At 38.5% G+C, this 576,716-nt stretch overlaps 4 protein-coding genes and 3 pseudogenes across 5 annotated transcripts; 3 read left to right on the forward strand and 4 right to left on the reverse strand.

Moving 5' to 3' along the window:
* The first annotated feature begins 635 nt into the window (after positions 1–635).
* On the forward strand, positions 636–3,172 carry LOC118857684 (annotated as a pseudogene).
* Positions 3,173–26,817: 23,645 nt separating this feature from the next.
* Positions 26,818–28,471, reverse strand: LOC118856303 (annotated as a pseudogene).
* Positions 28,472–204,350: 175,879 nt separating this feature from the next.
* LAMA4 (laminin subunit alpha 4) lies at positions 204,351–398,137 on the forward strand. 2 transcript variants are annotated; one of them, XM_036766542.1, is made up of 38 exons: positions 204,351–204,794; positions 265,451–265,552; positions 277,911–278,035; positions 285,519–285,599; positions 301,844–302,058; positions 305,489–305,584; positions 308,218–308,369; positions 310,068–310,178; positions 318,512–318,623; positions 324,445–324,612; positions 327,644–327,837; positions 334,826–334,942; positions 337,461–337,609; positions 340,348–340,489; positions 341,059–341,155; positions 345,537–345,653; positions 347,867–348,046; positions 351,763–351,902; positions 353,551–353,724; positions 354,644–354,789; positions 356,083–356,245; positions 359,538–359,671; positions 360,770–360,941; positions 362,920–363,051; positions 365,301–365,443; positions 368,281–368,419; positions 371,532–371,669; positions 374,084–374,217; positions 376,184–376,348; positions 377,396–377,549; positions 379,988–380,172; positions 381,319–381,508; positions 383,627–383,782; positions 385,749–385,908; positions 389,480–389,610; positions 390,934–391,027; positions 392,130–392,249; positions 397,498–398,137. In XM_036766542.1, exons 1-38 carry the CDS (start codon positions 204,600–204,602, stop codon positions 397,641–397,643), a joined length of 5,469 nt encoding a protein of 1,822 aa, XP_036622437.1. In that variant the 5' UTR covers positions 204,351–204,599; the 3' UTR covers positions 397,644–398,137. The 2 variants fall into 2 exon arrangements, with proteins under 2 accessions (XP_036622437.1, XP_036622438.1); XM_036766543.1 differs by having other exon boundaries at positions 305,489–305,563.
* Positions 398,138–409,500: 11,363 nt separating this feature from the next.
* FAM229B (family with sequence similarity 229 member B) lies at positions 409,501–410,360 on the reverse strand. The gene is made up of 2 exons (XM_036766544.1): positions 410,236–410,360; positions 409,501–409,618 (listed from the first exon to the last, which is right to left on the reverse strand). The coding sequence occupies exons 1-2, from the start codon at positions 410,358–410,360 to the stop codon at positions 409,501–409,503; spliced, it is 243 nt and encodes an 80-aa protein (XP_036622439.1).
* A 5,087-nt stretch (positions 410,361–415,447) lies between these two features.
* Positions 415,448–446,136, forward strand: TUBE1 (tubulin epsilon 1). Its single transcript, XM_036766545.1, has 12 exons — positions 415,448–415,649; positions 415,788–415,861; positions 420,201–420,253; positions 421,841–421,898; positions 426,987–427,102; positions 433,069–433,190; positions 434,778–434,965; positions 435,176–435,354; positions 436,473–436,613; positions 441,691–441,831; positions 442,338–442,512; positions 445,263–446,136. The coding sequence occupies exons 1-12, from the start codon at positions 415,625–415,627 to the stop codon at positions 445,419–445,421; spliced, it is 1,431 nt and encodes a 476-aa protein (XP_036622440.1). The 5' UTR covers positions 415,448–415,624; the 3' UTR covers positions 445,422–446,136.
* Positions 446,137–446,973: 837 nt separating this feature from the next.
* On the reverse strand, positions 446,974–471,518 carry CCN6 (cellular communication network factor 6). The gene is made up of 5 exons (XM_036766546.1): positions 471,408–471,518; positions 464,404–464,707; positions 461,736–461,978; positions 453,278–453,471; positions 446,974–447,255 (listed from the first exon to the last, which is right to left on the reverse strand). Exons 1-5 carry the CDS (start codon positions 471,516–471,518, stop codon positions 446,974–446,976), a joined length of 1,134 nt encoding a protein of 377 aa, XP_036622441.1.
* Positions 471,519–536,099: 64,581 nt separating this feature from the next.
* LOC118856309 lies at positions 536,100–538,014 on the reverse strand (annotated as a pseudogene).
* Positions 538,015–576,716: the final 38,702 nt, after the last annotated feature.

A 576,716-nucleotide genomic window follows, 5' to 3' on the forward strand; every position in this document is an offset into this window, starting at 1 on the left:
GCTTTACTTTAAGTTCTTATTTTAATTGGCTTTTCATATGTTCTCATGGATCACAAATAAACACACCTACATTCTCCCTGACTTCAAGGGGATGTTTTCTCCCAAACAGTCTATCTATAAGGTGAAGTACAATTAAGACTAACTATGCCCTTATCTATATCTGATATAGACAATAACAATCCCCTTAGTCTCTTTAATACAGACATTGAAAACACAGGCTACACTAAGTTCCCTAGTTCTATGAAGGACAGCACCATCATTCCAGGGGAAGCAATCAGGGCATTACCAAGGCATGCACATTCATTCATTTAATACACATTTATTACCTCAACTACCTGTAATACAGTTATACAGTTGGAGGGTAAGTGGGGAGTAACCCTTTGCTATATCATCATCTATATCCCTTCCCAAAACTATAGATGTTCCCACCAACTTTGTCCTGGGTCCTTTTCCCTTCTCTTTTTTAGGCTCTAAGTGACCACATCAACTCCCATGGGTTGAATTGTCATCTCTACACAGCCGACTCCTAAATGTATGCATTCAATCCTAGTCTCTCTCCTGAGTTCAAGTCCCACATGGCCAACTGACTGTTAGACATTTCAAATTGGAAGTCCGACAGGAATCTCAAACTCAACATGCCCAAAATAGAACTCATCCTCTTTCCTCCAAAATACACCCATCTTCTGGACTTCTCTATCTTTGTCAAGGGTACCACCATGCTTCCAGTCAAACAAGTATGCCTTCCACACACTACCTTCACAACATCTCCCAAATCTGTCCCCTTTCTTCCACTCATGTAGTTCACATCCCATTTCAATCCTAGGCCACCTATTTTAATGTCTTTTTAACTGGATAATAATAATAGCACGTATTTCATAGGGTTGTTATGAAAATCAAAGTTCCTTACTGTAAGGACCCATTTCTGAAACAGGAAGGGTCAAAGTACTGCCCTGAGAGCTATATGAAAGAGATGGTATTACTTTCTGCTCTGTGTACCTGCTGTTGGGAAGATCTGGCTGGCAAAAATCAGCCTCTCTGAACTGTAAACTTCTGCTTAAGAGGTGGAATATTAGGATCTTCAAGCCAAGATGAGGACACATAACCGTAGATGTTTCTACCATTCCCAGGGTTGGGGTTTCTACTTTTTCTGAAAAAGGTTAATTGTCTCAGGTAAAGGCATCGGTTAAAATTGAAGCTGGAAGTGCCAGAGACTACATCTGTCATTGAGAAGAAAGCCAAGCAGAATGGAGGAAATAGCCCAGCTAAGTAACAGAGTAACAGCTATCAGATCAACATGTCCAGCTGCGATGATGGGCCCTCCAAGGAGCTAGCCAAGCCAGCTGTGCAGAACGTCCCACCTCAGCAAGAGAGTCACTGATCCAAAAGCTGATACCATATGCGTTAGTGAATTTTGTAAGGACAATCCCTGAGAGGTCCACATTTCTAGAGTTGTGAGTTGCCCTAGACACATTTATTATCTACACGTAAGCCAGAAGATGAAAAAAATGGGGACAGAGAAAGAGAAACACAGAGTACATCATAGGTAGCCAGCACTATGCTATGAGCTGCATATATAAATATTATAAATATAAGCAATCAAATTAATCCCTCACTCATGGAGCTTACCTTCTAATAGGGGAAGATAATATTTGAAGGGAAGTTGGAAAAGGGAGTTGAGGGTATGCCACTGAAATTAACTGAGTCATGAGTGACATAATGAAACCTACACTTTAGAAGAAAATCACTTTTTCCTCAAGGCAAGGAACCCAATTAGGAAACTGTTATAATAGTCCAGTCAAGAGATGATAAAGATTGGAACTAGGATTATGGCAGACTGGTGATAAGGGATGGTAGCTCAGGAGAGAGACAAGAGCTATGGAAGGAGAACTGAAAATAATCTGCATGGGAAATGAGGAAATCACCAAGTGAAATAATATGGAATAAAAAAAGAAAAGGCCTCAGGACAGAGGTTTGAGGAATGCCTATGGCTAATGATCATGGCATGGGTGAGGGACTAGCAAAGGAGACTGAAAAAAACCAATCAGACAGATAAGAGAACCAAGAGAGAGCAAGGTCATGAAAACCCAGAGAGGAAAAAAAAATATTCTGGAGGAGGTGATCCACTGTATGATAAACTGCAGAGAGTTCAAAAAGAATGAGGAGTTGAGGAAAGGACACTGGAGTTGGCAAGTTTGGAGAGATTGACTATAATTCAATGATGAAATTAAAATCCAGACTAGAGAAGGTTTAGAACAGAGAGGAGAGGAAGTGGAGGCACCAAATGTGAACAGCTTTCTCAAGGTTAGCCATGAAGAGGAGAAGATTTCAGTAGTAGGAGTATCAAGTGGGGAGATTAGATAGATAGATAGATGGATAGATAGATAGATAGATTTTAAGAATGGGGTAAACTTTGCCATAGATAACAGAGAAGGAACCAGTAGATAAGGAGAAATTGAAGATAAAAGAGAAGAGAAATTATAGAACGAGCAATGTGCCTTAGAAGATAGAAGAAGATAGAATCAAGTGGAGTGAGAGGCAGACCAAAGATGGTGAGGAAGAGGAAATACCACAGCTGAGCTCTCCCAACAATGCCCTCCAAAAAACTTAAAAACCATCTCAGATTAGGAAATTAAAACGGCCACAGAGGGAACCAAGTCTGTGCTGTGCATATGTCTGGGCTGGCAACTTGACTTCTATTACTTGAGCTAGGTCCTCACAGTGAAATATCAGCAGGCAATAAAGGTAATATCTATCATTCACCTATAGCAGAAGCAGTTTTTAGGAAACTCGGAGCTGATCAAAATATTTTAGACAAGGGAAGAATAGACAGTGCAGCAACATCTACATATGAAATAGGAAACCCGCTTGATTATCGAGCTCAGATTTGCATGAAGAAATACGGCATTACCAGGAATCATATTGCCAGACAGATTACCAAAGAAGATTTCCTGACCTTTGATTGTATACTATGTATGGATGAAAGCAATCTGAGATATTTCAATAGAAAAGTTAAATTAAAAACTGCAAAGCTAAAATTGAACTTCTTGGAAGCTATGATCCGCAGAAACAACTTATTATTGAAGATCCATATTATGGAAATGGCTCTGACTTTGAGACCGTATGTGAGCAGTTTGTGAGGTGCTGCAAAGCATTTTTGGTAAAATCTCATTAAGGCTCACACTCATTTATTGCTAAAGAGCAACAGTGATTGACATCAAATCAAAAATAATGTATGTATATCAGCTGATTTGTTATTAAAGAGCAATAATGCATTCAATGCATTTGGAGACCATCATTGTTTCTTCAATTTATTTAATGTTCACATATGTTCTACTTTTAAAAGGTAATGAAAATCAATCATTATTTTTGAAGCAAGAACATTTGATTAAATCAATTATCGCTGTCAAACTAGTTAGAACCCCCAATCTCTGCCTCAAATTTTAAAAATGCATTAATTATATAATGGAACAAACCAAAATTTGCATGTGAAAACTAAGAAACCTCAACAACACAATCATTTACTAAGAATGTTTGATAGACTTTTACTTTGAGACAACTTCATTTTTGTCTAATTGGGATCTTTAACAGGAAAAGAAAACATTCCCCTTTATGTCAACAATAGGAAATAACTGAGGTCATTGTGAAAGGTTAAAGAAAAATGCATTTTAGTGCTTCAGCAGTCATTTGATGGCAATAACTTAATGAAGAACAAATATTCTTGCAGTTCATCTTTACCATCTTTTAATATTTTGGCTATTAAAATAAATGTATCCCCTGCCAAAAATAATAATAACACCTCCAATCAAAATCTGGAGTGGCAGAGCACAAAAGTTGAGGTGAGACATTTTTCTAGCCCAAGACACCTCAGGAGATATGAAGGAAAGGTCTGTCAAATTGGGGTGGGGACAAGCCCAGAGCTCACTCTGCAGCAACACTAGCTGTGGAACTTGGCAGCAACAGCAGCTTTGGGAGCTCTCAGCTTAGAGGTAGTAAAAGGATTGGACAACTGTACAAAAGAGATTATTAGAATCTCTGTGCTAGCACTGTGCAAAGGAATATTAGAACAATGATCAGCTGTGACTGACTTAGCTATTCTCAGCAATACAGTGAACCAAGACAATTCCAAGGGACTCATTATGAAAACTACTATCTACCTCCAGAGACAGAACTGATGAGCTCTGAGTGCAGATTGAAGCACACTTTTTTTTCCTTCATTTTTCTTACTTTCTTTTTTAACAAGAACAATATGGAAATATGTTTTTGTGTGACTTGCATGTACAATTGCTGTTATATTGTTTGCCTTCTCAATGGCTAGAAGAGAGTCTGGAGGAAGAGAATTTGGAACTCAAAATGTAAAAAAAAAGTTTAAAAAGTATTTTTTAAATAGTACAGTAGACAGGTTGGCCTTGGTAGGGAGAAGGGTCACCTCTTTATCTGAGATTGTAGTGAAGAATGAAATAGTAGGGCTGAATTACGTGAGGAAGAGAGGAAATGGGGTGCTCCCTTCAAGAGGCCCCACATTTTGCTTAAGGAGAGGTCCTTAATTGAAAGGGTAGGGCGGAAAGAACCTATGGGAGGTTTGAGGACAGAGAAGAAAGTTTGGACTAGCCACTATGGAGAGTTGGATAGTGAATTGATTGTGGAGGAGTGTAATGATTGATTATCTTTCTACTGTGAGGTCCTAATTGATATCGGGTTCTGGGGCTGGTGACTTTGCACAACCCTGCCTCACTTAAATCTAATTCACTTTCAAGTCATAACATCACCTTCCAGAAGTCATCATCCTCTTTGGGAATGAGAATGAAGGACAAATAAAAATTCAGGTTCGATAACATTTTCAGAGGAACCTGTAAGCGTATCTTAATGATTTCTTCCAGCTAACTTTAGCATCACATGAATAGGAATAAAGTAAACAAAAAAGTAAAGTAAAGCAGTAATACAGGGCTGGTGTTTGATAAGGCTTGAATAATGATAAGACAAAGAAGCGAGGGATTCATGAGTAGATGATAGTGCAGAGGTGAACTGATTCACCAAAAAAGTGAAGATAGGGAAAAAACAAGAATGGAGTCAGTGTAGGGGTGACAGTCTGGGAAAAAACTGAGGGACAGAGGGAATGGAGGTCACAGTGAGGAAAAAGAACAAGATTGGAGTCTTACGGCAGAGGGGAAGAAGGAATGGTACAAAGCCTATCACGAAATAAAGGAACTTTGGGGTTGGCGAAAATAGAATTGGAAAGATCACATTTATGGCCATCTCTAAATGTCACTGAGGAGAAGCATGAGCATTGAACAGCTTGAAGATCTAGTAAATTAGAGTATTTCGTGGAACATATATATATATATATATATACACACACACACACACACACACACACACACATAATGTATATACATATAATTTATACATTTGCATATGCTTATATGCATATACATATAGGTATGTGTCTATGTATGCATACATATATACCTATTCCCTAAGATGAGGACTACATTAGGTGAAGAGGGAAAGGCAGTGAGCTAGCCGCTGAATTCATAGAGGAAGGAAGGAAGGAAGGAAGGAAGGAAGGAAGGAAGGAAGGAAGGAAAGAAGGAAGGAAGGAAGGGAAAATGTCCTGTGGATACTTAGATATTGGCCACCATGATCTACACCAGTCAGATCCAAATATTGATGTAAGGAGTTTTCTCACAATTATAATGTAAAGCAACTCATATGTCTTATTTGAAAACTGGCCCAATACTGGTCAATTTATTATTGTTTTTCTTCATTCTTTTAATTGAATACATACAGTTGGGGGTAGGAGAAACACTTCTTTTTCTGATTTCAGGGAATTGTACCTGTCCACTCTTCCCCTTCAATTTGGAAAGCCTCTAATCTTTCCTCCAGTTAGAAATCAGATAACCTAATTTTATATCCTGCTTTATACTCTGTTAATTGTTTTCTTTTAATTAATTAGTCTTACTTGACCAATTGTTTTAATACATAACTATCTGTCTTCCTCCTGTATTTTAGGTCCAGTGCCAAGCTGAGGAGGTCTGATCCCAACTTGTTATGCAACTGGCATGCATTACTTAATAAATAGATATGCTCAGAAGCTCAAACCTTCATTTCTTCAGTGATTTCAGATTTCACCTGCAACCTATTACCATAGGGTTGAGGTGTATGAGATTGAAACAGACAGTTAGAGGGGGGCAATGGGATTTGTATATCACTAATCCCTTATAATTACTGGAATGGGGAAAGTATAATGGGTTTTGAGTATGATCATTGAGGAAAGAGTCCAAGCAGAGTATCAATGCTTGGAGAGAGATGTGTTGAGAGAGTATTTGTGTCCAGAGAGAGTGAGAGTTGTGTGTGTATTTGTGTGTGTCTGTATGTCTATGTCTGTGCCTGTGTGTTTCTGTGTTGAAAGTGAATTAGGGAGGGGAGTATTCACTAACAAATTGACCTCATCTCTTCCCATTATCTCCAAGAAATCTCTTCAATTATAATATCTACTCTCAGAAATTGGTCAGGAGAAGCTGTAACCACACCATTTTAATGGTTAATTATGTTTCCTTGTGTCAGAAACACTAGAGTCTATGAGATTATAGGGCAACTCTAAACATCAGAAAACCCAGAACTGAATCTATCATATACCTGTATGAGCTAGGGGAAGTCACTTCTCTGTGCTTCTTCATGTGAAATACAAGGAGCATGGAACTAGATGACCTCTAAGATCCTTGCCACCTGCAAATCCAATGATCCTAAATGAGCATAAAATTTGGAAAATATGGATATCTCAAAGGCTCTTTGGACCAGTTGGTTTGGAAATTTATGATTGTTTAAGTAGGCATAGAGAATTGATAACATGCAGGTGATTTCCAAACAAAACAGATGTTTGAATATGGACTATGTTGGACCCAGTGAGCAAAAGCAAAAAAAAAAAAAAAAACCTCTGGAGTTTTTCCATCTTGGTTCCAATCTCACTACCCTTCAGCCAACAATCTGGTGGGAAAGTAAATCCCTGATATATAACAGAGCCTCTGTCTACTGTGTCCCAAGCAGAATGTACTTGCCAAGTAGGCTCAGTTTCCTAGTTTACAAAACAACCCCCTAATAGCTCCTAACTTTAGGGAGCCAGATTCAGTCAAGGAGAAAATTAAAGCTTTTTTGTTGTTGGCTGCACACATTATTGGTCACTAAGATTTGAAACTATTAGCAGCAAGAAGCGAAAAACAAAAAGCAAATAATAACAACAAAACAAACCAAAAAAAAAAAAACCCTGAGTCACCCAATTAGCTAAAAGAGGTAATTAAGAAGGAGCTCAACCCAGCTAAGGAGCCAAAACCTTATGAAACAGAAGTTTAGGGGATACTTTTAGAGATGGATATGGACAATTGGGGAACAAATAACAAGTGGGTGGTGCAATGTATAGACTGCTGAACCTGGAGTCAGGAAGATGAGAGTTGAAATCCTACCTCAAATACTTCCTAGCTGTGTGACCCTAGGCAAGTCACTTAACTTTTGTCTGCCTCATTTACATCTACTCTAAAATGAGATCACTAATAGCACCTACCTCCGGATGTTGTTGTAAGGGTCAAACAAGAAAATATTCATAAAATGCCTAGCACAGCACCTGGCACAAAGTAGATCCTATATAAATGTTAATGACTATCATCAGCAGTATAGGAGTACTTGCCCAAGGTTATATATACTCAGTAAATGTCACTGATAGGATTTGAGCTGGGTCCTATAACTCCGGAGCCAAAGTGCTTTCTACTCCTTATGAAGCCATCAGAAGTGCTTATTGTATCCTTGCCCTCTAGTCTGGCTCTTGGCAGCAACAACAACACCCAAGAACAGCAGTTGTGGGCAGATGGCTCATCAATGTCCCTCCTGTTGGAGAGACAGAGAGTCAAAGAGGTTCAGAAGACAAAGAAAGAAAAATGTAGAAATCATTGGAAGGCATTCAAATGTCAAAGAAAGGTATATGAAAGACAACAAATGAGGGAAACTTAAAACAAGTAGAATTAGTCTGGAAGAGACGAAGGTCAGGAGAATGATCACAAGATCACTGACAGGGCTGGAAGGGAACAAAGAGGCCATCCAACTCCTTCATTTCATAGATAAATAATTGAGGCCCAAGTGAAGAGCAAAGCTGAGACTGAATCCCAGGACTTTGACTTCAAATATAGCATGCTTCTACCGTGTCTTTACCGCTAACAACTCTCTTCCTGAATGTGATGTGCTATTGTAAAGGAGAATGCTGACCAGATATTTCTTAGGTCCAGAGAAAGCAAAATAAGAGGAAATGAGATCAAAGAAATAATTCTTATTATTATGGGTTAGGCACAAGGAGGAATTTCTCCCCAATAGAGTTGCCCAAAATGTAATGAAGTGCCTTGTTAGGTAGTGAGCTCCACACCACTCAAAATGTGCATATAGAGACTAGACAACCATTTATCAATACTACTATAAAAGAGAATCTTGCATTGGGGTAAGAGGTTGGACCAGATGGCTGCTCTTCAAGTTTATTAAGCTAAGCTTTCCTCTGTCACGAAGACAATTAAACATTGGACTGGTTTGCTGGAGGATTGGGGTAAGAGAGGGGACAGGAACAGTGAAATCTCTTTCCCTTGAAACGGCATGTTTTAAAGGTTGTATTATAAATAACCAACTTGCATAATTTGGTTGCTGTTCTGTGGCCAGACAAAACACTGGATGATACTGTCACAAACCCTTCATTTATCAGAGTTGAGGAGATCTTAGAGAACATTTAGTCCATTTTCCTCATTTTATAAAAGAAGAAATTGAGACCAAGGGAAAAAAGTGAATGAATGAATTGATGAAGCATTATTAAGTATTTACTATGTGCCAAGCACTGCAGTAAGGGTGAAGATATAAATGCAACAGAAATGAAGCCCTTGTCCTCAAGAAGAGTATAACATATATATAGTGGTGATCAGAGTGGTATCAGAGAAAGGTGTTTTGGTCTAGGAAGTCATACCCAGGAGCATGCCGGAGCTGGCTCTGATGGGCTTGAAACAGCCAATTGTTAAATTTTCATTGTGAATATTTACACTTCTAAATTTGGCATTCTCTACAAATCAGGGCTTTATTCATGATTTTGTTGATTATATAGATTTTTAAAACTGTTAATAATGCTCTATTAATTATAATAATGCATAATAATTAAATTTAAGAATGTGTTCATGTTTTTCCCAGAGAGCTGGGTCGTTAAACAGCACACCCTTGTATTGCTCTATAAACCCTGAGCTTGGCAGAAGTACAGTAGAAGGCTCTGGGAAGAAAAGTCCCCATTAGACTAGAGGCCTGGTTACTGTAGGATGGTGAAGAAGATGAGGATGAGGATGATGAGGACAATAATGATTGGCATTTATATGGCACTTTAGGGTTTGCGAAATGCTTTCCATCTATTATCTCATTTGAGCCTCGTAGTAGCCCTGGTCATAGAGATACGGAGTCTGCATAGAGAGTAGAAAATTACACAGATGTGGTGGGTGACTCCCCCTTTCCAGAAAAAAATAGTGGTCTTCGTTTTGATTACTTTTCTCAGAATAAGAAGTAGAAGGGAGATGGGATAAGGAGTGGAATGCACCGTGGAAGAAAGATTATCAAGGTGAAACATGGAGCAAACTGCCCAAGGTCACACATCTAGGAAGGAGTAGAGACCCGTCTGAAAGGCTTGATCTCCTAATTCTTCTAATTTATCTAAACATATCATTTCAAGGCCAATGCTCTTTCTCTGGTTATGCTTCTGCCAACATTCTGCAAACCATCTGGCTAACAAAGCAGTCTTTTTAATTGAAATAAACAGAAGATTTTGTTTTTTCCCTCTTTGTATTTAGAGCAATTGCTATCTACAATCAAACTTTTACTGTTATCTGCATTTATGATTTCGAGCCCCTATGTACTTCCTTAGGCATCCATTTTCAGAGTTTACTGTAGAAGGTAACATGAAAAGAAGCATTTCTAAGACTCAGATAAAGAGTTCCAAGGAAGACAGGATTCACTCATTCTGATTTTTCTTTTCATTTAAGTAATCCCATTGCCGAGCTTGATTTATTTCCCCCACAGTGAATACCTTCCTCAGATCCAGGACTTAAAAGGCTGAAAGAGGATCCATTCCTTGTGTAACAAACCTAGGAGGTCAAATTCTATCTCTGTTCATCATTAGGGCAGAGAATCTTTAAGATGCCCAGAGGCACTTTGGGGATCAAAGAAGCAATACTGAGTGGTAAAAAAAGCAATGGATTCATATAGTAGGAACTGGTCTCAAAACTCAGCTCTGCTGTTTTACTATCATTGTGACTTTGGGCAAATCACTCCATCCTCTGGCTCTCAGTTTTCTCATCTATAGAGCAAATGCCATGTACTAGATAATCTTTAAGGTTTCATCCAGCTCCACATAACATGATAATTTTGTCCTGAGGAAAAACTAAGGTGGTTTCAGGAATGATTATCAAACCCAAACTTGCCTCAAAGTTGTTTCCAGATTCCTCGTGTGACTTCAGAACAAATCTAGGCTGTTGGTGCTCTCTCTCCCTCCCTCCCTCTCTCTCTCTCTCTCTCTCTCCCTTTTTCCCTCTCTCCCTCTCTCTCTCTCCCTCCTCCTCTTTCTCTCTCTTTCTGCCTCTCTCTCTCCTTTCCCTCTCTTCCCCACCCCACACATGGGGGGGGGGGTGGGGAGAGGAGAAAGGTCATTCAAACATTCAAAGGTAGAACTGACTTTAAATGATTTACCAGTTTCCATGCTTGGTATTCAGCATTGGGAAGATCTCCTTGCTGGACCTTAATGAAGTCAACAAGCATTTATTGTATGCTTACTGTGTTCTTAGCTGTGTATTTAGCTCCAATAAAACAGTCCCTGCCCTTTTCATCCACCCTACCTACACAGGCAGTAGTAAATAATCTTTATGACAATGGAATGTGAGCTCCTTGAGGGCAAGGAACACACACACATACATATACACATGTGTGTATGCATAAATATATATACACACATAAATATGTACACAGATGTGTGTGCATGTATGTATATATACCTATATACAAATACACATACACACATATATGTAAAATGCCTTAATATCATTAATAACACTAGATAAACGCTTGGTGAATTGAACTGAATTGAATTAAATATGAAGGTAGATGTTTCTGGATTGGACCAGAGATTGAAAGACTCAGGTGAAACTTGATTTCACCCAGGAATATAGACACTGTTACCACCATAGGAGAAAAAAAAGGCAGCTAATGGAAAAAGGTAGGCTTTGACCAAAGACTCCTCAAAGTAGTGGGGCATAGTGAGAGGGCAGGTCTTTGAGGCAGAATCCAAGAGTACAACCCAATCCTGACTTTACCACTTACTAGCTGTGTGACCTCAGCAAGTCCCTTCACCTATCTATGCCTCAGTTTATCCATCCATAAAATGGGGATAACAATACTTTCCTACTGTATATCATAAAGATACTGTGAGCAAGGTACTTTCTAAATCAAAATATGCTATTAATTATGTGAGTTACAGGAACGAGATTACCTATTCAGCCTGTATCATTTAGTAGAAAATGTGCTGGCTTTAGATTCAGAAAATTTGTGATTGATTGAGGCATAGCCCCTTGCTTTACTGTGACCTTAGATAAATTATTTAACCTCCATGAGTCTGTTTTACCATCTATAAAATAGAAATAATAATGATGATTACAATGATGACAGTATTTACTGCATAGGACCATTGCCAGGATCACACCAAATTATGTATTTAGAGTGCTTGGCAAAACTCAAAACACTATATCAATACTATTTCTTTTATCTGTAAGGTGCCCTGCAAATGTAAACTCTGACTTCTGAGGCTTAAGTGACCCTTCTCCACTGACTTTACACTTCTTCTACCTACGGAAGAGTAAAGTTTCATGCCTGCTGGTCGTTGGATTGCTTTGCTGACTCCCGGATGATGAAGCACCATCTCTGTACATGTGAGGCAACAACTAGTCAGGATCCCTTCCAGCTCTGCCACCTAAAAAGAGACACGAGGGTCATAAAAATAGAGTCTGAAGAGTAATACCTGGTGAACTTGAAGAAGATGATAAATTACTTTGTTCAGTTGTTTCAGTCATGTCTAACTCTTCATGACTCCATCTGGGGTTTTCTTGGCAAAGGAGCTGGAATGATCTGCTATTTCCTTCTCCAACTCATTTTACAGATAAAGAAACTGAGGCAAACAGGGTTAAGTGACTTGCCCAGGGTCACATACCTAGTAAATGTCTGAGGCCAGATTTGAACTCAGGAAGATGAGTCTTCCTGACTCCAGGTCCAGCACTCTACCCACTGAGCCATCTACGTGCCCCTTGATAAATTATATTATGAATCCATAAAAACCTAGGAATTTTTTTTCAGGTAAATAACAATCACATCCCACTCCCCTCCACCACCTGAAGCTCATGGGTGTTGAGTGACTTGCCCATGGTCTCATAGCTCACTATGTGCAGACCCAGGATTTAAAGTCTTCCTGACTGCAGGCCCAGCACCCTACTCCCTATGTCTTTTGGTTTCCATTCTTAAATAAGCTCAGGAAATGAAGCTGGGTTACTAAGGTTGTGACTCAAAAAATGCATCTAGAGTTTAAAAGTAATCTAGCTCTGAGCAGATAGAATTTGAAATTGACTCCACTGGCACCATACTTCTTTCTGTCAGGGCCATCAGGAAAAACATCAGGGAAGGTATTTGAGGGACTTCTTGTTTATTTTTTTTCCAAGCCTATGTTCAAGGCTGAAGAAATATACAGATGACAAACACTCTAGGGGCAGTTATTTTGATGAAACTCTAAACACACTAACCTTGGTAGCAATTTCTTAGAATAGATTGGTAAAATCATCAATGATCTAATAGCGAAATGTCAGCTGTAGGTAAAGCATAGTCGAATCTGCTTCTAACTCTATCACTAGCTGGCCTGGCAAATTTCCTTTCTCTGCCTTACATCTCCTCTCTTTAAAATAGGAATGAAAATCTGTCCTAAATAATGTACAAGGTAGTTACAGGGCACTTAGAAAGACAGGCAAAGAAGAAATAATAAACAAGCAAACCAGCTCTGAAAGTTACATGTTGAATTTATTGTACTTTTTAAAAAGCAAGCTCTACATAATAGAGATTTATGGTTTCATTTGCAATCCTCTTCTGTCCAAAAATGTATATGGAAATGCTCATTTTATTTGATGTTTTTAGGTTTGAATAAAAAGGATAATAAAAAAATAAAAATAGGGAGGAACTTTTCAAGTTCTAATGCAGTCCAACTGAAGAACCATAGAATCTGAGAATTAGAAGGGATACTAGAGACTATTTCTCCCTTGCAAGAATTGACAATATCAATGATCAGTGGTCATCCAGACCATACTTGAATACTTTTAATGTTGGGAAACTCACTTCAGTAGATAATCTATTCCATTTTCAAATAGCTATATTTTAATAGAATTATAAAGTTGTTCTTAATATTTAAATTGATTTGACCGTCATTTATTAAGTATCTATTATGTTCAAAGTACTAGGGGAAATAGAGATCAGATCAAATGTCATCCCTGCCTTTAAGGAGCTTATGGTCTTGTATGGGGATGTGACATGCAAATAACTACACTTCAAAATATTGCATGATACATACACAAGTGATGTACAAAGTGATGGTGTGAAGTCCAAGTGAGTAAAAGCCATTAGTAACCTGGTGGACTAAAGAAGGCTTCATGGAAGATGGAGCATCTGACTTGGGGAAAAGAAAGAGAGAGACAGACAAAGAAAGAGAGAGATTATTTAAGTGCTTAGTATATGACAGGCACTGTGCTAAACAAAAGGAAAACAAGCATCTACAATATGCAAAAGGCAGCTAGATGGCATGGTTACAGAGTGCCAGGCATGGAATCAGGAAGACTCATCTTCCTGAGTTCAAATCTGGCCTCATACACTTACTAGACGTGTGAGACTGGGTAAGTCATTTAACCCTATTTGCCTCATTCCTCATTTGTAAAATGATCTGGAGAAGGAAATGGCAAGCCACTCCATTATCTTTGCCAAGAAAACCCCAATTGGTGTCACAAAGAGTCAGACATGACTAAAAAAATGACATAACAACAAAACTATAAGCAAAATACTTGAGGAAATATAAAGTTTATATCAGATTTATGGATAAGGGAAGATTTTATGACCAAACAAGAGATAGAGTGTATTATGAGATGTAAAATGCATAATTTTGATTACATCAAATTAAAAAAGATTTTGCACAAACAAAACCAATGCAACCAAGATAAGAAGGAAAGCAGGAAATAGGAAAAAAATTACAGTAAGTTTTTTCTGATAAAGGCTTCATTTCTTAAACATATAGAGAGCTGAATTAACTTTATAAGAATACAACTTATTTCCTAATTGATGAGTGGTCAAAGGATATGAACAGGCAGTTTTAGAATATGAAATCAAAGCTACCTATTATCATATGAAAAATGCTCTAAATCACCATTGACTAGAGAAATACAAATTAAAACAACTCTGAGGTACCCTCTCACATCTATCAAATTGGATAATGTGACAGAAAAGGAAAATGACAAATGTTGACAAGTATGTGGGAACTTTGGGACTCTAATGCACTGATGATGAAGTTGTGAATTGATCTAAGCATTCTGGAGAGCAATTTGGAACCATGCCCAAAGTGTTATAAAACTGTGTAGATCCTTTGACCCAGCAATACCACCACTAAATCTTCACACCAAAGGGATCAAAGGAAAAGGAAAAGAATGTATATGTACAAAAATATTGATAGTTCTTTTTGTGGTAGCAAAGAATTGGAAATTGAGAGGACACCCATCAATCAGAGAATGCCTAAACAAGTTATGGTATGTGATTGTGATGGCATACTATTGTTCTATAAGAAATGATGATCAAAATATTTTCAGTAAAACCTAGGAAGACTTACATGAACTGATGCAAAGTGAAATGAGCAGAGCCAGAAGAACATTGCACATAGTAATAGCAATAATATATATTGAACAACTAACTATGAATGACAGCTATTCTCAACAATACAATAATTCAAGACAATTCTGAAGAACTTGTGGTGAAAAATGCTATCCATCTCCAGAGAAAGAACTAATGGAGATGAAATGCAGATTGAAACATTTTTTTACCTTTTCTTCATTATTCTTGTTTTTCTTATTTTGAGTTTTCTTTTGCAACATGGCTAATATGGAAAGGTTTTGCATGTCGACACGTGTATAATCTCTATCAAATTGCTGCCTTCTCAAAAAGATAGGTGGAGGAGGAAGGAGGGAAAGAATATAGAACTCAAAATTTTTTAAATGAATGTGAATTACATGTTTACATATAATTGAGAAAAAATAAAATAAAAATGCAAAGAAAGAAAAGAGAGGAAGGAAGGTAAAAAGGAAGGAAGGAAGGAACTCTATACTCAGATTTCCCACAGAACCTCAAATAGATCTAAAACTGAACTTATCATGTTTCCTCTATGGCTGTTCTTACTTCCTACATTATTATGTCTATTTATGCTGTCACCATTCACACATTTTTCAATGTTTGTAACCTCGTGGCTATATTTGACTTTTTCCTCTTCCACATCTCTAATAATTGGCCAGATTCTGCCAATTCATTCATTCATATATCATCCCTCTTTTGATCTTCATATTTGGTCCATCTTCCATCACCTTTTCTAGGCCTCCATTACCACCCACCTAAACTAATCTTTTTTTTTTTCTTCCTTCTTTCTGTCCTTCATTTCTCCCTTCCTTCCTTCATTTTATTCTTGCTTCCTTTTTTCTTTCCCTATTTCTTTCCTCCTTTCTTCTTTTTTTTTCTTTTTACAATCTTTTATTATCTCTCTCTCACTTCACCCCAACTGAAAAATAATAAAAACAAAAAACTCCCATAACAAATATTCATAGTCCAGAAAAACAAATTTCTACATTGGTAACATTGCATTCTGTATTTTCAGTCCATCACCTCTCTGGCAGAAGGCCCATTTATCTGAGTGATTTTAGTAGGACCCTAACTCACATTCATGTCACTACTCTGTCTTTCGCACTAATAACATAAGAATCTTATGTTTATACATCACCAAGTCACTTCGTTAAAAAATTTTAGTAGTTCCCTATAGCCTACTGAGTGAAATTAAAACTCCATTGTCAGGGATTCAAGGCCTCCATAGACTGGTACTACTATACCTTTTCAGACTTATTTCATGTCATACCCTTCCATGTGTTCTACGCTCCAGGAAAACTGTATTATTCTATTTTCCTACAATGATTGTTCCACCCCACCTTGTAGCAAGCAACTGGTCGTACCTTCAACTTAATCAATTTTCCTTGGGTTTGAGATGCTTTTGAAGTATTTCCAGTCTTTCTTTCTACAATACTTCACTACATATACATAATATTCTAGCCAAACTGGACTACTATTCCCCAAATTCACCTGGCCCTCTCAAGTTTCACTGCATTCATGTTTACCACTCCTCATCATTGGAATGTTCTCCTTCCATTTGTCCCTGGTGAAATCATGCTCTTTCTCTAAGATCCATTTTAATTATGATATCCTACTTGAAACCTCCCTGGTCTCTCCACTATGGAAGTGATATCTCTCACCTCATATTTCTTAGAACACTTTATTTAGACCCCACAATTTCTACAATGTAACATGTTTATCTTTATGCTTTTTATATACCCCCACACATACATTAGAATATAAGCTTTTTGAGGGAGTGTTCCATTTTTAACATCCCCCATCTTCTAAAACAGTGACTACACATGTCAGTTGTTTATTAAATTATTAAATTGATGTTAAAGCTTTTGTTTATGTCATACTTATTTTTAAGGTATTCTTTAAAAAGTAATGTTTAAAAAAGTAGAAAGGAAATGAAATAAGAGCAGAATCTAATGCCAAATAAATAAAGTGTTACTTAAATTGATGCCAAAAGAAAAGACAACAAACTTACCAAAAATAAAAATAAAAAAATGAAAGGTAAATCTACAACAAAAGGTAAGAAAAGCAAGAAATTTATCTGAAACTATTATTCCCAATTATATGCCAATAAAACAAAATTTAAAAGAAGTGAATTAATATTTCCAAAAATTAAAAACCCAGATTAACAAAATAGGAAGTAGAAGATCTAAACAACCCAGTTTCAGAAAGTAATTCAGCAAGTTAAAAGTGAACTCTCAAAAATGGAGGGGAGGGGGTTGAAGAGCTGTATTCAGGTGAATTCATAAATGAATTCCATCAAACATATAAAGAACAATTCCTACCCTGCCTAAACTGTTCAGAAAATTATAGAAAAAGCACCATATTAAGCTCCTTCTATAAGACAAATATTGTCCTTACACTCATAAAAAATCAAGCAAAATGTAGACCAATATTACTAATGAATATTGAGGCAAAAGTGTTGAATAACATATTAGCAATGAGGTTACCACAATATATGTCCTCTATGGTCAAGCTGAATTTGTAGCTGACATACAAGGATGATTCAGTAATAGAAATAAACTATTAACACACCATATCAATAACATCAAATCAAAAACAAAATGTTTTAAAATAACTTCATGGTTAGCAAAAGCAACAAAAAGCCCAGATGAAATGCAACATTCATTTTTAAAAAGAAGAAGAAAGAATGAAGTAAGGAAGGGAGGGAGAGAGGGAAAGAGGGAAGGAAGGAAGAAAGGAAGGAAAGAAAGAAAGAAAGAAAAAGAAAGAAAGAAAGAAAGAAAGAAAGAAAGAAAGAAAGAAAGAAAGAGAAAGAAAAAGAAAGAAAGAGAGAGAGAGAGAGAGAGAGAGAGAGGAAGGAAGGAAGGAAGGAAGGAAGGAAGGAAGGAAGGAAGAAAGAAAGAAAGGAAGAAAGAAAGAAAGAAAGAAAGAAAGAAAGAAAGAAAGAAAGAAAGAGAAAGAAAAAGAAAGAAAGAGAGAGAGAGAGAGAGAGAGGAAGGAAGGAAGGAAGGAAGGAAGAAAAAAAGGAAGAAAGGAAGAAAGAAAGAAAGGAAGAAAGAAAGAAAGGAAGAAAGAAAGAAAGAAAGAAAGAAAGAAAGAAAGAAAGAAAGAAAGAAAGAAAGAAAGAAAGCAAAAGTATTAAAAATTAAAAGCATAAGGGGCAGAATAGAGGCTGCAACCCCACTGAACCCTCCCAACATTCTGCTCTAAACTTTAAAATAATGTTATCAAATCAAATTTTCTTTCAATGAGATTATCATAAACTTTGTTGCAAAGTGTTTATTCCAACTTAAGAAGGTTTTGTTTTGTGAAGAAAAGGACAGAGGATGGGGAATAGAAAGTTTCCTAATCATTTCCTCCACGAACTGGATACCCTTTGGAAGTCAGCGGAAGCATAAGGAAGATGTCTGTGGGTCTCTAGGTCATTCTTTGGATCCTTTGAGGCTGTTGCTCTATATGTCTTATTTCCTGGCTCATTCAGTTATGAATGACAGTTTGGTTCTACTGTCTTGCTTTGTCACTCTTCATTCTTACCACATGAGTTCACAGCACTAACAACAAAAGATATGCAAAGGACAAATGATGCAGTATTAATGAGAGTGTTCTTGCAGCAATGCAAGGCGGAATTTCACCACTAACCTGGCAACCAGTTAGAAATGAATCATCTTCACTGTCCAAGGGCATAATGTATGGTTCATGTCCTACTCAAAGGTTACTTGTAATCTGGAAGGCAGAGGGGAAAGAAAATTTTAAAAATAAGATTTCCTTCAAAGGGATTCGAAAATCAGGAAATCACCACTGAGAACATGACTTAAAGTGCATACATTTTGGGAAGATAGAACATTAGTTTCTTACTTTTTGGGACATATAAGAAGCAAATTACTAAAGTCCTTGTCCCTTAAAAGGGATCTTAGAGGTCACCTAGTCCAACCCCCTCATTTTGTAGGGGAAGAAAATGGGGCCCCAAGAGATTCAATGATTTGTACCAGGTCACAAAGAGAGTAAGTGACTAAGTAGCTGTGTGACATAATGGACAAAATGCTGTACTTGGGGCCAGGAAGGCTAAGTTCAAATCTGGCTTCAGACACTTACTAGGTAGGTATACTGGGAAAGTTATTTCACTTCTGTCTGCCTCAGTTTCTTCTTCCATTTAGGTGAGGATAAAAATAGCATGCACTTCCAACATTGTTATGATAAAATTAACTAGTATTCATAAAGTGCTTTGCACTTAAAACACTATATGATTGTGAAATATCAATGTTAGTATTGTTAATTAAGACAAATAAAATTTTAAACTGGTCTCTTTGTCTCCAAATCCAGTATGCTTTCCACCCAATAATACTGCCTGTCATTCAATATAATTCAAATACCAAGTGTGAGAAATAACAAGAATAATTTGACTGGACCGTAGAGTCCATAGATGGAACATCTCTAATAATGCTAGAAAAGTAGGTTGCAGCCAAGTTCTAACAGGCTTTAAATCTGATTAAATCAAACAGATACTTACAAACCAAACACAATATCTTTCACAAAGTAGCCACTAAATTTAATTCAATTCAATTCATGTCTATGAAGTATTTGTTGAAAATAATAACTTCTATTTCTCTTTGGAACCAGCCTTGACCATTTGACTTATTGCTTATATAAGCATGAGAGTTTGGTATTCTGAAAGCATGGAGTGATTTACATGATAACTGAGAATACTCCTTAGCCAAAATGGTTTAGCAACAGTCATGTCTTGTAGCTCTGCATTTGGGAGGAGAGAAGTCCTAAATCAAGAAATATTTAAAAGTTTGCAGGTAATATATGTTATCTAATATTATGTATTAGATACATTGATACATTAGATAAAATTGAAATTGGCACAGACGTGTTTAGAGATAGAAGAATTCTGTTTTCATAGCAAAACAAAAATATTTAACCACATTTTGTATTAAGGTCTTCTTATCTGGAATAGATTCCTGTACTACAGAATGTTATCCTTTGAAAAACTTGATGACTGATCGACAAAATAACCAACCAGTCTTGATTTCAGAGGACTGATGATGAAGATGCCTGCTGCCCATCTTCTGAGAGAGAGACATTAGACTAAATGTGCAGAATGATACATATTTGAGGACATGGCCAATGTGGGAATTAGCTTTGCTTGACTATGTATATTTGTTACAGGGATTTTTTTCTTTTCCTTTTGGAGTAGAGGAGGAAGATGTGAAGGAGAGAAGATAAATATGCATTAATTGAAAAAAAATTAATTACAAAACAAAAAAAATAATAGCTTGTATTTAAAGAGCACTTAAAAGTTCACAAAGAATTTTACAAATATTACATATCTCATTTGATCCTCACAGTCAACCTGGGAGGTAGGTACAATTTGTATTCCCATTTCACAGATGAGGAAACTGAAATATACAGAGATTATATGACTTACCCAGTGTCACACAGCTAGTTTAGTGTCTAAGGGTGTATCTGAACTCAGTTATTCCAGGACCAACATTCTATCTACTTCATTGCCTAACTGACTCTTAAAAAAGTAATAATCATGACAGAAAGATGCCAACAGAAGTTGTTCCCTTCAGAATCCAAAAACCCAAAACAAATTAATGAAATAGCAAATATTACATGGGCCCCTATAGCATCCACGATGCTTTGTTAAATCCAGGAAAGCAAATTGAAATCAAATTGCTCACACAGCAGTTTCATGAGCTACTAAATCTCTTATTCATTTGCCTCCCACTATGTAAATTCATTTCAGCTTTCAGGGTCAGAGGTCCTTCCTAGAGCACAGGAAATGTATGATTGATTTCTTCTTTAGCATTCTTGAAGATTAGAAGCATAGAATGACATAATTTAAAAGGAACTTAGGGATAATCTAGCTAACCCTTTTATTTTACAGATTATAAAACTAGGAACTAGAGATATTATAACTTAACAAATTCACATGCCAGCAGTAGAATAAAGACTAGAACTCAGGCCTCCCAACTCCAAATCCAGTTTTATTTCCATTATACCATAATACTGCACTATCTGCTTGTCTAAATTCCAGGATAGAAGACTAAAGGGAATGAGTATAGGGAAAAGCATATGAAAAATGGAACATCAGGAATGTATTGTCTCCTAAATCCATTCAATAGTTTCCTTCTAACTCAATAATTACTATGCCCATACTTACATATTAGAGGAAAAGTCACTCTTTGAAAATTGAGGTCATTCATTTTTAAACAGGAGTTGCTTCCCCTTGCTTCTGGGTTAATTGTTACACTTTTCTTTACAGAATGACTGCCCACCAAGAAACATTCAGGAAATTCCAGGCAAGCCCTGAATGATGATGTGTTTCATAAAGACAGATGATAGATGGGAAACATGCCCATTTAAGAGGGTGTGAGATCTCAGAGAAGATGAAAAAATATCTTGCTTATCCCATCAATTTCCTTCCTTTAAGACATCTCTATTAAAATGTAGGATCAAAGCAGTGAAATATTGGGTAAGGGGTAATAGGATGTGGATGATGATATAAATCTAAGGACATTAAAATCTTAGAAGTACAAATAGCAAGGGAAAAAGCATATCTTAGCCTGGCTGAGGTCCTACATTGCAAATATTTATCAGTAAAATGTGTATCTGTAATCTGCTTTTGGTAAAGAGGTATAGGCATAGGAAAAACCTTAAAAATCTTACCTTTATTCAGCTTAATCCCAATTAATTAAATTCACAAGTATTTATTAAAGGCTTAGTTCTGTAGAATAGTATTCTAGGATCTTGCAGAAGGAAAAAAGTCCTATAACCTTTACCTGCAGGACTTGAAATCAGTCAACAACCCAGAAAATCTAGGGGAACTAGTTAAAGAAAAAATTTATTAAGTGATCACTAGGCTACTCTGGTATTTTTCACCAAAAATTATCCAAAAATTTCTTTAAAAACTAAGAAAAGCGCTGTGAACCCCTTATAGAAAACATGACAAATGAGTCATTATTTCCTGAGGATTACAATGGGTGCCACTACAGTTTTTGAGAAATACTGCTTTGTTTTTAGATAAAACATCATTATACTATTTTTGGGTTCATGGCTTCTATGGAGAAACTTTCTAGTGACCATTGCTAAGCTATGACTACGTAAGGACAGATAATTTAAGTCAATTCAAAATTATTTTAAGTGTCTACAATGTGCCAGATGTTATGTTGGTACAATGTAACAGTGCTCTGCCTCAAGAAGCTTAAAATTTAAAAAAGAGAATTTAAAAAATTTAAAATTAAAAAAAGAGAATATAACGTGCATAGATAAATATGAGGCAAGGAAGAGTGTGATCAGGACCCAAAAAAAGGATCTTGTTAAAGTACCATAAAGAAGTATGAGATAGAAAAGACAAATTGTAGCAGTATCATTGTTAGGAGGTTAGCATTGAATTATGTTCCTGAAGAACAGTTATTTGTTTTTTATTGGCTTGCCAGCATGCCTTGGTACAATTCAAAGACCACTGGATTTGGAATCAGAGAAAGCTGCTTTTCCTATGCGACCTTGGGCAAATCGTTTAACTTTTCTAGACCTTATTTTCTTTATCTGTAAAAGAAGGCAGTTAGACTAAGTAACCCCTACATTTCCTTCCAACTCTTCATCTGTGTGAATTATTTAACGCAGAAAAGATTCCAGAGATAATCATGGGTTTTGCATGTATAAAGGATAGCTGTGCAGAGGATGTTATGAGTTATTGATTCCATCAATACATAAAATTTGATAAGGAAAAAAGAACTTGAGTTACAGTCTCCCAATATAGATGGTTACTTGTTATAATGAGTAGGCATGAAAGGATATTGAAATCTCTTCATTTATTTATTCATTTAGTTACAGAAATGTCCTTTTTTTACTTATTCATTCAATCTGTATAGCACCTTTCTTTCAAAAAATCTCTGGTTCCTATCCCAAAGTGTCTTTTTTTAATTTATTTTCCTCTGAACTTAAGAAATAAAACAAGAATTTCCATAATGTAGTAGAATAGAGGAAAAAAGATGATAGTACCTGAAACTGCAAATGTATTATGTACAATTGGCTATTCCTTTTAAATATATAATAATCATGTAACTTTCTTTTTTCCTTTATCTTCCCTTTACTTGTGTGTGTGAAATCATTCTCTGCTAGTTGTCTTAAAAAGCAGAAGTGCCTGCATTCCACTGATAGTCAGAAATTGTAGTCAGTGAAGATTAAGAAGTGCTGAGCAAGCAAAGAGTAAATGAATAACTAAACAAACAGATGAATGAAGAAAAAAAGAAAATTAATTAAACTCTTTGAAATGAGTAGTAAAAATCAATGAAGTGAAAATGGTTTACTCTGAAAAATGAATAAGGTAAAAATACACCATTTTATCCTTAGGGAATTATTTTTGCTTTATCAGCCCAAACTACCACCCTAGAGATATCATGAGAACCATCATCCAAGCATAGTACTATTTTCAAATCATTTGGCCTAAGTAAGAATGAATTGTACTCCTGTGTTCTCTCAGGGCGGGGGGGGGCGGGGCATACTTAGGCATAGAGACAGCACTGTCTTAGTTGGTTCTAGAGATCCTAGAGTTTACAGAAGCTGAGTTCTAGTCCAGAATCTGTCACTCGCTAGCTGGAGACCTTTCATTTAACATCGCTTGACCTTGGGTTTCATATATGCAAAATGAGAAAATTGGACTAAATGATCTCCACTCAATAGTTCTAGGAATCCAACTCTAAAAGCTTCCTATTGCCCCTAGGATAAAATATAAATTCCTTTGTTTAGCTTTTAAAACACTTCAAAACCTGGCCCCAACATGTCTTTCTAGGGTCAATGGACATTAATCTCCCTCCCACACTCTACAATCCAGCCAAACTGGCCTTCTCTCTGTTTTTCTCACATACTATACCCCATCTACCTCCAAGCTTTTGCCACGATTGCCCCCCATGCCTGGACTACACCCCCTTCTTTAGTCTCTTACTTAACAGAGGTGGGGAACCTGTGGCCTCGAGGCCACATGTGGCCTTCTAAGGCCTTGAGTGCAGCCTGTCGACTGAGACCAAGTTTTCCACAACAAATCCTTTTATTGAGGGGATTTATTCTGTGAAGTTTGGATTCAGTCAAAGGGCTGCACTTGAGGACCTAGAAGGCCACAGGTTCCCCACCCCTGGGAGCTTAATAAATACTTATTGACTGACTGTCCTCTGCTTTATATAATTCCTCTCTTCTTTCAACCACCTTCTAAGTAAAGGCTTTCCTAATCCTCCTCTTATTTCCCCATTACCCACCGCTATTATTTCCTCTTCAGCTATCTTGTATTAAACTACTCTGTCTTTATTTTATTTGTTCTCCTTATATTTATTCTTTATATATTTATGTATGTTCTTATCCCCCCCATTAAAATGTAAGCTCCTGAAAAGTAGGAATTATTTCAGCGTCTGTGTCCACAGCACTTAACAAAGTGCCCGACACATCATAAATACTTAATGAATGCTTTTTGGTTGATTGAATTTGGAAAAGTCATTAACTTTCTTTGGGCCTTATTTATCTCATCTATAAAATGGAGATTATGGTATCATAAGATCTGAAACTAAGGAGCTGGTACAGCCTCATTTCCATCTAGTATCTGCTTGCCCCACGGAACCACTTCTCTTCTAGCTAACCCAGGACCTAGTCAGCTGGCATCTCTCCTAGACTACCTTTAAAAAAAAAAGCATGATTGACAACTTTTATGGTATATATTATGTTATATTATGTTTCATATTGTATTGTATTGTATTGCATATTATGTATTGTGTGTGTGTATAATAGTGTAGTAATTCCAAATATATCTCCCTCCCTCAACTCTACCCTATTGAGCTCTCTCTCTCATAGTTTTAAGTGACCTCACTTTCATTCTATTCTCATAGTCCCCCATCCCTCTATTGAAAGAAGGAAGGTTAATTTCATCATGAATGCTCTGTCTCTTATCATCTCTCTACCATTACCATTACTCAGAGTTAAACTCTTTTTTATTAATCTTTTTATCAGCATTAATGTAGTAAAGCCCTTTCCCTTTCCACTAACATGGTGCTGATGTGACCCTACCCAGAATCCTTAGCTGAGTAGCCTTGCCTTGCCTGCATACCCTTGCCTAGGTTTCTGGATTTTTCTGGATCCCAGAATATAGAAGACCATCCCTGGATTAATACTACCCTTTCCCTCAAACATGGAAGTTCCCACTCCCTTCTAGTTGCCCCTCTTTTCTGTTGCAAGGTTAGGCAAGTTCAGTGGTCTTACCCTGGACAACAAGATGAGGGGCTCAGGTTGAGTTACTCTTACGAGGGTAAAGGATAGGGGCCATCGCAGGCAAAGCTTCACATGCAAGCCTATTGAGTCTGTATTCTGCACATATCCCACAGGCCCACTGAGTGACTGAGAACTTTGGACAGCTTGGCCCCTCATTGTTTTTTCAGGAGCCTTCACATTGTTTGGAAGCATATCCTGCTTTCCTTTCATACCGCAATTCTAATTATTAGAAATTCATTTCTTTTCTTGTTTTGAGGTCGTAAGGTGAGGAAGTTATGTTGAAAACTGTTTATGTTACCATCTTGATGTATTTTTATTGCTGGCATTTTCCCTAATTGTCTGAATTGTCTGCAACCAGAACCCCTGTAGAGGGAAGGCGTTAGGGTTTTTTCCTTCTTTCCTCTTTCCTTCCCAGAGTGTTCAACCTGATAAGGCTTCACCAATGTCTCTGATTGTTTAAATAGGATTTATTACAATCTCTGCAGGGATAGGGAGGAGGCATACAAAGAGATATACAATAACCGGTAAAAAGGGCATAAAAAATATCTGTTTCAAGGCTGTTATGGTTTCAACCTGGTTCCATAACCAACAATAGGAAATAGACTCTACTCATCCTGCATCTTCTGTCAGGTCTAATTTTTGACACAATGGATTTAGATAGAAAGACTGTATCTCAACCTTGCTAAATCTAGTTTTCCCAATGTTCCATCATATGAATACGATGGTAGGACCAAAGGCCATAGTTCCCAACTTGTGGTCCCTGAACTTTAAAAAAAAATTCAATAACTGCATTTCAATATAATGTATCCTTTGTAATAGAATGTATTTTATTTTATACACTAAAAACGTTATTCTGAGGAAGGACACAGAAGCTTCACCCAACTAGCAAAGGGGTCCATGACACAAAAAAAAAAGGTTAAGAACCCCTATACCAGAGTTTTCAAAGCTTTGTCATTCACATGAATCTTTGCCCTATAATTTGCATGTGCTGAATTTTTTTACTCTACTTCATCTTCCGGTCTAAAAGCAAGAAAGTTCTTTCCCTATCTTGGTCTCAAAGTCATCTGCCTCCTCAGCATTTCCCCTTGGTCACCTACTCCTAATTTGAAGACCTCAGACCCTGAAAATTTAGTGTCTCTCAGTTACCCCCTGTTCTCTAGTGTCAGTTTCAACTTCCTGAAACAAATTCTATTGACAGAAACTTCCTGACTAACTCAGCCCTGGATGGTGAAATCATCTCTTCCACCTCTGCTCTATACATATCTTGGGCTCCACAGTCTTGCCTCTTTATTTTTTTTCAGATCAGCCCTGGAAATTGTGAAAAGGCTGAATACTTGTATCAGTGCAAAGGAAGGATAGTATGAGCTTACACGTGACATTGAGGACCAAAAAATTAAAAACTCACCAGACTGAACTGGCCTCATGAGGTGGGACTTGTTTTCCTGACAAGGAGGAAGGAGCCTGCCTTGAGGGATGACCAGTGAATCTCTCTATGACTGGGCAGGAAGGAACCAAGTTGTCACTACAACACAGATCAGATCACAATACAATAGACCGGGTCACAGAGGGGACAGGCATCTGCTTCATGACTTAGGCCTGGTGCTGCTTGATAAAGCTAATCAATACACTGGTGGAAGCATCATGAGAAGTCACAGGTTTACCAGAGTCCAATTCAGGCTAAATTTTCTTGGCCAATTGCTTTCCCAGTTCCACTCCCCACTGATCATATCTGTTGACATCCCAGACAATACCCTGAACAAAGATCTTGTGCTCATACGTGGCAATCAAGGCTCCAAGAAAGAAAGGAGTGAGCTTTGTGAAAACAATGGAATTAGTAGGATGATTTCCCCCAAAGATCTAATGAGGCAGTAGCTTTCTCATTGTATCACCACTCTTGCCTGCAGCCTCCAGCTTCTTGTGTGTCTCCTCTGCTGTCTTCCCTTTCATCAGAACCTCAGTCTGAGGTAGGAAGTTGGCTAGAAGAATCTTGTGATGAAGACCATTCCAGATTTGATTCTGTGTCTGAACAGGGATGAGAAAGTCACAAGGAATTGTCCAAGTACCCTGGTGAATAAGCTGGTAGAAGGTTTGCTATCCATTGGTCCCTGGCTCACCTCACACAATGGGGCCTATACTGTAGTCAACCTGGGCACCTGACTTGGTGATGTACTTCCCATTAGATTCCATGTCACCCTGCTGGAAGTAGGCAGCAAAGTGGTGCATATACTGGTCATAGGGCAGCAGGGCCTGAGTCTCACATCCGAAACAGTTAATGTACCAGATGCTTAGCATGGCAAGCAGAAAAGAGGCATTCTTCTCCAGTGGGGTGATGAGGAAGTGATTGTCCATCCAGTGAGCCCCTGTCAACAAAGTTATCAAAATCAACATGCAGGGTGATGGAGAGACCAATAGCTGACCACAACAAGTAACACCTACCAATCCAGTCCCAGAATTCAAACCTATTTTGATGTTGATTCCAAACTCTTGAACTTTCAGTGCATTGGTAGACAAAGCCACAAAGTGCTTTGCCACAGCTGAAGGATCCTTTGCTGCCTGAAGGAACCACTCCTTGGCTGTCTCTGCATTGGTGATGGTCTCCTAGGTGGCGAATGTCTTTGAGGCAATGATGAAGAGGGAAGTTTCTGGGTTATGTTCTGCAAGGGTCTTGCCAATATGTGTACCATCAATATTGGAGACAAACCAGACATGAGAACTTTCTTTGGAGTGGGGTTTAAGGGCTTCTGTTATCATTAGAGGACCCAAGTCAGAACCTCCAGTGCCAATGTTGATCACATCTATAATCGTCTTCCCGGTGTAGCCTTTCCAGTATCTATCATGGACATGCTGGCAGAATGGCTTCATTTTCTCCAGCATTTTGTTCACCTCTGGTACCACATCTTTGCTGTCTACTAGCATGGGTGTATTGGAGCCATTCCACAGTGCCACATGGAGCATAGCCCAGTCCTCAGTGAAATTGATCTTCTTCCCCCTGAACATTTGTTCCCAAGCATCTTCCACCCCTCAAGACTTAGCCAGATCAATAAACATCATCCCATCTTCTGTGATGAGGTTCTTGGAATAATCCACAAGAATGTGTCCATTTTTTGGTGTCAAGATACAGGCTAAACTGGTTGAAGCAGTCCTGGTAGGCTTCAAAAAGGCACCGGAGATTGAGCTCAGGCCCATACTTGCAGTGCCACCAGAGTAATTTCTGGAAGTTCATATCTTGGCTGAGCACAGCCATGATGGGAACACGGACTGCTCAGAAAGATACACTGTGAAACTGAAACACTTAATACTTTGCAAAATCTCTACCCTCAGAAATGAGCACCTTTCTTTATCCATGTTACTGACACTAATCACTGCATGGGGAAATTAGGTATCAGGTTGGACTTGGAATCAGGAAGACTTCATTTCAATTCTTACCTGAGACATTCACTAGTGGTGTGATCCTGGGCAAGTCATTTAAATTCAGTTTCTTCATCTGTAAAATGAGAAGGTTAGACTTAGTGTCTTTAAAATACCTTCTAGCTCTAAATCTATGTTGTTCTTTTTTCTCCTAAAAATGTTTTTAAAGTTCCTATAACAACAGTATCATTATATGCCCTTTTCCCCTAGTAACCTTACCTACTTGAAGGCAGAGCTGGATCAAATGACTCCTGAGGTTCTTTGCATTTCTAAGATCTCCTGTCTTATAATCACACCCCCTATCAATTCAGCATTTTTAGCATGTTTGATTGCTTAATGTCCAGCTCTTTACCCAGGAATACAATAAAATGAAATTTCTGATTTAATTGTTTAAAAATGTTTCTGTACTCAATTTTGCAACCAAATAATTATTTTTTCTGGTTTTCTGGATGTGGAATTTTTAGTTTCTATGGTTTCTACATTTTCAATAACAATGCATTTATCCCCTGTGTCATGCCCTCCATCTTTGTCTTTTCCAGCATCCTTTCAAAATTATGATATTTCCATTTCATATTCTATCAGATTGGGCAATATTATGGAAAAAATGATAAATGTTGGAGGGGATATGTGAAATTCATGGTTGGTAGAGTTGTGAACTGATCCAACCATTCTGGAAAGCAATTTGAAACTATGCCCAAAGGGCTATACAATTGTTCATAGCCTTTGATCCAGAAATGCCACTACTATGTCTATATCCCAAAGAGATAAAAGGGGGGACTTATTTTTACAAGGGTATTTCAGCAACTTTTTGTGGTGGCAAAAAATTAGAAATTGAAGGGTTGCCCATCATTTGGGGAATGACTGAAGAAGTTGTGGTTTATGATTGTGATGGAATACTATTATACTATAAGAAATGACAAGCAGGATGATTTCAAAAAATTCTGGAAAGATTTATATGAACTGATGCAGAATGAAGTGAGCAGAACCAAGAGAAAATTGTACATAGTAACAGCAATATTGTACAATGAACAACTGTGAGCAACTTATCTATTCTCAGCAATACAATGATCTAAGAAAATCCCAAAGGATTAATGACAAGGAATGCTATCCACCTCCAGAGAAAGAATTGATGGTGTCTGAATGCCAAAAAAGCATACCATTTTCACTTTCTTTCCTTCTTTCTTTTTTTGGTTTTTGAGTTTTTTTCCATAAAATAACTAATATGGAAATATGTTTTACATGATTGCACATAGCAGATTGTGCAATCTATATTACATTGCTTACCATCTCAGGCAAAGGAGTGGAGAGGGAAGCATAGAGAGGATTTAGAACTCAAGTTTTTAAAAAATGAATATTAAAAATTGTTTTTACATGTAATTTGGGAAAAATAAAATATTGTTAAAATGAAAAATAAATTATATTATTTGAGACACAATACACAAATATATTAAGGCTACCCAGAAGCTAGATGCTTTTAGTCACTATGGAACCCTCTTTGGACCCACTTAAAAGGGAAGAGGGTCTAAACTTTATCTTTAGGGAAAATCATCTTGTTTAAAAAGGACCACAGACATAGAGGTGGAAAAGACAGTAAGGATATCTACTTCAATTCCCTTGTTTTACATATAAAGAAACTGAGGCTAAGGGAGGTCAAGTGACTTGCCTAAGGTCACACAGGTAAGAAGAACCAGAAGCAGAATTTTAATCCAGTTTTTTATATTCTAGTGCCAGAGCTCTTTTAACCTTACCCAAAGATCTTCCCTGAGAATCTACCTGCAGCCTTGATAATAAAGTCCCAGGCACTAAGTTCCCCAGGCAGAGGAAGCAGGGCAACCATGTAGCAAAATCACTCAATAAAATCATTTTACCTATTTGTTCATTTGCATTTCTCAATGAAACAACCGTTGCCGTGTTATTTTCCAATAGTCATTTCATCAGATTAGCATACATCCTTATCTATGGAAACTATAGTTATTTCTGTGTATTTCTGTGCCTCAATGTCACATAATTTCCCATTAAAAACAAGCAATTATGAAACAAGTCAATTGTCATGTCCCTGGGATGGTATAGGGTAGCCCCACCTGAAAACATCTTTGTCTTTAAATAGGAGGAGCTTGACGTCTCCTGTAGCCTTCCCATCTCCTGTCGCTTAGATACTTAAATACCCAAATGGATCTGTTATTTCACCAATGTTGATGTTTTCTACAATCTGCACACCAACAATACCTGCCCATCTTGTGTGTCTATCATTATGCCCCTCTATAAATTCAAAACGGGAGGTCTGTTTAACATTCTGAGGGACTTTCTTGTCCTTTCCTTACATCTTGAAGATACTAGTTAAACATTCTGACTGTCTACCTATTATTCTTCCTTCTTACCATGTGACCACCCCCAATCAATAAACGACAGTGGCTCCCTATCACCTCCAGGACCAAATACAAAATCCTGTTTCTCATTCAAAACCCTTTACCATCTGCCCCACCTCCTACATTTTCAGTCTTATGACACTGTACTGTGCACATCCACTTGCCCTATGTACTTATTCGGTAATGTAGTAACACCAGCTTCCTTGATGTTCCTCCCACAAGACACTCTATCTCCCTGCTCTGGACATTTTCACTGGCCATTCTCCATGTCTGTAATTTCCTCTGCCCTCCTCTTCACCTCCTGACTTCCTTCAAATCACAGTCAAAATTCCATCTTCTACAAGGAGCCTTTTCTGATCCCCCTAAATGCTCATAACTTTCTTCTATCGATTATCTCTAATTTAATCTCAGTGTCATAGATGTGCATGTGCATAAACACACACACGCACATACACACACATTCATATGACTGGCCCAATAATACTGGATGCCCTTCCCCTAGCAATATGGGAGATCAGAACAAGGCAATTCTTCTTGATCAGGATTAGAGAAGTGGATAAAAGAACCTCCCCTTGATTTTATTTTTATAGAAGTAACTTGATCCCAGAGTTACCTGAAAGGACAGTCTACAAGGTGCTAAGTGAGACCCAAGAGCAAAAAGCTTTGAACCATCATCCTTCCTTCCCTGGAGAGGGAGATCACCATAGCATCATTGTGAGGAAAGCACTTTTTAATCCTTAAAGTGCTGTATAAACTTGAGCAACTAGCAAAGCCCAGTTGTCTCAGAAAAGGAAAATAAGAAAGTCTGTTGAAAGAAGGTTCAGAGGTTGATGGACAACAAAGCACTGAAATGAGCCATATGAACTATCTTCTTACAGAAGCCCAGGTGGTAGCGTGGCCAGGGATGCTTGCCCACCTTGTGGAGCACACAAGCCAGTTTGTTCTGCATAGATCCGGGGTGGAAAATGTATAAGGTGCTGGCCAACAGAGATCCCTAATTTTCTCTGTTACTTTATAGGGAGATAATGTATTTCTCAGAATTAACGAGGTCACTATCTTGGTCCTTACACTATATTGGTCTGAATCAAAGCAGTTGGGAAGCAGTGGATCAACATGAGCCCTGTGCACTAAGTAAGGATGAACCATTGGGAGCAACAGCTGGTTTCTTCCCTGGGTCATATGAATGAGATAGTGTCAGTTCCTCTCCCATCTTTCTCAGGGAGAAGGGTAGAGAAAGATCCTCAGAAAGGAAATATTGTCTGTATAAAAGGAAGAATTATTAGGTGTCTTCCCATTACAATCCCCTCCCCCATCCAAAGGTTAAAGAGTATATACATAACGTGTAGGCCATGTACAACATAAAGGAGATACCCCCAGAATTCTACTACAGGACAAGTAGTTAGAAAGAAGTTGGAGTGGAAGTTGATGGCCCTAGCTGTTTCACTGAATTCAAGCCACACACAAGATTCTAGATTCAGATCTGAAAAGGACCTTAAAGGTCATCTAGTGTAATTCTTTAATTTTACAGATGAGGAAACTGAGGCCCAAAGAGCCCAAAAGACTTGGTCAAAGTCACATAGATACATAGCAGACATTATATTTGAACCTACATCCTTCAATTACAAATCCAGTTCTATCTCCATTATGCCACCACATTGCTCTAGTGACATGATACAGCTGTGACACCAATATTTCTGGTCAATGCTACTCTTTCAGCTTTGGTTTTCATTGTGGTGAAGGGCAGCCATAGTAGGAGAGAAAGGGTCATAGTATTGGTCAAAGCTCGTAATGTTTCATAGTCCTTACCCAGTATGCACTAGAATTGGGAGACTAAATGATAGGTGCTCCAAATTCATCCTAAGGCAGAGGTTCCCAAACTTATTTGGCCTTCCACCCCTTTTCAAAAAAAAAAAAAAAAAAAAAGAATTACTCAGCACCCCCCTGGAAATCTACTTTCTTTACCCCCTTAATGTTTTTTTTAATTTGCTTCATTTCAAAAAATACAACATTTTAATGACACATTTCAAATTTCATAATGTATTGTAAATTTGTGGGGTTTTCCTGTGTTGAAATTTTGAAACAATATTGCATCATGTAACCATACAGTATTGTAAACAAGTCATTACATACACATATTCCTGTCAATGCATGCTGGAAATCCTGACAATAAGCAATATGCTCACTTGCCGACACTTGCTAGTTAAGACTTGTCAGCAGACTTAACCACTGATCCATTATAACTTGCATTTTATATGTTTATTTAGAAAATAACATAATCACTATGACTTCAATTCTGTTACACAACAGATGAAACATGTATGAACAGTTTTTCAAAATTCTCTTCTCTTCTTTCCTCATGCTTCCACAGCCCCCTTATTTTTTATTCAATGACCCCCATTGCACCTAAGGCTACTACTGCCCCCTCCAGATCGTTACAGCACCCCCCCAGGGGTCAGCACTGCCCACTTTTGGAACCTATGTGACCTAAGGCCACCTATCTGATTTAAACCATCTAAGCTCATTCCTTCAAGAAAGGGTCCCCAGCAGTGTGCATCAAGAATGTGATACTGATTGTTCCAACTAAGTTCATTCCTGCTCAGCCATTCTCAAAAAGAGATACCTGGTATTGGGCACTGGGACTTGGCAATATTTTATTTTCATATTATGCACTTAGCATATTCTAAATTGTATTATACTTATTCATGAACATACATCTCTTATAACCTCCTCATTAGCTCCTTAAAGATAGAGACTGTGTGTTATCACATCCTCCCTACTGCCTCTCACAGGGCATTTCACAGAGTATTTTCTTCATCTATATTTGGCAAATGAATGACTCTATCTCAGTAAAATTTCTAAGCAGTTTTTCTTTCTCACCTCTGTCCCAGTAGTCTTATTTTCCCAAGGCATTTCTATTTAAATGGAAAGCATGGGTAGCACAGAGCACATGCTTTTTTATGATTAATAAAAGTGACATTCCTTTTCACTATAATTTACTAAGTTGATATTGACAAAACAACTGGGTTTTCCGAAGACAATGGAAATCTGCACACTGCTCCTGACAAAACTGCTTATTAATATGTCTTGCACAATTGGACCGTGGAAAAGATCCTTGTTCAAGTATTTGGTATTACTAGCTCCTACAAAATAGCATCCAGTGATAAAATGAGGATGATAGTAGGATGCCTAACAGCGAAGTAAATATCAACTTTGGATATGAAGGATAGTTGATAAGGGAAATTGATATGATTTTCAACAGCAGAAGCAAATTTGATAGACATGTTTGTGGAAATTTGACTGCTATAATAATAATTTGAGATACTTTGGGCATGATTTTGACTCACTGTGTGGAATTTAGCAGCTCCTTCCATCAGAGCTAATAACCAGATGCCATACCAAGAAAAATAAATGAAACTGAGAATGGGTCCCCTAAGCTGGTTTCCTCGTTCTATTCACGGTCACTTTTCAATTTCTGCTTGCTTAGATATACAAGAATCACAATTTATGCTTGAGAGTCTATTTTAATTAAAGCCTCATGATTGAATGATGTTGGATTGTTGTCTGAATATAAGGGGATTCAGTTATTTACTGTATGAATTTTAACCAACACTGTGGGTCTGGTATAGTGATGATATTTAATGAATTATAATACAGCACTCCAGATATTCAAAATTTGAAACATTTCTAAGTCACACAATGAAGTCAACTGAAAACAATACCTGCATTTTAAAAAGTCAGAAAGACATTAAATAATTCTGCCCCTTAGAAGCATAGACTGACTCATAAGTCTTAGAGCTTTAGAAGTAATAGGACATAATAGAGTGCTAGACCTAGCATCAAGATTATCCAAGTTTAAATCCCACCTCACACACTTCTCCTCTGTGTATCCTAGACATGTCATGATCCCTCTCTGAACCTGTTTCCTTATTTGTAAAATCAAGATAATAGACAGACAGACAGACAGACAGGTAGAGCATTGAGCACATACTATATGCCAGGTACTGCTAAGGGCTAGAGCTATAAAAACAAATAAGAAAGACAGCCTCTACTCTCCAGGAGCTTACATTATGAGAGAAGACAAAACAGAAATGAGAGTTGGAAAAATTGGGAGAGATGAAGTGGAAAGTGGATTATGGTAGCCAGTGTAGAGGTATAGCAGACCAGAGGGTTAGCTGGCAGTGAAGTGAGCAGTGTGTCTGAGACTCTTCATGATATGGTGATTCTTGCCAGGGATTCAACTAATCAGCTAGCAGTATTCAGGAAGTGGAAGAGGAATAAATTATAAATAAATAATAAATTTAAAATGAAAAACTACTTCATAGGATCACTACAAGGATTGAATAAGTTAGTGAATGTAAGAGTATTTACAAAGTGTATCAGTAATTAAGGGGGGACTTTCTTTTACTGTTTTCTCTTTTAGCACTTATTTAATCAAGTGCCCTTGAAGAGTCTGGCTTTTGTTTTTTTGATTGGATCAGGAATCTTTGATGACCTCCTTGCCTGTAGGGAAAGCCTGGTTTGAGTCACATGTTTTTGACCCCTGAGGCTTTTAGGCAACATGGGTTTGAGTCCAATGTTTGTGATGCTTTTAGGTCTCCTGGGTGAGTCGCATGTTGCGACACCCTTTGACTCTGAACAGAATCTATAAACCCAGAGGTTGGTGTTTTCCCTTGGGGCTCTCACTTGCTGGAAGTCTTGTGTGACTTGAAGGGACTCTGGGCAGCTGTTAAGAGCCTCCCAGTTGTAAATCCGGATGTTGGGACTTCATTAAACACTGGTAACTATGCATTGAGATTTGAATCAGACTAGGTCTGTCTGTTGATGGCTGTAATTTATTTGTATTTGCTCTGAAGTTCCGGTTGCTGGCTTTTCCTCCTGAACTAAGTGAATGATATTTGTATGCCAGACTAAAGTGAGATTTTTAAGCCCTCAAAGTTACTTTCCTTAGTAAAACAGATCAAAGAACCTGGCTGGCAGCTCTCGTTGCCGGTTTTGTTGGGTCTTACACCCTACAACAGGTGCTAGCCACACTGTTGCTACAAAACCTTGAGGCAAATATGTTAATATGAGTTATTATTGCTATTTCTATTATTATTGCCTGGAAGGAAGCATCATCTAGTCTAATGTCATCAGTTTACAGCAAAGGAAACTGTCATAGAATTGTGAACTGACTTGCCCAAGGTCACACTGCTCAGTTTGATGTACTCTTTTTTTAGAATGCTAGTATTCAGTCATCAGAACTTTTCCTTTTTCATTTTATTTCCTGGTTATGTGTTTTTTAAAAAAAAAATTTCAATGCCTCCTCCCAACCTCTAAACTGACTGCCTAAAGAATGCTTCAAGGAATGGTAACAAGTTTAGGTGTAGTGAGATTGAAAAAATAAATATGGAAAAATCGTTAATAAATGGTGATTTAAATGAGATCTTCAAGATCATGAGAAATTGAATGGAAAACCTACAATAATTCAGACTGTTAACCTCTGAATATTTGAATAGGAAAGGAAATTAAGATTGAAAAAAGAAACATGGCATTTCTTCTTATATGATGAAATTCACTTTTGCCAGTGTTTGTTTAAATGGTGATGCAGCTGTATTTAAACAGCAAAAGCTAGGATAATGTTAACATCATTACTCTTTTGTTTTACAGAGAAAGATGTTATGAGTTCAAGAGTAATTGTGGTCCTAGTTTCTCATGGTTTTTCTGTGACATGCTTAAATCTCAAGTAAGAAAACCTGTCTCTGGCTCCCCAGACCCCTATTTTAGAAAATAAATATTAGTCCTTTAGACTTTCTGGTCCCACAGCTACCCAGCATAGACTCTGAACACTCTTAGGGACATTGGGTGTCTCACTTGAATCCGTTAGACACTAACTGAAAAGGATGAACTCATTCATCTATCTAGGAAATGTCTTCTTTACAAATCCCAAATCTAGTAAAATTCATTTAAGGTCAAAGTAACCAGTACTGAGGAGGACAGAATTATTATCAGGACTTCAAAGAGCCACAAAGACCCTCTTGGTACAACTTGCTCACCTGATCACCACTAGTCTACAGTTTCTATCAGAATCAGATCTGCCTCACCACTTCAACTTTATCTTAGAACCCCTACTGCTACACTTAAGTGCTTCTTACTACTTATAAATCTACCTCCTCTTTGATCTGTCTCCTCTAGTCCTTGTCCTAAACTAGCCCAAGCTTGAGCTTCCATTACAAGTCCCTGTTCTTGATACAGAATAAAGTGAATGGAACCAGGAGAATAATATATACTGCAACATAAACATGGCAAAAATGAAAAATTTTGAAAGGCTTTAGAGCTTTGATCAACATAATATCTCCCATGACTCCAGAGGAAGAAAAATGAAGAATATTGCCCACCTCTTGATAGAGAGATGACAAATTAATAAGCAAAATGAGACATATAGTTTTAGACATGGCCAAAAAGAGAATTTGCTTTGATTGACTATGCTTGTTTGTTACAAAGATTTTGTTTTTCTTTCTTGTTTTGGTGGTACAGGGGCAGGGGGGAGGGGTCCAAAGGAGAAAATAAATAAATAAATGGATAATAGATAATAAATGGGATTAGATAAATAAATACTTGCTCATTAAAAACATCATCTATATTCCTTTTATCAAATGATCTGCTAAATTAGAACTATGGATGGCTGCTCCCAACAGAGCCAATCTTGCCAATAAGCCAAGCCAACCAAGTTATATTGGGGTCAGCAAGCATAAATGAAACATGTCCCCCAAGGAGATGCTCCGAACCAATTAATTCATTTTGGGAGCTTGCCACTGAGATGAATCAGTTGTCCTCTCATCAAGTATCCAATGAGCATGAAAACATCTTCCAAAAGTCCAGGACAAAGGCTTACTGCTCTGTAAGTTCATCAAGTTGGTTGAGGAACCCCATGATCAAAATCCCCTATATGTGGGGGGCAGAGCCAAGATGGCAGCTGGAAAGCAGGAACTTGCGTGAGCTCCCCACCAGGTCCCTCCAGAAACCTATAAAAAAAATGGCTCTGAACAAATTCTAGAACTGCAGAACCCACAAAACAGCAGAGGGAAGCAGGGATCCAGCCCAGGACAGTCTGGATGGTCGGTGGATGAGGTTTATCGAGCACGGAGCTGGGAGCGGAGCGGAACAGAGACCAGCGGGCGGCGGCAGGACCAACCAGACCGGGGGCCAGGCAGAACAAGCCCTAGGACCCTGAATCAGTGAGCTGTGGCAGTTACCAGACTTCTCAACCCACAAACACAAAAGACAACAGAGAAGGTTAGTGGGAAAAGCTGCAGGGACAGAGTGAAAAGTTCACGGTTCAGCCACTGCCCCGGGGGAGTGGGGGTGGTGCAGGTATAGAACTTCAGCTGCAGTTGCTTCTGGCCCCAGGCCCACATGGTGGGAGGGTGGATCAGAGCAGGAGTACAGAGCCAGCTTAAGATCTGAGTCAGGTCCAGGCTCGTGGTTCTTGAGGAAGGTGGAGTGCTGGTGTGGCAGAGCTGGCTGTATAGAAATCAACAGCGCATCCCCTCAAGCTTGAAACAAAGTACTCTTTACAAGCAGTCATATCTCGACAAAAAACTCAAGGGTCAAGTAAGTTGCCTGGGAACATGGCCAGGCAGCAAAAATGCACTCAGATTCAGTCTCAGACTTTGGAATCTTTCTTTGGTGACAAAGAAGACCGAAACATACAGACAGAAGAAGTCAACAAAGTCAAAGAGCCTACATCAAAAGCCTCCAAGAAAAACATGAACTGGTCTCAGGCCACGGAAGAGCTCAAAAAGGATTTGGAAAAGCAAGTTAGAGAAATAGAGGAAAAATTGGGAAGAGAAATGAGAAGGATGCGAGAAAACCATGAAAAACAAGTCAATGACTTGCTAAAGGAGACCCAAAAAATGCTGAAAAAAATATTGAAGAAAACAACACCTTAAAAAACAGACTAACTCAAATGGCAAAAGAGCTCCAAAAAGCCAATGAGGAGAAGAATGTCTTGAAAGGCAGAATCAGCCAAATGGAAAAGGAGGACCAAAAGACCACTGAAGAAAATACTACCTTAAAAATTAGATTGGAGCAAGTGTAAGCTAGTGACTTGATGAGAAATAAAGATATTATAAAACAGAACCAAAGGAATGAAAAAGCAGAAGACAATGTGAAATATCTCATTGGAAAAACCACTGACCTGGAAAATAGATCCAGGAGAGATAATTTAAAAATTATTGGACTACTTGAAAGCCATGATCAAAAAAAGAGGCTAGGTATCATCTTTCAAGAAATTATCAAGGAGAACTGCCCTGATATTCTAGAGCCAGATGGTAAAATAGAAATTGAAAGAATCCACAGATCACCTCCTCAAAAAGATCCCAAAAAGAAAACTCCTAGGAATATTGTCACCAAATTCCAGAGCTCCCAGATCAAGGAGAAAATACTGCAAGCAGCCAGAAAGAAGCAAGTTGAGTATTGTGGAAAAACAATCAGAATAACACAGGATCTAGTAGCTTTCACATTAAGGGACTGAAGGGCTTAGAATATGATATTCCAGAGGTCAATGGAGCTAGGATTAAAACCAAGAATCACCTACCCAGCAAAACTGAATATCATGCTCCAAGGCAAAATATGGATTTTCAATAAAATAGAGGACTTTCAAGCTTTCTCAGTGAAAAGACCAGAGCTGAATAGAAAATTTGACTTTCAAACACAAGAATCAAGAGAAGCATGAAAAGGTAAACAAGAAAGAGATATCCTAAGGGACTTACTAAAGTTGAACGGTTTTGTTTGCATGGAAAGATGATGTGTATGATTCATGAGACCTCAGTATCATAGTAGCTGAAAGTAATATGCGTATATATATATATATATATATATATATATATATATATATACATATATATATGTGTGTGTGTGTATGTATATATGTATACACATGTGTGTGTATGTATGTATGTGTATATAGATAGATAGATAGATAGAGGGCACAAGGTGAGTTGAATATGAAGGGATGATATCTAAAAAATAAAATCAAATTAAGGGATAAGAGGGGAATATATTGAGAGAGGCAGAAAGGGAGAGATAGAATGGTGTAAATTATCTCACACAAAAGTGGCAAGAAAAAGCAGTTCTGTAGGAAGGGAAGAGGAGGCAGGTGAGGAGGAATGAGTAAATCTTGCTCTCATTGGATTTGACCTGAGGAGGGAATACCATACACACTCAATTGGGTATCTTACCCCACAGAAAAAAAGGAGGAAGAAGATAAAAAAGGAGGATGATAGAAGGGAGGGAAGATGGGGGAGGAGGTAATAAAAAAAATCCTTTCAAAAAGGGACAGGGTCAAGGGAGAAAATTCAATAAAGAGGGATAGGTTATGAAGCAGCAAAACATAGTTAATCTTTCACAACATGAGTATTGTGGAAGGGTTTTACATAATGATACGCATGTGGCCAATGTTGAATTGCTTGACTTCTTAGGGAGGGTGGGCAGGGAGGGAAGAGGGGAGAGAATTTGGAACTCAAAGTTTTAAAAACAGACGTTCATAAACAAACAAAAAAAAATTCTTGCATGCAACTAGGAAATAAGATACACAGGCAATGGGGCATAGAAATTTATCTTGCCCTACAAGAGAAGAAGGGAAAGGTGGATGGGAGGGGAGTGGGGTGACAGAAGGGAGGGCTGACTGGGGAATGGGGCAACCAGAATATATGCCATCTTGGAGTGGGAGGGAGGGTAGAAATGGGGAGAAAATTTGTAATTCAAACTCTTGTGAAAATCAATGCTGAAAACTAAGTATATTAAATAAATTAAATTAAAAATGTAAAAAAAAATGTTTAAGGATAAAAAAAAATCCCCTATATGTGCAATGAAGAGTTTGGACATAACTTCTAAAGATATATTTTCTAAGGTCCCTAGTATCTCTACTATGCATCTTATGTACAAATCCATCGGGCAAACTGCCTCCTAACAACATACCCTAATCGATATTCATAACGTTGAAGTTATCTTCATCTAGCAACCCTCCTCAACATCCAAGGATCTTCAATCCTGTGAGGATTTTTCCAGATACAACAAGTGTACCTGTTTACCAATTTATTTGGAAAAGAGAAGCTTTTGAATAGCTATCCAAGACTCATGCACCCCAAAATGATCAATAAATAGTATTTCTATATCAATGATTTTGTATCTAGACTTCAGAAGTTAGGCACAATAGAGGCAGATGCTTTCAATATCGTGGTAGAAGACATTTTGTGTCAGACCATCTGTAGCCTGTGTTAGTTACAATCCTGCAAATACCTTCCCCTCAACATCCCTGAAATTCATTTTCATTGAATGAAATTATAAGAGCTGGAAATTTTTGCTTCCTAGCAAACAAGATAATGCTTGAGAACTGGCATCATTAATGTACTTTTAGTAAAAGTAATTATTTTCATTTAGGATGGGAACCCTGCTGCAGTACTATGAATTTCCTGATGATCCAATATAAAATAGACCTTACAATCTTCATCCAGGTCCAGCAGGAGCAGTATTCATATACTCAGATGGAAGTATGTTTGGACACTTCGCCAAGCTCAAATGACCTACACCTGCTCTCCTGCTGCCTCTATGTGCCAGATGGGAATGTCCATGCCCAAATACCATGCTTCTATCACTATGCCCTGGCATTCTGACTTGTCCAAGATACTATGTGCTATCATCCTGGATTCAGAGGGTCATGACCCAAAATCAGAGGATAGGTAGAAACTACTGAGTTTTGTAACAGAGCCAGAAGCTAGATTATGAAGTCTGATGTCCTACTAAAGCCGTCTCTAACTATCCCCCCAGTAGCCAGAGTCACAGAAACCCTAAACATTATGACTGAGCTCTCCACGATGTTATACGCTATGTCAATCAATCAAACAAGAAGTGTTTACTGTAATAAATGCTGGCAAGACAGTCCCCCCCAAAATTGTCTCCCATCTGTTCTCTGATTTGCAGAAAAGAGGTGTTTCTTTGGAGAGAGGAAAAAGAGATTGCTAGTTGGAGAGATGAACTGTGTGCTCTGGTCACAAGTAATCTTGGTTAGACATCCTAGGAATACAGAAATTGCCCATCATAAACATCTAAGTGGTAGTGATAATTAAAATACCCCAAGTCCATATATGGAGTATCCTGTTCTAGAAATAGCAAGAAGGCAAGTATCACTGAATACGATTTCTCCATTTTACCAGAGGAAATGCCATTGACCTCCCATCCCCATCCCAGACTGAAGCCACCACCTGCCCAGCACCTGTTCCTACAATCATCATTCACCTCCACCCCACCTGTTTGTTATCAAGCAGCTTGACAGTAACACCTGCTGCCTGGGGGTCACCCAGCTAATGAGCCTTTTTAAGTCTCAAACAGAGAAAGTAGATTATTAGTACTAGTATGTATGCCCTGAGGAGACACCTCATATTCTACAGCTGTAAAGTGAGCTCTGCATGTGCAACTTTGGAAACCAAAATAGCTTTCATAAACATATTCTTGGAGTTGACATTTATAATGAAAAAGGAAAGAACTGGGGAAAAGACACATTTTCTGATAATTCTCTGTTCCCCAAATGCAGATAGATACTGGCGAGGGCAGAGCAGATATTTCTGGGAGAAAGAAAACAAACCAAGTTAACAAGGACTGGGAAGTCTTGGCACCCATCCACAACACAGTAGTAAGAGATGAGCCTCTTAATCCCGTGCCAAAGAGTTCCAGAGCCAAGCTGTAACCATGTAGCTGGGAGGTACAAAAATGCTAAGAAGGATACAGGTGCTACTTGCCACCAAAGTCCCAGTTTCATGTTTATTACTGGCATTTCCTCTTTTTGGGTGGTGGGTTTGTATATGTGGAGAAGGATTTGGAAATCTTGAGACAGGTAAAGAAAGCAACCCCAGCCCCTTGCTAACTGGATATTGAAGGAGAGTACCATTTCTATTCTTGATGTGTCTTAGTAAGTTTGCTACACGTTCAAATGTTTATTAGGAGCTCATCGCTTTCAAGAAAGAAGGGAGAATTAGAAACAAGCCAATTCAGATGGAGAAACCATAAGAGAGATGGACAGACAGAGACAGATAGACCAACAGACACAGAGACTTTAAGACCCAGATAGACACTCTTGATAGGGTCAAACTCTAACCATACTGATACCATTTTTTTAAATTTTTATTTTTAGTTTACAACAGATGGTTCTACATAATTTTGAGTTCCAGATTTTCTCCCCTCCCTCCCCCCTCCCTCCCCGAGATGGCATGGAATCTCATATAACTACCACGTATAACGTGTAAGTTATACGTACTGATATCATTAATAATAACTAACTTTTATATAGCACGTACTGTGTGCTAAGTGCTTCACAATTATTGTCTCATATGATCCTCACAACAACCTTGGGAGGTAGATGCTATTACTATTTTACTACATCACTACCATTTTACACACAAGGAAACTCAGAATAAGTGACTTGTCCAGGGTCAAACATCTAGGACGTGTCTGAGGCTGGTTTTGAACTCAGGTGTTCCTGACTCGGGGTCCAGCAATCTATCCACTGTACCACTTAGCTGAAACTCTCTCCAACCATGAAACTGCCAAGTTATACTAGCAGGCAAACAGACCCAATGAGTTGCAAGCAATTCCCCAGCTATAGAAAATTTTAAAAATTAAAGGTGGTCTGAGCCTTCAGTTTGTTAGGGAAGATATTTCATTTTCTTTCTATAGGTCTCCTGGCTAAAAGATCCCTAGAGTGTTTATTTTGTTGTTATTTAGTCCTATCCAACTCTTCATGACACTTTGGGCCAAAGCATGTCAGGTTTTCTTGGCAAAGATACAGGAGTGGTTTCCATTTCCTTCTCCGGTGGATTAAGGCAAACAGAGGTTAAGTGACTTGCCCAGGGTCACACAGCTAGTATGTATCTAAGGCCAGATTTGAACTTATAAAGATGAGTCTTTCTGATTTTAAGCCCAGCGCTCTATTCCCTATGCCACCTAGCTGCCTTATGTATCCTGGCATTCTAGTCCAAAACTGACAAGAAAAAAAGCTTTGGAGTCAGCATGATGCAGGGGAAAGAGGACTGAATATGGTGTCAGAGGGCCTGGGTTCAAATCCATCCTCTGTCACTTACTGTTTCTATAATACTGGACAAACCACTTAACATCTAGCCTCAGCTTCTTCCTCTACAGGATAGTAGACATAGATGCTCATATAGTGGAAGACTTCTAAAATCCCTCCCAGGTATAAATCTATGAGTCCGTGAAGTAATATCTCATGAGTTTTTAATCTTCTTTGGGTGGTACCTGTTTCACTTATACACTTTCCAGGAGTTTGGGGGAATTATTTTGACTTTGGCTAGAGTATGGCCTAGAATATCATTCTTAACAACTCCAGAACATAGGTCTCTCCTTAACAATATGAATTAAAATATACAGTGATTTACTTTGGGAAAATGGCATCCCACAAACAAATACAAAAGAAAAAAACTTTGTTCATCAAAAGTGAAGGAATTAACTAAAAAACTAGCCTGCATAGGGAGCCTAGTTTTAATCAATCCTAACCACCATTAACAAAAAACTATCACATAGAAAAAACACATGCATAGAATTGGGAAGGAAGGGGCTAGAATACAGGAGAGGAAGAAAATCTACACATATATACAAACTGAAAAGAAAGGATGTGTTTTAATAAGTTTGCTTTATGTTCAAATTTGCTTCATGTTCAAATGTTCAAAAGAAATGAAGGGCGCAACTTACAGGGAAAATGCCTTTGAATAATACTATCTAAATTAATTTACAGATTTCAGGCTCTACCAATCAAACTACCTAAGGAATTTTATATAGAATCAATCAAAACAATAATAAAATTCAATTAGAGGAGGAAAAGGTCTAGAATCTCAAGGGAAATAATGAGTAAAAATATGAAAGTTGATAGAGAATTAGTAGGCCACAAAATTTTATAAAGCAGTAATTTTCAAAAACAGTTGGTATTGGTTTAAGAAAAAATAGATCAGTTCAACAGACTAGATCCCCAAGAAATAGAATCTATCAAAAATAGTGCACAGAGTTTAAAAAACACAATGGCATAAATCACTAAGGGAAGGAGTCTTTTTTTCATGAAAACTTTTGAGAAAAATGCATAGTGATTTAGTAGAAATTAAGGCCAATGCAACATCTTACATGATATATTGCAATAAGCTCAAAATAGATATGTGCTTAGGATATAAAAAGGTGACATAAAAAGTATAAGACAAGAACAAGAAGGTAAGTCTTTCACAGCTATGGCTAGATGGAATAATTTTAATCAAGCATGGGGTATGAGAAGATCATAAAAGACAATTTTGACTAAAACTTTCAACTTTTACAGATATAAAATTGATGGAGATAGAATAACAGAACTTATAGAGTAGGAATAATATTCATACCAAGTTTCACCAATAAAGCATGATATCTAAAATATATAGGAAATAACACAAATATACATATATGTATATACGTATTTAGACATATAGTTATAACTTAAAGATATTCATTATTCAATAAGTGGTCAATGGATTGCGAACAAACAAAAACTAGAAAATCATCAAGTTTTTTTAAAAAAATTAAATACCAAAATCAAATAAATCAAAGAAAAACATTAGATTAACAAAAGTGAAAGAAAAAAAACTAAATTAAAAAATGAAATTAGGAGCTGTTATTTTAAAAATCAATTAAATAAGAAAACTAATTTTATTTTTAAAAGAAAGAGGAAAATCAAGTTGCCTATATCAAAAATGAAAAAGAAATTCACAACAAATGAAAAAAATTCATGATATTAAATAAATAGTTTGCCCAACTGTGTGCTATAAAAAAGACAAATGAAATAAATGAATACATACAAAAATAAGGTAACCAACTTAACACATCAAGAAAGAGAAAATGTAAATAGTCCAATCACAGAGGAAGAAATTGAACAAAACATCAATAAATTCTCAAGGGAAAAAAAAAACTCCAGGACCAGAAGGGTTCAAAAATAAATTCTCAAACATTCAAAGAACAATTAATCCCATTACATAAATTGTTTGTGAAAATAACAAAAGAAGGGCTCCTGCCAAATGCCTTCTATGATACCAATACAGTCTTGATACACAAACCAGGGGGAGTCAAAACAGGAAAGGAAAACTACAGACCATTAACCTTAATGAACATAGATGCAAAAAACTTCAATAAAATATTGACAAAGAGGTTAAAACAACAAACACAAAGCTTATACACTGTGACCGGGTTGGAGATGTGTCAACAATGCAGAGTAGATTTAATATAAAAGCTGTAAACTTAATCATAGTAATAACAAAACTAGCAAAAATCATGTGATTTTATCAATAAATTAAGACATCATTGGTAGGGAGAGCAGTTTCAGTTAAGTGATGAAATTGGGAGCTAGATTGAAAAAAAAATGAGAAATGATACGAGATGAAGTAGGTAACAAGAATAGACAACTTTTCCTAGTTTGTCCAGGAAAGATAGGAGAGATAACAAATAATAGTTCAAGAAGATACTATGATCTAGCAAAAGGTTTTTTAAGGGTGTGGGGACCTAAGCATATTTGTGAGCTGCTCAGGAAGGAGCCAATAGAAATGAAGAGATGGAAGATTAAAGAGAGGAGGAAATCTTTATGAAAATACATTTTTGGATATGGCTGATGTGAGAATTCACCTTCCTTGCCTATGTATGTTTGTTACAATGATTATTTTCTTTCTTTTTCTTGTTTAATAAAGAGTTGGAGTAGTGGGAGAGAGAAAAAACAAATGATTGTTAAATTGTAAAAGAAAATAATAAAATTACATTTTGTAAAGAGAAAAAAAATTTTTACGGAGAGTAGAATAAAGGAGAAGGGCATAGGAGTTGATGTCAAGGGCTTTTGAACTATAGAGGAAAGGTGAAAGAAACTCATGGCAAAGGCTTCTTTTTTCTCAAGAACACATGGAGAGAGGTCCTTTGCTGGCAGCCTGGAAAAGATAAGACAAAGTCAAAACAGCCAGGGCTAGGAGTGGAGTAGGAAATCAGTTAGGGAGCAACAATGGGATTCTTTTGTTGCAGTGAGGGCCCAACTGAGATAAATTTTCAGTAGACCAGAACAGCTTGGTTGAAGAATTTACGCCAGTACTCTTTAGCAGCAATGAGAATAGAAAATACATGATGGAGATCATCCAAAATTGGGGTTGGGCAAAGCTAAGACAAGGTGGTATTGGATTCCAGAGTAAAGGATAATATAATGTTGAATTAATTTACTAAAGAGTCATGATTAAAAAGGGATTAAAGTTAAGCCTCAGACAGAATAACAGTGAGATAAAGAGTATGACCATGTGTGACTATGGTGAAATATGGGTCATGGAAGTTGAGAAGGTTGAGAGAGTGGGAAGCCAAGGTATTTTTCTCTCAAAAGATAATAGGTTTCTGCAGTGGTTAAATGATTTTTATTTTGAACACAAGTTAAATCCTATTATAATGAACTCCAAAATGATATCTAGATTGATTTAGATAATATCTTGTTGAAGCTGGGCCCCAATTTTGTTTGTTTTGTTTTTCTCTACTGAGACTATTATTACAAAAGTGTCTGTTTCAAAAGAATTTGACCTACCTTTCCAGGCTTTTCCCACCCTATTTTGACCCAGTCTCTGCTCCAGGCATTTCATGAATTATTAATTCACATGAGGTTACTCAGTAGAGGACATTTGCTCTTCATTGACTTTATGGTAACTTCGATATTTTCACTCATCTGAGTTCCTCAAGGTCACGGACTGTGCCATAAGCTTTTGGTTCCCAGTGTCTACCTTATATAAAACACTCAGTTGATGCTTGATAGTGACAATAATGATGTCTTTATTGGCTCAAATTAATTGGATTGATGGATTTCAGCTCATGTAACTGCCATGAGCTCCAACACATGTTGGCTGTCTAGTTCAAAGGTCTCCCTACCAAAAGAATAGCTCCTTTTCTCATAAATGCTGGGGTTTGTCCCTGTCCTGCCTTTCCTCTCTCCCCACTCTCCACTATACCTTAAGTATGTATGGTAGGCAGCTGCACCATTACTCTCTCTCTTCACTTAGCCATTTCATACTTAGCAATGCTAAATTCAATGAGGGAGGGAAGGAATAAATTATATTCTGCATTTTCAAATACCAGAAAAATTTTGGAAGGCACAGCAACATCAAGCATCCAAGTAATCCTGATCCTGTTATTAAAACGTATCACAAATACATAGGTGAACCTTATTCCTCCACTCCAAAATAATCACAGTCTTTCACCACGATGCTTTTCCAATTACACTAGAATCATAAATTTTACTTGTTTCCATGGTTTTCTGTCCAGAAATACAACCTGCTGTGCTGTGAGCATAGATTTATAGCTATAAGAAACCCCGGCAATTATCCAGTCCATCCCTCTCATTTTACAGAACTAAGACCCAGAAAGGTTAAATGAGTTTTCCAAAGTCATACAAGCAGTAAGTAGTATAACTGGGATTCAAACTCAGGTCTCCTGAGACCAAATATGGTACTTTTTGGAAATACATTGTGTTTTAAGCAAGATGAGACCACCAAGGAAAATAAATCAGTCCTATCAGGATCTGGTGCTACAATGATATGTGTCAGGGATTCTGATCCCTGAAAGGAGATGGTATATTCATTCAAAACATATTGTGTATTTTTCAAAATGCAGTTGTTTTAGTTAGGTGGGAATTCTTAATCGGTTTCTAACTCTTGGTTCTGAACACATTTTTGTTTGTAGCCTACAACATCAACCCCCTATACTCCACCTACACGAAACAGACTTATATTTTATGCATTTAAAGCAATCTACTTCCGAATGCAAATGGAAAGTAATTCTGAGAGTGATTAGAGCTATTAAAGCCCTACTAATGGATTCCCCTCTTTTTCTCCTTCAAAAAGAGCTTTATTTCCAGTGTTGGCAGTTTTGATGAAGTGAATATTTTTATGCTTTTTGAATAAAAGTAATTCCCAATTCCCACACTGAAACATATACCCACCCACAACAAATAGCTTAAAATCCATGGAAATTTCATTCCAGTTTAGACTTTCTATGCATTGACATGTTTGCAAATGTTTGTTTCCCATTAGTAATAACATCTACTATCCTTTCCTTTCCCTACCTCAAAAGTTTTTCATTAAGAGGCTGTCGAGGTCTCTTAAATAGAAAATGTTTTCTGATTAGTCAACATAAGGATGCAGGTTTTCTTTAAGTACAATAAGCTATCTACACATTCCCTCAAATAATAAAATGCCTGAAAGTATAAATACGTATCTTTCGTTACAGGGACACCCCTGTAGAAGAGGTAGTCAATTTTGGATTATCCGAAAATGTGTCCTCTTTCCCTTGTTTTCTGTGGTTGGTCCTGGAATACTGAGGATAGTCAGCCCTCCAGGAGTGGTCACTAAGGCATAAGCACAGCTGTTCAAAAGACAGATTTAACCTAAGGGTTTTTGCTGACTTACGGAGTATGGCTGTGAGTATGCCTCATAACAGAGCTAAAAGAGCCCTGTGTTATAGTCAATCTCAGTGTAGTTGTTTGACCACTGTCCTCAAAGAGAAATGGGCCATGTACCAGCTACAATTATGCAGAGAAACAGCAGATAATGTGCAACATTAAAAACAAAACAACAAAAACAGTCCAGTATTTGATACCAACATTCTAAAAGATACCATTAATAGCTCTGTGGGAAAGCATCAAGCAGTAGCTTCAGAGGAATAGAAATTTTCCAAACGGGACTATGAGTATGAGTTGTTTAGGCCATACATGTTCCTCTTACACATATGTTCCCTGCGTTTGTTGCATATTTCTTCTGCCTAGAGTAGCATGGTAATCTCTGGAAAAATGTGGCCCTGTGTGTATTTTTTGTTATTTATCTTGCCATTCTTTGTAAAAAATGACTTTTCTTATAAATTAATATATATTCTGGCTTAGTCTGGTTAAAGCAAAATATTAGTAGACTTTTAAGTTGTGGTTTTAATTAAAAGTTGACCTAAAGTATACTTTGAATTTGGGTCTAACTTTGAAGAGGTCTATATTTGAGAAGATCCCAAGCTAAGTATACCATCCAGGCTTCTTATCTGCTTTATCAAGACTGCAATGTTATTTTGCTGTTGTTGGGTTTGTGCGTGCGTGTGTGTGTGTGCGCGTGTGTGTGTGTGTGTGTGTGTGTGTGTGTGTGTGTGTGCACGTACATGCAAGCAAATGAATGTCAGAAAAAAAATATCCTGAGAGTATCTCCTTTGAAGGGAGGTAGTGTGAGGAAACCAAGTGTTATTTCTTTGCCCCCAGACAAAATAAGAGCCCAGATACCACAGAAACTATTTGTGCGTATTCCTACAGTCTCTAGAATAATCACATCACCTTTAGGGTTAGGCAGTGGGTCTAATAGCAGATGCTCAGAGTCTTACCCTGGGTATAGGATCTGCTGACCCTGAATATGTTTGCTTTTCTTTCAGTCCAAATACCTTCAGCTATGTGAAGATGTACAGAGTCCCAAGCAATGAGAAACTTGGGCACAGACCCACAAATAATACCTCATGAATGTAAAAACCACAACTTCACTGACATTTCTCACGTTGAAAGGAGTAAATATGAGGTATCTGTCCAGGAGCACCACTCCCCCTTCTCCATTTCTTGGTTGGTGTTATCCTGTCATGCCCACAAACCTTAACTAACTCATGCCTGACTATCTTCACACTCAAATTCTCTGCCATCAATACTGAGGTAGAGTTAAAAAGCAATGCGTTCGAACACATTGGCCCTAGGTCCTAAGGTCAGTTCTACCATTTACTTACTACTTATATCGCCTTGAACAACTCACTTACCATTCTGAGCTCCTTCTGTAAAGTGAGAGGACTAGACTAGATAGATGCCAACAAAGTTCTCTCTGAGATCTAAATGTATAATAATATGATACTATCAATATCATGGCCCATTTTTTTTAGAAAATAAATCAGCTCTCCATCTCATAAATATCCTGCTTTCTACTTTTTGTAAGTATCTTGTCTCCAACAATCCAATGTTAGGAAGCAGGGTTGGGCAGGGTGGAACGAGGAGATAAACTGACCTCCTGGTGGGTCTTGTCAGTAGCACCAACAAGACAATCCTGTCAGGGTCCACTCCCACATGCTACAGGTGGTACACTTGTCTCTCCCCTCCTCCCACTGTCTTAACACTCCTAATGAAATCCAGAGGACTCTGAGCCAACCTTCAGAAAGGGCAAATAAGTTAGTGAATCAACAAGCATTTATTAAGCATTTATTATATCAGTCACTGTGCTGAGCTCTGGGAAAACCACAAAAAGGCAAAAACAAAGACCAACATCTCACACTCACAGGAGACTTGTCCAGTTGTTATGTATTGATATCAATATGGCAAAGGTATATCTGCCTGTTTGCGGCATAGCTATTTAGGTTCTTTCTCCTTACGTGAGTATTAGCCAGTAGTTGAGGTCCACAGAATGGGGTGGGAGTAGGGGGTTCCTAATGTTAGGGCTGACATTGTTTTACATTATGGAGGAGAGTTGATTTGTATTCTCTACTAATGTACTCAGCTAGGATAAGAAAAACCTCAAGAATCTTTAAATATGGCGACCAGAAGCAATCCAGATAAGAAGGCACACTTTGATGGGTACAATTCCTTTGGTGTTCATTAGTTACACTTCTGTATTCACAGTTCACTCAGACTGTTCTTTCTATACATTCATCTCATGACTACCACACAAAATAATAATAATATTTAGCTCTGTTCCTACATAGCATTAGTCCAACTAAGTTCACTTTCAAATATGGCAGGACTGCAGAGTAAGTCTTTATGCAGGCCTGGGATCCTGAAGGTCACTGATGAAGCAGGGATAGAAATACAATTAGTCTGTGGTGTAGGAAACGATGAGCTGGTTGATTTAGAAAAACATGGAAAGACTTGGACTTATGAAGGAAGATGCTACCCACCTTCAGAGAAGCAGATGAGAGGAAGAAATAACATAGTATGGTCTTACATATATGTATATGAGTGTATATGTGTATATATGTCTATGTTTATAGATATCTGTGTATGTGTGTATACATACATATATGCATATATATGTATACACACATACATATGTATATATCTATATCTATATATATATATATACATATATATATATATATATCCATGCTTAATTGTAGGGGCATGAGAGGAGGGAGGAAAAAAATAAAGTAAAAAGTACAAGGCAGAGAACAAAAGAAAACCAACAAGGAAGCAAAGCAGGGCAGCTTTGAAAACAATGTGTAGTATTTATTATATAGGTTTTCTTGAAATGGAAATTTATTGTTTTATTTATATTGAATTCTCTCTTATGGCCTGCTGTATACAGGGTAATGTTTTTTTTTTCTTTTCTCATTTTGTATTTAAGCACAAAATTTTAAAAAATTACCACAAAAAGAAAAAGAAAAGAAACACAATTAGAGTTAGGGTTGCCCTTTTCTCTCAGAGCATTGAAACTGTGGAAAGAGCACCTAACCTGTGTCTGCCTCAGTGTCTTCAAATAAAATGGCAATAATCTTAGCACCTACCTCCCAGAGTTATTATGAGGATAAAATTAGATATTTTAAGTACTTAGAGGTGTGCCTAGCACATAGCAGGGGCTTAGTAAATACTTGTTCCCTTCCACCCAGATTCTCTCACCTCTTTGTCTGAATCACCTTTACCCATGGCACTCCGAGAATTATTAATTCACTTTCTTTCCCACCCCACTCCTTCCCTACTCTGCAATACTTCTACTTAATTTGCCTTTATGGAAATAGTTTAAAGACATTATCTTTTTTTTAAATATCCCCCCAGATAAGACAGAGCCTCTAAATGACAGTAGACCTATTACCTCCTTGAAGCATGTAAAAACTAATAAATCACTTAGGATTTTAATGCTGTGTAGACTCGATTACCCTTATTAAATGTTTGTGAGTGTTTATATATGTGTACAAAATTGCATGTCAAAGGGCCTGTTTATCTTTCTTTTCTTAGGAGAAATGATTGAAAGTCATGGATTCCCCAAGACCCATATTTTCTCATTGAGAAGTATGTTCAGCTTTGCGGGACATGATTTTGGGAGTGAATAGCAATATTCTTGTTAGTTTATGGCTGTGTGTGTTTATATATGTATGTTGCAGTTTCTACCATTTCCTTGCATAACCCTATGGATTACTAAATCCAGGTTCCTTAAGAATGACCTATCTGTAGTGTCTAGCAAAAGCCTGATTTTGAATCAAACCATTGGAAACCCCTCTGTTTTTATAAAGAGATCTACAGGAGTCAGACCTTTGTTTGAAGTTTCTTCATTAATGTATTATTGGTTGTGTTCATGTGAATGCCAGCCAAGGGACTGATTCCACTCTTGAATCTTGGACACTTCATAGGTCAGAGATAAGCACTTTGGGTTACAGCCAACAATTCCAATGGGGCACCATGGTATACATCTATTGTCAACCTTTTCTATTGCTAGGTGAATGACACCTGCTTGTTCCAAGAAGTATTTCTTTAAGTTTTTAAACTGTTTGTCGTGTTCTGAAAACATCAATCCTGTTCCTCGTTTTTGACAAAGAAGTGCTCATCTTTTCATGGTTGGGTAATGGGCTCTGTTCTTCATTAATATTAGATGTTTTCATGAGGATTCCTTCCAAATCTACTGTGGTCCATTTTACAGCTCTAAAAAGATATGATAAAAAACTGGCATTGCATAAGTGTTCATCATTTTAAATGTGTTAGTCTAAATGAGTTTGTATTTCAGGATGCCAGTAAGTTTTTTCACGTGTAGCAACAGATTTCTCCTTGATATCTTTATGCTCAATGTATCTTATCTTATCCTCCATAGTGATTTCTGTTCTTAAGAGTATTCCTGGATAGCTCCACATTTTATTCTATTTACATGACGCTGGCCACCACATATTCAGTTATATATGAATACTGAAATCCTTCCATACTTTGAGTCCTATACTGTCAGAGAATGCATTCATTTGTGATGATTATAGCAGATGCCACCTTTTACAATTACTCTGTTTAGATATAATTGGCTTGCTGTTTTGATCTGTGCTATCAAACTCAAAAAGGGTCTAAAAGTCTATGTTTATAGATATCTATATGTGTGAATAATTTGAAATAATTTAAGACACTGGTTTTATTTATCCCATCCATTTCATTATTAGGTGGAATTCTTGAAGCTTGCATTGTCAGGCCCAGGACTCCAGCATACTAGGCAAATGTGAAAGCAGACAGGTGCCACAGTGATTTTCCTTTAAGTTCAAATTTGAGTAAACTTCAGTAGTTACTCGATAAACTCCCCATTGCCTCTAGGATCAAAAATAAACTCCTCTGTTTAGCCTTTAAAATCCTTCACAACCTGGCCCCAGTCTTTCTTTCTAGCCTCATCATGTATTACTCTCCCCTAGCACTCTGCAATCTAACCAAACTGAACTTTACTTTGTTCCTTACACATAGTACTTCATATCCCATGTCTGAATCTTTGCACCAAAGCCATTCCCCATGCCAGTAAATGCACTCCCTCCTCTCTGATACTTAGAAAATCCCTCACTTTCTTCAAAAAGCAGCTAAAGCAACAACACCTTCTACAAGAAGCCTCTGCTGATGCCCCAATTTCTGGAATCTTTCTGCCTCAATTATTTTGTATTTAATCACGTTGCATTTGGAAGCAGCTTGGTGGCACAGTGGCCAGTAAAGCTATAGTCAAGGTCAAGAAGATCTGAGTTCAAATTCAGCCTCAGATACTTTCTAGCTATGTGACCCTGGGCAAATCATTTAACCCTGTTTACCTCAGTTTCCTCATCTATAAAAATATGCTAGAAAAGGAAATGGCAAACTATTCCAGCATTGTATTTGCTATGTATCACATTTACTATGTATTTATTCTGTATTTATTTATAAATGTACTTCTTGTCTTCCTTATTCGGATGTAAGCTCCTTGAAAGCAGAAATTGTCTCATTCTTTTTATCTGTATCCCCTGTGACAGTGCCTGGCACATTAGTGAGGTTTTAACAAATACTTGTTGATTGATTCAGTAAAATTATTATCATTCCAATACTTTGTGACATCTCAGTCTCATCTGAATGTCCTAAATGGCTAATTGCTTAATGGTTTAATGCTCAGTAGGTCTGTTTCTCTTCAGCCACTTTTATATATGGTCCTTGATAACTCAAAAATTTCCAGAGAAATTTCACTCGGGGGTCAACCATAAGCAAAGCACACGCATGCATTAACAAAGTCTTTTCACTAAAATTCTACATTCCAGCTTGAATCAATAACCCCAAATCATACTTTAACTTGCTCTTATAATTACTGATTGATCCATTAATATAAAATCAATCTTAGTTTACTATTATAATTATAACCAGTCCCTAGTTTTATTTATTGATTAATCATTGCACTTGGAGTGCAGTGAGCTGGAGGAATCATTGCACCGAAGCCTCTCATTTTCTATAGAAGGAAAGTGAGCCCCAGAGAGGGAGAGCAACTGCCCCAGTTCCTACGGGTTGTCAATAACAAACCATTGGTTCCAGGTGTTCTAATTACAACTAGCCTTCTTTTTGCTATGCAATCCTCTTACTCAATAACCAACTTATAATACACTGATATAATAATAGGTAGCATTTATATAGCACTTTCAAATTTGCAAAGTACTTCACATGTGTTAACTTACTTGATCCTCACACCAGCCTTTTGAGGTAAGTATAATTGGTATTTCCATTTTAAAGATGGGGAAACTGAGGCACAGAAAAGCTACATCACTCACCCAGAGGCACATAGTTAGTAAATGCCTGTTAGTAAATTCAAGTTTTCCTGTCTCCAACTCCTACCCCCACTACCACTGCACCACCGATAAGACCTTGCAGTATTCTGTCCAGTAACATAATCATAGTCAATGAAGAAAACAAATAAAGCTAACTAGCATCAAAGAAAGTGGACATGAATTCATTCATTTAATAATATTTACTGAGTTGTAACTATGTGCAAAGCACATTATGAGATATAAGGGAAAATAGAAAGATAACAAAGACAGGATTCCTGCCCCCAAGGATTTTGGAGCTTATTTGAAAGAAATTTATGCAAAAGGACAAATAATTATGATGCTGGGAAGAATATGATAAATGTTCCATTTACATGATGCTGGCCATCACATATTCAGTTATATGTGAATACTGAAATCCTTCCATACTTCGAGTCATATGCTGTAAGAGAATGCATTCATTCATGATGACTATAGTAGATGCCACCTTTCCTGATTACTCGGTTTAGACATAATTGGCTTGCTCTTTTGATCTGTGCTATGAAGGATATCAATGCTGGAGGTGGGCAAAGAGGTATTCCAAAGAAAGATACAGTTTCCAGTTTAGCCAGCAGAGGGAGGAATGAGGAATGAAGAAAGTATATATGAAGGTGGTGGAATGTCAGTTGTGCCTTAAATAATGGATAGGAAATTGACAAGCAGAAATGGAAAGCAGGGCGGACATTCCAATTAGAAGGAATAGCAAAAGCAAAAGAATGGGGGCAAGGAGGTCAGTAAGTCTTTCCTCCTTAATTACTTTATAGTTAATTATCTTGTATTTACTTGGTATTTATTTTATATTTACTCATAAATGTACTTTTTGTTTTCCCTAATCAGATGTAAGCAACTTGAAAGTAGGAATTATCTCATTTTTGTATTTGTATTCCCCTATGACAGTACCTGGCACATCAGTGAGCTTTTAATAAATGCTTGTTGGTGGATAAAGTAAAATTTTTATTGGCCAAGTACCTCATGATGTCTCAGCCTCAACAATAAGAAGAAGCATTTATTAAGTGCTTACTATGTACCAGGCACTGTGCTAAATTCTGGGAATACAAAAAAAAGTAAAAATAGTCTTTGCCTTTAAAGGTCTCACATTCCGATGACAAAGAGTGTATGTAAATAACCATGTACCTATAAGAGATATATAAGATAAAGTGGAGGTAATTTCAGAAAGAAGACACAAAAAGGGGACCAAAAAAGGCCTCTTGTAGAAGGTAGGATTTTAGCTGAGACTTGTACAAAGTCAGGGAAGCCAGGAGGCAAAGACAATGAGGGAGAACATTCTAGACATGGAGAAGAGCTCAGAATTGAAAGATAGAATGCCCTGTGCAACCAACAGAGAGGCCAGATTGTGGTATAATGGGGCCTTTGATAATGTATATGGTGAGGAGTAAAGTATAAGAAGATTAGAAAGGTAGGAAAGTGCCAAATTGTGAAAAGCTTTAAAAACCAAATAGAGAATTTTATATTTGATCCTATAGGTAATAGGGAGCTACTGGGTAATAGTATTTGACCTGTGTTTTAGGAAGATCACTTTGGTAGTTCATTTGGGGATGGACAAAAAGGGGGGGGGGACACTTGAGGCAGGGATACCAGCCAGAGAATTATTGAAATAGTCTTGGTTTGAGGTGATAATGACCCTGTACCAGGGTAGTTACTGTGTCACAAGAGAGGAGACATTTATAACAGATGTTGTTAAAGTAAAATTTAGAGGACTTGGCAAAAGATTGGATAAGAGAGGTAAGAGAGAGGGTATGGAGTTGGAAGCCCAAGTGAATAGGAGAAGAGTGGTACTATCAAGAGTAATAACAAATTTTGAAAACAGGGAGGGTTTGGGGAAAAAGATGATAAGATCAGCTTTGGATACATTGAGTTTAAAATAGCTACAATGTATCCAGATTGGGATGAGATATAGATATAGATATAGATATAGATATAGATATAGATATAGATATAGATAGATCTATATATATATATATATATATATATATACATATATATATATATACACACACATACACACACACACACAATCAGCAATTTAAAAAGCAAGGCTAGAGTTCAAGAGAGAGGTCAGGGCTGGATAAACAGACCTGGAAATCATCTATGAAGAGATGAAAAATAGACCCAAGGAAGCTGATAAACTCAAGTGAAAAAATGTAGGAGAAGAGGAGTCAGGAAAGAGCATTGGGGTACTTTTTAGAGAACAAAATGTTTTGCTGGAACTTAGAACTTAGGGATTTAGTAGAGAAGTAGCAGGAAATAATTCTGTTAAAGTAAAAGCATGGAAAGCTTTAAATGCCAGGCCTTCTTCTATACCCCTTAAAGTTTACAGATAATTTGGAATATGATCAGAATTCAACAGGCAATTTGGAATACTATCAGAACTAAGCTCTAGGAAAATGTATTTGGCAGAAGCACACTGTATGTATTGGAGGGGAAAGAAAATAGAGGCATGGAAACCAGATGAAACCAGAGACTACTGCAATAGTTAGGTAAGATATAAATGAAGATGTGAACAAAGGTGGTACAAGTTCCTTTTTAAAAAAAAATGTAATGACTACGTTCTCCAAAAGAACTGTTAGAGCCAAGATGGCGGGGTTAAGGCAGGGTCTCGCCTGAGCTCTCCCCTAAACCCCTCCAATTACCTTTAAATAATGATTCTAAATGACTTCTAGAGAAGCAAAACCCACAAACAGATGGAGTGAAGCAATTTTCTAGCCTAAGACAACTTAGAAGGTTGGCAGAAAAGATCTGCTACAGCAGGGTGAGAGAGGAGCACAGTCCAGCGCAGGCCGTGCCACCATAGACCAGACCCCAGCAAACTAGGAGCAGCCTTGTGGTGACTGAATCAGCGGCAGCAATAGTGGTTTCCAGACCTCTCAGCCCACAGATGCCAGAAACAACTTATAAGGTCAGCAGGAAAGGACTGGGTGAGAGTGGAGCATAGTCCAGCACAGGCCTCACCAGCACAGCCCTGATCCCGGCAAACCAAGAGCAGGCCTTGGGAGCCACTAAATCAGCAGCAGCAACAGCTGCTTCTGGAGCTCTCAGCCCACAGACAGTAAGGGAATTGAACAACTGGTCAGAAGGAGATTACAGGGGTCTCTTTGCTGTCACACGGGGATCCAGGTCACAGTCTTGGGTGGCAGTCCCAAGGTAAAATGGAGCACTAGCACCCAGAGTTTGCAGCCACAGTGGAGCAGAGACACTTGTCACAGTTCCAGGGCAAAAAAAATAATGCTTGTGTTCACTCACAGACCAGCGCACAGGCCAGAAGAGCAGTAAACACTTCTCCTTAGACCATATCACCTTGGAACTTACAGGTCCCTAGAAGTATCTGACAATAGCTGCACAAAACCCCTGAAGCTTGGGACAGTGTGCCCTCCATCATGGAAGCAAAGCCCTACTTTAACAAAGAACTAAAAGTCAGGTAATAACCTGGAAAATGAGCAAACTACAAAAAAATTCTGACCATTGAAAGTTACTATGATGACAAGGAAAATCAAAACACACACTCATAAGAAGATAACAAAGTCAAAATTCCTGCATCCAAAGCCTCCAAGAAAAATATGAATTGGCCTCTGGCCATGGAAAAGTTCAAAAAGGATTTTGAAAATCAAGTAAGAGAGGTAGAGGAAAAAATGGAAGAGAAATGAGAGTGATGCAAGAAAATCATGAAAAACAAGTCAACCTCTTGGTAAAAGAGACACGAAAAATAAGACCTAAAAAAGTAGAATTGGCCAAATGGAAAAAGAGACACAAAAATTCAATGAAGAAAAAAAGCTGCTTAAAAAGTGGAATTGACCAAATGCAAAAGGAGGTCTAAAAGTTCACTGAAAAAAATAATTCCTTAAAAATTAGAATTGAGCAAATCAAAGCTCAAAGAAAATAAAACAAAACAAAAAGAATTAATATGAGACAATGTGAAATAGAAAACAGATCCAGGAGAGATAATTTTAGAATGATTGGACTACCTGAAAGCCATGATCTAAAAAAAGAGCTTAAACATCACCTTTCAAGAAATTATCAAGGAAAACTGCCCTGATGTTCTAGAACCAGAAGGCAAAATAGACATTGATGGAATTTACTGATCACCTCCTGAAAGAGATCCTAAAATGAAAACTCCCAGGAATACTATAGCAAATTCCAGACCTCCCAGGTCAAGTAGAAAATGTTACAAGCAGCCAAAAAGACACAGTCGAAGTATCTTGGAGCCACAGTCATGACAACACAAGATTTAGCAGCTATTACATTAAAGGATCAGAGGACTTATATAATATTACATAGGGCAAAAAAAGCTAGGATTACAACCAAGTATAACCTACCCAGCAAAAAAGAGTATAATCCTTCAGGGGAAGATTAGACATTTGTATTAGGAGGGCAGAGTTTATAATCTCAAAGAGGATTATATATATGTCTGAAAGGTTTGGAACCGCCGGATATAAGAAACTCTCAAAGTAGGAGGCAGAAGAATCAAAGCATATATTTAGGCTCCACAGTAACCAACCCATGAACCAGCATCCCCATTTTGACATATTGATCAAAAGCTTCCAGGCCCAATAAGTACGCCTTACAAGAGTAACCAGGAGGCTACAGAGAAGCATGATGGTGTAAAACAAAATCACGCTTCCCCCTCTATAGTAAAAAGATTACCCACTGGCTTCAAGTCCTTGTTCAGCTTCCTCCCGTAGGTCAGCTCTGCTACTGGCAGCTCCTGCTTCAGCTTCGGCTGTGGCTGTAGCTATAGCAGCCTCTGGCTCCAACGGAAGCTGTTTTTAACCATCTGGCTTCTGCGGGAGTCGGGGGGGGGGGGGGGGTGTAAGGTATGCTGGGGAAAGCACAGGTTCTTTCAATCAGCTTAAGCAAGGTGAAGGGGTTGACCAGGAAAGCACAGGTTCTTTCCATCAGCTTAAGCAAGGGAAGCAAGGTGAAGGGGCTGACAAGCTTACTCCAGTCCAACATACAAACAGCATTCAGTTCAGGGGAAAAAGCCAAACTAGTCAAGGGCACTTGTTGACTAAGTGCTAAGGAGCCCATTTTTGGTTGCCAACACAACATTCAAAGAAATAAAGGACTTTCAAGCATTCTTGATGAAAAGACCAGAGCTGAATAGAAAATTTGACGTTCAAATAGAAGACTCAGGAGAAACACAAAAAGGTAAACAGAAAAGGGAAATTATAAGGAACTTAATAAGTTAAACTGTTTACATTCCTACATGGGAAGATGATACTTGTAACTCATAAGAACTTGCTCATTATTGGGGAATGTTAGACAAAGTATGTAGACAGAGGGCACAGGTGTGAGTTGAATATGAAGGAATGTTACCTGAAAAAAAATTAAGGAGTGAGAGAGATGAATGTACTGGGAGAAAGGCATAGGGAGAGGTAGAATGGGGTAAATTATCTCACATAAAAGAGACAAGAAAAAGCTTTTACAATGGAGGGGAAGAGTGGGGAAATGAGGGACGGTGAGTGAAACTTACTTTCATCAGAATTGGCTCAAAGAGAGAATATACACTCATTTGGGTAAAGAAATCTATTTTACCCTACAGGAAAGTAGGAATTGAATGGGGATAAGAGAAGGGGGCAGGGTGATAGAAGGGAGGGCAGATTTGGGATTAAGGGATAGTCAGAAGCAAAACATTTTTAAAGAGGGAGAAGGTGAAAGGAAAGAGAGAATAAAGGAGGGAAATGCAGTTAGTGAAAAAAATTTTGAAGCAAGTTTCTCTGATAAACGCCTCATTTCTCAAACATACAGAGAACTGAGTCAAATGTATAAAAACAAGAGCCATTCCCCAATTGATAAATGATCAAAAGATATGAACAGTTTTCAGATGAAGTAATCAAAGCTATCTATAGCCATATAAAAATACTCTGAATATTGATTAGAGAAATGCAAATTAAAACAATTTTTTGGGGGGCAGTTAGGTGGCACAGTGAGTAGAGCACTGGCCCTGGAGACACTTGACACACTTACTAGCTGTGTGACCTTGGGCAAGTCACATAACCCTGATTGCCCTGCCTTCCCACCTCAAAAAAATGTAAAAAAAAAAAAACAATTTTGTGGTACTCCCTCCTACCTTTTAGGTTGGCTAATGGGACAGAAAAGGAAAATGACAAATGTTGGAGGGCATGTGGTGGAAATGAGACATTAATGCACTGTTGATGGAGTTATTAACTGATTTAACTGTTCTGTAGAGCAATTTGGAATTAGGCCCAAAGCGCTTTAAAAACATGCATACCCTTTGATCCAGCAATACCATTACTAGTCCTGTATCTCAAGAGTGAAAAAACAAAAAGGAAAAGACCTACGTATACAAAAATATCCATAGCAGCTCTTTTCTGGTGGCAAAGAATTGAAAATTGAGGGGACACCTATCAATTGGGGAATGACTGAACAAATTGTGGTATGTGATTATAAGAGATGATGATTGGGATACTCTCAGAAAAATCTGGAAAGACTTATATAAGCTGATGCAAAGTGAAATGCACTAGGTACAAAGTAACAGCAATTTTGTAAGACAGTCAGCTGTGAATGATTTAGCTATTCTCAGCAATGTAATGATCCAAGACAACTCTGAAGGACTTATGATGAAAAATGCTATCTGTTCCCAGAGAAATAATTGATAGTGTCTCAATACTGATTGAAGCAGACTTTTTTAACTTTATTTTTCTTGAGGTCTTTACTCTGGTCTATGTTTTCTTTTATGACATGACTATTATAGAAATGTTTTGTATGACTACACATGTATAACCTATATCAAATTGCTTCCCTTCTCAATGAGGTGGGGTGGGGAGGGAGGAAGAGGGAGAATCTGGAACTCAAAACTTTAAAAGCAAAAGATAAAAATTGTTTTACATGTAACTGGGGAAAAATAAAATACTAAATAAAAAATAAAAATAAATTAAAAAGAACTGTTAGCAAGCATCCTTCTGTGAACTTGTGCATCTTTTTAACACATTCTAAGGGGATCACAAACTTACTATCTCTTCGCTTTGGTAATAGTGTGTATCTGAAAGATCTAACAATTCATACTCTTACTGGTACTTCCTTCAAAACAAGAAAATGGTTAAAAATTGTTCTTAAAAATGGTTTATTGATGCCCTTTTTCAGATCCAAATAATCTCCCAATAAGTCCTCCCCCTGCCAACCATTTAACTTTCCTTTATAACATAGGAGAAAAAGTGGATGGGAGAGGGAGGTAATAAGCATTTGTTAAACATCTACTATGTGTCCACCACTTACAAGTACTGTCTCATTAAGCATCCACTATGTTCCAGGTATTTACAAGTACTATCTCATTTCATCCTCATAATAACCCTGAAAAGTAGAGGGTATTATCATCCCAATTTTATAGTTGAGAAACTGAGGCAAAAAAACTAATGTGGGTCAGACAATTAGTGAGTGTCTGAGAACACATATGAACTCAGGCCTCCATGACTATAGGCCTAGCACTCTATCCACTGACTCATCAACACAAAGACTTTGTCTGACAGTGCATAGAAATTCCACATTCATAGTCTATCATCCTTCTACTAACAAGAAGGAAGTATATTTTATCTTTTCTGGAATATAAAATATTCAAGTAAGTGGAAAAAAAGTACAGATGGATCACTTTAGGGAAATTTTAGCTCAAAGACAAATATGCAAATGATTGTTCACCAAAATGGGAATGAACTCAATCAGATTAATTGCTCGGCATGAAGAAGTTGGCTATAAGAACATCTAACAGTAAGTAATAGTCTACTGGCAGACAGAGAAGACACATGCATAGATAAATGGAATAAAGCTCAGAGAGAATATACATACACATAATTATTTGAGACAGAAGCAAAAGCTGCCTCTTTAAGGAAAGGAACTTTTGAGAAATGGGACAGAAGAGAAAAGATACCTTTCCTGGAGTCTGTTGGACTGTTCTTTCTGGGTAGAATATAAATTGACTATAGAAGTAATCTATAAGAGACTCTCTGGGGTTTCTTTCCCTCAGAAAGTGTTAGAATTCCTGAGATAAAAAGACAAAGAAAGTATAGTGAGGGGGTCCCCCCAACATGTAGGATGAGGGCATCACTATGTGACTCAAAGGCAGGCAGAATAAATGTCTCTAGCCTCTTCTCCATCTACCCTTCTCTAAGGGGGATTTTAATACCTTCCAGGTGGAGAAGCAAGAAGTTGGGGCCAGAAGCTTGACCACTCTGCTCTCCTCAAAGAGAGAAGGTACCATGCTAGAATGATATCTTAAATTCCCTTAAACATTTTTAGTCTAGGGGATGTAATTTTCAGGTTCAAGCTAAACTTCTCATTGTTGTTCAATGATTGAGAAAAAGGACCCAAGCTTTATATCTAAGAGTTGACTCCCTAACAACCAAATAAGGGTTCTACAAGAAACATCCACAGCAATTAACAAAGAAATTCATGTATCCAAGAAATCAGATAAAATGTACATAGAATAATATATACCAGACAATACAGAGTGAAGGAGCTCTATTATTGTCAGTGAGAGAACTCAGCTGAACCAAAAGAAAGTTGAGCTGTGAATATAAGAAAGTTTGCAGTTCACCAGCACAGCCTTGAGGAGAGACTGGGACCTAACCTTTCAGGAGAATGACAGCACAGACAAGATGCTGAGTCCTAGAGAGGAACTCATTCTTTATCTATGCTTCATTCAGAAGTGAACTTGGTGGGGCAAATGCTTAGTAGAAACTCCAGTGTGTTTGAATACACTCTTCCCAGGGACCAAAGTGCTATAAGGAAGAATGCGCCTTTATGTGATTGGAGGGAAACATTTATACTTCTGTTTTTGCTATATCTCCTTAGTCAATATCCATTTCTAGAAGATAATTGACTCTAAATGGCTAAATGAAACTGGGGCTCTAATCACTGGCAGTTAACATTGGGGAGATCATGCCAGGATGGGGCTCCAGCTGATAGCATTAGAGAAGAATCACCCCAGCTTTTCAGAGGTAACCTAGAAGGGGAGATAAAGCTAGCCTTGCTCTGAGAACCCTAACTTCAGTGAGAGTGGGAGTTAGGAAAAAGATCTTCAGAGTCTAAAGGGGCTTCATTAAGAATATACAAAAATTTAAGAGAGAACACTAGCAGTTGGAGGACTTACAAAAGGCTTAAAATAGAATATATAGAATTCGATGCGTGACTTGAGTCAGGAGGAAAGTAAGGGAATCTCTAAGTTAGAAAAGAGGAAGGAGTTCATTCCAGGCAAGGGGGACAGCCAATGCAGAGTACAGAAGGAGTATGTGTGGGGCAGCTAGGTGGCGCAATGAAGTAGAGCACCAGCCCTGGAGTCAGGAGGACCTGAGTTCAAATCCAGCCTCAGACACTTGTCACATGTACTAGCTGTGTGACCTTGGGCAAGTCACTTAACCCCAATTGCCCTGCCCCCCCCCAAAAAAGAAGGAGAATGTGTAAGGAACAGCATGAATATGACTTGGTGTTTCAACAATCCGGCTAGCAGCTGCTGTGGGAGTGTAAAACCAACAACAACCAGCACACAGAATGCTGCAAAAGCCCAGGTCCTTTTGATCTGCTTTACTAAGGAAAGCAATGTTAAGGGGTTAACAATCTTACTTTAATCCAGCGTACAAATATCATTCACTTAGTTCAGGGGGAAAAGCCAGCACCCTGAACTTCAGAGCAAATACAATCAAATTACAAACAGACCAAATACAATTCGTACTTACCAGCATCTGAGTTCAGCCAGGGAGCTCGACAATGGCTGGCTCAGAGTCACGGGTCAGTCAGAGCTACTGCTGTAGCTCAGAGCTCCGAGGGAGAAAGCCAACCTCTGCGCTTATATATTCTGTTCAGGGCCAAAGGTGAGTCACACATGAGACTCACCTATGTGACCTGAAATCATCACAAAAACGCAACTTAAACCCACGTGGTCTAAAAGCCTCTGATGTTACAAACATGTCACTCAAACCCATTTTGGTTGCCAATATACTTGGTTAAAATACATATTCTAATAACCCTTTACCTCTGCTGATCATTAGAGCACTTAATAATAAAGATCAGGTAATATTTTATAACTAGCTTGTATTTTTAAGTTTGTTGTTCTTTATTATATAGTGGTGAGATGACTTTAATTTGAGTACTCCAAATAATCTAAGTACAGTGCTTGGCACGTAGAAACACTTAGTAAGTAATTGCTTGTTGCCTTATCCTTACTCCATTAAACAAACACACAGCAGGTCCTGACTTCTCAGAAGTCACTTATTACATTTTTAATTGACACATTTGTTTACTATAGCAGACAGAATTTAAAACCATACAAATTATAAATAGTAAATTTATTATACCTTTATCATTTATTATTACTAAATAACTGCTAAACTGTTGAGTAAAACTATGAAAGTGTTTTTGAAAATACATGTAATCATATTTTATAACTTACCCTTTGTTAATAAAAGACTGAATATTTCAGCTTTAATATGTTAGTACCAACATCTTCTATTTTATTTAATCTTTGTCATGTTTTCTTTTAAGATTTTCTTCATTTACATGGTAGAAGTCAGCGTGGGTGGGTGTCGTTCTTTTGGTTCTGCTTTGTTCCCTCTGCATCAGTGCATGCAAGACTTTCCACATTTCTTCTTCAAATTTGTGATTCCTTCTGGTGTCAAAATATTCCAACACATTCACATACCACAATTTGTTCAGCCATTTCCTAATTGTCAGGCATAATTTATTTTCTGACTGTTTATAAATAATGCTGCCATAAAGTATTTTCAAACAGCTGTATCTTCTCTTCCTTTCAATTTTTAATAACCTCCTTGGAATAGAAACCTAGAAGCAGGATCATGGCTCAAAGGGTGCACAAGATTTAGTAACTTTTATAGTATAATTCCAAATCATTTTCCCAAACACTCACATCATTATCACAGCTCTGCTAACAGTAAATGAGCATGCCTATTTTCCCACAGCACTGCCAACAATGAATTTTTCCATCTTTTAATGTATTTTCCAATTCAGTGGGGATAAGGTAATACTTTAGAGATGTGTTAAATTACATTTCTATTATTTGTGATTTTTAAGCCATTTTCAGATGGTTTTTGGTTTGTATTTCTTCTTTTGAAAAATGCTTGTGGAACTCACATACTAAAGTAATTACTGTTACTAACCTAATTATCCATTTCTTTTGCCTACCACTGGAACATTTGATAATAAAGATCATATTAGATATGATTTCCTTGCCTGCTGAGAAAGAGATCATTGCTCCTAAATTTCTTAACCTTCTCTCTACCCAATTTCAGCTTCATCATCTTAAATCATTGCTAAGTACATAATATGAAAGCATTTATGTACCTTGTAGGCTCACATGAGAACTTATAGAATGCTTGTGAAATATCCAGAAATATGAAGTATCTTAAAGATGTTTTAATGAGCATGGTCACCACACTAAATTTGGCCTTTGGTGATAGAATCATTGGATCACACTAGTGCTCAACTCCTGGATTCAGGTTTCAGGAATTATCTGTAGAAATCAACCTATGAATGTACTTGATATACCTAGAGCATGCTATTAAAAAGATGAGAATGTGGTTCATGCTTACATCATATTTGTGTATTATGCCCTGCTGTGATCTTATAAAGATGATAAATTAAAAATAAAGCCCTCAGAGTCAGGCCAGTGAATCGTAAGCTGATGGATTGTGCTCTCCTCTGGATAAGAGAAATGGAAAGTCCAGATTTTCCCAGGCTTTGCATTTCAGGAAATGTGATGCTCTCTGGTATTGCCGTGATTAAAAACAACTGCAGCTTGCTTTGCTGAATCAGCATGAATCAATTTAGGTCTGAAAGTGTTTCCTAGGAGGACAACTTCGTTTTTTTCTTCTGCCTGGACACAGGAAATCACCAACTGTGCCCATTGATGTAATCTGCTGGTTTCTCAGCTTCATTTCAACTTAAAGCCAGGAAGGAAACCTGAAAGAGACAGGAATTGGTATGACACACTGCCATCTACTGTGTCTTGGGAGGAACTGAAGTTGAAAAACCTAGAAATGGCTCCTGGGATTGGAATTGGATGCTTTCAACATGAAATCGATCCAGGACTATTATTTCCCTTTTGTTTTGGAGGCAGTTGGGGGCTACTAAGAAAATCCAGGCAGTGTCATTCAGGGACGTTATTATTTTCAGTTTCTCTCTTGTATAACCAGTTCAAATTTATTCAATTATTTAATTTCTAAAATACTTTTAAAAAATTAAAAAGAAACCTCCCCAACCCCTCATTTTCCCCATGTCCATCTTTCAGTAATTTCTCTTCTCATCCATATCTCCACAATAAGGCAGCTAGGGGAAGCAAGAAGAGAAACTGAAGACCTCAAATGTTATTACTATACTTTTTTAACAGACTTTTAGCAGGGAAAGGGAGAGGTGTTGAAGTCCAACAGAGATTCGGGGATTATTTCTGGATTTTCTTTAGCCAAACTGTCCTACTCTTGATTACTACTGTCAACTGAACAGTAGGTGAATTTGGATTTAATATACAAGTGAATGAAAACACATTAAATAATGGCTGTCATTTAAATACTGTTTTAAGATTTATAAAATACTTTATCTATATTAACTTATTTGAGCCTCACAACAACCTTTTAAAATAAGAACTATTAATTCAACCATTTTATAGATGAAGAAACTGAGATTGAAAAATTAAATGACTATCCCAGGGTTGCACATTAGTTGTCTGAAAAAGGTTTCGAACTTAGGTCTTTCTGAATCCAAGTCCAGTGCTCTATTCACTGGATAGATAAGGTGATAACAATGGATAGAGAGCTGTGCCTGGAGTTAGGAAGATCTGAGTTTCAATTCAGCCTCAGACATTTACTAGTTGTGCTATCTCGAGTAAATTACTCAAACTGTTTACTTCAGTTTCTTCAACTACGAAGTGGGGGTAATAATAGTACCTACCTCCCTGGGTTGTGAGGACCAAATGAGATAATATTGGTAAAGTGCTTAGCACTGTGGCTGGCACATCTACACAAATACTTATTCCTTTTCCCCCTATCTACTATGCCATATGGTTCTTTTATGCAATGCGTACTATGCTAACTACTGGGAATACAAATATGAAAGCAAAATAGTCACTCCCAACACAAAGCTTACATACTAAGAAGGGGGGTGATGTAAAGGCAAGCAAAGTGGGGCTTTTTGCTGTTTTTTTCTGTTGCAGTTAAGTTTCTGTAGCACATTAAGTGCTTAATGTAAGGTTAATTTAATTAAGTGCTGACCTCCAAACTTCTCAGCACTAAGGTAATCAAGTGCCTTTGAGTCTCATCTTTGATTGAATCAAGTCTTTGATTGAAAACAGTATATATTGCTTGGAAGGAGAAGTGTAGAGAGAGAGAAGCAGAGATGAAAGTGAAGAGAAAGAAGCAGAGCAGAGAGAGAGAAGAGCTGAGAGAGAAGTGAGCGTGAGAAGGCTAGAGGAACTTGCTTGTGGGCAGGCCTAATGGCAAGAATGTTTGTAATGCCAGCACTCTGTCTGTCGGTGTGTGTTAATTTCCCAGACAGAAGTCCTGTCTATTGGTCTGTGTTAATTTCCCAGACAGAAGTCCTGTCTATTGGTCTGTGTTAATTTCCCAGACAGAAGCCCTGTCTGTGGGTCTGTGTTAATTTCTCAGACAGAAGCCCTGTCTGTTGGTCTTTATGAGTGAATTGAGACAATGGTGCTGGTAATGTGTGTAAATATTGTTGTAGCCCTGTTAAGCTTTGCTTTCCCAGAAACAGAAACTGTGGGCAGAAGCCCCTGGAGCCTGCTGTCAAGCCAGGGCAGGAGGAACTTGGAGTGGAGCAGTCCCCGTGAGCTGAGACAAGGAACAGGAGCAGAGAGCTGCCTGAGTGTGAATCCAGGGAAGAGCCTGGCAATTTCCTCATCTAGAAAACATACAGGTTGAACTGTATGATGCCTGAGGGTCATTCTAGGCTTAAATGTCCATGATTCCAAAATTAAGGCACATTTTCAAGGCAAGACTGAGAAGTCTCTGTCCCTAATTTGTGAAGCAAAGGAAGCCTTTGATTCCAGGGACTGCTGGACAGGGAACATTCCTCTGTATTAACTGAGGAGATTGTAACTCGCTGTGACCTAGGGATAGATGGTGTTTGTATTTTCTGCTACCCCTTAAGGATGATGTGTTGTGCTAGGGAAGACCCAGGCCTGGGACCCCCTGCTTGTGTAAACAAGTATTTTGGAGAATGCTACCGAATGATGTTTTGCTTAAGGATGCTGCTACAAATGTTTTAATTTAGTTCATTGAACAATGATATACACTGGGTGGGTATTCTGAGAAATGCTATAAGATATACTGAATGATATGTTTATTTAAGACTATGTGGCCACCTTACTAAGAAGTTATTATGTTTTGTTGTTGCAAATGTTATGCTTTGGTTCCCTGAACAATGTTTAGTTCTGAATAAATAGAGAGTTCATTATACTATGCAATTAGACCCTTCAATTATTCACAGCAGCAGTCCTCAGGTGTGCTTCCATGATTGGCTTTATGGGGGCAGGGAGACAATCCATATAGAGAAATGTTGGCCACAGAAGGGAGTTTGGGTGAGGGAAGTCACAGGGATGGTGAGTTGATTGATGTGTCCTTTGTAGAAGCAATGATAGTACTGATTTGATTGCTGCGCCCATAACAAGAGGAGGAAAGAAGGTAGAAAATATGCGCACAGCAACAAGATCCACACCAAGAAGACCACAGTGGGCAGATGAATGGGATGTGAAATATTGTCAAGTTTAGTCTAAGGCAAACTAGTTATAGTGGGCTAGGTGAGTTTTCATTTACCCTCTCACCAAACAAGAAAGGGGAGGAGTTTCAAAATTCAGTGCATTAACTTCCCCCAGAGACAGAGGGCATCTCTTGGTGGCATATTATACATCTTTTAGGTTGGAGGTATGATCAATAAATAATGAGAGTTACAAACACATGTACAATCATTTATGATATGTAAAAATTAATTAATGTCTAACTGTTCCCATGAATTAATCTATTATTTTTAAAACATTTATTAAGGAATTACTATATGCCAGGAACTGCCAAGCACAAGAAACAGTAGTAACAGTAGTAACTCTTGCCTTCAGTCAGCTTATATAACAATTGAGGAAGACAATATTTGAAGGATAGCTCAAGGAAGGAGAGGTGAGTTCATGCTGAGTACCATGGTTTGGAAATGACTGGGAAGGGGCCTGATGGCCTGGTTCAGAACAAGTTAAAGTGAAAGTTCACCTCTCAGATACCAGGGTGCCAGGGTCAGAGTTTCTTTCTGGGATTGAAATAAAGTAAGTAGTAGTAACTTTTCCCCAGGAACTGTCTTGTGAGTTGGAAGCCTTATTTGAGAGTCAGCAGGAAAGTGTGCTTGAAATTCTAATATTTGAAAATGTTTCATTGAGTATCAATGTCTTGATCTTCAAGAGACTCCTATGGAGATGTAAATATCTGTTGAAACCCAAGCACCTTTAATTTCTAAGTATTAGGGCAAGGGGGAAGAGAAAAGCATTTATATGCCAGGCACTGTACTGAGTGCTTTACCAATATTATTTTATATAGAGAGATGATGGTGGTGGTGGTGGTGATGATGACGATGATGATTCAGAACTGGAATAAACCTTAGATCACGTCAAGTTCAGCCCCTTCATTTTATAGATGAAGAAACTAAGGCCCAAAGGCCTAAGGGGATTTTCCATAGGTTGTACATGTAGTAAGTAGTTGAGTTGGAATTCCAACCTAGGTCTCTCAACTCCAAATCTATGTTCTTTCCATTAGACCTTGTTGCCATCTTAGGGGAATAGAATATAAATTCCTTGAGGACTGTTTCGTTTTTGTCTTAAGCATCAACCGCACCTAGCATTGAGGCTGATACATAACAAATGTCTAACTTGGGAGTTGAACTATGACAGCTAGTTAAGAGGGATAGGGAAGAGAATGGAGCATAGGGTGAATGAAGAAGAAGGGAGGTAAAGGAGAAGAAGAGCAGAAAGGCAAAAGAATATTGAAAGAGAAAGTGGAAAGACTCCAAGGGCAAATTTTACCAGCTTTATAATTTTCATGGTCTCATAGGATTTAGACACAGAAGGAATACTTTGAGGTCATGAAGTCCGATTTCATTTCATAGGTGAGGAAACTGAGGCCCTGACTGGAGTAGTAACTTGTCTAGGCTCACAGAGATAGAAGTGGCTGAGGCAATATTCAAATCTGTCTTTCTCTATCCAAGTCCAGTGGTCCATACACTGATTCCATAGTGCCTCCACTTTGTCTTAGGCCAGAAAATATCTTTCAATTCTTTTTTTTTTCTTTTCTGACTTCTTTTAAGTATAAATTGAGAAAGTCTATTTTAAACCTAGATGGTTATTCATTTCTAGATCTTTTAGGAGGCAAAGAAATTTCATTCAGATACTGTTGCTCATATGTACATGAGGCTAAGGAATGGCCTGAGCTCTCTGGCATGAAAACAAACAAAGAAACAGAAAAATAAAGCTCAAACTTCCCAGGGGAATCCATAAAACGATGCTACCCTCACTCTGTTCTAGCTGCTTCCTTCCTCTCAGAACTTGTCTGATAGTTCAGCTAACACACTTGCAGCAATGTCAGACCTTGTTGGAAACCTGAAGCTTCAATTGCTCTCACCACTCAAAAAGCCTAAATAGAAATGACTCCTATATCTTTAAAAGTGCGATGTTATGAAATAGGTGGTTTTTTCAGTCTTTCCCTTACTTCTAATCATAGGCCAGCTAAATCTTTGGAAAGTTTCTGAAAAGGTTTTAGGCTAACCAAGATTATATTTGGTCCATTTAGAGTGCATAAGCCCTGTTCCCCTCTCCTGGACACATCAGATCAGCAACTACATCAGTTGCAATTTCACTTATATGTCACTTTAAGGTACAGACCCTGGAACTATTTTCATCTTTGTAGGAGGCTCTTGAAGATAAATTATCCCCAGAAGAACAACTCTACTGGCACCCAATTTTTCTTATATTAAAAGGTTGCTGTCTGTGTACAATGTCACAGGTGGGCCTCTCTGCCTCTGTCTCTGTCTCTTTCTCCTCTCTCTGTCTTTTTCTGCCTCTCTTTCTCTCTCTTTCTCTCTCTGTCTCTCTCCCTGTCTCTCTCTCTGTCTCTCTCTCTCTCTCTCTCTCTCTCTCTCTCACACACACACACACACACACACACACACACACACACACACACACCCGGACCAGCACCACTACTGTCACTACTTTCTACATAGGCTTTTGGAAAGCCATCCCACACAAAGTAGATGAAAGATTAGGGAGAATTTGTCTCCAAAATAACCCCAGGAGAAGAGTAGGGATCCCACAAAGTCATTGCCTCAAAACAATTGTCATTTGGGAAATTGACACAACCTCTTGGTGAGCAGGAGGAAAGATAAGATAAGCAGTCAATCAGATGGAGAGAGAGACAGACAGAGACAGAGAGAGAGAGAGAGAGAGAGAGAGAGAGAGAGAGAGAGAGAGAGAGAAACAGAGAGAAACAGAGAGAGACAGAGAGAGATTGAGAGAGAGAGAGAGAGAGCACGATCCAGGCATGAGGGAGAAAAATGAAAATGGCTGAAATTGGGCAATGAAGTTTCTCGTACAGTGTCACTGGATCAGAGTGCATGGGATGAGGAAGAGAAAGGTATAAGAGGAAAAGAAAGCAGGAAGGGGCCCAGATAATGAAGAGTTTTGAATGCAAAACATAGATTATGTTTAAGGTGGTGGAGAGCCTCTGGAGTTTATTAAATGGGAGTTGGTTGGGTTGCATGGTTAGATTTGTGCTTTAAGAAGATCAGTTGGACAGTTAAGTTGAGGATGCACTGGAGCAGGGAGAAACATTATTTTTTTTTTAATTTTCAGTTCCAAATTCCCTCTCTCTACTCCCTCCTCTACCCAAAAGACAAGAAATACAATACCCATCATACATATGAAGTTATATAAAACATATTTCCATATTAGCCATGTTCCAAAAAAGAAAGCAAGAAAAATAAAGGAAAAAAATACACTTTGTTCTGCTGAGTCCATAGGATAGACTTGAGACAGGGAGACCATCTAGTAGGTTATTGCATACGTGAGCAAGGTGTTGAGGGCCTACACCATGGTGATGACAGTGTCAGAGAAGGGAAGGGGCCACATGTGTCTCAGAGTTAGATGGAAAAAGATGTTTGGGCCCTCAAAGAAGCCAGTCAAGTCTATCCCAGGAGCTAGGTGACTGCTATTGAAATAGGAGAGCACTCAACTTCAACTGAGAGACAGTCAGCCCCCTGTGAAGACACCAAGGCAACAAAGGTCATCTATAGAGTCTGGAGATTGTCACAGACAGGCTGGAGCATCCTTAAGTTCAAGGTTAGTCCTGTTGACCAATATGACCATGAATAATCATCCTGTGTCAGCCACAAACTCAGATGGTTGCTCAAGAAGTATCAACTTATGTTTGAATCCCAAAGTGCTTAGCACATGGTATCTGGCAAATGGAAAGTGCTTTAAAGTGCTTTGTACATCTACTTATAACACTTTAGGGAAAAAATGAGTCCTTACTAATAGAACCATGCAAACTGCATTATAGAAGTGCATCTTATATGTGCTTTGTATATAATGGTAAAATATACCAAGATGTATTGTATGTGACCTATGTATTTCTTTCACAATGTGACTTGATTAAATGAACTTTGATGACTCAGGAAGAGAGAGTTAGGCTGATGACTTTATGCAACTCTGCCTCTCTTAAATCCAATTCACAGGCAAGTTAAGACATCACCCATGATGTCATTGGTCCTCTTCAAAAAAGGACAATGGACAAAGGACAATATAAATTTACTGTTTGTGCAAGTATGCCATGTCACACATATACTATATATATGCTTGCATCTATGTATTTGGTGACTGTGCATGGCATTATGGAGGCTATGTATCATATTGGTTGCATGAACCAAGGTTAGCTATATATAATAGCATAAATACCATATATCAGGTACATACATATACACACCCATGTATTTTGTGGTTTGCAGATGTAACTATATTATACGACAAATAATAATGCTTGTGATTTATGTTCACATAAACCTCAAATATTTGCAGAAGTCAGTCCCTACAAAGATTGAGGTGGGGGAAGGGCAGATGAAACAGATTCCTTCATTTCTCTTTCTCTGTCTCTGACCCTATCTTTCTCTCTCTCTCTCTCTCTCTCTCTCTCTCTCTCTCTCTCTCACACACACACACACACACACACACACACACACACACACAGAGTGGGAGGGCTACCTGGGGTTGGAGGGACAGAAATGGTCTCATAAGAAGTAATGTGATGCGGATGCAAGAAAGAGATAGATACCCCAGAGCAAAAGAGACATAGGGGTGCAGGTGTCAGGATTCTCCTTATCAGGGCTGGCTGTTGGGTCCTCCTACTTTGTTTCACAAGCAATGAGCTAACTAAGATGAGAAGAGGTTGTTCCCTGCTAGAAGACTAAGAACAGCACCAGCCTTTGGGAGCTTCTGTCTTCTCCCAAGCCTGCCCAGAACCCAAGTCTATTCTCCTGAGTCCCTGGCAGCCAATCATCTTGGGGGATCACCCCACTACTAAAAGTCAATCCAAAACCATCTGTTGAATCTTTACAAGATAACTATGGGTGTGTCCACATTCTCCATGGCAAGATGTTTCCAGGCCCCAGGGAAGAATTCATGCATTATAAAGTCCTCAAATTGATCAGGGAGGCTATAAAATTAATTGACCAACATCCTTTACACAGAAAAGCTGGTCATGGTTAAAATACTAAAAATCTTCACAATGGCCTAGTTTATTTTTCCCAACTAGCACTTAAATTATAGTCTTATATATAAACTATAACGCCATGCCCCCCTTCATTTTTGGCCTTCTTTTTATATCCAGTGCTTAGCACAGTGCCTGGCACATAGTCGGTGCTTAATAATAAAAGGTCTGTTGATTTGACTTAGAAAGCAATTATGACAATAAAGCAGACAGGGAAGAAAGAACAGTCATGAATCAAGTATTTAGTCAGGGACTGAAGGGGAAGGAATACCAGGCTTGATGGAAGTGCGAGAGATCATGGAGTCTGTGGTTACCAAGGGTGCTTACTGCTTGGAGTGTACATCCTTTGCCTTAGAGCATTTTTGCATGATTAGGCTCCAGAGGCCCATGTCCTCTCCTACACTACCCTAAGTGGTACCACGGAAAGAATTGTATTTCACTTCATATATTAGTATGTATCGCGCTTCTACATGTGATCTATACCTGGCAACCGTACATGGCATTATAGATTCTACGTATCATATTGATTGTATGCATGTCTAGCTGTATGTAGTCATACAGTGTCAGGTAATTACTTGTCCATTACAGGTAACTACTAGGTTTTGATACCAGCCTTGAAACTTCCCAAAAGTAACTTGACATTTCTATGCCAAAGAGTGTTGTGTTTACCTGTGAAATGAGGGAGATGTTCTCAGCCTCTCTCCTCCAGAGTCATCCTTTCAAATAATCAAACATGAACCTAAGTTCTTAGGGGAGGAGGAGATATATCCAAGAAGTATAGCAAAGGAGCAAAGAGAAAGCAACAAACAACATCCAAGAATGTCTGATGCAGTATCAGGATCCAAATACAAAGTAACCTCAGCAGAATAGAAGCCTTTTGGCAGCTTTGGAAAGCAAGATGGCGCAGTGGATAGAGGGCTAGAATTGGAATCAAGTAGATCTGAGTTCAAATGTGCCCTCAGACACTTACTTAGCAGTGTGACTCCGGAAAAGTCATTTAATCTGTACCTCAGTTTCCTCATCTGTAAAAAATGGAGAAGGAAATGGGAAACCCCTTCAGAAAACCCTAAATGGGGTTGTGAACAAACACAGCTGAAAACAAGTGAACAATATGAACAACAAATTGGCAGCCTTGGGCACTGTTTCATTCAGTTACTTTCATGAGCCAGAATTCTTCTGTCCCGGTCGACACAGAGCTAGCTATGCTTCCATACCAACTCTCAGTCGAGCTCTAGCTGCCATCACCTACTGTGGGAGACAAAGGCTGACCATCATGGCTCCAAAGCTTTAGCAGAAGGGTGGGAAGTAGGGGAAGCAAGCTTGTGGTCAGCATGGAAACAAATGCATTGAAAGCTGTGCCATGCCACAGCAGAATTTCCAGGAAGAGAAGCCAGTTTGGTTTCTATTTCTTAACCTTTTCACTTCAATTGAAACTGAGAATTCTTATCACAGAGGGAAAAGATTCTGGTACAGGAGATTATGTGCCATGGGCTGGGAAGGCACTCAGAGACTTGTAGCTGACAGTTGTTTCCTGGAACAATTTAAAAGTGTCAAGGGAAAAAAATCTGAGGACTGCTAATGGTTGCATTGAAGATAGGTTAAGTAGCTAGGATTGTAAAGAGCTAGGGTTTATATAGCACATTCATGTTTTACAAGGCAGCTAGGTGGCACAGGATAGAGCAATGACCCTGGAGTCAGGAAAATCTGAGTTCAAATGCAACCTCAGACACTAATTAGCTGTATGACCCTGGGCAAGTCATTTAACCACTGCCTGCCTCAGTTTTCTTATCTGTAAAGTGGGGATAATAATGGCACATATCTCATAGAATTGTTATGAGGATTAAGTGAGATAATATTGGTAAAGCATTTATTAAACCTCAAAACCCTACATAGATGCTAATTATAATTATTACAAGATGCTCTATGTATATTGTTTCATTTGATCCTCACAACAACTCTGTTGAGTAGGTGCTATCATTATGCCCATTTTACAGATGAGGAAACTGAGGCTGGGAGATGTTAAATGACTTGTCCTGGGTCCCAGCTAATAAGTGCCTTCAGCAGGATTTGGACTCAGATCTTCCTAACTCCACATCCAATACATTATCCACTGCATCAAATAGCTGCCTCAGTGGGAAGGAAGGAGTGTAATTGGGGAGTTAATGTGAATGAAGTAAGCTTGGAAAGTATGAGTACTGGAACGGCTCAGGACAAATGAGTTGGTGTGGATCTTAAGAATTGGGTACAAGGCCGCTAGGTGGCGCAGTGAGTAGAGCACTGGCCCCAGAGTCAGGAGGACCTGAGTTCAAATCCAGCCTCAGACACTTGACACACTTTACTAGCTGTGTGACCTTGGGCAAGTCACTTAACCCCAATTACCCTGCCTTCCCCCCTCAAAAAAAAAAAGAATGGGGGGGTGAAGGAGAAGAGTAGGCAGCCAGGTGGCACAGTGGATTGAGCACTGTCCCTGGTATCAGGAGGACCTCAGTTCAAATCTGGCTTCAGACACTTACTAGCTATGTGACCTTGGGAAAGTGACTTAACCCCCATCACCTCTAAAAAAAATATAATAAGCAGAAAGAGGGTTACACTGACCCCCTTGATGTTCCTTGAACTCCATCTCCCATGTCAGAGCACTTTTCCTGGCTATCTTCCATGCCTGGAAGGTTCTCTCTCCTCATCTCCACCTCGTGATTCCCCTAGATTCCTCCAAATCCCAGCTAAAACCTTGCCTCCTACAGGAAGCCTTTCCCAATCAATCCCCCTTAATACTAGTGCCTTCCCTCTGAGACAATCTCAAATTTATCCATGGTTTGTTTGTTCACAGTTGTTTACATGTTGTCTTCCCCATTAGCTTGTGAGCTTCTTGAGAGCTGGGATTGTCTTTTGCCTTTCCTTGTATCCCCAGAGCTTAGCACAATGCCTGGCCCATAGTAGACCCTTAATAATTATTTATTGACTGAGTGGGGAAAAAAGCGATTGAGTATCTAATAGTAAGTTAGGAAGAGTGGAAGTGAAGAAAGTGAGACCTAAGACAAGCATGGAACTGCTTAGGTCATAGCCCCAGATGGATATTAAGTCCTGCTCCAAAAAGGACTGTCTTTGGGAATTTTTATCCCATCCACTTCCTGATACCATAGAATGACATGCAACTAAGAGCAAAGAATGTTTATCTCTTACTGTTTATCTGAATAGAATGTTTTCCAAATTCCTCTTAAGTTGTTTTGAAGAAAAGAAGTCCTGGGGAGCAGAGAACACTCGGCTACTCAGTGACCTAGACCAGGGCTGTCCGAAATGCTGCCCACCTACAAGCATAGAAATTTACATAAATGCTTTAGTAAATGAAGCTGAGCTACCAGAGAGCTCTTGCTAAAATGGCAAATCAAAATATATTATCTATTATTTCAATAAAAACCTAAGGTTGGACAGCCCTGACCTAGCCCATAGAGCATACATCGTTGTGGTGACACTTTAGGCATATGGTGCTCTTGTGTCCTTTAGGCACATGTCTGGTATGTTCATTAGGTCATCAAGCTGTCCTCTGTGAATTGTTCCACAAAGATTCTGGGGCAAATAGAGCTAAATTATGACTGCTGCTAGTCATCCTTAATGACTAGTTTGTAGCTGCTTTACTATCATTTATACATGTATATTTTGGTTGCTTGGCATTGTGTGTGTGTGTGTGTGTGTGTGTGTGTGTGTGTGTGTGAAATCCAGAGCTATCTTTCTATTGTGAATGTAAATGAATTGACTTCTTTTGCTGGAAAACGGGTGCCCAAATACCCACATTTGAACTTGGCTGTGTTGCTCATTGAGATCTTCCCCCTATATAAGGATCATTAGGTATTAGCTATTTTTCTCTCTTAAGAAGCCACCCCACACTTTTTTTCTCCAGAATCTAGGCTAAAATTTCTATGTAGAATCCCAAGGGAAAGTTCTAAAACCAGCAACCAAAAGGCCTTTGTATTCAAAATTGAGAAGGTAATCCGAAGCCATTCTCCATGCAGCAGCCAAGTAATTTCTGGGATAAGGAGAACTCCCTTAGGACACTTCCACACATACCAGCTGTTATTGTCCTCAATAACTCTGTGGTGTTCTTGCTTCTCACTATATCTTACTTTAAGCCCCTACACCAAGCGAAGTTTCCTCAAAATTATAACCTCATAGATAAGCGTCCATATGAGCCCAAATAATTGAGTTCATTTGGCCCCATAGCACCAAAAGAGATCACAGGTAGCAGATTTTTGCATCCCATTGATAAAGAACTCTGGGAAGTAAGAGGTGAAATAAGTATTCTAATTTTATGTAGATTCCTTTCCATCCCATACAACCAGCTACAACACTAAAGGATCCCAAAACCAAGATCATGGAGTAGAGGTGACACGTAGTAGATTGATTCCTTACCAATCACTGCCTTAAATCCCTGGGAGTTTAGTTCGTAGTTTCATTCATGTCCAACTCTTCTTAATCCACTTGAGGCTTTCTTGGCAAAGATACTGAGTGGTTTGCCATTTCCTTTCCCAGCTCATTTTGCAGATGAGAAAACCAAGGCAAACAGGATTAAGCGACTTGCCCAGAGTCACACAGCTAGGGCGAGGCTGAATTTGAACTCAGTTCTTCCTGACTCCAGGTCTGGCACTCTATCCACTCCACCACCTAGCTGCCCCTAAAATGCCTGGAAACAGAGCAGTTTGAGTTTGTTCGCTTGTTTTTGAAGGCAATTTTCTACAGAGACCAAGGCTTCAGGAGGGCTGGGGACATAGATTATTTCAGGTTTTCAAATCTGTATCTTGAGGTAGATCTCCACTAGATGTTTTGGGGGACAGCTTGTGCTGTCTGAGCATCTAATGTGGAGACAGCATCAAAAATGGCTTCCTGACTTTCCATAGGATGGCTAGGTGGAACAATAGATAGTTTGAGGCCTGAGGTCAGGAAGACTCATCTTCCTGAGTTCAAATCTGGCCTTAGACATTTACTAGCTGTGTGACCCCAGGCAAGTCATTTAACCTCTGCCTCAGTTTCCACATCTGTAAAATGAGGATAATAATAGCACTTCCTTGCAGGGTTGTTGTGAGGACCAAATGAGATAATATTGGTGAAGTGTTTAGCACAGTGCCTGACCCACAGTAGAAGTTTAATAGCATGTTTCTTGCCTTAGTATAAGGCATCATTCTATGCACTGGGAGTACAAAGACAGAAACAAGATAGGCCTGGCCCTCAGGAAGATTATATTCTATGGAGTTGCAATGCGCGCATGCGCGTACATACGTAAAAACTAAAGATTGCCAAGAGATAGTAAGGAGAAAGCAGGAAAAAACATTCTGTTAGACAATATACCCGAGCTGTACTTTGAAGTGAAGACGAGGAGAGCTATCCCATAAAGGAACACCTACGCAAAGCCACAGAGGCATAGCCTGGAATCTTGTGAAAGGGAAATAACCCCTAGGCAACTTTGCCTAGAATGGAGAGAACATGAGTAACACAGGAGATAAGACTTCCCCTCTTCTCTCCCATTTTCTGGTCCTTTAACGTTGCTTCTAAAGCTCTCTATTTTAAATATTTGCTGAAAACTCACTGTATAAAGAGCACAGGATAAGGAGTTTCCTAACTTGGAAGACAGATCTTGGTTACAAATGCTCATCTGACTGATTGATTCTGCTGCAAGACAGGCTCCGTGCAAAAAGAGGAAAAAGAGAGCCCCTCCCCCACCCCAATCCAAATGAAATTTAATGAAGACGGGTCTTCACAGAGAACAAGGCATCTGGACAGGTTGCTGAAAATCTTCAGGTCTTTACCTTGAGGCAGATCTCTACGAGCTGTCTGGGATATTGTTGGTGGCATCAGATCTGCTTTAGTGGGGTCGGCAGCAGAGATGGCTCCTTAACACATATGATAGATGGAGGCCATTGTGTATAAAATAGAAAGGAGTTGTTGCTGTTCTTGTTCAGTCATGTGCAACTCTTTGTGATGCCATTTTGGAATTCTCTTGGCAAAGATGCCGAAGTGGTCTGCCATTTCTTTCTCCATCTCTTTTTATAAATGAGGAAACTGAGGCAAACTGGGTTAAATGACTTGCCCAGATTCACACAGCTAATAAGTGTCTGAGGCCACATTTGAATTCAACAAGATAGGTCTTCCTGACTCCAAGCCTGGCACTCTATCCGCTGTACCAACTAGCAACCTTATGGAAAGTTAGGGAGCCATTAGCTGATCTGACAGTGCAGGCTGTCCCCTAAAACATACAGCTAATAAGTATCTTGGGCAGGATTTGAACTCATGTCCCTCTTGACTCTGAGCCTGGTGTTCTATCCACTGTACCACCTAGCTGCCTCCATAAATGTTGTTTAATGAAGAGCCAGAGTGAAAGGTGGAAGGAGGTTGGACTCTCCAAGGACATCAAAGATTTGAGACCATGCTAGAAAGCTGATCACCTTCCAACAAGCTTCTGGAAATCAATCCCGAGTGGTCTTCTGAGCTAATTGCCAGGTACTCAGGAATCATAACCCATCCATTAATAGCTGAATTTGTAATTCAGGATCCTGGAAGAAATGTAAGAATTGCCTTCAAACAATTTCTAGCATTTTTTAAAGGCAAGATCTCATGAAGTTGTTTAAGTATCATGTTCAGAATATTGCCTACATGAATGCAACCAGCACCCCAGGCTATTTGGCCTACTTAAAGTCACAGATTCACTCACTGCCAGCTCACATAATTGTGGAATTCACCAAACCCCCCCGCCAAAAAAAAAACCTTATGAATCAAGCCTTTAGTTGTGAATAGACAGTGAGTGAATTTCTCATGAATAGCCTCCCTCTTCACATGGTTCATGACATTTTACAATGCAATTATTGTGGTGCCTATTGTAGCATAATTGAAATTCTAGAGATGGGGTGGGGAGGCGGTGGGAGGGTCGACACTGTTGAAGAAAATGCAAATGCCATTTTATTTGCAAATTGAATTAAAAATATAATGAAGTGGGTGTAGAAAATAATTGAAGAATTAATTGAGAGAAACAAATTTGAAATATTTTCATAGTGGAGGAGAGATGCCTCTGAACTGATATAGCTCTTCAGAGAGCAAATTCCATCCTGCTCGCTCAGATCGGAATGGAAATCAGGGTGGACATCCTTGGGAAGATGCAGCACAATGAGACCACAAGATGAACTCGTGAACCTGCCTGACCTTGGAAAGCTACTCACATGGAATTTTTTTCTACTGCTTATTCCATGCCAATCTTTGGGCCAGAGCTGAAAAGCATGGAATTACGATCTTTGCTTGTCATTTTCTTTGCATGGCTAGGCAATTCTGCAAGGAAACTTAGCAAAAAAACAGCAATTGGCCTTTATAAGATTTCTAATACAATTAATGGTGTTAGAAGGTGTGGACTCAAGTCTATGATTGATTTTAACTTTTTTTTTTCCTCCAGATGGTCTAGATTTGATTTGCACTGTGTCGTCATTCTACAAGGCAAAAAATGAATGTAAATATTTCTGAGAGTTCCATCACATGAAATTCTGCTTAAAAAAAAATCCTTTCTCCTCTCAGAGATTTGTGCTTTGTGTAATGGTTTTGAAAGTAACTGTTAATTATCCAAAATCCTTTTTGAAGAGAGGAGGAAAAGGAGTGGGTAGGGCTATAAAGGAGGAATCTTAGCTGCTAGGATGAGAGACCCAATTTATTACTTTCCCAGCAGCTCTTTGGCCAATTTTGCCCCTCCCCACTACCCACCTCCCCAGAGATTAAAAAAAAAATACTTGAATTGGACTAGTCATTTCCTCTCTTCTGTTTAGCGCCAGTTCTCAGAGGAAAACATCATTTTGTTCTTTGTTCAGTATAGTCTAGAGACAACAGTGAAAGGATTTGCTGCTGCCTAGAATATAAAGATTTCAATTTGGAGTGCTGTGGGAACATAAAAGAGAGAGGTGAGAGACAGACAGACAGAGACATAGCAAGACAAAGAGTGACAGAGAGAGAGACAAAGACAGACAGGCAGAGAGAGAGACAGAGACAGGCAGACAGAAACAGAAAGAGACAGAGAAACAAAGAAACAGAGATACAGAAAGAGAAGAAAGGGGGGAGGGAGACAGAGAAAGAGAGGGAGGGGGAGAGAGAGAGAGAGAGAGAGAGAGAGAGAGAGAGAGAGAGAGAGAGAGAGAGAGAGAAGGAGGGAGGGAGGGAAAGGGAGAGAGACAGAGAGAGAGAGAGAGATCCATAAAGTATGAATGTGAGAATGATTTTCTCCAGAGCCAGTAAGCTGGCGTTGGGCCCAGACAAGTATTCATCTGCCTTGATCTTCCTGAAGGAGTGATAACTAGGGTCAAAGTTACAAAGTGGTCTCAACCATTCTGCCAGCCTTTAATGTGTCTCATCTCTGCAGGATTTCACAGGATTCATGCAGTTCTCTCCCTGAGGGAGATAAAGTACTGGTTGTGCACTGGATACTGGCATTAACTTTCTGCTCCCTGGAGTATCTAGGAGTGGTCAGCAATGGTCTCTTATTAGCCTTTCAGCGGAGGGTGGATGTCCAGTCCCATTACCACAGGCACATTTCTAGCAGGGCAACAGAGGAGTTCCAGATGAGAAAGAACATTGAGATCACCATTGCTGGTGATCACCTAGCCTACTTTTAATTGTAGCTGGAGAATAGTGGGTGAAAATTTCTGTTATTTGGAAATGTTTCCTGATACCAAGACCAAATAGTCCTTTTCTTTGAGCAGCTGCTCTTGCTTGTCTAATAATTTTCCCATTTGTGATATTCAAATCATTTATCCATGTTTTTCTATCAAATGTTAATACTACGTTGGATGTCAGATCCAGGACACGCTGGATTCAGGTCCCAACTCTGATATACTGGCTCTGTGATGCTGGACAAGTCACACGCCTTTCAGTGCTCTAAGATACTCTAAGGCTGTCAGTTGCAGAAAAGGTGCCACCTTACTTCAGTCAGAGGAGTTTCTCACCTAGAAGTTCTCTGGGAAAAAAATGAAATGACAGTTCTAGTCCCTATGCCTATCCTGTCCCTATAGAAGCCTACTAATGCCATCTAATTTCTTTGACCTCCAGTTTCCTCATTTGTGAAAATATAATAATATTACAGCTAGGTGGTGCAATGGATAGAGTGTCAGGTCTGTAGTCAGGAAGCCCCATCTTCCTGAGTTCAAATTTAGCCTCAGACTAAGTGAGTTGGAGAAGGAAACAGCAAACCACTCCAGTATCTCTGCCAAGAAAACCCCAAATGGCACCATGAGGAATTGGACACAGTTGGAAAAGAACTGAACAACAATGATGTGATATGTACATTCAGTCTAATAGGGTTCGTCTAAGGGCAAAATCGAATTATATGTCCTGTACTAGGGAACTGCAAACTACAATACTCCAATGATCTGTGACTTCATGTGTGAGTGTGTGTGTGTGTGTATTGCTCTAGAAAAAAATATATAATTATGTGAAGGCCAAACATCTAGTAATGAAACTCTAATAACCAGATTAGTAGCTGATGTTCCTGGAGGGGAAACCCTCCCTTCCAAGACCTAACAGCACCTGCTGGGCAACTTATAGTTGCCTGGGTTATTGAATAATTAAATTACTCAATTACTCACCCAGGGTCACACAACTAGGACTTACTAGAGAGGTGGGGCTTGAACTCAGGTGTTTCTGATACCAAAACTAGTTCTCTATGCACTAGACCACTCTGAATATTCCTCCTCCTCTTCCTCTGTTATCATCATCATCACCAATGCCATCAGCATCATTATATATTTTTTGTTGTTATCGTTCAGTGATAAGGTTTCCTCGGCAAAGATACTGGGGTGATTGGCCATTTCCTTTTCCAGTTCATTTTACTGAGGAGGAAATTGTGGCAAACTGAGGGTTAAGTGACTTGCCCAAAGACACAGTAATTGTCTGAGGCCAGATCTGAACTAATGAAGATGAACGTTTTTGATTCTAGGCCCAGCACTGTACCCGCTGCACCAACTAGCCACCCCTATGCTATCATATCCTTTCTGGATGATCTCTCACCTGCTAAGTTCTGTTGTTCGATAGTGTCTGACTATTCATGAGCCCATTTGGTGTTTTCCTGGCAAAGATACTGTAGTAGTTTGCCATTTCCTTCTCCAGCTCATTTACAGATGAGGAAACTGAGGCAAACAGGGTTAAGTGACTAGTCTAGGATCTCACAGCTAGTAAGTATTTGAACTCACAACTTCTTGACTCCAGGCCTGGCACTCTATCCACTGTTTCACCAAGCTGCCTTCTTCATTATATTTAGTTTTCATTTTTAGATATGATGTTTAGAAACAAACCTGGGACAAATTGCTATCCTACCGTGGTTCTTTTATGCTTAATGTTCAGCATTATATTGCATATCTTCCCTGGCTTCCTTCAAGACCCAACTAAAATCCCACCTTCTACAAGAAATCTTTCCCAATCCTACTTAATGCTCCTTAGTCCTCCTTAATCTTTAGTGCTTTCCCTCTGAGACTAGCCTCAATTTATCTTGTACATTTCTTGTTTGTGCATAGTTCTTTGAGTTTTGTCTCCACATTAGATCATGACCTGCCTGAGAGCAAGGACTGTTTTTTGCTTTTCTTTGTATTCCTAGAGCTTATCACAGTGCCTGGCATATGGTAGGTGACCAATAAATGTTTGTTGACTGACTAGTAATAACTGACTATTGCTTAAGCAGATAAAATTATTCGTTTTGTTCCTTGAGACTGAACAAAAGTGTTGGGAAGAAAGTTCATTGTCACTAAAATCATCTTTAGGTCAAGATCGGTATTAGGAAAAACAACAGAAGTGACATACCGTTCTTCCTATTGACACATAGTTTTGATTTCTTCCTCTAGGTCTCTATATTTTGGAAGGCTTTCATTCCATGTAATTTGGATGTAATGACCAACCAAAACTCAGAAGGACCAATGATGAAAAAAACTTCCTGTCTTTGTGCCTTGCCTGAATTCTTTCATTGGGCTGCAGGCAGGCACTATCTTCAGTCACCTATAGCTCCATAGAGTCTATATTACCTCCACCTCAGTTTCCCATCCCCTGCCCCCACCACTCTCCATCCACTCTCCACTGCCGGACAACCTGGGAAACTCCACCCAAGGACAAACCCTTGAGAGCATTGATTATCTACCTAAAGTTCTTCTTCAACATACTTACTTACACTCTGTCATACCCACCTCATCCCAGTAATTTTGGACACTCACTTAACACTGCTCAAACTAGCTTTTCCATCCTCCACAGAAAACCTCCTTATTCTAATCCTCCTGAACTCAATCCACAATCTATTCCAAATCTCATACTAGGGGATTCTTATCCACTCCCTCAGCTTCACAATCTAAAGCTTTGAGCCCTTCCTTTGTGCTCTCCAAAATGCCTGCTCTGAACCAGGAAAACCTTGTATACAGTAAGAGCAATTTTGTATGATAATCAACTGTGAATGAAGGACAGCTATTCTCAGCAATACAATGATCCAAGACAATTCTGAAGGACTTATGATGAAAGGTGTTGTCCATCTCCAGAGAAAGAACTGATAGAGTCTGAATGCAGATTGAAGCATACTTTTTCTTTATTTTTCTTGGCATTTTTTGTCTTGTTTTCTTTTACAATATTACTAACATGGAAATATGTTTTGCATGACTACAATTGCTTGCCTCCTAATTTCCCTGACTTCCTTCAAATCTCTGCTAAAGTCCCACCTTATGCAAGGAGAACTTTCCCAGTCCTCCTTAATTTTAATGCCTTCTTTCTGAGACAACTTCTAATTTGTTCCATATTTATCTTGTTTGTGCATGGTTCTTGTTTGCATGCTGTCTTTCCCCTTATACTGTGAGCTCCTAGAGAGTGAGAACTGATTTTTTTTTCTTGCCTTTCTTTGCATCTCAGCACATACCACAGTGCCTAGCACATAGTGGGCACTCAATATATTCACTTGGGAGAATTGACTGATACTTAACAGAGAAGTGACAGAATAGAGGTGCAAGATGAGATATACATATTTAGACATGTCTAAAGTATGGATTTATTTTGCTTGACTATGTTAGATTGTTATAGGACATAAGTCTTTTTTGAGAGGGAGAAAATTGGGGAGGAGAAGGAGGCTGGTGATAACAATGCCAAAAAAGAAGAAAAAAAATACTATCAATAAAGCATTTGAAGAAAATGCACCAAAATGAGGTTCAGTGGGCAGCACAAAGCCAGACAGTTTTAGAGCTAATGTGCCAAAATAAGAATATGTTTTTTTAAAAAATCAAGCTATATATAAAATGATGTTGACAGTTTCATATACAGTCTTCCTTCTCTATTCTTTGTGTATGGAAATGTTCATATTTGTTGGTATTTGTCAAGTTCAGAGTAACAAAAAAAAATTTTATTAGTTAAAAAAATTCAAGTGTTCTTGATATAAGAATTACCACAGGATCTATTAAGAGCTCTCTGAAGTAAATGCAAAGATCATTTATTAAACACCTATTCTCTACAGAACTCCAGACAAAGGTTAGACAACTTATCTTCTAAATGCTGAGAAAAATTTGATTGCTTTACGATCAGTGGCTAGACCCATAACATCCAGGTCTAATGGCAGTACTGGCTGATAAGATTCAGTATTTATAGTGTACTTGGATTTGACCTTACTTTTAGATTATATAGAACTTGTGCAAATATGCCTTCTCTGGTTCCCATCAAGCACTGAGGAGCCATTTTCTGTCCATGAATGGTAAAGGGCTCGGTATAGTATGATGACAAAAAGTCTTCTAATTGGTTATAGAATAAGAAAAACATGATTCAGGAGGTGTGGAACCAGTTCACATACAAAAAAGACATGACTAATCTCTGTCTCTTTTCCTTCCTAAACACAAGGGAGGTAAAACTGCTGTGAACCACTGGGTAGGGAAAAGGCTACCATATGACCATCGGCACATGACACTTCTCTTTCTTTTCTGTTTATTCTTTCCTAATCATAAGTCAACAAGTATCCTGAAAAGGATCATTCAGCTGGAAAATTTTTGAGAGTTTTGGAGATACTAAGATTCCATCAAAACAATCAGAAGTCCCACAAGAGACTGGAGATAGTAGCAGTCAACTGGTGAGGTAATGGCCACTAACAGAAAAAGTGCCTGCCAATGTAGAAAGATAGTCACTCAGAGAACAGGAGAGACTTTAGGGATTGTAACTCCTTGTGACAGATAGAAAGAAGTGCTGGTTAAGGACTCTACAAAGGCACCAACGCTCTGAGCCCAGCAAAGTACTATACCTAAGGGGAATTTTAAGATGATTCCACAAATGGAGAAAAAGACTTCCTGGGCCAGCAGCTGGAAGTTTTCTTTTGCCATATGTGTTCCCTCTATGTGTCTCACTATCGTTAAATTTTAAGTTTGAGTGCATTCTCCCCTGGGACCTTCTTGTGCAAGGAAAAAATGCACCCCCAGTTTGTAATGAATGTTCTTTCTATACCTTCTCAGTAAATTCCTTTTCTAAAAGCCATTGAGGTTCAATTAAATGTGATTGATAATGGAAAATATACTGGGGGATGCTTGGGAGCTATAGTGTTAGAAGGCACAATTTCTCAGGGTTTCCCCTAGAAACTTAAGAGGAATAAATAGTCAGCTGCCCTCTAAGGTCCCAACCTGCCAGTATGAGTAGAGTTGGGGGAGTAATTGAGGTACACGTGTAGTTTCCCTGTCTAAGAAAAAAGACATGAAAGAATACATATAATGGAACTTCTTTATCTGCTTTCAGTGAAGCCCCTAAAAATTCAAAACACCAAAATTCATTTCTTTCACCATTTGACCAGAAGGAAAATCAAATCTTTTGTAAAGCCCACATGAAGGAATCCACCAAGGCACAGATATCATAAATATCTGAAATACATTATGCTTTACCTTTCCCCAATAGGTTTATAGTAGTTTCAGAACCAGTGAAATGACAGATTTAGCATTTATTGAGTCCAAACAGTGTGTGACTTTTAAAAAGTTCAAGAGACATCATTTATGGGTAATTGATTATTTTCAAAAGAGTCCGTTACACTCTCCAAAGCCAAAGACCCCTCGTGGGGGTGGGCTCACAGTTTATATGTATTGGAAGAGTGGGTGTCTAACAACCAACTTTGATTGAGTAGCAATTAATGAGAAGCGGACTTACAAAGAGAAGGGGCTGGGAGAGTGATATCATGTCATTCCTGGACAAAGAGACTATCTCTACACCCAGTCTACGCCAGGCCTTGGGCAATCTAGTCTAGGATCTACCTCCACCCAAACTTAGGAAAGTGGAACACTTTGGGCAGGAATTCACCTTAGATTAGGTTCCTTGTAAGGTTGGTTGGGGTCTGCCTGGAATTGAGGAGAAAGTTAATTCCACCTTCAGAGACTGAGCTTTGAAATGAGGACTTGAAAGAAAGAGGGAACTCTGGATCTCATCAAATCATTGGTTATTAATAATCATTTCTCTCAGTAAGAGACTGCATATAAATATTAATATCAGAGAAGGAGATGGTTTATGTTGAAGATGATATGCTTTAACTATTTGTAAAAGGCCCTCAAACAATATCCCTTTTAAGGACTATGTTGTTAGATTTACTTCAGTGAAAAAACTTTGATTCCTTTTTTTTTAAAAACTTTGTTATCATGAGTCCAGTTTGCTTGTGCATGACTGAAGCTACTGAAATCCCAGAAGGGAATATCCTATAATGATATGAGATGTCTGAGTCCCTTCCCTTCTAGGGGCTACATCAAAGTATTTTCCTCCAGTGAGTCAGTTCAACTGATTCCTTACTTCTCCTCAGCAGAGAAGCTGAGTTCCAGAGACATCCTTTCTTAACTAAAGTAGAGAAGGAATTTTCAGCTATAAAAACTAAGATTCCCAGAGTCTCCTTCACTAAAAATAATTTGGCCAAATCTCAATGGGAAGAACACATTTAAAGTACTTAATAACCTGGCAATTCTAGTCTTAATGAACACTTAACTGTAAAATGTACAATAACTGATATGGAAGTTATCCTAATAAAAATCTCTACAAAGCACAAAGGCCCATCACCCCATGGCAGCTATCAAAGGATAAACACTCCCTCACCATAAAGGAGGAAGTGAATTGATACAGTTTCAGAGAACATGATAAACATGTCAAAAACCTATGGAAATACTTTTGAAACAAGTAGAAATCATCTCACCAACAAATAATAAAGACTAAAAGGAACACACCATTATATTCATAGCCTGTAACTTAAAGTGATTTATCTCTGGGTGAAGTCAATAGGAGAGCCAAGATCCAGGCATGAAATCAAAAGGCCCTCTATGAGTGATAGCTGCCATGACTCAGCCAAAAACTAGAAAGTAGTTATCTTACCCACATGTGCAATATCTTGAAAAACACTAAATGTAATTTTCTAAGTACAGAGATTCTGAAAGTGTTCAGGGAATTTTGCCTTCCCAACTACTGTGGGTGCAGAGGTCAAAATTAGATTATGTAGATATCCTGAGGTGCTGATACCTAATGCAGCAACCAAAGGAAGACCCTGATAGGAGAAGGCTAAGTGGGCAAGTGCTGGATAATAATGGGTAGACAAAGTCACAAATGGGTATCTTTGAGATTCAAGAATGCAACCCAACTACCCCCCTCTAATTAGTTAATCACATACAGCTGGGGATTATGCCATGGCTTCCTAGGAGTTATGGAACACTCTTATAGGCATACAGCCCTTACTTTGGAGACCACTGTACTAGTATATGATGTCAGGAAGACCTGGCTTTAAATCCTTCATCTGAAACATCGATAGTTGTGTGACCCTCAACATAAGTAATTTAACTTCTATGTGCTTCTGTCACCCCCTAGATTTATTTGTTAAGACACAGACTGGTTGCTATCTAATGAGAGAGTGACTTTCCAAACTGGGTATTCCTCATGCTGAAAAAAATCACAAATCCATCCCATATTTGTGGTGGTTGTTTACATTGGCAAGAGGGAACTGATAGAGGAGAATGGTGGTCCACAGATTTTGTCATCTCACAAACAAATTTGAGAACCATAACAGTCATGAACTATTTCATCAACCAAAAACCTGTTTACTAAGTGATGCCTTTGGGCCAGCTAGGTGGTGCAGTGAATAGAACATCGGCCCTGGAGTCAGGAGGACCCGAGTTCAAATGTGACGCCAGACACATGACAAATCCCCTTAATAGACAAATCCCCTTAATAGAAGGATTTGTTCTGTAAAATTTGGACTCAGTCAAAAGGTTACTCCCAAGGACCCAGAAGGCCACAAGTGGCCTCAAAGCCAAAGGTTCCTCACCCCTGATCTAGACATTTTTTCCTGTTAATAATAAACTGTATTCACTCTTCAAAAGTGTTAAGCATAATTGGCTGTATTTTATGAGTTTCCATCCAGAAGCTTGAAATCAGCTAACTTTGGTTCAGGTTACTGAAAGGCATACATTCTGGGGGCATTTGCAGATGAGTCAGTTTATTTTTTTTTCTTTTTCCATTCAACATAATAAGCAACTTTCTATGTAGTAGCAATGTGTTATGGCAGTCCAATTTGGGAGTAATGGATTGTGCAGAGATTTGTAACTCTCAAGTCATCTTCAAGAACCACTTCGTTTCTACCAATTTTTGATTCATGGAAATCTTCCCATTCTTTCATCCCTTTAAGACACCTTTAAATTTTCTTTGAGAGTTTTTATTTTTAGTTTACAACACTTGGTTCTACATAATTTTGAGTTCCAGGTTTTCTTCCCTCCCTCCGCACCTCCCTCCCCAAGATGGCACAGAATCCAATATATTTCCTACGTATAACACACTAGTCAAGTTGTGAAGAAGAATTATGACCAATGGAATGAATCATGAGAAAGAGGAAACAGAACCAAAAAAACCCCCAAAAACAAAGGAGAAAAAAAGGGAAAAAAAAGGCGAGCATAAAGTGCACCTCAATCTGCATTCAGACTCCATAGTTCTTTCTCTGAATGTAGATAGCATTCCCCATCATGAGTCCTTTGGAGTTGTCTTTGCACCTTGTATTGCTGAGAAGAGCAAAGTCTATCAGGGTTAGTCGTCACAGAATCCATATATCTGTGGTTGTGTATAATGTTCTCCTGTCTCTGCTTCGCTCATTCAGCATTATATCACGTAGGCTTTTCCAAGTTGTTATGAAGTCCATATCATCCCCATTTCTTATAGTACAATAGTATTCCATTACCTTCATATACCACAATTTGTTTAGCCATTACCCAATTGATGGGCATCCCCTTGATTTCCAATTCTTTGCTACAACAAAAAGAGCCGCTATAAATATTTTTGTACACATGGATCCTTTTCCCACTTGTGTGATCTCTTTGGACCTCTTTAAATTCTCAACATTCTCTGGCCACATTTATGGCTCATTCTCCTTTGGTGAGACAGGAAAGGCAAAGAGATGCAGCTCTGATTGCAGGAGAATTTAGTAGGTTAAATCTGCCAGAAATGTTGTGACATTTCAAATTTTTGTCACTGGAACATTTCCAGGAAGAAAAAAATATTTCTGGTAGTCATTAAAATTAGCTACCTAGTTATTTGGAAACAGACTATCTTTGAAGAATTTAGACTTTATACAACATGTATGGGCTACTAAAAACTCCAGTTTTATTACCTTATGTTGGTCTAACATGCTAAAATCACAAAAGCAACTGCCCCTTTCTTCCCCAATAATGTTAACCACATGGCCAATTGCTAGAACCAAGGGCATGCTGGGACATTAGGATGCATGCACTGAACCACTGCAATTTGGAAACATGACATTTTGTTTGGGTAGGTCCTTTTATATGTTGAAATTAAATCTTATTGGTTAACTTTCCCTTTAAAAATCAAGAAGCGAGATTTCTACAGAGATCTCACTAATGTTTTGGCTCCAACTTATGAACAGGCTAGTCCAAAATAGTATTAAAATTTTTGCTCAGATCTTAGAAAGACAAATTATCTGTGGGTTTTTTTCATTAAACTTTTGCTAGGCTAGGTTTCATTTGGTTGATGTGAATAACAAATATTGATCTAATGGAAAAAGACACAGATTTCATTTCTTTCTGAAATTCAGACAAAGGCTATGGTAGCCTTGGGCCTAACCCCAGGTTAATTATTACTATGAAAGCCTGGAATGAAGGCAGTTGAGCATTCCTGAATTAGCAAGAGTCCTGGTTTTGGAAAAATAAGACTTGATTCCTAATTCTGGCCTTAAAACTCACTATCTGGGTGGTCTTGGGCAAGTCACTTTAAGTATTTAGTGTTGTTTCTCCATCTGTAAAATGAGGAAAGCTATCTCTCAACCCTATTTAAAAAAAACGGTCATATTGTAAAGCAGCATAAGCCAAAATGTCCCCACATTGCTATTATCTCTATTATTATTCATCAGCTTCTCACTAGTGGCATCATGCTGTACAAAATAGCTGCAAAAGTAAATATTTTTCACTATTATAGAGTATATATTCTAAAGAGGAATAAAGTATTTTTAAGACCTACCCATAGGCACACATCTACACTACATAAAAATAATCAAGAATGTGCTTGAACCCACTCCTTTAGAGCAGATTGTTAAATTTTCATTGTGAGCTTTCACACCTCCAAAATCAGTAAAAACTATAAAGCAGGACTTGATTTATTATTGTATTGATTATCTAGACTTCAGAGGTGATGGAGAAAAATGATAATAATGCAGATTAAACTTTAAAATGTATCATAGGTACATTATTTTTAGGAAAGCCAGTTGTTAAATATTTACCAGTGTACCACTGGAATGAACACAGAAACACACACACAAAAATCTGCTTACATGTTTGTTACATCCAGCCACGTGACCCAAAGACAACAAGCAAGCAAGACATCAATCCTCAAGTCTCCCATAGCAGCCATTTTTTGTTATTATTCAGTAGTTTCAGTCATGTCCAACTCATCATGACACCATTGGGGATTTTCTTAGCAAAGAACTGGTTTGCCATTTCTTCTTCCATCTCCTTTCACAGATGTGGAAATTGAGGCAAAAAGGTTTAAGTGACTTGCCCAAAGTCACACAGCTAGTAAGTGTCAGAGGCTGGATTTGAACTCAGGTCTTCCTGATCCTACCCCAACAGCCATTTTTACCGCTATTTAAAGGGCAACATAACAGAAAAGGCTCAGACAGAAGCACATGAAAATTAACTAAGGCAGTGTTAAAAATTGGCCTGCATTATGATTTTCTCAAGATATTTTTTATAAATAGTGAATAAATTTCTAACTACACTATTTTTCACAAGCTAGAATTTCAAAACTGAAAGGCAACTTAGAAATCGGTGTGCCCAACTTTATTTTATAGTTGAAGAAACTGAGCCCTATATAAGGAAAGTGACTTGCCCATAGTCATACTAATTGGTGGCAGAATTAGTACTACCATGAAAGTCAACTCTCTTCCGGCTACCCTCTTGTCACTGTTCACATGCCAAGATTCCTTAGCAAATCTAGATTAAATGAATTAGACTTAACAGGCTAAATGAAAAAGCAATGATAGAACCTGGATAAGTTGTGGTCTGAGTCTATTACCATTTTCTTTTCTTGGCCCTGAGATTGATTGCTTTCTTAGCCACCTCCCCCTGTGATCTCTAAATGCTTCCACTCTGGAGTCAGGGAGCCAGAAGCAGAAAAAAACACTAAGGATGTTTCTTAGAGAGTTCAAGCATTTCACAGTGTGTGGTCTTGACCTGTGAACACTACTCCTGATGTATAAGGAAATGTACTTTTAAATCAGATGCCTGCAGCAAAACATCAGAGACCAGGAAATGTGCATAAACAACCACACATCACACAGAGAAAATAGATGGGCCTGTCTCTGGAATCAAAATACATATTTATGATGTTACCCCTAGAAATGACATTTTAATTTTTTTCATGAATCTAGCCAACAGGAATGTTCCCTGGCCAGAAGTCCCTGGAATCAAAGCCTTCCTTTGGTTCACAGATTAGGGACAGTGACTCCAAGCTTCTCAGTCTTGCCCTGAAAATGTGCCTTAATATCAGAATCATGGACATTTAAGCCTAGAATGACCCTCAGACATCAACCAGTTCAACCTGTATATTTTCTAGATGAGGAAATTGCCACTTGGGGGAGTGACATGAGTCACCCAAAGTTACACAACTAGTTAGTGTCTAAACTAGTATTTGAACTAGTACCTCCTAGGTTTCAATTGTCATCACAGAATCATAACATTTCAGATTTAGAAGGGGTACCAAAGTCTGTGCCATCAACCCTATGCCTGAACAAGGAATTGATTCCATAGAACCCTCAGGAACATCTAGTGAAGGGAATGTGTCATTGAAGCTATCTACTCCACTTCTGGATATCTCTAAAAATGGGGGATTTTCCTCTGCCCTCTTCTACCCTTTGTTTCTAGTTCTGCCTTCTGAGACAAAACAAAACCAATCAAATCCCTTTCCTCATGCCTTTGAAATATCTAAGGTAGGTCTCTAATCCACTCTCCCTCCATCAAGGATTCTTAACATGGAGTCTATGAACTTGATGGTTTATGTATTTCTAGCCAAGGAAGTGCTAGAGCCTGCTATCTACTGGCTCCCAAGAGCCGATTGTTAAATTTTCAAGGTGATCATTTACATCTTGGAAACAGACAAACAACACAAATCAGGATTTGATTTATTGTATTGTTGATTGACTGGACTTTTACAAAGTGATCAGGAAATGTTTTCATGGATATTAAACTTTAAAGCGTCAGGCATACTTTTATTTCCAGTCAGTTGTTAAAAACTTACCAGCACATCACTCTATATCTACACACATATTTGTACATATGTGTATTTGTATACATATACATATGTATATAACTTTTAAAATACAAATCATTTCCTTTGCAATCCTACATATTTTATTTTATGCATTCTAAAACATTAATATGAGAAGGGCTTTACCAGGATGCCAAGGGTATACATGATACCCCTGCCCTACCATCACTTCTCCAGATTAAATAGCTCCAAATCCTTTAACAAAATCTTGTACAGCATGATCTCAAATTATGTTCACAATCTTGTTCAATCTCTTCTGGACATGTTCTAGCCTGCCAGTGTTCTTTCTCAAGTGGAGTGACCAGAATTGAACACAGTACTCCAGGTGTAGTATGACCAGGGCAGAACACAATAGGACTGGTTGTTCTCCTTCCCTCTTGAAGAGGACCAAAATGACATCACTATGTTGTAGTTGAGGTACAGTGTGTCTAACTATGCCTCATCTGAAGGGTCTACCACAGGTTGGGCACAAATAGTCAATATGAACATTTGGAGTAGAGATGTCTCTAAATTTGTACATCTCACATTTTTTTGAGCCCCTGCAATTCTGCTTTGTTCACAGAGCACAGTTGTCTTCTTTGATGTGGGCACACCATGCTGAGTGGTCCTGTGCCAGTATCTCCCATGTCATGCGATTGATTCTAAAGTTCTTCAGAGAGACCTTGAGAATGTCCTTGTATTGCTTCTTCTGTGAGCACTTACCTTGTGTGAGTTCTCCAGAGAATAGTCTTTTAGGCAAGCATATGTTTGGCATTCAAACAGCCCACTGGACATGCACTCTCTGCGGTAGACTTTGAATGCTCAGTAGTTCAGCTGGAGAAAGCACCTCAGCGTCTGGTATCTTATCCTGCCAGGTGATCTGCAGAATCTTTCTAAGAAAATTCAAATGGAAGTGATACAGTTTCCCAGCATGGCGCTGCTAGACTGTCCAGGTTTCACAAGCATACAACAATGAGGTCAGCACAACAGCTCTATAGCCTTCTGTTTGGTAGTCAGTCTAATACCTCTTCTCTCTCTCCCTTCTCACACTTTCCTTTGGAGCCTCCCAAACACTGAGCTAGCTTTGGCAATGCATGTATATACTGCCAAGATAAGTGAACTTGTCACAACATTCAATATTTCTCCATTAGCTATAACTGATAGCTCCATGTATGGATGGTGTGGAGCGACTGGTGGAGAACCTTTGTTTTCTTGTGTTAACTGTTGGGCCAAAATCAGTACGAGCCACAGAGAATCAATCCATGCTGTGTTGCATCTCAGCTTCAAAGTCTACGTTGAGTGTACAATCACCTGCAAACAAAAAGCCATGCACCAACTATCCTTCCACTTTAGTCTTGGCTTGTAGACTTTTTAAGTTAAATAACTTCCCATCAGTAAAATAGCTGACCTTAATTTGTTTTTAATCTTCATTTAAGGCATCTGATAACTTCATAGAAAAATCATGCTAAAAAGCATGGGAGCAAGCACACAGCCTTGCTTTATTGGTGACTAGGAAAACAGAAGAACATAGTCCATTACCCAGAACTCATTCCAGCATGCCATCAAGAGACTGATGAGCTTCTCTAGGCAACCAAATAAACAACCCCCCAGGAGGACTACTATAGTTTTCATCATAGATGCTGTGTTTCTGTTGATGAAGCATATTTCTTTTGAATGCCATGTATCTGGTACAACGGAAGGATCACTGGTTCAGGAGTTAGAGGACCTAGGTTCAAATACCACCTCTAACACTACCTTTGTAACCTTGGGAAAGTCATTTAACTTCAATGATATCTTAGTTTCCTTATCTACAAAATGAGAGGAGTGGATTAGAGGACCTGTGTGGTTCCTTCTAGTTTTAAATCTATGATCCTTTGGGTCTACCACAAATTATTCATCTTAAGTTTGTAATCTATTAAAAGCACCAGGTCATTTTCCTATAAACTCAATCAATAAATAAATATTTCTTAAGCACCTACTATGTGCCAGGAACTGTGCTAAATTCTGAGGATACAAAAAGAGGCAAAAGACAATCCCTGCCCTGGAGGAGGGGAAACAACATGAAAACAAATATTTACAAAGCCGGCTATATACAGGATAAACAGGAAATAAGTAACAGAAAGAAGGCACTAAACTGTTGTTCCATTTCCCCATCCTATACATAATAAATAACTCAATCTCCTTTGGGTTATTTTTTAAGCCAAGTAACACTAACATTTAACCCAAGTAAATATTATTCAACTTAGTCCATTTTTCTAGGTTTTCAAAATATGGGGGGTTTTTGGATCCCCATCCTATTATTTAATGCATTTCCTTTTACATTAAGACTAATTTGATGTAGTTATGTGTACAATACCAGAGGGCTAAGAGCTGAAAGAAACCTTCAAGTTCAAATCTAATCTAATTCAACCCCTTCAAAATATAGATGATGATACTAAGACCCAATAAGATTAAGTGACTTGCTTAAGGTTCATAAAGATAAATAATAACAGAGTTAATTCTCCAACTGGGAAAGATAAGAGGGAAATGGTTAATAGAGGATTCAGATAAGTGAGAAGACATTAAGAAAGCACATAACAATACTCAAAGAGTTTTTAAAATTTGGCCCAATAAACTACAAACCAAGGTTTTGAAATGACTTTTGAATGTAATTACTGAACTCTTCATCTTATCTTTGGAAAAATATGGAGAATATGAGTAAAACAGTGAGTCAGGAATAGAACATAAAATACTAGAAAACCAATGAATTAAAAAACCTCAATTAAATAACAAAAAAGAAATCCTGAAAATCAATGCAGAGATTAATTGAATACAATAAAAACAACAAAAATGAATTAATTAAAACTAGGACCTACTTATTTAAAAAAAAATACAATAAAATAAACTATTCACTAATTTGCTTAAAAGAGAAAAAAGAAGAAAACCAAATTACCACTACCAGAAATAGAAAAGGGAAATTCTCAACAAATGAAGAAATAAAGGATATTATTAGATACAATTTTACCCAACTATATGCTAATGAAACGAAAAACTTAAATGAAATAAATGAAAGTTCACAAAAATACAAAATACCCAAATTAGCAGAACTAGATACAGAGAATGTAAAGAACACAATTTCATAAAGGAAGACATTGCAAAGGCCATGAACAAACTTCCATTGGGAGAAAAAATTCTAATGCCATGTGAATTCACAAGTCAATCTTATCACACATTCAAAAAATGATTAATTCTAATGTAACATAAACTATTTGCAAAAGTAACAAAACAAAGAATCTTACCAAATTCCTTCTATGACATAGATATGGTCTTAATATAAAACAAGGGAGAGTCAAAACAGAAAAAGAAAATCAAAGCTCAATATCCCTAAAGAATACTGATAAAAAAATTTTAATGAAATATTAACAAAGAGGCTAAAAGAACATCACAAGAAACATACACTTTGATAAGGTTTACTTTAGACCAAGAAAACAGAGTAAATTTATTATTAGAAAAGCAATAAATTTAATTAATCATATTAGTAAAAAAAAACAACATAATCATATATTTGGCAGGTAGTGGTTCAGTGGATAGAGCACAAAGCCTGGAGTCAGGAAGACTTGAGTTCAGATCTGGCCTCAGGCACCTACTAGCTTGCGTGACCTTGGACAAGTCATTATCCTTGTTTGCCTCAGTTTCCTCATCTATAAAATGACCTAGAGAAGAAAATGGTGAACTACTCCAGTATCCTTGCCAAGAAAATCCTAAATGAGGTCACAAAGGGTCAGACACAACTGAAACAACTGAACAACAAAAATGATGCATACATTTCTGTCAATCAATGGAGAAAAAGCCTTTAACAAAATATAACATCCATTTCTGTTAAGAACTCTAGAAAATATAGGAAAAATTGACCTTTTCATAAAATTATCAGTAGTGTATATCTAAATCTAAGAGCTACCAAATATGTAACAGAGATAAACTAGAATACTTTCCAATCAAATCAGGGTTGAAACAAAGATGTCCACTGTCACCACCTTTATTTGACTCAGTATTGGCTATAGCAATAAAACAATAAAAAGAAATTAAGGGATTTGAATTCACTTCTCCATAACTGGAAATACAGGATTATCTACTTTGCCACGCGGGCACCTAGAGTTTGTAAATTTCCAGGTGCTATATAAGCATGTTATTATTATTTTAGGTCAGTTCTTATTATTTCATCTTAATCATTTTTTCCCTCTATACACCCCAGACTGAAGATTGTTCTCCTCTGCAGAAAATCTGTCCAGGAATAAGTTTTCATCTGTCACCATTCAAGACCTGTTGTGGAGTGACTTATATCCACAAGAACAGCTACTTGTTTTAGTTGTTGCCTCCTATGTTTTTACAAAACCTCTGAGGAGCTAGAAAGAAATTTCATTTTGGTTAAGTGAGTGACTGAATTTTGAGCAAAGTAATACTTTAAGTAGTTTCTTCTTTATTGTAATGAGGCTAAGAGCCATCTCAGAGTCCTTGAGGATTCTGAGCAACCAACTGGGTTCCTTATTACTGTCATTGAATATAATACTAGCACATACTTACATTTGGATATGAAAAAGTAAGGACTTACTGTCCTCTTCTCAGTATTCTTTTATAAACAGAGTACAATGAGATAGAAACACTTGCTATAATTTAATGTAATTCCCTGATCTACTATAAGATGAAATTAAGTAAATCCCAGTAGACAGGAAACTTTACTTAGAAATCAATCTGTGAATTACCATTCTATATCATTTCATTTATCTGACTACGCAATAATATCCAAACTACTTTGCCTGTCAGTCAGGGCTCTCTAAAGGCGCAAGGAGATACCATGGAAGGAATCTTGGATTGGATGGCAGAAAATCTGGCTCTGAGTCTCACCTCTGCTCCTTCCTACCAATCTTTCTTGGTGTCATTTCATCTTTCTGGGTGCCATTTTCCTCATCTTTAACATGAAAGCCTTGGCCTGGATGGTCTCTAAGGTCCCTTTTGGCTTTCAACATCTGTAAAGACCAAAGGAAAATAATGGTTGAGTAGGTCTACCTTCTCTCCATTACCCATAATCACCTATCATTCATGACAATCAAGGCTATCATTCTTTCATCAAGTTTCTCCTTGCCTCTAACACAAAGTAAATAAGACCTTTAGTTGGCCTTTTATGGTTTTCAAATCCATTGCCAATCTCACCTCACAAATGAGAGATCATTGTTATTGTTATTTCAAATATTTTGGTCATCTTTCCACGGTAGACAGTTCCTTCTTTCATTCCCCAGGACACACAGAGCCAGGATGGCCATGCTCCTTAAATTTATTGCTTGTTCCCCATTGTGTTTTCAGATCTATTCTTAGCCACTATCACTCAGCCAACTCTTTTCATCCTTTAAAATTCTTTCCATTCTATCTAGATCCTTTTGCTCCCTCTCTTTTTGGATATCCAGTCACTCTCCACCCAAATAAATTCAGCATCTGGCTTGTGGGATCTGGCTCACCAGCTCTACTCTCATAGCCCCAGCCTCCCACTTTATCAGTCTCCTCAACTCCCATGGCTTCTATCTCCATTCTACAAGAAAGAAAGGTAGTCTTAACTTGGGACAAGCTCTCTGCACCACCGCCCCCCAAAAGAAACTGAATTTACCTCAGCAACTAGAATTCCTAGTTACCATTCTTCCCTCAAATCATGGTATCCAGACAATCATATCTCTGAATTCTTTGAAATCTGCACTCCTAAAATCTATTGTGCAGGCTGTCTATGCCTAATATAATAGTCAGGGTCACTGATTTCATACATGTTTTCCTCTTAATGAATTGCAATTAAAAGGAAAGGCTTACATTTAGAACCAGCTTACATTAAGACCTAAATGTTAGTTTTCTTCATAAAACACAGGAGAAAATTAATTTGTACATGTAAAAATGATTGATTTTGCATAGTATGTTTCTATCCATAGCAGGATCTACATAGCACAAAGATGACTGGCCTTACTTGGAGAATTCAGGTACTATAAACAATTATGGTGAATCATTGTAGAGAAATGACCTATGCTAAGCTTCTGATTGGAAGCAGTAATCATTAAAATTGTTTGGTACTGTTCAAAAAATAGAAAAGTTGATAAATGTTAACAGGCTAAATAAGCAAGTTTCAGAAGCAATAGAACACATTAGCCTATGGATCATTAAACCCACAAACTTAGACAACTGGGGTAAGGACTGTTTATTTCACAAGAATTGCTAAGAAAATTGCAAAGTAGTTTGGCAGAATTTATGCTTAGACAAACATTTTATACCACATACCCTGATAGGCTCCAAATAAATTTACAACCCAAATATAAAATGTGACACCACTTAAAAGCTTGGTAGGTAGATAGACAATCGACGATTGGTCTTTTTGCTGTCCCTAATTCAATGTCCTATCTCTGTCTGTACCTTTACAAAGGCTGTATGTACCCTATGCTGTATCAGTAGTTAAGGTGGGACTTTTTTACTGTTTTCTCTTTTGGAGCACTTGTTTAATCAAGTGCCCTTGTTACTGGCCTTTGTTACTTTGATTAAATCAGGAGTCTTTGATGACTTGCTTGCCTCAAGGGAAAGCCTAGCTTACATGGGTTTGAGTCACATGTTTGTGACGCCAGAAGCTTTTAGGCCACGTGGGTTTCAGTCACATGTTATGACACCCTTTGACCCTGAACAGGGTATACAAACTCAGAGGTTGGCATTTTTCTTTTGGGGGCTGTCACTCACTGGAAGAGTGGAGTGTGACTCTGGGCAAGCCGTTGTAACTGCCCCCCGGCTTTGCTAACCTAGACCCATTGGTTCTCCTCTGGTAACTGAATTGTGATTTGGTCTGTTTATATTGTCTCTGTTTGTAATTTGTTTGCATTTGCTCTGAAGTTCAGGTTGCTGGTTTTTTCCCCTCAACTAAGTCAATGATATAAGTATGTGTGATTAAAGTGAGATTGTTAACCCCTTCAAGTTACTTTCCTTAGTAAAGCAGATCAAAGAACCTGTGCTGGCAGCTCTTGTTGCTTGTCTTGTTGGGTCTTACACCTCAACAGCTGCTGCTAGCTGAACTGTTGTTATGTATGCCTGGAATGCCCTCTCTTTTCTCTTTCCTTTCTCAGAATCCCTGGCTTCTTTCAAAGCTCAGCTTAAATGCTACCACCTATATTGAACCTTCCTGGATCCTTTCCGCTGTTAGTGCCAAACCCTCAAAATTACATTAATTTTCTTTGAATATATTTGTATTTACTTAATATGTAGCATATTGCTTCCTCCCCATGGAATATAAACTCCCTGAGGGGAGGGACTGTTTGTTTCAATTTTGTCTTTGCATCCCTACAGCTCAGAACAGCACTTGGCATATAATAGGTGAAGAATAAATGCTTACTGCCTGGCACATAGTAGACACTTAATAAATGTTTGTTGACTGACTAATTGGTTGATTGAATATAATCTGTTTGCCACTAGTGTTACATAGGACTCATTTTTATATTGATCCTCTACTGAGGCACTAAAATAAAAAAAAATAATTGTTTTTCCTCTCCCTGAGTTGCAAGGCACAATGCGCTCATACAAGCATAAAATATTTTGCAAAGTGGTAAGAGAACTCAGGAAAAGCATTACCTACAAGAATTCAACTGACTCCCAGATAGCTCAAGCATTCCAAGGAAGATAAGTCACCTTGAACCAAGGGTACAAGCTCTAGTGCAGTAAAAATATCATCTGGATTGTAACACTTTCTCTTTTGTTTCTTTGCTGCTGAATAGTGCATCAACTCATTAGTTCAGAGACTTATTACATGCTTTAGCCTGTGTTTTCAAGACCCAGTTCCAGTCAGGTGAGGTGGAACCAAAACGACAGAGTACAGGCAGCAACCCAATAGACCTCTCTCAACATTTCCTTCCGAAGAACTTTAAAATAACTCTTCAAATCAAATTTTAGAGCAGCAGAGCCAACAAAAAATAAAGGTGAGACATTGTTCCAGCCCAATACAAGTTAGGAGTTCTATAGGAGAGGTCTATGATACTAGTGTGGGAGCCAGCCCAGAGCCCAGCAGTAGCACCAGCAGACACGACAGTGGCAGCAGTAGCAGCAGCCCCTTGGGAGATCTCAGCTGGAGACAGTAAGACAGTTGGAAAACTGGTCAAAAAGAGATTAAAGGGAACCCTTTGCTGGCACTAAGTAAAGTTGGCCTTGATTGACAACTCTATTGCCCATATGCATTTCTTGGTCACAATTCCAGAGCAGAAAGGATCTCGGGGGTCAGTCACAAGAGAGCATGGACCTGGACCCTATTACAAGCCAGAGAGGAATGGTAGTGCTTGCGACTGAAGGAGAGAAGGGAACCTGGTCAAAATTGCAGAGCCAGTAGGAAAGCTAATGCTTGCAGCTACAGGGAAGCAAGAGTACTTCCTGGGTAAAGACCAGAGCACAGACCAGGAGAACAGTGACCACAACTGTCCCCAAATCACACCACCTTGGAAGCCCTGAAAATTTGCAGACTGCAGAACCAGCTCTGAAAAAAATAAAGCATACACACACACACACACACACACACACACACACACACACACATGCATGCGCACACATGCATTAAACAACCCTGAAGCCTTCCCACCCCAAGGAGAGCAGAGCTCAACTTTAACATAAAGTGCAAGTCAAGAAATAGGCTAGAAAAGAAGCAAACAAGAATAGCAACAAAAGAATCTGACTATAAAAAGCTACCATGGTGGCAGGGAAGACCAAGACATAAACTCAGAAGAAGACAACAATGTGAAAACAGGCTCAAAGAAAAATGCTAATTGGACCCAAATCCAATAAGAATTCCTAGAAGAGTTTAAAAAAAAAGGTAGAGGAAAAAGTACGGAAAGAAATGAGAGTGATACAAGAAAATTATGAAAAGAACATTAACAGTTAGGTAAAAGAGGCACAAAAAATGCTGAATAAAATAAAAGAAATGTTCTGATGGTAAAAGAGGCACAAAAGTTCACTGAAGAAAAGAACTCCTTAAAAAGCAGAATAGTCAAAATGGAAAAAGATGTACAAAAGCTCATTGAAGAAAATTATTCCTTAAAAATTAGAATTGGGCAATTAAAAACTAATGACTCCAAAAGATATCAAGAAATAATAAAAGAAAGTCAAAAGAATGAAAAAAATAGAAGAAAATGTGAATTATCTCATCAGAAAAACAACTGATCTGGAAAACAGATTGAGGAGAGATAATTTACGTATTATTGGGCTATCTGAAATCCAAGACAAAAAGATCCTAGATATTATATTTCAAGAAATCATCAAGGAAAACCACCCCAATATCTTAGATATGGAGGGAAAAGTAGAAATTGAAAGAATTCACCAATAACCCCCTGAAAGTTATCCCAAAATGAAAACTCCCAGAAATGTTATAGCCAGATTCAAGAGCTGCCAGGTAGAGGAGAAAATATTGCAGTCAGCCAGAAAGAAATAATTCAAATATCATAGAGACATAGTCAGGATCACATAAGATTTAGCACTTTCCATATTTAAGGAGCAGAGGGCTTGGAATATGATATTCTGAAAGGGAAAAGAGCTAAGATTACAATCAAGAATATCCTACCTAGCAAAACTGATTAAAATCCTTCAGGGGGAAAAATGAATATTTAATGAAATAGAGGACTTTCAAGCATGGCTGATTGAAAAAAAGACCAGAGCTGAATAGAAAATCTGACATTCAAACACAAGACTCAAGAGAAGTATAGAATGGTAAACAGGAAACAGAAATCATAAGGGACTCAATAAAATTAAACTGCTTACATTCCTATATGGAAAGATGATACATGTAACTCCTAAGAACTTTATCATTATTAGGGAAGTGAGAAGGAGTCTACATAGATAGAGGGCATGAGTGTGAGTCAACTATGTTGGAATGATCTATTTAATTAAGAGGTGAGAAAGAGGGATGCACTGGAAGAAGGGGAAAGGGAGAGGTGGAATGGGAAATTTTTTCTTACATAAAAGCAGCATGTATGGAAGAGCTTTTATAGTGAAAAGGAAAATGGGGGGGCAATGCTTGAACCTCATTCTCATCAGAATTGGTTCAAATAGGGAAGAATATAATATACTCAACTGGGCATAGAAATCTATCTTGATCAATGGGGAAATAGGAAGGGAAGTGAATAAGATAAAGCAGAGTTGGGGGTGGAATGATATAAGGGAAGATGGATTAAGAAAGGCAGTAGTCAGAAGCAAAACAGATTTTTCAGGAGGGACAGGATAAACAGAGAGAGAGAGAAGGATAAACAGAAGAAAACAGGATGCTGGGAAATATACAGTCAGTAATCATAATTGTGAATCTAAATGGGATGAGTTCATCCATAAAATGGAAGTGGGTAGCAGATTGGATTAGAAATCAGAATTCAACAATCCTTTTTTTTTTTTTACTGTAGACATGCTTAAAGCAGAAAAACACACACAGAGTTAAAATAAAGGGCAGGAATGGAATCTATTATGCTTCTGCTGAAATAAAAGAGGCAGAAGTAGCAATCATGATCTCAGACAAAGCAAAACCAAAAATAGACCTAAATAAAAGAGATAATCAGTAAAACTACATTTTGCTAAAAGGTACCATAGACAATGAAGCGATATTAAAACATTTTGATAGTAAGTTTCTCTAATAATGACACCATTTCTCAAATATATAGGGAGCTGAGACAAATTCATAAAAATAAGAGCCATTCCTGAATTGATAGTCAAAGGATATGAATAGGCAGATTTCAGAAGAAGAAGAAATCAAAGATATCTATAGTCATATGAAAAATACTGAAAATCACAATTGATTAGAGAAATGTGAATTAAAACGAGTCTGAGGTACCACCTCATACTTATCAGAAATGACAAATGCTGGAGGGGATGAAGAAAAATAGGCACACCAATAAACTGATGGTAGTATAGTGAACTACTCCAACCATTCTGGAGAACAATTTGGAACTATGCCCAAAGGGCTATCAAACTGTGAATATCTTTTGACCCTGAAACACCACTACTAGGTCTGTATCCCAAAGAGATCAAATGAAATGGATCTATATGTACAAAATATTTATAGCAGCTTTTTTTGTGGTGGCAAAGAATTGGAAATTGAGGGGATGCTCACCAATTGGGGAAAGGCTCAACAAGTTGTGACATATTGATATGATTGATATCATTTTGCTTGTCTTCTTAGTGGATAGGGGAATGGTGGGATGGAAAAAAATTTGGAACTCAAATTTTTAAAAAGAAAAAATATTAAAAATAAATAATGATTGTTTAAAAGACCCATTTCTGCATTGACTGAGACTGTTGTTAATGGCATTTCTTCTTGGAAATGTGCCTTTGTAAGATAACAGACCATCTGCCACAATGTAGAATGTGTTGATACTGGAGGTTACACATAAGCTATTACATTTAAATAGAAAAGACAAAGTTGTAATACATTTAATATCCTGTGACAAACTACATATACCATGAGGGCAACCGTTGTAAGCAAAAAAGTCATTCAGTCAATCAATGAACCAAATGAAGTTATGGTCATAGATTTAGAGCTAGTAAGAACCTTAGAAATGCTCTTTTTACAGACAAGGAAACTAAGACCCAAAGAAAGAATATGACTTGCCCAAGCTCACACTGATAGAAAATAGTAGAGCAAGAATTCGAAGAATTCCAATTCACTCCAAGTTAAGTGGTCTTTCCACTCCACCAGACTGGGTGGAAGTTACAGAAGCATATATGGGTTTGATGTAAGGAAACATTTTAACTAGAGCTATCAAGAGATACAATGAACTTCCTCAGGAGGCAGTTCTCTGTCTACAGAGATTTTTAAGCAGAGGCCAGATGACCATTCTTGAAGTAGGAGTAAGGAAGTACAGTACGGGAAGGAAGAGAGATTTTTATTGGACTAGATGTCCTCTAAGATTCTTTTCACCTCTGAAATTCTATGATCCTTTCATTATCTTCATGTTACAGTTTAGGAAACTGAGGCTTAGAGGCCTCCCTAGGGTGACATTGCTAGACTGAAAGTCTTTAGACTTCAAGACCTATGTTCTGTTATGTCAACATAATATTATCTACTATGTGTAAGGCACTGTGTTAAGTCCTGGAATACAGAGAAAATCTAAAGACAATCCCTGTTCTCAAGGAGCTCAGAGAGAAGGAATATGCAAATACTAGGTTCAAACAAGATATAGACAGGATAAATTGGGAGTGATATTAGAAGGAAAGCGCTAGCATTATGTGATGTTTAAAGTTCAAGAGACTTGGGCAATTTATCCCCACCCAATGGGCTTCCCTACCTGGGCAGTGTCAGAACAAGATTGAGGAGAAAGTTAATTCAATCTCACTATGAGATTGAGGAGAAAGTTAATTTCATCTCTCTATCAGCAATGCCCTTCAGAGATTGAACAACCTACAGGCTTCTGAAAAAAAAAAACAGGTCCTAATTCAATAGTTGATTGTTAATATGAGAGGGAAATAATCATTTCTCTCAATTAAGAAGAATCTCATTAGACAGAGGAGAAATTATTTAAGCATCCATAGTGACTAAGATCTGGACATGATGGATTTTAAAAGATAAGAGGTGTTTGCTGGATGACAGTACCATAACAGGATCCAAAAGTAGCAGTGCAGAGTTAGGGGTGTGCTAGAACTTTTCTTCTAGCTCTGTATGTCAAAAGATGTGAAAAAAGGAGTAGCCATACTGAAAAAGATGACAAGAGATATGGTGTCCTCAGGAGAAAGTCAGGTTTTAGTGAGCACCAGAAAGTGGAAGGAATATTCAAGAAAAAAGATCTAGAATGAAGGAAAATGTGTTGACATAGGGGAGGTTTCCAATGGGTACAATTGAAAGGGACTACAGAAGAGAATAGACACTGGGAAAGGCTGGATCCAAATTGTTATTATTCAGTTTTTTCAGTAGCATCTAACTCTTCATGACACTATTTGGGGTTTTCTTGGCAAAGATCCTGGAGTGTTTTGCCATTTCCTTCTCCAGCTCATTTTACAGATGAGGAACTCAGGCAAATAGGAGTTAAGTGACTTGCCCAAGGTCACACAGCTAGTAAGTGTCTGAGGCCAGATTTGAACTCAGGAAGATGACTCTTCCTGACTCCAGACCTGACACTCTACCCACTGCACCACCTAGCTGTCCTAGGATCTAAACTTAGTATGAGGGAAGGAAGCAGTTGGATTACCCACATTTACCACAGATGCCTACATTAATCCCAAGATTCTGCCATCAAGCAGAGTCTTGGAGGCCTTCTGGAAAATTGAGAATGTGGACCCCCAGAAAGGAGTGGAATAACCACAGCATGCTGGGAGGGATGGTAGCTTGGAGACTGAGGAAAGGAGCGGACCAATGGGACAAATGTCACTTCTCTGAGGAAAATTAATTGTGTAATTGTACACTGCCCCCGTTCCCCATGATGTCAACAACTGGGATAAAGGTTCAGTTACCTTGTTTTGGTTCCATCTCTATCCATTGGCATAGCCTTCAATAGCACAAGGTCACCTTCACATCCCAATAAGGATTCAGGGAAAGTCTTTAGTGCATGGGCCCTTAGAAAATTATGATAAATGACAAGATGATTTTCTAAGCATTGAAAAGGACCTGCACAACCATCCATCTCTCAGAAAGAATGCAAGTCAATAGAGGGAAATGAACCCATCAGACTATCTTCTGAAATGATGATGGATAGTGGAATCTTCTGAGGAAGACACCTGAAATGTCTTAGATCCTAAGTTCCATTGATAGAAGGAAGTATGATGAAGTGGAGAAGTTACTGGCTGGCTGGAAGCCATTCTATTGTCTTCCATACACTGAGGGCTCATTGTTCATTTTGTCAGTTAGCATATAATAGAGTTCCCATAGCATTGCTGCAACTGTGGAATGTCTCCCAACAAAAAGGCTCTGGACCTTCCAATTATTTGCAAGATGTGACAGTTTAAGGGGGCAAAGAAACTAATGTGTAGGAAACAATTAGAAGAGAGAGAAGCAGTGTGATATTATAGAAAGAATTCTGGACCTAGAGCCAAGCAATTAAGGTTTTAATCTATGCTTACAAGCTGTGTGACTATGGGCAAGCCATTATATCTCTGAACTTCTTACTTCCTCATCTGTCAAATCAGAGACAGGGTGTATTCTGGAAGATATTCTGGGCAAAGGAGCTGGGTTCAAAGCCTGACTCTTCTGCTTAATATGAGTACTTGGGTGACCCTGTTGAGCCATTGTAACTCTACAGGCTTCAGTTTTCTAAAATTTAAAATAATTGGCTTGGATGAAGAGACTTTAAAGGTCCCATTGTTGCTGTTCGGTTGGTTTTCAGCAGTGTCCGACTCTTCACGACCCATTCGGGGTTTTCTCGGCAAAGATACTGGAGTGGTTTGCCATTTCCTTCTCTAGTTCATTTTGCAGATGGGTTAGGTTTAGGGCAAACAGAGTTAAGTGACTTGCTCAAAGTCACATGTCTTTTAAACTCTGAGGCTAGATTTTAACTCAGGAAGATGAGTCTTCTTGACTCCGGGCCCAGCGCTATACCCACTGCTCCACCTAGCTGCCCAGCTGTCTTTAAATCTACAATCTTATGATGCTACCTACTTCACAAAGTTTTTTGAGAGGAAACACTACAAATAAATGTAAGTTACAGTATTGTCTGTAAATGTTTCCCTTGGACATCCGGGTTATGCAATGGATAGAGGGCAGGGCCTGGAGTCAGGAAGACTTCAGCTCAAATCTGGCCTCCAACACTTGCTAACCGTATGAACCTGTACAAGTCACTTTAACCTCTTCTCTCAGTTTCCCCAACTGTAAAATATAGATGATAGCACCTTGCTTCCAGGGTTGTTGTGAAGCTCAAATAAAATAATATTCACAAATGCTTAGCACAATGCCTGAAACATAGTAGGCATTTAAGGAATTCTTGTTCCCTTCGCTCCTATCTGACATGTCCCTCTCTGTTACCTCCCATGTCCAATGAGCTGCCAAGTTCTGCTGTTTTAACTTCCGCCCTATTTCTCACCTATTCACGGACCCCTCCTCTTCACTCCCACTACAACAACCTTTATTAGCCCCTCCTTTTTTTTACCTAGATTATTTTTGTCATTGATATTCAGTCATCTCCATCACATCTGACTCTTTGTGACCACATTTGGAGTTTTCTTGGCAAAGATACTGCGATGGCTTTATCTTTCCTGCTGTAGCTCATTTCACAGATAAAGAAACTGAGGCAAACAGAGTGAAGTGACTTGCCCAGGATTACACAGCTAGTAAGTGTCTGAGGCTGGCTTTGAACTCATGAAGATGAGTCTTCCTGATTCCAAGCCTAGTGCTCTATCTACTATGCTACTGCCTAGTTATGAGCTTGAGTTTTAGTTTCATTATAGACAGGTCTGAGGCTTTCTTACCCTGGGACATCCCTTTGACCATACCTGCCCCCTTCTCCCACTGACGAATTTCTTCCAAAGGTCTCCATTTTGGAGATAGGACATAATAGCCAGCTATGCCTTACTTCCCTCCCAGCTGAATTCCTGATACTCTCTGGACTTCGTCACCTTCTCTTCTCTCCCCCCCCTCCCATTTTTCAGCTCTTTTTAAGGTACGGACTTCTATTAGAAAATAATAAGTTCCTTGAAGCCAGGGATTGTTTGTTTTTGCTTTTAGTTGTATTTCTAGTGCTTGGCATAGTGCCTGGCCTATATAAAGCAATTAATTAAAGTTTCTTGCCTGCCTGATGATGTTGGACTAGATCCTGGGCCTGTTATCCGCACACACGGATTTCTGATCAGGTTGTTCACTATTGAAAAAACGTGGACATCCGTAGAATAGATGATCTTTAAAGTCCCTTCCAAAGGCAGCTAGGTGACACAGTGGATGGGACACTGAGCTTAGATCAGAAGACTCATCTTCATGAGTTCAAAATCTGACCTCAGACACTTATTAACTGCGTGACGTTAGGCAAGTTGCTTAACCTTGCTTGCCTCAGTTTCCTCATCTGTAAAATGAGCTACAGAAGGAAATGGTAAAGCCACCCCAGTATCTTTGCCAAGAAAACCCTCAATGGGGTCACAAAGAGTCAGATGCAACGGAGAAGACTGAACCACTCCAGTATCCTTGTCTGGGAAACTGCAAATGGGGTCACAAATGGTCAGGCGTGATCGAAACGACCGAACATCAACAACAAAGTCCTTTCCAGATCTAATATTTTAAGTCTCCAATTATTATAGATAAAATAAAATTGTATCCCAAATGCATGACATAGACAGTAAGTGTTGTAACGCTAATGATGATGATGATGATCATGATGATAGCTTGTATATAGTACTTTAGGGTTTACAAAGTACTTTATAAATATTTCATTTTATCCTCACAAAAATTCTGAGATATAGGTAGTTTTATTATCCCCATTTTATAGATTTGGGAATTGAAGCAGACAGATATTAAATCACTTGCCCAGAATCACAAATATCTGAGTCTAGATTTGAATTCAGGTCTTTTGGACAGCTGGTCCAGTGCTCTATGTACTGCATAGCCTAGCTGCCTCAAGAAGAGACGAGACTGTTGCTGAGAATTATCAGAGAAGGCATCAAGGTCAGGCATTTAAATGGGACCTAAAGATCTCTAAGGGATGAGACTTAAAGCTTTGGTTCCAAGCAAGGGGAATAGTAACCATATTGTCACAGAGCTGGAATGTTCTTCAGAGATCATTTAGACCTTTAAGTCTTACCTGTATAAGAATGTACTCTTTAACATAACAGTCAGTGAGCATCCAGACTATAGCAAACCAAGTGCATCCCAAGGCAGCCCAGTCTATATCTGGACAGCTGTAAGTGTTAGGAAGTTTTTCCTGACCTCAGTGTCTAAATTTAACTCTTTGCAGATTCCCCCCTTTGGAACTAGTCCTATTCTCTGGGGCCAAGGAAAATTTTCAGACATATATATCTTCATTTATTGTGTACCATCCACAGATGAGATTTTTTCCACATGATGGAGTCTACCAATTAGATGAAGAATTAATCCCAATTGGGTGGATGGCTTAGAGCATATGGTCTTCTGGTGTCTGAATAAATGGTTTACTTCTAAAAAAAAGAATTAATCCCAGACCCTTACCTTCTCCACTCAGCTCTCAGCAAGCTTGATTTCAGACCCTGAGCTGAATGAACCTACTCTGTCTGGGTCTATTAAAGGTCCTGTAAAAGATGACAGCATTCACAAAACCCAAAGGAAACCAAGAAAGAAAATTGTCATGATATGCCCAAAATCAAACACAGTTCCAGGCACATTGCAGGTATTAATTAATATTTTTAATTTAATTGGATTCAAGATGATGCTTGTTAATTGAATGAAAAATTGATTGATAAGTTGATCCCAGGAACTTCCCATGAGTTGGTGCCCAGGAAAGGATCAGTAAAGTACCAGGGGTGGGGAACTTGTGACTCTGAGGCCACATGTGGTCCTCTAGGTCCTCAAGTGAGGCCCTTTGACTGAATCCAAACTTCACAGAACAAATTCCTTTAATAAAAGGATTTGTTTTGTAAAACTTGGACTCAGTCAAAAGGCGCCACCCAAGGACCTAGAAGGCCACAGGTAGCCTTGAGTCCACAGGTTCCCTATCTTGGAAAGCCTCAGGCCTAAGATTTTATATTCTGTAAATTCACTGAGGCCCAGCTTTAAGAAAAAAGGAATTAAGGATCCATAGAATAATAGGGAATACGTGACATTCTGGAAAATCATGGAACAGATTAATTAACGTCAATTCCCAAGTCAGTATGTTCATCGTTCTCAATTCTAGAGAGTAATGCTCCTGGATTTCTATTCTGTCTCTCTGATTTCAGACATTGTGGGATAAAACCACTGAGCCTGGATTCAGAGAGTCTGAGTTCAAATCTTGCCTTTGATGCTTACCACAAAGGTCAGCCTGGACAAATGACTTAACCTCCCTGGGGTTCAGATTGAGCCTTGGAGAATCCTTCTGATTAGGGGATTAGAGTAAATGGAAAAACCAGACAAAAGGGAAAGAGGAGAAAAAGATCTACAACATTTATAGCATTTAAGGGTGACTTTCTGAAGCATACGATTAAAACTTTCTAATCACCATAAAGGGAGCTAGAGCTGGAGTTAATCAGGAAAGCAGAGAAATTCCACCAAGGAGGCCTATTTGAAAGTGAAATAGAGGTCAAAATTCCACTATGATATGGAAATTAGAACCTACCAGATGTTTCAATGATGTGGCATAGTTCAACGAGGGCAAAGTTGCAGGTTTATTAACCATGCCAGCTGGAGTTGGAGGATTTATGTTTTCTCTGCCATGTAAAAATGTATAATCACAACAGAAACATAAAAACCTGAGCAGGTTCTGAGAAGGTCACAAAATCATGTAAATCAAATTTCACTGTAATAAATAAAACCAACAGCAGAGGTCTCCCTGCAACGTGTGGCCAATCCTCAAGGCAGAGAGGAACCAAATGGCGGCACTGATTACTTGCCAGTAACACTTAAAATATAGGTCAGAAATCATTCATCCATGCACTGGAGACCAAAAAACAAATGTACAAAAGTAACTGATGACTTTCTCTGGGCTTCACATATAAGATTTAATGCAATTTAGGCTTTGAAGCCCTCGGTAAGACTTCCTTTTGGGTCCCAGAAGATTTTTAAACCAAAATAGTTTCTTTGACTAAATCAGGCCCTTCTGCTTATTCAGTTTCTATATATATTTTTGCTAATAGGAGAATCTCAGGTGGCTGATCCTCCAAAGCTGCTAAAAGTAGAGATTGCCAGTGGTTCAGACGTAACTGCTTTTAGAGATTAAAAAAAAGTAGGCCAAATAATCACTTCTAGGTGCTTCCAGTCTTCTGTTAATATAGGCAATATTTCCATAGAATTCAGATTTTTTTCATCATAGCTCTAGAGTTGAAAAGAATCGCAGAAAACATCTAATCTAGTTCTCTCATTTTAGAGAAGAGGAACCTTAGGCTGACAAGGATCGGTGACTTGCCCATGGTCACCTAGGCGGTATAAGCATCAGTGGCAGGATTTGATTCCAGGTCCTCTGACCCCAGGGCCAGTGCTTTTATCCAAGATCTCTGAAACCACAAAAGAAAAAAATACAAGAGCACTATTCTCTGGAATCTGTAATGTAAATATCCTTCTGAGAGCTGGAGGAAATATTCACATTCAACAAATCTTCAGAACAATTCTCCAGAATATCATTTATTCACAAGCATTCCTGGGGAATAGATGATTTTAGATAGTGAAATTCAATGGTTTATTCAACCAGGTTCATTTCCTTTTTGTCTTCAGTTTTCTTCCTGGTTGTCACACGATAGCATAAACCTATTATCTTTTTTAATGCTTCTGAATAATGGTTTGTGTTTAAGGTTTTTTTATTTTAACTGTTTAAACTAAATGAAAAATTTGATTTAGGTTTTGTGAAATCCTTAATAAATAAAAATAATAGAAGTCTTGGCAGTTATGGAGTTGTTAAAAAAATGGAAAGAGAGCTTTCAGCAGCACTGCTTAAAGCAGTTGTTGCAGTAGAGGGGGACAAGAGACTATTTTTTCTGTCTAGATTTAGGCATAAACAACACAGGAAAATCCAATGTCTGCTTTTGGCATGCAATTTTTATCTGTTCTGTCAAAAATCCCGCCCTTTTGATGATGTTTGTGACTACTTTGTAACCATAACAAGCACTATGCGAAGGTTGGGATATTTTTTTCTTCTTTCACAAAGTTACAATTGGAGATTTAATTTTTATGAATACTTTGCATTCTCAATGTGTTGTGTTATTTTAATGTTATTATTCATTTCATTATTTCCCAATTATATGTAAAAAATTTAACATTCATTTTTTAAAAATTTCGAGTTCCAAATTCTCTCTTCCTCCTACCCTTTGCCTCTTATTGAGAAGAAAAACTATTTGATATAGATTGTACATATGAAGTCATGCATAACACATAGCTTTATTAGCCATGTTACAAAAGATAACAGACAAAAGAAATAAAACAAGAAAAATAAAGAAAGCTTAAAAAGTACACTTTAATTTGCATTCAGAGTTCATTGGTTCTCTCTCTGGAGGTAGATAGCATTTTTCATCATGGGTCCTGCCATGAATCATTTTCTTGATCAGAGTAGCTAAGTCTTTCACAGTTCACCATCCTTACAATATTACTGTTCCTATGTACAATGTTCTTCTGGTTCTGCTCATTTCACTTTGCGTAAATTCATATAAATTTTCCTCCAAGACATTTCTGAAAAAGTTCCACTCATCATTTCTTAAAGCATAATAGTATTCCATCACAATCATATACCACAACTTGGTCAGCCCCAATTGATGGGTATCACCTCAATTTCCAATTCTTCAGCACCACAAAAGATCTGCGAGAAATATTTTTTACATATAGGTCCTTTTCACTTTTCTTTGATCTCTTTGGGCTACAAAGCTAGTAGTAGTATTGCTGGGTCAAAGCCTAGGCACAGTTTTATAGGTCTTTGGGCATAGTTCCAAATTGTTCTCCAGAATGGTTAGATTAGTTCATACCTCTACCAACTGAGAATTAGTATCCCAATATTTGCACATCCCCTTCAGCATTTCTCATTTTTCTTGACTGTCATGTTAGTCAATCTGATAGGTGAGAGGTGGTATCTCAGAGTTGTTTTAACTTGCATTTCTCTAATCAGTAGTGATTCAGAGCTCTTTTTCTTTTCTCTTTGAACCAAATTAGCTGTTAGTGAGGTTCTAGCATTGCCCACTCCACACATACCCCTACCATTTTCCCCTCTACTGTAAATGCTCTTCCTTGCATGACTCTTTTATGTGAAATAATTTTCCCTGTTCCACCTTCCCCTTCTTTCCCTCCCTTAGGGCATCCCTCTTTCTCATCTTCCCAAACTTGCATGCCCTCTTTTCATGTAGAATCCTTCTGTCCTAATAATGATAAAATTCTTAGAAGCTACATGTATCATCTTCCCATATTGAAAAGTAAACAGTTTGTCCTTATTTAATCCCTTGTTTTTTCTCCCTCTTGTTTACCTTTTTTTTGCTTCTCTTGAATCTTATATTTGAAAGCCAAATTTTCTATTCAGCTCTGCAGCCCTGGTCTTTTCATTAGGAATGCTTGAAAGTCTTCTATTTCATCAAATATCCATTTTTTCCCCTTGAAGGATTATACTCAATTTTTCTGGGTAGTTATTCCTGATTATAATCTTGGCTCTTTTGCCTTCTGGAATATCATATTTATTTTAAGACCCCCTTTCCTTTAAAGTGATAATTGCTAAATATTGGGATCCTGACCATCACTCCACGATATTTGAATTTTTTTTCTGGTTGCTTGAAGTGTTTTCTCTTCAAACTGTGAACTCTGGAATTTGGCTATAATATTCCTGGGAGTTTTCATTTTGGGATCTCTTTTAGGAGGTGATCGGCTTATTTTTCTATTTCCATTTCACCCTCTGGATCTAGGATATCAGGGCAGTTTTCCTCGATAATTTCTTGAAAGATGATATCTAGACTCTTTCTTTAATCATGGCTCTCAGGTTGACCAATATTTCTTAGATTATCTCTCTTTAACCTGTTTTCCAAGTCAGTTGTTTTACCAATGAGATATTTCACATTGTCTTCTATTTTTCATTCTTTTGATTTTGTTTTATTGTTTATTGATGTTTCATGGAGTCATTAGCCTCCACTCACCCCATTCTACTTTTTAAGGAATTATTCTTTCAGTGAGCTTTTATACCCCTTTTTCCATTTGGTCAATTCTGCTTTTTCTAAGGTGGTATTTTCTTTGGTATATTTTATGTACCTCTTTTACCAAGCTGTTAATAGTCTTCTCCTTTGCTCTTATTTCTTCACGTATTTTTTTCCTCTACCACTCTTATTTGATTTTGAACATCATTTTTTAGCTCATCTACAAATGGGTTTGTGTCCAATTTGCACTTTTTTCTTGTAGCTATTTTGACTTCATTGTCTTCTGAGTTTGTGAGTTGATCTTCCTTGTCACTATAGTAACTTTTTCTGGTCAGATTCTTTTGTTGTTGCTGCTATTCTTCCATTTGTTCACCCTATTTTTTTTATTTTGAACTTTAGGTTATAGTTGGGCTCTGTTCCAGCATAGAGGAGGGGGACACTGTTTTAAGCTTTAGGCTTCTTCACTCTGCTGTTTTCGGAGCTTGTTCTGGAGGTTTGCAGTTTTTTTTTTCTGATTCCAAGGTGTCATAATCTGGAGAGAGGTATGGTCACTGTTCTCCTGGTCTCTACACTGTTCCTTATCCAGGAAGGGCCTCTGATCCCTTGGGACTGTAATCAATACTGTTCCTCAAGATCCCTGCTCCCGTGGGACCAGAAATGATACTGTTCCTCAGGGTCCCTGATCCCCTTAATCAAAAGTGATACTGCTCCTCAGAGCTCTCACTTTCTTTTGACTGAAAGTTCTCCTCTATACTTTTGAATTATGACCCAGAAGTGGTTATAGGCAATGATTTGCCAAACAGCACCTTGTCCTTCATACAGTGCTAACACAGGGGTCTCTTGTAATTTCTTTCTGACCAGTTCCCTCACTCTTTCTGGCTTCATAACTCCTGAAGCAGCTGCTGCTTCTTTCACTACCACCTAATCCTACCACTGGTGTTTCATCCACATGTACTCCAAGTCAGTCTCCATTCTGTATCAGAGATCTCTTTTTCCAACCCCTTAAGTTGTCTTGGGCTAGAAGAATATCTCACACTTACTTTTTTTTTATTGGCTCCACTACTCCATAATTTGATTTGAGGCATTATTTTAAAGTTGTTTAGAGGGCAATGTTTCTAGGGCTCAGCTGATTGCTTTTACTACTCTATCATCTTAGCCTTTCCCTGGTGCTAATTAGAACTGACTGGGTGGGGCACTGAGATACTATGTGACTTGCCTAGAGTCACATAGTTAGTGTGTATCAGAGACAGCACTTGAACACAAGCCTTCCTGACTCTTAGACTCTCAGCACATCTCTAAAACATAAGCTGCAGAGTAGTTCTCACTCTGCTTTGTTCGAAGAGGTTTCCTCAATCCAAAGTTCCATAGACCAACAAAGTCATAAGTCTGAAGCAAAAATCGTAAACTAAAATCCAAAAATTAAGTCATCACTATAAGTATTAGGTATTAGGTATGATAGCATCAGAAAGATCTCCCTCACTGGAGATACATTGTGTGTATGTGTGTGTATGTGTGTGTATGTATTATGTATGTATGTGTATATATACATATATGTATGAATATGTACACTCACATGGATGTGTAGAGGTATCTGTATGCATATATGATTCTGAGGTTGATTCTATATTCATTATGAGAGAGAGAAAAGAGAGATACAGACAAGTGATAGACAGATAGATGATAGATAGACATAGTATAGTGTAGTATAATGAATAAACAGTATAGTATAGTGAATAAAGAGCCACAAACCTGACCTCAGAGTCATAAAGAATTGGGTTCAAATCCTGTCTTTGACACCTACTCATTGTATAAAGTCCTTTAACTTCATGTCTCCAAGCTCCTCTCTTAGGTGATATTACAAAATAGTTACCCATCTGTATTGGTGAAGGAGTTTCCTCACTAGCAGTCCCCTGCCATAGTGAAGGTACAGTCCCAGAACAACATGTATGCATACAGATGTATATATAGTTCTATGATGCCGTAAATGTGAAGAATCCCTCCACCACGCAGAACACAATCACTGTTATTAGAGTTGTGAAGAGGAGATCTTCACTGAGCATACAGAAAATGAATTTATATCCTAAAATATCCTAAAATCCAGATACTTTATCTACCTCTGCAACACTCCACTAGTTAAATTTAAATTAAAAAAAAGAATAATAGGACAAATGAAAATACCAACAACAATACCAATGATAGAAATAACTGACCTTTACATAGCGCTTTAAAATTTCCCAAGCGTTTTGTACACATTATCTTATTTGGGCGGAGAGAGATAATGGTAGATAGAGTGGGTTTTTAAGGAAAGCCCCTAAAAGCCCAGCTCTAATGGACTATAAAATGGATAATAGAGGGGAGGCAGTAACAATCAATCAGTCAAGAAACATTTATTGAGCACTTATGAAGTGTCAAGCACTCTGATAAGTGCAGGGGATCCAAAGAAAAGCAAAAAGGGTCCCTACTTTCAAAGAACATGTTTCGCATAAGAGAATTATATTTGGTGACAGCATAGATTTATCCCTTTGAGGGTTAGGAGAATAGTAGCTCTAGAAGTGAAGCCAGTTACATAAAGGAAGAGGTACTGGAATATTATGAAAATTAGAGGTAAAAGTTTACTAATTTGACAGGGATATGGTAAAAGAGAGGAAAAGGAAGAGAGATTTTTCAAAGAAAAAATGTCATTCAGACATATATTAATAATATCTCAGTAGTTGTTTATTACAGAAATTATAATTAAAATATCTCAAACCTCCAGCAATGCAACCAACTTAGTCATTTCTTTCTGAAAAGTTGGATGTATTTACCCTTCAGTCATGAATCTTTTATTTCACCCTGCATTTGAAAGATGATGTATTCAAAGAATAGGCAGCTAAGACATGCTGAGAAATTATTTGTTTTGAAAGGGGATCTAGATATCTCATCTCAGTATGACTGAACACAATCCTCTTTGGGAAAATGAAAAGGACAGAGTTGATGCTTTGAGAGGAAAACAGAAATAAGAAAAAAGGAAGGAAGGAAGGAAGGAAGGAAGGAAGGAAGGAAGGAAGGAAGGAAGGAAGGGAAAGAAGGAGGGAGGGAGAAAGGGACGGAGGGAGGGAGAAAGGGAGGGAAGAAGGAAGGAGTCAGACCCAATGAACACTCACATACTTTTTGCAAGTTGCAGTGATTAGTCAGGGTGGAGGGCTAAACTTTGAGACTATAAGCTCCATTCACTTACCAGTAATGCATTGTAAAAAAAGCTGACTAGGAGTTAGCAGTCCTAAATTTTAATACTAGTACTTCCCTTAACTAGCTATGTGACCTTGGGTAGGCCACTTAACTTTCCTTGGAATCAGATTCTATGACATAAAATAAGAAGTTTGGACTAGTGGACTTAATAAATAAATTTCCATATCTAAAAGTCCGAGTCTTGGTATTTTTCTTTATTTAGAGAAGAAAAGGCATCATGTCCTTCTCATTACTTAATAAAGCGATAAATCTCATTTGTAAATCATTTTAAGGTTTTCAAAGCTTCATATACATCTTTATATCTCCCTTGGTCCTCATAACTCTGGAAGGTAGGTACTATTATCATTTCCAGGCTCAGGAAGTTAAGTTACTTGTCCGTGGTCATACTGCGGGTAAGCGTCTGAGGAGACATCTGAACGTGTCTTCCTGATTCCCACCCATGGTTGATCTACTACGTCACCTGGATTCTCTCAGTGCATCAATTACTTCAACAAAAGAGAAGAGCCTTAGATTTTCACCTGGTGGATACAAAGAATAAATACTAAACTATCTTAAAGGAACTGGCAGGCAAGTGAACAGTGGAGAAGAATATTTCCTTGGGAAATGCTATGCTGCACTATAAGAAGAAGTAATAATAGTTGGCACTTATATGGAACTTTAAGGTTTGCAAAATACTTCATATACACACATACATACATACACGCATACGCATATACATTCTGTCTTTTGAGACTCATACCAAGCCTATGAGGAATGATCACTGTACCTGGGGTCCCAAAGACCTGAGTTCAAATTCAGCCTCACACACTTACTAGTTGTGTGACTCTGGGCAAGTCGCTTACCTTCTGCCTTAGCTTCCTTATCTGGAAAATGAGATAATAATAGCACCCACCTGCAAGAGTTATAGTGAAGGGAAAAAATAGATGATATTCATAAAGTGCTTTGCAAACCTTAAAGTACTATATAAATGCTATTGGTTATTAAGTACAATGACCATGTCCATTTTACAGATGAGGAAACTGAGACTGAGAAAAGCAAATGACTTGCCCAAGGTCATATGACAACTAAGTATCTGAGATTGGATTTGAATTCAGATCTTCCTGGCTCCATATCCCAATATTCTATCCACTACATCACCTACCAACCTCAGTCTAGACTATGGGAATGGCTTTCTCTGATATCACGTTGCATAGTATTTGTATTTTATTAAAGAAGAATGCACGGGGGATAAAAGATCTACATTTGTCCAATAGACTCAAGTTATATGTTTAGACTGATGGGGTATAGATGGGAGCCCCCTTGAACTCTCCTTGAATCCTCTCACTTGATCTGGCCTTCACCTGAAGCCATAAGCCTTCCATTATGGCTAGGCCCAAATCTCAGTTACCTCCAGATTGCCTCTGGCTTCTTCCCACCCTTGATCCTATGAAAATCCCATTCTTTTGGTTGCTGGAGTCTGACCCTTAGTCATCCCAGTCCCCACCAAGATCCTCCTTAGACTCTTCCTCAAGACCCTCCCTAAACCCCTCTTCTAATCACCCCAGACTACTTGACCACCCCTAGATCCCTCTCACAATTTTCTGTATATAAGATCCATCTTGCCTCTATGAAGGCGCTCAGATTCAATCTAGCTCAGCTTAGATTCAATCTGGCTGGCTAATGCGTCACAAATGCTCAGGCTCCTTAAGATTCTACCCAATAAGGCGAATCTTTAATAAACTTTTTTTTTCTCTTTGGCTGAAAGAAGGCTTGAGTCGAATTCATTTGGCAGGACCCCACATGTCGGTACTTTGGGGTCCCAAGCACCCTTAATGAAACCTCAACATGTGGTTCCCTGACCTCAACAAGACCATCCTCAATTCGATAGATAATAATGCAACTTTCCCCTTTATACTAGATTGCAGAAGCCTTCCATTCTGAGGGACACAGTGAAGAATTAATAATAATTCACATTGATATAGTGCTTTGGAATGTGTTAAGTGCCTTCCTCACCTCCGTCCTGTGAGGTCCACAGCATTATTATCCCATTCATACATAGACTGTGGTTCACGGCTTTAGATTTACGCTCACATGGATCCAGTTCAATCTACAAAGTTCTCAATAATAATTCAATAATGTTACTACAACCATACCCACTCAGCTCATGATCTGGAAGTAGCTGATTTTGGCTTATTTTATAGTGCCTTTCCAAAAGAGACCCTGGGGAACATTCAGCTAAAATAAGAAATATTTGTCATGCAAATTTAGTACAGAGTTTAGGTAAATGGCACTCAGCAATTCTAGGATAGGTGTTCAGTCATTTTCAGTCCTGTCCAACTCTTCACCACCCTATTTAGGGTTTTCTTGGCAAAGATACTGGAGTGGTTTGCCATTTCCTTCTCCAGCTCATTTTACAGATGAGGAAACTGAGGCAAACAGGGTTAAGTAACTTGCTCTGGGTTACACAGCTAATAAGTGTCTGAGAATCTTCCAGATTCCAAGTCCAACGTTCTTTCCTGTGCTCCACCTACATGTCCCTAGGATTGGAATGGTCTATTGATAACTGATAATTAAACAATGTTAAGAGGGTATGGACAGCAATTCAGTTAAGGACAATCCTCCTTCAGGACAATATGCTGAGTGATGGCCTGGATGAACAGTGGGATATGATCTTCAGTTAAAAAGCAAAGAGCTGCTGGGGGTCCTGGGTTTATATGGGACTATCAGACAAAGAGATTGCTGTGGCAGCTATTAGGTGGGGCACAGATTCAGGCCATTTGGACTACAGACAAAGGGAAGGGTTTTTTCTAAAATTAACAGGGAAGGTCTGAGGGAAGAATGAGCAAGAGGGAATTACGACTATACAGCAAGCTTGCTGTAGTTTCAGCAGTGTATGCAGTTTAAACCTTAAGCAATACCAGAGTTGTATAAGGATAGACAGGCTTAGTAGGGACCATGGACTCCTATAGCTTTTCAGTGTTTCGACTAGAACCTAGGTGGGGACCTGCAGCCTCAAGGCCACACGTGGCCCTCTAGGTCCTCAGGTGTGGCTTTTTGACTGAGTCCAAGTTTTATAAAAGTTTGAACTCAGTCGAAGGGCTGCACTTGAGGACCTAGAGGGCCACATATGGCCTTGAGGCCATAAGTTCCTCACCCCTAACCAGAATATCTTTGTTAAGTGTTTTGAGGGACATTTCACGTACTCTTCTCTGAATGCAGTTAAGAAGAAAATAGCAATGAGTGCCATTTCCTTCCCTTCCCCAGCTCACAAAATCAATAGGTGAAGTCTAAGCAGTACAAACATGGTAAGGAACTTCAGAAATGTGCCTCACCATTCTCTCCATTTCTGTGCCCAGTGCTGCTGACCTCTGGACATCATGGCCATGCAACACAAATCCTTTCTCTTTCCTGTGTAGCAACAACAACATGCACAAGCCTTTTGCTATCACTTTTAAATTTCTACCTTACATAAGCTCTGAACTGACTCTCCCAACCCCCATTTGCATTGGTCAGTCAGGTCCCTAGAGCTAAGCTACTACTATTCCCCTCAGAGTTTGGTTAGGTCAATCCTAAATGTCTTTCTAATGCTGTCATACCTGAAGCTTAATCAGTATTTTCCCCTCGATATCAATTAACCAGTTGCTATCACCTCGATATCAGTAACCAATTAGTATCCCCAGTAGCACTGAACCAGGTGATAATCTCCTCAATATCGATTATCACTGATTAGCTCCTCCAAAGGATCTTTACTGACAATATATAGTGAGAACAGAACCATCAAAACATCCATCTGAACCAAGAACACTCTCTTCTACACACCCTCTCAGTCCCCAGGCGTGTGGGCTCAAACTTCAAGCGTTTGCTACAAAGCAGTCTCCCTAGGCAAGATCACTTCAAAGTGTGGCAGAGCCAATAGACAAGTTGCTCCCTAGGGTGCAGGATACCATTTCTTGAATGGTAGATTGAGTCTTTGATTCTGTGCGCACTGATGTGTTAGCTTCAGTCAGACAATGCCTCTATCCTCCTGAGCTTTGGCTCACACAAGATGCCATATTCCAGCTCTTGTTCCATGAATAAGCCCAGACCATGGCTCCAGAGTTATATATTTGCAACTGATGACCAGGCACAGAAAATATGAATGAGGAATTTCATGAGAATGTTATTGCCATGCTACTTTGCCTGCTCAAGGGAGTATTCCCTCCCCTTTCCCTCTCCCTCTCTCTTTCTGTATGTGTGTGTGTGTGTACACACACTTACATGCATGCGCACATATATACACATATATCCCTCACCTAATAATGTTGCATTAATGGACATATAGATATGTACATAGATATTGCATATACACATAAACATGTACATATATGTATATGTTATATGTTCCGTATACATATTGTGTGGTGTGTATAAACAAATATATATGTGTGTGTATGTGTGTGTACACACATACATACACAACACTCATGAGCCCTGATTGATTTTGTGTCTTAAATCATTTCCACAGTCTAGAAAAGCAACAGGCATGAGCTTCCTAGTTTACTACTTACTAATATACATTAGAGGCACCTAGGTGGCTCAACGGATAGAGCCCAGGGCCTGAAGTCTAGAACGCTTGAGTTCAAATTTGGCCTCAGACAGACACTTACTAGCTGTGTGTTCCTGGGCAAGTCACTTAACCTCTGTTTGTCTTAATGCACTGGAAAAGGGAATGGCAAGCCCCTCCAGCAACCTTGCCAAGAAAACCTTGTGGACAGTATTGTCCATGGGGTCATAAAGGGTCAGACACTACTGGTTAACATCAATAACACATTATTTCTTTGTTATTTCATACCATTTATTTACTTAATGATTCTACGCCAAGAACAAAACAGCTGCACTTCTATAGTAGCGAGCACTTTAAAGTTTGCAAAGTAATTTACGTATATTATCTTATTTGATTCTCACAACAACCTTGTGAGTGAGATAGGTACTCTCATTATCCCCATTATACAGCTGAGGAAACTGAGACAGAGAGAGTAAATGCTAGTAGGTATCTGAGACAGGATAGAACTCAAGTCTTCCTATCTTTCTTGCTACTTTATTTACTATGCCACCTAGCTGCTAGTATATTTGTCTCTTTCCTTGGGTTATTGACTCTATTAGCCTAAAGGTCACATGACTAGCATTCGTCGAAGTAGAGGCTTTTCAGAGCTTAACAGTGTTGGCAAATAAGAAGGGGCTCAAAGCCAAATTGTAACTGGTAGATCCACAAAACCCATATCCCTAGACAAGTGATGGTGCCCCACGGAAAGAGCTGGAGATGAGATAAAGTTTCTTGGAATCACTGATAACCTTAGAGCATCTTAGTCATCCAAGATTTCTGTAACAGTCAATAATAGGCAAATTTCTATAACAGTCAATAATACGCATAGTAAGATTTTTTAGCAAGCAGCTATCGATTACTGTCTGCCTCCATCCCTGTTTTCTGCCTCAGTGTCTCCACGGTCCGTTGTGGATTCTGGCCTAGCTATGTGTCTTACTCCCTCACCTTCCCCTTGCATTATCCCCAATTCAGAATTAGTTCAGTCCTCTGCTGGGTCCTATCTTCCCCTATTGTGACTTAAAGAGCCTGGTTCTATCGTGTATTTTTGTTCTGTTAAAGCCAGAGCTTTAACCTGGCTTCAGATCACTGATTAATGGAGCTTGTACTGGCTTGGGAATCCCCCTGGTCAGAGCACTGACTGGCCTCACATCCATTTTCCTGAGTTCCTACTACTAATTTCCCTGGTATAACTCCTCTACCAGCCCCCTCTGGTCTTTCATTCATTTCAGTACTGGATAGAACATACTTTTGTTTCTTTGTGTCACTCTTTATCATTGGTCTCTTAGGGGCCATTTTCAGATATTTTATGGGGTTTGTGTGGGAGAGTTGGGCTTCTCTATCACTTTTCACATTGACATCTCAACCAAAATTTCATTTGTACTTCATTATTTTGCTCTATCTCCCTGTGAGCCAACCAGATGGTAAATTTTATTCCAATTTTATTTAAGGGAAAGGAGAGCTTGTGGTGATCTTTCCAAGCTAACCCTGAGTTAACCAGAAACATTCAGATTCCTGACTCAATCTTGAAACCACACTTTCTGGATTCAAGCTATTTTGAACTTTCTAGATGTGTAATATGTGGATTTCATTTTATTTTCATAGCCATTCAACGGCAACAAAAAAAATTCTTTTCTTTCTGATCATGATCTAGCTCTCAGTCTCTAAATAATAAATGAGGGTGAGGGAAGTCGAGCAGAAATTTAATTCCTTAACTTTTGGTATCCATCCTAACTGCATTCTAACTATCATTTCAGGCATAGTAATGCAACCCTAACCAATTATCTAACTTTAACCAAAAAGAATTTAAATTTTGCAGTTCTTGACCCTAATAGCTTATAATCTATAACATCTGGTGAAAGAAAATGAAGAAACTCAAGGAATATCTCAAGAGCCCTTAGCAGCAAGGTCAGGCAGCTCCAGAAGTCATTAAGTTAACCCTAGGATACTCTACCAAGTTTGGCCATTTAAAAGGAGAGGTTGGAGAAGTGACTCCAATTCCAGGAAATTCTTGCTCATAATAGTCTAGCATCATGGAAATGCATTTAGCATCCTTTATAGAGAAAACCCAATGTGATCTAACTAGAAGACCCCAGAGAGAAAGAATTTAAAGAGAATCATATGAAAAGGGAAACAGAAGGAAAAATGGAGAGCAGAATCATAGAATCACAAATTTAGAGCTGAAAGAGATTTAGAAAGTCACAACCCCTCATTATACAGATGAGAAAGTTAAGACTAAGAGAAGTTATACGACTTGCCCAAGGTCACTTGGCTAGTAATTTTCTAAGGCAGGGTTTGAATTAAAGTCTTCCTGATTCCAAGTATATCATCCCTTCCCCTATCACCCAGCTGCTTAGTTTTTTAATCCTTTGAACCCAAGAGCAGTTATACAGTACAGAGAAAGATGTGTGTGTGTGTGTGTGTGTGTGTATGTGTGTGTGAAACAAGGCTGTCAGTTGATAGCAATGAGAACCAATCATTTTCCTGACTATATCTTCTTGTGGAACATGAAGCTAGCTTCCCAAAGGTTACTGCAGTTCAATTATTATCATTTAAATTTTAGTCTTACCATGTTGGCTGGATAGCTTCTTAAATGGAAAGAGTGGAGTGAAACTCTGAGAGTTATTTGTACTCTCAGAGCATACCTGAAATATCCAGCACAAGCGACAGACTGATGTCTCGATCCCTTGAGTTATGTTTTTAAACATGGTTTTCTAGTTCAAAGAGTATGTGTTAGCCAAGTGCATTAGAACTGGAGGCAAGCAGAATGCAGAATTCGGAATGTAATTCAAAAGATGGCTAGATAACTGACCTTTCTGTTTTCCGTTTTACTTTTTCAGTGCTGAAAAGTACAACTTAAAAGACATAAATAATTGAATGATTGCCAAGCCTTAATTTTGGAGAATTATTCTTGCTGCCATTTGCAAGGATAGTCAGTGCTACTGAGTGCTTTGTTCTGAGCCTCAATCTCAGTAAAATGAACTACTTCAGTATTGACCTACTTACAATTGACTAATGGCTTGGTTTCTTACCATTCTTGTCTGTCAATTACATGGCTTCCAAGTTCTACTTGAGGATGTCCTCCTGTATTGTAATCCTGATATCAGGGAAGGCTGGACAATTCCCAGGTCTTATGAGTGAGAATCATTCTTGACCACAAAAGTAGAGGCCACATCAGTTAGGTATGGGTAAGAGCCAGTATCTAGAAGACCAGGCTGGGAAGCTGCCAAGGAAACTGAGCCACCAAGGAAGTGGTGGGGGGAGAAGGGGGACAGAAAAAGAGAGAGACAGAGACAGACACAGAGAGAGAAAAGAGATGAATAATGAGCCTGAAGGGAAGCCAAGAAGATCCAAGGATAGAATAAACCAGAGTTCCAAACTTACCTGAGAGACTGGAATGTGGAAAGGAGCCAAGTGAGGGCAAAATGAGAGAACTATGGTAAGAAAAAAATACTCCAGAGCCAATTAGAAGTAAGGAGAATTCAGGAATAGAAATCAGAAGTCAGGTAAATAGACAGCTCATCCCTTTATTTGTACCCCCAGTGCAAGACACAAGTCCCTGGCATGTAGCAGATGCTTAATAAGTACTGCCTGGCATATAGCAGGTGCTTAATAAGTACTTGTTGACTTAACAGTTAGTTCTTTGATCCAAGATATATCCTTTGTATGCCTTCATGAGTGTAACACCAAACCGTAGTACAACTTTTAAAGATACATGTGGCATGGTGGGAAATTAGATTCCTTAATTTTTAGAGCTTAAAAATGATCTTAGAAATCACAGGATTATATCAGTTTCAAGCTGGAAAGGAACTTAGACATCAACCAATCCAGGCTCCTCTTTTTATTTATAGATGAGGGAGCCCAGAGAAGGGAATTAGCTTACTACCACCAAAATGAATATTCTCAAGTTCAGTTCATACCCCACTCAATAAACTCCATTGACTTCCTATGATCTCTAGGAGCACGTATGAGTGCATCTTTTTGGCTTTTAAAGTTCTCCAGTGTACTTACACATCGCTCCCCACAATGTTCTCTATGGTGCAGCCAGAGCGATCTTCTTAGTTATTTACTGTCACTCATTTCTGTACCATTGCACTGGCTGCCTCCCCTCTCAGAAATGCTTTCTCTCCACATCTTGAAATGACTGGTTTCCTTCAAGACTCAGCTCAAATTCTGCCTTTTGCAAGTCATTACTATTCCTGCGCCACCACCCCAAGTGCCAATGCCATCACCTTTAAGGCTACCTTGGATTTGATTTGAATGTTGTGCATGTACCTTTTCTCTTTTTGCCTCCCAGAACTTAGCACAGAGCCTAGCAAATAAGAGGTATTTCATAAATGCTTATCTATCTATCTATCGATTGATTATCTGTCATCCCACAGCTAGCTTGTGGCAGAACTATACTATGCATCTGAACCCAGTTCTAATTCCAAGTCAAGGGCTTGTTCCATTATACGACACTGCTGGAACAGAACCAATTACATGTACAACATCTTAATGTAGGCAACTAGGTGGCTCAATACACAGTACACTGCACCAGGTGTCAAGAATACCTGAGTTCTAATCTGGTCTCAGACATTTACTGGCTTTCTGACCTTGAATAAGTCACTTGGCCTCAGTTTCCTCAATTGTAAAAATGGGACTAACGATAATACCGCCGTCACAGGATTGTTATGAGGACCAAATGAGATAATTCCATAAAGTGCTTAGCACAGAGACTAGCTGCATAACCTTGGGCAAGTCACTTAACCCTATTTGCCTCGGCTTCCCCATCCATAAAATGAGCTGGAGAAGGAAAATGGCAGCCTACTCCAGCATCTTTGCCAAGAAAACCCAGAAAATGGGGTCACAAAGAGTCAGACCCAACTGAAATGACTGAACAACAGGTAAATACTTGTGCCCTTTCCCCTTAATGTATGCTATCCATTTGTGGCGAACCAAAGAAAAGGTTGTATTTCCAAAAGAATATTTTTCAGTAAGTGCTAATTATCAGGTATGTCTAACAGGCCATCACCAATCACATATATAATCATATTGGCACATCTTTTATAATGGGGTACAAGGTAAGCATGCTTTTCACAAATACCTTTAACTCCTTCTGAGTGAATAACATTGGGATGAGAAGCAGCTAGAGACAGAAGCCATGCCTCAACATCTAGAAGGTTATGCAATGACAAAACCAGCCCTTCAAATTGATCATCAATGCCATATGATCGTGAGTTACCATTATGACCACCATCATCGTTGCTATTAAGTCACCAACCTTCTATGGATGTCAAAGTATTTAGCAAGATTTTCTAGCCTCAGGTAGTAGATTAATACTGTATTCTTTAATAAATGGATAGTCTGAAGAATAGAAATTCCTATATTTCAACAAATCATTTGTGCACTGGGAATGGAAATATCAAAGATAGAATTACTACTATTACCTCTTTAGAATTTTGTTATGTTATGATCAAAGATTTAGAGCTGGAAGGAACTTTAGATATCGTCTCATTCAACCCCTTCCCCATTTTATGGATAAAGAAACTGAGGCCCAGAGAGGATAAATGACTTGTCTAAAGTCAAATAGTAAGTAGCACAACTAGGATTCCAGCCCAGGATCTTTTTCCCTAGTATGGTACTCTTTCCACTACACTACACTGAGTTCAATGATATTCTGAGGACTCACAAACATAAATATATTTTTGCTAGGGCAATAAATCAATTAGAGTAGAATGTCATAGTTACTTTTGACTGCTGACATCTAAAACATCTCAAACTACACCAATGGAGGCTAATCTGATTGAGTCATGATTGTTTTGCTGTCTTATTATTGAATCATCATCTGATGTCATTTGGACTTTTACAGAATTATACTTTCAGAAATCATTTGAGCTGGGGTATGTTTTGTGTATGGGGAGGCTATATTGATTTGTGATTACTCTTTAATGAATTTTACTGAATTCATTGGCATTTAATAATGGATTTTATTTATGAGTTTCTATTATATATTTTCTCATTTATGATTAAACACTTCACAAATATTGGCACATGAAATTATGTACATCATCAGTGTTCTATGCACATCGATAGAATATTGAGACTAGAAGGAGACCTTTCAGACTCTTGTGTAGTATAAAATAAGATGTTAGCAGGTAAAATGTCTCCCAGTTGCACAGATCACAGCTGCCAGGAGACTATTATTAGGGCAAGAAAGAAAAACCACGTTCCCACTGTCTGTACTTTAGTCCCAGGGGACAAATATCTTCTTTGTACAGGTTAGTTTGTTTCCTTGCTCTTTCTGTTTTCTTCAGAGACTTAAGTATTGTATAAACCTATGTTGACAATTCCTGTTTGAATATAAACACAAACTCGAAATTCCTGCTGATAACATTTTCTCATGTGAAACATTCAACTCTGTGGGTCACATCTATATGTCAATAATTTTCCATTTCCTTCTAGGATGTTTTGCCCTTTGAAATATTTTTTATGGCCAGCATCACAAAATATATACAGCCTTACTATATATAGAAAGTAATAACTCTATTGCTGGACTTGGGGCTTTGCTTTTTTGGTATATTTCGTATCGAGACCATATGTGTTGAACATCTATCTTTTAAAGAATTCTCAAAGGTCATTCCCTCCCCTGAGTAAGGCTTGTGTGTCTGAGAAAACTCTAAAAGAAAGGATAAATTCTCAGTTTCAATCAGCCATGCTTCAAACCGTCTTATTCATTAAAAAGGATAGTGAGGTTTCTACTATTCTGGAAAAGTAGCTACTATTCTGATGACTTGGTGGATATTCTTCACAAGTCCTGTTTCTGTCCTTATGAACATGATTAATATTACCATTCAGGGTTATTAATTGTTAAGACAAGTTGAGTACCTGGGGAAAAAGAGGGAACATTCCAGGATTCTTTTCTGTATTATTTCTGTGCTCCCCAAAAAGAGAAAGAAGAAAAGGAAAGACGTTTTTAGAACTTTTCTCTTGCTAAAAATATGACTACCATCACTTCCTGGAAGGAGTGCCTCTGCTCTATGGTCTGTCAAGTGAAGAACCTTGTGAAGGTCCTAGTACCTTCAAAAATCTTAGGGGAAGGCCAGGGAAATTTCACAGGAAGTGAATCAGCAAATCAGAGAAAGTTGGGAAAGGGCCTAGAATGGACAAGCATGCATGGAAGCCAAAGTCATGAGTCAATGGGGAGGAGCTGAGGCTCCTGCAAGTGGACTAAAATGTCAGGCCCCAGAATGTGGTGCTGAAATGAATGGAAAATACTCACACCCCCAAATCTACCTCTGAAGTGAAGTTAGACAGCAAATTTAAAGGGGAAAAGAGGAAAGGAAGGAAGGAAGGAAGGAAGGAAGGAAGGAAGGAGGGAGAGAAGGAAGAAAGGGAGGGAGGGAGAAAGGGAGGGAGAGAGGGGAAAAGGGAAGAAGGAATCTTAGTGTGAGAGAGCGAATATCTGGAGTATGTTGAGAAGTGGCATGTAATAGAGTAATAGGGACATGTTATGATGGAAAGTGTTGTATTTGGAATAAGAAGACCTTCTCTCAAATGCTTGCTCCATTCTTTACTACCTGTGACCAAGTCACTAAGCCTTTCTGGGCCTCAGTTTCCTTATCCTTAAAATGGGAGGGTTAGATTAGATGACCTCTACGATGCCTTTCTACTGTAAATTTCTGATCGTATATAGAGGCAAAGAAGGAAGTGACAGGGTTGTAGTGTATTAAGGGAGCAACAATCCAAGCCATGTTGCCTGTATCAATAACTTCTGAGCCCATGTAGGCTTGTTTGGAGTAGTGTTTCCTTCCTTTTTCTTTCTTTGTCGGTTTTTTTCCCCTTGAAAATGAGTATTTAAGTTTTCTTGCATTTCTCACATAATGAACATTATATATATTGTATACATGATTCAGCCAGACTATATGACTGATGACATTCCTAGTAGTACCAATATTCCATCAGCCTACAATTTTACATTCCTATTTAAGTCATGCACTAAATATACAATTGGCAGACCTTTGAAGAGTACTCTCTCGATGCACACATTTCTGCTTTGGCTCCTGATTAAATTTCTCCCTGAGGCTTATGTCATCTCTCTTCCTAGTGGTCAGCTTGATCATATGCATTTCTTTTTGGAGAAAGGTAGAAAATGGTTTCACTTGGCTGTGCTCCTTTTTCTCTGTTTATATGGATTGCATATGCCAAACTTAACACTAGTGACAAAAAGGAAGACCATTTGTTGGAAACACTAGAGATTTTGTACTTCACTAAAAATGTTGTTGACCTACTTTTCACATATTCATAAATTGATGTAAATACTATTCATCATTAAATTTGGGGTTTGGGGGCACCAAAGATGCCAACTGCAAATTAATAATATACATTTCTAAGGAACTAACCCAGGCATCAAGAAATGCCATTTCATGAAACTAGTTTAGAAGTAATGATTCTCCTTTGCAAAAGAGTATAGTCTTTTCTACAAAGAATGTCTAAGGCTGTTTTCAGATTTTATATGTTCAAGTTCTCTGGAACCTTTTCAGAGACAGATCATCCTGTTTCCCAACACCACTATATTAGCAATTATCTTGTTTCATATCTCAGTCTCTCTATTTCTGATTTATTTTGAAAATATGGTTCTGATTATGCAAGAAGCACCATGTTAGCACTTACAGAGCTTCCCCTTGTGGAGCAGGTGAGGTACCATTTATGCAGCTTCTCTGATTTCTATCTTTTACTGCATCATCTTTGGTTCCTTTCCAACTTGTCAAGTTCTCTATTTTACTAATTTTTTTAACTATTAGCCTAAAAGTAGTTACAATTCTGTGCAGTCACTTTAAGAGCTATAACTATAGCCTTGCCACATGAAATACTGTTGGAAAATAAATGATATGGACGCTCTTAGTTCAAAGCAAATAGAATATAGGATGAAGCTGGGAAAATGATGCCCTTGCCCATCTACATTTTGTAAACTGTTCAGTTTACTGTTTGCAAGTGGTGAACATATGATATCTCCAGAAATAAATTGTTAGCCTCCATGCAATTCTCTGTGCAGAAATAACGTGTGCCTATTTCAGCCTGCTATGTTCAAAAATAACTAATATTTACAAGAATCAGTGCAGTGTAAGCGAATAAGAACTAGATTTAAAATCAAATGGAATGGATTCAGTTCTGACTTCTACCATGGATTCAGTTCTGACTTCTACCGTTTACTAACTGTGGGGCTGTAAGGAGGTCCTGTTATTTATCTAAATCTCAGTTTCCTCATGTATAAAATGGAAAAATAACATTTGCATTAGCTACCATGAAATCTTGGTTTTTTTTCCAATTCAAAGAGCACCTGAGTTAAAATCTCATCCCTGTCATTCATTATTCATGTGACCTTGGACAAGTCACTTCTCTCTATTAGGGCCTCAGTTTGCTCACCTGTAATATAAAGGAGTTGGAATTGATGACCACTAAGATCTGTTCAGTCTTCCAATTGTGATCCTGTGTGATCCTTTGTGGATGGGCACTTATTAAATATTTACTATGGACTAGACACTCCTAGTTAGCACTGGAGAAACAAAGACAAAATGAAAATCGTCCCTATCCTGGAGAAGCTACATTCTCTTGCTGGGACAGAAGAGAGCCTTGGCAGGGGTGTGCTGGAGCCAGCTCGAAGCCAGCTTACAAGAAGAAACTGTTAAATTTTCAGTGTGAGCACTTACACCTAGAAAATTGGCAAATGCTACAAATCAGGGCTGTCTAGATTTAAGAAAATGATGGCAAATATATTAATAGTGCAGATTAAGCTTAAAATTGTGTTATGCATGCTTTTCTTTTTTTCTTTTTCTTTTTTTTTAGAGAGAGCCAGTTGTTAAACATCTACCAGCACATCTTTAAGGAATAACATGAACAGTTAAAGTATCTGCTCAAAATGCTATTTAAGTTTTATAAAGAACTTGAGATTCCAAGAGATGGATATAAGTATGAAGATTAGTCTCAGCCTGAGGAAGAGCCTTTATAAGGATATGGAGATTGGCCATGAAATGCAGAGCTAAAGCAACAGCAAGAAATTCAGTTTGGCTAAATCATGCGCAATAAACCAGGAAAGGTAGGCTGGAGTCAAAATGGGAAAAACTTCAAATGTCAAAAATGGAAGTCTATATTTTATCCTAATGTTAATGGGGAGTCACTATTTATTTTGTTTGTTTGGTTGGTTTGGTTTTTGAGCACGGAAGTGACATGGGCAAACATGTTCTTTAGGAAAATCACTTTGACAGTTGTGTGGAAGATGGACAAGAATGCAAAGAAACTTGAGGCAGAAAGACCATATAAAAATTATTTCATTACTTCCGGCAAGAAGTAATGAGGGCTTAAGCTATTGCAGTGGTTGTGGAAGCGGAGAGAAGGAAAGATAGGTGAAAGATGTTGGGGAGGCAAAATGGACATGACGTGGCAATTGATTGAATATATGAGATGAGGGTGAAGGAAAAGCTGGGGATAACTCAGAGGTTATAAAACAGGATTACTAGAAGAATTATTGTGCCCTTGATAGAAATATAGAAGCTAGAAAGAGAGGCAGATTTCAGAGTCAAGATGTTGATGTCTGTTATGGATATTTTGAATTTCTTCTGCTTATGAGACATCCAGATGGAGGTGTCTAGCAAACATTTTGTGATGAAAGACTGTAGTTCAGTAAAGAGTTGATGGCAAGATTTGGGAGTCATAGGAATGTGTATATTAATTGACATGCATTCATAAGGAGAGAGTATGTCATGAGAGAATGGGGCCCAGGTTAGTCTGGATGAGAAACCAGGAAGGAAGATTAAGTATGATAAACCAGACTGAGAAACAACTAGGAAGGAGCAATGCCACAAAAGCACAGGGAGGAGAGAATATCCAGGAGGATGTCATTTTCACTGCTAAAGAGACAAAAGGAATGATGAAGATAGGAAACAGTAATTGGCATTAACAATTTAAAATGATTAGTAACATTAGAAAAAGCAGTTTCATTTAAATAGCTGGGTCAGAAGTCATATTAGAAGATGAGAAAAGTAAGAAGGGTAAGTAAGAAGTAAGAGAAGAAGAAGAGAAGTAAGTGGTAGATAAGAAAAATGAGTCAACAAGTATAAATTTAGAGGGATACTATTATTGTAAGAAAAACATTTTATAAATTATAAAAAACTACATCAATTTAATAGCTTGCTATATTATCTGAGAAAAATTATCTACAAAGTCTTCTACTCTATTCAATGAGAGGACACACCTATGATTCCAAGATCCTGTGTGAAATGGCATTTGTTAATAATATAACATAGAAGTCTATAGAGTGAGAGGACATACCTATGAATCCAAGATCCTGTGTGAAATGTCATTTGTTAATATAACATAAAAGTCTATACAGTGAGAGAACACACCTATGAATCCAAGATCCTGTGTGAAATGGCATTTGTTAATAATATAACATAGAAGTCTATAGAGTGAGAGGACATACCTATGAATCCAAGATCCTGTGTGAAATAGCATTTGTTAATAATATAACATAGAAGTCTATAGAGTAAGAGGACATACCTATGAATCCAAGATCCTGTGTGAAATGGCATTTGTTAATAATATAACATAAAAGTCTCTAGGCTTTGCCAACTCTACTCCAGCTGTAGGTTAGGGCCTCAGAGTGCTCCTGGCTAATAGTCACTCTCTTGCTTGGAGGATATAGTTGTTTCACTTGGCAGGTTGATTCTCTGCTGGGCTCAGTCAAGATCATTCCTCAAAAATGGCATCCAGACTCAATTATTGGTGTTATTGGGTCCAATTGCCTAGGGAACTTTGATGGGTCTTCTGACCTTTTGAAGCTCAGAAGGTCATAACCTAGTCTGTTCCATCTGCAACACTCATCGGAAAAGAACAAAACGTGACAGAGACAGAAGAAACAGAAGCTCTATGTATTCGTGGCCATGTAGTAGCCAGGTGGGGAAAGAAATCTGAGGCTTCTTCCTTACTCAATGACTCACAGTAGTTCTTTCCTCCAAGACTTTCAGGAAAGAATTCATCTATTTGAGCTTATTAAATACAAACTCAGTCCCAGCTAAGCAATCAATGAAAAGTCTTTTGGTCACAATACGGTAATCTGACAGAAAACAGATGATTCCTGAGCACAGCCTGAATCAGGAAGGGAAAGAGTCCCTTCTTTTAAAACTTCCCAAGGCAGCCTCACCAAGTTTGCAAGTGGATGTTGTACATGCTCTAAGGGTTAGGCCCCTCATTGGCCATTCTTCTCCTTCACTAATATTTAATATGCATACGAGTGTGCTATCCATAGGGAACCTAAAAAAGAATGGGTTTCAGGTCATATTTGTCTTATAGTTCATCACCACAGATAAATTAAATGCTATGGAGGCCCAAGTCTCTTTCTCCTGTAGTTTGGAAGACCTGAATTCAATTCCAGCCACAGACACATATTAACTGGGTGACCCTGAGTAAGTCACTTAACCTGTCTTAGTTTCCTCATCTGTAACATGAGAATAATAATAGCACCTACCTCTCATTATTATTGTGAAGATAAAATGAGATAATATTTGTAAAGTGCTTAACACAGGGTCTCACACATAATAGGAGCTTAATAAGTGCTTGCTTCTTTCCTTCCTTCCCTTTTCAGGGCATCTGCGAAGTCAAAGCTATTTTCATAATAATGCTAAGACATTTCAACTTCTAATATAATAAAATGTTCATAGATATGACCAACACAAACAAAAGATCTTTGGGGGATCCTCAATGACTTTTTAAAGTATTAAGGGGGCCTGAAATCAAAAGGTTTGAGAAACTTTGATCTAGGCCAATCCCTCAGTTTGGTGATAGATTCATTTCTTTGTCCTTTCCCCCGCCCTACTGACAGGAAGTGGTTGGAATTCAGTGGAGTCATGATGGATAAGAAAACTGGGAAGGAGCCAGTGTTTGGAGGAGGTGGGAGAAGTGTGCCCCAGAGTGCCCCAGACTCAGTCTCAGGCTGGGTTTCCTCTCTCCCTTTGGCTGGAGGAAGACCTTTGAGTCTCAAAGGGTTAGGAGGACTTGTTGACTTCCTAACTTCCCACTGATATCCTAGCTGTGTCCTCAAGATGGTAATAGCTGATGATGGTATCCTCTCTGGGGACCAAAGATAGACTAGTTGAGATGAGGAAAACATATTCAAAACTCTGCAAAGTGCCCTATAGAAAAGCTATCCCATACCTAAGAGGGTTGAACATCTTGAGGACACCAGCAAATAGATATCTAGGAGCTGTGAATTACCTTTTTTTGCCGCATGTGCTCTCTAAGCTCAAGTTTACTTTCCTCTGAACTCTCTGTATATTGATAAGAGAACATGTCAGACTCTTAGGGGGATATTTTACCAGGTGTTCTCACTATATCATTTTAGTAAATACTCCTTTCTAAAAGACCTAGCTGACTGTGTGATATCAACTAATAATCAACGAAAAAGGAAACACACCAATGGAGGCTGAAGAACTATAGCGCTAAAAAAGCCTCAACCTCATCTTCTCACAACTAACCAAATAGCCCTGAGGCTAAACACACACATGTATATGACACACACACATACAAACAAAAGAAGAGAGAGGGAGGGGGAGAGGGAGAAGGGGGAGAGGGAGAAAAGAGAGAGGGAGGAAAGGGACAGGGAGAGGGAGAGGGAAAGGTTGAGGAGAGGGAGAGGGAAAGAGGGGAGGGGGGGAGGGAGAGAGGGGAGGAGAGAGGGGGAGAAGGAGAGGGGAAGGGAGAGAGGGACAGAGATGGGGAGAGGAAGAGGGAGATGGAGGGGGAGGGGGAGGAGGAGGGGGAAAGGGAGAGGGAGCAAGAGACTGAGATTTGGGGACCTGACCTGCCATGGCTATTACAACTTGGGAGAATATCTTTGGCATCTATATATGCTCCATGTGTAACCAAATATATATTATATATGTGTTACAAAATACATTATATACATCATTGCTACCATAAGTTTCTGAGGACGATAGGGTTTAGAATTGGCAGTTTTACTCAAATACACTATTCTCATGGAAACATGAGGATGAAAGGACAAACAGATTGACGGACTGAGTGAACAACTGAGATGGGTTCTCACCTGATTAAGGTATCAGGGCTAAATGAGGTGATTTTTTGATTCCTTACACACATAAGACATAGAATAGGATACAGTAAATGTGATGGATGACTTCAAAACTCTTGCCCTTGGAATCCATGTTGTCAGATATAATTAATATCATGGATGAAAGACGGAAGTGAACTAAAGGAAAACTTTAACAAAATACCTATGCATTTTGGCTTGTACTGAGGAAGCAGATTACATACCAAAATAACAGTACACTATGTTCCCTGGGGAATTCAGCTACTTCTAGATCCGCAGATATAATATGAGACTCCAAGCACGTTCTAAACAACTATTAGAAACATCTGAGTATTAAAGGAAATGTCTGTATTCCGTTGCCCAAATGGAAGTCAATGTTCTACATTCATCTGAACAAACAATCTTGACTTATTTATCTATACAATACGTGTTAGAAGTGTGTACTGAAAACACAAACAGCTACCCAGTAAAATATGGGCTGTTTGTTTGTTTTTATAGTGGCTTTCTGGAAAGGAATGAAAGTTTTTTGTTGATTTTTTTTTAGCGTATAAAGGCATAGGAATTTATTTCCCCTCCTGGAATGTAACTTGGAATTTCTTTTGATGTAAAAAGACACAAAGTTATTTTCAAGAAAGGAAAAAGGATGGGAAAATGTTGAGGCAGAAGCAACCCAAAGAGATGGGCACATCAGTCAGCCTAGCTCTGCTTTAAATTCAATCAACACTTGAATAGGAATTCAAGTCACTGCAATTCTACTAAATAAAATAAGTTTTGAACCCTTTCTGAAGCATAATGTGGTAAAATATATATGTGTGTATATATATGTTCATATATATGTATATATATAGATATAGATATATATGTATACATATATATATATGTATACATATATATCAGCAGCAGCATTCTCCCAGTCCCTCAGGCTTGTAACCTGGGAGTCATCCTGGATTCTTCACTGTCTCTCAGTCCCCATATCCAAGCTATTGCCAAGGTGCATAGATTTCACCTTTGCAACATGAGTAGAATAAGCCCCCTTAGGTCCTCTGACAATCCCACCACTCTAGTGCAGGCTCTCATCACCTCACACCTTGATTATTCCAATAGAATGCTGGTGGGCCTGCCTGCCTGAAGTCTCTTTTTGAACAACTCAGCCACTAAAGTGATTTTCTTAAAATGCAGGTCTGATCATCATCATCATCATCATCATCATCATCATCCACACACACACACACACACACACACACACACTACTGGACAAACTCCAGTGGTTTCCCACTGCCTCCAGGAGCAATTCTGTTTGTTCTGTTAGGCATTCAAAACCTTTTATAACCTAGCCCCTCCTACCTTTCCAGTCATCTTACACCCTACTCCCCAACTCTTCAGTGCAGCAACACCAACCTCCTGGCTGTTCCACAAACAAGAAACTTCATCTCTCAGCTAAAGCATTTTCTCTGGCTGTTTCCTATGTCAAGAATACTCTCCCTCCTCCACTCTAGCTACTGACCTCCCTGGCTTCCTGTAAGTCCCAATTAAAATCCTACCTTCTACAGGAAGTCTTCTCTAACCCCTCTAAATTCCAGTACTTTCCCCTTTCAATTATTTCCTATTAGTCCTATATGTGTGGGTCAGGGATTGTTACTCACATTAAAAATAGACAGAGATTGTTCTTGAGAGAAGGCAAAAAAGAATTTTATTGCTTTCTCATGAGAACGGACACTACCCAAGTGGGAGCTCTTTAATTATGTTGTTCTGAATAAATGGGCACATCTCCTGAACAGAGTACAGAAGAGTACAAAGGACTCAGATGGACTTCAGTCCTTTTATTGACTTTCCCTTATAATCTCCCGCCAGACTCTTCATTGGCCAGATACAGTCCCCTGACTGCCTATGTCATGCGGTCCTCAAATGGCTCCTTTAAGCATGCATACAAGCCTCTAACCTTTCACCCCAGGGCTTTGATTAGAACTAGTTTCTAACCAGTCACCTGACTTACATTCTGCTAAAGCTGGGGTGGGGAGGGGGAAGAAGAGGAATGCTTTCAACTCTGTGGAAACAAAACCCCCATCTCTTACATATATATAGCTCATCTTGCATATATCTGTTTGCGTATTGTCTCCCCCCATTAGATTGTAAGCTCCATGAGAGCAGGGATTGTCTTTTGTCTCTTTTTGTATCCCCAGTACTTAGCACAGTGCCTGGAACATAGTAGATGTTTAATCAATGTTCTGAACTGAATTAGAAATGAACCATATAAGTGCTAGTTCTCATTATCATCAGTGTCATTATAATTTTCATTATCATTAGTATCATCATTATCATCATTTTCCCTCCAGTGATGCAGGCTACAACTCATCCATGCCTGCCCATTCAGTGTGACCTTTGTCCATTTCCTCCCATAAGTTCACTACAAGGAATCCAGCTGGATACTGGATATTGAATGCTTTCCTTTAGCTCTCTTGTCATCACAAGGATACCAACAAAGCATATGGCTCCCTGAAGTTATCCATCATTGCCGGGTAACAAACTCATCTTCTTTTTCAAACATACATTTACTTGATGGCATCCTTACACCACTTCTTCTATGAAGTTCCTGGTTTAAAACGTGTTGTAGTCTACTTGCAATCACCATGAATATCTCCATTGTTTTTGGGTGATCCTCAAGTATGATCAATTGGAAACTGTAATGATCCATGACCCACAGCCATATAACAATATTGCTTTAATGGCAGGGTGGGGGGGGCTTTATTTCAGGGAGAAACTTAGGGTTTATTAAAAAAAACTGCAATTTCTTAAAGACAATCCAGCCTTCCCTATTCTCCTCCTGTTCAATTCTGGCCTTAGTTCATTGTCCATTTACAGTGTCTACTGAAGATATTTGTACAAATCAATATGCTCATTATAGGTTATTTATCCAAGTATATATCATGATCTGGACAATAGATTCTATACAACTGCTTAACTTTTTTCTCTGTGAATGGTTAGTCTATACTCTTTAGAGAGACACCAGGTTCTCTTTTAAGGCACTCTCCAAGGTTTGATGCAATCATCCCGATGTTATTTGCAAACAGAAGTATCTGGAGGACCTCACAACCTGTTAGAAATCCTTCTGCGACTAGGAGTCTGGGCAGGATCTCATCTGTGACAGCAGACTACGTGACCACCATGATGTACATGAAAATAGCTCTAAAAGGCATAACTCACTGCAATGGTCTATACTAGTTGAGAAAACAAAAGGTAAAATATGCTTCCTTTTTTGTCAGTAGAGGGGTAGGAGACCGCAGGTGAAAATATTATATGTGTTTATAAACAGAGTTTTTGTTTTGATTGGTTTTGCTTAAGTGTTTGTCTTTTTTTAAAAGTAAAGATCTAGGGAGAGAGGCTATAATGGGAAATGACTGGTTTAAACAGCAAATTGCATTGCTAAAGTTTTCAATAATAATAATAATCTAACCTTATTTTACAGCAGAGGCAATATGACCTATCAATCAACAAGCATGTAAGCACCTCCTACATGGCAATCACTTAGGTTCCAGGGATACAGAGACAAAAAATATGAAACAATATCCATCTAATTGATGGATACAGTATATATACGTATAATTAAGCACAGAATTAATATAAATTGAATACAAAATGGTAAATCTAAGGATGTTACGGAGGAAGGGCAATAAACAATTGGAGAAATCAATTATAAATTTAATGAATGAACACGTAAAATTGGACACTTCAAGGTCAATTTTGTTGGGTGAGTCTTCAAGTGAAAGAAAGATTCCTCTAGAGGGTGGTCCCTGAGCTGAGTCTTGAAGGAAAGAGGATGCTGGGAGGCACAGGTGAAGAGATAGCTCATCCCAACCATGGTAACTACCAACTCAAAACCACAAAGGTAGGAGGTGGCACACCAGTGTTATCGAGGGACAGAAAAGTCCTTGGAATGTATAATAATACATTGGACAAGGTGCCAGCCTTGGAATCAGTAGGACCTGGGATCAAATTGCATCTCAGATGTTGATTAGCTATATTGTGCATTGTGTTATTCAACCTTCATTCCTGAAGAGGACCAATGACCTCTCAAGGGTGATGGCTTGACTTGAACATGAATTGGTTTGAAGTGAGGCAGAGCTGAGCAAATTCATCAGCCTCCCCCTCTCCTCCAGAGTCTTCCAGCAGCAGGACAAAAGTCAAGATGACTGGCAATGGCCCAGGATGCATGTCAGTGTGAATGTTATTTGGATCCTTTCTCCAGAGCTGGAAGGGAGGAACAGAAGGCTTCAGTGGAGAGTACCCAAAGAAGAAAAGTACAGTAGAACCTTGGTTTACGAATTTAATTCATTCCGAAATTCTGTTCTTCATATGGTTTGTTCATATTGCAAAATGAATTTTCCCATAGGAAATAATGTAAAGTGGGATGATCAGTACCACATCCCCAAAAATATTCACATAAAAATAATTATTTATAATTTTTAAGTAAGTTTTTTGTCCCTAATGTACCTGAAATACAATAGCAATGAATAGTACACAATATAAACTGAAAATAAAACAAATTAACCTGCACTTTACCTTTGAGAAGTCGTGGCTGGCATGAGGGAGATGAGAGGGAGGAGGAAAAGGAAGGGTTATTGCTTGGAAGAGAATCTCCTTCCATGAGAACAACAAGAATTTCAACATCAGGAGTGTTCTCTCTCATGCTACTTTCACTAAAAGTAAGACTAACACTACTGCCTTCACTTATTTTTTGTTTTTTAGAATTACTTTCATGTTTTGACTCACTGATTGTTTTTTTCTTTACATTCCCTTCTAACTAGGAATCTATCTAACAATACTTGTTTTTGACATTTTTTCAGAATGTGATGAAAATGTGACATTGCATTATCGTTAAAAAATATTTGTGGCTCTCATTGCTACAGCCTTATTTGGGTGATGTTTTTCAACAAAATTTTGTACTTTTCCTCACTTCTGATAAACCTCCCTTGATGTGAGGGTTTCCTCCGACCTCTCAACCTCCTCCCTTCGCGAGCAGTCCAAGTCCAAACATGATGTCCGTACTGTGAATTTTTTGTTCATCCTGCAAGACAAATTTTGCGAAAAATTTTTTCCTCGTCCAGCAAAGCATACATAAACCAGGTTACTCATAAACTGAGGTTCTATTGTACTAGACAGGCAGGAAATGCCAGAATGGAGAAAATAATGCCAGACCACCTCCTTCACAATTATGTCTGGTTTATTAGCTATGTGAACATGGACACGTCACGTCATCACTCTGAGATTCCAGCAGGCTTCCCAAACTAATCTAACAAATTTAGACAGGTTACAATTTGCCTGAGAAATCACAGGTGCTTGATGTATCTGAAGCCTAGAAATTTGTGCGACTTGTCCATTGGTATGTGGCTAATAAGTGGCAGAACCAGGAATTAAAATCAGGTCTCCTGGGTCAAATCCTTTTTCTCCTACAACATACTGCCTCAAAAACTAATCTTCCACATAAGCTGCTACAGCCCCCATTGTATGGCTTTTTCATGCACCTAAACTCCTGACATTCATGAAGTTTAAGCACAGGAAGGGAAAGATTCAATGCTTTGATTATTAAGCTTATTTTATGCAAAGGCAAAACGCAGGCCAGCTCTATACTCTGCAGGATCTGAGATCCTGGAGGTAAGGCCTGGGAATTGTGAGGCTGCCAATGGAAGGGGGCCCCAAGAAGCTACGTGTGGTGTTTGTGTTTAAAGTCAGACGGTATTCTGGGATATCTCAAGTGGCTGAATCCTCTTGTGAAGTTCACATTTTAGCCCAAAATACTATGGCTAAGGGAAAACAACATGTGGAGGGAGAAAAGGGGGGAGGGGAAGTCTTGCCTGCACCTTTACAAATAAATGAGCCATGCCCACCTAAAGAGTGTCACTGACAAACAGGCCAGATTCACTTAATGATTTCCCCATTAGCCAGTACACTACAAACTGGACCTCTGGACAGCAGGAACATCTGCTGGAAAACTACCAAGAGAAGGAGATTTATCATATTGTTGTTTTGAAAATTATCTGGCAAAGCTCCTAAAGTTGTTAATAGTTATCTACAGTGGCATAGCTTTCTTTCAAGCTTTTTTTTCCTTTTTTTTCTTTTTGTTTTGTTGTTGGATGAAAAAAGATGGTAGGGTTGGAGATGAACCACTGAGAAACAGCAGCAAGGCAGGGCAAATCTGTATAATCCATCTTTAAAATTCCTTTCTCTTATGTGAGGAGGTACCTCTCAATAATTGCCAAAAAAAAAATTTATTTCATTAGTAGGAAAAAGAAGGTGTGGTTGGAGAGGAGCCATAGAGAAAGAGGAGCAAGGGAGGGCATCTATAAAATTCCTTGCTGTTTTGTAAGAAAGTTTTTCTCAATAATAGCTAAAAAAAATTTAAAGCTAAAAAAACAGTGCTTTAGTGAGTTGAAATATGCATAGTTTTAGATGAAAGATTCTGCCTGAAGATTTCTCCAGAGAAATTTGAAATATGGTGCAGTTAAAAGATTTGGCTCAGAAGCCACTCATCCAGACCGAAGATCTGCTGCCTTCTCCTTGTGTGACCCTGGGCAAGTCACTTAACCTCTCTTGTCTTGTTTTCCTATCTGTTAAATGAATGAGCTGTATTAGCTAGCCTCTAATATCCCTTCCAACTTTACAATCTTTTTTTTTTAATCTTTTTTTTGGAGCGGGAAGGCAGGGCAATTGGGGTTAACTGACTTGCCCAAGGTCACACAGCTAATAAGTGTGTCAAGAGTCTGAGGCTGGATTTGAACTCAGGTCCTCCTGACTCCAGGGCTGGTGCTCTACTCACTGCACCACCTCGCTGCCCCCCCTTCCAACTTTAGCACCATAAACCCGCCTACCAATGTTGTTTAGTTGTTTCAGTCATGTCCAACTCTTCTTGACCCCATTTGGGGTTTTCTTGGCAAAGATACTAGAGTGGTTTTCCATTTCCTTCTCCAGCTCATTTTACAGATGAGGAAACTGAGGCAAACAGAGTTAAATCTCCTGCCCAGGGTCACACAGCTAGTAAATGTCTGAGGCCAGATTTGAACTCAAGAAGATGAGTTTTCCTGATGCCAGGCCTGGTCCTCTTTTCACTGTGCCACCTAGCTGCCCCTGACTATGAATACATAGAGCAAAAGCTCTACTACTATGGTATTTCAGTATACAGTTGTCCCTTCCACATTTCAGGGCTTAGGAGCGTGGTACCCCTGTGATCTGGAAATTTTTTTGGCTCTCCCTTCGTACTAGAGAAGCAGTCTGAATTATTATGGTATTAAAAGATAAAATATGTTGATATTATACAAGACTATATATATACTTTATGCAGTTCTGAGTTTCTAAACTTTTTCTGTGTTGTTTGCTGGCCTTCACATGTCATCTACAGCTTCTGCAAAACTCCCCCAAAATTCCCATTTAATTTCTTATGCCAATGCATGATATATTGAAACTGCAGTGGGAAAATCTGGGATGTGGCAGAGATAACTATATATGTTGGTGTTCCCTCAAGCACCCTACCTTCCCAGTTCCTCAATTTACTTATCTTCGCTCACCAACTCACCCACTCCACCTCAGCCACACACAGAAATGGTTATACTCTTAATCTTACCATCACCCATGAGAATTCTACTTCCATATTCATGAATGCTGAAATTCCTTTATGTGATCATAATCTTTTATCGTGCTAGCTTTCCCTCTGCCAATATGTACACAGAGAAGTAAATACAAAACATTCTCAATGAGTACTCAATCTAATAGAGAGGGGGGAAATGTCTACAAATAACTGTGATCCAAGAGAAAACGTGCTAAGTGCAATGGAGAGGGCCAGATAAAGTGCTGTGAAAAATGAGGACAGAAACCTCAGTTTCAAGTAAGAGATAATGATAATGATGATGGTAGTCATGGTGATGGTGGTGGTGATGGTGATGGGGATGGGGATGATGATGATGATGATGGTGGTGGTGATGGTGATGATGATGGTGATGATGATGGTGATGATGATGACGATGATGGTGATGATGATAATGATGATGATGTTTGTATAGCATTTACTTTGCACTGGGTACTGGGCTAAGTGCTTTACAATTATTATCTCATTTGATCCTCACAATAATCCTGGGAGGTAGGTGCTATTATCTCCATTTTACAGATGACAAAACTGAGGCAAACAGGTTAAGTGACTTGCTCAGAGTCACCCAGCTAGTCAGTATCAGAGGCCATATTTGAACTTGAGTCTTCCTGACTCCAGGCCCAATGCTCTATCCACTGCCTACCTCCTTCATGGAGGATAAGGAATGTGAAATTGTACCTTGAAAAAAGAGGCACCTCAACAGATAGAGACTTCTGCAAAGGCATGGAGGTAGAAGATAGGCGAAAATAGGAGATGGAGAGTAGTGGGCCAAAATGTAGGATTTGCAAACTTTCATGAAATTGAGGCTGGAAAGGCAGGTTAGAGATAGATTTTGGAGGGCCTTGGATGCTTGGATACAGAATGTATTTTTCTTCAGCAGGCATTGAAGAAAGAAACCTTCTAGTTTAAGAGGGAGCTGAGTTGATTTTTCCATGAAGGTCTTTCAGTTAACTCATTAGGTTCACCTAAGATGAGGCAGGTACTTTACAAATTCAAGCTTCAAAGAAACCTTCAACAACTGATCTTATTCTACATCATTATTCCAAATGTAGAGACAAGAAACATGAGGGAGGGGATTGAGTTTGTGATTTTTGTGTCTCTGTGGAAAGTCAAGGAGCAATGCAGGCTTATGAATTCATCACTAGGTGCAATGCTACTGGCAGGATCATAGAATGTGAGATAAATGGGACTGCTGAGATAAATTCATCAAAGCCCTTCATTTTGCAAATGAGCAAATTGAGGTTCCCAGAAAGGCTGTGATTTCCCCAAGGTCACATAGCAAGGCCTAGTGACCGAGGTGAAATCATAACCTTAACTCCTACTCCAGTCTTCCTAGTACATCATGGCCATTAACAGGATCATCCTAAACCTAGAGGCACTAACGAGCCATGCCTGGCTGGCCTGCAGTCCTAGACTTATGAGCTATATAGTTAGTGCGGGTCAAGAGGGAAAAAGTGAAAGTATCTGTTCAGCAGTCCCATAGGATAGTATAATTGGCAATGGGTTATACCATTTTATACTTTAAATTTTTCTTAATGAATGCTTATGAGTTGGTTGTTTGGGTTTGTATGTGCGTGTGTATATATGCACTGAAAAAAAGTAGCTTTCCTATACCTGATATCTACTTTGTACATTTAGTACCTTTCTAGAAGAGACCCTGCTAATCCTTTTTAGAGGAGATGTTAGGCAAGAGCTAAAATGAAGCTTCATTTAAAATATTTTCCCTGTAATGAGAGGCACCTAGGTGGCCCAGTAGAGTCAGGAAGACCTGAGCTCAAATCCAGCACCAGACATCCTAAGAAGTCACTTAACCTCTCTCTAACAGTTTCCTCATCTAAAATTAGGATAATAATAGTACCAACCTCCCAGGGTTATTGTGAGGATGAAATGAGATGACATTTGTCAACTGCTTTGCAAACCTTAAAGCATTAAATAGATGGTAGTTATTATGAGCTGTTATTCATTCTGAAGTGGAATCAAAGAGCATAAAGAAAGCTTGGCTCTATTCTTTTAGGAGTCAATCTTTACTAGGACTAAACCTAAGCCATTTGAGCCCACAACCAGGGCTCCCGGTGGGAAGGAGATTGAGACATGTATAACATTGAGGTTTCATAATAGACTTGAAAGGTTGATTCTAATTAATTCTCAAGTGCTTAACCCCATTTTGTGTTGTCCAGGTCTCATCTGAATTTACTCTATTTCTTTGGAGTTAGCTGTTTTGACCTGTTAATAAATGATTTTGGATTTGTATTTGGAATATACCATGTTTTTACAGGAATATAAATGAGAAAAATAAGGGGACTTATAATATGATAGGTTCTCCCCCTACTTCAGCAAAAATATCTGTCTCGACTTCATGTTTACTGTCCTATGCTTTGGCAAAGCTGTATGAGAGAAATGTGTAGATTGTCCTATGTGCTTACAGGCCAGGAAAAGCTGCCCTTTCAGTAAGCCATTAAAAAAAGCTCCATCTCCTTTCTTCAGGTGTTCTGTCTGGTTTGAAACATAACACTCCATCTTTAGACTTCTAGCAATGAGAAGAGCTGATATAAATCTTCCTCTAAGCAAGATATCTGTTCCCCTTCCCAATAACTATGGAAGAGAGAACCTGTGCTCCCCTAAAACAGCCTGAGACTGGGCCTTAGGAACCCTAGCTAAATTTTTTTGTTTCATGTTCCCTTCCCCGAATCCAGTTCACAAACAGTGATCCTAAGAAATGACCATTTCCAGAACTTTTGGCAACATTTTGAACATGTGTTCAAAAGGTTAGGAGATCCTGAGAGGGAGCTGGTTGCCCAATGGGATCTATTTCCAACAACTACCCCAGTTCTCAGAGGAGATTATACACTGCTTTCAGGAGAGAAGAACCACAGGGAGAATGTGGCAACGGAAAGAAAGAACAATCAATGCCCTGGTTTGCTAGGAGATCCAGACTTACTGTCAGATCTGGAAAGGACCTCAATGGGCATCCAGTAAAACCTTATATCCAAGCTGTCATTCCCTGTACCACAAAAGGGAAATACTGTAGTTTGATCACCAACCATGCCTGAGGCAGCGCAGTACAATAGAAAGAGCAGCAAATGTGGAAGCAAAGGTCCCAAGGGAACCTGGATTTGAATTCTTGCTCTGATGCATGCAACCTGTGTGACCATGGGGAGGTCCCTAATCTATAAAATGAAAGGCTCGAATCAGATGACCTTTAAAGTCCCTCCTAAGTCTAAGGTCCTCTGCCAGCACATATAACATTCCACACTTAAGAGTCCCCCACCTCTCCAGTGAAAGGAGTGGCATGCATTTTCCCATCTCACGAGTGCCAAGATTGCTCATTATAATTACACAGGCATCAGTTCTATTTTATTATTATTTTCACTTATATTATAGTCCCTGCACATATTGTTTTCCTGGTTCCAGTCAGACCTTTCTCATCCAATCTCCTGGGTGAATGCTGCTGCCCATCATTATTGCCATTATCATTGTCAACATCATCATCACCACCATCATCATCATCATCATCATCACCATCATTAATTATGTATGTATTATATAATATATCACATGCAATATATTATATACTATACATACAAATTATATAATATATCATAATTATATAATATATCACATGTAATATATTATATACTATACATACAAATTATATAATATATCATATGTAATATGTTATATATTTTGTATACAAATTATATATCATTACAGAATGTGATATGTCACAAATATGATAGACACAAATTAATGTTATATAATATTACATACAAATTGTATGATATTATACAACCTATTGTGTACATATTATATATACATTATATAATATAGTATATACATGTTATCTATTACATGTTATATATACAGACATGTTTTATTACATGTGTTACATACCTACTATATATTATATACATGTTATATATCACACAATATTATATGTGCCTATTATGTGAACATATATTTTATTACATGTTACATATTATGTATATTATATTATACATAACATATATAGAATTTTATATAATATATAATATTCCAATATTTCATAATAACAATATAAATAGCAACCATTTTGCAAAGTGCTTTCCGTACATTACCTCACTTAAATAATCCACAACAGCCCCGTGCAGAGGTATTATTTTTATTATTATTTCCATTTTAGAGGTGAAGGAACTGAGGCAGGCAGAGGAGGCAGGTGCCTTGCCCAGGATTCCACAGCTAAGAAGAAATTGAGGCAGGATTTGGACTCTCCTAACACTCTCATCTGCTGCATCATCTAGCTGCCACTGTCTAGACACAAGCGTGGTCACTGTCTCCTGCATTAATCATGTGTTGGTAGAAGGACCAAGCCTTCGATTTTATTTGGGTGCTGCTCCATCGTAATGATCCCAGGGGAGTGTGATCTGTCCCAGCTGTTCATCATTACTCAGATAAGCCTGAGAAGATTCCCAATTAACCTTAATGGGTAATAAAGCCAATCGGTGCATGAAAACAGGAATTTCTCATTTACAGAAATTATATTTGGCTTGAACTCTCCATAATTGCTGTCTTCAAAGGTAAAGCCCAGGAAGTAAACATGGAAGGAGTCCCTCCTCCCCTCAGATTTGAGCCTTCTAATGAGAAGAAAAGGCTAGGGATGTTATTTGGAGGCAGAAACATCTATACCCTGATGGACCTTAAGCACCAGGCAACATCCAGGAACCTGCTGCAAAGAAATCGCCTGTTGGAATCTACCTGTGGCTAATGACCTGGGGGAAGTTGCAATAGGATGGTAATTTGTCATGCTCTGGAATAATCCAGATAAGAAATTAATTTGGCAGATTCATTTCCCCTTTGTTCAGCATGGGGGAGGGGAAAATCCTTATTTTGTATTTCTCTATTTGATTTTCCTTGGTCTTTCTGCCACAGAATGAATTGCCTGCCATTTATCAGTTGGCCTGCATGAAATTACCAGATGATATTAGTGCTGCTGTGAGATAAAGTGCCCGGGCTGACCAAGAGAATTTGAAGAAAATAATGATTTACATTTGTAACAGGACCCAGAGGGCAAAGACTACAATTCCCTCCTGTAGTTGTCATTGCCTTCTGGGGGTTCAGCCTGCCAGTGTAGGTGTGAGTTGGGGGAAGCAGATCCTAGGGATTGTTAGACATTATAAAAGACTTTTCTTCCACACATTTCACAGTACTCATACCTCACTTCATTTATTTTTTCAAATTTCTTTTTATTATGAATTTAAACATGAACTGTTCAATAAACAAAGAAGAATGCGGACATGGATTATACCAAATGTCCCAATAATCTTAGTGCAGTTTGAAGCTTTGAAAAACTTTTAAAATAATATAATAATATCAAATATAATAGAATAAGATATCACATAATATTTAATAATAATCTAATTTGATTTTAAGTTCATATTTTTATTAATAATAGCTTTAGCATTTACATAGCACTTTAAGGTTTGCGAAATTCTTTACACAAGTTATCTCACTTGATCCCCACAATTATCCTGGGAGTTGGTGCTATTATTCTTGACATTTTATGGGTGAGGACACTTGGGCCTAGAGAGGTTAAGTGATTTGCTGAGGGTCACACAACTAGTAAATGTCAAAGGCAGTATGTGAATTCAGGTCTTCCTAATTGCAAGTTCCCTGGAGCTGCTTCTGAATTTCTTTCTTTCTGCTGCCTTGTTTACTTTTAAAATATTTCTTTCCATGGTACTCATTTCTTTTTTTCTTCATTTGTATCATTATCCCAATCAATGGCTCCCCCACCCCCACTCATTTCTTCTTATAACATTAGCATAAAGCTAGATAAGGGAAGGTTTTATTATTCCATTTTACAGATAGGTATTTTGTGCAGAGAGATCTCATAGCTGTGGAGATTGTGATTTAATTCAATTCAATAAACATTTATTATATACCACCATATGCAAGACAGTTCTGCTAGAAGCCAAAGATAAAAAGATAAGACCTAGTCCCGCTTTTGCAAATTCACTAGAAGGAAAAGTCACAAATAACTATAGGTGAGAAGATGATTAAGCACCTAGGGAGAATTCAATCATAGTGGTCAGAAAGACTCACTGTCTTCAAGGAGCCATGATTTCTGACCTGGGCCTGGAATATGGGGAAAGATAATCAGCAGGGATGAAGGAGTCTATTCTAGATATAGGCAGCTAAGTGGTGCAGTGGATACAGTATTGGGCCTGGAGTCAGGAAGACTCATCTCCCTGGTTCAAATCTGGCCTCAGACACCAGCTGTGTAACTCTGGTCAAGTCACTTAACCCCGTTTGCCTCAGTTTCCTTTTCTGTAAAAAGAGCTGGAGAAGGAAATGGCAAAAAAAAAACACTCTAGCATCTTTGCCAAGAAAACCCCAAATTGGGTCATAAAAAGTCAGACATGACTGGACAACAACAACAAAAATTCTAGTTATGGCACATGGTCTGTGCGATATCACTAAACTGTAAAGTGGTAAGATAAAGTTGGAAAATAATTTTTATTATTTTGTCTGGAGCACACAGTAGATGAAGGGGAACACCAGTGGGAAAGACTGCAAATGTTGGTTTGAGCCAGATTGTAGAGAGCCTTGAAAGTCAAAATTTGGAGGCAGGCTGGAGAAAGGAGAAACTAGAACTGTGGTTTCATTGGTATAGGAAATTTCCAGTGGGGAAACTCCCTTCCCCAATGCAGATCTGCAACTGCTCTATAAATTGTAGTCTTAGAGAGTTACTGAGAAATTAAGTCACATGTTCAGGTTCACATATCCAGCACAGGTTGGAGGCAGTGCTTAAACTTGGTCAAGTCTTTACAAGTTGCTCTGTACCTATCCACTTGACAACACTGCCTCTTTTTATCTGACAGAAAATGGAAAAACCACAGTTTTTTAGCAGGGACTCTCAGGGGAGAAAATGCATACAAGACACACTTTTAAGTTTTGTCTACTTCATTAACATTTTCTCCATCAATTTCTTAAGTCTAGACAATCAACAAAACAATAAATCAGGCCCTGATTTGTAATATTTACCATTTTCCAAGGTATAAATGATCAGTCTGAAAACTGAACAATCAGCTCTCACGAGCCCGTTCAGCTGATGGCAACACACTGCTGGACAGGGGAGGTGGGTACTACATAGCCTCTCCTCCTTCCAACCCTAAATCTATGATCCTGTAAATTGGTTAAGAGACTATTACAGCTATTGTGGCAAAAGGTCACGGGCGGTAGGGCATGGGAGTTAAGCATGACCTCAAGGTTTGTTGTTTAGTCATGTCCAACTCTGTGACTCCATTTGGGGTTTTCTTGGTAAAGATATGGGGGTGGTTTGTCAGTTCCTTCTCCACCTCATTTTACAGATGAGGGAAACAGGGTTGAGTGACTTGCCCAGGGTCATACAGTAAGTGTCTGAGACTAGATTTGAACTCAGGAAGAGGAGTTTTCCTGACTCTAGGACTGTCACACTATCCTTCATGCTACCTAGCTGCCCTGACCTCAGGATTTATAGACTAGATAACTGAAAGAAGACCTTAAATTTAACTTGCTTCAAATTGAATTTAATCAATGTTCTCCTTTAAACTACACTTCCACCTAATTTCTATTGCTGGTGATACCATTTTCTTGTGGGACATCCAGATGGAAAGGATGACCAAAGAATTCAAAATGTAGGTCAGAAAAGAGGTTCAGATTAGAGATGTATGTTTGGCAGTCATATGGATGGAGATGATTGGTGAAGCCAGGAGCCTGACTGAGATTAACAATGGATAGAGCTGGAAGAGAACTTTGAAATCTTTTACTCCAAATCTTTCACATAGTAGACAAAGAAAAGAGAAGACAAGAGACAACAGGGGAAAAAGGAAGGGAGAAAGCATTTATTATTCACATATTATGTACCAGGCACTGTATTTAACATTTTACAAGTATTGTCTCATATGATCCTCCCAACAACCCTGGATGGGAGGTGCTGTTATGATCCCCATTTTACAGTGGGGGGAACTGAGGCAGGTAGCAGTTAGGTGATTTGCCCAAGGTCACAAAACTAGCAAGTATCTGAGGTTGTCAAGACTTCCTGACTTCAATCTACTGCACTGCCTATCTGAAGTGGATCTGAACGCAAGCCTCTGAATTCAAATTCAGCACTCTTCACACGACACAACAGTGCAGCTAAGGAGAAAATAAATAAATAAAAGAATTTTTGAGGCGCTCCATAGGAGGACTTCCATGTTCAACAAGTGAGGAGCTCTCTCCTTGGAAGGGAGTCGCTGATGATGCTATGTGTTGGATGGCAAGTGCCCAAGATCTGAAAAGGAAATGCTGCCAAAGTTCTTGTAAGTGGCAACCAAAGGGAGGTAGGAAGAGGCAAAAAGGGGAAGAGGGAAGAGAGATCTTGAGATAAGAAAAGGCAAGGCGAATGAGGGAAGAATTAGATGTGGAGCAAAGGTCTGCTGGTAAATGTTTAACAATAAGCTCTCCAAGGGCATAACACATTTTTATGCTTAATCTACCTTATTAACTTTTTTTCTTCCCTTTCTTAAGTCTAGAAACAACCAACAAATCAATAAATCAAACCCAGATTTGTAATGTTTGCCAGTTTCCAAGACAGAAATGTACAAACTGAAAATTTAACAACTGATTCCTGAGGGCTAGTCCAAGCCAATTCCAGCATACCCTTGGGCAGAGCCAGGAAGTTAAGGAGAGATGCATTTAACTTCTGCTGCTCCTACTCCCTTCCACTGATTCTGGTGCTATGTCAGGAATATGTAAATCCTTCCATCACTAACAGGCAGATCCACATGCTTCTACCCCCTCCAGCAGTAGCAGCAGTTACCAGTCTGACTTTCAGACACTAATACAACAGTGCTTCTCAGACATTGAGAATTTGTCTTACCAATGAAGAGAAGCAACATCTTCCAGGCATAAAGATTTCAACATTTGTCCACCAGACAAATTATTATACTATTTCTGCTCCCATGCTCATAATGTTCTGTTTATGAACTGGACTAGGGAACAAGGATGCACCCATTTATAATCTCCCAAGGCTGGATTGCAGAAGGAGGTAGTTTGGAGAAACAGATGTTAGGAGTGCTCTCTTCCTAAATTAACCCTTCATTGTTTGCCTTGCTGTAATGACATTAAGTAAAGATCTTTTTGCATTTCTTTGGTGTTTTGTGATGAAATTCTTAGTGGGAATGAAGAAAACAGGATGACACCAAAGCTGTGAACCTGAGTGATGCCCTCAAAAATGATAGGAAAATTCAAAAGAGGAATGAGTGGAGGGGAAGGAGGAGTTGTTGTTCAGGGGTTTCAGTCACATATGACTCTTCATGAACCCACTTGGGATTTCTTGACAAGACACTGGAATGGTTTGTTGCCATTTCCTTCTCCAGTTCATTTTACATATGAGGAAACTGAGGCAAACAAGGTTAAGTGACTTGCTCAGGGTCACACAGTAGTAAGTGTCTGAGGCCAGAAGATGAGTCTTCCTGATTCCAGATGCAGCACTCTATCCCCTGCACCATCTTGCTGCCACACAGAACAGGGAGTGATGCGTCCTTTTTTGAATATGTTGAGTTTGAGATGCCTATGGGTCATTTAGATAGCATTGTCCAGTGGGCAATTACTGATGTAGGATTGAAGCTCATTAGAGAGAAACTAAAAATGATAGATGAGATGGAGAGAGAGAGAGAGAGAGAGAGAGAGAGAGAGAGAGAGAGAGAGAGAGAGAGATCAAGCAATCGATCTGGGAGTCATCAGCATAGAGGCGATAATTGAATACATGGAACCTGAAAGCAACAAATGAGAAAGTATGAAAAAGAAATGTTAAAAAGGCCCAGGACAAAGTCTTGGGAGATTATGAATTAATGGTCAGACAAGTAGAAAAACCAAGAGCAGTCATTAAAACCCAAAAAGGAGAAAATATCTAAGAGGAAAGGGTAATAAACAGTGTCAAATGCTACAGAAATCAAGAAGGCCAAGTATTAAGAAAAGGCCATTATATTTGCCAAGTAAAAGATGACTAGTAACTTTGGAGAGAGAAGTTTCAGTTCAGTAATAAAGCCAGAAGCCTGATTGCGGGAAGTTAAAAAGAATGGGAAGAGAACTGAGCAGACTATTCTTGCAAGAAATTTGCCTAAGAAAGGGGGAAGAAATATAGAACAATAGCTAGGAGACATGGTAGCAATTAAGAGCTCAATGATGCTCTTGGGAAGGGCAGATTCAGTATTGTTGGTGGCAGACCAGATTGCTTGGGTCTGTGATGTGGCTAAAAATTAAAAAGGTAAAGGCACTGAGCACAGACTACTTACTCTAGGACAGATTCTTAACCTGGAGTCCAAAAAGCCCTTTCAGAAGTTCTACAAACTTGGGTAGTGACAACTGCATCTTTAATTCAAACATAATTATTTTCCTCTGTATTATTTTATATTTTATGCATTTAAATACTTTATTCTGAGAAGGGGTCTGTCTGCTTCACTAGATTATGAAAGGGACTCATGACACAAAAGTTCTGTTGTCGTTGTTCAGTCGCTTCAGTCATGTCTGACTCTTCGTGACCCCAATTTGGGGTTTTCTTGGCAACAGTACTGGAGTGGTTAGAGCACAGGAGAAAGACAAACCAATAGCTAAAGGAGCAGCCAACTCAAGGCAAAGTTTTTTTATTTGCTTGTTTGTTTGTCTTTTAAGGATTGGGGATGCCTGGTGTTGCCATTCAGCACTCACAACACTCCGAGTTTATGGACAAAAGAAAAGTAGCTGATAGAAAGGGAGACAGAATAATTGATGGAGCAAGGGTTCAGGAGACAAGAGGTCCTAACTGAATGAGGATCGAGGAGGAGAGTTAACTCCATCAGGAGAAAGGAAGAAGGACCACATCATTGTATGGGACAGAATTTTCAAATAATAGGAGAGACATCTTTAGGAGAAACAAAGCAAATTTATTTTACAAACCTTGCAAGATTTGGGCACACCTCTGTAATGAAAGAGGTGAGGTAAAAGGGAACACTGCCTTAATTTATACTCTTTAATGAAAAGATTCCTGCCCACCTCTATCCTTTCTCACCATTGGCTGGAAGGCAGGCTTACAGTCTAGGTGTGAAAAACTAGACAGAGGACTAGGGGACCAAGGTTGATCCGATCTGTTCAGGTTTTCCCTATCGGGAACTCAACTGCCAGGGTGGCGTCCAAAAGTCTAGGAGAAGAAATGAGGAGGGGGGGGGCAATTCCTTCGGCCTCATTCAATGCAGGTCACAGTGACCCTTTCCTTATTTGGTGAGAGAAAGAGAGAGAGAGAGAGAGAGAGAGAGAGAGAGAGAGAGAGAGAGAGAGAAGGACCCCCTACCGTTTCAGGCCCTGATTTTCTAGAAGTTTAGCTTAGTCACTACAAGGTTAAATTCTAAGCCTCTCCTACTCCCCCAGACATTCCCTATTTCAGAAATGTGAGAAGAGTGTAACCCCTGTATTTTTACACTGTGAAGTCTTCAGTTTATCCTTCCCATTGATTATCATGGGAAAGGGGGAAGAGTGATCATAGGATAACACCTAATAAGGGAGCAAATGTGGATTCAAATCCCATCTCAGATATTCATTACTTATGTGACTTAAGGCAAGTCCATTCATTTCTGAGAGTCATTTTCTCATCCATACAATGAGGTTGAAGTAGATGATTTCTACAATCCCTTCTGTGATTTTAGAATCTTCACCTAGTGGAAGAAGGAGTTTAAGAGAGAACACACTTAATGACCTTGAATGTCACAGTACAATAGAATCCTTTGCTGGCTGGGATGGCAGATGGATTGTTATGGGAGAATTGGGAGATTGAGAAGGAATGAGAAGGTTTGAAACTGTCTCTGTGGGGAGTGGTTAGGGGACAATAAAGGACAAATAAAAGAACTCTAGTCTTGCCATGCAGCAATGAGGACACAGCTGAGTTTAGGTAACATAAATCTGTAGGAATCCTGCTCAGCAGTTTCCTGACTTCCTCCAGTAGCCTTCCACTGTTCAGAAAGAAAAAGCAAATGGTGAAAGTTCTCCGGGTTTGGTGATTAGTAGTACAAGAACAGTGAAAGGTCAAGGAACAAATCAATGATAGAAGTAGGGGCACAGCCCAGGTCAAGGACCTCCCAGCTTGAAGCTTTTTCAACTAGGCGAAGTTGTCAAAGGGCCATAGTACAAGATAAACATTGCTTAGAAAACTAAGAGGCTCTCCTGTGCTGACTAATAGACATTCCAGCCCATATGAGTTTCTCCTGACATGAGGTTAAGTATGCTTTCTCCAGGGTTTGGGTGGGAGCATAAGGTGAAAGAAAGAACGTATCTTTCAGGAAGGCAGCAGTGAAGAATGATAAAACTCAGAGAAACACAAAGGGGCAAAAATGCACAGACAATATAACCATACACCTCCTGCATAGCAGGTATCAATCGACCAATTAATAAAACATGTTCAATGTCTATAGTTCTGAACACTGTGAGTGATCCAGAGAGGCAGGAGATATGACCTCTACCTCTGAGGAATTTGAAATCTAGCTGGAGAGTCAAAGAAAGACACAGAATATACCAAATTATTTATAACACTGCTTCAAGATGTGTATTATATGTATATATGTGCATGTTTGTACATGTATATGTGTTATACTGTGATATGCATATATGTATTACACAGGTGGGCATGTGAGTGTGCATGCCTTGTGTGCACATTTGTGTGTGTATGCATGCCTCTGTGAGTGTGAGATTGAGTGTGTGTCTGTGTCTGTGTGGTGGCAAAAGACCTGGAAACAAAGGAGGTACCCTCAATTGAAGAACAGCTAAAGAATTAATGGTATGTGCATGTAATGGAATATCACTGGGCTATAATCTATAATGATCTATCCATCTATCTATCCATCTATCCATCCATCTATCTGTCTATCCATCCATCTATCCATCTATCCATCTATCTATCCATCTATCTACAATAAGTGAAAAATGTGAAGAATTCAGAGAAGAGTAGGAAGTTTCATATGTCCCAATAATCAGAACCAGGGAAACAATATACATAATGACTACAATAATGTGAACAGAAAAACAAACAGTAAAATGAAACTGAATGTACTAATTATGATGATCAAATTTGGCCCATGAGAAAAGTTGAGAAAACGTTTCTCCCTCCTTTCACAGCAGAGATAGGGGATGACATAGTATCACATCAACATCATACATGATTGATATATTGCTTGGTTTTGCTGAATTGCATTTTTTTAACATTTGAAGGACCAGCTCTTGGGAGTGAAAAGTTTATGTTTAATCAGTCTAAAAGCATTAATTATTAAAGATCTGCAATGTGCCAGGCACTTTGCTAAGTTCTGGAAATACAAAGAGAAGTAGAAGATAGTACCTGCCCTCAAGGGGCTCACAATCTAATGGGGGGAAAGGAAAAAACAAACGTGTACAAATAAGCTGGGATAGATAGAAAGTACTTCAGAGAATAAAGCCACTAGAATTAAGAGACATTGGAAAAGTCTCCCTGTAGAAGGTAGGATTTTAGTTGGGACTTTATGGAAGCCAGGAGGTAGAGATGAGGACAGAGAGCATTATAGGCATGGGGGACAGCCAGAAAGAAAAAAAATGTCTAGAGTTGTAAAATGGAGTATCTTGTTCAAAGAATAGCAATGAGGTTAGTGTCACTGGATCAAGGGATATACAGAGGGGGAATAAGATGTAACATGCCTGAAAAGGTTGGGGTGACTGGGTTATAAAGGGCTTTGAATGTCCAAATGGAGGGTTTCGTATTTGATCCTGGAGGTAATAGGTAGCCACTGAAGTTTATTGAGGTAGGAGGAGGGGAGGGAAGGGGAGGTCTTGGTAAGATGAGGAGGTGACATCAGTTGGATTTGCACTTCAGGAAAATCACTAGCAGCTAAATTGAAGATGGACTAGAGTGGAGAGAGACTTATGACTACTATAAGAATATAGGCATAAAATGATGAGGGCCTGAATCAGAGAGGTGACAGCAGCAGGGGAAGAATATTTGCAAAAATAAAATATTTGCAAAAAGTAAAAGCATAGAATATGGGGTACTGGAGATAGTGGCAACTAGAGGTTGACATCTAAGCTGTGTGCCTAGAGGACTGGGAGGATGGGCCCTCAACAGCAATAGGGAAGTTTAGAAGGGGACTAAGCTTAGGAGGAATAATAATGAGTTCAGTTCTGGACATGTTGAGTTCAAGATGTCAACTGCACATCCATTTTGAGACGGCAGTTGGAAATGAAAGACTACAAGTAAGCAGAGAAGTTAGGACCAGATATGTAGATATGAGAATCATCACAATAGGGATGGTAATTAAAGCCATGGGGGCTGATGAGATCATCAAATGAGTAATGTAGAAGGACAAGAGAAGAGGGCCCTGGACAGAGCCTTAGAGCACACCTATAGCTAGTTGGTGAACAACAATGTTAAAGACTACAGAGAAGTCAAGGGCAATGAAGATTGAGAAAACGTCATTGGATTCAGCAACTGAAAGATGACTGGTAACTTTGGAGGGAGAATTGTTGATGGAATGATGAGTTTGGAAGACAGATTTTAGGAATTAAGAAGAAAGTGGCAAGACAGGAAGTGAATGCCCCTGTTGTAAATGGCCTTCTCAAGACATTTGGCCACAAAGGGCAGAAGATTTGTAGGATGATAGTGGTTATGGAACAGTCAAATGAGGAGTTTTGAGGATGGGGGAGGATAGGGGCATGTTTGTAGGCCCTAGTGAAGAAGCCAGTAGACTGGAAGAGATTGAAGTTAAGGGAAAGCGGGGGAGGGTAGTTACAGAGGGGGCACTCTGTTAAATGAGACAGACGAAATGGAATTGCTTGTACAGGCAGAGGGGTTTGCCTTTTGTAAGGAGTGGGCAACCTCATTATGAGATAGGAGTGAAGGAGGAAAAAGTGGCAAATGATATGAGATGAGGAAGCCAGGAGAAGAGGTAGGTCATGGCAAAGGCCTCAACTTTTTCTGTAAAATATGAGGCAAGGTACTTAGCTAAGAGAGTATGGGAAGGGAAGCCATGGGAGGCTTGAGGAGGGAGGCAAAGATTTCGAATAGCCACAGTGGAGAGTGGGATAACGAGTTGATAAGTGAGGTGTAGAAGGATTGCCTACCAGCAGTGAGGGTCCACTTGAGGCCATGCAACATATATTTGTAGTGGACCCAGTCAAAATGGTTGTGTGATATTTTTTCCACCTTTGTTGAGTGGCAGGTGTGTAGGAGCAAAATCAGTGGATAGTGGGAATGACCTATGGCTGAGGTTTGGTATGGTGACATCCGTGATATTATAAAGGGACCAGGGATCAAGAGAATAGGACAGTGTAGAGTTGAAGGGATTCACCAAGGGGTCACAATGAAGAGAAGAGAGAATGGCTAGTGCAGAGGTGATGACCTGGAAGAGAACTAAGGGGTCAAAGGACTAAAGGCCATACAATGTAAACAAGGATCAGAGTTTGGTATGGGGAGACAGTGGGAGAGGTGGACAACCAACAAATTATGGTCAGTTAAGGAGGTTTCAGAGCCCTTGAACATGGAGGTGGTGAACTTGTGGGTGATGGCAAGATCAAAGGTATGACTATCTTTGTGTGTGACTAAAGTGAGATAAAAGAATAGGTCATGGGAAAAGAGTAGGCTAAGGAACTGCATGTTAGGGTATTTGAGGGAGTGTCAATATCTATGGTGAAGTCTCAGTGTGAGAACAAGACTTGGGGAGGAGAGAAAGATTGTGAGCCTGGTATTGAACTTCTTGAGAAAGGAAAGGGAGTTAGTAGAAGTCTAGAGAACAGCTACCAGGATTTTGCTTACATAGAAGATGTGGATTATAAGGACTTCAAGGGAGGAGAATTTACTAAGAGATGGAGGTGAGGGAGGGACCTGAAAGTGGTAATGGGGAGCAAAGAGTATTCCAACTCTTTCACTTGGACCAGAGATGAGAGGGGAACTAGTGAAAAAAAAACCACTACTGGAAAGGGTGGACAAGGAGGCTGCATCAGAGAGTGAGCTCTGATTACAAAAATCTCCAATACTCCAATCTTCTTGAAAATCAATCTATATCTATGCTTCCATCCACTTCATCTCATACTCATTCCTCAACTACTCATAATCCAGCCACACCATTCTACTGAAAATGCTTTCTTAACAGTCACCAGTGATTGCCTTATTACCAAATCCAATGACTTTTTCTCAAGTCTCAGTCTTCATAACTTCCCTGACACTTGATTTCCCTTATGTACATTTTCCCTTCCCGTGGTTCCTTTTACACTCTCAGGACATTCTGAATTTTATAGCTTTATTCTTTATCTCCCTTCCTGGCTCGCCTTTATCTTCCCTGGTCTCCCTTAAGGTTCTGTCCTCAACTCTGTTTTCCTCTTTCTACTTTAGCAATCCCATTCACCCCTATGGCTTTCCAAATAACTTCTCAATGCAGATGATTTGCAAATCTATATTCCCCACATTGACTTCTCTCAGAACACCAGAATCAAATACTAATTGTCTACAGCAGAGGGGTCAAGCACACATTTATGGCTCACATACTTAAACAATTGGCAAATCTTGTAATAGGCTCATAGTAGAAAGAACATCAGAAATTATCTAGTCCACCTTTCTTATTTTACAGATAAGGAAACTGAGGCCTAGGGTAGTTACGTGACTTACCAAAAGTCACAAAGATAGTAGGTATAAGAGGCAGGATTTAAACCCAGGTTCTTTGCTTCTGAAGCCAGTATTCTTATCACTGTGACACATTGTCAATAAATATGTCTCATCTTTCTACTTTCTGTCTCCATGGCCACTTCTCTAGAATGGGCCCTAATTACCACCCATAGCCTTCAAACCAGTCTTCCTGCTGCTAGCACTGTAACTAATGAAAGCCAGTGGAGCCTACAGGAGTAATTGTACTGATGGATGGAGCACTTAGCTAGGGCATTTATGGCCAAGGTAGGGCAGTGACTATGGCCAATTGGTACAAAATTGGCTTTGGACAGATTTCTCTTTTTTTGGTCGGGGGGGGGGGGTGATGTTTTGGGATGTTGTGGGGTTTGCTTTTGTTTTTAGAGAATAGCACTGTCCCAAGTCAGCTGCTAAGGTATTGAAAAGGGCACAGTTGCACTGTGTTGGTATCATGGAAAATCTTTATTTTTACATGTGCCCCCCATAGAAATCACCCAAATTGTAGCTGTGTTGTACAATAGGTGGGTAAAGAAGGGAAAGTCTGTTAAGGGGAAAGATGTGTCTGTGACAACAAAGTAATTCAGGTACAGCCCAGGTTTCATTATTTAAAGGAGAAAGACAGTAAGAGGTTCTACTACATATCTCTCTAGGAACATTTTTAAATGTTCTTCAAGCATGTTTTGGTAGAGTAGTTAGAGAATTGACCTTGGACTCTGCAAGACCTGAGTTCAGATTCCACCTCAGATACTTACCAGTTATGTGGCCCTGAGCAAGTCACTTAGCATGGTGGTACAGCAAATAGAATGCAGGAAGACCTAAGTTCAAATCCAGCCTCAGATACTTACTAGCTGTGTGGCCTCTGGACAAGCCACTTAATTCAGATTGAATTTTAAAAGTTTATCTTGCTTTCAGAAAGCAGGTTATTTAAACATAAAACATATCCAACATTTACCAGCACAACTCCTGGTCCCTGCCCTTAAAGAGCTTTCATATCAATCTGGGAAGACGGCACATAAAGGAGAACTAGGAAGGGGGAAATAACTTGTCAATCAAGTAAAAGGAAGAAAATTATGAAGACAATCCAGGTATGAGTGATGAGAAGCATAGCTAGGCACCTTCCTAAATTGGTGTTTGGGGGAATGGAGTCATGTGTCTTGAGAGATTTCTCAAGATGACAATGAAGCAACTGAAAAAGAAGACAACTCTGGAAAGAGGCCAAGCATGAGTGAGGAGAAACATGTTCTAAAATGGTGGTCCCAAAGAAGAGTCAGTATTGAGTAGTGGAGAGCACCAGTTAGGATAAATTTTCTCTGCTGTCCTATCATCAGGCAGTTCTATCATCCTGGTGGTAGAATGTAAGCCCCCTGAAGTCAGGTACTATTTTATTTTTGTGTTTTTTTCTTCAGTACCTAGCTAGTGCTTGGTATATAGTATACACTCAACAAATATTTACTGAATTGAATTGTTGAAATTGTAGCACTGGAGATATTGTTCAAGGGTCTGGTTCTTTCATTCATTAAACTGAAGATAATATGCTGTGAAAAGGTGAACTTTCACTTGTAGGGTCATGAAAATGAAATGAAATACATAATACAGAAATATGAGATGAACAGGGGACCCTAACTAAAGGTGAGAGGAAAGGGAAGGCCACAAAATGGAAATATTCCTTAGTGAAGAGGCAAATTCTAAGAGGCTATGGTGTGAGATCTAGTAAAGAGGTGAAAAACAGCCATCTTGGTGATAATGTTTACCACCACCAAGATGACATTTTTTCTCTCCAGAATGGGGGCAAGTCCACCTTATTGACTTCCAGGGATGAAAAAAGTTACCAGGGGTTACAGGCTGGCCATACTCTCTGAGTCCTCGACCCCAGCCCTGTACTCATAATGCCTGGTGACTGGTAGAACTCTGTGCCCCAATAGGGTGAATAGCCCAAATGCCATGTTTTCCAAATGAAACAAGTTTTGTCCTTCTCTCTTCCCCTTTATCATTCAGCAGGCTCCTAGAGGAAAGACTAGGCATATATCTGGGTCTAACATTATTTTGGCCATTACCAGAAAAGGATGGACAGGTCAGTAGATGCATAGACCAAGGCCAATTCCTCATGGCTGGGTTTGGCCATATCCTCCAAAAACTGACCTCTTCAGGCAGGAGTCTCCATGCCACCTCCAGACTTAGGGTCTGAAAGGAATTGGCATAACCTATCACTATCATTTGCCTCAGGTTAGCAATCTCATCTCTAAATAAGTATTATAAATCTATGAGCTCCCAAAGAAACCAATCCCCATTATCTAATACAAAGTTAATATCAGTTAGGTGGGAGGTGGCCCAGAACTGCCTCAGAGTTCTTTGGCATGTTCTCCCACAGCTCTGTGGTCTTTGGAATTTCATACTGGAGTGGTTGTAATACTGCCATTTTCCCCTTTGTCTTTTGGGAGACTGTCATATCCATATGGAGGCATGATAAACACATGATTCGAATGATAGTCTGGAGGCCCACAGTAAGATTTTTCTAGGAATAGAGAAATCTGCTCATGTTTCCAGAAAGGATATAATAGTGAGGGAGGGACAGAAGAAACATGACAGAGAAAGAGGAAGACTACTGTAGTAAAGACCCTGAATGAGGAAAGAGGGAATGGGAAAAATTGAATAGGTTAAGGTAGAAGTAGCAAGCCAACTGTAAGATCAGACATTTAGTCCAGGAGGTCAGCACCAGACATAGGGAGTGACAGGGAGCTGATTGTTGGTATGGCTCAACCTGTATCACTAAAACTTTAATCTTTAACTCTAGCTTGCTATCCTTGATCATGGATGAAGTTCACTATGCCACCTACCCAATAAGACCAAAGAGGCAAAAGAGTGCCATAGAAAAGATAGAACAAAAGTTAACAAGGATAAATTTTATCTGCTTCACCACTTTGCCCTGGAGTTTAGGAACTGTACAGCTGGGGACCCTTGTGCATGCAGCAATTGACACAGTCATGGGGTGTACATCACTAAATGCTGTGATCACTGCAATGCCACTGGGGATTCTTAAGCCAAGGAATGACTCTTTATGCCTTAAAAAGAACACTTAAGCAAGTTCTTCCTTTTTGGCAAGCCTCTAGCTACATCATTCATGATCCCTGGAAGCCATTCCTGCTAATGATCACAAAAAGTAAAGCCCACTCCCTGGGCGCAAGAGTTGTCTAAGGTCAGTGAAGTTGTTTAAGGTCAGTGGATTCCATGGGCAGTGGTGACTAGATCAGAAAGGAATATATATTCAGTTTTATAGAGGTCTAAGATGACTAGATCTAGGCTGGCACAATGCAAACTAGTTACCTAGGAACTATGATTTGCAGGCCATCAGGAAGTCCTGCCATCCAAAGTATTTTATTTTCCTTTGCTTTCCAAATTACCTCAAATTCTATTCTACCATTAGAAATTCAGTCATAGTGTCATATGACATAAAGAGTACTTAGAAATCTAATTCAACTCTTTGATTTTACAAATCAGGAAACTGAGATCCAGGGAGGATAAATGATCAGGATTCAAATTCTGGTCTTCCTACTGCCAAATCAGAGTATATTTTATTCTACTACATCAGATTTTCATTTACAATGATACCTTCAGAATTTGGAATTCAAAATTTTAAAAAAGGATGTTAAAATTGTTTTTACATGTAATTGGCAGGAAAATAAAATATTAAATTTTAAAAAAACTTCTTTTACAATAGAAGTGCTAGTAGGAGGATGTGAATGATATAAATTATTTTAACCATGATACAGACCTGAACATCTATCTGAGGTCAAGTGACTGCAATAATTAGAGTTTGGGTGAGAAGCGGGGGAGGATGCAAAGGAATTTTATTTTCATGCACTTAAAAGCATCACTCTGAGAAGAGGTCCGTAGGATTTTCCAGACTGCCAAAAGCATCCATGATACACAAAAATATATGAACCTCTAGTCTGGGGAAGGGGCAACTAAGTGACACAGTGGATAGAGCACTGGGTGGAGAATCAGGAAGATTCATCTTCATGAGTTCCAATCCAGCCTCAGACACTTACTATTTGTATGACCCTGGGCAATTCACTTCACCTTGTTTGCTTCGGTTTCCTCATCTGTAAAATGAGCTGGAGTTGGGAAATGACAAACCATTCCAGGATCTTTGCTAAGAAAACCCCAAATGGGGAAATGAAGAGTTGGACATAACTAAAAAATAACTAAAAAGTATGGGGAAAGGGTGATAGATTTGGAATTAGAGTTTGAATTCCAGTTCTGTCACTTACTCTCTGTTTGACCTCAGACAATTCACTTACCCTCCCTGGGCGTATATTTCTTCCTCTGTAAAAAGAAAGGGTCAGATTAAGTGAGGGTTAAGTTCTCTTCCAGCTCTAAATCTATGATCCCATCATCCATGATCCTATATTTTCATGGCATAGTACAGGAAGGAAAAGGGAACAGCTGTTAATGTTTACAAGTTAGTTGAGGTTTTTAATATAAATATTTTATTTATCTATTTCCTTTAAATTACTCTATCAAGCCTGAACCCAATACCCCTGAAAAAAGAGGAGAGGGGAACAGAGCCAAAGCAATGTGAAAACATACATTATAGATAGAAAAGGTTGGGCATATAATATTTTTCATTCAATATCCAAAGTGCTTTGTTTCATGGGTTCAAAAAATTCCAAATGATGTTAATCTTCCCTGTGAAAGCAGAAACTCATCTTTTCTATTCCAACATTGTATTGATATGCCCTAATAACAGTGAGGTATGGAATATAATTGTTTGGAAAATTAACTTAAAAATTAATATCAAACAGAGGGCACTGGAGAGTAGCATGGTAGATTATGAGCAGGCTGCGGCATCAAGCCAATGAGCATCTCTGAAGAACAGGAGTAAAAAAGGTGCCATGAAGGAATTCTATGATTCTTACAAATATTATCTCATTCAGTCCTCACAACAATCTCGTGAGGGAGGTGCTGTTGTTATCCTCATTTTAGCTAAGGAAACTTAGGCAAACAGAGGTTTAAGTGACTTGCTCAGGGTTACTTAGCTAGTAATTATCAGGGCTCAGATTTAAATTCAGGTCTTCCTGACTCCAGGCTCAACACCCTATCCACTCTACTTCCTAACAGCCTCAGCAGCCAGAGGAAGGCCAGAACTCCCCACTGGTAGCCTCAGGATACCAGGCTAAGGGAGAGCCTCTAGCATATTGGGTGGACCCTTTGGGCTGGGAAGACACAGACAAGAATTGAACAGGATGGGCACATGGATGCCTTGTATATGGCACCACTGGAGGGCACTCCCAACTGGTGAGATCACAGACCCATTTGAGCATATAAAGCATTAGTAGGTATTTTCCCATAGACTCAACCAGTAATACATTTTAGGTAAACAAATAAATGGCTTTAGAAATAGGTAGTCTTCCCACAATTTCCCTAGAAACTTAGCTCATTCGTCTTTGTAAGTACAAATAATTACATTCATTTATTTTAGTCCTTGAAAGTGCCAGTCATAGGATGAATTTGCCCTGGCACATTTTTGTCGTCAATCTTCAATTGCACTTTGTTCTTCCTTTTTCCTTCCCTACTCTTTTCCCTATCCATACCTGACCTCTGCCCCAGCTCAGATCATAGGTCTATTGAAATGTACATTCTGTTTACACTTGAGAAAATTACCTTTTCCTGTAAGAGGATGAGCTAAATGGGCTTCACCAAGAGTCATTTTGTAATTAACCAATAACATTTATTAAGTACCTACTATGTGCCAGATACTGTGCTAAATGCTAGAATGGAACCATAGAACTGAGAGTTGGAAGTTGGCTCATGAACCAGCTAGGCCAGATTTTCCTTCTCATTTTACACGAGGGTTATTTGTTTTATTTCACAATTTAACAAACCACAGAGAGAGCCAAAATCCAACCACATGGCTCTGGGTTGTTCTGACATCAGCCAGAGGAAACTGTATTCTTCTGAAGCTATGGGCCTGTGCTTGGCTTTAGGGACCTTAGTTTATAATACCTTAGTTTAAGTTAATAAATTCATATCATGAAAATGGGATGAGAGTGGAACGCTGGGGGGAATCATTTCTGTGAAGGAAAATGAAAATGCTAAATACAGCTTGGAGGAGGAGTGCTTCTTTCCCAAGGATCCCTGTCAATAGCTCTGACCCCTATTAAGCTACATTTATTCCCTTGTTTTTAAAAAGCAGTTGATCTTGACCTAGGGTGGCTCAGACTACAAAGCAAAGATCAAATACTTTGCTTAAAACACCTATTTAAGACCCTAATTCTTATATAAACTAAATGTTCTCTTTCAAAGTCAAGGGCTCATCTCTGACCAGAAAACTGCTAGTCCTTGAATGGTTATAACACTTCACGTTTCAAATATATGTCAGCCGTGTGTGTCGAGCAGAATCTACACCAGATGTTCTTCTGCTGACTGTGAGGAACTCCCAGAAGGTCCCCTGGCTCTGTATATCTGTGGATTCAAGTTTGGATTGCTTAAGGCTGAGAGTACCCAAACGGTAACCATTGAAACTTGGAATCAAGAGACTTAGGCTTTAGGTTCTGCTCATGCTCTGAATAAGTCATGTGACCTCAGGGAAATTGATGACTCTCCCTACACTTCAGCTTTATCATCTCTAAAATGAGAGGAATGTTCTAGATAAGGGGAGAAGGTTTACTAATATTTTTGTGTGTCTGGACCCTTTTGGCAGTCTGGCGAAGTCTATAACCCTCTTTCTAGAATAATATTTTGAAAAGGTTTTATAAAAAATATCTAGTGTTACAAAGGACACCAATTATTAGAGTGAAATAACATATCAAAATTTTTCTTAAAAATAAGTTTACAGATTCCAGATTAAGAAATTCTGCTCTGGAGAGTCCTTAAAGCTCTGATATTTCTGTGAATCAATGAAATTGTCTGGTCTCTGCTTTGGGAATAAACAAAAATTCAGACTGCACCGTTTGTAAAGTTACCAAGAAACCCAAGAAGAAAAATAAAATGCTTCAACCTTAGGAAGTTTAGAGAAGAGAATGCTGATCTCACCGTGGGGAGCTGGGCTGTTCTAGGGAGAAGCACAAAACTCCCCTTGGGATATTTCACTTTTACTTCAGTTTATTTGGCATTGCTCATAAGCTGACAGTAATTTCCTGAAAAATTAAGCCTTTATTTCAGTAACAGCCAATAGTGGGGTCCATTCTACTTTGCCATATGCACTGTCAAGCAAGTTGTTCAGCCTCATAAGAAGAAAACTTTCTCCAGGGTCCTATTAAAGGGATTTTCTCCTTCCTTTGGAGCACTGAGACAAGTACTGCAGCCTTCTCAGGGGTTCAAGTTGCAGTAGAAGGCCAGACTTGGAGCAAGCCACCTAAATTCTGTTCCACCATGGTCATCTAAAAATGTTTATCAGATACAATAAAATGTGGCAAGTAAATTGTGAGTTTATTTTTTGAACCAAACTTTGAGGCATGGAGTTCCTAGGATTTAAAGAAGGGACCTTAAAGACCATCTAGTCCAACCCCATCACTTTACAGATAAGGAAACTGAGGCTCAGAAAGATGAAGCAACTTGCCTATGGTCATATAACGGGTAAATGACAGGTTGGGGATTTTAACTGAGGTCTTATTATTCCAAATCCAATATTCTTATCCACCACCTGGGTGGCAAGGGGAAGTATATACAATAGACTTTTAAGGTTAATCTGCATTATTAACATTCTCATCCTCACTTTCTTAAGTCTATATAATCAACAAAACAATTAAACAAGCCCTGATTTGTAGGTTTCAGATTTCCAAGGTGTATTTGTATATGAAAATTTAATGATCAGCTAGGAGTTAGTAGCAGCTGGCTCCAGCACACCTCTCACCACTGCTGAACACAGATATTTCTTTTGCAGAATTTCATTAAAAGTAAATGTTTTCTTAAAATCAAGACTCTTCGTGATTTATGGGTGTGTATGGGTTTGTGTGTGTGTGCATGTAAAACAAAATAGATACTCCCATCCTCTACCCTTCAGTGCTTTTCAATCCAAAATGCTATTAGCAGGGTTATAGAATGACAAATAATGGAATAAACAAGACTGAGAATGCTGTTCATGGATATTCCTTTATTTTATTGTCAGTGAATTAATTTTTTTTCTAGTCCTTAGGTCACTTCTGGGTAATAAATCTATTTTGTCCATTCAAATTTGAGAAAGAAAAGGTGGAAGAGGGGGAGATCCCTCACCTCCCCCAGATAAATAGGAAGATAGCTGCTGCTTTTGATGGGACACTAAGGAGATGATGTCCGGCTGCTATTATATTTCTTTTGCTGGTCATTTGTCAAGAACCTGTAACTACATATCACTGTAGAACTATAACTTAGTCTTAACAAGCTGCCCAAGCCTCAGAGGAGGTTTGTGTCTCATCTATGGTCATGTGGCTAGTAAAGTGTCAAGGACAGGACTTAGAACTAGGTCTTCCTGACACTAAGTCCAACATATTGCGTATTGTGTAATACTGCCTCTCACTTCCTTAGGGCTGCTAGGTTGTGTACTATGGAGTGCTGGACATAGATTCTGAAAATACACGGTTCAAATCCTGCCTCAGACACTCACTAACTGGGTGACCCTGGGCAGGTCATTTAACCTCTCTCAGCCTCAGTTTCCTCATCTGTAAAATTGAGATTATAATAACATTGCCTTCCCAGGATTGTTGTGAGGATCAAATGACATAGCTTTTATAAACCATACTTTGCAAACCTTGATGTGCTCTCATTATTATATAGCTCTTCAGGAGTTTACAAAGTACTTACCTCAAAAAAAAACCCTCTGAGAGAAGTAACATGTGTTATTATCCCTGTTTTACATATAGGTAAACTGAGACTCAGATTACTGTGACTTTCTCTAGGTCATGCTGCTATCAAGCACTAGATTCAGGAAAGACTCAAATCTAGGTCTCTTGACTGTCTACACTGTACCCCAGGACCTCTCAATAAAAGCTAGCAATGACTTAACATTTTCCTTTAAGGTTCATAAAGGCCTTTCCTATAACAATTTTGTGAGGCATTCTGTTTAAGATTTTTTGTTCCTTTTATAACAGGTAAGGAAACTGAGATTCAGCAAACTTAGGTGACATTCCCAAGACCAAACATCATTTGGTAAATATGAGAGCCAGATTCACTAAAAATATCAGTATTATTTGATACCCATCTGTCCACAGACTTCAGTAATAGGATCTTAGATCTAAAGCTGGAAAGGACTCAGAGATCATCCAATACAATTCTCCCATTTTATAGATGAGAAAACTGAATTCTGGGGAGGTTCAGGGCTTACCCAACCACACACAAGTAGTAAGCATCAAAGACAGGAGCTGAATTTAGGTCCTTTGATTCCAAAGGACCTCTATATCACTCTCCCCTTGTAAAGACCAATAACATAGGCTCTGCTTCCTTTTCCTCAGTTGGTCCGTGGAAACCCAAACTGAGAAACCCCTCTTGGGTTCACCAGCTATGAAGACAGGAGTAAGGAGCTGATGTCTTACAGAGCCAGGGCCAAATGCCAACCCAGGGGACAATAGAGGATTGACTTTTTCTAGAGCCAAGAGACTGTTTCTCTTTCTCCACCCACATTAAATATGAAGGGGCAGGGAAAGGGGAAGTCAGCAACTTCAATTTGTTTTCTTTTTGTCCCTAGGCTTTGCCCTCTATTTGAAGAATGCTCTTTCCTCTCATTTGCCAAAAATATAGAATGTGACTTGAGGAAATAATATTGGAAGCATTTTTATTTTAGTATTTGACGATAGGCTTTAGATTTCAACATAAGTCTCAGGAGATGGAAAGCGGCACCAAGTGATCACTTATTTCTACTTGTTATCAAAGTTCACCCTTTCTGCTTCCTGCCTGAGAGTAAGCAGACACACCCCTTGTTTGGAGAAGTCTCCTTACTTGTAGGAGTAGTGTCCACAGACCCCAGGGCAAAGGGTTCCATTGTCCATTTTTTGCAAACTTGCAAACTGAAAAGTGATGGAGAAGAGGATGAGAAAAAAGGACGAGGAGATAGTGTGGCACGGTAGTCAGAAATCCGGACCTAGAGTGAGGATGACCTGGATTTGAATTTTGCCTGGGGCACTTATTAGCAATGTGACCGTAGGCAAGTCACCTAACCTTTCTGTACCTCAGTTTCTGTATCTGTAAAATGAGGGGGTCAGAGTCAATAGTTTTCCAGCTCCATTCCAGGTCAATATCTCAAAAGTGCCTGTTTCCTCTCTTTCTTGGTAAAGAAATGGCAAAGAACGCCCTGTGAAATTTTCCTTAGCACTTATATATATATCTCCAAGAAACCAGACCCAAATGGGGTTATTCAACAGGGCTGCATTAAAATGCAAATAAAGTCTTTTGATTTCGGGGTGTGACATTGTATTTCCATTCCGTAGCCCAAGAAACTGTAGTAACTGAAGTTCAAGCCTCTAAACATTGTCTTTGTGAGTATGTGAGATTTCTTTCAAACTCACACATGAAATCCTTGGCATTTTTATGTGTTGACTATTCTTTCCTTCCCTGGCTCCCCAGATCACCCTAGCTCCTTCACTAAACTTCTAAGAAGCCAGTCTGGGAGAGGAAGTGATTTCATTTGGGTGGAGAAGGGGAAAAAAAGAATACAATTTTGAAGTCCCCTATACTGTAAATCTAACACGGAGTACACAAAGAAACAGCTGCTGAACACTCTAACTACGCTTGATTGAATTGCAGCATCTTATACTGGCAGCTGTTCTGGAATGGATTAGCCCTGGATGGAGCCTGAGAATAGAACTGGCCAAGAGCAGCAGGGATCAAGTCTTCTCACTAACACTGGGGTTTTCAGTCTTTATGGGCTCTCTTTCCTTTTGCTTTTAGGAAGGGACAGAAACATTGCCCTCCAGTTAGGTCTCAAGTTCTGGTTCTGGTCATCTAGTTCTAGGGGCCATCTCTCTTTAGAGAGGTAAAAGTCAGATTAGAGCAGAGGTTCCTAATCTTTTTTAGTCTTATGGACCTCTAGCAGTCTGGTATAACCAGTGAGCTTCTTCTCAGAATAACATATTTAAATGCATGATAGAAAATGTGTAAGATTACCAAGGAAACCAAGTACAATATGTTGAAATAGTTATGATATTTAAAAAATCAAATTTGCAGACCCCTTGAAATCTATCCATGGACTCTTTAAGACCCCCTAGATTAAAGGAACTTACCCTGCACCTGAACCACTGTTTCTCCCTCTGGTATGGCTACAGGATGTGTCAGTTTTGCAATCAAAGCCTAAGAGTATGCTCATCCACTAAACTCCCTGAAGACCCTTTAGTTTAACACTTCTCTCCCAAATGTTCTATTTTCAAAAGTATAAAGGCATAGTCAATCATCTTGAAAAGGTATTTGACAAGGCATATTCTGCAGAATTAGTCTTCATGTTGGATCACATGGTTCCCTTTACTCTCTCTAGGCCTGGAGACAGAAGACCTGAGTTCAAAGCTAGCCTCAGACACTTATTGTGTGGCTCTGGACAAGTCACTTAACCCTGTTTGCCTCAGTTTCCTCATATGTAAAATGCTGTGGAGAAAGAAGTGGTAAACCAGTCTAGTGTTTCTGCCCCCCTAAAAAAACAAATGGGGTCATAAAGAGTTGAACCTCTCTGAAAATGACTAAACAACCATGCTGTTGGTGGTGCCCACTTATGAAAATTAAAAATGCAAGATTTTGATGGTAGCTATTGTTACTATTACTAACTAGCTCTGACTTATTAGCAGGTCACTTGACCATTCTGAGTCTTTTTTTTTGTAAAATGGGAACTGTGGTATTCACCACACAGAATTGGAGAGGGTCAAATGAGATAACATGTGGAAAGGGCAATAGAAATACCAGTTATTATTACTAGTGGAAATGTTATGTGTCCCTCTCTGTATGTCCTTTTGTTCGGAGGAGAACTTCATTATTGTCCTTTGAAATATGTTGGAGCATATCTTTTAGCCCTTTGGAACAAGGGGTGGAGATAGGTAAGGAGTTTCAACCAGAAACCAGCAGCTACCATTAAAGAGAAGACCTGATATAGATAGCTATGCAGGAACATGCTAGAAACAAAATGAAACATCTGATGATTACTGCAAAAACATTTTAACCTGAGTGCTACTGAGTATATAGGATATTAGGATATTATAGAGCCTATAGAGAAGTGATGTGGCCTAGTGGATAGAGAGATGGCCTTGAAGCCAGGAAAAACTCAAAAACTGCCTGTGGTACCCTAGACAAGTCTTTTAACTTCTCAGGGCTCTAGGTAATGTTCTAAGACTCTTAAGTAGCAAAGAAGGTGACAACCTGCATTGGTGGAGGAAATTTCCTCATCTGGGAGCTCCCTAAAGCAATGAAATCATAGGTCCAATTCCTAGTGCCTTTCCCTCTCTTAATTATTTCCCATTTTTCCTGTATATGGTTTGCTTATACATATTTGTCCATTTATCGTCTCTAACACTAGAGTGTGAGGGCAGGGACTGTCTTTTGCCTCTTTTTGTATCCTCAGAGTTTAGCACAGTGCTTGGCACATAATAGATGCTTAATAAAAGTCTGTTGTTCATCTTTTGTTTTTGAAGAGGACCAATGACATCACTGGGTGATATCTTGACTTGCAGGTGAATTGGAATTAAGCAAGGTGGAGTTGTACAAAGTCATTAGCCTCTCTCTTCCAGAGTCATCAAAGTCCAGTGGCAGGACAAAAGTCAAGATGACTGGCAATGACCCAGGATGCAGTGGATAACCTTGGTGTCTTTGATGTCTTACTAAGCTCTAAGCACTCCATAACACCTGCTTCAGCCACCTTCATGGCCCTTGGAACAGGGATTCTCATCCACCCATTCCAGAAGTCTTTCCATGCTTCACAATAAATGTTTATTGATTGACTATCCTTAGTCCCAATAGGGCTTATGCACTGTTGAACATTTTTGTACAAGATAGGCAGGGAATGGGTCTTCTCTCCTCAGAGGTCTTTAAGTAGGGGCTGGATAACCACTTGCTGGGTACTTTATAGTCAATGATAGGTTGGGTTAAATGGCCCCTTCCAACACTGAGATGTTGTGATAGTGATATAACTGTAGAGATCACTAGCCATAGATCACATAAACTTTTTTGGCCTGGAGCCAGGGGCTATTCACCCCAGTCATCAGCTTTGATCCAATCTTCTGGCCCACTTCTGATGAACATAAAAGAGTCAATCAGGTTTTACAATCCAGTGCTTTGTGTAGAATGTTTCTTCTTGTCTTGTCCTTGAGGTCCAGGTCTGGTGCTCTAGCCAGCATACCACCTAGCTGCCCAGGTTCAGAGCACCACTATATCTATGTCTAAGGCAACACTTGAATTCAGGTCTTCCTGACTGTGAGCCTGCTCTCTGTATACTACCACACACTGTCTCTCACAACTAGGAGACAAGCACAGTAGAATAGAAAGTACCTTGCCTCTAGTCAGACAACTGAGGTTCAAACTGCCTCTGAAACTATCTTTGTGACCTTAGATAAGTGCTTTTATCTTTTTGGGCCTAGGTTTTCTCATCTATACAATGAATGAATCAGGCTAGATGCTTCCCTTATCCAATTGGCCTGAATATCCTGGAAACCAGATGTTGAAAAGCATGGAGGAAAGGTTAAGAAGCCAGCTGACTTGTTACACACCTCCTTCTTACACAGCCTGGGAGGAAGGAAAAGTTTAGGGAGTGTGTATTTTAAACAGCTGTTCTTTGGTATGAGGTACTTCATCAGATACTTTCGAATTTCTGAGGTAATTGGATAGACTAGGGCCAGAACAGATCTCCTGGGCTTAATCAAGGACATGGTTACATCCCTATGAAAACTCCTATGTCCAGAGTTACTCTAAAGTTTAGGAGTGGGAAAGCAAATGTTCTTGTTCCATGGCCTCTAGATAGCATCAGTGTAGATCTATACAGTAATCTGCCTTATAGATATGAGTCAAGGCACCCTGAGAGAGAGACAGAAGATAGATTATGTCAGGCAAGGCAAACCACCACCACCACTTCTCCTCAGCCACTGTTTGTCTTCTGACCCCAGTGGAGATAACCCAAGACTCTGAAGCTAAGAGCCTTCAGAATAGTGTGCCCACCACACCACTGGTCCCACTTCTATCAGTAGAAATGACATCTGTCTCACCACTACACCCTAAGGATCTTGAGACTTTCCATCTGACTTGTAGCTGTAATCTTCTATATATATATCATCTGGCCCATCAAAATGTGAGCTCTTTGAGAACAGAGATGTCTTACTTTTCTATTTATATCACCAGCAATTAACCCAGTACTTTGCACATAGTAAGCACTTGATATCATTCATTCATTCTTATGGTGGAAAAAAAATCTACCAAACAGCAGTTTGGTTTCGGTTGTTGTGATTGTGCAGTAGTTTTTCATTTGTGTCCAACTCTTTATGACCCCATTTGGGGTTTTCTTGGCAAAGATACTGAAGTAGTTTGTCATTTCCTTCTCCAGCTCAATTTACAGATGAGGATACCGAGGCAGAGTTAAGTGACTTGCCAGAGGTCACACAACTAGTAAGTGTCTGGAGCAGGATTTAAAATCAGATCTTCCTAACTCTAGGTCCAGTGCTCTAGCCACCATACCACCTACTTGCCCAGGTTCAAACAGTCAGTATATGTATGTCTAAGACAGGGTTGGGGACCCTAAAGCCTTGAGGCCACATGTGGACCTCTAGGTCTTCAAGTGCAGCCCTTTGACTGAATCCAAACTTCAGAACCACCCTTGAGGACCTAGAGAGCCATATGTAGCCTTGAGGCCACAGGTTCCCCACCCCTGGTCTAAGGCAACACTTGAATTCAGGTCTTCCTGACTGTGATCCTGCTCTTTATACACTACCATCTCTCACAAATAAGAGACAGAAAGGTAGAGTGGAAAGAATCTTGCCTCTAAAGTCAGACAACTGAGGTTCAAATTGTGCCTCTGAAACTATCCTTGTGACCTTGGACAAGTCTCTTTATCTTCTTGGGCCTCGGTTCTCTCATCCATACAATGAATTAGTCAGACTAGGCAGCCTTCTAAGATCCCTACCACCTCTAAATCCATCCTGTAGGTATTATGTTCTCATTTGCAGACGTAAAAACCAAAGATCAAAGGATTAAGTGTTTTCCAAGGTTACTGTTGGGGGCAAGGCTGCTGCCAAGACCCTGTTAGTTCAGATTAGATGTTGTGATGAAATGAGACACTCTAATCACTAAACAGCTAACAAAAAAGTTTACTTTGCCGCAAGGATAAAGAGGCATTTATGTTCTATGGATGTGCCACCAACATGCCACTCCATTTCCATTTAGAAAGAAGCCTCTTCAGTAGGGGGTGGGGTGTATTGACTTGTGTGGCCTTTAGACATCCATGAAGTTGAAAGGATTCTTTCTCCCCATAGGTGGAACTGTTTTATGCTTTTAGGTGACTAGGGAGCCTGGTGAAGGAGAGCAGGCTCCAATCAGTTCCCTGGGATAGCTTTAAGCGAAAACTGTTCCCTTGTTTTGGGGGAAATGGAGGAAACCCTCATCCTACCACAGCTACACAATTAGTATACGGAATAGCAGGACTCAAACCCACTTATCCTAATCCAAGTCCAATCTTTTTTTCCACTACACCCACAAAATAAAGGACAATATTCCCAAGTTATAGATTTCTATATATTATATTATAGTATATATAGATATATATTATTTTAAGCTGTTATCATTCTGTTATAACAACTACATACTGCTAGCTATGCTAGAATGTATCTTATTTCTTTTCCTCAAAACCAATGATATTAAAGTGAGTGTCCATTGCAACATTACCTGCAAAAATATACCAGACTCAGCTAGTCCAGACAAAAGAACTTGGCCAGCCCATAATTATTCTTGTGGTTAAGTTTCATGACATATCATCGGAAACAAGTTGAACCAGCTACTTCCTCTCAACAATTCCTACTTTCTGTCAACGATCTCCCAGGAAGGAAGTAGCCTTGTTTCCTATATAACTGTGGCAGATGTTTTCCAGTTGTATCTTTTTTTTCAAGCAGGTAGCCACCTTAACTTAAAGAAAACTAGACAGAGGTAGGAGGTCTTAGTATCACTTTAGTATCATCCATACTATCATCAAATCAAGAAAAGTCATTTTTCTTTGATCCCTGATGTGGTTTTCTGGTTTATGTTTCGCTGTCGTTGCTGCTGCTTGCCTTTTGTTTTTTAATAGTGGGAGAGAAGCAGGTGAATTGGAACAGTGAAAGTTCTCTTTTTTATTGTGCTATTTTATTTCATTAAATATTTCCCAATTACATTTTTAATTTTTAGGAATAATTTTTTAAATTTTAAGTTCCAGATTTTCTCCCTCCCTCCTGCCTCTCCCCTACCCATTGAGAAAGTAAACAACCTATCAATTATACATGTGAACTAATGCTAAACATAATTCCATATTAACCATATTACAAACATACACCCAAAAAAGCAAGAAAAATAAAGTTAAAAAAGGTATGTTTAAATCTCCATTCAGTTCAGCATCAGATCTCTCTCTCTCTCTCTCTCTCTCTCTCTCTCTCTCTCTCTCTCTTTCTCTCTCTCAGCATTTTTCATCATGGGTCCTTTGGAATTGTCTTGGATCATTGTCTTGATCAGAATAGCGAAGTTTTTCACAGTCGATCATCATTATGATATTGAGGTTACAATGTTACAATTGCAATGTTCCTGAAAGTTCTCTTGATCTCTACTTTTTTATCAAGTCTCTGAGCTAATAGCCCAGTTCTTAGCATCATAACACTATTAACAATAGAGGTAACAGTTTCCCTACTTGTTCAGACGTTGATTTAGCTCCAGAAGGGACATTAGATGTCCTCGAGACTTACTCTATTGTTTTAGAGATGAGGAAACTGAGGCCTAGAGAGGTTAAGTGACTTGCCCAAAGTCACATAGATAGGGATAGCCAAGATTTGAAACCAGATTTTCTAATACTCTATTATGCCAGGCTTCCTCCCAAGCCATTGGATTTTGAGTTAGAAAGGATCTTAGAAATCATCTACTCCAACTCTGTCATTTTACTGATGAGGAAACTGGGAGCTACAGAGGCAAAATGACTCCAAGATTATGTGAATAGTAAGTAGCAGAGAAAGAGTCACTTAAATCCTCTGACTAATACTGTCTTTCCACAACTCCACACTATTTCTCCTGTTCCCTGATGCAAAATGTCTCCAGGTCCCTAGAATCTCCAACATTTGAGACATTTCCCACTATTCTAAGCACGTTCAGATAACACCTTAACCTTTTGTTGAGCAGAAACGGGGATTGGTTTTATTAAGTAGCAACTGTGGAGCCAGTTATCAAGGAACTGTTGAAGTTGCTGTTGTTGGTGCTGTCTCAGAGGAATAAAGGGCTGCTGCTCACTCCTTGTTGCTGGCAGCCATCCAGAGTGGAACCATTCCTGGATGGCATTGTGTTTTTGGGCAAATTGCCCTCTCCCCTAATAGTTTCTAAAGTCTAAGCGTGTGTTACTGAAATTACCAAGGTGAAATATGAATTACAGTCTGTACAATCTTCGGATTACTAAGAATTATTGGTACCTAGTTAAATTATTAAAAACAAGATTGTGGTTGAGATAGGGCAGGGAGTTGAGGAGATTATAGCAGCAAGTGGTGGTAGGAATTGAGTGAACCACAATGACTCCATCTCGTGAGAATCAATTCTGGAGCTAGCTCAGTTCCCTTTCTATACAATTATGGGTCTAGTCCAATTTCTGTCCTGTGAGAAAACTTTATTCAATTGTAGGAATTGTGAGAGAACTTTGTTGTATTGTTTGAACCTAGCCCTGCATGTTTGGGAAGCTGGACCACCTCTACCTGTTGCTTAGAGACCCATAACCAAAGACCTAGGTTATGCTGACCGGAAACCCAGTCAGATCCTAAGACTGATGCAAGGAGTTTTCTCAGAATTATACATCGCAAACATCCCATATGTCTTATCTGAAAATTGGCCCTGTACTAATCAATCCATTATTGCTTCTAACTGGCCAAGTTATATAATCTCTGAGTCTGCATTATTTGTAAAATGGAGATGATATTCATTCTTCAAACTATTATTAGGATTAAAGTCCTATATAAATTCCAGTCACTATCCCACAGAAACATCTCATTGGAAATCAACCGTGTCTACTTACCAACTCTGTAAAATTATATGTTCAAAGTGGGTGACCATGGCTGTGCAATCCTGCACATAATGTCAAACAATATTTCTATGTTGATCAGTTTTGCTGAACTATTTTATTTTTTCTCCTCTCTTGGTTAATCTTTGTCACAAAGGATAGAGAGGCAGCCATGGAGGAGTGGATAGGTTAGCCTTGAAATCAGGCAGACACAGTTTCAAGGGTCACCTCTGTACATACCGGTCAGGTGACTCTAGATAAGACACTCAAGTTCTTTCTCAGTGTCCTAGGCAAATCTCTAACACTGTAAGTTGAAAAGTGGGTACTGACCTGTGATTATAGAGAGAGTTTCCTTCTTGAGTGTGTAATGGCAAGCAAAGTGGGACTTTTTGTTTTGCTCTTTTTTTCTTTTGGAGTTCTAGTTCTTCTCAGCACTAAGGCAACCAAGTGCCTTTGATTGAGTCTTGTCTTTGTTTGAATCAAAAGTCTTTGATGACCTGCTTAAGTCACAAGAAAGTCTAAGCCATATGAGTTTGAGTCACATGGTTGTGATAGCCTCTGTGGGCTGACCCTGAAGAAGTATGTATATACTCTGAGGTTAGCATTTTGCTTTGGGGCTCACTCATTGGAAGAGTGTTTGTATGGAGACTCTGGGTAGCCATTAAGGACCTCCCCCATGTATGTATTGCTACTGACAGATGGTTAGAAGCCCTGTGTGCTGATTTGTGTTATTTGCTCTGTTTATATAACTTCTGCTTGTGTTTTCTCTGAAGTGAAGGGTGCTGGCTTTTCCCCATGAACTAAGTGAATGATATGTGTATGTCCAATTAAAGGGAGATTGTAAACCCCTTAAAGTTGCTTTCCTTAGAAAAGCAGACCAAAGAAGCTGTGGTAGCAGCCCTCCTGTGTGCTGGTATTGTTGGTCTTGCATCTCCACAGCAGCTGCTAGCAACATTGTTGTTACAGAGTGTTACCTATGCCAATGAAATCAGAGATCCAGTCTAAAATTACAAGAGTAATCACATAGAAAGGCTAAGGATAGGGATAAATTCAGAAATTAATAATTAATATTATATTAAAACAAAAGGTAAGATAAAATGTTGTTAGTAGCTGTCTCCATCATAAAGTCAAAAAGTCATAGCATCTTAGAATGAGAAAAGACTTTAGACATTCTCCAGGCCAGGGGTGGGGAACCTGTGGTCTCAAGGCCACATGTAGTCTTATAGGTCATCAAGTGCAGTCCTTTGACTGAATCCAAACTTCACGGAACAAATCCCCTTAATAAAATGATTTGTTCTGTACAACTCAGAGTCAGTCAAAAGGCTGTACCCAAGGACCTAGAAGGCCACATGTGGCCTCAAGGCCACAGGTTCCCCACCCCTGCTCTAGGCCAACCTCTTCATCTGACAGAAAATAGTACACTGGTTTAAAAAGCACTTTTACATTGACTATCTCATTTCAACAAACCTTTATTAAGTATCTACTATGTATTAGGCACTATACTAGGCTCCGGAGATACAAAAGCAAAAAATGAAACAGTCCCTGCCCTCCACAAGCTTACTGTCTATTGATGGCCAACAGCATGCTCACAGATAAATAAATATAAGATATATGCAGAATAAATACAAGAAAATTGGAGGAAGCACAAAAGGCCTCACATAGTTGAGCTGAGTTGAATTGTAAAGGCAGCTAAAATTCTCAGATGCTGATTTAATTCTTTTAACAGCCCTAACCTTAGACTTAGTGGGGAAGTATTATTGTTTCTGTTTACAGATGAGAATTAAAGAATTAAAGTCGCTGAGCCACACACAGCTTATAAGGACAGGTTTCATATAGCCTGTAGAAATTATTGTGTATCTTGAAAATCTTTAAAAGATGAAAATGTTATAGGGAAATGATTGGAAACTTCATTGTATGAGACCATCCCTTAAAAGTTGACCAAGGAAAGCACTCTCCCTTGGGGAGGAAGGAGCCAAATGTCCTCATCAGCCTTTTTCCCTCTCTAACACTCTATGACTAGATGACCTCTTGCTTTCAGAGACAGTGCCATAGAACTCAGTTGATTGCTAAGTAATGGAAGGGTGAACTGGGGACAGATACTAATTTCTGAATTCCTTTCCTTTTGTGGTCTCAACCGGCATCATTTCTTTTTTGGCCTACAGTTCTGAGTTTGGCAATAGTTTCAAAAGTAACTCATATTTCTCTTCTACTTGTTACATTTGATGTGTCATCTGAAATATTCCCAGAGACTCTTATGGAACCTGGAAGTAGTATCAGTCACAATCTAACAGCCTCTGTGTATAATTCTTCCCTTGGAGAAGGTCATAACATCTCCCTTCCAGTGTTACTCTGGAGTACACATCTGCTTCTAAAGAATTCATGGCCAAAAGTGGTTGAACTGTCCAGGGTTGAGAACCCCACCTAGAATCAGAGACTGTTGGAAACAGAATGATCTTAGATTCTAGCTAGTCCAAATCCATCATTTTATAACTGAGGAAACAGAGACATTGAGTTACCCCTCAAACATACACCCACTAGTGGCAGTACTGAGATTTGAATTTATATCATCTAATAGAGATCTGGGTTCAAATCAGCCAAGGGATGTTGGGCAAGACTGACCTCCTGGAGACTGTGCTTCCTGATTGGCAAAATGGTGGTAAAGAAGCTTGCTCTTGAAGTTATTGTGAGCAAAGTACTTGGTAAAACATACATAAAAGTAAATGTAAATAGCTAGATTCAGCACCAGGAAGACCTGAGTTCAAATTCTGCCTCTGATACATACTGGCTTTACAACTCTGGCCAGGTCACTCTCATTGCTCTGTTTGCACTCTCAGCTGCTCTGTTGTTTCCTAATTAAGTTGCAGTGAATGTTCGTGAACTATATAAGCAGAAGTTTCCTCATCTGGAAATTCCTTATACCAGTGAAATCAGAGGTCTGTCCCTATTCCTATATAAATATAAATTATGAACGTAATACAAAAACAAAAAAAGTAAAAATGTTAAAACATTAAAAAAAACTTTTCCCTATTCTTTTGCCTATAGAGCCAAGAACCACCCAGCACTGACAATACCATTCAAAAAAGTCCTAGATTAAGAATTACCATACCAAATTTAGCCGGGGTCTTTGCAGAGACTTTACGACCCATTCAGAACCAGTGGCCAAAAGAATCCCATTTCAAGACCTTTGCATTACGTTAAACAATTGTAGAATTGAATGGTCACTTTCATCAAGGTTATCTGTTTCTTCCTCCTACCAGAATTGTGCCCCAGAAGCTTATTTCTTTCACTTCTCTATTCCTAGATTTTCTAGCTTTAAAAAACAGATAATATTCCATTCTCTAACTCTATAAACCACAGTTATTTAGGGGTTAGCTTGGGTCTTCTCTCAAAAGGGTCATTCCCTTACTCCCCCCCAACCCATCCCACTCACATATTTTTTTGGAATAAGCATTTTTTTTTCTAATGAGATACTAACAGATGTCAGTAATTTAGCTAAATCCCAAGGACAGAGTTCTTGAACTCTCTTCTTCTAGTCGCTGTGCTACTGTTATTATCATTTAGGCAAGTTACTTAACTTGAATGGGGTTTTACTAGGTCAGAAATGAAAAAGCCTTAGTTTAGAGCTTGAGGAAGGGGAAAGGCTTTATGAAAACCTATATAAAGCCATTTTATTGTCTCCATTCTTATCTAAGATGTTTTAATTTTGTTTGTGCGGAAGCTTTTCAATTTCATGCAGTCCAAATGATCTATTTTACCTTTTGCATTTGTCTCTATCCCTTAATTGTTTAAGACTATACCTCCTACCTATAGATGCAAAATATAAATGATTTGTTTCTCCTCTGTTATAATCTTTAATATTCAGGATATGTAACCATTTTAAATTTATCATGGGATATTTTGTAAGGTGTTCATCTCATCCTAATTTATACCAGATTACTTGCAGTTTCCCCAAGAATTGTTTTTTTTTTTAATTATAGTATTTTTTTTTTGGAGAGGTAAAGGCAGGGCAATTGGGGTTAAGTGACTTGCCCAAGGTCACATAGCTAGTAAATGTGTCAAGTGCCTGAGGTCATATTTGAACTCAGGTCTTCCTGACTCCAGGACTCTACTCACTGCACCACCTAGCTGCCCCAAGAATCGTTTTTTTTTTTTAATCAAATACAGTTCTTTCCTAAGTTATTTATGTTTTCAGGTTTATCAAATATTAGGTTACTGAATTCCCTTATTTCTGAGTCTCTCCCTTATCTAGTCTGTTCCATTGATTGACCTCTATTTTTTTAACCAAAATGAAATGGTTTTGATTGCTGATATATTATAATGTAATTTGAAGTATGGAAATGTTATCTCACTCCTCTTCCTAGTTTTTTTTTCCCTTACTTCCTTTGATAATCTAGGTATTTTGTTTCTCCAAATGAGTTCTGTTCTTATTTTATCAAGTTCTACAAGGCATTTCTTTGGTTGGTACAACATTAAAACTGTGAATTAACCATGGCAGTGTTGTCATTTTTATTATATCAGCATGACATTGGCTATTTAAATTGTTCTTTATTTCTTTAAGGAGTACTTTGTAATTGAATCTATACAGATGAACTTTGACAGATTGATTCCCAAATATTTTAGATATTTTATAGTTATTTTGAATGAATTTCTCTTTCTATTTTTACCTTTTAAAGTCTGTTATTATAATACAGAAATATTATTGATTTAATGGATTTATTTTGTAGTCTATAACTTTGCTGAAGCTATTAATTAGCTCAATTAGTTTCTTTGCTTATTCTCTCTGGTTTATTAAGTAAACAATCATGTCATCAGCAAATAGGGATAGTTGTATTTCTTCTTTGCCTATCTTTACACCTTTAATTTCTTTCTCTTGTCTTACTACTATGGCAATTATTTCTAGAACTACATCAAATAATAGCAGGAAAACAGGCATTTATCCTTTGCTTCTATATTTATTGGGAAAACTTCTAGTATATCCTCATTGCAAATGATGCCTGCTTTTTGTTTTAAATAGATACTTGTTAGAATATTTTAAAAGATCCCTCTATGCCTATCCTTTGTCAGTTTTTTAGCACAAATTGGTATTGTACTTTGTCAAAGGCTTTTTGTACATCTATTATTGATGTATCATGTGACCTAGGATGTTTTTGGTCTTATTACATTAAATTTTCCCAAAGTTGAACTATCCTTGCAACCCTAATAAAAATCCAGTGTGGCCATAATGGAATGATTTCTTGAACAAACTTCTGTAGTCTGTCTGGCAAGATTTTATGTAATATTTTTGAATTGTGATTCATGAAAGCCCTAGCAATTGAGTGATTTGGCTTAAAATCCTTCATGATAGGTACTATACAAATACAAAATAAAGCAGCAATATTATATGTACCTTTTAAACAGGGAATCGTGATTCTGAAAAGTGGAAATATGAAAGAAAAAATACAAGTAATCCTCAAATTATCTTAATTGATTTTAATTTTTAAGTTCAGATAATAAATCCTCCTTTGGGAGCTTTCTTGACTTGAACCATACCTGAAAGATAATTCCATTATTCTTCCTTTCTTCACTACTTAGGCTTATAGGATCATAGATTTATAGCTGGAAGGAAATATTGAGATGGTCTCACTTTATAGATAATGACCTGAAGTCCAAAAAAGTTGTGACTTGCCCAAAGAAAGTTAGGTTAGAAGTTAGGTGGCTCTGCGGGTAGAACTGCTGGGCCTGGAGTCAGGAAGACGAGTTCAAATCCTACCTCAGCCACTTATTAGCTGGGCAAGTTACTTAACCACTGCTGCCCAGTTCCTCAACTGTAAAATGGGGATAATAATTGTACCTACCTTCCATGGATGTTATGAGGATTAAATGATGTACCTGAGGCATAGCAAACTCTTAATAAATCCTTATTTCCTTCCCCCTTCCCAACATCACACAGGTGATACGTAGCTGAATCAAAATTCAAACCTGATCCTCTGATTCCAAACTTATTCTTCTTTCCACTGTACTACAACACTTGCTACAGATTAAGACACCTAATGTGAATTGTTAATTTGCATTCATTTACATAGAATTTCATAAGTCTTCTCAAATTGTTACAATGTGTGTGGAATATGTATGTCCAAGTGAGTAGAGGACAGTTTCATGTGTTCCTTTCACACAGCCCTAGATACGATGCATAAAATGTACATTTAGTAACTGTCTGTACTAAATTCAAGAATACACTTTTGCTTTCCTACTCACTTTCTCTAGAAGCCCAAGCCACACCTCCTTCCCAAATCTGTCCATCCCTTAACTTTGATGATTCAAATTGCAAACTCCTTTCAAATGTCACACGCTCCTAACAATCTCACTATTCTTGGCACCACCCAAGACTCCTAGAGATGTGAATTAGAACCAGTCTTTACATGGTTTCATTTAAGAGTTACTTGATCATAACTAAGGGACTGGGGTGGGGGGAGGAGATATCCTGTGTTGAAGATTATATTATTAATAACTCTATAAGATGCTATTCTTAATTTTAGCATGTATTACTGTTTATTCACACTCTACCTCATCCATTCAATAAAAGTGATAAGCCGGGCAGCTAGGTGGCACAATGAGTAAAGCACCAGCCCTGGAGTCAGGAGGACCTGAGTTCAAATCCAGCCTCAGACACTTGATGCATTTACTAGCTGTGTGACCTTGGGCGAGTCACTTAAACCCAATTGCCTTGCCTTCCCCCCCCACCTCCAAAAAAACTAAAATAAAAGTGATAAGCCAAAGTGGTATAACCACAGAATATTGGAAATCTTCTGTCTAGTCCATTGGTTCTCAAAGTGTGGTCCATTGGGATATTTTCAGGTATCTGGATTCTGCTGGGTGAAATCTATTTTCATAATAAAACTGAGATATGATTTACCTTATCTAAATACTGCTCTCTTTTCCAACTATATTGTTATGTTTAAAAACTTCAAGAGACATAGTTTTTGGGTAATCACTGTATTAATAATGCTAGCATTTTATTAATAATAAAAGGGTCAGTCACACTCTTGAATGCCAAAGAACAATCATGGTGGTGGGGTCACAGTTTATATACCCTTGGAAGAAAGAGTGTTCCTGAGGGTGGCAACCAGCTCTGATTGGTTAGCAATTAATGAGAGAGAATGAATATTACAATGACAGGTGGACCCACTTCAATAAGGGGTTGAGGAATGTAACTTTATGTCATTTATTTCTAAATTGCCCAGCCTTGGGCAATCTATTCGAAAAATTTATATTCCCTACCCAAGTGTGAGGAGAACACAGCGGGTCAGAAGGTTTACCTTGGATTACATTCCTTATAAAGTTGGGTGGGGTAACAAAGAGTTAATTCAATCCCATTATCAGTAATGTCCTTCAGAGACTGAACTTTGAAATGAGGACTTTAGAAAAGGGGAACTCTGGATCTCCCCAAATCATTGATTATAGATAATCATTTTTCTCAATATATCTTTGTGAAGCTAGACAATCTTAAATTCAACAAAAATAACATTAAAACAAATTGAATACGAAAGTAGAAAGGAACATGCAGCTGCCTTTTATTAAGTCAGATATTGAAGACCTTTGCAAAACTATGTAAAACAGTGTCACTAATTACTTTTTGTCTTGGGAAAAAAAAAACATTTTCCATAAAAATATGTCCTTTTTGTTAGTGTTGATGGGTTGTTAGTTTTTAATTAACAAGTATTTTTAAGTATTATCATATTAAATTGTTATTATGGTAAATATTGACAGATATGGCTCATACAAACAAAAGATCTTTGGGGTCCTCAATAATTTTTAAGAGTATAAAGGAGTCTGGAGTCCAAAAAGACTGAGAAACTCTGCAATAGTCCAACTCCCCTTTTACTAATGGAGAAAGTGAGGCTCAGTGAATATGACTGACCTATGGGTTTCTCTGCTAGCACCAATATGTACATCCTAATGTACAGAGTAATCTTTCTACTATGGCTTGTCAAGAGGCAGCTTGAATACCCTAAATTACAAAATGTCCTTTTAAACTATTGAATCAAGCCATCAACAAGCATGTATTATTAAGTGTCTACTAGGGCATTAGGTATGGAGTCAGGAAGACCTGAGTTCAAATCCTGCCTCAGACATTTACTAGCTATGTGACTCTGGACATGTCATTTAACTTCTCTTTGGCTCAGTTTCCTCAACTATGAAATGGGGGTCATAATAATACCTACCTCACAGAGTTGTTGTGAGGATCAAATGAAATAATATTTGTAAGGTGCTTAGCGCAGTGCCTGGACCAGAGTAGGTACTTAATGAATGTTTATTCCCCTGCCCCGCCCCATTACCATCACCCCTATCACATGTAGTCACTATACTAGGCTTGAACAGGGACGATCTTGTTTTTGTTTTTGTACCTTCAGTGTCAGTCACATGGTAGATATTTAATAAATGCTTGTCTGGTTGAATTAAATAAGATAATAAACATGAAAATCATTTTGAAACCAGTAAGCTTATCCATCATCCAATCAAAGATAAAGCTAATCAAAATCAAGGTGGAGTTTTTCAGGAAACAAATAAGGACCACAGAGTAGGGCCTATAGGGAAATAGGCAGATATTAGTAGAATATTTGAAAGCACTCAAAGATAAGCCTAATAATAGGTCCAGGGCAATTAATTCTTGAAATCAGGGAGAGAGGGAGGGAGGTGATAGGAGCTGCCTTAGAGAAGTGGAATCAGTCAACACCTTCCACTGGTCCAAAAGTGAATCAGAGATTAGTTTGTTTCTTGATAACACAAGAGACTATGCAGAGCTTAAGAAACAGATGCCAAAATTGTCCCTCCCCTTTTTAGACAGTGATGGACATCCCCTTTCACTGAGTGAGAGATGCCATTTATACATATAGATAGATAGATAGATAGATAGATACATAAAATTTATATCCTCCATTCAGAAAGGCAGTCAAGGCAAAATTCTCCAAAGCTCCAAGGAAACAAATGGTTTCCCCCAAATTTCATATTTTAGAAACCCAGTTTCCTCTATAGTCTATACAGAAAATTGAAATCAATAACATATTTACATGATTGCACATATATATCCTATATCTGTTTGCTTACGGTCTCAAGGAGGGGGAGGAAAGAAGGGGAGGGAGAACTAGAGTATGGAACTCAAAACTTTAAAAACAAACACAAAGGTTAAAAAAATTGTTTTAAGGTGTAATTGGGGGGAAATAAAATATATGTTAAAAAAACAAACCAATAACTTAGCTAGTCTAATTCTGGCCTATTAACATCTATATTATCATAAAAGCCTTATAAATAGATACTACCTGCACATTGTTTCCTAAATGATTCATCCCACCCAGATGAAATCTTCCTAAAGTCATATTTTGAGCAGGACATACCCTACATTTTCCTACTTCTTTGTCTTTTTTAAAGTTTTTATTTATTTAATTTTTAATTAATGGAATAAAACAAGCATTTGTACAACATAGTATAACAAAAAAGATGATTGCACATGAAATTGCAAACCTATTATGTACAACTTGCTATTCTTTTTCGATATGTAATAGTTAACACATAAATTTCTTTTTTTTCCCTTTCCCCCACCCCCAGCCCTAGAGATGGCTACCATTAGACACACACACACACACACACACACACACACACACACACACACACAAAACTCATTCTACATATACTTTTATTTATGAGTTCTTTTTCTGTATACAGATAGTGTCTTCTTTCAAATGTTCTTTGTAATTAAATTAAAATTACCATTTTGTCTTTGCTTTCCCTTTGTTCTCTACCTGGTATGTCCTCCCTTACCCTTACTCCCTTCACCTAAGGAAATCCTATCCATCCTTCAAGAACCAGCTTAAATACCACCTACCACCTCCCTTCAGCTTTCATTCATCACTTCCTTCAGAAATCTTCCTTCCCTCCCCTGACCTTCTACAACTCTTAGTTTTTACCACTATTGTGGCACTTAGCACAAACTGCCTTGTGCTGTAAATATTTGTGTAGATGCATGAGAGCCAAGAACCCTTCAGCCTTTGTTATGGAAACATAGACATGAAATAAATTCTGATGATCCCAGAGTGAAACTTGCATAGGATCACAACGCAGGAGAGATTATTTACTCAATCAATCAACATGTACTTGTGAAGTATCTGTTATGTGCCAGGTACTGAGGTGGGTACCAAGGATGCAGATACAATGAAGAAAACAATCCCTGGTCAAAATGAATTTACATGGCAACAGATGTGCAACAGAAGCCTCCAAAATTATATCTCCCACATTCTCAAGAATTTTATTATCCAAATAATACCTCCATCAGTCAACAATCATTTATTAAGTACCTACTATGTGCCAGGCACTATATTGAGCATTGGCAGAGACAGACAGAGAAAGAGAGAGAGAGATAGACAGACAGACAGATAGACAGACAGTCCCCGCACTCAAGAAGCTCACAGTCTAATGAGGGAGACACATGTAAACAACTATATACAAATAAGATATAGAAAGGATAAATTGGAGATAATCAAAAGAGGGAAAGCACTAGCACTAATGGGGACTTTGTTATTTGAAGGAATCCAGAGAAGTCAGGAGATAAGGAGGAAGAAAATTCCAGGTATGAGTTAAAGCCACTAAAAATGTGTAGAGTTAGGAGATGGAGTGTCTTGGGTAAGGAACAGCAAGGAGTCTGATGTCACTGGATCACAGTGTAAGTGAGGATGAGTAAAGGTAAAAGAAAACTGGAAAGGTAGGAGGAGGGCCAGGTTATAAAGAGCTTCTTACAACAAAAAGGAGATTTCCTATTTGATCCTGGAGGTTATAGGGAGCCATGGGAGTTTGTTGGAGAGGAAGGTAACCTGGTTAGACCTGTACTTTGGGAAGATCAATTTGACAGCTTAGTTGAAGATGGATTGGAATAGGTAGAGATTTGAGACAGGAAGACCAACCAGGAAGCTTTTGGAATAATCCAAGTATAAAATGATAAGACCATTCTCCAAGGTTGTGATAATATAAGAATAGAGAACAGGGCATAAAGGAGAGATGCAATGAAGGTAAAAAATCAACAGGCCTTGGCAACAGATTACATATGGGGGAAGGGGAGAAGGAAAGAAACAAGGAGTTGAGAATGACTTCTAGGTTGCAGGCCTATTTGACTGGGAGGATGGTAACATCCTTGACAGTAATAGGGAAGCTAGGAAGAGAGGAGGGCTTGGGAGGGAAAGATAATAAGTTCCATTTTGGACATATTGAGTTTAAGATGTCTATGGGACATTCAGATTGAGATTAGACAGTTGGAAGTGAGAATCTGTCATTAGGAGAAAGGGCTTTCGGACATAGTAAGCATTAACATAAGCAAACTCTGTGAACTATCTGCTATAGGAATTATTATCCCTATTTTATAGATGAGGAAACTGAGGCTAAGAGAAGCTAACTGGCTTGTTCAGATTCACACAACTACTAAATGTCTGAGGCAGGATTTGAACCCAGGTCTTCCTCACCCCAAGTCTAGTGCTCATTCTACTATTCCATGCTGCTGAATGTACTGCAGTGAAATGTTCAGATATTCCAAGACTAGCTACTTGTGGTGGAAAGTTTCCATATTAATTCCAACTGTTAGTCATGGACAGAAGGATGTACATGCCAACCTTGGTATAAGCTTTCATACCACCAAAATCCAGGATGGGAACAGACCCTGTCAGCATCTGAGCACTGATTGGATGGGATTATGACCAATAGGCTGGATATTTCTAAAATTAGACTATTAATTTTAGCAATATCTGAAGTCTGGCTTAGCCCCTGGCATTTTGGGATAAGACTGGAGCTGGCACCAGGTCTGAGCTCAGTCAAAGCCCTAGGAATCTAAATACCAGAAACATCATCTGGCACCTCTGGGGAATCAGACTCATCAGCAATCCTAAACCAATCTATGAGAGGTATGGAGTTTCAGGGTACCAAAAGTATAAGTGGGCTTGTGGAGCTAGGGACTCAGAGACCAAGAAGCAAATGATTATTTCACATCTCTTATTTCACCAGAATTTTGTGAACATACATATCCATAAGCGTTATCCATAGGTATCTTGGGCTATAATTACATACTTACAGCCCAAGTATTCATTGATCTGGATTCAAGCAAGAATTCCCAGTTATTTCCACAGAATCAGAACTACAGAATCTGAAAACAATCCCTACACACTTTGCAGTCCAAGTCATACCTGATCAAGGATCCTTTTTACAACTTACTTTTTCATTGAAGACCTCCAGTGAGGTGAAATACACTACCTCTTGTCTTCTGGATGTAGGCAGGTGGACAACATAGCAGATAGCAGTTTAGACTTAAAATTTAAAAAATGTTCAATTGTGTCTGACTCTTCATGACCTCATCTGGGGTTTTCTTGGCAAAAATACTAGAGTGGTTTGCCATTTTCTTCTCCAGCTCATTTTACAGACGGGGAACTGAGACAAACAGAGTTAAGTGACTTGCTCAGGGTCACACAGCTAGTAAATGTCTAAAGTTGTATTTGAACTCAGGTCCTCCTGCCTCCAGGGCCAGCACCACTGCACCACCTTCCTGCCCTGCTATATCTTTATTCTTTTTTTCATCCTCTAAGGAAGAAGCTGCCTTTACCTTTGTCAAAGCCAATCTTGTTTCCCTCATTCCATTTCTGCCCTCAAAGATCTTTCATTCTACTTGGGGTGGGCAGGGGTGGGAAGAAGAGGATATATACTTGTATACAAATAAGTAAAATCTGGGGTAAACTGAGGATGATTAAAGAGTACTAATAACCTGAGGGAATCAGAGGAGGCTTCATAGAGTAGGTAGAATTGTGAAAGGCAGAGGTGAGAAGGAAAGGCACTCCCCAAATGATTGTTGACTGCTACAAATGTACTAAGTGGGAAGATGAAATGTCCAGTCTGTGGAACAGCTAGTAGTCCTGTGTGGATAAAATATAGAACAGAAATTCCTGTTTAAGTTTAAACTAATCATTGAAATTTTAAAAACAGCTCCTTAGAGGTCTAGGGAGTCAAGATATTATAATTCAATTTAATTCATCATATTTTTTTTAAACATTGTACTAGGCAACAGAACACAGAGACACAAAAGATAGCCCTTACCTTCAAGACACTAACCTTTTTAATTTTTTTAATTCTAAATTTAACAAACATCAAAAAATGTAAGATTTCCATAAACACAGAACAGAGAAAAAGATTATATATGATAGCACAAATCTCTTATGTACTGCTTAATTTTTAAAATATATAATAAATTTAACCTGTAATTTTCAAATCTGTCCTGCTCGTCTGTGTTTCCCTCTGAACTTCCTTTCACTCTTTTCTTGAGATACTAACACTCTCCTGTAAGCAGTCTGTAATGGACTAGAGATCTTTAGAAAAATCTGTTGTGTATGTTTCATAACTGCACGTGTACAATCTGTAACAAATTGTCTTCTCAACTGAGGTGGGATAGAAGGGAGAGAATTTGGAACCCAAAATAAATTTTAAAAACGAATGTTAAAATTTGTTTTTACATGTAATTGGGGAAAAACAAAATATTAAGTATATAGATATATTTTTAAAAAGAAAGAAAATTTTAGTGTAATGGGAGGCTAGTGAGAACTGACAGCTTGAGTCAGGTCTTCTGAACATCATATGCAGAGTTTTAAATGGTCAGAGGTCATAAAGGTTGTCCCTTTAAAGTATTTGAAAAACAATACCTTCAGAATCTTTCCTCTGCTGATTTGGCTCTGCAACTTGCTCTTTGGAATCAAATAACCGTATCCCAGATCAATCTTTCACATGACCATGCTGGTGGAGGAGAGGTATCTGTCTCTTCCTTCCTGGCAATTGTGTTTCTATATTAGTCTATCCTATGTTAAGCAATTATGATGTGTGTTCTGCCCAGAATAGTGTCCAGAGCACAGTGCTAAATTTGGCACACATCATATAGATTCATAGAATCTTGCAGCTAGTCCAGCCTTCCACCCAAAGCAGAAATTCACTCTACATCCTGATAGATGTATCTCTTATAAATATTTCCAATGGCAAGAATCTCACTATTCTACCAAGAGAGCCATTCTATTTATAGACAATTCAAATTTCTTAGTTCTCTCATGCTGAGCTAACATTAATCTCCCAGTAACTTCACCACTACCACCGTTATCACCATTTGACTTGATTTCAGATCCTGCGCCAAGTCACTTAACCTACCTCAGCCTCAGTTCCTTCATCTATAAAATACAAGGCTCAGACTTGATGGCTTCAAACTCTATGATTCTATCTTTTTCCCTCTATCCTCTCAGACTGTAGAATAAATCTTACTCCTGGGTCCTTTGGATATATAAGGGCAGCTCTCATTCCTCACCTTCGCCTGACCCCACCCCAACCCCAAAATGGGTCTTGGCTCTAATATGAACATAACTGCCATTTATATCAGGTTTTAAGGTTTATAAAGAACTTTCTTTAAGTACTTCATCTGGCAGCCCTATGAAATAGGTCCTGTTATCTCCATTTTTATGCATGAGAAAACTTTAATTACACAGCCAAAATTCAAATCCAGGTCTTTGTTGACTATTTCCCTTCTACCAACTGGCTACCTTGAATTCAGCCTCTCCTTTAGCTATTTATGATCAAGAACTCAAACTACCCACATACTTGGTTGGTGACCCAAAATCTAATTTGTACTTCTTTCTAATGAAATGGCTATGGAAGGGCCTTGTGTAGTGCCTTTCGGGGTGAATAGCCTTCACCTCAGCTGTGGTCAATCCATATAATATTTCAAATATTATTTCATGGCTAAACTGATAGAGAAATGAGTGTGATATACTTCAGAGACAATGCCATGTAGGCGCTTGGGAAGGCATCTTCTTTGTCTTCCACAGGGAAGCAATAACATTCCAAGTTACAGAACAACCATTGTGGGATAGGTCATTCCTTTTCTCAATGGATGCCACCACCACTGAGATGCTGGAATGGCACTGGTGGCCTACCATTTTCCCAAATATCCATTTCTGAACTCAAATTTCCATGCATTATGTTCCAGGTTCTAGATTTCTTCTTGATTACATCCCTTCGTTGATCACTGAGTGTTTCTAGTTCCCATTGATCCCATCACCCACCTAATCTTTGCTTAAAATTTCTATTCTATAGTGATTTAAGGTCATACCTAGATCATAAGTTTGGCTGGAGACAAAATGTTGATTAATATTAATCAGAGGGAATTTTTTCCTCTTTTATATTTGATTTCCCATCTTGATTTTACCGTTCACTTCATCATAATCAAAGCCGTCACCAAATTTTGTTGAGTGCCTATTGTCAGCAGAGCACTGAGCAGGACTCTGAGGATAAAAAGAAGTGTGAAATAAAGTTCCTGACCCCAGAGGGATTAAACACCAGTTGCAAAAATGAGGCCTTAAATAGCTAGGAGGCATAGTTAATACAGTGCTGGTCTTGGAGTCAGGAAGGCCTGAGCTCAAATCCAGCCTCAGATACTTACTAGCTTTGTGACCCTGGGCAAGTCACTTATCCCTGTTTGCTCAGTTTTCTCATCTGTAAAATGAGCTGGAGAAGGAAATGCAAACCACTCTGCTATCTTTGCCAAGAAAACCCCACATGAGGCCACAAAGAGTCAGACATGAAAAGTTAAAAAAAAAAAGGTTTTAGAAGTCAGACATGACTGAAACAACTGAACAACAAATTAATTAAAGAATAAATAACCACAAGGAACAGCTCATACTACTAGTAGAATGTAAGCTCCTAGAGGTCAGGAACTATTTACCTTTTTTGAGTGACTTTGAATTCCAATATAACATACTAGGGGGTGTTCAATAAATAATATTTAAGTAGAATCTTGAGTTCCAAAGGAATAGTGAGGAAGATAAGCACTACTGGAAGTCAAAAGAGAAATTAATTACCTAGTAGTGGAATGGGGATGAAAAATATGTAACACTTAACAAAAAACTAGTAGCTAGATAGAAAAAAGCATTAAGGCAACAGTAACTATTAAATGCTTTTCCATCAATGTACACATACTAATAATGCCTTCCCAATAGCAGTTAAAAAATTAGAATGGAATCAAGCATTTATATAATACTTCAAAGTTTGCAAATTTCCTGACTGATATCATCTCCACTGATTTATATGTTCATGAAACTTTTCAACCCTTATCTCATCTGTCGCTCACAACAACCCTTGAGATAGAAAGTGCAAATATTATTATCCATATTTTACACTCAATATAGAGTTAGAAGACCTGGGAGTGAAATCCAGCTCTATTCTTTACTATTAGGGTGACCTTGGGCAAGTTACTCAACATCTCTAGACTCAGTTTCCTCATTTGTGAAATGAAGTACTATTAGATGGCTTCTAAGGAACCCTTCTTGCTATGAGCTCTGAGACACTGAATGACCTGCCTGAGTTCCTAAGGCCAGCAAACTGAAGCACTTGGACTTGAAAGCAGGTCTTTTCATGCCACATTCACTGTGTTTTCTTCTACCCCACAATGCCTCCCTTGATTTTGATACTAGTACTCACATACACACAGCCTGAGCTTCAACATTCATTCATAAACTGGAAAACATTCTAACAGCAGGGTATTGTGGACAAAAAAGTCATGCCAGCTACCAGCTCGAATACTCCTATTGCCTGCTTACTCGCTCAGGATATCATGGTAACACATTTAAGCACTTTTTTTCAATGGTTAATCTCAATCTAGTGTTGATGCCAATAATGCACTTGCTGTAATTCAATTCACTTCAATTCTACTTGACTCAATCTAGCTAGCATTTATTAATGTGCCAGTCAGGTGGCATCTAGGTGGTTCAGTGAATATAGTAATGGGCCTGGAGTCAGGAAGACCTGAGTTCAAATCCAACCTCAGACACTAGCTGTATGACCCTGGGCAAGTCACTTAATCTCTGTTTGCCTTAATACAATGGAGAAGGAAACAGCAAACCCCTCTGGTATCTATGCCAAGAAAACCCCATGGACAGTATTGGCGTGCTATGGTCCATGGGGTCACAGAGAGTTGGACACCACTGAACAACTAAATAACACATGCCAGTTGCTAGGGCTACACAGATGAAAATGAAAACAAACCCTCCAAGTTTAGGCATGTTGTCCGTGAGACACAGCAAGAACAGTTTGGCTGGATTGTAGAGTGCATAAAGGGGAGCAATGTATCAAAAGCTTCCAAAGGTTTATTGGAGCTAAGTTGTAAAAGGCTTCTGTCAAACAGAAGAGTTTGTGCATTCTAGAGATAACAGAGAGCCAGCAGAATTTATCAAGGGTGGGGAGTGATATGGTCTTACCTTTTTCTAGCTCATCCTTCACTCAGTTGTCAGCCCAGTGCCGGATACTTACGTATCTGGTCAAGTCACTCCCCTGCTTAAATCATTCAGTGGTTCCTTATTATCTCTTGATTAAAGTTCAAACTCCTTGTCCTGGCATTCAAAGCACTGCCCTTCTTTCTTTTTACTTTTAATCTTTTTTTATTGTGAACTCTAGCAATCCTCAACAAACATAATCATTTCAATATAAAAAAAGCATTCTATATGAAACTGTTTATTTCTACTTTGAACTCATTTTACTGGAAAATGATTAAGAAATGTCATTTGCTACATAGAATTTGGGTGTGCTTTTTAATGGATATTAAATTTAGCATAACAAGAACAAAATTATCCTGTTTCCTCATGTCCCCTTCTGAACTCTTTTTCTTCTATTTTTAGATGTTTTATTGATTCCCTTTGTTCTTGTTGTTGTTGTATCTCTGGCATTACTCACTAACTCAATGCTCCACCCTCAATGAAGCCCTTCCTTTTAACAAGTAAGTAGAATAAATCAACACATTGGCAGAAAGTCTGAAAATGTATCTCATTCTGCACTTCTAGTCGACTGCCCTATATTTCCAACCTTGTTTTGAGTTATTCCCCTCCAGGTACTCTGTGCTTTGCCCAAACTGTATTACTTTCCATGATTAATACACATTCTGTACTTTGCTGCCTAAATCTTTTTCTCTATATTCCCTGTTCCCAAATTGTACGTTACCCCTGCCCCCAACTTATCAAATTCCTCATCAAATATTAAAACGCAGGCAAAAGTCACCTCCTTCAAGAGGTCTTCATGGATTCCCTTAATTGGTAATAATATTCTCTCCCCCAAATCTCACATCACCATCATCATCATCATCACCATGACCATCATCACCATCACCACCAGGACCATCATCACCATCACCACCATGATCATCATCACCATCGCCACCATCACCACCATCACCATCATGACCATCATCACCATCACCACCATGACCATCATCACTATCACCACCATGACCATCATCACCATCACCACCATCACCATCACCACCATGATCATCATCACCATCGCCACCATTACCACCATCACCATCGCCATATTTATGGAGCATTTTAAAATTGGCAAAATATTTTAGGCATTGTCTCATTTGAAGTGCTATTATTAGTCTCATCTTATGAATGAGGAAACTGAGCCTGACAGAAGTTAAATGACTTGCCCAGAGTCACATAGCTAGTAAATAAATATCTGAGGAAGGATTTGAACCGAGATCTTCTCAACTCCAATTCCAACACTATAAACCAGGCCATCTAGTTGTTTATCATTTTCCATCTCTTTTACTCATTTATATACTCTTTTGCATTATAGTTACCTGTGTTTATGTTATACATCTGTACTAGGTAGTAGACTGTAAACTTCATTAAGGCCTAAGCCAAGCATAGATAGATATGTCCATACATACAGGCATACGTGCATATATACACTAACACACCCATACTGCATCTCTAAGCAGTGGCTATTGTTGTCGTTGGTGTGTTGCTGTTGTTGTTGTAATGTTGAATGGAATTATTGACTCAAACCTTAAATATGCTTGAGAAGAAAATTTTCCCAAAAGTCACAGAAAATATCACATTTTGTTTGCTTTCATCTCATTTTCCTCTAGAATTTTCTTACTAGCCTAGCTTCCAGAGAGAAGATAGAAGATGCATGTGAGGTGTGGCATCTTCCATCTTCTCTCTTGAAGATGGAAGCTGGAAGTCAGAAGGGCTTCAACTGACTGAACAGACTGGGAGAAAGTGTGAAGACTGAAGAGACTTGAGCTTTCCTGTTCTTTGAACTCTATTCCACCCCTTATGTGGGCATGATGTATTAACCTCCACCAATGAGAAAAGAGTCTAATATCAAAGAGCTTGGGGACTGGGGTTATATATAAAAATTATTTGGGGGAGGGAACTCTGGATTTGGTGCCAGGGCTAGTGGTTTTGGCCCCCAGCTCTTTCATTTACCATATGTATATACTTTGGCAAATCTCTTCTCTGGGCCTTAGTTTCCTCCTCTATAAAAAGAAATGTTCAAAAGCAATTATCTTTAAGGCCCCTTCCTTTCATTTCTAAATCCTATGATCCCATGAAGCAGAGATTTCAAACTGTATTTGTATTGACTTTGAAATACAGCCAAGAAATATTTGCAGCCTGTGGTGCAATGGAACATGTGGTATGTTTGGAGTCAAGAAGACTGGGGCTGGCCTCTTAGGCATTGGGCAAGTTATTTAATTCTCTAAGTCTCAGTTTCTTTATGTGTAAGATGAGGGTAGTAGACTAGATGAGCTCTAAGCTCCTTTCCAAACTGTTCAGTCTATGATCCTATGATCCTATATCAAAACTAGATAGGTGTGGGGGTGGGGTAGAGAAGGGAACAAGCACTTTTTAAGCACCTACTATGTGCCAGGCACTAAGCACTTTACAAATATTACCTCATTTTATCCTCACAACAATCCTGGCGGTTAGGTGCTATCATGATCCACATTTTACAGTTGAGAAAACTGAGGCAGACATAGGTACCTTACATGTCAAGTGCCACATAGTAAATGTCTGAGATTGGATTTGAACTCAGGTCTTCCTGACTCCAGGCCCAGCACTCTATCTACCACGCCATCCCCTAGCTGCCAATAGAAAAACGATAGACTGACTGAACAAGGATTCATTAAGTTATAACATGTGCCAGACACTGTGCAAAATGCTGGGAATCCAAATAAAAGCAAAGAGAAACTCCTTGCCCTCAAGTAGCTTACACTCAGGTAGGAAAAGACAACAGATAAAAGGGGGCAGGGGAAGGGGGCTGTACATTTAAATATACATATGATCAAAGTTTAATTCCCACAGGTCCTGACTTAGCAAAGTCAGAAAGAACCTGGAATCTGGATAGGTGGGAATGGAAAAGACACCCCAGCTCCTACAATTAATCAGAAAAAAATGTATTACCCATGGACTGATAACCAAGAGTGGAACATAGTACATTTAATCTTTAAATTGAGTGTTATTTTTTTTTTCTTTTCCTAAAGGTGAAAATGTATCATCAGTAAAATTTGGATTGGATTTTACATTTCAATACTTTCTTTAAGGTTTGTGTGGACACAGTAGAAAATGGTAGAAGTAAGGATAGTGATTGATCCCCATTTTTTTCCTTTTTAAAGCCCCACTTTCTAGCGCCAGTCTCCTAAAGTCCCTACTGCAAACTCAATTGACATTTCTAAATCCTTTCATTCAATATCGTCTAATCAACCTAGTCAAAATACTACCATTGGAAAAGTGTTTACAGGCTAGAAGAATAAGTTGTCTCAAGAGCATTTTTATCCTACAAAAATTAAAACTTTACAAATACTACCAATTTCAACAAACCTAGGTCACTGGATCCTTTGTAACCTTGGGTAAGTAACTTACTCGTCCTTCAACGAAATGTCCCTTCTTGGCAAAGTGAAGATAATAAATACTTCCATAGGCACTCAGCAAAGGTTATGTGAAAATGAGCAATTCTATGATTTTCCAGTTTCACATAACTAGAAAACATTGCTAAGTTTCTAAGCTAGCCAAGGTTTTATGCGAATGAAGAGTGCTGCCCCATTTAATCTCTCAAATGCCAGGTTTCATGAGAATTTAAAAGTCTGGTTTATGAGAGCAACAGAAAATGAGGTGCTTATTGGATACAGTGGTAAGTGGCCCACTAACACCATCAGTATAATTATATCCTAACTGTGTTCAGAAGTCTTGGAAAGGTTATGTTACTTAGACAGATGAAGTCTTCATGAGATTACAGGCAAAAAAAAAGTATGAGATCGACTGTGGGCAGTATATTTGACAGTCTTTCATACACTGCAGGCCTTGTTCCTGGGGCCTTACAAAGCACCTCTTTAGGGGAAAACAAGATGTTCTTTGTAAATAAAGTTCATGCATTTCAGTAATGAAGTCATTTTCCAAAGTTGCAGGGAATGAATGATATTCTTACATTCATGCTGGGTGAGGAGAGAAGGCTCTGTCAGGATCAAGAGGGGTGGGCCTAGGAGTTTGAAGTGAAGATATTACTCTCTGGTGTGAAAAAAAAAAAAACCAAAAACAAATAAACAAAAAACCCACAACTCTACCCTGTGGAAAATAAGAAAACTTGGTCAGGAGAGTGGGCACCCTGCCCTTATGTTATTTGGGATAGTCTAAATTTGGCCCCTTTCCCTAGAATTTTTTTCCACTCCTCTCTGTGGCTCTTAGAGGAAAAAAAAATTGGCACCTTGACTAAATAAATGGTAGTTGTTGTTTTTTTTTTAAGTAAATCTGTAGGCACTGACCATTCATCTAGAGCCATTGGACCATCTCCAAATCAGGAAAGGTGATGGTGAGGGTCAAGGGGAATAACCAGAGGACAGTGTCTGACTGGCAAACTGAGAGTGGGAGGGTCCCAAAACTTAAGGTAAAAGGGAGTGATGTGACTGCCTGAAGGAAGCCAGAGGCAGAATAAAGAGTCAGTCTGTATCCTGACTGAGGGGAGATAAGGTGGCTGGGGAGAGAGTGGGGTTTTCCTGGAATACAATCTGCATTTTGACACTCTCCACTTAAGCACTGCCCATCTGTATATTATTCAACCAGACTAAGGGGAAAAGAAGAGCTACAGGCACACAAAAGGTGGGGAGGAGAGGGAGGGAGGGGGAAGAGGAAGAGAGAGAGAGAGAGAGAGAGAGAGAAACTCACATAGGAGAGGAAGCAAAAGACTCTCCCTCTTCCCCCTCCCCCTTTTTTTTTAAACAAGAAGCTGGTTAGACTGTCTTAAAGTGCCACATCTGGAAACTACAAACCGAAAGAAAGTTAAAATAACTGAGGCACCACTGAACCAAGGGGGGCTGATTGAAGACGGGGGTAAGCAATTACTAAGCTCTTAGAAGACCACACTCCTGGATGTAAAAGAAGGAAATGGCTTTGATCTCTGCCTGGTCTTATGCTTTTCCTATACTGCTCTTCTGGGGATGCTTCCCCTCCAGCACCGCAGCGGTGGAGGGCAGCGCTTTTCAGTTTGACATTGAAGGTAGTTCTGCAATCAGCAAACAAGACTCGGCTGCTAACAGAGAGCCATCACTAGCTGCTGGAAGTCCGGTGCCTTTTGCTGAGGTATGGAAACTGTTTTATCTCTCAAGTGAAAACTTTCTCCTTGCATGTTGTGTGTCTTTCCTTTCTTTCTTCCCCACCGTTCTTCACTGCTTTTCCCCTCATGATGGTCTCACCTGCATTAAAATCACCTTTGAAAGCTTTTCTAAAATGAAGGGGAAGGTTTTCACAATCCACAAATTTTTTTTCAAATTACAAGAGGCATGTACCTTCAGCCTGCACCCCACAGTGCGGCAGAGTTGTGTGGGGCACTGGCCAGGAACGCCCCTGAGTTTCTTGCCAGCACTTAGGACAAACTCCTGCCCAATAGAATTATTCTGTCCCAGTGAACCTATGTCCCTCAGCACTCCCAGGTAGTCACTGCCTTCTCCCTGACTCAGACTTTCAGTAAAGTTTTTGATGTAAAAGGAAATCCACTGTTGTAATAGTGGTAATATCAATTCTTTTCTATCTTAGATGATGGATAAGTTTCTTTCTAAGAGAAATTGGGCAGGGAGAGGGTCAACCTTGGATGCTTACTGCCTGTGTGGGTGACTGTGAACAAATCATCTTCTTTGGGTCTCAGTTCCCCCCTTTAAAATACAGAGGTTGGACTTGGCCTCTTAGGTTCTTTCCAGTTCAAGATTTATGATCCTATGACCTGTAAAGCAGTCACTGTGAGTCCCAAACATGATACAAGAAGTTAAGATTATCCTCAGGCTTTGTTTTAAATTAAAAAGCATCCCTGAAAGTGGAATTTGTTGTTGGTGTCATATTTATGAAAAGGTCTGTTACTTGAAAGTCAAACACTCATTTTATTTAGGGGGAAATAGATTACAACAATAAAGTATAGAAGTTTCCTGAGGGAGAAGAGTCAAGATCTGAAAGTAAAGAGCTGAGGGGCCCTATAGGTCAGACAATCCAGTGTGTGGGAGATACTGAGTAGGAGACAAATGAAAGTCACTGGAATTTATGGGAAGGAAGAGGCAATGAGAGGATGAGAGGGAGAGGGAGAGGGGAGGAGAGAGAGACAGAGAGAGAGAGAGAGAGAGAGAGAGAGAGAGAAAGAGAGAGATACAGACACACAGAGATATAGAGAAAGAGAGAGAGAGAGAGAAAGAGATAGAGAGAGAGAGAGAGAGAGAGAGAGAGAGAGAGAGAGAGAGAGAGAGAGCACTAATGGTACAGAAATCTATGTGATAGAATCATATCTCTAAAACTAGAAAGGACCTCAGAGGCCATCGAGTCTAACCTCCTTAAAGATAAGGAAACTGAAGCTTGGGGAATAAATATAAGTGGCTCGTCCAAGATTACACAGGTCGAATAGCCATCAGAGATAGGACCTGAATCCAAGTAGATCTCAAATACTAATTACCCTATAAATTCAGGGCCAGACTACGTTGAAAAACCTGAAGAACAAATTCCCATATTTTGTCTTCTAAGGGAGTAGGGCCATTCCAGTTAAGAAATTCGGGGTGGAGACTGACCACATCAGCAACCCTGTAGGGTGGGAAATTACATGAGAAGGTAATAAGCGTGAACTACTACGGTCAATTTAATATCGCAACACTGGGGAGCGAACTGGGGCTTGGACACAATCCACAATGTGGGGAGTGAACCTCCTCTTCACAGGCTTCAAATTAACCACTGGGAAACATTATCTCCACCTGTTGCTTACCAAACGGAAAGTCCCTGAATGAAATGCCTGCTCATGAGAGACAAGGTCGAATACACTAAATACATTCCATCATGAGTTTCCCAGGACGGGGTGGGGTAGGGGGACAACCACTGTCAGCAATGTATATATTTAGAGAACGTGAAATCAAATGATGAAACTCAAAGCAAACTTCGTACATCATCTGATGCCACAACTGATCGGACCAGTGTTCCTTTATTGTCTGTGTGACTTTAGGCAAGTCACATAACCATTCTCAACCTCATCTATAAAACAGAGATAATAGTAGCACCTACCTCACAGCATTGAGAATCATTTGACATAATATTTGTAAAGTGCTTCGCAAACTTCAAAGTCCTCTATTAATGATGACTATTACTCTAAGATCCCTGCTAAGTCTATGTCTACAATCCTATGAAAATAATAATAATGATGATCATGATAATAACTTTAAGCTCTTTTTTTCATCTGTTTTTAAAGCTTTGTTTCTACTGGGTGCTTTTGACTTAATAGTTAATTCAGTCTTCTTGCTAAGGTTTTTTACCTGCCAACCAGAAAGAATGTCCCATAGGAAGTTAACTTCATAACACTGTTTGATTCTAATAGTCCCTTAATTTCCCTAAAGAAATGGTTCCAAATGCTAGAAAAGGCCAGTGGTTTTCTATAACTGACGGACAGAGGCCCTTAGTCATTCCAAACAGAGTCAAATTACATGCTACAGAAAGGGGGGCGGAGGGAGGGGACTGTGGTAGTTACGTTTCCACTACATATTTTCGCATAATGCCTGGTGTTATACTGATCCCACAAAGAAGGCTGATCCGTGGCCGCAACGTTTACTCTTCCCTTCATAGACAAAATACAAACAGACCTCAAGCCACATACATTCTCCACCTTCAATAATAGAGCAGCTACATGGAAACTCATCAAGAAGACCGCATGAGTGCCTATGCCTACATGCATATACTAAATATAGCTAAAATTTGTGTTTATAGATGGATTTTGTTTATATGCACATTTTATATGTGTATGTATGATATATACTATATTCAATGTATAATTATATATTTTCATTTATTACACATGTGTACATGTATATACATACATGTGTATATATTATATATGTATTATATATGTATATACACACTTTTTTCATGAGGGAAGATTTGAAACATGAATAATGGAATGTCCTGAAAATATTCCCCCCCTTTATTTGGTTGAGTTTTATATGCATGATTTACTCTCAAATTCTCTTGGGACTCTAGTACCACAAGCATTTCACAGGCAAGGGAGAACATGACTAACAGAGCAGAGAAGGAGGTGCCCAGGATTGAATGAATGACTTCTTTTTGCCTTTCACTTTTCACTCTTCAGGTGTTTATGAACTTGCTGTGATGGATGGCATTGACTGGGTCAGAATGTAGGCTCCTTTTCTTCTGGAAAGAACCTCTATTCTAGGACACCGATAGTTTGACAGGAAAGTGGCGGTTCAGTAGTATTTCACTAGTCTAAGGTGTGGGGGTAGGTAGAAGCCTTGTAGTGAAACTTACAGAATCAATGTTTCCCTGTGGGTGTAAAGAGATTGGATTTGGAAGAATGGAGGGGAGAAATAAAAGAGAGAGGATGTGGTAGAAGAATGACGAGTATATCCAGAAGAGAAAACTGGGACACTGTAACAACAACCTTTCCAGTGCTTACTTCTCAGCATTGATTCACCACACATTGGTCAACAATCAGCCACATGTATTCCACAAATGGCAAACACACTAAGAGCCAGCTTCTTATAATGGAAAGGTCACTGAGGACTGAGTTCTAAGGTCAACTTCTACATTTGCTAATTCTGTGGTCATAGAAAGTCAGTCGCAACTTCTCTGGGCCTCTCCATCTGCAAAATGGGATAACACTTTCACTGCTTAACTAGGAGGAACAGGTGGGTCAATGGACAGGAGCATTTTAAAACATTTTTTAATAATCTACTAGAATTTCTTGTATCTGTGCAAATGAACTTTAAAGACTAATAATTACATTCAGATATTATAATTTTACTCTGAAATAAAAATTTCCATTCTACTATCTTTAGTAGTGCAAAGGCACTGTGTCAAACGATGGTTTTTAAATTCTGGTCCTTCTAGTTAACTCCTCGAGTTATTATGAAACTACAAAACATGGCATAAATTAGGCTCTACTTTTTAATAGCTTTATCATACCCAAAGCATTTAACCTCTCTGAATTTGTTTCATCTACAAAACAGGGATCACATTTATGAGAGGCAGGTTGGAGTAACAGAGAGTGGCCTTTGAGTCAGGAGGGCCTGGCTTTAAGTCCCTTCTTACCACATATTGATTGTGTGACCCCACAAATCATTTAATCTCTCAGTGGCCCCAAGCTATGTCCTAGGGCTATGGATTACAGAATAATCTATCTACATTGATAAAGGAAGTTTCCTTACCAGAAGCTGCCTCAACCAATAAAATTATATTATTTGTTGTTGTTCAGTTGTTTCAGTTGTGTCCAACTCTTTGTGACCCTGTTTGGGGTTTTCTTGGCAAAGATACTGGAGTGGTTTGCCATTTCCTTCTCTAAGATCATTTGACAGATGAGGAAACTGAGGCAAACAGCATTAAGTGACTTGCCCAGGATAACATAGCTAGTAAGCCCTGAGGCCAGATTTGAACTTGGGAAGATGAGTCTTCCTGACTTCAGGCCGATCACTCTATCCACTGTACCACATAAGTCCAGATAATTATCATCAGCAGCACCAACAATACCAAACTTATTTTCCAGAGTCATTGTGAAGATAGCACTTCGTAAATTACTGTGTAGATGTGGGTTATTATAGGTATATTGTACAACCAACCCTAGTTGTTCAAAATGCCCTAATAGGCAAAATCTGAGGGATTTTTTCCCAACCCTACTTTAACCCTCACTGGCAATAAGTTATTTCTCGTTGTCTATCAAATAAACTTATTTCAGTTATCTAGGCTTGAAAGGGAGTCCTTTTTGCCTCTTCTTTCCACTCATCCCACACATCCAATCTGTTGCTAAAGTCTGCTGTTTGTATCCCTACAGTATCTCTAGAATCAACCTCCTTTCCAATCAGGCCAGCAGTCACTCTAGATATGGTCCTCATTGCTGTTTTGCCTAGACTATCGTAAGAGCTTCCTAACTGCTCACCCTCCCTCTGAGCTATCATCCCTTCTATCTACTTCACAGAACTGGCAAGGAGGAAAACTTCCTAATAGACCACTCTAATCATGACATGCCTCTCCTCAAAATCTGTCAGTGGTTTCCCTTTGCTGAGTGAATAATATGGACACAATCTGGCTCCAACCCTACTTTTCAGCCTCATCTCACTCTTCTTCATGTATTCTACATTCTGGCCGAACCGGGCTGTTCTAAACTAACCCTTCCCACCCCGTACTGTTCTGTCTTGTTTCTGTACATTTGCTCATGTTGTCCCCTATCCCTAGAATGGTGCTTCCCTCATCTCTTTCTATTGAAGTAACTCCCTTTAAGGCCATGCTCATCGATCAATCGTTAAGCCTTAACAGAGTGTCTATTATTATTATTTTTTTTTTATTAAAGCGGCCATCCCTTGATTAATTTCTTAAAGAGGCCTATTCACTCAATGGGAGTTACCTCACTCAACATGAGAACCTGAAAAGACCTTAGTCTAAAAGGACCAGGGTCTCCCAATGCATCCTGGGCCATCTCCAGCTGTCCTGAAGAATATCTGGCCACTGGACCCAGATGGCCCTGGAGGAGAAAGTGAGGTTGATGACCTGGCACAGACTTCCCTCACTCAAATCAAAGTCAACTGCAAGTCATGTCATCATTTCCCTGATGTCACAGTCCTCTTCGAGAATGCAGGATAAACACAACAATAATTATGTGCCAGGTCTATACTAGGGTGCTGGCAATACAAAAACAAAAATGAAAGTCCCCACCTTCAAAGAACTTAAATTCTAATCCAGGTGCCCTCTCAAAGTTTTCCCTGACCTCTGCAGCTGAAAAATAATCTCTTCATCTTAAAATTTCTCGAGATTAAGAAGTATCAGTCCTTGTTTGCACTTCAATTCGACACTTATTAAGGACTTACTGTATACAGCACATTGTACTATGTGATTGGGATATAATAATAGATCATATTATGGCCCTCAGGAGTTCCTAATTTATAGTAGTTAGGTTGGTGATTTTTAGAAGGGCACGTTTTAAAGGGCTTACTTCCAAAGCAGAAGCAGTCTCTAGGAAAGGATGAGTCTAGGAAAAGATGAATGGAAAATAAGAAATTGTTAGGGCTGGAAGGGAGCTAAAAGCCTATGCAGTCCAAACTCCTCATGTTACTACTAAGCAAACTAAAGCCTGGCAGAAGTGAAAGGGCCTTATCCAAGGCTATATATTATGCATCTAGCAGTGTCAAGGTTGAACTGGAATCCAGGTCTACTGACTCTCGACCCTTTACTCTTCTGGAATAAAGGGACTAATAACTAGGGTACTATTTTTCAATGATATGGAAATATATTTAAATAAACTGTGACATTCAATTCAAAGAGAATGTATTGAGCATAGACTGTGTGATCAGCACAAGTTATGATGAAGTTGCCAAAGAATTGAAACAATGCTTTTCTTTATCCATGTGTATCTAATGTACCCTTATTTCAAAGTTCTAGTGTACCTATGACCTAAATAATCATCTCTTAATGGATCTTTTCTCTGAACCATAACATGTCTTCACTTTGTAAGTATAGTACAACTATTTTCTTCCCTATAAATATCAATGATTGTAATATCCAACATGGATGAGACAAAGAGCAGTAACTATTCAAAGTATTCTAGATAGTATTTGGCATAGCACCATATATAAGGAGAGATATAATACACGCTGCCTCTCAACAGTAAGCTCCTTTGCTCAAGTTATTTCTGGAAAATAAAGAATCCATCTCCTTATAGGATCCATATTTCTCCACATCTACCATGAGATAGATGGCTAGATGGCTTTAAGACATAAAGACCCAAACACTTTCACTTTCTTTCTCTTTCTCTCTCTCTCTCTCTCTCTCTCTCTCTCTCTCTCTCTCTCTCTCTCTCTCTCTCTCTCCCTCCCTCCCTCCCTTCCTCCCTCTCTCCCTCCCTTACATGGTCTGTCCCCTTTGTAAGCTGTTGGTCACATTATCACCCAATAACCAAGACCCTTTTGGGGCTCTTTCTCAAAAATGTATTCTCCTCTGGCAAATGTGGTTTCCTTCAACAGATAGTTATTAATTCAAACTATGTTTTTCCCAAATGTACCAACTCCTCAGGATAGAATTAAATTAAATTCAACAAGTACTTATGAAGTGTATGCTATGTACAAGGCATTTTGGGGATACAGGGACAAAACACACATACACACAACCCAAAACACACACACATGCACACACCCCCCAAAATTCCTGCCCTCAAGGAATTTACATTCTACTGAAATGAAGAATACATCTGTATACCAATAATCATGGTAAATTTCTGTAATCCCTGCTACCAGCAAGTCTGAAACTGGTAGACACTTGAGTTCAGGAGTTCTGAGCTGTATTAAGGAGGGCCAGAGTCTATTAGATGTCTGCCCTAATTCTGGCATCAATATGGTAAGCTATCAGAGAAGAGAAGAACAGGTTGGAAACAGCAGGTCAAAGTTTGTTCGCTGATCTGTAATGGGGTTGATATATAAATTAAGCCAGGGGAAGGGAAAAAGAATATAGCTTAGAATTTTCCTCCTTTCCCTGCCAAATTGTTAGTGTCTAACTGAACTTCTATCTTTTCCCTTGTAATAGGATATTTTGATCAGCGAAGGGAAAGAAAAGAAAGAGAAAAGCTATTTGGGACACATGGGCATCCCTGAAATATTAAGGGAAAAGTGCTCTATTTAATGCATTCTCTCCCAAATAAAGCTTGTCACACATAGTGTCCTTTAAGAAGATAATCAAATCCCCTTTCTTCAGGCCTCTCATCCTAGCTCAAAGGAAAGATATGAATAATGGTAAAGTCATAAAGATAGAATTTTGAATCATTGATTGGTTGGTATCATCTGGAAAGAGAGAGATACTAAGAATAAGAGATTCAAAAACACGATTATAAGCACAGTCTTTTGAATGCCAAAATTCTGTGCATTTTTCAGCAATTTTATTTTATTTGTATTTTATCAAAAATAATCCAATCCCATTCCATTCAACAAACATTGACTGAATGCCTTAGTAATATATAGACAAAAATGAAACATTTCTTGTTCTCAAGAAGTTTATATGCTACTGGGTAAGGGTGATATTTCATTGAAACAAATTGAATATATGTTGCGAGGGTCCATCAGAATGTCTATATTTGTACATGCGCACTGGTTAAGAATTATGACCAGAATGGACCAATCGGGTCTTTGTACCAGGGCACCAAAATACTGACAGAAATGATAGCACTAGTACTGCTTCCACAGGCAGAGTCAATTCAGTTCATAATATTATAGACTCAGAGCTAAAAATTATTATCAAGCCCAATCTCTTCATTTTACAGAACAAGAAATGGAGTCCCAGAGAGGCTGAATAACTTGCCAGGCCCACTTCACTAGTATCTGAGGCAAGATTCAACTCTGGGTCTTTCTGGTGCATAGTGTGGCATATAGGACGCTAGATTTGGAGTCAGGAAGACCTAGGCTCAAATGCTACTTCAGACTCTCACTAGCTATGTGACAACTTGAACTTTTCTGTGCCTCAGTGTCCTCGTCTATAATAGGAGGGGCTTTGATGACCTCTACAGTTACTTCCACCTTTCAATCTATGATCCCATGATTCCGTAGGACTCCAAGTCCAGTGCTCTATCTATAACATTGTGCTGTCTATTTTAGCAACGAGTTAGTAAGAACTTTTTTTGTGGCAAGGGTTGGTTTCACAGGTGTAGAGAACTCCAGAAGAAAAAAATTCATGCACCAATGCAGATGACAACTGTTCTACAATTTCCTTCATTTCCTCTCCCAACTCTGCTTCTGACTCTGCTGACTTTGCCAATGTATCTCACTTGTCTTCCCACCGTGGATGTTCCTTCACATCCTCTGCCTTTTCCCACTATTGGTGACTTTTTACCAGATTCTCCATTTTATTGAAAGGTCCAGGCTAGTCATCCTTCATCTCCATTACCAGCTCTGCTTTTGACACTGCCAATTTTTCTACTATGCCTCAAAATGTTTCTCCCCTGGAATGTTCCCTCAGTATCAGTGGTTTTCTCACCCCCTCCACCTCTGTGGCACTCTTCTCCCAAAGGTGAGTTCCTTCCAGGACCTCCATTTTGTGGAAGGTCTCAAGCCAGCCATTCTCTTCTTTTCTGGTCTCTTCTTTTAACTCTCCAGACTTTTCTCCACCATGCCAACAGGAACTTTCTTTTTGCTTGTATTTTTATCCCCACCACTTAGCCTAGTGCCTGGAGTAAAGTAGGTGCTTAATAAATGCTTCTCGACTTGATATGCCTTGCAATTTCTAGTTTTAAAGAATTGCTAAAAGAACTGAGTAGTTACATGATTTGCCCGGAGTCACATGGTCAGTATTTGTAAAAGGTGAGGCTTGAACCTAGGTTGGCCTGACTCCAAGGCTCCCTTCTATCCTCTATGCTATGCTGAAAGGATAATTAGTTTCAAGAGGAAACTACCAGATGGTGTGTTCCTACCCTCCCACACACATACTATGGTACCCCAGGTGAAATCTTCCTGGGCCTGCTTCCTTTTTTTGGTGGTATCCTTTTCAGTTGTGGCCTAATCTTGGGGTCTCCACTCATGGGCACTGCTGACCTTCCTGGAATCTCCATCCCTATCCTACCAAATGTGTCTCTCACTCCCCACTCCACAGAAGGGCCATGGGTACCAACTTTCAATATTTAATTGCAGGACCTCTTCATAATGCTCCCCTCCCTCCCACCCAGTTAACTGCTTACCCCAGAACCATTTTTTGGTTCTTGCCACAGATACAGGAATTGCTAGTTAGGCCTCTTGGCAGAGTCCTCTTCTTGGCTGCCTTTTTCCCTCCTGGTGTGGTAGAGTTAAGTTCTGGGAAACAGTTCACTGAAGGGAAGTGTAACCACAGATGTTTGTAATTCCAACTTAAGTTTCTCATCAAAGTCCTAATGAAAATCAGCTGCCAGTAGTTCAGCCATGAATCCCACAGTCTTTTTATCATGAGAATCTGGGAGCAACAGCATTCCTGGGCTGAATGGGAGTGGGAATTTTTATATGTGCAAGACTGTGTCTTCAGAGAGGGGGAAAACACTGAGTAAGGCAAGTTTTAGTAAAAACAATGCCTCATCAGAGAGCAACATTAAGTCTCCTGTATCCTGAGGAATTTGTTGGTCTATGTTTGAGATTTTCATGAAGTCAGGCAATCTAGTGTTTACCTAAATGGAAAAAAATGCCTACATTTATTACTTCATGAGAACCAGCAAGAAGGATGACTTCCACAACAACAGCAGCTCTCTCTAGGGAGCCCCTTGCAAACCTCCCCAATAATGTGGGCCCCCAAGGTCTCTCCGGGCTCCAATTTGGGGGACTTTTGTTTTTCAATTGTGCTTCCAGTTAACTTAGCGAACTATTTCCCTTAAGGAGATAAGGTTCCCAAGGGCTGAAATAATCTCCATAATTAAATCCTCTTCTCCAAACTGACTGATATTTAATATTGTTTAACTTCACACCAAATGGCATAGGAACCTGGAGATTCTGGAATGAGCCTCAGTAAAAGGAGATATCAGTCTAAAGAATGGCTCCAAAGATATTTTAGGAGGAGAATCAAGCAGCATTGAAATGAACTGTCTACTCAAACATCTTTGCAATATAAGAGCTGGGATTGTGGAGGGGTAGCTGTCTTGCATTGGAAAGGCAAAAGTATAGTGTGAAGTTGACACTCCAAGTGCCTAAACATAGCTTTAGGTTTTCCAAGTTCCCTTTCCTCAAGTGCAAAGAAAATGCCTTCATAGGAATTTTGGGTATCTAATCTAAGAGAGAGAGAGAGAGAGAGAGAGAGAGAGAGAGAGAGAGAGAGTGTATCTGGGAAGAGGAGAAGAAAAGGGTGTGGGTGATTAGTGTGATTAAGTATAATATAGTTCAACAGTCAAGATGTATTAATTATGTCATCTGTTTTAAATATTGGGAAGAAATATTCATTGCAATGGTAAAAAACCAGCTACTAAATGTGTAGAGTCAGAATCCTCTATGAAAAGTAACTTAAAAATAAAATATATTTTTAAAAATCAAAAAGAAAAGTAACCGTGGCATGTTACTATGATGAATTTGAAATGTAAATAATAATAATAAATTTGTTTTATTTTGGAGAGGAAGGGATGAGTTTTCCTGACTCCAGGCCTGGCAATCTATCCACTGTGCCAGATTTAAAAAAAACCCAAAACAAAATCTTGTTTGGCACTATATCCACTGAACCATCTAGCTGCCCCACCAAAGACAATAGAATCTAGAAATTCAGAATAATCAAGCTATGATATTTTTCTCAGATATCCAACTGCCTAATTTTGAGGCTGCTAGAGGTTACAGTAAATAGAGCCCTGGACCTGGAGTCAGAGAGACAAAGTTCAGATCCAACCTCAGATACATACTAGCTGTATGACTTTGGGCAAGTTACTTAACATCTGTCTGCTTAAGTTTGCTTGTCTATATAATGGGGATAATAACAGCACCTCCTTCTCAGGATTGTTGAGAGGACAAAAGGGGATAATATTTGTAAAGATCTTTAGAAACCTTATGGCACTATATAAATTTTATATATTATTAATTATTAATTAAATTTTTAGAAATAAATTAGATATAATTAATCATTAACAAAATATAATTAATGGGTAAATATTATATATTTATCCACTGGGGAAACTGAGTTCCAAAGAACCCAAAGTTAAACAGTTAATTGCTGGCACTACCAGAAACCAGTTTGATTATTTCACAAGACCCAGTGCTCTTCCTAATCTGTTTTAAATGTTTGCCTCTTTGCTCTCTTAGACGTTAGACATAAGGACAATTAGATGAAGATAGGTACAAAGCTTTTAGTGAAAAATTGTTGGCATTGATTATCTTATTTTCTCATCTTTACCCTTTGATAGTTCTTTTTTATTTCTAGGTTAATCACTAGGGAATTATTGTAGAATATAGTAAAATAAGAAAAGCCTTAAGCTTATCTAGTGCATGTTATGTGGTTATTCTTCCAATCCAGACTTGGCAACCCTAACTGGCAAGTTAGGCCCCCAGAGCGTGTCTGCTATATCGCTCATCAGAGTTCTAGGGGTAGCCTTCATATTGTAAGGGGTATCTGTCTAACACCAAAGCTCATGAGCCCCCAGTGGTATGCTTCCCCCATTGATCATCAGTTACCAGCCAGAAATAATTGGGTTTTAGAAAGGGGTATTTACCAAGGTAGTATAGTAAAAAGAGTTGGTACAAAACATTCCCCCAAAAGAGTATCTGTTAACAAACTTCCCCACAAGTTAATAGAGAGTCCAGAAATAAATGTACTCAAGCTTGAAGAGCACGTGGAGCAAAGTGTATAATACATGGTTGATTTTTTCCTCTCCTTCATGGAGTGAGTATTCAGGAAGTGCTCATTAGAAATGGTGGTAGCTTTCTGTTGGACTCCTTGTAGAGTCTTGAAGCTGACTTTCCTGGGTGTTTCTAGTTTGTCCTTTGCTTGCAGTGCAAGAGTGCTTCAGCTGTTCTGAAGACCCCTCAAGGATTAAGACTACAATGATAAAAAAAAAACAAAAGATTTTTTAAAGACTAGAACATCTTTTCTTTTGAAGTCCATTAGGACCTTCTACAGCCAAGATGGGAGTGGACTGAGACCAAGACCTAAGCTCTCCTCCTCCCCCTTCTCCCCCAAGTGACTTTTTTTCTCAAGAGTAGTACACCCTCCTCTCCACTGCAGGACATTTGAATCTCTAGATTCCAAGCTATTTTCCTATTTAAATGACAATCCATAGGGCACGACCACTTTTCCTCAACAAATCTGAGCACATCTCCTGTTCTACATCACACTAGTTCATCCAGTGACTTCAAAGAATATCTAAACTGATACCTTAATCTAAAGCCTACATTTGATTCAATAGGGACATCTTCTTATGGGAGGTATTAGCATCTTGTCAGTTTAAGTGGGATGGGGGGGTATGATTTGATTGATTGACCCAATCAAACCCTCACCTTTATACTAGGTTCTTCTGTTAGCTATGTTGCTAGGTAAATCAATTTTAATTCTTTAGACTCATTTTACCCTTCTGTAAAATAAAGGGACTAGACTAGATGGCCTCTGAGGTCCCATCCAGCACCAATTTATTTATGATTCTAAGACAAGTAAGTTCAAATTATTGGGGCAGCTAGATGGCACAGTGGATGGAGTTCTGAGTGTAGAATCAGGAAGACCTGAATTCAAACATGAACTCAGAAATTTATTAGCAGCATGACCCTGGTCAAGTCACTTAATCTCTGCCTCAGTTTCCTCATCTGTAAAATGGGGAAGATAATAGCACCTTCCTGCCAGGGTGGTTGTGAAAATCAAATGAGATAATAATTGTAAAGCACTAACAGTACCCTGGCACACGGTAAGTGCTATAGAAATGCTAGCTGTTATTATTAGTGGGAACAGGGGTATTGCTATCAGAATAGGCCTACCTAGAAAAAAGGACCAGATTCATAACAGAAATCTGTGCTGTCCAAGATATTCCTTTAACAGTTGGGAATGCAGAAGCTAGAGAGCTCCTCAGACACTGATCCGAGGAAGATTCTTTGACCACAACCCCCTTGCCATTCACAGAAAAGGATAGAATATTGGCAACACACAAAGATGCACAAATACACAAAGAACCCTAAGATCCTATACATGTATGTTTGTGCAGTTTTAGGAAGGAAGAGACTTAGGAAATATCTAGACTAATGCCCTCCTTTTACAAATAATGTCTTGAACATTATTTCATTAGTTTAGGGAATTCCCAATGAATAACTCCCTCTATCAATACAAATCAGCACCTGTTGCAATTTATACTTTTTGAAAATTGCCTGAGACATTGAAAGATTAAGTCAAATCATTCACTTGTAAATAATTAATGCATTAATAATAGCTAATGATTAAATGTTTAATAAATTATTAATAATTTTAAATTATTGATTAAAATGATAATTATTAAATAATTAATAAATTGTTAATTATTAAGATTCAATTATTTGACTGGGATCATAAAGGTGGAATATCCTAAGAGAACATTTGAATCCAGGCCTTCTTGACTCCAAAGCCAGCTCTCTGTCCACTTTGTCATGCTGTCCCTCACTAGCAGATAATACTTTATGGTTTACAATGGGCTTTCCTCACAACAAGGCAGAATAGTGATATTTTGTATAGCTGAGACAACTGAAGCCCAAAGAGGGAACACAATTTTCCGAAGGTCATATAGTATCTTAGCAGCAGAACTGGGATTAGAACTTACATGCCGGGCATAGTCATCATGATCTGACCAATTCACAGGATTTGTAGCTCCAGAAGCTAAGGATATAGACATGAGCACGTACATGCTATCTCTATCCCTGCCCCAACCCTCCCCAAGTTTCCTGGAGCTTTGCCAATTAGTTGATTAACACCTGTTCCTGACTTTGCAGGGCAACCCAAAGACAGAACTACTGAGTAACAGGAAGGAAATGAAAAGAGAATAGGTTGGAAGAGTCTAGTGTGATGACGTGGGAAAAAATGAGAGTAGAGCAGTAAATGCCGAATGCCAGTAAGTCTAGAGATGAGAATATGTAGGAGCTGATTGTAAAATAGGCAGGGAACCAGTGAAAGATTTTATTGGATGTGAGACAAGAATTGGGCCAAATGATTTTTCCACAACTACATTTTGAACATAATAGAGCACATAATGATTTATTAATAATAATGAGTTGTAGGAATCTAACTTAATATACCCACTTATCTTCAAACACAATAATTTCCCCTCTGAATGCTTCCTTTCAGTGTTGCAGAGCACAATAATTGACCAATGTACTTTGGAGAGAGAATCTGAAAGGCAAAAGTTAAGTTAGAAGCCAATATTTATGTCTATAATGCAGTGTGGTTAATGACTTCCCATAGTGCTTTAAGGGCAAGCAAAGTGGGACTTTTGCCAGTTTTTCTTTTGGAGTGCTTCTTAGCACTGAGGCAATCAAGTGCCTCTGAGTGAGTCTTGCCTTTTTTTAGGAAGGCCCATACCCTTTTGCTAATTAGGTCACTAGCCCTCTAACCATGAAGAAGGGTATATATACACTCTGAGGTTCGCATTTTGTTTGGGGCTCACTCATTGGAAGAGTGTTGGCATGGAGACTCTGGGTAGCCATTAAGGAGCACCCCCCAGCTTTAAAAACACAGATGTGCTTCTCTCTCTCTCTCTGGTAACTATGTATGTATTGCTATGGTCAGACAGTTAGAAGCCTGCCTGTTGATTTGTTTTTATTTGCTCTGTTTATATAATTTCTGCTTGTAATTTCTGTTTGTGTTTTCTCTGAAGTTCTGGGTGCTGGCTTTTCCCCCTGAACTAAGTGAATGATATGTGCATATTTAATTAAAATAAGATTGTTAACCCCTTAAAGTTGCTTTCCTTAGAAAAGCAGATTAAAGAACCTGTGCTAGCAGCCCTCCTGTGTGCTGGTGCTATTGGTCTTACACAGCCACAGTAGCTGCAGGTAGCATTGTTGTTACTGGTGCTGACTCTGAGGTAGATTCAGTGTGACAAAAAGTGGCATTCTGATTCTAAATGGACTCAACGAGAGATGTGTCCTCCTCTCAACAGTATATTTCTCCTTGTGTTTAAAATTAAACTCTTCCTTATTTTCTTAAACTTTGTCCTTCCTTATTTCCATTGGCACCACCATCATCCCAAAAACACAGGCTTTAAAACCCAAGAGCCACCTTTGAACTTTCCCTCTCCCTAGCCTCCCTCATCTAATCAGATCTAATCAGTGGGTAAGTCCTATCATTGCTTCAGCTATAATGATACTCAAATCCACCCCTACTTTTCAAAGTGGCTGCCACAATTCTAGTTCTGACCCTTTTTGCTTCATAGTATCATAGGACTTTAGAATCATAAAGTCATTTTGACTATTATAAATACCCAATTTAACTACAAAGGACCTATGAAGAAAGATGCAATCTGCATCCAGAGAAAGAACTGATAAAGAGAACTATATATAGAATGATTTTACATGTATGTGTGTATGTATGTGTATGTGTAATACATACATACATATGTGTGTCTAATGGTAACAATCTCAGGGAGGGAGGAGAAGGAAGAGAAAAAAAGGAAAAAATGTTACATGATAACTTTATTATATATTTAAAAGGAATAGCAAGTTGTACATAACATATTTGCAGTCTCATGTGCAATCATCTGTTTTTTCTTTTTTATTATGTTATGGAGAAGCTTAGTTTATTTCTTAAGTCCAGAATAAAATAAATTAAAAAAAATAAAGTTACAGCTGGAAGGGAAATTAGATATCATATTGTCCGATCCCCTCATTTTGCAGATGAAGAAACTGAAACCCATATAGGTTAAGTTCAAGATCCCACAAGTAGTAAGTGATAAAGGAGGTATGGGAAAATGGATTTGGAGTCAGGAAGACCAGGGTTCAAATCCTTCCCAAAATATAATAACAAGTCATTTAACATTTCTGTTTCTTCATTTGTAAAATGAGGGAGTTGGACTCGATGGCCTCTAAATTTCCTTCTAGCTCTAGATCTGTAATCCTATAGTCCTATGAACCCATGTCCTCTGACTCCACATTCAGAGGCCCATTCCCATACCAAACTCCTCAAATCTTGAACTATTCAATTCGTCTCAATTAAAAAAAAAACACTAAAGAACTTTCTGCTTGCGCCAAGTGCTATACTATGGCATGGAGCACACATGAAGTTTGGGTTGAAAAAAAAGGATTTCTACCCTCATGGAGTTTCCAGTACAGTATTGAAATAACCTCCTGATAAGTCATCCAGTCTCCAATTTTTCCCAACTCCAATCTCTCCTTTATATTGTTGCCTATATTCTATTCCTAATGCACTACCCTCATCCTGCATTCCATTGCTCTGAAGCTTTTCAGCCTACTCTCACACTATTTAAATTCACATGCTTTATGTTCTAGTTCAACTGGACTGTTTTCCATCTCCATGTTTTCATCCCTCTCACTCCTGTTTCTATGTCTTTGTTCATTGCCATCCTTCATCCCTGAAATGGATTATCTCCTTCCACGTCCCCCCCTACCTTCACCTCCCTCTGTTGAAATCCAGTTTCTTCTTTCAAAGATCAACCAATTCTTTGATCCATGATCTTCCCACCCAGCAGTTACTAGGATGATAGTGTAAAGTAGTACTCCTTTATAATGTGGATATTTTAGTTGCTTAAAAGGTTAGAGACAGAACATTTGTGTGTAGAACATTGACAAAATCAACTTCAGAAGAAAAATATCCCCTCCATATCAAGATGCTTAAAAAGAGACCAATCTGAGAGAAAAGTGCCCTTCAGATAAATGTACTGAGAGGACCTATTTGAAAGTGGAGCCATGACTGAAGTAAAGAAAGCTGCAATGTATTGTGGTCCATCAGTTCATTTACATATTATTGTTTTCAGAGTTTTGAAGGATGTAACTGATATATATAAACCAATTAACTTTGGGAAATATAAGGCAAATGTATACAGGTTATTAGGACTGCACCTGGCAGAAAGGTGATTTTTTTAGCTTTTCATCATAATGTAGAAATGAGTCACTGAACAACAGAAGACTCTGGTTGGAGGCACTAGAAGCCAGAGGTAGATAACCAGGTGAAAACAGAAGACAGGAGAGGAGAAGAAGCTGAGCACAAGAGGAGTTTTAATAAGCCAAGAAAAGAAGACACCAAAGATAATTAAAGAAGCCAAGTGGATAGTTCTTGAACTGCTTTCTGGGAAGTGTGTTGATCTAAAAAAAAAGTATTATTGTTCTGCTGAGAGCTGATTGGCTAAGGAAAGACTGAGTCAGCTGAGAGATCTGACTCCATCCAGATAATTACTAGAAGATGGTAAGATGAATTCTGGTACTGCGTGAAGGGCTGCTTAGAGTATTACCCTGTAGTATAATTTATAGCCTGAGAGGGTATACATGCACACACACACACACACACACTCACACACACACACACACACACACACACACGCACACATATATATAGATATATATGTATATGTGTATGTATATACGTATGTGTATATATATATAGGCTACTCCTCTGTTGTAACTTGATAGTCTTAGAGAATTCCCCAGAGTACTGACTAGTTGAGTGCTTTGTTCATAGTCCCATAGTTGATATGTGCTAGAGACAGGATTTGAAAACAGTTCTTTGTGACTCCAAAGCCCAAAATGTGCCTATTATGATTGTCATGTAACAGAAGCTTAATAAGTTCTTTTAAATTAAATTTTAATTGTGTTGAATTAAATATAATTTTAAATAAGCCTTAAAGCTTACAGTTGCCAAGTCACTACAAAGGTGCCTGTTTGGTACTGGTAGCTTATCTCAAGTTGCCTAGTTACCAGACCCCAAACCCAAGGATGTGCCCTCACGCATATAATGAGCATCAAACCAGTTACTGCTTTCAGAAATCTTACAGTTTTGAAAAAGTGACACACAGCTTGCTAAAATAGTGCCTTCCATGCAGCAGACAGTTAATAGACATTTGTTCAGTGAATGAATGAGTGAGTGAATAAAATGAAAGACCGAAGACAATAACATAATTATTCAGAACTTCTCTGCCATTTTCAACCCTGTTCTTCACACTAACAGTAGAAGCTCTGTCTTTGGAGGGAAGTAGTTTTGGGTGGATGCTTGTGAGTAGAACATTGCTCAGAGAATTCAGGAAGCAGCTAAGATATAATATTTCCATCAGTAGGACAGAGTTGTCTGAGCAGTGCAGGATGATGTGTATGCAGGATGTGAGGATTGTGATCTGTGTCCTAGCTGGTGATGACTCAAAGATAGAACCTATAGCTAGCATGTTGGATGATACTGTTCAGTTCCCCCACCGCTACACCCCCCCCAAAAAAAGAGCCAGACAAGTTTGGACATTGGCCTGAATCTAATCAGGAAATTTCATCCGGATTTTGCTGGGTTTTAAATGGCAAAAAGAGGACTTTGCAAGAGTGAGTCACTGAAACTTACTGCTTTAGGAATTTCGGTATGGCAACTGTGTGGAGAGTATATTGGAGAGAGAAGCTAAATGCAAGGAGATAGACCAATTAACCATAGCTGCTGAAGTTATGAAAAAGAAAATTCTTGCCAAAGTTCATAGCACCATCAGATGGCTCAATATCAGAAAAAAAAGGATATGACTTTATCAATGAAAAGGATATTAAAGAAAATGCATTATCTAGTCTGCTTTGCCAATCAGTCAGTCAACAAATATGTATCAAGCATTTTACTGTGTGTCAGGCATTGTGCTAAGCCCTGGAGATACAAAAGCAAAAACCAGTCCCTGTTCTCAAGGAGCTTACAGTCTAATGGGAAAGGCAACAAGCAAATAACTATGTACAAACAAGTTATATATAGGAAAAACTGAAGATAATCAGAAAAGGGAAGGCACCAGAATTAAAAGAAATTGGGTAAGGCTTCCTGTAGAAGGCCAAATTTTAGCTGGAACTTGAAAGTCAGAGAAAACAGGAGGCAGAGGTGAGGAGGGAATGAATTTCAAGCATGAGAGAAAGCCAGTGAAAATAATTACAGTCTAGAAATGGAGTGTCTTATTGAGGAACAAGCAAGGAGGCCAGAGTGAATGTAGTACGTGGTGGAGCATGAGGTATAAGAAGACTGGAAAGGAGCAAGAGGCAGGTTTTGAGAGCTTCTAATGCCCTTGAAAATCCATAGAGGATTTTAAACTTATATATGTGTATGTATCTATGTATCTATCTGTGTATGTATGTATACACACATGTGTATATGTGTATGTGTGCACATATACATACATGTGTGTACTATATATATGAATGTGTCTGTATATGTGTGTGTGCATATATATATATACACACACATTTTGTTCCTATCTAACTTGCTGTTGAAATCCCTATCTGTATTGATTAGACTATGAACTGCTTGATAGTAGGAGTCATCTTGCTTTTCTTTTTATATCCCCAAAGCTTAGCACAATACTTCTGCACATAGTAAGCATTTTATAAATTAGGAGTTTATTACAATAGTCCACATAAGATGAGGTTCCTTAGACTATGATATCTGCTAGAACTTTTAGGATTTATACCCTTAGTCAGTACAAAGAATGGAAAATTTCCCCAGAGTGTCCTCTGACCATGGTCTTGTAGATAACATGAAACATTCTACAAATAGTCCTAGCTTGACACCCAAAGTGTAAGATTGGATCAGAAGTCTTAACAGCTTGACCACATCTCTGAAGTTGCTCCAAACTTGCCATATCTAGAAACAATGGGCTAGAAATCTCACAACAATTGGAGTTCTCCCGAGAGATATTTTTAATGCTTCCTGTTGCCTGTCTGATGATATTTTTGGCCCCTTCCTAAGAATGAAGGAACTTCCACTTCCTGTCACAAGCATCACCTGGAAACATACGACAAAGGAATTTAATAAGGAGGTGGGGTGAGGATTCAGATAACTGAATGTTTTTAAATCTCAAAAAAAGACATGACCAATTCTGAATCAGTTATCCCAATCTCTCCTCTCTCTCTCTCTCTCTCTCTCTCTCTCTCTCACAATATAGTACTCACGTATAGTACTCATATTATATATATATGTATATGTATATGTGTGTATATGTATGTGTATATATATATATATATATATATATATTTTTAGTATACTCCAGGTCATAATCTCTTCTCCCTTCAACACGATGACAAATCCCCTTCCTACCAATTTTGAGTTAATGAGACACCTGTCTGTCCTGCTTGAGAGAAATATTGTACATTACAACTTACTGGTTCCACCCAATCTAAAATGTTCCAAAAGCAGGACCTCCAAAATATACAAAGGCTTTGTTGTTGTTGTTCAGTCATGTCTGACTCTTTGGGACCCCATTTGAGGTTTTATTGGCAAAGACACTGGAGTGGTTTACCATTTCCTTCTCTAGCTCATTTTACAGGTGAGGAAACAGAGACAGACAGGGTTAAGTGACTTGCTCAGGGTCACACAAAGTAAATGTCTGAGGCCAGATTTAAATTCAGGAAGATGAGTCTGCCTGACTCCAGGCCCAGCGCTGTATCCATTCTGTCACCTAGGCTAGCAACTAAGATTGTCTGCAATCTGATGGGGGATGGAGAGGGGCCATTTGGAAGGAAAAGATAAAATACTCAAGAACTGTATTTTTGACCTTGAATTTTCATTCCACTAAGTTGTAAGGCCTAATCAACACTTCAAAATCTCTTGAAAGCTAGAAGCAGATTGGCTTGCTGCTGCCTACATTGTTACACTGAATTAGAGGAGATCCTAAAGAGTCCTAGGCTGCAAAAGTATTGGTAAAATTTCCCTTTGCCTTCTCACTGGAAGCCTGAAAAACTTACTTTCTGAAAACATTGAATTGTTCACAGGTATATACGGATTGTATCTACTTTATCTTGATCATACTTCTTCTAACTCAAAGAATCACAGAATCTTATAGCTGGAAGGGACGTAAGTGGTCATTTCATCCAATCCATCCCCACAAAAAAAAGAATCCCCAGAAGAATGTAACAGACAAGTAATCAGCTAGATTAAAGGTGTTCAACACAGCCCAAACCTGATTGAAATGTAATTGGAAAACATTTAGCAAAATAAATAAAAATACAATAAAACATTGATATTATTACATTTTAAAACTGAGTCACTAGGCAGCCATACACTTTTATATATGGATGGACTAGTGGCCTCCATTTCTATTTGAGCTTGGTGCCACTGATCTAGACCTTTCAGGAAGGAGAAACCCACTACCTCTCAAAGCTTCCCATTCCACATTTGGATAACTCTAATTACTAGGATTATTTTTCCTTATTTAATCAGCTGGTAACCATGTGATTAAATAGACCCAACAATTCAACAGATGCAGTCCCTCACTTATCTAAGGAGTTTGCACATGTCCTACAAGGCAGAAGTATTAAGCCCTGTGCTCTCTATGGTTTTCAGAAAGAGTTAGACACCTCAAGTCAACAAGTCAAGCCAACAAGCATTTATTAAGCACCTTCTATGTGCCATGCATTATGCTAAACACTGGGCATACAAAGGGGGGAGAAAGAGTCTCTTCTCGCAAGGAGCTCACAATGTAATGGGGGAGAAAATGCACAAATAATTATATACAAATAAGGTTATACATAAGGTATATATAATTGTATACAAAGGTATACATGTACATGATAGACAGATAGAGAGAGAGAGAGAGATAAGTTATATACAAATAGGATGAATTGGGGGGGGAATCTCAGAAGGAAGGCACTAGCTTTAAAGAGTGCCATGAAAGGCTTCTTATTGAAGGTGGGACTTTGTTGTTGTTTATCCTTCATTCTCAAAGAGGACCATGACATCAGGAAGATGATGCCATGACTTTCAAATGAACTGGATTTAAGTTAGCAAGGGCTGTGCAAGATCACCAGCCTCATTTTCTCCTCTGGAGCTATCTGGGTCCAGTGGCAAGACATAAATCAGGACACCTGGAGATGGCCCCCAGAAGGTGAGACTTTAGCTGAGACTTGAAGGAAGTCGGAAAGAGGAGAGACAAAGATTGAGAAGGGAGAAACTTCTAAGCATAGGAGACAACTCATGAAAATGCTCAGAATTGGGACTCGAAGAATCCTAAGGGAGAAACATCAAAGAGGATCACAGAGTATTCAGTTCTGCCTTTCTATACATGGCAACATGGACTTCTTATCAAGGAGTTTGTAGTTTTGGGATGTACCTAATTAGAACTTAGCTCTGATCTCCCACCCTCTGTCAAACCCCTACCTCCTTTCTGACATCCCAATGTTTCAATGAGTCCTTGTGTGACCTTGACATAATAGAACCTACTCTCCACAGAAACAGATATAGATACTGTATTTAGTTGTCTTTATTCTGAGCATACAATTGATAAACAATTTGTTGTTCAGTTGTTTCAGTCATATCTGACTCTTTGTGACCCCATCTGGGGTTTTCTTGGCAAAAATACTGGAGTGGTTTGCCATTTCCTTCTCCAGCTCATTTTACAAACGAGAAAAGTGAAGCAAACAGGATTCAGGGACTTACCCAGGGTCACACAACTAGTAAGTGTCTGAGGCCAGATAGGAATTCAGGTATGTCTCTATCCACTGCACCACCTAGTTGCCCCACTTACCACAAGCCAGGCACAGTGCTAAGCACTTTACAGCTATTATCTCATTTGTTTTCAATTATATCACATCCTTTCTCCTGCAGCAGTGAGACACTCAAAAAATATACCAAAAACAAAGCCCAGAAATGTTCAGTGATTGCTGTATTGCAACATGAAGCACAGATGCATTATGAAAATATTTCATTCAGAGCTCCCTTGATCACATTCCCTCCTGCCTCATCCAAGATACTGCTCCAGCCCTCAGCTTCCCCTATCATGCATCTTGAATCTCTTCCTTGATAGCGGTCCCTTCCCTTCTGCATACAAGCATCCCCACACTTCCTCAATTCTAGAAACAAAAAAAACCTTTCCTATCCCCACTTGCCCCCCAAGCCACCAAGTAGTAAGACAATAGTCCTTCAACTTTAAAGTAGTTAGATTAATTCTTTAAATGCTTACACTCTGTGATATTGAATATTACTCTTATACACGCTATTGTAGAAAGAACATTAGACTTGGGGATCAAGAAAATGGGTTCAAATACAAACTCTAACACCAGCAATGTGAACTTTGGGAAGTTTTTCACATCTTTGACCCTCAGTTTCCTCAACTGCAAAATAAGTGTAGTAATGCTTGTCATGCCCACCCTATAGAATCATTTTGAAGATTCCTTTTCTTCCTTGGAAGAAAGCTTATTTAGCCTTGGACCAAACCACGACACCACTTCCTGCAATCTCCTGGCCATGAGCTCATTCTTCGACCATGTCTACTCCGCCAAAAATTTGGACTCCATTCCTGGCTCCACCTACCCACCCCAATAACTGGGAATCAGGCCACCCTGACACTTCCTACAGTCTCCCCACCCTTTCCCTTATTACCTCCCCGTTTTCTAGCATCCCTTTGTGTCTTGTCTTCTCCCAGTAGATTCTAAGCTTCTCGAGAATAAAGACCGTCTTCTTTGCCTTTAGATGTATCCCCAGCACTCAGCATAGTGCTTGGCACATAGTAAGCACTTAATGAATGCTTTATTGTTCATGTGGGTATGTGTGTGTGTATGTGTGTATGCATGCGTATAGCTATCTAGACCTTAAGGTATTGCATAAACGTCAGTTATTATGATATAATCATCAGTCTTCTGTACACCCTGTGAAATCATTCTTACCATGTAGTATAACTATGGAGTTAATGACAAGAGGCTTATAAGAAATGACATTCTATTTCTTGAGATTGAGTCTCTCTACCTCCCTTAGGCTGAAAGTGTGGCAGTTCCTCATAAGGCCTATCCCAATACAGCCCTGCACTGAAGCTTTAACCTCTGTTTTTACAACTTGAGCTGATTCATTCCCCAACATACACTTAGGTCACCTGGTGGCCCTCCACTGCTGAGAGCTCACCATATTGGTGCTATACTGAGCTAGGATGTTTGATTTGCTTTAGCTCTACTATGGGTCAAAACTCCCAAATTCAAGGTATCTATTAGCCTCAGTCTCCCCATCAGCAGGGACAAGCTAGGGGTGAGGAGCCTGCAGCCTCAAGGCCACATGTGGCCTTCTAAGTCCTTGGGTGCAGCCTTTTGGCTGAGTCCAAGTTTCACAGAACAAATCCTTTTATTACAGGGATACATTCTGTGAAGTTTGGATTCAGTCAAAGGGCCACACTTGAGGATCTAGAGGGCCACATGTGGCCTTGAGGTTGCAGGTTCCCCACCACTGAATTTAGGGCTTCCAAGTCCAAAAGAAATAACATTCTAAAGAACATCAATAACTAGACCAAAGCTTTCCAACCTGAGACTTGTTCTGTGCTATGACATTTCCAGTCTAAGGCGTTATGACAAAAAGTATCTCCGATCCTTACTTCCATTTACGGTATTCTCATACTCACTCTCCAATGGATGCCATACCTTGGGACTGCATGTGACCCACAGATAGAACCCAGAAGGATAGAATACTTGGCTCTGAAAAAGAACTTGCCCCTTACTGGAATCTTCAAAATGCTTTGACTGCCTTTTTTCTTCCTCATGAAAACAAAACATCTATTTGTGTCTTTGATTTTTTTCCTGGTGTTTTTCAAAGAACTATCCCCCTGCCCCTAACAGTGTCTACTTAAAAGACATCCTGGGAAGAATAAGGGCAGACATCAGGGAGGATAGTGGAGACGTTTAGGTAACACAAATGTTGTCTCTACAACAGGAAGGTCACGGGGGCACAGAATGACCTCATATGAAGCCAGCACAGAATCTAGTTTTCAGAAAGGGGCTAGTGTATACCGTTCCTTCCCTTCTCCTCACAGAAAATAATATTTTTCATAAGATGACTGACTCACCTGAGTTTAGATTAAGAGGCTAGAGTTTACTTTGTAGCCTAAAACTATGACTACAATGACTTTAGCAGATGAAACAGGAAAACTCTTTGTTTCCAGTTATTCCTGTGTTTTGGACTTATGACACATCAAAGCAAGCCATGACAAAACATAATTCATTATCACCAATTATTTTGGAAAACATCACCTTGTCTGTAGTTTTCAATCGTCTTGAAAGACAATTCATATATTATAAGGTGAGAGCATTGTTGAAGTGTAAAATAGATCATTTTGATTATTTTAAATTAAAATTTTCTTGTATAAATAAAACCTATGCAGCCAAGAATAGAAGGACAGAAAACTGGGGGGAAAAACTTTTATAGATAATCTCTCAAGTAGGATGTGAATGGGTTGGAATATTGCTGTGGTGTAGGAAATGATGAGCTGGGTGATTTACAAAAATGTGGAAAGATCTGGATTTATGAAGGAAGATGTTATCCACCTTCAGAGAAACAGATGACAAGTAGAAATAAGCATAGTACGCTCTTACATATGTATGTATATGTATATGTATGAATACATGCACATGTATACACACATATGAGTGTATATGCGTATGTTTATAGATACCTATGTAAACACACATACATGCATATGTCATATGCATGTATGTGTATGTATCATATACATGTGTGTGCATACATATATGTTCACATGTATATTTACACACACACAAAGACAGAAATATAACAATACCTTCCTCCAAGGAGATTACATTCTAATAAGGAAGACAAAATGTACATATTTAAGTACATACAAAATAAACATATGGCACTTTTTTTGTTGAAGTAGAGGAGGAACACAGGATGCTATTGAGGGAGAAAATATGAAATAAAAAGTTCACAGCAGAGAACAAAAGAAAACCTAGAAAGAAGCAAAGAAAAGCTGGGCAGCTTTGAAAACAATATATGGTATTTATTATATAGGTTTTCTTGAAATAGACATTTATTGCTTTATATTGAATCTTCTCTTATATTCTGCTGTGTATGTAGCAATGTTGTTTTTCTCATTTTGTATTCAAGTTTAAAATAAATTAAAAAATTTTTAAAAGACAGACAATTCATGCTGGACACTTTAGAAATGAGGATGCGTTATTACTTCACTTTATATTTAATTAGTATTGTTTTTCTCCTTTGGGTCAGAAATTTAAATTACCCCCCCTTTTTTGAGGAGTTAGGGTTAGGTATATTTTCTAGACATGTACCTTCTTTGGAAAGACATAAAGGAGTGCAGATATTCTATGAGCTTAGTTTGACTCTTCCAAAGGACTTCAGCAGAAAAAATTATGAGACATAGTCTAGGTTTTTGATTAAAAAGACTTCTTGATCCATTTCAATTATTTCATATTATTTCCTGTGACTGCAGTGTTAACAGTAGGATATTCAAAAAACACATCGCAGACTTACGTCTTTGCACTGCCTTTAAGCTGCCTTAAGTCAAACAAGGAACCTCATTTGCTTCTCACAATGACCCTGTGAGGTAGGTGTTATTATCCCCATTTTACAATTGAGGAAACTGAGGCAGATAGCAGTTAAGTGACTTGGCCAGGTTCACTGACCTAGGGTCTTGAGCTCATACCTATCCACTTCATCACCTTCCTGCCTGGGTACAGTCTTTTACATACAATATTATACTTGCTATTTCATTTGTTCCTATCTTTTTCTGCTGAAGCCCTTCAGAAGATTCAAACTAAGCTCATAGAAAAAAATAATTTTCCCAAGTTAATATTTTATTATTAACAATAACATAGTAATGTAAATCAATAATAATTTTTAATACTAGTAGCTAGCATTTATATGGCGCTTTTTAAGGTTGTAAAGCTCTTTAGAAATATTACTCATGTTATACTCACAACAACTTTGGGAGGCAAATGCTATTATTATCTCCATTTTACAGATAAGGAAACTGAGGTAAATGGTGATTAGGTAACTAGTCCAGGGTCACATAGCTAGTAAGTGCTGAGGTGGGATTTGAATACAGGTCTTCCTGATTCCAGGCACAATTCTCTAGCTACTGCATTCACCTGGCTGAATATTTTGTATATTTTTTTCTATATTTTTGTATATATTATTTCATTTAATTACTTTTAGCTTATCAGTGTCTCCTTCCATATGAAGCTTTCCGTGAGCCTCCTATGTTCCTACCCTACCTCAACCAAAAAGTGCTATATGTTAATTTTGCATATATATGTGTATATATATATATATACATATATATATATGTACATTTTGCCTTCCTTATTAGAATGTAAACTCCTTGAAGGAAGGTACTATTACATTTCTGTCTTTGTATTCCTAGTGCCCAACACAGTGTCTACCAGGCATATAGAAGTTACTTAATAGATGCTTGTCAAATAGAAATTAACTGAATTATCTTTACAATATAGCTACAACTTCTTTACAATATAGATAACTTTATCTAAATATGGAGATATAATATGGATACCTAAAGATAGATAACTATTTTTAGAACACAGATCAAAAACATAATTACATAGGTTGTTCCTGTTCTTTTCATTTTGCTCTGCATCAGTTCATAGACATCTTCCCAGGTTTTTCTGAAACTGTCTCTTTAATCATTTCTTACAGTACAATAATATTCTATTATATCCATAGGCCTTAATTTGACAGTCATTCCTCAGTTGATTAGCTGGTCATTCATTCATTCGATAATCATTTATCAGGTGCCTCCTTTGTGCCAGACACTATTATAGACTATGAGGAAATAGAGACCAAACCAAAGTGAAACGTTCCCTGACCCTCAGGGCGCTTACCTTCTATAGAGTAAAATAGCAGCTACACACATAAATCAATACAAAACATAATAATAATGGCTAGGATTTATTTAGAACCTACCTATTATGTGCTAAATACTTTACAAGTACCTCATTTACTTCTCACAATGATCCTGTGAGGTAGGTGTTATTATCCCCATTTTACAGTTGAGGAAAATGAGGAAGATAGCACTTAAATGACTTGTCCAGGTTCACTGACCTAGGGTCTTGAGCTCATACCTATCCACTTCATCACCTTCCTGCCTGGGTACAGTCTTTTACATACAATATTATACTTGCTATCTCATTTGTTCCTATCTTTTTTCTGCTGAAGCCTTTCGGAAGATTCAGACTAAGCTCATAGAATATCTGTACTCCTTTATGTCTTTCCAAAGAAAGTACATTTGTAGAAAATATACCTGACCCTAACCCCTCAAAAAGGGGGGGTATCTTAAATTTCTGAGCCAAAGGGGAAAAACAATACTAATGAACTAACCAACTTTGTGAGATAGGTATTATTATCCCCATTTTACACATGAGTAAATTGAGGTTAAGAAAGATTAAATGACTGGCCCATGGTCACATATCTAGTAAGTGAAAGTAGCTCTTCTTGACTTCAGTCAAACTCAGCATTCTTGTTTTTTTTAATGTTTTATTGATGAATTTTTTCCTTTTTACATATATCATTTTCACTTCCCAATGACACCCTTCCTTATTACAAACAGAGCAAACCCACCCCTTATCATAAGTATAAACAAAGCAAATCAACACATTTCCCAAGTCAGTATATATCTTGTTCTGTACCTATAGTCCCCCACCTCTCTTCCAAAGGATAGAAGGCATGTTTTTGGCATATCTTCTGAAGTCACAATCAGTCTCTTCAGTCCTATATCCAATATACCATGTTACCATAATGATATGGACTTTAGAACAACAAAATCACTGTAATTTTATGGTGTATCCAGATTCTCTTAAAGCATTAGTTAAATTCTGGAAGTAAGTTAAGACATCTTCCAAAGTGCCTCATTCTCTCAGACCACTAGGGTATTCTATAAAGCAATGAAACTATCATCTTTCTTTTTTTTGGGCAGGGCAATTGGGGTTAAGTGACTTGCCCAAAGTCACACAGCTAGTACATGTGTCAAGTGTCTGAGGCCGAATTTGAACTCATGTCTTCCTGACTCCAGGGCCAGTGCTCTACTCACTGTGCCACCTAGCTGCCCCTTACTATCATCTTGCTAATGGACCTATGATGTCCTAAAGTATTAATCAACTTTTCAAATGTGCCTAACTTATCCTCAGGGAATACTTTGTACCCTAGTATATCCAGCATGATTTGTCTCTGACCTGTTAACCCATCTTTACAAAGATGGGGAGGTTGGGAAGGGGGGATTTAGGTGGTACAGTGGATAGAGTGCTGGGTCTGTAGTCAGGGAGACTTGTCTTCCTGAATTCAAATATGGCCTCAGACACTTACTAGCTGTGTGACCTTGGGCAAGGCACTTAGCTCTGTGTGCTCATCTGCCATCTATCAAGTGATCTGGAGAAAGAAATGGCAAATGACTCCAATATCTTTGCCAAGAAAATCCCAAATAGGGTCACATAGAGTCAGAAACTACTGAAAATGACTGAACAACAACTACAAGGAGGAATAAATTTTGTTTAATCTCTTCCACTAAAGTCATGCTCTGATGCCAGAATAGGGCACAGAGGTGACCCTGGGTGCTTAGGGACCTCAGAAAGGATTGCAAGTATGTCGGCCAAGGACCAAGGAACAGCAACAAACATCTATTTATTTTGTGCCTACTGTGTGCAGAGAGCTAAGAGGAGATGCAAAGTGTGGATAAGACACAGGTTTGCCCTCAAAGAGCTGAAAGTCCAGCAGCTAAATTTGGAAAAGCTCATCTACGAAAGACTGACCACGTGAGGAATAATTTGAGCTGCACCAGTCCTTTAGACCTTTTCCTAAGACATGGAGGGTTTGCAGTCTTCAGGGGTAGAGGAATTACCCATACAAATGAAATCCCTGATCCATAAAGGATTAAAATACTTTTTTAAAAGATCTCATAATCCAGACATCTGAAGTTATGTCCCTTGGATAATAATTGTTGCTATTAAATTCATCCTTCCCAGCTTAGGAAAGGCAGAAAGAGGGTGGGGTAGGAATAGCTAGTTCCTTATAAAAGCAAGTTTTCAAAAATAGATAAAGCAGCATTATTTGTAATTGTCAAGAATTGAAAACAACCAAGATGTCCAACATCTGGGGAATGACTAAGAAATGATGATTTACCAGTGTAATGGAATACCACCGTGCCATCAAATTGATAAAGATGAAGAATATAAAGAAATTTGAAAAAAATTAATGTAAGATGAAAGAACTAAAAACAAGTGTTTACAGAACAACTGTTAGGACATTAAAAAAGAAATGTCTTTAAAACTACAGAAATGAATAAACAGAGAGCCAAAGGAAAATAATCACAGAAGTAACTCATGAACCATTTTTGGACATCACATATGTTTGTTTGTTTTTCAAAACAAAAATTTAAGAAATAGTGTAGTAATAAGATTTTCATTAGACCCTTCTCCCCAGAAACCTGGCACATAAGCTCCCACAAATCACAGGGATAATGCAGAACAGGTTTACTCATAGTAAATTCATGTGGAAAGGTAACTCACACCTGTTATGCTGAAGTACTTTGATATCTTATTCTTTACAAATTTTCTTCTTTATTGTGAACTTCCCCATCACCAACAAACACAAATATTTCAGCCAAAGGGCATGAACTTCTTTTAACTGTTTGGTTTTTAAGTGTATTTTTCAATCAAACATAGTAGTAACAAATTTGCCTGGTATGAGTCCACTTCTGCTTCTTTTTTTAATGCTTTATTAAATACTTTTCTTTCTTTCTTTCTCTCTTTCTTTCCTTCTTTCTTCCTTCCTTCCTCCCTTCCTTCCTTCCTTTCTTTCTTTCTTTCCTTCTCTCTTTCTTTCTTCCTATTTGCACCTTTAGCCCTACCTACTAATTTCCTTGTTGCCCCCCCCAACTAGATGCCCTCCTCTCTTGTAACAGATATAGATGAGTTCGGTCAACACATTGGCCATATGTGAAAATGAATGTCCTGTTCTTCATGGTTACATAGTAAATTTCGTTTTCAAATTTATAGTAAGTGTATTATTTCTATTATTTAAAGGTGAATGTAAAATGAATTATTTTTTAAAAAATAAACCTATCGAAGAATCAGTTACAAGGAAGTAAATTGCCAGGAGATGAAAGGATATCACCCTTGCTTTGAGCCATAGAAACATGACAAATAATCCAAGTTTCATTTTATCAGCACTTCCTATAAAGGAAGAAGCACAAAATAATCTTCAAACCCTGGAAGACACAGGATGTGTTACTAAGTAACCAGTATGCCTAATTTTCTAGCTGTGGTCATGGCCACACTCCAACGTCCTTTGTCATGTCTGGGAAATACATGAACACAATAACCTGTCATAAATAATACACAGATGCTTCACCAGGGGACTAAAGCCAGGGAGTATTTTTCTATGGGAGAAGGGGAGAGTGCCTTTTAAACTAAAGGCTTTGTCTTTCCCACTGTATATGGAAAAACTGAATGTGCACTTTTATGGTGAATGCCTAGCTGAGAAATGTTTATATTGGAACTAACCCCATCTCTAAATCTGGGCTTGTTGCTGAATGGTATTCTGTTTTCTTGGCTCCGGAAAGGGGTCTGGAAACATCTGTAACTGAAGATTTTTATTAACTCTATTTTAAATCAGTACCTTTTTTTCTTCAAGTGATAGATAACAGAATTGCTTTAAATCAAACATTGTCAGCTTCACTATTTTCATATCCCTGCATTATTTTGTTACTGTTAGGGTGACAAAGTACATTTTGCAGATTTACACACAAAACTTATAGTCACCAAGATTTGCTGTGTAAATCAGAGGCTCCCAGATCTACAGCTGAAAAGCACCTCAGAAATTCTTTTATTTAGCCCCACCATTTACAGAAATCTTTCAAATCCACCCCATCAATGTTGGGGCAAGAGAGAGGGGGACGTAGGGAACACTGTAATAGGATAACTACCTGGAGACCAGCAAATATTTCTCAGTAAAATTTAAATGTTGCAGGTAGATGATATTAGCAGGCAAATGTAGTCAGAAAACCTAACTCCAGAATTCTAGGTGAGGAAAAATTCAGCTGCTTTTGCATAGTTCATCAATTTGAAATGACACAAGGATAAGGATTTAAATTGGACAGGATTACATATGGCCTTTGACTAAATATATTATTAATATGATGATTGGAGAGAGAAATGTCTAGGAAATACAGACCCAGCTGTAAGCCTTTTGTGGAATATAACCTGATATAGTAGTTAAAAAGAGTAAGGGGGAAAGAAGGGTTGGATGAGACCAGATGGGAGAGATTTTGTTTTGTCTTTCAATCAAAACTACCTTAGAGGAAGGACATAGTTAGTATATTCATTTCCCCTCTGCTTTTCATGGTCTGTCTCTACACTTGTTTAATTAGCGCTTTTTCATTGTGAACTGCTCAAAGGCAGAAACTATGTTTTAAATCTTTGAATCTAGCCAGGCTTCAAGCATGGTACTCTGTATGTGAAAGGCAGGAAATGGAACTATGATTTCATTAGTAAAGGGAATTGACTTTACCAATGCAGGTCAGCGCTTTCTCCATCATTTATAGAACTTCTGCACTCAGACATTAAGTGACATGCCTAAAGCAACACAGCCTATGTATGTCAGAGGTAGGACCTGAACCCGGGTCTTCTTGGCTTCAAGACCTCTATTGACTACATCATGCTGCTTTTCGCATAGGGTCATGTCTATAATACTTATGTATCCTAGAATTTGAGGGACCAGATGCCAAAGGATTCAGAAAAGGGGTCTATATCCCATGGACTAAAATTCTACAAAGAAGGTCAGCCTAAGAGGATGAGAAAATTTCAAGAATAGAATCCTGAAGATTCAAGAGAAACAATTTCTTTCAAGAGGAAAAAGAATTGTCTTAAGAGACTAGTATATATATACAAGGAAAAACCATTCATCAACTTAGATTTTTTAAAAATGGGTATAAAAGATTGGGCAGCTAGGTGGCACAGTGGATAGAGTGCTGGGCCTGGAGTCAGGAAGACTTCTCTTCCTGAATTCAAATCTGGTCTCAAACATTTACTAGCTGTGTGATCCTGGGCATGACACTTAACCCTGTTTGCCTCAGTTCCTCATCTGTAAAATGAGCTGCAGAAGGAAATGGCAAGCCACTCCAGTATCTTTGCCAAGAAAACCCCAAATGGAGTCACAAAGGGTTGGGCACTGACTGAAAACAACTAAACAACAAATAGAAGATGGAGGTACGTGCAGGTAATGGAAGATGATTATAAAAGCATGGTATTTTTAAGAGTGTCAGGAGCACTGAAGATTAGAATGATCTGATGCTTCTGAGAAATACCAAAGACGATAAAAAAGTAGGGAGGCTTTTGACTAAAATTAGAACAAAGGGGACGACCAAAGACAAAATAGGACCATTACTAAGGTTGGATGGGGCAATAATAAAGACTGACCCAGAGAGAAAGAGCAGATCAACTTTAAATCTGCTTCTCTTTTCTCTGTCAAGAATGGTAATCTTTGGTCTGGAAAGGATGGAACAAAAATTGGTTAATAGGAGGGTGTAACCGAGCTTTGCCTTTCTTTGTATATCTGGTGCTTAGCACAATGCCTGGCAAATTGTTATCACCAATAAATGCTTCTTGTCTGACAGAAAAGGATAAGTAGAGAAATAGTAAGAAATGACATAGTTGTCCTTGATCAGTTAGAGCCAGCAGACATAGTAGATCCAAAATTACTGAAAAAGCTGGTGGGTATGATTTCAGTGATCTTTGAAATATTATGGAGAACAGAAGTGCCACAAGACTAAAGAAGGGCAAATACTGTCTTGATCTTCAGAAAAAGGAAAGAAAATGGAATCTTCAAAGTAAAGGCCAATGAACTTGATTTTTATCAAAATTGTATGACTAGTTATCACAGGGATAGTTAGCAAACATTTAGAAAGAAAATTGATCAATCAATCAACAAGCATCAATTAAGCTCCTACTACATGCCAGGTACTAGGGGTAGAAGTTTAGAGAATAAAACAGTCCCTTTTTAAAAGGAGCTAAAGTGGCAATTTCATGAAAAATAGGTCATACCAGAATAAATACATTACCTTTTGGAATAGGATTTCAAGGTTTGACTTACAGATCAGGGAGAAATGTCTTTTTATATATCTCTTTGGGGCCAAGCTTATTCTTTATAATCTTGTAGTATTCATTTTCACTAATTTCTGAGTATGCTCCCCAAATTTGCAAAAGGCAGAAATCTAAAAAGGAATAGTTAGCATCCTGAATGATAAAGTAAAGATCCAAAATGATCCTGACAAGTTAGAACACTGGCCAAATAAAATTTAGTAGCATTAAATGTAAAGTTTTATACTTGGATTCAAAAAATCAATTTCACAAACACAAGACAGGTGAGATATTGCTATATAGCAGTTTATCTGAAAAAGATTATGGCATTCCAGTGTACAATAAGTTTAATATGAATCTACTCTGCTAAGTGACAGCTAAACAAACTAATTTTAGGTTGCACTAAGAGAACTAGTATGCAGGACTAGGGGCAGCTAGGTGGCACAGTGGATAGAGTACTAGGTCTGGAGTCAGGAAGACCTGAGTTCAAATCCAGCCTCAGACACTTACTTAGCTGTGTGTCCTTAGGCAAATCAGTTAACCCTATTTGCCTCAGTTTCCTCATCTATAAAATGAGCTAGAGAAGGAAATGACAAACCATTTTCCAGTATCTTCTTCAAGAAAATCTCAGATGGAGTCACAAAGAGTTAGAAATGACTGAGCAACAAAAACATGAAGAACTAGAGATGTGATAGTACCTAGTAGGGCTATGCTTGGACTATTTAATTTAATTCTGGATACCATAGTAATAATTGAGAAAGCATTCAGAGGAGACAGGTGGCCTAACTAGCATCCAGATATGACCAAGGGCCAAAATATGCCATTTGAGATTTATTGAAGGACCTGGTTATGCTCATCTTGAAGAAAAGACTTACAGGGAAGGCAGGGCAGGATATGATAGTTGTCTCACATATTTAGAGGACTTTGATGTAGAAGAATTATGAGACTTTTATTGTGTTCCCCAGAGGGCAGAATTAGGAACAATGGGTAAAAAGTTCAGAGACAAAATTTGCTTGTGAGGTGTGTTGCAGAGTGGATTCTTGTTCAGGTAAGGGTTGGGCTAGATTGACTTCAGTGTTGGACTTCATGTTGACCCATGATCAGTAGTTTTAACTTTACTGCATCTTAGCATGCCCAGAATCCTTAAATGTTTAATAGTTGGCTGCTTGGTTGGTTGTTGTCCTTCGTCCTTGAAGAGGACCAAAATGACATCACTATGCTGGGGTCAATGTACTGTGTATCTATCTGACACTATCTGATCAGACCAATACAAGCTTTGGAAGGCTCTACCACAGGTAGGCACAAATGGTCCATTTGAACATTTGAGGTGGAAGTGTCTCTAAATTTGCGCATCTCACAATGCTTAACAAATGGCTATTGATTGAATGGAATATTGAGGAAATGGATAAAAAAGGAACTATGTCCATGAACAATTCTCAAAAATATAATCAAACCATTAAGAAATTATATGAAAAATCTAATCAGTGGCAATCATCTTATAAGAAAGTGTTAGTGACTCCAAAAGTTTTCAAGATTCGAAGTAGTAAGCCATCATCTGAGTATTCCAAACCATCATTTCATTCTTGACAGGTTTATTTATGAAATGTTCGAAAATGACACCATCACTGAAGTCCCATAGCATATAAATAGATGTGTATTTTTAGAGTGCTTACTATGGCAAAATTTCGCTCCTTGAAATGGACTGCCATTCCATGACCTACATTTTAAAGAAGGAAATTTGAGGCAAAGTCAAGTTAAGTGACTTATCCAAGGTGTTTCACATCAAGCTGGAATTAGGATTCAAAAATTTAGCCCAAGGATTATGGTCAGTCATATATTAGTCCTACTTGGTTTGTTTTGTTTTTTTAACCTATCATCACGGTAAAGAATGAAGGTATTGGGAGTAGCATTGTACAGAAGGGAGTGGTCACATTTTCTTTTGTTTTCCAAACAAAGATGGACTCCTATTAGCAGTGGTTTTGCCTCTCTATGGAGTTTCCATTCTATTGCTGTAATTTATGAATTACAATTTTCCCTGTCAGTTTGAGCTGGTCAGATGTCTGTTCAAGTTGTTCAAGTTGTTCAAGTTGTCATAAACTGTACCTGACCAAACATCTGTTTCCAAACAACAGGAGGAAACACCTGCAAGCACATTAGTGTATTCCTCCAACGGGGCATCCTTTTTCAGACCTTATTATCAAATCCCTCCAACTGGAAGAAAGAAAAGTATCATGCATACAGATGTTCTCTTCCAGATGGTTTCAGGCTAACTCCTAATGAGGGTGAGCTTTCTGAGGGAGTATCAATTATCTATTATTTGTTTTGTGGTATGTTTCAGCTCAAAACTGCTAAAATTTTGAAAATATATGTTATAAATTATTTTATTTAATATTAATAATAATTATTATGGCTAACATTTATATAGTGCTTACTATGTGTCAGGCATTACACTAAACACTTTACAATGGTTATCTCATTTGATCTTTCCAACAACCCTGGGAGGCAGGTACTACTATTATCCTCATTTTACCAGTGAGAAACTGAGGTGAACAGACATTAAATGACTTGCCCAAGGTCATATAGCTAGTAAGTGTCTGAGGCTGGACTTGAACTCAGGTCTGTTCTGACTCCAGGCCAGGCACTTTATCCACTGTACCACCTAGCTGCTGCGTAACTGCTATACAGCAAGGTAAGTGATAGCAAGGGCCCAATGAGCAAAGTTTTCTATTCCAAGGCAGTGAGGTGGCACAGGGGATCAAGCACTGGACATGGATTCAGCAAGACTTGAATTCAGATCCTATCTCAGTTACTTAGCAGTTCTATAACCCCTGGGCAAGTCTCAGCCTCTCTCAGTCTCACTTTTTTTTTACATCTATAAAATGAGATGCTATAGTGATAGCACCTACCTCACAGGGCTGTTCTGAGAATCAAATGAGATAATATGTGTAATCTCTTGGCACAATTAAAGTGCTCTGTGAATGCTAGATAGCATTATTAAAATTATTAGACTACATCAGCTACTAATTTTCTAAACAAACTTGAACAGTGTGACATGGCAGCCAAAAAAGACTCCTTAACCTTAGTTTGCAATAAGAGGTAAAAAGTGTATAAAATAAGAGCCGTGAAATTCCAGACAGCCAGAACCCACCTGGAGTATTGTGTTCTGGTTTGAACTTTATATTATAGAAAGACATTGACAAATTAGAATGCATACAGAGAATGCATACAGTGACCTATGTTGTGAAGGGACTCAAGACTATGTCACCTGAGAATTGATGGAAGAAGGAACCAGAGATGTTTATCCTAGAAAAAAGAAGACTTGGGGTAGGAGAGGGAGAATATGACAGCTTCATTTAGGTATCCGAAGGGCTGTCATATGGAAGAAGGATGGGATTTGTTCTCTTTGGCTCCAGTGGGCAGAATTAGGAGAGAGGGGTGGAAGTTATAGAGAAGCAGAATTAGATTTGACATAAGGAAAAACTTCCTAAGACTTGCTCTGCAAATTTATAGTTTTAAAGAGTTGCCTGAAGTGCCCAAAGTAAAGTGATTTGCTTATCATCACACTGTCACGTTTTAGAAGCAGGTTGTTTTTCAGTTGTTTCAGTCTTATCAGACTCTTTGTAATCTCCTTTGGAATTTTCTTAACAAAGATGCTGGAGTGGTTTGCCATTTCCTTCTCATTTTACAGATGAGGAAACTGAGGCAAATGGGGTCAAGTGACTTGCCCAGGGTCACACAGCTGATAACTGTCTGATTTGTTGAACTCAGGTCTGCCTGATTCTAGGCCTAGCACCCTATCCACTGCATTTTCCTCCCTCCAAGGTTAATCTTCTATCTGTTACATAACATTGCTTTACTGGAAACGTACCTTGTACAAAAGGTGACATTGACATCAATAATGCATGCATACTGTGCATAAGCGCTGCATACAGATCAGAGAACAACATATTCAACCACTACATATAATGAACAGATCATAATGTGTGTGTGTGTGTGTGTGTGTGTGTGTGTATCTCCACCAAATACAAGACCAGGGTAAGTTTAGAGTCTGTGGGTGACTGCATGTATACAGATTCCTGTGAAGAAGAATAGCAAATAGGTGATAACATACGAGGATTGGTTGAAAGAACTGGGAATGCGTGGTGTGCCCCATGTTCAGACTCAGCTTGAATCTGTAAACTGATTAATTCTCTGTAACTTTGCCTATCATAGCAACTACTAGAAAGGAAAATTTTCTAATGGGGAAGGAGGGAGGAAGAGAACAAGAACTCATTATGCATCTATTTGGTTCAATCTAGGCACTGTGGTAAGCACTTTACAAATATTTCATTTGAGCCTGACAACAACTGTTCAAGGTAGGATTCTATAATTATTCCCATTTTACAGTTAAGAAAACTGAGGCAGATAGAGGTTAAAGTGAGTTGCCCAGGGTCACACAGCTAGCAAGTATCTGAGGCCTGGTTTGGACTCTGGTCTCCAGGACTCTAGACCTAGGATTCTATTCACTGCACCTTCTAGCGGCCTCTCACCCATTATTGAAAATCAATCCACAAACACTTAACTGTCTACTAAATCTGAACCAGTCTCTGCCCTCCCAGGGGAGACAGCATGTAGATAGATATGAATTCAAGGTGGTTTGAGGAGGAAGGCTGGAGTTGATAGGAAAAGCCGAACACAGAAGACAATGCTTAATCTGAGTGTTGAAGAAAACCAGGGATTTCCAAAAACTAAAAGTGTGAAGGGAGAGCTAGCTACTTAAATAGGCTTATTAATTAAAAACAAAAACTGTTTGTAGGCTTGTGGAAGGGCAAGAAAAATGGACAATATTTGAAAGAAAACTTTCTACCGGTGGTATTCCCATAATTGGGTTGTTTTGAAACTTCTGTGTTTGTATGGAGACGTCTGCCAAAACAATTGGGTAGGAGACTCCCAGACCTGGAATGCAAACCCATCTCCATTTGATATGATACGATATGATATGATATGATATGATATGATATGATATGATATGATACGATCAGATATATGATACGATCAGATATGATACGATACGCGATACGATCAGATATGATATGATATGATATGATATGATATGATATGATCAGATATGATATGATATGATATGACGTGATATGATATGATCAGATATGATATGATATTGTGTTGTGTTGTATTGTATATCAAATTATGTTACATTATACTATACTATACAATATTATATTATATTACATTATATCATATCATATTATATCATATCATAGTATATTATATTATATTATATTATATTATATTATATTATATTATATTATATTATATTATATTATATTATATTATATTATATTATATTATATTATATTATATTATATTATATTATATTATATTATATTATATTATATTATATTATATTATATTATATTATATTATATTATATTATATTATATTATATTATATTATATTATATTATATTATTTTCAAAATTACTCCATCAACTGAAGAAGGAAAATTATGCTACTTCTCTCAAAATATTAAAAATCACAGTAAAATTATCCCTAAAATATAAAGTCTGATATATCAATATGCACTTTAGATAACACACAGTATGTAAGTGTAACAGCTTTTTATAGGTTCAAGGTATCTTGGGAACTACAAGTTTCAGTCATAAGTCCGTGGTCACCCAGTTAGTATGCGTCAGAGGCAAGAGGGAAAGTAGGGTAAGGGAAGGCAACAATAATTTTTTAATCACCTACTATGTGCCAGGCATGATACTAAGCACTTTATAAACAGTACTTTATTTGATCTTCGTAGCAGTCCTGGGAAGTAGGCCCTACCGGTAGATCCCTTTTACAATTGAGGAAACTGAGGTGGACGGAGTTTAAGTGATTTGCACAGAGTCATGTTGTTAGTAAATGTCTGAGATCATTTTTTAACTCAGGTCTTCCTGACCATGTATAAGGCTCTATCAAATGTGTCACAAATGAATAAATTAAAAAAGCATTTATTAAATGCCTGTTATCTGCAAAGCAAGGTGACCCATGCTGGGCATAGGAAGAGAAAAGTATACTACTCCCTGCCTTCAAAGAGTCCACACTCTAATGGGTAGGATAACATATAGCTGCTAGTTTAGGTGCAAAGGCCCAGTGATCCTTAGTGTACAGCAGCAAAGCAAATAGTAATGCATCATTTTTAATGTTTTTTACACTAATAAAACAAAATCCATTTCTGATGATGAATCATTTGACAGAGACAAGGATTTTGATGGTGAGAAACTTTCATTTCCAAATAGCCATTGTTGGTGAGATTTGTGCTGTAGCAACTAAAGAAGCATTTGCCAGGTTACATTTCCACAAGAGCTAATTCCCTATATTTTATCTCTCTCTACAGGAAAGGGTGTTCCTTTCTTCCCATAGCCCTTCCCACACTAATTATTTACATGTGTTATCATTTTTCCAATTTCATGAACATGAGGTAAAACTTCAGTTATTTGAATTTGCATGTCTATAATTACTAGTGACAGAGTATTTTCTTTTCCATGTAGTTGTGATAGTTTGCATTTCTTCCTTTGAAATCTATTTATTGCTATCCTTTGCTCCCCTGTCTATTAGGGACTAGTTTATGGCCTTACACATTTGTATTAATTCTACATAGCTCTTGGATATCAGATTTTTATGAGATACGAGGTACAAAGAATTTTCCCACTCAACAGTTTAATCTTCTTATTCTAGATACATTCATTTTGTTTGTGCAGAATTTCTTTTAATTTTGTGTAATTGAAATTGTCTATTTTATATTTTATAAGCTCTATCTCTTTTTGTTTTGAAATTCCTCCCTAATCATAGATATGAAAGTTATCAACTTTTTAATGTGAACCTATATTTAAACTAAGTATACATTTCAAACTTATTATGGTATGTGGTACAGGTTGCTGGTCTAAATTTACTTCCTGCCAAATTGCAAACTGCTTTCTTATCAAATGGAGTCCTTTTCCCAGTGAACTGTGTGCTTGGGTTTATCTAATACTGGGCTTTTGTGTACAATTGCTTCTGTCTTGATTATCTAATCCATTCTACTCTTCATGGGTTTTTTTTTTTGTTCTCAGAAACATTCTAAAATAAATCTAAAAATAAACTAATTCTACTACCAGAATGATTATTTCAAATGTTCTATCTTTCATATCAATGAACATAAATTTCTTTGTAAGCCATAAAGTGACAACTAGAAGGTCAGCTATCATTTTTACCCCAAAATATAGGTCTAGTAAAAGACATTTTCTTTTAGGCTACTTTCTAATTACTAAACGTCCCCTAATGAGACTACTTAACTGAAGAATTAATCTTAAAGTAATTACTGCCAGAATGTGACCTTTTTCACTTCAAAAGAACTGGAAAGATCACTAGAGATAATGAAAAATTGCATAAAATGTGAGTAAAGTTTGGTAACATTAAAAAAGGAGGAGAGGACACAGGGTTATGTTGGTTTGTCAAGTTTGTGAGGCATTACAACTGAGGAAGATGGGGAAATTCAGGATTTTGGAAAGAACAAAGGACAGAAAAAGGTAAGGAGATACTGATCACCTGAGCCTAGATTTAGAGCTATAAAGAAGGATTATGTGCTGGAAAATGCAAGGGAAAATGGAAGTAGAAAATACGGGACTTGGAAGGTTGAACTTAGAGTTATGGAACTTGAGATCAGATTTTGATGATACCAATTACTACCTATTTCAATTTAATCTCTCTGGGCCTTGGATTCCTCATGTAAAATGAGGGTGTTAAGCTAGGTCACCTCTAAGGTCCCTTGCATCTCTAGATCTGTGATGTTAGGATGGAAGTCTGAATACCGGTAAATTTGAAGCTCCTACCTTGTTTCAGGCTCTCTTATTCAGTAATCAAGCAGCTGGGTGACTCAGTGGATAGAGTACAGGGGCTACAGTAAGGAAGATTTATCTGGCCTCAGACACTTCCTAGCCGGGTGACCCTGGGCAAGTTTCTTAACCCTGTTTGCCTCAGTTTCCTTATCTGTAAAATGAGCTAGAGTAGGAAATGGCAAACTACTCAGTATATTTGCCAAGAAAACCCCTAATAGGGTCATGAAAGGTTGGACATGACTGAAATGCAACTGAACAAATAAATTCTGTAATCACTCTGACCGAGATAAAAGCATTCTTGTCAAGAATGACTCCTTTATATTAAAATCTGACTGTGCTTTTAGTACAGTATATGAAACTGTTGTGGTTGTAAAATAAATTTATTTTCAAAATTATACTTTGGAAAATTGAAAAATGCAACCCTGAAATGTGAGGGATCTCTTGACCATAGAATAGAAACAGAGAAGAGAAGAATGTGGGAACAACCAACATTCCCAACATACCCAACATTCAGGACAAATTCAAGCCTGCTACTCCATGGAAGCACAGGGAGTCATTGGGTCTCAAGAGAGACCTCCTGACTGATCAGAACTAGTTTGGGTCTCCTAGATCTAGGTCAATTGGCCTGGATCTATGATTAAATAGTACCAAGCAGATCCTAACATAGAAGCCTCCCTCAATAGTTTATGATCACTGTTTATGTAACTTTCTGCTATCACCATACCCAAAGGAAGAAGGAATTTCCCCATCAAAGACAACATCTCTGATATTCCTAACCTTTAATTTAGGTAGGAAGAGCACTAGATTTGGAGTCAAAGGATTTTGGTTTGAATCCCAGCTCTGATACTTGATAGCCATGTAAATAAACATGTCACCATCACTGCAGGTCTTAATGTCCTCTACAAAATGAGAGGTTTGGAATGCAAGTCCCTTGTAGCTCTGTAGCCTATTATCCAAGTGTCCTTCTCTATCCATTCCCGATTTTCACAGCAGTCTGCTATTTAAAGTATATAAATTATTTTTCTACAATGTGAGAGAGTTTTCAGGAAATAAGCAGTATTCAAATTTATTAAGATTTTTAGATTTTTGATAAATTTATTAATGTCCTTTGTTTTTCAACACCTACACTACCCAAAATATCCCTGCCCACTTCCTTTTCCAGATATCTTTCCCTTATAAGAAAGACTAAAAAAGAGGCGAAATAAACAGTTCAACACATCAACACATTAACCAAATGCAGTGTGATATTCAGCGTTCAATGCCCATAATTCCCCACCTCTATAAAAAGGGGGGCACTGCAGTCTAATATTTCTTCTCTAAACTTTGCCATTACAATTTCAAAGAATTCAGTTTTTATTGCTTTGTTGCTATTATGCTTCCATTCACATTTTGATAGGACATGCCCAGTATATACTATTTCCCTGGCTTTGTTTATTTCACCTTATATGTGTTACATTGCTTCTCTGTACTCATCATATAAATTGTTTCTTTCAGCGCAATACTCCATTACATTACTAGACAACTTCCCTACCCTCTCGGTGTTCTAGGCAGCTTAGATTGTAAATTGAAGAGAAGATTCTGAGCTGTATTGGTATAGAGAGATTCCTATACCAATGAAATTACTATCCCTAATGTCAACCTCATCCTACATTTACATACCACAATTTTGTCCAGCCATTCCTCAATCACTGGCCATCAACTGCTTGTTCATTTATTCTACTTTAAATTCTATACCTTTTTTTATCACTGACTTCTTTGGGCTCTATATCATGGAATAGGCTTTCAGAATTGTTGAGCATGGACATTTTAGTCACTTTCTTAGCATAATTCCAAATTGCTTTCCAGAATAGTTGGAACAATTCACAGCTCCACGAACACTGCATCAGTGTGCCTATCTTTCCACAGCCTCTCCAGCATTAACTATCTTTGGTCATTTTTCCCAATTTGGTAGTTAAAAGGTGAAGCCTCAGAGTTGTTCTGATTTGCGTTTCTCTTGTTATTATTAGTGATTTTGTGTGATCTTTCATACAGTTGTTAACATTTGGTGATTGTTCTTAGAGAATTATTTATTCATATTTTCCACAGGGGAACAAACTCATCAAATAAAAGAATTCTAAGTTCAGCCTGGCCTCTTTCCAGTCGTTTTTTACCTCCAAGTCAGCCGACTCCCTTTGGTTCACTCTCTCTCTCTTTCCTTTGTGAATTTACCCTCACATGTACGTCCCAATCCAATACCAGAGTTTTCTCTTAGCTTCCCTGGTTCCTGAGGAATTAGAAATTTTTTTGTGTAGGTTTCAGGTACCCTGGCACCATTCTCCCCCTCCTCAAGTTTAAAGACCACTTTTCATGGTTACCATAACCCTAATTCAGTAGCCACGCTGTACTCTGAATACAATTTCCTAAAATTCACTCCTGCTATGCTTGAGCGAACACCACCCTCTATAGTTACCCAGAGCTTTCTAAGACTTTTCTTTGCTGACCCTATAGATCTCAAAATAGCCTTTACATCTAGCAACCAATTGTATATTACCTTATTATATATCTGCTGTTTTTGAGCTTATTGCCATTTGAATTTTCATGTATTTATGTTTTGTTTCCAAAAATCATTTGTAAGGTGTTTGAAAGCCAAGTCTATCTGAAATTTTTTGTATATTGTCTTTGAGCATACCTGGTACAGTAGAGGTAGCCAGGTGACTCAGTGGATAGAGCACCAGGTCTGGAGTCAGGAAAACTTTCATATAAATCCAGCCCTAGATTCATACTAGCCGTGTGTTCCTGGGAAAGTCACTTAACCTCAGTTTCCTCATCTGTAAAATGACGATAACAGTACCTACTTCCCCAAGGTTGTTGTGAGGAGCAAATGTGAGTATAAATGTAAAGCACTTGGCACAGTATCTGGCAAGTAGTAAGTTCTATAAAAATGCTTAAATACTGTTATTCCTTTTCTTCTTACAACTTATTCCCCATCCCACCCTCACTCAAACCTCATCCCACTTCATTTATTTTGGCCTTTGACAAACTGAGATTATTCTTAAATTCACCTGTAGTTTGGGATTAGGAGTGGGTTGACATAGGATATATCCCATTCTGGTCATGCTTCCAGGGTAGAAGGCTGAACCAACAGCGTTCAGGATGGGGGAAGGTTCTATATCAATCATTCCATCAGTGTTACTGCTACCTACATTGGAAAATGCCATAGACTAATAGAAAACTAAAGTGAGAAAACTGTACTATTTTGATCTTGAAATTTTATCTTCACAACTAACAGAAAAAGAATGTTTTTGAGCACAATTTGAACCATTTTTATCTCCTGCCTTATTTCCAGATAGACCTAATTACATATGCCTAGTAAGGTCCAGGAAGCAAATACAAGCTCTTCATAAAAGCTTGTCCAGCTTATAAAATGAAGCAGAATAGAATGATAGTGAGTGTGGCACATGGACAGGGAAAGATGAGTTTGAGTTCTGTCTATACCACTAACTCAACGTGTCTTTAGGCATGTTATTCAACATCTCTGAGTATCAGTTTTTTCCTGTTTTAATGGAAGGTGTTATATTAAATAATCTTTGAAATCTCTTCCAAAGACTTGGTGCTAAGCATGTAGAAGGCATTCAACCAATACGCATTGAGTTGAATTAAATAACTAATGTTTATACAATATCTTAATTGCACAAAGCTTTTATTTACATAAAATATTATAAGATTGTAGATTTTGAACTGGAAGGGATCTCATATTTAGTCATTTCAGTCATGGCCAATTTTTTGTGACTCCATTTGGGGTTTTCTTGGCAAAGGCACTGAGGTGGTTTACCATTTCCTTCTCCAGCTCATTTTACAAATGAGGAAAATGGGGCAAACTGGGTGAAAAGCCTTGCCCAGGGTCATCCAGCTAGTAAGTGTCTGAGGCCAGATTTGAACTCACAAAGATGAATCTTCCTGAATCCAGGCCCAGTGCTCTATTTACTACACCACCCAGCTGCCCCCAGGAAGGGACCTCAGGAAACTGAGGAAAGAGAGATAAAATAATATACCCAACATCACACTGGTATTCAAAAGAGCCAGGATTTGAACCCAAGTCATCTTACTCCAAAGTTAGTGTTCTTTCCAATGTACTTTGCTCCTTCTCCTTTAATATGCTCCTAAAACAAATCTTTGTTAATGGAACCATTTAGCCACCAACTTCTTTCCCAATTGTGATGTGGCAAAAGAAAAATAACTAAGTGTTGGGAAAATCTATTTTGTTAATTCATATTATGACTAATCCTGTATTAGTTGAATAACAAGGAAGTTGGAGAAATAATGAGCAAGAGTTTAATCCATTGTCAAGATCAAGGTCATATTAGTCACTTCCCAAGATCTTGCTTTTTTAGACAAGGCAGGCCTTGGGAACCCAATGTACAACTTCCAAAGGTGGGTCCATTTACTGATTCAAAGTCAAATGATCCTCTTCCTATTAATTTGCAGAGCCTGTTCTAAACCAATACATTATATAAAGAAAGAGGGGAATTTTTTTTAAAAGAGCGGGGGGAACCTACTATCAAACCTGCTCCTCAATCCTACCCTTACTTCTCCACTCAAGACCAGCATCTCTAGATATCTCCAGAGTAACGTATAGTGCCATCATCATCTCAAACTTAAGATAATAATAAGGACTTGATTGGTGATTTCATTGTTGTAGTGAACTCCTTCTACCAGGGTAAGCCTGCACATTCTCCACAATTTATAGTCTTATAGAATTTCCTAGAGCACTCAGAGACTCAACTACTTGCCCAGGATCAGAGCCAATATATTTCAGAGGTAGAACTCGAACTCAGGTCTTAAGGCTAGCTCTCTATCCACTAGGCAACAGTGCAACCTCAAATTTAGCACGTCCAAGATCAAGCTTATAATCCCTCCTGCTAAATCTGCTTCTTATTCTGATTTTACTATTTTTTCTCTGTAGAAACTGCTCCCCCATTTCCAAAGCTTTGAACTTATCTCTGAAGTATCCCTTCCTCTGTCTTCTTAGAGGCAATCATCTAATGAAGTGACCACTAGTTCCATCTAGTCTCATCTCTGAGACAGCTGAGATAGTCTTCTTATAGGCCTTCCTGACTCCATTTTGTACTCATCCCAATGATCCCATTGCCAGTATAGTCTACCTTGGGCAAACTTCTGCCCATACCACTCTTCTGCAATTAATTAATTCATCATTAATGAACAACTAAGTAAATGGATGAATGGATAAATACATAAATGGATGGGTAGGTAGATGAATAGATAAGTAAATACATAGATGGATAGAAAGAAGAATGAATAATTAAATTAATAGATTAATTAATTAATAAGTGGGTGGATAAATAAATGAACAAATAAATAAATGATAGATGAATGGATAAGTAGATAAATAAATGGGTGGATAGATAGGTGATAAATAAATAGATAAATCTTCCATAGTTCCTTGGCATACAAGGTCCTATATAACCTGTCAGCACTCTCCCATACCAACCTTATTTATATTACTTTTGTTATCTTCTATTATTGAGACAATATGGATCATTTTTTGTTTCCTGAACATTCTTTGAAGTTGTTCATTTCTGTTTCTTTGCTCATACTATTCCCTTTGCCTGAAATGTCCTCCTCACTTGTTGAATTCCTACCAATTGAATGCTCCATGAAGCTCTCATTGATCCTTCTTTTTTATTTATTTTGTTCTGAACTTAAGAAATAAAATAAGCATTTCCATAACATAGTAGAATAGAAAAAAAGATGATTATACATGAAGCTGAAAATCTATTATGTGCTACTTGGTATTCCTCTTAAATATGTAATGAAGTTATTCTCTTTAGTCTATCCACCCCTCTAAAAGTCTCTCCCGTATCCTGTCCCCTGGTCCTCTTATTTCTTTGTAAGTTTAGAAGACTTTTATACCCTTTTAGATAGGTATGTTGTTCTCTCTTTAACCCAAATCCGATGAGAATAAGGTTCCAACACTACCAGCCCTCCAACCCCCAACTGCTCCTTCTACATCCGTTCTTCCTTTCACACCTCATTTTTATGGGATAATTGAGATACACACAGTGTTAAAATGGAGGATTGGGGTAGAATTTATTGTGCTTCGGCTGATGAAGAAAGGCAGGGGTAGCCATTATGATCTCAAAGTTAAGGTTAAGATAAATTTAATTAAAAGAGATAAACAGAGTAACTACATTTTGATAAAAGGTATCACTGGTCCTTCTTAATGGCCTTCCCTCTCACTCTTCTCACAACTCTTTGTTTTGCAACTTTGATACTTTTATCATATAATTTACTTAGTATATCTTTGTTTGTCCTATGCCTCACTCCCAGACATGTCTTATAGAAACTTTACATACTCAGTGGTTTGATCATAAAATATTTAACAATTGGCTCTCTGGGGAAGAAAATATGCAGGTGACACACTTTTAAATTTAATCAGCATTATTGACATCCTCTCCATCACTTTCTTAAGTCTAGACAACCAACAAAACTACCAATCATGTTCTGATTTGTAGCACTTGCTGATTTCCAAGATACAAATGTTCACCCAGAAAATTTGATTATCTGTTTAAGCTTGCTCATCACACCCTTGATAGTAAACAAACACACACACACACACACACACACACACACACACACACACACACACACACCACCTAGTGCAATGTTCTGGGCCCAGTATGTAACTAAAAAGTGATTGTTGAATGAATGAGTGAAACTTGAGACACTACAAGAATAGAAATACATGGAGAGTCTCAAGATAGAAACATCTCCCTCTGCAAGCCGAAGTCAGGGAAATATGTCCAATGAAAGATTGGTAGAAGTTTCGTCTACCGGAATAAGCACTAGATGGAAAACTAGGAAGTCTGGGTTCTAGTGCAGACACTATCACCCCTAGCTCTGTGAGCCTGAGTAAGCCATAACTGTTCTAGGTGGGGCTCAGCCTTCTTCTCCACAAAATGAAGGAATGGAACCAGGTGATCCATGAGGTCCCTGACAGCTATAAAATGTGGAATATAAAATAATCAGACAAAATGCTGCCTCCACATGCACATGAGCACATATGCACGCACACGCATGTGCACATGCACACACACATACACACACACACACGCACACACACACACATTTTAGCTGCTATAGATGGATGCATTCAGAAAATCAAGAACTAACGAAAAATTAAACTTCCAACCCTAGTAAGGAGGAAAGATCTGGTATGGACGGGTTTTTCCAGGATGGTGTTTCAATTCAAACCAGAACACTGATAACTAGCAGAGAAAGGTTCCTCTCACCCCACAGAAATGACCCCAGAATTTTAGTTCTAGATGTAGAAGGATCCTCAGAGGCCATCTAGTCAACTCTCTCATTTTACACACAAAGAAACTGAAGTCCAGACTTCAAGTGACTTGCCCACGGTCACACAAATAGTAATTGACAAAGATGAGATGTGAACACAGGTGCTCTGATCTCACTGTACTTTCCACTGTGGTGTCTCCTTACAGGCAAAAACTACATCAGAGTGATATGCATAAATCTGAGGTCAGAATAATAGCAGCAGCAATGGCTGCTTTTATAGTACAGTATAGAGTAATATAGCATAGTATATATATATATGTATATATATATGTGTGTGTGTGTGTGTGTGTGTGTATGCATATATATATATATATACACATATAGTATAGAGTAATAGCACGTTTATAATAGAGTGTGTTAGTATGAGTATATGTGTGTATGTGTGTGTTTGATTTACAAAGCACTTTCCTCACAAGATAGATTCCTGTGAAGTAGGAAGTATAAGTCATGTTATTCCCATTTTATAGGTGAGGAAACTGAGGCTTAGATGATTTGCCCACAGTGACAAGCCTCATGAGTGTCAAAGACACTAGTGAAACCTAAGTCATCTGACTCTAAATCCTTTGCAGTTTTTACCGCACCACTCCACCTCTTTAATTATCATACCTTACTCTTTAAAAACTTTGTGGTATAACCTTTTGTTGTCCCAGAAAATTGCTTGTAGTTTTTTCTCTAGTAAACTCAATTTGATCATGACTCAGTTTTCAGACTAGCAATATGTTGGTAAATGATACATTGTGCTATCATGGTTTAGAGGACAAAAGTGAGAAAAGTAAGTAAGTTAAAACAGCCAGCAGTGTAATGAGGTGATAGAAAGGGGCAGTAGTTACCCAGACTCACAACCCTAGGGGTCATCCTTGACTCCTCATTCCCTCATCTTCCATATTCAATCTGTCACCAAATCCTGTCCACTTTACCCTTGTAGCATCTCATAAATTCTCCCTTATTTCCTCTGTCACTACCACTACCTTGATACAGGCCCTGAGGTATCACTTCACACCTGGGTTATTGTGATGGCCCCCTGGTTGGTCTCTGCTTCAAGTCACTCTCCACTCCAGTCCAGCTTTCACTCAGCTATCAAATTTGTCTTCCTAAAGCACAAGTCTGACCAAGTCATACATACCTCTCCCCACCCCTGTTAAAAAAAAAAAAAACTCCAGTGATGCCCTATCACTTCCAGGATCAAATATATAATCCTCTGGTTAGCCTTCAAAGCCTTTTATAACCTGGTTCTCTCCTACCTTTCTAGTCTTCTTACATCTTACTCCCCATTCCCACCCACCCACACAGTACTCTGCAGTCCAGTGACACAGGCCTCCTTGCTGTTCCTCAAACAGGACACCACATCTCCCAAGTCCAGGCATTTTTACTGGCCCTGGAATTTTCTCCCTCCCCATCTCCATCTCCTGGTTTCCCCAGCTTTCTTTAAGTCTCAGCTAAAATCTCTCCTTCTACAGGAAGCCTTTCCCAATCCCCTTTAATACTAACGCCCTCACTCTGTTGATTATCTTCAATTCATCCTCTGCATAACTCGTTAATACATAGATTTTTTCATGTTGTCTTCTCCCCTTAGACTATGAGTCCCTCGAGAACAAGGACTGTCATTTGCCTTTCTTGGTATCTACAATGCTTAGGACAATGCCTTATATATAGTGGGTGCTATTTATTAAAATGCTTGTTGACTGACTAGGTAGGCCTCTCAGCTTGTGCCTAGGAGAGAATCCATCCAGGGTTTTATCTCAAGAAAACTGCAAGAACAAGCATCCCTCAAACCTACCCAATCTTTTATTAAAAGGGACATCCTGCAAAGTAAATTATTTCATAGTCTTTGTAAATTGCTTTTAAAGTGAGAAAATGAAAGAAGATATTTATCAGAAAACAAAGGCTTAAGATCTTTGGCCTGAGGTTTCTTTTTTCAGCCTTTATTTTTAAAAGGGGTTGGCGGGGGAGGGAATAGTTTATCAGTAAGGTTAAGAATCAGAAATATTCAACAGGCTGTTACTCTATATAATCCAATACAGTCTGAAAAATATTCATCAGGCTCCTACCATATTCAAGCCACTGAAGATAAAAAGGCTAAACGTAAAAATATCCTTGCCCTCGAGGATTTTACAATCTTTTTTTAATAGGCACTTTGGTTTAATTGGTATAGAGAGCTTCACATAAGGAACTTTCTCTACCCATGCAAGCCAACACCTTCTCTGTAATTTACAATCTGTGAAGATTTCTGGGAGCACTGAGAGATTTAAGTCGCCTTCCCTGGGTCATTCAATCACTATTCCATCCGAGGTGGAATTTGAACCCAGGTCTTCTTGCTTCCAAGGCCACCTCTCTCTTCACTGACATCTGCTTCCTCTCCATCTACAGTCTTCTGTCTGTAATCAAAATGAACCTGTCACTCACCAAGGGATTTGGTCCAAGTAACTTCACCTTTCTGAGCTTTGGCCTCCTCACATATAAACAAGATACTTAAATGCGATGTGAGGGAACCTCATAAGGAAGTTATGAAGAACAAAGGCATAAACACAGAAATAACCACTGTAATAAATAATCTTATCCCTCACTTTGCCAGTGAGTTAGACCCTCTTTAATTGGCAAAGGACTACAAACTTGACAAAAAACTGATGGTGTCTGAATGTAGATTGAAGCAGACTTTTTAAAAACTTTCTTTTTTTTGAGTTTTTTTTGTCTATGTTTTCTTTCACAACGTGACTATTATGAAAGGGTTTTGCATGACTACACACGTATAACCTGTATCGAATTGCTTGCCTTTTCAGTGGGGGGTAGGAGAGAATTTGGAACTCAAAGTTTTAAAAGTGAATGTTAAAAATTGTTTTTACATGTAACAGGGGAAAATAAAATAAAATACTAAATAAATAGAAATGCAAAAGTGAAAAAATCTACAAACTCATCAGAATTGTACATGGGTAGAAAGAACCTTAGATCTGGAGTCAGAAATCCCAGACTTGGACCTTCCATCTTTGCCAATAACATACAACCTAAGCGACCCTGGGCAAGCAACTTCACCTCTCCAGGCCTCAGTTTCTTCATCTATTAATGATAGGGTTGAACCAGATGGCTTATAACTCCCTTCTAGCTCTAAAGTGATCTCACTTTCATCACTTCCTTTCAGATCCAGGGAGATTAGCAAACAAGTAAAGACATCACCCCCAAGAGCAGAGGAGAAAGCAGCTGCAATCTAAACTCAAACTGTTCTAAGCACAAAGGTCTGTTTCCCCTTTCTTTAGAGGAGGTTTGTGTCCAACCCTGAAGAGTCTAAGAGTCTGAAGAGAGGGTCACACTATTGTTATAGCTTTTGTAGTTTTTCCAATGTTTCCCCATCAATCTCTCAAAGAAATTCTCTCTCTCTCTCTCTCTCTCTCTCTCTCTCTCTCTCTCTCTCTCAATCTCTCTCTCTCTCTGAGTGTGTGTGTGTGTGTGTGTGTGTGTGTGTGTGTGTGCGCGCGTGAGACTTGCATGGGGAGGAAGCCTTTGAACTGGATAAACTGTTGAAGAATTTGAAACAGCTCTCCTAGCTGCAGGAAGAAAAATCAGTCAAGCAATAGTGAAATTTCTTTTGGCCTCTGAAGGCTCACCCTTTGAAAATTGGGGAATTTGTAATTATGCAAGCAAGAACTGGAGAGTGGAGGGAAGCTATACATGGATAATTCTCTCCAGACTTCAAATAAATCAGCCAAGAGAGTCCAACATCTAGCCAACTGAAACCACAGTATGCAGGGACTCACTTCATTACTGAATTTTTTTCTACTGAATTCACATGCTGACTGCAGATGAAAAATGAAAGAATTGGTGGGTCATTACCTCAAATAAGACAAAGCAGAATCAGTTTTATCTGAGGATTGTCCTTGATCTCTAGTTTAGTCTTTTTAAATTCTAGATGGACAAGGAGAGAATGGTTTATAAAACTTCTTGGTCTGGATCACCATTTCAGGCTCTTCCTACCAATAACTAAATTTATTTACTGAGAGGCAGCATGACATTGTGGATAAAGAACTGGCACCAGAGGGAAAATAGCTTGAGTTCAAGTCACTTCTTTGACACATGATGGCTGTGTGATCCTGGACAAATTAATTCTCCTATGTCCCAGGCAACATTCTAATATTATAAAAAGTTGCAGAGTATAGGCTAATCTGCACTGGAAGAGCATGGTGCTATGCCAACTTATGTATGCATAAATACACATTTACCTCATCTGGAACAGAACAAAAAAGTGTAAAGGAGAGAGCACTACACCAGAGAGACCTGCATTTGAAGCCCCACCTCAGATACCAATTATGCAACTGTGGGCAAATCGCTTAACCCTTGGAGCCTCAGCCTTTTCATTTGTAAAGGGCCATAAGAATATTTTCCACTTCCTTCACAGAGTAATGCTGAGGACAGTATGGTTTCTCATCTACACATATGTATGTATATATTTATGTATGTATGTGTATATGTATATGTATACATATATATTTCATTAAATATTTCCCAATTACATTTATAAAACTTCTTAACTGTTTTTATTTTGAGTTCCATATTCTCTTGCTCCCTCCAGCCCTTCCTCCACCCCTTGAGAAGGCAAAGTAATATAACAATTATACATATAAAGTCATGCAAAATATATTTCCATATTAGTCATGCTACAAAAGAAAACACACCAAAAAAAAACAAGAAAAATGAAGTGAAAAAGTATGCTTCAATCTGCACTTAGATCAGATTGACCTCTCTCTGTCTCTCTGTCTCTCTCTTTCTGTCTCTGTCTCTCTGTCTCTGTCTCTCTCCCTCCCTCTCTCTCACTCCCTCCCTCCCCCCCCCCTCTCTCTCTCTCGCTCACTCTCTCTCTCTTTCTCTCTCTCTCTCTCTCTCTCTGGAGGTGGATAGCATTTTTCATCATGGGTCCTTTGGAATTGTCTTAGATCATTGTCTTTATCAGAATAGCTAAGTCTTTCACGACCATTGTTACAATATTGCTGTGACTGTATAAATGAATTTTCTTCTCAGCAGTGTGGCACAGTAGAAAGATGCTCTGAAATCAGAGGATCTGGATTCAAATCTCCTCTCTGACATTTACTCCCTGTGTAAGATTGGATAAATCACTTAATCTCCCAAGGCTTCAATTTATTCATCTGTAAAATCAGGGAGTTGGATTAGATAACCTTTAGGCCCTTTTAGCCCTTAATCTATAATCATATGAGTCCGTGGCCTCTGAAGTACACACGATTATGTACACTATACTGTTGCCTCCCATAGATGGCTAGATGAGGAGTCAGAGGGTGTAGGTGCAGATCCTAATACTAGCATTTTACTGCCTCTCTGATCTTGACTAAGTCCCTTTACCTGACTGGATTTCAGCTTCCTCTTTTGTAAAATGAAAACATTGGACAAAGTGACCTCTAAAGTTTGTTCCCATTCAAAATTTCCGATACTATCACCCAAAAGTTTTTATATTTATATACGTGTGTGTGTACATAATACATATATGTGTATATTATGTGTTGTATATGTATATACACATATGTATATGTACACATAAATATATACATGCACACATATACATGATATGCTTATATTCCTATAAGCACATACATATATACATGTATGTATATGCATACTTGTGTGTATACACACAAATATTATGTATATATAAATACTCTAAAGAACTATTTATTGTCATTTCAAGATTCTGGGATCACATCAGTGTGGCTACTACCTCTGTGAAAGTAGATTACATCCCTTCCAAGCTTTTTATAGAAAATTGAATGAGTTGATGTGGCCTGGTGGTCAATCCCAATCTCCCAGTTACAAGGTTTTTTTTTGATACACTAGAGTGAGTTATGCTCTTCTTAAGAGGTGAGGTTCTCTGGGAACTGTCTTTTAATCTTAAATTTGCAAAGGGTTTTTTTTTTTTTAGTAAGCCTGGAATCAACATGGCCAAGGTGAGTACACTCAGAACAAGGAAGAATTGCTTTGGGTTCTATCCTCAGCATAATATCTGACTATGAGTGTTACTTTCACAATTAAACTACAAAACTTAAATACTTGTGGCTTTGATTATTGTTGCCTGGAGACAATATTTTTTTAATGGAAGAATCACTGGCACTCCCGGGTCTTGGACCGGAAAAGTCTTTCATGTGGGGTGAAATTATCTCAGCTAATACACAATGTTCAAATGAAGGTGCCAAAACAAATTTTAGGAGAATTAAACATTAATTTCTGGGCCATCAGTGTCACACAGACAGCTTGAAAATTTGTATGGTTTGATGTCATCTGCAAATTAATTTAGGAAGTCAAAAGTATTCCCATAGCCAAGACAAAGATGTGAAATGGCCTCGGAAAATCCCAGAAAAATAAAGTAAGAAATACTAAGCAAAAGTCAAAATTCTATTTACTAACCTGGTAATAAATTAAGGTGGTTGAGTCAGTGGTCCAACCATTTTAGAAAACAATTTATAGTCATGCTAGCAAAGTGATTAAAATGTCTATATTTTTGACCTAGAGATTCCACAACTAACCACATGCTCCATGGAGATCAAAGATAAAAAGAAAGGTTCCATATGTACCAAAATATTTATAGCAGCACTTTTGAAGTAGCAAAGCACTGAGGGGAGAAAGTAAATGCTCATTAATTAGGAAATAACAAAATTTGGTACAACAGATGATAGATTTAGTGTGGGAAGGGACTTCAGAAAACATCTAACCCAACCCCCTTCATTTGAATGGATGAAGAAATGAATGGAGGAAAAAAGCATGTATTAAGCATTTGCTGTTTGACAGAGATTGTGCTAATCTAAGCAAGCTAAATAAGCAAGCAAGACAGTGCTTGCCCTCAAGGAGCTTGCACTTTAATATAGGAAAACAATACATAGAGAGATATTAAGTTAGACTTGTAAAAGAGTAAGGGGTAAGGGCAGGTGGCACACGGTAGAGATGGAAGGCAAGTGGCATGGTAGGCCTGGGACTGATTGGGAGTCCCAGTTCCAGTGGGAAGAGGAGGTCTGGAGTACAATGGAATTATAGTGTCTAAGAAATAAAGACTATGAGCAAGGCAAGCTTGAGAAGATTCATATGAACTGATAAAAATAAGTAAATCAAGGGGGAAAATATATGCAATAACTATAACAATGTAAAGGAGAGAATAACAAACAAACAAAAAAAAAACCTTAACACTATGTAATCATAATGATAAAGCTTGGCCTCAAAGAAAAGGTGAGAAAAAGACTCTTTTTTCTTTAGTAGATATATTTGTTAATCTTACTGAACTGCTTTTTTCCCCTCATTCTTTTATTGTTCTTTGTTAAAGGAGGCTATCTCTGGGGAGGGGTGGGGAGGGGAATGTATCTGAAAATGAAGGTGATGCAACAACAAAATATGTCAATAATTTTTAAAATAAAATTAAAGAAAGTCAATACTCCAGAACTATTTTAAGATGCTTGGTTGAGGACAGGAAGCAAATGGTTAGCATAGCTCAAATCAACTTATATCAGATTATAACAAATCAAGATATAACAATCTGTAAGATATAACATACAGATTGGTTTTTGGAATTTTCTTAAAGTGAAAATGCTACTAAATTCCAAATTCTAATCTATAGGAACTAAAGGGGAAGCTCTTTTTTTCCAGTAGTTCATTAGCAAATAACCAGTCCTCTTACCTTTACTGTACCGCCCTCCCCAAAAAAAGTGCTCTTAGAATATAATAATAGAATGAAAGACGCATCCTACATATTCCACCCACCATCCTGATTACCTCCAGGGTCTTTCTGTGAATGTTGTGTTGATTTAGTGGGTGTTAGATTTGATGGAGTTGTCTAGAGGAAGTGATTGGAATATTTGAAGGGAGACAGATGTGAGGAGTTAAACTACTTAATGTCTTACTCTTTATATAGCATTTAGATCCAAAATGGTCATAAAACATGTAGTGCTCTATAAATATCCAATTACACACAAGTCACGACATCACCCTATGATGTCATTGGTTCTCTTCCAAAACAAAGGACAAACAACAAATGTCCCATAAACACTCAGTGGTAGGTTGATTGAATGATCGATTGATATTCAGCTATAATTAAAGCTCTCCTCTTTTGTATCCCCAAACTACACATAAGTGGTAGAATTATAAATATGTTCCTGTTTCTACCTAATAACAAATCAAGAGCCATCCATATATGCAGAAGATGGGCTTCATAAGTAACTCAGGAAAATTCCAATGGCACCAAGCTCATTTATAGGGTTTTAGCCTCTTCTCCTCCTTTACCACAACTAATTTCTCTACAACCAGATGTCTGTGCAATGTTCGTCTATTGTTGAAAGGTGTTCAGTGTAGCTGATCTTGAGTTTCATCAATTGCACACATATGTGCACCATTCACTGAATTCAATCAGGAGAGTATCCTGGAATTAAGTGTACCAACACTAATTTATTCTTTAGACGCCCATATGTCTTTTACAGATCTGTGAAGAAAATAAGTCTCAGATCTCATAACAGAGGAAGTTATTTTTAAAAGTTAAGAGATTAATTTTATCTGCCTTTTAAATCTAGTTTTGATATTCCATGTAGAATTTTAAGAATGATGATAAAATACAGAAATTTCTAGAATCAAAGTCAAAGAGTTCATTCTTGATGACAGTAATGGCCTTTCATAACCCTTCTTTAGTAATACAAGTCTCCCTAGGTTCTTTAATGAAGGCCCTACAGTCAAGATGCTGCAAGGGTGGGATTAAGCTTTCATACTCCTTTCCTCTCTCTGTATACCACAATGGGGATGAGTGGTTGAAGGTGTTACCTTTCACTCAGCAATGGCATGGCTGTGCCCTTTCATCAACAACTGCTTCCTAGAACATAGCTTTGCCCCATGCCAACTATTCTACAGGAATAAATAAGAAGATAAAGACAGATACTTTAGCCCAGCCTCCTTAAGCCACTACATGGCACAGTGGATAGAGCCCCAAGGCTTGGAGTCAGGAAGCCTTTCTGAGTTCAAATTTGGCCTCAAACACTTCCTAGCTGTATGACCCTGGGAAAGTCAATTAATCCCCTTTGCCTCTGTTTCCTCATCTGTAAAATGATCTGGAGAAGGAAATGGCAAAACACTCCAGTATCTTTGCAAGAAAACCTCAAATGGGGTCACAAAGAATTGACTGAATGACAACAAAGCCACTAACTCTTCTGTGGGCTTTTCACCTTATAAAAACCAGAGGAATAGAGAGATCATCTAGCCCAGAAGTTCTTAACCCTTTATAAAGGTTTGTAAGTCTGGTAAAGAATATGGATTTTTTTGAATAATCTTTTTAAATGCATTAAATAAGGATTATTTTCTTATTATTTTCTTGTGTGTGAGATTACACAGGAAACATATTATACTGAACTATAATTATCAAAATATCATTTAAAAAACAAAACTCATGGACCCCAGGTTAAGAATTCTTAGTCCAGTTCATCTTCTTCCCACTTCCAGTTGTATGCTCAAGTCAACCCAAGGCTGTAACTGCCTACATTCATAAAACTGCCAGAAAAGGAAACTCTACAAGTTACATTCATAATCCATAATAATGGATCTGTCATTCAGGTAGTGTTCTGCTGTTGTCTAGCCTAAATGCCTCCATCTGCCATTTAAGATGCTTTCCTCTCAGTTGCTTCTCACTAGAAAGGGAGATGGGCTCCCCAATATAAATTATAAAATGTCTCCTTGTAGACTGAAAATAAGTGCTACCTTTGTCTTCATTCATATTAATATGAAAGCCAATTCCTTTGTCATTTCTTCATGAAAGCTGGTTCCCATGTTTTGATCTTGTGAGTAAAAAGAGCCCTGGATTTCTGGGTGTGGATCTCATCTCTAACTCTTACTAGTTATGACGTTAGGAAGGTTGCTTAACCTTTCAGGGAGTCAGATTTCTCATTTGTGAAATAAAGAGGTTGGCCTGAATGATGTCTGAGGTTTCTTCTGTCTTTTACATTCTATGAGTGTGCATCGCTCTTGATTATATTTCCTCTGTGTTGTTCATGTCCAGTTTCAGTGGTGGGCCCTCAAACTTGTCATCATCCTAGGGGAGGTGACTAGTTGTTTTTCATTTTACAGAGGAAAATGCAAGAGGAAATAGGTTTACATCACGGTCACTGAGAGGGGAGAGAGAGAAGTGGATATATGCCAAATGTAATTCCTAAGGGAAACTGTATGATCTCCCTCTTCCTCAGTAAACTTTCGGAAATAAAATGCAATATTATATCTCTGACATGGTTTAGGGACAGACCTAGCCAAAAGAGCAGTGAATAGTTATCAGTGTCTTTGATAACACAAGAGCCTACATTAATTAGAAAAATACCTTTCCTCTCCAAGAAGTAAAAGATAATAAAATAAAATGACTTATACCCCTAACACACTTTCATGAAGCCTATTCCCCATTCCAAATTTTCCAAATATTAGATATATGTTCTATATTCCAAATTTTTTTTCAAATGCCAAGAAAATAGCAAAAGAAATTAAAGAATTCCAGATATATAAAAGTCCATTAAATCTCAAATATATATATATGTATATATATATACACACATACATATGTGTATGTGTATATATGTATGTTATGAGATTTAATGGGACATACATACATTTACATATATGTGTGTATGTATATATGTATGTGTACGTGTATCTGCTTAGAATCAGGAAGCTCTAGGTTCAAACTTTACCTCAGATACATAGTAGCTGTGTGACCCTTAAGTAAGTTGCTTTAACACTGCTCATCCATAAACTTTTCCCATCTGTAAAATGGAGGGATTGGTCTCAATGGCCTCCAAGTAACCTTCTCGCTCTAAATCTACAATCCTATGACTTTAATAAAAAAAAAAAGAAACTCATCAGAGCTCAGATTTATAAAGAGAGAATGAGGCATCTCATGTTACCAGTGAAAAGGATGGAGTAAAACAAATTAGGAAAGAAAACTTTGGCAAAAGGTCACAAGAATAGCATCTATTGGATCCCTATTAGAGGGCATGTTTTATAGAAAATGTAAAGGTAATTTGAAGATTTCTCTTATTTCTCTTACAGAATGTGGGCCAAAGTTGACCTTTTAATTAAAAAAAAAATTGTGTATATGTGTGTTTCAGATCTGCGGAGCGGGATTTTTTCACTCTGTATCAGGAGAATGCTTGCCCTGTGACTGTAATGGCAATTCGAATGAGTGTCTGGATGGCTCTGGATTCTGTGTGGTAAGTGGTAGCTCCCTTCATCCTATGTCTAGTGCATCCAACCTCTTTATTTTGAAAGTAGAAAATAGGACCCTACTGGCAAATAATCAGTACATGTGGAACAGGGTTAATCAGAGGAAACCAAATCTTATGGTCTGTGATCCCTCCCATGGAGCTGGCCATGCATGCTTTGGCTCTATGGAGCAGAACACACATACTGACCCCTTGCTAAAGGAAGGCACATGAACCTCTATTAGCCTCAGCCTCAGAAATCCTTCACATGTATTTGTTACAAGGTAATTCAGTTACAACCAGTATTTTGGTGACCCCAAAGTAAGGCCAGTTGAGTCTGGGAAGAGGTAATAATGAAACAGATTCAGGCAACTTTTCTCATTCCTCACACATAGAGGAAAACTCTTCGCTCATTCTTTTAGGCTGGAGCCCTCGCTTCTTTGTGGAGAGTGACAAATAATAAAGTCCCTTAAAGTGGCTCTATCTTTTGCATTGTTTAGTCTGGATCAACTGAGTTTCTCTCCTCCCCCTTTCTTCTTAAATAACCCTTACATTCAGGATGTCCTCTGCTGGGGTGTAGGCATCAGCAGCTGACAAAACCTACTCCCCCTTTCTAATGCTCCCATCTCCGGTTTCCTGTTATTTTAATACCAGAGACTATTTTTTTTCCAAAATCATCCCCATGGAAATGCTTGAGTGAATGTACAACTTTGATAATTTATATTTCATTCATTCAACCCCCAGGACAGCAGGACTTAGCATCTCAGTCTCTTTTCTTGGCAAACAAGGAAAGTGAAAAGCTGGGGAGGTAGGGGGAGGTATATTCTCCCACAGGAAAAAAATAGCTAGTGAGGTCATAGAAAAACTATTTCTCCCGCCAGGTGCCTAATGGTAGCAGTGAAAAACACATCTGCCTTTCTGATATAAAGGTATTAGCACAAATGGGGATGGGACCTTAATGGTTATAGGAAGCTTCTACTAATAGAAGCCAGCCCTATCTTTGAAATTTATAGTGCTAAAGCAGGAGTTCTTAGCCTTTCTCGTGCCGAGGACTCCTTGATACATAAAACAAAATACATAGGATTATAAAGAAAACTAAATATGTTAAAATAAAAATTTAATTTTTTTTCCCGTCCAAGTTCAAAGATCTGTGGACCCCAGGTTTCAGGTCTTGGCTTAAAGAGTTGCCTAGAGTACTGGGAAGTTCAGTGATTTGTCCAGGGTCAGAAAGTATAGGAAGATTTGAACTCAGATCTTCCTTGATACCAAGCGGCTCTCCATCAATTACACTATAGCTGACTCTCTTTGGCCTAAATGATGTGGTCCTTTCATCGCTATTAAAGTGTTGAATTTTCTGTATAGAGTTTCAAAAGGCAAGTGGGAGCCTCCTAGGTGCCATGCCTTCACTTCTGATAGCTAACACCTGGTTATTATCTCTAGCCAGAGAAACAGAGGCAAAGCAAGACAGTCAGACCTAGAAATATTTCATCTTGTACAAAGGTGACACTCTAGGGACTGGGGGTGGGGAGGAAGGGAGAGTTGGGCCATGACAGTAGTGGCTCCGTTATGGAAAACAATCCCATGGGGTGGAGGTGAGAGGAAGTTGGACCAAGAAAGAGGACTGCCCATATTTGCCCATATCACAGAGAGCCCCATTTGAATCACTGCAGATGTTGAGGTGATAGAAAAAAAAGGAAGATCCCTGGGAGAGTTGCACCATAGCAATGGGAAGATGGGACCAGGCAAGAGAACCAGGCAACATTGTGCAAGGGTCAGGGTATTGCACTGAACATTCCCAGACGTTGGGAATAGGGCCAAGGGAGGGAACTGGCTCACCCACTCTACCATTCAGTAAGCCAGAAGACACCCAAGAATTAGCACACACCACCCCACTCCTCCAGAGGTTTTGCACAGTCCTGCATGTCAGCACCCAAAAGACAAGGCCCTATCGTCCCACCTAAGTTACTGCTTATAGCAGTTATGAATGGAAAAACAGGATACATCGGAGCATACCATCACCAGTTTGTTTTATAAAGAAAAAGAATGATTGATGGGAACAACAAAAGCATTTCTAAGTCACACGTATTTATTTGGAGCACATGAACGAATTGTGAAGGTAGTATATGCACTATGTCATATCACTTAATTTAGATAAAACCTAGTTCCTAACCATTTGGTTTATTTGTCTTGTCTCCACAGTCTGTAGCAGGCCAACCCAAGGCTTTGGTCTTCTTTGCTCCAGATTATTCTCAGCTGTCAAGGAGCTAGAAAAAAAGCATAGAATTTCACATTTACAATTAGCACCCTTATCGTTTCATAGCTGGACCCTACCTGTGACATAATTTAATCCCATCGCATTTTACAGACAGAGAAACAGGAGTTCACAGAAATTCAATTCATCCCAATTCAATTTACAGTCATTAATTACTAGCTGTATGACCCTGGGCAAGTCACTTAACCCCATTACCTCACCAAAAAAAAAAAATTACAGTCATTAAGTGACTACTTAAGTGTACTATTACGTACAAAATGACTAGTCTAAGTGCTAGGGATGCAAAGATCAAAACCAAACAGTCTTTGCCCTCAGTGAGCTTGCCCGCCTACCTTGAGGAGGTGGGGAAGGGAGCAGCACAAGTACTCAAGAAAACAAATACAAATACAAAAAATATGGAAATATGAAAAGGGAGAGAGTGCTGCTAACTGCAGGGATCAAGAAGGGCCTCGTGTAAGAAACAGCTGAGTTATATTTTGGAAGAAACTAAGGATTATACGGGGCTGAGGTAAGGAATAAGGTCACCACTTATGAGAAGCCATGGAGGCAGGAAATAGAATGGCATGTTTAGGGAATAGCTAGTAAGCTAGTTTGAATGGAATAGAGAGTGTGGGAAGAGGATTAACACAAAATAAGATTGGAAAGGTAGGTGGGAGACAGATTTAGGATGACTTTAAATGACAGACATATATTTAGGGCTAAAAGGGACCTGGAGAAAATATGTTTTAGGAGGGTTCTAATAACCTTCTTCATGTATTTGAAAAGCTGTCACATGGAAGAGGGATTAAATTGGCCAAAGAGCTAAGAAGAATGTAAAATAGATAAAAGCAGCATAAAATTTGCAAATTTAGGTTTTATGTAAGAAAAAGTTTCCTAAGATGAAAACTGTCAAAGTAGAATTGGCTACCCAGACAGTTGAGTGGTACGGCAAATAGAGCCCTGAACCTGGAAATCAGGAAGAGCAAAATTTTAGATACCTACTTTGTGACCCCAGGCAAGTCACAATTTCTGTCTGCCTCAGTTTCTCCATCTGTAAAATGGGGTTAATAATAGGACCTAACTCCCAGGGTTGTTGTGAGGATCAAATGAGATAATATTTGCAAAGCATTTTATCAACCTTAAGGAACCATATAAATGTTAGCTATTATTATTTGGGGGGTGGCAGGATATTTCCAGTTGGCTGTGTTCACCTTTGTTGTACAGAGAATTCTGATTCAGGTGTAGATTGGACTAAATGGCCTGCCAACCCTGAGACCTTGTGATTTGTTGCATCTGTATTTTTTGCAGAGGCAATAATATGTCTTTGAAATATTTTGAGTAGCGATCTCGCTGCGCTTCGGTGTGTTTTAGGAATAACAATACAGAAACTAGGTAGAGATTAGGGAGGGGGGAAGAATGGAGAGAGACTAATTAAGAGATTATTGCAAAGTACAGGTGACTTGTCCAAGGTCATGTAGCTAGGTAGCCCAATAGATAGAGTGCTGGGCCTGAAGTCAGGAAGACTCATCTTCCCGAGTTTAAATCCAGTCTCAGACACTTACTGGCTGTGTGACCCTGGGCAAGTCACTTAACCCTGTTGGCCTCAGCTCTTCATCAGTAAAACGTACATGAGAAGGAAATGGCACACACTCCAGCATCTTTGCCAAGAAAACCCCAAATGGGGACATGAAGAGTTGCACATAGCTGAACAACAACGGCATGCAGCTGGTTAGGGGTAGACTGAGACTAGAACCCAGGTCTCCAGACTTAGATCAGTATTCCATCCCCAGTACCCTGCTGCCTCTTTTTGGTTGTTCTTGCTCTTGTTATTCAGTTGTTTGCCACTCTTCATGACCCCATTTGGGTTTTCTTGGAAAAGATACTGGAGGGGTTTGTCATTTCCTTCTCCAGCTCATTTTACAGATGAGGAAACCGAGGCAAACAGAGTTAAGTGACTTGTCACACAGCTAATAAGCATCTGAGACCAGATTTGAACCCAGGAGGATGAATCTTACTGACTCCAGGCTCAGCACTCTATCCACTGCATCACCTCGCTGCCTCTTGCAACTTATTAAAAACATAAGTGTTTCAAATGACGCTCTTAAATTCAGCTGAACCAATTTTTGACTCTTGCATTCCAAAGCAACTGCTTTCCCCACAGCTCCCAGTCTTAATCTCTCATTTCCTACCTAACCCCCCCCCCCCGCTTTAAAAATCATTTTGACTCCTTTTCATATCGAAACTGAAAAAAAGTCATTGTGCACATCTATCCCCAACTGCTCCTAACTTTCTTTCAACCTTGCTCTTTCCAGGTGAAACTATTCAATGCGACTAAATATTTTTACACGTTGACTTTCAAAAGGAACGAGACCATCTGTAATTGATCTAACAGAGGGAAACCATCAAATACTCTGGGTATAATTTAGACAAACAAGAACAATATTTCTTCATGAGCAAAATTTTAGTCTATAAATTAGGAGATCAGAGAGTATTTGACGGGTCTCCTGTGAGTTCAGGTCAGCAGGTACAGAAGATGAACTACATTCTAGGATGCTGAAAGAACTTGGAGATGTGATTACTAATAAATTATCAGCAATGTCCGAGGGGAGGGAGGGAAAAGATACTTGAAAAATCATAGAAAATACGAGAGGAGCCCTAAGAAAAGATACGGGCCAATGTCTCAATTTTCCAAAAGGGAACAAATGAGTTCTTCAAACTATAATTCTATAACAAACTAAAATTCTATAACATATCAAAGAGATCATTTGTGAGCACTTAGTAAGGTAAGCCATGATTACCAGGAGCTAACTTAGGTTCAAAAACAAGTCACGGTAAGGCTAGCATTATCTGCGAAGTTATACATGGAAGTTATATGGGATTCCATGCCATCTTGGGGAGAGAGGAGAGGAGGGAGAGAAGAAAATCTGGAACTCAAAATTATGTAGAACCGAGTCATATAAACTAAAAATAAAAATAAATTTAAAAAAAAAGAAAAAAAAAGAAAATAACTGAAGACAATAAAAAAGACTAGCATTCTCTCTCTTTCTCTCTCGCCTCTCTTTCTTTTTCTTTCTCTCTCTCACCTCTCTCTCTCTCTCCCTCTCTCTCTCTCCCTCTCTCTCTCTCCCTCTCTCTCTCTCTCCCTCTCTCTCTCTTGCCTCTCTTCTCTCTCGCCTTTCTTCTCTCTCTCTCTCCTCTCTCTCTCTTTCTCTCTCTCTCTCCTCTCTCTCTCTCTTTCTCTTCACTCTCTCCTCTCTATCTGTCTCTCTCTGTCTCTGTCTCTCTAGCTCTGTCTCTGTCTCTCTCTCTCTCTCTCTCTCTCTCTCTCTGTCTCTCTCTCTCTCTCTCTTCTCTCTTCTCTCTTCTCTCTCTCCTCTCTCTCCCTCTGTCGAGGTTAGGAGACTGGATGACTAGAGGAATGTTATAGGGTCTAGACCCACGAATAAATGAAATAATGAGCTTCTGGTGAAAAATTTACTCTGTTTTTCCAAGAAGGATTAGATTTATTTTGCTCAATACATAAGACAAACTTAGGAGTAATGGATGGAAGCATAAGAGAAGTCCAATTTAGTTCCATATGAAGAAAAACTGCTTAACAATTTGGGCTGTACAAAAGTTGGAAAAGGTTGGTTGAAGAAGCCATATCACCGAAGGCCCTCAGGTCGCAATTGGATTACCTCTAGGGAATGTCATAAAATGGATTTCTGCTTCAGATATGATTTGGATTGGACGGCCTTTCGATTCTAAGATTCTATATAGAATGAGAAATTTAAAATCAGTCTAAAAGCAATTTTTCATTAAATGAGACTGCTTTCAAAAGGCAACTTTACAAATGTGATTGTACGTGTGATAATAAGGAGGGAACGCTTCCTTGAATTTTCTCGTGCATCTTTGTACCAGTTCTAAGTCCCTTTGGCTGCAGATGTGTTAGAGAAACACAAAGAAATACCTGCATTCCAAAGTGGATGCTATATGAAAAGTAAACGTAAAGCTTCCAGAACCAGAAGCATCAACATCAGATTCTCAGAAAGATTCTCAAAATGACTCAAAATATTCAAGCGAGTCTTAAAACTGCCTCCCACACTCCAACCTCTAGTATGTTTCTTTCACTTTGGGGAAGGTAGGTCTTCTGTTACATTACATTCTAATGAATTTTTTATTAGTCTGAAAGTCTAATTAAAACACTATTCACTAAAACCAAAGATGCTCTATCTCTAATTTCTTCAGACACTAGCATTTAGTTTACGATTTCCCAACTCTTCAAAATTATTTGTGCAGCAGAAATCGACCCACGTGAAATCTCTGCCAGACTAAGCGTACACAATCAATAAATCAGCGCATTCATTTGGGATCTGAGAAAAAGAAGAAATTGCTTCTCTTTCCTATTTTATGTGAAATTGTAAAATTGGTAGATAGATCAGCTTGCATAATGCTTTCATTAAAATCGAACAGTTGTTCAATCTACTGCAAATGAGGGGAAAGAGGCTTAATTCAACTTGAACTAAAGTAATAAAACAATATTTACATCGGTGTTTCTTGATAAAGGGGCTTTAAGGACATGTGAAACAGTGGGGTCCCCTGTCACCCTCCTATAATGCCAGCCAAATAAACTAGTATAGAACATGGGTAATCAATCCATTGCACAATAAAACACAGAGCACCTCCTGGCAACAATCTTGGGTCACTTCTCCACTACAATGTGACAAAACCAACTGTGGTGTCAAACTACAAACCCAGTACATTTTGGTCACCTGGTGCTGGGGACAATGAAGAATTGACATAAGTACACTGATTTTTTCTTTCTTAACTGTGGTCATAGCAGTTTGCTAACAAACCAAAGCCTAGCTCTGGAATCAAGGATAGATGCTAATTGGTAGTTATGGCTGAATCAATGATTTACATCAGATGAATGGGTCCGTTCATTTCCCATATAAAGATAATCTATGTTTAAATGCTCCCATGCATTGAGACCTCCCCTCTCCCCCACCCCTTTCTCTATCTCTATACACATGTATGTGAAAGAAAGCAAGTTTCTTCTATCAATATGGATCAGCAACTGTTCTGAAACTTATGGTCTCAGAGTCAAATCAATAAGCATTTGCTAAGCCCTAAGTGGTCAAGCACTCTGCTAAGTCCTGGGGATACAAGACACAGTCCTTTCCTTCAAGGAACTTATATTCTGAAAGGGGAGACATGTAAATGGCTATGCACAGGGCATCTAGGTGGTATGTTGGATAGAGCACCTAGCCTGAAGTCAGGAACACTTGTCTCCTGAGTTCAAATCTGGCCTCAGATGCTTCCTAGCTGTGTGACCCTGGGCAAGTCACTTAACACTGTTTGCCTCAGTTTCTTCATCTATAAAATGAGCTGGAGAAGAAAATGGCAACCCATTCCAAGATCTCTGCCAAGAAAACCTCAAATGGGGTCATGAAGAGTCAGACACACCTGGAAAATGACTGAAAAACTCTCTAGATAGATAGATACGCATATATATATATACACATATATATGTGAATGTATGAGTATACACACATACATACGTGTGTGTGTGTGTGTGTGTGTGTGTGTGTGTAAACTTGAGACAATCTCAAAGGAAAGCAGTAGACTTTGAGGAGGACCAGGAGAGACCTCTTGCAGAAGATAGACTTTGAGCTTGCAGGTTGTGTGTTGTGTGTGATTTGTCCTTCATTCTTGAAGAAGACCATAACATCAGGGAGATTGATGCCATGACTTGCAGGCGACTTTGATTTGAGCGAGGGACGGCTGTGCAAAGTCACCAGCCTCACTTTCTCCTCCAGAGTCATCTGAGTCCAGTGGCCAAATATCAATCAGGATGACTGGAGATGGCCTAGGTTGCAGTGACTTTGAGCTAAGACCTGAAGGAGGGAAAATATTTCAGCTATGAGAGCTCTGTAAGACAGTGACAGGTGAATGATTTGTCCCGAGTCCATCAGCCAGTATTGAAGACTTAAACCTAGGTCTTCCTGACTTTGAGGACAGCTCTCTATCCACTACCTCTCCATATGTGTTTCCCTGAATCACCTTCCAAAGACCCTCACTTAAGAGAAACTAATTTTTACCAAATGTTGTTTCTGTAAGTGTTATGGCATTTTTTCATGTTTAAGCAACAAGATAGTTGAGGATGTAGGCAGGAAAAGCTCACTGCCGAGCAAATGCCTACAGTCCCCTAAGAGGTATAGATGCCTCTCAGGAAATCTCATAATGGGCATTTTAGAGGAATGCAGCAAATGAGAGAAGTGTTTGTACTTTGTGGAAATTAGAAGGGTTGGAAGAGATTTGGTGGTTCTACCCTTGAGGGTAATTGTTCCACATGACTGCCAGGGCAGCCAAGGAAGCCACAAGCATCCATCAAGCAATAAGGGGCTGTAATGGGGTATTGGCTTAGTTTTGCAACTTAGTAGGTACTTCAAGCATGAAGGATGACCTTACAGCTTACAGTTGGTACATTTTCTCCTACACAGATGGGCTTCATCTGTCCAACAACAATGGGGACAAATACAGCACACTTTTACAAGCAACCTTGAATTCCTGCATGTAGCTCAGCTTCGTGGAGGTAAAATAATTCAGGCAACATTCAACAATAGAGTAATACCAAAAAGAAAAAAAAAAATTCAGCACCAACCACATATAGGGTACTGGGCCAGGAACCCAGAGTAAACAAAACAGTCCTTGCCTTCAAAGAGTTCAAATTCCACTAGGGAGACATCACCAGTACAAGAATAAATTAGTATAAATTGGGATCGTGAGGGACAGAGTATTGTTAACCAAGGACTCTATAAAGGTGTTCTCAGGCAGTAGCAGAACCAAGAAAAAGAACAGAGTCAAGGAAGCCAAGGAGAGGGTATGCAGGAGGTGGTGTCAGTGAACAGTCTCAAAAGCTACAGAGAGGTCAAGGAAAATAAGGTTCAAGAAAAAAAGTCATTGGATTTAGCATTTAAGATACATTTCAATTGAGTGGTAGTGTTGAAAGCTAGATTGTAAGAGGTCCAGAATTGACTGGGTGGTGAAAAACTCAAGTCTGGGATAAACCAGTTTTGACTTTTGGGTACATCTCTGTTATTTACTCAGGAGGCTAAAGGAATATTGTTTTTATTTCATTAAAGGAAAAGGGGGAAGCAACATAAGATTTCATTCTTTTCCAACTTTCTTTTTCTTTTTAATATTTTTTTATTTTAAACATAAACACCAAAAAGGAACATTACCATGTATACAGCAGGACACAAAGACATTTTATATGAAACTGCAAATCTTGCTTTTAAAAAAATCTGTACAATAAATTCTACATACTACTTTTAAAGCTGTCCCACTGATCTATATACTTCCTTACAAAATTCCTTCTGTTCTCATTTATAGGTTAAAAAATACATTTATGGTAATTGATAGTAATGCAAAAAATTTACATTTACAATAGTCATCTTTTTTTTTTGCCTTACTAGTGTTGACTCAGCTTCTCGAATAAAAACCGAAACAGAGAAAAATATACTATAACAAATAAGCATAGTAAAGAAAAACAAATCTACACAATGGCTATGTTTGCATGTGTGTGTGTGTGTGTGTGTGTGTGTGTGTGTGTGTGTGTGTGGTCATCTCACTAATCAGAGATCTCAAGTCTTTCAGAATTGGTTTTCTTTATTTTGTTGCCATCCTTTTTATAAATTGTTCTGGTTCTGCCCCTCTAGTTTTCAAAAAAAATGATTAGGTTCCTTTAAATATATCTAATTGAAAGGGCCCAGGTTCATTCTTAAACCCTGCTTTGATAACAAAACCCTCACGAAGGGCTGGCTATAGGTTGTCCTTATGAAAAACATTCATGAAATAATTAAATATCCTACAGTATCCTATAGTAATGACTAACCCTCCTTCCAGAGGTGTTTTCTTTATCTGATTAGTGTATCGATCTTCATTTTAAACCCAGATCTATTAGAGAAAAAAGCAAATTAACACAAACCGGGACATCTCTTATGCTTAGATGTTACCGAGGGAAATGGAAGTCAACCTTTCTTATTGAATATTAATACTGATAGCTGGATTCCTCATTGTACAATCCTTCACTCCCAGTCAGTTCAAACCTAGCCTTTACACTGTCTTTGTAATGAATGAAGATCAAAATCTACCCCTGTCTGCTCCATAGTCATGTAATACGGAGGATACTTCCAAAAAGCTAGAATCGTTTCTGTTCGTAGCATTTCATAAATAGCTAATATGCAAATGTACCTCTTTTCTCTTCTTTTTAAAATTTTATTTATTTATTTTTGGGAGCAATTGGGGTTAAGTGACCAGGGTCACACAGCTAGTGAGTGTCTGAGGCCAGATTTTGAACTCAGATCCTCTCCATTGTGCCACCTAGCTGCCCCATGTACATCTTTTCTTACTCTTCTCCTCACCCTGGACTTTAATCACTTTGTACTTTTCTTATACATTCATCATGTTCTAATTTATAGTCTATCTATCTGTGCACATTATAATATTCCAGCTAGATAGACAGTTTTTTGAGGGTGGCCTCTGTATATTCATTACCCTTATACCTCTCCCAATACCTAATACAGTGCATGACAAGTAAAAGGTACTTAGTATGGACTGCCGAACATTCTAACAATCCACATGGGCAAGGGAGGCTATATTTAGCTATCTCCTTGTTCTAAAAGGGTTTCTTTGCATTCAGAAAGAAGAAACAATATAACAAACTAGCAATGTGCCTCTTTTCCTACCTTCCCTATTCTTTACCTTCTCATTCCTTCTACTGGAGTTGTCATTGATCTTCTAATCTATCTGTGTTCATAGAATCATAGAATTAGCTCATAAATCAGAGAGAATTCACGTTCATCTACCCCAATACGTTGGCTTTGGGCCAGAGCAATTGAATAGCTGGCCCAAGGTCATCTATCAGGTATTTAGTGGGTGAGCTAGAATTTGAACCAAGGTCTTCTAACTCCTAAGCCAGATATTTTTTCTATTTTACCACACATTCCATCGTGGTATGGGCAGTTGTCTTTTGATGCCATTTCCATGTCAGGCAAATAGGCTAATCCTTTTGGAACCTCCAGAGCTAGAATTCAATCTTGTCACCATTCTGAATTTTAAGTACTTGTCTATTGGTAATGCCTTCCTGCTTCCCAATCATACTTATACTGGAGCAAGCAAAGCATGTTTGAAAGTAACATGTTGAACTTAATAAACCTAACATTTATAGCTAACATTTATAAGGTGTTACTATGTGCCAGATGCTGTGCAAAGAGCTTAATGACTATTATATTTGATCCTCACAATGCTGGGAGGTAGGTGCTCTTAATATCCCCATTTTACAGTTAAAGAAATTGAGGCAAACAGAGGTTAAATGACTTGGCTAGGGTCACACAGCTCATGTCTGAGGCCAGATTTGAACTCAGGTCTTCCTGACTCCAGCCCAGAGCTCTATTCACTGTGCCATTTCATCTATCTAGCTATCTAATGATCAAGACCAAGGCTGGAAGGACAGTACCCACTTACAAACCCAATCCCACTATTGATCAGCCTCCAAGCTTAGAATTGCTTCATTTCTTTCCTTGGACCAGCTAGTTCCTTCTTAGACAACCTGGTTTTTCCCTCCCACCTCCAACTCCTATGGGCCCAGTATAATGATGTCAGACTAGGCACAAATACTCTAATAGCTTAGCCCTCTGCAATTCAGAATTCCTAAGCTCAAATGATCCACCTGCCTCAGCCTCCCCAGTCTCAGGAATTATAAGTATGCACCACCATACCAGACTTTATTATATACTTAAATATAAAAAAACCCAGCAAAATCTACTTAAAAGATACTTGAAGTTTCATTTTTTAAAATTGTATTAGAGACTCTCGAGTCTCAAGTGCCCATTCCCTGTAACATTGCCTTAGTCTCATATACCATACTATTAACATGCCATAGCTCCAAACTTTAATTGTCCAAAATGGTTTCCTTTCTTCTCACTGTATTACCCATTAATAGCATTCGCTCTCTAATCTAGCAACATCTTGGCAGACCCAGGTCTGGCAACCATTCTACTAGGCACTTATGGGCCAATAGGACTTTTCTTTTATGCTGGTCTCTTTTTTTTTTCCTTTTTCTTTTTTACATAGAACTGTCAACGGAACACCACTGGAGAGCATTGTGAAAAGTGTCCAGATGGCTACATTGGGGATGTCAACAGAGGAGCTCCTAGATCCTGCCAGCCTTGCCCTTGCCCCTTGCCCCACATGGCCAAGTAAGTTTAATACAAATGTTGTCCCCTTATAAGTTTGTGTCTCTGCTCCCACTCATTCCCTTCACTCCTTTGATGCATTGTTATAGAGAAGTGTTTTTTTACTGCAGCTAAAAAGTGACTTGTTCCCACACCCAAAGAAAGAAAATCAGAATGTTTTCCCCTTCTATTCTTTTTCTCTTAATTAAAAACTAGAATTTCATCTAATCTAACTGCTTCTGATCATACCATCATTTTCCCCGATGCTTCTAGTGTGCTGCAAAAGAGGAAGATATTTGAACAGTTCCTATCAGTCTTTCAGAAAGCACCAGTTCCTTAAAGTCAACACTGTATTTATCATATCTAGTGATACTAATATGTGGGGAAATACACGGTGACAAGAATGAAAGTTATCACTTCTACCATTTCTTTATCTTCACACAAACTATGCCTCCTCACTTTCGAGTCTCTTGCTGCTTTGTCTGTGTTTTCTCACTGACTGATTATCCAGGTTGTGCACTTGAGCATCGCCCTCAGCCATGTCAGACAGATCACTTTTCTGGAGATTAGAGCACTGGGCTTGCAACAGGAAGACTCAGGTTCAAATCCTACCTCAGGCACTTAATCTCTTTGTGAACAGAAATAGCAACAGCATCGATTTCACACAATTGTCATAAACATTAAATGAAATGATGTATGTAGATTGCTTTGCAAAACTAAAATAGCTATTTAAATGCAAGATAGTATTTTTATTATTACCTGAATACAGCTTTTCCTGCCATATTACAGTTGTTGGGGTTAAATGTGTTCTCTCCAACATTCTAATGATTCCAGGTTTCACTTACTATTTCATTATATAAGGGCTCTTATTGCAACATCTACATTTTTAAAAAATGATTTTCCAGACCTCGAGCTGTTAGGCAAATTCTCTAGGTGGGGATGGGGGTTGGGGAGGAAGATGAATTAAAATGATAGCCTTTGGGGGTACCTTCTAATTATATTATTCTGTGATTGCATTTTCCCTTATGTGAATGACAAAAATTTCCTGTCTGAATTATCCAACACTAATTTGTTAGGAGATGAGGTGCGCACAATCTCATTCCCCATGCATCAATAATCTTCTCCTACATCATTATTTTTAAATTGCTATTGCAAAAGTTAGTCTCAATTTCAAGCCAGGATTCCCAGTGCCTTAGGCTCAGAGTAAGCTAAGGCTCCTCTGAAAGTTATGCTAACACTTTCAAGCCACTAAAGCAGTGAGTGTCTAGAAATAGTCACATACTAATTACTCCACAAATTCCACCGGTGGCAAATATCTATTTTTTTTCTTTATGTGAATGGATTGTGACTGGGAAATAGCCAAGACACCAGGGGAATTGCCTAGGTAGATATCAACTCACAGACATAAGTAATGAAATAGACCCATGACAGATTGGATGATGCAAGTGAAGAGAAGGAGGCAGATGTAAGAGGTGCTGTGGAGGTAGAATCCCCAGTCCTTGGCAACTGATTGGATAGATGAGGAGAGGGAGAATGGGGAGCTGAGGATAATGCAGAGGTTGCATACCTGAGTGAATGTAAGAATGGCAGTGACCTAAACAAAGAGAGGGCAGTTTAGAAGACTGTATTTGGAGGAAAGAAAACAACTTATTGGAGGAGGAAAGAGAATGATCAGAGAAAAGGTAGACCGTTCATGTAGCAAGAGGAAGCAACAACAGCTGGATCGTGGGACTAAAACTGAAAAAGACCTTAGAAGTCATCAAGTCCATTTTATAGAGGAAGCTGGAGAGAAAAAAATGGCAAACCTTTCTAATATCTTTGCCAAAAAAAACTCCAAATGAGGTCACAAGAGTCAGATGTGACTGAAATGACTCAATGACATATATTCAGAATTTGGATTCCCAGTACCAATGACCATTCCGAAAAGCAAAGAATACAATAGTTGAAAGATTTTTTAAAACAAGATTAAAAAAAATAACCAAGTCTGTTTCTCTTGTAAAGTCCCCAAGGAGCTTCCAAGAGCATGAAGCTCTAGTTGGCTCTAAAGCAGCATGAGACTGAGGGTAGGCCGAGAAATGATCCCAGGGTTATTTCCTTAGCCAACAAAAACCAATTTAGCCTAAATTTTAATATAAACAGTTAGTGCTGACTACAATATGAAATGAACAGTGCTGTATCAGAGCCTCCAAATGACTGCACCCATTGGCTACACAGCCATTCCTGAGGATTGTCTGCATAGATTGTATGTATTTACTTGGGTGCTGGCCAGACTTTCCACCCTTCCCTCCCAGTCACTGGGTTCACTAGTTCCAGTGAAAGGAAACATCATCTGTTAGGAACATTGAATTTCAGGGGCAGGAGGAGGAGAAAGGATCAACTTGAGGCATATTCCTCTAGCCGCTAGCAGATGTTTCAGTGTTCTGAACCTAAGGAGGGAGCAGCTATATTGGCTTTTGATTTTTCCGTGTTCTGTACTCTAAACTAACAGTGTTTCTCTTGGTGGGCTCAGTGATCCAAACCAACAAAATAAAGGGAGTTTTATAAAAAAAAAGGTCAAAGAAGGGTAATTTGGTTCGAATGTTTTTAAGCAGACTGTTACAGAAGATAAATTATCTGCATTGCCTTTCCCAGAGAATCACATATTGTTTTCTGAGTAGTTTTATAAACATCTCTGAGCAAGGCAAACAAGTCCATTTGCTTTTTTCCAAATAACATTAGCTGAGAGGTGCTGGTAAGTGCAGGAACATGAGAGCACTACGGCCAAATTTCATTGCTTGTACAGTATCAGAGCCAAAACTAATTTAAAAGTCTTTAAAACATTCACCTTTGCTCTTTCTGTGTAGATGGAGCCGTGTGTAGAGGCCAAATATTACAGATGTAGAAATGTAACACTCAATTTTCCCTGCCTTAATAATCAGAAGACAGTTATGCATTCTCTCCTTACCCAAACATTTCTAATACTTTCCATCTCACTTTTAAATGATTTTTGCCTGGAGGGAATTAGGAATTAATTATACTAAAGAGAGGAGGTATAAAAGACTGGCATCTCTTGGCCTGGGATTTCTGTTGTTCTGGTACTTGTTATATAGGACTGAGCAACTCAACCACCCCCTGCCTTTTCACCCTTAACTATAAAACAGAGTAGCAAAGAGACTTGATATCTAGTAAGTGCTGAATTTCATAATCAACAGTCAATATTTAATGTGTGCACAGAGTACATGGCAGTATACTAGGTACCATATAGAATCCACATCTAGGGTACCTTCAATTATCTACACTAGGGGAAGGTAGCCAATAATACAGACAATCCAGAACAGTAAACAACTGGAAAATTACATTTGGGTTTAGGATGCTTTTTTGTGCTTAGATTTGAATACAACTATGTAACATTATCTGTAAAATGAGGGTTAGATTTGATGAGTTCTGTGGTCTCTCCGAGCTCTAAATTTATAATAGTAATGTAACGCCACTGGTTGTGGGTAGTTGTAGATCTTTGTGGGTGTCCCTTAAGGAAGATACAATGAGCCAGATGACCATTCTTTCTTTCCTACCCCCTTTTCCTCTAGAGATTTAATCAGTAATCCTATGGAATAACGATTAGCTCATTTTTCACCTATGGGCAATATGATGCCCTTCCAGGCCACAGTCTCCTCCTCTGCTGCTTTATGGAGTTTATGTTAAGCAAAAAAATTAGTAGTATAGTCACAATAGCTCTGAGCCCCCAGTTATTAATTTCATAATATTTAGACAGAGGTTTGGCTTTCTGCCCTAATTAAAAGTTGTCTGTCCCTGGCCACTTTATGACTGAGACAACCGGAAATGTTTAGATAAAGAATCAAGCAGAATATGTAACAGTGTTTATTAATGGACAGATGATATGAGGGGAAGTTGGGGAAATAAAAGATCTTTTCTTGGAACTTCTCTCCATCCTTGAAAAATAGATACAAACCATTGCTTCAACCAAAGATACCTGGAGGGACCAATCGTCCTCCATGATCTCCATGATCTCTCTTCTCTTCCAAAGCTCAACTCTACTTTTTCTGTCTCATTTTTCTTGTTGCTCTTGTCCCATCAATTTGTTCTAGCTCAACTCAGTATATTCTAGGAAGGGGCTGGGGATTGTTGTTGTTAAGTTATTGATACCACCTACCCTCCCCCCACCTCAATCTGTCTCTCATAGATTGTGTGCATCTCTTTAAGAACTCTTGGGTATGGCTCAATTCTAACTTCAGGCTCAAAGTTTGCAATAGTCCTAAATCACTGTCAAGACTGAGAATGAAGTGCTTTTCCCTCTGCACTACACATTCCATGATGTCAATCAGTTCTCATAATTAGTGTAGTGTTATTACACTAACACCCTATGATCTTATGATGATCTAAGAATTCACAATTCTTCAATCAAAGTAATGAAGAGCTGTAAAGACCTAAGAAATTATTGATATTGATCTTCCCTGGTTAAATTACTCCCCTGATCTCTACAAAGGGCTAGAAATTATGACCACTGCTTCTTTTTAAAAATCTGTTCTTTAATCATTTTTTTACATTGCTGTCACTTCCAAGTAACTAATCCTCACCCATGTGCAGAACGCTACTTCATAATAAAGAATACTTAAACAAAATGAACTAACACATTAACCATAATTTACAATGTATGCATCATTTGGCATGGATAATCTACTACCTCCACATAGAGCTCTGAATCTAAGGCTCTAAATTAATGAGAATTCTTTTGACATTGTCTTCTTTTACATTATTGAAGTCACTTTTACTTTGTTTTAAAACTTTTTCTTACTTCACTCTGACTGAAATCTTTTCAAGTTTCTCTGGATCACCCTATATATCTTTTCTTATTATATAAGAATATTCCATTATATTCACATTATATTAAGCCATTCCCCAAATTATGGGCACCCACTTGGCTTTACTATAGCAAAAAAAATAATAGAATCACAGCTGAGACTGACTCAAACTACTCATCCAAGAAAAAGCTACTTTTTTCTCTATTTGCAAAATTCACAGGGAAGATGAGATGATTGTGGTGGCAGATTGATATTGAACTTAACACAAAAAAGAGAACAGTTCCATATAGGGACTGTGTGTGAAACCATGAATCTCTGCAATATATAGCTTACTTTTTTAAAAAAGTTTATAAATTCAATGTGTTACTTTCAAAGCTGTTCAGTTTCCCTCTGAACTTCCATCTGTTGTCCTCTGTGTATTTTTTTAATGTTTTAACGAACCTTTTTTCTTTTCTTTTTCACAATGCTGTCACTAACCCTCTTTTACCCCAAAACCTCCCCCAAATAATAATTATATACATATATATTTGTCTATATGTATACATATATACACATGTATATAAATATAACATACCCTTGGAACAAATAACAAATAAACATAGTTGAACAAAACAAATCCACACATTTGCTAGATCCAAACACATACATACACACATATATATGTATAGATATAGATAAATACACGTGTGTATTTTTGTATATATCTGTAATGTTGATGGGATATGAAGATCTTCCCCTCCCAAGAATAGGCCTCACGTGGAGCCCATTAAAGGAAGTTGCTTATAGGAAGGCTTTCACACCTTTTGATACTAAGTTGATTAGGCACTGAGTCAAAAGAGTTGTGATGCCTTCCGACTCTGAAAAGTGTATATATAATCTGAGTTGCTATTTTGCTTTAGGGGTTCGCTTATGAGAAGGATCTTTTGATTCCCTGGTCAAGACTCTGAGTAGCCATATGTTCAGAATTCCCCAACTGCTCAGATGTAAAGCCTCTCAATCCAGCAGTATATGTATAGTGCATAGCAATATTGCTTTGATTTAGGCAGTCAGAGCCCTGTCTGTTGATCTAATTTTCTCTGTATTTTCTCTGCTTGTATTTTCTCTGATGTTCAGGGGGCAGACTATTCCCCTGAACTAGTGAATGTAATTAAAAAAGAGTGTTGACCCCTTTAAAGTTGCTTTCCTTTAAAAGTAGATTAAAGAACCTAGGCTAGCAGGCCATCCTGGGTATGCTAGGGTGCTTGCTGTTACAATATCTCATATTCTGCTCCTTGGGCCCATCACCCTTCTGTAAAGAGGTAGGTAGTATGCTTCATTATTGGTCCTCTAAAGGCAGAATTGGTCATCAAAATGATTTTGTCTTTCTAAATTGTTTTCATTTACACTATGGTTGTTACTATGGAAATTGTTATCCTGGTTCTGTTCACACCTCTTTCCATCAATTCAGGCAAGACTTTCTAGGTTTCTGTGAAATTATCCCTTTTATCCTTCATTATGATACAATAATACTCCATTATATTCATATATCATAATTTATACAGCCACTCCCCAATTGATACATACACCCCCTTTGTTTCCAATTCTCTAATACAACAAAAATAGCTGTTATTTTTGTACCAAATGTTCTTTAAAAATTTTTTATACAAAATATTTTTTGTATATGGAATTTTTTCTTTCCCTCTTTGATCTATTTGAGATTTAGGACTAAGAGTGGTATGGCTGGGTCAAAGGGTAGCTCTTTGGGGGCATAGTTCCAAACTGTTTTCTAGAATGGCTGGACCAATTCACCGCTCCACCAAGAGTGCACCAGAGAGTCTTTCTTCCCACTGCTCCTACGATTGTCATTTTCCTTTTTTATCATATGTTGGATCAATATAATAGATGTGAGGTAGAACCTCAGAGTTGTTTAAATTCACATTTCTCTAACAACTAATGATTCAGAACATTTGTATATGGATGCTGATATCTTAGATTTCTTGCATTCAGAACTGTCTGTTCATATTTTTTGACCACTTATCTGTTAGGGAATAGCTATCATTCTTAAATATTTTAATCAATTTTTATATATCTTTATCAGAGAAAGCATTATCAGGGACATTTATCAGAGAAACTTGCTGCCAAGGGTTTTCTTTCTAAAGTCCTTTTCTTGAGAACAAGGACTATTTCATTTTGTCTTTGTATTACCAGTGTCTGCATGGGACATGGCACATTGTCAGTGTTTAGTAAATGTTCAGTGGTTGAATCAAGCTCCTAATGAATCAAGGCATAATATATGTAAAGGGTTTTGCTCCTAATAGGTCAGGGCATAATACATACATATGACTGTACAATTCTTTTTTGGGCAGGCAGGGCAATTGGGGTTAAGTAACTTGCCCAAGGTCACACAGCTAGTACATGTGTCAAGTGTCTGAGGCCGAATTTGAACTCAGGTCCTCCTGACTCTAGGGCCAGTGCTCTACTCACTGAGCCACCTAGCTGCTCCAGGACTGTACAATTCTTAAAGCTCCCATAAGTGTTGATTATAATTAAAAATATAAGAATAAACTTTTTTATCAACAAAGGATATGATGAAGTATAGTAGGTGATAGAAATAAGTGAAAATTTGATAGCCAGATTTTCTGGCAGTAATTTGCAATGAGATAATCAAAAATTAAAGATGTCTTTCCATTTATATTATTTTTTTCTGATTCTCTCTTCTTAAATTCTAGTTTTGCAGTGTCCTGCTATAGGAAAGGTGGGGTGGTACGGTGCATTTGTAAAGAAAAATATGCTGGACCCAACTGTGAAAGGTGAGTTCATTTTTGCAGTTGTATTTTTGCTCAACATTATATACTTTACCTTTCTTAAACTGTAATAACAATGTTTGGTTTTTTTGTAAACAACAACAACTTTTCCTCTGAGAAGCATTGTGGCCTATGGATGAAGAGCTACCATTGCAGCCAGGGTTCAGGTTCTACCTTGGATACACATAGGTTGTGTGACCCTCCCTGGCTAGTTGCTTAATGTCTCAGCAATCTTAGCAACTCTAAGACATACACTGTAGTGAAGGTGCCAACCCGCATTGGTAGAGGGACTTTCCTTACCCAAGAATACCCTACATTAATAAAATCAAAGGCCCAGACACTGTGCTTATCCCAGAGAATGTACACATGAGGCAACAGACTGGGGGGAAAATGAGTTGACTCTACTTTTTTTCCTGAAAAATAATTCAATTTTCATGAAGGTTTTAATGATCCTATACCATTCATCAGCATGCTGCTTCCCTCTTTGCAGCTATCTATGCATGTTTAGAGGAAGTGAAATGGTACAGTGGATAGAGTGCTGGCCCTGAAGTCAGGCAGATCTGGATTCAAATCCAGTCTCAGGCACTACTGGCTGTATGACCATAAGCAAGTCACTTAACCCTGTTTGCCTCAGTTTCCTCATCTGTAAAATGAGCAGGAGAAGGACATATCAAAACACTGCAGTATCTTCACCAAGATAACGTTACAAAGAGTTGGACACGACAACTGAACAACAAAGGTATGTTTATATATGCACTCATCTCTGCAATTAGAATGTCAGCTCTTTGAGAGTGGAGACTGTTATATTCTTTGTATTTGTATCCCTAGAGCTTAGCACATTGCCTGGCACATAGTGCTAAATAAATGCTTGATGACTGATTGATTGACTGGATAACCAGCATTCCTTCCTTTTTTAAAGTAAATTTCATTCTTTTTCAATTAACAAGTATTTATTTTCTCTCCTTCACACCTCCAAAAAACCAAAAACCTTTGTAACAAATATACTGAGTCAAATAAAACAAATGCCCACATTGGCCATGCCCAAAATGATATTTCATATTCTGTGTATTAGTCCATCACCTCTACATCAGAAAATGAGTAATATTCCATATCTTCAATTCTCTGAAATCATACTCTGTCACTCTGTTGGTCAGAGTTCTGAAGTCTTTCAAAGTTATGTGTTGTTTCAACGTTGTTCTTATAGTATAAGTTATTGTCCAGGTTCTGCTCACTTCACTCTGCATCAGTTTGTACAAGTTTTCCCAGGTTTCTCTGAATCATTCCTTTTGTCATTTCTTATGGTAAAACAGTGTTTCATTATATTCACATACCATAATCTGTTAGTCCATACCCTAATCAATGAACACTCCCTCAGTTTACAATTCTTTGGGAATGAAATTGGCATAATATTTTGTATAGATAGATCTTTTTCTTGTTTCTTTGATTTCTTTGGAGTACGAACCCAGCACCAACTTGTAGGGTGTTGCTGATTCTACTCAAAAAGAAGTCCCCACTACTCAGGATATAAGACTTTCCACCAAGTGGCTTCCTGAAGTTTCTACCCCCTACCAAATGCTGTTTTCTAGGACAAAGGGACTTTAGTAAGAGAGATTTACATAGAGATCATTTCATTTTCCTCATTTTCCATTAGTAAATGGAAAAAATAGTAAAACTCAGAGGGAAATCATTGGAGGGGAGAAGGGAGAGACCCAGCGGGAAAGGCCTCTTGTAGAAAATAGGATTTAGGTTGTCCTTACCAAATGTTGGTATACAGGTCTAGACTTGTCTAGACTTGGCCTGAGGGTTCTATTCAAGCCTTGAAGGGTTCAGCAGGGAAGGCCATAGCATCATGGTCTGCTTTTCATAGCCAGAGGTTATCATATGACTCTGGGCAAAGCAGGAGCTCAGCCTTGGTAAAGAAACTGTGTTCCACCTGAGGAAAGCCATCAACATACTGATACCAGGACTCAAACCCAACACTATCTGTGAGAAAGGCAGTCCAAATCTTAACAGCCTAGTCTGGGGCTCCAGAAATGGGCCCTGTGTCCAGGGAACAAGGACAATCTTTGCATAAGAAGGGCATAAAAGAAGAGAAACTCATTTCCCACCAGGACTTATCCCATAATCATTTTGAAATGTCAAATATATAAAGAGAGGGAGAAAAGCATCTGACAAGTTAAAAGGTTCCTGGGGCTTTGGGCTGGGTGGGAAGACTTTTACTAAGACAAAACAGAGAACAGGGAGCTAAAAATATGATTGCCATTTCCCCCCTACGAAGACCTAATGGCGAATATCAGATCCCCTGTGTGACAGCCACTACTATCTAAGGAGCAAATGAGCAGAGCATCCAGCCCCCCTGATTGGCCCATTTTCTGGTTACTGAGTAGTGGAGAGGATTGTTAATAAGCCTTGGAGCCTCTCTCCTAGGTGTCTGTGATTTAAAGTCAGTGTAGCTTGTTAAGGATTAATCAAAGTTACTACCTGAGGAGCTTTTGCTGATCCCTGTGAAAAGAGTTAATGGCCTTGATCCACTCCCAGCTGATTAAATGCTGGACTTTCAGCCAGTAAATAGGCAGATCCTTCTTTAGTGGCCCAATACTGAAAAAAAGTCTAGATCCCAGATAATTTGCTCAGCAGGAAATCAGTCAACACTCAGTCTGTCAATAATCATTTATTAGGCATTTGCTTTGTGCCAAGCTCTATGCTGTTGTTCTATGGTATCCAACTCTCGGTGACTTCATATGGAGTTTTCTTAAAGATACTGGATTTTCCTTCTCTAACTCATTTTACAGATGAGAAAACTGAGGCAAATAAGGTTAAGTGACTTGCCCAGGGTCAAACAGCTAGTAAGTATCTAAGGCTGGATTTGAACTCAGGTCTTCCCATCTCCAGGTCAATTAGTCTATCCACCATACCACCTAGCTGCCCCATACTAAGTTTTGCAGATAAAATAAAGGTGACAAAAACACATTGCCTCATCTCAAGGAGATCACATTTTAAAGGGATAAATAACATGCAATTTGATATATTCTAAACAATTCTGTACATACAAGATATATACTGTAAATGATTAGATAGCTCATCACCAGTTTGAATTCAGGGTGATATTTTTTTCTCCCATTAGCAAATGGAACAAAACAGTAAAACTCAGTGGGAAGACACCTAAGGGGAGAGGAAAGAGGACCCAGCAGGAAAGGCCTCTTGTAGAAAGTAGGATTTAGGTTGTCCTGACCAAATGTTGGTATACAGGTCTAGAATGAAGGTCCTCCAATTCATATTTGGGCCTCATCTGGACCTTCCTGCTCTCCCTTTAGTCCAAATTCACACAGGTCCTGAGATTAGATCCAGTTTCCATTTTTGTTGTTGGTCAGTCCTTTCAGTTGTCTGACTCTTTGTGACCCCATTTGGGATTTTTTTTGGCAAAGATACTAGAGTGATTCACCATTTCCTTCTGCAGCTCATTTTACAGATAAGGAAACTGAGGCAAATAGGGTTAAGTGACTTGCCCAGAGTCACACAGCTGGTAAGTGTCTGAGGTCAGATTTGAACTCAAGTCTTCCAGACTCCAGGCCCAGTGCTCTATCCACTGTGGGAAATGATTGTCACATCACTCATAGGCTATGGGTGTCACCTTGACTGAGACTATAGCTATGGATAAGATCAGGGACTAAGATTCATAACATCTGCTCTTTCTTCTAAAGCCTTTTCCTGATTAATAGAGCATGCTCTGAGTACCTTCGACCCTTCCTCCCTCCACTTCCACCAAAGTAACACTATTTCAAGGACTCATCTTGGAAATAAGCATTACCTCACTACAAAGGAAGTAATCAATTCAGATCATTAACAGAGGTAGCTAGGTGGCATAGTGGATAGAATTCTGTTCCTGAAGTCAGGAAGATCTCAGTTCAAATTTGACCTTGGATATTTACTAGCTTTGTGACTAGCTTTTTGAACTGTAAAGTGGGCATGATAATAGTACCCGCCTCTCAGGGTCGTTTGTGAGGATCAGATGAGATATTTATAAAGAATTTTGCACAATGTCTGGCACACAATAGGTGCTTATAAATGCTTGTTTCCTTCCTATGCTACTTTTAAGTCTACTGCTTTTAATTTACTACTGACCCATGGAATAGTACAAGAGCTTCCATTTTTAATTTAGCTGCCCGATAGGCTTAAGTTCATAAGGTCCTAGAATTAGAGATGAAAAAGACCGGAGAGATCATCTCATCCTCTCATTTTATCAAGGTCAAGGATTCGTGATTTCTTGATTGTGGGAATTCTCTTCACTAAGGCAGATCACAAACTCTCCAGCTTGCTAGATGGTCTTCAGGAGTTTTTATAAGGTAAAAATTCATCACCCTGAATCCAAATAGGCGATGAATTTGTCTAGTCCATGGATAATAGATACAAAATCAGTCATCAGGCTATTTACTCAAAACCTTTCCAATTTGGCAGGACCTAAGGGTGGTACCATGGATAAAGTACCAGTCCTGGAGTCAGAAAAACTCATTTTTGTGAGTTCAAACCTCATCTCAGATACTTCCTAGCTGTGTAACTCTAAGCAAGTCATTTAACTCTGTTTTCCTTAGTTTCCTCATCTGTAGGATAAGCTAGAGAAGAAAATAGAAAACCACTCCAGTATCTTTGCCACAAGAACCCCAAATGGGGTCACAAAGAGTCAGCCACAACTGAAAAGAAACAACTGAACAAAATTTAGGCTTTGTATTTGCTTAGGCTTAGGCATTTGCACATAATCTTCCAGAACTCGAGGTCACCTCCAAACTATGACTAACTAAGGTCGAGAGGCAGCATAGAGTAACAGACCATGTAACTTAGGATGGGAAGATCTGGGTTGAAATCCTGTCTCTAACCCCTGTTACCTCTATGACCATAGGCAGGTACTTCATCTCCGTGGTGTTTTTCTTCCTGTATAAAATGAGAGAGTACATTTAGATGATGTCAGATTCTTTCCAGCTCTAACATACAGTCTAGTCTATGTACACGAGGTTTCAAATAAAGAGAAAAAGAGTTGAACACAAAAACAAAACTTAATCTTGTCCATGTAGAATTTCAGAGCTGGATAGAATCCTTAGAGATCATTTAGCCCAATCTCATTTCTGTGGAAATTGGCAAGTCCCATTCAGACTACATCTGCACCTTGCAAAGGTGACCCCCTTTTAGATGGGAGTGGATCATTTTGAACCTTTGAGTAGACTCACCTGTACATAGTAAAGGATTTGGAGTGTTCATTTGTATATGGAAAGGCCAGAAAAGCAATTAAGCAGCCAGCAGAAATAATGACGATTTGTGGACATAGATTGCCTCGCCATCTCTTTCCCTACCTACTCATTTGCATGGACCTATGGGAGAGACTTAGAATTCAAACTTAGAGTTAAATTTGGAGTTGTTTGGTGATCACTGGGCAAATAGCCATTGTCTGGTTATGACCTAGTCTGAAGAGAGGAAGATGTAGGATATGTGCTGGATAGTCACCATAAGTTAGAGTTAGATCTCTCACCCTGGAAACTTAACCTGGTATCAGGAAGACTTACTGAAAGGAAAAGCCAAGCACAAAGAACACACATTTTCTAGTATTAATAATAATAATGACAGCTAACATTTACATAGCACTTACTGTGTGCCAGGCACTGTGCTAAGCACTTTATAATATTTTTTTACATTTGATCTTCACAACAACCCTGGGATGTAGGTCCTATTATTATTCCTGATTTACCAATGAGGAAACTGAGGCAGGCAGCAGTTAAGTGACTTGCCCAGGGTCACATATCTAAGGCCAGACTTGAACTCAGGTCTTCCTGACTCTAGGCCTTGCCTAAAGCAGAACTGGCAAAACTACTCTTAGTCCGAGGGTAAGCATACCTGTTCTTTCTGAAAGAACAAAGCAATAAAGGATCCATGGACTGAAAATGAGCACAAAACTAGAGAAGGAGAGGCCATAAAAGTTGGAATGGCCACTTAAGCTCATGGGAGTCTGAAGCCTTTTCCCTTAGCAGAGGGAAAGTGTTTCCTTTTCTTTATTTTAAACATTTACTTTTTCTTTATAAACAGTGTCTATTTTGGTGGTCTGGGTGTACTTACTGGAAATATAATTAAGAGAAGGGAATTGAAGGAGACAGAGAAAGAAAGAGAGAGAGAGAGAGAGAGAGAGAGAGAGAGAGAGAGAGAGAGAGAAAGTTTTGTAACATCTTCACAGTACAGAGAGAAAAGATTATGCCAGGAAATCAATCTACCTAATGATTTCATAATAAAATAAAGGTAGTCAGTCAACTGGCATTTATTAAGCTGCCAGGCACTGTGCTAAGCACTGGTGATATAAAAAAAATAAAGACAGTTCCTCCCCTTGAAGAGTTCACCACACATAATGGAGGAGACAACAACAACAGCAACCATAATTTGGAGATAATCAACAGAGGGAAGAGACTAGAATTAAGAAGATAGGATTTTAGCTGAGACTTCAAGGAAGTCAGGAGGCAGAGAAGAGGAGGGAGAGCTTTCCAGGCACAGGAGACAGCCAATGAAAATACCCAGAGTCAGGAGACAGAGTGTCTCATGTGAAGAACAGCAAGGAGGCCTTTCAGTCAGTCAATATTTATTAAGTACCTACTATGTGCCAGGCACTGTGCTAAACACTAGAGATACAGAAAGAGGCAAAAGACAGTACCCTCAAGGAGACTGTGTCACTGAATCAAAAAGAGTATATGGTGGAGTATAAGGTGTAAGAAGACTGGAAAGGTGTATTGGGGATGGGGGTATATAGACATCATGAAGGTCTATGATCACCAAACAGAAGGTTTTATACTTGCTCTTGAATGAACCACATTGCTCCCTACCCCACCCTACCTTACCACTGCTATGTACAAGTGAAGAACTGAGCCTACAGGAGTAAATGCTGCTCAGCCTAGATCACACAGCTAGTTAGTGAGCCCAGGTCTACAACCAAGCCTTCTGACTCCCAGTCAAATGCTTCTCTAAGCCTATTTCAACAAGTCTACCTTCTAGGTCTAATATAGACTGCTATGTAAACAGTGGATCCTGTAAAACCTTGATTACATTTTCTCCTCTGCTCAACTGGATGGATAATTAATTGGTGTCCATTTTTTATGCTTTTTTTAAATGATCTTGTTATCCCTGTTTTCTTGGCATCTAAGAATGCAAGAGAAAAAACAGGGCAGCAAGTACATTGATCTCAAGGTGTTTATTAAATTAAATTCACAGAATTATATGTTTAGAGCTGAAAAAAAATCTTAGAGAGCATTGGCTCCAAACCCCTCATTTTGCAGATAAGGAAACTGAAGACCAGAGAAGTTAAATGATTTTTCCAGGGTCACCCAGCTTGTAAGTGTCTAAGATAGGTCTTTTTGACTCAAGTCCAGCATCTTATTCACTACCCTAAAAACTGAATTGAATCAAATTGAATTGAACCGAATTAAAGATAACTTCTAGAACTCTCTCAGGTTAGCATACACCACTAGGTAGGAGATCAAGAATTCAGTATGATCTCCATCTTCAATATAGCAACAGAATTCCTCTGGAAAGTAGTCCTCTCATTGTCCAGAGAATGCTCCTAGAATGGATCTGTTTCCCTGGTAAGCAGTGGGATTTTCCAACAGGAAGATGACAAGCCTATATTTTTGAGTCAAAAAAGCCCTGAGCCAGTCTCAGAGGGCCTGGGGAGTTTAGTCAAGATCAGGTCATTCATTAGCTATGTGACATTTGGTCAGTGACTTCACCTCTTCCCATCTGTAACTTCTACATTTTATACCTCACAGAGTTGTTGTGAGCATCAAATAATACATATGAAGAGGCTTTGAAAAACTCTACGGCACTGTATAAACAGAGTGGTATTATCCCAGTTTTCTCTCTCCACCACCAACATGGTAGAGATTGTGGGTATAGTCCTTGAGTCTTCATGAACCAAGGAAGAGTTGTCACTGATCACAGACACCTTCAGTGGTGGATGACGCACATGATAGCTAAATATCGAGGGAAATCAAAGAAAGGAGAGGAGGAGGAGGAGGAAGAAAGAGAAGGTACCCAGAAGTAGGTTTGTGCCTTATTCACATAACCACCTTCAGAAAGGTGGTCTTGGATGCTGAAAACAATGATTTTTGGTCAAATACGTTTTCTATGAAATAACTTCTTTCTAGTTGATATTCACTCTTGAAAACCTGAGCGACGAGTAAAATCATGAAATTCAAATATCACACTCATTATGTTGGCCTCAGAACTTTATTATCTTCGCTTATTTCCCGAAATTCATTGAGTCATTTGGCAAAGCTAGAAATAGAACCAACGCTTCCTCTACCCAGCCCAATGCTCAATTAACTGTAAAGTTTCTTGTTCTCCAGGGAAGAAAACACTCCGCACCAGAAGCAGGGCTATTAATATGCTAACATCTGTATTTTAACTCAAGAAAATCTGCAGAGTTTATTATAAGTATGGATAGGGAATTGGGAGTAGGCCCTAGGCCAAAGATAAGGTCCGGGGAAATTCTCGATGAGCTTCCATTGAATTATGGTTTTGATGGTATATCCAAAAAGGCTTCTTAGGTGAATAGAATTAGCCTAGGAAAAGGCAAGGAGAGTTTATCCTTATGGAAAAATGGATATCAACAGGATTATAACTCTTTTGAGACCATATAAAGAAAAATAAAATGGAGAGGAAAGGATAAATTAAGTCTCATGGTTGGTGGACTATAGCCAAGGAAAGTGAGTAGAAAGCCTTTGACCATATGGCCTAGGAACTAAGGGAGTAGACTGGGAGGTCAGCCCTGTTGTTCATGGAGGAGTAACTTAGGGCTGGTTTGGGCTTCAAATTTCTTATATATCTCATGGTTCAGTAGCATGAGAAATGTCAGTGGAGGAACTAATTTTAACAGTTTCTCCAGTTTTGCCTTTTTTGCATTTAGTATTTATTCTCCTATTGAAGTTCAATCCTTGTTCAAGATATCCAAATGCCCTAGTTTCTGTTTCACACTTTTCAATTATTGTACATATTTTACCATAAATTATTTCAGATTAGTGACTATGTCTCCTTCATCTTTGTTTCTCCCACAGGCCCTTAGAGCAATACATTTGAGTGGAGTGCCCAACAAATATTTTTGAAATCATGAACTTATAAACATATTGTTAATTTTTTTCCTTCAAAAATGTCTTGCCCCTGTCTCCTGTTCCTACTACCCTAGACCAGGACTTCATGACATCAATATTAGTTCATTTTTTTATATTCTGAAATTAACAAATACCAAATAAAATAAGAAAAAGAGGATTGTACATGAAACTGTGAATCTCTTTTACATACAGCTTGCTTCTCCTTTAAATATACTACATATCCACACATATATTAATATGCATATTAGATATGTATAACCTATGTAGATATACATATCTAATGTGCACATATAATCTATGTAGATATACAGACCTAATATATGTATATAATAAATTCAACATGTAATATTCAAAGCTATTCTACTTATCTATTTCCTTATGCTCTCATCTGTGCTTTTTTTTAATGTTTAATGTTTTCAATGTTTTTTTTGTTTTTGGCAACCCTATTACTAATCTCCTCTCTTCTTCCCCATGTCCTGTTCCCATACAAAAAAAAAAAGAAAGGAATAAAGAAGGAAAGAAAGGAAGAAAGGAAGGAAGGAAGAAAGAGAGAGAAAGAGAGAGACTCTTTGTAACAATGTGGACTGATATTAGGCTAATCATTATACACTGCTTTAATTTTGCCAATCCTTCTCAAAGAATTTATCATCTATTTAGAGCTGTAAGGGACCTCAGAATCCAGCTAGTATGACTCCCTCATTTTACATATGAGGAAACTGAGGCCCAGGAAAAATAAGTGGCCAGTCCAAGGTCACACTGGAAGTAAAAGGTGGTATTTGAATCCAGGTGCTCTGACTCTTAAGTCAAAACTCTCTTCCCTATACAATCTTCAGTGGCTCTGAGTTTTCTACCCCATAAAATCTAAACATTTTTGCCTGGTTTTCAAGGCCTTCCCTTATAGGGCCTCCTTTTGTTTCCCATTATTTTTCAACATATATTCTGTCTTATTCAGACCTATCTGCACACTTGGCCTGAAAATACAGGATGTCCCAAAAGTCTTAGAACAATACTGTTTCCTTTTAGGACACCCTTTTAGTCATACCCATTTTACTTCCCTGACTTTCCTCCCCTCGTCCTCCTTGACTAGAATGTTCCTTCCTCTCCTTTCCTTAGGTTAATACCATCCATTATTTGAAACCCAAATTAAATTCCATTTCTTCCATGAAAACTAAATATTCCAACCTCAACTGAACTACCTCTTCTCTCTGCTTTTACAAATCACTTTCACAAAGTGAGTCTATAAAATAATATTACTCATTTTTAACAAACATAACAGAACTTAGAGTTCCAATGAACATCATACTCTTCAAAGTAGTCAACCATATACTTACTCCATCTATATTGGTATTGCTGAGAAGGAGTTCAGAATTCCTCTTTTTAAAATAGCTTTTAGAATCTCTGGCTCCTTATGCTGAATTTCGTAAGTAGTGGTAAACATTTGTCCTTTGAAGTTATACTGGACTTTTAGAAAGGACAAAAAGCTATTAGAGGTCAGTCCAGGAAGATGGCAGAGTACGTCAGAAAATTTCAACTTCTCAAGAATTCCCTCCACAAAAAAGATAAAATAGCACCTCTGGGTAAACACAGAGCCCTGAAAACAAATAAGAGTAGGGGCAGAATAGGGGTCCCCTTGGGACAATCTGAGAAGACCAGAAGAAAAATCAGAGGACTAGATTTCCTCCCAGTAACAAGTAAACACCTGGGGCAGCAAGGTGGCACGGTGAATAGAGTACTGCCCTGGAGTCAGGAGGACCTGAGTCAAATCTGGCCTCAGACACTTGACACACTTACTTGCTGAGTGACCTTGGGCAAGTCACTTAACCCCGATTGCCCTGCCTTCCCCCCTCCAAAAAACAAACAAACAAAAAAAGGAGTAAATATCTGGAGGCTAGGGTCCCCTTTAACAACAAGCCACAAGCTGCTTTAACAACAAGCAGCAAGCCCTGGGAGTAGCTGAGTTGGGAGGCAGCCTCAGCCAGGCCACAGGAACTTTTACCCCTTGGACAATGAGGGAAGCTGGGCATCTGACCTGGGGAAGATCAATGGAACCTCTGCTGACAAGGAACCCCAGACCCAGCTGTGCTTCGAAGGGCAGCAAGGGTGAGAAGGAACCAGCACAAGCCTGTTGAGTGCAGAAGCAGAGGGGTGGTTCACTGCCGGGCACTTACAGGAGGCTAGATGACTTGGTTTGAGTTCAAGGTCAGAGGGGAGAACTGAAGAGGATCAGAGACCAGAGGCACCATCCCCCATACCCCAGGACTAGAGATGATTATAAAAACTAAATTATTAGCCAAAAAAAATGCGCAGGCAAAGGAGAAAGAATCCAACCATAGAGAGCTACTATGGGAATAGAGAAGACCAGGGTTCATCTTCAGAGGAGGATATTGAAGCAAAGAAACCCTCTTCTACCCCAAAGAGTAATGTCAAATGGTCACCTGCCCAAGAAGAATTCATTGAAGAACTTTTTAAAAGATTTTAAAAATCAAATGAGAGAGATTGAGGAAATATTAAAAAGAAAAACCAGAATAATACAAGAAAAACAAGAAGATTATGACAAGAAAGTCAACCAATTAGAAAAAGAGATCCAGAATCTTAAAGGAAAAAATGACTCCTTAAAAATCAGAATTGGGCAAGGGGAAGCCAGTGAAGTTATAAGAGATGGAGAAATGAAAAAATAAAATATAAAGAATGAAAAAATAGAAGAGAATGTGAAACATCTCATAAGAAAAAAAACAGATCTAGAGAACAGATCAAGAACAAAAAACATAAGAATAATTTGACTACCTGAAAATTCTTATCAAAAAAAGAATCTTGATACAACAATATAAGAAATAAAGAAAAATGTCCTGAAGCATTAGAACAAAAGGAGAGAGTAGAAATAGAAAAAATCTGCCAATCAACCCCTGAAAGAGATCCTACAAAGAAAACTCACAGGAATATTATAGTTAAATTCCAAAAACCCCCAGATCAAGGATAAAATATTACAAGCAACAAGAAAAAAAACAATTTACATGGCACCATAATTAGAATCACACAAGACCTAGCATTGGCGGCACTAAAAGATCGCAGATCTTGGAACACTATGTATCAAAGAGCAAAAGCACTGGGCCTCTGGCTGAAAATATCATACGCAGCAAAGCTAAACATAATTTTGAATGGAAAAAATGGACATTTGATCAGCTGTCAGACCTTCAGGACTCCCTTAAAAAAACAAACAAACCCTGAACTCAATAGAAGATTTGACATACAAGAGCCAAGAGAAAGATAAGGTACATATCAATGACCACTTACAAGGGACTTAATAAGGATATAATGTTTACCTTTTATGTATGGAAAATGCAAAACCTATGTCTAAGATTGTTACTAGTAATTAAACAGCTTATAAGAAAGACTGGAGTAGACCTGAGTATATGACTTTAAAAAGTAAAACCATTCAAGAACAGCTAAAAGAGTAATTATACAAATGAGGTACAAGAGGAAGAACCAATACAGAGGATTTAGATGGGGGAGGGGAGCTATTAGTTCTGGAAACCCACTTTCATTGGGAATGGGTTTAAGGGGGAAAATACATATACATCTAGAAGAGTATAAAGGTCTTCTAAATTTAAAAAAGAAATAAAACTCTAAGGGGATAGAGAGGGGGGTGAGGATAGAGGAAGGATCTTTAGAAGGGAGGGTGAGGAAATAGGAAAAAGGGGTGTACAAAAGGGTGTTTAGATTTAGGGCGATGGGAGGATAAGGGAGGGATTGCTGGAGTGGGGGTAGGTTAAGTAATAGGAGGGTAAGGTAGCAGGTAGAAGTAAAGTAGAGGAGATAGGAGAGAGACAGGAAAAAAGAGATATGCACAAACATAAAAACAAGATTAGAAGTAGAATCTCTTAGGGAAAATCTATGTTTATATATGTATGTATGTGTGTATATGTGTATGTATGTGTATATATATATACATTTATGTATATATCAATACCTATATATAAATATATCCGTGCTCAATTGTAGACTTGGGTAGTGGGTAGCAGGGAGGAAGGGGCAAAAAAGAACAAAGCAAAAAGTCTACAGCAGAGAACAAAAGAAAACCTACAGCCTTCCTATCCAATCTGTGGATGGTGGCTCCTGTGCTAAGCCTCGAATGACTCTAGGGCATCTTAGAGCTGAAGATAAGGAGATAGAACACTCCAGACATGGGAGACAATCTTACAAAAGCACACAGCAGGACTGAAATACCATATGTGGGGAACAGCAATGCCAGTTGGGCTGGAATCTACAGTGCTTGAAGGGGAGCAATGTGAAATCAATCACATAATTTCAAAATGTAAAGAGAGCAAGATCGAGGTCATCGACATGTTGGGTAGCTCTTTTTGGAGAAGCTACAGTAGAACATGGACAAAAATTTCACAGGAAAGATGTGGATAGGTTGCAATTGGCAGATGAAGGGGAATATACACATAGACGAGAGATTGGATCCATTTAAATATTAAATTATAACTGTTCTTTCGATCCACAAATATAGATAGAATCCAGAGGATTCATAGGTTGTAGCAGAAGGAACTTGTACAAAGGAGGAGAAAGGCTTGATTAGAACTTCAGGACTTCAAAAATAATGGAATTTGTTTATAAACATGCTTAATGAGTTCAAAAATAATCCAGTGTCTCATCTTCGATGAAAAATTTTTAAAATTAATTTTCTTAATTAAGAAATATTTTTAGATCAAAGACAAGTTAAAGTGGGTTTAAAATTAACTTGTTTTCCAAGCCGGAGGTTTTTTAATTCATAAAAATACTGACTATTTTGAAACTAATTTCATTGATTTAAGTCCTTGACAAGATTTCCCCCTGACTGAGAAATGTCTTCTGCCTCTCTGGAGGTGAGCCAACCTGAATATTAATAAACCAACTTTTGGAATGTGTAATAGGAGTCAGAAGACCTGAGCTCTAGTCCTGAGCTTTTCATTAGAGGGCTATGTAACATATTTGACAAGTAACAGTTTCTGTGTGCATCATTTTTCTCACCTGTAAAATGGGGATCATGATGCCTGCCTACTCAATATGGTCACAAAGTTGCAGTGAGGATAAAATGGGATTTGTATGTGCAACTTCTATGGAAAGCATCAAGCTCCATACAAATTAAAGGTAATTAGCAGTAACAGCAGCAGCGGCAACAGTAGAGAAGTAACAGTAACAACCAATGCTTTAGCCAGAGGAGAAAAGGATACCCCCCCCCAAAAAAAGGTGGAAGTCCTTTAAGTTTCTCCCAGTAAAATGTAAAATCCTTTAGAGGAGGGATGGTTTCTTTTTTATATTTATATTCCCTAGCTCCTAATACAGTGCCTGGGACATAATGGGCATTTAATAATGCTTTCGAATTGACTGATTACTTGACTGATGCCAGGGTTGTAAGCAAGTCCAATATCATCATGGCTTTGGCTTCTGGTCAGTTCCAAAGAAATCATAAACATGTCAGAAGAAGTGGGACCCAGAGTGACCTGACACTGAAAACAAAGAAAGATAATATTTCCCAGAGTCATAACTAGAACTGGGACAGTACAAACTGTACTCAGGAGTAGCAAGAAAAATAATGCCCTTGGATACATTTTTAAAGGTGGATGGGGAGCAGGATAGTGCTTACGGCCAACAGATGCCAGATGAGTGGATGCCCCCTGCTTCTGCTATCTATTCCCCTGACATATAGTGGGAGTGAGACTACAAGGGGTAATTGCAGTAAAAAGAGACAGGAATATGTGTGGACCTTGATGGCATCAGGGGATGCCTTCTACCCAACCTGATTCACAGACCAATCATAAGCTTCCACTAATATCACCTTTGTGCTATGGTAGGAAATCCTAGCTTTACTACTCCCTGCCTAGAACTGGACCTCATCTATCATCAGCTTAAAGAGGGAAAGCTGCACGGTGACAGACATGTGTAGGTACCAAGAGAATAAAGGATAGAGTGGATGGATGGAAGTATGGATGGATGAATGGGGAAAGATCTCAAACAGTACTCCCACACGCATGCCCATACACATACACACACACACACACACACACACACACACATACACCACCACCACCATCCAGCCTTCTGGGAGCAACAACACATGACCTGACAATGTTACCATGCTCCAAGACCCAGTGGCCACATCAATCCTGCACAGTGTGAGGCAACACCATGTAGCCCTGTGACTTTTATTTCTCCATTGGAGGCCCTGGGACAGTTGTGAGAACAAATGTTTTCAGCTCCCTCAAAATTTGTTGCAATAGGACAAAGCTCCCTTCCCTCTACCCTAGTTAAGGCTCTGATAGTCACCTGGGAGCTTTTCCTTGTTTCATAATAAAATTTCACTTTTGTAACCTCTAAGCTCTTTGCTAGATACTAGAGTTCTGGGTCCTAAGAAAATGAAAGGCCTGTTTAATGAAGTGCAACTGTGCTACATACAGCTCATATCTCCCATAAGTCAGAAAGAGAAATACTGTTCCACTCCTAATAAAAATTGGAACAATTCCCGGAGAAAGCAAAATTTAACACGATTTGTGCATTTAGGGCACATAAGGCTGCAATTAGCACTGTTTTCTCTTTTTTTAATAAATAAAATTATATTGATATCCTCCATTTTAATGTTGATTAAGTTTTCCCCTGTATCCCTCTTAGAGAGCCATACAGCATAATTGTTTATAAAAGACCAAAAGGGGGGAGAGTGGGAATCAGTAAAACTAATTAGTACATCAAGGAAATCTGACATTGTATGCGATGTTCCATATCGATGGACCCCATCCCCACCTCTGCCAATCATCTTAGCCCCCAACAGCTCGGAACTGCTGCACCCAAGGAATCCACCAGCCTCTGCCTTCCCAGCAGCAGGAGTTACACCAAATCTGACCACTTTATAAAGCACTATAGGAACAAGAATTAGTATTGTGATTCTAATTATCATTATGTTATATTACGTGTCATTATATTATATTAGTAGTCAGACAATCTCGGTGATTATTTGTTTTTCTTTTATTAAAATCCTATTCCACAGTACCAGGAGAATTAACCTGCTGGGTTAAAAGAAATGGGTGCATAAAAAGTCAGGAAATTGTTGATGTTAATTATTCATGCTTTATCATTCCTCTTCAGGTGTGCCCCTGGTTACTATGGAAACCCCTTACTGATCGGGAGCACCTGCAAGAAATGTGACTGCAGTGGAAATTCAGATCCCAACCTGATATTCGAGGATTGTGATGAAGTTACTGGCCAGTGTCGCAACTGCTTACGGAATACCACTGGATTCAAATGTGAACGGTGTGCCCCTGGATATTATGGGGATGCCAGGGTAGCCAAGAACTGCGCAGGTATTTTATTCCAAATTTCTGTATGGTTGCATGGCTTTCATATACATGTCCACTTGGAAAGCAATGATTACCCCCATCTAAATGACAGATTTCCCTCACTGAAACCCTGCAGCTGGTACCTTTTAGCCTTTCCCTATGTAACACTACCTTCTGTGTAAAGTGCTTCACAATTTCATCAATGATAAATATTTTTGCCAAGGTGATTTGAGTAATGTAGAAGATTAAGCAAGTGTTATGAGCTAGGAAACTGATATATCTGGGAAGAATATTTTTTTCTTATATGTTCGTTGTTGTTGTTCAGTCATTTCAGACTCTTCATGACCCCATTTGGGGTTTTCTTCTCAAAGATACTGGAGTGGTTTGCCATTTCTTTCTCCAGCTCATTTTACAGATGAGGAAATTGAGGCAAACAGGGTTAAGTGACTTGCCCCGGGTCACACAACTATTAAGTGTCTGAGGCCAGGTTTGAACTCAGGTCTTCCCAGCTCCAGACCAGGTACTCTATCCACTATAACATCAAGCTGTCTTATTCTCATATGTCCATATCCTTCTAAATCTGGTAAAAGGTACTGAGAAACTGAAAAATAATTTTGTAAGGTGTTTTTGCATTAATCAAATGGAAAAATTGGATGAGTTATTTATTGACATGAGCTAATTTTCCCAAGATGCTCAATTCTTCCTCTAATTGTTTTCTAAAACTTGACATTTCAGAGACAAGAGTCAAAGGGTACGATAGGGAGTGGCATAGTGAATATTCTTCCATACCTCCCTTTCCAAAATTATAATTGTTAAGTATTTCGGTAACACTAAGAAAAATATCTCTAATTAGAATTTAACTAGAACCCAGTAGATAAGCTAAACTTTTCATGGTTTTTCTGTGTGCTGCATCAAGGTGAGCCGTTTTGGATGATTTCCCTTAAAAATAAAAAAGAATATGATTATATATTTCTTATTTTGTTGTGGAGCAGGTAACAAAAGAGAAGAAGCAAGCAGGGAATGAAAATCACAATACAAATATTCTATTAGTGTTAGAACTTAGATATAGACATGGAAGACACCTCAGAGGCTGTCTGGGCCAACTCTCTCCTTTTACAAATGAAGAAACTCAAGTTTAATGAGGTCAAGGCCATACAGGCAATAAGTGTTAGAGGCAGGATTTGAACTGAGGTTTTTCTGATTCTGGAGAGAGTGTGAATTCGACTTACCAGCATACTATCTAATACCACTATGAAAGATTCTTACCTGAATGAGAGATTGTCTTACTAAAGCTAAGGGGCTGAAAAGAAAAGAAAGAGCAAGAAGCAAAACAAATAAACATGCATGATCTAGAAAAGACAGTAAAGATAAACCCCAAAGGCTAAAAAGCCTAAAGATAATGGCAGGCTCAGAAGCATAAACTTAGAAAGGAGGGAGGCCAAGCAATAGTATTGTGCCAGCCCACACTAGACAGAAAGGGAAAAGCTGACCTAAGACTGGTGATAGCCAAACTGAAGTCGTAAATTATAATAATGTCCTGCATTTATACAGCATTTAAGAATTTGCAAAGTGATATTACATTGTTAGACAGAGAACTGTAAGTGACTTAGCTATTCTCAGCAATGGAATGATCCAAGACAATCCCAAAGGACTAATGATGAAACACACTGTTCACCTCTAGAAAAAGAACCGGCATTAATCGAATACAGACAAGCATGCCATTTTTCACTTTCTTTCATTTTTTTTTCTTGTATTTGAGTCTTCTTGGACAAAACAGCTAATAGGGAAATGTTTTACATAATGGCACATGTATGACCTATGTCTGATTGCTTACTGTCTCCGGGAAGGGGAAGGGGAGAGATAGAATTTGAAACTCAAAATTTTATATAAAAATGTTTAAAAATTGGGAGGGCGAAGAATTTACAAAATACTTTTACAAAAATTACCTTATTTTATGCTCACAATAACTCTGGGAGCTAGATGCTATTATTATGCCCATTCCACAGATGAGGAAACTAAGACAGACAGAGGTTAGTTGATTTGCCCGGGGTCATACAACTAATAAGTATCTGAGGCTGGATTTGAACTCAGGTCTTTCTGGTCCTGGCTCCAGATTTAGTGATTTATCCACTGCACTGCCTAGCTGCCTCTGATCTTAATATCTCTTTTAAGATGTTCATTAAGTTCAGTTTAACCTACAAGATAGCAATTGTTCTTAGAAGATCAGCTAATTTTTAAAATATTCTGCAGCAGTAGGCCACGATATCCCTGAACTGATGAATAAATCTGCATTTTATGGGAATAGCTAAAACATAAATCTGTTATCTCTCTGAAGCTGATTTTCTAGAGCCACCAAGCTGTCACAAATCCTTTAGATAGTTAAGAGGTGGGAAAAGTTACAGTTTCATTCAAGTATAGGAAGGTTGCCATTCATTTTTTAAAATTTTGCAAATGAAATCCTACTTTTACACCTGGTAAAGAAGAATAGCCCAGTGGGTTTCTGGGGTTTGGTTCTGATTTTGGTTGTTGTTGTTGGTTTGTTTCATTGATTTTAAATTTCAATGACTAGGCTACAGTGAAATTCAAGGGAATGAAATGACAAATAAGCAGTGGGAATCTTTCATTTCCAAGCAACGCAAATACATCAATTACGCTTCTAACTGATCTTGGCGATCTCTTCAATGTTCATAGGAAGATTTGAGGGTTAAGCGTCTGGCTTGCCCAGGTTCACGTACCACAAGAGCTTAGCTTTATTCCTTTGAGTCCTCTCTGTATTGCTGAGTTCCACAGCTCTCGTCTGTCAGCTTCCACCTAGATAATCAATGCTGGAGTCTGGAATAAACTGGAAAGACATTTTCACTGAGGAAACACGGCCTACTTTTGCCCAGTGACATACGCCCACAGTGGGATGCAAGGAACAGAGAACATTTTGGGATCCAAGCATTTGCATAGTCTAATCCAGGGGCTCCTAACCTGGTATCTGTGAATTCCCAAGGCATCTGTGGGTAGGGGTCTGGGAACTTTCAGAGGGCTAAAAACAAGTTGATTTCAGTATAACTAGCTTCTTCTTATTTTATATGTTTAAAAACATTCTGAGAAGAGGTCCATAGGCTTCATCAGACCATCGAGGAGGTCCATAACACACAAAAAATGGTAAGAACCCCAGGACTAGTTGGATTCAGGAAGGACTAGGGGAAGAATCCTTGGTAATTTTGCTTTTTCCTTCAATAAAAAATTCTCCTGGAGATAGCTACATTTTTTAATCCACTCCTTTCTCTGTGTCATGTTAAGGTGGAGCCCATGGTAAGATACCATAAAGGCTTGGTGTGAGCCCCATCAAAGAGCCCATGTGTACACAGATGCAGAATGTGAATGGCAAACATGAAAGCACCAGTTATTTCTCCCATTGAGTAATAAATCTAAAGTCCTTGTTTCTTTGTTTTTGTTTCCACAGTATGCAATTGCAGGGGAGGACCCTGTGACAGTGAAACTGGAGAATGCCTTGAAGAAAGTTTCGAACCTCCTACAGGCATGGACTGCCCAGCTATAAGTAAAAATAACAGTACCTGATTGACTAACCCTCACTTTCTCTAATATCCTGCAGTTGTGGGCTTTTAAACAGTGTGTCAGTATTAGTCTCTGTCAGGAACACTTGAGTCAGTGAGGTTAACCCCATCTGTATACCCTTTGGCTGAATGGACCACACACAGAAGCATGTAGCTAGACGTATCCAGGGCTCATATAGCACCAATTTACAAATAAAGGTGCTAAAGTTAAATAACTCCTTTAAAAACAGACAGATTTTATCAAGATTCCTTTAGGTCCAGCATCTCAGTGCAGGTGGTCATTTGATAATAGAAATAACAAATCGATGATCAAACACTCTATAAATCATGGAACTATTGAAGCAGATGCTAAGTTTAATTCTATTTTAGATTTCATTATCCAGCCATATTCCAGTATGTCCTGGGTTCCCAAAGTAGTAGCAGTAGTAGTAGTAGTAACAAGTAGTAACTCAGAAACTCTGGCAGAGCCTACCACACAGGAAAGTTTCTGAGTATGAGTCGATGGCAGGCAGACTATCATCCAGTCTAGTTAAGTTTGGAAAAGTTCATTGATAATCTTAGACAAGTGATCGATTCTGTCAGCCACAGCAACACAATCAGGTCCTCTTCTAATGGGTAGAAAAGCCATGATACAGCCTGGTGGAGCAGGCCCCGCACAGGTGAATTTGTGGATCTTTAGAGTATTTCTTCATAATTCTTTGAAGATCTTGTTATGATTTATAGATACTGTCTCACAATACTTCTCCTCTCTGAGGAGTCACGGGACAGCTATTAATAATAACACTTTGCAACTGTGTAAGAATTCAGTTTCCCAAAGCATTTTGGGCTGTGTTTTCTCACTTAATCCTCACAGTGATACTGAGAGGTAGGCTGACCAAATATAATCATCGCCATATCATAGATGAGGAAACTGAGGAGAGAAATTACTTGCCCCAGGCTGCACAAATGGAGAAACAGAAATAGGAGATTATGTGACCCCTCCAAAATCAGACCAGATTTTGAGTGGAACCAGGAATAAAATTCAGAGTTCTGAATCTCTGGTGACTTCATCCTTCATTAACTCATTCCACTTTCCCTAGAAATTTAAAAACCAATAATAAGCATGCCACCATCCCTAAACCCCAATAGAAAGGTTCCCATTTAGGGGGTTGTTTGTTTTTGCTTTATGATTAAAAAATCCACCAGGAATAAGAGATTGAAATAAACAGTGACATGAAAGATAGTCTCAATTTTGAAAGGCATTGCTTTGGTAACACATTAGGATTTCAGCTTAGGCTGGAGTACAGGTTATTTGTAAAAGGTATTAAATGGAGTATGGAAAGCCCCACCTACCCTCAAACTACCTCCCTTATTAGTTGGCTTTGGTGCCAGAAATTCTGAAGGATAGACTCCCTTTTCATGACATTATCCAAAAAGGGTCCTTTGGTTAAAATGTAAATATCTTACCTGAGACTTAACATATTAACAATCATTAACACATTAACATGGACTAATCCATGCCCTCAAAAGAAAGGGAGATCTGGTGTAGGTGACATATGGAAGAGATGAATTACTGATTTCTAGAAAAAGCAGATTCCATCAGAAAAAGTAGAAATTATGGCATATTTTCAGCAGGATACCTGGAAATAAATTGACAGCAGAGAAGAGGGCTCCAAATTAGGTACCAACCAGGAGAATGATGTCAGGAGTGATTCTGTGAAAGAAGAACTTCACCTACTATACAATTTTGCCTGGGCCCAATCCTAAGTAAAAAATTTCCCCTTTCTCAGGAAAAGGGAGTGAGTTTCTTAAATGAAGCCCCAGTGGATCTTTCCTGCTAAGAAGATGGTCACTGATAGGAAGAATTTTTTTAAAAGTGTGAGGGATAAATGCAGTCAACCCAAGGGTATATTTAGTCCCCCACCCTTGGGTAGCCCACATTCCTTATAGCTGAACAGATATTCAGAGAGGCTATATTGGAGGGTAGGAGGAGTGGTTCCACCAACTGATGATTAAAAAATAAAGTTCTGAGGGATCATATACATATGTTTAATCCATAAAACTACCTACATACTTCCAAGAGAAATTGGATGAAATGAGTCTCTGTTCTATTCCACACACTCCCTCAAACTTCATGTTGCCTCTTTATGATTCCTTTTTGCCACCAAAGTTCATTTTAATCTTTTTGCACTTATCTAAAAATATTTGCCAGCAGGAGCTGCCTAAAATTAGCTGATTTTCTTCATTTTTATGTGGGCCCTGCATCCTTCTCATCATCATCATCATCAATAGGCATTTATTATACTCCTACTATGTGCTAGTCATTAAACTAAACACCAGGGATACAAAGAAATACAAAATTTTACAATCTAATGTTAGGGATGGTAGAGGCACGTAAAGACAACATGCAAACAGCTATGTGCATAGAAGACATGCACCATGTAAATGGTTTGGCCATGGAGATTAGGACCAATTTCCATAAGAAGGATAGAAATCTATTCTGGGTTTTTTTTTTTAAATGATGGCAATAACAGTCGGGAAAATACAGGTGCATGATGCATGACCTAGCAAAGTCAGCATGCTTTCAGTTTTAAATTGCATAGTGAGAGAAAATGGCATTTTCCCATTTTATCACCAGGCTGCGACAAATGCATCTGGGATTTGACTGATGACCTACGATTAGCAGCTCTTGCTATTGATGAAAGCAAATCAAATTTGTTGAGTGTGTCATCTGGAGTAGCTGCTCACCGGCATGTAAATGAAATCAATTCCACTGTTTACCTCCTCAAGGTATGTTGTGATTATGAGTCTTTGGCTATATTTCCATTTTAGCCTTGCAAGATAAATCCCATCAACACCATCTAGTCCTATTCTGATTTCTCAGAGCTTAGCTGGCCTAGGAAAGTCATGCAAATCAGATTGTACACATAGGTATGCACTGAGCCTCCTAGGTCCATGGGATTTAGAGAGTGGGAACAAACTTCAGAGATCATCTAATATAACCCTTATTTGCTAAAGAAGGAAATTGGTTCCCAGAGAGGGAAGTGACTTGGCCAAGGTCAACTAGAGATTGTCAGAGCTGAGCAGGGGGTGGTGCTGACACTAGCTTAGAGAGCTAATTGTTAAATTTCCAGTGTGAACATTTATACCTCAGAAATCAGCATACGCTACAAATCAGGACTTAGTGTATTCTTTTTTTGATTATCTAGACGTAAGAAAGTGATGGAGAAAATTTTAATAATGCAAATTAAACTTAAAAGTGTATTAGGTACTTTTGGTGGGGGGAGGGGCAGGGGAGGGGATAGCTGGTTGTTAAACATTGGCCAGCATACCCCTGAGGCTGAGGATTGAAAACAGATCCTCCAACACAGTCTTTCCACTGGCGACCAGCTTCATATACCTTGAGCTGCTCACAGTGACAGAAGATGTAAGGAAAGTGGTTAGGAGTTACGAACATGACTAGTCAAGAGAAAATTTACTTCTCAATTCTTTCTCATTAAGGAGTTGCAATCAAGCACTTCAATAAAGGGGTTATCTTGCTAGGATTTAAGTTGGCCTCAGCTTCCAGGGTTACCTATTAAGATGAGAAGCCCCCCTCATTTTACAGGTGGGTTAACTAGAGCTCATAGAATTAAAATGATTTACCCTCATTAGAGGTAGTACCGATGCCCTTTAATTTCTCCTCTGATTATACTACGGTATCAATAGGGTCATAATGTCCTGTTTTGTTAATTAGCAATAACCTTCATGTTGCCTGGGCCTCGACCTGCACTCTGAGTCCAATGCAACAATCCCTAGATGATGCTATACAGTTATCCCTTCCACATCGTGACTTTCCCCAACACAGTTTTGATATATTGCAGGTTGGCATAAGAAATTACTGTAAATGGGAATTTGGGGGGAGTTTTATGGAAGCGTCAGATGGCACACAAAGGCTACCATATGACACAGAAAAAGTTTAGAAACTCAGAGATGCATAAAATATGCCAATGACCAAATACTTAATCCAAATTTTACAACAAGGTATTGTAAACGCCCCATAAAAGAAAAAGAAAAATTAAGACTTCTTCTCCAGTACAAAGGGAGGCCCAAAAAGTTTTATGTGGATTTTCAAGATCATGGAGCCAACACTGCACTAACCCCTGCAATGCAGAATAGATAACTATATTATAAGCTAAGACCCTAGAAGACAGAAGAGGCAAGGATCAAATCATACCAGCTTTAGGTCTGAATCTGTGTTAGAGAATTATCTCCTTTATGATAAGCCAGGGAGAGATGAATTTATAAATTCCATTTTCCATTGATTCTGGAGGCAAGTTCCCAGGATGACCTCCTACCCTGCAATTCTCCAGTTTTTACACTAACAGGAGTGAATTTAGTACCTCCATTTACTCTAAGCAGTCTTATAAGAACATTGCTTTATGAATATTTCAGGAAAACTGATGCATAAGTTGAATCAAATCTTTCAAAACACATTTTCCCCCACAGGCAAAGGTTTCAGAAAGAGAAAACCAATACCTCCTAAGAAAAATACAGATCAGTGATGCTGAGAATACAATGAAGGGTCTTCTATCTGATTTGGAAGAACTAACTGAAAAGGTATGTGTTCATCTCTTGGAATGACTTCCAGAGATAGACCAAAACCTGGGTAAATGTAATAATTTATTTTATTCTTTAAACGGACTCACAGGTCTAGACCAAAAGAAAAATAATCTTTAACTCAGGTTTGAAAATGAGTCATTGCCCAAACATTTTAGAATAAATCAGAGCCATCCTAGAAAAATTCTCTCTTGTTTATCTTCTCTTGTTGCTTGGTCTTTTAGAAGCTTGTTTGTGGAGTAATGTGGAGTATTTTAGCAGCATATGCTCCTGTTCTCCTGTTCCAGTAAACCCCTTAGATGAGGTTATTAAGAAGACATGATATCAATAAAAATGGTTGAGTCCAATGCATATATTGCTGGGATAGAACTGCTGCTGACCAGTTTAACATTTCACTGTTAAGAGTGTGCTATAGGGAAGATAAAAATATAAATGACATGTAGATGATGTTTTTTAGGAAAAATCATAATATTTAATTTGCATTTTGAATGCTACTTTGTTTTCCCTTAAGTAAATGACAATGAAAAGAGTCACAGTGGATAGACTGTAAGGTTGGTTGGTTGGTTGGTTGGTTTTTAAGTCATTCAATTTCAGTACTGTGGAGATGGAAGGGTTGGTGAACCAGACTTGTTTTTATACTTGGCAAAGTTTTAAGCTAAAATTAAAAGTACCATCTTAGCATTTTTCTATAAATGAAGATTTTTAAGACTATAACTTTTTTAACTTTCAAAATGCAGATCCCATAAAGGGCATGCTTTCCCAGAATAAATGTAAATTGCATGAATTGCTCCCTTCAAGAACCTGCTGCTTTTCAGATGCAACAGTTCAGAATTAAAAGTTTTAATTGATTCCTTGGAAATGGGTTGGGATTTTCTGTTGGTGTTTGCATTATACAGAAGGAGATTCTGATTTAGGATTTGCAAACCAAATATCTCTTCCACCGCTTTGGAAAGTAAGCCCAAACAAATAAATTTAGAATGATGGCTCCCAGACAGCTTGCACAAGCGAAAACATTCCTCTCTAGTGGTATTTGAAGGGCTGTGAAATTAATGGAGTGGAAGACCAAAATAGAGATCCAGTCATTTCTTCATAGAATACAGCACTCTTTATGATTCCTTTACTTCATGTCATAACTAGGATCTTCCCAAAAGGGTCTGAGCTTATAGGAAAGATGAAATTTTCCCAAGAATAGCACATCAAGCAGCTCGGATCCTGATTTGCAATTGCTACATTTTCCTTTTTTCTTTTAAAGTTCCATGATTCCACCAGTGCGAATGCTCCTACCAGTACAGATCCAACCCCTACATGCCCTAGTAAATGGTTTTCATGAGTTTCTGTGGTCAAAATCTTTTATCATGTGGTGGCCAACCTCAACTAGAGGAATGTAGGATTTAGGGCTGGAAGGCGCTTTAAAAATCATTTCGTCCAGCCCCCTGATTTTCCAGATGAAGGAGCTAAGATACAGAATATCTTGCCCATATGTAGAGAATACAGTCCTAACTTAAATTCATTGTTTATTAAGCCCCTTCTACCTACAAGGAACTGTCTTCTCATTATGGGGTAAAAGTATTTAAGCTTTGGCTTCAATACTTATCCTTCCAAACAATAGTCTGAATTTGTTTCTTTAAATATTGACTGTTTTGATCTCCTTGCTGTCCATCAAAAGTCTACTGCTTGGTTAGGTCAAACAAGATTGCATGGGGCTGAACTTGCCCACAGTGTTACAGTATTCTGTTCAGCAAAAGAAATAACCCTTAGCCTAGAATTAGCAGAAACCTCTTCTCTTTGAATCCCTCAGAGCCTTGACTCCAAAGTTTATCACCTTCAGGTAGGAAATACGAACTCTCCTGTTCAATAGTTCTCCCTGGCTCAGTGTTATAGTTCAGTTATATTTCCCATACTTCTTTTGGGTCTTCTGTGGATGAGTGGCTGAGTACAAAAGGGGGCAAGTAGTTTGTTCCCTTGGGGTTATTCACTATCCTGTTGACCTCTTCATGTGAATTGGGCTATTCCAGCCAAAGTATGAAGTGTTTCCTCTGTATCTGATGGCCCTTCCCCTTAAATTCATTAGTTTCTTGAATAGTAAATAGGGTAGAGCCATATGCTTGCTTTATGTAATTTTACTAAAAATGTCAGTAACAATGCTTAAATTACCATATTTCATATGCATTAGAAGAATTTGGTATTTTGGTATAGCTCTTCTTTAACAAAAGAAGATTCCCCTTTGGGAATATAAATGATCACATCTGCATTTATAGTTAAAATTCTGGAATTTTTAACATCAGGCTTTCATATAGCAAAACCCTGGTATATTACAGCATCACAAACTCTCGATTAGTTGTGCTCTCAAAGGCCAATCCATACCTGAACAAGGATTCCCTCTACAACATATCTGATGAGTGGTCATCCCAAACTTTGCTTAATGGTCTGCAGGAAATGAAAAACAATTACCTTCCAAAGCAGCTCATTACATATATGGGAAGCTGTCATTATTAGGATTTTTTTCCTTTCTGTTAAACTAGTTTGCTTTTATTTCTCCCCTCAATTTCTAGTCATTGCTACTGAATTTGCCTTTTTGCAATTGCTTCTTGTCCTTTAGAACCAAGATTAAATCAATAAGATTCATTTAAAAGAATACCCAATTTAGAGTCAGGACTTCAGTTTAGATCCGTTATCTACTACTATGAGCTAAACTTTTGTGGGCCTCAATTTCATCATCTGTAAAATGAGGACAGCTTGGACTAGATGAGTTTTAAGTACCCTTCCAGCCATAAATATATGATTCTATGATCATGTCACCCTAATCCCTTTTTTAGATAATCCCTTTTGTTTTCAGATACTTAATGACAACTATCATGTCCATCGCAAGCCTCTTCTTCTCCAAGCTACATATTCCCAAGTCCTTCAACCTTCAGTAGCATGATCTTGAAGCTCTTCATTACCCTAATTGACTTCCTCTGGATTCCCTTTTCCCATTAATGCCCTTCCTTAAATATGGTGCCCAGAACTGAATCTAGTACTCCATATATAGACTGGGCAGAGTACAGCTTATCCTTCATTCCCTAGTCCTAAACACCGTAACAAAGTCTAAGATTATATGGGTTTTTTGGGTTTCCATATTACAACGTTGAGCAGACCTCTCATAGATTCATAGACCATTTTAGACAAATTGCTGTCTGGCTATGTCTTCTTGACCTTGTACTTGTGTTGTTGTTGTTCAGTTATTTCAGTTGTATCCAACTCTTTATGACCCTATTTGGGGTTTTCTTGGCAGATATACTAGAGCGGTTTGCCACTTCCTTCTCCAGCTCATTTTACAGATGAGGAAACTGAGACAAACAGTTAAGTGACTTGCCCAGAGTCACATAGCTAGCAAGTATCTGAGGCCAGATTTGAACCTAGATCTTCCTGACTCCAGGCCTGGTGCTATAGCCACTTCATCACCTAGCTGCTGAGGGTGGAAAAAGCACTAGCTAAGAAGTCATAGTACCTAGGTTTAAATCCCACCTCTGACACAACTGCCAGCGTGACCTTAGGTAAATCACTTAACCTCTTAAGACTATAGTTTTCTTATCTATAAAATGAGGAAATTGAACTAGGTAGTCACTGTGGCCTACATCTATTATGCTATTATCCCATGAAATTATATTTATTACTATTCAATTTCATCTTATTCAATTAGCCGTGGCCACCTCCAATTGTCTTGACTTTTGTCTTACCACTGGGTTTTGATGACTCTGGAGGACAGAGTGAGGCTGACAACTTTGCACATCTCTGCCTCACTTAAATCCGATTCACTATTAAGTCAAGATATAACTCTTGTGGTGTCATTGGTCCTCTTCAAGAACAAACAACAAACAATTCAATTAGCCACGTGTTCTAGCCCATCCAGATCTTTTTGAATCTTTACTCTCACTCTGTATGTCAGTTATCTCTCCCATCTTTTTATCACCTAGAAACTTGGTAAACTTGCCATCTGTGCCTTGAGGCAAATCACTGATAGAATATGTTAAATTTCACAGCACCAAGCATAGTTCTCAGGGGCACTCCACTCCTAATGCCTCCAACCTCTATCCAAATTGACAGTAAAATATTAATGACTACTCTTTGGGTCCAGCCATTCAACCAGTGCTGAATCCATATATCTAATATCTAATCCATATCTCTCCATCTTTCTCATAAAAATAATTTGAAACAACACATGCTTTGCTAAAAATCCAAGTAAACTATACCAACAATATTGAACTCACCTACTGGCCTTATAACTGTGTCCCAAAAAAGACCAGTGAAGTTAATCTGGCATGGCCTATTCTTGATGAAGTTGTGGTAGCTCTTTGGGATGACCAATTACTTTCAAGGTGTTTGCTAACTATCCCTTTAATAACAAGCCTAGAACGTTGCCAGGTATTGAAATCAAGCTCATTGATCTATAGTTAGCAGTCTATTCTCTTCCTTTTTTAAAAAAAAAATCTGACATTTGCCTTCCTCCAATCCCACATCATTTCTCCCAATCTCTACAGTCTTTCAAAGCTTGACAATGGCTCATCAATCACATCTACCACTTCTTTCAGAATTGTAGAATACTAGTTTATCTGGGCCTAGGGATGTGAACTCATTAAGGGCAGCTAAACGCTCTATTACAATCTTCTTCCTCACCTTGGGTATTACACCTTCATCAAGAAACGACCAAGAAAGCAAAGGCAACAAAAATAAACCATCACTACATATTGTATCCAATAATTACACCTTACAGATAAACTCAAGTCTGTCATTTTTAGATGGTGTTTTGTGAGAGTTGAGTATATATTTTTTCTCTTTTAGTGATGCTTAACTAATGAAAAAAGAGGTTGCAGTGCCCTCTTGTGCTTTTCTAAATGAAAATGTTTGCTTGTAGGAGAGACTAAGCCATATATTGCTGCAGTAATTTTTTTAACATTTCAGTTTGCATCAAATGACAAAATTAAAGACGCATAATCCAATAATGATAGGGATGGAGACTTCTCCACAAGAGGATGTTACAAAACCAAGAAAGTAGACATTGTACCTTCCAAACTTTGCAAATTCAAATTGTGAACAAAAATTTCTGTAATTTTATTAATATTTAAAACTGAACTGGCTAAGAGAAAAGTCAATCTGAAGGTAAAATTTAGCACTTCTGCTTCAGTATTGGGAGGAAAAATCCTTCTAAGAAGAGGAACTATGACAAGCATCCACAAGAAAATAAAGACTAAAAGAATAATTTTGTCAGATATATTAGGATAAACAAAGCAGCTCATTTGTAGGAGGAGCAAAAATAAAATACTCCAGAACATGATAGCCTCTGTATGGACAAGATACATTTTCATGAAATCTATACCACAGGACTTCTTCCTTGGTCCACAAAACACTGGTGTATTTAGAGAGTGACAGAAATCCTGTTCAAGTACATGTGCATTTATTAAGTGCCTACTATGTCCCAGGCTAGATTAAAAGACAAAAAGAAATGAAACATTTCATTGGGAAAGTTTTTCACAATATATTCTGATTCTCGACTACCAGTGTAACCTTGTACAAATCACTTAACTTCTTTGTATCCTAAATAACACACATAATTTCATGGGAAAAGCCCTGGATTGGGAAGCAAAAGTTTTGGGTTCAAATTCTGGCTCTGGGACTTGCTAAGCACATGACCTTAGATGAGTCATTTAACTTCTTTAAGAAAGTGCCCTGGCATTTTAAAATTATGATAATAATATTTCATTGCCAACCTAGCCTCAAAGGGTGGTTGAGGGAAAGCATTTGTAAAAGTATAATGCCCCCATACACGTGTGAGCATTTATTCCAAATTAACACTGAATGACCTAACTAATTGACTCAACATAAAATCTTCAGGCATCAATCGCTTTGAACCCTTTCCTTCCTTCTTGTTTCCCTAGATGTCTCAGTTTTGCCATCCCCTTAGATTGTAAGCTCCTTGAGGGCAAGGACTGTCTTGTGCCTCTTTTTATACCTTGATTACTTAGCACAATGTAACTTAGCACATAGTAAATACTGAATAAATAAATGTTTATTGAATTGAGCCAAATTATTGAACCAGAAGGAATTAAGCCTTATCAATGCAAAAGAGGCAAAGAAGGTTTGAGGGAGGGTAAAAAGACGGGATATAAAAGTATTCTGCCAGTTCCACAAAAAACCATGGGGGTTGTTAAGAGCCCACCACTTCTCTTGACACCAGTTGATTCCAGCTTTTTTCTCAACGAAAGACAACATGGCATAGTGGAAAGAGGGATGGAACTGGAGAAAGTTGAGAGACACCTGGATTCAAATTCCCTCCTTTGATACTTACTAGCTGTGTGACTATGACGAAGTCATTTCAGGGCTCTGACCCTCAGTTTCCTCATCTGTAAATTGAGGATAATAATAGCATCTAACTCCAAAGGCTGGTGTGAGGCTCAGATGAGACACCATAAATATAAGCCTTTTGCAAACCTTACTTTATAAACATTAGAGGATAAGATAGGGACTGGACCTGTGGTGTCATTGGTAAGAGGCAGGGGTCTTTGTGTTTTAAAATGTAAAAACCATTCTTAGCTATGTAAAAACTGATGGTGTGTTGATTTGGCCCTCAGGCTGTAGTTTGCCAATCCTTGTTATAGCTAATTCCCAGGTAAGGAAACTCCTACCAATGCTGATCAGCAATTTGGAGACTTAGGAATTTGGCTAGAGAGGTTAAGTGATTCACCAGTGTCATACAGCCAAGCATGTGTCAGAAGAAGGATTTGAACCTGGGTCTCGTTGACTTCAAGGCCATCTGTCTATCTAGTACACCACGCTGTCTCTCATATCAACATTAGCTATTATGGATACCAGGGCAACGGTTTCATCTTGCATCTCATTCAGGTTCTACAACCTGTTCAGTATTAGGAAGTAGAACTGTATTTCACAGAAAGTCAAGAAAACAGTCAATGATTGTAGGCCAGACTGAAGACTTCCTTCTCTTTGTAAAGGCACTCAAGGACTCAGTGTTTCTAATGAAAACAGAAATGAATGCTTTCCACACACATTGTGCAAAAAACACAAAGTAACATTCAAACCTTGAACAATATCCATTTCCTGAGCTCAGTTTCTTAATCCCCCTCCCCCCTACTAACACACACACACACACACACACACACACACACACACACACACATTGGAGTTTGATAAATAATATTTTGAAGCTCTTGAACATAAGATCCCAAGTGTAGGGAATAGAATTGACTGTTCAGAAGAGAACTCTATTCAACAGGAGCCAAATCTGCTTGAGTAGTTATTTGTACACAAGTACCATCAATGTTGATAGAAATTTGGAATGAAGCACTGAAAGCAGTATTTAGCCCAATGAGCAAAATCCTTGAAATCTCTGCTGTAATTCAGTCACAATGGTGATTGGACTACCCAGGAACACTGTTAGTTGGCCTTACCTCATCACAGTCTTCTCTTTAGAACTTTAAACTTTTTATTCAATATATTGATCAATAAATCTGGCTGATTACAAGTCAGATAACCACGGGGTATGCCATAAATTCAAGGCGAAAATGACATCAATCAATTTAACCAATAAGCATTTATTAAGCACCTACTATGTGTCAAACATATGCTAAGCCCTGGGGATACAAAAAAAATGATAAAAGATAGTCCCTGACCTTAAGGAGCTCATAATCTAATGAGGGAGACAACGTGCAAACAAATATATACAAATAAGCTACATACGGGGCCGCTAGATGGCATAGTAGGATAGAATGATGAGTCAAGAAGATTCATTTTTGTGAGTTCAAATCTGGCCTCAGACACTTACTACCTGCATAATCCTGAGCAAATCATTTAACCCTGCTTGCCTTAGTTCCTCAGCTATAAAGTGAGCTGGAAAAGGAAATGGCAAACCACTCCAGGATCTTTGCCAAGAAAACCTAAAGGGGGTCACGAAGAGTCGAACACAACTGAAAAAGAATGGAACAACAGAGCAATATAGAGATTAATTAGAAAATGATTAACAGAGGGAAAGCGCTTGAATTAAGAGGGGTTAGGAAAGGCTACAGTTTATGTTACTGAAGCCATAGAAATGTGATCTCAACTTGAGTTATTTCCTGATTCTAGAATCGGCAATCATATAAATCTTCAAGTGTGTCTTTTCAGATGATTATGTATGCTAATTGGACTTCTGTTTTCCAGGGAAGTGAATGGTTATCGCGCGCGCGCGCGCACACACACGCATACACACACACATACACACACACACACACACACACACACACACACACAAAGAAGGTCCACGCTCACAGATTTAATTTTGTGTTTATGTGGATTATTCATAGGAAAATCAAGCCTCAAAAAAGAGCCAGCTGGTTCAGAAGGAAACCATGGATACCATTAACTATGCAACCCAGCTTGTAGAAGAAGCCCACAATATGAGAGATAAGATCCAAGGTAAATATATGCTCTTCTGGTTCAACTTAGCAATACTTGCAGCATCAATAACACAGCTCTGAACTTACCTAACAAAAAATAATTCATTACTTTGATGAAAAATTTCTTTTTTTAAAGAGCATAATAGGGACCAGGCAGGGGTATGTTGGTAAATATTTAACAATCACGTCTCTGGATATTTAACAATCAGGTCTCCGGACAAGAAAATGTACCACTGACACACTTTTAAATTTAATCTGCATTAACATTTTCTCCATCACTTTCTTAAGTCTAGACAATCAATGAAACAATGAATTAAACCTTAATTTGTAGTGTTTACTGATTTCTGAGGTTCAAACACTTACTCTGAAAATTTAGCAATTGACTTTCTAGTTCTAGTAATCTCTAGTACACCCCTGGGCCAGAATGTCAGCCTCCCTTCCAATCTAAGGCCATTTCCCTAGTAATCTTTCCTGCTGAGAGCTCTCTTAAAGTTAAATCCAAAATATAAACTTTCTCTTTGCAGAAGCAGAAATCAATTACACAGCTCTGCAATCCTGACATTTAATGCTGACTGCGAGATAGGAAGTGTATTTCTTTGGACCCCTTAGCCTATGCTGCATACAGAGGATTCCTACTGAGCTATTGCAGAATGGAACACATGTGGATCTTGCAATTATACTAAATTCCTACTTTTCCACTGGAAAGAAACTTAGGGAGGGAAAAAAAATAGGAAAATCCAATTTAGGGGAAATCAATAAATCAACTGGGAAAATGCCAGTAAAGTTCTGGGAGAAAGTATGTTTTAGATGAGACAATACCCTGCACATCCCCAACTTCACAAAGCTGCACCTAAGTAGCTTTACCCATCACCTACAAATTCCTAGCTGTCCCATTTCTAGGCAGAAAATGAAAAAGAAGAAAAATATAAACATCTAGCTTGAGTCTAGCCTATCAAACAAAATCTCAAGTTCAAATCTGATTCCTTTGGAGTTTCAGAACATATATCCTTATTTAATAGCAGATAACCTTCAGGAAGAAATGTTCAGAATGTTTTGCTTTTCAGTTAATTCAGAGAAATGGAATGCCATGATACTTCCCCAGGAGAGGAAATTGCATGCCTTGGTGTCGCAGAAGTGCAGCCTGTTCCCCTTCAGCTTCTACAGAGAAGACATTGCCTACAGTCAATGGAAGGAAATGGGTTAATGCAAACTGTCCTAAGCTGTTAGCATGATAGTTGGCACTTGGGGCAAAGCATGCAACAAATTCAAAATCTCCCAAATCTGGCAGAAAGCACCTATATCATAAAGTCTTATAAACACTTCCCCCTCCCATCAGGTAGTTTTGCTAACTCGGGCACCAACCTGTATAAGTGGTATCTGCATCAGTAGGAATTGCCTCTCCGTAATAGAGCATTGACTGAGAACAAAGATTCTTTTCCATGTGTAGATTAGAGTAGATGGTCGCTGAGGCAGGCTAAATGACAAAGTAGATAAAGAGCCAAGAGACAGGAAGTGCTGAATTCCAATGAGGTCTCAGACGCTTACTAATGTGTTACTTGGGCAAATCACTTAACCTCTGTTTGCCTCAGTATCCTCAACTGTAAAATAGGGATAATAATAGTACTTACTTCTCAAAGCTGTGATGAGAATCAAATGACATAATAATTTTAAAGCATTTAGCCTGCACATTGTCATTCCTGTTCAGTCATTTCATTCATGTCCGACTCTTGGTGACCTCATTTGGGGTTTTCTTGGCAAAGATACTGGAGTGGTTTGCTATATCCTCCTCCAGCTCGTTTTACAGATAAGGAAACTGAGGCAAACAGTAAGTGACTTGCACAGTAAATGCCTGGGGCCGGAATTGAACTCATGAAGATGAATCTTCCTGATTCCAAGCCCAGAGTTCTATCCACTGTGCCACCTAGCTGCCATACCTGGCACATAGTAAGTAGTATATCCATGGTAGCCGTTGTTGTGGTGGTGGTTGTTGTTATCATTACCTTGCAACTCTAAAATCTGATTAATCTCTGAAAGCATTCTTTTACCTCCAAAGCCTACCCATGTTAATGCCAGCAAACATGGCTTTGTAAACTCTCAGATAAAGAATAACACTATGGGCTAGGGTTGAAAAAAAGGTACTTTTCTGGTTGGGGTTGTTGTTGTTTTAATATTCTCCAGGATTATTATTTTTTTCTATACAAAGAGATAGGTGAAAAACAAGTGCATCTCAAAGCAAATGAAAATAAAGAAAACAACAGTAGTAGATTATTGCCTTTATTCTAAGATGTCGAGGACATCTCGGTCCAACGGATCTATCAAGCTACGATTAAAACATTTGCTGCATCTCCTTTGATGCCTATTATATTAAAAACAAATGAAAGATATTTGAAGTCTCTACATGACTCACTAAGGCTTTTACATTCATATAGAAAAATTGTAGGTTTTGTTCTTCACAGTGTTTTAAAGTAATTAATAATCTATTTAAAATGCAGAGAAAAGGAAGATGTTTTGGGGCTAGCTAGTCATTTGGTTCAAACATAGATTAAATGAAGGCCTTCATCCCTTGGACTATTGCAATAGCCTCCTAAATAATCTCTGTCTCAGGTCTCTCCTCTCTCCAATCTGTCCTCCACACTATTGCCAAAGTAATTAGCCTAAAGTGAAGTCTATGTCACATCCCTGCTCGATGAATTTCATTGGCTCCCTGTTGCCTTGAGTTTCAAATATAAACTCATCTATTTGACTTTTAAAACTCTTAGCAGCCTGACCCCAACCTACCTTTCTAGAGTCCTAATGTATTACTCCCTTTTAGAGTCCAGGCAAATGAGCCTTCATGCTGTTCCTCACACATAACACTCATCTACTGTCTCAATGCTTTCAAGCTGGCTCTCCCCCATTTCTTCCACTCCTGTTCCCTAGAATCCCTTAGAGCATTCACACCTCAGCTCAAACTCCTCCTTCCAATGAAGCCTTTCTTACTGCTTCCAGATTTGTATTTACCCTAAATGCGTAGACTTCTTTGTATATATGGTGTCTCTTTCATTAGAATACATAGATACGTGTATATAATATGCATATGTTCCTCATGAACAGCTGTTATTCAATTTTTGTCTTTATATATGCAATGCCAAACACAGTGCCAGGCCCACAGCAAGCACCTAAAAATACTTCTTAATTGTTGGATTGAAGGAGAGTAGTGTAAGATATACAGAGACAGGTGGGAGTAGCTAGGTAGAGCGATGGATAGAGGGGTAGGCCTGGAGTCAAGAAGACCTAAATTCAAATCCGATCTCAGACACTCACTATGTGGGACCCTGGGCAAGTCACTTAACCCTATTTGCCACAGTTTTGCCATCTATAAAATGAGCTGGAGCAGGAAATGGCAAACTACTCCAGCATCTTTGCCAAGAAAACCCCAAATGGAGTCATGGAGAGTCAGACACAACTGAACAACAACAACAGTCTTTCTTAGGCAACATTCGCTCCCAGTTGGGGGTATTTTGAATATTAATTTCAGAGATGGCATAAACTTTATCTGGTCTCACATTTCCTTACATCCTCATAGCTTTCTCAGCAACCTTTCTTGCATTAAAAGCCTCCTCATCTATTTTTCTTCCCCTCCTCCAGTATATATGCATGCTTTATGGCATCCGTGGCGACATTCCTTGTGACTAATAGTCTATAAAATAACTGATGGGAACACGTGAGCTATTATTCACATCCAGCCGGGTTCCCTGATCTAAGCCTGATTTATGGGACTGCACTGTTTGTTTACCCATCACCCCTCACCAACCACATCAATCATAATAAGGCCCAGAGACCTTTTTGTTTATGCTTTGAAGGTAGAATAACTTTCCCTGGTAGCTATCCTAGAAAGAGGTGGCAATCACAGAGCATGATGTACTGCTCAGAGGGGCTGGCTTGGGAGTCAAGAGGCCTAAGTCTGATATTAACCATCTATATGACCCTGATAAAGTTACTTAATCTTTGTAAGGATTTGGTTTTCTCTTCTGCAAAATGAGTGAGTTGGACTAGATGCCCTTTTCAGCTCAAGCATTCTAGGGTTTTGAAACATTCTACCAAGATTCCAGGTCTGTTGGAGGCAATTCAAATCACTCAGAATGTCAGAACTGGAAGGATCATAAATCTAAAACTGGAAAGAATCTTCAAGGTTGATCCCCTCATTTCACACATGAGGAAACTTAGGTTGAGAGAAACTAAGTGACTTTCCCAGAGTCAGTATGTGTCTGAGGCGAGATATGAACTCAGGTCTTCCTAAGCATTCAAAACAGTTGTCTGGCACACAGTAGGTGCTTAATGAGTGGTTGTTGACTACTGACTGACTCTAAGCTCATCTAAGTGTATTTTCTCACTGCTTCAAGGTGCCTTAGAAGCATTCTAATACAATTGAAAAATATTTTTCTCTATAATCTACTAGGAAGAAATAAAATATTCACACATCAGTGTAAAATATACACGCAATGATTTTGAAAGGTAGTACTGACAACTAGGGTAATCAGGGAAAGTTTCTTAATGGAAATGGCACTAGAACAGAGTTGAGTGTAGAAGAGAACAAGGGGTTCCAAGAGGTAGAGGTGAGGAGAGAAGGCATTTAGGCATGGGGGGACAGCCTATGCAAAGGCCCAAAGGTGGGAAATGCAGTATCATGTATAGAGAAGACCAGGTAGGCCAGTATGATGATAGCTTTGAGCACATTGGGAGAATAGTATATAATTGGCCTGAAAAGGTAGTAATAATTATAATAACTAACATTTCTATGTGCCAGGCACTGTGCCAGACACATTGCAAATATTATCTCATTTGACCCCCAAAACAACCCTGGGAGGTAGACATTGTTATTATCCCCATTCTATCGATGAGGAAACAGGCAAACCAAGGCTAAGTGACTTGCCCAGGGTCACACAGGTAGTCATTGTCTGAGGCCATATTTGAATTCTGGGCCTCCTGACTGTAGGCCTAGAACTCTACCCACTCTGCCACCAGTCAGATTGTGAAGGCCTTTAAATTCCAAACAGATAGGTTTATATTTTATCCTAAAGACAAAGGGAAATCCTGAAAACTTCTTGAGCAGAGGGATAAGAAAGGGAGATCAGAGCTATGCTTTAGGAATATCAATATGGCGACTGAACGGAAGCTAGATTGGAATGTGGAGAGACACCACATAAATGACACAGCCCATCAGAATTTTTTTCCATATATTTGTATTTCACAGAAAGTACTGATTAGCACTGCCTGATTAGTATATCTTAAATATTAGCAGTCTTGGCCCACTGCAGAAAAACAGTAGGGAAGACACACGCAAATCTTTCATTCCTTCAATTCCAACCTAGAAATACCATGGCTGAATCTGGAAAGAGAAGCTAACTCTATTTTGTGTCTCTCTGTCCTTGAGCCATAGTGGATCCACTTTCATTCTATTATTGTGATGAACAAACAAGCTATGTGCTGTTTAATACTCACATGGACAATATTGAGACTGGAACAGGCAGCCCAAAGAGATGATTTCTTCCTCACTATTGGAAGTCTTCATGCATAATCTGGATGATTCTTTGTTAGGAAATGTTATAAAGGGGACTCCTAGTCAGTCATATATGAGTTGCACTCACTGGGGTCCTTTCCAAATTGTGTGAATGGATGCCCCTGACAAAGGCGCTAGAATAGAATCAAGCTCTCATCGCACTACCATCCATGGGTTCTGGCCATCACTTACAATCCCAGATGTCTTTTGGCATGCCTACAGAACAATTTAAAAATAGCAAGGCAGGCTTTCCCTGCTGCTTTTCTCTGCGCTCAAAGCAAACATCTGTTCTTTCTTTCAGAGATCAACAGCAAGATGCTATACTATGGGGTTGAGCAGGACCTCAGCCCAGAAGAAATCTCTGAAAAGCTTGCATTAGCAGAGGACATGCTGGAGGACATCAGGCACCGAAAGCCCTTCCTCCTTCAGCGGGAGCTTGCGGATGAAGAGGCTGATGAAGCGCAAGAATGTAAGTTTTGATATCTCTGACTGCCCCTTCTTGAGCCTGACTGTTGGTCTGTCCTAGAGAAGAGGCAGTTTCCCATGCAAAAGTACTCAAACCCTGGCATTCCAAGTCAGAGTGATGGGTGCTGCTTCTGCTACCACTTGTAATGGCGACCCATTGTCATGGATGCAGTGGAACTAGAAGTAGGTTTGCCTACCTGCTATTCGATCAACTCATTTCAATCCAACTCAAACAATTAGGAAGTGCTTACATGGGACATGCAAAGCATCATGGGAGGCACTGCAGGTGGTAGGCCCAAAGTTTACTTAAGACAAGTTCCCAGGAGTTGACAACGCTGGGGGGTGGGGCAGGGTGATTAGATATATCCACAAATAGTTGCAGGTCTTTCTCTCTCTCCCTCCTTCTCTCTCTCTCTCTTTCTCTCTCTCTCTCCTTTCTCCTCTCTCTTTCTCTCTCTCCATATATATACATACATACACACATATATGTATGTTTGTGTGTATGAGTATGTATGTATGTATAGATTGCAGCTATTTGTAGATATCTCTAATATATACGCACACACATATATATGATATGTACGTACATGTGTATACACACACAAAACAAAAACAGTGATTCAGTAATAAGGACGCTTGCTCTACCATCAGAAAGTACCTCTGACACTTACTACCCTTGTGATTTTGGACACATCTTTTAACATGTCTGTCCTGTTCTAACCCCCCTCTCCCTGCTGCCAGCCTCTGTCCTTTCATTTGTAAAATAAGAAAATTAAGCCAGATAGCTTCTGAGGTCCCTTCCAGATCTAGGTCTATGATCCAATGATTTGAGGTGTGAAGGGGGAGAAGGGGAAGAGAAGAAATATTTATTAAGCACCTACTATGTACCAGTCACTTGCTAAGCACTTTACAAATACCATTTCATTTAAACCTCACAACAACAGGTGTTATTTTACAGTTGAGGAAACTGAGGCAGGCAAAAGCTAAGTTATTTGCCTAGAGCCACACAACTAGTAAGTGTTCGAGGCAGAATTTGAACCTAGGTCTTCCTGACACCCAATCCCAGATCTCTATCCTCTGCTCCACCTAGCTGCCTGTGTGAGAACAGAAACCTCATTGCTGCTCCGATGATCAGTAAAGGTTTCACAGGGAAGAAGGCCTTGGAACTGGACCTTAAAAGATGGGGAGAAAGCCAATAGGGGACAGACAGTAGGACACTTAAGGCGTAAGAAATAATGCTGAGTATGTATGGCCCATGGAAAATAGGATATGTCTCCGATTCAGACATATCAAAGTATGTAGTGGTTTCAATTCACCATGTCTCTTGAAGAAATCTCCACCAGCAGTGGGGTCTGGGGCTTGTACTTAGAATGAGCTCTCCTTGCTGTTTTCAGAGTCCTGTAGATTGACCCGGGGATGTACCTATCAAAATTCATAAGTGCATAGAGAATACCTTCTTTGATTTAGCAAAGCAAATGCATCGATTGTCTGCATTAAAATGCAATGCATGAGTGGGACAGAGCACAGTTCACTTTAAAAATTGCTGGAACAGGAAAATGTAGACAATGTGTGTATTTTTTTCTTGAATAGAAGAAATAACAACAAGCAATCAATATTTATATATAGCATTTAAGGTTTACAAGTAATAGCTCATATTTATATTGTATTTAAGGTTAGCAGTTCCCTTACAACACTCCTTTAAAGTAAATAGAATAAGAATCATTATTCCTATTGCACGGAAAATGAAACTGAGGCTCAAGACTTTTAGTGACTAACCCAATGACACATAACTATGGTCAGAAAGCCAAAATTTGAACCCAGGTCTCCTGACCCCAAATCTGTGTTCCTTCTATTTCACCAAACCATCCTTCTAAGCATTTTACCAATCTTTTTTATATAAAGTATTAAAATGTACTATAAGTCTCTTCAAAGATTCTTTCTCTTTCTATTACATAACAAAATCTTGATGGTTAGGATCTGACATAGGGAGTAAGCTTTTGCTGCTAAATTGGAAGGAAAAAATGCTAAATAAATAATTAAGCTGAATAAAGAACAGAAAACAGAAGGCTAACAACAGTTTTACCTCTTTGCAGTATATTGCCAGTCAACTAGCTCTCTAGAATTCCATCAGTAGAAATCCTAATAATTCTTATTCTTCCATATAATTAAATAAGTATGATAAATAGTTGATGGAGAATAAGTAATTAGCATACTTTAAAAGGGGATTATTTGCATGTAAAAATAATTACCTAGATAGAAGAAATATTCAAATCCTAAACTTAGTAGCTTATTTCTAGATCAAAGTATACATGTTTAGGAACAATTATGTTCTTTGTGTTTGCTGTTTAAGTATTCCCAAACCCTTCCAAGTATCACTATTACCTTCACCATAACAAAAACAATTAACATTTATACAGTGTTTAAAGTTTACAAACTACTTTACGAACACACATATCTCATTTGTTCCATGCAAGCCTATAAAGTTTCCAGGACAGATACTATCTCTACTAATGAGCAAACTGAGACTCAGATTAAGTGACTTACCCATGGTCCCAAAGATTAGTAAAGTAATGGATCCAGGATTCAAACCCAGGACAAAATACTAGTCTTGGAAGGCAACAGGGAACCACTGAAGAGTACTGAATAGAGGCATGGCACAACCAGATGCCATCATGAATGAGAAAAATTTGTCTGGGAGTGGTAAGAAGGATGGGTTGGACCAAGCATATGAATCTCAAAATTGAGCCTGAGAAGAATCTGAGACTGATCTCTATCATTATGGCAGAATTGGACAAACCAAAAATACCCAATGGATCTGATTGACAATGGCTTATCATGACAGCTACGTAAGCAGAAGAATCTGAATTTAATCCTCCAAGCTCCCCCACCTCAAGGAACCATTAATCACCAAGGCATTGGTGAAGTCTTTCCTTTGTAGAGCATCCTTGATCAAACATGCTTGCAAGTTGAATTTTTTCTAAACACTAGATTGAATGGAAGGAACAAACTTAGTTTCTCACTGTAATTTTTCTCAGTGTTGTCCCTCGCCGAAAACTGGCAACGGCTTCACAATGACACAAGGTCGCTGTTTCCTGTTGTACTAGAGCAACTTGACGACTATGATGCCAAGTTGTCAGAACTTCAGGAGTCCCTGGATGAGTCTCTTGACCGTGTCAGAGATGCCGAGGACATGAACAGGGCCAATGCTGCCAGACAACGGGACAACGAGGTACGATAGAACCCTGACAACAATAATTGCATGAACCCATAACTGCCCTGATATTCCATCAGGAAGAAATAAATAGAACTGAAAGCAGACAACATTGTAGAGAAGTATGACTAGTAATGTTATAAATATCAATGTTTTTCTTTTCCTTTCTAAATAAATATGTATGTATGTAGATATAAATATATAGATATGTATTTGTATACATGTGGAAGGACATCTAGGTGGTGCAGTGGATAGAGTGCCAAACCTGGAGTCAGGAAGACATGAGTTCAGATCTGACCTCAGACACTTACTAGCTGTGTGACTCTGGGCAAGTCACTTAACCCTGTTTGCCCCAGTTTCCTCAACTGTAAAATGAGCTGGAGAAGAAAATGGTAAACCACTCCAGTATCTTTGCCAAGAAAACCCCAAATGGGGTCATGGAGAGTTGGAAATGACTGAAACTACTAAACAATAAGTGTATGTGTGTGTATGCATGTACATGTATGTATATGAACATATATATATAATTTTTTATCAAAACTAGCATTCATTAATAAATGGATAAAATGAGGTATTTGTAAAATGCTTTACATACCTTAAAGCATTATATAAATGCTAGCTAAGTCTCAGCTAAAATTCTGTAGAAAGCCTTTTCCAGTACTTCTTAATCTTAGTGCCTTCCCTCTGAAATCACCCCCACTTTATCTTGTATGTAGCTTGTTTGTACACAGTTGTTTGCATGATGTATCCCCCATGAGAACGTGAGTTCCTGGAGAGTAAAGGAGAGGTGTGTTTGGGTTGTTTTTTTTTTATTTTTTTGCTTTTGTATCCCTAGTACTTAGCACAGTGCCTGGTACAGAGCAGACATTAACAAATGCTAGTCGACTAGTCAGATGAGTGGAACACCATCACCACCAGCATCCTTTTTGTGTAAGAAGAGCCAGAAATTAACCTGCTGATATAATTCAGATAACAGGGTGCTAGACTGGATCTGGTGTCACAGCTTTATCACTGCATCTTGCTACCTCTTTTGAGACATGCTGTTTGTACAACAGAGAAGCAGAAAGATCAACCTAACACCAACTTTTTCATTCCCTGAGTTCTTCATTGCCAACAAAAGGGAGAGTAATGAAGACCAACTCTGTGAGCCTAACAGCCAACTGACCAGGCTCACCCCTCACTCCTCTTCTAACTCAACTCTGGCCAAATACCTTTTCCACACCTTGAGAGCACATTCTGTTTTCAGTTTTCTCTTTGTATCCCCAACACCTGCTAGAGGAAGTGACATACAGTAGGCACTTAATAAATGCTTATTGAATTGAATCTGAAATACTGGCCTTTCCAGAAATATGCATTATACTTCTTTACCTCTGAATCATGGTTCATATTGTTTCTTTACTTTGAAATGTCACCCTGCTCCATCACTGTTGACATAAATCATACCTTTCCTTCTTCCACATACAACGTTTCCTTCTCTAATAATGACTATCCACAATTATCCCACTAAAAGTGATCTCTTATCGCTAACTCTTATAACCTATAGTTGGTACCATTCATCTACTGCTTACCATATACTGTTGGGTTACTGCCGCATGGAGGGTGTGGTCAGAGTCAGAGATGCTGCCCACCCAAGGACACCAACAACTGTTGTGGTTTCATAAGGTGTGATGGAACCGTCTCAAAGAATTCAGAGTCAGACCACCTCTAATCCAAGTATAGGCATTTATTGGGATTGACGCCTCTCGTGGAGCAGGCTAAGTTCTGAGAAGAACCAGCCACTTCAGAGAAAGCAAGACAGATTTTTATAGGGTAAAGATGCAATTACATAACAGAAATTATGAATATTAAAAAGGTAGGAGAGGTTTGTTAAGGCATTAGGTAATAGGGGAGGGGTTCCAGCCACAGTGGATTATCCACAATACATACAGGAAAACCCATGGGGAGGTGGTACCTATGTATGATAATGATATTATAATAAGCCTCTCTGTGTCACAAGTTCACTTCAGGTCAGTTCTCTTTTATTACTATGCAGGTGCCTACTTAGGGAAAGTACCTTCTATTGTTTTGGGGTCCATATCCTGCTTGGGGCAGCCTGGTGGTGCTGCTCTCTGATTGACTTGAGTATTGTGGTCCTGTCTAAGGCTAGATGGATGCGGTTGTGATTGAGTGCATGAACGCACCTGCTGTTTCTGTGGGAAGTATGAGGAATGGGTCTGGGGGCAGTGGCTAGCTAGAGGCAGTGGCTGGGATCCCATCACATGAACACGCCCGCTGTTCTGTGAAAAATATGAGTTCATGGACACCCCTGTTGTTCTAGTGAGCAGTTAGTGAGGCATATATGAAGAAGTTAGAATACTGAGTGTGGGGGAGTGAGTGGCTAGATAGGTACAGTGTGCCTGCTGTTTAGTGAGGCCTATAAGGAAGTTAGAATATTGAGGCTGGGGGCAGCTTTATTAGAATTCCATCATATACCATCTTCACATCATAGTAGTTTATGTTCATAGCATCTCTACTAGATTGTGAGGTCCTCTATGACAGAGACCTTATCTCTTATGTATCTTTTGAGTAAGGGCTCAGTAACTATTTCTTGAAGGACTAAAAGCATCCTTGAGCACTATGGAACACTTATTCACATGCAATTGATATATTAATTGCAGAGAATGTCAAGAAAGACTTTTAAGTAAACTAGAATATAAGTTTCTTGAGGGCAGGAACTATTTTTAGTTTTTAATTTTTCTTTTTGTATCCCAGTGCTTTGCACAGGGTCTGGTATCTAGCAAGCACTTAATAAATGCTTATTGACTGCGTAAATGGATGAATGAAATCATTGGTATCTATAAAGCAAGTTTACACAACACTGTTAGCCTCTTTTGAGGCATTTTATATACTTAAATCAGAAAAATTCCATTTCTTGGAAAACTAGCACAGTTAAGACCCTTCACTAAAATAGACCAGCTTTTTTTCTAATTAATTAATCAAATAGGTTTGCTTTGGCTGAAGAGAAATTTGACTTCATGATTTTACAAAGCAGTCCTCAATGCCTTACATTCCTTTATTTTACTTGTGCCTGTCCTGTAGGGCAGCATACTTCACATGTTCTCAAAGAACGATACCAATGAATGACAAAGTAACAGAGACAAGAATGACAAGACTTCTGCTCGTGCGCCTCTTCAACAATGTTGCTTCAGTACACACCAAGAATAATTTTGTACTGCTCTTGGCTTGATGTGTCCAAATAGCATCAGCACAATAGAAAAGCTCGATATGGTTTTCATCTCTCCTGGTCATTGCCTCAAGGGTAAATTGACAGGTGATGAGTTTTATCAGCTGAATAAAGTTTCAGTATTAAATTTTAGAAACTGGTCTTTAGAAAGTTTAAGAATTCTCAGAAATTGAATTTCCCGTTGAACTGAATTCCCATTATTCTTGTAGTTTCTCAGCAAAACCAGCAAACCACTTCTCCCCTGTGTAGAATAAAGCCTGAAGCATGCAACACATGACAGTAATCATGCTGTAATATGCAAATATTAACTTCATTTTTTTCAAAATTATTCTTCATTGCTTTCTACTTCTTTAAAGAGGATGCAGATTTCTTCAGGAGGACCTTTTCATTTCAATGGTCTTTGTTTAATACTGTACAGAGGTACAGATAGTACAATGATCAGTAAGCCAGCCTTGAAGCCAGGAAGTTCTAGGATCAAGTGCTGACTTTGCCATTTTTTGGCTCTGTGACCTTGGGCAAGTCACGTAGGTAACTGTCTAAGACTATAACTTGCAAAGCTGTCCGTTGACATTGGTAGAAGGAGTTTCCTCACCTGGAAGTTCCCTGTGAGTCTTATCTATTTGTTTAATGCTATATGAAAAAACTGGGGAAAAATTCTTTACCAACTTGAAAATCCTGCTGCAGGATTCCTTATTTAGGATTGCTAGTATTATGCTGTAACCTACAATTGGGATAGATCAACTCTCTGCTTTAGAGAATTAACTACAAATGCTTTTTGAAGTCCCATTTCAGACTGTCATCCAAGGGAAACTACCCTAAATTGAGCTAAGTCATGCAAATACCCCAGAGAGCAGCAAACTGTGCTTTCAATTGCTTGTTTCTACTCCCTTCCTTGTCAATCAATGAGTCAGTCAATAAGGATTTATTAAGGGCTTACTTCATGCAGTAGTAAGAACAGTAATAATGCACTGGAATTATAAAGGAAATGCACGGGAGGGAGGGAAGAAGGAAGGAAGAGAGGAAAGGAGAGGAGAGGAGAGGAGAGGAGAGGAGAGGAGAGGAGAGGAGAGGAGAGGAGAGGAGAGGAGAGGAGAGGAGAGGGGAGGGGAGGAGAGGAGAGGGGAGGAGAGGAGAGGGGAGGAGAGGAGAGGGGAGGAGAGGAGAGGGGAGGAGAGGAGAGGGGAGGAGAGGAGAGGGGAGGGGAGGGAAGGGGAGGGGAGGGGAGGGGAGGGGAGGGGAGGGGAGGGAAAGGGAGAGGGAGAGGGAGAGGGAGAGGGAGAGGGAGAGGGAGAGGGAGAGGGAGAGAAAGAGAGAAAGAGAGAAAAAGATAAGTATTTACTAAGTGCTTACTATATGCCAGGTACTGTGCTAAACTCTAGGATTACAAATATATAAGGGAGTCCCTGTGGAGCTAAGAGTGAAGTGGATTATCTTTCTGTCACTATAGGCTGGTACTGATTGAGCTCCTACAATGACAAGACTGTACAGGTCTGATGTAAACATGCAACAATGCAGGGCCTTTCTTGTGGGAAAGGAAGTGGATAAACAAAGAATGCCCTCTATTTATGGTGGTGGTAGCAGAGTTAGGATGGGGGTAGGGTGAGGGAGGGAGACATTTTGTCTCTTTTGTCAGCCTGCAATGTGCTTAAAGTAAGTGGGGACCCACATTCCATTTCCACTTAATCAGAGATGGCTCTGTGCAGAAAAATGGGAATGAAGACAGCTTGGAAGGAAGGCTTTATATGCAAATGACTAATTATCCTGCAGAGGTGCTAATGTTCTCTGGTCTGGAATGGCACCTTTGTGAATAAGTTTTAACTTAAAGACTACCTACTCCAATTACAATTGTCATTTCCAAAATAACTTCTTATTCTTCACTGTGACCAGTTGTGAAATAAATATTTGACTTTTCACCTCTAAAGTTCAGTCCAGTCAAAGTCAATGAATATTAAGTCTTAACCCTTTCAGCACCAGATCTTAAGAGATCATGCCTGAGGGGAGCTAAGTAACTCAACTCTGCCTTCCCAAGGTTCATGTAGTTTCTTCACCAGGCCGTTTTCCACCCTGCTACTTAAACCTTTCCTTCTCCTCCAAACCTCTACTTTCCATCTTTGCTCTGAAAGCTCTAATTGAATCAACACTACCAAACCCTCCCGGAAAGTCCATGTGATTTGACTGCTTTACTGTTCTCCTTACTGTCTTTGTGACTTCCTAGATCATAACTCCCTTCTCTGGCTACCTTTCCCTTGTTATGCGCTGTCTCCCCAGTCAAAATGTAAGCTCCCTGAGGGCAGGGACGGTCTCACCTTTGTATTTGTATGCCCAGATTAAGAACTTAATGAATGCTCTTCATTCAATAACATCTTTTATATGTCTTTCAACAAGTCAAGTGAATAAGCATTTAAACACTGCGCTAAACTCTATGGATACAAATATCAGCAAAAAGAAAAACTGTCCTTGATGGGAAAGCTGGAAAGAGGGGTGAGATACGCTGAAGGAAATGGACGGGGTAGGGCAGGGTGGAGATGCAGAGGAAGTCTGGGGGATCATCAGGAATAAGACCTGGGGCATCCTCCTTAAAATGAAGGCTTTGGGAGGAGCCAGTCTATTAGAGGGAGAGTCTACAGGGTAATTACAACACGTGAAGTCCAGGGCTGGAATGAGCTTCCGGAGAGGAAAGGTTTCTAAGACATCTCAGAGAAAGTAAGTCCAAGAGGAAAGCCTATGGAGAGGCTCTCTTTCTAATAAAATCATAAGCTCTTTGAGGGAAATGACTGTCTTCATTTTTGTATTTGTATCTCCGTCACTAGAACAGTGTTTATCACTTAGCATTTAATAAGTGATTCCTTTCATTCATTCAAGTACCTGCTACATTTTTAAATCTTTGTTGCTTTCAAACCTCAAATGTGTTTGGGACCCATAAGTAAAATCCCATTTAGAATCATAACATGCCTGTTACTAGAATCTACTAGACCCTGCATTTGAAAGTAGAACCAGGGGTTGTTGTAGTTGTTGCTTGTCCTTGAAGAGGACCATGACACCAGGGAGGTGATGCCACAACATGAAAGTAAATTGGATTTAAGCGAGGGAGGGCTGTGCAAAGTCACCAGCCTGACTTTCTCCTCTGGAGCCATCTGGGTCCAGTGCCACATACAGATCAGGACAATTGCATATGTCCCAGGATGCAGTGGGGGACCTTGGCCCTTTCGAGTTAAGGTCTTTAACAGGTCTCAGTTTGACTGAGGCAATACCCAAGTGATTAAGGTTAGGCAAAAAATGAAGTATTAAGCATCCATTGACATTAGGAAGAACTCACAGGGAATATGGAGCAAGAATAGAATTCGTCAAACCAGCTTTTAAATAATAGAAGCATTCGTAGCTTTCAATTAAGATAGTATTTTACTTGAAGCTAGTACTTTATATATGTTCTAATTAAAGTTAGCATTTCATACTAACCATATACATGTATATACACTTACATATAAAATATATATTTTAGATATACTTTAATTAAGGTTAGTATTTGATATTTGCATTGAAGAATGGAAGCAATTAGGACTTAGCATTTATATTTTCTATATATTTAGTATACTCAATCTATTGTACTACATAATATCACTTAATAAGAAATCATATCTGTATTCTTTCTCACTTCCTTTGCATTGCTTGATATCACAAAGATACAAACTCCTATCAAAAGCTCCAATTCCTACTTTTAGGTAACCTTACCTAATTAAAAAAAAAAACATTTTTTTTCTTCTTTCCCATATTCTCTCTGCCCAGAAACAACATCAAAGAGTCAAAGAACAGGTAGAGGTGGTGAACACTTCTTTGAGTGAATCTACAGAATCTCTGGAAATCCCTCGTCTGACCATCTCGGAACTAAGCGATATCATTAAGGTAACTAACTACCTAGGTCAACTCAGTATGTGATTACATACTTGAAAAACTGGGCAATGCAGAGAGGGGAAAATAATTAAATTAAAACCTGATTAGTTAATACTATGATACAAAGCAAGTTAATTGATTTCTGGTCAGATCACATCTCAAATATTGTGCACAATTTTGGGTGCCACATTTTTAAAGGGACACTGACTGATCATCTGTAAAGCACATAGAGGAAGACAACTGGCATGATGAAGTGCCATGTGAGAATCACTTGAAGGAATTGGTTGTTTTTAACCTGATAAAGAGCAGACTTAGAAGGAACATAATAGCCTTCTCCCAGGTTTGTAGGATTATCAACTGGAAAAGAGATTAAACTTGCTCTGTTTGTCCCCAAGAATCAATGCCTAGAAATTGCAGTCTGTGTCATGGATGGAGTCCTAGAATTGGAGTCTGGGAGACTCAGGTTTGATTCCTACCTCAGAGGCATCCTGGCTTTGTTCGTGACCTTTGGAAAATCCCTTAACCCCTCTCATGATGGGTTTCTTCACCTGTAAAATGAGGGTGTTGGTTTATATGACCTTTAAAGGCCCTTCCAGCTCTAAATCTATGGTCCTATGATTTGTAAAAGGGGAATAATAATAACATGCACTTCACAGGGTTGTGAATATCCAAGGAGATAATGTTTGTAAAATGCTTTGAAAACCTTAAAGAACTATTTAAACGTTGGCTGTGTTTATTGTTATTGGCAATAATAAGAAGGTAAGAAAGTTGGTCTTTCACAGAGCTTATCACAGAAAAAGAGATAGAAAATGAGATGGTTAACTACATAAATGCAACCATGCAAGAGTGTCTAAAGATCCCTTTTGATACAAGTTAGTCCTTTGAATGAATTTCCAGATGAGGAAGAATGATAGGCTATGCCTCTAGGTGGCAGAGCCACCTATGACTTACACAAGCCAGTTCACTGAGTCCAGGAAAGAGACTCAAAGAGAAATCTAGCTTCTGACTTTACAAGAAGACATATGGATCTGAAGAAAGGTACCTGGGACTGGGACAGCAGAAGGAAGCAAAGAAAGGGGTCGACTGTCTAGGAATCATGCTGTTTGAATAAATTGGGCAGGAGGTATTTGAAGGTAGAAGCTATATAGCTGAAACCACCTCTCAGACTACAAACTACCCAAGATTGTAATCCTATATTTCCTTTCTCCCTTTGAAGTTCTTCATGGGAATCTGAAGCTTTTTTTTTTAACTCTGGTCTTGGGAAAAGTATGTCTACATTAGATGTTTTAAATATTTACTTCCTTATAAATAGTATTAACCATTGGTATTTCATGGTGGGGTATATTTTTGGGAATATAGTCGAGAAGAACAAACTGTGGGGAAAACATTCCCACAGAATGAATAGAGTTAGTTCTAACACAGGTATTTTGCCAGAAGTTCTGTCCCTGGCTAGGGGCTTAGAGCTAACAATAAAGAGAATTACAGAGTCTTTGATACTACTTCCCACCGAGAGTTAAAACAAAGTGTGTGGGCAAGAAGACAGTAGCATAATGGAGCAAATAAGAGTAGTTGAACAACCTTGATCACTATTCCCTTAACTACAATAATATTATTAATATGTAGATGTATCCATATTTAGGATGAGTTACCTTAGAAACTAAAAGGGATCCCCTTCACTGAAGGTCTTTAATAAAAGGCTGCATGAAAAAAATTGAAGCATGTTGTGGAGAAAATTCTTCTCCAGATATGTGTTGAACTAGATGGGCATTGAAGTGCCTTTCAACTCTGAAATTTTTGATCGGAGTTTTCACTTTTCAAATAATTTTATTGTCTACCTTATGGATCATCTTTAATCAAGGTAGATTTTTAGTTTTGGTAAGGCTCCCATTACTAAAGAATTGTCAAATACTGCAGTGTTATCAACTATGCCACCATGAAATTTATTTTAAGCAGCTTTCACTGTTTCTGACTTGGAACATTATCTTAATTGTACCTAATCAGTAATGGGGAAACATGTGAGCTACCTTTTAGACTTATACGATTTAGATCAAACTTTTTGGAGTTGGATACCTTTTTCATAAGTGATGCCTAATCATGAGACCAAAAAATATACTCTTATTAAACGTCTAATAAGAGTCAGTAAAAAGAAAAGGCCAAAGATAAGATAAGTTTAAAGAAAAGATCCAATTTCAGGTTTTCAGATTTCAGACCATATTTAATGGTCAATTTCATTTTCATTAAACTTTTATTAAATATTATAGTGTCCTTTTGCATCATTCAGAAGATAGAGAATGCACATTATGGTACAGCAAAAACTAGAATATAAGAGAGAACAATGTTGTTGTTTTTTTAGAATACCTTGGTCCCACATATATTCTCAGAAATAAACTTAATTGCTTTTCAAATCTGACAGAAGGATGGTTGGTGGGTTTGGGAGGGGGGAGTGAGTTTGGTGCTTTTGAGGAGTAATAATTTTGAAGTTCTATTAAATTTGCTTTCTTATTAATTTTCATCTTGATATTTTCTTTAGAATGCATCAGGGATTTATGCAGAAATAGATGGAGCCAAAAAAGAATTACAAGATAAACTCTCCAATTTGACTACCCTCAATCATGACTTGGTCCATCAGGCTGTAGAGCATGCACAGAACCTTCAGCAGCAGGCTGATGACCTAAATAGGTAATTTCTTGCTCTCACCCAAGTGAGACCAGGACATGTTACATAAAATATTTTCTCTAAAGACATCAACCACTTTCGTATGTTCTCATCCTCTTATCAGCCATGCCTTTTATACAAAGAGGTTAACTTTCCATACCCAAGATGTTAAGTGAAGCTAATTGGGTGTTAGGAATGAAACTGACTTCTAGTAAGCACTAGAGCCATTCAACTATGCCTAGCAGGAACTATTTGATTCCAACACCTATTAAGAGAAAATCAATTGACAATTTTCTTCATAGCACCTCATAGAGTGTCATGTACCCTTTGGGCAATCAATAAATGTTAACTAAATTGTAAGAATGGAATTGGAATTGACTTTATGAACCTGAAGCAACAGAAAAACAGTGAGAACATTATAGAGAGAACCTGAAAACTAGACATTATAAATAAGAACAGGTAAAGCTGATGGATAAAATAAGAAACAATGTTGGTTTTCACATTTTCATCAACTCTTAAACCAATTCTCTATTAGCAAGGATTTTAAGTGTTTTCAGGTTTCATTTTCTTTTCATTTTTAACCCTTTGGCCTTTCCGATACCTCCCGGGTAGGGTACACAAATCTTTTTAAGTGATGTCTTAGTTTTGAGAAATATTGCATTTAGCTTATGTACACAGAAAACATTTATTAAGGGATTTCTGTTAGTGTGGTTGCTACTATATTGGAAGATTTTAAGTAAATTCAATGAAAAGTTATCATAGACTTACAATGCGTAAGGTACTATGCAAAGAACTATCATTCGGTCATTTCAGCCATGTCCAACTTTTTGTGAACCCATTTAGGGTTTTCTGGGCAAGGATACTGAAGTGATTTGCCATTTTCTTCTCCAGCTCATTTTACAGATAAGGAAACTGAGGCAAACAGGGTTGAGACTTGCCCAGGGTCCCACAGCTAGTAAGTATTTGATGCCAGATTTGCACTCAGGAAGATGAGTCTTCCTGACTCTACTTCCAGCACTCTGTCTACTGTGCCACCTAGCTGCTCCAAGCACTGAGGATACAAAAATATAAATGAAATAATTCCTAATCTCAAGGAGCTTATAATTAGGTGAAAATCAATTATAATGCTGTTTCTGAGGTCCATCCTATGAAATGCTTTAGTTATTTTAGTGACTAGCTTCTCACATAGGAAATATAAGCAACCTGTCTTTAAAAAAAATAAAACCCTGATCTGTAGCAAATATATCAGAAGTGTCCTAGCCCTGACGTTAGTGGCTATATGATACTGAGTAAGTCACATACCTCCCTGGGCTGCTCTAGACAGCCCTCTATGATTATACCTTACAGAGAAGGTGCTGATATAAATTGTTTGGGGAGTTCCATGTACCAATGAAATCATAGGTCCAATCCCTATCTCTATCCCTTTTAGTAAATAGCAAGATTCCAGGGAAGTTATTAAAAACTTCTACAAAAGTGTGTCATTTCTAATGTGATCCACAACATAATAATTTAATAATCATAGCCAAAATCTACAATATTTGTGACTCTAAGAAGAGGCAGTAAGATGTGATAGATAAAGCAGATGGCTGGGTGTCCGAAAGACATAGGTTCAAAACCCTAACTCTAATACTAACTGGGTCATTTAACCTCTATGAGCCTTAGAAAACTCCTGAAGAAGTATCTACTAGTTCATAGATGGGTTTAGTTCTGTGTTAGTTCTGTTAGTAGAGAAGCTTGCTCTGTTAAAGTAACCACAGAGCATGTTTGTATTGTGTAAGAGATGCAAAGAAGCATCTACATTTATTGTTATGAATATGATTCAACATTTATCAAATGGGCGCAGTCTGGGATTTTGTACAGCAGAGACAGAAACAGCATATTGATAAATGTCCACTTTCAAGAAAACAAAAATATCACCATCGTTATCTATTATTAATGTGCATTTGGTGTCTGTCCCTGAAGTTAAATCAAGCATTCCAATGAAATCCAACAATCTTTAATGAAGTTATTATGTTTAAGGGAGGGGCAGCTAATTGGCACAAGAGATAGAATGCTGGGCTTGGAGTCAGGAAGACTTATCTTCCTGAGGTCAAATCTGACCTCAGATTCTTACCAGTTTTGTGACCCTGGGCAAGTCACTTAGCCCAATTTGCCTTAGTTTTCTCATCTGTAAAATGAGCTGGAGAAAGCCACTCTGGTATCTTTGCCAAGAAAACCCATTCCAAATGAGGTCACAAAGAATCGGACACAACAACTGAATAACAACAACAAATTACGTTCAAGGTCCTCTGCTAGGCTCTCTTGCTATGAAGACAAAACAATTTAAAAGAGTCCTTGCCTTCAAGAAGCATAGATGTATACAACATATTGACAGGGAAGAGTACATATGACAATTTGAAAAGGAAGAGATGAAAAACTTCATGGAACCAGAACATTATAAACATGGACACACATACACACAAACAGAACAGACAACTATTGTGTAATGGGAAAAACCAGTAGAGTTAGGGTCTGAGAACTAAGTTCAAGCCACATTTGATATTTATTGTGACTATAGGCAAGTCTCTTTATCTTTCTGAGACTCTCTACTACTCCACTAGAACATAAGCTCCTTGAGGGCAGGAACTGGTTTTCTCTATATCCCTAGGACTTAGCACAGTGTCTGGCAGTTAATAAATGCTCTGCTGATTGATTAAGGATGGAGTAGGAAAGAGAAATGATAAAAATGAAAACCATGTTTTTTTCCTCCATCTTTTTCACAGGAGTCTGCACAGATTGGATACTAATGGGTTAGTACAAAAGGCACTAGATGCATCAAATGTCTACGAAAAAATCATCAACTACGTCAATGAGGCCAACGAGTCAGCAGCACTAGCCTTGAGCATTACAGACAGAGTCAGTGATGTAAGTCTTCTGGCTCTGCTTCCGATTGTCTACTTCTTAGACGCACGTGTCAAAAGAGTAGGGAGGTGAAGAAGAAGAGGAAGAGAGAGGAAGAGGAAGGCAGAAATGGGAGCAGGTCGGGGAAGGTCAAGAGGAAAATGAAAGAGCAAAGATCTGCTTTATTTATAATATTTAGGTTTGAAATGTATGGCTTTTGAAATTGTGCTGTTCAAGTGATGGCATATCAAAGGCATCAAATAGCGTATTTCCCCCAAAATAGTTTGACCTAAGCCCACGGGGAAAACACTACAAAGAAGAGGTAGTCTTGTAGATTAGATGCCTGTTCTATACTGAGCTATCCTTGAAAAGTACTTAAGGAAGGTGGGGGGGGCAGGGTTGAGGGAAACTTAGAAACACCAGGGAACTTATTTTCTCATAGTCTCATCTGACCTTCCTCTGAGCTGTGAAAACAGAGTTGGAGGAATTTGGTGGAGGGTGTCTAGGTGAATTAGAGTGCAATCTAACCCCAAAGCTATGAAAAGCTAAATTTCTGCTGTGATTCTCACTCTCTTTTTCCCATTAATTTGTAGGCTGTAGGTGGGATTGACACTCAGATCACTTACCATAAAGATGAAAGCGAAAATCTTCTCAGTCAAGCCAAGACATTGCAAGCAACAGCAGATTCTAGTAAATATATTCTCTTCTTACTGATTTTTCCTATAATATATTATTGAATTTGGAAAGTCATTTTAGAATCCTAACATTAAAGAGTAAATAATACCAAAACAGAATAATACATTAGTATTTCCTGATAAGATTTAATGAATGAGAAAGAAAATAATTTATTTTTAATATAATGTAGCACAGTAAACTTTGTATTATCTGGAATTATAAGTGGATAGGACAATAAAATATTTTGCTTATTAAAGTTGTCACCAATTTTCAAAGAATACAATATTTTTAGCCCTAAAACTATTCATATGAATATTCCAATCTATTATCATGATATAAGCAGAGATCCACTGAGCATCCAAATTGAAGATCTCCCTCCTTGTATGTCCAGCCTTGCCCAAATAGACAAATCATTAGCTCATTCTACATGAATCAACAATTCATGGGGGTGATTGAGTCAGGAGAAAGTGGAGGCATACCCAGGACCAATCAGAAAGTGTGAGCCCCAGCCAGGAGCAGGGCATGAAAGGCTCTGTCTCTCCACTTTTAAAAGAAGCAGATGAAGCTAGACAAAGTATCAATTCCTTGGTATTTCCTAAATTTTCTATTACGAAATTTTGTATTACTAATTTCAGTCATATTCATCGGACCTTGAGCTTTCTCTTTGCCTGACAACCTGTATGTGAAATCTTCTCAACCCCTTGCATCTGTGTTCCCCACAGTTACCAAGTCAACTGGTATATCCCAGCTTTCCAGTGTAGGCCAAATCTGACACATCCCATCTAGTTTTTGGACTCTGAAATAAAATTGCATTGACCACAATTTAATCTATCTTGGATGATTCATTATGTCCTTCAGGATCTCACCTGATGGCCATTGTTATGAACTTTAATTGTGGTTGATCCAAGATATTACATGATCATAATTTATGTTCATGACCAAATGTATCACCCTGAAGCACCACAAGATTCTAAAGAGTCTTCTGAGTTATAGAAAGATCAAATTATTTTTTATGTAGCTTTATTTCAAGAGGTCAAAAACTTGATAGGATGAACCAGCATGGAGCTATTTGGTCAAAACTGGAAATAACAGTTCTCAATTCTGCTATTAAGTTCATCTGTACTCATATCATCCCTCAGTAATATATCACATTAATAGCTCAAAGACCTGTGATTCCAGCAGTGAAATGCTCATTCAGATCTACCTACTGAGGGCATCTTCACTCCATGACCAGTAAGGTCCCTTCCATCTCTGAATTTATAATCAGATAACTTTAATAGAAAAATCTTAGAACTTCCGAGATGGTAAGTGATTAGGCCTTGGTCACACAGCCAATGTCACAGGCAGAATTTATATGTAGGTCTGCCTGACTCCAAGTCAAGCTGTCTATCTATTATGACATGCTAGCATGAAACAAATACTGCTATGAAAACACTACTATGAAAAGTTATAATTTAGAACTTCTGATCGTTTAGATGCTGAATTTTTGTATTTTTATCCACAATTGCTGAGGTATAGCACTTGAGAAATGCTTGCTGATTGATTTCAACTCTAATAGTCTATGACTGTGTCATCAATTAATTGAAGGTTAACTATTGAGTAGGTCCCTTTTGAGTGTGTCCAATTTACAAATTCGGTTTCAATTCTATAAACCATAAAATACAGGCTAGGATGTGATTTTTTCGTGTAATCACATTTTGAAAGTTTATTTTTTACTCTATTTTTTGTATTTTTTGCAGTCCAAGAGAATAGCAAATGTATTTAATAAGTTTTTGAAATAGTCTATTTAATCTTTCTAAAGCAACTGTTCTTTTACTGAATCAAAATTGAAAGGCCAATGTTTCCAAACCTCACAATTAATTCCACTTTCTTTCATGTATAATTTTGGTTATCTTGCTGCAAATCTATCAAGCTCATCCTGTGATAAAGGAATAGATTTTTCTAGCTAAAGATTTTGAGGTCAAATGCTTCTCTATCACTTCATTGCTTTTCTCTCCCATGGTTTGAAGACCATAATCAATTGAAATTAACTGGGGCACATGAGACTTTCTGCCACAGTTTCTTAAATGTTTTCATTCCCCTTTGATAATATGGAAAACAGGCTTTCTCAAAGTATTTCTTCTCTTTTCAATAATGTGTCATTGAAGTTCATAGGAATAACCTCTTATAGACTAAAGATGGAATATTTCTTCAGGATTCCATGCTTTATGTCCATAGAAATCTCTCTGTAGCAATGATATATGCCCTTTTATACAGTTGAGAAAGCTTATAACCTTATTTCATGGACTTGCCTCTTCAGATCCATCCTCATTTTGATAGTAGGCATTTCGGGGTGGGAGACAGGAGGAGGGAATGCCCAGGTGTACCTCACTTTACGCAATAGATATGTTCCTGAAAAGTCATGCCAAAATTAAATATTGGAAAATCCAATGCTATTTTTCCCATCACATTATAATTAATGACGTGTTTAACATTTGTTCACTTCTGATTAGTCTTCAATTGGCTATAAAAACTAACAGGACAGTATTATATCCCGCCGTGTCCTAGCTACTATGTATTTCCCCCAGTTCTATCAAGTAGTTGACAGTCTGTAACAATTTTTTTAATTCACTATGGTACATACTACTTAAAAGATTTCTCTGATAAGGCTAATTTTGCTCAGAATCATTTTCTTCCGTTAAGTGTCAAAATGAAATCTATCAAAGTCATCTATCTATATAATTATCTATCAAAGTCTCCAGATATTTATTGGATCCAATTCTTCTCTAGCTCTGTACCTCAGCAGATCCCTTTGGACATTAGAAATAGCTTGGTAAAGGAACTGAAAAATTTGCTTGAAAAAAACATTGTGCATTAGGAACACACTACACCTAGAATTCATCATAGCCTACTGTATATAGCTGTTTAATAATGTTTGCTGAAATTAGTTGGCAATGAGATTAAGTAACATTTCTAAATAGTGTATTAAGAAACCCCTTACAATCAATGAAATACTTAGCACCACCCAGAAAGGCAAAAACAGATACAGACTACTAGGTGACATGGCTAAGAAAGCATTATTAAGTGTCTGCTATGTACCAGGCACTGCGGATATAAAAAAAATAAAATAAAAGTTCATATTCCTAAGGAGCTCAAATTCTACTAGAATCATGCATGGCATATAAGGACAATTGACTACTAATAAACTTTAAAATTCACTGTTTACATTATTTAATGGCAAAGAGAAGTTACAAGGTTCATTCAGAAGGAGAAAGGGAGCATAGTGAGGTACAAAGACGCTATATTTTGTTGAATGTTAACAGCCATATCTTTGCCTAGGACTTTGGTAACGAACTAAACTAGAGAGATGACATGGTACAACAGATAAACGGTTGACCTCTAAGTTGGAAAAAACTGGATTCAAGTCTTGTCTTAAGACAAACTGGACTCTGTAACTCTGGGCAAATCACTTAAGCCTCAGTACCATAAATTACAGAGAAGGTGCTAGCCTACGTCAGCAGAAGGAGTTTTCTCCTCTCCTCCATTCTAATGAAATCACAAGTTCAGTCCTTATCCCTATTCTTGGTGATAAAGGGAGTGTCTAGAGTGGGCAAACAGGACAGTGAATGACCTTGAGTCTGTGAAATGTAAAGATCAGCTGAAGGAACTGGGCATATTTAGACTGAAGGAAAGAAGAATCAGCAAGAACATGATCATTGTCTACAAATATTTGTATGAAAAGCACAAATAAAATATTACCACATTCTTGGTTTTCTCAGGACAGTCCTAACTTGCAACCAAAAGTCTGTACGGATATACCTAAGTCCAAAAATGGATTCTATTTGTATTCTTCATCCAACTCATCATCACCCTCTGACTGTATCACATTGATATCTGATGCATCTTGGGCTTCTCCTGTCTTTTAGTTTTGGGGGTTTTTTGGAGGGGGGAAGGCAGGACAATTGAGGTTAAGTGACTTGCTCAAGGTCACTCAGCTAGTAAGTGTGTCAAGTGTCTGAGGCCAGATTTGAACTCAGGTCCTCCTGACTCCAGGGCTGGTGCTCTACTCACTGTGGCACCTAGTTGCCCCTCTCCAGTCTCTTAGACCGGCCATTCTTTCTGATCAGCTGATCAGAACTTGTGGTTGAGACGTTCTTAAAACTAATGTTTGGCTTTGTACATACAACCAAAGTCTTTTTCATCCTATGCAGTTGACTTAGAATAATTTATATCACAATAAATTGGTGTGTTCTAAATTCTTTGCATATTTTCCACCTTCAAAAAAGAGATGACCTATATGAAAAATATGCTATCACAGAAGGAAAAGAGCAGGGTTTAGTAGTTATGGTTGTCATTGCTTTCAATTAAATTAGGATTTCTGAGCTCTGTCAGAACTTTTTCTCCTTTTTATCCAAAGGTGATGAGCAGGCTGTGGCTGACACCAGTCAGCGTGTGGACGGAGCCCAGGCTCGAAAGAGTGTTCTGAAAAACAGGCTAAATGAAGCTATTAAGAAACTTCAAGCAGCAGAGCGGGGTAAGAGACAGCTGATAAAAGCAAGACATCTTTTTGTTTATCATATTAACCACTAAACAGACATGAAAGATAATATTCTAATGAGGACCGACAGCATTTCAGGAAATAGCAGCCTCTTTAGAGCTCATGCCTAATGCCCAAACTTGGCCATCATTTCTTTGACCTTAACTGTCCATAGAAGTCTCTACAACACCTTACACTCAAATTCTTATCATGTTGATATTGTGTGGGTGAAATCACAGAGCCATGCTAAACAACCTGGCATTTGTCTTGCCTGATCTGAAACTATAGTGTTATCTCAGGGAAATAAGTGATAGAGAGCAGGAGAGCATTCCCGAGCAATGGAGGGGTTACAGTTCTGTTTCCAACTTCACATGTTACAAGGGAAGGAAGATTTGCCTGCCTGAGTCAAGCATATGTATTGTGATTTACTAGAAGCCACTGGTGTTCCTTATCCTGAGAATGGGGCATGGAATGGAGGTAGGGAGAAGAAAGAGGAACTAAATGGATTCTCATTTTTTAGAAAGGTTCATTACAAAAAAAGGAAGAAAAAAGAAAACTTACCTAAGAACAATCTAAGAAAGTGGAATTTGGTTTTCCTGTGAACTTCAAACTATTTTTCAAATGCTCATGGTGTTAAGACCTCAGGGGTGTATTGCCCCTGGCATTTGCCTTATCATTTTTAACCTAGAGAAATTGGTAGATTCTTTGTAAATTTATTTCTAGATCTAATAAAAGAGCAGTATGATGTTCAATTTTAGAGGGTTTTTTTAACCCTGTTGTCTATTAATAATGCTTGTGTAACCCAGGATCTGCAACAAAAGTTCTGAGTTTATACCAGTCTTCACTTAATCCCATTCTTTCTGGCTTGCATCCCCACGTCAGATCTCTCCTAGGAGCAGCAATATTGAACTGGTGTATAGCTATATACAGCAAAAAAAGAAAGGCCCTCTGCTCCTTTTTAAACGTTCAGGAAAACAATACTTTAAATATAGGACAGACCTTGTTTAACCTTACAAAAACATAAAGGACTCATACCAGGGTCCATAAACAGTCAAAACAATTTTCCCCCTTTCTCCGTCAATTCTCATCTTCTCCAGGAACATATGCAGTCCTACTGACTTACTGTATTACCTTGGTGTTGATCATTAACCTCCCAATAGAGGAAATACTTAGGATGCCCTAACATGCCTCATAACTCACAGTCTCAGTGCAAAGTAAAAGTCCAGATTTGTTCCTTCACATTGATGCCACTCAGGTCCAAGGGGCTCTGTCCGGGGACTTGGCATTGTCCAGGAATGGACTCTCAGTCTAGGCACAAAAGGCTAGGTCCAAAAATGTCAAAGCTGCCATTCTACCACTGCTGGCTTACACTGCTGTTGCTCCCAGTTTGAAACAAGTACTCTTTGCTGCTCTAAAGCTTCCTCTGTATACCACCACCCCAGTGGCCACTTCCTTCCCTGGAGAGGCATCCCAGATGCACAAGCTTCTCCTCCAGGGGACTGAGTCTGATTCTCCATTTGTAGCCTTTGTTCTCAGCCCTCTGGTGGCAGCTCCAGTTCTATCTAGTCTGTTTCTACTTTCCCCTTTAAAGGTCAAGTTCAAGGATGTGGGAATTGATTGTGAATCAATTAATCATCTTGAATGTGGTGTCAAAAGGTCACTGGGAATACTCTTTATCAAGGAGACCTCAGCTGTACTAGAAGAAAGACTTCATCAATGTTAACCTTGACGAGGAATCAACCTTGACAAAGGAGTTAACCTTGTCAAGAGAACATCATGCCTTATTAGGGGTTTCAGGACCATAATCTACAATTTGTCTCTGAAGGATTAGTAGCCCTCCATAGGCATAAATATCTGTCTTAAATATCTTCATAAGCATAAATATCTGTCTTAAATGATAATATTTTAATTTAATTTAATTTGAATAATTTGATTATTTATTAATGTTTGTTATTAATATTAATGTAAGCAATGCCAATTAATTGATAGTTATAATAATTAATAAATATATTAATTAATATTAATAACAAATAATTCATTATTTAATACTTTGAATGATATTTAATATTTAAAATATTGAGATTTAACTCAACGGTCTAAATCTTTCCAAACTAAATTATTCTTCCTTCAATAAATGAATTTGCACATTCTACAAATAAATATCCAGTTTCTCTAAAAGGTAAATCACTATTTATGGTCTGCATAATCAGGGGATGCAGAGCAACGTCTGGATCACTCAAAGCGGATCATTGCAGAAGCTGAGAAGACGACCATGGTGGTAGGCCAAGCTACCACCCCAATGGTGAACAATCTAAGCAACTGGTCACAGAGCTTTCACCATTTCGATTCCTCGGCCTACAATACTGTAGTGGACTCCGCTAGAGATGCAGGTAACTATACGGAACATCCTGCTATCTGGTTAGATATTGCCATTAGCCATTATATTTATGTATTTGGCAGTGTGGTACAGTAGAGAGAGGAGCAGAGGATTTGAAGTCTGAAGAATTGGGTTCAAATCCCTGCTCTGCCACTTAGAAACAAGGTAACCTTGGGAAAATTATTTCCCTTCTCTAGACCTCATCTTAGAGGCCTCTATAGTCCTGAACGCTGCTAAATCTATGATGATAGGATCTTCCTCTACTAAAGAATGGCCATTACTAAAAAGTTCTAAACGTACAAACCCAAAGTTCCATGACAGTCATATTTTAAAAAGATTATCGTGCTGTTGTGTCCTTTTATGGAAGATGCGTTTTATGTGTCTGGATTATAAAATCCTTTAAGTTTTGAAATTTTCAATTTCAGTTGGTCTAACAGAAACTACATACCAAACAGTCATAGAGCCAAATTTTTTTGTTTGTGTGGCGGATGTGGGGCGGAGGTGGGGGGGGGGGGGGGTGTGAACAATTGGTGTTAAATAACTTTCCCAGGGTCACACAGCTTAAAAAGTGCCTAAGGCTGGATTTGAACTCAGGTTCTCCTGACTGCAGGGCCTGTGCTCTATCCACTGAAAACTTTTCAAACACATCATTTTATATCCATCAGATATAAATCCAAATTATGGATTTTTAAAACATATTATTTTTCCTGAGCAAAAGTATTGTTTTAATTATTTTATCAACTAATTCGACAAATTAAAGGCAGCATATAGCAGATAAAGAGCTAGCCTTGGAGTAAAAAAGATCTGGGTTCAAGTCTTGCCTTTGGTACAGACTAGCTATGACTCTATGCAAGTCATTTAACCTCGAAGTGCCTCAGGTTAAGCTGTAAGACTTCAATTGCAAAGCACTACTGACCTGCACTGGTGAAGGGAATTTCCTTATTGGGAATTCCCTATAGCAATGAAATCACATGGTTAGTTTAGAAAAATAATAATAAATATCATTAGACTAACCTTACAAAGAGTAAGATTTTCTGGGAGTAAATAGTTTACCCATGCGATGATAAGGCTTGGTGAAATACTATCGTATATATGTATAATAAATGCAATGTAATATAAATATATGGAGATGCTAGGTGGTGCGGTGGATCAAGTGCCAGGCCTAGAGTCAGGAAGACTCCTCTTGCTGAGTTCAAATGTGTCCTCACACACTTACTAGCTGTATTACCTTGGGCAAGCCACTTAACCCTATTGACCTCAGTTTCCTCATCTGTAAAATGAGCTGGAAAAGGAAGTAACAAACCACTCCAGTACCTGTACCAAAAGTGGTCGTAAAGAGTTGGACAAAACCGAAAAACAATTAACAACAACAAATATAAATATATAGTAAATAGACTATAAATGTATACTAAGTTGCTCAATATATACATATAATAAATAGTTCACCCGTGTGATGGTAAGGCTTGGTGAATTATAGTATTAGTTTAATGAAAAGAAAATGATTTATTTGTTCATTTAGTTTAGTTTCCATTTTTTATTTAGTGTAATTAAATGTTATTTTGTTTTCTGAATAAGGTGACTTGCTAAATGGAACCAGCATTGGCTCCCTAGAAAGACATTAGCCTTCCCTAGATGAGCAGACTATTACCATGGAGTAATTTGCTCAATGGAGAATCACGTTTATTATTATCATTAATCTAGTTCTATCAGTATACATAAGGACACTGGTTTGAAAAATTCAAAGATGTGCTTGGATACAATGACTGGTTATACATACTATATCTATTTTTTTAGCTCTGGACTACTTGATATTATGAAGATACTGCTTGATATTACTAGACTTAATACCCTCAAATTGAAGAAACTATTTCCCAAAAATAGGCAGTAGAGAAATCTCCTTTGGCCCACATCCATATTCTCTGCCAGAGAGTTTATGATTCACTTCAGAGAGAGGATTTCTCTCCCTGAGCCAGCTGACATTTAGGGGCCCAAATAGAAGAGGACATCCAGATGCATAGATGGTCCCTGTGCAAACCATAGAACAACTACTCTTGATGCTTTTGATCCAAGGAAGTAAGAAATTTATTCTGATTCCCCCTCGTTTTCACCTCTCCCCTCCCCAACCCCCCAAAACATTTTTGGAAGCCTCTGGAGGGTTTTCTTCCACAGGTTTCATGTGGTCCTATAGCCTGGCCAGTACATAGACCCTGGTTGCCTCCTGACTACTGCTATTTGTGCTATCATCTTGGTACCATACTGGGCCCTGCACCATTTTTCTCTTGGATAAGAATGCTTCTGCTCTGTTACCAATAGCAGCAATGCAATGTGTGGCATTCTGAGCACTCAGTACGGATCCTCACTCCCCTCATTCCAGGCTCTTCTTTTGTCTGACATGCCAATGCCTAGACTGCACAGTACGTAGAATGGCCTTGGAAACTGTCCTTGGATCTATGCTGTCAGTGATTCCCTCCAACCTTGCAGACCATAGCATTCTCATCCTCTGCAACTCTTTTCATGTCACCCAGTGCATTTGGGACCTTCCTCTAAATCTCATGACATTAAATTTATACTAATGGACAACACAGGTGAACCAAGTTAACTCTAACTCTTACTACATGACAATTTATCTGATGGTATCCTTTACCCCATTACTTCTGTCCAATTCTTCATTGGTAATACATGCATTTACAATATGTAGCCACCCAAGAGTCAAGTCAGGAAGCATTTAAGGACCCACTATGCACCAGAACAGCTAGATGGATAAGTGGATAGAATGCTGGGCTTCAAGTCAGGAAGACCTGAGTTAAACTCTGACCTCAGACACTTCCTAGCTATGTGACCCTGGATAAGTCACTTCACCTCTGTTTGCCTTAATCCATTGAAGAAGGAAATGGCAAACCATTCCAGCGTCATTGCCAAGAAAATCCCATGGACAATTTGGTCCTCAGGGTCTTGAAGAGTTGAATGTGACTGAATGACTCAACAGCAATGACAGCAAAAACAGCAATATTTACCAAGATTGTGCTAAGTGCAAAGAATGAAAAGAGAGGCAAAATTAGTTCCTGACCTCTTAAAACTCACTATCTAATGGGGTAGACAGCACACAAGCACCTGATGCATAGACAAGGCATACGGGGTCTTGCAAAAGTCTTAGTGAGGTTTTAAGAAGTTTAAAACCGCACTAAGACTTGCAACAGCCTGTATAGAGGATTAATTGTAGCTAATCACAGAAGGAAGGAGGACTGGGAAAAGCTTCTTGCAGAAGATTGGATTTTATATTCTAGGAGTTTCTATTCTAAGAAAATTTACCTCATACCTTATAATACAGAGACCAGAATACTTAATAACACCCTTGGACAGCTATTGATCAGAAGCTTAGCTTTCCAGTTTATTTTCTCTTCTGATGAAAAGCATTTTTGAATTTTTTACTCTTCCTGATATTTCACTAAAACTGATGGTTTGAGTCTAATCATTTGGGTTATAGTGCAATGCCTGGTACAAAATAATTACTTAATTAATGTTCTATCTATCTACCTGTCTATCTACCTACCTACCTACTTACCTCTCTCTCTCTCTCTCTCTCTCTCTCTCTCTCTCTCTCTCTCTCTCTCTCTCTCTTTCTCTCTCTCTCCCCCTATGCATGCGTGTGTATATATCCATCTACCTTCCTGGAAATTTAGATGATATCAAGACATTTATAGCTAGTCTGTGTTTTTTTCATAACTTCAGTAAGAAATTTGACCGAAGTCGTCCCTCAGCTCCTGGATCAGCTGCGTACAGTAGAGCAGAAGAGGCCTGCAAGCAATGTTTCAGATAGCATTCGGAGAATCAGAGAGCTCATTGCACAGACCAGGAGTGTAGCCAGCAAGGTAAAGCACTGGAAGGGAGCAATCAGTCCCTTGTGATCCTGAGAGCAAAGAGTGTAACTTCATGTCCTTGTACCACTTTCTAGCCTCAGGGTTTAGGGCTGCCCTTGCCTTGTGGGTCCTATAAGATCATACAGTCTTAAACCCTGAAGCTAGCTAAACCCCCACCGAGAAGGCAAGCAACATGATAGCAATTATGCATGTGAAATCATGGAAAACATTTCCATATTACCCATATTTTTTAAAAATCAAGAAGAATAAAGTAAGAAAAGTAAGAAATATACTTCAATTTACACTCAGAGTTCATCAGTTCTCTCTCTGGAGATGGATAGCCTTTTTCATCATGAAGCCTTTGGAATGGCTTAGATTATTGTATTGATCAAAGTAGTAAAGTCTTTCACAGTTGATTATTGTTACAATATTGCTGTTACTGTGTACAATGTTTTCCTGGTTCTGCTCACTTCACTTTGCATCAGTTCATATATGTCTTCCCATGTTTTTCTGAAACTATCCCCCAATCATTTCTTATAGCACAATTGCATGGTGGATAGCTTTGACATCAGGAAAAATGCACTCCTAACATACACGAGTTATGTGACTCTAGAAAAGTCACATACGCTAAGTGCCCCAGGAAACTCTATAATATGATAAACTACAGCTAAGTTGTTGATCTGCGTTAGCAGAGGGGGTTTCTGCACTGGAAGTTCCCCACACCAATAAAATTACAGTTCTGGACCCCCCCAAAAATGTGTGTATATATACATATAATAAACATATATCATATGTTTATATGTGTGTTAAAATAAATATATGATACTTATAAATATTATATTTGTATTTATTCAGCCAACAATTTGGCTGAATTCAGGTTTCTAACAATGTCTAAAATTGAAGAAATATATATTTATGTATAAAATACATACCTATATGAATACATTTAATTATTTATTATATTTATAAATAACATATTGTATATGAGTTATATGGAAATACATGGTATTTATATGTTATAAACATATATGTATATGTGCATATGGTATATATACATACATATAGTTATATGTGTATTTACAATATAGTGAAATCTTTATTTTTTTTCAGTTTTAATCTTTAATAGCTTAGAACTGCACTAAGACTTTTAGGACACCCCATATACCTGACACATACAAGCTATATAATGAATCACAATCTCTCAGTGCCCTAGTCGACTCTTTAAGACTATAAGTTGCAGAGAAGATAATGAGTTGCACTGGTAGATGAATTTCCCCATCTAGCAGTTCCCTAAACAAATGAAATCACAAGTCTAGTACCTATTCATTTATTACATTATATTTTATAGTACATTATTACATTATATTATATTCCTATTACATTATAGCTATCTATACAATGAATTGCCCTATACAATGTGGAACTTATCTTACTCATATTTGCATCATCCTCAGCACCTTTCACTTTGCAAATATTAGACATTCAATAAGTGTTTACTGGATTGGTTTGACTTGAATGCAATGACCCAAGATGGAGTCAAGGAGAAGGAGATGAGAAAGAAACAATAATCAATATGCACATTTTCCCAGAGCACTGACTCCTACGCTTTACTCAGTATCTAACATGAGACACCATTTAACATGATATTTTATGTTTCTAGATTCAAGTCTCCATGATGTTCGATGGTCAGTCAGCAGTTGAAGTCAACACCAAAACTAGCGTGGATGACTTAAAAGCTTTTACTTCCATGAGCTTGTACATGAAGCCGCCAGCAAAGGAAGCAGTGAAGGATGAGAATGCAGATAGATTTATCTTATATCTTGGAAGCAAAAATGTAAGCACAATAAAATTTTATTTTAATTAAAAATAAAGCATAAAAAGAAAGTTTAAAAAATTTAATCTTTTTCTGGAACATTATAAAGTGCTCTAGATTTCGAGTCAGAAGTCCTGGACTCATACCCCAGCTCTGTCCCTTACCTTGGGAAAGTATGACTTTGTATGCCTTGGGAAAATCAACTGACCTCCCTAGACTTCTATTTTCTTTTCTACAGAACGCAGAAGTTTGGACATGTCCTCTACAATCACACCACTACAATCACTCTAAATCTATTATCTCTGATTAGATGATTAGATAACTTCCAAGTCCCCTTCCATTTCTTATTCTATGATCCCGAGGCAATGTCTCCAAACATACAAAATTTCTACTTTGGCACGGATTCACCCAAAATGACTGTGAGTTCAGTGACAAAGACCCAATTTGAGACTCAAGAACAAGTAATAGCTTTTCTTTATATGGTTTTCTGGGGTCATTTTACATGAACTTTTCACTGCTGACTCTGGGGGTTTCAAGTAAATCCTTCAGGGCAGCAGATCTTCAAAACAACCTTTGTTTTGCTCATATTACGTTACCATGAAATATTATATGAAAGTGTCATGAGTTATGCTATCAGTCAGCACTAGCTCCCTTGATCAAACAAACAATACCAGCACACTCCTTATCAGCAACTTTATTGACACACATCTGTAGTCACTCAGTTCTAAATCCCAGGTTGCTATCAGAAGGCTGGAACCAGTTCTAGTACAGTCAGTCCAAACAAGCCTACATGAGCAGGGTAGGCTGATCACGTCAAATCAAAACTTGATGGCCCTTCTAAACACTGCCTCTGTATTGGTGACCGTGTGTTGGAATAAGAATAAAAAAGGCGGAAGACACGGCTTGTTGATATTCCCTAACAGCCTGGTTCTTGTTTCAGGCCAAAAGTGATTATATGGGTCTTGCCATCAAGAATGATAACCTGGTATACATTTATAATCTGGGAAACAAGGATGTGGAGATTCCTCTGGACTCTAAACCAGTCAGCACGTGGCCTGCCCACTTCAGTATTGTCAAAATTGAAAGGTAAAGTGAATATCTGATATACGTTGTTTTGCAAATGTCATAAGACACAGTTTTTTTAAATATTTTTGTTACATTTTAAGTTCTGAACTGTCTCCCTCCCTCCTTCCCCACTCCACAGTAGAGAAGGCCACCATTTGACACAGATATATAGATATATGTGTATATGGATATCGATGTATGTGTAATTATAGAAATAGATATTATAGATGATATGGATATAGAAAAAAACATGCCTATGCGTGCTTCTATTTATCAGTTCTTTCTCTGGAGGTAGATAGCATCTTCCTTCATAGGTCTTCTGTAGTTGATTTGAGTATCAGAATAGTTCACAGTTATTCTTTGAACAGTATTGTTGTTACTTTATACAACATTCTCTTGATTCTGCTTATTTCATGCAAATTTTTCCATGATTTTCTAAAATCAACCTGCTCATCCTTTCTTACAGCGCAGCAGTATTCCAAAGAACCCAGTTTTATTATGTTCTTCTGAGTGTAGTATCTATCTATCCAGCTAGATCCCCATTTATACAAATAATGACTGCTGTGAAGTAGACACGTTATTTAAATTTGCATGGCGTATTTCTATTGGGCTGTATTTTACATCATTATAACTTCAGATAGTATGAATTCAAATACATGTGGCCACTTCACAGGATTCATTATTTGTACTAGTTATTTGTATGAATGGGGATCTAGATAGAGAGATAGATAAATAGATAGATGATATATATATATATATATATATATATATATATACACACACATAAATATATATACACACACAGAGGAAGAAAAACAGAATTATCAGGAACTTTTTTTCTATTTGTGTCTTGTACATTTTCTTTCTTTTCCAGTATAATTATTGTCTTGCTTTCTTAGGTCCTTCTCTATTTTCTCCTTCTTCTTTTTAAAAAAAAAGCTAAAAAATAAGTCACCTCCAAACAGGGAACTCCCTATTTATTTAGATATTACCTAACAAAACCCATTAATTTATTCCAAGATATGATGTCTTTTCTTCCCTTCCACTGATTTCTGGAGCTTATGGATATCTATTATTACTATGAAATTTAAGCATTGCCTTTTAATAGTGAGCAAAATACCTGCTAAGAACATTTTTACATATGGAAAGAGACTTTTCTAGATCTTGTTTGGCCAATCAAAGTTGTAAGTCATTTCTTGAAGGCATGGGCAGTCTTTTTTTTTAATCTTTCTATCCTGAGCCTAGTACAGTAGATGACAGTCAAGTAAGTGCCTAGTAAATATTTGTTGAATCAAACTGAATTTGTCTCAACAGGGTAGGGAAACATGGGAAGGTATTCCTAACAGTCCCAAGCCTGACCAGCACAGCTGAAGAAAAGTTTATCAAGAAAGGAGAAGTCTCTGGTGATGACTCCCTGCTTGATTTGCAGCCAGAGGACACTGTCTTTTATGTTGGTGGAGTACCACCAAATTTTAAGGTAAGATAAATTGTAATTACTGTATATTTGTCTAAAGGTGATAATTTTTCTTACAAACCTCTTAGGTTTAGAAAGATTAGGTTACAGGTGACCATATAATTTTCATTATAAGTAGCAGCTTGACAGGCAGTGTCCAGTAAGCTGACCTCAGGAACAAGATAACCAGTGTTCATATCTGATACTTAATGAGCAAGACTCTTAAGCTCTCATTGTCCCCAGGCCATTCTCTAAGATGATAAGTTGGATAAGAATTGCCAGTCTAGATTTAGTTCCTCATTAGGAAGCTCCCTATACCAATGACATCACAGGTTTGAACCCAAAAAAAATCGGCGCATTAGTTTGGTGAATAGGACACTGAATCTGGCACCTAAAAATCTGTTTTTTGTTTCACTTTTACTTACTTTATCAGTAAAGTGCTGTACTTTCAACCCACTGTTAGTGGTTCTATTCTTTGCCAACAAGGTAAATTTTAGAATTCAACTAATTCCTACTCTAGTGTCTCCGTAGATGATGAAATATCATGTATGATAGCAGTAAGGTATGATACACAGCATGGCTACACCTTGTTGGGTTTTTGGGCTTAGCTTAGCAAGTTCTAGACTCACTCAATTTTTCCAGGGATTATAAGATTCTAGGGGATTGATTCACCAAGGCCTTCAAAGACTAATTCGTTATTAAAATACCCACTTACTAATGAGGCATATGCATTCACTTATTCATTAAATACATTTTAAGCAGCTATTTGATTCAATACCCTGGCCTAGGTGCTAAAGAAGATACATAAATAAATATGACATATTTATTATGTCATATATATTTATGTCATATACATATGATATAAATAAATATAACTTTTAAAGTATATAAACAAGTAACAAGATTCTAAAGTGCCCTGTGAGATTTATCAGGGAAATAAATACATGGTTCAAGAATGGAGAAATTAGTTATCTGTATAGGACATTCACTTTTGGAGAGTAGGTTCACTGAGAAGCCCAAGTTAAAGATGAAAAGTTTTCTTTGCCAAGCATGGACTTAGAAGAGAGTTGTATAGTGCTGAAAAGATGTTTCCATTAAGCTGATCAATCAATTCATCAGTCAATTAGCAAGCATTTATTAAGAATCCACTCTTCTATATGCTAAGCATTGAGGATACAAAGTCAAAAATTAAGCAGACCTTGCCCTCAAGGGGCTTACATTCCATAAGGAAGATAACACGTCTATCTAAAATATATAAAATATATAAAATATCAATAAATACAAAATAGTCATCACTTCCCTGGCAGCTAGGTGGCTCAGTAGATAGAGTGCTGAGATCAAATCACGCCTTAGAAACTTACTGTGTGACCCTGGGCAAGTCACTTAACTTTTGCCTCAGTTTCCTCAACTATAAAATGGGGATAATGATAGTACTTACTTCCCAGAGTTGCTGTGAGGATCGAAGGAGACAATATTTATAAAGCACTTACCTCAATGCCTGACATACAGTAGGCATTTAATAAATGCTTGTTTCCTTTCTTTCAGCTCAGATAGCTTTAGCTCGCCTAATAAAAAAAAATTCAAATACTTTTGCCTCAGATTCTACCCCTCCACCACCAGGTGCCACCTCATCTTTTCAGTTTTATTCCTCGCCTGCCAGATACATCCAGATGTGTACTGTAGACTAACAGGCTCTGTGTTCTTCTGCCTCTGTGTTAATGCTGGTTCCTAGGCCTAGAATGACTAGTGCACATAGGTCTTTTTTGTGTTATAGTGATGATACCAGAAGGATCAAACATATGGCTCACAGGTCCACACACAGCCCACAATACTCCTGAGTGCCACTGGAATTAGATTAAAATGTAATTGGGAAACATTTAATAAAATAAACAAAAATATAGTAAAGCATGGATAATATTTTTTTAAACTAAATCAATACGTGGCCTGCAGGGATCTTTATGTATGGGGTTAGTGGCCCTCCTTTCTATTTCAGTTTGATCCACAGATCTGCACTATCCCTTGACCAGACCTTAAGTGCCACAAGCACAGGAATTTTGTTGTTGTGTTGCTGCTGTTCAGTTGTTTCAGTTGTATCTGACTCTTCGTGACCCCATTTGGGGTTTTCTTGGCAAAGATACGGGAGTGGTTTGCCATTTCCTTCTCCATATCATTTTACAGATGAGGAAACTGATGTAAACAGAAGCTAAGTGACTTGCCCAGGGTCACACAGATTATAAATGTCTGAGACAAGATTTGAACTCAGGAAGATTAGTTTTCCTAACTCTAGGCCTATGGCTATATCCACTGTGCCACTTGGATACAAATCTAATTCAGATGCCACCTGTTCTGTGAAGTCTTCCCAGGTCACCCACACACACACCTCCCACACCCCCCCCATACAAATGAAAGTAATCTCTTCCTCCTCGAACTATCTCAAAACACTTTGTATAGATCTCTTGTTTGCCTTTAACACATATTCTCTTGTATCATACATACTCATGTACAATTTATTTCTTTCGTCTACCAACACCCAATTAGACTATAAGCTGAGAAACGTCTTTTGCTTTGTTATATTCCTAGGATCTAACACAATGACTTTAAATAAAAGTTTATTTAATCAAAATGAAATAACTGTTTTATTGCAAAATTGTAAGTCTTCCTTCACAACTTACCACTTTTTGTTCTAAGAACATCTATGACACTAGACTAGGTGGTAGTTTCCTTTTTAAAGAATAAATAGCTTTTCAACTGTACCACCCATAGTGCAACCATCCTTTCTTCATTTGCCCTTGATAGTTCTTCTGGTAATTGCCTTCCAACTCCCTAGGTGTTAAATAATTAAGTCTCATTTCCATCCAGAAGATAAGCATAAAATTTTTAACTGACTGCCCATACTTCCCAGGCAGGAGTTGGAGGAAATATCGAAGAATCAATCCATCAATAAGCTATTATTCAACACTTAATATGTGCTAAAGACTGTGCTTGGCACTGAGATACAAGACAAAAAAAAATTAAATAAGATAAAACCATCCCTGCTCTCCAGAATCTGGGAAACTGGTTATGTTTTTGTGATGTTTAGGCATGTACAGACTTCGCAGAATTTTTCATTTTTGACTAGATGCTTTGGGACCGCACAACACTCCCACAATCTAGATGTTCATGTCAATGGAAATACTAAGTCCTCTTACTCAACCATCTCTGTTCTAGTGTCTTTATTAGTCCTAGAGTCCCCTGGGAGTCCACAGTTCCTCTGCATTGGAGTCCATATTTGTTTTGTGTATGTGTGTTTTTCATATCCCTTTTCTCTATAACACAGCTCCCTGCTAGTTTGAACCTGCCTGGTTACATTGGCTATCTGGAGTTGGCCACGTTGAATAATGAGGTGGTCAGCTTATACAATTTTAAGCACATCTACAACATGGACCCTTCGAAATCAATACCCAGTGCGAGGTAAGCTACGTTTAAAAGTACAAGAAGCTGTGCACAACTACAGAACAGCACAAGAGAGGTCAGGTACAAACAAATGTTTGGTGTATGCACTCTTCTTTGCAAAAGCTAGTTTTGAACTAGCTTAGGAGGAGGTCATGCCTGTCTTCTTAAGGCTTTTTTTTCATGTGTATGCACAGCAAGATGAGAGAGCAGGACTAGAAATACTCTAAGATAACTTTCAGCTCTAAGTATATGATTCTACATTATAAACTTATATTAATAACCAGTTATTGAATTAGGACTAAGATTTTTTTCCCTTCCTATTTCCTCATTCTTTGCCAGGTCAAATCAGCCCCTGAAGAATAGGGTTGATAATGAGATTGGATTTTAACATTATCCTCAAACATGTTCAGACCCCACCCATCTACTGAAGATTAGTTCTGGTTAAAGAGTAAAAAGAATTTAATCCTTTGTGTTCTACTTAGGGTTGAGGAGAGGGATGGTAGATCCTTTGTCTAGATTGCCCAGGGTTAGGAGTGGTATGGGAGTAAGAATGGCATAATCAAAGTCAGGTCCCCCAGCCCCTCATTGGAGTAGGTCTACCTCTCATTATAATATTCATTCTTCTCATTAATTGTTAACCAATCAGAGTTGATTGCCATCTGTCAGGTATATCCACTCTTTCAAGGACATATAAGTGTCAATAGGCCTCCATGATCCATCTTTGGTTTATGAGAGATGGCCAAATGACCATCCTTTTATTAATTATTCCCTAGTCATAATTAATAAAGTGACTAATTACCCAGAAATTATATCTCTTGAACTTTTTATACATCACAGAACCTAAGAAGGAAATAGCCTTGAAACTTAGGATACTAATATTCTATAAGTAGTTTTACTATTCTCTTAGTTTATGGGTCTGGGCAAAACACGTTTTTTGGAGAAGTCATTTAATTAACTTTTCTCCCTTTCTACTCTAATGGAAATAGTGCTACCTCACCTAAACTTAATGAGGACCATTAAGAAAATGTACCAGATTCAACAGTTAGTGTCTCCCTTGAGTAGGACAAAAGATATACATAATCTTATTTTCTTTGCTTTTTTTCTTTTCTATTTCAGGGATAAACTGGCCTTCACTCAAAGTCGGGCTGCCAGTTATTTCTTTGATGGTTCAAGTTATGCTGTGGTGAGGGATATCACAAGGAGAGGAAAATTTGGACAAGTGACACGCTTCGACATTGAAGTTAGAACACCAACAGCCAATGGATTGGTGCTCCTCATGGTGAATGGGGTGAGTAACAATTCTGCACTTTAGTCAGGCCATTTCTATAATTATGTTTTCTTTAATCCACATGAATACAAATCTGTGGAGAATTCCTCTTGGGGAAGTAGACTTTGCCATCAAATTGCATTTCAACTTTTGAAGAAAAAGTTGGATTATTTTTGAAGTAGAAATATACCAAATAAGTTGGTTCTTTGAGATATACAGACCACACATTATAGTTGGCTGTAATTTAATATCTTCTAAATGCTTCTATGCAGCTAAAACAAAGTCTAGAATGAACACAGAAATGAAAAATAAGTAACAAAAGCATGAGAATAGAACTTTAAGTGAAGTCAACATTGTCCATCTATTAACAAGCATTTATTAAGAGCCTCCTGTGTGCCAGGTTCTGATAAAGTTTGAGCAAGGGGACTAAAATACCTTCCAGTGTTCCTAAGGAAGCCTGTGATGGCCACTGTAGTTTGATGTTTTGCTGGAAACAGGAACTATGTCACAATTCCATGACTTTCCACATTTACTTGAATCTTGCTATTTCTGAACTTTGGTCTAAATATAAAACACCAGTATAGCTGAATAGTAAAGGACTAAATTACTTGACTGACACAAAGTGGCTTTGTTTCTAGAACATATGTGGTCAAAATTCACAATAATACTGTGGTTATTATTATAAATTCAGTGCCTCAATGTAATATGCTCACTTAATGTTAAGCCAGTTTTTAGTGTACTAGGAGATTACAAATGGAATTTCAGAATCATTTTATTCTTGATCCTTTGTCATCTCTTTCCATTCTTTTTTCTCTCACTATAGAGCCTCCTATCAATGACTAGTTTTTCATTTGTTGGTTTTAATGCTCTTTTCAGTGTGCCTTTGATTTGATTAGTTCCCATTTTATCTTTGATGGGTAAGACACATTGTCTAATGTCATAATTTAAGTTCAAAAAATCACCTTCAGAAATACAAGATGGGGGAAGACATTGTTAGACAGTGGTGAGATTTAGTGGACTGAAAACTCAAAATGAGGCAGCAATATAAGGTAGTAGACAAAAAAAAGCTAATGTGAACTCCACTGACATTGAGAGGTGTAGTTTCCAGCAACAAGTAAGTGAAAGGAGCCTTATACTCTGCTACGGTTCAATATTGTCTTTGTATCGTGTTTCGTTCTGGGCACCATGTTTTAGCATAGACATTGATAAACTACAAAATGCCCAGAAGAATGTGAGCAGGTTGGTAGTAATGGGTCTTAAGATCATTTCATGTAAGGGCTGATTAAAGGAACTGGGGATGTTTAGCCTACAGAAGAGATTACTAAGGTTGAGATATGATAGCTGTCTCCAAATGCTTGAAGGGCTGTCATGAAGAAATGGGATTTAGATGTGTTGTTTGCCCCTAGGGGGCAGAAATTTGAAAAAGACTAATTTAGGCTTGACATCTAAAAAAAAAATTCTATAACAATTCTGTACAAAAGTGTAATGAATTGCCTCAGGAGGTTCCTCCTAATCAAAGGTCTTCTGAGAGAGAGCGCAACTACAGTTGGGTATTTTATAGTGGGTGTCCCTTGTAGATTTGGATTAGACTATTACATGGTCTATGAGATTCCTTCCAACTCTACCACTCTATGATTCTATGATAATTCTGAAACTTTACCTGAAAAAAACAGTTAAGTCCATAGATTTCAATTTACCCAGGTTTCAGGAAATGAAAAAGATCAACCTAATGCATTTGAGCTTCAAAACTCTTCCCATGGATTCATTAAATAGAGTGATGAAAACAAGAGCGGATGGTGGTTTTGAGCCACTAGTACAATACATGGGCATTTGAAGAAAGATCATATTAAATTAGGAAATAGCTGTTACTTCATAGATGGTTTGGTAGAAATAGTTTTACAGGACATACAAGGACTTGCCATGATTTATCAATTCATTCATAACTATGTCTCCATACAAGCCCATCATCTCATTTATCAACATTGTTTTGTATCCACAGAGTACATTTTTCAGCCTGGAGATGAGGAATGGCTACCTGAATGTATTTTATGACTTTGGGTTCAGCAATGGTCCTGTGCATCTAGAAGACTCCCAGAAGAAAGCACCAATTAATGATGCAAAATACCATGAGGTACTAATAATTGAGGACATAGCTCTGCATTTTGACCCATTGCTTGAGACATATGTAGCCCTAAGCAGCTTGTCCTACTAATGAAATGGGATGGACTACTCCATTAAGGCACAACATAGATCATTCACTGTTTATCCAATGCCAGTATCCTGGTTCTTAAATGAGGACTGATAACTTTCATAAAAGAGGCATTATTGGCATGTTCAAAAATGTCTTGTTGATTAAAGGGCTTGAGTCAGCTCTAAATACAATTCATCAAAACATCAATCAGTCAGTCAATCAACAAACTTAACCTGTTTCAGAGTGGAGATTATTTCTTTTTATTTTTTTGCTTTTGTATCCCTTTGCACCTCTAACACAATGGTTGGCCCTTGGTAGGTGCTTAATAAATGCATGTTGATTGATCAATTGAAGTTTTGATGAACCATACTAACAGAATTCCTCTTCAAATCTTTGATCGAGGAGTCGAAAGAAATAACAACAGTGTTGATGAGGATGATGATGATAGCTAATATTTGTATGGCACTTTGAAGTTTGAGGCAGCTAGGTGACATAGGGCACTGGACTTGGTATCAGGAAAACCTGAGTCCAATTCTGGCCTCAGAAATTACTAACCGTCTGACCCAGGGCAACTCATTTAATCTCTATTTGCCTCAGTCTTCTCACCTGTAAAATGAGGTTAATAATAGCACCTCTTTCCCAGAGTTATTGTGAGGATTGAATGGGAGAATGTTTGTAAAGTACTTTGCAAATCTTAAAACATTACATAAATGCTGTCGTTGTTAGTCAGGTCTCACTCTTTGTGACCCCATTTGGAGTTTTCTAGGCAAAGATACTGGAGTGGTTTGCTATTTCCTTCTCCAGCTCATTTTACAAATGAGGAAACTGAGGCAAATAGGGTTAAGAGATTTACCTACGGTCACTAGTAAATGTCTGAGCCTAAATTTGAACTCAGGAAGATATCTTCCTGATTCGAGGCCCAACACACTATCCATTGTACTACCAGCAGGTAAATGCTATCTAGTAATAGTACAGACTACTTCATATGTATGTATGTATATACGTGTGTATCATAATATCTACCATTTATTAAGATCAGCTCTGTCTTCACTGTCTTAGAACATTTGTTTCAATGGAGCCCCCGAAAGGTGTGCCATGAGGGCTTCCAAGTTCAGTCAGCTTTGGGAAAAACTTGCAGTTAGGAAATGTCATTCCTTTTAATTTCCAGAGTTCTGTTTTTAATAAAAGGGGAAAGCATTAGCAACTTTGCTGGCTTAGGGAATAATTACTAAGTCAGAAATGACGGTTACCATGCAACCAAGATGCAAACAGCTTACAGCTGTCATCTAGGGCCCAGAGGCAAGAATAGTTTTCCACCACCTCACCAACCATCTTCAGGGTGCATGGCGACTTTATTATGCCCACTTTCCAGTGAATAAACTTAAGACTCAGGAGCATAAAGGAGATGGAATGTCCTATAGTAGAATGGCCTTATATGCACTTGTATCAGCTTCTTTCTTACCATGCCACCATTGCCACCCTGATGCCCAGTATACATGCATACATACACACACACACACACACACACACACACACACACCATAGTCTTTGAAACTGGCCCAGGTCACACACATTCACAGAGACATGATGAATAGCCCCAACCATCACTGCCACATGGGTTACCCATCCCTAGCTGACTAGATTTAGTCAGTCAACAAGCACTTATTAAGTGCTTACAATATTGTTGTCCAGTAGTGTCAGACTTTGTGAATTTATTTGGGGTTTTCTTGACAAAGATACTGGATTGATTTGCCATTTCCTTTTCCAGCTCATTTTATAGATGAGGAAACTGAGAAAAACAGGGTTAAGTGACTTACTCAGGGCCACACAGCTAGTATCTGAGGCCAGATTTGAACTCAGGAAGATGAGTCTTCCTTACTCCTGGACGGGCACTCTATCCACTGAGCCACCCAGGGCCAGGGACTATGCTTGGGCTACAAAGAAAGGCAAAAGCATGCACCTGACCTCAAAAAGCTTGCATTCAAATGGAGAAGGCAACCCAGGAATAACTAGGTTTATTCAAGATATCTACCTAGGAGATGGAAGGTAATCTGAAAGGAGAAGGTGTTAGCAGTGGGGGAATGCTAAAGAGCTCCTGCCTTTTGTACAGATACACAAACTACATCACTTCTGATATACTGATTTCCTACACTGGCCATGACTTGACCTTATGCTGTTATTCCTTTCAGATTTCAATCATTTACCACAATGATAAAAAGATGATTTTGGTAGTTGACAGACGGCATGTGAAAAGCATGGATAATGAGAAAATGAAAATACCTTTTACAGACATATACATTGGAGGAGCTCCTCCAGAAGTCTTACAATCCAGGTGAGTCTTGCGGTTAAATCAGTATCTATTCACATAGTGGGCAAAATACAAGATGATTCATATGCAGATCATATGGATCACCTATCACCTGGGCTATTGCTGCAGCCTCCTCATGGGTCTTCCTGCATTCGCAAGTCTACTATTGGTACCAAGGTGATTTTCTTAAAGTTCAGATCTAACCTTGTCACTCTGCTCCTCGATAAAGTCCAGTGGCCCCCTGTTGTCTGTAGGATCAAATATAAACTCCTTTGTTTAACTTTTGAAGCCTTTCCCAACCTGGCCCCAGTCTAGCCTTCTGGTTTGTTGATGTCCTTTGTTCTTGAAGAGAATCAAAATGACATCAGTACATTGAAGTCAACGTACAGGGTGTCTGACTGTGGCTGATCAGACCAATAAGAGCTTGGGAGACTCTACCACAGGTCAGGCACAAATAGTCCATATGAACATTTGGAGGGGAGATGTCTAAATTAGCACATCTCACATCTCTTTTGCACTATCGCAATTCTTCTTTGTTCATAGAGTACAGTGACTTCTTTGATGCTTTGCTCATAAAGCATAGTGCCCTCTTTGATGTAGGCATTCCATGCTGGGCAGTCTTATGCCAGTATCTCCCATATCATGCAACTGATTCCAAAGTTTTTCAAAGAGACTTTGAGAGTATCTTTGTATTGTTTCTTCTGACCTCCATGTGAGCACTTGCCTTATGTATGTTCTCTGGTAAAATAGTCCTTTACACAAACATGTTGTTAAACATTACTCCCCTTCCTTTGCTATAAAATCCAACTAGCCTTGCACTCAGGACTCCTCTCATCTCTGTGCCTTTACAGGGGCTATCTTCCACATCAAGATTGTGCTCACTACTCACCTCCGGCTTTCTTTAAGACTCAGTTCAAGCACCACCTTCCACATGAACTCTTTCCTTCCCCCACCCACTTTTACTGCTCTAACTCCCTGAACTATCTTTTATATATTCATATTCATTTTTATGCATGTTGTCACTCCCAAAAGAATATAAAACCCTCGAGAGTAGGGACTGTTTCATGTTTCTTTACATCACCTGCACTCACATGGTACCTCCTGGTGCACAAGTGCTTAAACATTTGCTGACATTGATCTCTCTGGTGCTGCAGTCTAGGACACCTGCCCTGCCATCATTTCAGACACACTAAAGTACTCAAAAAGAACTACTGAAAGCAGCTTACCATATTTTCTAAGTAGCAAAAATCACAGGAAGAAAGCAGGGTCGCTTATTAGTTTCTAATGTCTGGTACTAATGGACCTTCTTTAATTAGTGATCTATGGGATTTTTTTAAATAATGTTACTGCTATAATAATGCCAACAAATATTATTAAATAATAAATTATTGAGGAGATCCCTAACTTTTCCCAAAAACTCACCCCACCTCGACCATCTTATGTATGTGGAGTCATTGCCTCACCCAACTAGAAAACCTTACAAAGGATTTAATCTCAGGTGAATTCTGGTTCACTCTGGTAGGTTTGGGCAGGGGAAGTAGATCCTTTGTCTAGATTGCCTTAGGCTAGGGGTAGTCTGGGAGTGAGTGGTCAGAGTCACTGTTCCCCAGCCCCTCATTAGAAGAGACCCACCTTTCATTATAATATTCATTCTTCTCATTAATTATTAACCAATCAGAGTTGATTGCCACCCCCAGGAACACCCACACTTCCAAGGGCATATAAGTGTTGAGTGGGTTCCATGAGGGGTCTTAGGCATTTGAGAGTGCCACTGATCCCTTTTATTAATTACCTGCTAGCATAATTAATAAAATGATTAATTACCCAGAAGCTATATCTCCCGACCTTTTTATAATTCACGGTTGGAAGAGACCCCTGGAGTCATCTAGTACAACCTACATTTAAGCAGGAATCCCTTGCACAATATCATTAACAAGTGGCCTCAAAGCAGTCATTTGAAACCTCCAGTCATGGAAAATCCACCACCTCCTGAAATGCCTACTTCCATGAGAGAACTCAAATTGTTAGAAAGTTTTTCCTTACATAGAATTAAAATCTTCCTCCCTGTGACTTGTCTTCTTTGCTCCTAGTTCTGCCCTCCAAGGGCTAAGCAAGTTAAGTATAATTCTGATTTCTACCTCACAGACTTTCCAATAACTTATTCTGCAGGCTAAAACATGCCTAATTTCTTCAACCAATCTTTATATAACATGGTCAATAGTCTTCACACTGTCTTAGTGGTCCCCTATGGAATATTTCAGGTCTGGTCTTATCAAGAAAAATTATAGCAAAGCTATCACTTATTTCACTCTTAACTCTACCTCTTTTAAGCAGCCAAATATTGCTTTTTTAGTTGTCAGTTAATACGATTGCATTACATTAATCTTTAGAGGAGCACTGGGACATAAAAGTGATCAGGGAGGTTGGGATGACTCCAAAATTTCTGCTATGGGAGAACGGTGTTGCCACTGAAAAAAGCAGAAAGTCAAGATGAAGAACTGATCTACGGCAAAAAAGTGATGAGTTCAACTTTGGCTATATTGAGTTTGTAAAGAAACAGTATTATGTAATGTCAGATTAATTTAAAATTCTAAATTTTATTTTAAGTTCTATATTTATAGTTCTATTCAAACTCAAGATTGATGTAGATGATGCAACATAGTCTAAAGATTAAAGATACCTCAAATTCTTTCTACAGTTTAGAATTAGTTTTATAAACACATTTACTTTACTGAGAGACAGATAAGAATTATGTCATTTAAAAAACAACTGTCCTTTTCAGTGGTATATCTATGTTCTAAATGTCTTATGTGATGGTAAAATTAGAATAACTGAATTTAAACCAATTTTCTTTTTTGTAGTAACATCAAAGTACACCTTCCATTAGATGTCAACTTCAGGGGTTGCATGAAGGGTTTCCAGTTCCAAAAGAAGGATTTCAATTTATTGGAGCAGCCAGAAACTTTGGGAGTTGGTTATGGTTGCCCAGAAGACTCACTTGTAAGTATCTATCAATATTCCAGAAAGAAGCTAGCATCACTGATTTATAGGACAAGTGCATTTGTAAGTCCTCAGTCTATCTCCTCTGAAATAGTATACAGACTCTGGGTTCCCTGCTACTAATAATAGTTGGTTTTCTAGCTAGAAATAGAACCACAGAGCCAGAAAAAGCCTTTGAAATCATCTGTTCTGACTGCTTCCCTTTTCAAAAGAAGGAGATAAACTACAAGAAGTTAACTCAAATATTTACTTTGGGGAACCTACCCTCCCTCCTTATCTTATACTTCTGGAAACATAGCACCTAATCCCACCCATTTGTAAGCCTTGTTCTTCCCATTCACAAGACTGGAAGCAGCCTGCTTCAATCTGAAATTCTGTCTTCAATCTGAATTCTGTCTCTAGAATGAACTCCTAAGTAGGGCAGACATACTGTGGCAATACGTATACCTATAAACATGCTTATTCAATCAGACTAGCAAGTTTCTTAGGACAGTCACCCTCACAAAATCTAGCACAATGCCTCACACATTGCAGATGTACAACATGTAAGTTGTTGAATGAATAGATTAGTTTTTATTTATTTATTTATTTTAATTTATTTTTTATTTTTCATTTACAACACTCAGTTCCACAAGTTTCTGAGTTCCAGATTTTCTCTTCCTCCCTCTCCTCCCTCCTCCCCCCAAGATAGCATGTAATCCGATACAGGTTCTACATATACCTTCCCATTGAACTTATTTACATAATAGTCCAGTTATAAAGAAGAATTATAACCAATGGAAGGAATCATGAGGAAGAAGAGATGAAACTAAAAAAGAAAGGGAAAAAAAGAGACCAAATAGTTTGCCTCGATCTGCATTCAGACCCCACAATTCTTTCTCTGGACATGCATAGCTTTTACCACCATGAGTCTTTTGGAGCTGTCTTTGAACCTTGCATTGATGAGAAGAGTCTAGTCTATCAAAGTTAGTCCTTACAGATACCGTGTGTCTGTAATTATGTATAATGATCTCCTGGTTCTGCTCCTCTCACTCCGCATCAGTTCATATAAGTCTTTCCAGGTTATGATGAACTCCGTCTGTTCCTCATTTCTTATAACACAATAGTATTGAATGAATAGATTTATGATTTGACATGGTTTTTATTTTGAATATGATAAAATCCAGTTGAATTGGTGAGATCTGCCTGCAAATATTGCAGAAAATAATTGATAAAGCTCAGAGTCAGGTATATATGATGTCTCACCATACATTATCTTCAAAACCTGTCACATCTCTGGTTTAGAATGCTACCAGGCAACAAGAAGGATTACAAACAAACCAACACTTCAAAACGCTTTTAGTCCTTGACATGATTATAAAGTTCTAGTTTAAAAGTTCCCAGAGCAAAAATGTACCCTGAGAGTTCTTTTTTTTATATCCCAGTCACTTTCAGCACTCAGTCTGACTATAGATATTTGTTATGAGGTTTTTTCCCTCCCAGTGGGAGAAAGGAGAGAAAATAAATGCTCATTAATTAGAAAAAAAAAGGAAAAATTATGTAATCTGAATCCAAGCCACTGGATATACTAACACTAGAAGAGTCTTTTTGCTTCTAAGAAAGAGAAAATCTCTGCAACATTAGCTGTCCCAGTAGAGTGGGAAAAGTTACCGAGACTTCTCAAAAGGGTTAGGCTCACCTCCCATGCACAGTTAAGACTTCCAACCAGATCGGTAAGTCCATGTACTGGAAGACTTAAGAACTGGGACCTGATCATCAGTCACCAATGTCATTCCCACACATTCCCTAAGTGATTACCTTGTACACAGCATGATATACAATTATCCCTTCCACATCCTGACTTTCCCCATCGTGGTTCCTATATATCCCATTTCAGAATAAGAAACTAAATGGAAATTTGGGGGCAGTTTTGCAGAAGCCACAGATGATGTGCAAAGCCCAGCAGAGAACACAGAAAAAGTTTAGAAATTCAGAAATGCATAAAATATATGTATGGTATTGTATAATATCAACACATTTTATCTTTTAATACCATAATAATTCGGACTTCTCTGATACAATGGAAGGCTAAAAATTTTTACATGGATTTTCCAGATCACAGAGGCACTGTACCCCTAACCTCCATGATGTGGAAGGGAATAACTACAATCTAGTTTGGAGTCCTACCAAATAAATGGGCACAATAGTCCTAACCAACAAAGATCTTCTTTGCTTACTCTATACTATCACAATCACTTCTTTCTTCTTTTCCTGTTTACTCAGGTCCTGCTCCTTCCCTTTCCTGTATCTTCCCTTTGGGTTATGTCTCCTCCAACATAATTAGGAAAAAAACCAAACATTTGTAAAATCAGCAGAAAGTCTAGTTCAGTTCATCTGAATGTTTAAAATGTTCCTTGAGGGTTTATATTCTATCTAACCCAAACAGTATGTCCCTCTCCAGTGTCTCATTTAGGACTAACTCTAAAGAAATGTCATCTCCCCCATTAGACCCTAGGCTTCTTAACAGGAAAGACTGTTGTATGTTTTCTTTGTATCCCTGATGCTTAGCACAGCACCCAACACATAGTGATTAATTAAATGCCTGTTGATTAATTAATGATTGTTAACAGAGAATTAAGAAAATATGGGTTCAAAAAAGGGGCAAAATATAAAAGAGACAACATATTCATTTCTTAAGCTACTCCATGTTGCAAACTGGCCTTTTCAGAATGTTTTGACATGTTGTACACCAAATTCATATTTCTGACAGGTCCCTTTCATTTCTATTTATCTTATTTACTATATAGTATATTTAATGAAAAATAGATTACATCCTTCTATAGCCTGTAATCTTTATTTAGCAAAACCTGTCTTCTCATCAAGGTCACATTTCTTCCAGGACCCAGGGAAGCATTTTAATTAATTAGCTTACATAGCTATTTTTGCTCAAAGGCTTTTTTGACAGACTATGAATATGTCTAAATGTCATTGCAAACTGACTAGGGAAAATGGGAATTTTTTCACATGAAAATTATAGTCTTTAAAACCTAAAAAAATAGCATTGGTTTTTAGCATTTCCTAATTGTTTTAAAACTACAGCATGCCCTATGTGTATTCTTTAATTGGCACGCAGATATCCCGCAGAGCATATTTCAATGGACAGGGTTTCATTGCTTCAAGCCAGAAAATATCTTTCTTTGATGCCTTTGAAGGAGGTTTTAATTTCCGGACACTGCAGCCCAATGGACTACTACTCTATTATGCTGCAGGGGTGAGTATTTGCTTTTACAGGACACTGGGGGAAATGCCTCATCCTAATTGTCACGTTGATACCAAAACAAAAATAACAAGGTCCAACTAGTAGTAAGTTCAGATTAACTTTAAATCTAAGGCATTTATGTTTAAACAAATGCATATCCTGCCTAGTTTCAGAAAGTATGTGCAATACATACAAAAATATGGACTAAATACACCAACTTTACAATGCACATCAAAAGCAAGTACATGTAAGCTATTGGTTATAAGAAATCGAAAGGAATGCATGTATATTCCTTGACTTGCTATAGAACCCTGGAGATCAGCTTAAGGAAATATTTTATTTCTGCAGCAGAATAGTACAACAGCTGCAGGGGGCTCAGGGTCCCTTGATCAGTGGGGTTTCTCCACCGAGTGAGGCTCCATTAATTGAGGCTTCAGTGTATATGATGCACAGTTAGGAGGTAGAGCTGATTCAGTTCTTATATACATTCCCTATACATGAAGCATCCCCAGTGAGTTCAATATAAATATATCATATCTATAGACAAGAAAAATTTGACCAGAAGCACTTAGTGTGAGTTCTGCTGCTGAGATAAGGCCTTTTCAATCATAATTGGTAGAATCTTCTTTGTTCCAGAAGGCAGCCTCCACTGCAGACTCAGTAGGAGTTGATATGACTGAGGAGTAAGGAGAGAGCAAGCTGAGTCTTATCTCTTTGATTCACTGTTTCCTTTCTTCTGTTTTTTCATGGTGTTCCTAAAGGATAAACATTCCATGTTTCGGAAACCAAGAAGAAAATGTCTGTTACAGCAAAACTACTTTATCCTGTTAATGTTAGAGGACAACACCCACACTATAGGCTAACCAAGTCATATCAGAAGATTACTGCTTGTATTTATTATATCTTAGGGGACCATATTCAAATCTGTGTGATAACAAGCTGTTAGCATAGAACTACGTTGCCTATAAACACCTCATGTGGGAATTCCAGAGGCAGAGCAGCCAATTAGACAAAGAAGTAAGCCTCAGATTTAGGAAGACCTAGGTTTGAGTCCTTGCCTCTAACACATATTGTCTGTGTGACCCCAGAGCGACTCTCTAAGGCTATGAGGGGCAGTGGACATAGAATTAGGAGGACATGACTTCAAATTCTGCTTCAGACACTTGCTTAGTTTTATGACCCTGGAGAAGTCACTTAACTTCTCTGAAAATTTCATTCCATAATGTATATATCAACAAGAAAAATTATAATTCACATGCATATGGCTTTAAGTTTCACAAAGTACCTCCATGACAACGGGGAGATGGTGTGATTATTATCCCTATCTTACAGGTGAGAAAAGTGAAACGTAGAGTAGTTAACTGCCTTGCTCATGGTCACAAAACTGGAGTCTGTCTGTCTCTGACACCTCTCAAATATTGTACATAAAGAATTGGTCAAATATAGGGGAAAAATTATTCTGCATAACCAGAGCCCTCAAAGCATTGGGTTAACCTATATATTGTATAGCAGCTCCCAATAGTGAAATACAATATTTCATTCCAAAATTATTACTGGTGTAAGTACTATGACAAACAAAAGATGAGCAAAGCTCTGGAAGGCATGATTGTTGAGGACTGAGTACTCCTTAGGCACAGAATTCTTATGTGTCAAGAGACACGGTTCAGATTACTATGCCTGAGGTTGGGTCCAAGACCAAGAATACCCAAACCGAACTGCTAGCTAAACAAAGGGTGGAATTAGCAGCTGAATTACTAAGCTGAAATCAGAGACCTAGAGATCAGGGATCTGGAAGAAAGGTAACAGTAACATGGGGAATCTGAATTTGGTCACTTAAATGAGGTCATGAATACAATATTAGGAGGAATATGGGATGAACTGCAATACAAAATCATAGACTAGAACACAATAAGACTAGATACAAAGATCAGCGACAAAGAGGAGAGCACCTAGAAGACTTAAGCACCCAACTGTACCTGATAGCATTATCTGCAACATGTAGTGATTCACAGGTTAATGTCTATTTAGCTTCTCCCATGTGACCAAGGGGGCTTGATGCTGTGGTCTGTGGGGATATGCGAATAAAGAGTTGACAATAGGGAAAGGACCCTGAGTTAGGCAAGTTTTGCAAAGAAAAAGAGAACTACTGTCTTGTGACTATAATTTCCAATATGACATGGAGCTGGTCACCACCTTAACTCCTTCCTCACCAAAAATTTCCAATTGGCAGAATTGTTTTCCCCCATGGAAATCTGACTCCAATTTTATCATGGAAGTCAACAGAAAATTAAGACATCCTTTAACTTTGCATTCAGTTTTCTTGTGATCCATCTGTTCTAGTAACACTTTGAAAAAAAATGACATAACTTATAAATCTTTTTCCTTAGCTGGACTCCCTACTTAGATTCCCTCTGCTTGCTTTTCAGTCAGATATATTCTCCATTTCCATGGATAAGGGAACAGTGATATTGAATGTAAAGGGGATCAAAGTTCAATCAACAGATAAACAGTACGATGATGGTCAGTCTCATTTCATCATTGCCTCTATATCACCCACAAGGTATAATATTTTAGTGGTTTTTTAATTATTCTGCCTTATTTTCTCTTTGCCCTTGAAATATTAATTATAAGCTACAAGCAAACCTATTGCACATAGATGGCTTATTGTCCTACTATCTAATGTACAGAATACACCTCTGATCTTCATATGTTCAGAGAAATAAAAGCCAACTTGACTTCTTTTTAAAGGTATGACAATTTTGGAGCTCTGTTAATACATATTTCAATTAAATTACTAACATTCAAAAAAATTACTAATATACTAAACATACTAAAAATACTAATATTCAAAAATAACATTCAAAAAAGTAAATTCAGAAAATATCAGGATACAGAATCTTTGGTGGAACCTTGAAACATATAGATAAGCTCTTCCTAACTTTCTAAGGTCCTAGAGGACAGCCAGCATTATTTGTCTTTTAACCTTCTGAGCACCTTTGAACAGGGAAGGTAGACATTCCATGAATATGCACTGGGTGAATAAACAACACATTTAGTGCCTACATTTAAGTATCAAGCAACCTATGATTGTGGTTCACCATAAAAATCTTCAATTGCTGATCTTCCAGCTAAGAGCATCTAAATTTGTTTTTTGAAAGAATAACAAAAGTCTCTGGATGGAAAAAGGGAAACCATAGTGACTAGAAACCAGTTATGGAAATAACTGCTTTTCTCTTGGGTCTTCTCCAGCCCTCATTTAAAAGAGACATCTTCCTGTACTCCCATAATCAAATTCCACCCAAAATTCCACCCATGTTATTTACATGAACAGCTAAAGAACTGTGAATGGTCTCCCAGCCAATTTCAGTCATAAGATGGCCAAAGAGTGATGAGTGGGTTCTGCTCTCCTCACAATCCCAAAGGAGCATAGCAGGCATTGTCAGATTACCTAAAATCTTGATCTTTATTGACTTACTTTATATTTCAGCCTTAGCTTGGGGCAGGAAGAAGAAGGGGTTGATTCTTTGAATAATGCAGAGCAAATAATTGATGATCTAACTCAACAGGATAACTAAGCTAGATATAAAAACCTAGAGATGCTAATTCATGTCAGATATCCTACTCCGACCTGCCAAGTGACTCTTCTCCTCCTTACCTGTAGTCTCTAGTTAATATTGCATCACGCTGTTCTGAATCACTGACATTTCTTCTTGGTATTAAATATAATTAGAGGCAGAATGGCATGGTAGACTGAGGGCTAGTGTTGGAGTCAGGAAGAGAGGTTCGAATCCCTCTTTCAAGACATGTGCTGTCAGGTGATCCTGGACAAGTCACCATCTTGGGGATAGCTAAATGATGCAGTAGATATAATGCTGGACCTCGATTTGGAAAGATCTGAGTTCAAACCCGGCCTCAGACATTTACTAATTATGTAGTCTGCCTACCTCAGTCTCCTCGTCTATCAAATGGGGATAATAGTACCTACCTCCCAGTGTTGGTGTGAGGAGAAAATGAGACTATATGTGTAAATTTGCAAAACTTAAAGCACTATATAAATGCTAGTTGTTGTTTTATTATTATTGTTGTTGTTATTGTTATTATTATTATTATAACCTCTTAGTACCTCCAGGCACCTCTCTAAGACCATAACTTATAAAAGAGTTGCAAGTGAGATCACAGATCAGGTTCAAAAAATAACTCACGGTTCCTCACATTGACTTGTGGTTACACCTAACCATACGGTTATATACACTGTGGTTATAGGAGCCATGCTTCATGGTTACAAAGCAGATCATTTGATCCTCACAGCAAAGCTAGCATAAATATTATAGCTCCCACTTTTTTATGATGAAACCTGGACTCAGAGGGGTAAAGTGACTTCGACTTGTCCAGGGTCACCCAAACAGCAAACCACAGATGCAACATGCCCAGACCTAGGTCTGACTCCAAATTCAGTGCCCGTCCACCCTGCTGTTCTCTCTGAAATATCCATTGGACAACTGCTGAGGAAGCTTCTCTCTTTGCAGATATGAACTCATAGTGGATAAAGACAGACTGGGTAAAAATAACCCAAGCAAAGGAAAAACAGAGCAGACTCCGGCCAGAGAAAGCAAGTTCTACTTTGGTGGCTCGCCAATCAGTCCCCAGTATGCTAATTTCACTGGATGCATAAGCAACGCATATTTTACCAGGTACGTTTTATCTCCATCACAAGTTACCCAGTGCACCTGAGAAAGAAGATACCATCATTGCCAAATAATGTTTTTTTTTCCAGTAGCAGATACAGTACTAATATTGCAGAGTGGATTTTTCATTTGGTTAGAGTTGGCAAAGCATGATGTGTAAGATTCCTTCTAAATCCTAAAATTATATGATTGATCTTAAAGATGAGGCAAAAACAGAAAACTTAAAACTCTGCAATACAATGGAGCAGTGGTACAATACAAGGGGAAATGCCCTCAATGACCACTTCCTTAAGAAAAAAATTTGAACTTAAAATTCCAAAGCTTTAAATAAAGCTGTTCAAATGAAGAGATAGGAGATGACATTCTTACTCCTACCATGCTTTAGCAGAGGTTGGGGACATAGCGGGGCACAGGTGTAAAACACTGTATATATTTTCATACTCTTTTGACACATTGATAGATTTTGCTGATTTTTTTTCCTTTTCTCCCTCTTTTTTTTTCCTTTAAAAATATTATTTGTTAAATGGAATGGCTCTTTGGAAGGGGGCTACTAGAAAAACAATTGTCCATATAAAAAATATCAATAAAGTTTTGTTAAAAATTTTGAATTAATAAAAAATAAAAATAAAGCCATTCAGCTAGTTCTTTAAGGTGATGTTAACAAATTCAGGAATTGAGAAGGGAGGAGTTGAATGTAGTTTGAGTTACACATAAGAAGTTCTACTCACATAAAAGAAATATTAAAGAAGAAAGAAGCTGTTTAAGCACGTTCTAAGCACGTAGCTGATACATGAAAAATGCTTGCTAACTAACTCATGGTTTAAGGTGTCTTGATTAAGATTACAATGAAGCCAGGGGACCTTTCTAGATTTCTCAAGCTATCAATCAAAAAGCATGTATTAAAAACTTAGTATGTGCTAGGCATTGAAATTATATGAAGAACAAAAAACTAAACATAAGCTATGTTTTACCAATAAATTTCGTGTGTTAGTGATTTAATTCCCCACTTTTGAACAGCCCTTAAGGAAACATTCTTTTTAACCCACAACATAGGTTGGACAGGGATATAGAAGTTGAAGATTTCCAACGGTACTCTGAGAAAGTCCACACCTCCCTTTACGAGTGCCCCATTGAATCAGCACCAGTTTCTCTCCTCCACAAAAAGGGGAAAAATTCCTCAAAGTCCAAAGTAGATAAGAACAAAAAGGTAAGTTATATTAAACAACTTTCTTAAATTCCTCTCACCAGCTATTTGATACAGTACTAGGAAAGATCTGTCTTTGGTGGAACTTCTTTATTCTGCCATTATATCCCTACGAAAAATGACATATCTTGATTTCAGATACTGTGATTTACTGTCATCATAACATCAATTCAGTTACATAAAAGATGCTACAAGGATGTTGTCAAATATATGTTCTTCATGTTACACCCTCTGGTATCTTCCATTATACTTATCAAATCTCTCTATGTGTCATTTTTTCCCTACCTAAAATTAATTACTAAAACACAGGCTATAAACTACTATAATATAAACCAAGCTTTCCTTTCCAATCTTAATAGGGGTCTATTTAAGCCCCTCCAAACTTGAGCATTGTGTGTTTTCATTAAGAAAATCTCTGCACACAGCAACAGTGATATTGTATGGTGATCAACTGTGAATGATTTTGCTTTCTCAGCAATACAATGATCCAAGACAGTTCCAAAGGACTCATAATGAAAAATGCTACCCATCTCCAGAGAAAGAACAAAGGAGTCTGAATGCAGATTGAAGCATGCTATTTTTCACTTTCTTTCCTTCTTTCATTTCTTTTTTTTTGGGGGGGTGAGTTTTCTTCCACAAAATGACTAATATGGAAATACGTTTTACATGATTGCACATATTTAACCTATATCAGACTACTTACTATATCAGGGAGGAGGAAGAATGAGGAAAGAATAAAATTTGGAACTCAAAACTTTAAAAATGTTAAAAATTTTTTTGCATGTAATTAGGGGGAAAATATTATTTGAAAAAAAGAAAATCTCTGAATCAAAATATTGTCACACCCAAAAAGATATACTATGAAATAGTCAGATCATGGAGGAACGTCAGATTGTGTATGATTTTCTTTTACTTATTTTCTGAAATTCAATCCAAATTAAAATATCAACCTATGATCCTATTTAATGCCTAAATTTTGAACTCAAGCAAAAAAAGGTGAGCTTAAATAAAATAGGCAATCTTTAAAAATCTTATAGTAGTACAAGTCCTTAAACATGTAGAGTTATTTTTAATAAATACATGCTTTATATTTCATTTTGAATTCTAATTTACATGCTGAATTGTATCAGTCCTTCCTTTAAAATGAAGAGCTTATTAATTCATTACTTCCTGGCATATTGTATTGCCAAGACCTCTGTTTTTATTTATGCCTTTAACATGTATACTTAATTTCACAGAAAATGAGGTCATAGGTTTTAGAGCCAAAAAAGACCTTAGAGGCCACTGAGCCCAGATCCCTCATTTTTACAGATGAAGAAAATGAGGTCTAGAGAGGTTGAGTGACTTGTCCAAGGGTATACAAATAGCAAGTGGCATAGTGAGGATTTAAATCTGAGTCTCCTGATTCCAAATCCAGTATTCTTTTGGCTACTAGAACCTTGGTTGAGGGAGGGGTAGGGCAACAACCGTACTATCAAAGACCCATGATGATCCTATAAATGACCATGTCAAACCAGAACACTAAACCAGCAAAGTAAAAAGAACATGGGTGCTGGGGTCTGAAGCTCTTAGCCCATATCCTGTGCAACCTTGAGCAAGATCTTTAACCTTCCTAGTCCTCTGTTTCCTCATCTATAACATGACTGGGTTGGACAAACTGTGAGATAATGGAAAAGTTTTCACTTCATTCTATAAACTATCAATGCTGATGGTTTTTGTTAACATTAATTTTTATGATGGAATACTACTCTGCTATAAGAAACGATGAGCTGGTTGACCTTAGAAAAACTTGGAAAGACTTACATGAAATAAGGAAGAGCAAGATGAGCAGAACCAAGAGAACATTGTACATAGTAGCAGCAATATTGTTCTGAGAACAACTTTGAACAATTAAGTCATTATGAGTATCATAAATATTCAAATCAACTAAAAAGGACCAATGAAGGAAAATGCCGTTCATATCCAAAGAAAGAACTGATAAATAGAACCATGCATGGAATGGTTTTATATATATGTATTGTATATGCATATACATGTATATACATGTTTGTATATGTGTACATACATACATGTTTGTGTCTGGTAGCCTGCTCTAGGGCAGGGTGGAGAGGGAGGGAGAAAAAAATGAAAACTACACAACAGAAAACAAAAGAAAACTTAGAAGGAAGCACAGAAAAACGGAGTAGTTTTAAAAATTATATATAGCATTCCTCCAAAGAGTCTTCCCAAAAAAAGCAAAGAATGTGAAATGGAAATTCATGGATTCATATTGAATTCTCTTTTAATGTTGTGCTGTGTACATGGAAATGTTCTTTTTCTTTTTTTGTATTTAAGTTCAAAATAAATAAAAAAAATTTAAAACATTAATTTGTAGTGAATTTCATCTACTACTATTTCAGTAGCATATTTTTATATGATTTTTTATTTACTTTTTTGTACAGAATGAGAAAAATAAAGATTCGCCTCGGAATCCAATTGGCCTGAAATCCCTAAAGCAGAATGTTTCCCGGGACTCTCACTGTCAGCTTTCCAGCAGTCCAAAAGCAATCTCCCATGCCTATCAGTATGGAGGAACAGCTAACAGCCGCCAGGAGTTTGAACATTTAAAAGGAAATTTTGCTGAAAAGTAAAGTAAAACCCAATCCCTCTAATAAGTTTAACTTGCTTATATATGGTAGAGTACTTTCAGTATTGCAAAACGCTTTTCATTCATTATCTCTTTCCAGCATCACAATAGCCCTGGAAGGCAGGTGCTGCTATTATTCCCAGTTTAGAGATGCAGAACTTGGAACTTAGATGAAGCAGTTTCTCTAAGGATGATGATAGCTAACAATTATAGAATGGCTATAAGATTTATGGCCGGGTAGGTGGCACAGTGGATAGAGTGTTAGACCTGGAAATAGGAAGACTCATCTTCCTGAGTTTAAATCTGGCCTCAGATACTTCCTAGCTGTTTGACCATGGGCAAGTCACTTAACCCTGTTTGCTTCAGTTTCCTCACCTATAAAATGAACTGGAGAAAGAAATGTCAAACCACTCCAGGATCTTTGCCAAGAAAACCCCAAATGGAGCCATGAAGAGTCAGACATGACTGAAAAATGATTGAACATTGATAGAGGGGGTTTCCTTAGGTAAAAGTTCCCTAAACCAATGAAATCATAGGTCCTGTCCATGGTCCATACATATACCCGTACTTAAACATATATGTGAAACATAGATACACAAACATAGATAGATATACACATATACATCATATGCTTTAATTTCTTCTCAGGAAAGAAAAAAATTAATCTAAGCTTTATCAATGAAGGCAAAGCCATGAACACATCTGAAATATTTTTGAAAAATCATATTCTTGGCAAAATCCTTTGATCTCCATAAATCACTTTGTGTTTCCCCTTAAGGGTGAGATTCCTTATCACACAGATTTGAACCAGACTGCCAAATATATTTTCCAAAGAACTGAATGGCCTAAATTTAATACCTGAAAAACTGTTTTCTTAAATGAGAAATGCTACCTTTTCACTTAAGAAAGGTAAGGCTGTAAGGAATTATATTCCTCTCTCAATGCTACTTGACAAATGTTCATTAATTCTACTGAGAGAGACAATTTTTAGTATCCCCACTTGGCATTTAGGTAATGTTTTTCCATTCTAAGCATTTCTCAACCATCTGTCAATTATTCAACACAAATATCTTGCTTTGGGGGAGGCCAGAGATTATAGTAAATTCCATTTTTCAGACAGTATTTTTTTTAATTTTCATTTCCCAGGTCTCAGTTTTCCATTCGTTTGAAAACTCGCTCCTCCCATGGAATGATCTTCTACATCTCTGATGAAGAAGAAAATGATTTCATGACTCTTTTTGTGGCACATGGCCGGCTAGTCTTCATGTTTAATGTTGGCCATAAGAAACTGAAGCTTAGGAGTCAGGAAAAGTATAACGATGGATTGTGGCATGATGTAAGTTGAAAAAGGAAAGTCGATTGATCATCAAACATCTTGAACCAAATGCATAGGCATTAATGACTTGATATGAGTAGAACTAGAAATCCCTGTTCTAGCATACTTTTTTTAAATATTCCTATAAATACATCTTTTAAAGTATAATACTGAGGCATCTGAAAAAAAAGACAGAGGCCTATCCTTTGACTCATAAACTGAAGTCAAAGGAAATTAAAACTTAAGATTCCTTATTCCCACTTATCTCAATTTATTCAAATCTTTAAGACTGTCTTTGCCCAAAGGATTTATTAAGTGCCTACTGTGTCCAAAAGCACAATGGAAAATAGATACAAGAAAAACTTAAAACACAGTTATAAAGGCAAGATGTACAGAAATTAATCAGTTAAATAGTTATTCTGTACATGCAAAGCAGTATATACTTTAGGACAAAATTAAGTGGTATAGACAATATTTCTATTTGAGTTTAGGAAAAGCAAAGATGCGTATAGGCGGGAATAACTGGGCAGGGCTTTTATATAAACTATATTTGGAAATAAGCAGCCTTTAGTAGAAATGATACTATAATACCAAATCACTCTGCCCTGATGTCAGGTAACATGAGTGTCAATTCCACAAATACCTGAAGAAAAAAAAGATGAAAATAAATAGCATACAGCTTCTAAGATTATAAAACACATTGGAAAGCTGGAAGAATGACTCAGATGTGTAGCCTGAGGGACCCAGGAAGATAAGAAGGCAAGCTCACTTTGAAATATATATGTATATGTACATATATACACATTATATATATATATATATATATACACACATATCTCTCTGTGTGTTTATATACACTCATAGATACACATGTTGTATACATACATGCACACATATGTGTGTATATATAGATTTATATGTATATATGTACCTACACACATATATATGTAGGTATATTAAATTCAACTTAACAAGTATTTATAGAACCACTACATGGCATCAAAGAATGATAGCATACCCTATGGTGTATGCACACCAGAGATAACCAATCTATCAATCAATCAGGATGCATTTATCAAGTGTCTGCCATGAAGCATGTACTATGCTAAGTGCAGGGGTTATCAAAGACAAAAATAAAGCATTTCCCACTCTCAAGGAGCTTATACTCTCTCAGTGGAGATAACATGTATGAGACATATATGAATATATACAAAAAATGAATACAAGGTAATTTAGAAAGAGAGATATCAGTGCAATTTGAGTGAGAGTCAAGAACTGGGGAGCACCCACAAGACAAAACCTAGCACAAGATAACTGTGAGCTAGCAGAGGAAAAGCAAAGGAAGACTCTTTATTCAAAGGAACTACAGTATGTGAAGGAGTCAGGGATGGAAACAAGTGGAAGGGGGTGCTAAAACCTGGTGGGTATTTATAGGATTCTTCTCTGGGTTCAGGCAGAGCCAGATGTTGAAAGGAAGGATTGCCAATTCAAAGGTACAGAGATAAGAGATGGAAGGCTGTGTATGAAGAACGGTAAGAAGGCCAGCTGACTGGACCCCAGAATCCAGGAAGGGGAGTAGTGTATAATGAAGCTGAAAAGGTAGGCTGGGACCAGAAAGTGCTGGCCTTTAAGAACCATACAAGGAAACCAAGGATTTGAGAAGCTGTGACCTCGAGTTACACAGTAAAACAGTGATCAATATGAAACTAGAACTTGAGGCTCCTCAATTTCCAAACTGGTCCTCTTTCCACTATACTATGCCATCTCACCTAAGCTTGTTTCAGTTGAAGATAATACAGAGAAGGATAAAGATTTGGCATATGTGGTTAAATATTAAGAAGTTACTGGTCAGGTGAGAAAATACATCAATACTAATGGCTTCAATATAAATATAGTTGTAAACTTAATTTGTATATAAATTGACTTAATTATCTATCAATATAACTATGCAAAATGTAATAAACACATAAAAGACTTCAAAGGTAAAACATTGGAGTAGCTATGATTTTATAAAATGAAGTCTTTCCATCTCGCAGTCAATGTTTGTTATTTTAACCATAATGTTCTATACAGTTGCTTTCCTCACTGTATGTAACCTCAGCCTTGTCCCCGTGTCATTTTTCCTTTGCCTCCATCAAGGTGATATTTACTCGGGAAAAAAGCAGTGGTCGTTTGATAATTGATGGCCTCCGGGTCCTAGAAGAAAGTTTTCCTCCAACTGGCAGTGACTGGAAAGTTGAGGGTCCTATTTACTTGGGAGGTGTTGCTCCTGGAAAAGCTGTAAAAAATGTCCAGGTAATCAATCATCCAACAAGCATTTGTTAATTACTTAATATGTACTAAGTAAACCACACACACATAGAGTCACAGAGTCAGATTTTAAAGCTAGACAAGACTTTATAAACTATTTCATTCTATTCTCCCCTTTCATCACCATTCTGTCCCCCCAATACACACTCATTTAACAGATCAGAGAAACCAGTTTATTTGTCGTATCAGAGACAGGAGCACAGAAATTAATACAATGCTACTTGTTTTCTGTGAATCTTGTGATTAAAGGGGCACAGGTGTCTCCATCCATTCTGGCATGGAGGTGAAATGAAGTGTGTTTCAGCATCTAAAGACTGCCAAGAAAAGTAAAAATTCATATGTAATGCTAAAGAAGTAAACTTTTTTCTAAAGATCAGCATTGGCCAGATGTCAATATAGAAATGATTGCCAATCCTAGCCATCTAGCCAACATGCACTGAGATCTTTATAAATAGAAGGATGAATTATTTTTTAAAAATAATTTCAACATCTCTATGAAATATAAAGACAGGGTCTGTGGGGTCCTTTCTTTTGTTCTGAGAAAAGATGATGACTAGACTTGTTGTCTCCTTAGCAATAGGAAACTCCAAGTGTAGAAATTATCTCTACCAAAGCAGGTTGGTATATGTTCTGCAATTTATAATCCCAGTGAACTGCCCATGGCCCTGAGAGTTAGGTGATTTGCTCCAGGTTGCACAATCAATAATTTCTAGATTCAGGATTTGAACACAGGTCTTACCGACTCTGAGGCTACATCTCTGCCAATGAAGCCATAGGGCCTCTCACAAATCTTATAGAAGGAAATAATGGCAGAAATATGGCAATGAGGACTCACTTCTGGGAGAAAAAGTCTACACTCTATTTAGTAAATGCATTTTTGTAATATATATACCCATTCAACTCTGAAGCTAGCTTTGTGGTCCATTAAAAATGGTGATTATGGTAACCTTTAAATAGTCCTTTTATCCCCACCTAATTTATTACAATGGTTTCCAGTCATTTATCAGTAAAATGAGGAGAGACAATGGATTTGCCTTAATACAAATGAAAAACAAATTTAAATCTGAGGTATGACCAAAAAGGCCACTCACTCCCACACCCTATGTTATTCACTGTAATAGTTATGAGAAAAATTTAGTCAGAGAATCAGAATTATTAGGTAAACTGCACTAGGGAGTACTATTGAAAAGATTGTGGGAGGGGGGTGGGAGTTTTCCAAAGACTTAAATGGAAAATTTACTATATCTGGGAAGTCCAAGTTTCACACCTTATAGAATTGTAGTTTCAGTCACTCAAACAGTTCTATGATATTTGATTAGCCAGAATGGACCACAAGCACTATTATCTTTATTTTCACACAACAGCAAAAGCTGTTTCTAGGCATAGCTATCAGCATTCAACAATCAACAAGCACTTATGAAATATCTACTATGTACCTAGGACTATGCTGTATGCTGAACCCTAAAATAAAAATGAAACAATCCTTGCCTTCAGGGAGCTTATACTCTATCAGGGAGAAACAACAAGTATACATATAAGTAAATGTAAAATATATACTCTAAGTAATTTCTGGGAAGCCAGGGAGCAAAGTAATAAAGAGTAGTAGTTGGAATATTTAAATCAAATGTTTAAATATTTAATTTGCTTCATGGATTTGTGTGAAAAATTCTTTGGCTTAACTGCCCCAGGTTAACACTATTAAATGTAAAATTCTGTCTACAATGAATTCAATTTAAGGAAATGACCCCTTATAGATAGGACAAAAAGCAGCTGCATTTAAAAAGGACCAGGCACTTGAATAGTTGAATAAATAAAACATAAATAGATCTTGTTACTTTTCCTTAATGCTTGTAAGCCCTGCATATTTGCTCCCCCTCTTAATGTGTCTATGGTGTACATAAGAAAATTGACTTTTTAAAATGAATATTCCATTAATCTCTTCTTCCCTCAGATTAATTCAGTCTACAGTTTCAGTGGTTGTCTTAGCAATCTTCAGCTCAATGGGACCTCAATTACCACTGCTTCTCAAACATTCAGTGTGACTCCTTGTTTTGAAGGACCAATGGAAAGTGGAACATACTTTTCAGCAGAAGGAGGATATGTGATTCTAGGTAACATGATGCTAAATAATATGATTCATAAAACATTTTTTCATTGGTAGCGGCTAGATAAGAAGACCCTTGGGCTACTAGATAAGAATTTCAGAAAACCCCCTACAAAACTTCCCAACACGATGCTTCTCCATCACTATAACTCTTTCTAACTCTCTATCAAAACCACACCAGGCAGATGCCAATCATTTATCAATAGAATGAGTAGAGAGGATGAATTTACCTTAATACAAATGAAAAACAGATTGAAATCTAAGGTATGGCCAAAAAGTTAGCTCACTCCCAAACTCTGTTACTCACAATAATAGTTATGAGTAAAATTTAAAGTCAAAGAATTAGAATTACTAGGTAAGCAGCACTAGGTGGTGCCATTGAAAAGATTCTAGCTCTTACCCTGGATAATAATATCACATATTTAGAGCAGAAAGGAACCTTCTAAGTCATTAAGTTCATCTCCATCATTTTGCAGATAAGCAAACTGAAGTTTAAATAGGTCTTGCCTAAAGTCACACAAGTAGTTCGAGGGCAAAGCTGGGATTTGAATCCAGGTCATATGACCCCAAACCCAGCCCTCTTTCCACCGGGCTATAGTGCCTGTTTTCTACTGCTTCTTCTGATCCTGTCTGATTTCATTCTTATTCTTTGATTATCCTGATTCCATGAAACCCCCACGCCTTTCCCACTTGGTTCTTCTACCCACTTACCCACAGATCCCATAGCCCATGCCTACAAGAAATTCCAAGTCTCCTTATCTTTATGTTTCCTGATTGATCACTCTTGGTAACTTACTAATGTCTTCCGTGGTCCTACCTCCAGAGACAAACAACTTCTGAAGCAAAGTAAAAGTCTCACCTTCCTACCCACATCCCAAAATTTCCTTGTTCCTCAACTGCGAAGAACAAGCAGTTGTCTGGGAGTCCTGTGTGCTTTTCCTAGCTGACACACAGTTTCATATTTTCTCTTTCTTACTATCACTATCTATTACTATCACTTATATTATCACTTACTATTACTATTACTATCTATCACTACAGTCACAAACTCACATCAGTGTGCTTTTTGTTTCATTAAAACCATAAAAACATTGACTAATTTTTGTCTGCATAAAATCTTTTACAATTTATGTACTCTAAAACTTCAAAAAGTAGATTTTTCGTGTTATCTTTTTTTCCCCAATGCATTTTTATTTGTTTCATTAAATATTTCTCAATTACATGTAAAAACATATTAAAATTCCTTGTTAAAAATTTTGAGTTCCAAATTCTCTCTCTTGCTTCCCTCCCCCTTCCCTGAGAAGGCAATTTGATATAGATATACAAGTGAAATCAGGCAAAACATATTTCCATGTTGCAAAACAACAACAACACACATGCTGGTGAGACCAAAAAATAAAAAAAGAAAGTTTTGAAAGTATCCTTTGATCTGCATTCAGACTCCATCAGCTCTTTCTCTGGAGGTGAGGAGCATTTTTCATCCTGAGTCCTTTGGAATTGTCTTGGATCATTGTATTGCTGAGAATAGCTAAGTAATTCACAGTGGATCATCTTACAATATTACTGTTACTGTGTACAATGTTCTCCTGGTTCTGCTCACTTCACTCTGAATCAGTCTTTCCAGGTTTTTCTGAAACCATCCTGCTCATCATTTTTTATAGCACAATAGCATTCCATCACAATCATATACCACAATTTGTTTTCCTCTGATTCATGGGCATCTCTTCAATTTCCAATTCTTTGCCACCACAAGAAGAGCTGCTAAAAGTATTTTTGTACAAATAGGTCCTTTTCCTTTTTATCAGATCTCTTTAGGATACAGGCCTAGTAGTGGTATTGCTGGATCAAAGGGTATACAGTTTTATAGCCCTTTGGGCATGGTTCAAAATTATTCTTCAAAATGGTTGGATCAGTCCACACTTCTTCCAACAATGGATTAGTGTCCCAATTTTTCCACATCCCCTCCAACATTCGTCATTTTTCTTTTCTGTCACAGCCAATTTGATAACTGTGAGGTGGTGCCTCAGAGTTGTTTTAATTTGCATTTCTCTTATCAATAGTGATTTAGAGCATTTTTTCATATGACTATAGATAGCTTTCATTTCTTCTTCTAAAAAATGCCTGTTCATATTTTAGACCATTTGTCAATTGGGGAATGACTCATATTCTTATAAATTTGGTTCAGTTCTCTATATATTTGAGAAATGAAGCCAATCAGAGAAACTGGATATAAAAAATTGTCCTAGTTTCCTTTTTCTTTCTCATCTTGGCTGCATTGGTTTTATTTGTGCAAAAACTTCTTAATTCAATATAATCAAAATTATCCATTTTACATCCCACAATGCTCTTTTTTTATTATAAATTCTTCCCTTATCCACAGATCTGACAGGCAAAATTTTCTATGATCCCTTAATTTGGTTATGATATCACCCTTTATGTCTTAATAATGTACTCATTTTGCCCTTATCTTGGTATGCAGTATGAAATGTTGGTCTATACCTAGTTTCTGCCAAACTGCTGTCCAGTTTTCCTAGAAATTTTTGTCAAATAATGAGTTCTTGTCCCCACATCTTGTGTCTCTGGGTATATCAAACACTAAATCACTATGGTCATTTACTACTGTGTATTGTGCACCTAATCTAGCCCATTGCTCCACCACATTTCTTAGCTAATACCAGACTGTTTTGATGATTACTGCTCTGTAATACACTTTGAGATTTGGTACTACTAGCATATCTTCCTTCACATTTTTTCTTGATTCCCTTAATATTCTTGACCTTTTATTCTACCAGATGAATTTTGTTATTACTTTTTCTAGTTCTATAAAATAATTTTTTGGTAAAAAGCAGACTTAAAAGAGAAAAATGAAATATACAGGGCAAGGAGAGGGGATGTCACTGGGGATTTTTAATTCTAATTTCCAGGGAGTCTTCTTGTTATTCGGTAGTTTTTCAGTCATGTCCAACTCTTTGTGACCCCATTTGGAGTTTTTTCTTGGCAGAGATACTAGAGTGGTTTGCCATTTCCTTCTCCAGCTCGTTTTACAGATGAGGCACTGAAGCAAACGGGGTTAAGTGATTTGCCCAGGGTCATACAACTAATAAGTATCTGAGGCCAGAGGTGAACTCAAGAAAATGATCTTCCTGACTCCAGGCCCAGCACTCTAACTACTGCACCACTTAACTTCCCCTTCCAGGGAGTAGTGATCCTTTATAAATTTAATAATGATTCTGATAGCTGATGCTAATACGGCATTTAAGGTTTACTTACATTACCTCATTTAAGTCTCATGACAACCCTATGAAATAGGTACAGCAAGTATTGTCCCCATTTTACAGATCAGAAAACTGAGGTTTGGAGAAGTTTAGTGATTTGCCTACAGCTACTCAGTTCATAATATTACAATATAATGAAAATATTCATTTTGTCAATATTCACTGAATCATAGTCTGAAATTATTAAATAAATAATAAAAATGTAAAAGCACTTCATAGAATCAAATAAAGTTGGGGGCGGGGGTGGGGGTGGGGGGAAGCAGGTTATATGTGATTATATGTTGAGAGTATTTTTTTCTGCAGATGAGTCTTTCAATATTGGATTGAAGTTTGAGATAGCATTTGAAGTTCGTCCCAGAAGTAGTTCAGGAATCCTGGTTCATGGTCACAGTGTGAATGGAGAGTACCTAAATGTTCACATGAAAAATGGACAGGTAGGAGCTTATTCATGTCTTCCTTGACTCTGGAATTCTAGATTAGAACATTATTTCTATTATGTAATTGTGCTAGAAATCTCCAGCCAATGAGGTAATGGAGAAGTAATAAAAGTTAAATTTGAATGTGAGCATTTTAATTCCAATTAACCTCTTGGAGTTTCCTTACCTTAGTATATTGTTGTCAATAAAAACTACATGGCAAGAATACTTTGCCCAAAATAGATGGCTTGTTGTAGGGGTAATATTTGGTCAAGTCTGGTTTGTATTACATGGCATCTGAGGTCCCTTCTAACTCTGAGATTCTATTATTGCATAATAAATGTGGTATTTGAATTTATTACTTAAGAATAGCAAAATGATATGACAATGCACGCCCCCATCCCCACTCCCCCCACCCCAAAAAAATGTGATGGATTTTGCAAAGTAGGGAAAAAGAATGTACTTGTTCATAAAACAAACTATGATCCTAGAAGCATGTAATCGGACTCTATACCAACTGCCACCAGATTTTTATCTATACACCACTTCTTAATGACTTGCAATCTGAAACTTTTCAATTATAATTTAAAACTACTTCTACTGAAAAATAATATTACATTAGATTCATAAAAGGGCTGCTAGGTGGCACAGCGTACAGGGCACCAGCCCGGGAGTCAGGAGTATCTGAGTTTAAATCCAACCTTGGACGCTTACTCTCTGTGTGACCCTGGGGCAAGTCACTTAACCTTGTTTGCCTCAGTTTCCTCATCTGTAAAATGAGCTGGAGAAGGGAATGGCAAACCACTCCAGTATCTTTGCCAAGAAAACCCCAAATGGGGTCACGCAGAGTTGGATATGACTGAAACTACTCAACAACAGATTCCTAAGAGCCTTGCATGTAAGTACTAATAAAGAAAAAGCTACATTTTCAATGATGTATGAGATATAAATAACTTATCTGAGTCCAAGTACATTTTTTTCTGTTAAGTCATATAAAATATCCATAAAAGAATGCCATCTATTGTCTGTCTTTGCTATTCTGCCCCTATGTTTTCTTTTTTTCTAAAGTCTGTCACTGTTTTGGTTTCTAATTTAGGGACTTGAATATATAAAGATTACTTGACTTATCTGGCAAAAGAGTGTCCCCTAGTGTACGAATATGGAATAGATCTCTTTGTCTCAAGCTATGGATGGGTTGTTTATCTTTGTTTATCTATTACACAATATATTAGGAATTCTGTTTCAATAAGGAAAATGCCAAACATAACTGAGAGAAAAAGTGAAACATAAAATGATTTTCTGCAAATTAAAAGGATAAATGATTTTATATTATTTTTACAGGTCATAACAAAGGTCAACAATGGAATAAGAGACTTTTCTACTTCAGTTACACCCAAACAGAGTCTCTGTGATGGCAGATGGCACAGAATAACAAGTGAGTAAATGTGAATGGTCTGTACTTCCTTGAAAAGAATAGACATAGGCACTCATGTGGAATGTAGACTATGAGTGATTACATGATCAAAATAATCAAGGAAAGTAGCAAAAAAAATTGACTATACTTTTGGCTAAAGACATATGTTGACTCTAAATATTTTCTAAAGGTTATTTCTCCATTCTTCAAGCCATGGAATATGCATAATACTGTTCTTAATATAATCAAAACTATTGCATTTTGAATTCACTCATATTGTCAAATGTCATGTCCATGATGTGTTAAAAATCTAGTTCAGTATGTGATTAAGAACAACAAACATTGAAAATATAAATTATAAAAGAAAGATATTCAAGATTTTAAAAATCACATACATTTTTCAAAATTAAGACGTGTGAGAAAAGTCTTCAAATTATTTTCTTATCCCATAACTGGAAAATGTCAGAGCAATTATTTAGTAATACTGATAATAGTAGTAGCTAACATTTATGTTGAACCTTATATCAGTTATTATTATCAATATTACTAAATAATTTTCATTACATTGCAAAGTACTTCTTTATTCACACTGTCTCATTTTAAAACTTTATTTATGTTTTTGCAATCACCTTCATTTCTAAGTATATTCGTCCTTGCCTCCTACCCATTATTTCATTTGGTCCTCACAAATTCTAAGACACAGATACTGTGGGTTTATTGTTCCATTTTATAGACCAGGAGACTGAAATTCAGAGAGATAAAGTGACTTGTCTTGATGACACAGCTAGTAAGAGTTAGGAGTAGTTTTCAAACTCAAGTCCACCCCCAATTCCACTTTTCTTAACCTCTGTTACAGAACTGTGAGTTCTTGTATGTGAGTGTATATTTTATGTATATATATGTGTGTATATGTGTATGCATATATACATATCTTTATTGATAGATATATAGATCAATAGATAACAATATAGATATCGAGATAGAGATATTTACATAGATATATACACAAAATGAATGAAAAGTATCCTGAATAACAGATAATATGCAAAGTAAATTCAGCTTCTCTATAGAAAGTAAATGTTGCTGGGTATATTTTATAATCAGCTTTTCCATTGCATTTCAGTTATAAGAGATTCCAATGTGGTTCAACTAGATGTAGATTCTGAAGTCAACCATGTGGTTGGTCCCCTCAATCCAAAATCGGTTGATCACAGGGAGCCTGTATTTGTTGGAGGTGTTCCAGGTAAGATTTTTAAGGAATGAATTGAGGTTAGGTTTGTTAAGCTCTTACTGCAAGTCAGGCATTGGAGAAACAAATACAAGAAGGAAAAAAATAAAACGGTGCTCACCTTCGAGGAATTTAAATTCTAATAGAGGGAAGCATTACCTACAGGTGAATGATGGCCACGGAAGAGAATTTTGGCCTGGGAAGTCACTGGGATGGTGAATGAAGCTATTGTGCAGTCAACTGACATTACCCAGAAGCAATGGTGTTATTGATTCCACTGAGGGAATGCCAAAACTAGTTTCACACGACTGTCATTACATTGTAGAAAATTCCTTGGTTATTGATTTTCATCCTTCACCCAAATATTTCAAAGGACACTCTAAATAATTTCATTTCTTAAAAAAAAAAGGCAAAGTTGTGAGACCTTACCCAAGATCACAAAATAACAGAGAACTGGAAAATCTAACATTCCTAAGATAAAAGATTTTATCCTAACCATTGCCGTATATGTACATATATACATATATATATGTGTGTGTGTGTGTGTGTGTGTGTGTGTGTGTGTGTATATATATGTGTGTGTGTGTGTATATATATATGTGTATGTGTGTGTGTATACACATATATATGTGTATATATATGTATATATATACGTGTATATATACACATATATATGTGTGTATATATATATATATATATATATATATATATATATATATTTGCAAAGCTCCTTAACACCCCACTTTCCCAGGTACTAAAAACTAGAGTTAAGGAGGAAACTAATCATGTAAATTGCTCCAGAATCATGGGGATTTGGGGGAACCACACACATACCCATACCTGCTGTCACTGCCCTCAGCTAGCTGGAAAAGAGGAAGGGAAGATATCATTTTCCCTTCTTCAAAGTTGGTCTGAATGGATACAACAGCTGCACACATATGCCTTCTCTTTCCATTGTAGAAATAATCAGAAAAGGGGATTGTCAGCTGTGACTCTATAAACATTATCAGTGAGGTTACTGCCATTATCAATGAAAAATGCAAAATATTTTAGAGTGGTATTCAGAAAATATTTTAAGGATCCAAAAGGATTTTTTTTTAACTTTCCTATGAACTAAACAAAACCTTATATCTTATTTATACCTACTTTCATTTCAAATACTTATAAACAGTGGCAGAAGTCAAATTCTGGGCCTGAAGTAAAAATGTTATGGCTGGTAGGGCAGATGTAGGATTAAGATTCCTAAACATTTCCATCTGGAATCTGTTTTGTTTTTATGAGGGAAATGTGAAGATTTTTTATTTACTATCTTACAAAAACATCGCAGACTATCTCCTGCCAAGACATTCACCTCATCTTTCCCAAACACTTTAAGCAAGAAGTGGAAAAGCACAGAAGGGGGAGAGGGGGTAATCATCAATTAATGAATTCTACACTGGGCATTTACAAAACACTGATTTCTCTTTGCCTTCTGGGAGTCTTCATAAAAGCAGCAGAAACAATCACAATAAGTATCTCAGAAGCTCATGAAAGTGATTTATACAGGGATAAAAATGTGCCCTTTTCTTATCCCCACCCCATCTCTTGAAAAAAAAATTGCCCAACCTCCACCTCCATCCTGATGCTGCCAAGCTTCTCTGCTGAAATATGACTCTAGCACATTCAGAAAACTGACACGGCTATTTCTACCTTCCACAGCTTTTCTTTGGTGCTCAGAGTCCAAAGGCAGCCATGCCAAGAATTATACATGCTTTCTAAAGCTTATAGTCCTTTCTGTTTCTCATATACCACTGTATTAGATTCTTCTGTTCCCACCAGGCACTGTGCCTAAAATAAAGAATGGAGGAACACATTAAGGGGAAAATATTGTAGGTGAAATTCATAAGTATTTTTACTGAAAAGTAGTAAATAGTAGGTGGGGCAGCTAGATGGCCCAGTGGATCTACTGGGCCTGGAGTCAGGAAGACCGGAGTTTAAATATGGTCTCAGATACTTACTGGCTGCGTGACCCTGAGCAAATCACTTAGTTCCTTAACTGTAAAATGAACTGGAGAAGGAAATGGCAAACCACTTCATTGTCCTTGCCAAGAAAACCCCAAATGGGGGCACAAAGATTCAGACATGACTGAACAACAACAACAAAGTAAATAGTCATCTCACTAAAAACTCTTGGTCTTTTGGACCTTATTTTTCCAATCAAATTAACTAATATTTACTGAGTGCTTGTTATGTATAAAACTCTATCATCAGTACTATGTCCTGATCCGCAGTATTTCCCTTAACCAAAGCATGTACCTACTTGGTTTCCAAATTAGCCATTGGAGCTCTGAGTTCTTTGCATCTTCCTTTGATCTCTATCATTGGTATTCTCTCATTGTTTAATTGGCTTTCATACTTCTGATGATGAAATGTATGGAAGAGAGGTGAGTCTTGTCAAGTCATACTAATTCACTACCGTGTAGATTACATAGTTGATTTACAAGTTTTCTTAGTTCCCCTTCTGCTCCAGAATTCTATGATTCTATTGCAATTTTAAGTAGGAATTTTTTTTCCCATATATATATATATATATATATATATATATATATATATATATATATGCAGTATGATCTATATGCCTATGCACCTTCAGTTTTGTTAGTTAACCTATAACAATTGCATGAAGATGCCCCATTTGTAGTCCTGACCATTTCTTATTCCCCTTTCTGAGTTACTTATTTCTAAGTGTTTTCCATCTTTTATCAATAATGCCAAACCATATCCATGTTTTCTTCTCTACGCACAAAGGAATAAGCTTTGCTAAGTGGAATTTAAATTTTCTGAATGTTTCTAATCTCTCGAAAGTGCTTATACCTTGTATTGTTTCTACGCTCTTAACTCATTTAATTGTGCCTGTGCAATTAACAAGCATGATCCATGAGCCCTCTTCGAGATTATTAATTAAGATAATAATAAAACAAGCTTCACATAAGTCCCTACGACATAGCACTGGGTACCTGTACCCAATTCAGAGGAATGACATTTTTCATTTTCTTTGTTTACCATCCAAAACCCCTTCCTCTGAGAAAAAAATAGGCTTAAGCCCATCTGAATATGAATCTTTATATATGAGATTTATGAATTTGCCTAAAACATAAAGACTTGAAGGTAATAGATAATATAAAGAGAAAAACAGAAAAGTTAACAAAATTCGATGAGAGACTCAGAATCAGTCTCTGCTCGAAACAAAACAATCACTCAAAATGAGTGATGTGAAGGTGGAATTAACTGTATGAAGTCCAAGAGGCTCATGAAAATTCACAGCTAACAATGGAATCATATCATACATTCATAATTCATACTTAGCCCTTGGCCAAAATAAAAAGAAAGAAAAATAAAAAGGAGAGAGATAACAATTTAAATAATGCTGGCTCTTCTCACCTTTAATTCTGCTAGTGTATTCTCCAGAATAAACATGAGATGGTAGATGTGAATCTGCTGTTTGCTCTGGAGGTCTCAATTCCCACATACCTTTTATTATGACCTCTCACCTCAATTTGTGTGATGTTAGAGTCTCCTCTTCATCTGACCCACAGATAATCTATTTTTTTTCTTAGGGTGCGAGAGCTAGCAGTTAGCTTTCCTAGTATTTCAATCAATTAGAAAGCCCCTGCTGTATTCCCTAAGATTTCCTTGTGTCTTGACTCTTGCCTATGACTTGTTTCTTCCTTTGAAAAAAGATGAATGGGCTTTTTTTGTCTTTTCTTCTTTCACAACATGACTAATATGGAAATGTTTTCCATGATTGCATATATGTGACCTATATCAAATTGCTTGCCATTTTGGGGAGAGGGGAGGGAAGGAAAGGAGAAAATTTGGAACTTAAGAATTTTTTAAAGCAATGTTAAAAATTGTCTTTACATGTAATTGGAAAAAATAAAATACTACTAAAAGAAAAAGGAAGATGAAGCCATGTAGCAGAGTGGTTACCCCCTAAAATAGTGAAAAAGTGAAACTCTTTCAAAATAATTTTTCCTTTAATCATTCATTTTTCTGCCAGCTAAGTTTTTATTTATTTTTGTTTCCCTCTACTCAAGTAGAAGTCCTAGTTCTCTTTCTTCAGATCAGTAATTGTTTAGGTGGGTATTGTGAAAAAAGAATAAAATTTACATTCAATTCTTTACATTATGGTCATTTCAGTTCCATCTACTCTCTGAGACATACTGACTTCTATTAAAGAGTTCCCACCCCAGGGGTTTTATGAGGCTCAAGTGGATGTGAAGCACTTTGCAAACTCTAAAGCACTATCTGTATGCCAGTTGGTGGTGGTGGTGGTGGTGGTGGTGGTGGTGATGGTGGTGGTAGTAGTAGTCATAGTCATAGTCAGAGTCATAGTACTTGTCGTCTTCATAGCAATGGTGGTAGTAGTAGTTATTAGCCTACAGTTACAAGACTGCAAGTCTGGTGATGACTTCAGTCTCTAAGCTTTCTCTTCTGTTGAGTTCAAGCAATGTTTATAAAGCAACACAGGGGTGTGCTGATAAATACTTAACAACCATTCTCTCTGGGGGAAAATACATACACTCACACTTTTAAGTTTAATCTGCATTATTAACACATTCTTAAATCTAGAAAATGGACAAAACAATAAATAAAGCCCTTATTTCTGAAGTACTGATGCTCATACAGAAAATTTAGCAATCCGTAAAGCCCAGCATACCCCCCACACACATACTTCTTTTCCAGCTATACTTGTTTGAAATTCCTGTACTGAAAGGGTGATTTTGTTAATGTGAGATTTTCACCATACAGGACGATTCAACAAATTAATATATGAGTGAGATGCAAATAGTATTTCAACCTTGGATACAGCTAGATTAATTGAATCACAAATAGGAACTTGACCATGGAAATCAAGATAAAACATGAGATATAGTTCAGAGGAAAATTGCTCATAAAATATCATATTAAATTGAGTTTTATTAAGTCTGAATTTTACAGTTGAATGAGGACTTTATGAGGCTGTTACCTATTTTACCTAAGAATTGGGGTTTTACATGTGAACTGCCTACAGAAAAGGGGAGATTGGTAGTGATGGTCACCAGGGTCTTTCCATTGCTGGTTTCTAATGGCCTAAAGTCAGATTCTGCCTAATCTGATTTAGCTTCTAGCTGCTTTTCATGAATAAATCACCATGACCTTGCTTGCAACATTACACGTATTTTTCACAGTTCAGTAACATCTGGGCTTAATATGAAATAATTCCTTATCTTGCTCCTTACAGAGTCTCTCCTGACACCAAGCTTGACCACGGGTAGACCCTTCTCTGGCTGCATCCGAAACTTCGTGATTGATGAACGCCCAGTGAGCTTCAGTAAAGCAGCACTGGTCAGTGGGGCTGTGAGCATTAATTCTTGTCCAGCAGCCTAATATTAAGCCAAGCACAACAGCCAAAGTACAAAGTTCTTTAGAGCACTGAAGAAACAAAAGCCCTACCAGCGATAAGGAACAGCATCTCTTTTTCTAGACAGAAGTACCCATGTAGTGAACGAGACTAAATGAGTCATGAGCTTCTAGAGTTGGTGAAGGATTATATTTAGGATTTCTCACTTGGATACTTATTTTCATCTTAAATATTTGCAGTTGAAACCAAAAGGAAGGCTAAGCTTCTGTGTACTGACAATGCACTTATTTTATGTTGGTAAGGTATACTGTTCCTGTCTGTAAAAAAAAAAATAAAAATTGTGTTTCAAACATGCCTTGGCATATGTTTTCAAAGTGCTGACAGATCCACAGATTAATTTAATTTTCAGTTTTCAGGGAGATGTTATAAAAGCTTCATTCAACCTCAGATTTTGTCCTAAGCTTTGTTCACCTTGAACAGATTTGCTAATGTACATTAAAGAATCTATCTAGACAATAAATATATCAGTGCAATTTTGTTGTTCTGACAGAAAAAAATAGAGTTTTTATGTTTGTAGCAGATATGAAGAGGTTTTTTTTTAAATCTTCAAGAAAGTAGGAGTTGAATCCATTTTACAAGAAAAGAACAAAAGACAATTAGATAAACAGAACAAAAAGAAAACAAATCTCTATGTTTCCTTCCATATGTATTCATTGATTTATTTTTAGAAAAATTAATCAGGCATTAGTATTATTGCTGGAGTTCTTCATTAGTTGTTGTATGTCCTTTATTCTCAAAGAGGACCATGACATCATGGAGATGATGCCATGACATGCAAGTGAATTGGATTTAAGTGAGGGAGGGCTGTGCAAAGTCACCAGCCTGACTTTCTCCTCTGGAGCCATCTGGGTCCAGTGTCAGATATAGATCAGGACAATTTCATATGTCCCAGGATGCAGTGGGGGACCTTGGTCCTTTCAAGTTAAGGTCTTTAACAGGTCTCAGTTTGACTGAGGCAATGTCCATTCAGTGATTAAGGCAGAGAATGGCCTCTTTACCTAGTAAAAAAAAATGGTATGAAAGAAGCAATAAATCAACAAATATTTATGGAGCACCTACAATGTTGAAGGTACTATGCTTAAAAATATCATCTCAGTTGATCCTCACAACAACCCTCTGAGATATCTGAGATTATCAACTTTTTTACAGTTGAGGAAATTGAGACATTACAGAAGCTTAACGATTAGTCCAGGGTCAAACAGCTAGTAAATGTCTAATGCAGGATTTTAAATAAGGTCTTCCTCCAGGCCCAGCTTTCTTCCCACTGTGCTACCTAGCAACATAGAATTTCAGGCTTTGAATGCCAATCTAAGGAGCTTATACTTTAGTATTCATTTTGAAGTTGGAGAGTTGAAAGGTCTTGAGCAGTTGAATGATATGATTAGATGAGCAGTGCTTATAAGGGATTGAAAACCACAAAGGAAGTTATTGCAACAGTCTAGATGATGTATATGTGTATGTATACACATACATAGACATGTATATATGTGTATGTGTGAATATACTGTTCTATTTTAGATTGTAAACTACCTAAGAGTAGAAACTCTTATTTACCTCTATATCTCAGACTTAAGGGCAGCTAGGTGGCACAGTGGATAGAGTGCTGGGCCCAGAGGCACGAAGATCTGAGTGCAAATCTGACCTCAGATACTTACTACCTGTGTGATCCTGGGCAAATCACTTAACCTTTTTTGCCTCGGTTTCCTCATCTATAAAACAAGCTGGAGGAGAAAATGGCGAATTATTCCAGTATCTTTGACAAGACAATCCCAAAAGGAGTCATGAAAAATTGGACACAACTAGAAAACAACAAACACATGAATTATCTCAGACCTAGATATTCTACATATAAGGACCAGCTAGTACATGTTTATCTATTTTAATTTAATTCATTCTCTTCAGGCAAGAGAATACATCAGAGACAAGGGAGGTAACATGGAAACTCCTTGACTGGATTTACTTTGGGGGTAGGGTTGGTAAACTCTTGGATGGCCCTTATTAAAACAACAATTGAGTTCTTGATTGGGCTCCAAACAGCTTTGTAGAATTGTCTCCCTGTGATGCCATGGTTTAAACATGAGGGCCATTTTGGTTAAATAACTCTACTACAAAGAATTTTAGAGCTAGATGGGGCCCTTGCAACAATTTGTTCCAATTCCCTTCAATTCACAGGTGGTAAAGTGGACTCTAAGAAATCAATTTGCCCCAAATCACACAGTGACTCATGGTCTCATGATGAATCAGAAGCATAACTGGCCGCAGGACTTAAGCCTCAAGTCCCAGAACAGCAAGCACTCTTCTTTCTACATATATTTATTGTCAATTAGAAGAAAACATAGCAGATTCTTAGCAGTTGATTTGAAAGACAACAAGGTTTTCTCATTCACATGCCTACCATATTATGCAGATTTTTAAATTACTACAATACATTATAGGTATAATTTGGGAAAACTATGAATTGAGCTATATAAACAAGGTTGTAGCAGTAAAATATGGAAATAGAAACAGATTTAATGCCTATGAAGAGAATGATTCACGTTGAAATAGGAGGTTGAAAGGGTAACTAAAGATTCTGCATAGAGAACAGAGGGAAGAAAAATGGTCTCTAATTTCAATTGAATTCAGACTAGTTATATAAAAGTATTTTCCTGAGAAAAGAATGAATCATTTAAAAGAATGCCATGCCTTAAGATAGTCACAGGAACATTTCTGCTATGGACCCAATTCTGCCTCTAGCAATACCCTTTTTCCCCCTTTCTTCAGAGCAAACAGTATCATATACACACATAGTAAAATCCCATGCCTCCAACAAGTCAACCCAGATACTGATGGCTCTGAAAGCATGTTCATTCATCCACCAACTAATCTATTACATGTTGACCAAGTTTGACACACTATGCCTTCAGGTTATTCCCTGTGTGAGGTGGTCAATTATTATAGAAGTTCCCTAATCAATTTGAGCTTAAAGAGTGGGGAGTCTCAGTCTGGGGTCAGAAAGTCTATCTCCATAGAAAGGGTAGACATGTTTACTGGCCTCACTGGTACCTAAAGAGGACGAAGGACCCTGCTTGATTGTTTTCCAGGCCCTGGAGATGCCCCAAGATTACTTGATTTGCTGGGCTTCTTAGGAGGGCATATTCTTGGTGGAGGAGTCAAGCTCTATGCCAGCCTATAAAAGAGAACCAGCAGGTCAACTTTCACTTCTTTACCTTCCCTTTCCCTTTGCATCTTTCTTCAGGAGTGAGGGGGAAGAGCAATCCTAATGGTTGCCTTAGGGCAGAAGTACAAGAGAGCCACATGTGCCTTCCCAGATGAGTTAGGATTCAAGCCCCTTTCTGTATCCCTGCATGTAAACATTCTAAATCCAAGAAATGGCATTGACATCTAAGGAGCAGAGTATGAACAGTCCCCTACTGTACTATTCTGATCTCTAAGTTACTACAACATATTTTAGGTGCAACTGGGAAAACTTTTGTATGTATTGAGCTATATAAACAAGGCTGTAACAGTAAAAGAAAGAAATAGAAACAATACCTATAAGGAGAATGATCCAAATTGAAATGGGAAGCTGAATTGGTTTTAAAGAAAACTGGCTAGAACTCTTTGAATTGATGCAGAATGAAGTGAGCAGAATGAGGAGAAAACAATAACATTATTAAAAACTTTAAAAAACTTTTAGATTCTGAGCAGTGAAATGATAAACCATGATGCTGAAGGATTGAAGATACACTTACTAGTTATGTGACCTTCCCTGAGCAAATCACTTAACCTTTATCTGCCTCAGTTTTCTGAATTGTAAATGGAATAATAACAGAACCTAGTTTTCAGGGTTATTGTGATGATCAAATGAGATATTTGTGAAGTGCTTAGCACAGTACCTGTCACATAGTTGGTTGTTGTTCTTCGTTCTCGAAGAGGACCAAAATGACATCACCATACTAGAGTCAAGTTGCAGTGTGTCTGACAGTGGCTGATCAGACCAACAGGAGCTTGGAATACTCTACCACAGTTCAGGCACAAATAGTCCATGTAAACATTTGGGGTGGATTCTCCAAATTTGTGCATCCTATGTTCCCTTTGAGCTGTTTCAATTCTGCTTTGCTCACGTGAGTCCTTTGTGTCTTTTGCATTTCTTGATGAATAAATGTTCTATAATGGACATATGTGGGTAGACAGAGATCTCTATGTTATGGTAATTCCATACATATGCATATACATACACATGTATATACACGTCGGAACTGGAAGGCCCTGTGAAATATATAGTGTTGTGCATGTGTTTATTTATTAATATTAATATTAATAATTTATATTCCATATATTTAGGTATGTATGTATATGTGCATATATGTATGTATATATGTATATATTATATATATTTAAAATAATTTTGCCCAAACTTACCTAAGTAATTTAATGTAGCCTGTCATTGGAATTAATATTTCTATTGTCAGACGTTTGGTATAAAGAGTAAGAACAACTCAAAAATGAAAGATCCATGCTAGTTACCTTGTTCCTTCAGTCACAAATCAATGCCATGTTTATTCCCTCTGCCAAAATTTGATATTTACATCAATACTTCGGCGGATATGTAATCTCAACAGTGCGGGTAGTCCTATTGGTGCAGATCAATATCTTTCTCTGCCTTTTCATCCTGTGTCATTCTTGTCATTCTGTGTCACTGACGTCTTCTCTTGTCATTCTGTGTTCTTCCATAGACCCTGAACCACAGACTTTCCTCTAGGTCTTTTTATATTTTATGGGGACTAGTAGAACATTCTGGGTGTCCAGCCCTTATCCCTCAAAATTGTAACTTGACCTATCCACCTAGTTTGCTGCTCATACATTTTGGCACTATTCACTACGCTACTTCTTGAGGGGGGGGGCCATCATTAGAAACCTATGTAGTAGGGAACCAACATAATAAGAAAATGGGAGGAAAGTGGAAATGTATGCATTTAATTCCTTTTTAATGTTTTCTAAAGTGAGATTTTACAGCTTCACTTCTAGATTATTCAGTATCTTTTTAAAATAGAGTTGTGGAAAGGTTAGGTAAATTAATACATTGCTGGTGAATCTGCCACTTGGTCCAACCAATCAAGAAAGCAATCTGGATTTATGCTAAGAAAGTGACTAAAATGTTCATACCCATAGATCCTACTACTTAGGCATATTTCCCAGGAGATTTCAATCACACTGAAATATAACAGCATATTTCATAGTAGCAAAAAACTGGAAATAAATATACACCGATCGTGGAATGGCAAAATGCAGATTAATATTACTAGGCAATAATTATGTAAATGATATAAGGGCAGCTAAGTGTCTCAGTGGTTAGAGTGCCAGGCCTGGAGTCAGGAAGACTGATCTTCCTGAGTTCAAATCCAGACTCAGACACTTACTGTGTGACCCTGGGCAAGTCACCTAACCTTGTTTGCCTCAGTTTCCGCATCTATAAAATGATCTGGAGAAGAAAACAGCAGACCACTCCAGTATCATTACAAGAAAACCCCTAAATGGGGACACAAAGTCAGACATGACTGAAACTGAACAATAACAATGAAAATGAAGAATACAGAAAGTTAAGTAAGTAGAATGTTTTATTGAACTGAAACAAACAGAAATAAGCAGAATGTTTTATTTATGCCTTTTGGGTTTTTCACACATTAATCATTTCCCAACATACCCCCTAATAGCGACCTGCTCTGTAACAAAGGAAAACATCTCATCAAAACCAAGCAACTAAGGTGACAACTAACACATGGGTATCCATAATACTCTCTCCTGTCCAATCTGACCATCCTTAAGGCGGGAAAAGTGATTCATTATCTGCGCTCCAGAGGCAATATTACTGTATTTAATTTGAGTTAAGTTGCCTTTCAGTATTGTCTTCATTTACATTATTGTAGACATTATGCATATTGTTCTGAATTGGCTTTCTCTGCTCTGTACCAGTTCATACGATTCTCATTTTTTCTGTGAATCCCTCAATACAACATTTCTTATAGCCCAGAATATTCCATTACATTTATACAATTTGTTCAGTCACTCTTCAATAGATAAGTATCTATTATTTCCAGGGATTTTTTTTTTGTTATTAGAGTGTTGCTGTTTGTGGTAACAAATGAATTGTCTTTAAGCTCCTTTTAGGTATATAGTTGTATCTCTGGATCAAAAAAGCATTAACAGTTTGTAATAAATTTGATTTTCAACATATCCAAAACTGACATGGTTTCTACTAAATTCCTATGTGCTTGGGAGCTATCTTGGCCCAGGGGATCTAAGCACCAAGGAATCTGGGCCAAATCAAATTACCTCTGATTCCCAACTGTTTTAGGAAACCAGTCTATTAGTTTATACTATGCTATTTGTAATGAAAACACACCTTGGGCCTGATCTAACCCCAAACCCCTAAGACCTATCTATAGTGACTTGTTTTTTACATAATTCCAAATTATTTTCCAGAATATTTGGACGAATTCACAACTTCACCAATAATGCATGTGTGCTTATCTTCCCATAACCACTTCAACATTTTTTCTGTCTTGTATAATCTTTGCCAATTTGATAGGTGTGAGGTGAAAGCTTGGACTTGTTTTAAGTGTTTCTCTCCTGCCTCCATGCCTTGAATGTCCTGCTAACCTCTTAGGATCCTTAGCTTCCTTTCAATGTTCTACTCAAGTGCCAACTACCACAAGAAACTTTTCTTGAGCTTCATAGTTCCTAATGTTTTCTTTTTTCCTTGAATTATTTTGTATACAATTATCTTTTTTGGAGTGTCGTATCACCTAGCATGTCAAACAAAAACTACTTCAGGGAAGGGACTCGAATTGGTAAGAAAGCAAGTATCTTTGTTTAAAAATATATATCTTAGTTTAAAATATCTTTGTTATATTTAAATTGGGCACAACCTTTACAGAGGCTTGTCTACATAGGAAAGATTCCAGAAGCTAAACTACAGAAAGAACAAATTAATGAAAAAAACATTAAGTGTAATGTTAAAAGTATTGTGTTAAGTCCTTGAGGCACAAATTAAAAACTAAACCAGTCCCTGCTCTAATCTAAAGGAGCTGACATTTCAAATGGGGAGGTATGATAATTACAAACTTTATATTTTTGATTTTATGGTCATAGTTTGGTATTATAATAATGAGACTCTAATATGAAGTCACTCAGGCTAAGTAGTCCTATTACCCATAATAACACAAAAACAAAACAGAGTTTGTACTTTTCCACTTTTAGCTATATTGGGCAAATAGGTCTTACAGCTTTTTTGATTGGATGAACTCTTGACCCAGTAAAGGGGCCTTGAGTCATTCATTCTCCTTCTGCTGTGTTACTTAAAATTGGATCCTCCCATCATTTTATGATCCTGATAAACTCCATCTACCTGAGCTTCACCCAAGCCTGATATGGATAATGTAATCTAAGAACTTTTCCACCATATCTAGATCTAATTAGGAATGCCTCCTCCTAGATATGGGAAAAAAAAGGAAAATGAATACACCAATCTACCAAAACATAGACACATCACCTTGCTGATAAAGGTCTGCATAATCAAAGCTATAGTTTTTCCAGTGGTAATGTTCAGCTGTGAGAGTTGGACTATAAGGGAAGCTGAGCACTGTAGAATTGACACTTTGGAATTGTGGAGCTGGAGAAGATTTCAAGAGTCCCTTGAACAGCGAGAAGATTAAATCAATACTTAAATTAATTCAGACTATTCATTAAAGCTTCTGGCTCTAGACCATCATGACAGTTTTCCTTCATAATTTTTTGAAATATGATACTGTTTCAACAATCTGGCTAGCAGTTTCTGTGGGGGAGTATGATCCACCCACAGCCAGCACCCAGAAAGCTGCCAACAGCACAGGTTCTTTTGATCTGCTTAACTAAGGAAAGCAAGGTTGACAAGCTTACTTTAATTCAGCATACAAATATCATTCACTTAGTTCAGAGGAAAAAGCCAGCACCCTGAACTTCAGAATAAAATACAAACAAATTATAAACATCGACAGATCCAATACAGATTCATAGTTACCAACATCTAGGTTCAGCCTGGGAGCTTGGAACAAGGGCTGGCCCAGAGTCATATGCCACCACTGCTGTAAGGAGGAGCTCCAAAGAACAGACAGCCAACCCCTGGTTTTTATATCTTTTTCAGCCTCAGGGGTGAGTCATACATGCAACTCACCCACGCGACCTAGAATCTCACAAAGAGGCAGACTTAAACTCACGTGGTCTAAAAGCCTCTGCTCTCCCAGACATGTAAACTAGTCCCTCCCCGGAGTTAGCCCCACCTTGGACCCCACCTTAGTTGCCAATCCACACCCACTAAGGTTTTACACCTAATAGGGGTTTGGGCCTGGGGCTTAGCACCTAGTAAGGCTCAACGAATTACTCAAAGGGAACAAAAGCCAAACTATTCAAGGGCACTTGTTGAACTAAGTGCTAAGGAGCCCATTTTTGGTTACCAACACAGATACCTAGGCTCTTTCTTTGGTCATGGCTTTCAGGTAATCCAATAATTCTTAAATCATCTCTATTCAATCTATTTTCCAAGTCAGTTGCTTTTCCAATGAGATATTTCACATTTTTTTTTCATTCTTTTGACTTTATTATTTATGTCTCATGGGCTCATTAACTTCTACTTGCCCAATTCTAATTTTTAAGGAATTATTTTTTTTAGCAAGCTTTTGTACTTCTTTTTTTCATTTGGCCAGTTCTGTTTTTTAAGGATTTATTTTCATCAGTGAATTTTTGTACTTCTTTTTCCATTTGACCAATTCTATTTTTTAAGGTATTTTCTTTAGTATTTTTGTGCCTCTTACCAAGCTGTTTGTCTTGTCATAGTTTTCTTCCTTTGATTCTATTTCTGTCCCTAATTTTTCCTCTACCACTCTGATTTTGAAAATCAATTTTAGCTCCTCCAAGTATTCTTAGACTTTTGTCCAACTCACCATTTTTCTTTGAAGCTTTGCTTGTAGCTGTTTTTGTCTTCATTGTCTTCTTCTAGGTTTGTGTCCTATCTTCCCTTTCACCATAGTAGCATTTTATTGTCAGGTTTTGCTCATTTTTTCCAGCCTATTTCTTGATTTTGAACTTTATGTTAATATTGGGCTCTGTTCCCAGTTTGGGGAGGAGTGGGAGAGGCTTCAGACTTTTTGACACTGCTGTTTTCAGAGCTGGTTCTGGGGTTTTGAAAATTTTCAGTGCTTCCAAGATGGTGTGATCTGGAGAAAGGTGTGTTCACTGCTCTCTTGATCTGCACTCTGGTCCTCACCCATGAAGGGCCTCTGATCCCTTGGGATTACAATCAATACTGCTTCCCCAGGACCCTTCCTCCCTTGGGGTAGGAAGAACTCCCAGGAACTCCTCAGAGTTCCTGATCCTTTGGGGCCAGTATTGATACCGTCTCTCAGGGCTTCTACCCCCTCTTGACCAAAAGTGCCCCCTCCCTGCCCTTGTACTGTGACCCAGAAGTGGGTACAGGCAATGTTGCTGCTAAACAGTGTTTGGTCCTGCATCCATTTCTAGCACAAGATTACCCTGTAATCTCTTTCTGATCAGTTGTCAGGTCCTCTTACCATCTCAGGCTTAAGAGCTCCTAAAGCTGCTACTGTTTCTGTCACCACCACTTAGTCCTACCACTGATCTTTCAACCATGTGGGCTCCAGGCCAAATTTCCCACTCATGTCACACATCTCTCTGACCTCCTATGTTGTCTTGGGCTAGAAGAATGTCTCATTCTGAACTTTTGTTGTCTCTGCCAATCCCGATTACTTAAAAGGTTTATCAATTTCTTTTAATCTTTTCAAGAATCTGTTTTTAGTTTTACTTATCCTTTTTAATTTCCAGTTTATCTTTTTCTCCAATTTTTAATTTCTCTATGTTATCATTTTAGATTTCTGTGTTGACTTTCTAATTTTTAGCCACATATTCATTTCATTAATTCTTTTTGTTAGTTTTTTTGTAGGAATTTTTCCAAGCACTGCTTTAGTTCCATCCCATAAATTTTGGTATGCTGTTTATTATTATCATTTTCTTTGACCTGCTTATTATTTAAGATATCATTGTTGGGGCATCTTCATTTGGTTCTATTTCTTCTGTTTCAGTTCCCTGAACTGATTACTATTTTTATGGCTGTATGGTCCATACTATTTGCCTTTTTATATTTGTTTGCATTACCTGTGCTTAAATACATGATCAATTTTTATAAAATGTTTCATGTGGTGCTAGGATATACATATGTTTTTAGCAGTCCCATTTAGAAGACACCATAAGTCTTTTAGCTCATTTCTCCAGAAATTTTTTCGCTTCCATTATTTTCTCATTTATCTGTTAGACTTATCCAAAACTGAAGGGCGTTGAAACTTCCTGTCACTATTGTGTTATGTCTTCTTGTAGGTCTGTAAATGTTTCCTTTATGAATTTAGATGTGAAGGTATTTGAAGTATATTAATTTTAATATTGGGTTATCTATGGTTCCTTTCAGCATAATGTAATTTCCTTGTTTATTATCCATTTTTATGTTTTGAATGTTTGCTTTTGCTTTGTCTGATACCATGGCTACAACTCCTATTTTGCATTTATTTGAGGCATAGCAAATTTTTTTCCAACCCTTCTATGTGTAGGGCTTTTTATGTTTCTTTTAAGCAAGATGAGGTTATGTTTTCTTATCTAATCTGTAGAACCTTTTTGTTTTATTAAGTTGTTCAATCCTTCACATTTGTTATCAGTTAGGTTTATATTTTCTCCCATTTTTCTCTAATATTGAGTCTTCCCAAATCAGGATTTTTTCCCCTCTTTTTCCATAAACACAGCACCGTATCTTTTCAATTATTTTAACTTAATCTATTCTTAAGGAAACCCTATTTTTATTGGCTCTCTTTTCCTTATCTTCCCCTGTTCCCTACGTCTCCCCACACACACTCCCTATTACCTCCTTTCTTAATTTTAAGAGCATTGCTTATTAGTTCCTTTTTCTTTCTTATATCTGGCTAATTTAATTCTCCTCCCTTTTCCCCCTCTCAATTAGAATTCCCTTTCCTCTCCTCCTCCTCTTCAATCTATTTTTCAATTTTCATTTTCTGCATCTTCTTTTAAAAAGGCTTTCTCTCATTCTCATTATTTATCTTCCCTTTCTATTCCAGACTTTTGTTCTTTGATCAATTCCCTATGACTCAAAGAGTTTTCTTCCTCCTAGATCTTTGGTAACTTCAGTCTTTTTTTCCTTTTTTTCCCCTATCACTCACTTTCTGACTACTCCTTTGATGTTAGTTTCCCTAGGGGCTGGATCTCAAAAAGTCTAAGCCTTCTCTCTCATTCTAAGCAACTGAATTCTAGGGGGATGAAAAACTGGCCCCCATTTGGATACTAGGCACTTTTCCCTCAGGCTCAGTGGAGTGCCAAAGCCACATGTGTCCTGTTCCCCGTGACTTAATTTTCTGGCCAAACTCTGTTGTTATAAAATTTAACTGAAGAATAGACCAAAAATAACATGGAGAAAACTGTCCAGAGCAGGTGGGAGCTGAGATGCAATTATCTCAGCAAAATGGTACCATCAGTTTAGTATAATTTATCATATTAATGGTTATTTCCTTTCATATAGATAATACTTGGCTATATATTGGCCCTATTGTATTTAACAGGCATTTCTCTGCTTTTCCCACCAATAACAAATGACAAGTGAAAACCACTGTGAACATCCAATGGTGTCACCACTTTTATTTGTTTACCAGATCATAAAATGATACTGGCCCATTACCTTGACCTAGTCAAACCTCTACAAAAGCCTTATGATGATCTTCACCAAAGGAGCGGCTATTTAGGATGCATTTCCTTGCTGCTCTGAGCAGGTGGTTTTCTCATTGTCGCATAAAGATTGACAGGAACATCAGTGATTGTCAGACAGTGACTTCCAGGGCATCTTCGGAGTTGCCTACATAACAGGGAAAATGACATCTATTTAGTTGCCTACCAGGAAATGATATTACGAAGTGCTAAAGTCTGACTACTCATTCTCTTTTCTTACATCAGTTTTAATTTTTTTAAATGCCACTGGGTAATTATATAACACAGTAGCACCGATGAGGCAGAAATCAGACTTGCATTCCAGCAAAACTATAGCTATTGCTACCCATTTTAATCACAGGAAACTGATTAAAAAAATACAGACTTCCAGCTGCTAATTTATAAAGGCATTTTATGGTCCCCAAATGGCAATAAAATGTGAGTGGGTGTACATATAGGTGCTTTCATGGGTATGCACTTTATATCTTTCAAAAATCATTCCAAAATCATTTCATTTAAACAACAGTAAGATATCTGGGAAAAGTTCCAAAAACTGAGCATAATATTCCATATAATATGTTGATTCTCTTAACACTACCTCTAAGAAGCAACAAAAAGCTACCAATTTAGTGATGATTAAATTTTGTTAAGTTTTCCTTTGTTCTACCAACATTTAGAGTTAGCCCAGATACTATGATGACATTAACCAGAGCTCAAATTTGCACTGTAATACATACATAGTGTTGGCAGAATCACTAAGTTCACCTGGTTGGTGGAGTCTCTTTTCTATACCAGGCAGTACTGGAGCTCAGGCCAGGTTCAGGACCAATTGAAGAATCTCCTCCTTCCACTGGAAACCTCCTTGGCTGAGTACCAAACCGAAAAGGCATAATTCACTGAAAACCTAAATTAGAAATTAAAAGAAAAAACACATAGTGACCTGTTGTCCTTTTAAACTTTGGTAATTTGTATTATAGGCATGATAGAATCTCTAACTCTTATAAATCTATAGCTCTTATCTATTAAAACCCTCAGTTGTCTGCATGTATCCTTATTTCAGTTCCAGTGACAAGCAATCACTACCATAAATGAGAGTAAACTCTCTTAAGACTAACAAAACTTAATTTCACATAAGCTATAATTCGATGTGCCTTTAAATGTCATCTTAAAATAACTCACATCGTAGCTCCTTGAAAATTGTTCCGTTATCTAAAACCTAGCCTTTCCTTCAAGGCCTAGCTTCAAAGCTTTCCCAAGAGCCTGATCGTTCCTTCCTGATTCCTATAATACTGTCTATGCCATGTGTTTGTCACTTAACATACGCTATACTTGTATTATTGCTTATCTTTTAATGTACATATGTTGTTTGTCCAACTAAATTTTAAGTCCCTTTCAGGCCAATACTCTATTATAGTTCTTTGTTTCCCTAGTACCTAACACATTTCCTAATAAATATTTGTTATTGATGATGATGATGATAATGATGATGAACTGAAATTATTAAAGTTCAAAAGTTTAAAATTTTTTAAATGCACAAAGATTTTAGGGGAGGCCCTCCAGTTGCTGCATAACCCAGAGAAAAGTTGTATTTTTCCATGGCTTAAGAAAAGTTTTCCAGCTAGGTAAATTCAAGAAAGATGTCTTTTTTGAAGGGAGTAAAACATGGTTTTGGCTAACTAAGCCAAAGATATATACACTTACCAAAATAAGTGAAGTTTGATTCCTGTAGAGGCTAAATAAATCAAATGCTTCTACTCTCCTTCCATAGGAGGATGGAATGTGCCAAAGGAAGGCTGGTCGAATGAGCCAGTGACACCCAGAAATTATGACATCAGAGAATTCTTTCACATAGTTTCCTACCTGCTAAAGAATAGAAGTTTTCATTCTGAATTTATGATGGGAGCATTAAACCGAAAAGATTTCTGCTTAGCTAAGAGAGCTAACTGCCCTTAATGATTTGGTTTGGGTTTTGTTATCCTTTGCTTGTTTGCTTCTCAAATACTGTGGAACAGGAAAGGACCAAACATAATTACGGCCAATGTCAGATACACAGGGCTATCATCTAAATCTGTGTCCCAGATATGAATCTTTTCAATTAACACAAAAATACATGACTTCACATCCCACTCTTCCTGGCTCTTTTAGGACTTTCCCTGCCTAATGGCCCAATCATAATCTCCTTACCCCTTTTCCCACATACTTCCAGTTCCCCCAAACTCCTCACAATAATATAGCCCCACATAAAATCAACAGCAAAACATAAAATTTCAACTTACATTCTATAGATAAGAAACATGAATTTGACACTTCTTCCAGTAAGTAATCACTAATTTTAAAGATATTTATTAAAGCCACCCCAACATTTTCAGGATTAATCTATTTAACCCTTAAAAACAAATACCACATCTAAAGCAAATCATTTTTTCAGCACAAGTGAGAACTAAACTTTCCAATGCATAATCCAATTTAAAGATTATCTTAATCAAAATTTTCACATTAGGTTTTTTGTGTTCTCATTACTTTTATTTTCATGTGACATGTTATAGGAAAGTCATCTTACTCAAGCTGCTCAGTCTTACCTCCACTTTCTTTCTCCCTTAGTAGCTTGACATCTGTGAGCAAGTTAACCACAAGTCTGGTTGGCTGGGAAAAAAAACCACCTGACTGTGTAACAATAGTCCAGATAAACTGAGATCACTGAAGGCCATTGTTAGCTAATGCATTGGTCCATCCTAAACACTGAATCCTTGCATTGACTGGCAACATTTTCAGTTGTTTGTATAACCAGGAAATTATCCTTAAAAGTATAAAAATGGTTTTTTTGTGGAAGTCAGATATTTTCTTATCTTCACTGCTTATTCCAACATTACACCGATCAATGCACTTGAGTAACTACCAGCAACAATTAAGCAATGTTTTGACATAATTATTTCCTATCTGATTTCAGAAATTTCAAATGAAAGACCCTATAAATAAGTATGAATCAATCATTACTTAAACTATCTTTTCTGAACTCCCTACAAGAGGCCCTGCAGAAGTCATTCTACTCCAACAAAGAACTGGAAATTTAGGCATCTGAGCACAGGCAAAGAAGGGAATAGAAATACAGCATGAATCCTCAACTAGAGTTCTTCTAATCAAACCTCATTTTACAGATGAGGAAGCTGAAGCTATCTCCACAGCAGTATCCATGGTTTTTGCAGCAAAATCCTCCTTTTTAACCCTTAAAGTAAAATGTTCTAAGTTTTTGTTTAATGTCTACTAAAAATTTTAAATAGTAGAAAATGACAAGGCTGATTAAAAAAAGCCTTTTCAACTATACTTATCATTTCATTAGTATATGGAACTTGCAGTGAAGAAATATCCTCTACCAAAGCAGATCTGCAGCTGTTCAGAAACTCAATGGTTTTAAAGAGTTATATGGGATTGTAAAAGTTTAAATGACTTGTCCAGAGTTACATTGCCAACCATGTTTCAGATGTAGAATTTGTAACATCCTGACTCTGAGGTCAGCTTTCTATCTTCCATACTGCCTCTTTTAATCAATACATCAACCAACATGTATTTATTATTACTTCGTGCCAGGCACAGGGCTGAATGCTGGGAATAAAAGTACAAAGAATCAAACAATCCCTAGCCACAAACAGCTTACATTCTACTGGCAGAAGCTGCCAAAAAGTGAAGCTTCTTTAATCTCTTCTAAAGAATCTCCCTTTTCATTTTGAACAAATGTGAAATATTGACTGATGGATGCTGTTGATGTTCCACAGGTGAAAATACAATAGGAAATCATCAGTAGCTATGTTTTGTTTACTAAATGAATACAATTTTGTTTGGCTAAAAAAAATCTATAAAACTGATTCCTATAAAAACAGTGGTAGACAAAAATCAAAAGCCAAATATGAAAGAAGTGCCAAAAAATACCATAATGGCAATCTATTTTATGAGTGTGACAAAAACCTTTCATTATTGTTACCACCTAGGATAATTAAAATGTAAATAAAGGTGGTAAGTAACTACTCGTCTTATGGTAGTAATGTATAGCACTAAGAAGAGAGTGGTCATTTCATAAGTATTGAGAAGCGCTTATTGGATTTTTTGAGCAACGGGTGGTTAATAAAATCTTAAGACCAATATAACAGCACTAAATGTGTGGATTTCCTATAATTACATGCTAGATAAAACATAAATTAGATACATAACATAAATTAGTGTCCTAGATAAATTAGGACACTATACCATAACAAAAGGATGGCACACTTTTCCAGCATTAATGTAAAGAAAATACAATAAACCAAAAACCCATGAAATTCTCCAGGAGGAAATTGTTAAAAGTTGATTTTTTTTTAAAAGGCAAATTGGAAAAAAAGAAAGTTGTTTGGGGGATATAAAAAGTGTATGCATATATGTTTATGTATGTATTCCAGAGGGGTTTCTTGAAAATATTTTCAAATTCTGCACAATACAAAATCTCAGCAAGTCTTGCACTATGAGAAGAATTCAATGAAATAAAACACTGGTTGCATCTGTTGGTTGATTCACATTAAGCCTATACCTTATGGGGGGAGAGGAGGAACCGACAGCAAATCTCTAAGTGCACAACCATATTAACCACCTTGACAGCATGCTTCCTTTTCATTCAATCTATACGTGCACCGAAAAGCATGGCCAGGTTCTCTCTATCACCCACACCTCTGCTGCAGAAGGATATAAAGCAGAAATCCAGATACTGTGTTTTCTTACACCATGTACTTACTTCTTGCATCAGCTACATTTTAAGGTTTTACTTCTTCACCAAGTTGGAAAAAATATTCATGTAGAGTTCTAAACATTAGTATAGGTGCAGTTCTTAACCACTGGCCTTCGGATGACAGGTATGGAATAACAAGACAGCTCTCCACCCCATCGCTGAAGGCATTCCTAAGGGTCCCCATCAAAATCACACAAAGGTTTGTCTAAATCACTTTCAGCATGAATATTTCAAGATGACCATCATCATCATCATCCTATTTCAGTTTTAAAAATACTTTCAGATATGTGGTATTTCCTCTTTACAATAACCCAGGAGGTAGGCTGGGCAAGTATTATTATCCCCATTTTATTGGTGAGGTAACACTCTCATAGAGGGTCAGTTTGTCCAGTCATAGTTTTAAGCGGTAAACAGAACTAAGAGGATTCGTTCTCGATTTAATGCTTTTTTTTCCAGCCCATGTTGCCTTGTATTTTTGACAGATCTGCGCTTGCTCTCGTCCACTACTTAGGCGGAGAGCTCTGCCTTGGGCACTACAAATCTTTCACGAGTATGGAGAAATCTTGAATGAGGAAGCTCTCACTACCAAAGCAAATCCAGCAATAGGACATTTTACGGAGGTAATGAGTGCTACAAAATCGACTCATCATTCCTACCCGGAGGGATCGGAGGAGGTTGGCATCCTATTACATTAAACTCGAGACCCCATATTGTTTCATGGGCTTACACCCACGAGGGCAGCCGCCTCCCACGTCGAGTACCCCTCCGTGCCCAAATAAACACAGGGCAAGACCCCCCATGCCCAAGGATTGGACTTGATTTTCTTTCCACGGCCCACCCACCCTCAGACCCCAGGGCCTGCAGTTGGTCAGTCTGCTTCAATGTCCTTGTCCGTCGGGGCTGAATAGCAACACAAGATGACCGGCTTGGGGCTGATAAAAGTCTTGCAGGGAAGGGGGTGGCCTCGGTGAGAGGAGACGCCCTCCCCCGCAGCCCAAGGAGGGATGAGCCTGTGGAGGAGGAAGAGCAGGTGACGGACGTCGTCAACCAAACCAACAATCTTGAATTACCCGCTGGTGCGGGCTCCGGAAACTTCAGACACTCCGACTTAGACGTTGAGGGCTCCCCGACTGGAAGCCCGGCGGGAGACTGCGTGCCTCGTCGCTATGGCAACGGCTAGGACGCAGGCGCCCTCGAGCCGCCTTCCGTTGCTCCGTCCCCACCCCCACCCCCGGCCGGCGTCTGTGCGCGGCGCGAGGCGCAGGCGCGAACTGAGCTCCAGAAAAGAAATTAGAAATCGTTGGCTGACGTTTGAGCGGTCGCGGGTTGTCCGCGGGCCCGGGATCCGGACCAGCCGCGAGCTCCGGGGTTGGAGCGAGCCGCCGCGGCTGCAGGAGCAGCAGCATGGCCCAGTCTGTCGTAGTGCAAGGTGAGCTGCTTCGGGGGGCTGAGGAGGACCCCCCCCCCACCCCGCAGGGTCCCCGTATCCCCGGGGCGGGAGCCCCTGACTGAAGCTGCCCTAATGCCCTGTTCTCTTTCTTTCCGGGCCCGCCACGGGGGCTTGCAGTCGGCCAGTGCGGGAACCAGATTGGCCGGTGCTTCTGGGATCTGGCCCTGAGGGAGCATGCGGCTGTCAACAAGGTAGGGGACCACCCGCTCCGCGTGCCGGAACTCTCCGCATCTTCCCTGCTCCCCTTCGCCGGCGTCCTCCCCCTCCCCACCTTGTTCTTGTCCCCTCCCCCATCTCCCTAACTCCTCCCCTGATCCTTCTCCCCCTCCCTACCTTGTACCTAGCCGCGTCCCCGTCCTCCTCCTTTATCCCATTTCTCCCGCCCATCCTTACCAATTCACCTTGTTCTCCTCCCCCATCTCCTTCCTCCCCTTATCCCCTTCCCTACTACCTCCGCACCCTCATCTTCTTCCTCCTCCCTCCCACCATATTCCTATCTCCCACCCCACCTCCCTAACTCATCTCCTCCACTCTCCTCCCTTTCCCCACCTTCTTTCCAGGCCCCTCCTCCATCCAGCCCCCTCCCGATCCTCTACCTCCTCCTCTCCCATCCTGTCCCCATCCTCTTTCACCTCCCTTATCTTTCTACCCTTTGCTCATCTTCCTGCCCCACCTCCACCTCCCTCCCCCCATGTTCCTGTTCCCTCCCCTCATAGTCACCTTCCCCCATGTTCCTACCTTCATCCTCTGTTCTTCCTACCTAGGCTTGCCTGGAAAGTCAGCAGCTCCTGCTTGTTTTCTGTGCCCCTGTCTGATCAAAGGATCTAAAATCGCTGAATAATCAATCAGTAAACATTTATTAAGCGCCTACTGTGTGCTAGTCATTGGGCAAAGTCCTGGGGACTTAGAGGCAAAAGAAATCATTCCCTGCCCTCAACCAGCTTACATTCTGATGGAGGAGACAACGTTCAAACAAATATATATAAAGCAAACTATAATCAGAATAGAGAAATAATTAACCAAGGGAAGACACTAGAATTAAGAGAGGTTGGGGAAGCCTTCCAGCAATATTAATTATTGTTAACATTTGTATGGTGATGAAGTCTTGAAAAGTGCATTTACATACAGTATCTAATTGGATTCTTTACATAAGCTTCTGAGATAAGTGCTGTTATCCTTCTTTGAAGCCTAAGAACCTGGGATCGTATTCTGCTTTTGATAACTTAAAACCTGTGTGGACTTGGGCAAGTCATTTTTAAACACCTGTTTCCTCATCTGTAAAATGAGGGGGCTGGATTAGACTATGGCCTCTGAGGTCCCTTCCAGCTCCAGATCTCTGGTAAACCTAAGGTTAAGTAACAACCCATAGTGACATGGGGCATCCCTGTGGCTCGGGATAGAGTGCCAGGCTTGGCATCTTCCTGAGTTCAGATCCAGCCTCAGACATTTACTAGCTATGTGACCTTGGGCAAGTCACTTAACCCTGTTGGCCTCTGTTTCCTCATCTGTAAAATGAGCTGGAGAAGGAAATGGCAAACAACTCCAGTATCTTTGCCAAGGAAAAGAGTTGGACATGACTGAACAATATTGTCACATAGCTAGTAAGTGTCAGAGGGCAGATCAGAATCCAGGTTTCTTCTGACTTTAAATTCAGATCTCTTTCCATTACACTTCAGGGTCTCAAGTGGAGTAACTAAGTAGCACCTGTTTAAGATTTAGAATGTCCAGCATTGAATAAAAAATATATGTGTTTGATAATGTTAGAACAGGGATTCTTAATTTGGGGGTAGATTACAAGAGATCTGTGAACTTGGGTGGAGAAAAAAATTACATCTCTTGTAACTCACCTTGGGTTTCCATGTAATCCTATGTATTTTATTTTATGAATTTAAAAACATTATTTGAAGAAGGAATCCATAGGTTTAACTGCCATGCCAAAGGGCCTAGGATACAAAAAAGATTAAGAATCCTTGCTCCAGAAAAAAAAAAATCGATTGCATTTAGCAGGCAGTACAGGACATAGCCAGGATGGTACAGAGGGAAAGGACACTAAATTGAATCAGATAGTCTGCATTTTGAGTCCCACATACACAGCTTACTAGTTAGTTGTATGACCTCTCCCGGTTTCACTGTCCTCATCTGCCAAATGTAAGTTGGCCTGTGTGGCCTCTTAAGGTCACCCTCCAGCCCTACATTGTGATCTAAGGAACATTTATAAAGTACAAGTTAATCTGCTAAGCATAGGGGATCCAGAGATCTGAAACATGCCTATCTTTGAAGGCATAGATGCAAAGCTATGCTTTAGAGGAGAATGTGATAACAGAGCCAAGTTTCCACGCAATTCCTTTTCTGTACATACATTGTTGACATCCCCCATCTTGCCACCATCCCTATCTCCATCCCCTCCACACCTCACATTCTAAATCTTGGGCTTGTGCTCTGGGATTGAGTGCTCTGATAGCTTTCACTTTATCTTCCCTGAAACTAGGCCTTGACTTCTGGCCATGCCATACCATGCTGCTTTCCCCCTGCCTCTTTTTTTTAGCTCCCCTTTGTATGTTGCATTCCACCATAAGATTATAAGCTCCTGAGGGCAAGGATTGTCTTACATGTTTATATTTGTGTCCCCAACACTTACCATGGTGCCTGGTTCATGATAAATATCCTATTTATTCATCTTTCTAAGTAAAAAGTATTATCTGAGGCCTGAAAAGGAAATAATCCTTTCCAGGTAAAAAGAGATGAGGATTGAAGTGGGAAAAATCAGGGAATACTTCAGGGGGTGACATTTGAGTTTTTTGAAGTTTGGGTTGGATTTCAACAGATGGAGACTGAGAAGAACATTCTTATAGAGAGTGGTATAAACTAAAGTAATCTGTACTAAGTATAAACTTACACAGTATATACTTGATGAGTGCTGATTATGTTGTACCGAAGGTCTACATTGAGTGGTCAAGATGAGAAAAATAAGGCAGGGCAGAAATAGGGAAGTTGGTAGGAAAAGGATCCAAAAAGTGAGGTGTCCTTAAATGAGAGGCACAAGAGACTTGAGGAGGCTGTGGTCATCAATGTTAAATTTAGAGAAGTGGGATGATGAGAATAGTACTATAATGATGATAATTATAATACTTAACATTTACATAGAGCTTACTGTGTGCTTACATTGTGCCAAGTGCTTTACAGTTATTTCATTTAATCCTCACAACAACCCTGGCAGGTAGGAGCTATTATTATCCTCATTTTACAGATGAAGAAACTGAGGCAGACAGTGGTTAAGTGACTTGCCCAGGATGATACAGCTAATAAGGTCTGAGGCAGTATTTGTTTTTTTTTTTGTTTTTTTTTTTTTAGCTACATAGCACTTTATTAAGGGTTTTCCTCACCACCACATAAGGTAGGCAGTGCACATATTATAACCCCCAATTTTACAAATAAAGAAATCAAGGCCCCAAAAGGAAAAGTGACCCCTCCCAGGTGAGGTCGCTACCTACCAGTAGTCACCCAGCTGGCTAAAGGGTAGAATACAAAAACATGCTGAATTTAGTCAGAAGACACAGGTTTGAAGTCACTCAAACTTCTCAGTGACTCAATTTCTTCATCCAGGTGCAAATTAGGCAGCCAGGTGGAAGAGCAGATAGTGTCCTGGACTTTGTGTTTGAAAAGACCCAAGTTCAAATCTTACCTCAGACATGAGCCAGCTGTGTGAACCTGGCCAGGCAAGTCCCTGATCAGGCTGAACCTCAGTTTTGTCTTATATTTTTTTTTATTAATTTTTTTTTTATTTTTAGTTTACAAGACACGGTTCTACATAATTTTGAGATCCAGATTTTCTCCCCTCCCTCCCCAAGACTGCATGGAATCTCATATAACTACCATGTATAACTTCACATTGAATTAATTTATACACTAGTCAAGTTGTGGAAAAGAATTATGACCAATGGGGTGAATCATGAGAAAGAAGAGACAGAACCAAAAAAAAAAACCCAAAAACAAAAGAGAAGAAAAAAGACGAGCATGAAGTGTGCTGAGGCAGTATTTGAACTTGAGTCTTCCTGACTCCAGTACCCTATCCACTATGTCATCTAGGTGCCCAAGGATAAGGACTGAAATAAGATTATTGAACTTGGCGGTTAGGAAGTCATTAGTAGCACTTCCTCTTTCTCTATCTGCACATCATTTGGGCACAGGTGACATAGGTAACAAAGCAGATTGATTCCTGTGTTTTAATTCCTCATGTTGCAGCATATGCTTCTGAAGTCAGAAGAGAAAACCTCCTCTCTGGATCTTACTTCTTTAGGAAGAGGAGTCGAGATCTTTTGTGAATTTAGAAAATGGTGATCTTAAATCTTTTAAGTTGGAAAACAAATGTGAATGATTTTGACATTTTTCTTTCTTGAGCATTCAATACCCATTATAAACTCCATTGTTGCCTCTAATGATTGATTGTCTTTTAAAACTTTGAAAGACTTCTTAGGTGGGAGTATAGAATTTATAAAATAGTTGTTACATGATTTTTTTTTTAATTTTTAGAAAGGGATTTATGATGACTCACTAAGGAACTTCTTTAGAAATGTGGATACTAGGTAAGATGTATTTTGTTTATTTCAAGTTCATCAGAATGTATGAGTCTATGGGTATGTGTCCCTAGGTTGGGGTCACAGCATGAACTTAATTCAAAAGATCTCAAGACTTTGTACTCTAAGGGATCGAAAAATAGTGCCTCCTGTAGTCATCGTGTACACCCTTCAGTACACTAACGTAGATCTCGGGGGTTAAGCTCACAAAAGGGTATGTGCTTTGTGGTTGGACCAAAGATTAAATATAATGTGTATAAAACAAAAGGCTGCAGATGTACTAACCCCCATTTCTCCCATTTTTACAGTTAAATTGTTTACTTCTCTTGATAAAAGCTTGCAAGCATAAGGGAAGATTAGCTACTCAGCTCTGACTTCCACCTTGAGTAGTATGGAACACCTCCCACGTAAAGAGTGTCACAACAAAACCCAGAAATCGAGACTGTTGGGACCAGGGTAACCATAGCTGAAGTGGCATGTGTTCTTGTCTAGTATTCAGTAGCTTCAGTTCAGATATTTATTAAGCATGGGGTGCATGCCCACACACAAGAGCACTGTGTTCAGTTAGTCATAATCAATAAACACTTATTAAGTACCTGCAGTGTTCTAGGCACATAGTAAGGGCCAGAGAGGAGCAGCCAGAAAATCCAAAAACAGTCCATTCTTATCAAGTAAGTGTTCCTGGAGACTGCATCCCAAAAACACATTGGACTGAAGAGCTCTCCCCAGGGCAGCATCGATTCATCACAGACATGGTTTCTAGGTTAGACACCTGACCTGGGCCATCAGACAGGCAAGGTCACTCCTCTTCCATTCCACACTAACAGTAGTATTTGCCCAAGTCACAACTATCCTATGGTCCTGCTCTATTTTTAGTAACATGGTATTATACTTAGAAAATATAATAGTCAAGAAAAAAGGGACTTGACAGCTGTGGAATTCAAGATCAGTGCCCCAAATCATGCAATGTGTGTACCTCCAAAAATTGAGTAAAACCAAAATACTTTGTACAATGATAGCAAGATGTATCAGTCACTAAAACTGCTCATATACTGGGACTTGGTGATTTCATTGCTAGAATTTCTTAAAATGTCATTAAAGGATCAACCTATACAAGACTATTTATAGCAATTTAGAGCAAAACCCTGGTGAGGCACCTCACTTCTCAAGGTCTCAGACAAATGGAGACTGTAGCTTTTAAGTTGCTCACAAGTTGCTGATCTCCTTTGATGAAGGAAGTTTCTTTACCAAGAGTTCCGCCCCTCCCTCACTGATGAAATCTCAGTTTTGGATCAAAAAATATTAAGACTAATATCCATAATTTTCCATGTTTCCCTTTACATGCGTGCATTTGCAGAATGATATATTAAGTATATAATTTATATACATAGATTTTAAGTAATCATTTAGTTCAAATAAATTTTTTTTTGTCCAGCTTAATTTACTCCTAATGATTTAACATTTCATATTCCTTTACATTCTATGGAGTTGAAGTTTAATGGATTATATTACAGTATTTTTTCCTGTAGTTGTTCCTTGTTTCCTATTTTTTCTCAGTAATCTTTTTTCCTTTTTTTTTTTTTCAAAATCTTTCAGAGGAAACGGTGATGGTGTAGATATTTCCAAAGGAAAGATTTGCTCACTAAAAGCGCGAGTAAGATATACATTATTTTTACTTTATGTATTTTAATGATAATTATGCTGCTATAATTGTCACCCAAATTAAATTTCCTCTGTTCTAACTTAAGTCAGTAATTCACAGAAAGAATATTTATGAACACCCTGTTTGTATGGATGCCAGATGTTGTACCTTAGGCACTTTTAAGGACTTCACAAATTTCCAGACAGATCAGATGATAAGAAAAGAGTTTGTATTAAGAACAAATGTGTGTATATTTTAAAGACCCGTTGCATGTAAAAATTTCTTTTCAAGGTAATTTTGTTCTGCTACCTAGTCACTTTTCCCAATACAATATACAGATGACATTCCATGATATTACATAATATTTTTTTTTGTGGAGGGAGGGTAAATCCTGTGGTTTCCTTATTATAGGTGGTATGGAAACTCCCTCTCCTGATAGAAATGAATTCATGAGAGAACTAAGAGGGCAATAACCTCCCTGAAGTTCCACAGCTAGTATGTGTCAGGAGCAGAACTTGAACTCAGATCTTCCCAACTCCAAAGTCACCCCTTCTGTTCACTATGCCGTGTTGCCTTTCTTTTTACTTAGTTTTTTTAATACTATTTCGCAGAATTCAAAGTGCTTTCACATACATTATCTCACATGGTTTTCCCAACATCGCTGAGAAAAGAGTAGGACAGATAGTATTCCATTTTAAAGATGAGAAAACTGAGACTCAAGAGTTTCAGTAAGTTGGCTATCTGGTCACATAACTAAAATTCAGTCCTTATCCAGCACTCTTTGCCACTCTGCACTGTTGCCTAATATTACCAGTACAATAAAAAGACTACAAGGCCATAGTAATAGTATTTTATTCAATACATTGTAATTTCATTACTACTAATGGTTCATTATAAGCAATGTTTTGCTTTGTTTTCCCCAAGATTTCTTCTCCAACCCTTGCTAGTAGGAAAAAAAAAAGATATCAAACACCTGATCTCATTACTCAGCACCAACTTAAGGGAGAACCAGCATAGATTAGACTCATTAGGAGCTTCATCTCACAGATTGCTGAAATGTTGGCCTTAGAATGTCCCTCTGTACTAATTAGATTGCTTATCTGTCAGCTCATTAAAAACTCACCAAGTGTTTAATTTAGCATTTAGCCTTACCCAAGAAGTCATTCATTTGGGCTGGGTGACTTGAATTCACTTGGAGTAGGTAAATGCTCTCTTTTACTATAACTCCTTTTCTTGTTGTCCCCTCATTATCAGTTGTTGTTCTGTCATTTCCAGAATGACAAAAGCCAGTCTTTACTGAAAACACAGAAATGAATAAGAATTCATCAGCTCTGCCCTTTTTGGCCATTTTCCTCACTCTTATCCACCTCAAGTAAAGGTTCAGTGCCACCTTTGATCTTCCTTTTGTCTCAATATAGATTTAAAAAGCAAAAACAAAAACTTATTGTTCTTAGCTTCCCTCACCAGCCTCAGCTCATTTTGAGATTTGGTGTTCTTGATGTCCTTTTTGTAAGATTATACCACACTCATATTCATCTTCAGCTACCTTGACTTATTTCCATCTTCTTTACATTCCTTTTTAAAAATGAAAGTTAATTGGTGTCTTCTCCATGCATTCACATCTGTTTCTGTGAACAATTCCCATTTTTTTCCTTTTCACCACAGTTGTTTCCTTTTTTCTTTTTAGAATTTCATTGTTGAGCACCCCCGGACCCTCATGGGCTGCCTTCTGGCCAGGATTCTGTCAATTTTGTTTTAAGCTGTGGTCCAAAATTCAAATCCCATTCTTAGACACAACTTTTTTAACCAACTGTTGTTGTTCACTTCCCAATTTTTTCTTCTGCATCCTTGCCTTCATTGGGCGACAATGAGTAAAACACAATATATGTAGCCTTTTGGTTTTCAGTTTCTTGCCCCAGACTTTATCATTGGTAATGCTTTTCAGGTTCTTTCTGCCAATTTCATTTGTGCCCACAATAGTCACCAGAGCTGGATAGTGGTCATCCATTATGAAGTCTTGAGAGTTTCTCTGTTTTGCCTCAGATATGTAACTTGAGAAGACAATAGGAGACCTCTCTATTATTGTGGAATTGACACATAGCTTCCTCAGTGTCCCTGAGTAGTATCATCAGCTCCTCCTACTCTCTCTTCTCTTTTTCCTCTGACCTTTACTGGATAATCATATCAAGGAGTTTCTATGACTCAAAAGGACAAATGACTTCTTCCTCAGAACGTCCCATTGTCTCTTCAGAAAGACCCTCAAGTCTGTTTTTAAGCTCTAATTGTGTAACTATCTCTTTTTTCTTTAATTTCATCTCTATGTAACACTGTTTTTACTCTCCAGCCTTCTTCACAAGATTCAGGTTTCCTCTGGTTTACCTCAGATCCCTATTTTTTTTTCCCATTGAAATTTCACTTTTATTTCCTTTTAGAAACACCTTATGCTCCTTAATAACATAGTGTGTAAAGATACTCTCTTCAAATCCCTTCATCTTCTCCTGGAAGATGGCCATTCTACACTTGGAACATGAAAAACAATCCCTCGTTTGTAGAAGGAATCCAGACATCACAATCTCAATACAAATTACTGTATAATTTCTTTGACTTTCTGTAATCGTTGAGATTCTTAGCCTTATTCTTTTGGACTACATGTGGATGGTTAAAATTTTTACTGTCTTTCATCCACTTCTTAATAACTTCACAGCCCCACTCAGTTTGCTCTCCTTAGCCTCAACAATTTGCCTTACTACCAGTTTGTGCCTTCACTTTTATCTTCTTGTTTTTTCCACTAACCTTTGCTTTGTCTTTCTAGTTACCTTCTCTTTATCCTTCTTGAGTCTACCTCTTCTGGTCCTACCCTTAATGCTCCTTAATTTTCCTTAATCCTTTTATATTCCCTAGTTGTCCTTGATCTTGTTTCTCATATACCCCAGAAAAGTAGTGTCTGGACTGGGAGATTTTTCTTCAAATTATCCCAATTTTGCCAAATTTGATTCTTAGCAAATTTACCTCCTAATGGAACTTATGCTCATTCACAAGTAGAGTGATACAGCAGAAAGAGGGCAGAATTTGAGTTTGAATCCTAGCTCTGACCTTTCCTTATTGTGTGACCTCTGGGCAAGATGCATCTTTGAACTAGTAGAGCTCCTCTTTTCAGAGAGCTTTGTTGTTTAATCCCCCTGACTGTTAACATCTTTATTTTGTCTATTTAGAGAGCGTATTGTAGTGGAAAGAGTGGTGGATTTAGTCAAGAGACAGGAATTTCAACTCTGGCTCAGAGGCTAACTTGGTGACTATGGGCAAATCAATTTCTCTGAGACTTCAATTTCATTATCTGTAAAATGTGGGTACTACTTGTACTAACTACTTTCACAAAGTTGTGAGGAAAGTAAACCTTTAAAGCACTGTAGAAATGTAAGTTACCACAACTACTTATGTAAATATTTTATACCACTGCATGCTAATTCATGCATATTTGTATGTCTTGCAACTTTTATTAAATAGTTTTATGTGTCTGTCTGTGTATGTGAGTAAGCTGCTGATGCTGCTTCCAAAGCCCTATTTATTATGCAGTTCCTCAGGGTCTGATTTTATTTTTTAAATCAGTCAGCAAGTATTTATTAAGCTCCTACTGTGTGCTAGATACTGTGCTAATAATCTCTTATAGTTCCTTTTAGAGGAATTTGGGCACAGTAGATACTCTGTAAGGGCATGCTGGCCAGTTTTCTAACTCCCATCAAAAAATGGTAGACATCTAATGCCCGGTTTCTTATCTCTTCTGCCAAATCTGCCCCTCCTTCTGACTTTACTATTTTTTTCATGGTACTACCATTCAGTCATCCATATTTGAAATTTTGGTGTTACCTTTTACTCTTTCCTTTCACTTCACATCCAATTAGTGACCAAGTCTAGTCAGTTGTACAGTTGTACAAGATAAACCTTTCACATCTGTCCTATTTTCTTTCTATTCCAACTATTACCATTCAGGTATAAACACTCATTACCCCCTCCTATTTACTGTTTCGTTAATTACCTCACGTGTCTCTAACCACATAATATCCATAGTATATCCTTTCTTTAATCCATCCTTCACACTGCTGCCAGGAAATTTTCTTCTGCATAAATCTAGTCATATGATACTCAGAAATCTCCAGTGACTTTATATTGCATATCTAATACAGCTCATGTAGCATTCAAAACTCCCCACAATACCTTTCTATCTTTATTTCATACTAATACCTTCTAGGTCAGGAGTGGGGAGCCTGCAGCCTCAAGGCCAAGGGTTCCTCACCTCTGCTCTAGGTGTTTTATGTTCTCTTGCCTGGAATGCCCTCTAACTTCATACTTCATTGGATTATCAAATGCTAACTCCCTCACATTCTGCACTCTTCCACTCCAAGTCAGTTATGATCTTTTCCTTACACCTCTGTACTATTTGGCATGTATTATTTTGTTTTATATTATTTTTGTCTGTGTCATATTTGCCTGCTGGAGACCAAAATTTATGTAAACTTTCAAATCTCACCCAAGCTTTTACACACCATATAAAATGGAAGATATTTAATGCATTGTATATTGAATTGTATTTTTGAATTTTGTCTTACTGACAGGAAAAAAACTCATCCACATCAATCAGTTCCTCCGTGACATATAAACAAAAGAGTTAACAAGCTTTGTAATCACCATTGGAGTCACTTGAGGATGTGTTTAAAATATTAAGTTTACAAAAAAGATATACATTTCTTTGTTATTTGTAATAAGGCCTGGCCTATTGTTAGTAAAGGTCAGTACATCTTTCTAGTACAACAGGAGGTTATGGGAAAATAAAATATGAATGTGTGTTGTTTATTTCCTTTTCTGGAATAGGATAAAAATATAGTACCTGGTGGAATCCAATTCTTAAATGGATTTTACCTTTAAATAAAAAGGTAAAACCTTCCCTTTTAAATTGGATTTCTGAAATACATTTTTCTTAAAGGAACATTTTGATTAAATCTGGAAAGAAAAAAATCAAGTTTCAGCTTAAATGTGTTGTTGAATTCACTGGATAATGAATTTAAAGTAAAATATGTTAATTAAATTTTAATTCTCTTTTCTTAGGCGGTCTTGATTGACATGGAGGAAGGAGTAGTGAATGAAATCCTTCAGGGACCATTGAAAGATATATTTGATAGCAAGCAACTCATCACAAATGTTTCTGGCTCAGGGAATAATTGGTGAGAATATGCAAAACAAAGCAGCTGAAACTGGAACAATCAGCTTTCTTTCTAGTAGATGCTATTCACTTAAAACAAATACATTAAAGGAGCTGTTAGGGTGAAAGATCACTCTAATATTCCTTACTATATCTTGCTTTCTGTTAGCCTTTCAGTTCCTAGCTTTTGTCTTTGACTCTTTTCCTTTTGATGTATGAAATACCTAGTTCTTAGAGTTACATATGTTGACTAGTATTATCAGTGCCCTCTAATTTTTTCTATCACTTTTTAAGGAGAGGAGAGAGATAGGAAAAAAATTCCAAATTACTTAGCAGTTGAGTATTTTTAAAGTATGTTGTTTCTAAAGAATTAATAGAAAATATTTTAGAAAATAAATCTCTAATAGTGGGATTTTTAGATTTACTTAACCACTTACCTATATTTGATCTTTAAGGTTTCATTGATTAACAGATTATTACTAATGCCCTTCTGTGATTTTGGGGCTTAAATTCTCAGACTTTTATCCAGCTGCTTAAAGGAATTGATGCACAAAAAGAAGGGACAATAATAATAACTAATATTTATTTGGCTTTTTGCAAATTATGAAGCACTTCCCTCACAACAGCACCGAGGTAGGTGGTGCAAGATTTGTTCTTCCTATTTTACATACAGGAAAACCGAGGCTTAGGTTAAGACTTATCCAAAGTCACAATGCTAGTATATTGCAGAAGCAAAGATCTAGCCTTAGAGCTAGCCAGAATGGCATCACAGGATTCATGCATCATCTTAGAATTAGTCATTAACTTATATTTAATATATTTCCATTATGTTTTATGGATTAGAAGTCCTACAGTGTGAATTTATTAGTTACAATATTAGAAAACCACATTTTAATATTTTCTCTTTTTACAAAATAATGTATTTTTTTACTAGTAACAGTCAACTATCATTGATTTCTGTCTTCACATTTTAAGCTTTTATAGGTTTATTATTTTTAAAACATTTTATTATGTGATATTATGCTTTTCTCAGTTTTTTAATAATGTCTTATTCATTTTTGTGTTTGCATTAAGAACAAAATTCTAAGAAGATACAGTCTGTGATATTATTGATGTAGGTGTTCCCTCTCATGGTACAAATTGTAAACTTTCTATCCATGCTTTCTCATCTTGTGTGTCTCTTGTTCATGTTTTCTCATAAATTTTTTTAGTGGGGAAGGTGGGTTATCTATCCAAAATACTGCAGGTATTCCTTTAGATCTTTTGACATTTTATGGATACAATGAATCACACTGGATCCTTGGACTATCTTTGTCATATGTTCTATGCTGATTTTGTTGCACACTTCTTTGTTGATTTTGCATCCACCTCTCCAGACTCACCATGTGTTTTCTCTATCATCCTTTGAAACTATGATAGCTACGTGATTCCCAGCCTTAAAATATCCTGGAAGAGGAAGCTGGTGCTAAAAAGACTGTTCTTAATTCCAGATTGAAGTTTGAGATAATTTTTAAAAAACACTTCACAATTTCCCAAATATAATCTAACCTTTTTTTTACTTCTAAAACCAGTTCATTGTCGATCTTTAGTGTCTGCCCAAGATATACATACTAATAGACCAGCTCTGTACAATCGATCCGACTGTATGTTATAGTCTGGACATTCTTCATCTACTCGCTTTTCCTTTTTATGAGTAGTTAGATCAATTCTTGAGTAATTGTGGACCTCATTTAGGAGCCTTTACAATTTCTTTGTCTTTCGTACCATTTCAGCAAATCATTGTCTACTAATAAGAGCATTTGAAGGACTTCAGCATCTATAGAAAATCCCTCCTCCATTTGTATTCTTTGCTGGGCATCCTTTATAATATTTACAAAGACCTATGGTGAGCATACTTCTCCATATTTTATGCCCTGCCCTCATTTATTAATAATCAAAGGGTCATCAGAGTCCTTCAGTGTTGCATTTTTAAAGTAGTGTTGCATGAGTTTCACATATGCTTGGTCGACATTGTTAGAGAAGAGCCTTTTAAGGCAGCGTTTTACTTTGCTAAAACCAAATGCTTTTGTAAAATCAACAAACAGTAAGCCTAGTGGGATCTTGTATTGTCTGAACCTTTCTGTCAACAGTGTAAATATGGTGATGTGGGCTGCTAAAGGATAGCCTTGTTCATTTCTCATGCCTTCATCAAAGGTGTCTTCAATATATGTGTAGATTATTTCATATAAATCTTCTTATAAGAATTTTGTAGGAATAGGAAAGTAGGCATGTGCGTTGGTACTTGATATTTTCTCAGTCATCTTTCTTGAGTAGTTATAGTACCCATGATTTTTTCCAAGCATTTCCCTAATTTCAGATATATCTTAAAGAGTCAGTCACACAAGGCCCTCAAAGTTACCTCCAGCGAAGATCTCCTCAGGGTACATTTAATCATCTGTTCTTCTTGACTTTGTTTTCTTTAGTGCCATTTCTTAGCATGTTGGGGACTTGTGACATTAGAGTCAAAATGTAGTGACTTCAATTTCAGTGATGAAGAAAATGGTTTGTTCTAAAAGGTTTGACAAATCTCTTTAGATTTTTTATCTGTGCCATCCTTAAATACCTTTTGGATGATTTGCCTTGGTCAGTTGTCTTACTAAGCTTTCTATAAACATGTTTTCCCTTCCCCTTTTTGCTGTTTCATGAAACAGTACTGCTGATAATCCTGTACTAGTCACTTTTGTGATGTTTGGTGATCTTTGCGTCAGAGCTTATGTATCTTAGGGAGTACAAATGGACAATGATCTGGACCTAGAATTAAGCAGGAGGGGAAAAGACTTGATTGTCTTCAGGAAATTGCAACATTCCTTAAATGAACTCAAGTTTCTTCCAGATTCAAGTCCATCTTTTTTTAACTATTCTGCCAGTGTTGTATGGTTGTGAGATATTAAACTCAGAAGACTCCAAAGAATTGAAAAGTAGTTATGATCAGACTGCAACATACAACCATTGAGGAACTTCAAAGAAGAACAGGAGTGAAAGATGTCAGAGATGGAAGGAGAATATGGACTGGTCACATGTTGAGGGCAAGCACTAACAGGTAGACAAACAGTGCTCCCTTAGTATCTTCACAGTGTTAAAGAAGGCTTCCACCTCATTCATTGTGTGCCTTCTTCTCCCTCCCCAACATCCAGAGCAGTAAGATTACAGATCCGTTTGTCTTTTGGATTCATTTATATTAAGGATGTCATGATAGATATTTAATGTCTTGGTCATTGGACAGCTATTTCACAGTAAAGTGACAGTTTAGTTAACATTTCTAAATGGCCTAAAGCCTATGTGATTCTTAGCAGCCTCTGCCTCTTCTTCTATCATTGTCACTGCAGAGGTAAGAGTGAACCAGCTAAGTCCAAGGGCCACTTTGTATTTTTCTATGTGAGTCGTCATGGCCAAAGAATTCATCATCTAGTGGCCAGACTAATGATGATGACCTTGGGAAAGTAGATGCAGTGTATATCTAGGACCATATTCCAGGCCAGGGGTGGGGAACCTGCAACCTCGAGGCCACACGTGGCCCTCTAGGTCCTTGGGTATGGCCTTTTGACTGAGTCTAAGCTTTACAGAACAAATCCTTTTATTAAGGGGATTTGTTCTGTGAAGTTTGGATTCAGTCAAAGGGCTGCACTTGAGGACCTAGAGGGCCACATGTGACCTTAAGGCCACAGGTTCCCCACCCCCCCTGCTCCAGGCCTTTCTAGTACAGTAGAATCATCTAAGACTTGTATTCCTCTGGCATAACCTTCCAAAACCTGGGGTCACCTCCATATGACAAATGGGGCATTGAATTTGGACACCAGGTATCACCATTTTCTAGGGAAGTTTAATGTAAATCAGTAGCCTTAAGAAGGAAGCCAAAAGAGCCCACACATGGACATGTGGACTCAACCAGCAAAGGATCGTAACAAAAACCCTACAGTCTTTTGCTTACAAGAAACACAGTAAACTAGAGAGACTGGAACAAAATTTTCTCTGCATCAGGTGGATCCAAAAAAGGAGATTCAATCATGCTTTCAGACAAAGTAGAAATTAAAAATTGACAATATAAAGTTAAGGATATACAAGAAACCAATGTCAGTATTAAACTTATACTCCAAATATGTAGCATCTAAATTCATAAAGAATTGCAAAAAGATAAAAATAGTAACACAACAGTAAGAGACTTTAGTTTTCTTCTGTCAGGGTTGGCTATATCTAACAGAAAGGTAAATAAAAGGGAAAATAGAGAATTGAACAAATTGTTAGAAAATTAGAAATAAAAGGTTTATAGTGCCTTCTAAATGAGACAACTAAAAAACATACCTATTTTTTGGCACCATATGGCATTTCAATAAAAATACGCCATGTATTAAGGCACAGAGAAATTAAAAATAAATATTAAGAGGCAAAAATACTAAACACATCCTTTACAAATGTCACACAGTAAAAATGATAATTAGTTCAGGGAGTACAAGCAAAAGACACAAACCTTCAGTGGAGGTTTAGTAACGTAATCCTAAATGAGTGGGTCAAAAAGTAAATCATAGAGTAATTATGTGAATTAATGGTGAGACCACATGCTAAAATTTCTAGGATGCTATAGCAGTCCTCAGGAAAAAAAAATAATGTACATAAGAACATATATTAACAAACTAGAAAAAGAACATTACCTAACTGAATGTTCGTTTTTTTTAAAATCCAATGTATAAACCTTGGATAAATACAAAAGAAGAAAGTTGGAAGATTAGAGAAGAAATCATTAACTTAGAAACCAAAAGGACTTTAGAACTAATAAAACTAAAAGCTGGTTCTTTGAAATGATGCTAATGCAGAAATTTGTTCTGTATGACTTCATTTGTATAATGGATATTATATGTCTTGCCTTCTTGATGGGTGGGGGTGGAGGTGGAGGGAGGTAGAGAATTTGGAACCGAAAATAAAATTGAATTTGAAAAAACTAACAAAATTAGTAAATCTTTAGCCAAGCTAGTTAAAAAGAAGAGGGCAGGAAATCAAATCAACAAAACAATTGAAAAAGCCAAAATCAGAAGAGATTAAAAACAAATATTACACAGTTTTGAGAATCTACTATGCATAATTACATGCCAACAAAATTAAGAACACAAAAAAATAGTGAATTATTTTCAAAAACAAGATACTTAAACACCACCAAATAGCGATCTTAAATTATCCAGTTTCAGAAAAGGAAATAGAACTAACTATAAAGGAACCACCAAAGAGAAAAAACTCTGGTCCAGATGGATTTATAGGAGAATCAGAATTTTAAAACTAATTACCTACATTGTATAATTCTCAAAAATTGAGAAAGAAAATACTCTTTATGAAAATACTCCTCATGAGACAAATGTAGTCCTAATAGTAGTCTTATTTCAAAGAAGAATAAAGGGGAAAATGGATTATAGACCAAGATCATTGATGACTATCTATTCAAAATTCTTAAAATCTCAGAGAAAAGATAAATTTAGAAAAGTACAGTTCCTTGTCCATTGATAAGAATGCCCTTTAGGATATTTTGGAATTTGTGTAGTATAATGCTGGTTAAATGTTTCATGTGGATTTTATATTGTATTAAGCTATGAAGTAAGTTTATATTAAAAAAAAAAAGAAAGCATGTAGTATATTAGAAATAGCACTGTGTTTGAACTCAGAAGGCTTGGGTTCAAGTCCAGCATCTGCTGTGACCTTCATAACCTCTCTGAGCCTCAGTTTCCTCTTCTGGAAAGTGAGGGTTTTAGACTGTAAGACCTCTAACATCTTTTCCGGTGCTAAACCCTGCCTGTGATGCTGTGAACTTAATTCAGGGTTATGAAACTACAGATTGGCATTTATGCCTTCAGAAGAAGTATTCACATTATTTTGTACCTTCTTATGTACCTCAGAAAAGGAAAGCTCTGGAGGCATTAAGTGCAAAGGGTTTTGTTTGTTTTACTTTTGATTTAATGTTTTTTCCAGGGCTGTGGGTTACAAAGTTTTCGGCTCTCAGTACCGGGATCAAATTGTGGAGAAACTCAGACAGACAGCAGAGCACTGTGACTGTTTGCAGTGTTTCTTTATAATTCATTCCATGGGAGGAGGTAAATCTACTTACTTTTACCCATAACTGTTTAATTAGAAATGACTTTACAGTTTTAAATAAAGGAATTCAATTTTAGAACCTATAGTTGATATGTGCAGTATTATTTAATTATGCTGAATTATGCCTGAATCAAATTGCTATCCTCTTGAGATTTGTGAAATTTTAACATTCTTAAATGTAATAATAATAATAACATTTGTAATCTGTTTTATATTGATATTTTAAAAACTAATATAAATGCAGTCTAAGAGTTTTAGTGTACAATTTTTAAACAAAATTGTTTATGCTTCTAAAAACTTCATAGTGTTTACAGACAGAAAAAAAAATTGCTTAAATTTTTTGCTACCTTAAATTTACAACATAGGCCAACTAGAGGTGAGCAATGGGAGCCTAGAGAATTTATTCACACATTTTATAATAAAAATTTTATAGCCTTTTCAGCATCTCCAAACTTTTCCTTATTTATAATTCTCAGAATTGCCACCAGTAGAAAAAATATATAATAGATACTCTTGGATTCAGCACCTTTAACTCATTCCTTAGCCTAATAAATTGAGTGACCTAGAGATGAATAAGGTACTGAATAAGAGATAACTTGTACACCGGAACTGAATTTTATCTATCCATTCATGAAATAGAAGACATTAGACTATTGAATAGATAGATAGAATTGACCAGTTTTGAGAACAGAAAATTGACATGCTAAATGCTAATATGTGTATTGTGTGAATACACATATATTTAAAATCCTACTATAACATTAAAGATGCATTTTACATTATACTATTTTTATAGACTGTCATGAACATTAAATTTGGTAGCAAGTTTTCATTATGCCATCATAATACAGCATCTGTTTTGAATGACTTTTACATAAACAGTTTCATTTTACATTTTTATATTTTGTGGTAGCTTCTTAAGAGATCATTTGTACAGCTTCAGAGATACCAATTTTCCAGTCTTTTAGAATCATTAAAAATATTTTCTAATTACATATATAATGCATTCATATTAACTAGCTGAATTGAAAACCACCACAGATATAAGCACATTTTTAAACAGTACTATTTAAACTTTTTTTTTTAAGCCACAGGACCTTTTCTTAATTGATGCATAAATTTTAGTATAACATCTTAATTTTATAAATAAATTTAAAATAGTCACATTCAATTTTTTACAACAAAGTTAAATTTTTACTTAGTTGAATTTCATCACTAAGATATATGTACTACACCAATTATATGACATCGAATACAGAAAACAACTAGTTGATTATCACAGTTTTTCACTTTTCTCTCATTTGTTTTGTTATCATAACAGCACAATTATGTGTTACAAAAAAAATCTAGAAAAGCCTCTATTCATAACACAATGGCAGTCAAGTAGCTATAAACCTCACTACCCACTCTCTTTATTTCCCAATATAAAATGGAATAAATGTATTCTTTGTCATAGAAATATTTTTAGGATAGAGTAAAAGTGTCTTCATATATGGATATATATGTGAATAGTGAAAAATAGAATGTAACCAAAGTGTTACAGATTTTGTATACTATTTTATGTGTTCTTCAATTGTCATTCTTAGGGACGGGTTCTGGTCTTGGCACATTTGTTTTAAATGTGCTTGAGGATGAATTCCCAGAAGTATACAGATTTGTGACTTCAGTTTTTCCATCTGGTGAGGATGATGTCATTACTTCACCATATAATAGTGTTTTGGCAATGAAGGAACTTAATGAGCATGCAGACTGTGTGTTGCCCATCGAAAATGAAGTAAGAAACACTGTTGATATTTGATCTTGTAAATTTTTCAGCTGACAAGTCATAAACTAAGCATGTTGTTATTGAGATACAGACTTTGTCTTCTATTTTAACTTAATTTCTGATTCAAGAGACTTATTTTCCCCAGTCTCTCTCAGTTACATATTTACTGTTTATATGCATTGAATTTTTACTTTCTCTCTTGATTTTTTTCCTCAAAAGTCTTTATTTGACATCGTTAGTAAAATTAATCAGATGGTAACATCTGGAAAGCCAGGAACAGCAGTGAAGCCAGAGAGTCTGATAACTTTAAATGGAAGTGGCATTAAAAAAAAGCTGCAAGAAAAGCCATTTGATACAATGAATAATATTGTAGGAAATTTGCTGCTCAACTTAACAAGGTAATTTCATTGGGAATACTCATTGGGAAAATGTTAGCTGGCATTATTAAGGGAATTTACAAACCCAGGATACTCTTAACATAGTTCTTTGGCACCTAAATTTTTTGCACTTAGTTATTTACTGCTAGTTATTTTGCAAATGACTTATTTACTATTTAGTTTGTAGTAAATTTTATGAACCTGAATTTTTTCAGATCATCTAATAACTGACTAGAAATTCAAAGCCTAAATGTCTAGACCTTGGTATACATACACCAGCTCATGTATTAGCAGAACCAGTTTCAAAAAGAAAATTAAAAGCCAGATCACTTATCTAGTGTGGAATAAAGAACTTGGAAATAGAGGAATACCAAAGCTTGAATAGAGCAAGAAAACTTGATAATGTACCCAGGTAGACTAAAGGCATTTCATTAAGGATTCTTGATGTAATTAAGATCTTCGTACATAGACTTTTGTGTGACTAACTTAAGAGACTGCTGATGCATCTTAAATCAGATTTCTTTAAATACGTAGAAGAGCCAAGGTGATTTGAAGGTTTTTAATTATTAAAATAACCCAGAGGTTGAAATGCTAAAATTGTTAGGTATGTTAGGTGTGATCTTTAAATTACCATTCTATGTGGGATTTCACAAGAAGTATTGTTGAATAGTGGATAGAAAACCAGTCTTGCTGTCTTGAATACCAGGGATAAGGTTTCTGCCTTCAGCACATACCAGCCGTCTTACTGTGGGCAAATCACTTGATTTCTCAGTGGCTGTGAAACCCTTTTTTGAAGACTAAACTTAAAAAAGATCCTGATTGACACTGATGAATGGTTTCAGTGTTTGTACTGATGAATTCATGGATCTAGAGCCCTACTCCTGGATCTCCAACAGAAAAAACAAATAGATTTCACAATACCAAAATCTAATGGCAAAGAAACAGAAAATTTCATCAGCCATGTACAGATAATGGAATAATACATATAAAGAGCTTTCTAAACCTGATAGTGTTATATAAATGTCAGCTGGTGTAATGGTTTGAAAAAGTATTCACTAAATGAAAGGAAATGGATTTTTAAATTTGTATATAATTTAAAAATCAAATATTTCCTAATTGTTATAATATTCATATTTCAGTTCTACCAGATTTGAAGGTTCCCTTAATATGGATCTTAATGAAATTACTATGAATTTAGTTCCCTTTCCTCAACTTCATTATCTTGTTTCAAGTCTCACACCTTTGTATACACTGGCAGATGTAAACATTCCTCCTCGAAGGTAAGACATACTGACATATAATTTCTAGAGATCTTGTTTTATAGAACAACCATTTTAAAATACATTTGAGAAAATATGAATAATACTTTTTATTAAAATATATTTCTCTTTAGTTTATATTTAGCATATTTGTGTTAGGTTTGGAAAAGATCCAGTTGAAAATTACATTTTTACCACAAGTTTGTGCATGTAATTAGGATGTCAGCTTTTGAAAGGTGAAAATTATTAGGCTCATTTCATATTTATATGTGATCATTAAACTCATATATGTTAAATATTTAATGATAGCAAAGAATGCAGTTTTTAATGAAAAAAATGTGACTTGGGAAAATTCTCTAAGATAGAATTTATCAAATCATACAGATTTAGTATTGGATGTGACCTACCTTAAATGATCGTCATATCCAATCCATTCCTGAAAAAGAATCGCCAGTAGAATATATCTAACAAATAGTCACCTTACTTTTGCTTATAAACCTCCAATGAGAAAGAATCTACTACTTTTTGAGGCAGCATTCCAGTTTCAAATAGGTCTAATTATTTAATTACTGGGAAGTTTTTTCTTGCATAAAACTGAATTTTCCTCTTTGCAACTTTCATCCATTACTTCTGTAGCCTCTTGGGCTAATTAGAGCAATTCATGGAGACAGTGTGGTAGAGAAAAAGAGTCTGGCTTTAGAATTTAGAGGACCTGGATTCAAATTTTGCCTGTGGGAATGCAGGCAAGTCACTTAACTTCACTGGGATGTGGCTTCCTTTTCTGTAAAATTTGGCATTGGACTACATGATCTATCTTATCTGCAAGGTTCCTTCATGCCATGAATCTATGATCCTAAGAAGTTATTCCTTTTTCTGTAAGACAACTTTTCAAATCCTTCATCACAGCTATTTGTTTCTCCAGCCTCCCCATGGTCTTTCCTTCTTCAAACTAAACATCCCTAGTTCCATCACCTGCTCCTCATAGGACATAAATCCAAGGCCATTGACAATTCGGATTTTAAGACTTTATATTTTACATTGTGTTCAGTTTTATCTTTTTAGATTTAGCCCAGTATTTTTCAGTCTTTTTGGATCCTGATTGTCACCCAGTTTATTAGCCATCCTTCCTAGTTTTATACCGTCTGCAGCTTCAATAAGAATGCCATTTATGCCTTAATCCAAGTGATTGATAATAATGTTAGATAGCACAAGTCCAAGTACAGCTCTCTAGGGAACTCTGCTTCCAGGTTGACATTGAACACTAATGACTCCTTTTTGAGTTCAACCCTTCAAGGAGAATTGAATTGATTGAATTGTATTATCTAGTCCACATCACTGTTTTTCCACAAGAACAGCATGGAATACTCTCTTGAATTGCTTTGCTAAATCTAGGTAAACTTTATATGTAAACGTTCCCCTGATCTACCAATTTATCTTGTCAGAAAAGAAATAAGATTATGCTGGTGTGACCTGTTAGGAGTTTTTGTCAACTATTTGTGTTTAGTTCTTTTTCTAGATCTTCACTAACATTTCTTTAATAATGCATTCAAATTTGGCCAGAAATAGAAGTCAAGCTCACTTGCCTGTACTTTGCAGGTTGCATTTCCTTTCCCCTCATCCCTTTTAAAAAATCAAGATACCATTTTCCTTTCTCTAATGACCCCTGTGCTCAAGGAGCTTATTTACTACTGGAGAGACAGAACATATGCACAAATAAACATAATAGAAGGTAATTTGAGGAAGGAGAGAGCACTAGCAACTGAGCAGATCAGGAAAATGTTCATGTAACAAGTAAAACTTGAGCTAATCCTTGAAGCGAGAAGAAAGGGATTCTGAGAGGCAGAGATGAGGAAAGAGTGTGTTGTCCAGGTACAGGCACAAGCTTATGAAAAGGCACAGTGGATGCAGATGGAATGTCAAACTTAGGGAACAGCTAGTGTTCAGTTTAGCTAAAACAAGACATATGTAAAGGTGAAAAACACAAAATCTGCAAAGACAGGATGGAACCATTATAAAGGATCTTAAATGAGCAGACTGAAGTTGTTTTATCTTAGAAGCAATGAGGAACCACTTGTAGGTTTTTGAGCATGGCAGTGAGTCAGGCCTGTACCTTCAGAGGATAAGTGAATGATCAATGAAGGTAGTTTGAAGTGTAGAGATCAGGGAACTCATGGCAGATGGTCTCCGTTTTCTCAGGTAGGAGGGAAGGTTTTCTGCTAACAGGTGGGGGAGGCTTTTGGGAGCTACAAGGGAGAAAAGAGGAATAGAATAGTACCGAAGGAGGTACAATAAAATCAGGGATCAATAAAAGCATTGCCATGTAACAGTGAGGGACCAATGGAGATTATATAACATGAATTTCTAGTGAATGCAGTCAGCATAGTTTAATGACTTCTACTGACAACGTTCAGCATTATGGAATTAGGATCAGAAAAGGCATATGGTTAGGGTGTCCAGGGTAGAAAATTGACAGGGTATAGATGGTAGGAAAACAAAGGGCAAAGGGGTTGAGGTTGAAGGGCAGTGTATAATTGAAGTATAAGTTAATTATTTACCAATGCAACCTAAGGAACCCAAGACCCCCAACCTGAACCCTCAAATTGGAGCTGAACCGTCAAATATATACTGCTCCCCAATTAGTGTGAGCTCTTTGAAGGCCCCGAGCTGGTCTCAATTTTTTATATCCCCAACACTTAGCACAGTGTTTGACACCTAGTGAATGCTTAAGAAATGTTTTTACTCTTGTTTTTTCCTTTGTTTTTTAAGTCATTTTCATTCAGTTAACTATAGTGAACAGAAGTAGATGAAGTGAGAGCAGGAATGACAGAATAGGTGGACAGGGAGAGGTGGACTGGGTCCAGAGATTGCAATGAGGATGAAGACTAGTTTTAAGAGGAGTGAAACTGAGAGATGAAAGGATAACAACATAATCCAAATTTGAGAATTCATGGTTAAGAAGGTGGCATACTTTCAGATGATGGTGAGGCCTACATTTGTGAACTATCCCTATGAGTTACTAATGCATAATGAATGAATAAATCAGCAGGCATTCATTAATGTCTATGCCATGCCAAGAACTCAGCTAGGTGCTCGGGATACAAATATAATGAATAAAATAATCTCTACACCTCAAGGCGTTTATATGATAGTAGGAAGACAAGTATGTGTGTGTGTGTATAATGTATCTGGATGGGTGGGTGGGTGTGTATAGAGATTAAATATAAGGGAAAGAACTGCAAAGTAGTTTGGGGGGAAGGACAGACCCTAATTGTTGGGGGGAATCAGGAAGGGTTTCACTTAGAAGGTGATACTTCATCTTCATCTTGAATATATCTGGCATTTAAGGAAAAAAAGGTTCTATGAGGAAGGGGTGAGGAGCTAATGCATTCCAGGTCGAGAGATTGAATAAATATGTAGAATAAAGGTTCTAATGGATGTTGGGAAGGTTAATGAAGTAGGAGGCAAGGACATTCAAAGGGTGATCAGCATGTATATTGAAGACCTCATATGAGGGCAAGGGATGGATTGGAAAGGAAGATTCTGAGATAGGAAATTGGACTTTGTTAGCAACCTTTCCTCACAGCTTAGTCTATATATCTATATCACCTGGTCCAGATTGGCCTTGGAGTCATTCTCCCTACTTTCTAATCTAAGTGATGGTGGTAGAGATAGGATCTGAAGTTGCAGTAGGGAAATAAAGACTAGACCGACTCCTTCTCCTCCTGGCCCAGCAAGTGCAAGGCACAAAAGAAGTAGCAACGCAGGAGATAGTGGCCAGGGACATGGTGTCTTCTGGAAAAAGCCAGATTTCCCTTGGTGTAGGATGATGGGAAAGTTGTAAGAAAGAAGGGATCTAGGATAAAGGGCAGCTGAAAGGAAATGAGAACATGGGGAGAGATGGCAAGATAGCAGATGGTGACTGATTTATGGGAATTAGGGGAGCAAGAGGTGCAAATCTTTAGCCATTGGACTGGAGGAAGTACTAGCTGGGGGCGTCTGGTAGAAGTAGATTTTGATGTGGGTGTTTGGACTGGACTTCTGGATCAGTGACTATCTAGAAGTCTGGTCCTAGGAATCAGCTCTGGTGTTGATCTCGAATCAGTGGCCTGGCATGAAACACGTCTGGAAGATAACATGTGGTCTGCACTCAATTTTCAGTCAGTCAGTCCTTTAAGGCCCTGCTTCATCTGGAATCATCTGATTGTTCTGATCCTTTCATTAATACACACTGTATCTAAGGTCTGTTATTTGATAAAATAGATTTCACTGTTCAGTTGTTTCAGTTGTGTGCAACTCTTTGCGACTCCATTTGGGGTTTTCTTGGCAAAAATACTGGAGCAGTTTGCCATTTCCTTCTCCGGCTCAGTTATAGATGAGGAAACTGAGGTAAACAGGGTTAAGTGACTTTCCCAGAGTCACACAGCTAGTGAGTGTCTAAGGCTGGATTTGAATTATGTCTTCCTGACTCCAGGCCTGGCACTCTATCCACTATGCCACCTACCTACCCAAAATAGGTTAGGGAGTCATGAAATTAAGAGTTGGCCCTTTCAACACTATAGCAGGATGTCTTAAACCTATATTGTACTGAGCATTAAGGAATCATGGATTTATGATTTGTCCAATCTCTACGTTGAGTTATGTTAGCTAAGTTTTGTTAGTACTCATAATTAAAATAAAGAGCATATGCTGGACTGAAATCATAAAAATGCTAAAAGGAGTAATTATGGTGACTAAAGAAATCATATTAAAATTAATTCCTTAACATGACTTAAGTTCTAGAAATAGATAACTATACTGATCTAACACTTTTATAAGATTTCTGTAATGATATGAATTCTTTTATTATCAAAATAACTACAAAATCTTTCCTTTTCCTAAGAAAATAAAAATTAAATGCTCATCTTTTCATTGGCGTTCAGTTATTAAAGTTACTATAATGTATGAAAATAGCTAAGATTCTATATGTATATTTTATATCGTAGCTTATTTATAGCTGATTTTGATAATGAGCTTTTCAGTAAATGGTAATAACACACAAAATGACTGAAATTGTTTTTAGTATGATTTTGTATATCAGATGATTCCTTCTTTTTTTTAGGTTAGATCAGATGTTTTCAGATGCTTTTAGCAAAGACCACCAGCTCATTCAGGCTGACCCAAAGCATAGTCTGTACCTTGCTTGTGCCTTGTTGGTTCGAGGAAATGTGCAGATTTCAGATCTTCGAAGAAATATTGAAAGGTTTGGCCTCACTTTTTACTTCAAAAAAAAGTTTTATTGATGTCTCTTGTCTATCCTCTTCAAGATGACTTTTTCAATATACTTCATGATTATTTATTTGTGTTTAATGTCTGTTAGAAATTTGTTTTAAAAAGTCACAAAACTAATCTTGCCAGGAAAAAAGCTGTCTTGTTGGTTCCCCCAAATCAGGCAAGCCTTCCCATCCTCACAGGATTGAAGATTTATAGCTAGAAGGGACCCTGGAGTCCATCTAGTCCAACTGCCTCATTACACTATGAGGACCTAAGAGGTTAATTGACTTACCCAAGGTCACCCACTATACTCGGTAACAGAACCGGGATTTGAACATCCTGTCTCAGTTCTCTGGCTCCAGATGTATTACTTGCTGCACCTCACTGGTTCTCACTTCTTTTCTATCCTATATTTATAATTAGTGTAGTACTGGTCTAATTCATTGTTCATATATTCATATTACTTGATTCTTAGTTGTAAATGTTGATTCATAGATTGAAATCTTCTCTCCACTTTGTCTCATGGAATCAAGAAGGATGGAAAACAAGTTTGTGTTCAGTACCACCTGTGGGCCATTGTCACTCACTCTTGGCACTAGCAAACAACACCTGTATAAAACCAACTTTCATAGAACTTAAAAAGAGATTCACAAGACTCTACAAGAAAAAGGTAATTATCAGTAAAACATAACAAATTTGCCAACTTTAGTTATTTTTAAAGATGACCATATGGACTATCCTGTTTTTACATAATTTAAGCTTTTGCATTTGATGTTGCTTCTTTCAAGAGAAGAAGTCTTTCACTGCTATCATTCTAGAAGTTCTTAACCTTTCTGTGTGTCAGGCAGCCCTGTGGTAAACTGGTAAAGCCTTTGGCTTCTCAGAATATTGTAAATAAATAAAACCCATAGGATTACAAAGGAGACCAGTTATATTGAAATAAATATGTCATTTTTTCTGTGTTTTTCAACTCAAGTTTACAGACTACCTGAAATCTAGGGCCCCTTGGATCCAGATCCTGTTCTAACCTGTTGAGATCTCTCTGGATTTGAATTATTATCCAGTTGGTTATATCTCTGAGCTTTATGTCACCTGAAAAGCTGGCAAGCATATCCAAATCACTGATAAATATATTGAACGTCATAGGGCCAAGGATAGCTCTGTGGGGCACTTCATTCCCTCAAAGTTGGTTATCATTAACCAATATTTTTTGGGTTTTTTATCAAAACCCCACCATGTTATATAGTTCATACCTCACCATCTTGTCTACAAGCATGGTATGAGATTTTGTCAAATGCTTTCTTTAAATGTAGGTAAACTATATCTACAGCATTAACCTGATCTACCAGTCTAGTTACCCCATCCAGAAATGAAATTACGTTAGAATTGCATGACCTTTTCTTAATGAAACTGTACTGGCTTATATTGATCACAGTTTCTTTTTCTATATATGTTTAGAAATCATTTCCTTAATAATTTGCTGTAGAATTTTGCCAGAAATGGAAATTTAAGTTCATTGATCCATAGTTTGTAGATTCCACCCTTCCCTCTTTTTTGAAAATTGTTACTTTCGCCAATCTTTTGGCAACTTCCCTATTCTTATTTTTTAGAAGTTCACTAAATAGTGGCTCAGTAATCACTTATCAATTAGGTCTTTCCATCCTCTTAGATGTAGTTCATCTAGGCCTGGTGAGTTGAAGCTATTAAGTGCAGCTAGATGCTGTCTGACCATCTTCCCACTTATTTTAGTTCTCCTCTGCCTGCTAATTTTTTTTCTATTATTTCCAGTCTAAAAATCATTTTCTTTAGAGAAAAAACAAAATAAGAGGTAAGTAGTTCAGCTTTACTATCATCAATTATTATTAGCCATGTACCTCAAGCACCAGGCCTGTCCTTTCTTTGATCATTTCTTCTCTTCCCAGCATAGCTTTTTTTAAAATTGTCCCTAGAATTCTTTGACAGCCCTGGGTTATTCCAAGCCTTAATATACCTCATACTATTCCTGTTGTACATCTTCCATTACGCCCTGACTTCCGTACATGTCTTTTAAAAGCCTAAGCTAGTCATAAAGTTCCTTGTCAATCTCATTTGACACCTCCTTTTCTTTCTCACTGAAATCAGTTCTGCTTGTGTCTTAATCTCATTCTTGAGAACATATCATGCCTCTTGCATTGATTTTGTAAAAATTTAGGCCATTGAGTTTTGCATATCCTTTCCCCTTACCCTTTGAAATGTGCTCTTCTAAAATCTAAGATGCACATTTTGCAATGCTGGGCTTTCTTCTCCTCATGAGTTTTGTGATGGAGTAGTCACTTGTTCCCAAGGATCAGTTCTTTTTCTGCTTCGGCAAACAGTTGATGAAGAGTCAAGTCTAGAACCAAAGTTTCCCTTGTTACTTTCATCTCCTTTTGAAGGTTGAAATTATCATGAAGTCAAATCACAGACTTTTCAGTTCATCTTTTGGCAGAGAGAGGATGCCCATAGTTGTCATCATAGTTAAAGTTCCCCATTACCATATTTTCTACATGAGTGGTCTTTGCATATTGCCATCCATCACTATCTTCTTAATTCACAAAGATTTCACAAAATTTTCGACCTCCATATCTCATTAACCCAGGGGTAAACTTGTGCCAGGTTTGTGATCAATTTCTGAGATGCCTTGTCTAGATGGTTTGTAGTATATCTGCCATAATATCATTTCTATCTCTATACTAATAAGTGCCATCATATATCACTTTAAAGTTCACAAAGGGCTTTACATACATTATCTCATTTGAACCTCATGGCAGTCCTGTGATTGGTGGTACTCCAGTTTTAGAGATGAGGAAACTGAGGCTCAAGGTAGCTAAGGCAGTTCTATATCTCTCTTGATTCTTGACAATATGTACTCTTTACCATGCTTTTCCCCCTCAGTTTCCCAAATTTCCCTACATGAGTATATATTAATATATCACTGTACTTTACCCTCCAACCCTTTTTCTTTTGAACAAATTTTAACATCCTAGGGCTAAATTCTAGTCTTGAGTACCCTCCCACTAAGTGCATGATCAAATTTGCTTTTTTTTAATGTGTGCTTCTGTTTTTTACACAAATATAGTGCATTTTCATTACATTTAGCCCTTTCTTCATCTTTTGAATTCCTAGTCATTCTCTCAACTCAACTCAAATGCTGTTTTCTCTGTTAAGCAGTCCCTGATCAGTGACAGCCTTCCACCGTATGTAGTACTTGGTTTCGTACATTTGTAACCCACCTCCATAACATTCCATATTGTGGTTATCTACGTTTGTGCCTTATCCCCTAACTATATTGTAATTTTCATAAGAGTTAGAACTTCTCCAGGACTTAGCACAGGGCTTTGCTCACAGTTTGTTGAATGAATAAATTGCCAAAATGATCATATTAAACTTTTTTTTTTGTAGGCTCATCTTCATCACTACCTCCAGGTTGATGGAATGGAGGAAAGCTGTTTCACAGAAGCCGTGTCCTCTTTGTCCTCTCTCATAGAGAGCTATGATGAACTAGATGTCACAAAAGGCTTGCCTACGCACGAGCCACTTAGACTGAGGATAGTGATGTAAAACACATCCACGACCTTTTCTTTTCAGTTAGAAATTTTTTGGTTTCCTGATGGTCGACTTTTTAGTTTGTGTTCTATCACTCAGAAAATCTTGCCTGATTTTATCACTCAAGAAATCTTCATTCATTTTCTTCAAAGTAGCAGGCAGCATTACTGTCCAGGAGAAAAGTTTCCTTTAAGACAGTTTGAAGGAGATATACCATACCACATTTGGAATCAGTGCAACCTTTGAACCATATCTACAACCATTTTGCCTTTATAAGAACCGTGTTTTTTAAAGATTTATGAGAAATATGAAGTTTATTTGCCTTTTTATAACCTGATATTCAGGAGTTGTACACTAATAAAAAGACTGATGTGGGTATATTTTTTGTATATGTAACATTCAGCTTTATTTTGAAATACTTAAAACTGATATGATATACTGGGAGTGGTTTAATAAAAATATGGGTTGATAATGATTTTATTATAGCAGTTGGAAATGAAATCAACTTTTGATTTTTCATTCAAAGTAATTCAAAATTATTTTAAAATATGTGATTTTATTATACAACCGCATTGATTTCATAGTAGTAAATGTGCCTTATTTATCAAGTTCTGTTATTTATAATTACTTTGCACAATAAAGTCTACACAAAAGTACAGAACTTTTCCAGGCTTAACATCTAGACATTGTAGTAAGCAAGTGAAATAAATATTACAAAATTGCTATAATCTGAAATGTTTGAATTACGTTCATTTGTAGCATGACTATACAAAAATTTCACTTATAATTCAAGGCTAATACTTTAATCTCTTTTTTAGCAAAAGATTGGTTTTTGCTCCTATTCTTTTACTAGCAAATCAATTGAAATAAATCATTAGACTTTTCCTACCTTATTTATGTCAAAAACTTTATTCTATCTAGGTACAGACTTTAATGAGATATGGAAGAGAAAAGTTTTGTGAGTTAAAAATGTTACAAAGGATGATAGCCAAAAAATGGCTAGGGTAGTGAGAACTATCAGATATTTATTTTTATAATTCTATAGCCTTATTTCTCCATAAGAATTAAAAGGATAAAAAATATTTGCAAAAGGCAGTACATTATAATCCCTCAGCAAAGGGATCAAGACACAGTCCTGTGGGCCGGTCATTCTTAGGCTTTTTTAACTAACATGTATTTTTTTTTTAAATAGTATGTTCACTTTTGTAGAAAGCATCAAATGTTCCAGTACTATACAAATAATTGGCTATATTTTGCCTTTATAGAATTACCAAATATAGGATCAAATCTTGTTCTGATATTTAATTATGGTACAGATTTTAGACTTAAGACTTAAATTTCTTCCTTTTCAGAGTCAGTTCCCTGTTTGTTTAAAAGAACTTCCAAAAATTCAAACCATACACAATTAAATATGACTAGATATATCTATCCTTACTCTTTTCATCATTAATGCATTTTCCCACTTTTTAGCCACTAAAATTATTGCAAAAATTATTTGGTATAGTAAAGATTATGCTTAGACTAACACTAATGTTTAATATTTATTGCCATTTTTAATTAAAACTCTTTATAGAATCTTTAGCTCAGAAAACATATCCCCTGGATCTCTGCAGGTTTTCTGACATACACAAGAGGTGATCCACATCATCTTCCACTTAAATGACCCTTCATTTGGGCAGTCAAATTGTATAGTAATCATCTTAGACTTATTAGGAATGCAGCATCTCTTATCCAAGCATTTTCCACAGAAAGTTGGTTTGTAGCTCTGAGTACTTGAGCATCCAGAAAAGGAAAGTTTCTCTCCTTTAGAAAGTTGAAAAGTAGGCTGGCATGTTTTTCCTTTTGGTATCTAAAGAATAAAATAGCAAATAAAAGGAAATTTTAAAATTTTGAATGCAAGGAGGATGCAAATTTAGAAAAACATTGATATATATATGTTATATATCAATGTATATATACAACATTACAGTTATTTAATCACTTCAGTCCTATCCAACTCTTCATGACCCCATTTGGGGTTTTCGTGGCAAAAATACTGAAATGGTTTGCCATTTCTTTCTCTAACTCATTTTACAGATAAGGAACTGAGGCAACCAGGGTTAAGTGACTTGCCCAAGGTCACACAGCTAGTAAGTTGTGTTGGTAAGCAAAATGGGATCTTAACACTTAGTTCAACCAAGTGCCCATGAAGAGTTTGGCTTTTGTTTCCTTTGAGTAATTCAGTGTATTTTATTGAGTCTTACTAGGTGCTAAGCCCCAGGCCCAAACCCCCTGTTAGGTGTAAAACCTATGTGGGGGTGGATTGGTAACTAAGGTGGGGCTAACTAAGGGGAGGTGCTAACTCAAGAGCCAATCATAGCAGCCTAAGTTCTGGTCATTCAGATGACGTTTGATGACGTCTGAAACCCTATAAGAAGAGAAGACAGAGCCATTTGTGCAGGGCTCTCACTCGCGGTGGTGCTGAGGCAGAGACTCCGGGCAGCTGTAGCTAGGAGCCCTCCAGCTTGTAACCCAGATGCTGAGACTTTGTTAAATTCTGGTAACTGTATTGGGATTTGAATCAGACAAGGTGTGTTGGTAACCAAAAATGGGCTCCTTAGCACTTAGTCAACAAGTGCCCTTGAACTAGTTTGGCTTTTTCCCCTGAACTGAATGCTGTTTGTATGTTGGATTGGAGTAAGCTTGTCGGCCCCTTCACCTTGCTTCCCTGGCTTAAGCAGATCAAAGGAACCTGTGCTTTCCCCGGCATGCCTTACACCCCCGCAGAAGCTGGATGGTTATAAACAGCTTCCGTTGGAGCCAGAGGCTGCTACAGCTACAGCCACAGCCAAAGCTGAAGCAGGAGCTGCCAGTAGCAGAGCTGACCTACGGGAGGAAGCTGAACAAGGACTTGAGGCCAGTGGGTAATCTTTTTACCACAGAGGGGAGGCATGTATATGATTTTGCTGTACACCATCATGCTTCTCTGTGGCCTCCTGGTTACTCTTGTGAGGCGTACTTATTGGGCCTGGAAGCTTTTGATCAATATGTCAAAATGGGGATGCTGGTTCATGGGTTGGTTACTGTGGAGCCTAAATATATGCTTTGATTCTTCTGCCTCCTACTTTGAGAGTTTCTTATATCCAGTGGTTCTGAACCTTTCAGACGTATATATATGATCCTCTTTGAAATTATAAACTCTGCCCTCCTAATACACAAGGTCTGTCTGTTGATGTTTGTACTTTGTTTGTATTTTGCTCTGAAGTTCAGGGTGCTGGATTTTTCCCCCTGAACTAAGTGAATGATATTTGTGTGCTGAATTAAAGTAAGCTTGTCAACCCCTTCACATAGCTTTCCTTAGTTAAGCAGATTAAAAGAACCTGTGCTTTTGCAGCATTCTGGTAGCGTTCTTGTTGTTGGGCTTTCACCCCCACAACAGCTGCTAGCCGGATTGTTGAAACATAAGTGTCTGAGGCCTGATTTGAAGTCAGGAAGAGGAGGATTTCTAACTTCAGATCTGGCACTCTTATCCACTGTGCCATGTAGCTGCAGTTTACAGTTATTGCTAACAGAAAGCATATTACGTTGCACATAATAGGTGCTTAATGTTTGTTGAATAAAGGAGTGAATGAATGTTGCTGTATGGTGGTGGACTGAGTCAGTTGATCTTTATTGTAGATCCGCCTGGCTTTGTCACCAAATAATAGCTTGAGTAAGTCATTATCTTTTCTTATAGATAAGGAGGGATTTAACTGAGCCTTTTCTCAAATTCTGACATCCTTTGTTCCAAGAATGTTTGTTGCACTGGCCTTAGAAGCAAATTTGAATGTTCCCTTTTTTTCCTCTTCCTACAAAAAAGATCTGTCACCCAGGAGCTGGGGTCTTGTCCTGTTCCTTTACTCTAAAGCTGTCACACCCCAATTAGTATAATTCAAGTCATTATTAATCTCCAAGTCATATGCTAGGTGCTGAGTATAAAAAAACAAAAAATGGCTCCTGTCTTCAAAGAGCTTCTATTCTACTGGAAAGATGCACCATGTCCATCTATACACGAGTGATCCAAGACAATCTGAGGAGAGTAGGAGAGGGATCAGGAAGATTTCATCATGGCACCCAAACTGAAGCTTGTAAGGAGACAAAGACAAGAAAGGAGAATGGAGTATTAGGTTCGGGGTCCAGGAACAAAGAAGCATGTTGAAGCGGGGGAAAAAAGTATGAAATGAACTGTGAAGGAAGGCTTGGACAAAGGAAACATGGAATCCAATTCAGTTTATACAGTAGTCCAGGTGAGGTGGTGAATTCCTAAACTAAGGTAGTGGTCTTTCTAGTATAGGAAAAGGGATGGATACAAGAGAGTATAGGAAAGAAAGTGAAGAATAACTCAAATGAACCTTTTTAGATAAATTGGTGATCTCAACAGAAAAAAGCTTGGGTGAGAGTTGTAATACAGGGGGAGGGTAATACTGTTTTGGACATGTTGAATTTGAGATGCCTATGGTACACCTAGTAGTTGGTAGTGTGGGATAGGAGTTCCCACGTTGAAAAGATTAGGAAATACATATACGTGCATACACATTTGGTATACATCTATAGAAATGATAATTGGGCTCCATGGTCCCCCAACTAGGGAGCAACTGAGATCATCATTGAAGAGAATATTCAAAAAGAAGATACGACCAAAGACAGATCCCTGGAAAATAGAGCCATGTTAAGAAAGAAACTGTATAATGATCCAGACAAAAAGACTGAGATAAGATGAGAAAAAATAAAGAGAAAGTATAAGAAACTGATGGAAGAGAAAATATGGAGCAAGAAGAGTGGGGGAGTCCACAGAGAGGTTAAATAGGACCACTTCCAGGTCATGGGACCAAGATAAAGGACCAGATAATTTCTCTGATTTTCATTATCAAACCTCTCCCATGCACAGAAGATAAATCAATTCATCTTGTCTTCATCAAGAACCTTAACAAGGTAACAACCTGATGTGCCGAGAAAGCTAATCTCTTACAGGCTCACTCAGTACTCCCTCATCAGCCACTGTGCTCAGCAGGGCTCTTCCAGATGACCATGGACTTAGAACTCTATTCTACCCTACTGTGGAAAACCAAAGGTAGAAGCTTCCTCTGGCTTGGTCTGTAGTATGGCAATTCTCTTGCTACTACAGTGCTCAGCCCCAGAACTAAAGAAAAGAGGGAACTGGGATAGCAACACGTATATGGATCCACCAGCCCTAAAGAAGAGGGGACTGGCATCTGTTGTGCCCACTTTCATTCCTTCATAACTGGAGGCAGAGTGTAGTAAGGCCAGTGAAATATGAATTGCCAGGGTAGAAGGAGGCTGAGGCAGCTTTAAAGATCTGTCTCTGGGGAAACTTACCATCAAAGGTGAAAGAGTCAGAAAGTGAGCAACAGAGTCAATATAAGAGGGAAAAGAACTGAAATTATCATAATCTCAGATCCCAGCAGGAAGAAAACTCAAAGATCTTGAGCACAAGCAGATTAACAGAGAAGATACTGTTAGCAATGAATGGAAGATAGGATCTAGACCATCTAAAGAAGTCCAGACATCTATGAATGAATATAAGATAGAAAAATGACTCAATACCTGATAAGGCAGAAGGTACTGTGGATTTTCAAGACAGCATAGAACTACAAATAGGGTATTCCTGGAAAAAAAAAAAAAGAAAAAGAATGGGGAAAGAATTTATGGCCTACACAGCAGAAATAATTGGCTCAATAGAAAAACTTGAATTCATATTGGCAAACCTCACCAAAGAATCAGAAGAGGCAAAAATAGAAAAATTGATCTCTATACAAGCAAAACATTGATCTCCCAAGATAGAGACAATTTAAGGATTATAAATCTTCCAAAAGAACACAACTTTAAAAACCTGAACAACATAATGCAAGAAATAATACAAAAAAAAAAACTGTCCAGAACTTTGGAACACAAAAAACAAAGTACTAATCAAAAGAATCCACAGATTACCTCCAGGTGGGGGGAAAAGATCAATGCTGCCAACTCCAAGACACATAACGTTAAATTTAGTAATTCCAATGACTACAAATATAAATGACCATGATAAAGACATTCAAATGTAAAGGAAAGATTTGAACACAAGCCTAATCTACACCCAGTAGAAATCCATGGAAGAAATGGAATAATGTTCCAAAAAGCAAAGAAGCTCAAGTTGTCACTCCCCACCCTCCAGGAGATGACATACCCAGCCTCATGAAAACAGATGGGTATTCAATTTAAAAAAAAAAAAGACACACTTGAAGTAATCCTACAAAGAAAACCAGACCTTAGCAAATTATTTGCTTTATAAATATCCCAAACAACAAAAACACAAAAAGGTAAACAAATACAAACTCAAAGGAAAGCAGGAAGAAGGAGGAATAAAAACTAGAAAGAGGAAGACACTTATGAGGTTTAACAACAACAAAACAAATATTAAAAGATTTCTTTCTAAAAGTACACAAGAAGACATGAAATCAGAAGTCAAATACAATCAATGGTGGAGGAACAGAACTAAAACATCATGGCCTAAACCTCACCACACCCTGCCTACAGGTGAATTAAAGTGTTTTCTTTGTTTATTTTCCTGAGACTAAACGATAGAAAGGGACAGCACATAAAATAGAAAAGTAAAGAAAAAAGAGAGAGTAGCATGCATGCAAGGTGCCCTAATCAAATCAATGGTAAACTCTGAAGGGAAACTCCTGTAGTCCTTCAGGAAGCAGAGCACCCATAGGAGAATTGGCTGAGAAGGCAAAGGGAAGCACAAAGCCAGGCGGCTCAGTGGATAGAATGCTGGGTCTAGGGTCAGAAGATCTGATTGACCCTTAGCAAGTCACTTAACCTGTCTGCCTCAGTTTCCTCAACTGTGAAATTAGGATAATACTAACTACCGCAGAGGGTTGTTGTGACGATCAAGTGAGATATTATTTGTAAAGCACTTAATATAATGTCTGTCATATAGGCATTTGATAAATACTTGTTCCCTTCCCTTCTGAAGGGGAGGGAACTTTGGAAATGGGGGGCGGGGCGGGGAATGGAGAAATGTTATTTCAATAGTAAGACAGGGTTCCCTCTGAAGAACTTCCCCCAAGAGGAAGAAAGAGACTCTCAGGAGTTGGAGGGGTTTTCAATGAACATAATTTTCAGGGATTTGGTGCTTAGAGAGACTACTCATCCTACCCAGAAGAGCAGGAGAGCAGGGACTCATTTCGTTGCATATGAAAGAAAAATGATCATAGGGGAAGCAAAAAGTGGTAACAAACTGTACAATCAGGGACATGGGAAAATTCCTAGCATATGGTAATACTTCTCTATACTTGCTATCACCAAAAAAAAGGGCCAGCCAGCCAGGGGACAAAATCTGCAAAGCAATAACTCTTTGGAACAGGGAACTTAAAATAGATACCTTGGAAGCTTCAATTCCATGAGCAATACAGACACTAAAACAACATAGGGACTTGAATTAAAGAATAATATAGAAGAGGTTGCGGAGAGAGAATAAAGAACAAGGAAAATAAATCCTTTTCAGAAATGCACAGAAAATGAAATTTTAAAAACTAACAAAAGTTAAGGGGAAAAGGAAAAGGGTTTTACAGAACTACTTGGGGGCTGGAGAGGGGGAGATGTGTGTGGGAGGGGAGAGTAATTAGACAATAGAAGGAAGAGCCTGAATTCAAATCCCACCTCAGCTGTTAAATATCTGTGTGATCTTGGGCAAGTCACATTATTTCTGGAGACCTCAGTTTCCTTATCTGTAAAATGAAACAGTTGGAAACATGATCTCTGAGGTTCTTTCCAGCTCAGATTCTAATCACCGATGGTCAGTTATCAGTAGGACCACAAAATGTGCTTCTCTTCAAGTCAGATCTTACCTTCACAGCTTTTAATATGTTACTGTCACAAGGCTGAATATAACACAGCCTTTTCTCTTTCCTCATTTCACAGTGACTGTTTTCATTGGTCACCCTATTGGATATTCCTAGCCCACATGTTCTAGAACAAGGTGTCCATGTTGTGGCCTGCACAAGGCACTTCCTCTTCCAGAAAAGTGGGAGAGTCTTATAAACTGAAATAGAAAGGAGAAAAAAAGACTGGCAAGCATTAATTTCCAGTTCTATTTTAATTATTGATTTACCCAAATAAACTCCCATGGTAGCTTAATTTTTTAGAAAAGATAGTTCTATATCACTTTATCCCACTCTCCAAATCCTCAGATAAATTTCAACAAATCAATTTCTTTTATGAATAGGAATGTTATCTTGATCTGAAAAAAATAACCTTTGAGGTAAAATTGCAGCTTTGGCCCCTTAATTTATGCTTCCTTCTGTCTAGAGTCAAGTGTGGCCCTTTGACTGAATCCAAACTTCACAAAACAAATCCCCTTAATAAAAGGATTTGTTCTGTAAAACTTGAATTCAGTCAAAGGCCACACCCAAGGAACAAGAAGGCCACATGTGGCCTCTAGGATGCAGGTTCCCCACCCCTGATCTAGACTATCCTCCAGCTATTGAACATGGCCATATTCTGATTTATAGTTTGTTTCTCATACACATACAACCACAATCTTTTCCTCCTTCCTGAGTTGATCTCTATCAGAAGAAAAAAAATAGTTGTTAAAAGGATATGGAGAAGCAAGATGTTAACCAGAATGATATAAGCTTAATAGGAAATTTCGTGATCTCTGAGAATATTTCATGGGCCAAGACAACTAATCTTGAAGTATAGTAGTTCTCCCTAATTTGTGCTTTATTGTTCGAATTCATTAAAAGGTATTCCAATATTTTGGGAGGGAAATGACTTCTGCTTTTGAAACTGACTAAAGACCTACAAAATACCTTCTACTCTGACACGCAAAAGCCTTGATATGCAGTCTTAAGCCCTGGACCTTCAATTCAGTCAAATTCTCCCATTCCAACTGTGCATGGCTGTCATTGCAGCCTCCATTAGCTGCTTCTGGTTTGATCTGGCTTAGTTTTGTTTTGAGTGGGGAGCAGGAGACGTCATACCTCTTCTATCCCCAAGTAAAGCTAGTGGAAGCTTCCCGTGTGTGTCCACACTGACTCATGAATAGCACAGAGTCAAGCTCATTAATTTTGAACAAGCTACATGTTAGTATTCTCAGAGACTCCAAAGCATTTCTTTAATCTATTTTCCATTTATTCCTTAAAGAGAATAGGAAAATATTAATATTTTAAAACTGGCATTTAGTTGTTCTATGAAAAATTCTGGGCACAATATGACAAAATGTCAGTTTGAAAGAAAAAAAGGAGAAATTTGACTTCTAGTCATCTGAGAAACATCAGCTGCTTTGAATTATATACTGTCTTGAACCAAAAATAATACATATCTTTGGATTTTACAATAGCAGCATCTGAAATATGTATATAGATGATGGATAGGGGGCAGAAATATGGGTACCTGGAAGGCAGACAGCAGTTTAAAGACCTCAATGCAGGAAGCAGAGTAAAAGCCTGGCGCATCTGCAATAAATAAAGGGAAGGTAAGTTGTTGCAAATCCAGCGCATCTCGTCACTTAAAATTGAGCCAGGAGATGCAGTTTAGAAATCTGATTAACAAAGTATACAATTTTAAAAAGCAAGAAATTTGGAAGAGCAGTTAAAAAAAAAAGCTTAGCACGTGTAAGCACTAAAAAAAGGGATCAAGCATTATGTCATTGTATAATTTCATGCTGTCCAGTTAGAAGCTAGATTCTAAACACAGGCCCCACCTGGAATTGTGTAGATGTGTGTGTGTGTGTGTGTATGTGTGTGTGTGTATGCACATATATACACACACATACATATATACACACACATATACATATACATATTGTGGAGGTGTGTATGTATACATGTGTGTGTGTGTGTGTGTGTGTGTGTGTATTGCTCACTCATTTTTCAGTTGTGTCCAACTCTTCATTACCCCTTTTGGGGTTTTCTTGGCAAAAATACTGGAATAGTTTTGCCATTTCCTTCTCCAGCTCATTTTACAGATGAGGAAACTGAGGCAAATAAGGTTGAGTGACTTGCCCAGGGTCACACAGCTAGTAAGTGTCTGAGGCCAAATTTGAACCCAGGAAGATGAGTCTTTCTGACTCCAGGTCCGACACTCTATCTACTGCACCACGTAGCTGCCCAACTACATAAATACGTAACACTGATGTGAGAGAGGATGTGTGTCTTTGTGAGTCTGCCTATATGTGTAAAGGATTGAAATCTTTTAAGGATCATTAATACTTTAGTTCAGTTAATCAAAGCAGAGGGACTCAGGAAGGTAGATTAAAGTCCCTTTGGAACATAAAGCCCAGCTAAGGAGCCAACCAGAAGACCTGGATTTGAATCCCAGTTCTGAAAATTTACATAGAGTTTGAGACCTGGATGGGACCTTAGTAGCCGTTTGATTCAACCCATCTATGAAAAGAGTCCCTACTCTAAGGACCCAGCAAGTGGTCATTCATTGTCCGCTTAGAGACCTCCAAGGAGGGAGAATCCCCTACTTCTGAGGCAGATCATTGTACTTTTGAATACCTTCTAATCACGGGGAAAGCTTTTCTGACATCAAGCCTAAATTTGCCTCTTCCCAACCCATCGTCCCTGGTTCTGCACAAACAGAATGAGTCTGATAATTCTCATCCTCAGGACCTCTGCACCATGAGCCTTGAGGGTATTTTTAAAATAACATCGGACTTTGAGAGGCTCCTCTATATGACACCCTTCAGACACTTGTGAGCATCTATTAGTGTCCACCTTGAGAGTACTCTGGACCCAAACGGCTCCAGTTTCTTCAGCTGCTCCTCTTTGTGATGTGGTCCCCAAAGCCTTTCACAATCCTGGTTGTGACATTCTGGGCATTCACTGGACATTCTCCAACTTATCAACATCATCCTTAAACCACAGCGCCCAGAATTGAACACAATAACACCATGATTTAATCATTGTATGACTACAGGCACATTAGGTAACCTCTCTGGAGCTCACTTTCATCATTTTTAAAATGAGGGAGTTGGACTGATATCTAAAATTCCCTCCCATCGCTAAATCTATGATCTAAGATCTCGATAGAATGATTTCACACAAAGTTAGAGCTGGCAGGGAACCTTGAGATCATCTAATATATCCTCTCATTTTACATGTACATTCGAGGAAACCGAGTCCCTGAGAGCTTATGTGACATATAATAAGGGGCAGAGTCTGAATTCGAACTCAGGTTCAGAGGCCTTAATACTCTATAATACCGCTTTAATTTTAATATTGTTACTGCTCCCTTCCTGGGCCCCAAGTGTATATACTAACATTTTATACTTACAGCTCTTCCTAATGTTATAGTTATTGAAGCATTTTTCTCCCTTCTCTACACACTCCCCATCCTCCATCATACTGTAAGTTCCTTGAAAGACCTGTATTGTATTTTTGTTTCCCTTAAAACCCAACCAATGTCTTATATATAGAAGGTAATTAATAATAATAGTAACGATGATATAATATAGCTGGCATTTATATAGTGCCTTAATGTTTGCAAAGGGCTTCTCAAAACAGCCCTGGGAGATGGAGGCTATTACTAGCCCCATTTTACAGATGAAGGAACTGAGACTGACTGTGATAGTAATTAAGGTGGGACTTTGGCTGTTCTTCTCTTAAGTGTCTTTAATGATTCTGGCCTTTGTTTGAATGGGGCAGATAAAGTGGGATTTTGCCTTGGAGTGCTTTGAGAGTCATTGAATTATATCGGATGTGATACTAGGGATGGGGAACCTTCACACACCCAGCCTGGGTGAGGTCAGAGCCCTCAGGGCTCCAAACAGGATATAATTGAGGGGAGCTTGGTGTTTGACTTTTGGGGCTCACTCACGGAAGCAGTGTTGAGACTCTGGGCAAGCCATACCTGCCTCCCGGCTTTGTAACCCAGACTCATTGATACTTCTCTGGTAACTATAAATTGTGATTTGAATCAAACAAGGTCTGTCTGTTGATGTTTGTAATTTCTGTTTGTATTTGCCATGAAGTTCACGGGGCTGATCTTTTCCCCCTGAACTAAGTGAATGATATATGTATGTTTGATTAAAGTGAGATTGTTAACCCCTTAAAGTTGCTTTCCTTAGAAAAGCAGATCAAAGAATCTGTGCTAGCAGCCCTCTTGTGTGCTGGTGTTGTTGGTCTTACGCAGCCACAGTAGCTGCTAGCCACATTGTTGTTACACGGACAGAGGTTAGATGACTTGACCATGGTCACGGAGCTAGTGAGTGTTTGAGGCTAGATTTGAATGCAGGTCTTCCTGACTCTAAATCCAGTGCTCTATCCTCAGCACTACCCAGAAAACTTAACTATAATGCAGAATTCCATAAATTATAGGACATTTTCAGACTCCACCCAAAAGGAAGGAGCTTAGATATATGCAAGTACCTAAAAGACCTTGTTAACAAGGCTGTTTCCCTTATGTCAAGGGATCCCAACCGGGGGGGACACATAACCCTTGTCAAGACAGCATTGAGGAATTTGGTAAATAACTATTATCCTATTGAAATCAATATTTATTGTGTGTATATTGTAGTTGTATATAGTATATATCACATATCACATTATATATTATTGTATAAATAATATATATAAATATATATCTATATATAAATATATATAAATGCTATATAATATATAACATAGTATAGTATATATAATTACTTATAGTAAGTTCTAGAAATTGTTTCCTTTTTATTCAATAAGGGATGTGAGAAAGTTAACTAAAAGCCAAAAGGTATGGAAAATGTTGGGAACCTCCACCCCTGACTTGCCAGATGGCCCAGCCATAGTATGTAGATCCTAAGGACAGTAGTATTATGAGCCTTCAGGGTATTTTTAAAAAAATAACAGACTTTAAGAGACTCTAGATTCACTACAAGAAACCAACATGTGCTTTAAATGGCTTATGATTTCAGAGATGTTAATGTACGGTGAAAGGAGGCAGACTAGGCTGTGTAGTAATCTAGGGGTCAGCATTAAGAGAACAAGATAGCTACAATGTGTTAATAAACTTCTAAGTTAATTGATTTGATTGAGTTCTTGAGGTTGTTCCTTCATGAAACTAGATATTCTTTAAACTCACATAAAATTCATTCCCCTGACTAGAGTTGCTTTTCCAAATATCCCTAAAAGGCACTTACACACAGGACTGATTTCTTCAGCATGTACAGTTACATCACATTTCCATAGCAAATAGGCCATTCCAGCTGAAACTTCAAGTGTGTGGTTGAAAGAAATGTTAAATAAGACTGGAAAGATAGGTTAGTGCCAGATTGTAAATTGTTTTAAAAGTCAAACATAGAATTTTGCACTATATCCTAGAAATGATACAAGAGTCATAGAAACTTCTTGAGCAGGAGTGATATGGTCAGACCTGTGCTTTAAAAACATCAGTTTGGGATCTGTATGGAGGATGGATTGGAGAAGGAACAGACTGGAAACTAGGAGACCAAAGAAGAGTCTATTCCAATAGTTTGGGTAAGAGGTGATAAGAGTCTGAATTAAAATAGTAGCTATGTGAGTAGAGAAGTGGGAACTGATGGGAGAGATATTATAGAGATTGAATCAAAGACAAGGTGAAGAGAAGGGGACAATGATGACTTGAAAATGATTCCAAGGTTACAAACCTTGAAAACTGAAAGATGGTGAGAGTCCTGGACAGAAATAAAGCAGTTAGGAAGAAAGACAACAGGTTCGGTTCTAGCTGCGTAGAGGTTGAGATATCAATAGGATGTCCTGATAGTGAGTGATGTCCAGATGGCGATTAGTAGTGCTCAGGAGAGAGACTGGCTGGATGCGTAAATTTGGGGCTTATTTGGATAGAGATGAAAATTGAAACCATGGACACTGACAAGATCACCAGGAACTCCACTTAAGGAGGATGCCAAGGCCAAAGAATGTCTCATTCTTCCCTAGGGTATACTCGGGACTTCTACTATGCCCCAGCTCTTCAGCCTGAAGATCCCTCTAGTCCTGGAATTCAAACACTGGGAGTAGGCCCCACCCCTACAGCCTTTCCTTCTGATTAGATGGCTCTTCCCAGAGCCTCCATTGGAGGACAGCCAGACCAACCCTGTCTCATTCCTCTACAGGCTTCATTGCAGACTTTCATCATGCCCCTGGGCTAGTTCTGCATCTGCAGCTTCCCCTCCCTTTACATGTATTGTCTTCCCTCTTTAAGATGTAAACTCTTTGGAAGGTAGAGACAAGATGGCGGAGTAGCCAAAAGAAGTACAGCCTAGCACCCTCACTACATCTCAGGCTATGCTTTCCATTGAGAGAAATGATCATTTCTCTCCTATGTTAATAGCCAATTATTAAATTAGGACAAAGGTTTTTCCCCTTCCTTTCCTCTCTTAGAAATCAGCCCCTGTGAGTTATTCAGGCAGTCTTTGATGCAGGGCTCATAATGAGATGAAGTCTCCCGGGTAAAACTGACCAAACTGGAAAACTCAGATCTGTTCAAAAGGTAAGGAAATTTTAGTTCAGGTGAACTGATGGATTCTGGCCCATTATGTTTTATTCAGACAAGTCTGGGTAAAAATAGATCCCCCCCATTTGTCTAGATTACCCTAGATGGGGTCATATGGGTATTGATAAGTCTCTTTGACCAGTGATCAGAGTCACATCCCCAGACCCTCATTAGAATAAGCCCACCTCTCATTATAATATTCATTCTTTCATTACTTGTTAACCAATCAGAGTTGATTGCCACCCTCAGGAACACCCCCTTTTCCAAGGGCATGTAAGTATTGAGTGGGTTCCATGAGGGGTCTTTGGTATTCGAGAGTTCCAGTGACTCCTTTTATTATCTGCTATCATGATTAATAAAATGATTAATTACCCAGAAACTATGTATCTCAAACTTTTCGTACATCACATCATAGCTTCATGTACACTTGTCCCTATAATACTTTACTTTGGCACTTACACAGGATATTAACTTGTAGCTGGTGAAAATTCAAGAATGTGTACACATCTAATTACCATCAATAACCCTTAAAAAAAGATTCTTGCTCAAGTTGAGTGATGATCTCACTTAATGTCTGTATCTACATTTCCTGGGGCTTTTTCCCACATTCTTTTTATTTTGTTCCACTATTTCTTGTCTTAACTTTGCTTTCTCTTTGATCCACTTTAGTTTCCAGGGAGTCCAATTTTTAGGTAAAGTTTGCTTTCTGTTATAACCTATTAATTCTCTTTTCTATTCTTTCCTCCTCACTCTCCTTTCATCTAACATCACATTTTGTATCTTGCTTCCTTTCTTCTAGCTATTCTGTAATCCTTGTGGCTAGGTCATTCTTTTCTCTGATGCTCTAATCAGATCTATTGTGGAGTTATTCTTTTCTTCTGGGTTTTCCTTTGGGACTTCTCTTGATCTATACTATTTCTTTGTTGTGTTCAATGTTTTCTTCTGTTTATCCATATCTCCAGCCTCAGTTTCTGGATTTGTTTTCCCACTTGGGCCAAACTCTTTTGTCTTCATTCAGTTGTTTTATTCAGTTCATTCAGTTTTCAACTTCAACTCTCCATGACCCCATTTGGGATTTTCTTGGCAAAGATACTAGAATGCTTTGCCTTCTCCAGCTCATTTTACAGATGAGGAAAGTGAGGCAAACAGAGTTAAGTGACTTACCCAAGGTCACACAGCTAGTAAGTGTCTGAGGATGGATTTGAACTCAGGAAGATGAGTCTTCCTGACTCCAGGCCTGAGACTCTGTCCACTACTACTCCATCTCATACTCTTGGATGACTCTGGCAGGCCCTGCTTGGTCCTAGATGCAGTGGCTAAGATGATAGCCATCCTTGACAGGAATTCCTAGGATTTGGCTTAGTCTCCTTTTGGTTCAATTAAGTTTTTGGCCTTGATCTTTTCTCCATTTCATTCACTTCTCCTGGAATTGGCTTTTTCTCTGTCCTTTGCTCTAATGCAACCACCTGCTTTAGTAGCAGATATCCTGCCAAGAACTCAAATGCTTTGCTTTCCAGGTAATGCCCTGCTACTTTTTCCTACTCTGACTTGGGTGTGGGCTTCCCAGGGTCTTCTCTGACCCAGTTGATCAGTGATGTGATCAAGGCCTCAAAGTAAATAGCAATAAAAGGTAAACGCTCAGATCTTTGGCCACACACCATCAATGACAAAAATTGACTCAATCGAACCAGTAATTATTTATTGGGCACCTACTAGGTACAAGGCACCAGGCTACATAAAGCGAAACCTGGATGGTAAATAGTAAGAAAAATGGCAGCAGATATTCATTTTTGGCTCAGTCAGCTAAGCTTAAAAAGAATTTGCCATAGGCCTAGCTGTACTCACCTGGCATTGCTTGGTAGCTCGCTGATATCTGTTGTTGTAGCAGTCTCAAGCTACAGTAGGATTGGTCAGACTTTTTCCCACCTTTGGGGCCAGAGCATTGACTGTCTACTTGCTTTGGTATGAATAAGGGTGTACACCCAATGGCACCACTCACACACAGGCATTTGTATAGCGGATTAGGTTGAAAAACTTGGCCATTGTGATAATGCACCTTGTTGAGTTCACATCCCACAGCTACGAGATCTGAAAATGGAAAACAACCAAATTACCAAAGAAGAAATGAGCTGTGACCTTTTATACCTCCATTCAAAAATAGGAGAGGATACATCTATATCTTTTCTGGTGCAAAAGTCTCTACTATGTATTCTACATTGCAAACATTCTTTCACAATAATACCCAAAAATACAAAAGGGAAATGAGAGATTTTTTTTTTAAAATTACGTATAAATGACTCTCCTGCCCCTATCTCCAATGCTCAAGCAGCTACCTGCTAAACAATAGTCTCCTATCTTCTCCTTGCATTTTCTGGACTTTGAAGTACTTAAGAGAGCTGGAAGTGTGAAAATATAGCTGCAGAGGGGGCCAGCCATAAAGGAGATCAATTGTTAGATGCACTTTGATGGGACCTTAAAATGTCCAGACTGGGGACTTTGGGTTGTTCTCTCCGGCTTTAGACATGCATCTGCTTCAAAGACACGGAGGAGACTGTAATGAGCAGGAACTTTTAGGATATCATTGGGCCAGCCAACCACCTGATTTGCCTAAAGGATGGTCAGAGTCCAGGCATAGTGTCTGCAAGAGCCAAACTATGAATAGAAGTTAATGGTTGTGGCCAGCAATGGAAATGGGCAGTGGGGGGAAATCTTTTATTTCTAAACCAGTGAATAGTAGATAACAATCATTTATAAAATGGCCTTTAGGAACCTCCGTCTCCACTGGGAAAAACACGGGATGTAATATAGAAGAGAAGGTGGGGAATTGGCAATTGAGACAAACTCTACCTCACTCAGTCCACTTTGGATTTAATAGCATCCCTTTTACTTTCCATTCCCCTTTAGGAAATTCTGTTTAGTCTGAACTCCAGGCAAGTTAATTCTTTGGGGCTATTCTGAGAAGGGAAAGCAAGATCAGGGAACCTATAAGGGAATGAGGAATTGATGTTATGATTTTGATGGAACTGTTTCATACTCCCAGATTTGAATTCAAATTCTGAGCTCTAGGGAGTGTATTAAGTCTGGGAGTGCTTCTAGGTATAAATCATTGGTGGGTGTGAGTGGGTGTAACACCCAGGCCAAAGAACAAAAGCAATGTCTGAATAAAAACAATAATTATTCGACATCTCATTTTATGCTTTTAAGGGTATACAAAGCACCTTCCTCACAACGGTCATTTCAGGTAGCTAGTACAAATATTGCCTCCATCTCACAGATGAAGAAACTGAGGCTCAGGTTCACTAAGAAACCCAGGTGTCTCCTGATTCCAAGTTTAGGGCTCCCTCCACTGTATGAAAAGCAGTAACGGCAAGCAAATAGAGCACCGGCTTCAGAATCAGGAGATCTGGGTCTGGATCCCACCTCAGACATTTACTAACGGTGGTCATAAACAAGTTCCTCAGTTTGCTCTTCTAAAAAGAGTCATAATAATACTTGTACCACCTGATGCCGGGCACAGAGTACGTGTTTGATAAACGCTCGTTGAAAGCATTTTGTAAAACTTTGCTGTATGTGTATGATTTAATTTTACTTCATTTCCTCGTAATTTTTTGTTCCCAGAACTGATTTAATAAGTATAGGAACTTCCAGTGTGGAAACTCTCTCCATAAATTTAGATGGACAACTCTCTATATTTTATAATCTCACTTACCTGGAGCATTATAAGGTTAGGTCACTTGTCTATGATTTTACAATAGGTATCAAAGTCAGAACTTGAACTCAGGTCTTCCTGATAGCCACTATATCATGGTGTCTTTCTATGTTTTTACAATAGTTAAATTATAAAAGAGAAGCAATTAGTCACAGTGAATGGAAGGCAGGTCTTGGAGTCACTTAGACATGGGTGCAAGTGCCATTTCTGACATATAGTGTCTACGTATGGTAGGCAAGCCTCAGTACCCCCGGCATTTTTCTAAAACTATGTCATAGATCAATAACTGGTCCACATTAGTGGAGGAAGCGTCCATGCTGGGAGTTTCCAAATTCATCCAAATCAAAAACTTTTTTTTTCATTACAAAAGGGCTAAATTTAGGTTGAGCAAAGTGTTAGGAAAAAAACTCAACGTGGTCCCTAGCACATAGTAAATGCTTAATAAAAAGTGTTTTTATTCATTCATACTCCTGTGGTGCTTTTAAATCTTCTAAGCATTTGCAAATGGTTTTCCCATTTTTAAGCAACACACCTTAAAAGCAATTAAGAAACTCTTATCCCTGATTATTTAACAAAAATCTCACAGGTCCCTAAACACACCTGAATCTCTTCCTACTTTCCCACTGATGTTTAGCCCTATAGAGCCCAGACTGAAAGCCCACTTGGTTTCTAGCCAAAGATAAGAGTGGATTTCCCAAACTAACAGCTCTTTTCCTTTTTTTTGTTAATCTCATCTTTGCAGAAAGGGATGCTCCCTCCCCATCCTTGCCCCAAGTGCCAAGAAGATGGAAATATGTCACTTACATGCACACACTCCTGTCTCGTACCTAGGCTTGTCCACAGAGTAGTCACAGTAAAGGCCTTTGTGGGGGTCGCAGACCTCTGCCTCATTGCAAGTGTCCCCAGGCTGTTTGGCACAGATTTTACAGCACCCACAGCCATCCTTCACCAGGCTCACCCCAGGTGAGCACCTGGGCTTCCGCTGAGGACAATGGCATGGCCAATGGCAGAACTCTTTCCTCTGATACACTTCAGTGACTTCTGTTACCTTCGCTTCAGACGCCCCATCAGCAGCAGCTTGACCGTTGCCTTGAGCCCTACAACAGGACTTATAGATAGTTTGACATTAAGGACCACACTAAGCTGTTAGGCATTTCCTCTCCTCACTTAGAGTGCCTTCTTTCCCTTCAATAAAACCAAATTCTACCCACTCTTTAATCCTGGTAAGTCTCATTGCCCCCATAAAGTATTTTTTGACAATTAATGATCAGGCTGATTTTTCAGTCCTACGAACTCAAGTGCATTCGTAGTCAGTGGCAGACAAGTTCTCCAAGCCAGGGTTACACAGCATAGCGCTGAATTATACATTGATTGATTTATTCATTGCTATACACGCCAGTGCTCTGGTTTCTTCTCAATGCCCTTAAATGCTCCTATAGGATCACAAGCAAATGCTCCCTTTTGCAACTGCCTCTGCAGTTCTGTGAGCTAGGGAAGAAAAAGGTAATATCTACATCTGCCTAGCCCACTCAGCCCCAAAGCATCATAAATGCCTGATGCTCCATGTATGATGGGCTACGGATTTCTCAGTCCCTCAAATTCTTTTCTAAAAAGGTTCTCAAGGAAAAAAAAAAACATCCTTGAAAGCAATTCCTAATGGTTTATGATGTGGGCTCCCATCTTGCTTTTTCATTCCACGTAGGCCGTATCACAGAAGCTGTTGTGGGACATGGGCAGAGGTGTGCTGGTAAATATATAACACCTGGCTCCTCAAAAAGGCACAACAGATTTTTAAGTTTAACCTGCATTATAAATATCTCCTCCGTCATTCTTAAACCAAGACAATCAACAATACAGTTCAAGCCTTGATTAGTAGTATTTATTGATTTCTGAGGTATAAGTAGTCAGAAAACTGAAATTTTAACAATCACCACTCTGGTAGGAGTGGGCTTCAGCGCTCCCCTATAACTATATTTCAGATATGTAGAAGATTAGACCTGTAGGGAGCCTCAGAAGTCATCTACTCCAAACTCCTTATTTTCCAAATGAGGAAACTGAGAATCCGGGTCTTCCTATCCAATGGTCTTTACATTACACCATCCTCTTTTCCCCCATTTATAATCTCACTCTCAGAAACCTACTTCAGGAAAAGACCTAAGAGATCATCAATGAACTCCCTAGGAAAAACTCTCCAGGGCCAGATGGTTTTACATGTGAATTTTATCAAACATTTAAAGAACAATTAATCCCTATACTTTACAGACTATTTGGGAAAATAGGTGGAGGAGTCCTACCAAATTCTTTTTATGACACAAATGTGGTACTAATACCCAAACCAGGTAGAGTAAAAACAGAGAAAGAAAATTATAGACCAATTTCCCTAATGAATATTGATGCAAAAATTTTAAATAAAATATTAACAAAAAGATTGCAGAAACTTATCAGGAGAATAACACATTATGACCAGGTAGGATTTATTCCAGGAATTCAAGGCTGGTTCAGTATTACAAAAACTATCAGTATAATTGATCATATCAACAACAAAACTAGCAGAAACCATATGATCATCTCAATAGATGCAGAAAAAGCCTTTGACAAAATACAACACCCATTCCTATTAAAAACACTAGAAAACATAGGAATAAATGGAGCCTTCCTTAAAATTATAAATAGTATCTACCTAAAACTATCAAGCATAATTTGTAATGGGGATAAGCTAGATGCATTCCCAATAAGATCAGGGGTGAAACAAGGATGTCCATTATCACCCCTACTATTCAACTTGGTACTAGGAACGTTAGCTGTAGCAATAAGAGAAGAAAAAGAAATTGAAGGAATTAGAATAGGCAAAGAGGAAACTAAATTATCACTTTTTGCAGATGATATGAAAGTAAAAAACTACTTGAAATAATAAACAGCTTTAGCAAAGTTGCAGGATATAAAATAAACCCACATAAATCCTCAGCATTCCTATACAGTACTAACAAAGCCCAACAGCAAGAGATAGAAAGAGAAATTCCATTCAAAGTTACTGTAGACACTATAAAATATTTGGGAGTCTATCTGCCAAGACAAACCCAGGGCCTATATGAACATAATTATGACACACTTCTCACACAAATAAAGTCAGATCTAAATAAATGGAAAAATATCAGTTGCTCATGGTTAGGCCAAGCTAATATAATAAAAATGACAATCTTACCTAAATCAATCTATCTATTTAGTGCCATACCAATCGAACTACCAAAAAATTATTTTACAGAGCTGTATAAAATAAATAAAATAAAATAAAATTCATCTGGAAGAACAAGAGGTCTAGAATATCTAGGGTATTAATGAAAAGAAATGCTAGGGAAGGTGGCATAGCCATGCCAGATATTAAACTGTACTATAAAGCAGCAGTCATCAAAACTACCCAGTGCTGGTTAAGAAACAGAGTGGTGAATCAGTGGAATAGGTTAGGTACACAAGATGGAGAAGTCAACGACTATAGCAATCTACTCTTTGATAAACCCAAAGAATCCAGCTTCTGGGCTAAGAATTCACTATTTCACAAAAACTGCTGGGAAAATTGGAAAATGGTAGGGCAGAAACTGGGCATAGACCAATATCTTACACCATATACCAAAATAAAGTCAAAATGGGCTCACGATTTAGAAATAAAGGCTGATACTATAAGCAATTTGGGAGAGCCAGGAATAGTTTACCTATCAGATTTATGGAAAAGAAAAGAATTCATGACCCAACAAGAGATAGAGAGCATTACAAAATGCAAAATGGATAATTTTGATTGTGTTAAATTGAAAAGTTTTTGTATAAACAAATCCAATGCAACAAAGCAGAAAATTGGGAGAAAATCTTTACAACCAGTGTTTCTGATAAAGGCCTCATTTCTAAAATGTACAGGGAACTGAGCCAAATTTATAGGAATACAAGTCATTCCTCAATTGAGAAATGGTCAAAGGATATGAACAGGCAGTTTTCAGAGGAAGAAATTAAAGATATCTATAGGCATATGAAAAAATGCTTGAAATCACTACCGATTAGAGAAATGCAAATCAAAACAACTCTTAGGGACCACAGCTCTCCTGTCAGATTGGCTAAAATGACAAAATAGGAAAATGATAAATGCTGGAGAGGATGTGGGAAAATTGGAACATTGTTACATTGCTGGTGGAGTTGTGAACTGATCCAGCCATTCTGGGGAGCAATTTGGAACTATGCCCAAAGGGCTATAAAAATGTTCATACCCTTTGACCTAGCAATACCACTTCTAGGGTTGTATACCAAAGAAATCACACAAGTGGGAAAAGGACCCATACGTACAAAAATATTTATAGCGGCTCTTTTTGTAGTAGCAAAGAATTGGAAATCAAGGGGATGCCCATCAATTGGGGAATGGCTGAACAAGTTGTGGTATATGAATGTAATGGAATACTATTGTGCTATAAGAAATGGGGATGATATGTACTTCATAACAACCTGGAAAAACCTACACGATATAATGCTGAGTGAGTGGAGCAGAACCAAGAGAACATTATACACAACCACAGATATATGGATTCTGCGATGACTAACCCTGACTTTGCTCTTCTCAGCAACACAAGGTACAAAGACAACTCCAAAGGACTCATGATGGAGAATGCTATCTACATCCAGAGAAAGAGCTCTGGAGTCTGAATGTAGGTTGAGGCACCCTTTATGCTTGCCTTTTTTTCCCCTTTTTTTTCTCTTCTGTTTTTGTTTCTGGGTTTGTTTGTTTTTTTGGTTCTGTTTCCTTTTTCTCATGATTCATTCCATTGGTCATAATTCTTCTTCACAACTTGACTAATGTGTTATATGTAGAAGACATATCAGATTCCATGCCGTCTTGGGGAGGAAAACCTGGAACTCAAAATTATGTAGAACCGAGTGTTGTAAACTAAAAATAAAACATCTCAAAAAAAAAAAAGACCTAAGAGATCAGAAGATCCAACTTTCTCACTTCACAGTGTGGACACTGAGGCTCACGGAAGTGGCCATCTTGCTAAAGGCCACTCAAAAAGCAAGAAGTGGCAGAACCAGATGAATTACTTTTCTGGTTTGGGCTTCTTTCCAGAACTGCACTTTCAACTACCTTCAGGACATTTCCACCTGGATCTGACAAGGAGGGCTAGTTTATGAGCTTGAAAAAGTCTTTTCTCAGGATGGGAAATGTTAATTCACTTATTTACACAGTCTAATACACATAATGAATCTTTCAACACAGAGTCCCATTTACAAACACAGAGTTCCAGCAAAAGGCAGCAGCCAAGCGACTCAGTGGAGTCACAAAGTTGTGGTTTAGTCATTTTGGTCGGGTCTGACTCTTTGTGACCCTATTTGAGGTTTTCTTGGCAAAGATACTAGACTGGCTTGAACGACCTAAGTTCAAATCAACTACTAGCTGAATGACCCTGGGCAAGTCACTTAAACTTCTATTTGCCTCTGTTTCCTCAACCGTAAAATTGAAATAATAGCACCTACCTCCCAGGGTGGTTGTAAAGATCAAATGAGATAATACTTGTAAAATGCTTAGCACATAGGCACTTAATAAATGCTTATTTCCCTCCTCTCATAAAGTAAAAAAATCATACCTTGTAAAAGGTTCACACTCTGAAACTTTGACGAGACGTCTTCATTCTGTCGCTTAGAGACAACTTCACATAGTGAGTAGTAAGCATACCAAACCTGAAGGGAAAACTTGGGTTCTAACCTCACCTGAGAAACCTACAGCCTGTGTGATCCTCTGATTCATCTCAAAAGGAAGGAACTGGACTCAGTGGCTTACAATGTTCTCTCCTGCTCTAAGTCCATGATCTATGATCCTATTCTTCTACAGCCAGCCACCCACCCACCCACCCCCCCTTTCAGATTTTACTTAAAAATTTCCTTATCGTTGGAGTTTGGTCATATTTAGTAATTCTGACTAATCTACAATACCAACACAGTCACTACTGCAGATTGTAGAAATGGGAGCTAATTTAACACAGCTCCCCTGAATTCCTCCTTTTACCTCAATTTTCTTGGATTTTTTTTTCTTTCTCCCATCTGAATAGCTATGGCCAAGACTGTTAAAATATAATTCAGTTTTGTTGCTTCTTGGACTTGCAACCATGATCATTTTTTTTATATCTAGTGCTGTGTTAGAGCCCATGTGGCTTAGTGGATAGATAGCTGGCCCCAGAGTTGGAGAAGACGCGGGGTTAAGCCCTGACCATGACACAGAGTGGCCATGTGGACAAGTCACCTGACCAGTCAGTGCCGGAATCAGCTCTCTAAGATGACAAGTTGGAAAACAGTTGCCATTCCACATAGACAGTGAGTGTCCTCACTGGGAATTCTCTAAACAGACTAAATTACTGGTATAGAAACCTCCCCACCAAAAAATATATATTATTGCTATACAACCTATCTCTACCTTTCCTCTCCTTCCTCCACCCCAGACGCTCTGCCAGTTGCCAGTCCTTTAGATTTGACTCTTGAACCGATTCAATTGAGCTCAACAATTAATTATTGAGAACCCCAAGAGCACCATTCTAGGCACCGGGTACATGATGGAGTAGAAAGAACACAGGATTTTGAGTCAGAAGACCTGGATTCTAATTTAGCTCTGCTACTTACTACCTGTGTGGCATTTAACCTCCCTGAGGCTGTTTCCCTATATGTACAATGAAGGTGGTTGGATTTAGATGACTTTAGGGTCTGTTCCAGATCTAAATCCTATGAAATACAATCAGGAAAAAAAATACTGTCTTTGCCTCAAAACTAGAAGAACTAAAGCAAAAAATATCCCAATAGCCATAAAATGATACATCATTAGGGGCCTCCTGGCTTTCACAATAAAATGCTGACGAGATTATTCCAAGACCACCCTGTTGACAATTCCATTCCCCACTCTCCAGAAACCAGCGATACCTTTCTATGTTTTCTAAAGTGCTGAATGAATTTTAAAAATAGATTTGACTGTGTATCATCAATTCCTAGGGAGAACAAATAAATAATTCACCATGGTCTATTTCTACCACTCCCACCCCAGTTTTTTGTTTTGCTTTATTTTTTGTTTGCTTGTTTTTAAAACTGAGCTAATGGCAAGCCCACACAAGATAGTTTTATTATGAAAATAAACTTTTCTTTGGAGACAGAGCTTTCAATATTTCAAAAATAGTCCTAGCTCTTTAGAAGTGAAAAACACACATGTTGAGAGGAAAAGTCTGCTGTGGATTGTAAGAGGTAACTGTTCTCTCAACTCTTCTTCCAAACAGGAGCAAGCATAACGGAAACTTTTTGTTTGCAAAAGTCTGTTTTTTCCAGCAGGCAAAATTTGCACATTCTGTAACCAGCTTGTGGAAAGCTGGGCCCTGGCCTGGAATGGGAATGAAGAAGCAACATTTACCCCTACTGCAGCCCCGGCAATGCTGCTACTTCCCAAAGAGATGATTCAGCAAGGAGAATCCCCCAACCCCCATTCTTCTGCTCCTATCCCCAAAATGATTAAAAATCAAAAGGTCTTTCAAATACCTTGAAAGAGAGATACTAGTTATCGCAACAAGGGTCCTGTCTGAAACACTTTTGATTCATTCAGTACTTAAACTAATTTGAGATTTCATTCAGTGTGGAAAATAGCTTGCTTAATTGGGATGAAGGATTTCCTCCAGCGATTCCCCGACACCATCTGTGCCCACCCCATTTGCCTCCCTTCTCTTCTTCTTTTTTTTTCATTCCTCACCTAAAGAAATAACTGCTTCTCTAGCCCCCTGAGGTGAAAACATCACCTGGTCAGAGCTTACCTGGGAAGCCCAAGTAGTGATGAGAAGAGAGATGGAGAACAGTCCCTGCATGTTCCTAAGCTCAGCCTCCAAGGGAAAGTGAGAGATAGGGAGAAGACTGGGTCTGCTCATTGCTCCCTACACAAAGCTCGCCTCTGTCTCCTCTGCAAACCCTACCTTTCCTCTGCCTGAGAGCACACACACACACACACACACACACACACACACACACACACACACAGACACAAACTACCTCATACATAACCAACTCTGGCTGATACTTTTGACCTGAATTTTCATTTTCAAAGTTCAAAATTCATTTCAGAGCCACACTAACCTCTTCTAATGCACCATAATAATACTAATTTAGAGAGAGGAGCTAAATCCTAGGATGTTATTGGTATAGGGAACTCTCTGTGAGGAAACTCCCTCTACCAATGCAAGTTTAACATCTTTTCTGCAACTTAGTCTTAGAAAATCGCCTGGGGCCCTTAACGGTTAAGTGACTTTCCTAGGATTACAGTTAGTATGTACCGGAAATCGGTCCTGAACCCAGATCTCACTAGATTCAAGGCTGGCTCTCTATCCATTATAGCCTGCACTATCATCATCATCATCATCATCATCATCATCATTGTTGTCGTCTTCATTGTCACCATCTTCATCATCATCGACAACCAACGGAGGATGGGCTAACATCCCAATACCTTCATTCCATTGCAGAAAGTATTTATTTTATTCACCTATGCCATGGTCTAGAAAACATTAAATTAAATTAAATAACTAATAAATAAATAATATAATATATAATTTATATAATAACAAATATATAAATATAATATATAATATAAAATACATCGTAAATTAATAATGATTAATTTAAATAATTAATTTAAATAATTAATGATAAATTAAAATTTAAAACATTAAAGAATAGAAAAATAGTGAATTATCCAAGGATCATTTCAATCTGAATGCCACTGAAAGATATGAGAATGAGATAATATATTGTTATATAAAATATATGTTCATACATAAACAATGTTCATGCACAAATGTATGTCCACATACGAACATGTTTAAATATATGAACATGTATTTTTATTACTCATATTCATCATATATGAAAATATATTTATTCATCAATGACAACTTATTTTTATTCATCAGTAACGATGTTATTTGATCTTCAGAAAGTTTTTTAGTTATTTTTTGGTTGTGTTCAACTCTTCATCACCCCATTTGGTGTTTTCTTGGCAAGGGTACTGGAGTGGTTTGCCATTTCCTTCTCCATCTCATTTTACAGATGAGGAAACAGAGGCAAACAGTTAAATGCTTGTCCAGGGTCACACAGCTAGTAAGTGTATGAGGCCAGATTTGAACTGAGGAAGATGTGTCTCCTTGAGTCCGGGCCCAGCATTCTATCTACTGTGCCACCTAGTTTCCACTTCAAGAAGATACATATGCGTATATGTATATGTATATGTATATGTATATGTATATGTATATGTATATGTATATGTATATGTATATGTATATGTATATGTATATGTATATGTATGTGTATGTGTATGTGTATGTGTATGTGTATATGTATGTCTATGTGTATGTGTATATGTATGTGTATGTATGCGTGTGCATGTGCATGTGCATGTGTATGTGCATGTGCATGTGTATAGGTACGGGTATGGGTGTGGGTATATGTTTGTATGTATATATGCACACACACATAAAGAGAGAGAGAGAGAGATAAGTTGTTGGTCTTTTTTAAACTAGAGCTATGATTTCAGCAATGAAGGGGGTTCCCGGCAAGAAACTTCCTCTACCAATGCAGAGCAGCACCTGCACTGCAGAGAATTACCAGGGGCATGACTTGCCCCAGATTTACACAATCAGTGTGTGCTAGAAAATGGGACTTGAACACAGGTCTTCCTGGTTCGGAAGCCAGCTCTTTATTCTCTATACTGTGCTATGTTTAACTAAACGACATTAACCTTCAGGCAATAATCTTCTTGTTCTCATATTTTTCAGTGTAATTTAGATAATCAGCCTAGGTTTGGGCCTGGAGTCAGAAAAACCTGAATTCAAATGTGACCTCAGACACTAACAAGCTGTGTGACCCTGAGCAAATCACTTAACCTCAGTCGATCTTAGTTTCTTCAGCTGTGAAAGGGGGATGATGATAGCACCTACATCCCAATCTTGTTGTGAGAATCAGATAAGATGATATTTGTAAAGCATTTAGCACAGTGCCTGGCACACAGTAGACATTAAATAAATGCTCATTCTCTCCCCCCTACAAACAGTCCTGACATGAGTCACTATTCGCCTATTCTTTTACATTTTATATTCTACAGATTATTCCACAGGTATACAGAAAAGCTACATTTTGTACTTGAGTAAAAGTATTGGGATGTAAGTTTGCCTTCCATAAATTAACTGAAAGCATCTTCGGGCAACTCCAGTAGCCTAGGGAAAACAAGTTCAGCATTGACCTTTCATTGGAATGTTAGCTCATCTTCTGTTGGTTGATGATGATGATGGCGATGGTGATACACGGTATAATGGATAGTTTTTATTTCTTTTGCTAGGTCTCTATATTTTGAAAGTTTTCCATTCACTGTAGCTTGGGGATGATGAGTATTTGATATGGCAAAAACACTATCCTTAAATTTTTATGAATTAGTCTTATTTTGCCATCATTATTATCACTATTACACACAGTCATAGGGAAGGAGGCCCTCCAGGAAAGCCAACACTAGCTTGGGCAGGCAGGCTACTCATGTGACCCAAGATGGGCCAGGGATAAGTGTATCCTACAAAGTTGTGTGTCCAGAAGCAAGAAAAGAGGAAGACTCCTCTAAGAAAGCTCCAGGGTTAGAGAATTTCAAGACAGTCAAAAAACCCTGAATTGGAGATCTTGGAAGTCCCAGGAAGTAGATCTCAAACCAGGACACCGCAAGCCTATGGGTTCCAGCACGCTATCTAAAACACCAAAGAAATCCCTGACAATCAAGCACTCTGAACCTCAAAGATCCAAGGCAGAGCCTACCCCAAGTCAAAGAGGGAACCAAGTGGACCTAGGGCAAACCAAAGTACAGCCAACCACCCCACCTAAAAGAGCAGCAGTGGGCACAAAGCCCCAGTTGAGAAACTAAAGCTGCAAAGATAAGTAAATCAAAAGAAATACCGACCAGTCTAAAAAATTATTGCAAATTTACAGTTCTTCAACAAGAAGGAGCAAATAATCCCCTCACAACTGCAAGCAGAGACTCAAAGGGTCAAAAATAGACTACGTGAATACCTAGAAGAAATTAAACAAAAAATTTTAAAATGACATAAAAGCACTATAGGAAAGAATTGAAAGGAGGTTATGTAACTTAGGAGAAAAAGTAGTAAACCTCAGGAGCAATTGGACACCCTGATGCTGGAAGGTGTGTTTCAAGGTAGATTAGGGATGGGGATGCTGCAGGGGCCTCCTGTGAAGGTGGCCAAGAGTTATGATTGTTCCTTTTCCTCCTGGATGAAAAGTCACATAACCACTCCAACCCTAAGGGGACACATTTTATATTCTTAGCAAAAAGAAATTTGTTGTCCCCCAAGCCCAGTGTGTATTATTGAAGAAATTCCTCTGGGAATGCAAGGTAATAAAGTCTTCCAAAACAAAGAGAAATCAGGATAATTTTATTTCTTCTACTTCCATCAAGGTACAGACTGCCAGTAAAATGTCAGCTGCCCCTATGCTTATGAATGCAGTTTTGCAATCAATTACATGTATTTTCTTTGGAAACAGGAAAAAAAATGTTTCCCAAAGGACTTTCCCTATCCTCTCTTCAATTTAATTCTATAACATTTCAATTCAGTTCAACAAATGTCAACTCAAATGCCTTACCCTTAATTAAGAAAGCCTGTCCTGAACCACCCCCCTGCTCTGATGCTAGTGCCCTCCCCTGGAAATTTTTGCATATAATTTGCTGAAGCAGCACGGAACCTGGAGGGAGAAAGAGAAGCAGAATGTGCATGGAAAAATCAAACAACCACTACCACCTTGAACACCATTTCCCCTCAGACTCTATTGGAAACCACCTAGGAGCCTAGGAGCCCAAGAGTGTAGGAAAAGCAGTGTCCCACAAATTAGACCCAAAAGCCTTTATTAGGAGAGAAATTGAAGGAGCCCACCAGCAGCAATGACTGATGACCAGCTGCCATCAATGAGCATATAGAATGATGTGAATAGTAACACTTCCCATACACCATTCTTTCTTCCAGTCCAGCCCTCACAACCATTAGCCAGACAAGCAACTCTTGTGGAAAAAGGTCCAGCCATCTCCACCAACTGTCAACCAACTGCCATTCACAGGGCAGGCAAATCAGGCTAGCTGAAGCCGCAAGGCACCCTAGCGAGAAAGGAGGTATCATGTGCCAAGCAAGTCAAACTACCCCCACCACCTCTCCCCTCAGACCTTGATGGAGACAGCCCAGGACCCTGACCCCAAGAACTTTGGGAGTAGCAATGCTTCCAGCTCAAGGCTTTCAGCCATTATCCTGGGAAGCAACCCCTCTGTAGAGATGCAATCTGGGCACTGCTTCTGCAGATGCTACAGCCACAGCTACTAAATACCCAGAAAGGAGAATTCTTGCCGCCAAAGTCCTTGGCACTGTCCAATGGTTCGGCATCAGAAACTGATGTGATTTTATCAGTGGAAATGACATTAAAGAAAAGGCATTAGTATCTGCTTTGCCACTGCACCCTATAGGATTTTTCCATATGGCTTGCAGCTGAAACCTTCCTTATGTATAGTCTCCATTAAAACGGGAGTTACTCAGCTCTTTCTGTGGTAACAAAGAATTAGAAATTGAGGGAATGCCCATCAGCTGGGGAATGACTGAACAAATTGTGGCATATGAATATAATAGAATGCTATAAGAAATGAAGAGCAAGCAGATTTCAGAAAAAACTGGAAAGACTTTACATGAACTGCTGTCAAGTGAACTAAGCAGAACCAGAACATTTGTACACGGTAACAGCAACGTTTATAACAATCAAATATGATTGACTTAGCTTTTAGCAATGATCCAAGATAATTCCAAAAGACTCATGATAGAAAATGCTATCCGCATTCAAAGAAAGAACTGATGGAGTCTGAATGCAGATCAAAGCATACTATTTTCACTTTATTTTGTTGTGTTTTCTCCTTTTGCAAACTGTAGTTTTTTTAAAATTTTCTTCTTTTACAAGATTAATTAATATTGTAAGAGATTTTACATGATTAAACATATATGACATATCAAATTGCTTGCCTTCTCAATGTGGGGGTCAGGGGAGGAAGGAGGGAGGCAGAAAATTTGTAAGTCAGAATTTTATAAGAAATGACTGTTAAAAGTTGTCTTTACATGTAATTGGAAAAAATAAAATACTATTAAGAAGCAAAAAAAGAGCTACTTGAAAGCAAGGACTGTCTTATTTTTCTATTTATATTTTCACCTCTTATCATAATGTTTTTTAGATTATGCTTAATTAATGCTTTATTCATTCATTTATTTTATATTTGAATTATCAAATGAGATGATATTTTATAGTGCTTAGCACAATGCCTCGCACACCGAAGTGCTTAATTAATGCTTGTTCCCTTCCCCTATTTAATTTTGTATGTACCTGTTGTCTCCCCTAATAGAGAATACACTTCTGTGAGAAGGAGGTCCTGAATCATTTTTGTCTTTACAGCTTCATGACCTATAGCAGTTCCCAGCACATGCTATGCCCTTAATAAATGTTTATTGAATATGGTTGAATGAACATCTTCAATCACCCGCTGCATACAAAGATCTCCCTTATGGTACATTAATTAGTTATCTCCAATGTCCTGCTATGTGAAGCTGGCTAAGTCACATGGCCTCTCAGTGACTCATTTACTCGTCAGTAAAATGAGAAGGTCAGAGTGTTGTTATTGAGTCGTATCTGACTTTTCGTGACCCTATTTGGGGTTTTCTTAGCAGAGACACTGAAGCGGTTTGCCACTTCCTTCTCCAGCTCATTTTATAGATAAGGAAACTGAGGCAAACAGGGTTAAGTGACTTGCCCAGGGTCACACAACTAATAAGTGTCTTCCTGACTCCAGCCTGGCACACCATCTACCTGACCTTTTGGAGGTCAGAGTAGATGATCACTAAAACCTCTTCTAGCCCTACTTTTTAATACTCTATATTCCTCTCTGATTTCTCATGTTGAAAGGGCAGCTCATTATTTCTCTAACATGATTGCGAGCTTACTGGGGATAGCTCACATTTATCTAGTCCCTTAGGTTTCACAAAGCGTTTCCCTCCAAGCAATCCTGAAAGGTAGGTTGCAGGGGTCATGCCTTCCATTTCTTCATAAAACTCTTTTTCCCTTCCCAAGTAACTAGCACAGAGTGAGACATAGATTAGACATTGAACAAATGATCAACATGCCAGGGGCACTCTAAGGGGGCAGGGGAAAGAAGAGAAACACACAAGGAGTCTTCCTGTGGTCTTAAGTTGTTGTGTCTGTCCCTTGTTTTTGAAGAGGACCATGGCATCAGGGAAATGACATGACTTGCAGTTGACTTTGATTAGAGTGAGGGAGGGCTGTGCAAGGTCACCAGCCTCACTTTCTCCTCCAGAGCCATCTGGGTCCAGTGGCCTGATATCCACCAGGAGGACTGGAGATGGCCTAGGAAGCAATGGGAGACCCTGGCCCTTTTAGGCTAAGGCCTTTTCATGTATTCACTTAGAGTGAGGTAACATCCATTCAGTGAATAGGCCTCTTTAAGAAGTGAGTCAAGGTATGGCCCCTTTAATTAGAAAAAAAAAAGAAAGAGAAAAAAAGTCAAGCTGTGGGGTGTGGGGGAAGACCCTCAGGGTTGCTGTTCCAATGCCTGAGAGGGGATCCAGCTAATTGGGTAACTCAGCTCATCCTCTCCCTCTCCGTTTCCCTCTCCTTCTCCTTCTCTTCTCCAAAGGAAGGTAAATTTTGATGGCCAGAAGTTTCCCACTTAATTTGGGGTTTACTGACTAGATTTCTTTCTTCCTTTCTTCCTCCCTTCCTTCCTCCCTTTCTTCCTCCCTTCCTTCCTCCCTTTCTTTCTTTCTTTCTTTTTCTTTCTTCCTTCCTTCCTTCTTTTCTTCCTTTCTTCCTTTCTTTCTTCCTTCCTTTCTTTCTTTCTTTCTTTCTTTCTTTCTTTCTTTCTTTCTTTCTTTCTTTTCTTCTTTCTTCCTCCCTTACTTCCTTTCTTTATTTCTTCCTTTCTTTCTCTTTCTTTCTTTTTCTTCCTTTCTTCCTTTCTTTCTTTCTTTCTTTCTTTCCTTCTTTCTTCCTCCCTTACTTCCTTTCTTTCTTTCCTTCCTTTCTTTATTTCTTTCTTTCTTTCTTTCTTTCTTTCTTTCTCTCTTTCTTTCTTTCTTTCTTTCTTTCTTTCTTTCTTTCTTCCCGCCTTCCTTCCTTCCTTCCTTTATTTCTTCCTTCCTTCCTTTCTTTCTTTCTTTCTTTCTTTCTTTCTTTCTTTCTTTCTTTCTTCCTTCCTTTCTTTCTTCCTTCCTTCCTTCCTTCCTTCCTTTCTTTCTTTCTTTCTTTCTTTCTTTCTTTCTTTCTTTCTTTCTTTCTTTCTTTCTTTCTTTCTTTCTTCCTTTCTTCCTTCCTTTCTTTCTTTCTTCCTTTCTCTTTCTTTCTTTCTTTCTTTCTTTCTTTCTTTCTTTCTTTCTTCCTTCCTTCCTTCTTTCCTTCCTTCCTTCCTTTATTTTTCTTTCTGACAATTCACTCTGAGGCCCATAGATTGGACCACAATAGGTCCCTGCCCAAGCTCCACTCAATGGCTGTATTTTGGGCCCTCCTGCCTTACAGAGGCTTAAATATTTTACCCAAGAAGGAGAGCCCTCTTTTAACTAGTGACAAAGGGCTATCTACCTCCTCCTATCAGTCACTCTTTCTGTTTTCTCTCTTGACTTCTCAGTGTGTGAGTCAAGTCTATGATGAACAAACAGCCTGGAGGACTAGAAACTGTGCCTGTTGATTTCTGTACACTTGGATGTAATGCTTCTACTTGAAGGAATAAAGCAGGACAAGAGGGAAGAGCTTCAGACTACAATAGTTGGTATTTAAAAAGTGGAAGAACTTCTGCACTACCCTACACACCACCTTTGTTCCTGCTATTCCTCCCCATCTCTTCCCTATCCATCCATATCCTATTCATTCTCCAAGGTCAATGGGATTCTGTCTACCCAGGGGTATATGATTATTAATAAACCAAGGGATGCTTAGACCTTTGGTATTCTCAGAAGAACCATGAACAGGAAGTCTTGTAAATTTAGTTTCAGGGAGGGAGACAGCAATGGCACAGAGGACAATTTGAACATGGATATGGTTGTGCAGCTTAGGAAGAGCTAGATGGTTCAATGGATAGAGTGCTGGGCCTGGAGTCTCAGACACTTACTAGTTGTGTGACCTTGGGCAAGTCACTTAACCTCTGTTTGCCTTAATCTACTGGAGAAGGAAATGGCAAAACACTCCAGTATCTTTGCCATCAAAATCCCGTGGACATTATGGTAGACAAGGTCACAAAGAGTTAGACCTAACTTGAGCACCTGAACGGCAACAACGGTTGTGCCAAGGTTGTCTCCCAGAGAATCTAGTCTTGTGCTTCCACACGGGTTGGTAGAGCAGGTGAGGCCTGAGCCAGGAGCAACCCAACCATGGGACATACACTGCTTCTGAGGCATGTCAACAAAGCCTCACAAATGAACTAAGGGGTAAAGACAAGACCTCTCTTAGCCAAGAATTGGGAATCAAAGGGATGCCCATCCATTGGAAATGACTAAACAAGCTGTGGTCGATGATTGTAATGCAATATTTTTTCTTCTATAAGAAATGACAAACAGGATGATTTCAGAAAAGCCTGAAAAGACTTACATGAACTGATGCACAGTGAAGTGAAACTTCACTAAATAGGAGAATGTTGTACACAGTGACAGCAATATTGTCGGATGAAGAACTGTGAAGGACTTAGCTGTTCTCAACAATACAATGATCCAAGACAATCCCAAAGGACTCGTGACGAAGCATATTATCTGCCTCCAGAGAAAGAACTGATGTTGTCTGAATACAGACTGAAGTGTGCTTTTTTCACTTTTAATTTTTCCTTTTGAGTCTTCTTGTACAAAATGACTAATATGGAAATGTTTTACAAATTGCATATGTGTAAGCTATGTCTGATCGCTTACCTTCTCAGGGAGGAGAGGAGAGGGAGGGAGGGATAGAATTTGGAACTCAAAACGATAAATAAAAATGTTAAAAAATAAAAAAGGCATTTCTTTGAAAAAAAAAAAGACTTCTCTCCAGACATCAAAACCCTGTTCACCCCAAGCTAGTTACAGCTCTGAATCTCAGCATTGATACGAACAGTTATTTCTAGCTGAAGGCAAAGATTTAATTCCATTCAAAGAAGGAAGGATGTTGTCTTGAAGACCTCAGATTCTGGGCAGCACTGAACTACTAAGGGGAAGCAAAAGATCAAAGCACCTTGACCAGAAGTTTCCTGTTCATCCCACTTATATGACACCTTCTATTCTAAATGTGGGAGGTGTGATATAATATACTGTAATCCCTAGTAGAATGTAAGCTCCTTGAGGGCAAGAACAGTTGTGGGTTTTTTTGGTCTGGGCATCTCTAGTACCTAGCACCGAGCCTGGAGCACTGTTGTTGCCTAATAAATGCTTGCTGATTGATTGGTGCTCCATGCTAAACAGTCCCAGTTCTTTTAACTTATCTTTGCTTAGCATGCTCTCCCATCCTTTTTTACCAGCTGGTGACCTTAGGCTGGACATTCTTCAACCTGTCATTGTTCTTTCTAAAATGTGGCTCCTAGAATTGAAGCGAATGCTTCAGGTGTGGTCTGACAAATCAATTAATAAACATTTATTAAGCACCTACTACGTGTCAGGCTCTATGCTAAGTGCTGGGGATACAAAAAGAGGCAAAAGCCAATACCTGCCCACAAGGAGCTTACAGTCTAATAGGGGAGCTATCACCCAAACAAATATAAACAAAGCAAGTTATATAACAGAATAAATAGGAAATAATTCAAGTCAGAGGACAGCAGGACTCTCAGCTTCCTGGATATGGGCCCTATATCTCTATTAATGCAGCTCCAAGATCCCATGATCTCTTTTTCACTTTCATGTACCATGCTTTAACTATGTTGTATTTGCAGTCCTCTAAACCCTCAGATCCTTTTCAAATGAACTATTACCTAGCTATGCCTCCACCTTCCTATCCTTTGGCAGCAGATTTTTTTTTTAATCCAAGTGTAGGATTTTATTTTTATTCCCATTAATTATTTCTTAATATTAGACATGGTTCCTCCTTCTAATCAGGCAAGATCTTTTGGGATCCTTATTGTTTGATCCAATCTGTTGAACATACCACCTGCATTGTGTCGGCTGAAAATTTGATAGCCAGATCATCTGTGCCATATGTAAGTCAATTATTTATAAAGTTATTGAACAGAATCCAGCACTCTATCCGCTGTACTGCTCAGCTGCCTTGACTTTCTTCTACTTCGGTAATACCTCCAAAAAAATACTGGAATGTAGTTCCTCTCCATGTATATCCTCTCCAGCTCATTTTACAGATGAGGAACTGAGACAAACAGGTTTAAGTGACTTGCCCAGGGTCACACAGCTAATCATGAAGATAAGTCTTCCTTACTCCAGGCTCAGCACTCTATCCACTCTATCCACTGTGCCACCTATCTGCCTCAGCAGCTCTTCCTTCCTTCCTTCCTTTCTTCCTTCCTTCCTTCTCTCTTCCTCTCTTCCTCTCTCTGTCTCTCTCTTCCTCTCTCCTCTCTCTCTCTCTCTCTCTCTTCCTCTCTTCCTCTTTCTTCCTTTCTTCCTTCCTTTCTTCCTTCCTTCCTTCCTTCCTTCCTTTCTTTCTTTCTTTCTTTCTTTCTTTCTTTCTTTCTTTCTCTCTTTCTCTCTTTCTCTCTTTCTCTCTTTCTCTCTTTTTCTCTTTCTCTCTGTCTTTCTCCCAGTGACCACAATAGCTCCCTGACAAAGCTCCACTCAAAGGCTATATTTTGGGCCCTCCTGGCTTACAGTGAATGTCAATGGTAACTGTTTCTCTTTGGAACAGCAACCCTCCCAGGTCTTTCCCTCCCAGCTTGACTTTTTTTTCTCTTTCTTTTTCTCTAATTAAAGGAGCCATCCCTTGATTCACTTCTTAAAGAGGCCTATTCACGGAATGGTCGTTACCTCACTTTGAATGAGTACATGAAAAGGCCTTAGCCTCAGTCTCATTGCATCCTGGGTTGTTTCCAGTCATCCTTATGACTATCCAGTCACTGGACCCAGATGGCTCTGGAGGAGAAAGTGAGACTGGTGACCTCACACAGCCCTCTCTCACTCAAATCAAAGTCAACTACAAGTCGTGTCATCATTTCCTCGATGTCATGGTCCTCTTCAAGAATGGAGGACACACGACAACAATCTCTCCAAAAAGGGAAATGAGGCTTGTCTGGTGTGACATAGTCTTAAAGAGCCCACTAAGGTAGTAATGACTATATCCCTTTTGAAAATGACCATAAAAAATCTTTTCAACAATACATTCTAAGGGGCAGTTAGGTGGTTCAGTAGATAGAGCTCCAGCCCTGGAGTCAGGAGGACCTGAGTTCGAATGTGACTTCAGACACTTATTAGCTCAGAGATCATACACTTACTATCTGTGTGACCCTGGACAAGTCACTTAATTCCAATTACCTAAAAAAATAAAATAACATTCCAACAGAGCATCGAGTCATGGCTGTAGAGTTAGCCTCACAGTCTAGAAGACCGAGGCTCAGGTCCTAGTTCTGACACCCTCGATGTAGGCAGGTCACTTAAGTTGTCAGGGCCCCAGGCCCTTAGACCTAGAGTTTCAGAGAAAGTGCTGATGTCCTTTGGGAAAAGAGGTTCCTTACTGGGAGCTCCTTGAATGAATAAAATCACAGGTCCAGCATCCTCCATCTGAGAATAATAATGCATTCTAAAGTTCAACCCAAACTGAAATTAATCTCAGTAATGATTTTTCTTTTCCTTTCTGTTCTCCTATCTTTTTGCCTTTGTTAACCAAGAATGTCTTCCTAAGTCTCCCCTAGGTAATTCCCAAGATAAATGTGTATAGGTTTATCATCTCTGGTTTCTTCCTTAAGCTATAAGCAGATCTAGTTAATGAGGAAACTAGCAATGATCTATGTGGGCTAATTATAAAGAGTACAGTGACCTTTTGTCTTTTAACTCCTTCCCCTTCAGAGCACAGCAATGTAATGAACTGAACTAAAATGAGCAATATCAGAAAGATATTTCCTATACTTAGGTGCCATTCTATCTAGACATAGAGGAAGGGCTTAGATCCTCCATGGAGATAAGCAGCCTCGAGCATTCCCAAGCCTAAAAGAAATCAGGTAGAGGCTTAAAAGAAATAAAGCAGCAGTCTCAATGAAAAATCACAGACTATGTAAAATAAATGTAATCTGTTCTTTCCACTATCTCTGTTCCCTATTGAAGCTAAGTCTGGGAGAGAATTTATCAGATAAATTAGGGAGTTTAAATGATAACGAGACATCAGATTTAGGATTAAGCTTAGAATTTTTTAAACTTGTAAGAAGAGGTACAGCAGAAGAGGAAATGGAGGGGTGGGGCAGGGACTAGTATGATCTATAGATGAAGCCAGTGAGGTTTCTATGAACCTCATTGGATCATTGCATTACAGTCATTTTCTAATGAATTTTCAAGGCCAAAAACGATGATGACCTCATAAGATTATTTCCAGTTCTTCATGTGGCTCTCTGATTCTGGATGTCATTACTTTATAGATAGGTTCCAATTAGCGCAAACACTAACGTCCATGAAGTGGTTATAGTATTCTAATTCACATTGCACATTTCCATTGGTTTGGAACCAACTGCCACATTTTACATGACACACACTCTGAGACAGTCCAACACCACGTATGAGGTTTTAGAAGTCTGGGCCTCTTGGAATCAGAGAGCATTTGAGGTGGAAGGATCTGTGGAGACGATGGACCCAACCTTGTCGTTTCACAGATGAGGTAACAGAAGTCCAGTCAATCAGTCAACAAGCATTTATTAAATGCATTATTTATTAGGGGCAGCTAAGGGGTGCAATGGATAGACTACCCAACCTGAAATCAGGAAGATCTGAGTTCAAGTTCAGCCTTAGACACTTACTAGCTTTGTGACTGTGGGCAGGTCACTTAAACCCCATTTGCCTCAGTTCCTTATCTGTAAAATAGGGACACACCGAAGAAGAAAAAAGCAAATCACTCCAGTACTTTTGCCAAGAAAACCCCATGGATTTTGTCCATGGGGTCAAGTAGAGTTGGACATGCCTGAGCAATAGAACAATGACCAATGTGCCAGGCACTGTACTAAGGTCAGTCTCTGCCCTCAAGGAGTTGGTTGACATTGTAACAGAGGAGACAACATACAGACAACTATATATATATATATATATATATATATATATATATATATATATAAGACATATGCAGGGTAAACTGGCGATAAGACACTAGAATTAAGGGTAACCTAGAAAGCCTTCTTTTACAAAAAGTGGGATTTTAGCTGAGACTTGAAGGAAGTCAGGAGGCTGAGATGAGTGGGAGAGAATTCCCGGCCTGGGGGACAGCCAATGAAAATGCAGACTCTGGAGATGGAGTTTCCCCAGTGTCACTGGATCACAGTGGGTGGTGGTGGGAGGGAGGGAGAGGTTAAAGTGTAAGAAGACTGGAAAGTTAGGAAGGGCCATTTAGGGGCTTTTTTAAGGTCACCCATTGTACTTTCCACTAAACAAGAATTGAAAGCTGCTCTACAAGGCCAAACAGATACCAAAGAAAAGTTTACAAGCCTAATATCCTAGAACAGCCATTCTCAAACTTTCTGAATTCAGGATCCTTTACAAAAATTTCTGAAGAACCCCAACTATGTGGGTAATACCTATCAATATAAACCACACTATAAAAAACTAATACATTTCCAAAATATTTATTAATTCATTAAAAAAACAATAAGCCCATTATATGTTAACATAAAAGTATTTTTATGGAAAAAGAACCATTTTTCAAAACAAAAAAAATTAGTGAGACAAGTGGCATTGTTTTATGTATGTTTGCAAATTTCTTTAACATCTTAGTTCTGCGGATACCTTTAATGTGAGTCACCTGGATGACGCAGTGGATAGAATAGTGGACCTGGAGTTAAGAAGACTTAAATTGAAATCTGGCCTCAGACACTAGCTGTGTGACCCTAGGCAAGGCATTTAACCTCAGTCTGCCTCAGTTTCTTCACCTGTAAAATAAAAATAATAATACCTACTTCTTAGAGTTGTTGTGAGGATCAAATGAGGTAATATATGTGAATTATTTAAAACCTTAAAGTGCTATATAATGATAGCTATTATTATTAATAAAAGACAACTGGATTCTCATATATACTTCTTTCTGCAGGCAATCTGTTGTTCTGGTTGTAATATATGAAGAAAATCTGGCACCACACAGATAGTTAGAAAAGGAAGGGGTATTTTAATAGGCAAATAATATCTTAGTATTATTATTAGTATTATTTTATGGACCCCCTGAACGATCTCGGGGGCCACACTTTGAGAATTTATGTAATGATAATCTGTAAGGTCTAAATCCTATTGTAACTCCAGCAAAGGCTTCATCTTGGCGAGAGTGTGATACTGGGTTCTTGAAGGCTGGTGGAGGGAAGGGTGGAAGATGGCATAGACTTCATAGCGTGGTGCCAGGAATTTGGGGATAGGTGGAGGGTAAACCGGGTTTGACGAAGAGCTATGTTCATATCCTTCCTCAGGCATTTACTAGCTGTGTGACCCTGGGCAAACCCGCTCAACCTCTCTCAAGCCTCAATGTCTTCATCTGCAAAATTAGGGAGCTGGACCTTCCATCTCTAAACCTATGACTTCTGTTCTTATACATATAATTCCTAAGGCAAGAGACACCTTCCATCTGCACCCGCAGTGAAACCTGTGGGACTCTGGGTGGCGCAATGCGCTAACTTATTGGTGTTCCAGCGCTAGACGCCCCAAGTTCAACACACTACATGCAATGGGAAAGACCCCACCTCCTTCTCTTCAGTGCCTGAACACTGACTGCGGCATGGATGGCGTGAGCTCCAGGCAAAGCTCCTAGACCGCCCCGCCCCGCCCCGCCCCGCCCTGCAGACGGCTTGCTCTCCTGCTAGCTCTAGTCTGTTACATTGTAATGGTCCTGGCTTAGTCTCTTCCGATTCATTCCCCTTCCCGCAACCTGGTCTTCTCCAGACCACAATCCTTGAAGACAGCGCTCTCTCTGGGATTAACGCTATTATTTCTCTTCGTTAGAAGAACAATCCCCTTTAAGAGCCAGGTTCATTATAAAATTTTCATTCAATCCCGAATGGAAGTCAACGCAATTTTAAGATGTCTTTAAATATTTGTATAGATGCTAGATAGAAAGATGTTTTTTGTTCCCATCGCTGCCTCTTCTCAAGGATCCCGTCTCCGCATAGACACCATATTTGTAACAAAGTAGTTAAACAAAATGAGCCTACATTTCTCTCTCCCTCTCTCCCTCTCCCTCTCCCTCTCTCCCTCTATTCTCTTCATATATATGTGTGTGTGTGTGTGTGTGTGTGTGTGTGTATACACACACACACACACACACACACACACACACACACACATATATATATTTGTGTAGATGTAACTAATTACCCATAAAACTAATGTTTATTTGTGAGAGGGCAATTTCCTTCTAAAGCTTTTATTTTTTCAAGTTTTTCAAGGACGATTCAATAAATATATCACTTTCTCCCTCAAACCTCTGAGTTCATTGTAGGATCCTGTAAAAACACTCCAATCCCTTGAATCTGATCAGCAATCACCTATAGTTTCAAGTTAGAAAGTTCCCCATGGCCCTGTGATTTGTCCAGGGTCACACAGCCCATATATGTCAGAGGCTAGACTTGAACCCAGGTATTCGTGACTCTGAAGCTGGTTCTCCTTATACCTTGACTGGTTGTCATATATTTCCCTAGAGTCTGCAAATAATTGCTTCATAAGCACTGTATTTTCACAGAACATTAGAACATAAATCTGAAAGGACACACCCTCAGACTGAAACCACAGTTGTATGTAGTTCTGACAAAGACATAAAAAAAAGTATCCCCTAGCACATCTATACTAACCCAGGAAGACTGAGACAGATTTATATTTATGGTCTAATCAATGCTAAATTACAGCATTATAGCAGTTAAGACTTGGCAGAATAAAACCAGTCTTGCTATTAGACGCAGCATGACTGTAAAGTAATGATCCTAATTCTGACTCCAAAAGCCACACCCAGAAATCTGTCTCCACACAAACCTTTAGGCACTGCAGAAAGAGCATCTTCAGAAGTGGATACTTGACAGAGGAATGACCTGACTCTTTACTGTCCCTAAGACCAAGATCTGATTTTCTGCTGGGTGTGGCATAAGACCCATTGTTTTAACCAAATGTGAGTCTGAGTTTAGTTTGTGCCTGTTTTGTTGTTGTTGTTTTAAATCACTAGTAATAGGGCTAGATCTCCCTCTGCTCAGGAAGATAGGCAAATTGATCCGGTGTGAGGTTGCTGATTTCCTTGGGGTAGGTGTTCTGGATGGTAGCGCTCAGCAGCCCTTCTTCTTCTTAGAAAACTGTGAGTTATTCTGGGGGTCATTAGAATAAAAGGTCCAAAAGTTCTTTGAGGGAAAAATCCCACCTTTTAAACATTAAAGGGAGACAGTGCTATACATTCGCCACCAAACACTGCATCCCTATATTAGCTGAAAATGAGCTAAATTTGGGCCCCAGACAACACAGTGTTTTGCTTGCATACTCTGGGTATTTAATCAGTGTTTGTTGAATATAGTTCATTCCAAATACCTAGAATGGAAGCTCACACTTTTAAAGAAAATCATCACGGTAGCTTTTTCATGGTGAGGGTACAACATAAGCTCCTTAAGAACAAGACCTGTCTGATTTTTGTCTTTGTATCCCCGGTATCTGGTACAGCAGCTGGCACATAGCAGGTATTCCATAAATGTTTGCTGATTGATTGAATGATATAGATAATAGATATAGTGAGAAGATTACTAAATTTGGAGTCATGGGAATTGAGTTCAGACATGGTTCAGGTGTTACCTGTATAAGCCTGGACAAGTCACATCACTTCCTTGGGCCTGTTTCCTCAATCTTAAATGGACTAGATGATCTCAAAGGTTCCTTTCAGCTCCAAATCCTATGATCCTATTAATTCTCCATAAAAGTCCTACTCCAATGCTCCATTTTGGCATTAGGATGACCCCTGTTTGTCTTTATTATTGAATGTCCACCTTCTCTCATTTATAGTTAAGCTCGGATTTGTAGGGTAAGTTATCCTGGGCTGCATCCCGAGTTCCATTGCTCTTCAGAACACATTATCCCTCCTACATAGTCTTGCATTATTATAATTTCCTCTTCTTTGTATTTGAAGATCTTTCTCTAGATTGCTTGCAGAAGGTGTTGGTTTCTGAATTGAGCTCCTAAATTTAACCACTACGTGTCTTAGAGTCTGGAGCCTTGGTTTGTTTGTTTTTCTGGAGATTATCTGTCAGTTCTTCATTGGTATTTTCTATGTTCAGAAGTTCTGAGCTGTTCCCTCCTACTATCTCCTGCATCATGGTGTTAAGTTTTTTGTCCTGTTGTGTTCTTCTGGGAGACCTATAATCCTTTGGTTATCACTGCTCATGCTGTCTTCGAGATATGTATGTTTTGCTTGCATCATGAGCATATTTTCTTTATTTTTTTTGCTTTCTTTCTAGTCCTCCCTTTCTGTATATTTGCATTCCCCATCTCTTATTCTCTCTTTTATTTCTTTGCCATTGAAGATGCCAGTTTTTCTCTTCTACCCATTATTATTTTGTTATGCAAGCCATAAATTTTGCTCTCATAATTCTCTTTTCTCCTTTGAAGCACCAAGGAACAAAGTATTGTGGTTCTATGTTCTCCTCAGGTTCTACAGGGTCCTCTTTCTCATCAGGTACTGGATCATTTTCTTTTGTCTTGAAGTATTTATTCATAGATGCTTGAACTCATTTAGTAGCTCTAGAGCCTATGTTTCCTTCTGCTCACTATTTGTGTATCTGCTTATGTTTAAGGTCTTTGAGTTTTCTTCTTCCTGAGATCTTTGATAATTTCAGCCTCCCTCCCACTCCCAATTTTCCCCTTTTCACTTTCTGACTTTGTCTATTATGAGGGTGGTTTCCTTGGGGGCTGGATCTCAAAGCATCTCAGCCTACTCCTGCACTGGGTGATCCGTGGTTCTTCAGATCAGGTCTCTTGACTTTTGGATGGTCAGAACTGGTCCCAGATAGACACTGTGTTCTTTCCCTTAGGTTTAGTAGAATATTGTGCAGACCCACCTGCCAACATGTTCTTTCTGGCTCCATCTGTTCCCAGTTCTCTGGCCCAGTACCAGAAGTTCAGACAACTGCTGCACAAGTGCTATAGGGTTGTCCACCCATCCTGGCACCAGCAGTTCAGAACTTTGCAGCACTGGTGCTACATGGTTGTGGCCCCTTGCAGGCTTTTGTTCCTGAAGGGCTGCCATCTGCCTTGCTAGTTGTCTGTTGCTTCCCAAACAAACTTCTACAGCCTGGATCCAGGGGTCTCCACAGCACTAGAAAGAGGGAGGGCAACTAGAGTGGGTTGTATTGTATTGTGGATCCTTGGATCTTCCAGTGCACCCTCAAGTCTGGTGACATAGAAGGAGGAGAAGGGGTGCTGAATGAGCTCAAAGTCAATGAGCATTACTTCATGGTGTTTTGGTTTTTAATCTTCTTTTGGATTCCAGGTATCCTAGAACATGGAGACAGCCAGTCTTTGGTACATAATTTCTGTTTTGGAGAGTTTTTAGAGCTTGTGGGAATCAGAGAAAATTTCTAGTTCTCCATTTTGTTACTATGGGGCCCAGAAGTCAGGACCTATTTCTCGACAGCTCTGTGAGAGTAAAGAAAGGTAAGTGAGACAAAGTGCTGTAGAGGGAAGAGTTCAGGGCAAGGGCATAAGCTCAGTTTCCCCTACTCCATCCACTCCAGGGTTACTAACTACCTCTTTGAGGCTCATGGAAGCTTCAAGGCAATTTGCATGATAGATATAGGCACTAAAACTGCAGGGGGTTCTATGGAAGCTGAAAGGACAAATGAAAAGCTGGTTGGACTAGATTTCTAAGAGCCCTTCTATCACTAAATCTATGATCCCATATGTGTTTATCGCAAGGCTTAGAAAAACTCAGTGGGTACTTACTCTTTGACCCAGCAGTATGACCATGAGGCCTAAACACCAATGAAATCAAAGAAAGAGGGAAGGGCCCCCATATATACAAAAATAGTTATAGCGACTCTTCTTGGTATAGCAAGAAGTTGCTAAGAGTCATGGTTTTATCCTGTCCATTTGCTTTTATTTAACTGCTGTCACTCTAAATATGAAAGCTTTGCCCAATAACTACCATGTTGACACATAGCTGGAGGAAGTTGTCGTTCGGGAGAACAAACCCCAAAACCTGAAAAAGTTTTAGAAAAAAAATTTATTAGGTTGTTTGGTAGAGAGAGCAGGAAAGAAGGGGTGACTCCCTCCTCAAGTCTTTGTGAGGTTACGTTATAAACAGCTCAGGTAAGAGTATAAAGATATATGCTTCATTGGCTGGACGTAGGCAGTAGGTAGTCTCCAAGAGAAGGGAAGTTTGAGATGCATAGCAGCAGGTAAGACAGTCTAATTTGGCAAACCCAAAACACGTTTTGGGTGGACCCAAACTAAGCATTGGGTGGGGATCTAAGCCTTCTCTACAAGCATCTGACTTTCCTGGATTATCTCTGAGGTCAGCCTGACCTGTACCGTTAGTTTTTTGGGTTAGATGATTTTCCAATCACAAACAGTTTTCTAGGTTCAAACAATATAACTAAATGATAAATAATCCACAATGCCCTCTTTTGCACTTCAAGCCCAACAAAATGGATCTTATCAATATCTATACCTTCAAAGGCTATAAAGACTTAGAGATAGAAGGGACCTTAAAATTAATCTAGCTCAACCCCCTCATTTTACAGAAGAAGATACTGAGGTCCAGTAATGCAATTTTCAAGAAACTTTTCTTAAGTCCTCAGTTGTTAGTGTCCTTCCTCCCTCCCCTTCCCCATCACTTTGTATTTATTTTGTACATATCCTATTTTTACTTTAATGTGAACATGTGAAATCTCCCAACAGCTCCTTGAGGGTTAGGGACTGTCTTTTTTATTTATATCTCTAGCATCTAGAATACTGCAAGACACATCAATCGATCAATTAATAAACACTTATTAAGAGCCTACTATATGTCAGGCACTATGCTAATTAAATTCAGAAACAACAAATTCTACAAGCAATTATCTCAGATTTGCAGAGTAGGTCACCTTGGGCTGCATCTTGAGTCTCATTGCTCTTTGGAACACATTATTTTATTCCCTCCTATGTTTTCTGGTGGGTATTTAGTAAATGTTTGTTGATGTATTGATTAAACTGACTTGCCCAAGGTCACACAAGTAGTAAGCTGCAAAGGTGATTGAATGGAGTGTTTTCACAGCTTACTACAATGAAATCAGAGGTCTGGGGTGAAAATAATATATTTATAAAATCTTTCTTAAATTGGAAAACTTTCTGGCTCCTTAACCAAATACTACACTTTAATCTAAATGGAAGCTGTCCTTCATTATTTCCTTTGGAGACGAATAACACAGTTGATAGGGTTGATTTCATTATACTTTGTAGCTAATGAGAAATACCATTTCACAGAAAGAGGAGCCATTAAGTTAGTTGGAGCTTATTCATGGACATCTGCTGCAAAATATAAAGAAGTAGAGAAATTCTGTATAAAATTAACTAATTCATTCAATTAAATATGTGCCTTGGAGCTCAGCGACATCAGTGTGAAAGTGGGCCAAGGGATGGATGATGGTGAAAAATATGTAGAAAATACAGTTCAAGATTAAAAAATGACAGAGGTCAGAGGCTTATGAACTACCTAGAAGCCCCAGACTCGAATAGCATTAATATTTGCTTCAAAAAGAGCTAGAAAGTGCTGGGACTTGCTGAACACCAAACCACAGCATACAAAGGAAACTGACGATCTTCACACAATTTTGGAGCCTTTCCTGGAACGACACCATCCCCAATTGCCTGGAATGCTCTCCCTCCTCACTTCAGCTACTTTTTTTCCCCTGATGTCTTTCAAGAGAGCTCAAATATCTTCTGCAAGAGGCCTGTCCTGTTCCCCTCCCCCCATCCTTCATGCCTTTCCCCTTAGACTACCTCCCTTTTGTACTTTATATATCATATAAAGTGTGATTTTACATATATATGTACATATATGTGATATATATATACGTATATGGAGAGAGAGAGAGTGTGTGTGTGTTCTGCGCATACTGTCTCCCTCATTTGAATTCAATCTCCTTGAAGGCAGGGACCACATTTTTGCCTTTTTTTGTATCTCTAACCCTTAGCATCGTGACTGGTTGTTATTGATAAAGATTATGTTCAGGACTATATAGACGATTTCTACTGTAAACCACACCTAAAAGAGAGTCCCCTCTATGACGTTGCTGCTTAAATAACCTACAAGCTCCTAACACAGATGTAATCTAATCAACAGGGCCTAAGGTATGCTGGAGCCAGCTCAAACCAGATCCCTAGAGCCAATTGGTAAAAGTTTAGCATTAGGATTTACATCACAGAAATCAGCAAGCTGCAAATCAGGGCTTAATTTACTGCCTTGTTGATTGTCTAGACTTGAGAAAGTGATAGAGAAAATATTAATAATGCAGATTAAATTTAAAAGTGTGTCATAAATACATTTTTTTTTCTGGAGAACAGTCATTAAACACTTACCAACATACCACTGGAAAGAACAAATGTCTACCAAGGATCCTCTTCCCAGCCCCTACAATGGGCATTAGCTTTCCCTAAAAGGTGATAAAGCTGTCCCTAATTGACCCCTGCCTCCCCTAAAGCTTCCTAAGGGCATAAAAGTCCCATCTGCATGGAGTCAAGTAACCCTGCAACTTGGTAGACCTCATGTCTGAAGACTCCTTAAGTCACCATTCTGTTGACCAGATATGTGGAGACAAGTGGGACGTCATCTATAGAAACTCTCACTGTACCCTTGTGGCATATCCTTGCTATGTTAAGGCTAAATAAACCTCCTTTTGTTAATTGTCCAATTACTTATGAGTTCCTCATTTAGTCCTATAATCAAAACTGAACTTAAGAGGATGCTCCTAACAAGCCATTCAACTTTTGTATCTTTTTAGCTGTTAAAAATTATTTTCTTATATCAAACTGAAATTCATCTCTCCGTAACTTTCATTCATTTTCTTAGTTCTACCCTGTGAATTTCTAGTGCATGTAATAATCTTTCAAAAACTTGAAGTTGGCTATCTTGGTCCCATTTACCCTCCTTCTCCCCCAGGTTTTTTCTTCTTCAGGCTAAATAACTCCAGTTCATTCAACCAAGCCCCATATGACCTGGTGTTAAGATGAAGACTGCCCACCCCCCACTGCGTGTCCTTCCTAAACTTGTACCTAGAACTGAACACCAGATGTGATCTGAGCAGGGCAGCATAAGGTGGTATGATTACCTCCCAAGTTCTCAACACTGTACCCCCTACTACTACCTATAATTACATTAGCTTCTTTGGTTGTCAAGTCAAACTGTTGACCAAGGTTGAGTTTGTAGCCCACTAAAACCTCCAAATTTTCTTTTCCACACAGTCTATTGTCAAAGCAATCCTTCCCCCATATTTTTATTCATGAAATTGACCTTTTGTTTTAATCTGTGTAGAACTTTATGTTAAACTCTTTTAAAATTCAGCTCATTGTTCTAACCTGTTAAGGTCTCTTTCTATCCTTATCTAGTATGAATTAAACCTTCCAGCCTTATGTCATCAGCAAGTTTGATAAGCACCACATCCACACCTTCATCGGCATTCTGCTAAAAGCCTAGGATCTTAACACAAAGGAAACAAAAGGTTACCTATGTGAGAGTCATTTAAGACTTGCGTGACCAGGTGCAATCAGATTATAATAATGTAGCTATAGCAAAAGTCAAAATTATTAACAAATTATAAAAAAAGATTAAAATGATAGGAAGGCAATGGCATACAATTACAACAGCTCCCAGCTGACCTATTTCAGCAAGTGATTGACTCTAAAACTGGAAAGCAGATAAAAATAAATACCTTCACTCCCATTATCACCATTCCTTAGAAAAATATAACTGTTGTGAAGTAGTCAGTATAACGAGGAGTCCAAATGGTCTCATTATCATCATTCCTTAGAAAACTATAACTGAGGTGAAGTAGTCAGTACAATGAGGATTCCAAATGGTCTCAGGAACTGCCTCGGGCCAACAAACGCCTGAAATCCTCAACAAGCACAGAGATGCAGTAGGGAAGGTCAATGCCAGAGCAGAATATAAGCTCATTTGCAAAACATAAGAGCAACTTCATTTCACAAAACAAGAACAGCAATGGAAAAGGAAAAAAAAAACTATAAAGAGCTTGTCCTGAGATGCACCTGAGCCAGAGCATTCATAGATGAAACTGGAAGGAAGGACAACAAATAAATACAAAATGGAACAGATTTGCCAGGATCCTTATGGTGCTCTCTTCTCATCTTTGACTATGGTGGTTTTGTACAGCATTCCAACACGTGCACACCTGATAGTCTGTATGAAGAAGTAGAGAGAACACTTAAAAATGAACATGCCCAAATACACAGAGAAGAGAATCATTCGATGGCCAGCACAATTTTGAAGCTACTTGGAGGATTTCTCAAAGACAGGAAGATAACAGCTAACATTTATATAGCACTTTACAACTCTGTGAAGCGCTATTATCATAATCATTTTATAGACGAGGAGACTGAGGCAAAGAGAGATTGAGTGACTTGCCTAGGATCAAATCACCACTAAGTATCTAAGGCAAGATTTGAACTCAAATCTTCCTGACTCTGAGTCTCTAGTGCCCTTTCTACTTTGCCACATTACATAAAATCATAAATGGCATAACAACCATAATAGCTAAGTGATGGGAAAGACAACAGTAACTGGGGAATGGGGCATAGTCCTACTTTCTCACCCCTGTAAAATAGGAGAATGGTCTCCATACATGTATCTTTGATATTTGAAAAGATAACACATAGGTTTTCACAGATGATTTTCCATAGCCAACCACAGTTTCATAGCCACACAATTTACTGAAAAGTGTTGTGTTTGTCCTTCGTTTTCAAAGAGGATCATGGCATCAGGGAAATGATGACATGACTTGCAGTTGACTTTGATCTGATTGAGGGAGAGCTGTGCAAGGTCACCAGCCTCACTTTCTCTTCCAGAGCCATCTGGATCCAGTGACCAGATATTCATCAGGATGACTGAAGATGGCCCAGGATGTATTGGGAGACCCTGGTCCTTTTAGGCTAAGGCCTTTTCATGTACTCACTTGTGTAGAAAATTCAAGATATCTCAGTGTTTATTATTTCTTATCTTTAAAAAAAACTATACAACAAAGCAAAATGAAGCCTCAAAGACTCTCTTTCAACAAGGTAGCCCCCATGCATGCTAAGATCATACAAGGTTCACTTGACCAAGGCAACCGCAGAGAAAACTTTTTTAAAAAATGCTACACTGATGTATGTGTGTGTGTATATATATATATATATATATATATATGTATGTATATGTATATACACACACATATACATATATACACACACACACATATATACATATATATACACACACACATACACACACGATGTTTAAACACCTAGAGGAAGGCCTTCAGAATATTAGGCAGATTCTCTATAGAGAATTTATGAAAGAACAAGGTCACGAATTGTATAGTTGATGCCCAAAGGGCTATAAAACTGTGCATGGGGCAGCTAGGTGGCTCAATGAATAGAACATTGACCCTGGAGTCAGGAGGACCTGAGTTCAAATCTAGCCTCAGATACATGACACTTACTAACTGTGTGACCTTGGGCAAGTCACTTAACCTCAATTGCCCTGCCTTCACCCCTCCAAGAAAAAACCAGAACAAAACTGTGCATGCCCTTTGATCCAACAATACCACTTCTAGGTCTGTATCCAAAAGAGATCATAAAAAAGGGAAAGGAGCCACATGCACAAAAATATTTATAGATTCTATTTTTGTGATGGCAAGTAATTGAAATTGAGGGGATACTCATCAATTGGGGAATGGCTGAACAAGTTGTGGTGTATAGATGTAATAGAACACTAGTGTGCTATAGGAAATAATGAGCAGGCAGATTTCAGAAAAACCTGGAAACACTTACATGAATTGATGCTAAGTGAAGTGAGCAGAACCAGGAAAACATTGTACACAGTAATAGCAACATTGTGCAATGATCAACTACAATTGGCTTAGCTCTTCTCAGCAATACAATGATCCAAGACAATTCCAAAAGAATACTCTTGTGCTATAAGAAAAGACGAGCAGGTAGATTTCAGAAAAACCTGGAAAGATGTATATGAACTGATGCTAAGTGAAGTGAGCAGAACCAGAAGAACATTGTACATAGTAACAACAACATTGTGCAATGACCAACTTCGATAGACTTAGCTCTTATTGTAATACAATGATATAAGACAATTCCAAAAGACTCATGATGGGAAATACTATCCACATCCGGAGAAAGAGCTATGGAGTCTGAATGCAGATCAAAGCATACTATTTTCTCTTTTTTTTTTCTTTCCTGTGGTTTTTCCCTTTTGTTCTGATTCTTCTCTTACAACATGACTAATGTGGAAATACGTTTAATATGATTGTACATGTATAGCCTATATCAGATTGCATGCTGTCTTGGGGAGGGGGGAAGGGAAGGAGGGGGAAAATTTGGAACTCAAAATCTTATAAAAGTGAATGTTGAAAACTAAAAATAAATAAATACATTTTTTTAAAAAAATTGCATAGTTGGAGAAGGTATGAAGAGGTTGTGATTTACTGTGGTGTAAGAAGGATTACTTATAACACTTTGGGGGTGCAGTGTGAGCAGTCTAAATCAGTTTATGTACTACTTTCTCTACATCTATGGAGAGGCAGATTGTCACTGAATTGATTGTGCATTAAGAGAATTCAATATATCTGAGAAGTCTACCATATGTTATCCTCCTTGAGTCATCAGCTCAAAGATCACTTCAGTTTCTCCAAGGCACATGTGTGGTCTGGCCTTACTAAAGGCTGCAGTATCCCCATTGGCCACCAGAAGGCATTCAGCCTGCAGATGTCTTGACTACTTCTATCGCTGCCATTTTGCACAGCTTCAAGCATCAGTTGCTGTCAGGTTCAGAATTTAACTTCCAGGAGATGATATGGAATATTGCTAACAGTGTGCTCCCCTCTGAGCTATCCCACTCAATTCATTCTCAGATTAGATCCTCTAAAAAATTGACTAGCCCAAGTTTAAGATATTTTGTAGGCCCACAATTCTAAAATTAGCTCACACATCTTTACCCATATTCTTTTTTTGGAGGGGGGAAGGCAGGGCAATTGAGGTTAAGCGACTTGCCCAAGGTCACACAGCTAGTAAGTGTCAAGTGTCTGAGGCCAGATTTAAACTCAGGTCCTCCTGACTCCAGGGCAGATGCTCTACTCATTGTGCCATCTAGCTGCCCCATCCTTACCCATTGTTAGCTTCAATAGTCAGCCAATTAACCCATTAACTCACGGCAAAAGCATATGCTGACATGACCCGGAAAGAAAGGTAACAACAATACCACATTTCCATCATAATTCTGCAGCACACTCTTCCACAAATATACACACAGCATCTCTAAGAAGAGCTGGACAGCCCACAGAGTTCACAAATAGAGAGGCACATTCCAAAGGAAGCCATGTGGGAAGAGGGACAGCTCCCACTCTGATCCTGCTGAACCACTGATGTCCTCGTGCTCACCTTGGTCTCACAATCTCTGCTGAATGCAACCTCACCGTCACCTCCTCTAGCTTCTGCCTCCATGGGCGTCCTGGCCTAGGATGCTACTATGCACTGCAGAAATACCCACATTCTAATGGAGAAGACAACATAAAAATGCTATGTTCAGACATGATATATACAGGAGAAATTGGAGGCAATCAACAGAGGGAAGGCTTCTGCCATAAGGGAGGATTTTAGCTGGGGCTAGAAAGAAACCAGAGAGGCCAGCAGACAGAGATGAGGAGGGAAAAATGCCAAGATTAGGGGAAGAGTCACACAACAGAAACTCACCTAGACTAGGTCTCCAAACCTTGGGAGGAAATAGGGGTGATAGGGTTTGAGATGTCTCTCTTAGTCCTCAGAGGCTGCTCTCTGTCCTGGTCCTATATCCTATGTCCTGAATAATAGAATCTACAATTACAAGGAATCTTACTGGTCAGCTAGTCCCATATTTCATTCAGTGAAGGACCTCACCTTTCTATAACATCCAGCCTCTGCTTGAATACTTACAGTGATGGGTAACTCTTTACCTAACAAAGGAGCCCATTTCATTTTTTTAAAAATCTCTAGTTGTTGGTATAACTATTCATACCACCTCAATGAAACTTACTGGAAGAAATGGGGACGTGACCATGGCAAAGGCAGGAAATGCATATAGTCATAATTCCCAGCAAGCTTAAGTTTCCTCTTTTTTTGCCCTTGAAGAGATTTCCGGTCCACAATTCCATTACATTCCATTCTTTCCATGCAGCTGGGAACAGAGAGGCTCTAGAGACGGAGAGCTCCTGGTGGGGCAGACAGCCTACAGCTGCCTATTACTTTGCAAGCAGTCGCTATATCCCAAATTGGGTGGACTAAAGAATGATCTCCAAGATAAAGATCTTTAAGAGTTACAGAGGCTAACACAGAGGTCTGGAGCAAAGATGGGACTAGGACATTACCTGTGACTAGGGAGCTATGCAAGACCAGCAGGATAGGACCAGGACACAGAGTGACCTCCGAGCACTAGAAGAGACATCTCAACCCCTATCACCCCTGTTTTCTCCCAAGGTTTGGAGACCCAATCTAGAAAAGTTTCTGCTGCGTGACTCCTTCTCTCCATGCCCCAGGGGTGATGAAGTTGGGTGGGGAGAGCCGTAGGAGAAACGACTAAGCAAAGACAGTTCTTTATTTTGCTACAGGAAAGCTACTTTACTGTGTTCTAGTAAACTATGTGACCAAAACAGTCAATTGTTCGAGTCTTATGAAATGAAGTCAGTTGGCCAAGAGCAGATTTCCTAAACACAAGATGGGGACCTTGGCCATTATTGTGTTCCTCCTGAGACTCCTCTCTCCCCCTCTCCCCCTCTCTCTCTCCCCCCCTCTCTCCCCCTCTCCCCCTCTCTCCCTCTCTCCCTCCCCCCCCCCCCCCTCTCTCTCTCTCTCTCACTCTCTCTCTCTCTCTCTCTCTCTTTCTCCCTCCCCCCTCTCTCTTTCTTTCTCTCAGCTAACAGACCTAAAATAATCCTTCAGGTTTTTAGGTCTTCTCACGACAATGATGACTCTGAGACAAAAGATAATACAAGACTGAAAAAGAATCAAGAAAAAAACCTTAGATGATATGATTTCAGATTAAAAGAGATTCATTTATTCTTGATAGCAGTCTATTGAACCTAACTCTCCTACGTTGGAGTCTAAGGGGAGAGATGAGTACAAGAGATTCTTGACATTGAACAATCAATTCAGAATGTCTTTCTAAGGACAATGGCAAAAACAACTTTGTCCTGAATCTATGAGACTGTCTATGAAAAACCTTGGGAAAAAGACCTTGCTTTTCTCAAGGATCAGGGACTAAGAAATAAAGCTCCTCTAGACAGGGGTGAAAAGGGGTGAACCAGCCTCATGTCTACGGGACAAGGCTAACCGTGTGCCTCTAATTTGGTACATGAATATATTTTGCAGCCCAGATTTTTCAAACTGCAGTTAGGTTGATCATACACTCTAGAAAGTAGGTTGAGTTTACAATGATTTGGATGTCTCAGTCTGGAGGAGGGGAACTAAGACAGAACTTAGGAATCAGATAAAAGTCAATATGGGGTTGTAGAAGTAGAACTAATTTTGGAAGGGGAAGAGGCAATTTTGAGTCAATATTTTTTACTACCACCACCACTACTACTACTACTACTGCTGCTGCTGCTACAGGGTGTCCCTAAAGTCTGGACACATAGGAAATCTCATTAACATCTCATTAACCGTTTCACTGAAGACTCCGTGTCGTTCAGCAATTTTTTTCCTAGGGTATGATAACAGAGAAGGTGCATTCAATGAAAATCACAGACGGATTGAATGCATAAAGAGTAAATGTGCTAAAATTGACAGCAATGTGGAGTTATTGCATCGAGTTCATGTGAATCTTGCAAAGTGCATTAGCCTTTGCATCACAAATGATGGAAATCATATTGAAGATGTTATTTGTTAATATTCCAATTAAATAAAATGTTGCTGAAAATTTCATTCATTTCATTTCTTGAAAATATGCATTTTTACCTATGTGTCCAGACTTTAGAAATACTCTGTACTACTACTACTACTACGGCTACCACTACTGCTACTACCACTACTGCTACTACTACTACTAACACTTATATAATCCTTTAAGTGCCACAAAGCATTCTACATATATTATCTCATTTGATCCTCATAATAACCCTATGAGGGAAGTGCTTTTATCCCCGTTATACGGATGAGGAAATTGAGTCAGGCAGAGGTTAAGTGACTTACCCAGGGTCACCCACATAAAGTGTCTGAGACAGAATTTGAGCTCAGGTCCTCCTGACTCCAAATCCATCCCTCTATTCACTGTACCACCTTGCTGCCTCGCTGTCTGACCTGCGTCAATTTTCTCAACTGTAAAGTGGAAAAGCGAGCATACTAATACCAGCATTTCCTAGATCATAGGGTTGTCATGAGGAAAATGCTTCATAAACCCGTAAGCGCTAGATAAGTATGAGTTATGATTGTAGTCTATTCTCTTTTAAACCTTGAGCAGCGACAGCTGAAGCTAATGTGGACGAGTATGAGACGTCCCTAGAGTTTGGGATATTCCACCATCAACTCATAATCACAGATGACATTTATATAGCAGCTTGAGGTTTACAAAACACTTTACATCTGTTATCTCACTTGAGAGAGCATCCCGGGAGGTAGGTACTGTAGATATTGTTAGCCCCTGTTTACCAATGAGCAAACTGAAGAGAGGTGAACCGATTTATCCAAGGCACATGGCTAGTAAGTGCCGGACGCAGGATTTGAACCCAGGTCTTTCTGACTCCCAGCTCAACACTCTATTCTCTAATACAGTATGCCTTTCCCTATTACGTACCAGAGATGTATAAGGTTCTATAGAGAATAAAGTGAACACATACTGCTTGAATTTGTGGAATTTGGCGTGTTAATGCTATGTCTGGCATCAATACCACACTTGACAGGCTATCTTATTATGGATGAAATCACAGTGACCATGCAGATTCCATGGCTGCCATATTATCTACAACATCCCCAGGACCAGTTAACCAGCTGATTGATTAGAGGCAGTGAAGGTTCATTCCTGGGTCTGCAGTTAGGAAGACCAGACTGGGAATCCTGCTTTTGTTGTTTTTATTCAGTTGTTTCACTCATGCCCAACTCTTTGTGACCCCATTTGGGGTGTTCTTGGCAAAGGTACTAGAGTGGTTTGCCCATTTCCTTCTCCAGCTCATTTTACAGATGAGGAAACAGGGTTAAGTGACTTGCCCAGGGTCATACAGCTAGTAAGTGCCTGAGGCCAGATTTGAACTCAGTTTTCCCGACTCTACTGCACCATGTAGCTGCTCAGAATCCTGCTTTAGGCAACACTAACTGTTGGACCCTGGGCAAGCACTTCACATGGTCCAGCCTCAGTTTCCTCATCCATAAAACAAAGGGGTTGGCTTTGATGGCCTCTAAGGAGGCTTCCAACTCTAAATCTACATCACTAATATTGCACGTTAAATCTGAGACGAACACAAACAATCTTAAAAATTGTTTGGATTTTTATCCAAATCACATATTCATCCCATCTTTGATAATGAGGTACCAGAATAGCTACAGTAATGACCTTATAATTTAAAGTAGTAAATTCCTATTCTGCATTGATTAAATAATGTATTATAATTACATTTCAGAAGACAAACTTTTCTCTAGAAATTTCTCTCTTACAGTCTTCCTCCCATGTATATGTTCCCATGTTTTAGGCAGGCCCAAACCATACACACGTGATACCACATACCACCCTCTCCAATCCTTTAGGGCAGTTACTCTCTAGAATACTCTCTTTCCTTGGTGCATGATTTCCACAATTCTACCAATGACCCATTTCCATAATCTCATAACTATCTTTTATTCCCTCTAAATCCTCACCCACCATCTCCAATCAGTCACTAGGTCCTCTTGGGTCTACTTCCACAATATTTCTCACTTATCTCTTCCTTGTCATCACCACTGCCACTACCCTAGTTTAGACCTAAATTGAGGCAACTAGACACGGAGTCAGGAAGACCTGAATTCATATTATCCTCAGACGCTAGCTGTGTGATGGTGGGCAAGCAATTTAGCCTCTGCTTGCCTTAGTCTGATCATCAGTAAAATGGAGATGGCAATAGTACCTACTTCCCAAGGCTGCTGAGAGAAGTAGGTGAGATAATATTCGTAGAGTGTTTTGTAAACCTTAAAGCTATATATAATGCTAGCTATAAAAATTATTATCAAATTATCTGTCACCTAGACTATTATAATAGCTCCTACCAGTCTGTCCACACTGTCCCTTCCATCTGTCCTATTGTGAGATTAGTCTTTTTTTTTAGTAAATAGTATTTTATTTTTCTAATTACATGTAAAGATAGTTTTCAACATTCATTTTTCTACAAGATTTTGAGTTCAAAATTTTTCTTTCTCCCTCCCTCCCTCCCTCCTAATCCCCCTCTCCAAGACGGCAAACAATCTGATATAGGATATACATATGCAATCATGTCAAACATATTTCCACATTAGTCACGTTGTGAAAGAAGAAACAGAATTAAAGGGAAAAGCCACAAAAAACAAAAACAAAAAAAGGTGAAAATAGTATTTTTCAATCTGCATTCAGACTCTATAATTCTTTCTCTGGATATGGATCACATTTTCTGTCATGAGGTTTTTTGGAATTGTCTTGGATCATTGTATTGCTGAGAATTAAGTCAATCATAGTTGATTATCGCACAGTGTTGCTGTTACCGTGTACAGCGTTTCCCTGGTTCTGCTCACTTCACTCAGCATCAGTTCATGTAAATCTTTCCAGGTTTTTCTGAAATCTTCTTGCTCATCATTTCTTATAGCACAAAAGCATTCCATTACATTCACATACTACAACTTCAGTCATTCCCCAATTGATGGGTATCCCATCAATGAGATTAGTCTTTTTAATCAACAAATCTGTTTCTATCAAACTCCTCCTGATACCCCATTAATAGCATCCCATTATCTACCAACTGTAGTTTAAATTCCTCAGTTTTGGCATTCAAGTCCCTCTGCAAATTGGTGCTGACCTTTCCAACACATTTCTTCTTTCCCTATCTCCATGCCTTTGCTCAAATCCTTCCTTAAACTTAGTATGTATTCTCTTCCTATCTGCCCATCGATACGCTACCCACATTTCCTTATCCCTAGTGACCTTATGGTTGTGGAAATATCATCTGTCTCTCAAGGGCCTGCTATAAAGGTACTATGTTCTTTTCCTAGGAAGAATAATTTTAGTTCCTATTTCTGCAGCATGTATTATGTTTTACAGTTGAGGAAACTGAGATTTTGAAAAGCAAATGAGTTCCTCATAGTTATCCATCTAATAACTATAAAAGCTGAGATTTTAGCCCTCATGTTTCCTGAATGTAATTTCAAAACTCTTCCCACCATGCCACTCTCCTAGGTCCTTTTTCTTGAGAGTGGAAAGAAAGGAAGTCTCAGATTCAGATTCTTTGGTTCTTATCAGCAGCTGCCACTCCCAGCAATCAGACCAGCTTCCTGCTTCCTTACTACTACCTGCAGATAAATATAAACTAACAGTGCCCCTACCCAGGACACGTACAGACAAGACATAACTCCCTGTCTCAATAAAAAACAGGCATTTCCCAAGGGAGACACATAAACACACAAAAGAATAGAATTCTCCATTTCTGATGGAAATTTCTTGGGTCACATGGTCTTGCTTGAGTTTCTTACCTGCCAACCCACACAAAATTGCAAACTGCAACGATATTTTTTTTTCCAGCTAAGCTTAAGCAAATGGCCAGAGTCAGATCACCACGATCAAAAGTATCCCTGATGCTGGTTCTGACAGGCTAGACCAACTGCTTTCAATGGGGACTAGTCGATGAGAATATTTCCAAGAGTTTTTGCCTCAGTTGCTGATCTTCTTGCCATATTTTTAAGCTTTCTTAATCCTAGAATGTTTGAGAGGGTCTCTTCAATCCTTTTTTTTGGAGGGGGGAAGGCAGGGCAATTGGGGTTAAGTGACTTGCCCAAGATCACACAAGCTAGTATGTGTGTCAAGTGTCTGAGGCCAGATTTGAACTCAGTTCCTCCTGACTCCAGAGCTGGTGCTCTACTCACTGCACCACCTAGCTGCCCCGAGAGGGTCTCTTAATAATTGTAAATAAGCCTGCTTACTTCTTGTCAAACATCCACATAAGAAACATGGCTTTTTACATTACAACCTCAAACACCACCTCCTCTAAGCAGACTTCCCTGATTGCCCTATCCAGAAATTACCTCTAACTCTGTTGAATTCTCATAGCATGTTTATACTCTTTTCCATATTATGTACTAATGTTCTTTCTGATATTCTAGTTATTTGCATCCATGTCTTATTTCCTCCCTTAGATTCTAAGGTGCTTGGGAGTAGGAACTCTTCTCACGGTTCTTGAAGACACAGCCTCCTTGACCACCCTTTCCAGCAATGATTGCACTTTTGCTCATTCTCCCGTGACACACTGGTCAAGAAGGGAGAGCTGGAATAGTCCTTGCTCCCAATGAAACTTCCTTCTTTCTCACCCTAGAACATAAAGTGGCACTGTGTATAAGTACTTAATCTACATGTTATACTTGTTAAGTGAATGTTCTTAATAATAGGATATTTAAGAAGAGAATGGGTAGTGTAGAGGAGTTCTGGGCCTCTTACACGATGGTCATCTTGGATTATGAGCTCTTCTTCTAAAGCCCAGCATGGATCCAGTTTGGATGACACACCGAACCTATGTTTGGGAGCAGATGGAGAAAGTACAACCGAGCAGAGTTGATTTTCCAGGACAATAATAACAGGGAGCTGTTTCTGTTTGTTTGCTTGCTTTTTTTCTTAGGGAGCAGTTTCGGAGTTTGCAATTAAACCTTTCTGCTATTATAACAAAGATATTCAATGGGATAATTCATCCCGAGCCCTAAAACATCCTCACTGATGTGGCAAGCTGCACGGGCACATATGCAGGTGCTGCTGTGTTTGAGTAAAGCCTACAGCTGGTGAGCCCCCTCACAAGTTGAAATCATTTGTCTTTTGTTTTTGTCTGCATCTAATATACAATTCTTCTGGGAACACATGGAAGGGAGGGCCTGTCTATGCTTGATAGGTTTTAATTCAGATTTCTTGGCTGATGTCTTAGCACCTACGTTTCACATTTTCCTCATACATCCTAGTGATTTCTATAAACAGAGACCTAGGACATAAGGTATAGAGGGTCTTCATTTATGACCTACTCTGAACAACAGTTCCCGTCAGAGTCCCTGTTAAAAGTGTATAATCCACCCTTCTCCAGTGGCTCACCCCGGATAGGCTAAACATATATAGGATCACAGAATTAGATCTGCAATAGACCCCTTCCCTCAGAGGTCACCTTTTCCAAACCCCTCATGTTATAGACGAGGAAGCTAAGGCTCAGAGAGGTTAAGTGACTTCATAGGATCCTAGCTTTGATGCTGGAAGTGATAATAGAAGTGACTGACCTGCTTGCACAGGATCCTGCCTGCCTGCAGAAGACAGAGAGATGCCCTTTCATTGACCACCATTCTTCTCTCCTCAGTTCAAGGGAAGGAGAAAGATGCCATTTTATCCTACTCCCACTACCTAGATTGGTCTGTTCTTGCCTTCCTGGATAGAAAGAAATGCTACTTTATCACGCTCACTCCACTGGTCTGCTGGCCTGGCCTAACCTAGTCTACCTGCAGGAAAAGGAGAGAAATGCCAAAAACCAACAACTTCCCACACTGGTCCCCTTAACTGAGTTTATTAATACCCTGAGAGGAATCCACCTTGTGGCCAAATCCCTGGGGATGCGGATAATCTACCCGAATTAATTCCTCAATAATTCACAGACTCTCACCTGGTCATATACCCTTCCCATCCCAATGATTCTAAATCTCTGGCTGTCATTATTCAGACTTCACCTGCTCCCTTATTTCCATCCACCTCAACCCTAACTCTACCCTCACCCCCAATGTCTCACTCTAAAGTTACCCATTCCTTCAACTGGGCTCCCTAGAAAGCTCACTCTGGAGATAACAAAAGGACTTTCATCTTTGATTTTTTTTTTTGCTTTCCCACTCCCTCCATCTTCTGGCTCTCACTAAGACCTATTTCTCTCCTGATGACATAGTCTCCTTAACAACCCTTTCCAGCAATGATTGTACTTTCGCTCATCCCTCTGACTCACTGGTCAAGAAGGAAGAGTTGGAATACTATTTGTTCCCATTGACACTTCCAAACTTACCCCCTACCACCAACACCAGTAACCTCTCCTCCTGTGAGGTTCTCTCAATCCTTGTCTACCATCTAATCAAAATTCTTGTAGCTATTATCTAACATCTTCCAGGGTAATCCTTTTCCTTCCTCAGAGTTCAACACCTGGCTCATAGTCTTTCTCTTCTCCCCAACTCCTGCTCTTATACTAATGGACTTAAACATATCTTAATACTCTATTAACCACCCCAGGCTCCCAGTTTCTCAACTTACTCATTTCCCACCATCTATTTGACCACTCCACCTCAACTACACACAGATATGTGTATACCCTTAATCTTGTCATCACCCCAAAATGAAACACGTCACTTTTCATGAACTCTTCATGAAATTTCCTTGTCTGATCACCATCTTTTGTCATTCTACCTCTCACTCTGCCTGATAAATGCAAACCTTGTCTTTTGTTTTCACTATGACATCTAATCCTTCAGTTCTTTCCCAGGTTTTCACCACTGCACTGGCTACCTCCTCCCTTGCCCATCTTGACCTCTTAGTGAACCAATTCAACTCTACACTTTGATATTCTCTTGAGTCCTTTGCCGCCTTATCCTGTTGTTCATCTTGCTCCACCAAGCCTCAGCCTTGGACTAATCCCACTGTCTCATGTGCTGCTGAGCAAAACTAGAGAAATTGTGTTGACTGGGTTCACCACAAATTAATATTACACAAGCAACTGGGCCCTTGCCACTATAAGACAATCTTTTTATACTTCCTCAACACAGCTTTTCCAAACCTCTTCATCCCTCCTTGAACTTCCCATGACTCCCTTTCCCCCACCTTCTCAGCTAAGAACCATGTCTCATATTTCACTGAAAAAATTGAAGCAATTTTCCAGAAATTCTCCTCTTCCTCCCTCCTCATATCACATCACTCAAATGCCTTCTGCCACTATTCCCTCTTTTATCCCTGTTTCAAAGAAAGACATGGTTTTTGTATTTACCAAAGGAACCCTATACATGCACAAGTGATCCCATTCCAACCCTCTTTTCAAGTATATCGCTCTATCCATCACCCCTACTCTATCGCTTCAGTCTTTCTTTGTCTACTGGCTACTTCCCTACCATCTACCCACATACACACGTCTCTCCCATCCTCAAAAAATTCTCCCTAGATCTATCCATCCATCCATAACCTTCTAGCTATTGTGATGTATCTCTTCTCTTTTTTGTGGCTAAACTCCTTGAGAAGGTCATGTATGATGAATACCTTCACTTCCTTTTCTCTCACTCTCTTCCTAACTTTCTGCAATCTGACTTCTGACCTCACCAATTCACTGAAACTTCTCTCTCCAAAGTTACTAATGATCTCTTAGTTGAACCATCTAATAGCCTTTTCTCAATCCTCATTCTTCTTGACCTCTGCAGCCTTTGACACTGTCGAGCATCCTATTCTAACTGATACTCTCTCCTCTCTAGGTTTCTGTGACATTATTTGATCCTAGTTCTCTAACCTCTCAGACTGCTCCTTCTCAGTCTCCTTTGCTAGATCGTCATCCTGACCATACCCACTGACAGTGGGTGTCCTATATGCCTCTTTCCTGGGCCCTCTTCTCTTCTCCCACTCCATTATTTCACTTAGTGGTCTCATCAGTTCCCATGGATTCAATTATCCTCTCTATGCTGATGATTCTCAAATCTACTTATCTAGACCTAACCTCTCTCGTTTGTCTTTTTCCAACTGTCCAACTAGATATCTTGAGCTGGATATCTCATAGAAATCTTAAACTGAGCATATCCAAAACCAATCTCAGCATCTTTCTCCCCAAACTGTCCCCTCTACCTAAATTCCCTGTTACTGTTGCGAGTACCGCCATACCCCTGATCACAGAAGTCACTCTGTAGGTGTCTTTCTTAACTCCTCATTCCCTCTCTACTCCCAGATCCAATCTGTGGGCAAGTCCTGTTGATTTTACCTTTGTAATATTTCTTATATATGCCCCACTTCCCTCCTCTAATGCAGCTGCCACCTTGGTGTAAATCCTCATCACCTCCTGCCTGGATCATTGCAACATCCCTGCCTGAAGTCTCTTCCTCAGTACAATCCATTCTCCATTCAGCTGTCAAACTGATCTTCCCCCCCTTCAATAAATTCCAACAGCTCCCTGTTGTCTCCACAATCAAATATGAAGTCCTCTATTTGGCATTAAATACCCTTCATAACCTAACCCCCTCCTACTTTTCTAGTCTTACACCTTACTCACTTCCACATACTTCTAGATCCAGTGACATTAACCTCCTTCTGTCTCCTGACTCTGGGTATTTTCTCTGGCTGTCCTCCATGCCTGGAATGTTTTCCTTCCTCATCTCTACCTCCTGGCTTTCTTGAAGTTCCAGTTAAAATTCCTCTTTGTACAAGAAGCCTATTCTGGTCCCCTTTAATACTAGCACCTTCCCTCTGTTGATAATCTCTAATTTATCTTGTGTATAGCTTTTTATACATAGTTATTTATACATTGTCTCCACTATCAGACACTGAGCTCCTTGAGAACAGGTTTTATCATTTGCTTCCCCCACCCCAACCCCCAGTGCTAGTACAGAGCCTGACACATAGTAGGTGCTTTGCTTTTTAGCTATCTGATCTAATCCAACCCTCTCGTTTTACGGATTAGGAAACTGAAGTCCAGTGAAGTTATGATGTTCATAGATCACTACAGGATAACCAGCTAGGTGGTGATCAGCTAGAACACTGAGCTGAGTCAAGAGGAACCAGTTCAAAATCACTCTCCAACACTAATTAGCTATATGACCCTGGGAAAGTCACTTACCTCTATTTGCCTCAGTTTCTTCAGCTATAAAATAGGGATAATAATAGCCCCTACCTCCCAGGGTTGTTGTAAGGCTCAAATGAGATAATAGTTGTGAAGTGCTTTGAAAACTTTAAAGAGCTATCTATGTAAATGCTAGCAATAATAATAATAATAATAATAATAATAATAATAAATCTAGACCTGGAAGGGACTGCAGAGGCCATCATGTCCAACTTCCTTATTTTACAGATCAGGAAACTAAGAAGTTAGAGGATTTGCTCAAGGATATACAGGCAAAAGAAGCAGAACTGGGATTTGAGCTCAGATCCAGCCCTCCCATGCTGCATCCTATACCCACATCATTGGTATGGGCTGTATGGGGTGTTCAGGAGGACTAGCACCTCCTATGTGAGGGCTTGCAGAATGCTTTTCAGGGCTGCTCATCCACCTTTGGTGTCCACCTGGCACTCAACCCTCACCCGTGGCTCCAAGAAGCTATAGCACGGGCAGTGGCCACACCCTGGTAAACTGTCTCGGCAGACAGGCCAAACCAGGTTAAGGGTAACCTACAGGCACCAGATCTGTCGGTGAGTTAGGGGGATGCCTACCCCAAGTATGCGAAGACTTCCCCCTGTGGAATAGGTGGATAAGAACAATTTGTTCCAACAGCCATGAAGGTGGCTGAAGCAGGTGCTGTGCAGCACTTAGAGACTGGTCAGACATCGAAGCTGTGAAGGTCATCCACTGCATCCTGGACCATCAACAGTCATCTTGACTTTTGTCCCACCACTGGACTTGCATGATTCTGCAAGAGAAGGTAAGTAACTTTGTGCAACTCTGCCTCACTTAAGTCCAATTCACACGCAAGTCAAGATATCACCTGTGATGTCATTAGTCCTCTTTGAAACAAAGGGCAGACCCACATCATTTTAACTACTGCCACTTATAAGTGTGTATTTTACTTACGGAACAAGGAGTGTCTTCTGCTGAACCAAAATTATATTTAGTGCTACAGCACACACAAAGGAAACAGAAAATGTGCTCCCTGTCCTACGGGAACCTGTAATTTAGCTGCAGGGAGAAAAGTAACACCCATAGTACAGAGAACCATGGGGCACTGACTATCAGAACAGTCAGAGTTCAGAGAAGGCAGAAATCAAGGTGGGCCATGGTCATTGAACAAAGTTTCTCACAGGAGGTAAAGGCTTAAGCGGGATCCTACAGGGTGAGTAGGATCAGCAGAGGAGAGATGTTGGATTCATTCCAAGTAGAAGGAACAGTATGCAGTAAGGCATAAAGGCAGAATGAACATAAGTATAAAAAGGGAACAAGTAAAGAGTGAGATAGGGAAGGCTGGGAAATAGAGTTGAATAAATAAGGTAGAGTCCATTTTGTGAGAGCTTTTTCAAACTCAGGCTCTTCCTGAGCATGGCTTAAATCTCCCTGATTTAAGCCATATTTTGCAAAGATAAGTCTGGAATATTGTAGGAGATGGGAGAGGTTTTTGTATCCCTGGTGCCTAGCCTAGTGATTGCTCTAAGCTATGTACTCATCCCTGGGGTGAGGAGGCAGGACCCCAGACTCTTGTTGTGGCCATAAGATAAAGAAAATACTTCAAAGTTAAAGACATTTCCCAATTTCGAAGCAGGCTTTGGTGACATTTTGAATGAGGTGAAGGAATAATAAGAAAATCAAAGATGACCTAGAGGTATCTTATGGAATAGGTTAATTTATGTAATTGTGGTAGATAGTACAAACAGGGTGCCCTGAGGGAAGATGAGGGACAGTTTGTACCTATAAAACTCTACTTGAAAAGAACTCTACAATATGGCCAATGTTGTAAGATATGTGTAAAATCATGCCAGTCTCTCCTCTTTCCAGACTCTTCTCCACACAACTGCCAAATGATATTATGAAGGTTTGACCAGGACATCCCCCTGTTCAAGTTGCTATAGAAGCTTCCTATTGCCTCCGGGATAGAACAGAAATTCCTTTGTTTGGCGTTAAAAACCCTTAACAATCTGCCTCCAGCCTATCTTTCCAGACATATTCTCTCTCTCTCTCTCTCTCTCTCTCTCTCTCACTCACTCTGTCTCCTTCTCTCTCTGTCTCCTTCTGTCTCTCTGTCTCTTTCTGTCTTCCTGTCTCTGTCTCTGTCTCTCTCTCCTCTCTTGTCTCTCTCTGTCTCTTTCTCTGTATGTCACACACACACACACACACACACACACACACACTACATTCTAGCCAGTTTGTCCTGCTTGCTGTCCCCCTATGCTACATTGCCCACTTTAGTGCCTTTGTAGAAACCCATCCCCCTTCCTGGAATGTCTCTCCTTTCAAGGCTCTGCTCAAGTTCAACCTCCTGCATGAGATTTTCCTGATTGGCTCAGGTTAATGGTCTCCACTTACCTAAAATGACTTGGTACTTTGTACTTATTTTCTGCACTTACTTTGGGACACATACTGTTTCCTCTCAGTGGTACTTTAAGCTCCTTAAGGACAGGGACTGTTTCTTTTTGTCTTTGTATCTCTAATGCCCAGCACAGTTGCTGGAACATAGTAGATGCTTAATCGGTGTCTACCGAATGGAACTGAAAACTGAAGTCACAACAGGATTTCAGACCCATGTTCCTGCCTGTCCTTGTGAATGCTTTGAAGCTGAACCCCAAACAAGTTTTTCCTCTGCCATCAGCATTGGCCACCCAGTATTATAGAATCATAATAAATACCTGCACAAAGGCAAACTACATTCCAACCTCAGCTTATCCAAGAGCAACAGAACAATCAAAAACATTGCCAATTTTGCCACCTTCCCTGCTGGTGTTGACAAAGCTGCAGCCAGGATATTTTCTGATAACTCATTGACCCTGCAGCACTAGCAAGAAAGTTATTCTTACTCGAGAACCACAAACAACATGTGGGAGCACAGTGGCCTCCACACACATGGTAACAGGGTACAGTAAAGATCTGTTGATTGATTGAATGATTAATGATGGGCAAGAGTGGAAAATACATTGGATTAGGAATTTTAGGACCTGAGTTTGAATCCTAACTCTGACATTTACTGCCTCTGTGACCTTCAGTAGGTCACTCCATCTCTGTAGGCCTCAGTTTCAGCACTACATCTTTAAAATGAAGGTGTTGGATTAAATCAGGAGTTTTTAACTTTATTTTGTGTCATGAACCCCTTTGATAGTCTGGTAAAGGGGTCTATGGACCCCTTCTCAGAATAATAGTTTTAAATAATTGAAGGAAGTGCTAAATTTCTATTTGAAGTTAGTGAAAATTAACTATGTAATTTTTTTCCCACCCAAGTTCACTGACCCACTGGAATCTATCCAAGGGGTCCATGGACCCCAGGTTAAGAAGCTCTGGTAGATGTCTCTATTATCCCTTGTAGCTCTAAAGCTGTGATCTTATAATCAGTGAGAATGAACAGCTCTACAAATGTTCACCCCATAGAATGAAAAGGAATATATAATTCAGAGAATGTGTGTGTGTGTGTGTGTGTGTGTGTGTATGACCTAAAAAACACATGAGATTTAGTCAGCTATTTGTGATCAACTTAGAAGTAAAGAGGATTAAATCAAAGTTATCAGTCTTACTCTCTTTTCTAGAATCATTGACATCCAGTGCAAGACAAAAGTCAGGACGACTAGAGATGGCCTGGAATTCCCAACTAAAATCCTACCTTCAATAGGAAGCCTTCCTCAACCCCTCTTAATTCTAGTGCCCTCCTTCTGATTTATCCTGCATTTATCTTGCTTTGTATGTATCTGTTTGCATGTTGTCTCCTCATTAGATTGTAAGCCCCTTGAGGACAGGGAGTGTCTTTTGCCTCTGTTTGTATACCCTGAGTTTAGCAGAATGCCTGGCACATGCTAAGCACTTAATAAATGTTTATTGATCAATGCAAACTCCCCTGACTCCATTTCCAGTGTTTTTGTCCCTATACATCTAGCCTACGCCTGATGCTCTGCTAGCCCAGTGACAAATCATTTCAAACCTCTGGAATTTAGCTTATTCTTCAGTAACACGAGAGTGTTGAACTAGGATCTCAAATCCAGGGCTACAGATCCATTTACATAATAGGAAAACAGCATAGGGTTATAAACTAGAAAGTGCAATCAAGACTCCCTTTGAGTTTAAAGATCACTGGAGTGACTTATCTCTGAGGTGCTTTCCAACCCCAAAGGCAGAGATGTGTTAGAAAATGTTTAACAATTTTCCCACAGGACATACTTTTAAGTTTAATCTGCATTATTAATATGTTCTCCGTCACTTTCCTAAGTCTAGGCAATTCACAAAAGAACAAATCAAACTTTGATTTTCAGTTTGCTGATTGCAGAAATTTAGCAATCAGCTCACTGCTGCAGTATATCTTTGCAAGACCCATAGTTCTGTAACATGGATGCCAAAGCAATTCGTCTCAATTCAGCAAATATTTATTATGTCCTGACTGTATGCAGAGCACTGTGCTAGGCACTCAAAGTTTAGACAAGACACTCCTTGCCCTCATGGAGTTTTCAATCTAGTTTTCTGAAAGGGATTTTTAATGTGTGTCTATGAACTTGTTTTTTCATATATTTTGAAAACTGTATTTCAACATAATTAATTTCATTTGTGATCTTATGCATTTTATTTTATGTATCTAGTCTGAGTCCATGGGTTTTACCAGTCTGTCCAGGGGGTCCATGACACAAAAAAGGTCTAGAACCCCTGATCTAGTAGATAATATGGGCTGAAATTTACATAGTGTATTATGATTTCCAAAATGCTTTAGGTACATTATCTCATATGGTCCTCACAACAACTCTATTAAGTAGGAGCTGCTATTACCCCTGTTTTATAGACGAGGAAGATGAAAAACAGGGAAGGAAGCTGAGTGACTTACCCAGAGTCACATAGTAAGAATCTGAGATAGGATACCCGCCTCTCCATGGAACACCATGGAACCACCAGAACATGACCAGGATCCCAAAACAATCCAAATTGAAATTGATAATGAAATCAAAGGACACTGTGAGGTTTGCACGCCTCCTGGTGTCAGCTGCTTCTCAGCTGACAGATCGAGGGTGGGGGTGGGATAAGCCTATCTTGGCATGAATGAGGATTATTTTATTATACTGAGCTCCCTAATTATGCAGTTAGGAAGCCATGTGTGGCACATTCCTGAGCCTACACAACTCTCATAAAGATTCTACTATTAATTTTACAAGGAGAAATACCAATGCAACTTTTGAAACTCCCACGCCATTCACACATTGAATTTGTATGCCAACTCAAAACATACCCACTGGAAATGAAAACAGAGGGAAAGCCCACATGTAACCAAAGCCTGTCAGGCAGCAGAGATATGGGAGAAAGGACTATTTTCTGCAATTTTGAAGCTAACTTTTCCCTCTGAACTCAATTGGTGTTCCTATTACACATTTAGTAGTTTGTTAGTTTAAAAACGTACAACACACATATTTCAAGTACTTTCGTAATCATAATTATGCAGCATATAATAAGCACTCTCATGTAAATAATCTTGACTTGGATACTCTCCAAAGCATCTCACCTGTATATGACCCCTGTCCTTCAGGATCATCCGTGTTTAAACAGGCAATCATGATTTTGGACGTAGGGAGGCAACATGACATAATGGAAAGAACACCGACCTTGGAGTTGTAGAACGTGAATTCTGGCTTTACCAGATCCGAGTCATCTTGGTAGGTCACTTCCCCTCTCTAAGAATTAGTTTCTTCATCTGTAAAATGGAGAGGTTGGGCTAGATGGCTTCTGAGATCCCTTTCAGCTCTAGATCTGTGATTCTATGAGCCTAAGTAGGTCAGAAGATGTCATGAATGGTTACATATAAACAAAAGAGGAACCAGTCTGGTTCAACAGGCAAATAAGACCACATCTCAGAGAACAGTAGTGTCCTGAACAAAGCACTATCCTGCTACTAAGTCATTACGGGAGTCTAGGCAAGACACTTGGATTCTCTGTTTTCTCGTCTATAAAATGCAAAGATGGACACAAGGTTTGCTAAGATCCCTTCTGGTTCTCTTGGTTTTTTTTTTTTAGCAGTCTATAGATTCAATGATTAGGTGGTACAGTGGATTGAGTGCTGGACTTGGAATCAGGAGGACTCATCTTCCTAAGTTCAAATCCTACCTCAGACACTTACTAGTTGTGTGACCCTGGGTAAGTCATTTAACCCCATTTGCCACCATTTCTTCATCTGTAAAACAATATGGAGAAAGAAATGGCAAACCACTGCAGTATTATCTCTGCCAAGAAAACCCCAGATGGGATCATGAAAAGTCACACATGACTGAAACTATTCAACAGCAAGAAGATTCTATGATTAGAATGTAATTACCTCGAAAATAGGGATTGTTTCATTTTTTTTTGTATTTGTATCCCTAGCACCCTGTACAGTGCCTGGCATAGAATGAGTGCTTAATAAATGACTGATGAATTGGTTGAATATTTCTCTAAATCTAAGTTTTGAGGAATCTCAGTTCATCTAGCCGTGTGACTGTAGAATCATCTTTGAAAGTGGTGACTTTTGAGTAATGTGCCAGAATCTTCTTCCCCACCCAACTCTCCAAGACAAACCCTTTAGTCTCCCAAATATTTCTTCATATCCAAAACCTTCTACAGAGCATTTTCTCTAGGTAACCTAAAAAGGGGAGGAAATTTCCTCAAACTCTAAATCATCTAACAAAGCAAATACTATAACTCCTTTTCCTTTCCCCAGCTCACTGCTTCTATCTCTGTTTACACAGGCCTTCCCTCCTCCACTCCGTCAATTCACGTTCACCCTTTTCCTTTGAAGCCAAGTTCAAGTTTTGCCACTGTTCTAGAAAGCTTTCGCTAATCTACCACTGTCTCCCTTTAATCATTTTCATGTATTCAACTTGGAATTCAGAATTTTACATTTGTTGAAATGGTAATACATTATTTATTTGACACCTTAAGGGAACAGTGTGTTCCATATTAAGTGAATTTTACATCGTGCTGAAACTTTAACCAGTTTTATGGAATTTTTTTGCAAAGCTTTTTATATATTTCCCTTCTTAAACCTTCAAACTGAAGGTAAATTAGCAATCTTTTCTTAATAACTCAGCATCATCATCACAAACATTAGTTATTGTACTGAAATTTATCTGAAAAAAGTTATTATATTATAATACTGAAAATTGTATTAAAATACTGAAAAAAGTTATTGTGCTAGAATATTCCTCAGGAGACATTGAGATATTAAGGGTGCTCATCCATATACTAAATAGGCCCAGCCTACTATTTATTAGAGGAGGACTAGGGTCATTCTTTATTAGAGAGGACTAAGGCCCTCCTCTGGTGTGGGGTGATCTAGAGGCTGTGCCAAAGGAACAACATAAGCTCTGTCAGATCTTACCAAGATGTAAAAGTTTTAAACATGGGGCCTTTGATAGTTTTGTGCCATTTAAGGACCAACTTAGATAAATTCAGATAGGTACATCATCAAAAGGGTGCCTACCAAATACCAGTTTTCTACAATAATGAGTACAAATGGTTGCTATGTGCTACCACTCCTTCCCACCCTCCACCCACCAATACTTTGTTCTTACTTTGTATCTATTTTGTATTTAAATATATGTAAAATATATGTGTAGCACATAATTGTATAACTACATGTAGATATAAATATAAACCTCATTTCCCAATAGAATATAATTGCCTTGAGGACAGGGGCACTTTCATGTTTGTTTTTTCATCCCCAGTGACTAGTCCAGTGCCTGACTCATAGTAGGTCTTTAATAAAAACTTACTAAATGGAATTAAATGACATGGGATTGAATTAGTGGAAGAGGCAAACACAGATGAAAGCACAGATTCCTAAAGTATTAATCTAACAAAGCCATATTTAGGACCTGTCACTAATTTTAAAAGAGGTTGAAACGCTTGAGGTTTTATTAAATATAAACAAGTAGGCATTCCTTGTCCTTCATACTATACATTTTGAACTTGCTACTAGGGAACCAGGACAATAAGGCAGAGTTAAGGTGCTGGTCCCAGGTGTGTGTGCTTTGTATCTTTCCTCAGCTTAGCCGTAGGGAATCATCTCATCAACCCAGGCTCCTCCTAACCTCACTATTGTTGAATTCAAGGATCCCAACACCAAGATCTTGAGGTCTTTCCATGGCAGTGATTCACTCCTGACGGTTCTATGTGCTGAAGCCAGCTGGAATTGTCTTAGGAAAGTTAATTGTTAAATTTTTCAGGGAGAGCAGTTAAACTTTGAAATCCTGCAATTGCTACAGATCAGGGCTCCGTTTATTGTTTTGTTGATTGTCTAGATTTTAAAAAGTGATGGAGAAAATGTCAATAAAATGTCTGTTGGGAGAGTCAGTTGTTAAACATTCCTGCTGCCTGCTCCATGGGATGTGGATGTGGTGATAGTGGGTGAGCTACCCTACCAAGCTGGGAGAGAGGACTCAATACGATCTGGACGTGCCTCAAGACTGGCCACTGTGGTTACAAATACTGGGCAGCAAGAAGGAAAGGTGATGGCAGTTGATAAGTAAACTAGGGAACAGAATAGAAAGTACTGCCCAAGTTAGAACTTCAAACCTGCTCTTCTTATTTCTCATCTCTTTGTCCACTCACTCCCAAATGACCAAGCACTCCCAGGCACAAGACTATGAAAGCACATTTTCATGGCTAGCTAAAACTTATTACTTCTATAAATGTTACCGCATGTCCTATGCCCCTGCCCACAACGGCTAAAGTGCAGAAAGCCACATGCATAATTTAAAATCCGTAAGATCATATCTGCTTTCATTTGGCTACACGCAGATCCCCTCCATCACTCTCTTATTGTCTTGTCCAGAGAGTCATGCCGATAAAAGAACCCCTCCAGGTGAGCTTTGCCTGCTAGGGTTTTGAGGGAGGTGATGACATGCTTAACATTTGTCCCACCTCATTCTATACCACCCCAACCATAACTAACACACTCTGCTATCCAACCCACAGGTATCATGTTTTATTCAAAAGAAGCAATGTGAAAAGTAGGAGTGGAGTGGTTTAGACTTTAGTCCTAATTTTGCTAATAGTTTTGCAACCTTGGGCAAATCACTTTCATTCCCTGGGCCTTGGTTTTCTCATCTGAAAAATAGGAGGGAGAGTTGAACTAGATGACTGAGTTCTAAAGTCCCTAATAGCACCAACAGTCTACAAGCTATGACCTGTGTATAGAATAACATTAACATTAAATTTCTCCATTCAATTTTTAATGTATGTACTTGTTTTTAAAATGTTTCTTGTAAGCCACATATTATAGGGTTTTAATTTCTTAACCAATCTGTAACTCTTTTTTATTTTAATGGATTCTTTAGTCCATTCACATTTAAAGTTCTAAGAAGTTTAAATTTTCTTCCATTTGTCTCTCATATTGGGGTGTTTTTTTCAAGTTATGATTTCTTCCATTTTTCAAAATAAACAGTACTGTGGCTCTTCAGTTACTTTAGCTTAATCTTTTCTAAGGTGGCCCTATTCCCATTGGCTCTTCCGCTTACCCCCAAACAACACTTAGCCCCAGGTCCCTGTCTCTATTCACAGAGCATCTCTCTTCCCCCGTAGGAGAATTCATCAGTGGAACACCTTCTCACTACCAAAACAAAGCCTCCCTCTATCTCCCCTCCAACCTGCTTTTCAGTCCTTCCCCCCTGAAGACTCCTTTCTTTCTGAGAGACCACAAGTGTCACCTTTCCCTCATTGCTAGCCTTCAATTTGGCCCAGGTACATCAAACTCTCCCCTCTTTTCCCCTGATCTGTCCCTCCCCCCAACCCCTCCGGCACTCTCCTATTTTGTCATATAGTTACAGAAAAAAAAAACATTGATTCACCTCTAGGCAAGGGTCTCCAGGTTCTGTCTATAATGTCTCAGGCCCGCCTCTTCAATGTTAATTCCACTTGGCTTTAGCCTTTATCTCTGTCTCCCTGCGTACATTCAGAAAGAAGTCTTCTAGTGGTTACTCTGTTGCTGTCTTTGGCTGCCATCATCACCCTTCCTGTATTCTGTTTCTTCTGGGGTATTTGAAAAGCAAACAATCTCTTCAGCTCCAGTTTTCTTTCTAAGAATGTTTCAAATGCCTTTTTATTGTTAAACATACATCTTTTTTCATTTGTGGTTAGGTTCAGTTTTGCAGAGTAGATCAAACTGGCTGCATCTTGAGCTCCACTGCTCTTCAGAACACATTATTTTCTTCTCTCCTACATTTTCTGGTGGGTGCAGAATAGTCTTATGTTTTTTGACTTTCTTTTCCTTTGTGTGTGAAAGTCTTTCTCCTGATTGCTTGCAGAATTTGATGTTTCTAAATTGAATTGCTGAATTAAATAATTATGTACTTGGAGTTTGCAGCCATGGATTTTTTTTTTTCTGAAGGTGATATATGCATCCTTTCAATTGGTATTTCTTTTTCTATGTTCATAAGTTCTGGTAAGTTTTCTTTTATTATTTTTTGCATTGGTATATTTAGGTTTTTTGATTTGTCATGTTCTCTAGGGAGATCTGTAATACTTAAGTTGTCTCTATGCATCCTGTCTTGAAGATCAGTATGTTTTACTTGAGTTGAGTATGTTTTTTTAAGTTATTGCTTTTTGCTTTTCTTTCTCTAGATTGTCCTTCATTTCTGTGTATTTGCATTCTCAATCAGTTGTCCTTACTTTTGTATCTTTGGGGAGACTTGCCATCACAGATTGAAGTTTCTCTATTCTGCCAATTATTTCTGCTATGAAAGCTATTAATTCTGCTCTTGTAATTCTCTTTTCTCCTTTTATCCACTCAACAGCATGCTATATTTCTATGTTCTCTTCTGTCTTATCAAATGGTCATTTCCCTTTATTTTGCAGTATTTGTTCACAGATGCCTAAACTTGTTTATAATATCTGGAGGCCATGTTCCTTCTGCTGTTACTATTTTTCCTTTTGACTTATCTGATTATACTCAAAGTCTTTGAGTTTTCTTCTTTCTGAAATCTTTGGTAAGTTTAGTATTTTTTTTTCACTTTTATTTTCCTCTATTGCTCACTTTCTGACTCCCTTTCTCTTCCCTTCCTGACTCCCCCCCCCATCCCTGTCCCCACCCTGCACCATAGTGATTTCTCTAAAGATAGGATCTCAAAGCGTCTAGACCTCTTCCGCAATACATGGTTCATCAATCCAGGTTTCTACCCCAAGTGACTGCCCACAAGAAGTAGCCCCAACCAGATGCTGGGCTCTTTCACTTATGCTTAGGGGAGTGCCACACAACCCCACACACCTGTGGTGTCCTGTCTTGTTCCCTCTATCCTTCAGTTTTCTGGCCCAACAATACAAAATCCTGCCAAGATAGTGCTATTGCATCTAGGGTTGACTTCTGGAGTTTAGTGTTTGTATCTTTGAGTCTCTGGGAGGTCCAGAGGACCACAGTGGGATCCAACTGTGAGATAGCTTTATTTCAGGCCAGAAGATATGTTATTTCCCTTTCCCTCTGATCATTTACTCTTATGTAAAGATCTTGTGCAATATTGCCACACTAGCCAGCAAGACCTTAACAGACTTTTACAGCCTACAGTCCAATTCTCCAAAGTACTAGAAAGAAGGGGGGTGATTTGGGGCGATAGAGTATAGGGTTGGCTTTAGTTGCAAGCCTTTGGGTCAGGTCAGCTACTCTAGCCTCATTGCCTTAGCACAGTAGATATGTAGGGGAGTGGGGTCAAGATAGGGGTTAGACCATGGTTTGCTGTTGTTTTTTTTCTTATTTTCTTATTTAATATTTTTAGTTTTCAACATTGATTTACACAAGATTTCGAGTTACAAATTTTCTCCCCATTTCTACCCTCCTCCACATTCCCAGATGGCATATATTCTGATTGCCCCATTCCCCGGTCAGCCCTCCCTTCTGTCACCCCACTCCCCCCATCCCGTTTCCCCTTACTTTCTCGTAGGGCAAGATAGATTTCTATACCCCATTGCCTGTGTATTTTGTCTCCCAGTTGCATGCAAAACCAACTTTTTTTTGAGCATCTGCTTTTAGAACTTTGAGTTCCAAATTCTCTCCCCTATTCCCTCCTCACCCACCCTCTCTAAGAAGGCAAGCAATTCAACATAGGCCACACATGTATCATTATGCAAAACACTTCCAAGTGTTGTGAAAGACTAACTATATTTCCCTCCATAGTATCCTGTCCCCCTTTATTCAGTTTTCTCCCTTGACGCTGTCCCTTTTCAAAAGTTTTGTTGGGTAGGTGATTATTGGTTTTAATCCTAGCTCCATTGACCTCTGGAATATCATATTCCAAGCCCTTTGATCCCTTAATGTAGAAGCTGCTAGATCTTGTGTTATTCTGATTGTGTTTCCACAATACTCAAATTGTTTATTTCTAGCTGCTTGCAATATTTTCTCCTTGACCTGGGAACTCTGGAATTTGGCGACAATATCCCTAGGAGTTTTCTTTGGGGGATCTTTTTCAAGAGGCAATTGCTGGATTCTTTCAATTTCTATTTTACCCTCTGGTTCTAGAACATCAGGGCAATTTTCCTTCATAATTTCTTGAAAGATGATATCTAGGCTCTTTTTTTGATCATGGCTTTCAGGTAGTCCAATGATTTTTAAATTATCTCCCCTGGATCTATTTTCCAGGTCAGTGGCTTTTCTAATGAGATATTTGACATTGTCTTCCATTTTTTCATTCCTTTGGTTCTGTTTTATAATTTCTGGATTTCTCATAAAGTCACTAGCTTCCACTTGCTCCAATCTAATTTTTAAGGTGGTATTTTCTTCAGTGTCTTTTGGACCTCCTTTTCCCTTGGGCTAATTCTGCCTTTCATGGCATTCATTTCCTCATTGGCTTTATGGAGTTCTTTTGCCATTTGGGTTAGTCTATTTTTTAAGGTGTCATTTTCTTCAGTATTTTTTGGGTCTCCTTTAGCAAGTCGTTGACTTGTCTTTCATGATATTCTTCATCACTCTCATTTCTCTTCCCAGTTTTTCCTCTACTTCTCTTACTTGCTTTTCCAAATCCTTTTTGAGCTCTTCCATGACCTGATACCAGTTCATATTTTTTTGGAGGCTTATGATGTAGGCTCTTTGATTTTTTTGACTTCTTTGATCTTTTGTTTTGATCTTCTTTGTCACCAAAAAAAATTCTGTAGTCTGAGTCTGAGTCCTTTTTCTCTGCCTGGTCATGTTCCCAGCCAACTACTTGACCCTTGAGCTTTTTGTCAGGGTATGACTGCTTGTAGAGTAGAGAGTACTTTTGTCCCAAGCTTTAGGGGCTGCACTGCTGTTTTCAGAGCTACTTCCACTCTGCTGTCACCACAAGCTCTGCCACAGCAGCGCTCCTCCTCCCCCAAGAACCACCAACTAGGACCTCAACCCAGATCCAAGCAGCACAAAGCAAGAGAACCCTACCTCTGCACCAGCAAAGAGCTCTTTGCACTCCCACTCTGATCTGCCACTTGATTCCTCCCACCATGTGAGCCTGAGGCAGAAGCAGCAGCAGCTGGAGCTCTGGAAGCAGCCACAGGGTCTTCCTGCTGCCCCTGCTGCTGAGCCACCTCTGCCACCCCACCTCCACCCCCAGGGCTGGGGCCAGACCTCGCACTTCTCTCTCCCCAATCTAGCAGTTTTCCCATTAACCTGATCCATTGTCTTTGGTGTTTGTGGGTTGAGAAGTCTGGTAACTGCTGCATCTCAGTGATTCATGGCCCTAAGGCCTGCCTTGCCTGACTCCCGTTCTGGGTCTGGTCTGCCCTGGCTCAGCCCATGCTGGGCTGCACTCCACTCCCAGCACAGTATGATAGACCCTTCCCGGTGGCCATTCAGGCTGTCCTGGGCTGGAGACCTGCTTCCCTCTGCTGTTTCATGGGTTCTGCAGCTCTAGAATTTGTTCAGAGCTATTTCTTACTGGTGTTTGGAGGGATTTGGGGGAGAGCTTAAGTGAGTCCCTGCTTTCCAGCCACCATCTTGGTTCTGCTCCCTGCTGTTGTTTTTTAACCTGCTTTTGGGTTCCCAGTGTCCTAGACCAGGGCTTCCTAAGCTTTTTCAGCTTGCAACCCTTATTCAAGTTTTGGCAGTGTGAGTTGGCATTGTGTGGCCTAAGGGCATGTGCAGTGCAAAGTACACATGCCTTGTGCACTGCGTAGTCACTATTATATATTAAGGTCTGGCCTCACTAAAGGGGGCATCCTCTCCTAGAGGAAGCCCTGGCACATGTATCTAATTTCTTTCCTTCAGTGGAAAAAAGAAAGCTTTTTGCTCATGACCACTGTTAGCTCTTTGTTTTTATTTTATTTTATTTCTTAGAATTAACTGTGGTTGTAATAACCTGTGTGAGCTCTTTGGGATTTTCAGAGTAATGAGCAGTTACTAACCTCTGTGACTCTTTGTTCATTTGCTTTCAGAGTTGACACTGTCTATACTCATATAAAAATGTTCTAAATCACTACTGATTAGAGAAACACAAATTAAAACAATTCTGAGATACCACTTCATGTCTATCAGATTAGCTGATATGACAGAAAATGAAAATGACAAATGTTGAAGAGGATGTGGGAAAATTGAGACATTAAGGCCCTGTTAGTAAAGTTATGAACTTATCTAACCATTCTTGAGAGCAATTTGGAACCATGCCCAAAAGGCTATAAAACTGTGCATACCTTTGATCCAGCAATACTGCTACTAGGTTTGAATCCCACAGATTTTCTTTTTAAAAAAGGAAAAGGAAAAAGACCTATATGTACAACAATATTTATAGCGGCTCTTTTTGTGGTAGTAAAGATTTGGAAATTGAGGGGATGCCTATCAGTTGGGGAATGGCTAAACAAGCTGTGGTATATGAATGTAATGGAATACTACTGTGGTTTAAGAAATAACGAACAATATGCTTTCAGAAAAACCTAGAAAGACATATATGAACTGATGCAAAGTGAAGTGAGCAGAACCAGGAAAACATTGTACATAGTAACAGCAACATTGTATGATGATCAACTATGAATGATGGCTATTCTCAACAACACAATGATGTCAGACTATTCTGAAAGACTCATGATGAAAAATGCTATCTATCTCCAGATAAAGAACGGATAGATTCTGAATGAGGATTGAAGCATACTTTTTTTTAAACTTACCTTATTTTTCTTGCATTTGTTTGGGGTTTTTTGGTCTACGTTTTCTTTCACAACATGACTACAGAGATATGTTTTGTATGACTGCACATATATAACCTATATCACATTGTTTTCTTCTCAATGAGGGGGGAGGAAAGGGAAAGATAATTTGGAACTCAAAATCTTTTTAAAATGAATGTTAAAACTTGTATATATAATTGGAAAAATATTTTTAAAAAAAGAGTAAAAGTATGACTTATAATTCCCTTGATTAATAATAGTTATCAATTTTAAGATTCACAAAATTATTTATATTGATTATCTCATCTGAGCCTGAGGGGTAGGTGCTTATAGACAAGTATTATTGTTCCCATCTTGCAGATGAGATTAAGGCTCAGAGAGGTTCGATGATTTTATTTATGGTTGTGTCAGAGGTGGGATTTAAATGCAGGCCCAGTACTCTTTCCGTGGCTACTTACTGCTTCTAGGTGGAAGTATAATAAAATGTCACTAACTCATAGTCCTTTAGGAGATGATCACTGGCTTGGTGAAAAAAGTAAATTCTTAATTATTAAGACAGACTTCTTAGGTATCCATCAATTAGAGAAATGACCAGATTGTGCTACATGAATGTAATGGAATGCAAGAAACAATTAACACGAGGCAGCGAGGTGGTTCCGCGGGTAAGTGTGCTGGACTTGCAGTCAACATTCAAATCCTGCTTCAGACACTTACTCACTCAAGTCACTTAGCGCAATGAGATACTTACCAGGTAAGTCACATAACCCATCAGGAGACAACCTCATCTGTGAAATGGGAATATTTGTCTGTAAGTACCTGCCGCATGAAAATCAAACTAGATAACACATTCACAGCACTGTGTACTTTAAAGTGCCGTACGAATGCTAGTGATTATTATTTGGAGAATAATTATTATTTGGGAAAACATATAAATTGATGCAGAATAAAGTAGAAGCAGGAAAATAATGAATCTAGGAAACAAAGACAACAACAGTGCAAGTAAGCAGAAAAAACCCAAACCCAATAAAATGAAACTGAATGGCATGTCCCAATAATGACCAAGTTTGGACCTGAAGAAGAGTTTTTAAAATGCGCTTCCTCCATTTCCTGCAGAGGTTGTTCTTTGTCATTTTTCAGTCATGCGCTACTCTCCGTGACCCCATTTGGGGGTTTCTTGGCAAAGATTCTAGAGTAGTTTTCCATTTCCTTCTCCAGCTCCTTTTACAGATGAGGAAACTGAGGCAAATAGGGTGAAGTGACTCGCCCAGGGCCACACAGCTAGTAAGTATCTGAGGGAAATGAATCTTCCTGACTTCAAGACTGGCACTCTATCAGGACGGGGTACCTAAGGAAGGTCAATGTTGCTTATACTATGTGTGACACAGTAGATGTGTCGCTCGATTTTGCTGAAACGCTATTCCCCGTTTCTTTTAAAATCTTTGTTACTGAGAATGAGGGCAGCTACATGGTGCAGTGGATAGAACACTCATCCTGGACTCAGGATAACTCATCTTTCTGAGTTAAAATCTGGCTTCAGACACTTACCAGCTGTGTGACCCTGGGCAAAACTTGTTTGCCTCAGTTTCCGCATCTGCAAAATGAACTGAAGAAGGAAATGGCAAAGCGCTCCAGGATCTTTGCCAAGAAAACCCCAAATGGGGTCACAGAGAGTAGCACATGAATGAGGAATGACTGAACAACAAGAACAAGGAATGAGTTGGCTGTGTAAGGGAGGAGCGGGAGGAATAGATTGAGAAAGGAATGTGATGCTAAAACAAAAGGCATCAGTGGAAAATGATTTTTTTTTTAAAAAAGAAACATGCTTTTATTAGTTTCCAGTACAGACCATAGTTTAAACTAAATGACAACCAAGGAGCATCAAACTGAAGTCCAGCCTGGTTTATCTTAATGAACTAAGAAGACCCTTCGTAATCTACAGATTCATTGTTTATGTGCAAATTACACTATTAAAGTGCTTAAAGACCATCTCTCCTCCTTCTCTTCCATTCATCCCATAATCTCAATTATATTAGTCATTTGAGTAGTCAGCTTCAATCCAGTCCAGGTCAGAAGGACAGAAATTATAGTTTCATGTGGGGTCCAAATTAATTGGTTTTCATTGTGTCTATACTTCTCCCAATTAGCTTTAGCTTAAAGCATGCTCAGCACTGGGGCCAGTGGGCCATAAAAGAGAGCAATGAGTCACATGGCATTTTGTAACGGGCTTTGAGCCCTTGGCAGCTACAGAATTCTGCTCACAACATATTAACTTTAGGTGATAGGTGGAGGTGTATTCCTTGCAATCTTTCTGGTGTGAGGCAAAGAAAATCAAATTAATCCCAGATGAATCTGAGAACCTGCCGAGCATTAGCTCTCTCATAAATTACCCAACCAGGGCACACTCAAGTGAAAACAAGATTATAAGAGAAAAGAAATAGATAGGAGAGGACAAAAAAGAAATGCCAGCTCATTGAGAAAGGATAAGGTTAAGGACTAGATCAATAATCTCATTGATTATAGGGAACTCCCAGATGAGGAAATTCCCTTTGTCAGTGTAGGTAAGCACTTTCTTTGTACTGATTTAAGGGTAACAAAGGCCCTTGTGCCAAATTTGAACATCTGACTGTATTTGCATGAGCTAAGAATGATTTTTACATTTTTAGTACAACTTTATAATTTTACTTAAAAATGTAAAAAACCATTCTTAGCTCACAGGGCCTACCAAAAAAAAAAAGTAAGGCAGCCCATAGTTTGCCAACCCATAGATGTAAGCCCAGAACACTGAGGGAAGCCACAGAGAGTTGCCCTGGGGTCACACAGAGGTGAGGGAAAGGGGAAGAATAATTCATTTATCCATAGATTCTGAGTTTCTTATTATGGGTACTAGTGATCCTAAATAATGAAAACTGCTCAGATGTCACAATTTTCTTTTGGGAGAAGGATTAATATCTCTATTCCTCCATCCCACAAGCCACCAGGACATACTTCCCCACACTCTTGAAAAGGGTAACTTTAGCTCTGAGGGTCTAAAAATGACCAAAAAAATGATTGGTAAAGAAAACTTTGCCTGCTTGGCCATTTTACTTAAAGCCAATTCTGATGATGATTCTAATAATAACAATAATTCGCATTTGTTTAGCACTTTCCTGTGAGGTAGGCAGTGTAAGTATTATTATTCATTTTATAATCAAAGAAACTGAGAGACGAAGCCAGAATGATAGTCCATCAGAGTGAAGTTATTTCACTTGGGACAAAAAGAGCTGGGGGTGGCGGTGGTGATGGTGCAGAGGATGGTTCAACCTTGAATGCTGTTGCTCTGGGAGAGGGTACTATCTGTTCCCCAGAGAGTCTGGCCCACACTCCCTTTGATGGTTGGACCATTAAGGCAGTCCTAAGTGGAAGCCTATGACAAGACTGCAGATGCAGCATCTTGGGATATGGCATGGGGGCATGGTACAGGCTGGCAGAGGACACATGAGGTTCAGAGATAGTAGTCCTAGGAATAGCCAGGTCTTCCAGACCATTGATTCTGCCTATAGCCCAGACTAACCAGGGAAGCAACTCCTGTGCAGAAGGGACCAGTTAACCCCATTATGTGCCAATCCACTGCCTCCTAAGGCAGAAAAGTCAGCCTAACTGAAGTAGGAAGTAGCAAGGAAAAGATAAGAGGTGGCATGTGCCAGGTAAGTCAAACCACCGCCACCTCACCTCAGACCCTGATGCAAATAGCTGAGAACGCTGAAACCAAGAGCAGGTTTCTCTGCTAGATTATTGGCCTTGCTTCCTGCCCAGGTCCCACAGCTATCACTAAAGGGGGCAATCACTGTGAAGAAGGGACTCATCTTCACCACCACCACCACAACTATGGACCTATCAACTACCACCTTCAGGCATTTAAGCAAAACGTCCTGTGAATGGCAATACCCCTCCAGAGCACTGGTCCTGTTTCCAGCTGAGTCCTTACAGTCACCATCTCTGGAAGGAACACTAGTGGAGAAGCAACCTGGCAACTGCTTTTGTGGGTACTGCAGCTCCCACCTCCTCAGAATGCACAGGAGATGAAGACTTGGGGGGGAAAAGTTCTTACCACCAAAAATCCTGTGGCATTATAAAATGGTTTAACATCAGAAACAAATGGGATTTTATTAGGATAAATGATATTAAAGATGCATTACCATCTGCTTTGAGCTTCCACCCTAAGGACCATAGGACCTTTCCATTAGACTTCCTGCTGAAACCTCTTATATAGGTTGTCTCTTCCCTTAGAATGTGAGCTCCCTGAAAGCAGGAGCCCCTACCTAACTGAGCCTCAACTTCCTCATCTGTACAACGAAGCTTTAGTTTTCTCATCTAAAATCTATGATCATTCTACCTTAGTTGTGGCTCTAAAACCCAGAATCACAGTTAGGAAGTGTCCGTGTAATATTCTTTGTACTGGTATCACAAGACCACAAAATTTGGTTGCCTGGAGAAGTTCACAAGTATCGTATGTCACTTTCATGATAGAATGCTCACGTAAGTTCTGTATAATGGATGATGATCTCATGCTTTCCCAGTGTGAGGCGAATGGAGTAAAGCAGGGCTGTGTGCTCACTCCCATATTTTTTAGCATGTTGTTTTCAGCAATGTCGCCAGATGTGTTCGACAAGGACAAAAATGGCATCAAGGTCAAGTTACCACACTGACGGCAAATTGTTTAATTTGAAACTACAAACCAAGACTAAAGTGGAGGGAGAGTTGGTACAAGAAATTTGTTTGCAGATGATTGTGCACTCAACGCAGCCTCTGAGGCTGAGTATGGATCAATTTTGCATGTAATTTTGGTCCTCTTCGAGAACTAAGGACAGCAACCAACCAACCAGAAGACCTCAATTCCCTACAATGTTTGGATCCCACAGCCCGATTGTGCTAATTTTGGCCTGATAATTAACACTGAGAAAACAGAGGTGCTCCACTAGCCAGAACCATACCATCCATTTCTGGAATCATCAGTTCCAGCAAATGGAGAAGTTTTAAATGCCGTGGATAAGTTCACTTACCTTGGTAGTATACTTTCCAGGGATGTACATAGTGATAATGATGTTAACTCACACATTACCAGAACTAGCTCAGTGTTTGGGAGGCTCTGAAGGAAGGTGTGGGAGAGAAGAGCTATTAGATTGACTACCAAACTGAAGGTCAACAGGGCCCTTGGACTGAACTCATTGTTGTAGTCCTGTAAAACCTGGACAGTCTATTAGCACCATGCCTGGAAACTGAATTGCTTCCATTTAAATTGTCTTAGGAAAATTCTGAAGATCACCTGGCAAGATAAGGTAAAGGACACTGAGGTCCTTTCTCAAGCTGAACTGCCTAACATTCAAATTCTACTGCTGAAAGTGCAACTCCAATGTGCTGGACATTTTGTTTGAATGCCAAATGTACATTTGCCTAAAAGATTATTTTCCGGAGAACTCACACAAGGCAAGCACTTACCCGGGGGTCAGAAGAAGCAATATAAGGATCCTCTTGAGTTCTCCCTGAAGAACTTTGGAATTGATTGTGAGACATGGGAGAGACTGGCACAGGACTCCCCAGCATGGCGTGTCCTCATCAAAGAAGGTGCTGTGCTCCATAAGCAAAAGAGAATTGCAGTAGCTTAAAGGATTCACAAGGTGGGCAAATTTAGAGATGCCTCTACATCAAATGTTTATATGGACTATTTGTGCCCAACATGTGATAGAGCCTTTCGAGCTCATCAGTTTGACCAGTCACAGTTGGGCACACTGTACCTTGACCCCAAAATAGTGATATAATTTTGGACCTCTTTGAGAGCTAAGGACAACAATCAACCAACCACAAGATCTCAATTACTTACAATATTTGGACCCCACAGTCTGATTGCTGGAACTGAAGGCATTCTAAAGTGACTAGTGCTCAGATTAAATTTTTGCTCATATTTAATTTTATTTATTTTGTTTTTATTTGGGGGCACTGGTTCTCTCTATCAAATGAGATATGTAAAAAAAAATGCTTAGCACCCTTAGCATTGGGTGCATAGTAGGTGCTATATATATGCTAATTTCTTTCACCTTTCCCCTATATTTCCAGAGCTTGAAGTACAGTAGTCTGTCATAGGCCAATATCACTACTAATCAGCACAGAAGCTTTGACTCATTCTGTTTCTGATCTGGTCCATTTCGACCCTCCTTAGGCATCCTAGTGGTCCTCTTTTCCCCAAAACGGACCATATTGGTGCCAGACTTCATAAGGACACCCGATTGACTTTAACCCTATTACAGCTCAAAACTCCCAAGCTTGAGAAATTCACCAGCTTCAACTACCCCCAGAAGCAAGGGTAATGGGCATGGACCACCACAATTGCCTGCAAATATTTTAAATGGTGGCATGCCCCAAACTACTCTTCACTCTGACCAAGATTGGACTGGATGTACCTGCCATATAGCTTTGTTTACAGCAGGAGATATCTAACAACTTATAAATATGCTATGTGGTTCTCCTTTCAGCCTTCGGAGAGGGTTCAGAAGTTTTCAGTAAGGAAGACATGAAAAGTGGTAGGGGTCAGTGCACACATATGTACGTACACGGGAGTGTAAAGAGAGCAGATTAACCTTCACCAGGCAATGTTCCAAGTTTCCCAGAGAAGCTGATTTATGTAGATTGCTACTCCATGCAATGACCAAGGCCAACAGCTGACTAGAGCCTCTGATTTTTACACACAAGTTTTTGGGAATTCTTTTCCACAAGTTTTTAAAGATACAAATTTAAAGAAACACGGACAAAGTAATGATCTCAACTGTTTCCAGTTGTCTGTAGGCAGTTGTGCAGTTCATAGGATCATAGAACTGGAAAGGACCTTAGGCATCATTTAGGCCACTCTTGTCCTTGAAGCCATAGGATCCCCACCCATGATTTTAGTTCATTCCCTTTCCTTCACAGAGAAGCCCAAAGAAGGGAAGCAATTTGGCAGACTTCTTTCTGGTCTTAAAAGTCAGAACAAAGACTAGTGGATGGATGTTTAAAAGAGCAAATTTAGGCTCAATGTCAAGGAAAACTTCCTAAACACTAGATCTCTCCAAAAATGGAACAGGCTGCCTCAAGAGGTAGTGGGTTTCCCTCCCTTTAAGGTCTTCAAGCCAAAGTGGTATGATAACTTATTGGGTATGTTATAAAGGAAATTCTTTTTAAAGTATGGGTTGGACTATATTACTACTGGAGCCCTTTCCAACTCTGCAATGGTGTGATTCCTTAATTCTGTGCAATTTGTCCAAGGCCACATGAGTAATAGGTAGAAAAGCTGAGTTCCAAACCTATGTCTCCTCACTCTCAAATCAGGGTTTTTCCCATACACTAGTTTTATCATAAAGTTCCAAAAGGAAAAAGAGGTGACTGCTTGGCACAGTGGCTGGAACAAACAAATAAAGGAAAAACTTTTATTAAGAGCTTACTATGTACCAAGAGATCTTGTCAAGAAAATTAGAGATATAAAGGGAATGTTTCATGCAAAAATGGGCATAATAAAAGACAAAAATGGTTTAACAGAAATAGAAAAGATTAAAAAGAGGTGGCAAGTACATACAGAAGAACTATACAAGAAAGACTTAACATGGTCTACATTAAAGCCTTTGACTGTGTGGATCACAACAAAATGGGATAAGTGCTCAAAGAGATGAGGTACGAGATCATCTTACTTGTCTCCTGAGGAACCTGTATGATGGCCAAGAAGTAACAGTTAGAACCTAACATGGAACATGTTGGTTTAAGATTGGAGAAGGAATATGACAAGGCTGTATATTGTCACCTTATTTATTTATTTACTTATTTATTTAACTTACATGCAGAGTACATTATGTGAAATGCCAGCCTGGACAAATCGAAAGCAGGAATTAAGGTTTGGGGAAGAAATGCCAACAATCTCAGATATGCAGACAGTACCACTCCGATGGAAGGAAGTGAAGAGGAATCAAGAAGCCTTTTGATGGGAATAAAAGAGGAAAGTATAAAAGCTGGCTTAAAGTTTAACATCAAAAAAAGTAAGTACCTTAGCACCTCACTAAGATTTTTTTAAAAAAGCAAAGATATTTCCTGCCCTCAAAGAGCTTACATTTTTTAAAAAAATGCTTGAAAAACTTTTATTTATATCATTTGTTTTCATACAACCTATATTCCCTTCCCTCTACCACATTCCCTTCTATAAAGCCATGCCTTATAATTAAGATTTTTTTAAAGGAATTTTTAAAATTGGCAAACTAGTCAACATAAAAAAGTTTGATGTTATATTCTATACCTATGGACATGTTTCTGCAAAGGAATGGGGGAAGGTGTCTTATAGTGTCTCTTCAGAGGGGTCAAGAAATTATTATAATTTCACTGGATTTGGCCTTCAGTATTTTGTTGCTCTTTTCTGTTACACTGTTATAGTCATTGTGCACATTGTTTTCCTGTTTCTGCTTACTTTGCCTCGGTTCACATAAATCTTTCCATGCTTTCCTGTACTTATCATGTTCAACATTTTTCATAGCATAGTACTACCCCATTACATTCATTTAACACAATTTGTTTAGCCATTCCCCACTTGATGTATATTTTCTTGTTTCTAGTTCTTTCCCTGATAAGTCAACAAGCATTTATTAAGTACCTTCTGTGTCCCAGGTAGCTAAAGGAATTCACAGTATATTTAGGGACAGTAGGACACTAGGTAAACAACTATTAACAAACAAGATGTTTACAGGATAAGTTGAAATTAATCGCAAAAGGAGGTCACTATCATTAAGGGAGATCGGGAGGGGCTCTTGCAGAAGTTGGGATCATCACTGGTACTTGAAGGAAGCTAGGAAAGCCAGAAGATGGAGATGAGGAAGGAGAGAATTCCTAGAATAGAGGTATAGCCAGTGAAAATACCCTGAGTCATAAAATGAAATGTGTTATATGAGGAAGAGCAAGAAGGACAGCATCATTGGATTGCATAGTGCATGTCGGGGAGCAAGGCTTAAGAAAGGAAGAAGGAGGGCAGGTTATGAATGGCTTTAAAAGCCAAACATAGGATTTTATATTTCAGCCTAGAGATAATAGGGAGACACTGGAGTTGATTTAAAAAGTGAGTGGCACGATCAGTCCCATGCTTTATTTGGCAGCTGAGAAGAGGATGGACTGGAGTCAGGAGAGACATGGAAGATAGGGAGACCAACCAGAAGGCTATCACAATAGTTCAGGAATTAGGGAATAAGGGCCTGTACTAGAATGGTGACAATGTCATAGAAGGCAGTGGAGCATAGAAAAGAGAGATGTTACAAAGGTTGAATTGATAAGACTTGTCAATTGATTAGATATTGGCAGACTGAGAGAGTGAGAAGTCTAGGATTACACCTAGGTTTCAAGCCTCAGTGAATGAAAGGATGGTGATGCCCATCACAGTAATAGGAAAGTTAGGAAGAGAGAAAGACTCGGGGTAGGGGAAAGATAATGAGTTCAGTTTTTAATGTATCCAATTTAAGATGTCTTTGAGAAATCTAGTTCAAGATATCTAGTAGACAGTTGAAGATGTGAGACTGGAGGTCAGGAAAGACATTAGGATTGGACATATATTGAATCATCTAATATGATGATAACTGAATCCAATAGAACTGATGAGGTCAGCAAGTGAAATAGTATAGAATGAAAAAGAAGGTCCAGGATAGAGCCTTGAGGGACACCCATGCTTAGTAGTCATGACTTGGATGAAGATCCAGCAAAGGAAACTGGAAAAAAGCAGTCACACAGATAAGAAGAGAACCAAGAGAGAGTAATCATCGTGAAAACCTAGGGAAAAGAGAAAATCAAGAAGAGAGTGATTGACAGTGTCAAAGGATGCAGAAATCAAAGAGGATGAGAATTGAAAAAAGACCATTAGGTGTGGCAGTTCAAAAGCCACTGATAACTTTGGAGAAAGCACTTAACTATCACAGAATAAATATTTTGGTATATATGATGACTTTTTCATCATTGACCTCCTTGGAAATATTCCTGGCAATGAAATCTCAAAGTCTAAAGGTATGGACATTTTAGTCACTTAATTTGTATAACAGATATATACATTCTATTCAGTGGAGACAACACATATGGGCAGTGGTGGCCAGAAGGGGTATTTTAGTTTGAAAAGTCATTGTGTTGGCTAGAGAACCACTGGAGAGTAGATTGACACACTATTTTCAGGAATAGTGGTTGTACTGATTTTACTTTCTAGTTCCAGAACTAGAAAGATTGGGAGTAGGGAGAGAGGAAGAAGGAAAGGAACTATAGTTAGTGAAGGAGTAGACTGAAGCATAGAATCATTCTGAAATAGGAGGCTTAGCAAAGCACTCACCAGTTAGACCAGCAAGATCCCAAGGTGGGAATTCGAGTTGAAAGGGTTGAGTGTTTAGGGTGTAGTTTCTGGTCCTGGAAGCAAGGCAACTGACCAAAAGATGGAGCTGGCCTTGGAGTCATGACAACCTAGGTTCAGTCATGCCTCTTGAGCCATACTGGCTACGTGACTCTCTAAGATTAATTTTCAGAGAAGATACCAGTTTGCATTGATAAAAGGATTTTCTCACTGAGGAATTCTCTATATCAATTGAATCACAGGTCCATTCCCTGTACTTTCTCAAGGATAAAGTGGGATTTTAACTTTATTTGTTTATTTTCTTTTTTTGTGGTGCAAATTTTAAATAGATTTTATTCTCCAGGACAAGAATTGCTTTTTCACTTGTTTACAATATTGATAAAGTGCCATGTTGTTCACTTCTCTCCCTCTGCACACATTTAAGTATTCAGAATGCCCAGATTTACACAGTAGCTTAGATGTTACTTTTAAACCGCTGCTGCCTTGGCTACATATTTGAGTCCTTCAATTTTTGGAAAGCTGCGTGGAACGCTCTTTCTTCTGGTGTGTTTAGTCGACCTCCTCAGTGGTGGGTCCAGAAGAAGCACCTCCAGATGGGGCTGCTCCACCCCCTGGAAACCCACCAGGCATGCCTCCGGGCATGCCCCCTGCACTCTGGTACAGCTTAAGAATGATGGGGTTGCAGACCTTCTCCAGTTCTTTCTGCTGATGCTCACATTCTTCCTTCTCAGCAGTCTGGTTCTCATCTAGCCAGTTGGTTATTTCATTACAGTTGTCAAGGATCTTGTTTGTCTTCATCACCAATCTTGCCTTGCAGTTTTTCATCCTCTGTGGTGGCCTTCATGTTGAAAGCATAAGAGTCGAGAGAATTCTTGGAAGGTACCTTGTCTCTCTGCTTCTCATCCTCAGCCTTGTATTTCTCAGCCTCCTGGGCCATACACGCTCAATGTCTTCTTTGCTCAGATGGTCCTTTATCATTGGTGATGGTGATCTTGTTCTCCTTGCCTGTGCTCTTATCCACAGCAGAAACACTGGGGATGCCATTTGCATCAATGTCAAATGTTACTTCAATCTGAGGAACACCCCTGGGTGCTAGGGGAGAGGGGGTTGGTGTGAGTTCAAATTTGCCAAGCAGGTTGTTGTCCTTTGTCATTGATCTCTCACCTTCATAAACCTGAATAAGCACACCAGGCTGGTTGTCTGAATAGGTGGTAAAGGTCTGTGTCTGCTTGGTGGGGATGGCAGTATTATGCTTGATCAGAATGGTCATAACTCCACCAGCAGTTTCAATTCCAAGGGAAAGAGGAGTGACATCCAACAGCAGTAAGTCTTGCACATTCTCAGATTTATCTCCAGACAAAATAGCAGCCTGGACAGCTGAACCATAAAGCAATAGCCTCATCAGGATTGATATTCTCGTTGAGCTCCTTGCCATGGATTTTGGGGATTCAAGTGGAACCACCCACCAGAACCATGTCATGAATCTGTGATTTATCTAGCTTAGCATTTCTTAAGGCCTTTTCCACAGGATCCAGTGTGCCACAGAAGAGATCAGCATTCAACTCTTCGAAATGGGCTCGGATGATTGATGTATAGAAGTCGATACTTTCATAGAGGGAGTTAATCTCAATAATGCCATGGATACTGGAAGAGAGGATATTCTATGCACGTTCACAAGCGATGCAAAGACAGCACTCTTATTCTCACTGATATCTTTCTTGTGCTTTAGCTTGAAATCATCAATGAAATGGTTGACCCTTTGGTTGTCAAAGTCTTCCCCACCCAAGTGGGTGTCCCCAGCTGCAAACTTGACCTCAAAGATGCCATCTTCAATGGTGAGAATGGATACCTCAAAAGTACTACCCCCGAGGTCAAAGATCAGCACATTTCTCTTGGCACCAACCTCCTTGTCCAAGCCACAAGCAATAGCAGCAGCAGTTGGCTCATTGATGATTCAGAGCACACTGAGACCAGTGATGGTTCCAGCATCTTTGGTGGCCTGGCATTGGGAATCTTTGAAATAGACTGGTACTGTGACCACAGCATTTGTGACAGTCTTCCCAAAGTAAGCTTCACCACTTTCTTTCATCTTGATCAAGACCATAGGAGTGACTTCTTCTGGATAGAAACTTTTGGTCTCTCCTTTGTACCCTACTTGGACCTTAGGCCTGCCTGTGTCAGTCACCACCATAAAAAGCCAATACTTCATGTCTGACTATATAACTACATCATCAAATCTTCCACCAATCAGACGTTTGGCATCGAAAACTGTTGGTGGGGGTCATTGCAACTTGATTCTTTGTAGCATCACTGATTAAACATTCTGTGTTGGTGAAGGTGATGTGGCTTGGGGTGGTCCTGTTTCCTTGGCCATTAGCAATGATCTCCACTCTCCCATATTGGAAGACTCCCACACAGGAATAAGTGTACCAAGATCAATGCCAACTGCGGGTCCATTTGACATGGTTGCTGGGGACTCGGGGGTTGTAGGTGACTACTGTGGAGGAAGATGGGCTGCTGCTATGTTGAATAGACCTGTTTATTTTCTTAAGGAGAAATATAAAGTCCTGAACATCATCCCCTAGATATATGATAAGAAGAGAGCACCCATGTTGCACAAAACACAGGGAAATGGTATATGGGTTTTGAGACCGAATACCAAAAATTTCTTCCTACACAGGACAGAGATAATGTGCTAGAGACTCCTGTGGAATTAATTGTCTCTGATGAACTGAGCAGTGCCGACAGTGGAAGAGTGTACTGCTATTGTAGCAAAAAAAAATGAAATGTTTCCTTCATGAATCTGGAGAGGGAGAGACTCCCTTTCCCCAGCAAGCATGAGGGAAGGGGTGGGATTCCTTGAAGGAAACATTTTAAATGGAGAGATTCCTTTGTCTCAGAGAGATTCAGTGTGTGAGAAAGGCTGGCCGTGGCTTGTTGGCTCAGTGGGTGCTTCCATTTTGGAAAGAGAAGAAAAAGGAAAGCTAACAAAAGAAGAAAGGGCAGCTTCAGCTTACCCGCAGTGCATGGGTCCAATTGGATTTTTATTATGGATATTAGATTAACAGGCAGAAACTGAGCCCTGAGGTCATACTGAACACCCAGAAGAAAAACCTGAAAGAGCTCGGGTTTGGCAAGTGAAAGGCACAAGCGTGTGAGGGCAAAAGCTTCTATTTCCTGGCACCCTTACTAGCCCACCCAAGCCCAGCCCAGAGCAAAACTTTCATTCTCATCTTGAGATTCGTCTTTGGATCCCTCCCCCCTTCCCATCCTCTTTTCTAATGACCCCTTATTCTCTATTTTAGAACTCTCCCACCTCCCCAGTCCAATGCCTTTAAGTTCTCTTGGGATTCTAGAACCGTTTCCCAGAACACTTAGAGTTCAGGAATTCTTAACCTGAGGCCCACAAACTTTTTTAAAAAATTAGTAATTATATTTCAATATAATTCATTTCCTTTCTTATCCTATGCATTTTATGCATTAAAAAAATTATTCTTAGAAGAGATCCATAGGTTTTAACAGACTGACAAAGGGGTCCATAACATAAAAAAGGTTGAGAACTCCTACCTTAGAGCCGTGTATTCATTGACATTAACCTATTCTATATTGAAACAAGTGAAAAGCCAGAGATAGAGGGTTTCTGGGTAATTAGTAATCAATTTATTAATTAGGCTAGCTCATAATCAATAAATTGATGGTCAATGGTTTCTCTCAATAACCAAAGACAAATCCATGGGGATCGCTGAATACTTAAATACTTTTGGAAAAGGGGGTTCCCCTGACAGGTGAAAATCAACCCTGATTGGTAAATGGTTTAATGAGGGGGTAGACTTTCAAATGAAGTAGGGAGCTGAAAGTCTTCAGCTCCTCCTACTGAAAATGTGATTTGATCACGAGACTCAACCACCGCCAGTAATCTTGACAAAGGAATTCACCTCTACCCAGACCATTCCGGTTGGTTTTCTCCTTCATGAGCTGGGTCACCCTACACTCTAATGGAGGGGTACAAGGGTGTAAGTTTAATGCTTTAGGTCTGCATTTCACCTAGATTAGATTCTGTTTACACTCTAAAAGGAGTAAGGTCTTCTATTTGGATGAGATCCTATCCAAGATCTAGAAGTATGTTCCCAGAGGATTTGGGCAGTGTCATCTATCAGCAATGGCCTTCAGAGACTGACTAACTGGCCTATAGCAGCTGGTCACTGAATGAGGGAATAGAGAGAAAAAGCCTTAATCCTAATTTAATCATAGGTTAGTAATATAATAGAAAATAATAATTTTTCTCAATATTTTGCTTCATTTTGTCAGGACCATACTAAATGACTTACTAATGTAATAAACTAATTTTACATGAGGGATAGTGGTAGATAATGGTGTTATATGCTGCCTCTCACAGATAACACCTGCATCTTAACAAGGGTCCTTATTGTTGTAATGAGAATTTATTTCATTTTATTAATTTTTATCATTTGAGGCTCAGGACCATTCTTCTTGCAACTTTTAGTTAACTAAAAGCCTATTTTCTGTTAATATTAACCTCACCTGACCAAAACCTGTCTCATGGGATGGGAAAATTTACTTAAGCCTTTTAATATTCCTTAGATAAGAAGCCAGAAGAAAAATTTCAGTTGTTCTTGACTCCTTGGTAACATGTAAGTCTCCCCTCTCAGTCAGCCTATTTATGCATCCTCTAAATGTAGTTTAATCTGTAACTTGATTTGATTTACCTATAGAATCTGTTTTAATTTGGCTTGTTGATGTATGGGATTATAACTATGTTTAACTAAGTTCAGTTTTTGTGACACTGAAGGAATCACAGAGTTATGAATCTGTCTTTTCTTTAACTTTCATGGCCTAAGAGGAACATACAAGATTGCAATATGTAAAATAATTATTTCTCTCTCACTCTGACATAACTTCATCTATAAGAGACCTCATTAGAATCCCAATCTTCATTTGGATTTTTTTGTCTGAGATTTTGACCTATGCTTAAGCATAATAATAAAACCTAGTGCTTTTTTTCTCATTTTTATAATTTCTGTATTAGGATAGAATGGTTTCTGCAGCAGTCATTTACCACATGGACTGAGAAAGGAGATATTTCTCCCATAATACTATGAAGAAAATAGCACTTGGGGAAGACAATTTGGGGCAGAAGATCTTCAAGTAAGTAATTGCATCCTCTACCTAAACAAAATGACTCTAAGACCAGGAAGAGGTCAATACTAAGAGATTTAGGAAGAAAGAAAAATTTGGTCCTATTCCAGGAATCTACAATTTAGTGCCTGAAATGTGCCAGGTACTGTGCTCGGCACCTGGGATACAAAGTAAAAAAAAAAAAAACAAAGTTCTTGTCTTCAAGAAGATCACATTCTGCTGGGGAAAAACAACATATACATAGACAAGTAAGTACAAAATATATACAATCTAAATACTAAGTATTTGGGGGGGGGGTCACTAACAAGGAGAGGAATTGGGAAAAATCTTTTACAAGAGGTGATCTTAGAGTTGGACTTTGAAGGGAGCTAGATCCCAAGGGAGAGCATTCCAGGCATGAGGGACAGCCTTTGCAAAGTTATGGAGGCAGGAGATAAAATGTTTCACATGGAGAGCAATAATTAAGCCCATTTGGCTCAAATAGAGAGTGTATAGTGAAGGGGAGGGGATGACATGCAACTAATATGTAGTCTTCGTGGAAAGATAGGTCAAAATGTTCATATGTTAGTTAAAAATCCTCAAAAGAGTAGCCTTCGATATTCTTTTGCAGAAGTTGATCGTTCGAGTTTCCAGTTCCACATGTGTTATCTTCCCCAATTAGAATGTAAGCTCTTTCAGTGTAGAGATTGCCTGTATTTATATTTCCAGCACTTAACACATAGTAAATGTTCAATAAATATTTTGATAGATATATCCATCCATCCATCTATCTCAACTGATGCTCTAGTATTTCCGTTACTGCAAGCTAGTACTATCAAATTCTCAGACTACTGCCTGAGACTTTCATTTTGTGTCAAAGTGATGATCAGGGGCCACCATGATCCTTTGTCTCCTGCCATTGGCTGCCTTAACTCTCAGTCAACAACAGGTGACTGGTCTGAAGCTGTTGCTGACTGACCACTGGGTCACAAATTGAGCGATCACAAGAGGAAGGTGGAATGTTTTCTTCTTCCTTCCCACTTTTGCCACCCCACTCCTTCCTCAATGTTTTCGTTTGCCCCTTGAATACAGATTTCTTTGCCTTCTCTGAAGTGGGCTCCAAAAGGGATTCTTGTCTGCCTGATTCTCATTTCAAGTCAGTGGTTAACAGTCAAGAAATGTAGGCACTTTTCTTGGTGAAGAACCAAAAGAGAAAATAAAAGGAAAAGAAAAAAATGCATAATTGTAGTTCCTAGTAGAGAAGGAATCTTTTATCAATCCATTTAAGTATAGTGGGTCTTGTTAGGAAAAAGAAGCAATATATTGCAGCTGAAAGTATTTAGTTCCGAAATGTGCTGGTTCTCTCTCTCTCTCTCTCTCTCTCTCTCTCTCTCTCTCTCTCTCTCTCTCTCTCTCATTCTCTCTCATTCTCTCTCTCTCTCTCTCTCTCTCTCTCTCTCTCTCTCTCTCTCTGTCTCTCTTCGTATTTGGAGTTGTTTTGTTTTTTATTTAAAGAAAACTTAAAGGGAGAATTTATCTATCGAGAAGGAGTGAAACTTACGACATATCAGAACACGAAAGGACTGGCTAGATAAACTCAAACCCAAGAGGAAGGGGAAGATAGGTGGGGAAGGGGTGGAGATCAGAGACAGAGACAGAGATATTAGGGCGCAGGAGTAAGGCAGAGACAGTAAAAGAGACAGATAGGGAGAGAGGCAAACACAGACAGAGAGACAGAGAGGAAGGCGAAGAGAAGAAACAAGGGGAGGAAACAACTTGCCCAGAGTCAATCGAAATCCAGTACAAGTCCTTACAGGGTTTACACAGTTAGATTGTTTAATAATGAGTAAACACAATTCTATGAGGAATTGTTTGATGATGTTGAAATGTTTTCTGGATGAGATTCTCAAAAGAATTATAGCTGCTTGGAATTCGCTCCAGCTTATCAGGCCTATTAGGCAACAGAGACACATTCATAACTATATGGCTTGTATTATAGCAATTTATGCCCCTGTCTTATCTCTCCTACTGGCTTATAAATTCCTTGAGGGAGGGGACCATTTATTCTTTTTCTATCTCCTTAGGCATTTCACAAGAGCCAGGATTAGGGGTAGGCCAGGCTAGGCTACAACACTCAAGGGATGGAAAAATACTTTTAAAAAATTACATTTTATAAGTGTACACATGTTCAGTGTCTGAAAATTTCTATCTGTAGTGGGAAGGGGTTTATCTGGTGATGTCATGTTCTATTTGTTATTGAAAAGATTCAAAGCCTCTAGTAGGATGCAACATAGGGGATACAATTTTCAAATCTCGTCTTGGCAAGAACAATCAATGACTTTCTCCAGCTCTGCTTTGCATAGTATTTATTGATCTAGGGAAGGATCTGTTAACCTTTGTGTGTGTGTGTGATAGACCCCTGTTGCTCTCTGGTGAAGCCCATGGACCCTTTCTCAGAACAATGTTGTTGGTTTTCTTTTTTAACAAAAATTCATAATTGAAAAAAATGCTAAATTTCAATTAGAGGTTAGTAAAAATAAAGATGTAATTTTTTTTCCCCATCCAAGTTCAAGGAACCGCTGGTGAAGACTCCAGCTTAAGAACCCTTGTTGTAGTGTCAAAAAGGGCCTTACACATCTTTTAGTCTAATTCCTTCATTTTACAGCTGAAGAAACTAAGACCCAGGGGGCCTAAGTGACTTTGACCAAGGTCCCACTTTAGGGTCATGGATATAGAAGCTGGAAGGTAATTCGGAAATTATCTACTTCACCCCCTTTGTTGATGAGAAAACTGAAGCCAAAGGAAATTAAATGGCTTTTCTGGAGGACACCCAGGTTGTAAGCATCAAAGGTGGAATTTGAACCCTGGACTTCTGACTCTATTCAGTGCACCAACACCAATGAATGCTTATATAAGATGAATCACTGAAAAAACAGAACGAATAATCTTTGTGGGTTTTTTTTAGTACTCATTATCCATAAAATAAAATGTCGAGTGTATGACTCTTTTTAAAAAGTATGTCTAGTCTTATTCTACAATTCTCTTTTAAAAAATAAATGCAGCAGTATCTTGGCATTATCAAGAAAATCAGGCTCTTAGAGATGGATGCCTGCTGATTTCTGGCAGAAATAACTCCAGTATATCCCTATTCTATTCCCCTGGGGAATTTTCCCCTGCCCCTGTGATGGATGGTGCTGGACTTTGATTGACAAGCCAGACCCTCTCATCTTAAGGGATTGTGGGGAAGGCTAACTAAGGATCACCTGAATCGGGGGAAGGGCAACAGGGTCTAGAAGTCAATGGAGCTTTTGGAAGCTGGAGTCAAAGACAGCACCATGAGATCATGGAGTCCAGACCCCAAGACTGGGGCTGTGGGAGCAGATCATGCCTGAAGCATGTTAAGATAGATAGATGCTATGTTACTGAACCTCACTCCAACCCCTTCTATCATTTTCCTTCTCCCTTTTGGCTCCCTTGTTCTTCTCAATGAGGGTATGGAGGGGTAGTGTTAGGGTAGCCACTCACCTTCCTGAGTTCAATTCTGGCCTCAAACACTTATTAGCAGTGTGACCCTGGGCAAGTCTCTTAACCCTGTTTGACTCAGCTTCCTCATCTATAAAATGAACTAGAGAAGAAAATGCAAACCATTCCCCGCCAAATGAAGTCACAAAGTGTCAGGACTGAAAAGACTGAACAGAAACAACATACATTCTTAGAAGTTTGTTTACTATTCTGTTTTCTTTGCCTCTTAAGTCAGGAATTGTGGTAAGTGGAACTAACTTGCATGGTTCAGCTATGAGTGATTGTTAAAATGCAATGAGAGAGGGGCCTTTGGGGTGTACCTGGGAAGAGAAAGAGATGCATTTAAAACTGTGGTAATTTTCTTCCCAGTGATTTGATGGCTGGGGGCTTAGAGATAAAAATAAAAGAGAATTACTTATTTGTTTGTACTACTTCTTAGCTAAGAAAGAGAAAATTTATACTTGGATTCCTCCAGGCAATGAGTCTGGTAATGGTTTGAGAAGGATGGGAGGGTGGTAGGAAGCTGTGACCAGCTGGGCTGGCAATTGAGTCAAGATCTTTGCTATTTTCAATCTCTTCTCCCAGGACTTCATTCAAGAGGAAAACCCCTCTGGGAGGGGAGGGCCTGAAGGAATGGATGGAGAGGCAGCCAAGCCAAAGAGGGCTCCACTTGGGCGGGGCAGTGGGGGCAGGGGAAGTGGGGATAGAGACAAATAATATATGAAATGAGCAATGAACCCTCCTATTTTTTCCAACATAAGTTTTGGCCGCTTCACAAAGAGTCAGCAGTTCAAATGTCTAAACTGGGAGCTTGCTGGTTGCCATTTCTAGGCCAGAGTGAGCAGAACCAAAATTTCAGGTCAGCAAAATGAGGGAACTGTTATGGTAATGTCAGCTGGCTTCTTTTCTTTGAGGAAGCCTGTTTCCATGGAAATGGCAGCCCTTCAGTGGAGAGTGAGAACTATTATTTTCAGGGCCTGGCTCACCTGTGGAGAAGCTTCCCTCCTCCCCCCACCCCTTAAATCACTCCTGTAATTTCTACCAACAAGCTGTGAAAACCTGAAACCACTTAGGAGTAGAAATGCTGAATGAATTTAATTCATACCGTTTTGCCTAGAAGTTTTCTCTTTTGACAGGGTAATAATCACAAAGTTGTGAAGTTGGCAAGGGAGGCTGAATCAGTGCTGAGATACAGGCCAACCTGTTGTCCTGTACCCTGCCCATTATAGAATCCAGCAGTTTCTAACTGACCCTGGGAGTGACTGTTCCAGAGAAAGACTAGATTCATGAAACACAAGAAATCTGTTGATCCTCTAGATTTTCATCCCTGAGAGTTCAAAGCAGAGGTTCCATACCTTCTATGGTTCCTATCTTGCCCAAACTGGCTTGGCCTTTACAACTTAGTACCAAATCAAACTATAGCACACCTGGGGGATGTTTCCCCAGGCCGTGCCCCCCCCCCACCGCATCCCCCCCATTGAATTCCTGAATGGCTTCTTTGATCAAAATATACTCTTGATTTTAATTCATGCCCATACACTGGCAGGCTGTTAGACTGGGACACATTATGTATTGAATAATAAATAATGCATTCCAGAGAAGAATACACCCCATACTTATTTGCAAATGAAAGAACGGTAGAATGATATATCAGATGGAAATGTGGAAGAAGAAAGGGAAAGAAAGTGAGGTTCTAACCATTGGTTTTAAAAATAGATTTTTAATATTTTGTCTGTCCTTTTTTTAGTCAACAAATATTTATTAAGCACCTATTATCTCCTAAGCACAGTGCTAAGAGCTGGGCATACAAAAAAAAAAGGTAAAAAACAGTCCCTTCTCTCAAGGAGCTCACAGTTGAACAGACTGTGTATTTTTAAATCATTTCCTAAAGCTGCACACCGCCTCCCTATTCGAACCCAATCTTTTAACTAAGGAGTAAAGCTAAATAATACAAACCGACCTCCTGTGTCTGATAGATTATGACTCGTTCTATACCTGTAATCTATCATCATCATTTTCCGGAATTGAGATTCCGTGTGTGTGTGTGTGTGTGTGTGTGTGTGTGTGTGTGAATTAGCTAGCTGGCACAGTGGATAGAGTGCCAGGCCAATAGTTAGGAGGACCTGAGTTCAAATGTGACACTTCCTAGCTGTATGACCCTGGGCAAATCACTTAACTTGTTTGCCTCAGTTGCCTCATTGTAACAACTGCTACTTGCCGCCACTGTGGCTTTGTAAACACCAGCACACAGGAAGGCTACTAGCACAGGTTCTTTGATCTGCTTTTCTAAGGAAAGCAACTTTAAGGGGTTTACAATCTCACTTCAATTAAACATATATATATATATATATATATATACATATATATATATATATATATATATATATATATATATATATATGATTTACTTAGTTCAGGGGGAAATGAACTTTCAAAGAAAATACAAACAGAAATTACAAATAGGAACTGCTAGGTGAGAGAATAACAGAAACCAACAGATAGGCTTCTATCCGTCTGACCAAATCGCAATACATAGTTACCAGAGAGAGAAGCACCAATATCTGAGTGTTCAAAGCTGGGGACGGGGCGCTCTTAATAGCTACCCAGAGTCTCGTCTGGCCAAACCACTCAGCCACTCTTCCAATGAGTGAAACCCCCAAACAAAACGCTAACCTCAGAGCATATATACACTTCTTGAGAGTCAGAGGACATCACAACTATGTGCCTCAAACCCATGTGACCTAAGCCTTCCTGTGACTTGAGCAGGTCATCAGAGACTCCCGATTCAATCAAAGACTCTTGATTAAAACAAAGGCAAGGCTCAATCAAAGGCACTCGAAGGCCTTAGTGCTGAGAAGCACTCAAAGGAAAAACAGCAAGAAGTCCCACCCTATTTGCCATTACACTCATCTGTAAAATGATCTGGAGAAGGAAAAAGCAAACCGTTCCAGTATCTTTGCCATGAGAACGCCAAATAGGGTCACCGTGGAGAGTCAGATACAACTGAAAGAACTGAACAACAACATATTTATGCATAAACACACATGCATATATAATGTATTTATATGAATTCTGATTTTAGTGCTTTCTTTTATATTCCCGTATATAGTGTTTTATATTCACTGTATATAGTGTTCTCTTGGTATTGTTTACCTTACTCTGCATCAGTTCATACAAATTTTCCTAAGTTTCTTAGTTTTTTTTTTCTTCTAGCACCATAATATTATACCACATCCACATGCTGCAATTTGTTTAGCCATTTCCTGATTGATAACTAACCCAATTTGTTTCTAGTTTCTTGTTTTCACAAAAGTGTTGCTATAAATATTAAAATGACCTCTTTTTAAAAATAGTTCCTGTAGTTCCTAATTTTAGGAAGATATCTACTCTCCAATGATAGGCAGGTAGGCACGTAGAATCTTAGGCCTAGATGGGAAACTCTCCGAGATCAAACAACCAATTTCCTTTCAAAACCTGACTTCAGACTGCTGTTGCTTTGAACAGGCCAAACCTGCTAACGTCCCAAACAGACAGATGCATTTTCCCCCTGGTGTCACACTAAAAATTTCTCCAGAAAAAGTCTGCAGTGCACTAACTTGCAAGACAGAGATTTTCCTCCAACCTCCCTCGTAAGTAGAAGATCAACATAACACAGGGAATCCTTGCCTCCTTTGTTTTTGAAAGACTGACCATTAAAACCGGTTTGAGTTCGGGTGGTAATTTTTAGATCCCAAAATTGAGGTGGATGTCTTTGAAGGATAACTCAACAGATATTTTTCTAAAATAGAACATTTAAACAACCTGAGCATTACATGGCTTTGGCCATCGACACAAAAGACTCAGATTCGTTTTAGCGATATCTGCCAAATCTTTTTTTGTGTGTTGCTGTCGTCGTTCATGCTACCCCCTGGGAACCTCTCTTTGTCTTCTATCATTCCCCAAGAGTCTTGAGTTCCAAAGCAAGCACTCAGGCTGACACGATGTAGAATAGAGGATAGTTTTCATTTAACCCAACAGAAAACAAAGAACACAAAACAATGATGACAATTCTTGTCTCTAGTGGGTCACCCTTCTCCCAAGGGTCCATAGAGTCAATTTCAAGGGGGAGGAAGCTGTGGCCTTCTAGGTCCTTGTGTGCAGCCTTTTGACTGAGTCCAAGATTTGCAGAACAAATCTTTTTATTGAGGGGATTTGCTCTGTGACGTTTCGATTCAGTCAAAGAGCTGCACTTGAGGACCTAGAGGGCCACACGTGGCTGCAGGTTCCTCACCCCTGCTTTAGTTTATAATAAAAAAATAACAGCAACAACCATTAGCATTTATATAGTACCTATCATGTGCCAGGCACTTTACAAGTATTACCTCACTCAATCTATTCTAGTGTTAAGGATCTCCACCATCCTCATCTGTAGAGTCAATCATCTCTTCCCTCTGTGGGTCCCTCCTTCCCTTAGTAACTACGGAGTTAATATGACTCACAGAATCAGCAAAGCACTAAATCCTGGTTGCCCTTCCATGATGTGGATCCTTCACTTCTGTTCACTCTTTTTGTAGATGATGTGCCTCCTGGGCCTCTTTCCAGGTCTAAGTGAGCTTCCTCTCTAGCCCCTCTCACTAAGGCTCTGTCTCTCTTCATCTCCATCTGACAATGGTCCTCTCTCTTTTAAAGACTACATAGATACAAAGAAAGTTCAAAGGCGGTAGTGTCAAATTCAAATAGAAACTGCCTACTAAGTCATACATAAGGATCCCAGGGCTGCATATTGACTTCAAGAAACACAAATTAACATTATCCATGTTCCATTATATTTTATGTATTTTGCTAAATGTAATAAATTAGCAGAGTGTCTAGCACATAGTAGGCCCTTAATAAATGTTTATTAGATCCCTACAACTATCACAGGCCTCTTTCCAGGGAACCAAATTTGTCCTTTGTGTGACCCTGCCCTCTTTTTTCATTTCTTCATCTTTTCTTTTTTAATTTATTTTTAATTTATTGAATAAAGCATATCCCAACACAGTATAATAAAAAATGATTGCACACGAAACTGCAAATCTATTATGTACAACTTACTTTTACTTTTAAATATGTTATCACATAATTTTTTTTCCTTTTTTTCTTCCTTCCCCTTCTACCCTGGTCTAGAAATGGCTACCACATGGGACCTCTCTTTTAAGGCCAAGGGTGTGGGTCAGCTATGTGAATTAGGCCATGAACTGAAGATATTGCCACAACAAAGACAGTGAGGTTAATTAGCATGGAGGACAAGGACGATTTTCTCCTTGTCTAGGAAATTCATATCTTGTTGAGGAGACAGAAGGGGAAGGAGGGACTTACTGCCCACTACCTTTGTTAAATGCGCTTCACAGAATCTATGAAGTATTGTGTGGTATGAACTAACTTGTGACCTATGAAGGAGAGGCATCAGGTTATGGCTGAAAGAGTATAGGACTCGGGGTCTAAAAATGACTAGCTGTGGGACCTCGATAACTCATTTTACCTCTTTGTTTCTTTATCTATAAGTGAGGGGGCTGGACTAAATATTCTTTGAGGTCCCTTCTACCTCTAAACCAATGATGATTCTGTGTAGCTCATACATAGAATGTTGTCTGTGGCGTTGAGAGGTTGCGACCTGCCCGGCAACATACAGCTGTTATGTGTCAGAGGAAAAACCTGAACACAGGTTTTCAGGTGTTCCTGAATCCAAGATCACCTTTCACCTAAGCCTATGTTTTCACTTTGCAAAATAACAGAAGTCTTATTGGGTAGATCGCTGGCTGTGTGATGTAAGACGAGTCATTTGTGTTCTCTGAGCTTCATTTTCTTCATCTCTAAAATGGGGGAGACAATACTTGTACCACATATCTTGTAGAGCCATGAAGAATGAGTTTTGTAAACTTTAGAAATCCCCTGATTGTGATTTATTATCTTGACCTCTCTGTTCCTCATTTCCTCATGCATGGCCTACTTCACAGGGTTTGCGAGGACCAAACTCTAGGGTACCAGATGATAAATGTAAAAGTGACTTTGTAAACTGTAAAACGTGGTTTAATGATTAAAATGAGCTACTAGTAAGCCCAGGTGTGCCCCAATTTAAACAAATCTAATATCTGGAAGTCTAGATTTATCAAAAAAGATAAGTTAGGAGAAAAAGGATGATTATTCATTTTATTAGAGGATTCTTCAGTTGTACAAAAAGGAGTCAATGATAGGTTCCTTTAAAATAATGAGCTCCACTCAAAGGCATGCAGAGAGGGTGGGCCAGGTGTGCCCTCTCTTTGAACACCTATGGCTGTGCTCTAACATTTAATTCATAGGTTGATTTACAAAAATTTGACTTGCAGGAGATGTGTGATATCACAAGTGGGAGAACTCCATTCCCTGATACAGATCACAGCCCATCTACAATTTAGTAGATGGTCTTTGAAAGATGTGGTGCCAGGAAAAAAAAAAAACTTTCCCTTATGGCCAGTTTGGTGATGAGCCTATCTCAACTTAGCAGGTTTGTCCTAGGACATCTATCATGCTATCTATCCTTGGATTGGTACCCAAGAACTATCTAGCTTAGTAAATCGTGCTAGAGCTTATGCTCCCTAATGCAGCACCTGAGAACACCTGTCACCTATATCCCATGATTTGCCCAGGGCCTGAGCAGCTATGTGGTAGAGCAGAATGCTGGACTTGGAGGCAGGAGGACCCTAGGCTCAGACACTTACCTGCTTGGCTCTGGGAAAGTCACAAAATCTCTCACAGCCTCAGTTGCCTCGTTTATAAAATTGGGATAACAAAGGTAGTTGACAGGTCTGTTGTGAGAATGAAATAAGGTTGTATATAAATATTCATATATATGTATATGTATATATGTATGTATACACACACACACACATATATATAGCATTATGCAAACCTTAAAACACTACAGAAATGCTTTATCATTATTATTGCTATTATTTATCCGTAGCTTCTAAGAATGCTTTGTTATTCAGTCACTAAAGTCATGTTTGACTCTTTGTGACCCCATCTGGGGTTTTCTTGGCAAAGATACTAGAGGGGTTTGTCATTTCATTCTCCAGCTCATTTTATGGATGAAGAAACAGACAAACAAGGTTAAGTGACTTACCCAGGGTCACACAGCTAGTAAGTATCTGAAGCCAGATTTGACTTTTGGTAATAAAACTGGCAGGGTAGGGCACAGATTGCCAATGGGTTTACTGGTCAACAAAGAAGAGAGAGAGAGAGAGAGAGAGGCAAATGTTTGGAAAATTATAATACTCTCTGTAGTTCCTAAATGTTGTTCAATTGTTTTAGTCATGCCCTACTCTTCATGACCCCATTTGATATTTTCTTGGCAAAGATATTGGAGTGGTTTGCCCTTTCCTTCTCTAATTCTTAGTGATCCCATTTGGGAGTTTTTCAGCAAAGATAGTGGAATGGTTTGCCATTTCCATTTGCTCCTCCAGATCATTTTACATATGAGGAAACTGAGGCAAACAGAGTTAAGTAACTTGCCCAGGGATATCACACAGCTAATAAGTGTTTGATCCCAGATTTGAACTCAAGAAGATGAGTCTTCCTGACTACATGCCTGGTGCTCTATCCACTGAGCCACCTAGCTGCCCCTCTTGGCGCTATCCATCATTATTGTACCATATGTAATGCAAAAATAAAAACACAGGCCTATATGACCTGATCTGAAGTAAAGGCAGTAGAACCAAGAGAACAATTTGTATGATTTTTAAAAATTATTAAGAAAAAACAACTTTAAAAGTCTTGAGAACTGTGATCAATGCAATAATCAATCATTATTCCAGAAGGCTGATGATGAAACACGCCACTCAGCTTTGACAGAGAGGTATTGAACTTATGATGCAGAATAAAACATACATTTTCAGATGCATCCAGTGTGGGAATTGGATTTTTCTTAACACTGCATATTTGTTATAAGGGCTTCATTTTTTCTTTCCTTTGATAGGGGAGTGGGAGGTGGAGGATTGAGGGGTAATAGGTACAGGATAAGAAATGAAAGAAAGGAAGGAAGGAAGGAAGAAAAAAAAGAAAGAAAGAAAGAAAGAAAGAAAGAAAGAAAGAAGGAAGGAAGGAAGGAAGGAAGGAAGGAAGGAAGGAAGGAAGGAAGGAAGGAAGGAAGGAAGGAAGGAAGAAGGAAAGGAAGAAGGGAGGGAAGAAGGAAAGGAAGAAAAGAAGGAAGAAGGAAAGGAAGAAAGAAAGATAGAAAGAAAGAAAGAAAGAAAGAAAGAAAGAAAGAAAGAAAGAAAGAAAGAAAGAAAGAAAAAGAAAGAGAGAGAGAGAGAGAGAGAGAGAAAGGAAGAAAGAAAGAAGGAAGTATACTGGTAATTAGGGTGAGACTTTTTTGCTGTTTTCTCTTTTGGAGCACTGAGGTAATCAAGTGTCTTTGATTGAGTCCACTGTTTCAATCAAGAGTCTTTGATTGAATTGAGTCTTTGACCTGCTTAAGAAACAAGAAAGCCTAGCTCACATAGGTTTGAGTTGCATGGTTGTGATGCCCACTGACCCTGAACAGGGTATATAAACTCAAAGGTTAGTGTTTTGTTTGGAGCTCTTACTCACTGGAAAAGTGTCATGTGATTTGACCAGAAGAGACTGTGGGTAGCTGCTGGAGCCTCTCAGCTTGGAAAACCCAGATGTTGATGCCTCTCTCTCTGGTAACTATGTAATTCTTTGGTCAGACAGCTAGAGACTTGTCTGTTGATAACTACATGTCTTTGCTCTGTTTGTACTGTCTCTGTTTGTAATTCCCGTTTGTATTTGCTCTGAAGTTCAGGGTGCTGGCTTTTCCTCCTGAACTAAGTGTATGTATATTTAATTAAAGTGAGATCATTAGCCCCTTTCCTTAGAAAAACAGACCAAAGAATCGGTGCTGGCAGCCCTTCTGTGTGCTGGTGTTATTGGCCTTATACCCCCACAGCAGCTGCTAGCAACATTGCTGTTACAGGAAGGAAGGAAGAAAGGCAGGAAGGCAGAGAGAAAGAGAGAAAGGAAGAAAGAAAGAAAGGAAGAAAGAAAGAAAGAAAGAAAGAAAGAAAGAAAGAAAGAAAGAAAGAAAGAAAGAAGGGAGGGAAGGAAGAAGTGAGGGAAGGACGGAAGGAAGGCAGGACGGAAGGAAGGAAGGAAGGAAGGAAGGAAGGAACGAAGGAAGGAACAAAAAGGAAGGAACGAAGGAAGAAAAGAAGAAAGAAATGAAGAAAGAAAGACAGAAAGGAAGAAAGGAAGAAATGCAGAAAGAGAAAGAAAGAAAGGAAGAAAGTAAGGGAGGGAGGGAAGAAGACAGGGAGGAAGGAAGGGAGGCAGGGATGGAGGAAGAAGGGAGGGAGGGAAGGAGGAAGGAAAGAAGGAAGGAAGGAAAAGAGAGAAAGGAAGAGAGAAAAAGCAAAAAAAAGAGAGGAAAATAGAGTCATTGAGACATCATTTTTAATGCAAAGAAAAGAAGCCCAGAAAGAAGCATAGACAAATAGGACAGCTTTGAAAGCTACATGCTTAATTTATAAACTTTAAAAAAACTGTGCCTGAGATCAACAGTTTCATGTACAATTCCCTTGTTCTGTTCTACCACATATATGAAAATGCCTATTCTATTTAGTGTTTGTTAAGTTTAAAATAAACCTAAAAATTTAAAAATAAATAAACTTTTGAATAAAGGAATAGTAGCTATTACACGAAATGAGGCTCACTTGCAACCATATCCCCCAAATATCATGTGTACCACAGCATACATATAAAGACTATGTGGTCACCAGAGAGACAGATCACAAGGTCTTGGTTGGGATGCTCTTCTTCTCTGGTTGCCCCTGAGCCCCTAGGTCCTTACTTATTCAAGATAAAAGCATGTGAACTTCTGGGACAGTGTGGGCCATGAAGCCCTAACTGTTATCCTCCTGTTTCAGCCATCATGATGGCATAGAAAAAAGACCAAGCAGATGAGGGTTTTCTGTTTATTTTTTATTAATTAAGTGGCTCAAAAAGGCAGCTGAGCTCAGACCTTGCTATGTTCTGAGATTATCTCATCCTGATGTCCTTTGGGTCCTCATCACTTAACCTCCATCGATGAGGTCCAGATGAGCCTTCCTCAAGCTGAATTGTGCCCTCCCTCAAATAGCGTTCCAGTAAGTTTCCAGTGTTAGTTGTTTGTGTCCACAGCTTACATGGTCCTCATTCTATTGTATTCTTGTGGAAAATTAATGCTAAGTGATTTGATAGTTCCCTTTATGAGAAAGCAATCTGAAAAAAAAAAATCTGTACATTTTCAGACCTAAACTGAGTGTGGTAGTTAATCTCACTTAACTAGACAGCCATGAGAAAAATCTCAATCTTCTGCTTCTTTGTTTTTTAGTCTCAACTTACAATTTTATTGGTGTAGGGAACTCCTGGTGAGAAAATTTCTTCTACCAATGCAGCTCAGTCCATCAGCAAGCTTGTATTAAGTATCTACCCTTTGAACTCAGGTCTTCGTAACTCCAAGTCTAATATTCTGTCTCCTGTGCCAGCTACCTACCTACCTCAGATATAGCTTTTCTGTTGGAGATGAGTACTACCTAGAGACCAAGACCTATCTTAATTAGCCTAGGCCCTTTAATTACCCCAAGGATTTCACCCAGTGGGCAGGACTTAACTGACTAATTTGAGCTTAGTCTTCGGGGGAACTTTGCAAAATTGATTCTTCTCTTAAAGGGTTTCTTGGCATCTGCCTTTACCTTCACCTCCAAACTTTTGAATACCTATAAGGTTTGGATGAGTATAGCTGGAAAAAGACACAACGAGGCAATAATAATCCCTCCTCCTGCCCTTTCACCTCCCCAACATAAAAAGGGCCATCAGCATAGTTGAATCTGATAATATGGTATTTTTTTATAGTTAAAAGAACATTTTCCCCACCATAACTTCGTGGGGAAGAAAATTTGGTATAGGGCCAAGAACACTATCTGGAGAAAACCGGGGTTCAAATCGTACTGTCCCATGACCTTGGGAAGGTTACCTGACCTTGGGAAGCTTACCTAACCCTTCTGAACCTAAGCTTCCTCATTTGTAAAAGAAGGCAGTTGGCCTAGATGACTTCTAAGGTCTCCTTGTAATGTTAAGCAGGATGGGACTTTTTTTACTGTTTTCTCTTTTGGAATGCTAAAGCAATCACGTGCCTTTAATGAGTTTGAATGGTTGAATCAGACACGTAAAGTGGGACCTTTTGTTGTCTTTTGTTTTGGAATCCTTCTCAGCACTAAGGTAATCAAGTACCTTTGATGAGTCTTGCCTTTCAAATGTAATGGCGAGCAAAGTGGGATTTTTTGCTGTTTTTTTGTTTGAGTGCTTCTCAGCACTGAGGAGATCTCCCGTGCCTTTGACTGAGTCTTGCCTTTGTTTCAATCAAGAGTCTTTGATTGAATCGGGAGTCTTTGATGACCTGCTTAAGTCACAGGAAGGTCTAGGTCATATGGGTTTGAGTTGCATGGTTGTGATGCCCTCTGACCCCAAAAAAGGGTATATATATTCTGAGGTTAGCATTTTGTTTGGGGCTCTTGGTCACTGGAAGAGTGTCCTGTAACGTGACCATATGAGGCTCTGGGCAGCCACCACGGAGCCCCTTGGCTTTGAAAACCCAGATGTTGGTGTTTCTCTCTCTGGTAACTATGTATGCTATGGTCAGACAGAAATCTGTCTGTTGATCTGTTTATATTGTCTCTTTTTGTGATTTCTGTTTGTATTTGTTCTGAAGTTCAGGGTGCTGACTTTTTCCCCTGAACTAAGTGAATGACATATGTATATTTAATTAAAGTGAGATTGTAAACCCCTTAAAGTTGCTTTCCTTAGAAAAGCAGATCAAAGAACCTGTGCTAGTAGCCCTCCTGCGTCCCCTTGTTGTTGGGCTTTCACCTCCACAGCAGCTGCTAGTAACATTGTTGTTACACTCCTCCAACTCTAAATCTATGATCCTAGAGCAAGTACTATTAGCCCATTTTACAGAAGGGAAAAGTGAGGTTTAGAAAAAGTGACTTGCTCAATATCACAGGTCAGAAGTAGCAGGATCAAGATTTGATCCTATTTCCTCTGATTCCAAATCCAGGACCCTTTTTATGTCACTGAACTTCTTCCATAGTATCAGAGCTGGGACTTGAAACCAGGTCTCCTGACTCCAAAGCCAGGGTTTTTTCCACTATTCCATATGATATAATAACTTCCCTTTATTTCATTGAGGTAATTTCCTTATGAAATCATCCTGTCCCCTGTTAGATGGCTAGATAACAATATGAAAACCAAATGGAGGCTTATACCTCCCCTCTGCCATCCTTAGCACTCTCCCCTTCCGTTGTTCCTCAAATGAGGGGACTCACTGGGAGGAAGCTGGGGTTCTATTGCAGTAGCAATACTTGGTGCACCTTAACATCTCATGAGCTGAAAGAGAGGGGAAGAATTCCATTTTCCAGCGTTCATCTACATCTACAGAGAGCTGCCATAGTCATGGCCACAATCAATGGAAATCCACAAAAAAATAGCATCTATGTGTTCAGTTGTATGTTATATAAAGAGATCAGTGTGGGCTGGAATAACCAATGGGCATTTCATATGAGAGATGGGCCTTGACCTTGGCCATGAAGGATAGGCAAGATTTGCCTGGGCAGAAGGGAAAGAGAAGGGGATTCTAGATAAGTAGTGATGACCTGAAAGCTTGGTTAAAAGAGGCAGACAGGCTAGGTGATATATAAATTCTTATTGTTTTATTCCCTTAAAGCTAACAGATACATGTATACACGGAGCCAAAAACATAAGTTCTGACTGTCTGATCAAAAGGATGAGAAGGCTTCAATACATTTTAGAACAATCCCAATTGAGTGTCTCTGTCACTCAAATTTATGATCTCCATATATGTTTAACTATAGTATGAGAAAGGAATTTTCTTAATTGAATAGGTTGCAACCACAACAAGATAAGAGAGTTGACAAAGTGTTGATCAAAAATATAACCCAGGATATCTGTGTTTTCTTTTACCATTAACATGCCATAACATAATATATGTTCATAAAATATTAAGATAAGGAAAACTCCCATTATTCAAGGCAACATCTGTTCAAGGCACCTTGTCCTTGGTAGTCATTAACAGAAGAGAATGCTCTTAGCTCCCTGCAGCCTTGTTGATGGAGGAAGAGGCATTCTCTGAGTTTACTCAGGTAGGCGGAGGGGCTTCTTCTGGTTGATGAGTTCAGGCTCTGGCTCTTATTGAGGTTCAAATGATATTAAATGAGTATCAGTAGAAAACTCAGAGAAAAGGCTTGTGATACTTGAGTAGCCAGCTATTGCTAGAAAAACCCTACCCCCAGCCCCTAACTGCAAACCCCAGTTTGTGTAAGAAAATCAGACTTAGTTCCTGCCGTTTGGCGTTCAGTGGGTGTCCTTGACACCCCCTCCTCCCATGACTGTTCTGGGTGTATGGAGTATGGCCTTGAAGGATGAAAGCCTCAGCCCCAGATATTCTTTTGAATTATGTGACTGTTTCTAGCTCTTATCTCATGAGTCATGTTGTGGGATGTATGGCAAACTGGACACAGAGATCCTGGGTTGTAATTCCAATTGACACTTTGTCAACTATCTGATATGTTGTATTTACAATCTATTAAGGAGTTTCCTTTGATCATGGTCATAAAAGGTACAGGCGTGCCGAGTCTGCAAAATGACATTTCAAGAGATAATTAAGCACTGAATCCTGTATTGTCTATATAAACTACCCTCTCCCTTTAAACGTGGCCATTGACTTGGGAAGACCCCAATGGCCGCCGGCTAATAAACTTCTCCATTCAAAACTTATACTCTGTGGCGTGTCTCACTCGCTTCTGGTATAACAGGCTTAGGGTCTAAAAGATGTTTGATACCTTTTGGGGTTAGTGAGGAGATGGTGGATATAGCCCTGACTACCATGAAGGGTCCATGTTAGGGAGCAGTAAGAGCTGTCTATCGGGCATAGAGGAATAAGACTATGAAGGACCTTTAAAATCCAGCAGATGAGTTTAGAGTTAATGTTGAAACACGTCCCACCTCCATGCCTTTACACAAATGGCTGCCTATGTCAAGAATGCAGACCCTCTTTCCCTCTCCGTGGTAGAATCTCTAGTTTCCTTCAAAGCCCAGCTTAGGTGCCACTTTCTACATAAAACTTTCCCCAATCCCCTAGTTATTAACATTCTTTCTCTCTTGTAATTACTTTATATTGTGGTACTTTGTATGCATTTACCTGTGTACCTACACCCTCTCCCGCCCCCTCCCCCCCCACACACATACATACCCAATAGAATATAAACTCCTGGAGGGCAGGGATTGTTTCATTTTAGTCTTTGTATTTTCTCACCCACAACCCTTCCAGGGTCTGGCAATGTGCCTCATATGTATTAGGTACTTAAATATTTATTGTATTCAACTGATGTGGAATGAATTCAGAGTCATTGAAGGTTTTTGTGTAGGGAGATAATAAATACAATGGTGTTTAAGAAAATTTTAGTTACATGAATGGAAATAGAATATTACTGCCACAGTATGAAATGATGAACATATTCAGAGAAGCATGGAAAGATATCAACTGATATAGAGTGAAGAAAACAGAATCAGAAAAGGCATATGCAAAATTAATTACAATGTGAAAAGAATGGATAAAAATAATGAAGCTGAATGATCAGATAATATAATGACTAAGGTTAGCTCTGAGGAAAAGTTGAGGAAATGCACTTTCTTTCCTTGCTTGAGGAGGCTGGGAACCAAGAGTATAATCATTGCATATTGTCAGACAATTGATATGTTGGTTGGTTTTGCTAACGAACTGGAAAAAAAAAAACCAGCTACTTTTTTTTCTGCTTGCTTTTTGAATCTGTGTTATAAGAAATGACTTGCTAGGTAGAGGAGTCAGAGGAACATATTTAGAAATGAAGGTAATATAAAAATAAGGTTAAAATGATGTTTAATGAAGACTACTCCGGCAGAGATATGCAGGGCTATAGACTGAATAAAGTGAACATTACAGTCAGAGAGGCCTAGCTGTAATAACTCAGACATGAGTTGTGTGTCTGGAATAAAGTAAAGATTGACAAGACTTTGTGCCTGACTAGATATCCTGGGGCATGTAAGAAACAGAGAAATTAAAAAACAATAGACAAATCGAAAAAGACCCTAAGCTGTGGAGTGTAGACAAATAGGAGAAAGGTGGTGTCATTGACAGAGAAAGAGCACTTGGGAGGAGGAGCCAGTTTAGAGGGAAAGATGAAGTTCAAGATGCTTTTAGATATGCTGAGTCCAGGAGGGACAGGTCCAAGAGGAAATGTTCAATGGGCAATGGGGGGTTTAGGAGTGGGATTCATTGTAGTAGGTCATGGAGAGATTATGATGGATGATGGGTCATAGGAGTCAAGAAGAGGAGTTTAGACTCATAGCATTTGCCTTATCTTATCCAGATCCATGCCTCGATGTCACTTCCAGACTATTTCCAAACGATGCTGCCCTGCCTGTAAACTCTTATCCTCTCTATAATTCCCCTTTGTCTGCTGTCTTTTCCCATTGGAACGTGACCTCGGTGTGGAGAGGGGTTCTCTCGATGTATTTATATCCCTGTGCTTAGCATAGTCCCTAGAACTTCATAAGCAATTAATAAATACTTTTTTTTCATTCATTCATTCATTGGGAAGACAGTAGTGGTACAGTAGAGGGCAAGACTGGACATCACTTTCCCCCCCTTATTTCTACTATGTTTATTAACTCAGATTCTAAATTGGATCTGTGATCTCATGCATGTTGGTAATCCCACTAACGACTCAGATGAAAACCCATCCATGCCTGCTCATCCCGTGTGACTCATTCATTTTCTCCCATATATCGACCATAAGGGGTCCACTGAATGTGCTGGTCCTCTCCTTGATTTCCCCTGACATCCTGAGGAGAACAGTAGGACTCTCATTGTCTTCTCTCAGTCTTGCTGTATGATCAATCCTCCATATTTTCAGTCATCCACTTTACTAACTTCTTTTGCTCTGGTTCTTCTTTGAAATTCCTGATTTGTTCTATGTGGCAGGCTGCTCATACCTGCTTTATGCCTCTCCATTTTCCTCTGAGAGATATTCATTTTTAATTCTTCAAAGAAAGTGTTCTATCGCTTGCAGCTATTGAAGTGCTTATTACAACTTATGCTTATTGCTAATGTGAAAAAATTTAGGGGCAGCGAAGGGGTACAGCGGATAGAGCATCAGCCCTGGAGTCAGGAGGACAGAGTTCAAATCTAGCCTCAGACACTTGACACTTACTAGCTGTGTGACCCTGAGCAAGTCACTTAACCCTGATTGCCCTGCCTAAAAAAACTAAAAGAAAGGAGATTATTCTTAATCCATCATGACTCTTGTCCCTCTCTCTTTCACAAATCCTACTCTCTTCTCTGGGTCTTTTTTTTTTCCTTTGGAGGGGGGAAGGCAAGGCAATTAGGATTAAGTGACTTGCCCAAGGTCACACAGCTAGCATGTATCAAATGTCTGAGGTCGAATTTGAACTCAGGTCCTCCTGACTCCAGGGCCAGTGCTCTATTCACTGCGCCACCTAGCTGCCCTCCTTCTCTGGGTCTTGATCAAAAAGTCTGATCCATTTTCTTTTTTAAAAAATTTTAAATTTAAACTTTTATTTTTTAACTAAGAGAAATCTATTTTCTTTCTCTTCCATCTCCTATCCAATTAAAAAAGAAGAAAAAGTAAAACAAATTCCTTGCAATAAATATGCACAGGAGAGCTATATATATATATATATATAACTTTATTGACCATGATAAAAAATTTCTTATTCTGCACCCTAAATCCACCACCTTTCTGTCATGGATAACATGTTTTGTCATTGTTCAGTCACTTCAGTCATGTCCAACTCCTTGTGACCAGGATTTTCTCGGCAAAAATACTAGAATGGCTTGCCATTTCCTTCTCTAGCTCATTTGACAGATGAGGAAACTGAGGGTTAAGTGACTTGCCAAGGGCCACATAGCTAGTGTCCGAGGCCAGACTTGAACTCATGATGATGAGTCTTCCTGATTCCGAGTCCAGTGCTCTATCCACTGCACCACCTAGCTGCCCTTAAAATGATAAATCTTTGTTGTAATTCAGTGGTATCCAACTCTTCATGACCCCATTTGGGGTTTTCTTGACAAAGACACTGGAGTAGTTTGCTATTTCCTTCTCCAGCTCATTTGCCAGATGAGGAACTAAGGTAAATAGGGTTAAGTGACTTGCCCAGAGTCACACAGCTAATAAATGTCACAGGCCAGATTTGAACTCAGGAAGGTAAGTCTTCCTGACTTCAGGCCTGGCAATCTATGCATTGAGCCACCTCTGGAATTATAGATGATCACAGTTCTTACTACTTTCTATTTTTTTAATATATCTTCCTATTTTATGCCTTGCATGATCTATATTGTCAGAGGTCACTGAACAGGGCTATTTATGGTATTACATCTTCCAAGGAATCCTAAACGATCTTAATCAATGAATGGGACACGTCTTGCTGTGAGACTCCGCAAACTGGCATTTGGTTCTACCGAATCAATATTTGGCGCGGGGACAATTAAACAATGAGCACAATGGAATCGTACATTTACATCTTTCAGTTAATTATGAGATAGTGCAGAGACAGTCTATTGTTTAATACCATTTGTGAAAGTCTGTGAAAGAAATTCTATGATTCATGTATAGATGATTCTCACAAAGATTTCGTATGGATTGGAGAGTAGACACATGGGTCAGTAGTTGCTGATTTTCTCTCAGTTACCATTTTTTACTTTAGCATGGTCTAAATTGTTTGTTTTACCACTTTGGTATCTTCCTATCCTGCAGACACTGTATATATCAGTTCCTAAATGACCTCACAAATATATCATGTCCAGGATAGCCGTGTTTCCTCGCATTTTTCTCTTTTTTGTGTTTTCTTGTAATTGTTTACTAACATTCTTTTCTCTTTAGATTCTGGGGCTCCAAATTCTCTCCCTCCCTTCCACTTCTCCCCCACCCACTGAGAAGGCAAGCAATATGATATCAATTATAGATGTGAAATCATACAAAACATATTTCCATATTAGCAATATTTCAAAAAAGCAAGAAAAATAAAGTGAGAAAATTATATTTCAATTTGCATTCAAAGTTCATCAGTCCTCTCTCTGGAAGTGGATGGCACTTTTTCATCATGAGTCCTTTGGAATTGTCTTTGAGTCTTTGTATTGATCAGTGTAGCCAAGTCATTCATAGTTGATCATCATTACAGCATTGTTTTTGTTTTTTTGTTTGTGGGGTGTTTTTGTATGTTTGATAGTATTTTTTCCAATTACATGTAAAGATAGTTTTCAACATTCACTTTTATAAGATTTTGAATTCCAAATTTTTTGGAACTCTCTCTTTCTTCCTTTCCTCCTTCCCTTCCTCCCTTCCAAAGAAGGCAAGCAATCTGATACAGGCTATACGTGTACAATCATATTAAACATATTTCCACATTAGTCATGTGAAAGAAGAATCAGAAAAAAAGGGAAAAACCATGAGAAAGAAAAAAAGAGAAAATAGTTTGCTTTGATCTGCATTGAGACTCTGTGGTTCTTTCTCTGGATGTGAATAGCATTTTCCATCATGAGTCTTTTGGAATTGTCTTGGATCATTGTATTGGTGAGAAGAGCCAGGTCTATTGGTCATCACACAATCTTGCTGTTACTGTGTATAATGTTCTCCTGGTTCTGCTCATTTCACTCACCACTTACATAGTTGATGTAAGTCTTTCCAGGCTTTTCTGAAATCTGCCTGCTCATCATTTCTTCTAGCACACTAGTTTTCCATTACACCCGTATACCATAACTTGTTCAGCCATTCCCCAATTGATGGGCATCCCCTCAATTTCCAGTTCTTTGCCACCACAAAAAGAGCTGCTATAAATATTTTTCTACATGTAGGTCCTTTTCCCTTTTTTATGATCTCTTTGGGATACAGCCCTAGCAGTGGTATTGCTGGATCAAAGGGTATGCACAGTTTTATAGCCCTTTGAGCATAGTTCCAAATTGCTCTCCAGAATGGTTCACAACTCCACCAACAATGCATTAGTGTTCCAATTTTCCCATATCTTCTCCAACATTTATTATTTTCCTTTTTTTGTCATATTAGCCAATCTGATAGGTGTGAGCTGCTACCTCAGAGTCATTACAATATTGTTGTTACTGTACACAATGATCTCCTGGTTCTTCTCATTTCACTTTGAATCAGTCCATATAGGTCTTACCATGTTTTTATTTTGTTTTGTTTTCTGAAACCATCCCCTTCATCATTCCCCACAGAACAATAGCACATCACAATCATATGCCAAAACTTGTTCAGCCATTCCCCAATTGATGGGCATTCCCTTGATTTCCAATTCTTTGCCACCCCAAAAAGAGCTGCTATAAATAGTCTTGCACATATAGTTTACTTCAAGAGAACACCAAAACAAACTAACAAAACAATGTTGTAATGATGATCAGCTATGAAAGGCTTGGCTATGCTGATCAATACAAATGATCCGAGACAATTCCAAAGGACTCATGATGAAAAAATGCCATCCACTTCCAGAGAGAGGACTGATGAACTCTGAATGCAAATTGAAGTATAATTTTCTCACTTCATTTTTCTTGCTTTTTTTGAAATATGGCTAATATGGAAATATGTTTTGCATGATTTCACATGTATAATTAATATCATATTGCTTGCCTTCTCAGTGGGTGGGGGAGAAGTGGAAGGGAGGGAGGGAATTTGGAACTCAAAATCTAAAGAGAAAAGAATGTTAGTAAACAAGTAAACTTCTCCTTTTCTTTATCTCTTTGGGATAGACCTAGTAGTGGTATTACTGGATCAGATAGATAGATAGATAGATAGATAGATAGATAGATAGATAGATATAGTTTTATAGACTTTTGAGCATAGTTACAAATTGTTTCCAGAATTGTTGGACCAGTTCACAGCTTTACCAGTAGTTCATTAGTATACCTATTTTCCCTTCATCCCCTCCAACATTTATCATTTCTGATAGGTGTGAGGTTCTTACTACTTTCAAAGCTATTTGTCTTTACAATGTTGTTATATAAATTTTTCTCATGGTCCTATTTATTTTATTATTCATTTTATTAAAACATTCAAAATTATTCATTTTTTATTTCATTTGTGTTAATAGTATAAATTTATTTGGCTTCATTAACTTCACTCTGTATCCATTTATATGTCTTTCCATGTCTCTTTGAAATCACCTCTATCCTCATTACTCTGTCACATTCATATGTCACAGTTTATTCAGCCATTCCCCAGTTGATAGGCATCTTCTTAGTTTTCAGTTTTACCACCACAGAAAAAGCTGCTAAAATTATTTTTGCACACATAGGACCTTTCCCTCTTTCTTTAATCTCTTTTGAATATAGGCCTACCAGTAGTATTGCTGGATCAAAGAGTACATACAGTTTAGTCACTTTTTATATATAATTCTAAATTGTTTTCTAGACTGTTTATATCCATTCACAGGTCCACCAATAGCGTATCCATGCTCCTGTTTTCCCACAGCCCCTCCAACATTTGTCACTTTCCTTTTTTTTATCATCTTTGCCAATCTAATGGGTATGAGGGGTAACCTTGGAATTCCTTTAATTTGCATTTCTTTAATTATTAGTGATTTGGATCATTTTTTTTTTCTCATTGGTTCCTGATAGCCTGTTCTTATCCCTAGACTATACATTAATTGGGTCATGGCTTTTATTCTTACAAATTTGTAACAGTTTTTTAATATATCTTGAAAAGAAACCTTTATCAGAGAAACTCGCTGTAAAGATTTTCCCATAGTTAATCAATTCTCTTTAATCTTAGATTCATTACATTTGTCTGTGCAAAAGTGTTCCAATTTTACATAATCAAAATTATCCATTTACCTTTGGTAGATCCTCTCTATCTCTTATTTGGTCATGAACTTTTTTTCAATCAATAAATCTGATAGGCGATTTTCCCCATTGGGTCCATTTTAACAGGAAGCAATCTTCCATGGAGATGAAGGGAAGAAAGGGGCTAACAAGCAATAGTCCTGTCTCAGTTTTATCCAGTCAGCAAGAAGCATTTCATTTTCCCTGAAAGATCCTCTGAGAAGGAGATCCTATGCTGAATAGAGGCTCACAAAATCTAGCTGACCTGCCACAGGTTACATGGAAGGAAAGGGAGGTAAGCTGAAAGATTTACAATCTAGGAGTGGGGGAATCTGCAGCCTCAAGGTCACATGTGGCCTTCTAGGTCCTTGGGTGTGGCCTTTTGACTGAGTCCAAGTTTTACAGTACAAATCCTTTTATTAAGGATTCAGTCAAAGTATGGATTCAGTCAAAGGGCTGCATCCAAGAACCTAGAGAGCCACACATAGCCTCGAGGCCACAGGTTCCCCACACCTTGTGCCATCCCACTATGTAGAGTAGGACTATATCAGGATCAGAATGATTAATATGGAGTGGGAGGTAGATTCAGAACACAAAAATCACAGCCTGTAGGAGGGTGGTGGTCCATTGGTGGACACTCAGTAAATGTGAACAGAGGATCCCAACTTCCCACACCAAGAAACATGATATTAACATAGTTAGGGCAGCTACCTATGATATCAGAGGGTCACAGAGGAAGGACACCCTCCTTACCTTTGCTTCCTCCAAAAATAAGCTCAAGCACCACCTTCTACAATGAATCCTTTCTTGATTTCTCCTCCAATTGCTAGCAGTCTCTTCCCCAAAATTGCCTTGTATGTATTTTGCCCCTCTCTCTCTCTCTCTCTCTCTCTCTCTCTCTCTCTCTCTCTCTCTCCCTCCCTCCCCCCCTTCCCATAAATATATATATATATATATATGTATGTATGTATGTATTATGTATGTATGTATGTATCTCTCTATAGCATGTATGCGCCTCAAGGCTTCATGTGTTTCCTTCATATGTCCATTGTCTAGCACAGTGCCTGACACGTAATAGGCTCTTAAATGCTTGTAGATAACTGATTGATTGATTGAAGGAATCAAATGGGAAGATAAAAGAGAATAGAGTAGAGGTGGTGTCCTCCAAGAGTCCCAACTCCCCAGGGAAGAGTCATATTCCAAGAGAGCAAGATATGGGTGAGCAGGATAAATTAAGTTTCCATTTCAACCATCAGGAAGATGTATAAAGGGATCCCTTAATGGGGGGTTAACATCTGCTCTCCTCCTGAGCCAGAGGAAAATGTGCATGGTGCACATCAGTGATAGAAAAACCTTCCAGACCGCTACAGGTATGGAATGATACACATATTATCAGGTAGAGTGGCCAGGACTTCCTTCTTTTTATAACTTATTTTTCTTGTTCTAGCTGAGGGAGGGCTGTAAGTGGGAAAGGGTGGAGATGGATTTTAGGAAGCTACAGTGATGTGAAAAACAAAGTATTAATCATAGAGAATGAGGTTTGGCAGTCATTAGTGCAGAGGGCTTGTAAGATTTCACAGAATCACAGAATTTGAGAGTTAGAAGAACCATCTAGTCCAACCTGTACACAAAAGGAACCCCCATTTCACGAGTGGTCATCTAGCCGCAGTTAGAAGACCTCCAAGGAATGGGGAACCCACCACTTCTTGAAGCAACTCATTCCATTATAGGATACTTCTAATTGTTAAGAAGTTTTTTCCTGACATCAAGCTTAAATTTGCCTCTTAGCAACTTCTATCCATTGTTTTCATCCTTTACTGACAAAAGGAACATCTAATCCCTCTTCCACATAACAGATAATTGAACCCAATTCACGTGCCCCCTCCCATCTTCTCTTCTCCATCCTAAACATCTCCATTTCCTTCACTCATTTCTCAAATAACATGGACCCAAGACCCTTCACCATGCTGATTGCTCTCCTTTGGACATTCTCCAGCTTATTATCAATGTCCTTCATGATAGCAGGCTGCGCAAATAGTTACACTACAATGAAATGAAAACATTTAATTGTAAACAGGAGAGAGAGAACAAATATTTACTGGACCCAGCAGAGTACAATTTCAAATAATACAGCTTTAGTTTCAATTATTTCAGAATTTGTAATTTTCATAGAACCTCAGACTTGGAAAGGACCTCAGAGGTCATGTATTCCATCCCTAAATACAAATAGCTAACATTTACATAGTACTTTACATATATTATCCTTACCATATCCCTGTAAGGGGATATTATTAAGCCATGTTATAGATAAGGAAAGTGAGGTACAGAGAAGTTAAATGATACAGCTAGGAATTGCTGGAGGTGGGATTTAAACCTGAAGCCTTTCTGACTCTAAACCCACACTACCTCTAAACTAAAATTCTCTCTACCTATCCCTCCCTCACAAGTGATTGACCTCTGCCTGAAGATTTCCAATGATGGCAGCCCATTCTATTTTTGGATAGCTCTAATTATTAGGAAGCTCTTCCTTCCATGGAGCCTCAGTCTGCCTCTCTACAACTTCTCCTCATTGTTCCTGGTTCAGCCCTCCAGGGCCAAGCAGAAAAAGTCTAATCTTTCTTTTGCTATGACAGCCCTTCAAATATTTGAAGTCACCCATCATGTCCTGCTCTCCCGAGTGTCCTTTTCTCCAGGCTAAACATCTGCATTTCTTCTATCTATGCTGCGGGTATTTGTCACACGGCAGGATCTCTGGGTCCCTGCGGCCTCTTGGACAACAACAGCCCCAGGCAGAGAAACTGGACGTAAAGGAATCAGAAATAAGGTGGCCTCTATGTCAGCTCAGGTGTCAGGAAGGACAAATTCTCTCAAAGGCAGTGTCAGGAACAACGGTAAACTGTATTGCAAACGGGAGCCACTAACCTGAAGGGCTCCAGGGACAGAGCTGCCAGAAGGCAGTAAAGGAGTCATCCTTAAAATGCTATGGAAATGCTCACTACTGTTCTTTCTTATCCACACCTGAAGCTCACTGGAAGACTGCTTCGGTGGGGCACTCTGAGTCCCGCTCGGCCCCTGTGTAAGAGGCCACAGGCACATACTGCTCAGGGCTCATGACTAATTATGACAACTCTGCTCAAAGTCAACGGCATTTATTAGTCACATTTATTTATTAAGCACTTACTGTGTGCTTAATTATGGATTTGAGTGCTAGGCCTGAAGTCACAAAGGCTTGAGTACAAATCCAGCCTCAGACACCTACTAGCCTTGCAGCCCTGGGCAAGTCACTTAACCTCTGTTTGCCTCAGTAATCTCACCTATAAAATGGAAGTGATAACAGCACCTACCTCGAAGGAGAGAGAGAGAGAGACAGAGAAAGAAACAGTGAGAGACCAAGAAAGACAGAGAGACAGAGAGAGACAGAGAGACAGAGATGGAGAGATTATGAAGCTAATTGAACAGAAGGCATGGTGAAGAGGGGAGTAAATTCCTTTTTCATCTGATCTCATACCTCCAACAACAATCCCCATGAAGTCTCCACAATCCCCCTCCCTCTTTCTTTACTCCCTTTGTCTCTGCCTCACCTTCTCTATGTCTCTCCCTCTCTCTGTCTGTCTGTGTCTCCCCATTTCTGTCTCTGTCTTTCCCTGTCTCCGTCTCTCCTCTTCTCTGTTTCTGTCTCTGTCTCTCTCATCTTCCTTCTGGTTTGGTATGCAAATGAACTTAACATAAAACAAAAAAACAAGTAAAAAGGCAAAACCATTACATTCTACTTTCCTCTAACTCACATTCCTACCGTCAACAAAACACCTTAGTTTGGGTGCTATGTTTAGGCCAGTGGAGAAAACACTAGACATTCCAGATTGCTTTTCCTTCCCTATGCTAATCGCACTGGAAAAGGTAAAAAATACAAGTTATTCATAAGATCCTAGAGACTAAAGCCTTTGATACTGTCATTTGTGAGGGCTTATGGAAAATTAAGTCAATATTTGTTTGCCCAGAGACGCTCATCAGTGCTGTATGTCCATTTCACAATGGCATGCTTGCCCAGGTTCCGAATATTGGGCAGACAAGGCTCTCGCACTTTCCCAGTCGCCAATGGAGTGAAATAAGGTTATGTGCTCGCTCCCATGCTTTTTAGCATGATGTTTTCAGCCACGTTGACAAATGCCTTCAACAAGAATGAGCACAGTATCAAGGTCAGCTATCGCACTGATGCTAAATTCTTCAACCTGAAAAGGCTACAAGCCAAGACCAAAGTGGAGAGAGTGTTGCGGCAATTTTCTGTTTGCAGTTGATTATGCACTCAATGCAGCCTCTGAAGCTGAGAAGCAACAAAGTATGGATCGATTCTCCGCTGCTTGTGCTAATTTTTGCCTAACAATTAACACCATGAAAACACAGGTGCTCCATCAGCCAGCACCACATCATCCATATGTAGATCCATTGTTTTCAGCAAATGGAGAAGTTTCGAATGCTGTAGATAAGTTCGCTTATCTTGACAGTATACTTTCTAGGGATGTACACTTTGAAAATGAGGTTGACACGTGCATTGCCAGAGCTAGCTCAGTGTTTGGGAGGCTCTGAAGGAAAGTGTGGGAGAGATGATGTATTAGACTTAAGGTCTACAGAGCCATTGTGCTGACCTCATTGTTGTATGCCTGTGAAACCTGGACAGTCTACCAGCTCCATGCCAGGAAACTGAATCACTTCCATTTGAATTGTCTTAGGAAGATTCTGAAGATCACCTGGTGGGATAAGATACCAGACACTGAGGTCCTTTCTCAAACTAAACTGCCAAGCATTCAAACTCTACTGCAGAGAGTACAACTCCGATGGGCTGGTCACGTTGTTTAAATGCTAAACATACGCTCACCAAAAAATGATGGAGAATTCACACAGGGCAAGTGTTTACATGGTGGTCAGAAGAAGCAATACAAGGACACTCTCAAGGTCTCTCTTAAGAACTTTGGAATTGATTGTGTGACATGGGAGACACATGCACAGGACTGCCCAGCATGGCATGCCCACCTCAGAGAAGGTGCTATGCCCTACGAGAGAAGCAAAATTGAAATAGCTCAAAAGAAATGTGAGCTGCACAGTTTTAGAGAATCTACCACAAGTATTCACATGGACTATTTGGGCCCGACCTGTGGTAAAGCATTCCAAGCTCATATTGGTCTGATTAGCCACAGGTGGGCACACTGTAACATGACTCTAACATAGTGATGTCATTTTGGTCCTCTTCAAGAACAAAGGACAACAAAAAAACAAACAACCAATCTTCTGGAATAGTCCAATCATGGACTTTTGTATAATAGCCAAGGGTTTTCATTTTTTTTTCAAGGGTTTCTGGTAATTACGTATAAAACACAAAGCATCATGGTTCTGGCCTTTTAAAGTTCCCTAAGTGGGGAATACAAGGGGAATGAAAAAATGTTCCCTTCCAAGCTTTTGTCCTTTGGACCACAGCAGGTACTCTACCATAACAACTGACTTTGATAACTTAATTGTGATAATGATGGCAGGGAATATTTTCCAGACATGAGAGTTTTAGGGCCATTTCTTCTCTTTTATCACAACTGAGTTTCCTGCTCTCCTTCCCCCCACCCCTTGCCACTTTCCTCCTAATTTCCTTATTTCCACAAATGAGATTATCTTTCCAATGACCCTGATTAATAACTTAGGAGTCATTCTCAATTCTTTATTCTCCCTCATACCCCCACATTAAATCAGTAACCAAGTCTTGACAATGTCCACATCTTTCACTTTAGTCCCCTTCTCTCTGCCATACTACTTCAGACCCTTCCACCCTTCAGCCCCCCACCTTCTCAAGAAGATTCAGCAGCTCCCTACTACCTCTGGAATAAAATAAAACTTGTCTGTTTAGCAGTTAGTATCCCTTGCAATCTGGTTCCAACCTATCCTTTAAGGCTAAGTCCACACCACTGACCCTCATGCAGTAGTCCAAACTAATTGGACTACTCGTTGTTCCCAAAACACAAAGAACATTCTGTGCCTTGGCTCTAACACTCGGTAGCTATGTGATTGTGGGCATATTTGTCTTTCTGAGTCTATTGTATCATCTGTAAAATGGGATATTGGACTACGTGAAAGCCATGATCAAAAAAAGAGCCTAGATATCATCTTTCAAGAAATTATCAAGGAGAACTGCCCTGATATTCTAGAGCCACAGGGCAAAATAGAAATTGAAAGAATCCACAGATTGCCTCCTCAAAAAGATCCCAAAAAGAAAACTCCTAGGAATATTGTCACCAAATTCCAGAGCTCCCAGATCGAGGAGAAAATACTGCAAGCAGCCAGAAAGAAACAATTTGAGTACTGTGGAAACACAATCAGAATAACTCAAGATCTGGCAGCTTCTACATTAAGAGATCGAAGGGCTTGGAATACGATATTCCGGAGGTCAATGGAGCTAGGATTAAAAGCAAGAATCACCTACCCAGCAAAACTGAGTATCATGCTCCAAGGCAAAATATGGATTTTCAATAAAATAGAGGACTTTCAAGGTTTCTCAGTGAAAAGACCAGAACTGAATAGAAAATCTGACTTTCAAACACAAGAATCAAGAGAAGCATAAAAAGGTAATCAAGAAAAAGAACAAGAAGAGGAAATCACAAGGGACTTACTAAAGTTGAACTGTTTTGTTTACACTTCTACATGGAAAGATGATATGTATAATTCATGAGACCTCAGTATTAGGGTAGCTGAAGGGTATATGCATATATGTGTGTGTGTGTGTGTGTACATATATATACATATATATATATACGTGTGCGTGTATATGTAGGTTTATATGTATGAGTGTATATATATATGCATATATACATATATATGCATATATATGTATGTATAGAGAGAGATAGAGACAGAGAGATAGAGAGAGAGACAGAGACAGAGGGCACAGGGTGAGTTGAATATGAAGGGATGATATCTAAAAAAAATAAAGTCAAATTAAGGGATGAGAGAGGAATATATTGAGAGAGGGAGATAGGGAGAGATAGAATGGGGTAAATTATCTCACATAAAAGTGGCAAGAAAAAGCAGTTCTGTAGGAAGGGAAGAAGAGGCAGGTGAGGGGGAAATGAATGGATCTTGCTCTCATCAGATTTGACCTGAGGAGGGAATACCATACACACTCAATTGGGTATCTTACCCCACAGGAAAGAAGGAAGAAGAAGATAAAAAAGGGGGGATGATAGAAGGGAGGGCAGATAGGGAGGAGGTAATCAAAAACAAACACTTTCGAAAAGGGACAGGGTCAAGGGAGAAAATTCAATAAAAGGGGATAGGTTAGGAAGGAGCAAAATATAGTTAGTCTTTCACAACATGAGTATTGTGGAAGGGGTTTACATAACGATACGCACGTGGCCTATGTTGAATTGCTTGACTTCTTAGGGAGGGTGGGTAGGGAGGGAAGAGGGGATAGAATTTGGAACTCAATGTTTTTAAAAATAGATGTTCAAAAACAAAAAAAAAAAGTTTTTTCATGCAACTAGGAAATAAGATACACAGGCAATGGGTCATAGAAATTTATCTTGCTCTACAAGAAAGGAAGGGAAAAGGGGATGGGAGGGGAGGGGTGTGACGAAGGGAGGGCTGACTGGGGAAAGGGGCAACCAGAATATACACCATCTCGGAGTGAGGGGGAGGGTAGAAATGGGGAGAAAATTCATGATTCAAACTCTTGTGAAAATCAATGCTGAAAACTAAATATATTAAATAAATTAAATATTAAAAAGTGCTTCATAAATCTTAAAGCACCATATAAATGTGAGTTATTACATTAGGATGATGTGAAGACTGCATCTGAAGATACACGCCAAGTTATTTATTTTATTGCCTGGTTATAGGCCAATTTCTATTTGCTTAGACCCATTCAGACTGTTGAATACATCGCTGAAGCTCTGAGAATCATGCATTTTACTTAATGGCTACACTTAAATATTAACAGAGAGGCACGCAGTGGTCCAACTCTTTTGAATTTCAACTTGAATTAAGCAAGAAGGGTGATTAAATTATCCATATTCTTTGGCCCAGTGATGCTACTCCTGGGGATATGTATGCACCAAGGAAGTTAAAGAAAGAATCAAAGGCCCAATATGTACCAAAATAACCATTATGTCATTCTTTATGGTTAGAAAAGTCAGTGAATCCAAGAAACTGAGGTGAGGAGTGAGAGGATATCAGGCACAGAGGACACCCAGTGAAAACTGGACAAGAAATGTCTTGTATGAGGCCAGTGTCGCTGGGTTGTAGAGTATATGGAAGGGAATAGGGCATAAAAATACAAGAGGGGTAGTATTTCATATTTAATTCTAGACTTAAGAGGAAGCCACAGGAGTTTACTGAGTTGAGGTGATATGGTCAGAAATTACACTTTAGGAAGATAACTTTGGCAGATGAGTAGGGCATGGACTGGAGTAGGGAGAGACTAGAAGCAGGGAGACCAATCAGAAGCCCACTGCAATAGTCTAGATGTGAGGGGATAAATGTCAGAGGCAAGGGAACAACATACACAATGTCTTTAAGAATATAAATGAAAAAAGAAGTCAAACAACGAGTAAATGAAAAACCAGTGAAGACACCAAGGAACAGACAACTAAACAAGCCTCTGACGGAGGTGGGCAATTATCAGGATAGAAAATCATAAAAATTTTAAGACACGGGCTCTAGCATCATGTTTTTTGCTTAATCATTTTTCTTTGTCGTAATCTGGAGGGGAGAGAAATTACTGTGGTGTAAATACAAAAGACAGCCGTCAGCCAGTCAATAAACATGTCTCAGGTACCTACCATGTGCCAGTCTCTATGTTAGTTCTGGGGGTACAAAGAAAAGCAAAAGGAGGGTCTCTGTCCGCAAGGAACTGACAATCTAATGGGGGCAAAAACACGCAAACAATTATGCACAAACAAGCTATGTACAGGATAAATGGGAGATAATCAACAATGGAAAGGGACTAGATTTAAGAAGGATTAGGAAAGGCTTCCAGTAGAAGGTAGAAACCTCTCTGACCCCCTGCTGGGGTCTTCCCCAAAACAACAAACTCACAGTACAGCTGAGTCACAGTCTGTTCAGTTCTAGCCATCGTGAGGGCAGCCATCGGCAGCCATCAGCAACCGCATAACATATCTATCTCTCTCTCTCTCACTCTCTCTGCATTTCCTGTGACGTTTACTTCCTTTTCCTGTCAGGAAGCTCCTCCCACCACGTGACTTAGGCTTCCTGTGATGTAAGCAGGTCACATGGCCTATTCATGGGTGGGAAAGACCTTCCAATCTAAATTGCTACTACATGGTGGGAAAAGTTGGGGTTGGACATATTTGAAATTGACCGTGAAATTGGCTTATGAATGGCTCTGAGATGTGATGTGGGGACCCTGAGTCCAGAGCTTGGCTCTAATTTGCTAAGGCAAATTCCAGTCCTAGTTAGTTTAACGATGATAATGAGGATGATGATACGCATATATGTTAGACTAGACTAAAAGCTACAAGAGGACAGGCAATGTGTCTTGCCTAAACTTGACTTATCCCCAGGGGCCTAGAACAGTGTTCTGCACAGTAGGTGTTTAAAAAATGTTTGAGTTGAATTACGTGTCTAACTCTTCAAGTGTACAAAGTACGTGTGTGTGTGTGCATGCATTATTCAGTCCTCACCACTACTTTGTGAGATATGTAGCATAAGCACTAATATCCCAGTTGGAGACATGAAGAAACCAAGACTCTCAGAGATTGTAGGATGTGCCCTAGGTCACAAGTAGGTGACAAAACCAGGGTTTGAAGTGGGTAAGCCCAGTCCTCTTTCCATTGAACCAAGCTGCCTCAGTTTGATGAATGATTCCTGAATTGTAAAGAAAGAAAGTGAGATGGAATTGTATTTCATTGTCAATCAGATATTAAAGAAATAAGGTAGTTTTGAGATCTTCTGAAATGAACTGGGGAGCATTGTGTTCTCATCCTGCCTGCTATAGATCCGGGAGATAAGCTGAATGCTGATTATGGCTACATCAGTTTTGAAGCTTGAAGACAAAATTAAAAGGATCTTTCAAAAACCAAAGGACCTCCACTATGTAGGGTGACTTTATTTAATTGTTTTTCTTTGTTACAAGGGAAGGTTTAACCTTCAGGGGAGCAGGAAGGGAAGAAAGGAATTTCCTCAAATGACTATGATCTAAAAACAAAAATTTTAATAAAATGTATTAGAAAAAATAATCCTAGGCCCCAAAAGTATTGGAGCCTAACCTTACTGGCCAGTTCTAAAAACTTAATTCTATTTAGCTCAGCACTATGGGAAAGACTTCCTACGGTGATATACACAACAGCATTTCATAATAGGCTTTGAGGATTTAAGAAAGATATTCTAAAATACTGTCTAATTAGCCCTTAAAAGATCTCTGTAAGGAGAGAAGGTGACACATATTAGCACCCTCCAATTAATTACAAATGAGAAGGCCAATTCAACTCAACCAGCATTTATTATTTTATAACCAGATGCAGCCTGGTGTGCTGGTACACATCTGTAATCTCTGCTATTGTGAGAAGTTGAGATTCATAGATTTCTTGTGCTTGGGAATTCTGAGTTGGCAGTAGAATTAAACCAATTGGGTGTCCACAATAAGTCTGGCACTGACATGGTTAACCATCCATCCCACAGGGGTCATCAGGGTGCCCAAGGAAGGGCAAACCAGACAGGTCAGAAACGGAGCTGGTCAAAGCTCCCAAGCTGGTCGTGAGTAGCCACTGTACTTCCAGCTTGGGTAAGATTTAGAGGGTCCCAACCTCGATAACTAACTTAATTAATTAATTAAGCAACCAGATCCCCTCCTTGATGCATGAAATGGACTTTCAATATTAAGAGGAAGGGAAGAGAACAAGCATTTACATAGTGCCTGTTGTGTGCCAGATACTTGCTAAGCTATTTACAAATGTCATCTCATTTGAGCCTCACAATAACCTTAAGAGGCAGGTGGTGTTATTATTCTTGTTTCATAGTTGAGCATACTGAGGCAAACAGAAGTTAAGTGGCTTGCCAAGGGCCACACAGCACTAAGTATCCAAGGCTGGATTTGCTCTCAGGTCCAGTGCTCTGATCCACTGCATCATCAAACTGCCGTGTAATTAAGATCACCTGACGCAGAGGTCGTAGTAGAACCCTACTCTCCTAAACCCCAGAGTCCATCACAGAAAGGATGAGTCAGAGGAGAAACAAAAGCAGTGCGCCGGTGGGAATATACGGCAGACCTCCAGGACATAAATGATGCATCCAGGAAATCGGTCACGAACCAGACACGGAGCTATGACATGGGCTTTTTATCAGAGACGGAGTGTGGAGATTAAGTGACTTACCCGGAGTCGCACACCTTGCAAGTATCTGAGGTAGGACGTAAACTCTGGTGTTCCTGACTCCGGGCATCACGCTCTATCCATTGTATCACCTAGCTGCCATATTTTGTGGTAGAATCTATCCCCATTTACTCCACTTTTGTTCAACAAACATTTTACAATTGCCTATTATTATGTGTCAGGCCCTGTGCTAACCCTTCCCAAACACAC

This window comes from Trichosurus vulpecula, chromosome 7 (assembly GCF_011100635.1).
Source record: "Trichosurus vulpecula isolate mTriVul1 chromosome 7, mTriVul1.pri, whole genome shotgun sequence".
Taxonomy (NCBI): Eukaryota; Metazoa; Chordata; class Mammalia; order Diprotodontia; family Phalangeridae; genus Trichosurus; species Trichosurus vulpecula.

Excerpts from the sequence above, each read along its gene's own strand:
- CCN6 (XM_036766546.1), bottom strand. The coding sequence starts at position 471,518 with ATGAGCAGACCCAGTCTTCTCCCTATCTCTCACTTTCCCTTGGAGGCT. Across the intron at positions 461,979-464,403 it reads CGAGACAGGAGTGTGTGCAT|ATCTCGTAGCTGTGGGATGT; the intron begins GTAAGTGACATA and ends TTCCATTTTCAG. Across the intron at positions 447,256-453,277 it reads ACATATTAAAAGCTGTGAAG|ATACCAAAAGGAAAAACATG; the intron begins GTAAGATCTGAC and ends TTTATTCTTTAG.
- FAM229B (XM_036766544.1), bottom strand. The coding sequence starts at position 410,360 with ATGCCTTTTCGGTTTGGTACTCAGCCAAGGAGGTTTCCAGTGGAAGGA. Across the intron at positions 409,619-410,235 it reads AAAGAGACTCCACCAACCAG|GCAACTCCGAAGATGCCCTG; the intron begins GTGAACTTAGTG and ends CCTGTTATGTAG.
- TUBE1 (XM_036766545.1), top strand. The coding sequence starts at position 415,625 with ATGGCCCAGTCTGTCGTAGTGCAAG. Across the intron at positions 415,650-415,787 it reads CCAGTCTGTCGTAGTGCAAG|TCGGCCAGTGCGGGAACCAG; the intron begins GTGAGCTGCTTC and ends GGGGGCTTGCAG. Across the intron at positions 427,103-433,068 it reads TCTGGCTCAGGGAATAATTG|GGCTGTGGGTTACAAAGTTT; the intron begins GTGAGAATATGC and ends TGTTTTTTCCAG.
- LAMA4 (XM_036766542.1), top strand. The coding sequence starts at position 204,600 with ATGGCTTTGATCTCTGCCTGGTCTTATGCTTTTCCTATACTGCTCTTC. Across the intron at positions 363,052-365,300 it reads ATGATGCAAAATACCATGAG|ATTTCAATCATTTACCACAA; the intron begins GTACTAATAATT and ends TATTCCTTTCAG. Across the intron at positions 365,444-368,280 it reads CCAGAAGTCTTACAATCCAG|TAACATCAAAGTACACCTTC; the intron begins GTGAGTCTTGCG and ends TCTTTTTTGTAG.